The 576,716-nt window shown below is 43.1% G+C and overlaps 4 protein-coding genes, 2 long non-coding RNA genes and 3 pseudogenes across 36 annotated transcripts; 4 read left to right on the top strand and 5 right to left on the bottom strand.

Moving 5' to 3' along the window:
• The first annotated feature begins 1,052 nt into the window (after nucleotides 1-1,052).
• Akap13 (A-kinase anchoring protein 13) lies at nucleotides 1,053-308,009 on the top strand. 24 transcript variants are annotated; one of them, XM_039105531.2, is made up of 38 exons: nucleotides 1,053-2,862; nucleotides 78,369-78,412; nucleotides 106,167-106,314; nucleotides 125,617-125,913; nucleotides 141,219-141,402; nucleotides 159,770-159,962; nucleotides 165,794-168,854; nucleotides 172,257-172,384; nucleotides 220,785-220,860; nucleotides 223,809-223,945; nucleotides 232,262-232,632; nucleotides 235,010-235,063; nucleotides 238,053-238,118; nucleotides 239,858-240,053; nucleotides 242,105-242,213; nucleotides 248,390-248,432; nucleotides 250,008-250,140; nucleotides 257,018-257,192; nucleotides 270,718-270,785; nucleotides 273,048-273,114; nucleotides 276,985-277,120; nucleotides 278,409-278,521; nucleotides 279,061-279,213; nucleotides 279,856-280,106; nucleotides 281,834-281,959; nucleotides 282,073-282,190; nucleotides 283,262-283,510; nucleotides 288,890-288,966; nucleotides 289,487-289,668; nucleotides 289,810-289,892; nucleotides 292,521-292,715; nucleotides 296,343-296,504; nucleotides 297,275-297,345; nucleotides 297,810-297,854; nucleotides 300,660-300,710; nucleotides 301,402-301,851; nucleotides 302,840-303,170; nucleotides 303,922-308,009. In XM_039105531.2, exons 2-38 carry the CDS (start codon nucleotides 78,380-78,382, stop codon nucleotides 303,969-303,971), a joined length of 8,382 nt encoding a protein of 2,793 aa, XP_038961459.1. In that variant the 5' UTR covers nucleotides 1,053-2,862; nucleotides 78,369-78,379; the 3' UTR covers nucleotides 303,972-308,009. The 24 variants fall into 24 exon arrangements, with proteins under 24 accessions (XP_038961459.1, XP_038961471.1, XP_038961469.1 ...); XM_039105543.2 differs by having other exon boundaries at nucleotides 300,663-300,710; XM_039105541.2 differs by having other exon boundaries at nucleotides 279,064-279,213.
• A 21,659-nt stretch (nucleotides 308,010-329,668) lies between these two features.
• Nucleotides 329,669-343,783, bottom strand: LOC134485139 (uncharacterized). 3 transcript variants are annotated; one of them, XM_063280962.1, is made up of 2 exons: nucleotides 343,638-343,783; nucleotides 329,669-342,293 (listed from the first exon to the last, which is right to left on the bottom strand). In XM_063280962.1, exon 2 carries the CDS (start codon nucleotides 341,934-341,936, stop codon nucleotides 340,218-340,220), a length of 1,719 nt encoding a protein of 572 aa, XP_063137032.1. In that variant the 5' UTR covers nucleotides 341,937-342,293; nucleotides 343,638-343,783; the 3' UTR covers nucleotides 329,669-340,217. The 3 variants fall into 3 exon arrangements, with proteins under 3 accessions (XP_063137032.1, XP_063137031.1, XP_063137033.1); XM_063280961.1 differs by lacking the exon at nucleotides 343,638-343,783 and adding an exon at nucleotides 343,228-343,482; XM_063280963.1 differs by lacking the exon at nucleotides 343,638-343,783 and adding an exon at nucleotides 342,386-343,221.
• On the bottom strand, nucleotides 329,671-343,403 carry Fam24al1 (family with sequence similarity 24, member A like 1). The gene is made up of 5 exons (NR_176825.1): nucleotides 343,228-343,403; nucleotides 342,162-342,293; nucleotides 338,670-338,799; nucleotides 331,687-331,862; nucleotides 329,671-330,488 (listed from the first exon to the last, which is right to left on the bottom strand). It is a non-coding gene; the product is annotated as a family with sequence similarity 24, member A like 1 (long non-coding RNA).
• A 12,880-nt stretch (nucleotides 343,784-356,663) lies between the features above and the next one.
• Nucleotides 356,664-363,927, top strand: LOC134485140 (uncharacterized). Of its 3 annotated transcripts, none has more exons than XR_010063072.1 (3): nucleotides 356,664-358,154; nucleotides 360,002-360,092; nucleotides 361,146-363,927. It is a non-coding gene; the product is annotated as an uncharacterized LOC134485140 (long non-coding RNA). The 3 variants fall into 3 exon arrangements; XR_010063071.1 differs by having other exon boundaries at nucleotides 356,664-357,496; XR_010063070.1 differs by having other exon boundaries at nucleotides 356,664-360,092.
• Nucleotides 363,928-370,488: 6,561 nt separating this feature from the next.
• On the bottom strand, nucleotides 370,489-371,697 carry Brix1-ps1 (biogenesis of ribosomes BRX1, pseudogene 1; annotated as a pseudogene).
• Nucleotides 371,698-413,262: 41,565 nt separating this feature from the next.
• On the top strand, nucleotides 413,263-438,506 carry Klhl25 (kelch-like family member 25). 4 transcript variants are annotated; one of them, XM_008759505.4, is made up of 3 exons: nucleotides 413,263-413,415; nucleotides 431,156-432,960; nucleotides 437,126-438,506. In XM_008759505.4, exon 2 carries the CDS (start codon nucleotides 431,167-431,169, stop codon nucleotides 432,934-432,936), a length of 1,770 nt encoding a protein of 589 aa, XP_008757727.1. In that variant the 5' UTR covers nucleotides 413,263-413,415; nucleotides 431,156-431,166; the 3' UTR covers nucleotides 432,937-432,960; nucleotides 437,126-438,506. The 4 variants fall into 4 exon arrangements, with proteins under 4 accessions (XP_008757727.1, NP_001034095.1, XP_063140585.1 ...); NM_001039006.1 differs by having other exon boundaries at nucleotides 413,314-413,404; XM_063284515.1 differs by lacking the exon at nucleotides 413,263-413,415 and adding an exon at nucleotides 417,235-419,087.
• A 5,713-nt stretch (nucleotides 438,507-444,219) lies between these two features.
• Nucleotides 444,220-446,172, top strand: LOC108349849 (60S ribosomal protein L7a pseudogene; annotated as a pseudogene).
• A 665-nt stretch (nucleotides 446,173-446,837) lies between these two features.
• Nucleotides 446,838-448,036, bottom strand: Gapdh-ps69 (Glyceraldehyde-3-phosphate dehydrogenase, pseudogene 69; annotated as a pseudogene).
• A 5,316-nt stretch (nucleotides 448,037-453,352) lies between these two features.
• On the bottom strand, nucleotides 453,353-453,708 carry LOC100910888 (60S ribosomal protein L36-like). The gene is made up of 3 exons (XM_039097642.1): nucleotides 453,661-453,708; nucleotides 453,486-453,602; nucleotides 453,353-453,439 (listed from the first exon to the last, which is right to left on the bottom strand). Exons 1-3 carry the CDS (start codon nucleotides 453,706-453,708, stop codon nucleotides 453,353-453,355), a joined length of 252 nt encoding a protein of 83 aa, XP_038953570.1.
• Between the last annotated feature and the right edge of the window lie 123,008 nt (nucleotides 453,709-576,716).

Genomic DNA, 576,716 nt, shown 5'->3' on the forward strand with positions numbered 1-576,716 from the left:
GGGAGAGAACTAGACATCAGACGCCACCCTGTAAAACCTCCAGTGTCAGGAATGGGTGTTGTCTTGTTGCATTGTTGGCCAAAGAGGCCCTATAGAAACCTTCAAATGTCACAGGCTATTTCAATGCTACTGACTACTATCCATAACCTGATGATAAGGCCCTATTGCTGAAGATAACACCCACTTGTATGATCAGACGTGGGAGAGTTGAGCTGGTGCCTAACCAGAGGCCTCACCTTTACTAATTAGCTGGCATGCTACTTGAAGGCACTCTGCAAGATACCAGAGTAGAAAAGTGATCATTAATGTTATCCAGCAACAAAACCTGTGACTTAGAACAATGACCTGATGACATGATGTATTAGTTGAATAGTGGCACAAATGTTACAGGAGTAACCAACCACTTTGGGATTCCATGAAATGGAACCCAAACCCACACTGCTAAAGTGGCTAAGAACTATATAGGTCAAGGGCCTCAGGGAAACCTATTATTATTCTGCTGAAGGAACACAGTAACACAGTGACTCCTAAGGTTGAATGGCTATACTCATAGATAAGTGCCTTGCTCAATCCACATTAGAGAAGCTTCTTCTTGTGGCAGATGGGGATTTGCACAGAGAAAAACAAGTGCACAATGTGTAATGTGTGACAGACATTGGAGCATTAGTCCTAGATGGGATGTTTTAAACAAAGTCCTCCCCTCAAGGCTCAGGGAGGAATGAGGAAAAGGAGGCAGAAAGATTGTAAGAGACAATCTATGGATGTTTAAGAGGAAGCAGTACACAGGACTGATAAAGCACATGAACTCATGCAGACAGTGTTGGCACACACAAGAGCTGCAAAGGTTTAAGCCAGGAGCCTCAGCATCCAGAGGGAGGAAGTGGTCATGGGCTGCCAGCCCCTAAACAAGAAGATATATGCAATCAATACACCCTGGCAAAGGGACAATCGGTTTTCTCCAATGTAGCATCACTGGGTTTATCAATCACACGTCAGGGCAGGCCTTATGCTCATGAGTTATTGGCCAACACAAAATCAACTCAGTGGTATCTTTGTGGACTTTTTGTTTCATTTTGCTTTATTTCGCCTTTTTTTTTCCTCTTTGGTCTTGATTCTGGATTTGATTGTTTGATTTCCATTATTTTTTTTATTTTCTTACTTTTTGTTTCTGTTTTATGAAAGAAAGAGTAAAAAGAACATGAGGTTGGATGAGTAGGGTGGTGGGGAGGGTCTGAGAGGAGCTGGAGGGAGGGAGGAAAACATGGCCAAAACATTTTAAATGAAACATTTTTCAATTAGAATAATTTTAAAAATGGAAAGCAACATTTAACAACAGAATGCCTGGTGCCTAGGTATGTGGGTGATGGTAGTGACTTTGCCTGGATTCAAACTCCCCAAATGACAATGACTTTCATTCTTGCAGTTTTTTGCAGGTCCATATCATGTACTATTTTTTTAAAATTGATTTTGAAATTATATGAAATTAATCTTTTCAAGTAATTCTTTGAACATTTTATTCATTCATATATTTTGGTCACATTCACCCACCCCCATTCCTCTCAACTTCTTATTTTCCTTTTGTTCTTTAAAAACTTACAATCCACTGTGTTCAACTTGTACTGTCCATATATGTGTAGGTGCCATCTAGTGGAGCATGGTTGACCAGATCGGGTCCAATACTTAAAGGACACTGACTCTTGCTTCCTAGTGGCAATCAGTTGTCAAAAGCTCCTTTTAAGCCTTGTCTTCCAATGGGGTAGTTACCTTAGGGGTGCATCCACATGATATTTTTGATTTCATATGTTTTTAACATGAAAATGCAAAGCCAGTATGGCAGGGATTCCATTCTGTTCCTTCCCAGTCAATACCTTTCTCCTCCTAGGAAACCACTTTTCTTACTTCAACTACTATAAATTAATATTGAGCTGCACAGAAAACCTCATATTTCTTAATATTCATAACCCCGGTGTTTTTTCAACTTTCTATTGACCGAAGAGAATAACATTAAAATAGATTGACGTAATAGGCATGTTTTCCCTTAATGACACATTACAATATGTAACTATCAAAGAGAAGTTTCTTTTTGTACCAATTAATGTAATCTCTTGGGTCACCATTGGCACATATCCATACTTTGTTTCTCCGAAGCCACTAGATGATTGCTGAAGTCCATGGCAACTCAAAGGCAATGATTTTGTGGTGAATGAATAGCTCACAGTCACAGGATACACTTGGACAATCTTCATCCTGTCAACGGACCATTCACCCATCCAACACACTTGAGTACTTTGTGTCGCTCCACCTTGGATTCTTAAGAAGACTCCATTGAGTCTTAGAGTCAACGTATGTTAAGTGCTCTGATTTAGGTAAGCACCAGGCGCACAGAGGAAGGGTGGCTTCCGGAGATGGGGCGGATAGGAGAAGGTGGGTGGGCATTTCCCCAGCAGCTGCTGCCAGCCACCCGACTTTGATCACTTTGCCGCCTGGCAGCAGTGGCGGTCAACCTCATCGTTCCTTAGCAACCGGAGCCAACTGCCAAGAAGCGTTCCTATTGGCTTCACAGAATGTGAAGGGCAGTCTAGTTGTCCAATCGAAACTTTGAGGCTTGGCTTGTTGCCCCGCCCACCCCCGATCCGCAGGCGGCGCATGCGCGGGTGGGCAGGGCTGTGTGCAGGGCGGTCGCGGAGCCGGAGTTGCTGCTGCTGCTGCTAAGCGCTTGGGATCGGTCGAGACGGCCGTGCTTGCTCCTTGCTCCAGCCGTCACCGCCGCCGTCGAGGGAGCGGCCGCCTATTGTCCTTCTCCGCCGCCAAGGCGCGGAGCTGCTCCGGCTCGGCCCGCGGGGGAGCCCGGGGAGCCGCACGGTGAGAGCGCAACTTAGTTGAAGGAGTTGAGGGAAGTTTGGGCGTCTGAGGAGGGGGCGCGCGCGCAGCCGCCCCTCCCCCTCGGCTGCCCTCGGCCGCGCGCGCGAGCTGCGGGACGCGGGGGCGCGCGGGCGCGACGCGGGTGGCGGACCCTTCTCCACAGCATGGGCAGCCAGGGGTGGGTGGCGCGGCCGCCGATCCCGGCCTCCTCGGACCCTCGTCCCCTTGCCGCCCGCTCCTGTGGCGCTTGGTGCGACTCTGGTCTGAGAGACGGCTGCTCGGTGGGGCGCGCCGCTCGGACGGAGTGTGCGGCCAAGGGAGCGAGCAGCTCCCCGGGGCAGTCGAGCAGGGTAAACACTGCGGGTCCCGGTCGCCTTTGGGGGCTTTTCCGGGCTTTCTCGGGGGGCTGGGGGGGGCGCGGTTGGCTCCCGGGAAGGGTGGTGCATTCGGCTGCTCCGCCACCGAGCCCTAGTTGCAAGTACTTTGAGAACTAGCGAATCGCTGCTTTTCGTAAGTAGGCTCGCTGACACTTAACTGGGGTGCGAGACATACCCTCATTTTATTTCTCACTAAGAAAGTGTCTATCTTTCAGCTGAAATACTGGGTCACATTATGTTTCTAGACTCTACTGTGAACTCAGGAGTTAACAATGAAAATGGATTGAGCAATCTTTTAGTGTTTCAGTCTTTGCTTTCCCACTTAATAATGAAGTTATTTTGAGGGTGTATTGCCTTGGGCAGGTATACAAAGTGATGTGCCTTGTTTTTTTTTTTGTTTTTTGTTTGTTTGTTTTTCTTGTTACCACCCTCATTATGTCCTATCCGTTTGATTTCCAGAAACCACTTATTTTTTCCCCCCTAAACCTTTGGATTGCCCCTGGTCAGGGGAATCGCTCCAGTTCTTGAAAGGTCATTCATTGTCTGTAACAAAGTTCCTATCAGTCGAGATGACTCTGAGATAAACCAGTGTCACTTTTGTACACCTTCATCTCTTGGGGACTTACAAACTGTTTTAAGCACTTGCCTTCTCAAGTTTTCGGTGGAGTCATTCCACTGCCTGCGTTTCGTTGACTGGCATTTGAGCTGTTTTAGTTCCGAGAGAGGAACTAGCTTAAGTATCATTCATAGTAAACACAATGGCCCTGTTATTTCATGTTAATTTCAGTTGTATTTCTATGACGTCTGTTAAACTTAAATTTTTCTTTGAAGGCTCCTGCAAATGGCATTTCGCTTTGTTTTCTATATGAGTAACATGGAGAAATGGTGTTTGGGTTTTCTGTTTTGTTTTTGTTTTTTCTTCACATGAAATCCAGCTTCGTTTACCTGATGAGACCAAGGGAAAATATTCTGAAGGCACAGTGATTCAGGACTCACAATCTTTGTGCCTAATTTTCCTTTCTGGGGTGGGTGTGGTGAGCCGAGGAGGTGGACAGAAGTTGAAGTTATTGGATGGTTATATAATATAAACAAATACTGCTCACAGAGTGACCAGGATACCAGTTGCTTTCCTTCTCTGGACTGTGATAACTTGTTACACAGGCTTTTGTTCTACGGTTCCTTAGAATTTATTTGCTTCACTAAATGGTAACTATATGGAGCATAAGTGGTCTTTTCTAGTCTTTTTACTCCTTAAGGACTGTGATGGGCAGTATTTTACTGTGCTCTGTTTTTTTTTTTTTCTAGAAAAGTCTTTCCACACAGTTGGTGTTTAGCTTTTGTTTGATTTGGGCGAAGCGATTTTTTACTGGCTACGTGATAGTGTACACAGGAAAGACCCATTAATTCTGGGGCTTTTATACAAAATGATAATTAGCTTGCACTTTGGTGGTGAAATTTCGTTTACTTTGACTTTGTCTCTCTTGAGATAGGGTCTCACTATGTAGCTCAGACTGGTCTTAAACTCATAGAGATCTACCTGACTCCTGGTCTCTCTTTGTGTGTGTGTGTGTGTGTGTGTGTGTGTGTGTGTGTGTGTGTCTGTCTGTCTGTCTGTCTGTCTGTGTCTGTGTCTGTGTCTGTCTGTCAGGGTTTGCCTTGTGTATACTAGCTTTGAGCTCAAGGCTGCCTTGCCTCAAGTTTCCTTAGGGCTAGATAACATGTGTGTATCACTTTCCCCAGCTTTAAACACTTTTTAATGCTGATTTGTTCTTGAAAATAACTGGGGTTTTAAAGAGTATGCTGTGGGGGTTGGGGATTTAGCTCAGTGGTAGAGTGCTTGCCTAGCAAGTGCAAGGCCCTGGGTTCAGCCCCTAGCTCCGAAAAAAAAGAAAAGAAAAAAAAAAAGAGTATGCTGTGGATTTCCAAAATAAATAAATAAATTAATAAATTAATTAATTAATTAAAAAAAGAAAAAAGAAAACAAAAAAAGAAAAGAATAAACAAAGATTGCAGTTTTGAAATCCACCCTCACGCTCTCCTTGCTGAGACTCTCAAACTGCTGAACAGATTGGTTCATGGCTCTTCCATTCCTTTATTGTGAAATTGGGAGGGAGCATAGCTTAGAAGAAATTCACAGTTTAGAGTTATGTAAATTTGAGTCCGGATCCTCACCTTCCCTTGGACAGTTTCGAAGCCTTGAGCACCTCACTTAACCCCGCAGCTTGTCTCTTTCCTTGTAAGGGGTGGCAATATTACACATTCTTAGGCTTAGGAATGCATGAAACGGTCTAAGAGACCTAATACCCTGTCCAATATTCTGCTTCCTGGAGGTGGCTAAAATGATAATTTTGATATGGTTTTATATGGCCTTTAAAAAGTGTTTTTAAAGTGATGTTTCTGGATAGAAGATGGTTCAGCGGGTAAAGACACTTGCCACCAAGCCTGGTGACCCAAGTTCAGGTCTCACACCCCCGCATAGTAGAGGGAGAGAACCAACTCTTGAAAGTTGTCCTCTGACCACCACATTCATACTGCGACACTTAATTTAACCCCTACCCTAAAGATACAAATAAGTGTAAAAGATGTCATCTGAACACAAGGATGAGAGGAGCAATTAGCCTCCTTTTGAGTGGGATTCCAGGTGGCTTGGTAGGAAAGAAATCTGTACAGCTGTATAGTGTGACAAGAGAGAGATTGTTTTTAGTACTAGCAAGAGTGTGTCTGAGTTAGTCAGTGTTCTGTTACTGTGCTGAGATGCCATGACCATGACAACCCTTACAAAGGAAAGCATTTAATTGGGGCTTGCATACAGTTTCAGAGATTGAGTCCATGGCCATCATGGAATGGGCCGTGGCAACATGTAGGCAGAAATGGTGCTGGAGAGATAGCTGAGAGTTCTACACATGGATCCTCAGGCAACAGGAAGAGAGAGCTTCTAGGTCTGGCTGTGTTTCTGAAACCTCAGAGCCTACTGCCCAGTGACATAATTCCTCCAATGAGACCATACCCTCCCACAACGAAGCCACAACCCCTGACCATCCATATAGCCCCAGTGCCTAATAAGGCCACACCCCTAACCTTTCAAATGGTGCCACTGCCCGAGGAGCAAGCATTCACATCTATGAACCTATGGGGGCAATCTCATTCAGACCATCATAGTGTCTAAGTTAGAGTCGCTTTCACGTTTCCTTTGTTTTCAAGACTTCAGTCTTGAAAATAATATGTGTGGCTTTATGACATCTCTCAGGTTTGCTGAAGATGGAACTGATGGAGTGTTAGCAGAATGCACAGTTTAGAGACTTAAGCACACCACTCATTTGCTTTTTCAAGTGCCACTATTTACAGAAAGAAGCAGTTGTACCAACTTAGTTCAGAATGTTTAAAGTGCCATAGTAGATAAGTCTTAGAACTGTCTACCTGATGAAACTTAAAGATTGTAGGTATAAACATCCCTGACCAAATCGCCCAGTCAAGTTCTTTGATGCTTGCTTCTCTTAAAGTCGGTCCTGAGCTATAGTCAATACTGATAAGGATGAATATCCACATGGAGTGATTGTCCCTGTGTTGCATGGCCTGCCTAGCTTACTGATTTTGGGAAGAGAGAAGGAAGCTGTTTGTAGGAAGAAGTCTGTTTCACGCACATGTCCTCATATTTACAGTTTTCTAGCCCGAGTTTGTGCTGATAGGGCCACTGCGAGTAGATCAAACCCATTTTATCAGTCTTTGCTGAGAAGTTGGACTGGCAGATCCAGTACTGATGAAATACTGTGCTTGTCCAAATTCTGTGTTGGGTAATGGGGTGCTTTCCCCCCACTTCAGAACTGTATCTTGGTATGTTTACATGGTGTGGATAGTGAGTGAAAGAAAGGGGAAAGGGGGTGAGGTGTTTGCTCTTGCTATCATGGTGTAGGCTTCTTGTAAGAATTTTTATTTTCTGATCATAAGTCTACTCTTGATCATAGAGTTAGTCCCCACCACCCAAAATAATGAATTATTCTTGAAAGGTTAAGAATTAATTACCGTGGCACACTTTTGGTCTTTTTAACTTGAGATGCCAACGTTCGGAAAAACCCCTAGAGTTAAAGATGGAGTTTTGCAGAAGCAGAGGATGGTTCTCTCATGTCAGTCTCTACTAAAAGCACAAGGTATACAGCCGCATCCACACACTGCCACTTATCGGCAGTCTGATCTTGAGTAAGCCATTTCATCTTTCTTAGACTCGGTATCCTTGCTTATTACAGCCCCATCCCCCCAGTGTTATCCCGCCAGCTAAATGCTACTGCTGTGAGAAACACGGGCCAGAAAGCACCATACCTTGTGGTGCTGCAGTTTCAATGATCAGTTCCTGGTATGGATAAAATGTAAATCCCAGCCCCAAAGGGGAAACTTGCCACAAGCTTCTCTGTAATTCCCCTAGGGAAGCAGATAAAATATTATAAGATGTCTACCCTCCTCCTTGCCTGGAAAAGCTGACCTGTTTGCATTTTCTCTCTGGTTCTTTTCACATTTTCTTTTACCAAATATGTATCAGGGATTACTGGTTAAACTAGCTTTTGGTTCAGCATGCTTGTTGTTAGGTGCAAATTACTGTCTACTCAGCAGCTGATCTGGGCTGCCAGGGCTTAATGTCAGGTGAGGCCATGATAAACAGTGAACAAAGAATGGTAGAATGTTCGAAAAAGACCACAAAGGAGGTCAGTGTAGCTGCTGTTGCCTACCCTGATTTTCATACTTAAAATTTAAGATTTGTTTACTCAGTTTTCTGTGCTAGATGCACTTTATTTTACCCTCATTCCTTATTTATTTCTCAACACCCCCCTCAGGGAGAACAAGCAAACAAGAAATCTTGAGAATGGAATTATTAACCCATTTTTAGGATAAGAAAAGGTTTCTGAAGTTACTTGACAGTGACCGTGTGGCTAGCTAGTAGGCCTTTATGCCATTATTATTGATCAGTTACTATGATTATTATTATTATGACACAGAGGTCAGACTTTTCCATCTCATTGATATTGTCATATGAACATTTCAAATACGCTCTAAAACAAATCAAGTTTGCGAAGGTTATTACAGAATGCAATGAAACACACCCATTTTAAGGACAGAGTTTAGTGAGTTTGCGACAAAGTATCCTTGCCTGTAACTCTCAGCAGAGTCAAAACAGAACATTAATACCATTTTAAATGTAGAGAAATGTCTGCCGCCTTTCTGGCCATTCTCTTCAATGCTCATCTCCTGCCCACTTTTCCATAGGCAGCTCCTAGGGTACTATGTTTTGGGCACTGTGGTGGTGTCCTCTTAGCCAGCCTGCCTGTTTTCATAAATAAGCTTTTCACGGGATGCAGCCACACCCAGCTTGTCTCTGGCTGTTTTGGAGCTCCAGTTGCAGCTTAGAGTGGTTAACAGAGACTTCCACACAGGTAATAACTAACAGGATACAGTTATTCACATCTAATTTAAACAGTACTGTCTCTTTCAACATATATTTTATTTCAACCTTCATTCATTTGAAAAAAGTTACTGAGGGGCTGGGTAGTGTCTCCTTGGTAAAGTGCTTAATGTGGCAAGCTTGAGTGTCAGGTATAACACTATGCGTTTGTAATCTGAAGGCTGGAGGTGGAGGATCCCCAAGGCTTCCTAGCCAGCTAGTCTAGCCAGTCTGTGAGTTCCAGGCTCACCAAGTGACTCCGCCTCAAGGAATAAGGTGGAGAGCGGTGAGAGGAAGAGTGCCCACATCCACCTGCCATCCATACTCACTTGTGCCAGCACAAGGGTCCTTGTATAGATGTGCACACCACACTCCCATTCCAGCTAGGGAAAATCAGGCTTCACACAGTACATTGTTACTATGTCTTTAGTCTACCATGGGTTTCATTCTTTAAAGAAATATCCTTTACATTTATTCAAATTCACTGACTTTAGTGTATAATGTCTTCTACATTTTCACAGATGTATATATTCATCTAACCATTGCTTGAATTAGAATAGTACCTTCGTCCTTCCAGATTTCATCTGAATGCTTTTGTAGTTAATTTGGTTTTTCATTCCTTGTTTTTCAGAATCCATTAATCTGTTTTCTGTCTCCATGAGTTTTGTTTGTTCGCTTGTTTCTTTTGTTGTTGATGATGATCCCTTTTAAGATCACTTATGGTTAGGAATATAGGTCAATTGTTGTGTGTCTAGGATATACAAAAGCCTAGGTTTGATCCCTAGTAAGAGATAACTTGGAATATGGTGGTGAGTGTCTATAATCCCTGTACTTGGAGTGGGATGGTGTGGAGGCAAGAAGACCAGGAATTTGAGGTCATCTCAAGGCTGGCCTGGACTATGTGAGACTTGACTCAAGCCATTGTGTGTGTGTGTGTGTGTGTGTGTGTGTGTGTGTGTGTGTGTGTGTGTGTGTGTGTTTTAGTTTGTCAACTTGATATAAACTAGAAGAAGTGCAATCATCTCTGAAGTATTAGGAACCTTTGGTTCAGAGTGGCCAAGCCTGCTCTCAAACTTAGTAATATTTAAGAGTTTCCCAAGTAGGACTGGTTTTAGCAGCATGTAAGCTGCAGTATTTAGAAGGCCATGCACCACGTAGCAGAATCAGAGTCTGGGAAGAGGCCTGGAGAGGTTGTTGGTGAAGATGTAGCCTCAGCTAGAGTGAAGACAGTGACAGACCTGGAGGGGAGCTGGTCTGAGCTTCTGAGACAAACTGTGTTTCTAAGGCAGAACCCAAGAAATAGAGCTGCCTGAGCCTCTGGAGCCCAGATGAGGGTCCTGGTTGTTAGACCCTGAACCACTGGACTTCGGTTTACGCGGGGTCGTAAATGTGCCCTGGTTCTTCCATCTTGGAACAAGAACGTATATACATTAGTTCTTATTTTACAGGATTCCACAATTGAGAGGATTTTGACTCGTGAAGACTGTGGAACTTATGTACTGTTTTATATTGTAAAATTAAGACAAACTTGAGATGAGCTCTTGGGTTGTTTTAGAATCTGAAATGTATCAACCTTGACTTTGGTTTTCAGAAGTATTCCTTGTTCCAGCTGATGGCTGTGCTGAAGGTGGTGGGTGGGCATTTGAGAGACTTTGTAAACCTGACTTTTCTATTACTTAGGGATCACTTAGAAAACCTCAGAATGACTTGGGTGTTATGTATATGTAAGCACATCTCCTTGGTCTAGCCATTCAGTCCTGTCTAAAGTCGGTGGTTTTCTGAAGTGGACTTTTGCCATGCAGTGCCTGCATGGAAGTGATTTGTTACTTCTGACAAACTGAAGAAGATTTAAAAAACCCTCCGTAGATTCCCTCAACAGAACATCTAGACTCTGAATACAGAGAAACTCTCTTCTTTGAGGGACTTAGGAAAACATTGTAGCCACAAGAGTTGAGAAATAGTGTAAATGTTTATTTGGTCACATGAAGCTTTGGGCCTGGCTAAGGTACTTTCTCTTTTTGAGGATTAAAGGAAGGCTAGGTCAGTGGATTGGAATGGCCAAAACTTTTGTTTGGGCCTTCTATCCAAAATGGTTCTGCATATATGCTTAAGGAATAGGTCAATCTGGAGCGATCTCGAAAGGACATTTCCCAGTGTTTTTTAAACAGGTCAGTAAAGGGAAGAAAGAACTTGTATGACTCTTTTATGTGTTCATTTATTTAATTTGTGATCCTGTTGATTATAGTATATAATGTAGATACACCCCCCTCCATTCGAAGATTTGTTTTTCTTCTCCTGAGTAAATAAACTATGACTTTTATCTAGGATTTTCGATATACCCTAGTTTTATGGTATATGCTGTAAGCCATACTTTTTTCTTTTTCTTTTTTATACCCTGATGTAATTATATCCAAAGTAGTCAGCTTAAAATTCCAACTTGTTCTTGTTATAAGAAATCTTTGTGGTCTGCTCTTAAAAGTTTTCCTGGAATTCTTAAAAACATGCTAGGCTTTCATGCTTGTGCCTGGAAAGTGGCAAGAGCTTGCCAGTGGTTTTTTCTTATATGCGATGACCGTTGTGGATGGGAGCCAATAATTAACGTTCACACGCTTGTTCACATCTTCAAAGTGTTTTACAAACATTTAATTAGTTCATGCTTAACTTATGTACTAGAAGTTGGAAAACCAGTTTTTAAGGTTCATTTTAGCAGTACTGAAGTATTGGGGGGTTAAAGGAGAAAAATACAGGTAGAGATAGCTTCCCTTGCTCCTCTAGCCTTTGGTCCAACATGACTCTGGGGGTGTATAACTTCGGGTTGATGCAAGACTGGAATTATATGGACTGGGAAAAAGAACATTGGGCAGAATGCTTGGGAGAAGACATAGATAATTCACTTTCAACTCAACTTTTCCTTTTTGTAGGCCTGTATGTGAGATTGTCCTAATTCATTCCTGTGAGCATTTTGAAGAGTAGGTTGTGATTGGAGCAGACTCTCGAAAATTAGAATACATGTTAATATGGGGAGGGATCATCTTTGCCAGTTTCCTCACTACTGGTTCCCTGCTACTACTTTGATTCTCTCTCTTCTCCCACCCCAGTAAAATGTGCCAGGTTGTACAGAGGCAGGAGACACTGTTCTCAGTTGTGCTGTGTTCCTTTCACATTAGCTGTGTGACTTCACCTGGCCAGAGCAAAAGTTTCTGCTCTTTGTTACTTTGTTACTTTTCTGATACTTTGCTCTGTGAAATTGCTTATTTGATTTAATTTAATAATTTTGAGAAAAGCTTTCACTTTGCAGCTTGCCTGGAACTCATTTGTATAGTCTAATCTGCCCTGGAACTCCTTGCAGTCCTCTTCAGCTTTAAGAGTACTGAATTGGTTTTTAGGTGTGAGCCACCACACCCAGTTGTGAAATTGTATTTGTCAATGACTCAGGTTTTAATAGGGGAAAAAACTTATTGTTTCTGACTATATCAGATTGCATTTCCTTAGTTGGCAAGTGAGACAAAGGATAACACTTCCCTATGATTCTTTGGAGAATCTATGCCATTTACCTGTCTTTTGAAGGACTCAGTTTCCTCGAAGTTCTGTCTTCATGAGAATACTAGCTATGCTTAGGAGTAAAGAACATTTTGCTAAGTTCTGTATTAGGTCCTTGTTCAAGGTGTTCACTTGCTTCCTTCTAATTTTGTTTATAGCACTTGACTATATGTTTGCCCCTGGCTAAGAGGTTCTGTTTGAGGACTTGATGCTGTGTGTTCACATGGAGTACTGTTAGATGTCAGACCTGCTTATAGTCATCATCATCTGGAATAGACGAATATGAAAGACTGAGGACAAAAAAAAGATAAAGCTTTCTTTTGGTGTAGAAATAAATCCAAAAAGATAGTTCCATCCGTACATTTTACTACTGAGGCTGCCATGGTGTATCCAGAGCTTATCTAGTAATTAGGAAAAAAATGTCTCACAGAGAAATTGCCTCTGAAATCTACTTCTGGGCACACAATTTTCTTTTTCAAGCGCGCTATCACATTTTTGTTTTAGTCCTAAAGAGGTGGCCAGAGGAGAATATAGAACTTAGGTTCTTGGACAGGAAATGTAGAAAGTAATACCTCATTCTGTTGAGGATTAGTTTAAGTTTTGGTGGCTTTCTACCTTGTTTATAGTAGATAACTTTAACTGTTACTACTACTGTAGTTTAAGACATTTCTCTTTTCTCACATAGTGCAGTAAATCGTGTATCTCATTGGTTTTCTAAGGCAGAGCTTCCTGTTCACCATTGTTTTTAGCCCCAGCTTTCAGAGGAACCTGAATCCTTGTCTAGATAATCTTGCCATGGAAACTTTAGTACCTGATGGCAGAAAGAAGAAAAATTCTGAGCTTGTCGTGTATATTTAATTAAAATTTTTATCTTGAATATGGATCTTACTAGATAAGCTTGGCCCCAGGGGTTAGGAAGATACCTCAAGTGGTAAAAGTGCGTGCTGTGCAGATTTCTGTTGAGGTCAGATTCCTGGAACACGTTTTTATCGACCAGTATATAGTTGTAGGTATCAGTAATCTTAGTGATTGACTCTACAGGCAGATGGGAGAGCCTCCTGCCCACCACCTACATGCCAGTTGATCTGGATAGGCGATGCAGTTTGAGATCCTACCTCAAACACGTCTGTCAGTTACTACTTTTTATGTTTGTATTTTATTTTTTGTGTGTGTGATGTGTGAGTGCACATGCATACATATGTGCCCCAGTGTGTGTGTGTAGGTCAGTGGAAAATTTGTCATAGTCTGTTTTCTCTACCCTATGGGCCCCAGGGATTAAGGTTTAATGGTAAATACCTCAACACGCTGAACCATATGGCTAGCCCTAATTCTTAATAATTATTTTTATTTTTTATTTAATCTTCTTTCTGTCTGTCTGTCTGTCTAGGCCGAGACAACTTGAGGGAGTCATTTCTTTCTTTCCTAGGTACGCTGTAGCAAACCCAGGTTGTCAGGTTTGGTGGTAGTCACTTTTACCTTCTGAACCTCCTTGCCAGCCCAAAATTTTATTATTTTTTATTTTATTTGAACACTTTAAAATATTTTATGTTGTGTGCATGAAGATTTTGCCTGCATGTATATATGCACTTCATGTATGTATAAATGCCTAAGTGGCCACAGAAGTCAGAAGAAGGCGTCAGACTCACTGGAACCGGCGTTACGGATGATTGTAAGCCACCATGTAGGTTTGGTTTTTGAGTCAGTGACTCACAGAAGAGGCTTAACTGACCTGGAACTGACTGTGTAGCCCATGTTGGCTTAAACTCAGAGATTTAAGCACCCCATCTCCTAGGTGCTGCGATTAAAGCATGTATTTCTATATTTGACTGTTTTTAAATTTACTTATTTGCTAATTTATTTTGAGACGGGGTCTTACTAAATAGCACTTCCTGGTCTGGAACTCACTACATAGACCAGGCTAGCTTCGGACTTATAGAGATCTTCCTGCTTCTGCCTCCTGCGTGCTGGGATCAAAACTATATACCACCACATTTGATTTAAAACTTTCTTTTAATATTTCATTATTTTGTGTATTTTGCTTGTGTATATGTCTGTGTACCACTTGCATGCAGGGCCCTCAGAGATAAGAAGGGACCATCAGATCCCTTGGGACTGAAATTGCAGACAGTGTGAGTCACCATGTGGGTGCTGGAGATTGAACCCAGCAATTTGATTTTTAGTATTGAGTTTTAAGTAGTATCTCATATTAATACATAATACTGTATACCCTGAAATATCTTTAAAAACATAACATGATCTGTTTCCAGGACACTAATCAGACAGCTACTTTGTCAGAGCAGAGGAGAGACGAGTAGCCTGTATTCCTTTCAACAGAGCAGTTACAGACCATAAACCTGAACCCTTGTATGAAATCAGAGGTGTCTGTCAAGTCAGATGTGAAAAATTAAAGCTGTACACCCTACTGATCTGAGCAGTTTTTAGGTTCTCCCTTATGTTAGACTTTTTTCTCTTCCAGTTAACTGTTTCTCTTAAATACCAGCACAAGAATGTTTTGATTTATGTAAAATTATTTTCAGTTTTATGTCATCCTTTTGTTTTTAGTCACTTCTCCACCTAAGATTTACTTAGCTTTTTCTTTTGGGGGATTATTTTTCTTTATACAGTACATTCCCACTTTGGTTTTTTTTGTTTTTTTTGTTTTTTGTTTTTTGTTTTTTTGTGAGGAAAGTATCTTTATTTTTATTTATCTTTTTAAAAAGATAAACAAATACCTTGTTTGTTGCTCATAATTCATTTAAGTAGTGAATGTAAAAATGTTGATTTTTTTTCCATGCTTTTAAATTCACAGCATCATCTTAAGAGCTTTTACCTAAAGCTCCCAGCTAATTCGTGGCTCCTGTTGTATGCATAGCATCCTACCCTGTGAATACTATTAAATACCACGGTTTCCTGCCCCAACTGTGATAAAGTATGGTTTGGTGGCTTTGCCCAAAACTGTGCCAGTAAAAAGCCTCACACTTTACTTGATAGCTCCCTAGGACACACACTCTTAAATGGAGACATTTCCTTTATGAATCCAAATAAGAGTAATGATTCCTCTGTGAGATGTCTCAGGACTGGAAGAAAAATGGTGTATTCTTCCCCTCAGCTTGATGCCTGTTGAAATGGCCAGGGGCAAGTTCACTAAGGTAGCAGCTGCATGATTTTGATTCTTCATTGCTATGTGGACAATTAACATAGTGATGTCCTAAGCTTAATGCACGTGCTGTGCGCTGTAAGAGGCAGTCTCTGCTAACCGTATTTTTATGGATAAGGAGTCTGAGGCTCAGAGAGAGGCTAGATAGCTTGTTCAGCATTGGGATGTAAACTAATGAGGGTCTGACTCTAGAGCCCAAACTCATATATATCCCTTAGTCTAAGAGGAATTGAAATAGTTATGTGCAAAGGCTATCTGTTGTGAGCTATGGTTTTGGCAGAGCCTTGTGTAACTTTGGTTTTGCCAGTAGACTTATTGTTATAAGTAGTTTTCTACCTTATAGTCTCTTAAGATAGGACCTCACGAAAGATGGTAGGTTTCCATCACTCCAGTAACGCGCAGCCCATCTAGAAATTCAAGATTTGGATAGAGCACAGAAAGTAGCACTTAGAAATAATCGACATTATCTATAAATGACGTTATTTAGCATCATTTGTTGTTTTTATTTTCAAACTTGAAAATCGGTATAGGGCGCTTGCATGTATACCTATGTACCTGTATGCAAACCATATGTGCCATAGATACTTAGAGCAAACAGATTATAAAACATTTCGGGAATATGGGTTTATATACTATTAGCTACGTGGCATAATTAATGGCTACATGATATTTCATTACATGGACTTAGATTTTTTTTCCTTAGGTCATAAATTACCTCATTTGAATATTTATATTGTATTTCTCTGCCCTCCGTTGCTCCTGTCTTCCTTTCTGCTACTTAAAGACACTGCTGTGGTGAAGCCTTACAGACGTAGATCTGCGCATTCCTCTTCATGTCTTCTCACAGAATTGCTAGGACAGAGGGCTTTGCATGTCAGCAGCTGTCAATAGACAGTGCCAAGCTGTCTGTAGAAAGCGGCACAAGCTTTAATCCCAGCACACACGCTCACTGGTAGTCATGAATGCCTGCTTCTCATATTTTCACAACTTTTAGAAAGCAAGTTTGCATTTCTGCTGTTTGCTTTTTGAGAGTCTGCTGTTTATTCCAGGCTGATCTTAAACTTAATGATCCTTTTGCCTTAGACCCCACCCCCCCCAGTGCCACCATGCCCATCTCTAAATAGGAAAATTTTAATGTTTTAAGTGTTATAGAATTGCCATATCGTTGGTAATCACTAATAAATGAAAAGATCTTGTATTTTTGTTTGTCTTTTTAAAAATTCACATTGTTTATTTTAGTTCCTCTAAAATAAATTGCTTTTTAGATTTTAACTATATATTTCTATGTGTATTTTTAAAATTGGAAAGGCAAAACATGTAAAATATATGTAGCCCAAGAATGGGGCTGGGAAGGTCCTGGGACCTCGTATGTTTGTGACTCTTGCAGAGGACCTGGTTTTGGTTCCTCAGCACTCATGTGATGGCTTACAACCATCTTTAACTCCAGTTCTAGGAGATCAATGGCCTCCACAGGCACTAGGCATGCGCATGGTACAATACAGTTGTTCAGGCAAAACATTCATACTCACACATCTTAAACTTGTAAAAATGACATTTTTATTCATTTTAAAAGTGTTTGTAAGCACATTCTGTCTGCCTCTGCCAGAATGCTGGGATTAAAGTTGTGTGCGACTGTGCCTGGCTTCCTTTGCCTCTGTAAGTGGACTATGACTGAAATCACTGTGGTATCATGTATTTTTATGACTGAGTATGCCTTGTTCTTTTTCACCCCCTCTCTCGTCTTGGGCTGGATCCTGGATTTTGAGCTCCAACTTCCTTGGTGTAAAGAGGGAAAAGCGACACGTTCTCTATACACAGCACTGGTTGCTGGGCACACAGTATGTGCTTAGTAAGCATTTCGTCTGCAGTTTTGGGGGAGATTCAGTGTAGATAATGGTGTAGTGGATTGGAAGGTATAAAGGATGGTACTGGTGGCAGGCACAGACTACCTCAGTACCCATTTTTGTTAAACAGTTCTGTATCCACATTTGTCTTTTTATTTTGGGAGACAGGAAGTAGCTAATGATTTGTTTCCAACTTTGTTTCTTAATTTTGTAAATGTCATTAGATTGCATATTATTTTCTGTGAGCAGAACATAGATACTTTGTAGGAAAAATAGGATAGAATGGAGCTAATTAAAATTTATGTAAATTAAGTGTGAGTTATATAACCTTTTTGTGGGACATGTCTGAACAGAATGAGTATATACCAGGCCACAGAATGTTTTGGATATACCAGTAGCAATAGAAAGTTATGATGTAATGCTGATCTGGGCCTGGCTTTGTGGGTCCGAATTCTGAGGCACACTGGTAATGGATGAGGGGTTGTACTAGATCTGCAGCATGACTAGGATTTTGTTAGGCGTGAGTTGTCAAGAGAAGGAACCGTCATGAAGCTATGCAGTGTGAACAAAGAACAAACATCGGAAAACTTTGTGTGTTCTAAGCGAGCAGTGAGGTGCATTTGAGTTATTTAGTTTGATTAGGATGCAGGATTAGGCCAACAAGTCAAGCTGTAGTGAGTATAAGCATCTTACATATTGCATTAGAGAATTTAGTTTTCTTTCTGAACAAAAGGGAAGGCAGCTCACTTGGGGAGGATCATGGGTAGTGACAGCTGTGGAAAATGAAGCACTTGCCTCCGAGTGACATTCAGAGTCCATTGTATTAGTTTAGGACAGGGATTATGAGAGCCAGAATGCAGGGACGGTGAAAGAGAATCAGATCTCTTGGGTATTTAGAGTGAAACGGAGGAAGCCTGGTGAGGAGACAGAGGGAAGTAGAATAGCATCGTTCTCCACAGTGATTGGGAGCTTCTAACATCAGTTTCTGGTGAGCTGGAGCATACAAAAACAAGCTGCTATTTTACAGAGTTGGAAGAAATTTAGTTGTGGCAAAACACATATAAGATAAAACCTACTCTTTTAACTAATTTTTTCTTCTTTAAAAAAGACCTTTAAAGTGAGTTACGTGCATGTGTCTGTGTGCATGCAAGTGATGGGTAGGTACCTGTGGAGACTAGAAGAGGACATAAGTGCCCCTGGAGTCAGAGTTAAGGTGACAGAGCTGACTGATGTGGTTGCTGGGGACCTTACCTTGGTACCAAGGAATAACAGTAAGTACCATCTCTCCAGCCCCATCTCACCATTTTTAAATATGGAGTTAGGTAGCATTAGTTATGTTTATGTTGTATAACTGTCACCACTGACTATACGTTTTTCATCCTGTAGAACTAAAACTACCCTTTGAACTATAAATACCTGCTTTTATCCCCCAACAATTCTTTTTTCTGTCTGTAGCTTTTTTGTTACTCTAGCTTGTAGAATTTGTCTCTTGTAACTGGCTTAATTCCCTGTGTGATGTATTTAAGGTTCATTTATGTTGTTTGTATGTGTCAGAATTTACTTCTTTTCTAAGGCAGAATTGCATTCACTGTGTATAAACACTAGGGTTGCTTCTATCTATTGGCCATTATGAGTGGGCTGTATGAGCATTGGTGTGCAAAATCTCTTTAAGCCTTTGCTTTCAACCCTTTGATGTGTATGCTTACAATACATCAGTTGTCATGGTGTTCATAACAGTTACGTACTCGGGGGAAAAATAATGTCAGTTAACACTAATGCACTTTTAGAAAATGTTCATTTTAAATTATGCATGTCTGTCTGTGTCTGTATGCATGTGTGAATGAGGATACCTGTGGCATTCAGAAGAGGACATCAGATCCTGTGGGCCAGAAATTATTTATGGGCAGTTTTGAGCCACTGGATGTGTGGATTCTGAGAACTTTGATAAGAACAGTTTGTACTTACAACAGCTGAGCTATTTCTTCAGCCCCACCAACACCCCTGGTAAAAGAATAGACATAAATTTGTTAAATCTCAGCTTTAAAGCACATATTTTAGAAATGTGACCAAAAGGGAGTTATGCTTAAAAAACTCTGTTAAAATATTTTGGTTGTGTTGTGGGAAAGCTGTTGTATGATTTGTCTTTCTAGATGATCTCACTTCTTTTCTGTTACCTGTTCTTGAATGGAATTCCATTTTGACTTGAAAGGCAACCTGATAGACTGTTATTTGTCACTTAAAAGGTGATTATTTGGCAAATATTCTCCCAGGCTCTTCTCCCACTGACTTTACTTCATTTTTGGTGGAATTGGGGTTTGATCTCAAGGTCTCATGCATCCTAGACAGTGGAAGTGGAAGAGAAGCTACCTTAGTCTTTTAAAGGAGGGAAAGAGATAAAGTTTATTATTCTTTCAGTCTGGCTTAATTTAACCTTTGTTCCTAGATTTTTTTTTCTCTAATTCACACTGTGACCTGAAGCCACAGTCCGCACTGCTGTGGCCATTGCATAATTGGTACTTTCATTTGTATTATGTAAATAAGCTTTGACTGGAGCAAATCAAAACTGTTGTAAACATTGCCTATTCATCCCTACAACTGTATTTTGTGGTAGAATTAAATTACTAATTCTGTGAAGGCATTTTTAAAATGAGAGACAAAAATGGGAGCGCTTAGGAGTAGTTGCCCAGTAAAGTCGTTGAAAGGAATATGATTGCTGTGCTTTAATTTTTTTTTCCCTCTAAAGCAGGCAATAGCTTTTTCTTATAGCATGCCTTCAGGATTGTCTCTATGCACGTAGAAATGAATTTAGTAAGTGGAGATGATGATGTATTGAATGTCAGTGGAGAAAAGTCCTGTTACTATAAATGGATAGTAACATTTGTCCTTCCCTCCCTCCCTCCCTCCCTCCCTTCCTTCCTTCCTTCCTTCCCTTCTTCCCCTCTTCCCATCCTCTCTCCCTTCCTTCTTTTTATATAACCTAGAGTCAGGCAGTAAGTTGGCAGACTGCATATTTTATTAACTGTTATGTAGAAATTGTCTTGATGTGAATACAGTTCTAAGATGAATAGTTAATTTGTTCTTTTTGCTTTTACAAAGTCTCTTTGAACAAATGATTCAGACGATTCCCTAATTCTGAAAAAGAAACTGGTGGCGTATACCCAAGGCATTTTTGTTCACTTAGCCATGCCACTGAATGTGGCTAAAATGGTCTACTGGGAAGAGAATTGGCTTTCTGTCTTCAACAGTTGACTCTGGGCCTTTTAGGGAGGCTGGCAGGATGGGGTAGTGGTGTTAGAGCCCAAAACCACTTAGACATGCACTTCTACCACTGAACCCTTACTCTACCCTCCTTTTAATTAAAGTAGGGTCTTTTGTATTCCTTGCTGGCTTTCAACTCACCATGTAATAGAGGGTAACCCTTGAACTTTTGATCCTCTAATCTCTACTTCCTGAGTGCTGGGATTAAAGTCATGCTCCTCCTCCGTACCTGGCTTATGCGGTTGGTCTTAGGTATTTGGAATTGAACCCAGGTCTTGTACATGCTGGCTAAGCATAGTTCCCTAGCCTTGGTCTTGAACTCTATCCTCCTTCCTCTATATCTTCATTGCTGTTGTCAACAGACACATGCCACCATGGGTTTCTTACCTGTATTTGCTGTTACAATGTGGAAGGAAGACTTCAGTGTGTTCCAGAGTTACACTTATTTTGTGAGCTAGTTTACTTGTGTTTTCTAGCGTTAAAATGATTTTTTTTTTTAAATTGAACTCTCAGATTTAGGTTGGTAGCTAATTGTAGAAATGAATATTTTTTTCTTTAGTCTGAGGAGTTATGTAGAGAAATAGTCTTTTCTCCTGTGAGTATGTTGTTCATTAGCTTTTTTTAGACAGGAGATTCACAACAGATCTAATGAACTCACAACACTGTAGTTAAGCATGAGTAGTTATTTTCTGGAACTTCATGGGTCAAGCAGATTTAGAGTTAAATTCACCTTGTGTGTTAAATGTCACTAGGAAGATTTGAATAGTGATATGTTGATATAGGACAGCAGCTGTAACTTCTTTGAGGATTTGGAAAGAAGAAGAGGGGACCATTCTATGTTTTGTTTTTTTTTAAGACTCATGGTGTGACAAGCCCAGAACTCACTTCCTCCCAAGCGTGCACCTCCATGGCTAGCCTAAGAAGGGCCATTCTAAAACCTCGAGCACTAATAGTAATGTGGAGTTGTCTTATAAGCTCAGATTTCACCCTGTGTATTTGTGTAGGTGGAAAATTAGTCTGGGACTGGAAAGATGGCTCAGTAGTTAAGTGTTAGCTATTCTAGCAGAGGGCCAGAAGCCACATGGTGGCTCACAACCATCTGTAATTCCAGTTCTGGGGCATCAGACAGCTTCTGTAGACACCAGTCATGCAAAGGGTACACACACACATACAGGCAAAATATCCATATACATGAAATAAGTAAGTAAAAAAAATCCTAAATGTACATACTCAAAAGAATTAGTCCAAACAGCTTTTTCATTATGTAGTTTATAGTTAATACTATGTGTTAGGATTTTGAGTTAAAAAAGAAAAATATATCTAGATACATTGATTAATGGTATCGTTCATTCTGTTTATTTACTGTTTCTTCCCTGGAGCTAAGCCACTTTGAAAGGCTCCTCCCAGCCCCCATTCATTAATGTAAAATCACACCTTATTCCTTCCTCCAGTAATAGCCTTGGACTTGATTGGTAACCATAGTAGTTTTGGAGTCTCCTGTGGTTAATGAGTATGTAATAGGTACTTAATTTCTTTCCATGACTGACTAGGTTTTAGTGGGAAAAGGAAGTTAATTTGCTGTTAACTTTCTGAATGTGTAAAGTATTGAATCTCATCCATGATGGTTATAGGAAGTTTGGTATATGTGTGAGAGCTAGAGTCTCAGGGTCATTCTCTGGAAAGTGACCCACTGCATACCAGTATGCTCGTTCTAGCAGACCCTAAGCAGGGCCCTGGCTTGTCCTCATGGTTTATTCCCCTTGTTCCCTTCCCAGGGAACATTCCTCTTTTTCTGCAGAGGTTCAAAAGTAAAATTTCAGACTTCCTACACATACATTCTCCTTTAAAATTATACTGTACCTTAAATGGTGCCTGCAGAAGCTGTCCGAAGCCCTGGGATTGGAGTTCCAGAGGGTTGTAAGCTGTGATGTGGGTGCTGGGAACAAAACCAGGGCCTCGGCAAGAACACTGAGCACTGTGAACTGCTGAGGCATCTGTCTAGCTCCTGCTCTAATCCTAGTGTCCACTTGCACACACAGACTCAACGTGTTCTCTGCATAAAAGGCGAATCTGCAAGACATGTTGTGACTTCAGAATTAGTTATTTCCCATGGACAGTACAGTATAATTCAGACTAGCTGCCTGCAAAGTGCTCAGCATCCTCATGGGTTGGCCATTTCATGGGTCTTCTGGTCCTAGTACTCATGCATGTGGCTACAACTCCATTTTGCTTCTTTTAAAAGTGTAAGTTAGGAGCTAGTACTTCAGCATCTGCCTTAAGTGTTCATCTTTTTTTTTTTTTTAAATTTTTTATACTTATAGCATGCTGCTATCACTGCCATTAACTAGTAAAATTATTCATTTGGAACTGATGGTTCTTTGTGGAAATGTATATAGTTGGTTATTTTCCAGTACTTACAAATTCAATTCCTCAGCAGGTTTAAACGAAATAAGCCAATCATATATTAAAAAGTAAAATAATTGTGCTTAGGCTACACATTTTTTAATTAATTAATTAACTTTTATGCATATTGATATTTTGCCTATATGTTTGTATGTATGAGGGTGTTATCTTGGAGATACAGACAGTTATGAGCTGCCATGTGGATGCTGGGAATTGAACCTGGGTCCTCTGGAAGAGCAGTCAGTGCTCTTATCCACTAAGCCATCTATTTTAAGAAATTCACAATTACCCACAGTAATGTTAACCAAGACCAGTTTTAGACAGAGAGGTAACAGTGAGACTGATGGGGAGTGTGAGACAGTGTGAGATTATGTCCAACACCTCACCTTTAGTTCTCATATGTGCCAGGCATCGTTCACATGTTTAAACTAAGATGCGGACCTGGTACTAGTCAAGCTCCTCACCCGTAAGGGCTCAGTATAATGAATCACACAGTACATTTTTTAAGTCTGAATAGAATTGAGAAGAAAAATTTGAAAGTACTGAGAAGAGTCAAAGTATACATTCTTGGTTATTATGAAGACTATTTGTTTTAGGTCTTAGTCCTGTAGTGTCATAGGATATGTGAAATTTTCAATGCATTTATTTATGTGCATTTTAAAATGTATTACATGGCTGTGCTGGGAGATCTAGCAGTTAAGAATACTTAACTGTTCTTCCGGAGGTCCTGAATTTGGGTTCCTAGCAGTTCCTACATCCTGCAGTTCACAGTTGCCTGAAACTCCAACCCCAGGGGGATTCAATACTCTCTTCTGGACTTCATGGGTACCACAACTGTGCACATATCGCCATTGAATAGATAATTTAAAATAAAAAGTAAACTCTTTTAAAAATAGAAGGTGAATTGTGTGGTGCTGACAGGCTAGAACTGTGACAGCCCCGGTGCTGTCTCATCGTGTTGTCCTTTTGACATTCTATGACTTGTTCTCATGCTACCCAATTGGTATTTATGACAGAGACCTGTTGGTTACATGGTTGAACTACATTTACATTTTTTTTTTTTTCGGAGCTGGGGACCGAACCCAGGGCCTTGCGCTTCCTAGGCAAGCGCTCTACCACTGAGCTAAATCCCCAACCCCTACATTTACATTTTTGGAGAAGCCTTTTCTTTCTTTCTTTCTTTTTTTTTTTCCTTTTTCAGTTTTTAAGACAGGGTCTCACTATGTAGCCCTGGCTGCTACCACTCTCTGTAGATGAGTTTGTCCTGGAACTCAAGATCTGCCTACATTTGCCTCCAAAGTGCTGAGATTAAAGGCATGGTCGTTGTGCTGAGCTAGACCCAGTGTGTCAGTCTGGTATCCATCCTATGGTTGCCAGCAGTGTAACTCTTGTGCCACCCTCACCCTATTCTCCCCAGAACAAACTATTGTCACTTCACTTTCATGGTAAGTCCAGCCTGTGAATATGATATGATATATGGTATGATAAATGATATGATATGATATGATGTGATGAATGGCTCCCTCAGCTTCGACACTTGTTTGTTTGTCTTCCTGTTTGAAGAATGGATGCTGAGAATGATGTTATTCTTCTACTCATCTCTCTCTTTTTTTTTATTGGATTTTTTAAATTTACATTTCAAATGTTATTCCCTTTCCCAGTTTCTCAGACATAAGCCCCCTATCTCATCCCTCTCCCCTTCTGTAAGGGTGTTCTCCTCACCATCCATCCCCCTTCCCGCCCTGATATTCCCCTATACTGGGGGTCCAACCTTGGCAGGACCAAGGGCTTCTCCTTCCGTTGGTGCCCAGCAAGGCCATCCTCTGCTACGTATGCAGTTGGAGCCGTGGGTCAGTCCATGTATAGTCTTTGGGTAGTGGTTTAGTCCCTGGGAGCTCTGATTGGTTGGCATTGTTGTTCTTATGGAGTTGCAAGCCCCTTCAGCTCTTTCAATCCTTTCTCTAATTCTCCAGTGGGGGTCCTGTTCTCACTTCAGTGGTTTGCTGCTAGCATTCACCTCTTTATTTGACATGCTCTGGCTGTGTCTCTCAGGAGACATCTATATCCGGTTCCTGTCCGCTTTGTCAATCTCATCTAGTCTTGGTGACTCTCTATATATATATGGAGCACATGTGGGGCAGGCTCTGAATGGCCATTCCTTCGGTCTCTGCTCCAAACTCTGCCTCCATGTCTCTTAATCCAGTGTAAAAACCATTGATAAGTTATTTGGAACAGTGAGTTAACTCTATCTTGAAAAAGAAAAGACAATATAAGCTGGTATTTAAAACTCTTTCCTAGTTGATGGGCTTGATGGGCCCACTCATAACCCCAACACTAGAATGAGGAAGGCTGATGATTCTGAGGTCCTGACCAGCCTGGCCTACACGTTCCCAGTCTCAAAAAACAAAGCCATATGAAAAAAACACCCAGATTGCGTTCCTTTATTGAGATCCCCCTTTACACTAGAAAACAGTGCCAGAGGTTTTCATAAAAGTACAAATGTAGGTACTTGTAAGTACTAGAAATATATTTTGAAGGGAGTCAAGAGCTAGCTACTTTATGGTAGTGACATTTTCTAAATAACAAACTATAGAAAAGGATGCTGAAATAGGAAAATGTGGGTTTTCTTTTTTGGTTACTTTCGCACAATGTGGGATATCTTTCGTGTGAAAAATTAAAGGATCATATTAAAAATTAGAATGATGCTTTATTTCTAATGTCATAATTTGTGAGACCTGATTTGTGTTGAACCCCAAGAACTGTTTTCAGAATCTAGGATTGTATTAAGGTATAGATGGAATACTGACTTCATTCAGGCCCTCATTTTATGTTCGATGTTTCAAGTCAGAAGAAATGGTGTCTGGGCACATTTTTAATCCCAGTACTTTGGAGACAGAGAGAGGAGTGGTCTACATAGTGAGTTCTAGGGCAGCCAGGGCTATATGAAGACCCTTTAAAAAATGTCTGCTTTAGGGAGAATAACTACTATGTAAACTATGTCATAAACAGTCCAAAGGTACATTGAATTTGAATAAATTAAGGAGAATACCATTTTACATTGCATTTTAGATCTTGTAGTATACTAGTGATCTTTTGTTTGTTTATTTGAGACAAGGATTCTATTATGCAGGTCTGACTGTACTGGAACTCACAATGTAGCTGAGCCTGGCCTTGAACTCACAGAGATCCAATTGCCTCAGCCTCCCAAGTGCTGTGGCCAAAGGCATATGTATGCCCCCACAACCGACTAACCTAGTGATTCTTAAAGCTAGTCTAAAAATAGATGCGCTTGTCTGTACATGTGATACTGTGGAACAGCTGGAGTAAGTCTCCGCTTTCTTAGCCCTTCTAGTTGAACAGGTTTTCCTTTCTATTATCCATATGACTAGGATGTGTTCACTTTTGAGGAGGTTATAAAAGTAGCTTAGATTATCATAGAAACTAGAATGAATGACAGAATATTTCATAGTTTCTGATGTCAAAATAGAAATAATTGATTTGGGAGATTGAAAGATGCTGGAAATACTCTGATAGAGGTCTGCTAGTGTGCTTGTGCATGTCTTATGTAATTTTTGTCCTTTGCCTCTCTTCTCCCCATTGTGGTTTTACCACTCATTTAGATGTCTGTAAAGTAATGAAGAGGTAAAGGCTCTTTTACCATTTGAATTTCAGGTCTCAAAAGGAAGGCAAGGAAAGCTTTTACTATTTTCAGTGCTTTAAAAACCCTCTGTCTGCTTATCCATTCATTCGTCCATCTGTCCATCTGTCCATCCATGCATGCATACATGCGTCCTTCCTTCCTTCCTTCCTTCCTTCCTTCCTTCCTTCCTTCCTTCCTTCCAGATTTATCTGTATGTGTTTGTGTGTGGGGTGTGTTTTGCATGTGCTGCAGGCACATGTGGAGTCTAGAGAACAGCCTGTGAGAGTTGACCTTTTCTTTCCACCATGTGGGACCTGGAGATTGAAATCAAACGGTAGGCTTGGTGGCAAGAATCCCAAGAAACCCTCTGAGTAAAAGTTTATTTTCCAGTTTGTATATATTGTTAAACATTTGGTATAGCAATGTCACCTCCCCTCTGTTCCATGAGGGAGGTCTCAGCCTCCCTCCCATATTTCCACATTCCTAAACCTCTGAACTAAATGGTCCTCTAGCATAGGTCTTCTTAAGCTTTTCCTATTTGTAATCCCTCTTTAGCTGAGAAGTTTACCTGATCCTGAGTATATAGATATATAAAATAGGCATACAAATTAAACATTTCCAGGAAAGACATCATAAAGAAATTAATTTTAAAACAAAAGCATTTATGATATCATTTCTTAGAAATGGAAACAAACAATATACTAATGAAGGGGGTGGAGAATAAAAATGTGGCTGAATATTTGATATTGTAGGACTTAGCATCTTCATTGTTTTTAAAGTTGGTCATTGGTTTGATTTTATAATCAGTGCCGAGAATACTACTTCGCATAAATATAATGAAAAAATGGCAGAGGTATATATAGTCTTTGATCTCCATTGTTTTCTATTGTTAAGCAGTCCTGTTTCACTTTAAAACATTTATTATAGTGTATGCATAGTGTGTTTGTGTGTGTGATTGAGTATGGAATGTTTGTGTGTGTGAGAGAGCATGTGTGTGTATGTGTGAGAGACAGAGAGACAAAGAGAGACAGAGACAGAGAGACAGAGATAGAGGGGTGTGGGGAGAGGGAAGGGGCATGCCATGGAGAGCATGTGGAAGTCAGAGTACAACTTCATGGACTCTCTCTCAGTCCGTCTTGCTGTGTTCAGTGACTGAAGAACTCAAGCACTGCTTTCCTGGCAGCAACCTTTACCTGCTGAGGCATCTCTGGCTATTTATCTTTCTTTATGAACAGAAAGCATTGTATGAAAACATAAAGGTTCATAGAACACAGATAATAATCTCTAATCTGAGCTGAGGTTTCAGGCAGCCATTGGCTGACGTTAGGTAGTCTGACAGCATGTGCAGTGCAGTGTGCACATGTGTGTTCATAATGAAGGCTGCAGTGAGTATGATGCAACATGAACACCTCCCAGAAACACCTCAGCTTCGTTATGCACAGGAGTTTTTAAATTAAAGTTTTGTTGTTGCATGTTCAGAAGCTTTAGACTCCTGCCAATTTTTTTTTTCAAAATCCTCCTTCCTCAATTTAGTTCCATGACCCCATGTGGAGTCTCACCCCACAGTTTTAAGAAGCTGGGCCTGGGGGCCTGGAGAGTTGGCTTACCGGTTAAGAGCAGTTGGAGCTCTTGCAAAGGGCTCCAGTTTATTTCCCAGCATCTGCTTGTCAGCTCACAGCCACCTGTTAACTCCAGTTCCAGGGACTCTGTTGCCACCTTCTGACCTCCATGGATGCTGCATGCATGTACATAAACATGTGTACTCATAAACAATTTTGAAAAGAAAAGTCTTGAAGTAGGTAGGACTTATTGATCCTCATTCCTTCTCTGTATACAATCAAGGTAATGCTTCTGAGAGAACTGGTATCAGATGGTGGAAGAGATAAGTTTTCTTGCAGGTAATATATAACATTCTCTCTCTCTCTCTCTATATATATATATATATATGTATATATATATATATATATCACAAAAGATATTTAAAATAAGATTGGTTAAAAACTGATCATTGGGTTGTAAAGTAGTGACACAAATAAAAATGAAAATGAGACCATGAATTGCTCATGCTATTTGAAGTTCTTTGAAAAGGAAATTCTGAAGATATTTGGAAGGATGACAGCCTTTGGGGAGTAAGCATTCACTCACTTAAAAGGACCTTGAATAAACTAAATGTCTCATTACAAAATTTCTAATCTTGACTCTTGTTTTAATTTGCTTTTCCATTGCAAACATTGACCAAAAAGCACCCTGGGAAGAAAGACTTTATTTCACCTTACACTTTTCAGTCCGTTGTCAAGGGAAGCCAGGGCAGAACTGAAGCAGCGACTGTGGAGGAGTGCTGCTTACGGGCTTGCCTTCCTTGGCTTGCCCAGCTTACTTGCTTGTACAGCCCAGGACTACCCACCCAAGGGTGGCTCTGTCCACAGTGGACTAGACCTTCCCAGGTCAATCATTAATCACTAAAATGGGCACAAAGTGCCCATAGGCCAGTCTTCATAGGGCAGTTTCTTAGTTGTACTCTCTTCCCAGGTGCATCTACCTTGTGTCAGGTTGACAAGAACTAACCAGCATAGCTCTTAAGTGCTTTACAACTCTGTATATCATCAACATGTCTAAAAAGATTTTGTGTCATTTTAATCACCACGAATAGGCTTTCCTTTGAATTCGTGTAAATGTGAAGTGACACTGTAGCGTGAGTCCTTGAATTATTAGCCCACATGCCAGTAGGCAGTGACAGGGCAGAAATAGTGCTTGTTCTGGGGGAAAGGGGATGACAACGACTTAGGCATTTCCTATAAACATATGATTGAGCCTTTCCATCACAGATCATTTAAAAGAAAATAGGTAAAAATCTAAGTGTGCGTGAATGCCAAATCTCTTAAATATTGAAGTTAGCATGGGTTATGGATAGTTTTTTTGGTGGATTTTTTGGGTGTAGAGGAGTATGTAAACTGCCTTCATAGCAAAACACCTGCAATAATTTATGAAGAGGCTTATCATTTTGGAAATTATAGCCCAGGATGGATTGGCACCAGTGTGTTGCCATATTATAAACCAGATGTGTTTACATTGCAGGAAGGAAGAGGGCAGAGGAAGAGATTGAGTCTCAGTCTCTTTCAGCGGCAAGCCCCTGTGATGGAAGGACTTTAATGTAGGCTCCACCTTCTCCCAATAGTACCAGCAATCTCTTTGACACATAGGCCTATGGGAGACAGCTCACACAGTTGTGCCTATTTTAGATGCATTTTCACATTTGATCTTAGATAAAAGAAAGTGGGGGTATCAGAAATGCAGAAGAGACTCCTTAACAGCTCTCCATGCCACTCAGAGAAACTTGGTGGAAGATGGTGTGTGATGGTTGTGGAGACACAGCTTCTCTTCACTTATTATATTTCATTCCTTATAATCATAAGTGTAGAGAGTCTGTAGTCACCACCCATAGACTCTCCTTCCACGTGGCCTTTAAATCACGTTGCACTGACTGACTTCTCAGATTGGATCATCTCCCTCATAAGCATCTTTCAGTTTTTTTCCATTTGGAAAGTGTGAGAATATTTCTAAAGGGGTTTAAGTTTAAGTAAGGCAGGGTTTGAGTAGGGAAGACCCAGTCTAAATGTTCTGTGACCCCATCAACTTGGGTCTTGGAATGAAGAAAAGGAGGGAACACTACTGTTTTCTCCCAAGTTCTGATAGTGGACCTCCATGACCAGCTGCCTTCTGCTCCTGTCCCATGCCTTCATTGAATGATGATCTGTACCCTGCATGGCTTGAGCTATAAACCCAAACTACCCATCCCCCAACTTTTTCTTTGCTTTGAAATTGGTCTTATTGTGTAGCCCTGCTGGCTTGGAACTGAGAGACCTACCTTCCTTTGCCTCCAGAATGTTAGTATTAAAGACGTGGACCACTATTGGCCCTTTCCCCTTATAACCTGCTTGTTGACAGGATACTTGATTGCAGCAGTGAGGAAACTAACAAATACGTTAACGTGTAGGAATCAACCATTTTCCTTTGTCTTCTGCACTCTGCTTTCATTGGCATATGAACAGTAGCTGCTGGAACTGGAGTTTTGAGAAGCCTATATTATTCTCATTGGAAGTTTGGTAGAGAGCCAGGGGTTTTGGTGTATATCTTTGATTCCAGCTTTCCTGTAGGCAGAGTAAGCAGATCCGAGTTGGAGGCTGTCTTAGTTAGGGTTTTACTGCTGTGAACAGAGACCATGACCAGGGCAACTCTTATAAGGACAACATTCAGTTGTAGCTGGCTCACAGGTTCAGATGTTCAGTCCATTATCAAGGCAGGAGCATGGCAGCATCCAGGCGGGCATGGTGCAGGAGGAGCTGAGAGTTCTCCATCTTCATCTGAAGGCTGCTAGCAGAAGACTGGGTTCCAGGCAGCTAGGATGAAAGTCTTAAAGCCCACACCCACAGTGACACACCTACTCCAAAAGGGCCACACCTTCTAACAGTGCCTCTTCCTGGACTGAGCACATTCAGACTATCACAGAGGCCACTCTGGTCTACCTAGAATCCCAGGTCAGCCATGGTTGCCAAGTGAGACCCTGTCTCAAAAGAGCCCCACCCCTACCCACCCACCCCCATAAAACCCTGACCCAGTGGCTTTATGACAGAGATGTGAGTAACATGCAAACATACTCAATCCTTTATATAAGGTTTGTGGCAGAGGAAGGAAGGATCTTGAGTGTGAGGCTGTCTGAGCAATGTAGTGAGAACCAATCAAAAATGAAGCAACAACAAAAAGTAAAACAAACCTGGGTAGAACTGTTGCAGTTTTCTGGTCACATCTGTTAATTTACTAATGAAGCAACCTGTGGGTCAAAGAGATAAGACTGCTAAGAGCAAGTACAGTGTAGTCCTGCTACAACCTGATGTCCCAGGATGGGGTGGTACCCAAGGGGAGCTTCCCCTTCTCTGAGGATTTGGGAGGGTAGGACTTTGAAGAGAGGAAGGAGGGGGGCTGTGACCGGGATGTGAAGGGGATAAATAAATAAGTTAATTAAAAACAAAAACTGGTAGAAGCAATTGTGAAGATCTGTATTGGGGCCTAGATAACTAGTTATGCAAGTATAAAGTCTTAAGTTTTAAGTAAGGCAGTAGTTGACCATAACTTGTTTTAATTGTGAGTGTTATGGCTGACACAATTGCTGAATTAATCTTGAATTATAGTAACAAAGTATCATGTCTAAGGACCCAGACACTTGTGGTTAATTAGAAGTCCACACTAGAAGCTTTGGGGTATTTCTATGCTTAGTCCTAGGTCTATTTTCAAAGGAATCTTGACAGCATATAGCTCACTTTCTCATTTCCACTCCTAGGACTGTTGGAAACTAGACACCCCAGTCCACTCACTGCAGCTGTTGGTCGTGACTATCAGCAATTTTAAATCTGGAGTTTTGTTTGTTTTCCTTAATGTGAGGTTTTTCCTTCTCATCAAATGAAGCAACAACAAAAAGTAACAGATGGCGATTACACCCTTTCCTTTCCTACAGGCCCAGTTAAGTCATGGGAACTCTTATCTCAAGCTGGGAATGCTGAAAGGTGCTTGTCACACTGTCTGAAAGTCAGGCTTCTAAACCTTTATAAAAACGGTAGGGTGGTGTCTGCTGCATTCTGTCCGAAGAGTCTAGAGAGTTTAAGTGATTACACTACCCACGCTAATAAGGACATAAAAACCAATGGCTGTTAATCACTTTTGGGTTTGCTGTGATCTTGGATGTCAGAAGTGGTGGTTGTGGAAATGCCTAAGGGGTGATACACCTGCTAGAAAAACCAAAGCAAACAACCCCCTCCACTACCGCCAACACACACACACACACACACACACACACACACACACACACACACACACACACACAAATGGTCTCTTGAAGGAGTCAAAATGGGGTTAGATTAAGAGCCTTCCTGTCCTCTCCACCAGCAGTTGTCCGTCTTCAGCTCAAGGAACTGTTCTTTACTGAGCATGTGTTACCTTATAACTGTGTTCTTAACCCACTCAGCTCTGGAAACACTGACTCATGTGTGAGTGAACAGTCTCATAGCAGGGTGGCAGCTTGAGTTTAAGAGCTTAAACCAGATGTTTCGTAGACATATTTCTCTTGCTTATAATGCATCAAATCCCCCAAAACAACAAACAAAATAAGAAAAGAAAAAAAAAAACCCAACCTTATTTCTGCCTAATTGTTTACCTCTCTTAAGCCCCTGTTTGCCCTCTGTCCTAGCAGGATCTATTCATAGACCCACCTTCCTTTTTCTCCTGAGTGCTAGGATTAAAACATTTGCCACCGTGCCCTGCTTAGGTGTCTTTTTTTGTTCTGTTTTTTTTTTTTCTCAAAGCATAAAACACCTCAAAATTTTTGTCAAAACATATTTTGAGATTTATTTTTATTTTACATGTATGGTTATTTTGCCTTGATGTATGTCTGTGTGCCATATGCATACAGTGTGCTCTTGCAGGCCAGAGGAAGGTGTCAGATCTCCTTGGAGCTGGAGTTAGAAATGACTGCTAGCCACTATGTAGGTGTTGGGAATGGAACCCCGAGTTCTCAGGAAGGGTAACCACTGTTCTTAACTGCTGAGCCAACTCTCTCCAGCCCTAGAATTTTTTTTTTTCTTTTTCTTTTTTTTTAGTTCTTTTTTTCTAGTACTTTCTCCAGAAACTATTTTCTGGGATAGAGAATCCTGACTTCTTCCATGCTGCATAGTAGGTAATTTCCCAAGTGTTTTCTTTCTCCCAGTATACCATTTTGCTTCCGTCTTAAAATGATAAAATCACATGTGTGATAAACAGTTACTGGAAAATAAAAAAATGTGATTATTATTAGTTAAAATTTGATTTGCATTTCAAGTTCATACACCTATATGTCTGGAACCATTTACCAACGTCTCAGGTGATCTTTGAATAAGAGTGAGGAAAGTTTAAGAAGCCATATTCTCAACCTTTGAGTTATAACAAACTCCACAAGGGTAACATATCAGATATCCTGCATAGCTCTACATTATGATTCATACCAGTAGCAAAATTACAGTTATGAAGTAGCAATGAAATAATTTTATGGTCAGAGGTCACTACACCATGAACTATCAAGTGGTGACCCCCAACCATAAAATTATTTCATTAAAAGTTGAAGCATTAGGAAGGTTGAGAACCACTGTTCTAGGCCAATACTAAATGGTTAGCATTTTTATTAGACAAAAGATATTCTTTGCTAATATGATTTGTTGGTAGCTTCCTACAAAAATACTAACTTTCCTTTGGCTCTCAGGAAATTGGTCTCTAGTTGGGGAGCTGAAGTATATACAAAATTGAGAGTGAGAAGTGCCTCAAGGCCACAGTGCCATACAATGAACCAACCATCCAGTACTAAAACAAGCCACTGTCTGTTCCGATGGGAAGGGAACACAGATCTGCATAGATACTATCAGGAGGCTCTGCTTCCCATCCTGCCATTGAGTCTTAATATCCTGGGGAGATTTTAACTCAGTCAGCGTGGGGTGGGACAGGAAGCTAGTTAGTTTCTAATCTGCACTTTGGTTTATAACATCAAAGAGAATCTTGTATTTTCTTGCTTCCAAGAAACAAGATTGCTCTTTATTTCTGCAAATTCTGTTTCATTTAGGTAGCCTTTATTTAAACAAAAATTGTACATATTCATAGGAATATATATATATATGTGCACACACACACACACACACATATATATATAATTGCAATATATGTATACAGTGCACAACATTCAGATCAGTAAACATTTTCTCACACAGTACCTTTTGTGTTGAAGCCATTTAAATTTTTTCATCTAACTTTTTTTGAAACCTGAAAGTACAGAGTGATGATCTGTATCCACATGCTGTGCAGGAGAACCCAGAACTTAGCCAGCTGTAATGTAGTGCCCATCGCTTTTCCTTCTCCATCTTTCCCTCCTTCGAATCTTCCCAGCTTCTGGTAACCGTTCCTCTACTCTCAGCTTCTGTGAGGGCACCAGAGTGCACGGGTGGTTTAGGGAGCTGTTGTGCTATTTGTCTCCCTGCCCCTCTCTCCCCATACTCTGCTCCGAAATGGAAGTTATTGAATCGGTGGGGGTGGGCTTGTCTTCTCATTCTCCTTCACAGATCTGTTAATGTAACCTGTGACTAAATAAATTGGCAGACTTTCTAGTATAGAAGTCAGGTCAGTCTTCACTGCAATTAATTGTACAAGCTAGTGAAATAGGCTTCACTTATAATTGCATGATTCGGACTAAATTTTTGCATTTAATAGCAAGGCCTCATCATATTCCATAAAATCTCATTAACTTGAAACCTGTAATGTAAATTTGTCGTTCATATTTGGAAGCATGCTGACATAAAGTTTAATATGTAATAAAGCTGCTATTGTTTGTTTAAACATGCTAATTATATGTTTTAACAGTTATAGCAGGACAGACTTTGGGCATTGTTTTACTGACTCCTAGTTTTAAGTTAATACCTTCATTAAACTAGTAAATGTTTACATTGAAAAGCTTGTTACTAAATGGTTTTTCTCAAGCAGTCAGAGATTAGTTGAAGTTGTAAACTGTAATTGTTGTGAAATGTGCTGATATTTTTCTCTTGAATTATAGCAAGATCTTTGTCATGGGAGAGGATTGTGAATGACTTGAGCCTCAGTGGCTGTGGGTGGATTTATTTCTTAAAAGGGGTTTCCTGGCTGCCTTAGAGTTTAGTCATCTGCTCTTGTGCTTGAAGTGATCCTGTGTTATGTGCCATTGTTCGTCTCTGCTTTTGCTCCAGTGTTAACCAACCAGTTACTACTTTACTCTCATGTTTACCTTAATTGTCAGGTAGAATCATGTAGATCAAACCTGAGTTTGATCACCTGCTATATTGCCAGGCACCATGTTTTGATGGCCTTTTATCTATTAGGTTACTGCCTGTAATAACTGCCCTAGAAACACTGTTTTAGAGGCAAAAAGTGGGTGCTTTGAGGGACCACATATGTGGCTCTAACTCACAGAGCTGTCAGAGAGTTAAGATTCAAATTGTGTCTGCCTTTGGAACCCATGCTCTTAACTTTGCTGTACCACGACCATGGAGAGCCTCCCCAGTTTCCTCCTCATCAAGTTGATAATGCTCTTTCCCTTTAAGTGGAGTCTTCTGCTGAAAAGGATAGCCTTCCTCACTCTCCTCTTTCCTACCTCCACTACTCCTGTTATTTTTTTGGGGGGCGGGGGCTTGGTTTGTTTGTTTAACATGATGTATTCCTGGCTGGCCTGGAATTTGCTATATAGACCAAGCTGCCTTTGAACTCAGAGATTCCCCTGCCCGTTTCTGCCTCCCAAGTGCTGGTGTTAAAGGTGTGCACCATCATGACATGTATTTGTTTGGTTTTTGGTGTTGTTGTTTGTTTTAGTTTTTAATTTTAAAAATGTTTTTATGCTTCTAAAATATTTACTTTTAATTGTGCATTGGTACAGTGCCTGTGGGCCAGAGGCTTCAGATCCCTCTGGAGCTAGAGTTAAAGGTGGTTGTGGGTCAGCTGACAGGGGTTCTGGAAACTAAACTCAGTTCCTGTGGAAGAGCAGAAAATGCTTTTACCCACTGAGCTGTCTTTGCAGCCTCCTTAAAAATCTAAAAGATGTATTTAATAAAGCACCAGTGTTTTGCGTGCATGTGTGTATGTGTGCCATGTGTATGCCCGTGCCTGCAGAGGTCACAATAGGGCATCACAGCCTCTGGAACTGGAGTTGCAGACATTTGTGAACCACCTTGTGGGTTTTAGGAACTGAACGGGGTCCTCTGCTAGAACGGCAAGCACTGTGACCTGCCGAGCATCTGTCCAGCCATCACCCTTTAGGATATATTTTGAGACAAGTATCTCCCAGAGTAACTAAGACTGATCCTGAATTCTTGGTAATTCTCCTGCCTCAGCCTTCGAATGCTGTGATTATAGGTTCAAGCTACTATTCATGGCTTGGATTGTAATTCTTGAGAGCATAATTACTATAAACATTAGTCAGGCATTCATGCTGATGGTATGGAGAGACTCATGCTGAATCTAAGGCAGTTAACTTAACATTGTTCAGGTTCATGATTTTCTATAAATGAAAGAACCTAGTATATCTAGAAAAATAGGAAAAAGAAAAAATACCCATCTGGTTGGTTATATGAGTACAATGATTAGCAATTTAGACTGAGAGTTCTCTTCATGTCTGCCAGCTCCTTAAGTCCAAGGCAAATTATCTAACCTCCTTAAATGTTTACTTATCTTTAAACATAGAAAGCACTGGTACTGACTTCAAAGAAGATGAACTTAGATTTCATGAAGTGCTTAGCTGAATGTTCTACACAAAGTAAGCTTTAAATGTTGTCTTAAAGCCCCTGGTGAACCATGAATTGGAGCCTTGCCTGGACAACATTGAAGACCCTCTCCATTTAAAACCAAACAAGCTCACACTAAAACCAAAAGGGAAACCTCACACAAAACAAAAATGGCCAAATATTGCCTTATTAACATGAGCTAATAGAATAACTATGGTACTATTAAGTTTAGAAGTTACATGAAAGCTTTGAAGTAGGACAGTTACAGCCTTTAGGTAATTACTTCAGGATGCAAGTTAGACATCTACATTCTGAGTTACTATATTACAATTTTAAGTGGACTATGCTTTAAATACTCTGTAGTGAGAAAGCCAAGTAAATTGGTAAAATTATGTCAGCTAGCCAAGCTATATCTGGAAAGATAGACTTGTGTGTGCTTTGTTTTATTTGCAAAGACTCAGTGGAAGAAATGTCATTTTTTTTATAAGACAGGAAAAATTATAGGTATTATAGATCTGGCATGTGTTGTATGATCAAAAAATGGCTGAATTTCATTGGAAGTTTAGGTTTAGGAGAGAGGTTATTTCCCACACTGGGATTTTATTTTATTTTTAATTTGTGGTTCTCACGATTGTACCCAAGCCTGTGTGTGTTAGATAGTAAGCACTCTACTACTAGACTGAATTCTTGAGATGGATTTTGGGTTTTGTTTTTTTGTTTTGGGGTTCTTCGGGGGTTTTTGAGTATTACATAGTAATCTGTTCTTATTTCTTACTTTCATGAGAATGTTCAGTTCAGTCTAAGTATAATAGAAAACAGAACCTTCGCTTTCAGTTACCAAAACTCATGCAAAACTCATTTCTGACAACCTAAGTTTATGGATAATTTTGGCTGCAAAACCCCTGCCCACTTTTGATCTTTTATAAAAATGTATTTTTCACTCAATGAGGGGAAAAATGAAAGGCATTACCTGTTTATGCTGGACTATCTTTCCTATTATTTTCAGAACCCTTTGAGGTCTGTTCATACCTTCACCAGTCTTAAAGAAATGCTGAGTGTGAGGGTAGATGAAACGTGTGTGTGTGTGTGTGTGTGTGTGTGTGTGTGTGTGTGTGTGTGTGTGTGTGTGTGTGTGCGTGTGCGCGCACTCATGCATTTGTGGAACTGGTTTGTAAATACAAGAGAATGTATTGATTTCCCTCTTAGAATATTATCCAGCAACTTACTGGGGATGAGAGACCGCTGTTTGTGCCTTTACCAACTGCAGTAACAGGCTGAAATACACAGCATTCACTTCAGTTCAGAGACCGTGAAAACTACTACTGTTCCCTACTTTCTCATCTGGAAAAAAAACTAAAAACAACAACAACAACAAAACCCACATAGACTTAAAGATCATCACAGCTCACTGTGTAGAGTTGGACTTTTATTAGGCTGATACAAAATAAGAAACAGTTTATAACCTTATAAGGCTACATAGAGGAGCTCTTGTCTAAAACAAGTAAAAAACCCAACCAAATAAGCAAAAAGCCAAGAAACCACCCCACCCCACACATACACACGTTCCTCCCAGTCTATGAAAGTATAGCCAGTGTTAAATCTTGTAAGATAACATAACTACCTTCTCCTACATGGCTGGGAAGGCAGGCGGTATGTGGTTTCATTAATATTTCTTCCATGTTACATAGTCTCTCTTGAATGTTTTAAGAGTTGTGAGTTCTGTTGGAGTGATCAGTTTAGGTAGTTGTTTTTATTAGATAATAAAGCCCCTCCCCTTCCACTAGTAAACTACTAATTCAAATATGTTTTTACAGTAAAGTAAGATCACTGGCTTATGTGTTTGAATACTTGCCTTTTTGTGGGGTGGTAGTGGTGCCACAGGGCCTTATGTAGCCCAGGCTGGCCTCAAATTGGCTATGTAGCTAAGCATAATCTTGAACTTGTGATCTTGCCTGGCCCTCCTAAGCGCTGGGATCCCTGGTGTGCACCACCACACCCAGTTTGGGTTGGGCCTGGTGGAGTCCAGGACCTCTGCATACTGACAGGTGTCCTACCAACTGACCTACTTCCCCAGCTCATGAGTTTGAGTGCTTCCAATGTCTTAATATATATCATTTCACTAAAATTCACTCACAGTTTGTGATCACTTTGTTACTTTTTTTTCTTGAGTAGGTAAGTTCTTGCTTTGCTATATCTTTATCAACAATGGAAACTTTGCTTTCCTACTCTGTCTGAATTTATAGGTGGGAAAAGATGCCATCTCAAAATTAATGAAATTATGCATCATTTAGAAATGTTACTACTATCTTGTCAGTTTGTGTTTGGCTTGGATCCAAATCTTTTACCCTCCTGATTATCTCTTCATATTGCAGGGTAAACTTCCTAAACTTGGGTGTGTTACACTAACGTGCTTTCATGAAGAAGAGGTTGTCAGCTGGGTGGTGGGGGTGCACACCTTTAATCTTGTGACTGTACCCCCCACCCGATCCCTGGTTCCCTTCTTCTGAGACCAGGGTCTTGCTATGTCACTCTAGCTGGCCTGAAATTTGTAATTCTGTTTTAGTACCAGAATGTTAGAGCTATATTTAGGGCAGACTTTACTTGAGATCAGTCAGGTGCCACAAAGGGAAAGAAGAGAATCTAAACAGTTCAGAAAGCCGTCAGCAGGGCAGTGCAGTTACCCAGTGGTCGGAAGTTCAGGTCAGCATTTAAAAGCACTTCCAGAGGACCTGGGTTTGAGCCCTAGCATCAGTGTGGCAGTTCACAGCTGTCCATAACTTCAGTTCCAGGGGACCTGATGCTCTCTTCTGGCTTCCACAGGCACAAGTCACGCTTGTGGTGCACAGACATATATACAGGCTAAACACCCCCACACAGAAAAACAAACAAACAAATAAAAATTATGAGGTGATTTAAATCATGCAAATGGATTTTACTAAAGGAGCTGCTATATCAAGTAAGTATCAACAGTTTTATAAGAAAACCAACAAAATACACGTTTAACCCCCAGGGCAGCATTCTGGTTTGGACATTTCAGGTTTTTGTGTTTATTTGTGTTTATTTTTTAAAAAGTGTAGCAGTGACATTGCTGAATTAAACTTTGCCAAAGTGGTTATTCATTTTATATTTCCACCAGGAGCTGCATGAGCATTCTGTTCTCCCACAGTTTTACCTGCTCCATTGCAGCCATTCTTGTTGGTATGAGTTGGTAATGACTAATCATATTAAGCATTTTTCCTGTGCTCATTTGTCATTTTTCCCCTAGTAAAGCATCTTCAAATTTTGCTTATTAAATTTTATTTTTGTTTGAGTTATAAAAATTTTTCATATATTCTGAGTGAGCCTGGGAGATAGCCCCTTGGGTAAAGATGGTTTTCTGCCAAGCCTGACAATTCGAGTTCAAGACCCACATGATGGAGACCCACAGGATGGAAAATGAGAACCAATTATCCCAAATTATCCTGTGACTTCCATACAGGGGCCATGCCATAATCATGCCTACATATACACAAAATGATTTTTAAAAATGTAATGAGAAGTAATCTTTACTGTATTATGGATGTGTGTTTTATGTGATTTGAAATATTTTCTCTTAGTTTATAGCTTGTTTTTATTTTCTTTAAAAAAAAACCAATTTTATGTGTATGGGTATTTTGACTGTGTATTTATACTACTTGTATGCCTGGTGCCAAAAGAAGGCCAAAAGACAGTGTCAGATCCTCAAGAACTGGAGTTACAGATGGTCGTGAGTTGCCATCTGAGTTCTGGAAACCAAACCAGGTCCTTTGGAAGTGGGATGATGTACTTGGTGTCTTAGACCTTCATCTAAGTAAAGATTTTCTTCTATGTTTACTCTAAAAGTATTTTTATGTTTATGCCTGTGTTCTGTATTAATTTTAATTAATTTTAATTTTCATCAGTTAAAGCTAAACTTAGCTGGTGTTAACATGGACCTCCACTCCAGGCCTTATGCACTCGTTTATACTCAGCAAGCAAACTGAGTTATACCCCAGACATTCAGTTCCTCTCTTCCTAAAAATGTGTATCTGCTTGTTCTGGTGCCTTTTATTAAAAATCTCTCTCTTTGTTTTAATCTAACCCCCCCCCCCCGCCCACTCCCCGAGACAGGGTTTCTCTGTATAGCTATGGCTGTCCTGGGCTTGCTTTGTAGACCAGGCTGGCCTTGAATTCACTGAGATTCACCTGCCTCTGCCTCCTAGTGCTGGGATAAAAGGCAGACGCCACCACGCCCAGCTTTGATGCTGTTTTATAATTCTCAGCTTTATATATGCTGGCCATCAGAAGGCTTCGTGATCTCACTGAACTGGGGAAGGAAGATGAGAGATGGTTTGTCTTGGGTCTTGCCCTCATTACAGGGAGCCCTTGTGTCACAGTTCTCTCTGCTCGGATGCCTCGCCTTTTTAGAAGGGACCCACAGAGTCTTTTGTAAACAAGGAGTCTAAACCTAAAGTTGGCTTTGTAAGAAGTTGCTCTGTTCCCCTCTCCCCTGAAGGTGATTATGAAATCTTATTTTTACACACAGGGGTGGGTAAGCCTCAGGCAGTGGAAGCTGTCTTTCTGAACATTAATGGTTCCAGTATGAGAATGGTGAAATCCGTCAAACATTTTTGTTCCAGCAGTAATTTTTTACTATTTAAAAGTAAAACAACCTTATTGTGGAAAATCTTGGAAATTACCCAGATATGAAGAAATCTATCATCTCTGTCCTGTTCTGGTTCAGCAGTATTTTTAAAGTTTGTGTGCTTAATATACAGTCCTTGGATAATATACTTTTGTGTTTGGGTTTTTGATGGATTTGAGTTGTTTTTTGTTTTTTGTTTTTTTTTTATTCTTAGAGGGACTGGTATAAACCTTTAATCCCAGCACTGTGGTAGACTGTGAGTTTGAGACCAGCCTCATCTATGTAAGGTATTCAAGACCAGCCAGGACTACATAGTGAGACTCTGTCTAGACAAAACAGAAAATGTGGGTGTTAGCTATGGATGCCTAAAGACACACTCTATTTTCTTTCTTTCTTAGAAGGGAGCGATTGGGAGCTTGTACCTGACAGACACCTGCTGTAGTACCAGGCCCTGTGCTCCACAAAGCTCTAGGAAGTATTACAAGTATGTTACAAAAGTATTAAGATTATTTCCAGCTCTGTGCTTATTATCTTCCTCCTTTTACAGGTGTGAATTAAATTACTTGCCACGTGTCTTTAATCTAGTAGGGGACAGACTTTAAAACTTGAACTTGCACGTTTTTCAGTCTTTTTTTTTTTTTCATGTTTGAAAGGCTGTGAGAGAAGAAAGGGTGAAGCAGTTTTCTTTCTTTGGGTTTCATGTCATCTTTGTGTTCATAGAGAACTTGAACTTGAAGCCTCCTAAATGCCCAGTTCTGAGCAGATTAAAACTTGCTTCTCCTCTTTTGTGTTGTGCTTTAATTTGAAGACCCTTCCTTGCCTTTCGCTTTGGTGAGGATAGATTTTCTAGTGAGGAACATCTCAACATTTAAAATTGAAAATAAAGTTACTTTCATGTAATACATTCATCTTCTCCCAGATCCTCTCCATCTCCCCACTCTTCTTTTTATCCTTCATGCCCTCTAGCTCCTAGAAAACAGATAGGCTAATAATAAAGACAGATGAACAATAATAAAGAAAATGAGTAAACAAACTGCAAAAAAAGCACAAGAAACACATACATGCGTACACACACACACACACACACACACACACACCCATAAAAATACCATAATATACAAGCAAAAGACCAGTAAGGTAAAAAAAAAAAGAGGGGAGACTCCCTGAAAAAAAAAAAAGAAAAAGTGGGTTCCTTTTGTGTTGGCTATCTCCTGCTGAGAATGCAGTCTGCCCTTAAGTGTGGTTTGTATGCTCACCAAGGCTCCCTTGGAGAAACTAATTTTTCCTTTGAGAGTGGTTGTTAATTGGAGCCAGCTTCTTAGTTGTGATGGGAGCTCTTGTCTACTTCCCATCTTAGTGCTGAGACATGCGTGCTGTCAAGTCTCTGTTCTCTCTGGAGACACTTTCCTTGGCTTCATTCATTCCTCTGGCTGTTATTACCATCTTTCTTCTGCCTTCTCATCGTTCCCTGAGCCCGAGGTAAACCAGATACTGCGTTATCCCTGAGCCCTAGGTAAACCAGCTACTGGGTTAGGCATAGCGGCTCATGTCCACGTCCCCTTTCAGCACTGGGACCCCATCTGGCTTAGAGCTATACAGGCATGACGATGCCACAATCTCTATGAATCCATATGTGTCAGTCCTGTTACATCTAGAAGGCCTGTTTCCTTGCTTTCTTCTGTCACTACTGGCTCTGACAATGTTTCTATCTCCTCTTTTCTGAAGTCTCTGAGCCCTAACTGGAGAGATTTATTGGAGACATCCCATTTAGCACATACTCTTTACACACTGTCCAGTTGTGGGTCTCTGTTTTATTACTACCCACTACAGGAGAAGGCGTCTCTGATGATGGCTGAGTGGGTATAGCAGAATGTTGTTAGGAGTCATTCCTTAGCAGAATAGTAGTGTCTGGCTTTCCTCTAAGTCTGTGGCCCATCCAGTCTCAAATGCTTGGCCCCTGGAGCAATGGTTCCATTTCAAAGAGTGTGTCTTAAATCCAATCAGATACTGGTTGATTACTGTTAGAACTTTTGTGCCATTCTTTCACCAGTGCATCATGCAGGCAGGACAGCACCGTAGATCAGAGGGTTTGGTGCTTATCTTTCTCCTGTGCTAGCATACAGAGTTCCTCCCAGTACTATAAACACCAGTTAGTAGGAGTGAAGGCTTCAGTTAGGCACCAGATTGTCTTCTCCGTGTTCATTTAGATATTTAGGTGTTCTCTTCAACAGTAGGGACTTATCATCAGTTTGTGGAGGGCAGCCAACAGCCTTGGCAACAACCTGAATGATTTGGGATATCCCATGGACCTCTTTGCCCAGCATCTCAATTTGATGTATCCCATTCCTGTCAGTGGCAGTTTCACTTGGTGTCTTGGGGCTCTGTCTTCCTCATTTGATGATTCCATGTGGATTTCCTTTATATATGTTTTTATTTTAAGGAGCTTCTACTGTAGTAGGTTTCTGTAAGACCCCTCACATGGCCCTTAGTGTTAGCAGTTTTCCCCATATTCCCTCCCTTACCCTCTTCCCTTCTCCTCCTCGTTTAATCCTCTTGCTCCAGTCTCCTCCCCTGTTTTATCTACCTATATGTTGTTTCTCTTCCCTTTAGAGATCCTTCCCTCCCCACTAGTTTAATAAGGAGCATTGTTTTGAGTTGGGTTGATTTTTATCAGCATTCTTGATTTAGTAAGCATTTACTGTGGGTTTTGGCTATTACGAGTCCTGCCTATTTGACAAAAGATCCTTTCCTAGTGTTGACACACTAGGACACACATTCCTTATTTTTCATGTTGGAACCAGAAATAAAGTTCTGATGCTGTGTCAGAGAACCTGCTTTGAGGACAAGCATTTAAAGAATTTCTGTGCTTAGTACCCCTGAGCCTCAGATCCCCAAACTGTTAGGAAGGAGACGGAGGAGACACTAGGGATGGGTAGATGGAGGTCGTTATGATTCACTGGCATCATTTTCCTCCACCAAGCCTGTATTTATGACTGCCAGGGCCTGCTCCACAGCCAGAACTTGCCATTGACCCCTCAGCTTATCAAATAGCACAGCTTATTATGTTTGTTTACTTCGTTGTCATAGTATCCATCTGGAAAACAGAAGGTGGTTGTGTTTGTGTAGGAATCCAGGGCTTCCCCTCAGTTGACATTTACTGGTAGAAATCTTTCAGTGATTCAGGCTAGGGCTTGAGGCTGTGAGCACAAAGGGAGAGGGTATGCTTGGACTCTGGACAGTTATAGAGTTCTTAATATTAACCCACTCTGTTAATCACTAAACTGTTTTGTGTGGTGATTAGGTCTTTCTACTTAAGCTAGTTACTTGTTATAGGAATTGTATTTATTCCAGTCAGGTATTCTTAGACTGAAGCTTAGGGTCTGCTCTACAATGAAGTGCTTCACTGGGACAACAGGCCTATATAGACAGAAACAGAACAACAAAAGCAAAGGAACAAGCAAACCTTACAGCACTGGCTTTGCTACATTTAGCAAAAGCAGTTTACGAAATGCAAAAATGAAAACATAAACTAAAAAGTGATGAATTTTTTGGTCTTTTGTTCTGTTGCTAGTGAGTCTTAGTTGCAGAAAGAACATCACAAGGGTAAATTCCCTACTTTGTATTGTTTTTCTTTTTCGTGGATAGAGAAAGGTTATGAAGAAAACATTACCGGATTTGGTGAAATGTCAGCATATAAAATACAATGTTTCTAGAATGTGTAAGGGGAACTACAAACAGCTGAGTTAGAATTTAGTGAGGTTAGCGCCAGGCTTCCAGCTCTGTTCTGAGGAGTGGTGCTGTCCTTTTCCGGCTTCTGCTTTACTCTTTGGACTGTTTACTTCCTGGACTGTCTTTGCAGTCCCTTTGCTCTCAGGTGCTCAACTTACTGCGGAAGTTCTCTTTGGTATCACAGCTGATTAACTCTTCTTTACAGCTGAGGAAATTAAGACAAACATTTCATGGGCCATGTGCTGTCTTTACATTTAATGCCTGTTTTCTCAGAATGTGTCCCCCACCCCCATCCAACAGGTGCACTCAGTCAGAAAGCCCCATCTCTGATCTGTAATAAGCAAGGGGAGGTTATCTGAGCAAAGCCAGTTCTTTGGAGTGGACTTGGTTAGGGTTACCTACGACCTGGAAAGATTCTAGGTTACTCTAGTGGATACTGACTTACGGAGTTTGTGGGAGTTGTATTTGAAGCCATGTCAGTATAGGGAAACAGTTTGCTCCATATGACTGGCAGTTTTCATCTCTGCTCTTCACCGTATGCAGTGAGCTCAAGACTGTGGTGCAGCTCTTGAGAACCAGCACTAAGAAAACTGCCTGACTCACTCTCATTTTAGAGACTTTGAAAAAGTAAACTAATATAGCTTGGAATTTTTAATAGTCATTTATTCAGAGGTAGTTTAACGAGGAAATTTGGTTATTTAAAATAGTCCATTTCCTGAAATTTGGCCTAATTTTATTTTTTCTTACCTGCCTTTCATATTATGGAGATGGTTTATGTGGTATTGTGCTCTCAATGATCGTACATTTAATCAGATTCCGCCTGGACTTGCAGTGCTGTTGCTTAACCTTTATTATGTTGGTTATTTAGAAATTGACCTGGGCGTTGGGGAGAGGTACCAACAGGGATGGAGAGGGCCAGTGGCTACTCATGTTTGTCTTACTGTGTTAACACAGTCCTTGAAAGCTCCTTCTTCTTTTGCCTTAGTTGGTGAATGTCCTAACACTGGGGCTTGTACTGGCAGCAGGAACCTAAGATCCAGGCATTCACGTGAGGTACACTTAGCAAGCAGAAAGCACTGGGTCCTTGGAAGGGTTTGATGAGGAATTGCTGCTCATCCTTAAATTGTGGATTTGAGCCTTGTGATAAGGGTTGATGTATTTGGAGACAGGGAGAACATCAGGGAAGCTTTGGTTCAGCGGGCAGCCTGAAGACCTGGACAGTGTGGTTCGATAAACAGCCAGAGAGCCAGAGCTATGCTCTTTGATAGTCACAGCTGGTTCTTCAGCCCAAGCATGATCAACACACACAGATGCTTTGCCAAAATAGTGAATAAATGAATGAATGAATGAATAGCTCTGATTGCAGCTTTTGACAGCCCTCTTTCCTAGTGAACCAGGCTTCTACTGTCTGCATTTCTCTAGGTGTTTTTATTTTCCAAGTTCTCACAAGAGCAGCCCAGTAAATGATGACCAATAGCTTTTCCAGCTCTAAGTTCAAGCTCTTTCACATAAAATAGTCCAAAGATCAGAGTTGTCACAGCACTGACCCTACTTCTTCAGGATCACTTTCTGCTGTGGTATAATTTCTGGTGCAGTGACAAAAATACCTGAAAAAAGCAACTTTGGGGGAAGTGTTACTCAGCCTGTCTATCATTCCCGGCCAGTGTGGCAGGAACCTGCAGTCCCAGGTCTTGTCACATCTACAGCCAAGATCAGACAGCAAGTGAGTGCATACATGCCTAGTGCTCAGCTTCATTTCTGTGTTCTACTCTTACACAGTCCAGGGCCCAAACCAAGAACTCGTGCTACCTGTGGTGGCCTATGTCTTCCCACATCAGGTAATCATCAAGAGTGTTCCTCAGAGACGTGTGCCTGATCCTTCATTGACCCTCCTTTCCAGGTGATCCTAGATTCTGTCAAAAGTAGACACAAACATGTGCTAACTACCACAGAATGAAACTGGCTGGATAGAACAGCCGCACTTGTAAATCGAAGACTGAGAAGTAGAGCAGAGAATTGTGCAGACTGATAATATCAGGTCATCTGGCCTTAAAAACATACTCTTTTATAGACCAAGGCACCTGTCATACCCTGAAATACAAACCAGGGAAATGAGGTGCACCCCTGTTCCCCTTTTCAATAGCACAAAGCCGTGACAAAGGCATGAGAAAACTTGAACCACAAAGGTCTATGATTTCCTTGAGTTTTGATGTGCTATTTCACAAGTTTGTTGTCGTCATCGTCCTCATGTATTCTCCCCATTTGTACTCCATTTTCTTTCTATTTTATTCTTCTTGAAACAGGATTCTACAGCATGTCCTAAACTGGTCTCGAACTCATGGCCCTCCTTCCTTTGCCTCTCAGGTGCTTGGATTATAGCATGCACCACCAAGCCTGGCTATATCTTATGTTTTAAAAAGATGATGTAGTTAGAAAATGACAGAGCTTCTTTATTTGCTCTATTTTTTATTGACTTAATGATTTATTTAATTTTGAGACAGGGTCTCACTGTATAGCCCTGATGGTCCTAGAACTCACTATGTAGACCAGGCTGGCCTCAAACTCACAGAGGTACATATGGCTCTGCCTCCCAATTGATGATATTAAAGATGTATGCTATTATCCTGGCTTAAAAAATTCTTAATTATTACTGTACCTATTAATATCAGAGGCAGTCTTTATACATAGCCTTGGCTGTCTTGGATCTCACCATGTAGATGAGGTATGCTGGAATTCAGAGATCTGCCTGTCTCTGTCTCCTGAGCTAATTCTTAAAGTGTACTGTTTTTCAATCCCATTGCTTCCAGTGCACACATTTGAGCAACCATCATCATGACCGATTTTAGAATATTTTCATCATCCTTAGAAGAAGAATTGTGCTGCTTAGCTATCATTTTGACCTAATGCTTAATAACTTTGTGCCTGAGTGACTCGTTTCAGCTCTCTGCTGAGTTCACTTTACCTGTTAAAGGTTTTTCTTTTTTGTTTGAGTTTTGTTTTGAGACAGGGTCTCATGTATCTCAGCTGGCCTTGAACTTGCTATAAAGCTAGGGATGACCCTGGAAGCCTCTGCTTTCCCGAGTAAGTGCTGTGTTGTCACTGTGTGTTATTACTTGTGGTTTATTTAGGAGTTAAACACAGGCCTTGTACATGCCGGGTGAGTTTTCTACCAACTGAGCTGTATACCCAGCCCCTTGATACATTTCTTTTTTATTTTATTTTAAAATTTATTTTATGTGTATGGGTACTTTGTCTGCATATCTGTACTACTTACGTACTCCGTGCCCATGGAAGTCAGAAGAGGATATTGGGTTCTCTTGACCTGGAATTACTTATGATTCTGTGCTGTCACATGGGTGATAGGTATTGAACCTGGGTCCTCTGTAAAAAACAGCCAGTGCTCTTAACTGCTAAGCCATGTTTCCATCTCCTTCTTTCATTTCTTAACAGCCAGCACAAAATTGAATTAGATTATCTTACTTCCTTGATTTGATAACTTTATGAAAAGGATATTGTCCATTAGAGAATTATGGCTAATGTGTGCTCCTTCCCCCTCCCTCCCTCTCCGTACCTCTCCCTCCATCTTCCTCTTCCTCCCTCCCTCTTCTTCCCTCTCTTCCTCTCCTCTCCCCCTCCCCTCCCTCCCTCCCTCCCTCCTTCCCTCCCTCCCTCCCTCCCTCTGTCATCTCCCCTCTCTCCCCCACCTATCTGAGTGTGTGTGCGAATGCTTGTGTACGCTCATGTGTGTATTTGTATACATGCTTTAAAATAGATTTCTGTAGTTTGCATGTTTTGTCAACACAGGATCATGTTTATTAATATTAAATATATCAGCTTGGTATATATTGTGGCTTCTCATGTATATCTTGGTACATATCCATTTTACATGCATTTAGACTTTCCTGTGTTTCCGGATCTTCAGTGTTTTGTCTTTTACTTATTTTTTTTTCTTTTAATCCAGGTCTTTGGGTATGACAGGCAAGTACTCTATTATCTTTTGAAGATAGTGGTATTGTCAGATAACTGCATATGGGATTTCTCTTCCTTTGTTTTACTGACTACCCTAGTTTCTTTGTTCCTGTGATAAAGTACAATGATAACAGTAGACTGACAGAGACTCACCACAGTCCATCATGGCAGGCAGGAGACAGAGGGTAGGCACTGCTGCTCAGCAACTTTTCCTTCACAGTCCAGGGTCCCGGTCAGCGGTTTGTGTCAGCCACAGTGGGGACTCTATCTCAAGAGTATCTCCCCCCATCCCCGCCTCAGGGAGTTCTACATTCTGTCAGGTTGACAACACTAATTGTTTTATTTTCTTATGGTACAGAGGATCCTGCTCAGGGCTTTTCCTGCACATGGTAAACAAGTGCTGCCCTGAGAGCTTCATCACACTCTGGCCACTCTGTCATTAGATTCCTCAATGTTCAGTATATTCCTTCCTAGGAGTTGGACAGAGGCTAGGTGAAGTGGTTCACACATTTAATCCCACACTGGCAGAGGCAGGAGGATCTCTGTGAGAGCCAGGACAGCCTGGTCTACCATAGAAGTTCCAGGACAGCCAGGGCAACATTAAAAAAAACAAACAAACAAACAAACAAAAAAACCCTGTTTCAAAAGCAAAACAAACAAAAGAATTGGATAGAGTTTAGGTGAAGACATTTCTACTACCTGTACAAAGTAATTGTTTCTTGTATGTATCAATTCCTATTGCTCCTTAAAATAGGTTTGTTGTTGTTGTTTTTAGACAGGGTCTCATTATGTAGCTCTGGGTGGCCTGGACTCACTATATAGATAGTCCAGGCTGACTTAGGCCTCTCCAGGGTCATTTTACTTTTTATTTTAGTTAGCCAAAAGCTTAGAAATAACTGTTAAATCATTATTGCTTATGAAAAGCATTATAGGGTTAAAGACGGCAATACTGGGATTAGAAATATACCCTTCTTGGCTCACTTATTTTCCTAATTTTCTAGTAGAGTCTAGTCATTTCCCCACAGGTCCACTCAGATTGAGAAAAGAATCATTGCAAGTCTGAGGTGTGCAATTTGTTTAGTTGCTTGGATGTACGCAGTGGGCATTTTATTTAAGCTTACTATTTTGGATTGGAAAATACTGTTAATATAGTGTTGGTGATTAAAAACTAACCCTAACCACTCCTTTATTGCGATATACATAATGACCTAGAGTGTATACCCACTGCTCTTAGTTCACAGCTCACGCTGGCAGCATTTTCCTTCCCTGTGAGCCTCCTCAGCTTATGCTAAATTATTGACGTGAGTTCTTGTTGAGCTAAAAATGTCTCCTAAAAGGCCATGTGGTTATGAATCTGGGGATTCCATTCCTCAGTCCACTGAGAACTAACAATAAAAGCCTACACTGTATGTGTCATTTCGTGTTAGAAACTGTGCATTCTGGTAACAGTTTCTTGTTTACTCCTCCATGACATCAAGAAGGTGATCCTGTGATCTCTCTTCTTTTGTCTGGGCTTCTGATGCTTAGGTTAAAGAAATGATCCCTTACCTTATGTGTCTGCATTTTTTTAAAATCAGCTTTTGAAAAGATACATAAGGTTCTCATCTAGGTGTGTTTATCTCCAAAGTGAGTTTTTTTCTTCTTTGTGATAGTTTATTCTTTTTTTTTTTCTTTGTGAAGTGGGAGTTTGAACTTGCAGTAATCCTCTTGCCTCAGGATCCTGAGTATGCTGGGGCTGTGGCCTGTTTTTTATGCTATTGTGCCAAGTGCTTTTGAGAATAAGAAGTGAGAGGAATGCTGGACTTGGTTGCATGTCTGGTGTTTGGGAGGCAGACAGCAAGAGGGAGGAGGATCTCTCTGACTTGGAGGACAGACTGGTCTACACAGTGACACGGTCTCAAAATGAACAAACAAACAAACCAATAAATATAAGGCAGTAAAAATCGGCCTGGAAGAACTTTCTAAAAAGCAAGGGCAGGGAAAACCAACAATAATTATTTTAGAAGACTCCACCGTAGGCTTGTTCCCTCAGCAGTGTGCAGAGAGGCAGATGGAGGTCTGTTGTCTTTCCACCACCATGTCTCGTGTCTGGTTGTAGCTCTTGACTCTTCAGAGCGGTCTGTATGCCACTGAACTTGGACACAGCTGCTGCTTCAGACCCACTGTACACATCTGTTGCGTGGTGGCAAACCTCATGATTTGCTTTTATTTTAGGTTGTTGGTGTTCTATGGGCTTTTTCCTTTTATAGAACCGTATCCCTTGGTGGAGGATCAGTTTGAGTTTGACTACATTATTTAATTGTAACAAGTGCCCTGTTTAAAATGTCTAAGCCAAAGCTCCATGAGAAGAGATAGGACTAGGGGGGATTGTCTTGTTTAGAAGTAGGGCCCTTTGAGGGATGAGGCATGTAACTAACTGCCTTACGCAGTTTTAAGGAAACTAAGATCTCTTTAACAAACATATCACTTCTTGGTTGAAAAAAAGACATTATTGTGTGTGGAGCGGGGTGGGGTGGGGGGAGTATGGTGAAGATGAATATGAGTATGAGTGAGTACATGTACCTGTAGAAGCCAGAAGAGGATGTCCGATCCCCTCAAACTGGAGCTGTGCTTGTGAGCCCGCTGTGGGTCCTGAGAGCTGAACTTGGCTCCTTTAGGAAAACAGAAAGTGCTCTTAACTACTGAGCCATCTCACCAGCCCCTCATTTAATCTTGATTTTTAGTAATAAATGCTTATTGTAGAGCATTTACGAGGAATTATATTATGAAGAATTTAACTCACGGAAGCTTCATGACGTGAGATGGAAAAATAAAATTACCTGTAATTGTACCTTGAGTCATTGAGTATAGTCTTTCTCTTTTATTTTCTGCCTTACCTTGTAGCAGGGAGTGACACATACCTGTATTGGACTTCTGATCACTTTAAATGTAATTGTTGTACACATTATTTAGTTTGTTTTGCAGTTTTAATTGACATACTAAAGCATACTTAGGCATTCTTCAAATGTAATACAGATTACTGTCTTTTTAATATTATGAATGCCTTTCTTACCATTCCTGTTTAAAATTGTGATTTTAGAATATCTTATATATACTAACTAGAATTATATTACCTTGAATAATTTTGAACAGCTGGTTACTTTTAGAACTAACAGACTTTTCTTCACCAAACTGTTATATTTAAGCATTTTGGATATTTCCCCCTCCCTCCTTTTGTTCTCCTTTTCTTTCCTTTTTTTTTTTTTTTTTTTTCCAGAGAGGGTCCCTCACTGTGTATCTTCCTGCCTGTCCTGGAGTTCATCATGTAAACCAGGCTTGCCTTTGAACTCACAAAGATCCGATCGCCTCTGCCTCCCAGGTGCTGGGTGGGATTAAAGGCATGTCCCACTATGCCCAGCTTTAGTATTTTTTTCTTAAAATCATTTGTATATTACTTAGCAGTTTAAACATGGTAGCCATGTTTTTGTTGTATTTGTAGAATGCTTTACGGCTTTATATCATAATCAGTCTTGTTCCTCCAACCTTCCTGAGTTCTTTCTAAGTCTTGTCACAGGGTCTAGTAGCTTAGGCCTTTAATCAAAACACCCAGGAAACTGAGTCAGGACAGGAACATGGCATATAAGTCAGAGCCATCCTGAGTTGCGTAGAGAGTTCTAGGCTATTCTGGGCTGTAGAATGATAGTGTAAGTGATTACTGGTGTGTTAGTGATGCTGGATCCTGTGTCCTAATGGACTTCCTGTGAGCTTCAGATCCATGTGTCCATTTCTATTCAAGGGCTGTTATTCTTGACCCTGGCAAAGACCTCAAAAGTGGCATACAGAGAATCAACTCTGTGCTCATCTCAAATAATTATTGGCTCATTGTTTCCTTCTTTCTAGTGCTATCATTGATTTAAACCAAGGTGTAACTCTTGGTAAACGCCTCCAATTTCACATTTGAAGCACTTAACTCCAATCCTTTTCAAAGCCTTGTCAGGTTTATCCCCCTCCCCCTTCTGTCCCTGTTCTTACTGGCCATATTTAGGCATGCAGTCTTTTATAATTTACTGAGTTAGTTTCAGTAATTCCTCCCAGCTTCCTAATCACATGCATGCTTTCATGTCCATTACCATATATCACGGGCAGAAATTGTATTCTTGGACATATGTGTCATGGCTGCTGTCGTGCTTAGACTGTCAATGGCTGCCTATTGAACTACTTAGAGTGAAGCCTAAAATCCTCACTGTATACTGTTACTCTCTTCCCTTTCTGATCCTCATACTCACCAGTCTTATGGTACCAAACTCCTAGCAATGTTTCTGAGATTTTCTTTGGACTTTATGTACATAAGCCTTGGTACCTGCTGCCTTTCTGTCTGCAGAGTGCAGTGTGTCCCACATAGCTTGCCCACCATTTTAACTGACACTGTGATCAGTTCTTAAACAACTGAAGTTAATTTGTGTGATGCCATTGGTCATGAACCCTTCACCCATATGCTAATACACGTTATTTGCTTCAATCATTGTGTTTTTTATGATACTTTGTATAACAGAATACCCACACTCACTCTCTTGCCACAATCAGTGTCCTGCTCTTATACAACCTTTGACTTTTACCTAACATGGTCTGAGGGAAGGTGCAGATATGGTGACAGTTATTTTGAATTATTCCAGGGTTCATGCTGATCTGGTTATGGATTGGATAAGGAGAGAATAGTTGAAGAAGTTAGAGAAATTGGATTTTGCTGGCCTTGAAGATAGTTAAAAGGACTACAGCCAAGAAATGTAGGTGTTGTACAGCAGCTAGGAGAAGTAGGCAGAGAGGAAAAGGCAGGTAAATACTTTGTGATAGATCCTTCAGAAAGGAGAAAACCCCTCTGATAACTTGAGTTTATGATCCTATTAGGTCACCTTCCATTTCAGATCTATAGAACTGTTAGACGGCCTTTGTTGTTTTAAACCACTGTTTGTTGTACTTTGTCACCATGGCAGCTGACACTGAATATACTCTCTCTTAATCATTGTATTGTCTTCTAGCTCTGAATTGTTCTTGCTGCTGTGGTCATGCTCCCTGTCCCCCTCCCTCTGCCTGTCCCTCTCCCTCAGCCTGTCCCTCTCCTCCTCCCTCTCCCTTCCCTCCCTTTCTGTCCCATACCCTCTTGTTTTAAGTTCTTCAGGGGCAGCATAGTGCCATAGTGTATGAATAATGGATTATGTAATGTTTTTGACAGTCTTTGCTGTCTATCAAATTGTTTAGATTTCTCTTTGAGTTACTATTTCACTTTAAAAAGTCACTCCTGTGCATGAGTAAGTATCCGAGTGTTTGTGTGTATTCATGTATCTCCTTCCTGTTAACTTACTTTTGATCTATTTCAGTTTTTTTAAACTTTAATCATTGTTTTTGATCTAATCAAATCCTGCTAATGATTTGTTGTGTCAAATATATCTTTTGCACACGACAATTTCTAGTTCCTTTGAAGAATAATTTGTGAAGTAAAAAAAAAATGCAGTAAAAAGGATGCCAGGAGCTTTTTAATTTCTTTAGAGCTTCTTTATAGATGTGTGCTTTTCTTTTACTATGAAGCATCCTGAATACAGTTTTTAACTTGGTAATTTCCTTTTGTTCTTATGTTGCTAAACTGTGGCATTCCAACAAATTCAGCCACCAGCTTTAATTACTGTGTCTTAGTTTACTAACTGCTAACACTCACCCAACTTAACCCTTCCTGTTCCATCATTTACCTTTAGCTCTTTGTTTACTGCTCTTCTTGTATCACCGCTTCCTTGAAAGTTCCCTTCTCCCATGGCTTCTTATTTTTTTCCCCCTGTCCTCTATGAGCATTCCAAATGAAACAAACACACCTGAAGATTCAAAGCTAACATCTACAAATTGGAGAAAACGTAGGGCATTTTTCTTTCTGGGTTACCTCAGAATAGATTTTTCTAGATTTACTTGCAAATTTAATAATTTAATTTTCTTAACAGCTGAATAATATTACCATACGTAAATGCTCCACATTTTTATTATCTGTTCTTCAATTGATAAATACCTAGACTGATTCATTTTCCAGGCTCTTATGAGTAGAGCATCGACGAACATGGCTGAGCAGGGATCACTGGAGTAGGATGTAGTCCTTTGGGAATATGTCCCGGGGTGGTGGAACTGGATCTTGTGGTAGTTTCCCGAGGAACCCATATGCTGAATTCCATAGTGGTTGCACGAGATTTCACTCCCACTAGTGATGAATAAAACGTTCCCCTTCCCCACATCCATGCATATATGTTGCCCTTTTACAGAAAGTTCTTGGCCATTCAGACCAGGAGGAGATGAAATCTCAAACATAATTTCAGTGTCCCTTTTTCTGGTGGGTGAAGCTGATGAACACTTTTTTAAAGTTTCTCATCCATTTGTATTTCTTCTTTTGAGAACTCTGTTTAATTCTGTGCTCCATCTTTTATTAGATTTGTTCGCTTGGTATTTAATTTTCTGAGTTGTTTGTATATTCTAGGTACTGTCTGTCAAACATGTAGCTGGGAAATATTTTCCCCATTTCCACTCTGCTTCTTCACTTCAGTGATGATTTTATTTTTCTGTTTAGAAACTTTCAGTTACATGCGGTCTGATTTCTCCTCTACTGAGATCCTGCTTACTAACTCATTTCCTGTGCCCACTCATACCATTTCCTCTATTAGTTTCAGGGTATCAGATCTTAATGTCAAAGACCTTGTAATAATTGGAGTTGAGTTTTGTTCAGGTCTGATATTATGATCTAGTTTCATTCGTCTACATAGCTTTCCAGTTTAATCAGCACTATTTGTTGAAGAGGCTGTCTTTCCCCAGTTTGTATGTTTGGCTTCTTATCAAAAATCAGGACTGCAGATATGTGGACTTATATCTAGGTCCTCATTTCTGTTCCACTGGTCAATGCACTGTTTCTATTTCTGTAGCTCCACAATATAACTTAAAACCAGGGACAGTGATAACTCCAACAGTTCTTTTATTTCAGGATGGTTTTGGTATTTTTATTTTTATTTATTTTTATTTTTATTTTTATTTATTTATTTATTTATTTTTGTGATCCCAGATCATTTTCCCCCCTGTTTCTGTGTTGGGATTGTGACTGAAATGCCTTTAAATGTGTAAATTTCTTTTGATAGGATGACTATTTTCACAATATTTTACCAGCGCTTGACTGTGGGATGTCTTTCCATCGTTTGACATTTTCTTCATTTCTTTCTTCAGTGGTTAGAGTTTTTTTTTTGTTTTTTTTTTTGTTTTTGTTTTTTTTTTTTTTTTTTAATAACAACTCTTACTTTCCTTAGGTTACATTTCAAGAAATGCAATTTGTGGGGCTGGGAGGCTATTCTTAATGATTGTCTCCCTGATTTCTTTTTTGGTATGCTTGTTTGTTTATAGGAAAGCTACTGATTTGGTTAATTTTGTATTCTGCTACTCATCCAAACGTATTTATTAGCTATATAAAATTTCTGGTGGACTCTTTAGGATCTTTTATGTATAGAAGCATATCATCTACAAGTAAGGAAACTTAGACTTCCTTTTCTATATGTAATCTCTTTTTCCCTTCACTTTTCCTGTTGCTTTAGCTAAGACTTCAGTCACTACATAGCATAGGAATGGAGAGTGTACATCCCTGGGTTTTCACTTTTTAGTGGAAATGCTTCAGGTTTTTCTGCCTAGGATGATGTGGTCTTGCTGTATATACTGGCTTTATTGTGTTGAGATGCATCCCAGAATTCTCCAGGACTTTTGTCATGAAGAGATGTAGGATTTTATTAAAGTCCTTTTTTTCCTCTAATGAAATGATTGAGCGCTCCCTGACCTTGAGTCTGTTCATGGGGAGGATTATAGTTACCGACCTACATATGTTGAAACATTCATACTTAAGGATGAAGCTGACTTGATCAAGCTGTTTTATCTTTTTGATGTGTTCTTGAATTTGGTTTGCATATATTTTATTAAAAATTTTTGCTTCTATGTTCACTAGGGAGATAATTAGAAAGATTATCCAATAATTTCTTCCTCTTCCTCTTGAATCATTGTCTGGTTTTGGTATCTGGTAATCTTGGCTTCATAAAAACAATTTGCAAGTGTTCCTTACTATTGCAGAATAATCTGAGGAGTGTTGGTATTCCTTTAAAGGTCTAATAGAATTCTGATTGTATCCATTTGGTTCTGGATTTTTTTGTTTGCTTGTTTGTTTGTTTGTTTGGTTGGTTTTGTTAAGCTGGAGAGTTGAAATTACTGCTTTTTATTGGTTATTATGAGCATATTTAAGTTATTGACTTCATTTTCATTTTGATGCCTGTTTCCTTATAAAAGACTTATAAAAGTATATAAAGAAACAGACTTATCGATATCTATAGACAGGTAGATATATTTCTAGAAATTGATACATATGTTTAACGTTTTCAGTTTAATGGAATATAGATTGTTTTGTTTTTGAGACAGGGTCTCATTAAATAAGTTCTGGTCGACCTGAAACTCTTCTGTAGCCTAGGATGGTCTCAAATTTACAGAGCTCTACCTGCCTCTGCCTTCTGAGTGCTGAGATTAAATGCATGTGCCACAGTGCCCCATAGAATATAGATTTTTAAAATATGTCTATTTAATTCTCTTAATTTCCTCCGTGTCTTTGTAATGTTTCTTTTTTCATCTCTGATTTTATTAATTTGGATCTCTCTCTCTCTCTCTCTCTGCTCTCTCTGCTAATTTGAAGTTTGTTCATCTTGTTAATTTTATCAAAGAACCAACTTTTTCTTCATTTAATTGATATTTGTGATCTTTTCGTTCCTGTTTTATCAATTTCAGCCCTGACTTATTTTTTATTGGCATCTACTTTTTTAAAAAGCCTTTTATTGATTCTGTGAATTTCCTTTCATGCACTGCAACCCTTCATACCCAACCCTTCATCTCCCCAACCCTTCATACCACCCCTCCCCCCAAAAGAAAATAAAAAGTAAAAATAAAAGACAACAGCACAAAAGGAAACCACCTCATTGTGGATATTGTCACGTGTCACACTGTCACACAGTATATTCTTTTGTTCACACATCTTTACTTGCACATGTTCACTGCAAAAAATCATTGATCTGGTTCAAGGCCTCTGGCTTCTGCTACATTATCAATACTGGATCCTCACCAGCACTCCTCTTGGATGTCCTGTTGTTGCCTTGTGTCTTCGAGACCCTGAAGCTTTGGATCAGCCCCTTCATGTACTCCAACAGTCCATAGATGGGATACAAGTTGGGATGGGCCAACTCACAGTCCTGGATCAGCCACCAGCTCTCCTACACCCACAGCACCAAGGGGAGCTCTCCATACTGCCCTGCTAGCTCACTCTGCGCTGCAGCTGCCAGCTCACCCCCTCCCACTCCACCAGGACCAGCTCTACAGTGCTACCCTGGCCAGGTGCAGGGCCTCTCCAGAGTGCAGCAGCTGGTGAAGGGGCTGGACCTTCACCTGTCTGTCTCAGGGGGGAAGGAGGAGGGGAGGGGGGAGGGCATGACATCTCTTACCCTTGGCAGGGCAGGCTATTCTGCTCCACTCTGGAGTCTCCAGTTCCTCCTCTCTTGGTAGTACTCAACTCTTCCACTTCTCTTTGTTTGTTCTTGTTTTCCCAAGGCTTCAGGTGAATATTATCATGAAATTGTTCCATCTTTTGATGTAGGCCAGTGGTTCTCAACCTTCCTAAAGTTTGTACTTTCTGCCACCTCTTGTTGATATTCAGCCTTATTTATTTGTAGCCGGATAATATGCAGGATGTTATTTCAGTTTCCTTGAATTTGTTGAGACTTGCTTTGTATTCAGATATGTGGTTGATTTTGGAAAAATTTGAGTGGGCAGCTGAGGAGAGAGTAATTTGTTGTTGCTGCTGCTGCTGCTGCTGCTACTGTTGTCCTTGTTTTGTTTCTCTTTTAGTTTGTGTGAAATGTTTTGTAAATGGTTCTTATAACCATTTGGTTTATGCTCACTTTCTCTAAAAGTGAAAAATAAACAATTTTTAAAAGGTTTACTATATACATGTAATTGGAGCCATAGGAAGGATGGAATGAAAAATGTAAATAAATAAAAGGTAAGTGTTTCCTAAATTAAATCTAAGTCAGTGGAAACCCGCTCACAAACAGGGAGAAACAGATAGTTCTTTCCCAGTGAGCCTAGAAGAACTGTTGCTTGACCATCCTGTGTATCTCCTAAAGTGTGGTTCCAAGAAGGCTGGCTGACTGCAGTCCCTATTGTGATGTACCTTTCTGTGTCTTTTAAATCCATGGTGTTGTGAGATGAGTAGAATAAGTTGCAAGACCAGTTGCATTAGATCCCATGATGTGGCAGTCCTCCCTTCTTCCTTTTTCTCCTCAAACCTTTTGCAGGTATGTACTGAACAGAGTCAGTTTGGCTGTCAGTTTGGCTGAAGGCAAGTTCAGAGGCTTTTGTCAGGCTGTGCTTATTACCCTGGTGAGTTTGCTGCAGTTGGTGCTGAGTCATTTGGTAATGTCAGCCATTGTTAGGGGATCTTGGTTGAAATGTGGAAGCCTGGTCCTAAATCTTAGAAACACATGCCTGTATAATTCATGCCCAGCTTTCGTGTACTCATGAGGCAATAGTGATTGCTAACATTTCAAAATACTGCCCCTAGCTCCTGTTCCTATCTTTTCTCTGTTCCCATGGACCTCTTTCGAAAATTGATTGTTCCTTTCTTCCCACATGGCCTTTATGATGCAGCAGGGCTCACTCAGGTCTGAGCTGGAGAGAGCACCCATATGTTTTGCTCATTTGATACTGATTTTCCTCTTGATAGCTATTAAAATGTCTCCTTTGCACCTGTGAACCTCATGCATGCTCACCAGTAACCAAGTATTAGAAGCCAAGCTACTGATTTCATGGAAAGTATTTACATTGCAAGATTCCAAAAAGAATGACTTGGCGTCAGATCGACTTTGCAGTCTTTCACCTTTGAGCAAAGTGTCAATGACCAAACTCTTTGAGCATTGGTATCCATTTTCTTGAAGAACAAGAGTTGTAGTGAAGTCTTTTTTTTTAAAAAAAAAATATTGTATATGTGGGTGTTTTACCTGCATGAGAAGAGGTCAAAGCCTCTGGGACCAGAGTTACAGATGATTGTGAGCCACTGTGCAGATTCTGGGAATCAAATCCAGGCCTTCTGGAAGAGCAGCCTGTGCTCCTAACTTCTGGGCCAACTCTCCAGCCCTTTATCTACTTAAGAATTTTCAAAGTTAAAAAAAATCTATAATAAGCTTTCCATGAAGATACAGATTCCTCTGATTTTTCCTTTTGGTCTTATGGTCACTTACATAATCATAGTGTAGTTTTTGTGTGTAACTTTTTTGGGTTTAAAACAACTTTAAAGGAGGTAAAACTGGTTGTTTTTTACTTATTCTCACAGGTACAGAGTTATAATTGGGTTGCTTGAGATTGTATAGTGAGGCTGGGGAGTTGTCTTAGTGGGTAAAGCACTTGCTAAACAAAATAGAAGGACCAGACTTTGAATCTCACGAATCATGTAAAAGGCAGCCCTGGTAGCATAGTACCCCTGCTGTGAGATGGAAGGCAGTCAGTAGGATATCTGAAAGTTATCCTACATACACAACGACCTTCTTGAAACACAAGATGCACAGTAAGAATGTCCTGACCTCTACCTGTACTCCAGGGCATGTAGCATCTACATTCACATGTAAGGGCATGAGTGTGTACACACAGAGAAATTGTACAGCTAGGCAGGTGGTAGCTAGAGTTTAAATCACCTTCAACAGCCTCATAACAGGATTCCTCTCAGCAGCACTCCTGACCTCTGACCCTACCTCCCAGCCCCACCCAGAGGTCAGTTTTAAATATTTTAAAAAGAGAACATTCCAGGATCTTATTGGAGACACTTTAGAGGTTTTCTGTCTGTCTTTGTGAGGGGTTTTCTTACTCTTTTTCATAGTGTTCATCTCTAGCGTTGGTGTCAAGGCAAATTTGGCTTCATGAATTGAGTGCTACTGTCAAAACTTGACATTTTAACTCCCATCTGTGGTAGTAGAAACGGAGATTCTTGTACCTTGTCCCTATTACCTGCCACCTTGCCGACATCACTCATAATAACTTTGTTGTTACTATTATGTGCAGATAAAATACAGCATTACTTCTCTCCCCGTCCCTGTTCCATTTGCGCGCATGCTCGCCTTGCCTTCCCTTTCCTTCCTGTGCATTCATTAGCTTGCATTGCTATTGTGGGAACCCATAGTCTACTTACATTGCCTGTCAGAGTAAACATTGAAACTTTCACTTTGTTTTATTTCAGTGTAGGTTTTTCCTTAAGTTCAAAAAGGTTCTGTCCTGGTATGTTGAGGGTTATTAAAGAGGCAGTCATTGTTCTTTCAAATGCCTTTTTAGTATTGAATGATATATGTCTATATGTATTTTCAATTTTTGTTTGTTTTTTAATATTTGTAACCAGGAATGGTGGAAAATACCTTTAATACCGGGACTTGGGAGGTAGAAGCAGGCAGAGCTCTGTCCAGGCCAGCCTGGTCTACAAAGCAATTTTAGACTAGCTAGGGATACATAGTGAGCTCCTTCCTGTCTTAAAAAAAGAAGTGCCATTGTGTTGTGTGCGATGTGTTTTTGTAGGTACATGCGTGCCATGGTACATGTGCAGAGTCCGTTCTCCTACTCTTACACAGCTTCTGAATGAAGTCCAGTTACTAGGCTTGTGCTGAGCCTTTTCTTTCCTTGTTCTTTTTACCTGGTAAATTCCATATTACATTCTTGGATAAACTCTACTCGATCATTGCGTATTACTCTATAAAACTTCTTGGGGGCTGGAGAGATGACTCAGCAGTTAAAAGCACTGACTGCTTGCTCTTCCAGAGGTCCAGAGTTCAATCGTCAGCAACCACATGGTGGCTCACAACCACCAGTGATGGAATCCAATGCCCTCTTCTGGCGTGTTTGAAGACTGTTACACTGTGTACACGTACATAAAATAAATAAATAAATAAATATATCTTTAAAAAAATTAAATTTCTTGGAGATTGGAGAGATGGCTCAGCAGTTAAGTACACTCAGCAAACATATACATAAGTAAATAAATATTATTAGAGACATTTTTAAAGGTTTTCTTTCTTTCTATCTTTGTGAAGGTTTGCTTTGCCCTATTTCATAATGTCCTTCTCTAGGTCTGGTGTCAAGCAAACTTGGCTTTAAGAATTTAGTGGAAGCCCTCTCATCCACCGCCATTCTTTTTTTTCTTTTTAGTGTAAAAGTTCTATCATGCCTTTTCCTTTAGTGTTTGGTGGGTATTTGCCACCTGGGCCTGTAGATTCTTAGAAAACTAGAAGTGCATATTTGATGCAGAAAAAGGGAGCTGCTAGGTGAACAGAAACATTTTCCGATCCCAGTGATGTTGAGCATCTTTTGCGTGCCTGCTAGCCATTAATTTGTCTTCTGTATCTGTCTATACGTCCATCTATCTTACTCTCTGAGAATTTTCTACATGTATACAGTGTATTTTTATCATAGCCATTACCAGTCCCCGCTCCAGCTTGCACTAGGCCTCTCATGTTCCCCTTTCAACTTCATGACCTCATCCTCTTTTTCTTTTTAACATAACAGTGATTGCTGTCCTCATATGAATAGGTGTGGGCCACATGCCCAAAGGAAAAATGATTCTCCCTCCCCAGCAGCCGTTAACTGCCAGTAGCTCCTCAGCTGGGGGTGGGGACTTCCTGGCCTCTGTTCCCAAGCTAGAAAATTGACAAGCTTGATCTTATGCAGGTAACCACAGCTACTGGGAGTGTATAAGTCCAATAACCAAGTCATATGCAGAAGACAGCATTTACAGAACTCCTATGACTGTTACACTTTCTTCCTTTTCTGCAGCGTTCTTTAAGCCTTTGGCAGAGGTGGAGTGAAGGGTATCATGTCAGTGTAATGTTCCGTTTAGGGCCGGTCACTCCCAGCACTTAGACCAGTTGACTTAGACCAGTTGTGAGTCTCCTCAGTAGCTTCTGCCCACCACAGAAAGCTTCTCTGTCCAAGGTTGGGAACAGCACTGATCCATGAATATAAATGTAAATTTTAGAAGGCAATTGGACACTATGTCTGTTTAGCAAGAACAATAGTAGGTTACTCTCTAGGGCTAGTGACTTCTTGAACCAGGCACTTTTGACTAGGTTCACAGAATTCAGGGTGTATTTTCTCCTGTGGAACGGGCCTCAGAGCCAATCACAAACTGATTGATTATCCCTAAAATCTTCGTGACAGCCATTGTACCAATGGGCACATCTTGCCCTGAGTGTTGGAATTGTAGCTTGCAGGAATCAGTTATTCAGTTTCTTCTCCCACAGTGGCCTGCACTGCATCCGGCACTATGACAGCTAGCCTGCAACCAAAGTTGGCAAATGGGTTTTACCACCTAGTTTTGGTAAGCAACCAAGATTAATGGCAATAGCCTTTGTTGACTTGGGGGTCCTCAGAGGCTTCCTTGACCAATAATTCATAGGGAGATACCCCATTCCTGGTACTAAGATTTTTGTTTAATAGCCTATTATTTCTAGGAGCAACATTTTCAACCTACTCATTCTCCAGTTCAAACTCATATTTGTGCTAATTGTTGTTGTGTCTTTCTCTTCTTCCTCCTCCTTTCTTCTTTCTTCTTCTTTCCCTGCACCATGTAGCCTTTGCTGGTCTGGCACTCACTATATAGAACAAGCTGGCCTTGAACTCACAGAGAGCCTCCTACCTCTGCTTGTCAGGTGCTAGGATTCAAGGCATATGCTACTACACTGGGCTCTGTGATTGTATATTTAAATTAGTTAAGAAAGTAACAGGTTTCTATAATGCTTTTTCATACAACCTACATTTTATAACAGCCCTTCATCCCTTAAATCTTTAAGCCCCAGTATTCTCCCCCTCCACATTTTTCATAGCACTTGTGTTTTTTCTTCCCCATTAAAGCATCTTTTCTCCTCTATTCCCCTTCTAGGCTCTTCTTTCTTCCTGAGCTCTACCAACACTCCAAGTTAATATATGCCTCATCACTGACAATTATTAAAAACAAAATAATTTGTTTTTAATGAGCTGTCTTATTAAGTTGGAAGAGTTCCTATTATATCCTATATATAAGTTCTTTATGAGATTTAAAATATACAGATGTGTCTGTAGCTCGGCATGGGTAAAATTAGAAGTCTTAGGCAAATAGAAGTGAACATCTATTTTATCTAATTCAGTTATTAACGAGGGATTTGGTAACATTTTTAAACAGATTCCACATACTTGGTACTCTCTATGTGTGCTGCACCTTGGTGGTGTTTCTTGTAGGCCCATTGTGTTCTTTTAGCTGCTGAATGTTAGCATTTGTTCTTTTGGGCATCCATCTGAGAATAATCTTTGTGCATTTGCTTTGTGCTAGAAGCCTTGGACTTTCTTCAGTACAAGTCCGACTTAGTCTAGCAAGGGCTTGGAGTTCACAAGTAGATTTCTAAGACTGCAGCTTTCTGTGTGTGCTGTAGCTACTGAACCATGCAGTCTGGGCAGGACCTGTACCTGCAAAGTGAACAGAAAAAAAGTGAATCTCAGCAGCACCCTCAGTCTCAGCTTTTACTCCCTCAGTGCTTTCCGGTGCTTGCTTTTTATACTTCGTTCAGAACTTATAATGGTTTCAGTCTTCTTATACATTTACTGAGTTTTTTTAAAGCTCTTTTCTAAGTCACATTCACTACTTACCCATTCTATTGATTTTAATACTCGAATTGTTATTTTGCTTCAGTGTTTGTAAACCATCCTGTCCCTCTTAGGAAACATATCAGAGACTATGCTCCAAACCTTTGAACTCATTTGATATCACCTCTGGTTATCCTCCCGCAGAATGCTTCTTAGGAATCCTAACAATTCCAAATGTTGGAAAGGAACAGGTTAACTTGTCTGACAAGACTTTTTTTTTTTATTGCTTATTTAGTTCTGAGTGCCTTAGAAAGGCAGAACTGACGTTAGGGTTAGTTATGTCCATTCATTCTCAGCTAGAGTGGATGTTTTAATTGTGTTGAGGCTGTTAACAAATGGTCAGCTGAGAACTAGTGCCTTGGAGAGTCCATAGCTGAGTTTTAAGCTCCTCCAAGTCTACGGTATTTCTTTTGCTTTCTTTGAGACTGACTGGGGAGGCATTCCTCGCACGGGTGGCTGCCTTCTGTTTTTGTTTCTTGCTCTGGCCTGGCTTAGCAGCTCAGGTTTACAATGGCATGCCGTGGTGTATGTGGCTTTGCTTTGTCCATTGTACTGGGCCAGTTGTCTGCTCAGCTTAATAGCAGATTCCAGGACTTGTGAGTGCTGTTTGAAAAGCTAGTGTGCCCTGCAGTTTGTGCCACGCAGTGGTAGGATGGCATGCTCTTTATTACTACATAAAGTTGGCTAATTTATCGCAAAACTAACAGAAACATCACACATTTTGTTTCTGTAGAATTTTGAACCATAAATACACCCCCTTTTCATTCTTATAGCTTGAGTATTGGTTCTGACCCCTCCCTCCCCATTTTGTAGAATTTGAAGTAAAACATTCTTAGAGAATTCAGTTAACAGCAACTAAGTTTGTGTAGTAGCAAATCTCAGCTGGTGGCTGTGTTTTATGTGGAGAAAAACAAACAAACAAACAAACAAACAAACAAACAAAAAAAGCCAAGCCCGTGTTTATGTGGAAGGGAGTCCAAGAGTCCTTTCCAGCCATTTCTCAAGTTGTTAGCATTTCCGTTTGCTTGTGGGTTGGCCTGCCTTGTTGGCCGTTTTGGAAAAGCAGGTGTGGTACATACATTGGTTTACAAATGCTACCTTTGTTGTTTTTTCATTTCAGGAATTTAGCTAGTACAATTCTATACCCTCTGTCAAGAATTTAATATATTTTAATAAAAAATAAAAATGAAAGAATTTCTCTTTTCATTTTTTCTGTGTTAATGTACAGCATACAAAACCATCCCCTCTCCTCATCCGTGGTCATATATCCCTAAGGTACTCATGTTTCTGTATGTGGAAAAGTTTAAACATGACTTAAGAGTCCGGTCTGGGTTCAAATTCTAGTGGCCTGTATATATACTAGTAGTAGAATGTGTTACATTTTTTCCCCTAAAGTTTTAGATTTTATTTATTTTATTTTATGTCTGTGGGTGTTTTGCCTGCATGTATGTCAGTTCACCATGTGCTGCATGCAGTGGCCACAGAGGCCAGAAGAGGGCGTCAGAGCCCACGAATGAGCCATCCTGTGGGTGGTGGATTTGGAGCCCAGATTCCCAGGAACAGTAGTTATATGGCAGCTCACAGCCTCCTCTGACTGCCAGTGGTTACAACACAGTCTTAAATTTGGGTGGCCTTTAATCCTGGCAGAGGCAAGTGGATATCTCTTTTGAGTTCCAGGCCAGCTAAGGCTGCATAGTGGCACAAAACAAAGCCCATGGTTGAGTTTTAGACACTTGTTGTTGGGGGATGCCGGAGGAAGCCAAAAGCATTGAATCTGAAGCTGGGTTCTAGGCATTTATGAGTTGCCTGATCTGGGTGCTGTGAATGGAACTCAGGTTCTCTTGCAAGGGCAGTATGTGCAATGGTTACACTGAGCCATCTCTCCAGCCCCCAGATCTATGTTTTGTTTGAAACAGGGTCTTGCTGTGTCTCCTTGGCTAGCATGGAACTTGCTGTGTAGACCAGACTGATCTCTAATTCAGAGATCTCCCTGCCTCTGCTTCCTGAGTGCTGAGATTACCACATCTGCCAGGTCTGCATTTTTTATGACAGCCTTGAAATGTTATTTAAGAGAGGGAATTTTCATGCATGTGTTGTATAATGTTAGCATATACAGAGTTTTTTGATAATACTTTTCTTTTAAAGGTATTTAATAATACTTAATACTTTTCTTTCAGCATGTCGCCCAAAGTTGCAGATTCAGTTTTGGTTAGAGCTGCCTTACATGTTAGAGATGAGTGAGGGACATCTTACTCCATGTGTTATAAGAGGCTCCAAAACATTTCTATTACTTCAGAACAATGTCTGTCTGCCTGTCTTTCTGTCTGCCTGTCTTAGTGACATTTTCTACAAACAGGGTTGATGGTGTTCCACACAGGTTCTGTTGGTTAGGAGTACTTTCTTGGTTTGTAGAGGACTCAGGCTCATTTCAGGCTCTAGCTCCCTCTTCTGGGCTCCTCTGACTTCTGCATGCATGGGATACAAAGACTCTTGCAGGCATGCATGCAGACACATGCACACAGGCACAACCTTTAAAAACAACAACAACAACAACAACAACAGCAGAACGCTCACTGTTTTGTGTGTGTTATAAAGGTGAAGAATTCTCCAGGGATTCTTTAGATCAAAAATGTTTTGTGGTTAAAAAGTCCCATTAGAGGGGCTGGGGAGATGACTCAGTGGTTAAGAGCACTGACCGCTCTTCCAAAATTCCTGGCACACACCTCTAATCTGGAGGCAGAAGCAGATGGATCTCTGTGAATTTGAGGCTACCCTGGTCTACAGAGTGAGTTCCAGAACAGATAGAGCTACACAGAGAAACCCTATCTCCAAAAGCCAACCAACCAAATAAACAAAAAACCCAAGTAGGAAATTGTTGAAAGTATTGGAATTGTTTCTGTAGCATTTTCGCTTCATTAGGACACTCACAGATACTTTAAGTCTTAGTAAACACAGGTCCTTCTGACTTTGAGATCATTTTGTAAGTTGTCATCTCTCCTATTTTACAGTATCATTGTTCCCCAAATACTATTGTGGAATCACATCCTTGAATATAATATTTAGCTACAAGGGATTTTTTCCCTTAGTTTAAAGTTAATGCTATCTGCTTTTAGCTTGTTCGTGACTTCTTTAGCCTCTGTTCTCCTTGTGTAATTCATTTGATGGTGCTCTTGTTACGTGTCTAAGCTGGTAGGCCCTGTGGCTCTGTTATGTCAGGCCCAGCAAGAGAGCCACAAATAGGGCCTGGGGTTTGTCCTGGTAAGGGGTGTTTAGGCTTTCCAAGTGGCTGACAACTTAGCCCATTAGGCTGCTTATTTTTTACATAGATGGGAGGGAGAGGAGAGGAAGTATAAAAGCATGAATTTGGCAGTCTCTGGACCGGATATCTATTTTAACCCCTGTAGAAATCAATTTACATGTTTCACAGCTGAGTATGAATTTTCTAAATTTAAAGTTTGCTCTTACTACCATAGGGATAAATGTCAGCACTTAACTGACTTTGTGGGGTTTCTCTCCCTTGTCTGGATGCCTAGGCCACTTAGCAGTTTCCTGTCCTTTGAATGACAGGATACAGCTGGTGCCTAAATTCTCACCTGTGGAATGACCTTTGGGAGTTTCCTTCTCCATTGAGACATTTGCAAAGCAACAAAAACCATATTTGTAGGAAATCATAGGCTTTGTAAATATCAAAAGATAATTGAAATAGTGAACTTGTGTATTCCTCTCCCCAGAGGAGAAACACCCAGCCTTGCCTTTAGCTCCAATAGTGTCTGCTTATCGTCCAGTCTTCAGCCTATTCCTGTCGTGAGGAGACATGAGAGGCACAGAAATTCAGAATCTTTTGTTAGACAAGTTAATGCTAGATTTTTCTTCAAAAGGCTGCGTATATATCTTGATCATATTTATCACCCCCATTCCCCCCCAAAAGTCATTAAACACCTCCACTTTATACCTCCTTGCCTCTTTCTCGAACTTTTCTTTCACCACATAGTCTAATTGGTGCTGCTTACTGGAATATTGACTAATGTCCTTGGCTTAACCTCTTACATGTAACCATAGCTTCGATGAAGAATTCATGAGTGCAGTGTCTATGTCATGTCCATGACAGTTTCAATGGCACTCCTCCCTATCCTCTTCTGTAACATAATGTAATAAGAGGTTATTTCTGTCCCCTCTTCAAGAAGTGCCCCACGCCCTAATGGTTGAAGGGGTTATATCTGATCACTCAGTAGTCACTTACTCTAAACACTGACCAGTTGTGAACATTCAAGGTGCCATACTGGATAAGATGGTTGATGTCTTTCCTCTGACAGCTGCCTGCAGAACATCATCTAGCCCTATGAAAACTGGCCATCAAGGGATGAAGTTTTAAAGTCATTTTTAGGTTTCTTTCTGTCTGTTTTGCAACCAAACTGTGCTGTGGTTTTGGCCATAGGACTATGCTATTTAGTTTTAGAGGACACCTGAAGCAATGGCAGTCGCCTACATTGCCCTCTGACTATATCCCACCTGGCACCGAGGTTTTTGTTTAATAACTCACTTCTTCTAGAAGCAGCATTACCCACTCAGGCAGGGTATTTATATTCAAACCCCTTTAAAAGGATTTTTAGAAGTTAACTTACAGAATATTGCATCTCTATAAGCTCTTTTCATAGTCCTTGGCTTTGGTTTGCTCCTCTCCCATTCCTCCTGTCCCTTGTACCTCCACCTCCACTTTTAATCCCCAATCTTCCCACTCCTATATCTTTTTCTTTTTTTTTTTTTTTTTTTTCTCGGAGCTGGGGACCGAACCCAGGGCCTTGCGCTTGCTAGGCAAGCGCTCTACCACGGAGCTAAATCCCCAACCCCCCCACTCCTATATCTTGCATCACTTGTAGACTACCATTTCCTTGCCTCTAAAGACCCCTTCCTGCTCAGTCTCATGGACCCTTTGTCAATTCTCTTGTTTGTTTGTGTTGTTGTTTGTAAAGTGTTTGTTTATGTGCCCAGCACATGTGTGGTAGTGGTGAGAAAGGCACTACAGAGTGAATACCTGTAATGTGTAAGTTATCAAGGTAAGGGCAGAAGTCAAGTGCAGAAACAAGAGAAAGTATTACACATTATGCTACTTACTCAGACGATTGTGGGGTTGGATTACAAGTAGGAATCCTTTAATCATAGTCAGGGTTGAGGGTGTTAGCTGGAGAAACAGTTAGACAGGGCTGAGGTGTGTAAAGGGACAGGAAAACAGGAGTACTTAAGGTTGCATATATAATGAGACCTTGAACACTACTCTGAGACGGCAGATACCCAGGACAGTGTGGATGACCTCTGAGACTTCCCTGTGATAAATAGTGTATTTAACAGAGTACTGTTTCTGTTTACTCGACAACTTCCTGAGCGTGGCCCGGTACTTATGATCATGGATTAGTATTAGATATTAGAATGTAGGAATTGATCGTAATGTAAGATTAGCCGTGAAATGGTTGTCATGTCATTCACACCCCGTGTTAGGAACAAGGACTTAACTTATTGAGTGTTTCCTTATTGTTATTTATTTCTATTTTACAAACAGGAAGGTAAAGTATGGTAGAGCCTTCCCCACAACATGAGCTAGTGCACTTTCTCATTCATGAATGCACTAGGTCACGGCAGTTATTAAGTATATGTATTTTACACCAACTGCGTATTATTCACTTCATGGGGATAAATGTTCTAAAAAAAAAAGTAAGATGGGCCACATGCATCCCCTAAATGGAGCATATAGTGTCTTTCGGAGAAGTTTCTTGAGTCTTGGCATGTTACTTTTAGTGCTGTGCCATAAAAATTTAAGAAAAGGAATTAATACCTCAGAAGAAGCCTTATAAAAGATTGCTTATCCTGGTGTATGAGAGTGTTACAGAATGAAAATGGTGTTTTAGGAAGGTTGAGTCAGAGAGTGAGAGTTGAGTCTGGAGAGATTTTCTCAGGGTGATAAGGCTCTGGCATCCAGTCAACAAGCAGAGACAGGCAGGGTGGCAGTGGTTCCTCCCAGGAAGGAGCTTGATCTGTTGTGTTGCTGAGACCCTTTAAGGTACAAAGGGTTACTGGGCTCAGGCTAGGGTCACAGTGAAGAACACAGTGCTGGTGCAGAGCAACCAGGATGCCAGACTGTGCTGGCTTTGGGGAGGCCATGGTGGGAATCCGCCTGGTCTCAGTGGTTGTGGTCTACAGTAGCTTCTCCGCTTTGTCTGGGTGGGTTTGAGTTGGGGCCTTGTGATTGCAAACAGCTTGCTCTCCACTCATGTGAGTCTTTGGGCATCCACTTGTGAATAATAAAAATGTGAGCTGAGCTTTAACATTAAGAAACTCGATGTGGTTGTGTTGGCATGGCCATGGTTTCTTTATATAGCCACAACACAGGCCGTTCATGTGTTCTCTCCTCTCTATCCCATCCTTTCTTTGTAAGGTGATTCAGGAGGCATTCAGATGTATAGGAGGTTTTCCTCCTGTCTGCTTTCCATTGTTTTCTGCTTGTACTTTATGTGTGTCGGGGTCAGAAGCCCACGGTGCTCTCACAGCTTGAAATGCTGCTCTTTGTGCTCTGTGCATTCTCCATGTCCACGTGGTGAGACTTGCCTCTTGATTGCCTCCTCCAGAAATGGCTGCTTGGGATCCCCTTTCTAGAGAGTTCATTGCTCCATCCTAACCATTGTAACATTGTTACTGTTCTCATTGCATGCTAATTTAAATACCTGTTTGTATGTACATATTCCTTACTAAATTGGTAGGATGAGACATAAAAATTTTATTTCTAGAGTCAGTAATTAGGTTTCATCATGAAATGTTGTAGGAGCTCAGAAAAGTGAAAGGATTTTCTTTGCTCTTTTTATATCATTGGGTTGTATGAATGTAATAAAAAGGGAGGCTCTGATATGTTCTCATAAAATTTAAAATAATTTTCTAAGGTGAATGTAAAAAAAAAGTTCTGAATTTTTTAATTTTCTCATACTACTGAGAAGGCCTCAAGTGTGCTAGGCAAGTACTTTATAACTGAGCTACACATTCAGACTAAAGTTGTGATTCTTTAAAGTAGTATAGTTTCCTCATTTACAGTTTTTATTTTTATTTATTTCTAAGGTAAAGGTGTTCATTATTACTTTGATTTGTGCCTAAGTATCTACTGCCCTAAATTTGTGGTGACAACCCAGCATTGACCACAAATAAATAGATAAGCGAGTGTACTCGTGGGGTGTTTCCTTGTTGGTGTCTTAACTTATGTGGATCCATTTGCTTCTCTGTTGAGTATTAGTCTACTTTAGAGTCTTCATTGTTTTCATATCCTTCCTACCTTCTGCTGCTCATGGGAAATTCTTGCTCATTTGGGTCAGTGCTGTTTTCCCCCTTCCTTGACGATTAATAAATAAGTACTGTGTCATGTGACAGTGCTAGTTGGACAGAGCAAGGCTAACTGCCAAGTTAGCAGGGGATCAGATCCACGTTGAGGAATTTCATCATTTCCCAAAGTGTGTGGGCCCTGACTGCAGAGCAGAGACAGTGTCACATGTGGTTCTTGATTTTGACTTTAGATAGAGTGAAAGACTATGTTACTTAACAAAGCTTTGAACTGCTGCCCTTGAAATAAGCTTCGAGAGTCACTTCATACAGCTGGCCACTCAGTAATTAATGCAGTTGTAAACAGAAGCAAGCACACCAGTCCACCCCAAGGTGTGTGTGTGTGTGTGTGTGTGTGTGTGTGTGTGTGTGTGTGTGTGTGTGTGAAAGAGAGAGAGAGAGAGAGAGAGAGAGAGAGAGAGAGAGAGAGAGAGAGAGAAGAGAGAGACAGACAGAGAGAAACCCCATTGATGCTACATACACTTTATTTTTTCCTTTTGACTTAGAATTTCATGTTCTAGCCTCCCCAACTTCCCAGCCAATACACATTTATAGCAACCAGCCTGTGTTCCTAGGAATGTAAAGATTCACTGGACTATGGGTTTGTTTGTTTGTTTGTTTGTGTTTTGAGCAAGAGCTGAACATTTTTTCTTCTACCAGAATCCCTTGCATGTATGCATTCTCATTTCCATGCTTACTCCCACCATACATTTTGTGGGTTCTAGGAATTGATGGTAGCTTAGTGCTTAGTAAAGGCTTTGGCCAGGAGGATTTACTTGAAGCATATTCTGTAACGTAGGAACTCTGACAGTAGAAACCTTCTGTATATACTTGTCTGAGTTCTTAATTGCTCTCCTTCCCTTCTAGAACTTGTGGCAGATGTGGAGGATACTTTGTTTTTAAAACCACTGTAATTGAAGTTACACGTTTTGTTAGACCTAGACAGGAGGTCTCTAGTAAGCGAACAGAGATCACAAAGTTTATAAGTGAAATTACCCAATAATCACGTCAGGCCTGTAAAGTGCCTATCCCCAATTTCTGGAATGCTTCATTATAGGCTTAGAGTAGTTTATTTATGTTTTCAGATATGTATGTATTTATGTGTAATATATATGTGTGTGTGCGTGTGCGTATATATATATATGATGTACACATTCTGTAAAGACCATTAGTAAAGATTTTAATTGTTTTGTTTTTCTTTCAGTTTTACACATTTTGCAAACTGTCATTTACACATTTGCAATTCAGATATGTGTTGAAAAACTACAAAATTAATATTCAGATTTTATTTGAATAGTTAAAGGTAAGACAGCTTGGAAATGAAATTCCCTATAATCCCCAAGGACGCAGGCTCTTCCTCTGCTTTACTATGATGTCTACTTTTGGTGTTCAACTTGAATCATCTGGAGTGACATGGCTCTGTGTGTGTTTTTGAGGAAGTTTCCAGAGATGTTTAACGAAGGGAGGGAAAACACACTACAAGTATACACCTCCCAGGTTCAGGACCTTGTCTGACTTTAAAGGGGGTACTTCGGGGAGCAGGAAGCCACCTGAAACCAGCATCCATCTCACTTCTGCTTCCTGACTGCACATGCAGTCTGATCAGCTATCTGTCTATCATTCTGCCGTGATAGACTGTAGCCCCAGATTGACCCCTAACAGACCTTTCCTCCCTGCAGTTTCTTCTTGTCAGGTATTTGGTTATAGTGAGAAATATAACCAGTAGACTTACCAACTCTTAGTATTTGTTACCGATTTTGTCCTATGGTTTCTGTATTATTTTAGAATTTAATTTACATACCAGTCCATTTTAAGATGTTGTCAGAAAGATATCTTTGGGTACTTGAAAGTTTCATTTAGTATTTCATGGTTTTCTGTGAGACCAAGAAATCACAAAATGGTGAAGCAATGGTTTTTGGTCTATCTGTTAATGTCCTTTAGGCTCTGTCCCTGGTTTCTATATTTTAATTCTTCCACCAATCATGTAGTACATGCAGTAATTATATGCCCTTTCTGTGATAAAGAGCCTAGGATTCAGGTAAGCAGCTTGCTGTAGGAGGAGTAATATGTTGAGGAGTGGAGATTTTGTTGAGAATGCTGTGGATCACCTCCTGTTGCCTTTCCCACATCAGCACTTGTCTGTAGCTGATAGCATTTGGGGTACATGAAGCCTCAGATGGGTACAGAGGGCTACTTGTGCTGCAGGGGTCACACTAGCTTTTAACCAAAGGTTGTTACCACGCTGGCTTGCTGGATGATTCTGCTGTTTTTTTTTTTTTTCTTCTACAAATAAAGCTTCCTTAAATGCAGATGTATTTATTAATTTTACATACTGCATTAGAGACATGAACCATAAAACTTCAAATATCTGCAGTCTGGTCTTCAAAAAAAAGTGTCTGTGAGCACCATAGTTACTTATGTGTACTCTTCTTGTAGCCTTTAGATTTCTCACTCATTTATGCAACCACATTGTTTCCTGTCCCCCCCTTTCTCTCAGGTCAGTCTTAGAGCTATAGAATTTCATGCCTTAGTTTCTGTGATATCTTGTATAGTGATTAAATTTCTATACATCATCTTTGGCCATACCACCCTGAACATGCCCAATCTCATCTGAATTCCTACATACCCCTTTATAAGCAATAATTTAAAAAATTCCAAAATGTTTATTATTGCTTACTTTTGTAAACACCGCACAGCTAACTGTAGCAGTCTAATCATGGTGTCTTCACTGTACCCTAGGAAGAAAAGACTGGTAGTAGTTTACATCAAAGTACAGGAGAGTGTTAATTTATATGACTGAGACAGTTGGATTAAAATTGGATGTGTCTTGTCTTGACATAAAGTGAATATGCCACTTTTATATAAGAGTAAAATAGGGAATTTGTGTTCCCTCCACATTATAAAATAAAGCGGGAAGGACAGAAGCCCCTGGTCACTGTCACTCGCATATTTCATGCCCATTGCAGTTAGGGCCCATTTTAACTCTTGTTTTACAGAGTTGTAGATTTGTGAGCATACTTCATAACAGCATATTGTTTGAGGCTGAATTTTGGTATTTCTTTTTAGTTCAAGTGTTAGACAACTTTCACTGTCTGTACTCTGTATTGTGAGCAGCTCACAATTCAGAGATTCAAACAACACATTTGAATCTGCGATTTGCTCTAGGTTACTGGCTAAGGAAGACACTGTAAAGCTTTCTTTTTTAAAAATTATTTGATGAAATTATTAGGTGTTATTAATAAAGCATTTCACTAACTTTCCTTTGCAGAAGGGCTTAGCAGATCTTGTTGTCAAAGACTCCTAGTTGGTGACATGGGGAGAAACGTCTACATGTTGATATTAGACAGATTTCGGCTCTTTTCCTCTTTTGTCCTTATGCTAAGTAATTCTTTGAATCAGTGAGATGGGGAGAATAGTATGCTCTGTGGAGAAGGAATAAAACATCAAATATAGAGTGCTGTGAAAGTTAGTTCTCTTCTTGTGTGTCAGCATTTAAGGAGCCTAAAAGTCATCCAATTCCCCAGCCATTCCTGAAGCCTTCTGGTCATTGCTTTGATTCTTTTTGACAGATGGATTCTTTCTTCGGCCCTGTGTTGCCAATATAACAGTGATCTGACTCTTTGAAAAGTGTGGGTGGGTAGACACTTTGTTGTCCTTCTTTAATCCTTGTGTTGGAGCCCTGTGGTATGGGACTGGCTTTATAGCACATCTTATAAGTTTATAATTCTACACTATTGTGACAGCATCAACCTGCCTTCCCTCATGTGATTCTCACCAGTACAGTAGCAGTCACTTAGAGAAGCCACTTGAAACCAGCATTATATTTTTCTTAGCAAATCCATGAACATTATATAAGATGGCTAATGAGTCAAACTGCTTCTCATCACAGATGCTGCCAGCCCTTAGTCCTTTTGGATTGTTGGAGTATTAATTTCTATGTCTGTGTTACTCGATACTATTTTACTGGGTATAATATGGCAAAACCATTTCATAAATTAGTCAAGGCACATTGACTCATAAATTTATATTTCTCCCAATTCTGCATCCCAGACAGGTCTGCAAAACCGATTAAAAGACCAGTAGCTTAAAACTAAATGGATATTTAATGCACTGAAAAGCTATTCAAGCCCATCAACATTTTTTTTAAAGATTACTATGTATGTAGATTTGCTCACTTGGGTGTAGTTTCTCAAAGAAGCCACAGGGGGGCATTGAGTCCTCTGGTGCTGGAGTTACAGGCAGCTCTTAAGCAGTGGCTATGGGTGCTGAGAACTGAACTCTGGCCTTTTGGAAGAACAGCGAGTGTTCTAACTGCTGAGCCACCTCTCCAGCCCCTAACCATTTTTTTTTTTAAATCTGTGTTTCCTATTTGAGTATAATGGCCTGAAGTATACTTACCTTTTCCATTAAAAAGAGCTGATAGATTTTTGATCTTGGTTTTCAGTGATTTGAGTACCTCTAAGTACAAAGTCCTTAAATGAATACAGGCAAGGAGGAAGGAGCACTGCAGGCCCGAGGACAGTAACACCGTGGGGATTTGACTAGGGAGCAAGCAAGGGAGGCTGTAGAGGTGCCTCATCAAATACGGGGGCTGCCTGTGACCTGGGATTGGAACTGGGACTGGGACTGGGACTGGGACTGGGACTGGGACTGGGACTGGGACTGGGACTGGGACTGGGACTGGGACTGGGACTGGTTGGAAATGATTTACTACTGGAGTCATGGAGTCCCACCTCCCCAGTGTATGGTAGTTGCTTTGGGGGTGAGTATTGATCTCCTTCTCCCTCTCCTTCCTCTCTCCCTCTCCCTCCCCACACACACACACACACACACACACACACACACACACACACACACACACACAGAGAGAGAGAGAGAGAGAGAGAGAGAGAGAGAGAGAGAGCGAGCGAGCTTGATCTGTGGTAGTTCTATGAGGATGCTTATTTTGAGAAGTGTTTAGATTATTTATGATCATGAAAACTTGACTATTGAAAACCTCTAACTTGTGTGCTTTTGAAACCTGTGAGAATCCGTGGTAGCAGTTTACCTACTCTTTTTTGATGTTTCTGTACGGCTATAGGGTTGCAGGTTAGTATTTGCCTTAATTTATCTATTATGAATAAAAATTCAGATGGATGAAGTTCTAATCAAGTCACTTTGGTTCCTCTGACTCTGATGAGGTCAGATCCATTTATTATATTCTAGGGCGAAGGACCTGCTGTTCTGATGTCTTAATAAAATTACCATGCTAAGCTTTTAAGAGTATGTTACTCTTTTTCTCTTTTGGAGGGCGGTGTCTTTTAAAAGTTTTTTTTATATTTTCAAAGTTATGTTACATCATTTCTCCTCTTCCCTTTTTTCCCCAACACCTCCGTGTTGCTCCTCTTACTCTCTCTCAAGTTTATGTCCTCTTTCTGTTTAGTTATTGTTGTTGTGTATGTGTGTTTCTAAATATATAATACGACTTGCTCAGTTTGTATAGTGTTACATGTATGAATGTGTTTTCAGGGCTGACCGTTTGGTATCGGACAATCACTTGGCCCCCTTCCCTGGGGAAGATGGTTTCTCCTGTTCTTGGCATTGCTTATTTACTTAGAGTTTTTGTGTAGGGTTGAGTCCTGGTGGTGGTGGTGGTGGTGTGGTTTTTGGGTGAGAATTCAGTTACAGAAATCTGATCATTGATTTTAGCTGTTAAAGGCAAACTGTAGCCTTCCTTTTCTGAGGGAAAGGCAGACCTGGATAGTGCTTTAGTGGTCTCTGTCACTTACCTTCGCCACGGACTTCCTCGTGAGGTTTTGGGGACATGCACTGGCAAGCAGTAGCTGATGAGCTTTGGCTCTCATGGAAAGCTCAGCTGAGGATGTTTACTGTGAAGCTCTTGACCTTGATTCTTCAATCTGAAAACTCACCCTCTTCCGAAGGGACTAGAACATAAGTATTCTGTAGCCTTTGGACTGCTGTCTTCTTAAATCTCCAAGGAGAGATGAGTGTACACCACTGAGACTTGGGGTTATACTCACAGAGCCACGGGTTACTCGACAACTGTTAGGTGGCATATTTTTTTATATTTTGGTTGACAACTTTGGGTTCTATTCTCATCTATTTCTTCTTTTTTTTTTTTTTTTCGTTTCAGTGTCCTGGGTCATGAAACTTAGTCCACAACAAGCTCCATTATATGTAAGTAAACAGCGTGGTTTATTTTGATTCTGTACTTACTGTGTTTGTTTACTAATAGTTAACTTGAAATCTCGTGTAGAAATTAGGAACATTTTTACATCTATACACAGTTTAACTGATACAACAATACACTCATGAAATGAGCCTAAATGACCAATATGTCCATGGCACTGAACTGAGAACAGTAGTATTTTACTCTTTGAGGCCATCTAGTCAGTCTGGTAGGATGCTCACATGAAGCGGCATGCCCTGCAGGTGGTACAGAGGTATCTATCGTCCACCTGGAGAGCATTTCTGTAAGAATAGGCTGGAGATCTTCAACTGCCCTTTCAGATACTCTCCTTTGCAATGTGACACCATGCCATTGGCTAAAATACCACTTACCTCAGGACTCTGACTAACACTAGCACATCGTTTCCTTAAAGCAAGGGCATTGTAAAGTAAAGTGACTGAATGGACAAATTCAAGCTGAATGAGGTAAATTCTAAATAGCTTCTTTTCTTTTTGCTGTAGAAATAATTCCATTGAAGTGGGAAAAGGTGTCTGGGGGTGAGAAGCCCTTGGGCCTTGTGCTGCAGTGGTTGGAGACTGGAAGAAGTTCTTCTGTGATTGGTTTTGAGTCACCTTGAAAAGAAGGGCCCTTTAGATGTTTCAGAAATCTCTGTAGTTTGTTTAGGACAGAGGACTGATGTTGGAGCAGTGGGAGGCACTGAATGTTGGCTGAGTGACTGCATACCTACCTGGGTGAAATATCTGTTCAGACCCTTTGCCGTCTAAAAAGCGAGTTACTCGTGTCAGTAAGTTATAAACAGATTATTTGCATGATTTAGAAACAAATTCCTTGTCAGGCTTGTGATACGCAAAAACTGTCATTCTGCTCATTGCCATTTTGTTTAATCTTTGCTTACAATTATGTCTGGGTGCCACATACATGCCTTTGCCTTGAGCCTTTGAAGACTAGAAAAGGGTGTTGGATGTGGATCCCCAAGAACCACAGTTAATGGTAGTAGTAAGTCATCATGTCTCCTGTGCACCATTAGATGTATGTATGTATGTATGGATGTATGCATGTATGCATGTATGTATGCATATATGCAGGTATGTATAAAATATAGTTTGTGGTTTTCTGAATGATAATTGTGAAGGAGAAAGTAGTGGCAAAGAGATGAGGTAAAAATCCTTCTGATCTTACTATCATGGGCTATACCAGATGTGGATATTTGTAGAGTAAATAGTCCCTTAGGAATGATCTGCATCACCCATTTTTATTTTAGACGTAGAAGATGAGGTCTGAACATGTGATGAAGTGGCAAAGCTGTGATTGGAGGCTGTTTAGTGGATGAGTCAGAGAGCACTATCAACATGTTAAATTTTACAAAGCTTCATTCTAGGTGTGGGGGAGATGGTTTAGTGGGTAAAGGATGGGGACCTGAGTTCAGATGCCCAGCACAGATAAAAAGCCAGATGTGACTGGGAAGTGGAGATAGGAAGATCTTGGGAGCTTTGGTGCAGCTGTTCTCACCAGTCTGTGAACTCCAGCCCTGGTCAGTGAGAGAGACTGTCTCAACGGGAAAAACATGTACACAGTGATAGGGAAGAGACCAGGCTTTGATCTCTGGCCTCATGCATATGTTTATGTACACACAGATACACACAGACACACAGATACACACAGACACACACACACACACACACACACACACAGAGAGAGAGAGAGAGAGCGCGAATGAATAGCAACAATAATAAGAAAAAGGCACAATTACTTTAGAGAGGGAAGAATCATTTTTAAGGATTCTTATTTATAAAACAAGCACATTAGGTATGAGTATATGTGCAAAGGAACCAACAGGCTCTACAGAAGAACCTTAAGCTTAGCTTTAAATATGTCTGTCAGCAGTCATCGTTAATGGCACAGTTTGTTGTGTCGTTTTGAAAAGACTTAACAGTATATTTCACTGTGTATGGACTGAATTAAGAAAAGCAGGTTCAATATAGCAGTGTGTTGGCCAGAGTTAGTTCTCTGCACATAGAAAACAAAGTAATGAGCAAAAGATCAAAGATTATGTTGAAGTTGTCTTTTAATCTACATATTTGATTTTTTAAAAAGATTTATTTATTTATATGAGTACACTGTAGCTAATTTCAGACATACCAGAAGAGGGCATCAGATCCCATTACAGATGGTTGTGAGCCACCATGTGGTTGCTGGGAATTGAACCCTGATCCTCTGGAAGAGCAATCAGTGCTCTTAACCACTGAGCCATCTCTCCAGCCATCCCCCACCAAAATTACACTTTTGAGGTCTCCTGGGGTGTTATAAGCAGAGGAGAGAAACTGCTTCAAAAGAAGGAAAACAATCCTGAGACCTTTCACCTCTAAGTTAAGCAGACTGGACTCCAAATAATTATTTTACCCAGTCATTGTTTAGAGTTTCATACAAAATAATTTACAGTAGTTAAAAATCTGTGAGCCAGGCATAGTGGCACATTTCTATAGTGACAGACGTCATGAGGCTGAGAGCCGCAGAATCATGGTGTGTGTGAGGTCAGCCTGGTTACAGAGTGAGGCCCTACCTCAAAATAAGAGTTATGTGCTAGGCAGATGCTTGTATTGTGAAATAATTTAGGTGAAGCTGTCTTAATGCATAATTATTTCTTGGAGGAAGTGTTCTTGGTGGACGTAGAGTCATCGGGTTACAGCGTAGACCAGTTGCTCAGTGTGAGTTTGTTCTCCTCTCCTTACTTGATAGTTCTTGTGTGAGTACAGCCTTCATGCTAGGACAGTGAGTTAGATCTGCAGGGATGTACTCTTTGTACATCCACAAAAGTAGTGATTGTGGCTAGGATGGATTACAAGATGTTTGTAGGTTCTGAGGAGTGGGGGTGACTAAAATAGTGAAAATTTGTAGGAACATCCTTTTCTGTGTGGTGATCTTGATATGAGAGTAGAAATAAAAGACAGTGGTAGATGCAAACAGTGTTTCAAGAGAACAAGAGAACCAAATGTTTTATTTAAAATGAGAAGTGATGGTAACGAATGATTGATGGGACTGAGAGTGAGTGTGACAGCTGATGCCACTGTAAGTGGTAGGGTGGGCAGAAGGAATTAGGCTTGTTATGTATATACATATGGCACATAGCTTTCCTATGTGATGTGATGGTGAGCTTGGAACTCTAGGGCGAAGAAATGGGAGTGGAGATAGTTTGAACCATTGCTCAAATACTGATATTTTTGACCGTGAGGATAGACGACCTCTTTGAGAAGGTAAAGGAGTGGGTGGTGTCAGAATAGAGGACAATCGAGGAAGGAGACAAAGCTGAATCAGGAGATGAATTCCAGAAAACTTTCAGGAATATTCATCAAGAGATCCATGTGTCCCACTGGACGACAAGTGGATCCAGATGCACCTACCTGCTGGATAACTGTATATTGATGATTGCCTCCCAGCACAAAAATCATGAATCTGAAAGATTCAATTGCTTGATTTCTCAGGCGTGAACTGTGTCATGACAGGTGACAGTGGTATGTAACAGTGTTGAACTTTGGGCATACCTACACATTAATATTTGAGCTTTTAGCATTTTATCCCTGGAATAATTAGTTTCAGTCATACATCAGGATTAGACATGAAAATGAGGATGGAGTTGGGGAAATTCATTCTTTAAATCAGGTGTCTTGTTTGACCCAGCACTTGTTCCTGATGTTGGAGATTGAGCCATGAACCAAACGGAAGCCCTCTTGGCATTTGTATTACTGCAAGGAGAGGAAGACAGCTGCTGCAGAAGACACTTTAAAGAGGGAAAGTGTTTCATGAACTGAATGACCCAGAGGATATGATGGTGCCCGCCAAGGGGTTCTCTTGGGTTGGGCAGTAGAAAAGGCTTCTGAAGGCCTTGTCACTGAAGCAAAGGCCTAGGTGGTCTGGGGGAAGTGCATATCTTCAAGGGACCCAGTGCAGAAGCTCCCTAGGAAACTGGCATGATGCTGTGGAGGAAGAGCAGACAGTGCTTAGGTATAGCGAGCACATGGCTGGGAAGGGATGGTCTCCTGTGGATGAAGTTAGAGACTTGGGGACTAAGGGGAAGCTAGATTTTATAGGCTATCAAAGGCTCTTAGGTAATCTCCTTAGACCTACTGTCCCACACAGGGAACTATAGTATTTGTCTTCGCGTGCTCTAAAAGCTAACCCTGCAACAGCTTGGAATCTCTTTGGATACTAACATTTATCCTAATGAGCATGTACTGGCCTTGGGAAGCCTGGGTTTCTAGATAGTTTAAGCATATGCATTTTGGACTACACATTTGAACAAAAATAGTTTATCTAGTCATTGAGATCAGTGTCATAGTTGTAAATAGATTCTTTTGAACTGAGGATCAATGCCATCAAGATTCTGCTTTTGGAAGAGTTCTTGAATTACTCTGTGAGGGTATGATGGTTAATCTCTCTCTCTTTCTCTCTCTCTCTCTCTCTCTCTCTCTCTCTCTCTCTCTCTCTCTCTTCTTTCCTCCTTCCCTCCCTCCCTCCCGCCCTCTGTCTTCCCGCTCCCTCTCTCCCTCCCTCCTTCTCCCCTCCACCAAGATTACATTTCCCTCTTCTCATTCTTCTCTCTAAACTTCCAATATACTCCCTGATCTCCCTGCATATATATTTCTAAATATAACCTCTTCAGCCATATTGCTTGTATGTGTGTTTTCAGGGCTGACCATTTGACACAGGGTTAAGCAGTTGGTGTACTCTTCCATGGGGAGGGCCACTTCTCCCACTCCAGCTTTCTTTAGTTGCCTCAATGTTGTTATGGTGGTTAATCTTGACTGTGGATTTGACAGGATTTAGGAGACAAGCCTCTAAATTTGTCTGTTAGATGTTTAACTGAGGAAGAAGGGCCCACCATTTGTGTGGATGGTATAATCCCTGTGGGTTGGTCCTAGGCTCAATAAAAAGGAGAAAGCATGACCAACATTCATTTCTCTCTGCTTCCTTAATAGACGAAATTGGCCAGCTCTGCAGTCTTGCTACCATTTTGGACTGTATCTCTTCTTAAACCATAAGCTGAAATAAATCTTTTATGTTTCTTCTTCTTTTTTTTTTTTTTTTTTTTTCGGGGCTGGGGACCGAACCCAGGACCTTGTGCTTCCTAGGTAAGTGCTCTACCACTGAGCCAGATCCCCAACCCCATCTTTTATGTTTCTTTAATCAGGTGTTTTTTTTTTTTTTTGTTTTTGTTTTTTGTTTTTTATCAGAGTAACAGAAAAATTATTAATAACTGAAACAAAAAGAAAAAAACATTTCCAAAATCTTTTGTTAGTCCATTTGTGAACCTAAGTGGTGGTTGGTACAATTTTAATGTAATCATTTCACTCTCTTCTCTCTTTGAAGACCATTGGTAACAAACACTCATTTGTGCCACTGATAACTTTTTTGGATAACAACTCCTTTAAAGAAAAAAAAAAGCTTATTCAGGTAGTACCTAACAATTAAAGACATGTCGTACCTATGTCACTTAGTTCTCACAGCACAGTTGTGAGGCTGGGAAAACATGAGTTCAAGATGCTTCATTTAGTAAATGGGCAGGGCAGTACATTTTCTTTCTTCTGCCACAGCTGTTCCACTAACTGTAAAAATCTCACACCATTTGCATAAATGAAATTCTTTTGCCTTTTAACTAAAGTTAAATCTATTTTAACATTTTTAATTATTTCATTTGAAATAAGTTTAAGCTTACAAATAAGTGGTATAACCTATTCATTGCTTTTACTGTCATCTGCCTATCATTTACACTGTGTTTATATTTTGAGCCATTTGAAAAGTGGATTATCCTATTCTTATATATTTCTGCATTTGTTCCCTCGTAACTAGGATATTCTCCTTCTTAACCTAGTATAGCAAACAAAAATGAGAATTACAACATCAATGCAGTGAGTAATATTAGATAATCTAAGTCTATATCAAATTTTTTTGACTATCTCAAAATTTTTGTAGTTCTCAGTATTCATATAGTATTAGAATGTGATTATACCTCATTAGTCTCTTAATCAAGAAGAAGTACTTTTTCATACTGAGATAATATGGAAAACATAAACCATTTATTTTTGTAGCAGTTTGGCTTTTTGTGATCTTTTCCTCTGATTCTGTAGGATTACTTCGTAAACAGTATCCTTCTTCTGGTAACTATTTTTTGTTGTCGTCTTGAGGTAGGGTCTTACTGTGTAGCTGTGGCTGGCCTGACCTTGCTATGTAGAGCAGGGTGGCCTGAGACTCCACAGGGATGTGTGTTGCCTTTGTCTCCCCTGTGCTGGGATTAAAGGTGTGTGCCACCACTTCCGGCTGCTACCATTCGTTTGTTTGTTTGCTCATTCATCCATTCATTGGAGAATTGACTTTGGTCTCTTGGTTAAGCTAGTGAAGGAAGGAAGCTTCATAAGATGGTATGATAACTTGTTCATTTTCTCCATCTAACTTTCCCAAGGCCAGTACATGCTCAGGTACTTTTCTCTGGTTTGAAGTACCTTTTGCAATATTGGATTTTCCTGAAATGAGGCACCCTTATTCTCTATAACGTATATCTCTACATATGGCTTATTTTGGTTTTGAATGGGAAGTGTCTACCACAGGTTGACACCTAGGATCTCAGGTGGTGGTCTGTTTTGAGAAACTCTGGAATTTTATAGGGCGAAGCTTTGCTGGAGAAAGTGGGCTCTGAAGTACAGGCCTTAGGATGACAGTCCAGCCTCCCTGCAGGCCCAGGTCTCCATGGCATGGCTGTTGAGACAGGGCAAGCTTCCCCATGTGCCCGCTGCTGTGCAGTCACTGCTGCTGTGCTCTCCCAGTCACAGTGGACTTTGTCTCCTTAAACTTGGAGCTGGAGTAGATCCTTCCACCCTTAAGTGGCTTCCTTTGTGGTGTTTGGTCAAAACAGTAAGAAAGACAGCTAATGCTAGTGTCAGTAGAGAGCTCATTATAAATAACACATTACTTGGTTTGAAAAGAACTTCATTTTTACCTTTGTGGGTATACCAGCTTCTTTTTTTCTTATTTTTTATGAATGTTCTGTCTGTATGTATGGTTGTACATGGACGCTACATAGAAGTGTTCATAGAGGCCAAGGAGTCCTTAAACTACAATCACAGATAGCTGTGAGTCACCACATGGGTACTAGGAACCAAACACATCCTCTGGATGAACAGCATGTGGTCTTAACTGCTGAGCTATCTCTCCAGCTTCTTGCATCTGGTTCCTAACAAATGTCCTTTCCAACTGAGCTGTATCAACCATACCTAATGTGGATTCAGTAGGTAGGTAATATGGATGCAGTGGTTCGACTGGCCTGAAACTCCCTTTATAGACCAAGTTGGCCTCGAACTTCCTGACACTTGCTCCCCTGTGCTGGGATTAAAGGTGCGCTGCCACCCCACCTAGCACTTGCCAACATTTTATGAGCAAATGCATGCACACTTTGGTTTTCTTGCTATGAAGAATAAAAGTATGACCTTCCCAAGCAGCAGAGAGTGAGGGATGCTGTTACACAAAGGAAAGCCAAGTACATATAGGAAAGGTTGGTGTTTATAAAACAGCTAGGCCCTACTGTGTTACTACTCAATACAAGTGGACACTAGTAACAATAAATAAATTCTTCTAGATGAACAGCTTAGGCCTAAGATACAAAGAAACAGTAGGCATAGGGGGTCAAGACTTAGGAGACTTAGAGTGAATTTCTTAGTTTATATTTGGGGTTATGGTAGAGAATAAATATGAATATGTCTTTAGTACTTTATAACAAGTAAATTCTTTGTAGTTAACTCTGTATGTGGGATGGGCTTTGTGTGAAAGTCTAGGCCTGGGGAATAATTTGGTCAGCCATAGGAATTACTGTATTTTAGAAACTGTTGAGTTCTGTCTTCTAGAAGAGTGGTCAGACTGAGCAAAAAGAGACTAAGGGAGTTGCCTGTAGTTTTACAGTGGCCAGAACTGATCAGGTTGCAAAATCTTCAGATTATTAGCTTATTCATTGTGAGGGGAGACAGGACTTGGGTTAATTTGATTTTAAAACAGCATGCAAAGAGAAGTTGCAGGATAAGAATTAGAATAAATGGACTAAGAGAAATGTAGCAATCGAAAGACTGGAGGAAAAGGAAGTATTTGAATAGAACATTGAATGTTCTTGGTTGAAAAACAGGTACTGGTTAAGACATCTTCATGTACTATAGAGAGGTAGAATAGTTTGCTGTCTTTATTTGAGATAGGTGGGAGAAATAGTCTAAATCATCTTTTGTAAATTTTGACATAGTTGAGTAGCCATCTCAGGGAAGTAATTAGCCAGATACGCCATCATACTTAGAGGATCCTTACAAGAGCGATGAGCTTTTAGCCCTAAGCCAGTGTGAGGTGAAGGCGCTGGAACATTAAGGCATTTCTCAGAGTGCAGCTTCTGCATTTCCAGGGCCTTTTTCTGTATTAGAACAATCTTTACTGGTTTCTGAAGTGTTCTGGTGGGCTTTGAGTCTTCTGTGGTTAATGCTATTTTTAGCTGTAACTCTAGAGGAGACCGCTGTGCCAAACACTCTCCCAGATGGTTTATATTGGATGTTGGCAATTTGATAAAATGACCAGAAGAACACATTTCAGGAGGGAAAGTAGGAGTGTTTCTCATAGTGTTCGGTTGCGAATTGCCTTTTTATGCCTTAAGGCTGCCTGTTTACTTTTCAGCTGTGGGGCCAGAGGGAGAGTTTCCATCAAATGCATCTACTCTTTTTCGGAAACAGAAAGGCGCCCCTCCGAAGGAGTAAATGCCTTTAAAAGTACCAGTCACAGATGAGAGAGAAATTCTTTTCCAAGACAGGATCCAAGGCATGGGTTAATAATCATTATCTACCATATGTTTGGGATAAGACTCCTATTTATTAAATTTTCAAGGGGAAGAACCATTTCAATTGCAAAACAGATTCCCAGAACCCCAACAAATATGGTTTATTATGTTACCCTCTCTCTCTTTTTCCCCTGGTACCAATCTTTTTATATGAATAGCTTCTTAGATGAGACAAAACATCCTGATAATTGACAAATATCATATGAGAAGAGCCAGTATTAGATGCCTTTTCTCATTTAAGTTGTGCAAAACAAAACCGTATCTAGTGATTTTTATCTGTTTCTGTTGGACTAATCCATAAGCTATTAGTGTCTGTTTTTCAAGAAAAAAAGGGAAAACTTTCAAATGACATTTTTACCTGGGGAAAGGTACTATGGCTTGCATTTAATATGTATTGCCTAATATGTTCTTCACAATAAGCATATAGGATTTGGCTAATGTTTCCACTTTACATCCTGGCAATTATGAGTTCAAAAAGGTTTACCAGCCACCCCGGTGGACTTGTATTCAGATTTTAGATAGGCTCAGAAGTCATATGCAGAAGGGAAATCAGAAGACCAGGTTGGTTTGTTCTGTATCTGGGTGTTGACTTAGGATTTGTTTTCGGCCTCCTAACAATGAGCATGTCGTGCATTGTATTGATGTGCTCACTCATGGTGACGAGAAGAGATCTCAGTCTGAATACCATTAGGGTCTGCACCCTGTGCAGATGCTGTGTCCAGAGAGGAGCCACTTACAAATACTCCTAAATGCAGTGTGCGTAAGACAAAGTTGGGAAGAACCACAGAACTTAGGGTACCTGGACTGAAATGTTCTCAGTGGCCTCAGCAGGAAAGAGCACTAATTTGTTAGTGAGTCCCATTCCTGTTCCTGGGAAACGTGTTTCCACAGCTGGAACTGAACTAATCTGTGACTCACTTTATAGTTAGGTTATATTTTGTTCCTAATTCTGACCTCTTAAGTGGCTTATCTGGTTTAGCAGTATAATTCTGATAGGCATTGCTTTAGTGTCTCACTGGCTGGGGCACTATCCAGCCAGATCTGAGATGTGTATTTAAATAACAGTACTTTGTGAGTCCTTTCAGAAGATATAAGGAAACCAACTGTTGTTACGCGGTATGGTTTTATAAAGGCAAATGTTGTTTCCATTCTCTCTGTTGGACTTGCTAATCAGTTGCCAGTGGTTTGAGCTTTATATTTTATCTTCTTGGTGCTTTTTGGTGACTATTTAAAGGATACATTTTATAATAGCTTTGTGTTTCTGAAGCTTTCAAATAACATTGAGGGGAGTTAAGTTTTCCATTTAACATTTGAAGAGGAATCTTGCTGGGCACTGAAAATTAAAATATAATGTTCTGTAAGCTTAATTCACTTAAAATAGGTATTATTAAGTACTTGTTACATGATTGGGAGCTTTGGTCTTAGAGGACTGAATTCTTTGATTGGGAGACAGAGGCTCAAACACATGACTGGTAAAGTCCGACAAGCAGTAGCTTGTTCAAGGGCCAGATGCATTGCACTCATAGTGAAGGTCAGACAAGTGCAGGAGGAGATACTGCAGAACTACTGGGGGCCCTCAGGAAGGATAGCTTCTAGAACACCCCATTTTAGACATGTACCATGCTGGGCTTGGAGCCAGCAAACCAGAGTCCTATAATCCTGGTGCCTAACTAAAATCTAGTCAAGAATCAACTCTACAAAAGGTTAGTTTTAAAAGCCCTTGATGAGTAAAAGTAGAGCAGTTTGGGTTTGTTAATGTCTTCCAGCAGGGCTGATAAAGCAGCCCATCACATGCAAACAGAAAGTGGTTGTGTAGATTGTTATTTCAAAAGGACAAGTGCCTAACTTCTCCTTAAGGCCAGCTTTCTGTGTATATTGTTAATAGATTTTGAGGTCACTGTTAAGGTGCATACTATTGACTATAGCATCAGTTACGTCACATTACTGGTAACGGTGACTTTTATAGGAATGCTTTGTTACTGGAGCTAGTGGTTCACATTTTGTTTTGCAGTTGTGTGTGTGTGTGTGTGTGTGTGTGTGTGTGTGTGTGTGTGTGTGTGTGAGAATTAGAATTTTTCACTGGTTCCTTTTGTGGATGTAGATAACAAAAGCCACATCTGCTTTGTAGTGGGAGCAATATGGATCATGATACAAATACACCTGATTCCCATAAGTTTTTTTTTAATTTGTCTGTAGACTGTCTATAGAAACTATGCAGCATGAATGCAAACGGTATTTTGACATTAGCATTTGGAGTTTTAAAGATCCCTACTGTGAGTGCTGCTGTGTGGAGTTGGTGGAATGCTAGATAATAAATCAGCTCACATACACTGTTGCTTGCTTTGAAACACTATCACCTCCTCCTTCCCCAAACACACACTCCTACCACCAAACCGTTGAGCCTTCAGGATTAATTTCCTGCCATTTGTCTTCTCTGTGGTGTTCTGCCGTGGCACCCTTTTGTGGAACCCGTCACGCCTCTCTTGTCCCAGCTATGCTGCAGAAGAGACTATAAACACTTCAGATGCATTTTTGTGTCTGTATTTTCCCCATTTACTCTGTTGGACACTTTTAAGGGTTGATGACAGTGCTTAAACATTGTCTTTATTGCTTCCGTTCTTATTTGTGCTTTATCTCAGCACTTGCACAAAATAGGCACAGGAGTTTTAGTTAAACGTCCTCTGGTGGAATTCTGAGTTATCCTCAGAAAAGAGCTTTGCCCCACGTGTGAATGGTTAGAAATGTTTGATTATCCCAAGAAGACATTAAGATTTATGTCTCAAAGGGGAGATCAGTTAAGAGATGAAACTACCCAGGAGAACCTCGGGATCTGGAGTCAGTGACAGGGTGTTCCTTTGTTTTGACCCCTGGGGTGGGCCCTTTAGTGAGAACTACACAGTGAGACTGACTGAGCATAACTGAGTTTTAGCCAAGCTGCTGTCCTGTATCTTTTATTTACTTGGAACTCTGTGTGTGCTGTCTTAGTAATCTCGTTCTACTGCTCTGACAAAGCAGTGATTAGGAACTGTTTTCTCATTTTATGGCGGAAGAAATTAGGGTAGGATTTATATTTAAAGTTGCCAGTGTGTTCGCTTGAGGATGGAAGTTTTCCATTGCTTCTTTGAGATATGAAATTTGAAAATGAGACCATTAATTTTTTTTATTAAAACATTTATGTGTTTGTGTGACTGTGTCAACTGAGTGTATGTGTCTGAAAAAGCCACAAGGGGGCATCAGATCCTTTAGACCTGGAGGTGTGACAGATGTGAGCCACCCATGTCCAGCATGGGTGCTGAAAGTCAGGTCCTCTATAAGAAGAGTCCTCTTAGCCACCTCTCCAGCTTCCTTGTTCACTTTCTTAACAATTATTTATTTATGAATTCATTCATTCATCCATTATGTATTTATTTAATTTGTGTGTATGGGGGCACACAAGTGCCACAGCATGCCCATGGATGTCAGAGGTCAACTTGCAGGAGTTAATTTTCTTTCTTAATGTGTGGGCCAGTGGGCTCCAGCACAAGTCTGCAAGCTTGGGGGAAAACACCCTTACTACTAACCTATCTCCCTGGCTCTGTTTACTCCTTTTTAAACCAAGAAAGAGCTGTTGGCTCTTGTATATCCTTGGAGCCCTTCACAAAACTCTGTTTGGATTAACTGCTGACCCCATGTGATATACAGAGCATCTGGCAGCTGGGGTGGAATTCTCAGCTGTCTCTCTTTGTTTTGTCCACAGAAGGAAATGTGAGTTTTATCTTATTGCTCGGGCAGTGGTACATTCCTTTTTTGGTTCATGAAACCCACCAGTCTGGATGTGGGCTCGTTTCCTACCATTTTTGTTATCTTGCATTAGTTTAAAGATCAGGAATGAACTTAACCTACTCTTAATGAAAATAGAATTATGAGACATCTCTGGTATTCCAGAATTCTATTTTGAGGTTTAGCTGATGCTGTCTAGTTCATCCTTGCATTAAGGAAATCCAGGGAGCAAATCCTGAGAAGTTAGGTCTGCGGTTGTTTATCCTCCCGCACAGAGTCTGTTTTCTAGGTCTCAGTGACATTCCTTATTCTTGCCACATCTATGGGCATGATTAAACATTGTCTGTATCTTATCAGAATTAGCCATTTTCATTTCTTGAGGAGGATAGAGAGGCAAATGTTTGAAGGCATGCTACATTGAGGCTGAAAACCATAGTTTTTCTGGATAGTATAGTTGAGACTACTGCTTCTTTTTCAGTTGTGATATATTTGTGTGTGGAGATGTTCATGCACACTTGTGCATATATACACATACAGAAGGGAGTGGCAGAAAAGTATATTGTAGTTGTAATCATATATACCTCTGATTATTTGACCCCCTTCTATGTTGTGCTGTGTTCCCTACTTAATTTTCTTGTGTAATCCTAACAGCTTCATGAGATGACTACTCTGTATTAAAGAGGGAGAGGCAGTGTTAGAGCACCTGTGTCACTTGGTGGATCATGCAGCTAGTAAGGGACAGAGTTAGAATCAAGCCAGGTCTCTGCCAACCACCACCAAGTTGGCAATAAATATCTGTTCTGACCTCACTGGGTGCCTGATGAGGTTTTTGGAGAGTCTTCTGTGCCATCTTGTAGGTGGAGAGGTGGCTTAGAAGCTTGCTGAACTGGCTTCATTGCTGACTTTGGAGAAAGAAGAGAATGAAGGATAATTAATACATAAGCAAGTGACATAGTAGGTGACTGAGAGCTGGGGAGTTCAGTAGTCAGGCCGGTCTGCCCCTCTCTGTCAGCAGCAGTGTAGGAAGAGCAGAGCTTAAGTAGCCTGTTCCCATGGAGGGGAATGCAGACTCCAGGAAGGCTGATGTTACCAGCTGTCAGCTTTCCTAAGTGAACAACAACAACAACAGCAACAATAACAACAAAAACCTTGTTTCCTTCACTCTAAACAAATATCTAGTCCTGTTTCAAAAGGGAGAATAGACTGTCTCTTTACATGTCGACCTAATTATTGTAGCAGTTCCACATAATTATGAAACAGTCTTGAGAGAGGGAGATGCTGCTTAAAAAAAAAAAAGACAGGTCTGATAATGATAGACAGAGAGGTGGTGGAAGAATGGAGGTCCTCCTGGGGATAGCAGGCTGCTCAGGGCAACTGGGGATGCCCAGCGAACTTAGCAAGCAGGGAAGATGGGTGGGGGTAAGTAAGCTAACCTGTATGGTTTAGGATCCACAGTCCTGATAAAGGTGAGCAGAGAGGTGGCGGGAGAATGGAGGTCCACCAGGGATAGCGACTGTTCAGGGTAGCTTGGGGTGGTCCACAGGTCTGAATCCAGTGCCCTCCATCCAGTTCAGCTGAGCTTATTCAGCAAGAACAAACTAAAATGAGCTGTGTACAGCAATAGAAAGAACTGGAAGATTAGAAATTTAAGAATGCTGATCTCTTAGGGAACACATACATTTAATGTTTTCAAAATGGCTTGTATTTTATTTCTATTTCATCTTAAGTCTCAAAATTCTTGTTTGGAAGAAAGAAACAGCTTTATTGGGCGCCATCTACTGGTTTTGTCTAATAGACCGAAGAAGTGAAGCCTTCAAGTGGCTAAGAATTTGCTTCTATATTGGTGATGCAGAATTATGAAACTGGAAGACAGTAGCAACTTCATTATTAGTAGTACTGTGTAAACTGAGTTCTGTTTACATTGAGGAGATGGATATTTTAACTGGAATATACATGAACATGTTAAAAGAAGATTGCTAAGTGGATTTAATTGGCTGTTGTCATTTTCTGGCAAAATAGAAACATCAAAGAAACTGTATAATATTTTCTACCAGTGAAATCAGTCCAAGCCTGTACTTGCAGTGACCTGGTTGGTAATAAAATCAGTGAATTCCTCAGTTGATTTCTGTTTATGTTGTTTGAGGTGCTTTTAAGTAAAGCTGAGGGCTTTGCTAGTTGGGAGTGGGTTTTACCCAAGGCTCCTGGAGTACGTCTGAGCATTTTCTCTGTAAGAGAGTTGGTACTAAGGACAGGATTGATCCTATTATTTTTTTTTCTTATCAGGAGTGTTTCTGAGTCGTGGTCTTTTTAACTGTCATTTTATGGATGTGAGCTGACATCTTTTCCTCCTCAGAGCATGACATTTTAGATCTTTTGGTTTTCCATCCAGTTGTCTCACCTGAGGTAAACTGGGGAGAGAATTTTCAGCGTGGAGTTAGGTATTCATTTACCCAGCCAACGTTATCGAGCACTTAAATAACAACAAACTTTTAGACACTGGTACTGCATTGACTAAAACAAGTGTGCCCTTAACACAGATAAACATGCTGTCTTAAAATTCTGTACGTCAGTGTACTCTATATGTGCTAAATAGATGAGTCATGGTGGGTGTCACAGGAGAAGGCAAAGCAGGGCAAGACAGGTAAGCTGTGGGTGGGAAGGCTCTTACACGTCCACACTCCTGAAGGATAATGATCACTAGAGTGCATGATGAGCGTTTGTGACCTTTACCAGGCATGTGTAGACTTGCTTGGGGCAGTCTTTCCATGGCTGCCCTTGCCTAGTGTACAATGGACTGGGAACTGTGGTCCTGGATAATGCACTCCTGATCCTCAAGCCATGGCATATTGCCCCGTAACTGTCATTTTATTTACTTTGTGCCTTTGCATACATCCTTTCAAGTCCCCCATTTAAAGAGTCATGCTGTTGTGCTTTCTCTAATAATCTTTCTATTTTATAGCTGGCTTATTTATTTCTTTTTCTTTCTGTTTTGTTCAGTTTATAGCTTCTGTTTTGGTTACTTTTCTGTTTGCCTGAGTGCCTCCTACTCTGTCAGGAATTAATTCTTCATGTGTTTCTAATTGCCTTTGGCCAGGGGCAAGGTAGTGTGAACTTCACTAAAATATATGCAGACTTTTCTGTCTGTCCATTCTGAAAAACACATAGCATGGTTTCATCTAAGTAAGCCAATACAGGAGTTTGGCTGGGACTGTACAGTTCTTACCTAGCCTGTGCTGTATCACATTTCCCCCCAAAAGGCTTTTAGACAAAGGAGTTTACAGTCCTATACCCTGTAAATCACTGCCTACCATCTGTTTTCTGAAGCAAAATTTCATTGAAACCGGGTTGTAGCTTTTTAATTTTACTAATTTATTTGAGGGGGATTATAAGTATGGAAGCTAGAGGATAGTTCTCTTCTTCCAACCTGTGGGTTCTGTGGATCCGGCAAAGGTCTGTGAAGAGATGGAGAGGTTTAAGGAGCAAGGTTCCCACAAGTACCGGATTTACCACATAAGCCATTTGCCAGCCTGTCCTTGTTTCAAAAAGAGAATTGAGTAATTGTGAGAGTGATCAGATATGTTCTACAAAGCTGAAAGTTTTTACTGTCTAGTCCACAGGAAACATTTTCCTACCCCTTTGTTGGAGTTGAGATCAACCGTGCATGGTAGAGACTCTGTTCTGACCTTTTTCATAGCCTTGGTCTTCTCAGAGAAAGACTCTTCATCTTAGTACCTGGGCATTAGTGTTAAAACAGAAACTTGTTTTCTGGTCTTGTATGATACAAAAAGAAAGGTTTGCCCCTTTCTTGACTCCAATTTCCTTTTGCCATTCATGGTTCAGACTTTAGTCTTTCTGAGTTGGTTTGGATTCCGCTCCGAGGCTGGGGTGTGCGTGTGTGTTGTGGCTTACAGTACAAATCTCTGTAACAGGTCCCAGCCTGCTTCTGGGGAACAGATGTCCACCCTCACATAGAGCTTTCCCTATCCTCCACCCTGCTCCGTGTATCCGACATCACTGCTTCTGAGGGCACGCAGCATTGGCTGTAGCGGCCTTCGGCACAGCTCTTTTAAGACTTGCCCAAGAAGCGGCAAATAGCAGGACTGTGGACCGCAGTTTCTAGGAGGAGAGATTGGTCCACCTGTTTGTGACTAGAGGCTCCTTCCTCTGTGACATGTTGCTTTTTTCACTTGGTGTTTTCATGGGTGGACTGGAGCAGGTTGCACTGCAAGCATGCTAAGTAGGGATGAGCTGGAGGAATAGAGAACTGCCTCTCCTCCTCAGCACTTGAATAAGGTCTTTAAAGATGGGAAGGAGGTATGTGTGCCTGGGCGAGCAGGAATTCACAGCCTCCCAAGTGACCTTCCTCTTTTGGTAATTTCTGTCCAGCAGTATTTCTCTCACATAGGAACTGTAATTCTTTTAAAAATCTGAATCATGTTCCTGGGTTACTTGCCTCTCCTGGTGGTTTAACACCACACATAAAACAAACAAATCCCCCATATAAAGCACTCCAAAGTTGTGTTGCCTCCCATCAGTGTGTGTTTGTGTCTCGTGACTGAACTTTGTTCCTTGTTGCTGCTGAGTTTGTGCTTGCCTTCCACTTGCCACGTTCTCTGACCCGCTGCCATCGAGAATCAGTGCAAATGTGACTTTTCGGAGGAATGTTCTCTCGATGTTCTTGGCACACTTTGTATGAAAATCTTTCTCGCCCCTGCTTCATGCACACTTCAGCCTCCTGTTTGTTAAAAAAAATTTAATCATTTTCCCCCAAGGGAATTTTCCCTTCGAGGTTACATTTTATCATCTGACTGCGTTTGATGCCTTAAGCTCCTTCTACGGAGATTGTGAGCAGTTCCTAATGTAACATGACTAACTGGCAGTCGTTCGGGAAAGGGTTGACTGTTTGCCTTATTGCAGGGTCGGCGTCTTGTACTTGAGCATCCTGCGTGGTGGCAGGTGCCCTGCTCTTGGTTCTGGCATTTCAGTAATGGCACTGTGGAGTGGAAGGCTTTGTGTGGGGGTACCTATGCATTCCCTCTCCCATAATTTGGGTCCCATAATTAAATTTTGTGGCATTATTTTTGGGGACAGTATTGAATATAAGGAAAAGCTCATGAAGATGCAGAGTTTATTGTTTCAAGTTGGCTGTTGTTACATGGCATGGTAAAAGTTCCGTCACAGCTAGTGTTTGCAACTTCTCAGATTTCACAGCTGTTTCCCTACAACTGGATTTAGTCTGTAATTTCTTTCACCTCCTCCCCTGTCACCTTTGACAGTTCATTGTTTGAGAAGAAACTTGAAGTCTAGCAACAGAATGTGTGTTCTTTGTGCCTTAGTGACCTGTGTGAGATAACTCTGTGGGAAGCCTTTCTGTCTGCTTTGCTCAGTCCTGTCAAGATCTCCTTTCATTTCTGACCCTGATCCTGCTTTTGCTGCAGTGCTTATTCAGCTCGTACAGCTTTATGGGTCTTCTCCCTGAAAGAAGAAACTGTGACCCACAAGGAGCAGGAAGTGTCTTGTCTTTATAGCCTCAGGTTCATTCGTCCACCTGCTCGCCAGTGTCAGTTGTGAAAAGAAAGGATAAGATTTCGTGAACTTATGTGCAGCATTTTAAGGTTCCTCTTTTAAATATTAACTATTTCGGGTTTAGCTCAACAGACATTGAGGACTGACTTGCTATAGGCCAGCCACGTTACAGACCTGTTGAGTGCAAGCAAACCAGTGCTTCCTGTTACTTAGCTGTGTTCTGATGACATCTTCTGCACCTGCCTGTCTGCCTTAAATGATCTGCCTTGAGTCAGGGGCATCATGGGGCATAGGAATTTCTACAGAAGCTCTCCTGGTCACAGCTCTCTCTGTAGCCTGTGAGCATTCATCTCTACATGTAGAAAGCTGGTGTATATGTTACTGAGACGCATGTCTACCACTGTTCCTGGAGTGCAGGAGCCAGGCACTAAGTAACTTCATGATTTTGTATTGCTTAGTAGCAGAGCGCTCTCTCTCTCTCTCTCTCTCTCTCTCTCTCTCTCTCTCTCTCTCTCTGTCTCTCTGTGTGTGTGTGTGTGTGTGTGTGTGTGTTGTATAAATACATAGACTTCAATCTCAGTCTAAGAAGTATGAATGAGGATTGTGGTAATAGAGGGCAGGCAAAATGGCCTAGTAGGTAAAAAGCCCCCACCACCAAGCCTGATGACCTGAGTTTGATGCCACAACCCCACGTGGTAGACTGAAGGAGAGACTGTCTCCACATCTACCATAGTAAGTGTGCCCCTATACAGCATAATAAATAATTAATGTAGTAGAAAATCATTAAGATTATAATGAGAACCCAAAAAAAGGGGGAAAAAATGAACGTGCTTGTGTCAGATTACAAAATAAACTTCTACTAGTTAACTTACTAGATAAACCTAGGCTGAGAATTCACACTAGCAAATAAAGTAAGATACATGAAAGGAAATGTTTAGGGAACAGTTTTTTTTTTTTTAAATATCTTCTTAATTATTTGTTCTTTTGTGAGGGTATATGTGTCTGAGTCCAGTTGTCCTGGAAGTCAACAATGGCAGATCCCCCTGGTGGTCACAAACTGCTGGACAGGGATGCTGGGAACTGAACTTGAGTTCACACAGCCATTGGCCTCACTGAGTACTCTAATTAAAGGGGTCTGCTGCAACAGCTGGCAGGAGTCATAACTAGTTAGACTAACAGTTATGTCTTGTGTGGACTATATTGTCTTCAAAAGGCTTTTATTTTGAACCAACTACTAGTATTATTAATAACAGATTGTTAAAGAGAAATAGAAAATATTTTAAGTGAACCTCTCTGTTCATTTTAAACATTTCTTTTGGTGTTTACTGACTGTTTACTATTTTATATGTATTTCTTATATTGATTTTTTTTTTGGTTCTTTTTTTCGGAGCTGGGGACCGAACCCAGGGCCTTGCACTTCCTAGGCAAGCGCTCTACCACTGAGCTAAATCCCCAACCCCTCTTATATTGATTATTAATACCCATTTACACACACCACTTTTCTTTCTGTCTGTGTTTTTGGCCTTTACTTCAGGATTAAAATAGTGGACTGGAGGGATGATTTAGCAGTTAAGTGTGCTATACTGCTCTTGCAGACGACTTGGGTTTGGTTTGTAGCACCCACTTAATGGCTCATAGCCACCTGTAACTCCAGTTTCCGGGGGTCTGAAGCCCTTTCTGACCTCTTCAGACTCCTACATACATGTGGTACCCCTGCATACACTTAGACACCTACATGTAAAACAAATAAGTGAAGACTTCTCTCATCACTAACCTGGGAATAAGATACCCAGTCGTGTTGCACTGCACCTCCTTCAGTTCCAAACCTCAGCAGTAGGTGTTCGCTCACCTTCTACACACCCAGATGACACTAACTGTCCAGGAAACGAAGCTGCTGCCAAAAATGCTGTGCTGCATTATTATCTATCTGTGTACCCAGGTCATGGACAGTTGTGTGAAAGTAAGGACAAGCTGCACGGTCTGAGTTCAGGTCCCAGTTTTAAGTGGACCCTACAGAGTTAGCGGTTAGTGATGGAGATCTGTGTACATCTACATTGGCAGAGCATTCTACGTCCTCTGTCCTTTATTTCTTTAGAGTCTTTTGAGCATTGAAGTGATCAAATCAATATTATTAATAATAAAAACTCCAAAACAGTGCATGGGTTTACTTAGGATGGTACTTCTTTTTTCAATTAAGATTTATTTGTGTATTATATATGAAAACACTGTAGCTGTCTTCAGACACACTACAAGAGGTCATCAGATCTCATTATTAGATGGTTGTGAGCCACCATGTGGTTGCTGGGATTTGAACTCAGGACCTCTGGAAGAGCAGTCAGTGCTCTTATCCACTGACCTATCTATCCAGCCCAGTACTTCTTATTTTTAAAAATTGTTTATAACTTATTATTTATTTTTTTAAAAATAGTCCCAAATTTGTCTAGAAGGAGCCACTGTGGTCTGGCCTTTGTGTACTTTAAAGCAGGCCTTTCTAACATTCTGACTTCCTCCCCATTTCTCTCCCTATTTTCTATCAAAGGAGAGTGTTGTAAGTTCATCTAACGGATACTGACCCAGGCCTGGCACCAACCATTGTGAGGAGCCTTTGTTTCTTTTACTGGGGCATGGCATTACTAACGACTACAGTCTGCTCTGGCTTTACTACTGTTTCAGGGTATTTCTCGGTTGTGGAACCTTTTAGTGACACTGAAAAAGGCTTTGCAGTGTTGTCTATGGGGAAGTTATATCAGGCCATCAATTTCTTCTTGCTTTTGAAAAATGATAACACTTGTGTGTTTAATGCAGAGGAGCAAACATGGCTGTGTACTCGTTTGTATAAACAAGGTGGACCTGTCTCTTCCCTTCTCTTCCATCACACAGACAGACTCTGAAGCAGTGCTCGGGTTTACTTGGTATTCCCAACCTCCTTGGTTCATTCTCCCTTTTACTGTGGTGGGCTTAAACCTCATTTGGGGAAATTGATTTTAAATGAATGAATGAATGAATGAATGAATGAATGAATGAATGAATGCTCATGTACCTTACTTAAATTCAAGCTCATTCTTGTTATCTTGCCATAATCATGCTCACACCATATACTTTTAAAAAGGTTTTATTTTAAAATTATGTGTCTGTGTGTCTGTATGTCAGTGGGCATGTGCATGTGAGTGCAGGTGCCTGCAGAGGTCAGAGGTCTAAGGTTACCCTGGGAGTAAGCTGGAGTTCAGGATTGCTCTGAGCCACCTGACACGTGTGCTGGGAGTGGAACTGAGGTCCTCCTGCCAGAGCAGCACATGCTCTTCACCTCCCAGCCGCCTCTGTACCCCTTACTATAGTTTCCTGAAACATTTACAGATATGTTGTAGTCATTATGTTCTTTTATCTTTAAAACTTCATTACGTATTCACTAAAAGCAAGGAACAAGAATACTGTCGCATAATCACAGTGTAATTAGGAAACCCTAGGATTTGAACACTGATACAGTATTAATTAAGTAAATCTAATTCAGGATTTACCTGTTGTCCAAATAATGTAATAGGGCCATAACCATTCAGCCCAGGATCACGCATTGTGTGTAGCTGGGACGTCTTTTTAAAATATCGTTATTAATTCTTTGAGGATTTCAAATAACATATTTTGATCATACTTACGTTCTTCCCCAGCTACTCCCGGATTTACCCCCAACCCTATCTTCTCACTTGGTTTGTCTCCCTCTCCCCTGCCCCCTTCTCTCTCATTAAAACTTTTTCTCCTGGGCAGTGGTGCCATATGCTTTAATTCCAGCACTTGAAAGGCAAAGGCAGGTGGATCTCTGAGTTCAAGACTGGTCTGATCTAAGAGTGATTCCTAGGATAGCCAGGGCTACACAGAGCAAATATGTTTTGATGGTTTTTCCATCCCCTGGATCTTGCCCATCCACCTCCTTACCCACTCAACTTTATATTCTCTCTTTCAACCACCACCAAAAATTACAATAAAACCAAAGAAGATCTATGTAAACCCTCACAAAAATGAAAATAAAAACAAGCAAAAAAAATCAATATGACAAAAAAAAAATGTTAAAACAGTCCACAAAAGTACCACTGAGTTGTTCACCAGCTACTCCTAAGATCGAGTCAACCCTGAAGTGTGGTTGAGATACCCAATGAGATGCACTGGGAAAAACTGATTTTTCTCTTTGCCAGGGGGCGACAGTTGCAGACAGCTTCTCCTTTTCAGTACTGGCATCCTGTCCAGCTTGAGCCTGTGCAAACCTTACTTGTGCTGCCACAGACTTCATGAGCGCATACGTGCACCAGTCAGTCCTGCTGTGTCTAGAGCATGCAGCCTCCTTGGAGTCATTGTCACCTCTTAGAATCTTTCTGCCTTCCTTCCACTTAAACCCTTGAGGGGAAGGGCTTGATGAAGACATCATGTTGAGGACTGAGGACGCTTTGCACATTACCCAGTTGTGGCTCTCTGTGGTATTTCACATCTACTGTAAGAAAAAGCTTCTCCGATGATTGAACAAAGCGCCGATCTGTGGGTCCAGCCGCATGTTATTAGGAGTGTGCAGAATTATAGTAGTAGGTTTCTGAAACGCTTTGCTTAAGATTTTTGCAAGGCTTGGGGAGATGAGAGAAGAACAGCACAAACAAACTGTGTGAAAATGTGATAATGAGTCCTGTTAACCTGGCATGCCAGTTTTAAAAAGGCAAGCTGCCACAACAGACTCCATGTTGTCTTGTCAAAAAGCGGGAAGATGAGCTAGGAAGATGGCTTGATGAATAAAATGTGCCATCTGAGTGTGAGGGCTGGGATTTGGATCCCTAGAACCCATATGAAAGCTGGTTTCCTATGCCAGCCTGCTGTTATCCTAGCATTTCGAGCCAGGGACAGAGGCTTCCTGCTACTGCAAGATGGTTAACTAAACTGGCCAAATAAATGAGCTCTGGGTTGAGAGACCCTTCCTCCGTGGATATAGTTGCTTCTACATGAATGGACCCACACACATAAACACATACATCTGGGCATGTGTGCCCATATTTATATGGCCCCAAATTCAGAAATACAAAAAGCTCACTAAAAGTTCCTTCTTACTCTTTAGGAAGAACTATTCCTACATTTTGGTTGCTTTTCCTCCAATATGTATATAGTGCTAGACACTAGATACTTTATAACTGTATTGTAGACAAAAAGGATATCACTGAATAAAAGGATTTGATAGACTTTGCTTTCTGCTATGTAACATTTGTTACATATTGTTTCATAAGTACTTTAGACTAGAAGTTTTTGGAACTTTAATTTATTTTTTGGGATTTAGAATATTTGCAGAGAAGAGATTTGATTTGTTAAACATCCCAAATATAAAAGTTTGAAACCTGAAATGCTCCCACATCCAAAGCTTTTTGGTCTTTTGTTGTTAGTTTTTGAAACAGGGTTTCTCTGTGTAATCCTGGCTGCCCTGGACCTCGATTTATAGACCAGGCTGGCTTCAAATTCAACAGAGAGCCACCTGCCTCTCCTTCCTGGATGCTGGGATTAAAGGTGTGCACTACCACCCTCTTCCGAAACATTTTGAGTGACTGTATTAGTTATTTTTCCTATATCAAGGTCAGACTTCTTAAGCCTCCTCAGACAACACCACCAACTGGGGACCAGGCATTCAGTATCTGAGACTGTGGAGGACATGGCATCCACACCACCACAGTGACAGACTGATGAACCAAAAGGCTTTCTTTGTTTTTGGAGCCTTCCAGATTTCTTGACAGGCGAACTCCATGTATAATGCTGGTGCTGTTGAAAATGACTGTGGCCAGTGCAGTTGCTACAGGTGCTTTTCTATTATTTCTTTTTTAATCAGCCATTTGACTCCTTCAGTAATCTCATGAGATAAGCAGAATTGCCGTCCTCTTCTATAGCTCAGGGTATTTACGTAACATACTGCCAAGTTAAAACACGGAAAAGTTCCTGCTTTTTACTGACCAGTTGAAAGCAATCTGTTGTTTCTAAAGGGGAATTAAAAAGCTCTCCTAATGGTTACTGATAATTGCCAACTTGATAGACATTAGGATCACTTGGGAGATGAGCCTCTAGTCTTACCTTTGGAGATTATCTTGATTACATTAATTAAACTGACAAGAGCAGCCCACTGTGGGTGGCACCATTCCCTGACTAAAAAGGAGGAAGTGATGTGAGCAGTGGCTCGTAGGCATTGGTGTGCTTTCTGTTTGATGGAATGTAACCTGCGGCTTCAAGCCCTGCCTCTGTGACCTCTCTCCTGGGATAGATTGTAACCCAGAACTGAGCCAAATGAACCCTTCCTCCCTTAAGTTACTTTAATCAGAATATTTTATCACCGCAACAGGAAAAGACAGTCCTCGTTTTATAGCATTTGGCAATTCTAGTAACATAATTACTCCCCTAAGGATTGATTTTAAGCTATCCATCACTTTTTACTGAGGCCGAATTGGCTATCAATGCTGGGAAAAATATGTTAGTAGCACACTATTATGTAGATTTTCTTCCATATACATACCATAATGTAAATCTCAAGATAATATAGTATGATATAGACTTATTAATACAGGGCTTTTAGGCATTGTATTTGTTTTTAATCTATCTTAGTTATTTGTAAGTTTAATTCTAGTAACGACTGTGCTTTGCACTTGGCTTGTAGAATTCCCAGAAATGAGGCAGCTGGCTCTCATGAGTTTACACAGGTTGGCCTAGACGATTGCTGTAGTTCTCTTGCTGCTGACCAGACTTACCTTCTAATGTGTGGCCAACATTATCTAAGATATCAGTGATTTCTCTCTTTTACCATTTCTTCCCCCAGAATTTTCTACTTCATTTTCCTGTTTCTCTATTTACCCTGTTTCCCACATCCTGTCTCTGTAGTCTACTTCTAAGTATAATTCATTCACTTCTGAAATGCGTAGCTCTTTTTCATTCTATTACTTCCTTCCCCCAAATTATGCTTGCTTATTGAAGACAGGTCCTAGGTGACAAGTATCTTGTGGAATAGAGAGTCTCTGCCAAGGTCTTGTAGAGAGGAAATCTTCGATCTGGAAAAAGAATACATATTCTTAGTTCTGATGAAGAAGTCAGAGTTAAATCTCAATCATAGGGTAATTTTTGCAGAGCTGCGAATGTAGTACTGCGAATGTAGTAGCTGTCCTGTATTAGTAAGTATAGGATGTGGACAACTGAGATGTCTCACAATTTAGAATACTCCTTTATTTTTTAAAATGCTTACATTAAAAACCCTTTTTTATGGGTGATTAAGCAGTTACTCTGGGTAACATTTTTTTAAAACACTGTACGTTTTTATTTGGGAGATCATCTACATTTATAAGAATGCTTGATTTAGACTGCCTTTCTCGTTAGTTATTGTAAAATTATGTCCCTAAAAATGATCAGGCTCAAGGATATACTTCTCATTAATGAAGAGGGGAAATTCTTCTCTTTGTAAGGACAGCACTGTGTTCCTTAGGCTTATGTTGCTGGAGACTGATGACATAATGCGATCTTTTCTTGTCATTGAGTCTGACTAAAATAATAGTTGAGAATATCTTGACCATTATTTTTGTTATTCAGTGTAGTTAGTAGACTCACTAGGTGTGTAACCGGACTCTTTAATCTGTATGTTCTGTGAGTTGGGCCTAGTTTTGAACAACAGAGTAATCAGTTAGAGCTTCTCTCACAGAATCGGGATCAAGCAACCAGTCACCTGGATAAAAGTTATGGAGACCTGTGACTCTTCTCCTTCAACCCCACCTGCTTAATCTTTCAAAGACCTCTCCAGTGAACCACTATAGAATAGGCGTTATTTGCATCTGTGAAGTGTGGAGTGTGTTTGCTTTCTGTTACTAGTAGAGGGAATCAGCTACTTTTAGTTCAAGTGCCTTCGGAGTTTAGCTTTTGAGTTGCCTCGAGGTGAATAAAGCTTTGTTCTCTTAGGAGCTTAAGTTAAAGAAAGGTATAAAAGCAATTCAGAACTTAATTATTTTTTATTAAGGTTTTATTAAAACGATTTCAATTGCTTATGTCAACCTTCTCTTGCCCTCAATGAAAGGAAACCCCAAATTAGTTAGTATGGGCACAGACAGTAGGTGAGTAAGAAGACTCTCTCACATGGAGAGAAATTCTTGGTTCTGAAAACAGTTCATTCTTAGAATTCCAGTTTAGAAATCTAAGCCAACAATTTCAGTTAGAAATTTGAGTAGACTTCCTCTCTTGTAAAGGTGTAGGTGGTAAGTAAAAGTGACTAGAGGGTAAGTGTGGATGAATGGGCACAGCTGTGGCATGGTGTTACCTAACCAAACAAGCTATAGGCAGAGGGCGTGGGCCACGGGGTCTTAGTTTCCCACACATGAAAGGAAAGGATGAAACTTTCCTGTTTTATGCATCATGCTAAAGGATGACATTTCACTGGTTTAAGCTGGTTAAAATCAGTTCCAGAGAAAGGCGTGTATATAAGACCAAACTACAGTTTAGAGTAGTGATCAAAACTAATGGTAATTCATTTCTGACCATGATTTCTCTGTGTTACGGTGCTTTGGAGGGCTCCAGTTATAGTCAAACACGTTATGACTTATTTGGAGTTATGGTTCATTCTGACTTATGTGTAGCATTTGGTGGACTTTAGCACTGGATATAAAATAAAAGTGAAGTTTACACCCTAGGAAATGCTTTGAATTCAGTCTATAAAGGCATCGTGCTCTTAGCATTTATTAAACTTCATCTTAGGTTTGATGACATAATTTTGAGTTTTCAACGTGTAGCAAAAATGCTGCCTTCTGCTGCACTGATTCTAGGTTTAATAATGTGGCCACAGGGTGGCATGATTCCCTTACTTACCTTATTGTTGATTAAAATGAAAAAGATGAAGATGTATAAATTAAATGATGATTCCTTTCCCAATTTTAGGTTAAAATGTCCAGATTTTTCACTAAATTGTTGTTCCTATACTTCATTATTAAGATTTGAAAAATATTAAATCTCAGTACCCTAAACTTTGATGTGTTAAAGGATTTTTTCTGTTGGTGTTAGCTTATGGTTATAACACAAATTATGTTTATAATTGAGAAGAATGGTGATTAGGTCTGTATATCACAAAGTATATTTACTACAGGCTTTAGTTGTTTTTTTTTTTAAGCCAACTTATAAAAACTTGAGAGAGTATTTGAAACTGGCAGACACAGATGCTTTTTATCATGAGCAGTTGCACAGGTGTTTGCATAGTTACTGGCATGACACCTAGTTTTAAAGGCTTTCGGGAAGGTTGAGTAAAGGAGAACAGGGATGTCAGGTGGTCGAGAGGCACAGGCTATTCAGGTGACCTTTTATTTAAATAGATGGAAAGTCCACTCTGTTGATGAGTTTCATAGAGCAACTCTAAAGCACAAGGGTTGCTTTCATTTATACAGATCGAGGAAAGTTAAGTTTGATGGGTCTAAATAAGTCTTTGTAGGTGGAATTTGAATGTACTTACTGTTTCAAGGCAGATCTGTATACCCTCACCTTTGCTGGGAAATGGATAGACTTGGTTACTATGTATGAGATGAAGAATTTAGCGGGCTCCCAACAGGAACCTTACTAATGCAGACTGTGGACTCTTCCAGGGCGATTGTGTTGTTACAGTCCTGCTTGCTGAAGAGGACAAAGTTGAAGATGATGCTATTTTTTACTTGATATTTTCTGGCTCTACCCTCTATCACTGCACAAGTACCCGGAAAGTCAGTTCTGATACGTTGGAGACAATTGCTCCTGGTAAGTATCTGAGTGATGTCTTTTCTAGCCTTCATCAGTTATTCGTTATTTTGCTTTTGATTTTGAGGCAAGGTTTTGCTACAAATAGCCAAGACTGGGCGTAAAACTCTGTTTCTTGCTTCAGCCTCCTGAGTGCTGGGATTGCTGGCCTATACTCATATACTGAGCTTCTTTATTCTTGGTGGACACACACACACACACACACACACACACACACACACACTTGATCACTTTAGAGTAATAGAAGGACCAAAGCAGAGTGCTAACCTAACAGCTCTTGTTAGATCTTTATATTGATAATGCTTTTGTTTGTTCCATACACATACGAACTTAAATAGAAATAAAGTGATGTAATAAATTGAAGGATATCAGAATCAGAAAGCAAAAAACAGACAAACAAAACCCACTAATTTATTGAAGGTTGAAAGTTAGGGAAACTGAGATACATGGGAGGTCTATATTCTCAGGTGTTATCATGATGATGCTTCAGATTTTATTCTGAGTTTCATGTTGCCAAACCAAAACAGAAAAACCTAATTAGTAACACATGCCTTTCTGGGGTGCAGTGTCTTCATTAATCCTGAGATTTGAAAGAGGAAAAACAATTCTTTCTTTAAGGAGAAATAATGAAGCTATCAACATTATTTGGAGCATTCCTCCAAATTTTGAAGCAAACTTTATTAAATATTAAATACTGACTAGGTGAACTCTGGCCAGGTATTCCCAGCTAAGTGGTCCAAGATACTTGTTGTAGGTCTTTTGATAGACAAAACCATTCAGCCACCATATTTTCCTATGTGGCTTTGTTCTTATTTTTTAAGAACTACAGCCCCTAGCATACAGAAGTTACCTCCCTTGGGCAGGTGAAGCTTATGGTTTAATTTTCTGCCTTACATCTTTTTTATAAAGGCAGTGCCTTGGAGTCACAGGCCATAGAATACTATAGTGCAGGCAGGGCTACTTCCCACTGCATATGTAAATGCAAAAACGACATAAAAGATCACTTACAAGTCATCAGGGCCCTGCTGTTAGATGAAGCTACTGGATGCTATATCCCTCGGCCTGTCAACATCTGAAGATGCACTGATTTGTGTTTTGGGCTGAGTTTTTTTCCTTAGTCACTCTTCCTTTACAGTTGACAGTTGGACCAGTTTTCACCAGAATTCAGAAGAGTGCACTTTGGGAATACTCCAAATAGTATTGATAGCATTGTTATTTCTCATTAAAGAATAAAATTGATGTGGCTCATATGCCAGCATGTTCTAGTGCTCCCCTTTGTTGGTAGAGGTGGTGTTAAAATTGTTAACTTTATGAAGCACTTGGAGTATTGGATCTTACTGTGCCAGATAAGTCTGCCAGTCTTTTTATTCCTATAAATTGACTTAATGTACAGTGCTATAAAATTATGAAAATTATGCCATGCAGAGAACTGAGATTATAGCATTTTGTTATATTTTTACCTGCTTTGGGATTTATTAAGATTTCAGACAGTTACTAGAAATGTATTTCCCAAATATAAAAAAGTCAGCTGTGTTAGAGATAGTGAGTTCTTTCCTAAAGAATATTAGGTATTTATAACGCAAGCCTCCAGCCATCTTATTTCCTGTGGATGCATATCATATCAGAAGCGCTGATCTGGACATTGGGGGGTCTGTTCTCTAGGTACCATTCAGTATTTCCATTGTTAACTCATTCCCTCTTAGGGAAGGGAGAAGGGGTTCTCTATTTATGACTAAAATACCCCCCCAAGCATACACACACTGTGTGTGTGTGTGTGTGTGTGTGTGTGTGTGTGTGTGTGTGTGTGTGTTCGTGTGTTCGTGTGTTTCCAGGAACACTCTCTGTGGGTGTGCATTTGTGTTTCTTGATTCTGAATAATGTTGCCCTGGTGATCTAATCCGACCAGAATCAGCATTGTTCTCTGATAACTCTTCTTGTCATTCTTGACCCATCCATTCCCTTGTAGCTCAGAATACTGGATTTTTTCTATTTATCAGCTTTTCCCTTACCTAAGTCTTCTATTCTCTATCATGGTTCAAATTTTCTTCCCCCAGTAGCCTCATTATTCCTCCACTCAGCTAATTTTATAAAGATTTCTGATAGGAAGTGCCCAGTTACGGCAGAGTTCAAAAGGACCCTTGTGTACGCACTGGAGGGTAGGGACAGTTAGGCATCACTTTAGTGTGTAGATCTTTTTGTACTCTGGATGGTGTGTGAGAAACTGGAGGAGGCTCCCACGTGGATCCCTCTGCTCTGGTCATCATGGCTGAGACTTTTTGTTTACTTGCCTCTGAGCTGCTGTCATTTGGATGCCTTCAACATTTCGTAATGGAGGAGCAGAGATGGATAGTCAAGGCTGTGGGTCGGGTGCAGACCCCAAACAGCTTTAAACACTTGTTCATTATCATGGGATTAGCCTTGTACCCTAGGATCAAGCTGGCTTCAGTCTGCTCTTGCGGTCATCTTAGACTTCTGTTTTCCCTTCCCTTAGGTGTACTTCCTCAGCATGCTCTTCTAAAAACAGTACAGTGCGTCTGCACCTGTCCTACTTCCTGGCCTTGCTCTATGTTTACTGTTCATTCAGCCTCTCACACACTGTATGTTTAGCCCATTTCCCTTTTGTTTCCGGTAAAGTGTCAGCTTCATAAGGGCAAGGGTTTGTTTTCACCTGGGTATGCTAATTCAGCATTTCTAGGTGCCTGGTGGACATTGCACCTGAGCAGACATTCTAGAAAGGTGCCTGTCTTACCCTCCCTTCCTTCCCGCTTCCCTCTTTGGGGAACTACAAAAGGAGTTTTTTGGTTTTTTTGTTTTTTGAGTTGAATTCTTAGCCTGTCACCACATCTGTGTTCTCTTTCCGTAGGTGACTTTGATGGTTTCAGTGTATTAGTCAATGATAGTGATAGCCTCTGACTTCCTGTCTGTCGAGGGCCAGCCTGTGTGTCAGCCCATCAAGATTCTTGATAGAAGTCTGCACAGTGCTTTGGCATTGCAGGTTCTGGATAAATACTCACTGTCTTTTTTTTTTTTTTTTTTTTTTATGAGCAGGTGTTCTTGATAGGGATTTCTCTGTGCCCTTTCTGCTTATTCAAGGGCGAGCTCTGCCATTTCCAGTCACATGAGTTCTAAGAAGAAGACCTTTGTGCCTTGTTCTCCCTTTTAATGTCATGCTTTATTCAGATAGCTGGCTTTGGTTTTTCTTTGAGTTCTCTGTATGATTCATTGTGTTTTGTTACATTTAGTTCTTACTCAAACCAGATGATTGATTGACCTTCAGAAAGCAACCACATTTTGATGCGAGTCTGTAAACTTTTATCAAATATTTTCTGTAAATAGGTTGAAAAAATGAGACATTTCTAAATTATAGAAAAATTTTTACATCATGAAAAACAGTGATAACCATCCTCCTCTTCTAATGTCTGTATTTTGGGGGAAGAGGTCTTTTGAGAGGATCTCACGGTCACCAGGCACTCACCTTTGAGCACTGACATTACATGGATGAACCACCGTGACTGCCTCATTTTCTCCTTAATGTGTATATTTCTGATAAGTATCTCACAATAAAAAGAGATTATAAAGCAGGAGGACTAGGAGGCTGAGACCATCCTCAGCCACATAACAAGTTTGAGAATGATCCAGGCTACATGAGATCCTGTATCAAAAGTGAAAAGGAGACTATAAAGAAGTTGTAAGGGGGTTGGGGATTTGGCTCAGTGGTAGAGCGCTTACCTAGGAAGCGCAAGGTCCTGGGTTCGGTCCCCAGCCCCAGAAAAAAAAAAAAAGAAGTTGTAAAGGCTTTTAAAGCAATTTTTATTTTTCTTTTCCTTTCTTCTCTTGAAGTCTGGAGATATAATCTAGTTCATCTTGAGGTAAATAACATTGTGACCCTTCTGCTTTTTATATGTTTTTGGATATTTGAATGCCTTATAAAAAGCATACTATATATGATATATAGTAACATTTAGTAAAGATATTTCTTTTTTTTTCTCCATCTTTATTAACTTGGGTATTTCTTATTTACATTTTGATTGTTATTCCCTTTCCCGGTTTCCAGGCCAACATCCCCCTAACCCCTCCCCCTTCCCTTCTATGTGGGTGTTCCCCTCCCCACCCTCCCCCCATTACCACCCTCCCCCCATCAATCACGTTCACTGGGGGTTTAGTCTTGGCAGGACCAAGGGCTTCCCCTTCCACTGGTGCTCTTACTAGGCTATTCATTGCTATCTATGCAGTTGGAACCTAGGGTCAGTCCATGTATAGTCTTTGGGTAGTGGCTTAGTCCCTGGAAGCTCTGGTTGGTTGGCATTGTTGTTCATATGGGATCTTGAGCCCCATCAAGCTCTTTCAGTCCTTTCTCTGATTCCTTCAATGGGGGTCCCATATTAAGTTCAGTGATTTGCTGCTGGCATTCGCCTATGTATTTGCTGTATTCTGGGTGTGTCTCTCAGGAGAGATCTACATCCGGTTCCTGTCAGCCTGCACTTCTTTGCTTCATCCATCTTATCTAGTTTGGTGGCTGTATATGTATGGGCCACATGTGGGGCAGGCTCTGAATGGGTGTTTTTTCTGCCTCTGTTCTACACTTTGCCTCTCTATTCCCTCCCAAGGGTATTCTTATTCCCCTTTTAAAGAAGGAGTGAAGCGTTTGAGTTTTGGTCATCCTTCTTGAGTTTCATGTGTTCTGTGCATCTAGGGTAATTCGAGCATTTGGGGTAAAGATATTTTAAAGACTTTGAAACAAATTCTCATTCTTAAAATTAAACTCATCTTTGCAGTAATTAACGTTAGAGACTGACCACAATTCATAATAAAATGTTCCATTCAAAATAACTTTGAGGACTAGAGAGATGTCAGAAGGTAGAAATGCTTGCTATACAAATCTGACTATCTGAGCTTGATCTCTGGAATCCAGGATGGAAAGAGAGACTTGACTTCCATACACAGTCTACTGAGCACCTTGTGCATCCCTGCTCTCTTCTCCTCCAGTAATAATGAGTAAACAAAAATATAGAGACTTTAAGATGGCTGCTTGAAGAATATCATTTCAGTTTATTAAGCCATCTATCTCAAAGGTATTCCTAGGATATATAATAGTTTTGGGGGCTCACTTTTAGTAGTCAGTTTAGACAAAGCAAATAATAATTTTATCATTTACAAATGGAACGGGGATTCAATATTCTGTACACTATATTGTGAAAGGCTTTGGTATAGGCTGTTTATAAAATGAAATCTTTTTACCTATTAGTATACTTCTAAATCCATAACAAAGGCTTTTGTTTGGTAGTAAAATTATAAACTTTCAATGATGTCAAATTAGACTCAACACTTTTGTATTTTTCTTTTGTTTCATACTTACTAAGGCTAGTTGATCATGTAAGGTAGTTTCATTGTGAAAGGAAAAAAAATCTATTGTATTCCCAAGTACCTTTAGCTAATGAAAACTTAGAGCTTAGAGCTTACAAAGTGGTCCTATGTTTATAGCACCATGGGTTTATTTGTTCCTTGTGAGCCAAGACACTCCTTAGGAGCAGGGGTTGATTATCAAATCAAGAAGTATTTTGAAGTAAAAAGCCATGAGCTTTTAATTTGCTCAGTCAAGAATTCTTGTAGTCTCCCTACTTACAAAGTTATCTGCTACTATTTTTATCTGAACACTGTATAATAGTCTATGTAATCCAAGTATAAGATTATTTCCTGACAGCTTTGAATTTGTCTTTTGTTTTTTAAAAATCAATTAATGCAACTCATATAAGGGTTGTACTGGAAAAACAAACAAGGAAATAGTTGAAGAGAGGAAAAATTACCCACATCTGTGGATACTAGTGATGATGGTCTACATTAATATATGCTCTATCACCTTATACCTATGAACACAGCACCGTAATCCCAGTTTGAGAGGGTACATACAAAGTATATATTCACATTAACAAATCTATGGCATATCAATGAGACTCAGCTTTTAGGAAGAGGTTGGATAGGGAAAAACTAAAATGGCTTCTGGCAGTAATGATATAGGAAGAAGGGTTGGGAAGCATTGCCTTCAAGGTTTAGGCTGGAATGCAGAAGTCACATTTTTAGAATTCAATAGCCTGCCCTTTTTCACAGTGCACATGATGGGGTTCTAGGTTGCGGTTGTATTTTTGTTTGTTTGTTTTTGTGTTTTCTCCCTCTTTGTTAATCCTCTGCGCGTAGAGACATTTTATAAATGTACCAAAATTTGTTCAACTCCCATCAGTCGTCAGGATCTAGAAGTGATAGTGCATATTTCTTTATTTAGTCCTCTTTTGAGGGGTGGAGGGCAGTCTGCAAACTGAGCATTTCACTTTTACTGTTCCAGACAAAAAAACCCACACCAGGTTCTTAAGCTCTTCTATGATAAACTGAGTAGTAAATCTAGTTTATATCCTATTTTTGACTACTATAGTCTACTCTTTCTGTGTGGGATTGGCCTGGGCTGGCCCAGTAAGTGCTTTTAGGGTACTGTTTTAGATCCATGATAAAAACAAAGGCTGGATTGTTTAGACTCAGAAGAAGAGATGCCCTGGGTGGGATGTGTTCCACTTTTAGCTTAACAGGAAATGAAGTAATTTTTGGGTCATAGTTCAGTACTTTTGTTTATTTGTAGCAGTTTTTCGTTTCCATGGGTGCAGATGCTTTAGACAGTGATAAAAAGCTTGCAGGGAAAGAAGTCTGCAGGGAGACTCTCCCAACCTCAGGCACACCCTCCGGGCCTAGAATTTACCGAGTTTAAGAACACTGTCAGCCTTAGATAACGTCTCTTACCTGGGTGTTTCTTGTGTTTCTGTTTAAGTCTTTTCTCCATTATTTTTTCAGTTCTTCAGTGCTAAAGTCATCGGTTTGTCTTACAGGCTTGCTGGCTTTTGAAACACTTTTTCAATTTTAGTGTTCTATTTTTCTGTGTGTTAATTGAACAGCAGTAGTATTTTGAGAATAACTATCAGTTTCTGTTTGCCATGCACTTTGTTTGAAACCTTCCAATATTTTCGACAGTTCTTACTTAAGGTTGATGGTATCATTTTATAGTCAGAGAAAGTTTAAGTGACTGAGTGTGTGTTAGAGAAACCACACCTATCTGCACGGGAACTTGGCGCCCAAATCTACTGTTTCTTTCATATTCCCTGTGGATTACTTGGTGGGTAACAGATCTTCATACCTCATAATTATCTTCTGTTTCTATTGAAAACAAGATTGACCTTATAGGAGGCTAAGATGCACTTAAGCTTAGGACTTTCTCCCATTAACAGTTTGTGAAAATATTTTGTTTGTTTGTTTCTGAATCCTATAGGATAGCTTCTTTTAGAAATCGAGTAAAATTTCAGTACTTTTCCTTTAAAAAATACCTCTGCTTATGTTCCTCTTGTGACCAGGAAATTGAGTGGAAACAAAAACACCATGGAAACTAGTTGAAAAATGTTGCTATTGCACTTCCCCACTACAACTTCTGTTTTTATTGTATCAAATTTGATATAATTTCTTTTTTTTTTTTTCGGAGCTGGGGACCGAACCCAGGGCCTTGCGCTTGCTAGGCAAGTGCTCTACCGCTGAGCTAAATCCCCAACCCCTTTGATATAATTTCTTATCCTGCCTTTGTAGTGTAGCAGTAGGACTAAGGCAGACAAAAGACTAATCCTCCTCCTCATCCAGCATTTCTTCTGTCTAGAGCAAGTTTACAGTTGTAAGCTTTATGTGAGTAACTGCACTGATAGCAGTTTTACTCCTATATACACAGCCCTTAGTTTTAAAAAATGGTAACCCCTTCATTTTTTCATTTTATTTGAAAATATACAGGGATTAAAATCTAATCTTGAGTTTGATAGTGGCCCTGTGCCAATCTTGAGTGTGTTTTGACCACACAGTAGGTACTTAGTGTTTTTAGATTTGTCTTATTTTATGTGTTTGCTGGTTTGGCCTGCATACATGTATGTGTACCACTTATGTGCCTAAGGAAGTGCCTTAGTTACTTTCTAGTTCCGTAACAGAGCAACATGACCAAGAGCAACTTAGAGAAGAGAGATGTTATCTGGGGCTTACCATTTTAGAGGCTGAGTCCATGATTATCATGAAGGAAGGCATAGGAGCAGGCAGGTAGGCCTGGTGCTGACGTAGTAGCAGGGAACTCACATTTTGATCCATAAGGAAGAGGCAGAGAGAGCTAACTGGGATGGCATGCATTTTTGAAACCTCAAAGCGTGACCCCCCAGTGACATATTCTCCAATAAGGCCACATTTTCTAACCCTTTCCAAACAGTCCCACCAACTGCAGACCACTTACTCAGTCATATGAGCCGATGGTGACCATTCTCATTCAAACCACCACATTTCATTTTCTGGCCTTAATATGCTTGTAGCCATATTATAAAGCAAAATGCACTTAATCGAGTATGAAAAGTCCACATAATCTTTCATAGTCTCAACATCATTTCAAAGTCTCTTCTGAGATTCAAGGCAGACTCAATGTTTGTACACACTACCACCACCACCACCACCACCACCACCACCACCACCACCACCACCACCCACACCACTACCCACACCACCACCCACCACCACCACCACCACCACCACCATCACCCACACCACCACCTTCATTCTGCAAGTTGAGAAATGGTGGCACAGTGAGGAAAAACTGGACCAAAGCAAGACTAAAACCCAAAGGGGCAAACAATCTTAAGTCCTGTAGTTTAGTCTCTGGTATCAAACGATAGCATCCATCCTTCTAGCTTTATTGTCTGTAACACACTTCTCTCAGGCTGGTTCTACTTCCTGTATGCAACTTTTTCCTGGCAGGCATCCCGTGGCCCTGGTACTTCCAACATCCAGCATCTTCGATGTAATTCAGGCTTCACTTGCTCAACTCCCTATTACAGTGGTCTCTAGGGCCTCCATACAGGGCCTCCTTGCCAGAGGGCTTTCCTTAATGGAGGAAGAAGATTCCACAACGCTTTTACTCCTGTCTTCTTCTTGACTCCAAGCTATGACCACATAGCCAATACTCCCAGATTTGTCTGCCCGCCTGGGATGGAACCGAGCTGCCTCTTACAGTTCTTTCTGTTGTTGCTTTTAGGGACAGGTACTTCCTTGGTGCCTCTTCTTGTCTCAGGATGAAGGTTAGCCAGGGTCCATCTCACATAACGGGCCTTTCCTTATCCTCTTCTTGTCTCAGGATGAAGGTTAGCTGGGGTCCATCTTACATGACAGCCTTTCCTCATCTTTTCCAGCATAAGCCGTGGTTCCCGCACTTCATTTCCTGCTGTCTTTTCTCCTTGGAATGTATATTTAGTATTTATTTTTGCCTGCTGAGTCATTCTAGACCTGCTTAAGAGAGGTTGCTAATGCCACATAGTAGAGTCAATATTGGACTGTCTTGTAATCTCTTCTGCCAGTGAAATCAGCCAGAATCAGCCAGATTCTAGAATGAGGACAGAAGAAGCTACATCCTTTGCCAAAATATCACAAAAATTGCTAACTAATTTTGTTCTCCTCTGAAACCTCTTGACCTGGGCCTTCATAGCTTACACCACTCTAAGCACTATTGTCTTCCAAGTTCTTACTAGACTGGTGTGTTAAACCTGGCATATAGCGTTACCTCTTTCTAGTCCAAAGTCTTCCACATCCCTCTAAAAAAACAGCATGGTCAGGCCTGCTATAGCAATAGCCTACTTCCTGCTACCAACTTTTCAGCTACTATGGTGTGACAGCATGAACAAGGCAATTTATAGAAGCGTTTATTGGGAGCTTACAGTTTCATGAGTCCATTCCATAGCATGGTTTCAGTGATGCACAGACGCGGGAAGAGGGGGTTCGAGAATAGCAGGAATGGTGTGGGCTTTTGGAAACCTCAAAGCCTACCACCAGAGACATACATACCTCTCCAATTAGATCACACTTCCTACTACTCCCTGAACAGTTCCACCAACTAGGAGCAAGTATTCAAATATGTGCGCCTGCGGGGGCCACTATCATTGAGTGTGTCAGGAAGTCAGAAGAGGGTGTCGGATGCCCCTGAAATTAGAGTTATGGATGAGTGTTAGTCACTGTGTGGGTTCTGGGAACCAAGTCTGGGCCCCGCTGCAAGAGTGGCCAGTGCTCTTCTTAAACTCTGGGGCAATTTTGCATCCCAGGTTCTTGATCCGTAGTAACTCTTAGAGTTGACTCTTTAACAAAAACTTACTGAGGAAACTTTCTTTTTCCATCTTTCACTTAAAAGGTTTTTTTTTTAAATAAGACTGTAATTATACCGAGCAATTTTCTGATTTATGGTACATTTTACTTTCTCTGATTAACAATTTATTCTTCAGATTGTGAACTTATGTGTGAAAGGGAAGTGGATAACTTTCCCAGTTTGACCTGACATGGTCTTATACTTGAGAACTGTAAGAAAGGATGGTGACATTGCCACTGGTACCTGATTCTTCTCTTTAGAGACCCCCATTATGCTGTTGTCGACCTGTCTGTCTATAGTATTCATAATTCTCGTAGTAAACTTCTTACCATGACATTTCATCTCATGCCCTCTTGAGTCCTTATCTGAAACCTTTCACAAATCCCTTTTAGCTTTTTCACAAACAGAGCTGGTATTAGTTTACTTATCCATTCTTTATATACTACCAGATTCTATCAAACCAGAGAAACGAAAGCATAGCTGTACTGCTACATCAATTCCCCCTCCCTCCCTCCCTCTCTTCCTTCTCTCCATCTCTTCTACCCTTCCCTCCCTCCTTGGTTACCTTGTTTCTCTCCTTCTTTGCTTCTGCACACGTAAGCAGTCATCTTGTTAGCCACAGACAGGTTTCTATGAGTACATATACATTCCACAATTTTAATACAGCACTATTATTTTATCATACTTTTTCGGTTTACACATGTGTATGTACACATAGAAAATGAATATGTAGACCAATAAGTATTTACTTTTTTTTTGCTTTTCTTCATTTATTGAATAATTAGCAATCATGTAAAACATATACAATTATGAACTTCATTTTCTTTAAGTATAGCATTGCTATCTGCTAAAAAGTGTTAAAATAAAAGTATTTCAATACTAATAGATGTATAATATGTTTAATGAGTTACTCATTGATTTTAAGAATAAGATATTGAAAATCATTAAAAATAGAATTCACTATCTGAAAAATATTTGATTTGCTATAAACACTGTGTATATAATCATTGCCTTTTTTATACAGCTTTTTGTTTTAGTGTTATTGAGATAATTACATCTTCCTTTTCTTCCCTCTAACCCCTTTTATAATGATGAATTTACTTTTTACTTTTTTTTATTTTTTATTTTTTTTTATTAACTTGAGTGTTTCTTATTTACATTTCGCGTGTTATTCCCTTTCCCGGTTTCCTGGCAAACATCCCCCTAATCCCTCCCCCTCCCCTTCTTTGTGGGTGTTTCCCCATCCTCCCCCCATTGCCGCCCTCCCCCCAACAATCACATTCACTGGGGGTTCAGTCTTAGCAGGACCAAGGGCTTCCCCTTCCACTGGTGATCTTACTAGAATATTCATTGCTACCTATGAGGTCAGAGTCCAGGGTCAGTCCATGTATAGTCTTTAGGTAGTGGCTTAGTCCCTGGAAGCTCTGGTTGCTTGGCATTGTTGTGCATAAGGGGTCTCGAGCTCTTTCAAGCTCTTCCAGTTCTTTCTCTGATTCCTTCAATGGGGGTCCCGTTCTCAGTTCAGTGGTTTGCTGCGGCATTCGCCTCTCTATTTGCTGTATTCTGCCTGTGTCTCTCAGGAGCAATCTACATCCGGCTCCTGTCAGTCTGCCCTTCTTTGCTTCATCCATCTTGTCTAATTGGATGGCTGTATATGTATGGGCCACATGTGGGGCAGGCTCTGAATGGGTGTTCCTTCTGTGTCTGTTTTAATCTTTGCCTCTCTATTCCCTGCCAAGGGTATTCTTGTTCCCCTTTTAAAGAAGGAGTGAAGCATTCACATTTTGATCATCCGTCTTGAGTTTGATTTGTTCTAGGCATCTAGGGTAATTCAAGCATTTGGGCGAATAGCCACTTATCAGTGAGTGCATGCCATGTGTGTTTTTCAACCTGAGTGGGTTACCTCACTCAGGATGATATTTTCTAGTTCCAACCATTTGCCTACGAATTTCATAAAGTCATTGTTTTTGATAGCTGAGTAATATTCCATTGTGTAGATTTACCACATTTTCTGTATCCATTCCTCTGTTGAAGGGCATCTGGGTTCTTTCCAGCTTCTGGCTATTATAAATAAGGCTGCTATGAACATAGTGGAGCACGTATCTTTTTTATATGTTGGGGCATCTTTTGGGTATATGCCCAAGAGAGGTATAGCTGGATCCTCAGGCAGTTCAATGTCCAATTTTCTGAGGAACCTCCAGACTGATTTCCAGAATGGTTGTACCAGTCTGCAATCCCACCAACAATGGAAGAGTGTTCCTCTTTCTCCTCATCCTCGCCAGCATCTGCTGTCACCTGAGTTTTTGATCTGAGCCATTCTCACTGGTGTGAGGTGAAATCTCAGGGTTGTTTTGATTTGCATTTCCCTTATGACTAAAGATGTTGAACATTTCTTTAGGTGTTTCTCAGCCATTCGGCATTCCTCAGCTGTGAATTCTTTGTTTAGCTCTGAACTCCATTTTTTGATAGGGTTATTTGTCTCCCTTCGGTCTAACTTCTTGAGTTCTTTGTATATTTTGGATATAAGGCCTCTATCTGTTGTAGGATTGGTAAAGATCTTTTCCCAATCTGTTGGTTGCCGTTTTGTCCTAACCACAGTGTCCTTTGCCTTACAGAAGCTTTGCAGTTTTATGAGATCCCATTTGTCGATTCTTGATCTTACAGCATAAGCCATTGGTGTTTTGTTCAGGAAATTTTTTCCAGTGCCCATGTGTTCCAGATGCTTCCCTAGTTTTTCTTCTATTACTTTGAGTGTATGTGGTTTGATGTGGAGGTCCTTGATCCACTTGGACTTAAGCTTTGTACAGGGTGATAAGCATGGATCGATGTGCATTCTTCTACATGTTGACCTCCAGTTGAACCAGCACCATTTGCTGAAAATGCTATCTTTTTTCCATTTGATGGTTTTGGCTCCTTTGTCAAAAATCAAGTGACCATAGGTGTGTGGGTTCATTTCTGGGTCTTCAATTCTATTCCATTGGTCTATCTGTCTGTCTCTGTACCAATACCATGCAGTTTTTATCACTATTGCTCTGTAATACTGCTTGAGTTCAGGGATAGTGATTCCCCCTGAAGTCCTTTTATTGTTGAGGATAGCTTTAGCTATCCTGGGTTTTTTGTTATTCAAGATGAATTTGCAAATTGTTCTGTCTAACTCTTTGAAGAATTGGATTGGTATTTTGATAGGGATTGCATTGAATCTGTAGATCGCTTTTGGTAAAATGGCCAGTTTTACTATATTAATCCTGCCAATCCATGAGCATGGGAGATCTTTCCATCTTCTGAGGTCTTCTTCAATTTCTTTCTTCAGAGTCTTGAAGTTCTTATTGTACAGATCTTTTACTTTTATTTAAGTACCGAGGTACTTTATATTATTTGGATCTATTATGAAGGGTATCGTTTCCCTAATTTGTTTCTCTTTTGTGTAGAGGAAGGCTACTGATTTATTTGAGTTAATTTTATACCCAGCCACTTTGCTGAAGTTGTTTATCAGCTTTAGTAGTTCTCTGGTGGAACTTTTAGGATCACTGAAATATACTATCATATCATCTGCAAAAAGTGATATTTTAACTTCTTCTTTACCGATCTGTATCCCCTTACCTCCTTTTGTTGTCTGATTGCTCTGGCTAGAACTTCAAGAACTATATTGAATAAGTAGGGAGAGAGTGGGCAGCCTTGTCTAGTCCCTGATTTTAGTGGGATTGCTTCAAGTTTCTCTCTATTTAGTTTAATGTTAGCAACTGGTTTGCTGTATATGGCTTTTACTTTGTTTAGGTATGGGCCTTGAATTCCTATTCTTTCCAGGACTTTTATCATGAAGGGGTGGTGAATTTTCTCAAATGCTTTCTCAGCATCTAATGAAATGATCATGTGGTTTTGTTCTTTCAGTTTGTTTATATAATGGATCACATAGATGGTTTTCCGTATAGTAAACCATCCCTGCATGCCTGGGATGAAGCCTACTTGATCATGGTGGATGATTGTTTTGATGTGCTCTTGGATTCGGTTTGCCAGAATTTTATTGAGTATTTTTGCGTCGATATTCATAAGGGAAATTGGTCTGAAGTTCTCTTTCTTTGTTGGGTCTTTGTGTGGTTTAGGTATAAGAGTAATTGTGGCTTCATAGAAGGAATTCGGTAGTGCTCCATCTGTTTCAATTTTGTGGAATAGTTTGGATAATATTGGTACGAGGTCTTCTATGAAGGTCTGATAGAATTCTGCACTAAACCCGTCTGGACCTGGGCTCTTTTTGGTTGGGAGACCTTTAATGACTGCTTCTATTTCCTTAGGAGTTATGGGGTTGTTTAACTGGTTTATCTGTTCTGATTTAACTTCGGTACCTGGTATCTGTCTAGGAAATTGTCCATTTCCTGCAGATTTTCAAGTTTTGTTGAATATAGGCTTTTATAGTAAGATCTGATGATTTTTTGAATTTCCTCTGAATCTGTAGTTATGTCTCCCTTTTCATTTCTGATTTTGTTAATTTGGACACACTCTCTGTATCCTCTCTTTAGTCTGGCTAAGGGTTTATCTATCTTGTTGATTTTCTCAAAGAACCAACTTTTGGTTCTGTTGATTCTTTCTATGGTCCTTTTTGTTTCTACTTGGTTGATTTCAGCTCTGAGTTTGATTATTTCCTGCCTTCTACTCCTCCTGGGTGTATTTGCTTTTTTTTGTTCTAGAGCTTTTAGGTGTGCTGTCAACCTGCTGACATATGCTCTTTCCTGTTTCTTTCTGCAGGCACTCAGCGCTATGAGTTTTCTTCTTAGCACAGCTTTCATTGTGTCCCATAAGTTTGGGTATGTTGTACCTTCATTTTCATTAAAAACTAAAAAGTCTTTAATTTCTTTCTTTATTTCTTCCTTGACCAGGTTATCATTGAGTAGAGCATTGTTCAATTTCCACGTATATGTGGGCATTCTTTCCTTATTGTTATTGAAGACCAGCTTTAGGCCGTGGTGGTCTGATAGCACGCATGGGATTATTTCTATCTTTCTGTACCTGTTGAGGCCCGTTTTTTGACCAATTATATGGTCAATTTTGGAGAAAGTACCATGAGGAGCTGAGAAGAAGGTATATCCTTTTGCTTTAGGATAGGATAAATATCTATTTGGCTCATGACTTCTCTTAGTCTGTCTATGTCTCTGTTTAATTTCTGTTTCCGTGATCTGTCCATTGATGAGAGTGGGGTGTTGAAATCTCCCACTATCATTGTGTGAGGTGCAATGTGTGTTTTGAGCTTTAGTAAGGTTTCTTTTACGTATGTAGGTGCCCTTGTATTTGGGGCATAGATATTTAGGATTGAGAGTTCATCTTGGTGGATTTTTCCTTTGATGAATATGAAGTGTCCTTCCTTATCTTTTTTGATGACTTTTAGTTGAAAATTGATTTTATTTGATATTAGAATGGCTACTCCAGCTGGCTTCTTCCGACCATTTGCTTCGACAGTTCTTTTCCAGCCTTTCACTCTGAGGTAGTGTCTGTCTTTGTCTCTGAGGTGTGTTTCCTGTAGGCAGCTGAATGCAGGGTCCTCGTTGCGTATCCAGTTTGTTAATCTATGTCTTTTTATTGGGGAGTTGAGGCCATTGATGTTGAGAGATATTAAGGAATAGCGATTATTGCTTCCTGTTATATTCATATTTGGATATGAGGTTATGTTTGTGTGCTTTTCTTCTCTTCGTTTTGTTGCCAAGACGATTAGTTTCTTGCTTCTTCTAGGGTATAGCTTGCCTCCTTATGTTGGGCTTTACCATTTATTATCCTTTGTAGTGCTGGATTTGTAGAAAGATATTGTGTAAATTTGGTTTTGTCATGGAATATCTTGTTTTCTCCATCTATGTTAATTGAGAGTTTTGCAGGATACAGTAAACTGGGCTGGCACTTGTGTTCTCTTAGGGTCTGTATGACATCTGTCCAGGATCTTCTGGCTTTCATAGTTTCTGGTGAAAAGTCTGGTGTGAATCTGATAGGTCTGCCTTTATATGTTACTTGACCTTTTTCCCTTACTGCTTTTAATATTCTTTCTTTATTTTGTGTGTTTGGTGTTTTGACTATTATGTGACGGGAGGTGTTTCTTTTCTGGTCCAATCTATTTGGAGTTCTGTAGGCTTCCTGTATGCTTATGGGTATGGTATCTCTTTCTTTAGGTTAGGGAAGATTTCTTCTATGATTTTGTTGAAGATATTTACTGGTCCTTTGAGCTGGGAGTCTTCTCTCTCTTCTATACCTATTATCCTTACGTTTGATCTTCTCATTGAGTCCTGGATTTCCTGTATGTTTTGGACCAGTAGCTTTTTCCGCTTTACATTATCTTTGACAGTTGAGATGATTTCTATGGAATCTTCTGCTCCTGAGATTCTCTCTTCCATCTCTTGTATTCTGTTGGTGAGGCTCGTATCTACAGCTCCTTGTCTCTTCTTTTGATTTTCTATGTCCAGGGTTGTTTCCATGTGTTCTTTCTTGATTGTTTCTATTTCCATTTTTAATTCCTTCAACTGTTTGATTGTGTTTTCCTGGAATTCTTTCAGGGATTTTTGTGACTCCTCTCTATGGGCTTCTACTTGTTTATTTATGTTTTCCTGGAATTCTTTTAGGGATTTTTTGCGATTCCTCTCTGTAGGCTTCTACTTGTTCTCTAAGGGAGTTCTTCACGTCTTTCTTGAAGTCCTCCAGCATCATGATCAAATATGATTTTGAAACTAGATCTTGCTTTTCTGGTGTGTTTGGATATTCCGTGTTTGCTTTGGTGGGAGAATTGGGCTACAATGATGCCATGTAGTCTTGGTTTCTGTTGCGTGGGTTCCTGCGCTTGCCTCTCACCATCAGTTTATGTCTAGTTTTACTTTGTTCTGCTATTTCTGACAGTGGCTAGACTGTCCTGTAAGCCTGTGTTTCAGGAGTGCTGTAGACCTGTTTTCCTGTTTTCTTTCAGCCAGTTATGGGGACAGAGAGTTCTGCTTTCGGGTGTGTAGTTTTTCCTGTCTACAGGTCTTCAACTGTTCCTGTGGGCCTGTGTCTTGAGTTCACCAGGCAGGTCACTTGCAGTAGAAAAGTTGGTCTTACCTGTGGTCCCGAGGCTCAAGTTTGCTTGTGGGGTGTTGCTTATGAGCTCTCGGCGGCGGCAGCCACCAGGAAGATCTGCGCCGCCCTTTCTGGGAGCTTCCGTGCACCAGGGTTCCAGATGGCATTTGGTATTTTCCTCTGGAATCAGTAATGTGTGCAGAGTGCAGTCTCTTCTGGTTTCCTAGACGCGTCTGCCTCTCTGAAGGTTTAGCTCTCCGTCCCATGGGATTTGGGTGCAGAGAACTGTTTATCTGGTCGGTTCCTTCAGGTTCCGGCGGAGTCTCAGACACAGTGGACCTGCTGCTCCTGGGCCCTCCTCTACGGGAACCCAGAGGCCGTATATAGTTTCCTCTTGGGCCAGGGATGTGGGCAGTGGTGGGCAGTGTTGGTGGTCTCTTCCACTCTGCAGTCTCAGGAGTGTCCACCTGTCCAGGCGGTGAGGGCTCTCTCCCACGGGGTTTGGGAGCAGAGAGCTGCTGTGGGCAGGGATCCGCAGGTTTGGGACTCCCGCTCAAGTATTTACTTTTATACCATTATTAGTGCCTTTCTGACTTTTCAGTTTTGTATCTGTGCAAAGGTTTGGGAAAGAAAAGAATTAGGTCTGTTTGCATGGAATGCGAGCATTGGGTTTTCTACTTTAGGCCAATACAGTATCTTCTCTGTGGCACAACATATTTTAAAGTTTGAAGGCAGGATTCAATTTGGATTCATCATTATTTATATCAGCACATTAGACGTGCTATCATTCTGAGTGTTGGCTCCTGGCAGTGGCTTACCTGACGTTCTTCTCTCTATGTACAGTTTTGTCAGAAAGCTCTTGAGTCATCATAAACATAACAGGCCATGTCCTTTCACACACACTTTGATTGTAAATAATAGCCTCTGCTGTGTAGTATTTGTGGACCTTAGGTGTTCTACTTTACTTCTTGAAGACTTGGTTATCTCGAAATTGTTACATAGAGAAAATGATATGTTATATAGTTAATGTGGTTACTAAGCCCTTCTTATTAATGCAGATTTGCACAGAAGTGAGAACTGTGCCTTATCACAAGGGTACGGGACATAAGGAAGATTCTGGGGGAAAGTACATGAAAAACCCAACTTTTTTTTTTTTTTAATCTGGGGAAAACCATTATTTTCCTTTTCTTTCTTTCTCCCTAAAAGTGGTGATAGTAGGAGAAGCATATAATTCTAGCTAGTTGAGAACTGCATTTGAAAACTGAGGAAAAAGAGTGAATATTTGACTACAGTCTCCTTCTTGGAAATACTTAATTCTAAAAGGCTGGGAAAGTACACAGAAGAAAATTGTTTGTTGTTAAGTCTTAAAACGTTCGGCTATGGGGGAGCATTCAGTGGCACGTAGCTGCTAAGTCTCAGGTCACACGGTGCCTGCTGAACTCTATGGTGGGAGCACAGTCTGCTTCATGTATGTCCTTTTCTGAGTTGGGCTTATAACCACAGCATTGCATCATCCTTTTAAAACCAGGTGATTGATTGACATGCTTGTTGCCTTAGTGTTTGGGACAAGTAAAAGGTATCTGGGAGCAACTGTTCTGTAGGACTTTGGATTGCTAGAAGCATGAAAGTTTTTCCTTTTGACTGTTCTACGTTCTTTGATTTACTGTGTGGTAGTACAAAGCTATCTGTGCTATTCCTCCCTTTTCCCTATTTTTCCTATTGTTAGTTTAGCTCTAACTCTACACTCAGTAAGCCTTAGAGTACCTATTACCTGCTGAACCTTAGAGGCTCCTAGAGCTTTCATTCTGTAATTTGTTCAAATGTAACGGCACTAGTTGCTATAGCCTGTTCTTTGTTACATGCTGTGTTACTGAATGGTAAGAGCTGGAGTTCTTATTTGCTAGCCGGTTTTTAAAGATATCACTCATATTTGCAAATAACAATAAAAAAAAAACAAAAATAGAATTTTAAGGAGTTGGGAGAGGAAAAGTGTTCTTTTAGAAGGAGAAATCTTATGTGCCATTAAAAAAGCCAAAAGGACCCACTCGGGTTCTTTCATTAGTGTATTCAATTTTCTTTGCTACCTGTGCTTTGTTTAGGTCATGACTGCTGTGAGACGGTGAAGGTGCTACTCTGTGCTTCCAAAGAGGGCCTTCCTGTGTTTGTAGTTGCTGAAGAAGACTTCCATTTTGTCCAGGATGAGGCATATGATGCAGCTCAGTTCCTGGCAACCAGTGCTGGAAATCAGCAGGCTCTGAACTTCACACGGTTCCTTGATCGATCAGGACCCCCTTCTGGAGATGTGAACTCTCTGGATGAGAAGGTCGCACTGGCATTCAGACACCTGAAGCTGCCTGCAGAGTGGAATGTGTTAGGGACGGATCACACGTTGCATGGTGAGAGTTCTCAGACTTACAAACTGCCTTGGGACGCCTCTGCTTTCCCCTTTAAACAACCACTGTGGCTCAAGCCTCCGCTGTGACTGAGTAAACTAGATTTTCTGCACAGTGTTTTCTTCTTCCAGGGCCATAGCCTAAGTAGCATAAGTAATCTCTATGCATCTGGATTGACTGCTCAAGCAGGACAGGTGATTTACGCTTCATGAGAATAGCAGAGTAATTTTTTGCTATTTATTCACAGAATTATAAATACAGGGGTTTTGGTTACTGTATGTGAGGTTCTGTAAAATTTCTGTGGAGTTGTTAGAAGTAGTAGAGGAGTGTGTCAGGGAAGCATGAGCTCTAGATAACCTTGAGGCACTCAGCAGTTCTTTGATTCTGTGGTATTGATTCTATGACTCTGTGTAAAGGATTGCACTAAAAAAATCCTGTTATAATCAACACATTAAATCCCTCTAATTAGACAAGGATTTCATATAATTGCTCTTATAGCAAGTGATATCTAAATATCATAGTTACAAATATGTCTATTTTAGTAAAATATTCCGGATTCATAAATAACGTCCTGTTTCTATCCTTAGAGAAAATAAAATTGAGTAAAATATATAAATATCTTACATAGCACACACATTATCTTAGCACTGCTAAAACATTAGCCTCTAAATATGTGACATTTACAGACTTAATACCTGTTCAGAGAACTTACTGATGGGTCCTGATTGTTTCTAATAGATCCTGCCATTTTTGTGTCACTGTGGGAACACTTACTTTTAGATTTTTATTCTGTCTTAAAGAGAGCACAGGACTTAGTTTGATCATGTTCTCATAGTGTAAAAGAATAGTTAGAGAAGCAAAGGTCAGAAGCTCTGTGCCTCGGGCTACATGTCTTTTTGTTTTTAAACAGCCCCTCTTATCCCCGGGTATATATATGTATTACTGTAGGTTTTGTGAACTTCCCAGCATGAGTATGGGGGATTGAACTCTGGTCCTGTCAGCTCCTGTAAGAGCTCTCAACTACTGAGTCATTTCTCTAGTCTGTTCCTTCCTAGTCTTTGATCTGAGGAAACTGGCAAGCTTTAATTCATTGTGTACTTTTACTAGAAAAGGCTAATTTAAAGAAGAAAAAGCTAATTTAAAGACTTTTAGGAAAATACAGAACCACAAGATGATCCTATTACATACCTGTAACAGTGAGTATAATGGTTTGGATATGAAGTGTTCCAAAGGCGCATTTTTGGGGCTTGGGATCCAGTTAATAGTGTTATTAAGAGATAGATAATTGGATCATAGGGTAAGAGCCTCATTAGTTGATTAATCCATGGATGAGTTCGTGATTGAAGGATCAGGAGGTAGGCTTGGATGAAGGAAATCAATCACGGAGGATGCACTAGTAGTATATGATATTCCTGGCTTTTCCCCTTTCTGCTTTCTGATCACCATGAGGTAGGCAGCTTTGTTCCACTATGCTGGTCTGCCATGATTTATTGCCTCACAGTAGGCCCATAAGCAGTGGAACCAGTTCACAAACTGAAACCACAAGCCAAAAGAGATGTGGCCCAGTTGGTAGAGTGCTTGCCTAACATGAATGAAGACTTGGATAAATCTGGAGCACCTCATAAATTGGGTGTGGTGAAGCACACATGTAATTCCAGTCCATAGCAGGTAGATATAGGAGAAGCAGGAGGTCAAGGTTGTCTTCTGCTATATAGCATGTTCATGGGATATCTGAGGGGGAAAAATGGGAATCACTTTTTTTCCCCAACTGTTTGAATGGCCCAAATTTTGTCATAGTACCAAGAGTGATTGACACAAGCACCTAAAAATTAAAACTATGAAGTTCAGACATGGATGCAGAACAATATCTCGCATACTGCCTATGCTTTGAAGATGTCAGGTAGTTTCTTATATCACTTAGCATCACACTGATGGGTATTTACCCTAGAAAAATGAAAAAAATGAAAGCATATTCTAACCAAAATGCCTATATACAAATGTGCCCACAGCAGCTTGATCATGCACCATCAAAAAATAGAAACAGCTCACATCTGAGTGAGCTCTTGTGAGCATACCAACAAATTGTGATACAGCCATATAATTGAATATCACTCAGCTATTGAAAAGGAACATAATGTTGATACATAAATGACGGCTTGGTTGTACTTTGATTGCTTTGTGCTTAGACTCAGTTTCCAAAGATTATATAATATATAGTTCTGTTTATATATTTGAAAAAGTTATTAAAATAAACATAAATTTTGCTGGGCAGTGATGGTTCATACCTTAAATCTCAGGTATGCAGGGTGCAGGGGCAGAGGCAGGCAAATCTCAGGGACTTTAAGGATAGCCAGGGCTACACAGAGAAACCCTGTCTTGATAAACCTAATTAGGAGTTCTGACACACCAGAGAGCAGAGGTAAGACCACCACTTCTGTCCCAAGGGACCTGCCAGAAGCCCTCTGGACACAGGAACGCAGGAGCACTCTGGGACAGGATCCCTCTGGTTTCTGCTTGCACCTAGAGCTAACCAGGTCCCACAGCTCTCTATACCCAAATTCCACGGGGGAGAGAACTGGACTCTCAGAAGTGTGGACAATCCTGAGAGCTCAGAAGAGACCACCACTTCTGCTCATATTACTGGCCTAAGAGGGACCCGACTAGAGCCCTCTGGACACAGCAACCCAGGAGGAATCTGAGACGGTTCCTTCTGGTTTCCACCTGCGCCCAAAGCTGACCCTGTGACACAGCTCTTTGTACCCAGATTCTACTGGGAGAAAGCCAGTCTCAAGGAGTACTGGCACACAAGCTAACAGGAGGGTCAAGCCATTGTCAGAGACAGCAAGACCAGCTAATACCAGAGACAACTACATGGCAAGAGGCAAATGCAGGAATCTAAGCAACAGAAACCAAGACTACTTGGCATCATCAGATCCCCTCCTACCAAAGCAAATACTGGGTATCTCAAGACACTGGAAAAACCAGATTTATATTTAAAACCACATCTCATGATGATGATAGAGGACTTTAAGAAGGACATAAATAACTCCCTTAAAGAAATACAGGACTACACAGGTAAACAAGTAGAAACCCTTAAAGAGAAAACACAAAAATCCCTTAAAGAATTATAGGAAAACACAACCAAACAGGTGAAGGAATTGAACAAAACCATCAAGGATTTAAAAATGGAAATAGAAACAATAAAGAAAGCACAAAGGGAGACAAACCTGGAGATAGAAAACCTAGGAAAGAGATCATGAGTCATTGATGCAAGCATCACCAACAGAATACACGAGATAAAAGATACCATAGGAAACAATGACACAACTATCAAAGAAAATATAAAACACAAAAAACTCCTAACCCAAATCATCCTGGAAATCCAGGACACAATAGGAAGATCAAACCTAAGGATGATAGGTATAGAAGAGAGCAAAGATTACCAACTTAAAGGGCCACTAAATATCTTCAACAAAATTATGGAAGAAAACTTCTCTGACCTAAAGAAAGAGATGGCCATAAACATACCAGAAGCCTACATAACTCCAAATAGATTGTACCAAATACACAAAACAAAGGAGAATATTAAAAGCAGTAAGGGAAAAAGGTCAAGTAACGTATAAAGGCAGACCTATGAGAATTACACCAGACTTCTCACCAGAGGCTACAAAAGCCAGAAGATCCTGGGTAGATGTCATACAGACCCTAGGCGAACATAAATGCCCAGGCTACTATTCCCAGCAAAACTCTCAATTACCATAGATGGAGAAACGAAGATATTCCATGACAAAACCAAATTTACACAATGTCTTTCCACAAATTCAGCCGTTCAAAGGATAATAGATGGAAAACTCCAACACAAGGAGGGAAACTATATCCTAGAAAAGGGAAGAAAGTAATCTAATTTGAACTAACCCAAAAGAAGAGAGCCACACAAACATAATTCCACCTCTAACAACAAAAGTAACAGGAAACAATGATCACTATTCCTTAATATCTCTTAACATCAGTGGACTCAATTCCCCAATAAAAAGGCATAGACTAACAGACTGGATACTTAAAGAGGACCCAGCATTTTGCTGCACACAGGAAACACACCTCAGTGACAAAGACAGTGATTACCTCAGAGTGAAAGACTAGAAAACAATTTTCCAATGCGATGGTCCCAAGAAACAAGCTGAAGTAGCCATTCTGATATCCAATAAAATTGACTTTCAACCAAAAGCTAACAAAAAAAGATAAGGAAAGACACTTCATATTTGTCCAAGAAAAAAATCCACCAAGATGAACTCTCATTCCTGAATATCTATGCTCCAAATGCAAGGGAACCTACATTCATATAAGAAACCTTACTAAACCTCAAAGCACACAATGTACCTCACAAAAAATAGTGGGAGGCTTCAATACCCTATTGTCCTCAAGAGACAGATCATGGAAACAGAAACTAAACAGAGACATAGAGAAACTAGCAAAAGTTAGGAAACAAAAGGATTTAACAAACATATATAGAACATTTCATCCTAAAACAAAAGAATATACCTTTGTCTCAGCACCTCAAAATACCTTCTCCAAAATTGACCATATAATCAATCAGAAAACAAGCATCAACAGATACAAGAAGATTGAAATAATTCCATGCATCCTATCAGATCACCACGGGCTAAGGCTGGTCTTCAAGAACTACAAAGATGACAGAAAGCCCACATACACATGGAAGTTGAACAGCGCTCTACTCAATGATGACTTGGTCAAGGAAGAAATAAAAAAATAAATTAAAAATGTTTTAGAATCCAATGAAGATGAAGGCACAACATACCCAAACTTATGGGACACTATGAAAGCAGTGCTAAGAAGAAAACTCACATCTCTGAGTTCCTCCAAAAAGAAACTGGAGAGAACATACATTAGCAGCTTGACAGCACATCTAAAAGTTCTAGAACCAAAAGAAGCAAATACACCCAAGAGGAGTAGCCTGCAGGGAAAAAAATCAACCTAGTAGAAACAAAAGTAACTAACTATACAAAGAATCAACAAAACCAGGAGCTGGTTCTTTGAGAAAATCAATAAGATAGAGAAACCCTTAGCCAGACTAACCAGGGAGCACAGAGAGTGTATCCAAATTAAGGAAATCAGGAAAAAAAAAGGGGGGGGGTGTAACAACAGAATCTGAGGAAACTCAAAAAAATCATCAGATTCTACTACGAAATCCTATATTCAACAAAACTGGAAAATCTGGATGAAATGGACCATTTTCTAGACAGATACAGGTACCAAAGGTAAATCAGGATCAGATAAACCGTCGAAAACAGTCTCATAATTCCTAAAGAAATAGAAGCAGTTATTAAAAGTCTCCCAACCAAAACAAGACCAGGACCAGATGGGTTTAGTGCAGAATTCTATCAGACCTTCATAGAAGACCTCATACTAGTACTGTCCAAGCTATTTCACAAAATAGAAACAGAAGGAATACTACCCAATTCCTTCTATGAAGCCACAATTACACTTATACATAAACCACACAAAGACCCAACAAAGGGGGTTGGGGATTTAGCTCAGTGTAGCAAGCGCAAGGCCCTGGGTTCCGTCCCCAGCTCCGAAAAAAAAAAAAAGAAAAAAAAAAAAAAGACCCAACAAAGAAAGAGAACTTCAGGGTAATTTTCCTTATGAATATTGATGCAAAAAATACTGAATAAAATTCTCACAAACCGAATCCAGTAACACATCAAAACATCATCCATCATGATCAAGTAGGCTTCATCCCAGACATGCAGGGATGGTTCAATATATGGAAATCCATCAATGTAATCCACTATGTAAACAAACTCAAAGGCAAAAAAGCACACGATCATTTCATTAGATGCTGAGAAAGCATTTGACAAAATTCAACACCCCTTCATGTTAAAGTCTTGGAAAGATCAGGAATTCAAGGCCCATTTCTAAACATAGTAAAAGCAATATATACAACAAACCAGTGGCCAACATCAAACTAAATGGAGAGAAACTTGAAGCAATCCCACTAAAATTAGGGACTAGACAAGGCTGCCCACTCTCTCCCTACTTATTCAGTATAGTACTCGAAGTCATAACCAGAACAATCAGATAACAAAAGGAGGTCAAAGGTATGCAAATTGGAAAGGAAGAAGTAAAAATATCATTATTTGCAGATGATATGGTAGTATACTTAAGTGACCCCAAAAGTTCCACCAGAGATATTTGAAACCTTATAAACAGCTTCAGCAAAGTGACTGGGTATAAAATTAACTCAAACAAAGCAGTAGCCTTCCTCTACTCAAAGGATAAACAGGCTGAGAAAGAAATTAGGAAAATGACACCCTTTACAATAGCCAATAATATAAAATACCTTGATGTAACTCTAACTTAGCAAATGAAAGATCTGTATGACAAGAACTTCACGTCTTTGAAGAAAGAAATTGAAGAAGATTTCAGAAGACGGAACAATCTCTCATGCTCATGAATTGGCAGGATTAATATTGTAAAAATGGCCATCTTGCCAGCAGTAATCTTCAGATTTAATGTAATCCCCATCACAATTCCAACTCAGTTCTTCATAGAATTAGAAAGAGCAATTTGCAAATTCATTTCGAATAACAAAAAACCCAGGAGAGTGAAAACTATTCTTAACTATAAAAGAACTTCTGGGGGAATCACCATCCCTGACCTCAAGCTGTATTACAGAGCAGTAGTGATAAAAACTGTATGGTATCGGCACAGAGACAGGCAGGTAGGTCAGTGGAATAGAATTGAAGACCCAGAAATGAACCCACACACCTATGGTCACTTGATGTTTGACAAAGGAGCTAAAACTATTCAGTCGAAGAAAGATAGCATTTTTAACAAATGGTGCTGGTTCAACTGGAGGTCAACCATGTAGAAGAATGCAAATTGATCCAGTCTTATCACTCTGTACAAAGCTCAAATCCAAGAGGACCAGAGACCTCCAGAGAAAACTAGATACACTCAAACTAATAGAAGGAAAATGAAGAAGAGCTTCAAACACATGGGCACTGGGGAACATTACCTGATCAGAACACCAATGTCTGAAGCTCTAAGATCTAATCACCAAATGGGACCTCATGAAATTGTAAGGCTTCTGTAAGGCATAGGACACTGTCATTAGGACAAAACTGTATCCAACAGATTTGGAAAAGATCTTTACCAATCCTATATCAGATAGAGTGCTAATATCTAATATATACAAAGAACTCAAGTTAGACTCCAGAGAATCGTATAACCCTCTTTACAAATGTGGTGTAGTGCTAAACGAAGAATTTTCAGCTGAGGAATAATGAATGGCTGAGAAGGAGCTAAAGAAATGATCAAGATCCTTAGTCATCAGGGGAATTCAAATCAAAACAACCCTGAGATTCCACCTTACACCAGTCAGAATGGCTAAGATCAAAAATTCAGGTGACAACAGATGCTGGCAAGGATGTGGAGAAAATGAAACCACTCCTCCATTGTTGGTGGGATTGCAAGCTGGTACAACACTCTAGAAATCAGTCTGGAGGTTCCTTAGAAAATTGGACATAGTGCTACCTGAAGACCCAGCTATACCACTGCTGGGCATATACCTAAAAGATGCTCCAAGGACACATGTTCCATTGTGCTCATAGCAGCCTTATTTATAATAGCCAGAAGCTGGAAAGAACCCAGATGCCCTTCAACACAGGAATGAATATAGAAAATATGGAACATCTATACAATGGTGTTCTGTTGAACTATTAAAAACAATGACTTCATGAAATTCATAGGCAAATGGATGGAACTAGAAAATATCCTGAGTGAGGTATCCCAATCACAAAATAATATACATTGTATGCCCTCACTGATAAGTGGCTATTAGCCTAAAAGCTCATATTACCCAAGATACATTCCACAGACCACATGAAGCTCAAGAAGGAGGACAACCAAAGTACAGATGCTTCAGTCCTTCTTAAAAGGGGGAAATAAAATATTCATAGGAGAACAAATAGAGACCAAGTTTGGAACAGACAGAGACTGAAGGAATGGCCATTCACCGCCTATGCTACCTGGGGATCCAATCCATATACATACAGCCACCAAACCCAGACAGTGTTGCTGATGCCCAGAAATGCATGCTGACAGAAGCCTGATACAGCTTTCTCCTGAGAGGTTCTTCCAGAACATGAAAATACAGCGCTGAATGCTTGCAGCCAACTATTGAACTTAGAATGTTGTCTCCATTGGAAGAATTAGAGAAAGGATTGCAGGGGCAGAAGGGGCTTACAGCCCCATAAGAACAATACCAACTAATCAGAGCTCCCCGAGACTAAACCACTACCCAAAGTGTACAAATGGACAGACCCATGGCTCCAGCTGCATATTTAGCAGATGATCACCTTGTTGGGACACCCCCCGCCCCCCCAGTTTAGGGGAATGTCAGAACAGGGAGGCAGGTGGTTGGGTGAGGGAACAACCTTATAGAAGAAGGAGGGGATAGGATAGGGGGATTATAGATGGGAAACTGGGAAAGGGGATATCATTTGAAATGTAAATAAAACATATCCAATAAAAAAAAGAAAAACCTAATTAATTAACTCTCTGATTAATTTTAAGAGTCATTAATCGTGGTAAACTGGAAGTCGGCAAAAGTTCTGACTTTATAGTCTTATCATCAGAGAATTCTTTGTGGATATTGGAATTATTCTGAACCTGTTTTAGTGGTAGCTTACAGGACCCCAATCTACCAATCTTGGTTGGTAAAACTCAGAATTCACTCTATCTCCCCAGAGTGAATTTCATTGTATACATGCATTTTAAATAGTAACTAAAACTCAGAGTTCACTGCACCAGTTAAATGTAAACTTTACGAGGCAAAATATTTATTATATTTATTTTATTTGGTGTATGTACACATGTATATACATGCCACAACACACAGGTAGATTCAGGGCATCCTGGAGGAAATTAATTCTCTTTATTACATGAGTTTGTGAAGTATAACTGTGATTGTCAAACTTGATGACAAATGCTTTTGTGTACTAAATCATCTGACTTGGTAAAACTCATAAGGATACTTAATTTTAAAAAGTATGTACGTTAATGGCTGGAGTCATGAATCAGATTGTGAGTGCTCTCAGTCAGTCTGTAGTGTAAATTGTTTGCTTAGGTGTGTATAACAATCTAGGAACATTGGCTGATATCAGGACAGATGACTGTGAATCAAGAACTTTTCTTTGCTCTTAAAGAATAAATCCAGAGGAATAATCTGTTTACGCCAGTCATTTTATATAGTTAGGAAATGTATTTTAAAAGAAAGAGGTATCAAGCATGCTCGATAACATATTTCTAGAGTGAAACAGGTAGACAGGACATCTACTTCTATCAGAGCGTCACTTGCTGTTGAATTTCCTTCCAGAGTAGTACTTCTAATACTGTACAAGGGAGGCATGAATTGTTTTTGGTAATCCTTCTGTTAATTGTTGAGGTGCAGTGCTCTTCACCCTAACTCTCACCCCAGATCAGTGAGTGACTCCTTTGAAATTAGTTCCTATTTCTCCTCAGGAAAAAAAATGCTTATAGCTACCTACTCATAAACATTCACATGTAGCAGATTTCACAGCCCTCCTGAATGTCAGGCATGAGCATGAAGTTAAGCCCTGGCTTAGCTTGTGGGGTTTTTTTTTTTTTAATGTAAAGAAACAAGGGAACTGGAGTTATAGCCTCGTTTCATTATGACAGTTTGTGGAAAACATTAAATTATTGCTTAATTATTTCACCAAGAAAGTGGACAGAAGTATAGCCCGATTGTGTGTACTAGTTTGCATGCTAGTTGTTTAAATATACCATGACAACGAGTTCATCATTTTTTCAAGGTACAAAACATTGATAAGCCCTTGCAGGTCAGTAGCAACCCTCGTGAAGCATAAAACAGGTCAGCCCTAAGAGGAAGAGTCTGCAGAGATCAACGGGGTTGCTCTGTTCTGCTCTAACTTTTGCTGAAGATAGTCCTAACTTTGGAGCAAGGAGAAAATTGTTTCTCATCCTTTAAAAGATCGTGTTATTTATTTGCTCATCCATTCATTTGAGACAGCACCTTACTATATAGTCCTGGCTGTCCTAAAACTTATTATGTAGATCAGACTAGCTTAGACTAGAATCCATAGAGATCCACATGCTCCTGCCTCTGCAGTGCTAGTATTAAAGGCAAGCACATTGATACTGAGCTGTGTTTTGTTTATTTTTATTTTATGAGTTAGCTATTTTGCTTGGGGTGATCTTTGTACCGTATGTGTGCCTGGAGTCCACCATGGCCAGAAAAGGGCATCAGATCCCCTGGAATTGGAGAAACAGCTGCTGCCCTATGGGTGCTGACAACTGAACCTGGGTTCTCTGCAGGAGCAGCAAGTGCTCTTAACCACTGAGCCACCTCTGCAGCGCTTGTCTATTTATTTCTTCGACATGTTCTTTGATCTCGAGTTTACATAAGGAAGTCTCCACATTATGATTTTTGCAACAGGCTCCCTTGAGTGCAGGTAATGCAGGGTCATCTGGGGGGAAGGTGAGTTGTGCAGCACAGACATTCTTTCCTTCCCCCCCTCCCCCCGAATTTTCAAGTCTTAATTAGTTGCCTGAGTTCTTCAGTGTCTCTAACTGTGGTTAGGAAGAGTGGTAAGTTGAGTGGTTTCTCCTGGAAGACCATTGTACAGTAGCAATCAGTTTCACTCTCAGCATAGAATGGGCCCATTAAACATTTGCTGTGCATAAAACAAAGAGAAACACATCCTAGTGAATATGTCCATCTTGATAATTAGTTATAAGTGTCTTTGAGAGTGACAGCCATACCCACAGTTTTGGTAGAGGGAATGATGATAGACTTAAGGATTCCCTAAGCACAGGCACTGCATTCTCATGGTTGACTTTGGTTAGTATATTCAGCCTTAATCATGTGGTGATTTAGTTCCCACAGCCCTTTCAGGGTGTTTGATAGCTTTCTATACACAATCCGTCCTTGTTATACTAGTCTTTACCTATTTTTCTAGCTGTCTTCTTTACTAAAGAAGAAAAGAAGAAACTGAGAGAAAGATCGTTTTGGATTTTTCCTGCCTTGCAAGGAATAGATAACTGTGGAGTCCTGCAACAGACAGTACCTACCTCCCAGCAGCAAGGCTTAAACCCTAAAGGATTGCTGCCTGCAAGGCCTTGTTATTGGTCGGCATAGTTCTTCTCATTCTTCTTTGGAGCCCTTTCCTGCCAGTTAAGGGTGTTTCCATTCCTCCGCAGTGTAAAGATTACTGCTTCTTGCGGTTCTGCAGATTTATTTATAGGCCAGAGTGGTGACTTTGGAATCTCACAGCTACAGGTTTAAACAGTGCTATGAGGAGTGCTTGGGGGGAGGGGGGGTGGGTCATTGATGGGATGGAACAGTACATACAGTCCTTGATTATTATGCCATCCAGAGACTCTCACAGCCGTTTATTCAGGAAATATAACTTGAAAAAGATTAAAATCTTCCAACAGACCCTTGTGGTTGAATGCCTTCTGGGTACATCAGCTTTCTTGCAGCTCTGTGCAGCTCTGAACGTACGTCTAGCATGAAAGCAGAGAGCAGTTGGAACTTTCAGACCTCACTCTCCTCTTCTGTGCTTTAACCAAGCCACGATAGACCTTTGCATTCAAGTGTGGTTGTTACTGTTTGAATCTAGACTGATGTGCATTTTTTTGAATGATATTTTTAAGGTTATGGAACCTTTAGGAGATTGGGCCTTGCTGGTAAGAGATCACTAAGGGCGGGTTGTTGGCGACAACTACTCCTGGTTCCAGCCCAGGTCTAACTGCTGCTCTGTGTGGCGCCATGTGAATAAGCTTTGGCCACATCCTCACACTGCTGTTTCCACTACTGTGCTTGGATGAAATTTCTGATACCAAGAGCAAAATAAAGCCTTCCTTCCTTAGTTGTTTTTGTCAGGTATTTTGGTTACAACTTTAAGAGAAATAACTAATAGAGTGGACAAAAAGAAACACAACCAAAACAGGTCATATGAAATAACACTTTGGGGCCCTAAATGTACCTGCCAAGAGAAACAACCAGGAGGACAAAGATGAAAAGGAAGTTGTTGGGAACACTACACGAACATTCTGCTTCCCTTGATACAGTTAAATTCCTTTGTGAGAAGGACCCAAATGAGAATGTAGGAAATCTAGCTGGCAACCTGAAAGCAAAGCTGGGGTTAAGGTGTTGCTGTACAAGCAGGCAGTCAGAGTTTGGATCCTGGCACCTCGTAAAAAGCCAAGTATGGTGCCTTCCACCTTTTACATCAGTGCTGGGTGGGGGGGTGGAGACAGATCCTGGGAGCTCCCTGGTCACCATGCCCACAAGCACCTTTAATAACTCCCTGAATACAGAAGAAAAACCCTGAGAATCATGAGCTAAGGAACCCCAGCAAATGGAAATTGATTGTGAATTATGGAGCCCGAGAGGAGAGGAGGAGGAGCTGTCTGGGAGGTAGAGGTTAATGCTCTCCATGCTGTGAGAGCAAAGCAGCCTGGGTAAAACTCCACCTACATTCCCATCTTTCCCCTTTACTGACTCCTTTTTAAATCTAATTCACATGACTTGTGTGAAAATGCGCTAAAATACGAAAAAGAATAGAAAAAGAATGAAGTGGCTCTACTAATAGCAAAATGGCACACCACTTGACAGCTTATCAAAAATCTCAAGAAAGATGAAACTAGCCTTATACAAAGACATTTACTGTAGCATGTCATTTATATGGACTTTTCAAATAGGCAAAAACCATGAAAAATTCAAACTATGAAAAGGTTGGCTGTAGTAATGAAGCCCTGACCAGAAAAGGGCACAAAGGAACTTTGTTTGATTTCATAATGTCCTACAGCTTGGTGGCAGCTTGATAATCCAGGTACCAAATGGGCTGAAGGTGGTGGTGCATGCCTTTAATCCCAGCACTCAGGAAGCAGAGGCAGGTGGATCTCTCTGAGTTTCAAGGCCAGCCTGGTCTTTATAGTGAGTTCTAGGACAGGCCAAACTTCATAGTGAGACTTTGTCTCAAAAAAAATTATCAAATGTTATACTTGTATTTTCCTGTGTCTTAGTCATTTAATTCCAGTATTGAATTCTAGTCGGTAGTACCTATCAAGTTAGTCTGATGCCTTCAGCTTCCTTTGAATAAATATCTGGAAGAAAGAAAGTTGGTAAAAGCAAATACATTGCTAGAATATTTATTGTAGGACTTCAGTTGTTGAGTATCTGGTGATTGCGTAGTTCTTTCGAATGTGATGTATTTTAAATGATAATAGAAAATGGGGAGTGGGACTGAAAACAGCCATGATGTAAGTGTTGGGCTTTATGGGAACTCACCTTGTGGTGACTCAGAACAAAGGAACTTGAAAGAGTGGAGGCTGGAAAGGAAACTATTTTTAAGAACATATTACCTGATAAGGCTGGAATTAACCAGCTCTGAAAAAAATACCCACATATTTCCTGGTCTGTAAGTGCTTAGCACTTTGGTGTTTTGATAAGGTTGTCAGGATGTTTGTGAGAGGCATAGAGCACAAGTCAGAAGTATTTAATCCTGATGAGTTTTTTCTGCCTTTTCTCTAGCCTTGGCACTTCCTCAGAGGCTGTGTTTATTAAAATTTATGCTTGGAAACATTATTTTGTCAAGGACATTATTTTTTCTGGCTTCTTGTGGGAGTAGGGTTTAGTTCTTAGAGCCCTGACTATTAAACCCAGGCTCCATGTTTGATCAGCAAGCATGGTGTTTGGAGCTGTTTCCCTGCTCCCCTGCCTGCCCCACCTCCATACCCCCCTTCCCCTCCCTGAAGCATTGCTTTCAGTCTCTGTCCCTGCTTGAACACACAACAAATCCTGAGTTAATCCATGGATAAATAGGATTTGGTAGAGAAAAAATATGGAAGACAGTTTACTTTTAATGAAATTTATGTTGGTCAGGGGTAATACGTGACCTTAGGAAGCAGTGCATTTGTTCCTCGACAGATATCTCAGTGGTTAAGAGCTCGTAGAGGACCTGAGTTAAATTCCCAGCAGTCAAGTAAGTGGCTCAGAGCTGCCTGCAACTCTGGCTCCCTCTTCTCTAAAGCACTGCACTCCCTTGAAAAGTACCCCAGCCCCAAAGAAACTAAATCACTTTTTAAAAAATTGTTTATAAAAAAATTGCACTTCATTGTTCACCCCCATTGTGATATTCACATAGAGAAGCATCGGAAGATTTCAGACAAAAGGGAAACGCTGAGTTCATCCAAGAAGTCTAGAGTGCTTTGGCCCTAGCACCTAGACCAACCAATCACACAAGAGGATGAGCTAGGAAAAGTGTGGAGTTAGCACAAATTCTGAAGTCCAAGAACAGGGCCAGAGGCAGGGAAGGGAGGAGAACCCTACAGCCAGACGCAGTCTAGCATTTCACCTACCCTTCTCTGTTACAACAGCTTTCAGCGAGGTGGTGGTGGCTTGCTCCAGGGATATGAAAGTGAAGCTCTGAGAAGCAAATGAACCATGCCTAACCACCCTATGGTTAAGGCCAGGCCTGGATCCACTTTTGCCTGATCTGAAGCCTTTTCTCATCCCACCCACACACTCTTAGTGACTCAGTATGCCAAGAGGAATCCTTCATTTCTAGTGAAATAAACCCAAGCACATGTTTTCTCTCCTGAAGTTATTAGTGTAGACTTACAGTTCATCCCATTGTACCTGAAGATTCATTTTGTTTTCTCATTAAGCAAACACAAGGCTGGTAGTGCCAGCAATTTGATATGCCCTTAGTGTGAGGGACTAAAGACCTGTGTATACTTAACAAGTCTAACCTGTTTGTAGTGTTTAACTAGCCAATTCCTGTCTGAGCGTTCTTTAAAAGGAAATTATACCCTTCAGGATAGACCCATCTGATTCCTGACAATTGTTCACCTGAGATTTCCATCAGATGGAAGGAACTGCGTTTACTTGTATTATTGTCCTTTCTAATGGCAGGAGCCTAGTGGAGTCACCTGTATCAGCCTCTCTGAAAAAGCACAGAAATGGCTTGGTTCTCTGTGTGGGTATTTGTCTCCTGTTGAAGATTTTGTGTCACATTTTTTTTTCTTTCTAGCTTTATTCTTGTCTTTACTCGAAAGATGATTTTTACCTGGTATAAAGTTGTTTGCTGCGTGGTACAGATGACCTTCAAGAAAAATGCTAGCTACTTGAAGGCATTGATGTCTCCCTAGACTGGTCTTTTTCTGTGGTGGGGTTTTGGTCTTTGTTGGTGATAGTTGTTACATGTCTTTATTATCATGTTCTTCCCCATTCACAGATGGTGGCCCTCGGGAAACCCTCATGCATTTTGCTGTGCGGCTTGGATTGCTGCGGTTGACATGGTTCCTGTTACAGAAGCCAGGTGGCCGTGGAGCTCTCAGCATCCACAACAAGGAAGGGGCAACGCCTGTAAGCCTGGCACTGGAGCGAGGTTATCACAAGCTTCACCAGCTCCTGACTGAGTAAGTGTCCATTCCCGGTCCTTTCTCGTCAGTAGCCCCACCCCACATTTCAGAGTAGTACAGCCCACTGCCTGCCTGTGCACCTCGGCCGCACAGCCAGAGGGCTGTGAACTTGCTCCTGTTAACTGCTTCATTGTAAGAGACCAGCGTGAGTCATGTTACCATTTTTCTTTCTCTTGTCTCTTTTTTTACTGCTTCTTGCCACTTGTATTTTATTGAGTTAATGACATCTTGTCTATCGAGGTAGTGTAATGTTACTAGTGTATATGACTGAGTAAAGGAAGAAACAGTTTTACTGTGTCATTTTTTTCCTGTTATGTCTTCAAAACATGAGCAAGATAATTAGAAATTAATAGATAGGTGTTATAATTGCATATAAAATATGATAAAAGTTGGATTTTGCTTTGAATACAATTTCTGTGAATAAAGTTAAGAGAAGTTGTTTCTTGTGAGTGCAGTTAAAAGCAATTACATCGTTGTAGAAATATGTAGTAGGAAATCCTGTTTGTCTTTGAGTTCAGTACTGTGTTTCTTTAAAAACTCCTTTGGAGGAAGACTAGTAGTCAAAACATTGAAGGGTATTTTTTTCTTTATAAATAAAGGACTAAATGCTTTAAAGTAGTCAATGCTTCTTCATTGGAATATTTTCTTGCTTAGTATATTTTTACTAGTTTTTATGATCATCATTTTTCTATCATATATGAGCCAAAACTGTATTGGTTCCCTGTTCTTTACTATTGAGAGGTCCTTGTAAACTGTGGCAATATTTCCAGATTCTCAGATCTTATCCTTTGCTCAAGTCAGACTTCATTTAGTTGGATTTCCATGTCATTATTAGTCACGTGTGAACAAGGTGATCAGGAAGAACCAGGAAGAGGGCTTAGAATTACAGCTTACAGTTATATAAGCTGAACTCTTTTTTTTTTTCTTTTTTCTTTTTTCTTTTTTTTTGTTGCTGTTGTTTGTCTCATTTGCTAGGTTTATAACTTTCCCAGTCAAGCCGGGCAGAACCGTCTTTGCAGACAGCTTTGCAGTAGAAAGGAGGGGCACCCTTCATCTTGGATAAGCTTTGGACACCTGAGCTCTCACATTGCAGAATGTAGTCTATTCTGTTTCTGCATGCTTACCTTCTGTCTGGCCACTGAGCCGTTTCATTTGGTCACTTGCCTCGTGGTTTCAGGGAGGGCTCCATTGTTCTTAAAATTAAAACAATTAACTCAGAATAACTGTTGCTGTTTTCAAAGGCAGTTCCTCCAGCGTTGATGTTACAGCCGAGTGTTTGCCGGGAAGTGTAGTTTCTTACCGACTGCTTGCTTTCCAAATGGGGAACTAAGATGATTGCAACAGTGTCATTGTATGTTTGAACCAGGGTGTCACAAGCCAGTTATTGCAGCAGGATTGATGTTTGGAATGTAATTATTCTTGGAGATTTTTACTTACTTTAAAACGGAAGGTCACTAATGATTCTTCTTACAGGGGAAGGTAAGGGGACATCTCCTGAGAGATGAAGTTAGAGGCCCATGGTGAGAGCGTGAGCACTTTCTGCAGGTCCCTCTGCCTTAGTGAATTCCTCTGGGTAGTCACTGGGTTAAAGCCAAGGAAAGTGCTGAGTCACAGCTGCCCAGTGAAAGAGTAGATGTGGTTCTTCTCATTCTCTCAGTCTTAGTTGAATAGCAGTAGCCTTTGCTAGAATTTCAGCCATGGTGGTAGGTCAGGAGAGATCATTTTTTTCTCTTTGTGTTGTGGTGTCTCGGGTCCCCCCACCCCCATTTCTAGAACCTACCATAAACTTATGTAGGAACCCTGTACCCATGAAGCACTAGCTCTGTATTCATTCTGTCTTCACCCCCTGGTAACCTCTGTTCTACTTTCTTTCTCCAAGAATCCCCGTTCTGATTACCTCACATAAGCAGGAGGTAGAGCATTTGTCCTTCCGCATCTAGTTTCTTTAATATCATACAATATCCTAAAGATTGAGCTGTTGGGTGGGCATGGTAGCATACACCTTGAATCCCAGGTCTACATAGGATGTTCCAGAATAGTCAGGGCTATGTAAAGAGACCCTGGCTCAAAAACAAAAATGACTCAGCTGTGTTACGTAGTGTGTACCAGAATAATAATATATATTTTAAGATTTTGAAGAGATTTAAATATTCTCATAAAAAAGTAGTGGATAAGGTAATGAATGCTAAGTGGGTTGATTTAAATACTTTTTATACTATATACATATGTCAGAATAATCACACCATAAATATGCAGGGTTTTTTTTAACATCAATTTTTTTTTTTTTTAATTTCATGTATGTGGGTACATTGTCACTGTCTTCAGACACCAGAAGAGGGCATCGGATCCCATGACAGATGGTTGTGAGCCACCATGTGGTTGCTGGGAATTGAACTCAGGACCTCTGGAAGAGCAGTCAGTGTTCTTAACCGCTGAGCCATCTCTCCAGCCCCACATCAATTTTTTAAAGGCCGGAATAAAGTTAAAAGTTAGAAGAGAAGTAACCTAAATTTTGGTCAACAGATGAATCAACAAAATGTGTACATTAGAGAAGAAACAGGCAAATTAACTGGTCTATGGGGAAAAGATAGTGAGCCCGAAACGATGATAAATCTCTTAATTGACTGTTCATTGCTCTCTCTGCCTGTGGGATCCTTACCAAGAGTCTGAGAGTGGGATCTGCATTCTTTAAATACAGCAAACCGTTAAGAAACGGGTGTTCCTGAGGAAAGGCTTTGTTTTAGAAGACTCATAAAAGCTTCTTCAAAAGTTAAGAATTGCTGACTCCAAAGCTCTCCAGTATACTAAAGTCATTAGACATTGGATGACTTGCCTGTCTTTCCCTCACATTCTAACTTTCTTCCTCACAGGCCTGATCCATGCTGACTCCTCCTCTGTCCATCATTCTTTTTCTTTCCCCTTCCTTCTGTGGTACTGAGGGCTGGGCCCAGGGCTTTAGGAATGGTTCGCTTGTATCTTTCTCTACTGAGCTGCAGACTTAGTTCTTTTGGGCATATATGTAGAGTGCCTACCAGTGGAGGGCAGAGGCCAACACACGTGACTTCCTCTATTGTTCCATCAAAATGTTTTTTTTTTTTTGGTCCTGAAACAAGAGTTTGTTTGTTTTTGGCTAGACTGCCGGGGCAGTACCCTGGTTCTCTTGTCTCGACCCCCAGATCTAGGGTGACACATCTAGTCTACATGGTTTTTTATGTGGGTGCTAGAAATAGGAACTCAGATCCTTTGCTTGCCCAACAAGTACTTTATGGAAACATCTCTCAGCCAAAGCCTACCTCTTTCACTACCTCCTTTTAAAATTAAGACTAGACTGAGGGTTATGCACTTAAAAGAAAAAACATACCAAATAGCTAAATACCTATTTACCTTCTAGTCTGTGATGGTTACTGTAATTGTCAGCTTCAAGAATCTACTGTCAGCTGGGAGATGGGTTTCTGAGGACATCTAGGTAAGATTATCTTGACTGGAATTACTGAGGTAGGAGAACTGCCCACTGTAGGTGGCCCTATTCCCTGCCTGGGGTCCTAAACTGTGTAAGTGGAGAAGCAGAGCTGTTTTCTGATTGTGACTAGTATGACCAGCTAGTTCATGCTTCTGCTGCCTTTGCTTCCCGGCCAAGAGGGACTGAACCCTGTGAGCGTACATCCTTACGTTGCTTTTCTCAGCTTATTTTTTCACAGCAACAGGAAAGCAGATTGTAAAGGATTCTTCACAAATACATTCTGAACAAAAATAAAGGTGTAAATAGAAATGACCACCAAGATAATACCATTTAAACATCGTTCCCTAATGATAAACAATGGATGGAGCTGGTGACATTGTTTATAATTATCTCACTCATAGAGGCTTAAGGCCACATGACCACATGACATTGGTTTGTACTTCCAAACAATTCACACTTTAGTTCAGTTCCCTTATCCCAACTCATTCTTAACAAATAGAACATTTGTGTTCCTTCAGTTTTACACCTTCAAATTTTTAAATTATTTTTTAAAGATTTTTTATGTGTGCTAATGTTCTGCTTTTACATATCTATGTGCACTAATCACTTGCATACCTGGTGCCAATGAAGTCGAGAAGAGGGCGTCAGATCCCCTGAACCTGGAGTTTTGAACATTTGTAAGTCACCATTTGAATTTTGGGAACTGAATCTCCATTCTCTGGAAGAGCAGCAAGTGCTCTCAATCTCTGAGCCATCTCTTTAGACCTTGACTGCTACATCTTTCTGGGATAATTCGTTTGCAGATAAGAAGTATACCCAAGTTCTTCACGTGATTCATTCACACATAGCTTCCCAGTCTTCTACGCTGTCTAGTTTCTTTGTGGTAAGAGAGTAAGTCATATCAGGACCATGAAGATGAGAGGTTCTGCACAAAAGGGAATCGCATCCTGTGCATCTTTCCCCTCATTTCAGGGTTCCACTTCAGAGTGAGACCCTGGATCCCAAATATGGCTCTCCCTCACTACCTTGTAGCCACTGAGCCTTGCTGTCACCATGTAGTCAGTATTAAGTATATTTTTGTAAGTTTTCTTTTTCTTTTGCTTGCTTATTTATTTATTTATTTAGTAACCCATGGCCATTAACTTTCACTTAGTATAGTGACAATGAGAGGACTGTTTATTAACTTGTTACACTCTTTTTGATCTTATTTATTACTGTGAGTATATTTATGATCTGAAAATTTATCTTCAATAAAATGTTACCAGTCTTGTGAAAAAGCCCCAGCAGAGTTCATGTAGTCCTGCTCCAGCCTCAGGGAGATCATAGTCATTTCTTCCAGTTTGCAGTTTCTACCAGGCTCTCTCACGTGTTAGTGATGGATCAAGTGGGGGCAGGACTCTGACTGGAAGGTTCAAGGCTTACTGAATGCTGAGAGGTGATGACCATAGGTGACAGTGGCCTTGGAACAATCTGAGAAGAAAAGTTTGAACAGATTGTTATCACACTAGACTGCCCTCTCACATATCACAAAGAACTAGTTTTAGAACCTGCATCCTTTGTGCAGATGGCACTGAGAGCAAGGTTGCACATAAGGGCGCAAGCCTGGTTGCATGTTGGCTCCAGGTGCATTACGCTTTTTTTCTTCTCTCAGTTTTGCTTTCTTCATCTGATAAAGGACAGTAATGTCTCATCATCCTCAAATGATAGCTAGGGACCTGGATTATGTAGTGCAAAAATTATGGCTTAGTGGTCAAGTTCTAGAGATTCTAGAATAAGTTATGGGGGCATCGGTATTGGAGTTTGAAGAGAGATACTGTATTGTGTGTTATCTTAGTCAGGGTTTACTGCTGTGAGCAGACACCATGACCAAGGCAACTCTTATAAGGACATTTAATTGGGGCTGGCTTACAGGTTCAGAGGTTCAGTCCATTATCATCCAGGTGGGCATGGCAGGGTCCAGGCAGACATGGTGTAGGAGGAACTTAGAGTTCTACATCTTCAACTGAAGACTGTTAGTAGAATACTGACCTCCAGGCACAGGATGAGGGAGAGTATTAAGGCCCAAGCCCAAAGCCACAGCTCCTAATAGTACCACTCCCTGGGCCAAGCATATACAAACCATCACAAGTATTAATTGCTGAGAGGTGAAGCGCTTCAGTAAAACCTTAACTTCCTCACTTGCATATGTGATTTAGAGAAAGTTTCATCCACTCCAAGCCACTACTTTGTCTTTGTTAAATAAAACTGTTCTACCTTTGTTGCTGCTCTTTCTCAGTCACATGGTAGTTTGAACCAATTGAAATGTGTGTAGATGCTTTGCTAAACTACATGGTGATCTCCTGGAAAGTCTCACAAAACTGCGCTTTAAAAATGTCAGTAAACTTAGGGCTACTCTGCTGTAAACACAAATCCCAGTCGGTTGGTCTGCTGAGAATTCTTTTTTAAATACTGACACGGCTTTCTGAGAGTTAAAATTAGTAGAGAAATGGAAACAATTTCAGGAGTATCACAGGTTGATAAAAAAATGACTTACAGAGCCTCTGTCTTTAGAAGAAAAGAATTTCTTTTAAGATTGTCAACTCTCAAGTGTTTACATTAAGTGCTGAGATTTTTCAATTGCTATTAAGAGCCAGTTTATGAGTATTTATCTTCATAAGCTTTATCTGATTTTTAGCATTGATTCAACAAATAGTTATGCATTGAATGCTTGGGTTGCAGTAGAATCCATAGTTAATACATTTTAGATAATATTTTGACCCTATAATAACCTTTATTTATATAATTTAACGTTATTTAATAATATTTAATATTTAATTAAATTTAATTAATAATATTTAATATTTAATAATAACATTATTAGTCATTTGTGGAGGAAAAGTAGTTCTTCAGACAACTAAAATAACTAGGATACATAAAAAGTGGTTTGACACAGACATCAGTGGAAACACAAGGCCAGCATTCTTTCCCTTGCAGAAGTTTGACCCAGAAAGAAGAGATTCAGGGAGAGACTGCTAGACTAGAGTGCAGAATATAGCAGTACTTAAGTCCAGAAGGGTTGCATGCTCTTTCCAGTCAGTCCTTGCCACTGTGTGAATACTTTAGATCCTCACTGTAATCAGTTCACAGTTTTAATACTCAGGGCATTTTCAGCGTGATTGGTTACACTTAAGCTATTGTCTTACATTTTGAATCTCATAAAAGCCCGATGAGTGGATAGAATAAATACTATTATCTCTATCTTATAGTTGTAGAAACAGAGGCAAAGGAAATGAAGTCTCTTGCCCATGGTCACAGGCCCATAAAGTAACAACTACGCCTAGCCTGAATTCTCCTGATGACATTTGTAAATGTGCAGAACACAGACCCACCATCTAAGTACTAGGCAGTCAGTCACAGGATAGGGCAGTAGGAAGTATAAATGATTCTCAGGGGAGTTATGTTTGTGTGTTTTTGAGTCCTACTTTCAAGACTCTTACACGAAACTGGAGTGCACATCTCACAGTAGAACACAGGACTGTGGTGCAAGCTATGTTGTCAACACCATGTTGCCTTTTTAGGGTCCTCGTAAGGACTTGATAAGCAGATCACAATCGCTTATCACAAAACAAGCTTGGGGCCTTTGCTTTTGCTTAAGAGGTGAAAGGGTGAAATATATATGCAAAGTTTGCTCTAAAATAATGGTCAGAGAGAAGAATCTAGAACACCTTGACAAATCAATGCTGGCCTGACTTCCATTTATCTTGTGTGTTACTTCTCCAATTCCTTAGTCTCTGATCTGGGTCTTTGTGGTTTGTAAAGACAGAATAGTAGAACTGGATGGAAGTTAGAGATGGGGAAGACACTAGAATTTATCAGATGTAAATAGCTACCTTGTCTTGTGTATGGTACTGCTTTGGAGATTTTCGTCGCCCCTCATTTAAAACATCTCAACAAACATGAGCTGTGGTTCCTAGAGTATCTAAGTGGCTTGCCCAAGGCTATAGTCACAAGTCTGACTTTTGGGGAAAAAAAGGTATATTTGGTAGCATTATCAGGTTTTTAACGCGTTACTGTAATTGTTTATTTGTAAATCTGGTTTACACATTTTATTTTTAAGATATTTAGCTAATCTTTTTAGGATTGCTTTATTTGGCATTGTACTGGAAAAATTGCACGGTGCATGTCTTTTCTGAAAATGATGGACTTTATAAAACAATAATTCCAGTTACCATATACTAGGCATTTTTTTCAGACACTCATTCTCTCATGTCTGGAGAGACAGACAGACAGACAAACAGATCTCTCTGGATATATTCTTTGGGGATGAGGACATTATCTTCATCACACAGAGAGAGAGAGAGAGGGAGGGAGGGAGGGAGGGAGGGAGGGAGAGAGAGAGAGAGAGAGAGAGAGAGAGAGAGAGAGAGAGAAAACAGCAAAATGGGTAGTAAAACAAGGGTTTGTACAGCTCCAAAAGTTTAGCTTTAGCATTGCTTTAAGAACTCCAAGGCAGTTAGGAGGTAGGGACAGAAGGTCGTAGACTCCCAGGGCCTTTCCAAGCATCTTTTCTTTCTTTCCCCTCTGCTGTAGGAGGTCAAGTAGCCTGAGCAAGTGTTCGTTCTCTGTTGCCATGTAATGTTTAGGCTCAGAGTTTTCTCATTAGATTTGCAAAATTACAGAGCTTCATCTACACTAGCATACTCGGAGAATGGGATTTTAATAGATACAGATCAGAAAATGAAGAATCACTTAGAAAAAGACATTCGTTCATTTTTATTTTACTAGTTTTAACGTGTCTTTAGAAGCGTGCCAATAGAAAGGATATTTCACTTGCAGTTATTTTGAGCAGAAGTAGAAGTGATCCTTAAGCAAAGAAAACAAAAATAGATGTGTTGATTAACCCTGTCCTGGAAAGGAAAATAGCTCACGAGACTCCACCCAAGGATTTATACAGCTGATGATTTACAGAGAAAGGAGAGATATTTTCCTCAGTGGTATAGCACATGGAGAGTTACCTGTGCTCCCATAAACAACTTTTACCCATGTTTCTGTAAACAACTTTAATGAAATTTACTCAGACATAGACATGGACACACACACACTCAAGTTTGAAAGTAGAAGTGAAACTAGTTGGGAGGAGAAGGGGAATTAGAGTTTTTTAAGCAGGACAAGAGAGATTAATGAGTGGTAAAAATTATCAAATGTATTATATATACATAAAAATGTCACAAAATATGTATAATTAATATATGCTAATAAGACATTCATAGAATAGTTGTACTGAATAACCACTTTGCAAAAAATTTTTGATTCAAATTTAGTATCATTAGCATGGAGTGAAGTTGTTTAGCATGATTTAAAAAATGAAATATAACCCTGTACATCCATTACAGTTAGTAGTTAGATTTTTGACAGCGTGTCCTTAAAGTAGAAGGCTTCTCCATATTATCATGTATTAGCTCATCCTTCAGTTATTTAACCGTGATGGGCTTTGTTGTGCTCCATCACTAATATCTATGATTAGTTGTATTGTAAACAGGCGAGTTAGGACAGTTTTTAGTGACATGTTTTCTTGAAAGCATTCGTATTAACATTCTTACTTAAACCAGGAACAAAACTCCTTTGGCCGCCTAAATTGGCTGGCATTGTATAACAATCATTTTGATAAGGTTTCTTTTAAATGTTTAGTGTCCAAAGACACAGAGAAGGATTTGTATCCCTTAAGTACTTTAATTAAAGTTTTATTTTGATTTTAGTTAGTAAAATTAATAAATTAGGTGCCTGAGTTTTCCCCAGACACATTTATTACTTATGTTTTATTTGTAGTTTGGGGATGGTTTATCCTAGTTAACATTTTCTTTTCTATAAAGTCTGGAGATGGCAGTGTGGTTATTCTTTTAATCTTTTCTATAAAACACAATTTATAAAAGAACATCCTACTAGAAGCCAAATGGCTTAAATAGAATGAGATAACTATAATTTTAGAATTCTTTAACAGTTTTTCATTTTTACCTTAATTTTATTTATTTAATATATTTATGTCTACATTAGTGTGTGTTGGTGTGCATGCCTATGTATACACATTTAGAGGCCTGAACTTGACTCTTAGTTAAGTTCTCCTCCTTATTTTTTGAAACAGTATCTCATTGAACCGGGAAATTCTCTGTTCATAGATCAGCTTACCAGTGAGGTTCCGGGATCTTCCTGACCTAGACCCAACCTCCAGCTCTGAGGTTAATGGTTTGAGTCCCACCTCTGGCTCTTTATGTGGAGCTGGAGATCACTTTACCCTCTGAGCCTTCTCCAAGCATATCTAAACTTTTGAAATGTTAATGCTATTTTGAAAGTTTATAAAAATCTAATATTTGTAGTTCTTGCTTATACCTTTAAAGTTTTATAGACATTTGGCTTAAGAAAATAAAATGCTCTTTCTAAGTTATCTGGTACCAGTACATTTTCTCCACACTCACATTGCAAACCTAGTTTCTTGTTCTTATGAAAATTAGTAGTAGTTCTGCAGTTGGAAGACTTTACTTTTATATTAAATGAACATCTTATGCTGTAGCCAGTAAATCTTGTGAATTAAAAAGCACATAAGAAGGTTATATTTTACACTATCTAGGAGGAGCTTGGAGAATGCGTATTTCCTGTATCAGAAGAGCACCTTCACTGATAGGTTGGTGTAACATCTACATTTATTTGATCATTGGCCACTTAAACTTGGAATAAACAGACAGACATTTGGTGTTGATGATAGACACCACTTGCTCAGACTATGTGTCTTCTTGGCTCTTCTTTTCCTTTGTATTTTCTCCAGAGCTGGTTCTCAGGGGCAGTAACAATTCTGTCTCTTGCTATGGTTTGGATGGGGGTTTGGGCTCATGTGTTGATCCTCAGGACAGTGTTCATAGAGGGTGAGACACATTAGATGGCCCTAAAGTCCAACAGGACCACACTTGGAAGAGGTGAAAGCAGTTCTTTTCACCAAAGCTGTCACAAAAGTCTAAACCTAACCCCCAAGTCATTCTTCAGCTTTTCTCCAGTAACATGACCCCTGTTTGCAGACATGCTTTGGAATCAGTAACATCCACCATGAGATGATTGGAGCCAAGGAGGGTCTTTCCAGAGCTATGCTGTGGCCTTAACTTTTAGCCTCTTAACTATTCCCAAAAAACCTCTTTTATTTGTACCTATGCAGCCTAATGTATTTCCTTATAGCAGTAAATAAGGGAACAATACATCCCCTACCTCACCCCCCCAAAAGGAAGACTAGGAAAGCCTATAAAATTTCTAGTGAATCTGCATGTATGTGAATATTTATCTGACAATACCTAGCTAAGATGACTGCTCCATTTTGAGCAAAGTGACTCTTTTCCCCCTTGGTCTAGTTCTCGCTCTTCTGGACTTTAGACTTTCCAGCTTCATTTCAGTGGTGGTGTGGTTGATTTCGTAAGCCCCATTGAGGTTTGGCAATGTTATAGTGATGTGGTTTCATGAAAGGTATTGCAGGAGCTCTCAAATAAGGAACCAGCTCTTGCAGTTCCTTGTCAAAAGTAGGCTCAGGGTAGAACACCCACCCCACTTGAGAGGGTTGGCCCGAGTGTTTTTATCTTTTCTTAAAGTGATAGTATGAATCCAGAACCCAAATAGGATGGGCTTGAGATACTCATGGTGTTTGGCCAGACAAGTGTAAGTATCAGCTTCCAAACTGATGTACTATTAGTTTTCCCTGCCGCTCTTCACTAGTGTTTTGTTGTAACTGAACAAGTGGCTTTGGACTTCTCAATGACTAGTGTACTAAGTCTGAGAAGTCTTCTTTCTTTGTAGTTAATTTGTTGAGGGTTTATGTGCATGTTAGCATTAAGCCTGGTTTTTTATTCTTGAAGTTGTGAGGTGAAACAGGAGAGAGCTAAATTGTTGACTGTCGAGTAGCAGCTAAGTTACTTGGTATTAGTTGAAGTCTACTGTAGGGATGTTGAGTTTTGTTGAATTACTTATGTAAACTACCGGATTTGGCGCCAGTTATAGACTTAATTTGGATGCCATAAGGGAATCTCTAGAGAACAACTTCTAATTAATATTATTCTAGAATTGAAAAATATGTTCTGGATCCTGTAAAATTTGTGAAACAAGTAACTAATATGCCCAATTGACTTCTGTTTGACTTCTGTTGCATATTATATTAAATTTTTCCATTTGGATGTTGCCATAATTTGAAACTACTGCAGTGGTGGTTAATGTTGGACAGTAAGAAGAGGCACCGAGTTTTAGAAATGAGTCTGTGTGCAGTCTCTGAGCTAGAGATTTATATAGAAGAGATGGACTGTAGGTACAGTGCATTTATAAATACAATGCCATGTTCTTTTCAACAAGATTTTGGGAGTTTATCCATAGGTCAAAAAGACCAGTATGAACATTTGAAACAAATACTATTATTATAACTTAATACATTTTCAAGTACAGAGGAATAGCAATGACGTCTTATGTTGACCCAGCCCCTTCCTGTTTAATAAGATTTCTATTTGCATTTTATAGCAAGTTAACATTTTAATAGGTATCTTCTGAGCTTTGTAAACAAATTTTCTTTTAGAGTATACATGCTTTCAAAACTTAAAATTTAGATATCCATAATGCCTCATTTACCATTTTAAATATAATCTAAAGAAACATTTTGTGTTTAGCTTTACAAATAATCTCAGGAGTCCACAAAAACCACCAAATTAAGCAAATACTTTGCTGGAAACAAACAAAGAAATAAATAAGTAAAAATTTGATCATGCACTGTAGCTTTCTAAACTGGAGATTATTTACATTTCATTATATACAGAATATTGGTATTGTAACTTGGAAAATTAAATGTGGTTTTTTGTTGCTGTTCTTGAAAACTAGATAATCCTTTACAACTGTATTGCGTTTACTTTGAGCTATAGTTTGCTTCCAGCATTTCACATTGGTTCAAAGGAATCAGTAAATTAGAGCAGCCTTAGTAACATGACTATTAAAGTTGCTCTTCTGATGCCTGTGATATAATAATAATAATAATAAATAATAATCACCAATAAGAACTAATTATGACCTGGGCTTTAAAGCCTCCTAAATCCTATTCAGTTACGTTTTCAGCTTTACCCAGGCCTAAGGGAAGTATCTATTTGGTGGGGTAATGAAGTCTTTCCCCGTCAGTCTCCAGCTGATCACGTGCTGTTTAGAGTTTTTTCTTTATAATGAATTGGGGGGGAAAGGTTTTATTCTTTATCATAAATAGAGAAGTTTGCTTCCTTTTCACTTACTCTATTGCACAGTGCTGTTACTAGGGAGAATAATGTTAAATGTTGCTGCAAAAGCAGATTAGAGGAAAGATGAAAGTCATACTAGTTTATGAAAAATTGTTTATCATGACTTAAGTTATTGGTCGAACTGATAGATGAAGTAAATATATTTCAGTAGTAAATTCTGAAAAGTCAAAGCAGTAGGCTTTCTAAAAATGTGTGAGGTCACTAGAAACCGACTGGTGAAGGGTTTGTCTTGAGCTTCAGTGGCCTAGCATATCGCCACGTGAACTTCCTTGCTGATAACCAGAATTTTGTTTTTCAAGTGACGAAAGTATTTACAGAATAATACCTCTATTGCAATCTAAAATTACTGGTTTCTTTAACAAATTGTTTATAGAATTATAGTATCTTCATATGGTTGTTTATTAAACAGGCAATTTCAATATTTAGTACAGTGATGTTAACAGATTCATGTTTAATTTTGTTTAAATTTATGTAAAGTGAATTTCAGTAAGAGTAGAAGAGGTTATACATTTATTTCTCTTTGAATAAGCCATTTAAATTAGCAAACAGGTGTTTGCTGTTTGATATTGTTTTGACTTTTTACTGTGAGAAAAATAAAAATTTTAAGACAATTCCGCCTGCCTCGTTCTCTGTCTACATTTGAACATTGGACTTTCTGGGACAGTTTTATATCATTTGTTTGAAATTATTTTGCCTATTTATATTTGTCTTCTCAAGCTTCAAGTTATTTTTGTAAGAATTTCTTTAATTACAGTTTGATTTTGATCAGCAATGCTGATACACTCAAAATAATTTTCAGGTGTCTTTCGCTATCATAGATGGCATTGCAGTATGAGGACACCATCCTCCAGTGACTGGATGTAGGTTAAGCTCGTCCGTTCCTTGTAACATGTATTTCAGCCTCCTTCTCTGCAAGTTGGGATGACAATAACAATCTTTATGACTATATAAGAGGATGAATGGAATGGTACATGTGCGTGGCTTAATATCTGATTTTTCCTAAGCAGTTAGTAAATATTAGCAATAAAATGAGATAATCATGTATATCCTGTGTGTTCCTCATCTTCTCCCAGCTCATATCTCTTTTTTCATGTCTTTAATTTTTTAATTCAACTCTATAAGAAAGCTACTGTTGCCATTTCTTTTGATTTTTAAAGTATTTTCAAATGAGTTTCATGTATGATCAGATATAATTATAACACTTCTGAACAAACCATATTTTTGTGATTTCCCCACCCACTTCTTATTTCCTCCTACTTTTCTGGCATTTCTCCCTGCCTTCCCCAGATCCCTGAACACTTTCCTCTCTTATAACATTTGAAAACCCTCTGGTATATAGAATCCCAATCACTCTTAGACCAGACTGTAAATGAAATTCTACTCTAAGGTTAACACTCCGCATACTCCTCCAACTGACCTGTGGCTTAGCCTCTAGGGAGGAAAGTCTCAGTTCGGCAGAGGTGAGTTTCAGGTAAACCAGTATAGCAAAGCATTTTCCTCCTTTCCAGTCAGGCGGTATGGTGGGTCAGCTTGTGGCTAACATGGGGATGACCCTTGCAGCATAACAGCCTTCCTGGTTAGCTGTGCTTCATTACAGCTGAAGATGCTCAGTTTGAGTTTGGAACATGTAGCCAATGGAGATTTGGGTTGGCTGGTTCTGCTGCATCTGGTTAGAGTGTTACAGTGCTTACCTTCAACATGCTGTTGAGTAATTCTGCAGATGGACTCGGAAAACTTTTTTTTTTTTTTTTTTTTTTTTTTTGGATCAGAGAATGTTTGTGTCCTGGAAAGTGTTCTGCCTGGAGTGCACACTATTTGACTCAGCAAGAGAAGTTTTTCATTCTACCTTGGATGCCTTGGAATGACCTTTGATACTTCCTTCTGTGGTATTCCCACCCCAAAAATGTGTGTGTGTGTGTGTGTGTGTGTGTGTGTGTGTGTGTGTATCAGTCCTTTCTACCAAAAGGAGCATTGTATATAATGGGAGAGCGCAGGTGTTGGAGCCAACCCAACTTGTAATCAAATTATTCTATTCTTCCCGTACTTATTGATCGTGTGCTGAGGACAGAGGATGTTCATACTTACTGATTTCAGCTGTATGCTGGGTGTTAATTGCCACACTTTATAAAGGAATTTTTACCATTTTTTTTTTTTGTCAAATTGTATGCTCAAAGAGGTTAACTGTTAGCATAAGTTATTTCTGTAAGTGGTAAAATTTGATCTTAGAAACAGAAAAATCAGTGCTAGTAAATAAACACACACACACACACACACACACACACACACACACAATGTTTGAGCCTCAATTTCCTCACCCTAAATAGGACTAATAACTGCAGATACATGAAGATTAAATAATACATTTCAAGAACTTGTCAAGGCCACTACATCTTATAAGTCCCTAGTTTTTTCTGGAATTAGTATTTCCCTGCTACCTTAAGTAAATAAAAATTACAGAAAATGAAAGAATTAATACCACCTCTGCATGTATTAAATTTCTTGGTATTTAACTTTTTGTGTTGATATTTTTAACTCAATGGAAAGATAGTACAGTGAACTTTTTGTATGTTAACTTTCTGTTATACTTTATCTTTGTGTATCTACCTATATAGAAATATTTCATGAAACTCTTTGGAGAGTAAATTATACATACCAACATGCTTTTTTTGTCTTAAATATTTTATTCTATATTTTCTAATAAGAATATTCTCATGTTTTTATTTATCAAAATTTGTCATTTTGTGATGGCACATGGTTATAATCTTAGCAGTAAGCCAACTAAAGCAGAAGGATTATGAGTTCTGCACCAGTCTGAGGATCATATTGTAATCTAAGAACAATGGGGAGCAGTGTAAATTGAATTACAAAATCCTTGTAATCTATTACAGTTTATTTTCATCTTTTATTAGCAACCCAATAATCATCTTTTAAATAGAATTTCTCCCATTGGATTATTAGGGTCTTCAGGATTCTTATGTTGCTTCTGGGTCTTTTTGTTTGTTTGTTTGTTTTGTTTTGTTTTGTTTTTAAAGTCTTGTTTATTTTATTTATGAGTACACTGTCTTCAGAAACACCAGAAGAGGCCATCGGGATCTCATTACAGATGGTTGCGAGCTACCATGTGGTTGCTGGGAATTGAACTCAGGACCTTTGGAAGAGCAGTCAGTGCTCTAACCACTGAGCCATCGCTCCAGCCCAACTGCTTCTGATTTTTTTAAATCATGAGTACTTAACACATTGGGCTATTTGGAGATTTTTTTTTTTTTTTTTAAAAAAGGCTATCTGTCCACCCACCTCAGAAGCAAAGTAACTCTTACTTTTTTTTTCCTCTCTGGAGTAGAATCTTAACAAATACCTGAGCACCTATAATGTGCCAAGGGAGTATATAATAAACAGTGGAAACGTGTTGTTCAGAAGACACATGTCCTTTGTCCCTAGGTGAGGTTAAGGATGAGAAACTAAACCACAGCAGTCATGATGAGCTCAAAAGACTGTTTTCCGGAGCCATGCTAGAAACCACACACAGTTTGAGGCTCACAAGAATGTTTGAAAAGAATGTAAATCACCTTTGACAAGAAGTTTGAAAGTTTGAAGGCTTTTTCAGGATCCATTTGAATGTGACAATTTAAGACAGTTAACACTGTCTAATATAGTAATAAAATGATGTCTATACTGCATAAATGCCAGTTGATAATAAAATACCTTTTGCTTTCATCAATGTGTAAGTTTTTCACCATGATCTAAAAAGGGAGTTGAGGAAGAGGAAGTGGTGGGGATCTCCGTAGAGTTTTCTGTACTATTTAAGTTCCTTTATCTGCATTTCACTCCGTTTGTTGTTGTTGTTGTTGCTGTTGTTGTTATGTTGTTTTATTTTCAAAGATCTGGGACACCCTAATTCACCACTAAAAGAAACAAAATTTCTATAGTGTATTTGTAGGTATGCTTTTGTGTCCTGCCAGACTTGGTTTAGTTATAATAAAATCATTGCATACAGCTTCCAAAGTAAACTTCAGGTAACCCAAGTTAAGGCTAAGGGACAACTTAATCTCTAATGGTAGATATAGGAAGGGTTCTACTTAAAACGGTGCTGAGTAGATCCTCTGTGGATGCAAAGTACACTAAACAAAGTAACTTTAAAATGAAAAATGTGGTGATTTTATATATAAAGAATTTTCATGCTTTGAGAATGGTAGAATGTGTGGGCGGACACAGGAGAGGGAGTAACAGGCAACATAAACTGTACCTTCCCTGTCCTTATCCCTTGATGTTCATTTTATCTATTTCTTCAAATAGTGATTAAACTGTCATATCCCTATATGCAGAGTGTAGAACTAAGTTCCAGAGAAATTAGGATACTTTATAACGTATCGGCAAGAAATTCAATAGCTAGATTTGAATCCAGAAATCTCAGCTCTGTGCATTATACATTGTGTCTGACTAACAAAAAAGGACACAACACCTAGGATTGAAGCTTCCAAAAAGGACACCCAAAACAGAAGAAGCTCCTTAATGTGTGCCAAAATATATACAGTGATACACTGCATGCTTCATCCCTGTGTATCTTAAAGCTTTAAATCCCTTCGTACAGCATAAAACCAGTATGTCAGGTACACTGCATGGGCGGACCTTGTGAGCAGAGGTAAAGTTAGAGGTGCTGTGAAAGAAGTGCTGTAGAGGAGAAACCCTCTTGTCTTGAAACAAACCCAGCTGGATAGATTACCAGAACATTGATGACAGAACATGTTACTTCTTTCTGTGTTCACTTGTTTTAAAATGTTTTCAAGTAAGCCTGCTCTCCTTATTAAACCTGAAGTTTTTTACATTTATCAGAACAAAACAGTTTCATGTTTTTACTCTTAGGCCAGAAGTTACTCATGTCCCTGCTCATGTGAGCTTACTTGTATACCACATATGTTTATGAGTTGAGCAAAGTTGGAAGTTTTCATATTTTTGGTGTTTAGTTTGGTACTGGAGATCAAACCCAGGGTCTTGCAATTGGTAGCCAAATGTTCTACCACTGAGCTACACAATCAGGTTTTAGTTTCTAAATTTAAAATAAAAAATTAACTTGAAGTTCCTGGAAGCAGAACTCCATATAAAACAGAATTTTATAATGTGTTGATGAGAATAGTATATATAGCATTGTGATTTCCCCTTGTGTAGTTGACTTAGAAGTCTGGAGATGTTTCCTCTATTGTTTCAGAGGAGTGTTTTACAGGAATCGGGGACCTGACTCTTCCTTTCTAGTAGAACTGAATTGTGTTGGTATATAGTGTAACCTGTTTATAATCCAGTCTTAATGGGTCTTGCTACTATTGAAAACCAGGTTGAAGACATCGTTCTTACAGTTCATTATTTGATTGTTGCCATGACATTGACTATTGAAAGATTGCAGACCTCCCTGTCTTGATCAAAGCAAAATTCTTAGGAGATTGTCTTTTGGGTTTCACTTAAGCCATTTCTGTTCTCTTGCAAAGAGGGAAAAGGAGATAGAGACGGCTGTCATAGCCTTGAAACACTGGAGCCGCATTCTCAAAGAGCTATCAGAAATATCACATTGTTCTTAGAAGATTAAATGTATGCCTGCTAGTAGTAATAGGTTACATATTAATAAAAGATTGTTTGCTTACAGGGAAAATGCTGGTGAACCAGATTCCTGGAGCAGCTTATCCTATGAAATCCCTTATGGAGACTATTCAGTGAGGCACCATCGAGAATTGGACATCTATACATTGACTTCCGAATCTGAATCACATTGTGAACCGCATGGAGACAGTTGTACTGGACATATTTCTAAACTTATGAATATCCAGCAGCAGCTAATGGTAAGGGAGAGTTTTCACTTTTAGTTAGGTGTCTGTGCATGCCCCTCCCCCAGGGATCCTTGCTATAATCAGAATGTAAATTTATAAAGCATTGATAGTATGCAGTGTTGCTGTGCTGGTTAGTATTTTGTCAACTTGACACAAGCAAGAGTCATTTTGCAAAAGGGAACCTCAATTAAGAAACACCTGACTCAGGTTGCAAAGGCTCGGCCGGCACTGGGCATGTAGTCTAGGGTTGTATAAGAAGCTGAGCAAGCTGTTGGGTATAACCACTGGCTTTTCCACCACGCCTGAGCAATGATTCAGAGGCTTATTACTTATTAAAGAAAAAAGCCTGAGCCATAAGCCAGGCCTGTTCCCACTAGCTTGTAACTTATATTAACCCATTTATCCTGTATCATGTCTGCCACATGGCCAGTTACCTCTCTTTCCTTTCATACATCAAACTTCCATTGCAGACAGGGGATTTTCCCACCTTCACTGTTTCCCAGAGTTCCTCTCAGTCTCAGCCAGATGTCCCTCCTTTTATTCCTGCCTCAGCTATTTAGTGACAGGCGGTGCTTCCACACAAGAGATTATCCTGCAGTGGAGAGCAAGCCAGTCAGGAGTGTTCCTCTGTGATCAGTCAGCTCCTTCCTCCAGGTTCTTGCTTGAGTTGTTTCCGTCCTGACTTCCTACACTGATGGGCCATCCCTGATAGCTGTAAAGTGTAATAAACCTTTTTTCCCCAAATTGGCTTTAGTCATGTTGTTTATAACAACATAGAAAGCAAACTAAGGCAGTTGCCACTTAAGAAACAAAGCTAACATTAGGATTGTAGCAGTAGAGGCCTAATATTTGACTTAGGTTTTACTCAGAGAAGCTTGTCTCCTTCTGTCCTCCATCCCCACTGACTCTTATAATCTTCTACCTCCTCTTCCACAGGGTTTCCTGAGCTCTGCGGGGAGGGATTTGATGGAGACATCCCATATAGAACTGAGTGTTCCAAGTTCTCAAACTTACTGCGCCTTTTTCTGTTGTGGGTCTCTGTTTCTGCCTCTGTTGCACTGAAGCATCTCTGATGGCTGAGCAGACACTGATCTATAAGTACAACAGAATTTTGTTGGGAGTCACTTTATTACTATGTTCTTTTAGCAGAAGCGTAGTCTTTGATTGTCCCCTAAGCCCAAAGCCTATATGGTCTCAGGTTCTTGGCCACCTGAGCAGTGTCCAGCATGAGTTCTGTCATGAATGACCTTAAACCCATTCAGAGAGTAGTTAGTTGCTCTCACAACTTTTATGCCACTATTCGACTAGTGTGTCTTGCATATAGGTTACCATTGTGGATCAGAGGGTTTGCAACTGAATGTGAACTCAAAGATATAGCGGTCTCATGCACAGAACCTGCATAGGTCTAAGCCAGATGGGACCCCAGTACCGAAAGGGAAGTTGGACATGAGCACCCACCCCTACTAACCCAGAAGCTGTCTATCACCAATTGATAACTGTTCACAAGGGAAAAATTAGTTTTCTAATAGTCCTGCTGCTTATACAAACCACATTTACCGATAGGACCCATGCCCAGCAGTAGGTGGCCAACACAGAACAAACTCAATCTTCATCTGGACCTTTTTATTTATTTTCTTTATTTACAGGTCCTTTCCTTTTATTTCATGGTTTCCAATTTTCTATTTTTAGAGGACTTGTGTGTGTGCAAATGTTTATGTCTTGTATCTGCATATTTCTAGTTCTTTTTATCTTGGCTCTTTTTTCTGTTTGTTTTTCCTATATTTGTTTGTTTTTATTCTATTTTATTTTATATATTTTGTTTTAGTTGTCTGCTTTCTTTTTTTTTTTAATCTTTATTAACTTGAGTATTTCTTATTTACATTTTGATTATCATTCCCCTTCCTGGTTTCCGGGCCAACATCCCCCTAGCCCCTCCCCCTCCCCTTCTATATGGGCTTCCCCTCCCCACCCTCCCCCCATTACCGCCCTCCCCATGTTCACTGGGGGTTCAGCCTTGCCAGGACCAAGGGCTTCCCCTTCCACTGGTGCTCTTACTAGGCTATTCATTGCTACCTATGTGGTTGGAGCCCAGGGTCAGTCCATGTATAGTCTTTGGGTAATGGCTTAGTCCCTGGAAGCTCTGGTTGGTTGGCATTGTTGTTCATATGGGGTCTTGAGCCCCTTCAAGGTCTTCCAGACCTTTCTCTGATTCCTTCAACGGGGGTCCCATTCTCAGTTCAGTGGATTGCTGCTGGCATTCGCCTCTGTATTTGCTGTATTCTGGCTGTGTCTCTCAGGAGAGATCTACATCCGGTTCCTGTCAGCCTGCACTTCTTTGCTTCATCCATCTTATCTAATTGGGTGGCTGTGTATATATGGGCCACATGTGGGGCAGGCTCTGAATGGGTGTTCCTTCTGCCTCTGTTCTAAACTTTGCCTCCCTATTCCCTGCCAAGGGTATTCTTGTTCCCCTTTTAAAGAAGGAGTGAAGCATTCTCATTTTGGTCATCCATCTTGAGTTTAATGTGTTCTGTGTATATAGGGTAATTCAAGCATTTGGGCTAATAGCCACTTATCAATGAGTGCATACCATGTGTGTTTTTCTGTGATTGGGTTACCTCACTCAGGATGATATTTTCCAGTTCCATCCACTTGCCTATGTTTGCTTTCTAATGAGAGACAGAATGAAAGCATGTAGATTTGGGGAGTTGGGAGAAGGGAAACCATGATCAGAATATATCATATGAAAAATATACTTTGTCTGTGTATGTGTGTGTGTGTATGTGTGTATTTACATATGTACTTGCACACACATGCACACATGGCCTCATTATTGGTTATGGATATGGAAGTCAGGAAATAACTCTTAGGAATCAGTTCTCTTTTCATTGTAGCTTTGGGGGATCAAAATTAGGTCCTCAGGCTTGCCTGGCAAGTGCTTTTACTCATAGAGCCATCTTGCTAGCCTAGAGGACTGAGATTTTTAAACTAAACTCTTACCAGACTTCTGAAGTGATGGAAGATACTCACAGGCACTTTAGGTGTACAGACGTGTAGCAAATGGAACAAAATTTTCCTGTTGTGAAAAGAAGTTTATATTTATAATGTTTTAGAATTAAAGAAGGCCAGAGTTTCTAAATTGTTGCAGAGAACAAGAGGGAAACTCACTCTTTAGGAAAACCTTTCACTGCTGTTCAGTGAATGATGATAGAACTGCTGTATTTACATGGATCGTTGACAGTTTAAAAGACTATCTGAAAAATAAGGATTTTATAATCCAGTTAAGCATTGAAGATAAAATGGTTGCCAGACATAAAATCATTATAGACTCCTTGTAGCATTTATTGTGGATAGCATACATGTCACATGGGTGAAACTGTAGCATCTGAGAAGCTAAGCTTAGATCATTTTTCCACCCAGTTTATTTCAGAGATAATTTGATTTAGAAACAGCCTGATTTTGTTTGAGGTCATCTAGGGCTAGCTCAATGCCAGAGGCATTAATTTTGAGACAAGCAAGCTAAAAGAATTCTACACTACGATGATATGAAATAGTTTATTCTGTCTTGTTTTCTATTTTAGGAATATCTTTTATGTTTTTGTTCAATTGTTTTGTTGTTATTTTGCTTTTCATGCATGTTTGTGCATCATGTGCATGCATTTTGTGTGTGTGTGTATCATTGCATGCAGTGCATTCAGAGGTCAGAAGAAGGCATCATATCCCCTGGAACTGGAGTTACAGACACTTGTGAGCCATCATGTGAGTCCTGGGAATAGAGCCAGGACCTCTGGAAGAACAGCCAGTGTTCTTAACCACTAAGCCATCTCTCCAGTCTTCTTCTGTCTTATGAATGAGATCTATTTCCAGACTGTTATTTTCATGTAAATAGACTGGAAGTTACCTAACTGAGAGAACTCAGCTTGCCCATGTCAGCGTTGTTTCTGCCATTCCTTTTTTTTTTTTTTTGTTCTTTTTTTCGGAGCTGGGGACCGAACCCAGGGCCTTCCGCTTCCTAGGCAAGCGCTCTACCACTGAGCTAAATCCCCAACCCCGTTTCTGCCATTCTTTAGATAGCACTGCCTACTTACTTCACTGGTCTGCAGTGTTCATTCTAGACTAAGGGTGTTGGTTTGCTGTCCCAACTTTTAGATGGAGTGTTACCAGACTAATTTCGAATACTCTTAAGGAATATAGCATATAAATGTTTAGTGAGAATCTGGTTTTTAGTATACTCTAACAAAAGGACTTTAGCAAGGATAGCACACTATACTCTTCTTTGCAAACTTTATGGTAGCTTTGATTAACAGGCACAATCTGATGATATACTACATAGTATATTTACAGATAAAACAGACAAGTGAAATATGCTAATGGCTGTCTTTAAAAGTATTGCAGTGGACAAGAAGTGGAGAACAGATGTTTTAAAATAATTATGTACCAAATAAATAGCACTATAGCTGAATTTTGATATTATAAATTCACCAAAGGTGCAACTCTATTTTGTTGTTTTTATTTTCCTAAGCCTTCTCTGTATGTCTATATTTTTATATCATTTATTTTTAAGACTTATTTGAACTTAATTTTGTGTATATGTGTGTGCACATACACGAATCCCACCCTCCATGCATGTATGTGTGTGCAGATAAATGCAAACAGGAAAGTATCAAATTCCAGGGAGCTGAAATTAGAAGTGTTTGTAAGCTGCCTCATGTAGGGTGCTGGAAATAGAAATCTCAGGCCTTCTGCAAGAGATTTACACATTCTCCAACAGAGAGCCATCTCTGCAACCACCCCTCCCCACTTTAAATTTTATTTTATTTGCTTAATTGATAACTTCTGATTAACTGTACATTTTATTTAGTTTTTTCATATTATCTCTCTCTCTCTCTCTCTCTCTCTCTCACACACACACACACACAAATTTAAGGGCAGAAGATAGATTAGACAGATAGTTTATATAAAAGTGTTGTGTTATTTTTATTACATTGATGAACTGTGATTGTTTTAGCCATTTTTTTCTTATTTGCTTTACTTGTTCATATAATTAATTTTAAAAAATGTTTACACTATGCATAGTAATATGAGCCTATAATTGCAGTAGTCAGGATGCAGAAACAGAAGGATTGAGTCATTTCATAGCTAGCCAGTTCTCACAGCAAGTTCCTTGTCTCAGAAAAGAAGTGAAAAAGCTAAATTACCTAAAAAATTTAAGGTTCTAAAAACCATTTTTTTAATCAGATTTTTAGTGCCCTCAAGCCACAAAACCCTTGACAGTAGTTAAGAGTTTGGTTTTGGTGATAATATGTGCTCTCTTTTCTTTAATATTCTGAATGGATTCCCCAAAACCTACTTTTATCAGACTGATACATAGAATTCCTAATTCTAAAAGCATAGGTATGTTGAGTTGAACATATTTTGGGCACATAGTGTCGTGGCTGAATATTTTGCTTGAGAGGGTTTCTAAACTGGTTATATCTTGGTTTTACATTAATATTTGAGGCAGATGGATAGACTGCACTCCTGTAAAGAGCTAAGAGTCCTCACTGGCTGTTACTTGAAGATGTTCATTGTGCTTTCTTAAAACAAGGCTTTGAGGCCTAGTTTTTAATCTGCTTTTTAGTATAGCAATCAGTCACGGAGTATAATCTAAATAAAATTTAATATCCTAATGGGTACATTGATATGGGCAGATGTGCATCATATATAACTGAGAAGGTCTGAAAAGACAGTTCTTATCCAACGAGACTTGGCTTATAAGTGTCAGTGACATCTTTTTCTCTTAGTCAGGTCTCCCCTCTCCTTTTCTTTTCAATTTTTAAAAAGTATCTTTGATTTCCTCCTAGAAAACAAACTTGAAGCAGATGGACAATCTCATGCCCTTAATGGTGACAACACAAGATTCATCTTGTGTGCCCTGTGTACCAGAGCCTTCTGACCACCAGCAGCTTCCTTTTGAAGAAACTAAGAGCACTGTGTGCTGCCAAGGGAGTCCTGGGAGGAAGGATGCAAGTCCCTGTGACTTGTCAAGTGTGGTTGAGGAAGAAAATCTCATCTGTTCTCATAAGAAAAATAAAGATACTGGGAGACCAGGGGAAGGGGTGGAGCCAGCGTCTGCGGTGGACTCTAGGTCTGCATCTCATCAAGACAGCTGCCTTCAGAGCATACCCGACTGTGGAGTGAAGGGTAGAGAAGGCCTGCCATCCTGTGGAAACAGAAACGAAGTAACTGGAACACAATATTCTGGAGTTGCCACGTGTCAGCAGCCCCTGAGCAGCGAGAGCAGTGTGCCGCAGGATGTCCTGGTCACAGAACCAGATGCGCGCCAGCACTCTTCTGGAAGGGAGCTACCAGACAGTTCTTCAACAGATGCTGGTGCCCCAGAAAAGGCAGGAGAACTAGAACATAGCCTACTTACCCCAGATGCTACCACCCAGAACAGTAAGCCTCAAGTAGGGGAAAGCGCAAAGGAGAGACTTGAGAATTCCGACATTAGCTCCGCCGAGGCGACTGCTGTTCAAGCTTTACGTGAACCCAAGCAGAAAGCTGACGTTACAAACCATGTCTTTGCCGCCCGTGCTGCGGGTGCTGACGCTCCTGCTGAGGCTTCACCTGCATGGAGTCCTGAAGAAATCCCCACTGGAAAACCAGGAATGGAGACTCAGGAGAGAGGCTGTGAGGGGGGCATCACAAGTGACCAGAGCTCCCAGGTGCTTCCTGCTGCTGCTGCTGCTACAGAAAACAAGGTTTTAGATGGACTAGAACTTGAAACTCTTCCAGCATGCCCTTGTGAGACAGCATCATCCTTGGATTTAACCGTGTCAGGGCCAAGACCAGATGGGATGCCAAAACAAAACTCAGAGTCTAGTGCTCAGCATGCTCAGAGCCTGAATAGCCAGGCCCCGCTCTGCTCTATCGCAGGGGCCGGCACGCCCTCTGCTGAGTCTGCGTGTCCGCAGAGCACAGAGACCTCTAGTGGCGGGTCGGTAATAGAGCATGGCAGTGGCGAAGCTAGCCTGCCCGAAAGCACAGCAGCGCAGCCAGAACCGCAAGGTCTTTGCACCGCCCCCTGCCCAGAAGACCCACAAGCTGACACAGTCACTTCTGACACTGCAGCACACAACCAGAAATCTGTGGGGTCTTGTCATCTCTGTGCTTTAGATGCAAAGAACCAAGAAAAAGATTTGAGACAAGATACACCCTCAGTGAACACGCTTGAGGATGTTCCACATCTGCCTTCAGTTGTCCCCCAATCTGAGGAAAAACTAGAGCCAGACCAGGTATCACCTCGAGGCAGCAGTTTCTCTCTGGCAAGCAGTCCAGAGAGTGAATCAGTAACCAAAGATGACGTACTTTCTCTCGTCTCCTCCCAGAAAGAAAAGGGAACAGCAACTCCTCAGCTCCATAGAGCTCCAGCTTGTAGTGATGGCCCAGATGGAAGAGATCTGAATGATACGGATAAGGTAGGAGACGGGGCTGCCAGCCCACCTACACCCTCTGCTGTAGAGCTTCAGACCAGCATGGGGAATACCAGCCCTGTAGGTGTTGGAGAGCAGGAGGGGTCCAGCCTAACAGCAACACTTGAAGTGCTAAGTGACTCCTTGCTACAAAGCGTGGATAAGGCTGCTTTGGTCTCTGACTCTCTTCTGCCTGAAGAAGGTGGCAGTATAGTGGTTCCAGAAAGTTCCACAGCTCTGGGGCAAGGTGGCAAAGACAAAGCAACGAAATGTCCTTCTGTTAAAGAAGATGTGCATTCTTCAGAAATGTCAAGGGAGGACCAGAGAACACCACCTCCTGGGCAGGAGATATCAAGATTATGTGAAAAACCTATGTCAGCCCTGTGTGCCGGGGAGAAAGCGCTGCAGCACAGTAACTCGCCAGACACACCCTCTGCCTGTCTGCAAACAGAAACTAAACACAACAAGGAAGTGGCCCCACAGAGCTCCCCGCTGATGAAAGGTGGGGCTGTACAGAACCTGGTGCCACCAAAAACAAGTCTGTCTGCCGATTCAGAGCAGAAAACCTCGAGTACAGAGCAGAGTGGCTCATCTCTGCTGCCAGGTGGTGCGTCTGAGGCACTCCGCTGTAGTCAGCCTTCGCTCAGTGTCAGCGTGGAGAGCATTCAGTTCCAAGGGAAAACCAGTGCTTGTAAGGTAAGCAGAAATGCAATGGAGGATGTTACAGTGGCTGATGCTTTCCTAGCTACTGCTGAGCCCACAAAAGAGGATGCATTACACCACGTCAAAGACATTTCAGACTTGTTAAACCAAGAGAAGAAAACGACTCCAGGTTTGCCAGAAGCTTTACTGGACAAAGGTGTCACTGACTTACAGGAAGTCATAACCCCAGAGATAGAACCACTTGATTGCAAGAGAGAGAAACTGGAGGGAACAGACCTTAGCTGTCCCACAAGTAAATCCAAAGAGACTCCAAACAATGAAGAAACAACGCAACCTCCTGCCAGGGACCTCCCCACAGAGACAGGGCTCTCAGCTATCAATGACAATGGCCCCCAAGCTGACATGAAGCACGTGACTCAGGCATCGGTCCCAGGAGAGGAAAGTAACGTTACCACTGTACTTGGAATGGTCTCAACCCAAGCTGCAGATGGGCCTCCTGGAGCAGACTCCATAGAGGAGACCGCCACTAGGATCGTGGAGGCCGTCATCAAGCAGATCAAGGCCTCCAACACACTAAGGACACAAGTAGAAATCCAGAATCCGCCACTGTCCAGTTCAGAGATTAAGGAGATAGAGAACACTGGTTCAGAGAGTGCACGTGTTTTCCTACCCGGGGAGCCCCTGCAGATGGAGAATACTCAGAAAGAAACCACTGGACACTGTAGTGTTGAGACAGAGGCACCAGAGAAAATAATTCTAGCTGTCCACAGGCCTGAGCCAGCACCAGGTAAGCAAAGCAGTGTAAAATCTAACAGCCTAAGAAGCATGTCTCTGTTATGAACTAGAATGTCGATGTTTGCATGCTCAGTCATGTGTGTTGCCAAGTTAATAGTCACTGCTGTCAGCAAACACGTGTCATCTTGGGTTGGACAGATTTTAGTTCCTGTATTACAGGCGCAGAGCTTTCTTTTTTTTTTTTTAAGCCGACTTCTCTGTCACTGGAGCCACTGCAGTTTCTAAATCTGGAAGACAGTACCTGGATCTCAGACAGCGTTAGATAATCAACAACTTAGTTCTTTCTTTAGAACCCCAGAATGTAGTGCTGAAATGAATATGCTTTGTTCAAGTTGGAAACTTTTCCAAGTCATAGTTGTCTGTATTGTAAGAGAATTTAAAGTCAGGCCAGCTTTATGAACAGCTGTTTTTGACAAGTACTGTATTGAATGGACATCTAAAACAGTGATATTAGGTCACTGGTTAAGTTGTGGGTGTGTGCTCCTCCTTTTCCTGCCTGAGAAACAGACCTCCAGGTTTGCCGCTTCACTTTTGGGCAGAGTCTGGGAATTCAGGGCCCTGCACTGCATAGGGGATAGGATACAGGATTTCCGCCCAAGCCCAGGCTGCTCTGCTGCTGTCACCGGGCAGACCTGGTGTCTGCTTATCTTGGTGAAGCAGCTGCACTAAGCAGATTGCTCAACACAAGCAGCCCGTTCCATCGATGGGTAACCATGTCCAGAGAGAGCAGAGAGAAGCCACCATTGCTCGGTGGGATGAACTCACTGAATAGAACTTCTTACGGCCTTTGAGACTGAAGCTGAACCTGGAGTCAGAATGGCTGTCAGTCTTGTCTTCTGAAGTCCCGAAGGTTAGTTGGATGCAGACTTTTATGCCACCACCACATGCTACCAGCTCTACTGTGGCTCTGATGCTTTTTTGATAGATTTTTTTTTTTAAGTGTTGGCAATGCTCTTACGTGTAGTACATGTTAGAATTGTGGGTATGGGGTTTGGAGGGAGATGAACCAAAAGATCGTTTCTGGAGAGGGGTCTTAAACACAGTAAGTACTATGCCCAGATGAAGGGCTTTTTAGTCATTTTAAACCCCAACTTCTAGAGCAGCAGTTATATGACTTAAGGAACGCTGAGGTGGGGGTTTTAGTGACTTCACTTTTTAGATTGAGTACTGTTTTAGGCTGACTTTCAATCTCAACACTGAAATGAGGTCTCTATTTTTTTTTTAAAAAGGCACAACAACAAATCTATTTTGGGGACCTGGGCAGGTTGACATTTCCGAAGCGCATGGGAGTGTCTGTAAGCTGATGCCTGGCTGATTTCCTTTCTCTGGGTGCTCTGTCCGTGGCCAGCCTAGATGGGATTATTTCTCCTTCTTGTTCTGTCTTCACAATTTGACCCTAGCAACTGAACTATGAAGTGTGTCCATAGCACTGGATCAGAAAAGGTTAAAAAAAAGAGAGAGAAAGGAAACTGGCAGAGTCTTAGATATCTGTTCTTAAGTATATATAACTGTAGTAAAGATAATAAGAAATGGTACAAAGTTTTTAATATTCGAAGAAGGAAGCTTTTAAAGTTAATATGATTTGGGGGTTGGTATATTTTGTGTAGATGAGATACTTGTTTTGTTACCAAAACAGGCCTGGTGCTAAGCCTCCAACTTCAGAAAAAAGTAGCCCCTGGTGAAGACGTCAGTGCTTTCTTCACGAAATAGCCAGGGTTGAGGAAAGTCCCTGGTCACATTGCCTTTTTTTTTTTTTTTTTTTTTTTTTTTAAAAAAAAGCACCTGAGTGTGATCTCATAGCCAAGGGTATTTTTTGTGGAGGTTGCACTCCGTGGACCGCTTTATGAGTCAGTTTGCTGTTGATTTGGGAGAAGCCTGTTAGAAGGGAATGTGAACCTTTGCCTCTTCAAAAGCTTTGATTGATTGATCACTCTGCTGAGCAAACTAAGGTTGTTGGTGCTTGACTAAACCAAGCCATTCCTGCAGAGTCTCAGAAATCGGTGTTTACTGTTGTAGCTGGTACATATTTTCCATTGATTGTGTATAGGAAAGTTGAGTTTATGCTAAAAATCACAGTCCTGAATAAAATAAAAACCATAACCATACCCCTCTTTTACACACACAGTTATTCTCTTAGAAATCTTTCCCTCAAGGGATTTTGTGAAGGGATTCCTTAAACAGATTTTTTAAAATAAAACTTAATTGTATGAAAGCTCACAGATTTTAATTCTCTGAACAAGCAAACATGACTACCTATTTTAAATTGCTAATAAGATTGTATAATTATAAAAGAAAAGACAAAGAGTTTTGAATGTTCTTTTGTTAGGAGATGTGACTTTTACAACCTAAGACCTCCTGGAGCGTTACACTTGCCGTTAGAGTGAGTGATCTTAGTGTTTTATTCGTGGGTGAGAGAAACCTCAGTATTTTAGACATGGGACATTTTATTGCCAGAGTGCTATTGTTGCTGGATTATCAGCAACCGCGTGAAAATGAGACAGCATTTCAATTTGTATCTGGAATATCAGGGTAAATTATGACTATTCAGTCAATCTCTTCCCTTTAAAGAAGTGTCAGGAGACTAGATTTGCCTTGCACATCATTATCACGTCCTGCTTTCCCTGGACTGCGTGGTAGCTTAGTAGGAGAAATTATTTCTGTAGGGTCTGTTGATAGCATGGTCAGTATGGCGACAGACTGTTAAATACTAAAACAAAAACAACAATAATAACAAATTTAAAAGGCTTTTTTTTTTTTTAGAAAAAAAAAGTGTTCCCATTTTTTGTTGTTGTTGTTGTTTTGGTTGGTTGGTTGGTTTTCTATTTCTTTGTTTTGTTTTACCATTTTTTTTGCCTTTGGAAGAAATAATAGTTTAAAAAATAATTTACTGAAATTGTCTAGTCATATTGATTAAACCTATCGTACATCAGGGTTGGTTACATATTTTTAAGAGATTCTAGTACCAAAAGCTTTACCTCATTCTCAATGGCTTTCTGTTTTCACTGTCCAAATACCTTTTGCTAAGCACAATGGTCTCCAAAATTGGCCTGCCATGTTTCAGTTGTTAGTCTGTACCCTTGTAGTTCATGAACTTATTGTCACATGAGTGTTCATAGCTTTTCATGAGAAGGCAGGGATGAAATGAACACTTGATAGACAATAAACTGAACCTTCTTTAGCTCTAACCTCATTTGAAATCTGGGAGTCAGTCACAGAACCATGTGATGAGGAGTAGCCCAGCACGGGGTCAGAAATGGCACCAGCTCCGGAGGCTTAATGGAAAAACAAACAAAGCATTTGAAACCTGGAGTTTGTTGTATAAACACTGAAGCACATAGGAACCTTCTTCTTCTTAATCAATGCACTCATTCTGAATAATCCATGTTCACTTCAGAAATGCCAGACACTAAAACTGGAGGTGAAGTGGATCTTCTGAGTAAGCGCAGTGCTGCTTCTGAGGAGGAGGCTATAGGAAATGGAGCTGCCACGCCCAAGATGAAGCAAGCCCCAGGGACCCAGGTGGTAAGCGGCATCTGCAGGCCTGCATGGTCACAAAATGTACTCAACCTGGTCTGCCTGTGCTCTGCACCCTTAGTCTTTGATACAGGATGGGATACGTCAGAGGTTTTTACCTTTCTTGTTCTGCTTTTGGAATGAGTGGTATATTATTGTTAAACTTGTATTGGTGTCATCAAAGTTTTGGAGTGGTCTTTCCTACATGAATCCTTTGGAGATTACAGTGAAAAACATTTTCTCTGTGAGCACAAGACTTTGAAATTGGTCATTACTTTTATCTTGATGCAGTGAGAATGTCCACTACAGGGCATCCACGCACCTGACTAAACCTGGCTCGTTCATTGCTTGTTCATTGTATGTCTCCATTGTGAAGCTTAGTCTCGAGTACCTAATACCAAGAACTTCATTCTTAGCAAAAAAGAGCAGTTGAGTAAGTGTTTTTCTGGCAGCTTCATGAGGATTAATACATTAGCAAAACCACCATTCAAATAAAACATGCTTGGTCATTCTTTATAGTTACAGACTCATGCACCTGCCACAGCCTGTACTCCATTGTTGAGATATATCTTTGCATACGTTTATTTTGCTCACATGTGTCTGTGTACCATGTGCGTGCAGTGCCCACAGAAGAGGGCATCAGAAGAGTAGCCAGACCTTTTAACCACTGAGCCGTCCATCTGTCCAGCCTGACTGTTTATGATCTTAATGGAATGCGCGTGCGGGCAGTCTGCCCCACCTGTCTTCCTTCCGCTCACTTGCTGGCAGTCAGGAAGCTAATTTTTCTTTCTTTCCATTTTCCCATTCTTGAACTAAATATGAATGGAATTGTAAAGCATGTGCTCATGTTGTCTAGCTCCAGCGACTTAGCATAGTGTTCTAATGTTTTACTTACGTCGCAGCATTGGTTATTGCCAGATAATATTTCATTGTAAGATGGTATATATTTTGAAATGCTTTACATTTTGAGCTATTAGAAATCATGTGGCTTCTATGACATTATACATTATGTAGACATGGTTTTGTGTACCCAACAGTGGAACCATTGGGGCATGTAGTTATTCCAAATTTAATATTCAGAGTTTCTAAAACATTTATGACTTTAATTACTGGAGGACTGGTCTATCTGTGCGTGAGTGTATAGGTTCCCGTGGAGCTAAAGTGATGTGGGATGGAACTCGGAGCACATGCTCCTAACCACCGAGCCATCTCTTCAGCTCCTGCAGTGGGTTTTTAAAAACATTTTTTCTTTTAATTTAAAGTTCCAAACTAACTTTCAGATCAAGGAACCTTTCTGAAAAGACCCTGTGCTCTATGCTTTGGAGTTTGTGCTAAACAAAGGTAGACTTTTAGAAAGCTGACCAACAAATTAATGTGCTCACTTCTACTGCCCTCAGAAAATGACATGATGGTATGTTAGTTTTGCTCTTCTAAGACCAGAATAGCATTTCTCCTTAAAATTACCACAGTAGGTAAACAGAACTGTGCCGTCCCAAACCTCTTGTGTGTATGAGATGATAAGCCTTGTTTTATTCGAGTACAGTGGTTAAGCAGGTGCTAGCTGTTCCAGCCCGCCCTGTGTTGCAGATGATATTCATGACTAGTGCCTGGGTGTTTACTTGTATAGCACGCATTTTTCAGACAAATGTTGCTTTTGCCCCCAGGGAAGAAATAAGAATAAAAGATTTGTGGGTGGGTACGTACTTGTTCCAGAAGCCCCTAAAAAAGGGGAAGGAACAAACTCATGTCCTTGCATTCAGATGCCTCTAGTTCTGTTTGTTTTGTCCTTTCCCAGTTCTGTTCTTATTTCTTCCTGCAGTTTGAGGAGTTTTGAGAATGAATACTCTTAGGGTTTCTCAGCATGCCTCATTTTCATAAGGAGCAGAGCCTGGAAGAGTCGTGTGACTGGCATCAAAGACAGGTGGAATCTGGCTCTCTTCTAACTTAAGACTTAGGGACTCTCTTACCTATACTTTGTGTCCACTTCTACCTAGTACAGAAAGCATATGCCAATATGATTTCCAATTTTTTAAAAATTTTCAGGTGTAAATAATGAAAGTTTCTGTATTGCAATATTGCTACAGTTTTGGTCCAAGCCTGACCATTCACGTCTCCCACTGCTGTTATGCCCTCTGCTGTGCGTTAAAAGGACAGTCCATGACCACAGACTTTAACATTTTGTGTGCCCTACTTCTCTTTTATCCATTAACTATATTTTTACTGAATCAGGAGAAAACTGAGGTCTGTTGAACGTTTTAGACGCTGCAGGACATATAGTCTTTGCCCTACCTTGTCACCTTTGCTATCGCAGTGGGAAAGCAACAGGCAGCAGTAGACAGTATTTAAGTGAGTGGCTGTTTCTATGCTTCAGTGAACCCTTGTTTATAGACACTGAATTTTGAATCCCATATGATGTTCACAACAATAAATAGTTTGTTCACATTTTTTTAGTCGTTAAAAAATTATAATCTGCTCTCAGAGCTTTTTTTCATGGGCTATACAAAACCAGTAGAGTGCTACCGGCAAGGAGTGTGTTAACTTCTGGCAAGGGAAACAAAATACTGCATGCCAGTGCAAGGAGGCAAGCCAGCAGACTTCTTTGCCTTTCCATTCCCTTCTCTCTTTATTTTCCTTTTTTAAAAATGTTAAGTTCGGCATGATGTTACACTCAGGTAATGGCAGTATGAGAGGCTGAGGCAGGAGAATTGCCATAAATTCAAGGCCAGTCTGAGCTATGGATATAGATACACGGGCTTAACAAAACAGCAATTTTGTTCTCTGGTATAACCCTCATTACTCCACTGTAAACTGGGCAAGAGTTCTGTCTGTCCTGAGCTAGACTTTTGCCTTAGCCTCTGTGTAATTCAATTTTCTCATCTCTGTTCACCATCATAGCCTTAACGTTCTAATGTCTGATTTGGGAAAGGGTTGACTGAGTTTGTGTTTGTAGTGATGGTAAGGGGTGGAGTGGCAATTGTTTAATGTTATTTAATCCAAACTTTCTGACACATACCCAGGCTTTGTTTTGGCCTTGGGAATAGGCCAGTCATTGCTTCATTGAGTTATTGCTTCGTTGAGTCGTTCTCCTCCAAATAGAAAACAGAACAAACCCATTTGTCTGCAAGTCTAAAATGATAGGGAATTTGTGGCGGTTTATTAGTAAGTAGAAATACAGAATCAATTTGAAGAGAAACCTATGGTTGATTTCTGGTTTTCTTAGTCCATTGATCTGATGCTTGAATTGCAAACTAAGCTGTCCATATTTCTTACTCTTTAGACTAGTGTGTCCTAGAAGGCTGACATTAGACAGCAAGTGCTTTGAAATCATGATACTTACAGAAGTTAGGAAATATTAAGATTGGTGTGTCCTTGTAGTCTCATGAAAAACTTGTATGTTAAATTACACAGAGTACTCAAAATATCTAGGTTGAGAATTGTTTACCCATCCAGGAGGCAAAACTGTTAATGTATGCATAAGAGTTACTCACATATAGCATTTTATGATCATTGTAAGTATCATCAGTGTTTTATTAGTAGTTGTAATTCAGTATTCAACATTGCTTCCTCGTACATACTTTTCTAATTTCAGAGGTCTCTAGATTATCTTCTGTTGCCTTTTCTCCCTTGAGGAGGAGATGCACAGAACCATCTGGCATACAAGCCCAGCTCCAGCTTAATATTACTATTATTGGATTACTTAATAGCTTCAGATTCTGATTTCCTACTCATTTAAATAAGGAGGATTCAGGCTCTGTTTCTTTCTATTTAGCTCACATAATCAAGGCTTCAGGAATAGCATCATACAATAATTTAACTTGGGAGATGTGGAACTTGGTTTATTTCTGAGACCTGTAAGGTCCTTGAAAGGGCCTTAAAAATTATGCAGCATTTTGCTTTATAGAAGAGATTCAGAAATGGAATGTCCCACCATTAGTTAACTGTCATCTGGGCTGGAGCCCAACCTTGTGCTGCTAAATGCTTCCATTATGCTGCTGTTCTTTCTTGAGGAGTCATCCTGAGGGCATTCACTTGGTTTGTGATAATTTTTTTCTCTTTAAGACAAGTATCCCTAATGGTGCTTTATTTCATACTCAAATTCTAACCCACTGTGTTAATAACTCCTCATGCTTTCCATAGGAGAAATTTCTCTTTCTGTTTTAGGATCAAAGTTGATTTGACTTTTAAATGTCTTGTGTTCTCTTTATTTAGCTGCATCTATCATCAAGATAGTATTTATCCTGTTATGTTTCTAGACTTACATTATTAAGTGGGAATCGAGAGAGATTGTGCTTGTCCTTGGAGAGACAGAAGCCTGGGGACCATTTAACCCTGAGAGTGTGCTCAATTGGAGTCAGGGAAACATTTCACATTCAGCTTTCCCTCCCCCTTCTCTGTAAACTAAAATGTCCTTGTGTCACAGTGATCTTTTATTTGTAGGGTATGGTCCAGGTCATTCAGGAAGAGCTTGCTTCACTCTAGTATCTGTTCATTGAGGATCTCTGAAATAATTCCTTTCCCAAATGCTTACCGCCTACGCTTATTAACCATGTGGAACAGTTAATCCTGAAAGCCAGTGTGTCTTGTCAGGATGCCCATGGGCCTAGCAGCCAGACACTCTAGAGCAAATACATTCAAGGACAACTATAAAATCCTGTATGTTGAGGATTAGGTTACTGGGAAAGTGTGCTCTTTGCTTAACACATTTCCCCAAATCAAGAAGGTATTCTCAGCCAGAACTTCTTTTCCGTTTTTGTAGTTACATACCTAGGCATCAGATTAACTGAATTTCTATTCTTAGTTATTTTTATACAATATTACATTTAGTGTTCAAAGCTGTGATCACTGCCGTCTTCATCTTGGATTGCTTCCTATTAACATCATCTAGAGCTCTCTGTCCTTTTATCATTTTTAATGGGAACACCATGTTTTCTCTCTGATCTTGAGGGGCAAGCTTTTGTTTCCACATGTCCAGGAGTTGAACTAAAAACTCTGCTTTGTTTTTTGGCTTCACGCTCAGTTACATGAGGAACTTACCTAGCTCCTGGATTGCTCAGTAAATTAGCCACATAGCTAAATTAGCTCATAACACTTTCGAGATGCCTTTCACTACTGCTACTCTACTAAGAGTTTCGGTTTTTAAGAAGGACTTTAAAGAACATGTCCGCCATCGTACATATATGTTGGTGGTCTTTTTGTCCCCCCAAAAAAGGCAAACTGGCTTCTTTTTGAGTTGCCAATAAATTTTCTCTACATACATTTTGACATTTAAGATAACCCGTTGCCTCCCCTTTAATTATTCCTTTTGAGTGCAATGCTATGCCCAGCATTAGCCACAGGAAAGCTTATTTCTAAGTTTTGGAATAAGTCTCTCTAAGTCCCGAAAGTGGAGAATTTCCAGGAAGACTTTTCAGTCACTACTTCTATACATTTCCAATGTAGTTGCAGGAAAGACAAGCCTCCAGAAGACCTCAGACTGTAGAGCCATAATGGCAGAACAACTGCCCAGAGATAACATCTGTAAGGGTGGGATCCCACTTAATGATCTGGTTAAACATTTTTAAGTGACCTTGACTGACTTAGTTTCTTGGTCTTCATTTTCTCATGTATACTGTTCTCTGATTAATCCTAATGCTTATTCTAGCTCATAATTTTTGATCAGTATATGCTTCTGAAAAAAAATGTGATAAGGTCATAAGTGTTGGAGTATTTTTGTGTGTTGAACCAAAGGACAATCATAACAGATTTATAAAGATCAAATTTTAGTTAACAACCAAATGTTTAACTAGTCACTTTTTCCCATAAATGTTTTCCAAGTTTTTTCCTTTGTAGTCTTCAGTTGTATGAGGATCCAGTATTTTGTTTAGTTTTTGTACCCATTGCTAGTGTGGAACTTCGTGTCCAAGTGGGTCCAGACCTGAACCTCAGAGATCCAGGAGTTTTCGAGGAATTGTGTTCATCCTCATGTTGCCTCCCTTTGAGACAGAAGAACAGGATGTGAGTCTTACCACTCTCTGTATAGTCTAAATCACACAATCTTGGTTTCCTTTTGTTCATCCTTACTACATTATGTTGTCAGCAAGACTGGTAGCTAATCGTAAAGGAGAATGAGCCCAGTAAACTGAGGGTGCAATCACAGCTCCTCTGTCATCTGAGTGACTTTGCTTATGTATGGACGGGCTCTGTTTCTCATGTTCCTTTGGGGTTTTGATGCCTACTCTGTTATCTACACTGACTGGAGTCAGTAGAGCTCTAGCCTATAACATAGGCCATTTATAAGCTGTAGGTTATTACCTCACTGTCAGTTGACTTGGGGTCACATGTACTGTTTAGACTGTGGATAGTTGGATTTTAAAAACCTCTTGGAAAGAAATTACTGGACTATTACAGGCTGTAGTAGTGATCAGTTGGAGTTTTGTATCACTTCGTGCTTGTCCTGAAGGTACCTAGTAATTTGTTCCAGTGCTTGATAATTCATGCTCCTTGAGTTCTGTGTTTGGCCTCAAATACACTGACAAAAAAATAGCTCCTATTCGTTATCAGGCTCATACTAGTGAAATAGAAAATTATTAAACTAATAATAAGAGACATTTGTGTACTAAAATATAGTTCTAGGGTTATTTATTAAAACCAACCTTTCAATACTAAATTTTCCCTTCTTAAGGGCGTTTACTTTTAAAGACTGAAATTTTGTTTTTATGTGATATGTGCTGAAAATACAGTCATTATTTTTGTTAGTAAACTTGTAAGGGACATCTTGAGGTGATCGTAGGAAAACTGCTTCTAGTCCTAAGTCCTGCTCAACTTATTGATGTAATATATCTTGGAACTGTTTTGTTTTGCCTCTTAGAATAGAAGGCTTCTCCAGTAGAGGAAGTGAAAAATAATGTTATTTACTATGCCGAGAAATATATACCACTCCTCAGAGTACATATAAGTACCTATAATTTGGACAGTTGTAGACTTACTGTATTTGCTGTTATGTATTTGAAGAAGATGCCTAATGATGGCTTCTTTGCTGCCCATTGAAAGGTTAACTGTTTCTGTGCAGGCGGGATTGTTTGAGGGATATTGATTTCAAATGTTTGGCATCTGATCCTCCTGTGCATTGATTTCACTTATTTTTTAATAAACAAGCATTCTTTGTTAGTCAATATATTACATCAAATATGCAGAGCACTTTAGAAAGTTTCTCCTTCTGCCTTTAAGATTAATTAGTCAAAACGAGGAAGCATGTGCAGATAATCATTATACTTGTAACATGACATATCAGACACCATGTGCAATGTGACACCCATACAGGTGTGTTTGTTTGAAGTGTAATGGTGTCTCGGATAATATACGCATAGCTCAAGTGATACAAGAATTTCTTTGGAAAGAACATAGATCCAGGGATCTTCTGGTGTCCTTTGCCTGCCTGCCTAACATATTTGACCCTGCACAGATAATAGAATGACCTAAACTGCAGAAATAAGCCAGTGTGCAAGTAACTGATCTTGCACCCCAGGAACCCCAGGTTTAAGAAATTTGAGGAGAAAAGTAAGAAAAGTAACATTTAGCATACAAGTTAGACATTAGACATGTTCAATAGTATGGGAAACATGTGGCAATACTCCTGTGTCTGCTTCAGTATTCCTGTTCATACAGTGAAAACTTAATCTTCTCTTTGCTGCTTTGTCTTCATGCACTGATAACAAGCATGATTTCCTTTTGAGAATTCCTTTAGATAGAAACACTTTTTAAAACGTATTTAATTTTATATGAGCACACTGTAGCTGTCTTCAGACACACCAGAAGCGGGCATCGGATCCCATTACAGATGGTTGTGAGCCACTATGTGGTTGCTGGGAATTGAACTCAGGACCTCTGGAAGAGCAGTCAGTGCTCTTAACTGCTGAGCCATCTCTCCAGCCCAGATAGAAACTCTTTTAAGGATGTAGTTCCTAACTGCTTACACCAAAGTATATTAGTCAATGGGAGCTGGCAAGATGCCTCAGTGGATAAGGATACCTTTAGCCAACCTGCAGTTCCATCCCTGGGAACCCATGTGCAGAAAGGAGAGAACTGACTCCCCTAAGCTCCCCTGTGACACACACACACACACACACACACACACACACACACACACAGAGAGAGAGAGAGAGAGAGAGAGAGAGAGAGAGAAGCAGTTAGTGAAATACTATCAACAAACTTTATATAGAGAATATTTTTAGATGCACATGTAAATGCCCCAGACTTATACCTAGCTTAAAAAGAAGATTTGAACAAAACATATATTGTGCTGGTTTCCCTGTCTTTAGGTAGCATCCTGTTCTGGCTAAGTAGTACAGATTGATAACTGATGAAATTTTGAAAGATTTGTTCTATAGTTCACATATGATCTTGGAAAAAGGTTTGCTTTAGATTTTACTATTGACAATAGCTGAAAGAAATTTCTCAAACTATTTGACCTAATGGTAACAGGAGTAGCAGAGTAAGTGTAGCTGCATAGTGGATACCTCTGAAAGTATTTGGATGTATACTTTGAGCTTCAAGAAATTTGTGTTACATTTTTGCTTAACCTGCCCGTATGTATACATATGCATAGACACACACATTTCTGTATAGGATCTAAGACAACTTGAGTGTGGTGGCCCTGCATCTGGAAAACTTACGTGCAGTCAAAGAAAAAGGGGATTGGGGGTAAACTGTAAAATTTAAGAATCATTTATTGCCTAGAGAGACAAGTTAGAAATATGTACCTTAATTGGAGACTCCCCTTTGACTTTCTTTTAATAGAGCATGGGACTAAATCAAAATTAAGTACTTAAAGATTTCCTCTATTTTCCAGATTCTGTAATTACAGGAATCTGAACTATTCAAGAAATAAGTGTTCTTGTGGTATCTGGACATAAGGAATTTTAGTGTTTGTGAGGTTATAACCTTAAAATCAGCAAGGTATGAATTTGTACCCTAGAAACCCCAAAGCAGCAAGCATTGTCTGTCTGCTACCTAGTGGTCCAACTTCTTCTTTCTGACCTACCATAGAAAATTCACCTTCTGACACTGAAATAATCCCGACTTGCCCAGCAACCTCCCCAGTAACATGTCTCTAAACACTATTTGTTCACTGAGGAGATCCATAGATGTCCCATCTCTACTGCTTGTTACCCTCCTCTACCTCATTGATTCTTTCAGCCCTAACTCCCACTCCCATACATGGAGAAAAATTATTGGAAGGGCACAGCTTAATATGTACACTGAATCCCTTTTTGGCTAATAAGTCTTATGTCTACTGCCCTGTGCCTTTAAAATACTTCCTTCTAGTGAATTGTCATCTGCTGTAGGTTCTTGGGGGCTTATGGCCATATGCAAATTGCTCTGTTGAGTGAGCTCGACACATTTAAAATTCCATCCATAGCATAGTGACACATGCCTTTAATCCCAGGAGGCAGAGACAGGAGAATCCCTGTGAGTTTGTGACCAACCTGGTCTACAAATGAGTTCCAGGACACCCAAGACTGCCAAAACGGGTACACAAATAAACCTTGTCTCAGGGAAAAACTCCATCCGTGTTATCTTCCCAGAGTATAGTACCTTTCATCTTATATATGCTTGTTGTATGTTGCCATCCTTGAATCTTACAAGAAGTAGTGATCTACCTGAAAGGCAGCATCAGATCCAAATGAGCAGCCCACATGAGTCGGGTAGGAATCTGATTTGCTTGCTGATGTTCTCTGACAGCATGAGAAGAGAGACAGCTCGGGCTTTCCATTTCCATCTCTCGGAGTCTCTCTGGAGACCCAGACAAAACGTAGGATCTCTTTTTCAATACCTGTATTCTTATGCTGCTATAAAAATAATAACCAACTTCAGCTGTCCTTCTTCAGGCCCCATCTACCATGTGTTTAGTTTTGGGGTTTGTTGGTGGTGGTGGTGGTAGTGGTGGTGGTGGCATGTTTGTTTGAGACAGAGACCCTCAGTGGTTTAGAACTTAATCAAGGAGGGAAGGCTGGCTGCCAGCAAGCTGTAGGGACCTGCCTTTCTCCACCTCTACAGTCACAATACAAAGGTGTGTGTACATCTAGATTGTTGTTGTTTGTTTGTTTCAGTTAAAACATGAGGGGGCTATTCTCTGACCGCCCTGTCCCCAACACACAATTCAAACAAACAAATATGGGTTTGGAGGAATCAAACTCACATCTTTATGTAAAACATTTTACCTAATGAATTCTCTCTCCCAACCCAGTCTGTTCCATTTTGACATCATTAATTTATTAACCAACCATTCTCCTATTATAATTCATTTTTCTCTTGAGCTATCTAAAGGCCAGTGTTTTTTTAATCAAAGGGCTTATAGTCAGGAGTGTTTGGTCTCTCCTTGCTAAAGAAACAGGTCACCGAACGACCTCCTGGGTGTTGGAGATTGGACCAGGGTCCAGGCCATTCAGGAGATGGGGAATGCATGATGAGAAGCCCCAGGACCCATGCAGTCTGTAGTCCTTACCTGAAGGAGGAAGTAACATTTACTCTTAGTATTTTCTGCTCATTACACTCATTCAAGGCCCGGGGTTATAGAAAGCCCCAGAACACCGCATTGAAAAAAGGGAAGAGAGAAACCATATGTGAGTCTATATATGCGTGCTCTACTTTGGAAATTACAAGTATAAATTATACTGTTGGGAGTGTGACCCTTATTCTAGGGATGGTGCTGTTGTGCAGTTACCAGATATATTTGCCTTTTACAAATCTGTACTGTTTTTGTGTGCTGAACATTGTAATAGGAACCAGGGTTCTACCAAAATGGATAAAGTGAACAGTCGCTCAGAAAGGTTTGTTAGGAAACAAGTGAACAGGGCACTGACATACGGCCCAGGTGAACTTGAGAGGAATTGTCTTTTCTTTAGACCATGATCCTCCTACTTCTTGAATTACACCATCAGACATTTTAAGTGGAATTCTGTGGAAATATTTCAATCGAGAATTTTCTCCATTGATAACATTCTTTTTTTTAAATGGGGAGTCAGTGTCTTCATTGCTATTCTAGAACATGATATGTGTGTCTACTGTGCTTCCTTTTTGTTTTTGTTTTGCTGTAGAGCAGTTCCTGTCCCTAATGCCCATACACATGATATGGTAGGCTGTGTTCCTTAGGAGTCATTAGCTTTCCCTAATAGAATGACGGAAATGGGTATTGGAGCTCTGGCCATCCTCTCTCATTAGTGCTGACCTGGTGCTGTGTCTGCTTCACATCAAACCCAGTGAATTGCTTTTCTTGTCTGAAACTGCTTTCCTCTTGGAGTCAAGAAAGGGACTTGGCCCTTTTACAGTTGCTGCTGCAGCTGAACCTATTGAAAGGAATACCCTGCAGCAGGGGGAATGCGTGCATGCTCTGAGATGCTTGCCACTTGTAAGATGTGGTGGGGCACACCTCTAATCCCCATACTCAAGGGGTGGAGGCAAGCAAGGGATATCTAAGTTTGAGGCCAACCTGGTTTACTTGATGAGATCAAGACCAGGCAGAGCTCCAAAGTCCATATCATTCATAAATAAACAAGCAAACCTGTTAGGAATACAGATTATGGCTGTCAACTGCTGCTTAGTGTCAAGAGATATCCTTGCTCGCTTAGTTTTGGTCTCATACTGGGACATACTGGTATTTTTAGTTGACTGTAGGGCAAAGTGGTTGGGGTAGGTGCTTTAACATAACAAATTTTGTTTTGTTTCTGATGGGAACCTGTGTTGCCATATGCCTGTCTTTTGGCATGACTCTTTGAGAAGAAGTTAAACGTTAAATGAATTAATACACATCCTTTCATGACTAAGACTTAGAAGTCAGTCGTGCTAAGGTGTGTATGTGTGTTTGAAGGGGATGTGAGACAGGGTTCTCACGTAGTCTAGACAGTGCTAACATGAAACTTGATCTGTAGCTGAGAATGACATTGAACTTTGGATTCTCCTGCTTACATTAGAATTACAGGTCTACATTTACCAAGCTCAGCTGATCTAGTCTTGCTGTTCTTTTAGCCTTGAACTCTTCCCTACTGGTCATTTGATACCACTCTTTACAGAAACTGACCGATGTGAAAAGCTTCCTTGATTCTTCTTTTAAATTCTTTTAGTTGATAGGAACCTAGGGGTGTAGAAAGAAAGAAAAGCAAAACAGAGGAAAGGAAAACAGAAAATAGTGCAGAAGGGAAAGAAGGTAACTGACTTACAGTACCCTGCAGTCTCTGATGCTGAGCACAGTACAGTGTGATCCAGTTGGTTCGACCTGAGGCCTCAGCAACAACTTCTGTCCATTTTTCTTACGGTTTCCAAAGTGTGTCACCCCAGCAGAGAAAGGGTACAGTAGGAATGCATGCTCTTATAAAAAGTCGAAAGGGCTAGCAAACTGTTCCTCCTCTGAACATTTACCAGCTGGTGCAGTATGATAGAGGTTACTGTAAAACTCTGAAGTTCAAAGTGGCAGTCAGAAAATATCTTGAAAGCTACTCTGTTGTAAAAATATGCACGGTGAGTACATTTGAACAACTCTTGCTAAATGGAGGAACCGTTGCACTGTCTTTACAGTAATAGGACAGTAAATATTGACATACATTTTCACAAAGTGTTCCTTTCGGCCAATCTTCTCTTCAAACGAGTATTTTTGTTGATTCTTTGAGAATTTTGTACAGTGTGTTTTGATCATGTTCACCCTTAGTACTTCTTTAATTCCCATTCTTTTAATAAGTAATAACTTTTGTCAGATGTATGTCATTAATTTTTAATTTATCAAAATAACCATTTACTAGGGATATTTATATATGTATATGTACTTGTTTACTAACGTGTATTTTCCTATACTCCCTACCCCATCCCCTGTACATACTGTTCTGGGAACTGCAGGAGGAACTGAGTTCTGTCAGATGGAGACTTTATGAAACATCTGCTGTACTTTTACCCTTCCTTCTTCACTGTTGTGACTCATAGCTTGTTATGCTACCTTCCTAGGGTTAAATATCCAGGCGATCTTATAAAATGAGACAGTTTCTACTGGAGAAAATGTGACAAGTGCATTTTGTAAGTTTCATGTAGTTGGCAAATAGTTACTTAAAGTTTATTATGTTCCTAAATTAGCAGGTTTTTAAATGCTAAACAAAATCCATGAGCATCTCTGTCTGTGGATGGCTCTTTACCTGCTTAGGTAGGCATTTAGAGGCCAGAGGTTAATGTCATATGTCTGATTTTTGTCTTTGTTTTGTTCTTTTTACATTTATTTAGCTTGTATATGCGTTTTTAATAAAACAAACAGTAGTGAAATTGTGTCAGTGTGCATATAAATGTCATGCAGTAGAGGTCAGAAGACAACATATGGGAGGTCAGTTGTTGCTATGGTATGGGTCCCAGGAATTGAGGGGTTTGTGATTTGGGGGTGAGGTGTTGTTTGCTCTGTTTTTGCAAGTGTCTGGAACAACTAATTGGACCCATCTCTTTTTTTTTTTTTTTTTTTTTGAAACAAGCTCTCTGTTGAACCTTGAGTTCACTAATTCTAACACTGACTGATGGAGTCAGTTGCAGGCATCCATGTCCCTGTCCTTGCTGTCACCCCACATACACTGCCCCATGCTGAGGTTACAGATGTTCACCTCTGTTCTTGGGTTTTACATGGCTTTGGGGGAGCCAAGTTCAGGGTCTCATACCTAGCAGCTTGTCACCAGCTGAGCCAACCCTCATCTTCTTCATGTCAGCATTATCAAGGCCATAGTTGGCTGTAGGTGCATTACTAGTGATGAGTACTACTGTCGGCATAGGGACTCGCACAGAAGCATCGCCTGTGCTTGATCATTTGCTGGTCTCAAGCGACACGAGGTCGTCACAGATGGTTATGGCCTTCCATGTGAGTGCTGGAAAGTGAAGCTGGGTCTTCTGGAAGAGTAGTCAGTGTTCTCGACTGCCGAGCCACCTCTCCAGTCCCTTCAAAGTCTTTTTGTATGTGTGTATGTTTTTTAGGAAACTTCTACAGTAGGAACTATCCATATGACCTTTTCGGAATAGTACCCCATGTCTCTCATCCTACCCCCCTAGCCGCCTTCCACTTAAGCCCTTCGTATACAGTTGTTCCCCTTTAACCCACTATATTCTTGCATTCTATCTCCTACCCCTTGCAACAAGAATTTGTAATGTTTGGCATATGGTGTCTTCCAAGAAAAGGAAATACAGAAAAAGCTAGCAGGGTAGAGACCTAGTTAACTAACAGTTTTCTGTATTGCTTCTCTGAAAACTACATACAAAAATATATTTACTGCATCCCCTTTTTTTTAAAAAAAAAAAATCTTATCAGCTAGTTTCATAGAAGAACAAAACTTTAAGTTATGTTAGTTGGGGTGCAAAATTAATATCTTGGCAGGAGTTGGTACTAAAGCAGATTGGGTTCTGGAAGCAGGCTCGTTGTAGAGTCTTGTTGCTCTTACAGAGGGTGCTGATTGGGTTCTTAGCACTCACATGATGGCTCACAGACATCTGTAACTCCAGTTCCAGGGAGTCTGACACTCTCTTCTGGCCTCCTCGAGGAACCAGGTATACACATTCTGCATATACATACATACAGACAAAACATGCATGCACATAAAGAAATCTGAAGTTTTTAAAAATCAAGAAAAGAAGGAAACATTCCTTGTTGCTAGCCTATTACTTTGAATATTTAAGTCGAACCAAGAAGATTGATTACTGTTGTCTATGTAGTTTGGAATGATTGCCTTTGTAGTCAAAGAGGTAAGTTGAAAGGATGTTTAAGGTTTATCATAAAAGTTAGAGGCACAAAGCTATTAAACATTAAAACCCAGGAAAAAATGTTGCTTTTAACTCTTTTTTTTTTTTCCTTTTTCTTGGAGCTGGGGACCGAACCCAGGGCCTTGTGCTTGCTAGGCAAACGCTCTACCACTGAGCTAAATCCCCAACCCAAAAAAATGTTGCTTTTATGTAATATAAGAACAATTAGCCAATTAAATAATCCTGTGTTCTTTTGAATACAAGAATTTTATTATAACATCCTCATAGCAAAAGCAGAAGAAAGCTGTTAATTGTGGTCTTATAGAAGGCAAGTTAGAAGGACTGAGCAGAAACCTTACATATGACCTGATCCATACTGTTTTTGGGAGTTGAGAGGTACAGAGAGCTCACTTGGTAGCACAGCTGGCTTGGTACTTGTGGTAACCTCCTTCCTCAACTTCTAAGTGGAATGGGTTATCTGCATGGACCATCATGTATGGCTCATTTGTTCATTGGAGATTAATGGAGAAATTCAGAACAGATAAAGAGTTTATTCTCTTTCCTGATTAATTTCTTTTAGGATGATATATTAATAAGGTCTAACTACTAACACCATTTATTTATAGTGGCAAAGTAGATATCCTTTTTCTTAATGCCTCTCTCCTTATCAGAAATCTATGGAATAATAATTCTTTTAATAAGTGGCTCCTAGGTTTGGTGAGATGGCTCAATGAGTAAAGACACTTGTGTAAGCCTGGCAGCCCGACTTTGATTCCCAAAACTCATGTAAAGGTAAAAAGAAAGAACCAACTTCACAATTTTGATCAGACACACTATGGTCTGTACACTCAACACACATGCACACATACACATAGGTAAACAGCAGTACATTTTTTAAAAAGCTTCTAAACTTAGACTATCTATACAGTTTGATCTCTTCGTTAGAATAGGTTCCTATTGACAGGTCCTCTTCAGGTCAACAGGCATCCATCCATCCATCCATCCATCCATCCATCCATCCATTCATCCATCCATCCATCCATCCATCCCACACATATACACACAGAGACAGACAAACAGATTCACTTCCTGCAGCAACAGTTATCCTACAGTTATCTTGGTCTGAAAATTTTAATTGACAAATTCAGGAAACAAATACCTTATAAGTTTTAAATTTGTGTGCTATCAGAGGAGTTTGATAAAATTTTCATGCCTTATGCTTCATCGCACCCAAGACGTAAATTATCGTTTGTCTTCCATATCCGTGCTGTATTCCACCCACCATCTGTGCTATCTGACAAACTGCTATGGCATTCCAGTGCTTCTGTTTGAGCAACCAATAATTTAGTTGTAATGGGCCCAGAGTAAACAGATTAACTCTGATAACATGTGGTGACTATAAAGCAGATAGGAAGATACATGGTATATATAGCATGTAGGACTGACTGTGGTTTCACCCATTCCGTGGAGATATGGTAACATACCCCTCATAGATTTTTATGAGGCTATGACTATTTTTCTATGCATAAACTACTATTTGTTGGAATCAAATAAATATTGTTAATGATGTATCATTTCATGAATCACCTGCAACTTTGGTGATAAGGTAGATAGGTGCTTTGATGGTTGGTTTTAATTGTTAACTTGACACAACCTGGAATCCCTTGGGAAGAGAGTCTTTTTAGGAATGATCTGTCATGGGCTGGCCTATGGACATGTCTTTGGTGGATGATCTTAATAATTAGGTTAGATGATGTGGGAAAGACCCAGGCCACTGTAACCAGCAACATTCCCTACATATGGGGCCCTGAACTATATGAGTGTGGAAAAATGAAAGTGAGAGCAAGAGTGGAAGCTAGTGGGCACGTACTGACTTTGCTCTCGACGACCATGGATATAATATGACTAGCTGATGTTTCTCCCTCCACTTCCCCATAATAACGGACTGTAACCTGGAACTATGAGCCATGAAAACCCCCTTTTCTCCTGAGTTGCTTTCTGTCAGGATAGTTTACCACAGCAACAGAAACAAATCTAGAACACACGCTATGCAGGTTTAACTGTTAGAAGGACAAGCTGTGGTGGGTATTTTGCCTTAGATGTTGGATGGGTGCATTATGGATGTGATAGACTTTGAAGGAGACTTCAATGTGTCACTTTTACAGACATGGAGAAATACAGTTATATTACAGGCATGTGGGTGGTACCCAGATGTAAAATCTAGTATACGAGACCAGGTTGACTTTTGTGACTGCACTTCCCAAGACTTAGAAGAAGAGATGAGGAGAAAGGCCAGAAAGATAATTGCAGCGATAGGCTTCTCTCCCAGGCTCAGCCTCTGTAGAGCCAAATGCCCTTTACCCCCTGGGTCACACTGACGCTTCATCTTCTGGATGGGGATTGTTGCATGAACATTTTAAATTCATACCAAATTAGGCACTTGGAGATTGACCAGGAAAAAAAAAACTGTAAATATCTATCATTTCTTCTTTCCCTTTGCTGTGAATAAAAAGGCTCTCTTCTCATCAGTGTTTCAGTTTTGTCCTAACTTTAACTCATACACACACACACACACACACACACACACACACACACACACACACACACACACACACACACGCTCTCGTGCACTCTCGCGTTCTCTCTCTCTCTCTCTCTCTCTCTCTCTCTCTCTCTCTCTCTCTCTCTTCCCCCCCCCCCCCGCCCCAAAAAGATGTCCTGGAACTTCTGCTCACCACTTTTCTTCTCCCATTATCAGGGAACAGAAGAAAGGTTGACTTTGTTTTTGTTTTTAAGATGGAGTCTTACTATATAGCCCTGACTATCCTGGAATTCACCATGAAGACCAGGATGGCCTGGAACTTACAGAGATCCACTTATACCTGCCACTCAAGTTCTGGAATTAAACTTCTGCACTAACATGCCCTGAGAAACACCCCTGCTGCTCTCATAACAAGGTTTAAAACCTATGCAGTGAGAGGGTGGCAGTCTGATTTCTGCAAACATGTTGTATTTAGTCAGTGTTCTCTAAAGGAACAGAATACAGAGAAAACACATACCCATATGGACTTTATATTAGAGTAGTATACAAGCTGTGGCCTGAGTAATCCAGCTTTGGCTGTCTCTTGATGGAAAGGCCAAAGATCTGATAGTTGTTCAGTCCTAAGAGGGCTGTTGGCCTGCAGGCTACCTTGGACTTCTGAAGAAGTAGGTTTTAACACCAGTGAAGCAGTACCATAGCAGTGGGACAGATGAACTTGCCAGTGAGAGCGAGGACAAGCAGGCAAAAAGCAAAAGCTTCCTTCTTCCATGTCCTTTTATGTGGACTGCCACTAGAAAGGGTGACCCAGACTTAGGGTTGATCTTCAGACTTCAAATAATCTCCCACTTCAAACAATTCAACCAATCAAGAAAAATATTTTTGCTTAGTTTTAGTTAAATCTAGATGTAGTCAAGTAGACAGCCAAGCTTTATCCATCACAAATGTTTTGTTCCTTTAATTCTAATTTTTAGGGATTTGTCATAACTCGCTGTTTTAGCACATATGTCTCCTTAAAGGCTGGCTTAAAATATTTTTTTGATAAGACAAAAGCACAACAATAGTCAGAAATAAGAATTGCAGCAACTAATATAATATGCCAAACAGTGGTATAAATACTTGGCATACATTAATCCATATATTTCTCACAGCTTCTTTTATAGCTGGCTTTATTAGTTTTATTCCCATTTTATAGATGAGAAGCCATAATTTACTCAAGGTAATCTGGCTTTAGCATTCAGCGTGTCCCATTCTAGCCTAACAGACTAGCTGAGTTGCTGGGTCATTCCTGTGTTTCCTCTGGCGTGTTAGGAGTGCCTGGATGTATTTCAGTTGATGGTCATTATCCACTCTTTAGCTAGTTGATTGATTTTTTTTTTTAAGACAAGGACTCATATAGCCCAAACTGAGCTCAGATTTTTTATGCAGCTTATGCTGGCCTTAAACTTGTGGTCCCTTGTGTCACTACCTACCTGTGCTGAGCGTTAGGTAGGTCCCACCACACCTGGCTTCCCCTTTTAGTATGTGTTTGTTTAGCAACCTCCCATGTACAGTCGGAAGGTTCATTATGACATTAAGTTTTGTTACCTCTTGAACATTTTCCAGAACATAGAAGTGTACCTGTTTTGATTGGATACAATTATGGAAATAGTTACATCATGTTCCTCATCTTTTTCTTCCCTCCAGCCTCTTCCAAACCCCTTCCCCCAAATCATGGCCTCAAATAAAACCTGCAGAGTCAGTTTAGGGTTGCTTGTATTTCAGGGTTAAGCATACATACGCTTAAGTTGGCGTTGGATAACTATTTATTTAGGGGGCCCTGTCTAAACAGTTGTTACTCGCCAGTGAATTTCCATCTAAGATTGGAGCCCCATGTGATTTCTCCTGTCCACCTTAGCATGTCACTTGGTGTTTTCATTGTTGTGGTGTTGTCTAGGCAACGTGTTGTTGATATTTTATGGGTGCAACCCTCCTATCACAAGACATACTCAGCAGACTTCCTGGTCCTCAGGCTTACAGTCTTTCTGCCACAATGTTCCCTGAGTCCTGGGTGTGCAGTTGCCTTGTAGATGTTTCCATTTAAGTTAGGCACCTCTGTTAGTTAGGGTTTCTATTGCTGCAGCAAAGCACCACGTCCAAACAGCAAATTAGGGTGAAAAGAGTTTATTTATATGGCTTACAAGTCTTTATTGCTGTTCATTTTTGAAGGAAGCCAGGACAGGAACTCAAACAAGGCAGGATCTTGGAGGTGGAGCCCATGCAGAGGCCATGAAGTGGTGTTGCTAACTGGCTTGCTCAGCCTGCGTTCTTATAGAACCCACAATAGCCTGGGCCTGCCCCCCTTGATCACTAATTGAGAAAATGTCTTACAGCTGGATCTCATGGAAACATTTCCTCAACTGACGCTCCTTCCTCCTGCTGACTCTAGCTTGTGTCAGGTTGACACAAAAACAGCCAGTACAGCACCACACACCAGTAAATTATTCTCAGAATATTGACAATTGTAGCTTTCTGTAATGGTCTTTGTCTGTGGGGGGTTGGGGTCCTCTGATGGCCAGTGAGAGCTACAGTTATCTGAGGGGAATCCAAGTGAGTATTTACAATGCAGTTGGGACTGTATTGACTTTAGGAAAATGACAGTAGTAGGTTCCCCTCCAAGATCTGTGACCTCACTAGTCCTGGATAGTCAACTAGATTTACAGTACAGGCGTGCTTTCTTTCCTTCTTATTGAGCTGCCTTTAAGTCCAGTTAAACAGCTGGTGGCTTCGCTGAAGGTGCCTTGCTGGCCTTTGTTTGTTGTGAATCATAAATGTCACAGCTGGGCAAGGCTGTCGGTTGCTTTCCTCCCTTGGCCCCTTTGAAAGTATCTCCCAGGATTATGAACGCTGGTCTGCAGGGAGGAGATGGTTGGATCATTTCCAGCGTGAGAATCAGTTTTTGTTTGGGGGACGCATAAATGCTGAATAAACCTGACAGCAAAGTCGTACAGTGTAATTTTGTTGTCGTTTCTCCCATAGAGGACTTTTCTGTTTGCTCTGTGCCTTGAACCTTGATAAAAAGAGCACACTGTACCTCTGCACTCTGGAAAGCATGACTGTACCGTGGTGAGTTCGCTGGGAGTGATGAGGAAGGTCCTCCATGGGAAGCTGAGTCATTTCTTGGCTTCTCTTACGGAATGACTATACCAGAGTTACTTCTTCTTGCTGTGAAGAGAAAAATCAAAGGAACAAGTCATTTCCTTAAGTAATACACACTGATTTTGTATTGGGATTCAGTTTTTCCTAAACTTAGGTAATTTAGAAGTTTTTATTTTGGGGGAAGGGTTAACTGTCCAGGACTTACCTTTCAAACTTAAACTTTTCATTTGTTTATGCTAGCACAGACGTACGTACGTGTGTGTGTGTGTGTGTGTGTGTATGTGTGTGTGTGTGTGTGTATGTGTGTGTGTGTGTGTGTCTGTTAGTTAAAGTCAGGATAAAACTGAAAACACCTGCACATGCACGTGTGTGCCCACAAGCTCTGCACAGTCTCTTTTTCCACCTCCCATTTCCCCATACAGGGTCATGAGGATTACAGATACTTGCACTCCATGACTAGCTTTTATGTGAATTCTAGGGCTCCAAACTCAGGTTGGCCAGCTTGTGAGGCATGTGCTTTTACCTTCGGAGTCAGAGTCATCTTTCAAGCCCCGGCCCTGACAATTTTTTCTCCCATTGTTTAATAACTGAATTTGGGCAGCTCTTAAGGGAATATAGTAGTGAACAAAGATCTCTGGCCTATGTGCCTTAAAGTGCGTTGGGCACTATAGGGAAAAATTAAATGCTGTTGCTTTTAAAGTGCTCATCTTCTACTTAGTGGTAGATCGAGCAGGCAGTACCCATGATTATAGGGGAAGCCACCATAGAGTCAATGCCATAGTACTTCAAAGAAGAGCTGTAGGAATGACTGACTATGGACAAAGAAAGCTGAGTTCGTAGATTTGGTAAAGGCATACAAGAAAGAAGGGAGGATCCTAGAAGTTAAAATGAGCTGGGGAATTAAAGTAGAGTGAACTGCATCATAATCTTGGAACTTGAAGACACCAGCCTTTTATACACTTACCTTGCAGAATAGTGGAAAGCAAGATGCAGTGAAGAATGTGGACAGTGAAGCTTGTGGTACACACAGAGAGACAGAGGACTGTTGTGGAATGCATAGGCAAGGACTACTGAAAGTGTGGAGAATACATGCTCCTTTACTATTAATACCGTAGAGGGGAAATGGAGTGGGAATGAATGTATTGCTTGTGCTTGTTTTGTTGAAATAAAAGTTGATAATTACTAAAGCCAGATGTCTTCATCTGAGAAGAAATTCTTGTCACCATTACCACTGAGAGGGATGGGGGTAAGAGGTAGAAAGAGTAGGTTTTTCTTTGTTTTGGCCAGTGCTAGACTGTCTTGTGTGATGCCCTCATGATCAGGCCTCAAAGGAACACTGCTGGGGAATTAAAAGGCAGCAGTAAATATAGTTTGTAATGATCTGAAGATACAGACTTTAGCATCTGATTTCAGATGAGGTTTATAACCAAAGACATTGCTAAACGGCGTAAATAGTGTCTCACTTCCCCATCTAAAGAGTTAGACTAGATAGGGAGCAGCAGTAAAACTAGAAATTTTACTAATTGTCCTATATTTTAAAAACCTATTACTCAAGGCTCGGTTGACTTTTAGCCAACAGATAGTACTCTCTCAAGACTGCTTAATCAAGGGCAATATGATGGGTTAGCCTGGGGAAAGTGCTTCCTCCCAAGTCTGATGACCTGAGTTCATTTCCTTGGACCCCATGATAAAAGTCCCTGCAAGTTGTTGTCCAACCTACATAAGTGTGCACACATGTACACCAGAAACAAAGTAATAAGATATGTTTAACTAGAACTTACCGGCGGTTTGGTATTCCATACAGGGAGTTTTTAGTGATGGGTCTGAGTTCCATTGCTCTCCTTGCTCTTACAGATAAAACAGAATCAAGAAAGAACTGTTATGTATTAGGGACTGAATCTAGGTTTAAAATACTTGCTGTGGCCAAATGGTAAGTTAAAATACATAAAAGAATTTGGCAAGGAAGGATACATAGGGAATTTTACAGTAAAATCACAAAATCATGGTGCAGGAGAGACCTACTTAAGAAATAAGTCAAAATGAAAAATTAGCTAATTCTTTAATAAGCCTATCTTCTAGTGTTGTGGTGTCTACACTAAAGCCAGTCACCACAGTCTCTACCATTCTGGTGGATTCTGTTTTGAACTTCCACATCATAAGAAGCTTAATATATAAATCAGGGCAGAGTATGCCCATTTGCGTGAGGGACACTTGTAGAAATCATGGCCCAGAAAAGATGCTTTGAGAAACCTGGTGATCTTGAGATATTTAAAATGCTGCTGTAAGAGACAGCTGTGTGTTAGAGGCAAGCATCTGGGATGAGAATACTCGGGTCCTCTCTTTGCAGAACCTGTGCAAGGCAGTCATCAGCATTGACTCCTGGTGGTCTGTATGCCAAGTGCTTTCATCCAGATGTTTTTAAAGGTATTTCCATAATAAGAAACTTAGACCTGAAATGTGTTAAAATGTTGATATATCTGTTTAAACCAGTGAAATAAAATGAATCAAATCATTGCCATTTTTATTCTAAAAATGAATGAGTCCTTGTCATTTGACATTTATTTAGCATCAGTTATAAGAAACTTATGTTGAGAAAAGAACTCTTTAAATTTTAACTTATGCTTTCTCCATTTTCATTTTATTTCTTTTTGATTTCTGGAACTTCTCAAGTGACAAATTGCATTTGTATTAGAAACTCCAAAATGATTACCTGTGATACTGTACAACTGATTTAAACTTTAGATGCTGTAACTCATCCATACAGTAGGGGTTAATACTTCCTCTTATAGTGCTCCCTTCCTGCCTCTTCTTCCTTCCCTTGACTTTCCTTCTTCCTCATTTTTCAGTTGAAGGGTTTTTTTTTAAACTAGGTTGTCAAGCTCACCTTGAAATCCTAGCCTTAAAAGTTCCTTCTGTCTCTGCCTCCAGAATATTTGAGATCACAGCTGTCTGTTACCACATCTAGCCACCTTATAGGTCTTTCTTGGGAAATAAACAAACAAGTGTGTGTGTGTGTGTGTGTGTGTGTGTGTGTGTGTGTGTGTGTGTGTGTGTGTGTGTGTGTGTTTTAAATAAAATATATATTTCTTGAACAAGAGACTCAACCAAGCATTCTACTATAGTCACCTTGCTTCAGAAAACATGTTCTACAGACTGAACTGTCAGCTTTTCTCATTGAAATTGTCATCCTCTTTTCTTCCCTCTCTCTCTCTCCCTTCTTCACTCCTTCCTTCCTTCCTTCTCTTCTCTCCTTCTTGACTTTTTCCTCCCATTGCCTCCCTTTCTCTCTTTCTTTCTCTCTCTCTTTCTTTCTTTCTTTCTTTATTTATTTCTCTCTTTCTTTCTCTCTTTCATTCTTCCTTTTTTCCCTTCATTTTTTCCTTCTTTTCTAATTTTTTTAAGGTAGGGTCTCATGTGTGCACACTGACCTTGAACTTCTGCTCCCCTGGTTTGCAGCTCCCCAAATGCTAGCATTATAGCACTGCAAACCTGGTGGTATTTCTTCCCTCTTTATTTCAGAAAGTGATTGGGTGATTTGACAATTGTGGGCTTGTTCTATAAGACTTAATCCTGGGAGAGAACATTTATTTGTAAAGAGACTTTTGTGAAGCCATCCATCTTTTTGGTTGTTATTTCAATTGTCATCATTAAACAGTTTGCTGCTTCGAACTGAACTTTGTATGTGGTGGTTCCCCCCCCTCCTTGCAAAGGCAGTAAACAGTTCAAGCAAAGGTGTTTCCTGACGCTTGCTACTAATTTTCCTCATTTACTGATTGTCCCTCCTTGAACCTTGATTCTGTGAAATGCCAAGAAGAAAGAGTAGGGCTCCTCTCGTTGCTTAAACACTGATGTCTGACATTTAAAAGAAACTCCTGGATGGAGATAATAGCTTTACAGGCTTCCTAAAGAATTCCCTTCTCTCCCCACGCACACTCTCATGTCTCATTGGAAGGAATCTTTATTCTAATCAGACAAGTTTTCCTCAAAATTTTCATCAACAAATGTGCAATGCGCAGATGAGTGTGAAACCTTTGCTATCTATCTCATCTGAAGACTAGAGGTGGAAAATAAAATCTGCAATAATAATGGTTTTTAGAAAATATGTCATTTCTCTGTTCTTTGCTGTTCATTCATCCACACATAATGAACTTTTATGCAACAAGGTGTTCAACAACAAATCTTAGTGTCCAAATAATAGAATTTAATAATGGAGCAAGAAAGAACTTGGGGTGGGTCCAGCTTCAAACTACTTTCTTTGTACATTCTGGAGCTCCACATCCAGAACAGCAGATTAATACTTTCCAGCTTACTCAGGCACACAGATAGTGGCTCGCCCAGGAGAAATGCCTCTTGGTTTCTACCTGTGTCCCATGTCCCCTGCTGAGCTGAATTGATCCTTGTGGGTCAAGCTTTACTTCTTTATGTTCTCTTTGAGCTTTAAGGAAAAAAAAATTGGCCACAAGCTTTCTGGCCCTTAGTGTCAGAATTTCCACTAGGTGGCACCCTAGTTCAGAAGCCTTGCAGTAGACTTCCTGTGAGCTCCTATCCTAACTGGAACCAAAGAACCACACAACATTAGTCCCTAAGATCTAAACAATTTGGATAAAGTATTAAATCAAGAAATATTTAACTCCTGAGCAGCAATGTGGTGGTTAAAGTGCGTGAAAATTCTTAGTAGACTCTCGTGTTAGAATACTTGGGATTCCATATTAGGCCCAGGACGTGATAATCTGACAGAGGGTGGGCTGACTCTCACATAGGGGAGAGAGGATCGATACTGTAAATAACGCCTACTGTACAAAAAGATCTGTATGTTTTCTTGCAAGTTCCCAAACTTGAAAGAACAGAGAAATGTACCTAAAGTCTCCTTTAAATTTGTAGCTTTCAGCTATGGTTTCGTTGTGAAATGATTGGTTGCTGTGTTTTAAAATCCTAACAGAATAACTGTTCAGTGGTTCCAGATGTTTTTGATAAAAACTTGGAAATGTAGCATCAGCAGTACAAGTACTGACTACAGATTCTGTCTTCCATGGGGGAGTGGCTGGCAGATCCAAAGGGGAAAGCAAACAGACTTTCTGCCCCACCCAGAGCATTTGTTCTCTGAGAAGAAACAGATTAGCAAGGACAATTTTAAATTGTCCTTTTATTATGTTTGTATGTGTAGAAAAGAGAAAATCTAGATTTCTAGGACAAAAAAAACCAACCAAAAGAAAAATCTAATGTACTTATTTCAAACAGTCCTCTAATGTCATCCAGAAAATTGTAATGGTTTTGAAACATTTCTGTCTGGTTATGTAAAGTTTCCAAGGACAAAGTCCATGGTTTTGACTTGTTTGTATCTTCTGCAAGGCCTAGGATGCCTATTAAATTGATATAGATTATCTTTTAGTTTGGTAGAGTTGGTATAGAAAAGGTTCACAGTGACTAAAGCATCTCTGATTCCCTAGAGAGATGCCTGGGAACTTGCAGGCAGGAAACATTTGATTCTAATTAGAACAGAAGGGAGAGGCAGTGAGGAACAAACCATTTGAGAACAGAGGGGAGACAGCTCTGTGCTCATTGGAAAGAGGAGATTCTAAATTATAACTTGGTGAAAGTTGATCCATAAAATATAATAGGCAGCCAGTTTTTTTGTACACTTAAGCCTGCCCCTCCAGGACCTTTGGATCTATGCCCTTAAACCACATAATATCAAAGTATTTGTACATTCCTGGATAGATTCCCATGTTTTTGGTTAGCTTAAGCAAGAATTTTATTTACAACTCCTTAATCTGTTTAATTGTCTTGTTTCTACTGTATTTAGCACTCTCTATGCTGAAAAGCAGCACATGCTTACTGTACGTGGTGCTGATGCAGGAGCGGCCTGCTCTAGAGGCACCAGAAAGAGGACATTGCCCACCTTCGTGCTTTTAATGTGCCTGTGATGGAATCAAGATGAGATTTGTGTTAGAAAGAGCTGAGACTGTGGTGTTTGGGTAGACAGAGGAATAAGAGACAAAACTGGCTACCTTAGCTGGGTTTGCTCTTTCCTTCTTTTAGGTAGACTAGCCTCTTTACACACCTGGCCTGAGGAAATGGTGACTCATGAGACCTTCATCACCCCCTTTACAGCTTCTAAGAGAAAATACCTTTCACCAACTTGGCTTGCAATATTGAGAAACTAGTATTTAGACTCTTCTCTTCCTTTCTGGTGCAGTATTCAAGACCGTACATTCACATTCTCCAAATCTGTGTAAGGGGCTGCAATGTGTCATCCTTAAAGAGAATGTAGGACAGCTTCTCACAGAAAGCTTTAGAATGTCTTTTCCCCTTTTTGGTTTTATTTTTGACACAAGATCTCTTTATATAGCCCTGTCTGTCATGGAACTCACTGTGTAGATTAGGCTGTCCTCGAATTCACAGAGATCTGCCTGCTCTGTCTCCCTAGTGCTGGGATTAAAAGCATATGTCCACACCTAGCCCACCTTTGGGATGATTTTAAGGTTTTTTTTCCCCCTCCATTTCTATCCTTTCATCTCTCTTTTCTGCTCCTTTGGTTCCTCTTCCTCCTTACCCCTCTAATGTTTATTACAGTGCAGAATATCTGAAAATGAATGACAGTGTCTGCTCCTAAGTCATAGGCAGTTGGCAACTGGAAAGGTCTGGAGAAGCAGGAAAACAGGCAAATGAAGTCACATAGTCCTGTGATTGAGAGATATGAAGGGCAGGGCAGGTCCCAAGAGTCCTAAGGGACATGCATACATTTCATCCTATGCCATCTCTTTAACTTTCTTTAGAACTTTCTCAGACCCCAGATGAAATAAAACCTTAACTGGTGATGACTTCTAAACCTTGCCAGACATTTTTATAGCTAATTCTACATCCTAGAGACATAACTCTGAAATACTTGGCTAACATTTTTCTGATATTAAATCACTGCATTGCATTCTGCAGGGAAATGCAGTATATGCCTTGGTTGGCTTCAGCGTTTTGTGTCGTTCCTGAATGGCTAAGGCTGTTGTACAGACTTGTAGTGTTGAGGATAACACCGCCTTTCTTTACTAGCATACTACTGGCATCAAAGGGACTGAGGTTGTTTCTTTGCAGTGTCTGACAGAGTCTTTTTCACTGGGGACTTGTGAGGAGGAGGAGCAGGAGGAAGCCTGTTGGAAAAGGAAGCCTTGTTTTTTCTCTTAGTCTGTAGATGAATCATGTTCCCACCACTGCAATTAGGTTTCCAAACCTCCAAGGCTGCTGGTGCAGATCTGAAAGGGCAAGTAATAACGATCTTGAGAGAGCAGGGTAAAGGGTGTGGAGGCTGCGGAGGGAGAGATGGGCTAGCTAGCGGCAGCCAGCTAGGGAGGGAGGGCGGGAGGACATCTGGAGGAGTGGTCTGTTTTCCTTGTACTCAGCCCGTCCTTAGATATTTTCAACTTAAGTCAAAATCCAGCCCTGCCGCTGAAAGAGCTTGGAGACTGGCTTAAAAACTGGATATTCTAGAAAGTACCTCTGGGTTTTTCTTTTATTTTCCCTGTCTTTCTTTCTTTTTCAACCCCTCCATATAGGTTTCCTTGTCTTTGTTGTTTTGAGGAATTCTCTCATGCCATCCCTTTGAGATAGCCACCTTTTTTTTTTTTTAAATCCTCTCTTTGTGGCAGAGTGCATACTGGGGTTTTATTACTGGCTCTGGGTTTTCTGGATACATGTGCCAACCATTATGCTTAGCCAGTTCGTCCTTAATTTTTCTACTGGAGTTCTCGGCAGTGATGGAAAAGATCTGTGCTTCTCTTTCAGTCAAGATCTGCACAGCAGCGATCTTGAGGCAGACCGCTTGTCTTATGAACTATAAACTCGTCGTCTTAGTGCTATGAGGCTGCCAGAAAGTTCCCACTTAGTTCACAGAATTGGAGTCTGCTTGGGTTTTTTCTTTCCTTAACCGGAGAGTTTTCTATATAGAGGAATCTGGAAGCAGAAGTCTCCTCCCGCCCACTGTGAGAAATTTGGAATTTCGGACCTGTGCGAGCACATTGGTCCCTGGATTCAGCAGATAGACGTCTGCATTTTGTCTCTTCTTTTCTGCATCTGTACAAAATGTATGAGCGGCACAAAAGGCGCTATAGTCTGTGTGACATCTCCAAGGTGGACAGGACTGTCGATGTGGTGTTGCTGAAGGTAAGAAGGGCCCATACCTCTTATGATCTGAAAGTCTCCAGGAAGACTTCTCTCTGTATCCTTACTGCCAGGTCTTGGTCCTTCCGAAACTAGGACAAAGTGTGAGAAAGCCTGGGATAACAGTAAGGAAAGAGCGGGGGGCCTGAGTACGGAATTTTTAAAATTCTTTAAAAGGAATGTGTGACCGTGTGTGTGTGTGTGTGTGTGTGTGTGTGTGTGTGTGTGTGTGTGTGTGTGTGTGTAAGCACTTATTACTAGAATACAAATTTACTTGCTCTAAAGTAGAATCTAAATGATCACAAAGGAGGGATCATTCTCAGAGCTGCCCTTTTGCTAGTTGCCTGTTTTCTGTTGTTTGCCCCATCCTCACACCTCAATTCCACCTCCCTTTTGCCTCAGTCTCTCTCTGTGTAAGTTTACTTTTCTGTCTGCCTCTTTGTCCTTTTGTCTGTGTAGGGCTTTGGTCTTTCCTATCTGCTGTTCTCCTGTCTCTCAGTGATAGTTCTCCAGGGGAAAGAGAAGTCAGTATTGTTTTGAAACTGTCTTTAGTTGACTTTTTTTCCTGCCGTAGCTTCTGAGCAGTGATAAGCTGCATTTATGTTTGCTTGATTTCACATTATTAGTAATGTTGGGTGTCTAAGCAGGAAGGGGGCGGAGTCTCTGGACAGGCTAATTGTTCACAGAACACATCCTTGAATCTAAAATTAGTAAGGACTTCTACATTCGGTAAGGCCAGAGTCTGGGAATGTTGGACAACTCATGAAGTACTTTTTGGAAGTTTAGCAGCTTTCTGGCAAAGGCGGGGAAATTGGGAGTCAGTCAAGTACTTCACAGATGCCGAATAACCTGAGTGTCTAAATTTGTTAGAGTGGAGCAGGTTAAGTAGAAAAGGAGTAATTTTGAATAAAGTACTAATATAATGTCTGGATTAAAGAAATAGTGGAAGTGTATTGTTGGTGTGTCAGGTCTGTTTAGTACTTGAGATAACCCACTTTCTCTTAAGACATTTCAATTTTTTGTGTGTATGGGTGGCATGTCTCACCTGTTGTAGTCAGAGGACAGCTTGGGGGAGTTCTGTCCTTCTACCCTGTGGGTCCTAGGGATTAAACTCAGGTCATCAGGCTTAGCAGCAAACACCTTTACCCACTGAGCCACCTCAGCCCTGTTCCACCATCCCTTTCCTCTTTGAGATAAACAGCGACTAAACTTGTGAAAGCAGCATAGTAAATTCAGACCTTCTTCCCTTGGCAGGCTAGGCTACTAGCATTCAAACCTTCTTCCCTTGGCCTCTCAGGTGTGGATTACCATACTTAGCCTCTCCCTAAGAGAAGCTGGCAGATGAGCTCAGAAACCTAGACACAGAAGCCAGTGAAATCCACATTGGGTGTGGCACTCAGAGGAGGTGTGATTTGTGGTGTAGTGGTGTCACTGCCCCTCAGTAATCACTGTCAGGTGGTTTAACTTGCCAGGCCTACTTTGTAATTTGGTGTTTTGAACTTGTTCCAAAGATGATGTTGGTTTTAATTTCTCCGAAAAGTCATTTCCTCTGAGAGATAACAATTATCTTTTGATATTTGCCCTCTTATATAAGAAATTTAGAGAGTCTACTTTCTAGGATCTTTGTCTTGTGCTTTCATGACCCTTTTGATTTAACAGGACAGGGAACTGCAGAGCACTCTCATTCTGTTTCACGGGAATCTCTCTTGCCTTTCTGCTCTTTCCCTCTCTCAGTGTGATTTTCTGGGGGGTTAGGGGAGACAGAAGAAAGCAAAAGAACAGTACTATTTAGGTGGCAGAAGTGGGGGGAAGGGATACGTGATGGCAAATAGCAAACTAATCATATGCGTATTAAAATGTGATAATGAAAACCATTAGTTTATACTTAAACTAATAAAGAAGGGCTGGAGAGACTCGGTGGTTAAGGACACTGATTGCTTTTGGAGAGGACCTGGGTTTGATTCCCAGTACATGAGTGGTGACTAACAGCCATCCCTAACTCCAGTTCCAGGGCATCCACTGCTCTCTTCTGATTTTCACATACATCAGGTTTGCACTTGGGGCACATATGTATTCTATACAGGTAAAAATACTCAAAATAAAATTTTAAAAATCAAATCAAATAAAAGGAGTGCTAAAAATATGTAGTGTCATACAACTTAGTTGAGCTTATATGAGGTAAGCTAACTCAGTTCAGGCTTCTTAATTTGTAGACACTATTTTTATATTTCCCTTCTCTATGATTTATTTGACTTGAGAGTTATTTGTCAGGCAGTGACTATTTTATCCCATTTCCTATGAGGAAGTACTAGAAATATGACTGAGAACTGAGGGACTGAGTCTAAGAGAATCTTCATAAGATCAACAGTAACCAGAGAAACATGCACAAACTGTGTGTTAGGACAGAAACAAGTAGAATGCTTCATTCGGGCCAGTGCTCAGAGGCCAAGAAGATGTCTGTCTATATGAAGGATGAAGGAAGAGTTCTAGAAATAATGAACGAAGTCTCTGGGAAAGAGAGAAACTGATGGATACTTCCTGAAAGGTGGGAACATTCTGCATAGCATGCAGCGAGTTAATTATAAAGAAACTGGAGCCAGAACTGATGTGCAAAAGCAAGCAGCCGTGGTGAGAATCCTTCCCTCTTTGCTTTAAAAGATCATTCCGGCAGTGTGGGGATGGGTATATTAGGCTGCCATTATGGCTTTGTGAAGTAAAATTAGGAGAGAATAGATAGACACTAAGACATACGCATGGGATGTTTGCAATCTTAATCATCATCCCTCTTCACATACAAGAAACAGGTTAGAGTGGTAGTACTTCCCCTTGTTGTCACCCTTCATAGGTAATCAATGATGGGATGCAGACCAAAGTCAGACTCCTCACAGCCAGTGCATTGTCTTGCTGTCCTAAGGCTCCCTTGAGTTGGCCCATTCCTTTTATTATATGAGTATATACACAGAGGCAGTCACACACACACACACACACACACACGTATATGATTTTTTATTGTAGACTTGTATTGCAAGAAATCTTAGACATTCTGTTGGTTAATTCTTTGCCAATATGGGAATTCTTTTTATGACACTTTGGATAGGTGCACGATATCCAGAGTTCATTTTGGCTCACAATTTGTAGCAGGTTTTTCCCTATAATTCTTTTGCCTCTTCCTCTTCCTCCCTCTCAGTGGTGTTCTCCAGTTACTTTCACATTATTTTGAATTTCAGTATTTTCTATTAGCATTTTAAAGTTCATTTGAGGGACTGAGAAATGGTTCAGTCAATAAAGTTCCTGGGCTTAGGTCCCTAGAGTCTGTGTAAATGTCAGGTGTGGCGTGCACACTTGTATTTCCGTGCTATGGAGATGGAGACAGGAGAATTCCTGAGGCTTGCTGACTAAGCTAACTGACAAAGATCAGTAAGTTCAGTGAGAGATTGTCTGAACTGTAAAATAGAGTTTGATGAAGGAAGATACCAGTAGTGCCCTCTGGCTTCCTTACCTGTGTGCAAACATTCCATTGGATGCATGTACCACTTTAAATACTCAGGTGATCCTCTATACATTCTCACCATACTTTTACATAGAAGTTTACAAAGTTGTTCATTTTTCATCTTATCAGTTTACCTGTGCATACAGACAGAATGAGATATCATAATCTTATTTTTAAATGTAACAGATTTTTTTAAATGATTTTACTGTCTTAACTCTGATTGGCATTGAACTTGTTATATAGCCCAAGTTGATTGGAACTCACAGAGTTCCACCTGCTTCTGTCCTTTCAGTGCCAGGATTAAAGGTGTGGGCCATCATGTCTGGCTTTAATAGATATTTCTTGATTGAAATGAATTGACGTTTTATAAATACAAATTTTAAGATTTAAGATTTGTAAATACAGATTCATAAGCCTTGTGCTAACATAATTTTAATTAACTTTAATGTAAAAATAACTAATAACTTTAATGTAAAAATACAGAAATGAAATACAGCAGTAATCTCAAGGTTTAGATTGTGAACCTTTTGCTTTGTTACTCCATACTTAGAACTCCAGTTCCTAACCTTTGACATTCAAATAATTCCCTCTGAATTAGCGTCAGCATTCCCCATTTGTGCTATATACCTGTACTTTCTATGGCTTACTCTAAATTCCAGTCTACATTGTTTATCACTTCTGTATAATTTCTTGTCCGACTGTCTGCCTATAAGAGTCAAGGTCTCAGTAGCCCAAACTAGCTTGAACTCACTACATAGCTGAGGTAAATTCCTAATAGTCCTGCCTCCACTCCCCAGGTGCCATGACTACAGCCCTGACTCTGTTCCAGGCTTTCTGAAATGTCTTAGAAACAACAGGGCCTAGCTGGATAGTCTTCCCCTGATCTCCCAACCAAGGACACTACTCATCCTTGGTTGACATCCCTTTTCCTTTGCATGTGACATTTCTCCCCTGCCTCCTCATTCTCTTCTCTTTCATGGCTTCTGGCTCTTTGGATAAATGGTTTGTTAGTATGAATCATGTGTTTAAAATGGGATATGAGGGGCTGGGGATTTAGCTCAGTGGTAGAGCGCTTACCTAGGAAGCGCAAGGCCCTGGGTTCGGTCCCCAGCTCCAAAAAAAAAAAAAATGGGATATGAAATAACTTTGTTGGCAGGGCCCTTTGGTACCAGCGTGCCCTTCCCCATTGTTCTACAAGAAGTCAATGTTGACTTCATGTGTTGACTGATGAGAACCTTCCATAGCCAGACTGAGGCTATGGCAAATGAGCGCATTCTTAGAAGACTGCAAGTGCTGTGGCTTACTCCCACACTAGCATACCAGAGAGGAGGGGCCCATCAGTGTGTGACCAGACGGAAATGTAAGATTGGTGCCTGATTTAAGGTGACTTTAAGATCCAGTGTGTCTAGCAGTTTAATAAGTTTGAGTACCTGGAAAAACACAAACCTATTATTAATAGTAACATTAATCTTAATGTTACTGAAAATTTAATGAAAGCCAATTTCGTAGCTAACAATTCAGAATGCTAGTTTAATGGTCACAGGATTTCTAAGTGTTTTCTTTATGACAATAAAAATACTTAGAAAATGGCAGTCCCCTCTGTGTGCTCATTGCTTAGATAGGCCATACAGTCTCATTAGCTGAAACTCAGAAGGAATAGTCTGTCTCTCTGGCCCTAGGAAGGCTTAGCAAAAGCCTTTCCCTGAAAAATCTGCATCCCTTAAAAATTTGAGGGCAGATTAGAACAAAACTGAAGGACATGCAGAGGTCAGGACTAATGGCAGCCAGCTGTAGTTTCTCAGGTGCAGTGTGTTTACCTGATGGGATTTTAGGTCAGACCTTGGCATACATATTCAGGTGGTGGATTTTTGCTTCCTTTCCTTCAGCCTTTATCTTTGGATTGCCTAAAAAGGTTGCAGAGGAAATAAATATTTGTGATGCCTGGGAAGACTGGATGTTGCCATAGCCTGTATTATTAGAATGTTCAGTTACAGTCAGTAGCACGGACACTGCCAGAAACAAGACAAAAACATGTACCTCTATTGTCAAACTGGTAGATTCTCAGGATGGGTGGTTCTGGCTATCACAGAGGTCCTGGGCTACACTGAAGGAATGAAAAGAATACCAGACTGGGTCTGACATTTGTTACAATGTGCCTTTCATTATCCTGTACTCTGTATACTGCAACTCACTAGAACCTTGGAGTTCTGAGTGGTATCTATCTGAGCTGGGGTTTGTGGCAGTACCTATAGGCAAAGCAAAAAACATTTTTTTAATGTTCTGAGTGACTTCTGTCTCCAAATGATGCAGGTATTAAAATCTATTTCTAACTTTTACCTACCTCAGTAAAGTTTCTGAATCACCTTGGACTAGTCTCTACTTCTCCTATTCACTGAGTCACTTGTCCACTCTGTATTTTATTCATAGCTCTGTGGTTACACGAGAGCAAAATCTATGTGGGCAATCTCATTATCATTATAGCATGTTCAATTTTTATTAACCACCCAAATGATCGCAGTGTCCACAGTGATCTGAACTTTTCGCTTAACCTACTCAGAATTACATTTTTTTAAAAATACCAACAAAAAAAGTATAGTGCAAGCAACCAGTTTCTTTTTTTTTTTTTTTATTAACTTGAGTATTTCTTATATACATTTCGAGTGTTATTCCCTTTCCCGGTTTCCGGGCAAAATCCCCCTCCCCCCTCCCCTTCCTTATGGGTGTTCCCCTCCCAACCCTCCCCCCATTGCCGCCCTCCCCCCATAGTCTAGTTCACTGGGGGTTCAGTCTTAGCAGGACCCAGGGCTTCCCCTTCCACTGGTGCTCTTACTAGGATATTCATTGCTACCTATGGGGTCAGAGTCCAGGGTCAGTCCATATATAGTCTTTAGGTAGTGGCTTAGTCCCTGGAAGCTCTGGTTGCTTGACATTGTTGTACTTTTGGGGTCTCGAGCCCCTTCAAGCTCTTCCAGTTCTTTCTCTGATTCCTTCAACGGGGGACCTATTCTCAGTTCAGTGGTTTGCTGCTGGCATTCGCCTCTGTATTTGCTGTATTCTGGCTGTGTCTCTCAGGAGCGATCTACATCCGGCTCCTGTCGGTCTGCACTTCTTTGCTTCATCCATCTTGTCCAATTGGGTGGCTGTATATGTATGGGCCACCTGTGGGGCAGGCTCTGAATGGGTGTTCCTTCAGTCTCTGTTTTAATCTTTGCCTCTCCCTTCCCAGCCAAGGGTATTCTTTTTCCTCATTTAAAGAAGGAGTGAAGCATTCACATTTTGATCATCCGTCTTGAGTTTCGTTTTTTCTAGGGATCTAGGGTAATTCAAGCATTTGGGCTAATAGCCACTTATCAATGAGTGCATACCATGTATGTCTTTCTGTGATTGGGTTAGCTCACTCAGGATGATATTTTCCAGTTCCAACCATTTGCCTACGAATTTCATAGACTCGTTGTTTTTGATAGCTGAGTAATATTCCATTGTGTAGATGTACCACATTTTCTGTATCCATTCCTCTGTTGAGGGGCATCTCGGTTCTTTCCATTTTCTGGCTATTATAAATAAGGCTGCGATGAACATAGTGGAGCACGTGTCTCTTTTATATGTTGAGGCATCTTTTGGGTATATGCCCAAGAGAGGTATAGCTGGATCCTCAGGCAGTTCAATGTCCAATTTTCTGAGGAAAAGCAACCAGTTTCTTAGTATGTAAACACCTTGGCTATAGAGATAATTTTGGGGGAAGGAAAGGGTCTAATAGATGATGTAACATTGCTATGTCAGAAATACCTGTTAACTTTTGATCTCTTACAGCACATGTGACAAAAGTGTTGCCACACATGTGCCGTGCCTGGCATTATATCTGATCAACAGCAAGCATATGAAAATGCTTCTAACAGAGCCACACAGTGTAGCTTTTAGTTGCCATGAGAATGAGGTTGTGGAGGTGAAGAAGAAAACTGAGCGATGCAAACCTGTGTGCCGCATCAGGGGTTCCGAAATAGGGCAAGAGGAGAGAGTACTGTTTAAACCAGCTTCTCTGTCTCGAGAGCTTACTCACATGGTAAGCACAGTACTATCCACACTGGAATATGATATGCTTGGCATTGCTTTTACACAGGATGTGGTTGAAAGTGCTGATGCATGATTTAGTATTCTTTCTCTACTCGCTGCAACATGGAGATCGCCCTCTGGCTACTGGCATTGACCATGACTGGTAGCATCTGGCTCAGATTACTGGCTATAATTTTGGCTTTGTGGGATATATGTCAACTTTTGTTTAAATAAGTTTGCATCTCTTAACTGCTGTACACTCACTTTTTAATCTGTGATAAAATATACATAATTTACCCTTTTAACTACTTTTGGGTACACTATACAGTTCCATGTTATTTAGTTATACTTTTTTTTTTATAAGCATCACAACTAGAAAGATCAAAACATTTCTGTTTTTCCAAAGTGGAACTTCTCACCTGTTAAACAATAAGTCTTCATTCCTGTCCCTGGAAACCATCATTCTGCTTTCTGATTCTGCCTGCTCTGGGTCCCTTATGTAAGTGGAGTCATGCAGTATTTGTTTGTTTGTGGCTGACTGGCTGTCTTACATCACTTAGCATAACATCTGAAGTTTATACAAATTGTAAGATGCGTCAGAGTTCCTTTTTTAAGGCTAAATAACATTCTTTGTGACATCATATACTTTCGTTCACACGCCGACCCCCTGAGCTGTGCTAGCTGTTCAGCTATTATGAGTGGTGTTCCTCTGACCATGTGTGTAAGTACCTGTTTGAATCCCTGCTTTTATTCTTTGGGTGTATGACCGGAATTGAAATTGCCGAGCCAAGATAATTGTGGTTTTTAGGAATGTCTATGTTGTTTTCTCCAGTGGCTCTAACATTTTACATGGTTTCTACCAGCAGTTTTCAAAAGACTTCCAGTTTCTCTGCATTCCCAAATAACAGTATATGATTATGAAGTGATGGCCCATTCTGGTTTGCTTTGCATTTCCCCAATGTATACTTTTATGCTCTTTGTATTCATAGGAAGCCAGTGAGTTGAGCTGTCTTCAGCTAATCTCACCTGCAGATAATGTGTATCTAACCAAGTCTGGGTCTAGACACACTTTTGTAAACATACTGCCTCAACAGTGTGTGACCTTGTCGAGCCTTTTGTCAAACTGTTACATCTCAGAGTCAACATAATTAAAGCACCTATCATCATTTTTCATCTAAATTTTCTGCATCTTTTTATTGTGGATCCCTCCATGTCTCTCTTTTTCTGGATTCTACCTTTTCCCACAGTTTTCCATTTACGTCTTTTTCTGGATTCTAAAGGAAGCCTCCATGTGCTGCCACTAGGCCAGAGTAGTTCAGATTCCTCTTCTCTGGCCTTTGTCTTCCGTATCCCCACCTATTGTCCAGTTCCCATTTGTTTCTGTATTTCTATAGTGACTTTCTCAGTACAGTACTGAACTTTTTCTTAGTGCAAATACTTGTGAAAATCACTGGGCTTTTTTTGCTTCTAAATATCAGATGCAAAAGTCTCTAATATCTACATAGGCTCCAGCGCCCTGGGTTCTAATACAAATGGTGCCTGTGCCCAACAAAGGCACCATAGCTTCCCTTAGAGTCCTAACAGTCCTCTTACTCAAAGGGCTTAGGACCCCTCCCCTTCTCCCTTTCATTGAAAATATCTCTTTTTTCCTTACATAATAAATCATGATTATAGTTTTTCTCCCTCTATTCCTCCCAACTTCTCCCCACCTTCCCTCCCATCCATATTCACCTCTTTCTGTCCCACAGTAGAAAACAGTCTTCTAAGGAATTAAAAATGAGTTAAAAACTAACACACACCAGAATAGGGAAAAACAAGTAAACATAAGGAAAAGAGTCCAAGAAGAAAAGGCACAAAAAAACAGGTACAGATACGGAAATACACTCATTTGCACACTCCAGAATCACATAAAAATATTAGATTGGAAGCCATAATGTATAGGCAGAGGACCTAAAAGACAAAAAGAGAGAAGAAAATGTAAATAAAATGAAATTTAAATTAAAAAGTGATAAGATTTAAAAGGAAAAAAAAAAAACCCTAACAGGACATCATGTGACAGACTCCAAAGATACCGTTGGGAGTTGTCTTCTGTCGGTGTCTACTGCTAAGTATGCAGCCTGCCCTGAGCAGTTCGGCTCTCCAGTGAAACTCCCCTGGAGAAAACTGAGTTTGCATTCGCAATTAGCTGCCAGTTGGAGATGGCCTCTGGGTTAGGGAGCAGGGGCACAGCTACCTGCTTCACCCTCAGCACCCTGTCTGACACAGGCCATCAGGCCCTGTGCATGCTGCCTCAGTCTCTGTGAGGGCTGGGATGGGTCTTAACTGTTTTTGCTCTGTTTTTTTTTTCACTTGCGGCTCAAATTACAGACTGTTGTTAACTTCCGTGTGAGTGCTGGAAATGGAACCCAGATCCTGTGGAAGAACAGCAAGTGTTCATAACCATTGAGCCATCTCTACAAACCAGTAGCAGCCTTTTTATAGTTGATTTTTACTTCTCTGTAACAGCAGGCACAGTGGATATGGCTCCCCCTTTAGCTTATTGCTTCCTTAACTTCCTTAACGAATATCCCACAGTCCTGGGTCTTCTAGGTTAGTGCGTGTAGTGTGTATAATCTCTTCACGTAGCCCATCTGCTGGGGGGAGTGCGCACATGTGTGTTCACAATCATGCATGTCTGCCTGCCTGCCTGTCTGAAATATAACATTTGTAACTTGACCAAAAAAGATATATGTAAGGCTAGAATTTTTGTCCACAGTAATACATATTGTCTTGGTCGGCACATAGTGCTTAGCCTATAGGATGCTAGGGCAAGCTTATTGACCACACTGAAACAATCTTCTCATGGAAACTCCCAGTTCTCGGAGGACAAGTTCTTTAACTTTCAAAGTTTTAAGATGTGGTATAGTCCTCGATCACAGAACGTGTTTAACTTTTTTTTTTCAGGGAAGAATAAAGCTATCTGTGATGAGCATCCCCTAGTACCTCATTTTTCAAAAACTAACAAAATGTATTATTTTACTTTAAAAGAAAAGCTTGCTTTAGGAGAGATGCAAGGCCACCTTGTTATTATGACAAGAAAAATCACAGATAAGAACAAAACATTGACAAAATGTGGCAAAATCGCTAAATGGTATAGCCCTCTTGGAAAACAACCCAAAGTTCCCAAAAAGTGAAATCTAAGTTACCATATGCGTAATTTAGCAGTCCATTTCTAGGTATATTCTTAAGGGAAATAAAAACATCTGGCCTCAAAAAAAAAGCTTGTATAAATCATGTGTGTAAAATGTTGATAGTATTATTTATTCATAGCAGCTAGAAAGTCAAGATGACCCAAATGTTTACAATTTGATGAATAGATAAGTAATTATGGAATATTATTTGGAATTAATGAAACACTAATACTACAACACAGATGAATATTGCATACATTTTGCTAAGTGAAAGAAACATCACAAAAGACTAACCAGTTATACACGTTATATTTATATAAAACAGTTATATTCATAAGACCTGTTTATAGTAGGCAGATCAGTGACGGAAGATGGCTAGTGCTTGTCTAGGACCAAGAGAAAAGGATTTAAATGTTGGGTTTCTGTTATTGCCCTGGCAGTGCTGTGAAATTAAATGATGGTGATGATTAGATAGCTCAGCAAATAGTCTAACCGATTAAGTTTACAGTCTAAATGACTTCAGTTTTGTGGGACAAGAATTTAAATAAAGATATTAAAATGCAAAATTTTACAGTTGCACATGCTCAGTTGCATGCATGTTCTCGTGCACACATACAAAATAAACACAGGCTGCATCCTGAGTTCTTTGGAAGAGGAAAAGAATGTAAGTGGAAGAGCGAGCGAATCCAGAGAACTTTTTTACATTTCTTTAAAAGACAGCTTTCGTGTAATAGATTTTGGTCATGTTTTTCTGTCCCCTAACTCCTCCCAGAACCTCAGCACCTCCCTACCCACCCAACTTTGTTTTCTTCCCTCTCTTTCCCAAACAGAAACAAAAACAGTATGACAAATAAAAACTGCTAAAACGAAGAGCCCACAAAAAGTGCAGCAATAACAGCAGGAAAGCATGGGGCTCATTTTGTGATGGCTACTACTCCTGAGCACTGGGCCTGCCCTGATTTATATACCCTGTGGCACTTAATTGAGGAAAACTAAGTTTCCTTTGCCAGCAGTTATCTATTGCAGATAGCTCTTCATGCACTTATCTCTCAGTGCTGGGACCCCGACTAGCTTGAATCTTTGCAGATCTTGTGCAATGGTGGCACTCTCTGTGAGTTCTTACACATTTAGGAAACACTGTTCCCCTGCACTCCTCCACCACCTCTGGCTCGTACAGTCTTCTTACCTCCTCTACCTCATAGATCCTGCACCTTGAGGGGTTTGATGAAAGCATCCTCTCTAGGGCTAACTGCATCCGAGTCTCTTACTTTCTGTACACTGTGCAGTTGTAGGCTCTGTTGATTCCCATCTACTACAAGAAGCTTCTCTGGTGAGGGTTGAACGAGGCACTGTCTATGGGTGCAGCAGCATACCATTTGCCATTTCATGGCTATATATTTTAGCAGAGGAATAGTCGTAGGGTTTTCCCTGAGCCCTTGATTCCCTAGACCTATGTTCCTGACCTCTAGCACTATCAGGTTCCGTCCGTAGAACAGACCTTAAGTAAGTGCAGCCATTTGTGTCACTGTTTCACCAGTGTATGGCACAGGCAGATAGCTGTTGTAAGCCTCGGGGTTTGGAGCCAGCTACCCTGATGCTTGCCTTCTCTCATAGCGTGAAGAGAACTTTCCAGCACCCTAAGCGTTACTTGGGAATGCTAGGCATGAAGCTTCCATCTAGAGTTTAGCTAAAACTGTACAATCTTGGGGTTTGGTTTTTCAAGACAGGGTTTCTCTGTGTAGCCCTGGTTGTCCTGGACTCTTTGTGGACCAGGCTAGCCTCAAACTCATAGAGTTCAACCTGCTTCTACCTCCTGAGTGCTGGAGTTAAAGGTGTATGCCACCATGCCCACCTTCTAATTTTTTTTAATACTGACAAGTATTAAACAAGAAAGGGAGAGAAAGACATATACAGAAACTTCTTGTACCTGTCTTAGCAAAGTGAACTCATTATAGTAACCTATGCCTCCCTATGTCAACTGCAATGATTATTAAACAATTATTAAATAAAATTAGAATATAACCATAAAATAAAAGTTAAGAAACTTTAGAAAAGTTGAAAGGAATATTAGTTTATGATCATTCAAGTATAATTGCTCACTTAAAATTCAGTCAAATTAGAATTTTTTTTTTGCTACAAAGGGATGATTATTTTGCCATATTCAGTACCTATTTGTTTTCTAAAATTAATAATACTGATTGTTTTAAAATGTGGGGTAGTTGTGAAACTTTAGCTTTCTTAAGCTAGTAAGTTAACTTGTGTCTTAATAGGACTGTTTGACATACACTCACCCTTCGAAAGCATCTAGAGCAAAAGGGTCAGTCACCAGACCTGCAGACATGCATGAGGCTTCTGGAAGGTTTCCTAACACTAGTATTTCCTCACCACATAATATATTCTCTTAAAGAGATTCTATTTTACCTTAATTTTGTTTTCATTCTCATGAGTTGTTGCACAGTGGAGTGATGGCTAAATGTAACATAGCATTGCTTAGCCTGAGAGAAACAGAGTTTAGTGAGTGCATATTCAAGAAGAGTGTTTCCTTTACATGTCGGCCATGGAGCAGAGTTGATCTTGAAAAGGGTTAAAATTTGAAGACACAGGCTTTGCCAAAATATTGGCTGACAAGGTCACCGGGAGCCCTGGAGAGGGGAGCGGCATAGTTCAGGGAGACAGACCCGCTTCCATGTTCTTCACGCTGATGTTTGCGACTGCGCTCAACTTTGTTATTTATGTCATCTACGTTTATTTCAGTGTTTCTGCCACCTCTGTTATACTAAAGGGCAAAGGACTTTTACGTTTCCCACTTCAGAATTTCCTTCCATGCTGAGCTATGAGAGCTTTGATTGCTAACAGAGAAACATCTCACAGTAAAAATGACATACAGGTTAAAAAGTTAGAAAATTCTCCACGCCACTACTTGGAGATTTTTGTTTGTTTGTTTCTTTGTTTTAGTTTGGCTTTACCGATTTTTTAAAAAGAAAGTCTGCCGAGGCTTGGAGAAGTGGCTCGGCAGCTCAGAGCACATAGTGCTCTTGCAGAGTTTGGTTCTCAGCACCCATGTCGGATCCCTCACAGTACCCTGGTCTCCTCGGGCACAGGCATTCACATGTACACACACAGCGTAGTAATAATCCCTTCAAGCTGTTGCTCTGAAGGATGAGGGCAATGTTTTGAAGTCACTGACTTTGGTTACTGCTAGCTGTACATGCCCAGGTCACCTTTGTGGAGAGGATCTTCTGTGTAATCCAGGCAAGCTACTGAAACTACGTTCCACTTCGACCACTCGTTCTTGCTGTCTTTCTTTCTGTGCTAATGAAACAGCAGAGATGAGCAATTGGTGTCCATCTGATGTACCTAAACTTGCAGTTGCTCACAAGTAATTTATTTCTCCTGTTGTCAAAAATAGGAAGAAAAGGCCACGTCCTTCAGCAAAGTCCTCATTCAACTTGGTGTGCATTAAATACAATTATTTTTATCAGCACAGCAGTTCAATTTTTTTCACTAGTGACCACAAATATAATGGGTATATTTTATATTCTACAGGCCACTAAATAAAACCATGGCCTCTTCTGGCATTGTAATTATTCATCTATATAATAACTTATTTGTGTTATTCAGAATTTCAGTTTAATTTCAGTGGGATTAAAAGTTAAAGTACTGATAGAAACTATTTTGTATGTTATACTTTTGAGGGTCTAATTTATACGCAAAATATCCACTGGTATAGGGATATAGTTGAGCTGTAGATCGCTTGAATATCAGCCACAGTGCCCTGCATTTGATCCTTATCACCAGGATACACACACATACCCACCCATTTTATTTTTGCATTTTGGTGAGTTTTAATAAATATTATATAGTCATCACTCTATAACACGGAAGTACATTGATTCGGCTCAAAAGTTCCTCTGTCTTACCTCCTCTTCTTCTCCCTGCTAATCACTAATATGTCTTTTGGTGCTGAAATTTTACCTTTTCTAAAATGACATACAGATTAAAAACATACAGTAAGTAAGCGTCTGCGTCTAGTCTTTGCCATCTGCCTTTCAGCATAAAATTATCCGTGTTGTTTTAATCAGTAGATCATTCCTTACAAATGTTGCATCATATGGATGTAAGACAAGTTATTTCTGTCAGTCCGAGTCTATCATGAGTTAAGCTGCCATTAAAAAGTCTTAGTACAGAAATATGTTTGGGCCTGGAAAGATTGTTCAGTAGGTCAAGGTACTTGCCGACAAGGCTGATAACCTGAGTTTGATAACAGGGATTTATATTGTGGTATAAGGGAACCAACTGCCTCAGGTATTTCTGACTAATACACACCATGGCATGAGCACGCATGCCACACACACACACACACACACACACACACACACACACAGAGAGAGAGAGAGAGAGAGAGAGAGAGAGAGAGAGAGATGAAGGATCTTAAAGGAAAGATTTTGCTTTTATTAGTAATTTTAACCCATTGCTGGGTAAAATATGAGTGTTGTTTGACATTGCAGATGCTGCTAGCCTAGTTTGTAAACTTTGACTATCCTTTCACATGACATTAGTAGTATGTCCATGTCCCCATTACTTTACATTCTGGCAAACACTTTGTACTCTTAGTCTTTAATCTTAGATGTTCTAGTGGACATATATTTGTATGACTATGAGGTTTATTTTAATTTTTTTATGTATGCCATGTGCATGCAGGTACCCATCCCCCAGAGGCCAGAAGAGGCCATCAGAGTCTCTGGAACTGGAGTTCCAGGCAGTTCTGAGCTGCCTGACATAGGTTTCCTCTGAAAGGGCAGCGGGCGCCCCAACCCACTGTTCAGTCTTCCTTACTGTTTCCGCTTCTATTCTGTTGAATGGCACTGCTAGGACTGCTTTCCTGTGTACATCTTATATCCATTCGTGCTGTTACTTAGTAAGCTGCTTACTCTCCTCCCCTGCCTGTTGGTTCGCTGTTGAAATAACTTGGCATCTTTTGTCAAATTAAGTAACTAACTTCAGTTCTTTTCCACTGACCTTTATTCTGTTTTATACCAGTATAAAATCACTATATTGGTTTGATTCATGTGACTCTTAAAGTCCTGCTTATGGTTTTAGGGATATAACTGTTAGAGTTTCTGATTTGTCCCCATGGTGTAAATGTTATTCATTTACACTTTTCCCTATCTGAATGTCTTGGTCCTGCTACAAATACCATAGCTTTTGTTTTCAGTTTCAGGTTCTTCGTATCTTCACCAGAACATAAAACTAATACTGATTTGGAATTCTGCCTCACAACCCTCAGGCACTTGCTCTAGTAGCATTTTGGTTGCTTGGAATTCTCTATGTAGACAGTTAGGTCATCTCTGAGAAGTTTCACTTCTTCCAGTGGCATGTATTGTGTTTCTTTTCTGTTCAGTGCACTAAGTAGCCCGCCAGAGCAGTACTGGATAGAAGTGGGATGGGGAGGTTCTTCAGTCTTGGTCTTGATTTCACACTAATGTGCTTAGTCTTCTTATCATTGGAAATGATAAATGATGTTGACTGACTATAGGGCTGTCTTGCTGCATTTAAGAAAGTCTTATCAGGTTGAGCAGTTTTTTTCTGTTAGTGTTCTGATAATTTATTTTAACAGATACCAGGTTTTACCAAGTTGTTTTCCTTGGTATGTGGGTTGGTAGACCTAAATTGAATTTTTAAATTGGTTTTTTTTTTGAGACTATAATGTATTTATATCATTTTCACCTTCCCTTTCCTCCCTCCATCAATTGCTGTTACATATATATTTTTCTTCTGCAACGCTACGTACGATAACCTTTTGTTCTTAGAATTAGCCCACTCGTTCACGATATGCTTATCTTCCACATGTATTGCTTAAGTCAGTTTATCAAAAATTCTGCTGGTGATTCTGCACCATTCCTAAGAGTGATCAATGTTTTTCTGCCTTTATCTGGTTTTGATGTTGGAGGCTCAGGAAACAAACTGTGAGTGGTTGTTTATTTGTCTGTTTCCTAAATGTGTTTGCGTAAAATTTGTGTTATCGCTTCCTTAAGTGTTTGTGGGATTCCCCAGAAAGCCTCTTTGCCTGGGGCTCCCCTTGAAGGAAAGTTCTAAACCACAAATTCGGTGACTTAAATGAATACTAAAGTTACTTATATCATTGTAAGCAAATTTTGATCATTTCTTTAGACTTAATGAACTTTACACAAAAGTTTATAGTGATTCGTTATTATCCTTCCCATGTGAGACCCTGTGGTTTCCCACTTGTGGTTCCATCTCGTAGCGCGCGGGTAGCTTATAACCTTCCTCATCAGAGGAGCTTCGCTTTGACGATACGATCGCCCAGCTTTTCTGACTGTTGAAACTAGACATGTTCATGCTTTCTGAGTCACTCATTTCTGTTCATTCTAGGGGTGCTTTTTTGTTTGGTTGGTTTGTTTTTGTTCGTGTGTGTGTGTGTGTGTGTGTGTGTGTGTGTGTGTGTGTGTGTGTGTGTGTGCAGGTTTTGGATTAATGTACTATCTTGATTCTTTCCCCTTTATTGAAAATAGATTTTTTTTCTTACATAACATGTTCTAATTATAGTTTCCCCTCCTCTCTAATTACAGTATCTCTTCCTCCACTCCCCTCCAGATCCACCCCCTTCCTGTCTCATAGAAAACAATCAGGCCAATCCTTTGGTGGTGGCCTTCAATCCCAGCATTCCTGAGGTAGAGGCAGGTACATCTCTGAGCTCAAGGCCTGCAGAGTAAGTTCCAGGACAGCCGAGTCTTGAAAAAAGAAACAAAATATATTAAAAAAGAAAAAAAAAGAAAAACAAAACAAATATTTTCCTATATGATAATAATGAGACACAACAAAAGCTAGCACACTGGGATAGGACAAAACAAACAGAAGGAAAGAGCCCAAGAGAAGGTGCAAGAATATAGATATCATCTGCACATTCCAATACCCTATGAAAACACTAAACTGGAAATCATAGCCTATGACCAGAAGACATGTAGGGTAAAAAGAGGGGAAAATACATATAAATAAAATAAAAATAAACAGTAATAAAACATTTTTTAAATGGAAAAATTTGTGACATTCCATTTTGAGACAAGGGACCTCCAAAAATGCCATTGCGCTCATTTTCTGCTGGCCACCTGCCACTGGATATGCAGGCCATCCTTAAGAGTGGTCTCTTTCCAGTGAGACTCCCTGGAAGGAAAATAAATTTTTATTTGCAAATGGTTATCAATTGGAGATGGCTTCTGGAATGGGGGCATGTGTCCACTTCATTTAGCTCTAGGACGCCATCTGATGCAGACCTGTGCAGGCCCTGGGCATGCTGCCTCAGTCTCTATGGGATCATTTGTATGCCAGCCCTGTTGTATGGAGAAGGCCTTGGTATTTTGTTATCCTCCATCCCCTCTGGTTCTTACACTTTCCAGCCTTCTCTTCTTCCAAGTTCCCTGAGCCCTTAGGGGAGGAATCTGATGGAGACATCTCTTTTAGAACTGAGTGTTCAAAGGTCTCTTACTCCCTGTTTAATGTCTGGCTGTGGGTTTCTGAATTAGTTCCAATTTGGAACAGGAGGAAGCCTCTCTGGTGATGGCTGAATAAGGCACTGATCTCTGAGTATAGCAGAATATCATTAGGACTCACTTTGTTGTTACTGTTTGTTTGTTTGTTTGTTTGTTTGTTTGTTTGTTTTTTCAAGACAGGGTTTCACTGTGTAGCCCTAGCTGTCCTGAAACTTACTCTGTAGACAGAACTCACAGAGATTCATCCACCTGCTCTGCCTCCCGAGTACTGGAATTAAAGGTGTGGGCCATCACCACTTAGCTTTACTTTTTGTTTTACCCTAGGTCCCTGGACTGTCTGGTCTCAGGTTCTTGGTTACCAAGCAGTGTGAGGAATTGGTTCTCTCTTATGGAGTGGGCCTTCAGTCATATCACATGCTGTTGATCCCTTACTCCCACAAACTTTGTGCCACCATACATTAGCAGATCTTGTAGGCAGGATGCCATCATCAGTCCAAGGTTTGTGTCTGGGTTAGTGTTTCTCTTTCTCCTGGAACGTTTTTAGTGAAGCATTTTTAAATGTTACATTTTTGTTCTAAGCACTGCAATTAGTGATATCCCACAAATTTTTATTCAGAAGTTTTAATTTGTATTCAGTTCAACATATTTTCTTTTAACATTTCTTAGATGAGGGGTAGGATACTTAGTAGTTTTATTTGCAAAAATGTTTTCTTTATCTTTTCATTTTTAAAATCTGTGTGGGATTCCAGTCCTTTGATTTGGGTTTCTGGTTTAGTAGTGTTGTAGTTAAAAAAGCAAACCCTTTTTGTGATTTTAATCCTGTTAAATATGCAGATGTTTTATTTTATTTAGAGTTATTTGGTGTATCCTATATGAACATCTTACATGTACTTGTTAGGAATGTGCCCTGCATGCCCTGTGTCCTGTGTGTCAGTGAGGTAGGATCATCGGGTGTCTCTGAGGTTTTCTAGATCTTGTGTCTACTTGTTCTGTCAGTTAGTGAGAACAGTGTTGACTATTTGATGTTAATTAAAGACACGTACTACTTAATTAAACTAGGAAGTTGTAAGGATAAGGTAGTTGAGCAGATGGATTCCCAAGTCGTGCACACTGACTCCCAGTGCCATTCCTGCTAAGTTTTGGGCAACCCTCTTTGGTTTAATAGAAACTTCTTGTAGCTATTATGATCATTTGATGAGAAAAATGAATGCTGAATTTTTAACATGGCACCTGGTGTATAGTTATTCTTAAATAGGAATTATTTCGTATTTTTAAAATCCTCAAATTGTGTGTACTTTTCAAAATTGCAAGTTATAACATCAGATAAGTATTTTAGTATTTTCTCTCTTTATTTGTTAATTTCTTTATTCCACACTTGTTCTGAACTGTGGCCTGCATTTTGTAGATCTTTTCTCATTTATGTCACACACCATGATTACTGACAGTCTGTGCACAACTTTCAGCTGCATGTAGACTGCCTTATTTTTATTACAGTAGAGTTCTGTTTTCTTTCCTGGCATAACTTCACCTATCTTACAATAAAATACTAATAGTCAGAAGGTATGAACAATATATAGATTTTTTTTTCTGGAGCTATGAAGTTCCGTATTGTCTGAAACAAATTATTTATGTCTTCCAGATCAACCGAGAAAGCTGGTGTGCCATAGAGCCCTGCCCTGAAGCAGCATCTCTCTTAGCTTCCAAACAGAGCTCAGGTATGCATGTCCATAGTCCTGCTCTCTGAGATATTGCTGTGATCTGCCTTTCTTGAGTGCGTTATACAGCAAACTGGGAGAAGACATGGGGGCAAGGGAGTGGATGGATAAGCATTTGACTTCACAGTGAGATAAAGGCACAAGAGTTTTCCTTAATTTTATATTAGGAATTAATAGTAATTTTAGTAATTGTGAGGCTATGAGTTATTAATCATTTATAAGGGAAACCAGTGGTATAAAGTTATAAATTCATGTTGCTAGGACCGAACCTGTGGTTCTTATTTTTGGCTCTGCTGATGCAAAAACAAACAGAAACCATAGCTCTTGTTTTAAAGGGAATAAGAGGTAGTTTATTCTAGGACCAAATTTGAGTGATCATAGCTCAGGAACATGGATTCAGGGTACCCCAAATTCCATGTTCCAGTATAGAAGCAGTTTCATAAAGTTTTTACAGCAATAAAACAAAGAAAACTATAAATCAAGACACCTTTTATATGGAACCAGAGAGAGAGGTGGCTACAGCAAGAAGGGTGATGCTCTGCTGTGAGTCCCAGATGCCTCTGATGATACTTTTAGCTTTGAAATTGATAAAAGGTAGTGGTCTGCTATATATACATTCCTAGTCAAATGGTATTAGTTCCAACATAGAGGGGGACAAGGAATGGCTATTCCAGGGGCTTAAGCTAAGCTAACCCAGACAAGGTAATTAATCACGGGACCTGCAACAGTCCAACTTCCCCATTCACTGCAGTCTGTCTTTGCAGATACAGCTTCAGTCCAGGAAACTTTGACAGCTATATACTGGAATCATCTGGGCAAGAGAACTTTGAAAATACATGATCCCTTGGTCTTGGCCTTAGTGGTTCAGATTTATTGGGTTGGGATGCAGGATGGACATCCATTAGAATCTTTAAGGCTCCTGTTATCCTGTGTAGGTAGAATTGTCAGAAGTCTTTAGTTACATGCCTATGATCTATCAGTAATAACAGATAAGATCTTGCCTGATAATAACACTAGTTAGGAGTCCTAACTTCACCCCATGTTTAGCCAATTCTGACATAAGATACATTCCCCAGTGTCTGGGTTCCACTGTCTTGTATCTGTAAAGTGTTACTGGGCTGCCTCACCGAGGGCTGTGACACAGACATCAATGTGAGTGGTGCTCTGAGCTCACTCCTGGGCTGGCTCCTGTACTGCTAAATGAGCAATAACTTTACACTGCTGAGTTCTTCAGTCCACTCCACCAACAAAGCCGCTGTTTACAGTTCTCAACTCCGACTGTCACAGAGGAAGTATTGAGAGCAAATGTGGAAAGTGTTTTCTTCAGTATTTTTCACACTCCTTGAGAGCGCTCAGAACATTATGTTATGATTGTATTCGGGGCTACAAATCCAAAGGTGTTGAAAGTAAAAGTATCCACACCGTGCTCTGGTGTCTGTAGCTCTCAGGACTTTTCTGAAAGTGTAGGTAGCCACCCCCGAATGAAAACTTCTGCCATGTAATTATTGAATGACGTCTTGGAATTTGAGCATTCATAACACAGAAAAACTTCTAGAAATCATGGCTCAGTTTATTCCTTTAAGGAACTGAATTTCTATTGTAGTCTTTGTCAGGACATAATTGTGCAAACTGTTAAAACATCTCTTTACACTATAACTCCCAGAATAAGTAGCTTGGTCATATATTAAGGATTTATGAAGCCTGAACTTTATTTAGGATACGTATCACATACCTGTAGTGTGCTACATGCTGGATGTCCAGTTAAAACGTTTCAAGTATGCTGTTAACTGTCGGTGTGACTCTAGGGTTTTGCTGATGGTCCCATGTTAGTGATAAAGAAGTGAAGACCTCCAGGGTCAAATACCTGGATTTTTCTTTTAAACAAGATCGATCTAAACATGCTAAAATCAGCATCCTCTGATTAACTTTAAACTTCACTATATTGCACTTCATTCATTAAGATGTGGGTGTAGGAAGACAGTAAGGATTCTATTTCTTTTGAAAATATCCCAGCATATATGACATGGGTGTACATTGTTTGTCTTTAGGGATCCCTACAACCCATGAAGGTCATGGTAGGGTTGTAATGGTTTATGGTTGCTCTCTTCCTGGATTCCTTTTTTCCCTCCATATTCTTCTTTCCTCCAAACAGTGTTTAACCTCACATATTAACCCTCTTCTTATCCCCGACTTGGTTGATAGCCTTGTGCTAGCTTGGCTTTATTTTGGGGGTAAGGCACTTATACCAGAGCTGAATCTATGGATGTTTTATGCGAGTGTCTCGTGTGGGTGTTTCGGCATAGTCTTTAGAGTGCCAGCTAGCCCTGTAGCAGCCCAGCAGTGTCTTTCAGCCAGTACCCCAGTTCCCTCTCAATTACAGCATGAAGGTTTTTGGAGTTTTCCAAGTAGCAAAAGGGGCAAGAATAGAAAAATCACAAACTCACCAACTGTAGTTTTTGTGTACTGTATAGAATGGTTGTGAGGAGGGGTGGCTAGAATACCTATCATTTAGGGTCCTTTGAAGAAGCCATACTATTTCCATTGAACTAACATTCTGAAATTATACTCTAAATTCATAATTGTGACTGACATACTTAACTCATAGGTCCCGCCTCACTTGTTATGGTATTCCTTATAATTCTGCAATGAAATTATCTATTACTCTGCTCATTTATACCACAAGAGTGTGAATAACCCATTCTGCAAGCACACTCCAAAGGCCTTCCTGGGACCTAGCCAAATGCCTAACAGAAAGAGTAATTATATCAGTTAATATACCTAAAAGCTACTAATTAGACCATGTCTTTTCTAACTTTGTAAATATCTAAAATGGAGGAAAGACTGGGAAAGCAGAAGTAGGTGTACAATAGAAAATGACTGAATGTTGGTATGAAACAGAAAGTAAATTTAAAAAAATAGCTAATGGTTAAATAAATGTTCTTTTTCAGAATGCAGAAGCTTCATAGATGTTGGACTGGGCACGGAGTGTGCCACAAAAGAAGGCGTGCTCCAGAGAGAGTCAGGGAGTGATTCTGACCTCTTTCACTCACCCAGTGATGAAATGGACAGCATCATCTTCTCAAAGGTATTGGATGAACCTTCTACTCATTTTTGACCAGCGACTCTCCTAGTCTCATGTGGCCTCGCTTAACCCCTTTTTACTGTGGCTTTCCCCGTGTGCTCCATGTCGTATATGACTAGCTACTGAGTTGTGATCAAGGTAGCTGGTTCCATGAGTTTAAGCTTTTATTGGAGTCAAAAAGTGTAGGAGTTCCTTTAAAATAAACTAAGTCAGATGACAGTGAGCACCCTTCAGTGGTTAGGAAGGGACCACAGCTCAGACTGTATGATGTCATATACATAAACTAACCATAGAGTCATTCTGATTAATGTGTGAATGCCTGAAACTTACATCTAAGCCTGGTGAAATCATCCTTCTTCCAGACTGCTTAATTGGGACTTTCTAGATCGACAGTAGGGAACTTGGCCTTTTTCTCGAGTGAAGAGCTGGGGAAGATGGAGGTTGGGAGCCTGGGGTTGTTCCTGTTTGCCGCAGATGCTTCCCACAGCACAGAGGGCAGGTCATGCTGTACTCAGTTACATGCCACAAGTGCTTTTCCTAATAGTAAGGGCCGAAGGGACAGAAGTGTAGCAGCTGTGAAGGTGCGTCTCCCTGGTTTTGAAGTCACGCTGAGAGCAGCTTTATTAGTGGGTGACTCAGCTGTCCAACACAGTGAGTGTGATCCTCCCATGTCTTATCTGTTATGGTATAGAAATGATATCATAAAATTCAAGAATTCTGCTCTTCTCGCTTTGCCCATCGCCCCTCATCTTCCATTTGTCCTGCTCTAACACTTTCTACCCTGTTCTTTTGACTGTCTTCTGAAGGATCTTGAAAAGATTATGGCACAACCTTGGGATTTCTGTCTTGTCACTTGCTGACTAGGCATGGTGTCACATGCCTGTAATCCCAGCACTCAAGAGACTAGGGTATGAGGACTGTGAACGTGATGTGGTAATTCAGCCATCTCACAGGATTTAAGATGGGAAGATTTGCCTTTGAAGCAATATAGAAAAGGAAAATCAATGTTTTTTGTTTTACCTACCTTCCTTCTTCCCCTTTTCCTTCCTTCTAGTTAGAACTCAAAATAAATCCATTTCTTAAGTTACACTTCTAGGAAGGAGGGATATGTGCCTCAGTGCTCATGTAGAAATCAGGTTAAAAAATTCTAGCTTTAAAGTTGGCTCATAATGCCTGGAACTAGTAATAAATAGAAATTATCAAACAATTGTGTGCTTGTCTAACCTAATAGTAAAAAGACTTTAATATTTATTTTTATATTCAAGTATGTTTTGGGGGGAGGGGTTGCTTATGGAGGCCAGAATCCCCTGGAGCTGGCATTACATATCGTGTAAACTACCCAACATTTAATTCTGAGAACTGAACTCAGGTTCTGTGGAAGAGCAACAAACACTCTTTAACTGCTGAACCATCTCTCCAGCTTACCTTTTGTTTTTTGAGTTGAATAATCTTCCTTCAGGAAATATTTGCTTGCCTACCTCTTAGATATATAGCATGTGAACAGTTTGTTTTGGTATTACCCTCTCTGAGCAGAAGATAATTTATAAAAAGGACTTTTGCTAGATACTGCACATTTTTCCCCAGGGAGAATAGACAGATTTTTTAAAGCTGAAGCATATAACTCGGACAAACTTCTGCCTACATTGTAAACTCTGAGAGTGCTTTAGAGAAAAGACAGGCAGCGTGGATGAACTTTCACCTCCTCATGAATGCCTGGGAATGTCCAGATGGCCTGAGACCAGGTCAGGGTGGGGGTGGGGATGATCCCTCCGTTTCTTGTTCCAAAGCAGTGAATGACCAAGAGCCCTTGGAATAGCTACTTCTCCTAGCGTTGATAAAATTAAAGAGTCCTTGGAATAACTAATTTTCCTAGTGTTGATAAAACTAGGAGCTGGTTAATATTACAAGGCACTCATCTGAATATTTTTATATATGTTTATCTCATTTCATAAGTCCAACAACCAGGTTGGTTTGTTTGTCTGTTTGTTTGTTTGTTTGGTCCCTCTTACCAAACAAGGAATAGAGGTTTTGATTGGTGTACTGGCTAGTTTTATGTCAACTCGATCAGACTAGAGTCATTTGAAGAGAGAGAACCTCATTTGAGAACATGCCCCCTCCCAGATTGCCTGTAGCCAAGATTATGCTGCATTTCCTTAATTGGTGATTGATGGGGGAGGCCCAGCTCATTGTAGGTGGGGCCGATGCTGGGCTGGTGATCCTTGGTGCTGTAAGAAGGCAGGCTGAGCAAGCCTTGAGGAGCAAAGCCTGCAGGCAGTACTGTTCCATGGCCTCAGTGTCTGCTCCTGCCTCTGGGTCCCTGCCCTGTGTGAGTTCCCACCTGGACTCCTCTCTGTTGGACTGTCCTGTGGACATAGAGTAGCATAGTCTTTTCTCCCCAGGTTACTCGTGGTCATGATGTTCTATCACAGCAATAGAAACCGTAAGACAACTGGTGAACAAGTCTGTCTGAAATGACTGAATGACAGTAACACTGAGATTTGCATTGCGTTTGACAAATGTCTCTTCCCGGTTGCTTTACTTTCAGTTTCTTCGGCACGGCTCTAAAATCTAGTTAGTAGACAGACCCTCCCTCGATTCTGCTTTCCTAACGTCATTCTTCTCTGGCCATGCTTGCAGCCCGTGCCACAATGCCAGTGTTACTTCGTGTCTTCCCAGGGCCTTAAGTTCCGCTCTTTCAGTCTTCTGGGGCTTGGAGGGAATCTTTAGGCAAGTGTTGCAACAGGCTTTTCTGTGAACTGTGAGTGGTGCATTAGGTCACTTCCTGTAGCCATTTATTTATCTTTAGCCTTTTGGAGGTCTCTTTAACAGCGTGCACCTCCTGGGAAATGTGACTCTTCGGTGAGTGTTAAGAGCCTTATGTTTATTCTTACAAACATTTGCCTGTTCCTAAGGTCATTTTTACATCAGCAGCATAAATTTATACTTTGTTTTAAACTGAGATGAAATCCTATTTTTTTTGGGAACTATCTGACAAAGAAAATATGTAATCATAAAATATAGTTAGTATAGATAAATGATTCAGGACTTAAGATTCTTAGGTGGAATATTCTACATAAAAGCAAAACATGACTTGGGGCATGTCGTGAGTACTTAAAATGTTAGTTGTTTTTAAGACAGAAGTATGTTTCATATATAATATAAATAATAAATGCTAGCTGAATAAATGAAAGACTACTTATTGGCAGTATTAAACATTCTTTCAGGTATAATAACTTTATAGAATTTGTGGTACTTTTGTCTTTCTTGTGTTTAGCAATATAATGTTTGTCTTTATCTGTAGATATATATATATGTATGTATACACACACACACACACACACAGATACTAGAACTAAATAGACACCCCCTCCCCCAAATACTGTATTATAAAAACACAGGAAAAAAATAGAGCTGTTGAATTTTTTAGGGAGCACCCATCCATTTACCTTCCAGCTGCCGTCCGTCATTTTTTTATTATGTTTACTTACTGTATAGGTGTGTTCTGTTTACACCATTCTTCCTAAATTTAATGATACATTTCAAAACAAATTACATGGCATGTGTAAATTCTTAGAATCATTATTTTTGTATGGTTGATGGATTTAGGGGAGATACATTATGTATAAATATATTTAATTTATATATAAATTCTGAAAATTCTGGTTCTTCGAGACAGGGTTATTTTGTTTAGCCTTGGCTGTCCTATAACTTCCTCTGTAGATGAGCTGTCCTAGAACTCACAGAGATCCACCTGGCTCTGGGCACTAGAAGTGCAGGAATTAAAGACGTGCACTACCACTGCCTGGCTTTGATTGATGGTGGCTTGAGCGGTTATTTTTTTAAGACAGGGTTTCTCTGGGTAGACAAGGCTGTACTGGAACTTGTTCTGTAGACCAGGCTGACCTTGAAGTCTGCCTTCTTCTACCTCCTGTGTGCTGGAATTAACCATGCACACCACCACCACCTGGCTCAGTTGCTATTTTGGTTTTTTTTGTTTGTTTGTTTGGTTTTTTTTGGAGCTGAGGACCGAACCCAGGACCTTGGGCTTGCTGTGCAAGCGCTCTACCACTGAGCTAAACCCCCAGCCCTCAGTTGCTATTGATAAACACATCCAATACCTTTGTGACTTGGAGCTGCATGAACACATAGGCTGTATAAGCATAACCATGGAAAGTCTTTACATGGCATCCTTCTCAATGACCATTCAACCCTTCAGAAGGAGCAGAAAAGTTCCCCATCAGAGATGGTTTCTCTGATTGAGGATGCCATATGAATGGCATGTATAATATCACATAAACCGCATATAAATCTGAAGAGTATTGTTTCTCCACCACAGCCCAGGGAGTGACATTTGGAATTCAGTCACCCAAGAGACAGACTGTCTCACAAACTGACCATACTCTGGTATTCTCACTAGTGACGTATGAGAACCCCAGTTACTCTACGTCCTTAGTAACAAGCACAGTTGTTTTCATTGTTACTGTTTCTGGTATCCATGCAGTATTATCTCATTACGGTTTTGATTTGTATTTCCTGACAACCAGTGATATTAAACAGATTTTCACATGTCCATTGGCAGCTCATGTGTCTTCCTGTGTAGAGCATCTGTTCATATCTTTGCCCATTAAAATAATTGGATTATTTGTTGTTACCGAGGAGTGGGTGATATATATCCTGGATACTGCTTCTTTATTAGATTCATGATTTGCAAATATCTTCTCTTATATCATTTGCCTGTTCACTTATATAGAAATGTCTTGGTTAGCTAAAATTTCTAATTTGATGAAGTATAATTTAATAGATTCTTATTCATCTTTCTGCTTTGTGTGTCCTCCCCTGTTTGCTTTTCTGTTCTCTGTGTTGATGTTTGTTTGGCTTTAAAGATTTGTAATTTTGGGCTTTTGTTTTCAAGATTAAGACTTATCTCAGTATTCTATCTGTAACTTTACCCACAGCTTTATTTATTCAGGAGGATCCAATCCTATCTGTCTTTGGAGTCATCTAAAGAACTTAAGAAGTGAGGTAGAGCACCTAGCTCTGCCAGCTGATTAGCAGAATTGAGTTAACCTGTTTTCTCTCCTCTAAAATGTCACTTTTAGAGGTCATGTCTCAGTGAGAGCAAAGTTAGAATAAGTAAACATCAGGAAATGTCACACCATTCACAGCCAAAAGAGTCTGTGTTAAGGATATATTCTAGTCAGATTTTTGCCTTTTAAAAAAAGGAGGAGTTAGATGTGTAGGAGTTAGATGGCCCAGTGGTTAGGAACATTAATTGCTCTTCCAGAGGACCTGGATTCAATTCCTAGCACCCACATGTTTGCTTGCAACCATCTTTAACTCCAATCACAGGGGAGCTGTTGCCCTTTTCTGGCTCCCATGGGCACCAGGGATGCCTGTTGTATACAGATGTACATACATGTATGATACACATATACATGAAATAAAAACGTTTTAAAGAGAGATTAGAGTGTATGTATGAACAGGCCACAAGTTGTTCTCATTTTGTTTTATTATTGATACCTGTGTTAGATAGACAGATAAACACATACATGCACGCAGACATAGATACATATGTACGTACTTACATACTTGTGTTAAGAGTTTGACTTTTGAAAGTTTAGATTTGAGGCTCAGAATATAGTTCAAGAGTAGAGTGTAGGCCTGGCGCATGTAAGACCTGAAATATTCAGTGTATACACACACACACACACACACACACACACACACACACACACACACACCCCAACTACCAAGAGTAAGTTGGTGGGTAGAACTATTTGCCCTTTTTAGACCAGGTACCAAAAGAAAAAGCACCTGTTATTCTGACCAGGAGTCATTTCCACACTAGGAACTGCTGTCTTGAAAAGAATGTAATGAATTGAATTTAACTCAGAACTGTTGCTCCTCCTTAGTATTTTACCCCAGGCTATTCTGAAATTCCTGATCATCCTGCTTTCCCTTCCAAGGGCTGGGATTACAGGGTGTGCACCATTGTGTTCCACCAATAATTTTATTTTAAAATAATACCTCTTGTACACTAGAGTTTACATAATGAGGTAGTTTTATTTTACCTCTTGAACCAGTAAAGAGACTCTTCTATACTAACATCAAGATCTTGCTCTCAATGGGTTTTTTAAAAGGCAACTGAAATAACACAGTAGGACTGTTTGAATCACAGTAGCCTGGATTCAGGTTTGGCTTCTGCTGTTCCCTGTAGCACGGCAGGGCCCGCCCTTCGATAGTCCAGGACCTGTGTTTACTGGTCTGGCCGTGTCTTTTCTCTCCATTCATCTTACACTTTGTCTAAAAATCAGTCTAGGAAATTGAATTTTTCAGGGTGAAAGTAAGCTGAAGCCCAAAAGGTAAAAAGGTGCCTTTTAGAGGTGGTAGTGTGCTTTGGGTTAGAAGTGTCGTACGCCCTTTAAAAAGACTCCAAGTTCAGAAGCTGTTTTCCATTCCGAAGCTGAAAGAACTCTTTAGTTTTTGTGAGTTTTAACCTTTTCTCTTAAAAGATGACATACGTCCTCACCTTTTCATTACATTCTATTTATTCAATTATTACAATTTTGTATGGGGGGGGGGGATGCGTTGGTATACTTGTGGAGGTTTAAGAACAATTTGTAGGAATTACTTCTCCTTTGATTAGTCTTATTACAATACTGCACCGAAGTCTGGACTCAGTATCACCTTTATTCCAGTAGTCAGGAGGCAGGGGCACTTTCTGAATATAAACTTTATGAGTTTAAGGCCAGTCTGCTCTATGGTGAGTTCCAGGACAACCAGGGATATATAGTGAGAGCCTGCTTTAAAGATTCTCCTTAATATCACCAAATGTCTTGATTAGGAATGTATTGTGAAAGGGAAAAAAAATTCTGCATGCCTTTACCTATTTCCCTGTTCCTTGTCTGATGTGAAGCCAAAATATGATAAGAAATGGAGCTAATCTTTCCTTTGCTCATCATCTCATGCACTTAGTTCTCTCAGTAAGTACGGATACTAAGATAAGGTTTTCATGATTCCTCTTAGGTAGTCAAGGTTAACCGGGAACCGAGCATTGTGACCTTATTAAAGATGTTTTTTCTCTGGATTGTTTTATGTGATGTGGCTTCAGAGCATGCAACCCATTCTAGGGGTTGGGGATTTAGCTCAGTGGTAGAGCGCTTGCCTAGGAAGCGCAAGGCCCTGGGTTCGGTCCCCAGCTCCGAAAAAAAGAACCAAAAAAAAAAAAAAAAAAAGTAACTCAACAAGCAACCCATTCTAGTAAACTCAGAAACAGTAGCGTTTTTCCCTTATGTACCTGTGGCAGTCGTCTGGTGACACTGGGACCATTAGGCGGTCGTCCTTGGCTTTGGAATAGTAAATTCTCTACCTTAATGCAGCTCTGTAAGCTGGTTTCTTTCAATTAAACCTTTCGGAAGCCCAGTATGATAAGAGCTTGCAGGTTCATAAAGCAGAAACCCTAGAGACTTAATGATTTTCTTCATTTCAATTGATGGTAGATTGAAAGAACTAAACTAAGATTTGGTTTTCTCCTTTAAAAACAAAAATTAATATGCCTTCTGAATAGTCTAATACCTTCAGTAAAAATGACAGAGTTCTAGAACATTCCTCTCTTGCAGTGGTTCTCAACCTTCCTAATGGTGACCCTTTAATTCAGCTCCTTGTGTTGTGGTGATCCCTAAAGTTATTTTCATTGCTACTTCATAACTGTAATTTTGCTACTGTTAAGAATTGTAGGGGTTGGGGATTTAGCTCAGTGGTAGAGCGCTTGCCTAGGAAGCGCAAGGCCCTGGGTTCGGTCCCCAGCTCCGAAAAAAAGAACAAAAAAAAAAAAAAAAAAAGAATTGTAATATTCCAGTGAACGTGATTGTTGGGAGGAGGGTGGTAATGGGGGAGGATGGGGAGGGGAAGCCCATGTAGAAGGGGAGGGGGAGGGGCTGGGGGGATGTTGGCCCGGAAACTGGGAAGGGGAATACCAATCAAAATGTAAATAAGAAATACTCACGTTAATAAAGATTTAAAAAAAGAATTGTAATATAAATATTTTTGGAGATACACATTTGCCAAAGGGGTTACAACCCACAGAACCGCTGCTCTATTAGAAGTCAGAGGAGTTAGAATCTAATTGTGATCATGGATTTTTTTAAAATTAGCTTGAACTTGATTATTATCTTTCTTATTCCAATCAACTGTGAAGCATTGGCTGGGTCTGATAGAACAGAAATGTCTGCTTGACGTGTTGGTTTCAACCCTTTGTGTGCGCTCTCTCTCTCTCTCTCTCTCTCTCTCTCTCTCTCTCTCTCTCTCTCTCTCTCTCAGCCTGAGGAAGAGCAGTTGCTTTGTGATACAACAGGATCCAGTTCTTCAACAGATGACACAGCTTCCCTGGATCGACATTCTTCTCATGGCAGTGATGTGTCCCTTCCTCAGACGTCAAAGTTAAACAGGTCCAGAAATCATCAAAGTTCCAATGGCTTTTTCAGCCATGGGGTGGACCCTGAGAGTCGGGAAGGTGAGAGCGAGCCTGCTGGCTCTGGTGAAATGGAAGAGGAGGAGATGGACAGCATCACTGAAGTGCCTGCAAACCGCTCTTTTCTGAGGAACTCCATGCGCTCTCTTTCTCCTTTCCGGAGGCACAGCTGGGGACCTGGGAAGAATGCAGCCAGTGATGCAGAAATGAACCAGCGGAGGTAAGATAGGACCTGTGCATTTCGTAACTCAGTGTTTGTTCTCTTTTGTTAGTATCTGATTTAGCACTGTCAACTGGTTTTAAAAAAAAAAAAAAATAGGAGAGACACTGTGGTAGAGGAAAAAAATGAAACCTGGCAGATATGCATTCAGACTCCAGCTCTGTAATTTCAGTGTAGGTGATGGGCTGCCACTTGAGCAGCGTAAGCTTTAACTTTCTCATCTGCAGAAGGTGTCTTTTCAATATATCTGTGATAACAGAAACTATTACTGTCACATGGTGAATATCTACTAAAGGATAAGGCTTATTCTTACCAGATTAATCAGTGAAGTTCATGAATCTGGAAGAGAGAATTCTGTTCATTTTTAATTAAGTAAATATGAAATCTTGCAGCCTTAACACATCTGTGTGGTTTGGTGTTCCCTGGGAATTATGCCATATGTTTCTAATATAGAAATTTGATAAAGTATTAGTTATCAATGTGTAATTCTCAAGAGGACATAAAACTCATGACACTCAATTTGTTGGTATTTTTCTGTATCATCCAATTTGGGTATATTTACAAGTGATCCCAGCATTAGACCTTCTGTTTAGTGGCAGCCTATAAGAAGTTGGCTCTGTGACCTGACTGTTTAATTTTATGCTGTAACATATAGCAAGTTACAGGTGTACTTGCCCCAGGATCACTTTACCTGCCTAAGAGATGCTCTCAGTCAATAAAAGAGGGTGCTGCTTGTTTTGGGGGAGTTTTATTTGCCTTTGTTTTTAACTGATTTTTGGAATAAAGTCCAGATGGGTGGGTGGGTGGGTGGATGGATGGATGGATGGATGGATGGATGGATGGATGGATGGATGGATGGGGTGGGTGTAGTACAAGATGTGCATGAACTCAACATACTTCACCCTCACTTAGTCCTTGAATTGCTGACATTGTAGACAGGAGTTATCATACTCAGCTACTAACAGTTGTTATAAATAATACAATTATTGGAGGGACTTTTTTTTCCTCATTATGTTATAGCTATATAGACTAAGGAGGCCATAAGAGAGCATCATACGCTTTAGAACTGGAATTACAGACACCCAAAGCTATAACCATATGGTGAGGTACCATATCAGTGCTGGGAATCACAGCCAGTTCCTTTGAAAAATAGCTAGTTCAGTTGGCTGCGGAGCCATTTGCAGCCCTTGGTTTATTCCTTTAATCAGCCAGCACACTCTGAGCATTTTTATGTCTGGCAGTGTCCTAGGTTCTGGAGATATAAACAAAATATTAATCCCTACTACCCTCACAGAGCTCAGAATCAAACTCTATACTTCACTGGTTTGCCAATTTTTTCAGACTTCTTCATACACCATTTTTGAACCTTCTCTGTGTACAGGTATTATTTTCCCCACAGTTGCGTAATGAAAGACTGTTCTGGACACTTTACATCATCTACAGTAGAACCTAAATTTCTAGTCGCAGTCAAGTCATTATACAATCCCATATCATTCCATGGCATTAGGATGGTATTCTATAAAAACAAACTCTCCTTTATTTTGTTGTGTTCTGTTTATATATTTTTTGAAATCTGAGGTTATATAAAATTTTTTTCCTAAAGACTTTTCTTCCCAGTTGTATACACATGGTTTTCTTTTCAAACATTCGTATAGACATGAGAAATGTTCCTCATGGGCAGAAATTACTCCCTGAAGTAATGTCTTGATAAGACATCCCTGTCTTAGATGATGAAGGACTGATCAGGGAATGGGGATTTGTTTTATAAATATCCATTTTTCTACATAGCTCACTATAGATGTGTTTGTGATGTCTGATGGCAGAGGTGTATATATTTAAACCATGTAGCTCAGATGAAGAAATCAAAGGCAGATTTAAAGACTCACCAAGGTTAAATGGCGATCTTGCCCTTGTTACCTATTGCACTTTAAGCCTATATATCATGCTCGTTTGCGCTTAGTATAAAGGATTGTCTAGTGCTGTTTTAATACCTTGAGATGCAGTGGGATAGTAGTTAGGTTTTACCTCTATATTAGTTTGACTAGTTTGCATACTATTACTTGTATATTTTTGTTACTAAATTTTAAAGCCTGAAGGAAACCCCCTTTAATGTTTTGAATGGCACTTTTTACTTTTATAACTTACACTAATCTCCATATTAAGTACCTTGGTACTCCAAGTAGTTAATTAGTTAACAAAAATGACCTTTTTGCCAGGCATTCGGGGTTCTGATATTTTTATGGTGCCAGTCTTTCAGATTCTTCCCTGCCGTGCTGTTTGTCTCTGGGATTGTTTCTTCTCAGTGTGAGCTCTGTTTTACACATTTGCAAGTCATGGTTCACCTCCATTACTGACCTCTTCCATCATTCATTTTCAGTTCAATGCAAGTTCTTGGGCATGTTGTCAGGAGACCTCCCATTCATAGGAGAAGGTACAAGTTCACTGAATTGAACTAACCATGTCATCTCTGAGCATGTACTAACAAGCATCTCATCTGCTTACCATGATTGGACCACATTTGTAAACATTTATTTCTGATGCAGTCAAATAAAATATAGGTGTTTATTAACTGCTATGTCCATATAACAGCAAATAGTTTCTTTACAATAAAGTAAATCTCTTTTTCTAGTGGTAATTTAAAGCATACACACACACTGGCTCAGAAAGCCTTCTAGGTGAATTCAAGGGCTTTTTCTATGTTATATATCTATCAAGTAAAAAATAAAGCTAATATTTGTAAGCTAAGAAGCCATATTTATTTAGAACATGCTCAGTTGCTTCATGTTTTAAAGAGTGTTTTATAGAGCTGTTGCTGATTTTTCTTCCATTGCTTAAAAAATTGTGCAGAAATCAGAAGTATAAGTCTTTTATTGTTAATTCCTCATAAAGAGACATTTGTAAATATACTTTTATCTATTTGCAGAATATTTGTGAGAAAGGAAAAATAGTAATCTTTCTTCTTTATCATTTTCAGCTGTATCCTTTAATTCCATATTTTAGGGGAAATTCTGACATTTTCATGACCCACAATGATTGTGCATGATATTATGTTGTTCTTCAGGAGAACAGGTTGTTAAATGCCTTTCTTAGTAGAGAGAATCTAAACCCTTTACAAATGTGCTGTTGCTCTCAGGCAGAGCTCTGCATTCTGAGCTAACGGAGGCGCACACCTGATTATACAGTGAAGGTGACAGGTCACTGCACTGCGGCCCAAGCTCACACATTAGATGTTATGACTTGAGCTTACGGTAGCCCCTCAGTGAGAATTATTTTTGTAGGAAGAACATGATTCATAATCAAACTTATAAAATCGAAACATTTTAACAAGTATTAAAGAAGAAATTTGTTCTCCAAAATAAACTGGACTTACTAAATTTCAGAGTCAAAGAACCTTATGATTTTGGAGACACTTAGACATACATTTTAATTAAGAAAAAAAGTCAGTGAAGACTTAGATCATTTGCAACTTGCTGGATCCTGTGAAATTTGTATAACTGTTTTTCCCCTTCCTGTTCTGCATCTTAAGTACTTCTCACAGCATCATCATGGTCTTAGAGTAGAGGAAATATTTAAAACTACAAAGAGATCATTTTTATTTTTAAGAATTATAATTTGACAGTGTCTACTAAGTTAATGATTTTCTGTTTTTAATAAGAAATGGAGCCAAGCTTGTGGTGCACACTTTTAATTCGAGCATTAGGGAGGCAGAAGCAGGTAGGTCTCTGAGTTCAAGAACAACTTTCTCTATAGAGCAAGTTCCAGGACAGGCAGGGCTACACAAAGAAACCCTGTCAGTGGAGCAGTGGGTAGTGAAAGCAGATACTTAGGTATCCAATTGGAAATTTAAAAACTAGGGCTGGAGAGATGGCTCAGGAGTTAAGAGCACTGACTGCTCTTCCAGAGGTCCTGAGTTCAATTCCCAGCAACCACATGGTGGCTCACAACCATCTGTAATGAGTCTGATGCCCTCTGGTGTGTCTGAAAGCAGCTACAGTGTACTCACATACATAAAATAAATCTTTTTTAAAAAAGAAGAGTCTTTGACTCTTCCTTAAAAAACTAATAACTTCAAAGAATGGACTTTGAGCCTTATGAATGTTTGTAAATTGTTTTACTTCTGCTCATACAAATAAGTTTGAGTTAGTCTAATCCTTTATCTCAGATGAGAGATGCCTTAAACTATGTATTTCTCCTTTTCCTTATTTGAGATTTAACACCGTTACTTAAATCAGATCTGAAATTTGTCGTTCTATTTGGAACAGCTGTAGAGGAAACTGTCACAGCATCCCGCCATCTCCTCTCTCCTTTCCTCTGCCCAATGTCTTGTCCACCAAGCAAAGTTGTTAGGGCTTAGGGTTAGACCAGTGAATGGGTCAGCTGTCTACAGAAGTGCTTTAACTCTTGTCGGGAGCTCTTGGTTGTCTTTGCTATTGTTATTTTAAGACAGAAGCATAGACTTGGAATTTTAAGGCCCCCAAAGCAGTATTTTTTTAGGTGATAATACTTGTTAATCAAAACTTGTGACCTAAGACTACACCTTGGGCATGTGTCTCAAGGAATTAAATAGATAAGCAAGCAAGGGTCCTGGCCTGTTAAAGTTCTAGGCACAGAGTACCATTGAATATAATTTGGTTACTTTTTTGCCTGCTGTATTTATTTAACATAGCTTTTCCTCCCCTGCTATATTGCATAAGATAAACAAGGAAACAGGAGACCAAATGGATTTTTTTTTAATCTTGGGGAAAATAAATACAAAATTAAAATTAAAAAAAAAAACCTTTCCATCTTAATGCCATAGAACGCTAGAAAAATAAGTCTGCTTATTTTAAGCAGAAAAACCTAGTGAACAGCTTCTAGAAAAGAACTATGAGTTGACTATTGTATAAGAGTCATAAATGGCCAGGCTTATCTGGATCCTTAACGGGAATGTACAGGAAAAATATGGGTTTCTCAGTGAGGCCTCTGAGCTGTTTCCATTCAGGCCTAGGAGTGACTACCGTGAGACAAAGCGTGTGGGAACGGGGATGGATACAAAGACAAGACCACAGTGGTGGAATCAGGAGCTTCTCTAGGAATGTCTGCTGAGGGGGCCGCAGTCAGGTGCAGCTTTTGCCAAGGGATTGGTAGAAGAAATTCTTAAGTTTCACTTGGAGCGGTTATCCCATAAAGAGCTCACATGATCTTTCCCAAAACAATGTCTGAGTGGACATCAACTGGACAGTATTAAATTCCTGTGGTTCTTTTTCTAGTCTTCCTCTAAATTCTCAGTGTTACATTCCGTTTTTTTGTTTTGTTTTTTTTTGTTTTTTGATGATTACATAAGTCTACCTCTATGTCCTTTCTTTTTAAACTGAATAACCCAAACCTATTTCCTCTTTTCTCCCTCCATTTCTTGTTTCTACCTTTGATGTCATCTCCAGTATGAGCTGGTGTCCCTCTGGTGTGCAGTACTCGGCTGCCCTGAATGCTGACTTTAATATCAGAAGGTATAGTATTTCATGTCCAGCCACCAAACCAGGAACCATAAAGTAAGACTCTGGCTTTGGGCTGTAGCTGGCTTCTCTGTGGCTGGAATGCACATGGGCAGCCTGCAATATTTGTAAGCATAGCATACTGCTGCCGCCTTCGCTGTGGACACCACTAACCCAACCAAAGGACTGCGGCCTAGGAACAGTCCCCACTGCTGCTTCGTTTCTCTCAAGTAGCGGTAGCTTGCTGTGGTCTCTGCATGTACCTTGTCTCTATGCTGTAAGCCCTTGCCTTTGTTTTGGTCTTTCAAAGTTCCCACGTTCTTAAGAAACAATGAATCAAAACAGCTAATAGGCCCTGGTTTCTATTATACTTTCAAGTCCTACATTTAGGGTCTGAGTTTAGATGCCTCATCATTTCCTATTTGTCTTTGAGTTAAGCAGCTAGATTTCATTATTAAAATGTTTTCAGGATTAAGTTTTTGTGGTAAGCATAGATCAGGTTTCTCAGGCTTTTTAGATATACACAGTGGAAAACTAAATTTTCTTAACTTAGCCAAACTTTCTTCTTATGCCTGGTGTTAAAAATGGTTCTACAGAGACATTTAGTTGTAGTTCATTATGACTTCTCTTGTCATATTGAAATAAAAACAACAAATGTGTTAATAGTTTACCCACTAGAGAAATAGAGGGGTATGGCTTCAGTTCATAAGTAACTTATGAAGAAATTTAGGGCTCGCATATATGAACTTAACTGTAGCAATTAATTGTACAATTTTCCCAGAACAGAGGTAACTAGATAGCTTCAGTATACATCCAAATAAAATTCCAGCTGCTTGCTGGGAACACATTCAGCTGTAGCTGTATTCTTCTTTCAAAGAAGTTCTTTTAGTGTAGTTATAGCTGATGTGTGCATTATTCTAGTTAGCAGCTCCAAAAAAGGTAGACAGATAGCCTTCCTCTTCCACCTTACTTACAGAAAGTAACCACAGAATCCGTACCTCAGAACTCCCTGTTAAAATTCCAAACCCTCGGGGTTGGGGATTTAGCTCAGTGGTAGAGCACTTGCCTAGTAAGCGCAAGGCCCTGGGTTCGGTTCTCAGCTCCAGAAAAAAAAAATCCAAACCCTCTTACCTTTCTCAGCATGTACACCCCTATATGTCTCTCTGCGGCTGAGGATTCTCACTAAGCCCTCATCTGGCCAGGTGTGCACAGATGGTATTGCTCATTAGTGAAACCAGGGTTTTCCAGGTTGAAGTGTACCCAGAGGGTTGTCAGGGTCAATGAGAATATAACTGAGTATAGGTTTACCAAGGTCCACATGGTGAGCACACAGCCAAGTCACTCACTCGCCACTCTCAAAACTCCTTATGCTTGTGCTTTGTGACATTTGGCACTAGATGAGTCAGATTCTGGAAAGATTGCTTTTATCACATTAATAAAAGCATTCACACGTATATATGATAAGATAAATATGGTCTGTACATATGGTATATTGAAAAATATACAGCTGAGAAAATGATGGTATCCGATTCAACGTTAGCGAAGTTGAATGAGGTAGGGAAATAAACGTGTCTGGTGTTCTTTCTCAGCATCCAATACCACTGGGGGGAAGATGAGCGGTACTTATCTGCTCTGTATTCTTCTTATAGATACTTTGAATATTGAAACAAATAAATACACGAGTTAGAGGGATATTTGTATCCTCCTGTTCTGAGACCTTTAAAGAGGATTGAACTCTTGTGCTCTGTGTTCAGTTTCAGTCTGGAAGGCTTGACAGGAGGAGGTGGTGTTGGAAATAAGCCATCCTCATCTCTAGAAATAAGCTCTGCAAACTCCAGCGAGCTCAGAAACCCTTTCAGTGGTGAGGAGCAGAGGAGCTCTTTGATGTCGCTTTCAGAAGAACACCTGGAACCGGACCAGAGACAGCACCATAGGATGTTTGACCAGCAGGTAAGGCTGAAACAGGTATGCATTGCTAATGGGTGTGGTAATGAAGTATTACCCCCAAATATGGCCTCATTTTTATGTTTTTTATTACACTAGTAAATACTAGTACTGTGATTAATTACCTATTAAATCATATCTGCAGTCCTAACAATAGCACATTTTTAAAACTAAGCATGAATATTTAAGAATGTATCAGCTGTTGCCGAGGACTGGCATTTGGTTCCCAGCACCCAGATATAGTGGCTTGCAGCCGTCCATGACTCCAGTTCCAAGGATCTAATACCTTCTCCTGATCTCTAGGGGCACCAGACATGAACGTAGTATGCCTACATATATTCAGATAAAACACTCTGTACAAAAAAATAAACAAATATAAAATAATATTTAAAAGGGATACATTAATCTATACAGATTTAAATATTCCATCACAGCAAATGTTTTAAGATTGGAAAAGTATTCAGATAATTGAAAATTTTGTTTTAAGGTATACTGCATGCCATTATTAAATTTAGCAATCTGAAATCCCATGCCCCAAGGTTATTTTCTAGAGAAAATACAGTCTTTGTCTCAATCAAACTGCTCAAGAAATGCCTGTTGATCCCCCCTTAGCTGTGAACACTTCATGCCCCATTAGTGAGTTGTCTAATGCTGCATAACATTTAGCTCGGACTGGGCGACAGGCGCTCCCTTCCCGTGACACTTTTCAATGAGAATATTTTCACTTTCTTTTTTTTTTTTTTTTTTTTTTTTTGGTTCTTTTTTTTTTTCGGAGCTGGGGACTGAACCCAGGGCCTTGCGCTTCCTAGGTAAGCGCTCTACCACTGAGCTAAATCCCCAGCCCCTATATTTTCACTTTCTTAATGCTGTTTGTGTGGCCTTTTCTGAGAAATTTGACAAATGACCCTGTCTTTTAGTAAATGATACTGATTATCATTGCTGTCTTTCTGATTTAATCTTTCTCTAGATAAAGTCAACACTTCTAGAAAAATATCAGCATTTTTGTGCCATGGTGTGCTGTGCTATGCACAGTCGTCAGAGAACTGTCATCTTACCTTTAGTTCCTCTTGTACACAACCTCAGTGTGGGTGTTGTGCTACATGTATCTTTCTGATCTAGACCAGTTGCCTGCAGTCAACTTCCTCTTAAAAGTCTGCTGTTCTCTGAGGTCATTTTTCAGACCTCGCAGTTGTATTTGAAACATAGCAACTGTTTGCCTCAGATTCCATGGTTACACATGGTTACACAGTTCTAAATAATCAGAACTCTTCGGCCCAAATGAGTGAGTGCATGCTAGGAGTCGATGTTCAGCGTCTCTTTCAACTCGTGTGAGTCATAAAGAGGCAGATTCCATCTTGTGAGAGTATTCGAGTGAGCTGTCTCAAAAGGAAAGAGGTGTGAGTCCCTTGTCACCAGAAGTAACAATGGTTCCTTCAGGGATCTTAAAAAGATCCTCTGCTTTTGTGTGGGCTACATGGCTTTTAAAATGCTATGGTTTTAAGTTGCCAGTAACTCTACTGAGGAAGTTACTAAACTGCAGTCACCCTGTGTTCACATACAGTCAGTCTAAGAGGAAGTGAGAGAGATTTCGCCTCTTCCCCGATGCACTGCTGCTTTGCTGGTGCTCTTGAAAGGCTTTCTGCTCACATCTCAGTTTCCAAGTCCTTATAATCAGAATAACAACATAAGCATAGTCACTGTCAATCTGTGAGGCTGTTCTGATCTTTCAAAGGAGCAGTGCTCTCTGTAGTTTGTTACATCTGGTGAAGTTACTTACCGGGTTGTGTGTCCAGCAGGTACCTACTGAGTACTTTCTCAATTTGAAACGTTATTAAATCCTCCGAGGGGTGGAACCCACTGTAAATGGTGATTGCTCACCAGTTCCAGGTGGAAATGGGATGCTTAGAAAAGCTGAGCAACTTCTTAGAAGCTGAGTAACAGCTAAGTGGCAGAGGCAGACTGGATTGCCCTTCGTCCTTCACTAAATCGGGTCAGTGTAAATTCCGCACATGTCTAAATATATGAAAATGAACTCATTCTTCATTTTTTTTTTGTAGACATGTTACAGGTCTAAACAACAGGGATTTAACTACTGTACATCAGCTATTTCTTCTCCATTGACAAAATCCATCTCATTAATGACAATCAGTCATCCTGGATTAGACAGTGAGTATACTGCTTTTTTAAAATAAAAGTATATCTTAACCTATTTTCCTATCATTTTTTCTTACTTTGGGATCTTATTAACTTCTAGAATGTGTCTGCTTCTTCTTTTGACTGTCTTTATACTTAACCATAACTGCTAAGATATCAGTTTTTAGCTCTTCCTCTTGCTATGTAAAAATCTCTTTTATGCATACATTACATTCATTATATTGTGGGGTTTAAATATGACACTATTTTTCAAAAGGTTCTTGAAATAATTTCGGACTTGAAAATGGGTAAAATGACTCTCACAGGAGAAATACCTAGCAAGAATAATACATGGTGGAAATAGTATAAAGAATTTGTGTATTCTTCCCTCAAATCACCAAATGTTACAATAATTCATATTTTTCCAGACTACTCCCTTTCTTTATCTCTCCCTTTCAGAATGTAGGTTTCTGTACCCCTAAATAATTTAATATGTTTCTTAAAAAACAAAGATACTCTTTCTGTATTATCATAATTATCTGAATCAGGAAATTAATCCTGGTCAAATTAATCTAACATAGACACAATTCAGTTTTTATCACCTTTTCCTGCATCCAGGATCCTATCCAAGAGCAGATGTTTAAATGAGTATTTATGTCACAGTAGGCTCCTTAAATCTGGAAATATTTTTTAAGTGATGTTGCCTCTGCTAAACTTCATAGAAGACAAACTGGTCTGAGCACTCAGAAATGTCAGACTCAAGAGACAGAGCTGAAGAACATTTTTACTTAAGCAAGTACAGGAGGAATAAGTCTGAAAATGACTATTAAAACTTTGTGCAAATGCAGGTCAATTGGCTGTCAAGGGTATATTGACACATGAGATTTATAAACATAAGGCATGTGTGCATATAACATGCTTACGGGCATTTTAATTGTATAAATGTTTGTCACCAACTTGTTTGCTTAAGAAACCTCCTTTTTATTATTAAGATTTATTTGTATGTAATGCATATGGATGTTTTACCTCCATCTACATCGGCACCACATATGTGCTGTGCTCAGAGTCCAGAAGAGGGCATTGACACCTCTGGAACTGAAGTCACTGCTGTGAGTTACCATGTGGGTCCTGGAAATCAAGCCCAGGTTATATGGAAGAACAGCCATTGCTTTTAACCACTGAGCCATCTGTCTAGCTCAAGGAACCTGTTTTAAAATTGTTTTTCAGTGTGTAATTTCAGTATATAATCATGGTGCAAAGATTGAATCTAAAAGGGAGTTATGCATATATCCTTCACTATAGGGTTGGGTATTCTGGAAACTAAGCACAAGCTTCTAGTGTCTTTTCAGTGTCCTCTTAAAATTTAATTCAAAAGATCTGGAGACTTCTGTAGCTGCCCTTCATTAATGAGTTCTGTCGTATATCTTGGCTAACTGGATGTTTAATCTTAACAGATTTTCACAGTAGAGTTATGGCACAAAGGATGATTCTCTTGTTTGGATACAGATCCCAGTGTCTACATAACAAGCTAGGCATGCTCTAGGGCTTTTCTGTGACCCCAGCAGGCTCTGGGGGCTTGTGGAAGACAGGAGGACCACTAGAGCTTGCTGCCTTCCAGCCTAGCTAAGGAAAATGAAGTCCAGGTTCAAGGAGACCCTGACTCTCTCTTCTGGTTTCCTGTGTGTACACACCTGAACATAAATACACACACACACACACACACACACACACACACACACACACACGCATGCTTTAAGGGTAGTTGGACCTGCTGTTCAGTTCCTGTTGAGCATGCGTGAGGCCCCCCACCTCCCGAGTTGTGAGATTATAGGCATACACCATCACACTCAGTTTGTAGTCAGTTTTTCATAAGGTAGTTAAACAGATGTTTCATGTAAGCACATACACAATGATGAGTGGATGGCTGTTATAGAAACCCTTTACCCTCAGTCACTTCAGCTGTTAAGTAAGAATGATATGCTGTGCGTGTGCTTTTAATGAGAATTAAAGTCATTAGTATATTTCCTTCTGTATAATGGGTGTAGAGTTCTGTGGTTCACAGTGCTCAAAGTAGCGCCAATGTCTTTTTCTCCCTATCCGTAATTTAAGCACTTTTGGAAACAAGAACATTGACTATCGTGTTGGAAAAAACTAATGGGAAAAATGTTTCTGGTGCCACATAGACAAGCAGAGCGAAAGTTTCAGCAAGAACAGTTTATTTTTACAAACGAGAACAGTGACCTAGCCTGGGCAAGCAAAGGGGGCTTGGGGGGGAGGGGCATCTCATTGCACCTCATTGGTGGAAGCTCAACTTTATAATCTGATTTGGTTGTTGTAGCTTTCATATTAGGTACAGGGCAAATCTTTGATCTGATTTAGGGCCTTAAGGTTCCCAAATGATAAAAGGAAAGTTGATGTATCTATTTTCCAGTCCTTATTTGGGAACCAACTCTTTGCTATGTACCAGACTAGACAATGGTGGAAAAGGATGAACTTACTGATAGTTTTTTTTTCTTGGCTATATTTACAATTTAGTAATAAATGAAACAAATAAAAAGAACATTCACTGTTCTGGAATTATCAGAACTTAGAAATTGAACAAAGTTCAGACCAAAAGAAATTAGAAATTGATATATGGAAATCGAAACTGAGGATTTGGGTTTTCTTCCCAATGGCAGTAGAAACATGTAAATGAAAACATTTCAGATCAACCATGATGGAAATGATGTTGGGAAGAAAAATCTTGCAGGTCAATTGAAGGCTTTTGTGGGGTTTGCACTGTAGCTGGTTCAGACTAGTGACCTCAGGAGAGAAGTTGAAGTTCAACGAAGCCCAAATGAGGAGTGCTGTAAGGATCTAAAGGTACTTTTGAGTGACTAAGTAGCTCTTAGATACCACTTGGCTGGTGAAGAGCCAAGAGGAAGAGCATAGTGGCAGGAAAAGATTTTCACTATTAAGACACTTGTCAAACAGTGAGATATTTATGTTTTCTCCCCTGTAGTAGGCAGAAAGCTGCAAAAATCAACTTCACCTTTGAGTGTTCAGAAATTCTCAAATCTCTTTAATCCAAAGTAGTGGTGTAGTACTATAGAAAAACAGCTAGGTTATGGTAAGAAACCAAAACCTCAGTAAACTTTCTTATCTCTGTGAACAAACTGTAATCCCAGAACATTACTAGTCTCAGTGGAATCTTGTTATTAATCATTTTATATGTTTACATTTCAGTTGTTATCCCCCTTTCCCGTCTCCCCTTCCCCTTGGCCTCTAAGAGGGTGCTCACCCACACGCTCCTGCCTCATCCCTCTAGCATCCCCCTTCTCTGGGACATCAAGGCTCCACAGGATCAAGTGATCCCTCCTACCCCCCAACGGATGCCAGATGGGGCAGTCCTCTGCTACATATGTATCGGGAGCCATGATCAGCCCATGATCCATGAAGGACTAAACCACTCTTGGTTGGCGGTTTAGTCCCTCAGAGCTCTGAGGGGTCTGGTTAATTGATACTCTTGTTCTTCCTATGGTGTCACAATCCCCCTCAGCCCTTCCCCTAACTCTGCTGTTGGGGTCCCCAGCTTAGTCCAATGGTTAGCTGTGATTATCTGCATCTGTCTTAGTCAGGTATTGGCAAAGTGTCTCAAAGGACATCCATTCCAGGCTCCTGTCTGTAAGCACATCTTGGCATCAGCAATAGTGTTATAGTTTGATGTATGCAGATGGGAGGATCTCATGGTGGAGCAGTCTCTGGGTAGCCTTTCCTTCAGCTTCTGCTCTATTTTTGTCCCTGGATTTCCTTTAGACAGGAACAGTTCTGGGTTAAAATTTTTTAGATGAGTGGGTAGCCCCATCCCTCCACTGGGGGCCATACCTGTGTACTGGAGGTGGTATCTTCAGGTTCTATCTCCCTGCTATTAGGTATTTTGGCTAATGTCATCCTCATTGGGTCCTGGGAGCCTTTCATATCCCTGTCATCCAGAACTTTCTAGTGGTTCCCCAAATTCCCCACCCCACCCCTGCTACTTATTTTTATTCATTCTCCTTGCCCTCTGGACTTCTCTAGTTGGAATCTTAAAAACATAAAAGCAAAAGAGTTTGATATCTAGCATTTCTCAAATGGTTCATTCAGTCCAAAAATGCCAGTGAGATTAATGAGGAGGAAGTAGTCAAATACATTAAGAGACATGGTTAAAGATACATTGTAAAGGCCCAAGGCAATGTTTAATATGTTGTACTTCCCAAATTTATTAATTAGGAAGCTATAATAATGTATAGACCATCCATGCTCCATGAGACTCTTGTTCTATACAATATATTTTATTATATGTCTACTCAATGGTTGCAGCTCAAAATCTCTAGATCTATAGTAGAATAGGTCTCCATGTTATTTTGTGTTTAAAAATATGGTTCAAATGTAATTTATCTGCAATAATGGTTAACGAGTTAATGATAGGTTTATTCTCTTCTGTTTATAATTTGTCATGGAGATGGCCCGTGTTATCTCATACTCTTAAAGTGTCTACACTTCAGGAATTTCAGAGGCAATAATTTTGGTGGCAGTGGTAAATTAATCTGTATTTTTTTTCTCCAGAACCACATGTAAGAAGTTATAGTAACTAAAATAAATTCTTTTTCAGCAATAAAAACATTGGGAACTCTTAGATTTGTTGCCATAGATTTTCTTGGTACCTAATCACATATGTATTTAGTTTTCATTTACTCCACAGAAATCAACCAGTAGCTAGTTTTCTTGGCCAAGTTCATGTTTTTCTGCAATGTGAATCTGACTTTTATTTTGTATAGTTTACTAGACTGGTAGCTTAGTGCATTGCTTAAGTGTGCAGTGCAGTCCTGGCAGTTCAAAGGGAGTCGGATGCTTAGATCAGTGAAGGCTCTGGAGTTGGAAAAGCTCTAAAGCCACTGTTTTAGTCAACAGTCTTGTTTGAAAGCGGACTAAGGTATGAAAGGTCCGAGTGCTTAGTCTCACAACTAGATTCTGCAGAATAGGGAGGCAGGCACTTCTTCCCAGGCCACTGTTTCAAACATGGGGAAAGTAGTGGGAGAACCCCAAGTTGTCAGGTATAGGAAAGCAGAACTTTGAAGAATCCCTTTAATGGTTCATGTACTTTATTCCTACCAATTGAATGTTGAAGTTACTTAGTAAGAATTATAACTTTACATTTAAAATGTAGACCCAATTTGAGGTTGAAAGAGCTTAAAATGCCGATACTGTCCTTGTGGAGCATCTTCAAATCTCTCAGATTCAAGTTATACTCGTAATAACCCTAGAGACTCTCAAAACCGACCTCAAAAAGTAAAGTGTCTGTGTTTTCTCCATATGATAACAGCAGTTATACAGTAGGTAGGTACCAGCTATAAATGCCATATTAAAAACTGAAAGCCATTCACCTTTGTGCTTGAAGCTTTGATCGCTTCTATATTCTCAATAGTAGTTCAAATCTTTCTTATTTTAATAGTAATTCTTAATTCATTTATCTCTTAATTTACCCACATTAATATGTTTCATAGAGAAATATTGTTCCCTTTTTCTGCTTACTACCTTGCTACCTCACTTAGCCATGGAATTTTAGTCACATGGTTCCATTTCTCTTAAGGGAGGGAAGAATGAATCTGCCCCATTCATTTTATTGCTGTCAACTTGAAAAAGACCTAGCCATCTGCTCCCCTCACTTCACAGTTGAGGAGCTGATCTGGAGAAGTCTTTCCCACTCTAGAGGCAGGGCCGGGCGCTCTTGTCAGCACTTTGCTCCCTCTGGTTCACTGATCTATTTCCAGGAGTGCTCAGGAAGCTATCCCATAACATTACACTATTCCACTGAGCGTATTTACGAGTAGAAAAAGGAACATTTGCTTTCTTCTTTTATATTCTTTGATAAAGTCTCAGAAGGATGGCCCATGGCAACTGAGAATTCATTAAAAACATAAATGTACTTCACTTGTATTTAAACATATCAACTAATGTTTTCAGTTACCCAGATCCTGAATTAAATTTACTTTCTTCAAATATAATTTATGCGTATTTCCATTCTAAGGTTCCCAGTTTAATTTCTCCTCCTCCTAACCTTTGTAAGGAAGAGGCCCCATGCACTGAATCTCGGGGACTTTGTGCTTCTTACCTGTGAACTGTTAGGTGGAGCATTTACCATCAGGACAAGATCTTTGTGTGCTAACTTTACCTCTGTGGTGCTTTTCTAGATTCACGGCCCTTCCACAGTGCCAGTGCCAACCTGACAGAGAGGTAAGAGTTTCTTACTCCCTTTCCCAAAGTGAAATGAAGACAATACAAACTAGCTTACCGTGTGTAATTAAGTGCTCTAAGTTCTTTGAGCTTACCCACATTCTGACTTCCTTAAATGGTAAAGTTGAAATCATTAGAAAGTGTTTTACAATGTAGGCATTGCCTTTTTAATTTTGCTCAATCACTTTATCCTCTTATTCTTTATATTTTCTATTATAAAGGTGATCATTTGCTTTTAATCATGTAAAATATACTTATATTTAACATTATATACTGAAATATGCTTGGCTTGTGGAGATTTTCAATTTTGAATAAATTTAATACTTTGCTCCATAGAGTTATACATATACATAGAGAGAGACAGACAGATACAGGTGTGTCTAAGCAAACTTTTGCATTCTTTTTATTTTCTTAGCCATTTTAACCTTTAAAGTTGAGGGTTGGTGGTATAATTCAGTTGCTGTGCTTAACATGCAGGAGGCTCTGGGTTCCATCCCCATTCCAAAAGGAAAGCTGTGTGTAGTCTATACCTGTGCACATTAGAACTGAGGTTGTCCTTTTCCTCCTCTCCCCCTCTCTTTCCTAATACTGGGGAACAACCCAGGGATTTGTGCATGCTAGGTAAGTGTTCACTCACTGAACTTCATTCCACCCTGAATACATTTTTCACTTGACAACATGCACAAAATCCCCATTGACTCATCACTTATGGTTCTTTGTGTTTCTGAAATTAAACATTGTGATTTAGTGTCACTGGATTTCCGATTATTTTGTTTAGGTTGCCCCCTTTTTCACAAAGACTTTAGTTTTGATTGTGATCTAGAGTCTTTCCAATGAGTGTTTCTCTTTATGGTGCTTTCAAATTTTTATCTTTCTTTCTCAAAAGCAGTGGGTTTTATGCATTTCTCTTAAAAATGGACATCTCTGTTTTATAAGCTCCACATATATAAGTAAGGCTGTTAAGAGGATCCTTTTATGGCTCTGCTTGTGAATGTGCTCCCAGAGGCTGAAACTACCGCCCTGTGGGACAGTGCTAAATACCAGGCAGATTGCTCAGATGGGTTCTTTGTCCTTCCGTTATCTCTTCAAATCCCAGTATACTTCAAGGAAATCCACTATTATGAATCTCCTAAAATCAAAACACGTCCAGATTAGATGGGCTTAAGTTTCATTCAGACTTCTTGACAACTTGGATCTCTAGAATGGATCTGTCCACATTCTCCCTGAAATGTGCTTATTCTTCACCCCAAAGTTTGTACGTAGCTTTCCAGACAGGACCACAGTTTGTCAGTAGGCCTGAAGACTAGAAAAGATGTATGTCCTCTACTGTTAATGGGCTTGTCCTTGTCCTGAGATTTTGTTTTGCCAGTTTTCTCAGCACATACCCTGCCATCCCTTTGTGTGTACGGATGTCCTTTCAAACAAAGAAGTCGGTATGCCCACTACTATGTCTATATTTAATTTCAGATTTGTTTTCATAGTGTATGAGACCATCCAGTAGCCACTGCCTGTTTCTTCCTCAGTCCACCATTTAACTTTTCTAGTCCTGAAAAACATAATCTTTTTTTTATTCAGTATAACAGAAGAGAACTGTAATTTCCTGCCTCCAAGCCCCTCAAAAAAGAGTTTTGAAGAAAAGAGTGGGACTAAGGTTAGTCGCACCTTCAGCTACATCAGGAATAAAATGTCCAGCAGCAAGAAGAGCAAAGTAAGTATCCTCTGAGCATTCTGTAGTAAGTGCTTGTCACCACCCTCCTGTAGACAACAGGGGATGAGCGGGTAAAGCAGCAGCAGTGCAAGCTGTGCTGTGGCTAGAGTGTCGCCACTGTCTGTCACGTGCCACAAGTCGCACATGCCTCAGCCTACTGAATCCTTTCACGAACCCTGCTGCTGTAGGCCTTCTTCCTTAGGGCATGCCTGTCGAGCATGGAGAAGAGGTCCAAACCCCATTTCTCTCACCTCACCCCACGTACTGAACCACAAGGCAGGAATTATTAAATCAGGTTTAAAATCCAATAGAAGGACTTTATGCTAAGACCAGAAGAAATATTTATAGGACTAGAGGGAAGAAAATTATGCTTCCGAAAAATTACAAGAACTTTTAAGACTTTCTTACATCTATTTCTACTTAAGAGGATTTGTTTTGTATCCACTTAAGAAGTTAAATTAAGACACTTAAACCTGGGGTTGAAGAAGTGGCTAAGCACTGGCAGTTCTTCCATAGGACGTGGGTTCAATTCCCAGTACCTACTTGATGGCTCACAAACACATTTCAGTTCAATTTCACAGGTGTAATTATAGCTGTTTGTTCATTACAGGATACTTACTATAAAATATAAAGTTAAAAAATAAATATATAATTACCCCCATATATTCTTAATACTTTGATTTATATGTTTAATACTTTTGTGGTATGTCCTAAAGAGAAAGAAATTAAGTTTTTTATACTGATTCCTGATCCTAAATGAAAAGTATTTTCATTTCAAGCAAGTGAGGGTAACACTGTCCCTCCCTTGCCCACGGTCTGTTTACTTACCTGTAACCATCTGTCACATACACAAAGAAATAAGTGCACAAAGATAGATTCACTTAAGGAGAGTCACGTGTATCTATATACATTGTATATATACATGTATGCACATAAACATACTGAACTCAACAGCATTCTTTTAAATGTACCCTCTTTATAGCCAACACACTTTGGGGCAAAACCCATGCCCATGAGTAGTTGGCTGACATAAAATGAGCTCAATGGTATTTTTGTTTTGTTTTTGTTTGTTTTAGCATGGTGTTGGTAATGTTTTTGGTTTTTTTGAGGTTTTTTTGTTTTGTTTTGTTTTAATAGAAGACATAGAGAAGTAGGGAGATCCTGGGAAGAAGAAAAAGACAGATCAAAATATGCTAATTTTTTTCAATTAAAAAAAGTTCCCTCTTTTCCCTAATTAAGCCTTTCAGGCACTCAGTTATGTAAGCTAATAGGAGTACAGCCAATAAGTTTTACTAAATGTATCAGCTTTTTGTATGGTAACCAGTTACCTGCTATAATCATCTCTTTCAGAAGGATAGGATTTCAGAGGTTTCAGCTGTGTTCACCTCGTGTTGTTGCTTTGGGCCTGTGGTAGTAAATAAAACACCCCATGCTCAGATCATCTGCTGGAAGGAGGGGAAGCAAAGTAAGGGGCTGGGGTTTCATAACCCCCTGCAAGGGCACACACCCATCTCCAATGGGCCCCAGCAAGCACAGGGAGCAAGCACAAGGACCTTTGAGAGTGCATACTGTCCTAGCTATGACTCCAGGCTTTGTAACTAAAGCATCTTTTACCATAAGGCTCAAATCTGCTTTTTCACCATTTTTCCTATCAAGTACAAGATGGAAATATAGTGTACTAAATCATTTCTAGCCTAATTTATGTGTTTAAATATTGACTCCATTCTTGTTTTAAAACTAAACATATTTAAGAAGTCAGGAGGCTGGGATGCGTACTGTATTCCACCTACTGACAGCAGCAGAGCCTGCATGGGGTTTTTTTTTGGTGGCTTGTTTGTTTGTTTGTTTTTTGTTTTGGGTTTTTTTTTGTTGTTTTGTTTTGGTTTGGTTTGGTTTTTTTTTTTTTTTTTTTTTTTGGTTTTTTGGTTTTTTAGCTTCCTTGTTCATCAGTAGTTGCTATCAACAACAACAAAAAAAATCCCTTGGGAAAACCAAACCATGTATTACTGAACGCCTTCTCTGTTTAATGGCATGTAATTCTCAATTACCCTTGAAAGTGTAATGGTCTGGTTTGGATAAATTCAAAATGTCAATTTTTTTTTGTTTTGCTTTTAAATTGGATCTTACCCAAACACACATAATTATAAGACCAGCAAGTCAGTGGAGACTCTCTCTGATCACCTCTCCTGTTGCATGGTGGATACAACAGTGACATTGCTGAGGGGGTAATACAGACAGCAAAAAAGATAGTGTGGAATCAGACTTAGAAACTAGAGCTTCTGTTTAAAACAGAATCCCACCCACCCCATCTTCCATACTCTATAAACTGCAGCTCCATAAAGTATTTCAACTAGCAAGTCTAGAACATGCTCAGGCAGGACTATATGTGGTCTGGCTTCCCAAACATGTTGCCTGTCCTCCTGTGCTTATTTTTTTTTTCAGCAAAATCCATTACTAAGTAGTTTCTTTTTCCCTTCTCTTTAATATTTTTTAACCTCAGAGGACTAGCATTAGGTAAGAGTCAGGTGGTGAGATAGAACAGGGAAAGAGGCTACCTGTGTTAGAGTCAGGTCTGCCAGCACTGTTAAAGAACCAGTCGACCTCTTGCCTCCATTCCTCTCCGTCGTCAAAATGACAACACTCTTTTGCAATTGGCATGGTTCCTCTTTCAGACTTGGCTTCAAGATTTGATCTTTGGGGGCTAAATTGTCTCCAGCAATGGAGACTCCAAAATTTGCAAATTCATAGCTCTGCACATTGCGGTACAATTCCCTTCACCAAGTATTAACAAGTACCCCCAGTGGCAGGCGTGTTAACATGCCGTCTTTCCAGTTAGTGGCTGTTAGCTAACTGTTAAGTAAGACTGTTACACAGCTGCTGTGACTGTGTCAGTATAGGAGAGGTATGAGAGAGAAACAGTCCTGTGTCCACCCTATTGCACAGATAAATAAGGATCAATCCACTCTTCTTCCTAACTATTGAATGGTGTTTTCTATATTGTTTTTTTTTAAAGTGATACCATAGATATTAACACTATTTTTTCTATAAAAAATGATGAACTTTCGCTTCTTTTAACCTGTTTGGGAGTTAGTTGTCTTCTCCTTTTTCTCATTGCTAGAGATTGAATGCAGGGCCTTGCACATATTAGGCCAATGATGTAACCACTGAAGTGTCTACCAAGTGCTAGGATTACTAATTTTTTAATCTGTGTTAATTAGACCATATAGTCTTATTTTATTCAGCTACTAACCATATGAGTTGTATCTGAATATAGTTAGGGAAGTCTCTCTGTGTAAACATGGTATACATGTCTATGAGAATATAATTACAAACTTGGGTTTGCTATTCCACATGTCAAGCTCTGACTGCCAACAGTCTTGGACACAGGGTAGCCAAAGTTAACTATTAGACAGCAAATGTTTCACATTCCTAGATAATGTGTGTTCCCCAATAGTGCCAAGCTTTTGTGTATATAGTATTTATTATATAAAGAATTTAGTTATCAGTCCAGCATACATAAGCTTTGAATCATCTGTAACGTGCAGACGTTGCAAATGTATAGACTGAATGCTTTTCAAAAGGTTAGGAGCCCTAAACAGGAAATATAAGAGGAAGATGGGCAGTTTCTCCTTTTGTCGTACTGTCTTTGAGCAGGAGAACTGTTTCCTGCTGGTAAACTGTGTGTATTAGATACGTTTAAGGTCCTTGGATACATACGTACTACTTGCCTTCATAAAGAGAGTGGTCTTCAAGCCACTGATTCTCCTTTTCTGTTAAGCTCTCATTTTTACAAGAACCGCTTAAAGACACAAGACACGTTTTAGGCCAGTTCCTAGTCAGACTCAAAAGTTGTCTGACTAAAAAAGGACTTTCTCCACAGCTGATAGGCTGGTTAACTTTATAGTGAGCCGTTCAGGCCCCTCCTAGCTTCTGTGCCTTGTATATGAGAGAACTTTCCAAGATGCCTAATCACATTAGGTTTGTGGAGTACCCAGCCTTCTAAAAGAACAGGCTTAGGAAAGTGAAACTGATTTTCTTGCATAGCACCCTAGTATTATCATGACCAATCTCGTCCATTTTTAAATGTCATTAGATTCTTTTCCACAGTACAGTTAAAGCATGTTAGCAGTGGTTAAATATAGACATATTAAATTTAAGAATAATAACCAGTCACCATTTTGCCATTGGCAACTTTACTAAAATATTTCTTATGAAACATTGCTTTTTTTATGCAATTAGGAATATGTTTTTTAGAAAATGTGCTTTTTAACTTCCAGTATCATGTGTAGTCTCGATCCTTGTCATATTTCCCATACGATAATGCAAATGCTGTCCACACATATACTTGAGAGTTACTTCAGTTTTCTTTCATTTCCTGTGTTCTTCAGGGTAGAGTGGTTAGCCTTACCAGCAGCATTCAAATAGTTAAGACTGTCTCAAGGAAGCAAGCAGCCTCAACCCTCCCCTTATGCACTTTCTCAACCAGTCCCTGGCTTCCTCTTACTGCTTTGCTAATGGTAGCTCTGAGATACTGAAATGTCTGCCCTGCCAGCATGAGCATCTCCTGTGAGAGAACATTTCCTGGCATGGGGGTCAAATCATGTCAGTAAAATGGGGTCGGCTTCCCGAAGTTCCTCTCATAACAGTGAGATTCTCAGGACTAAAGCATGGGCAGGTAAGAGCCTGACTTCTTCAAAGCACTGAACTACAACAGGGGGAGGTTTGGTTTCTGTCCTTGGAGGAACTAGTCTGGATTACTGTAAAGGATGAGAAACTGGATTATTCAGATCTGAAGAATATTACAGTTCATCAGAGGATAACATAGTACCCTAGAAAGTTGTGCTGTTTAATTTTATTTTTTTAACCATTGGTGTATGCTCTTAACCTTCAAGCAAAAAAAAAAAAGTTTAAATTAACAATTTACTCAGAGAAATCTGCAGCAAAAAAATTAGTTAAAAGGGATGTGCTCAAGGTGTGGTAATTCGGGTTCTGTGCACTTTAGCAGTTACTAATTTTTGTTCAGAAGTGTTTCCTGTTTTGTAAAGTGGTTTACCCCCATCCTTTCTGTTTGGTTGTGTTTTTTTTTTTTTTTTTTAATAGTTTCAAGATGCATCATTTGGCTTTGGGGGGTTTGCTCCATGTATTCTGTTAAGGGAAATGTTCACTGAATCATGAATTTTACAAATAGCCCATTTCATATATTGGGTGGGTTCTGAACTTTAGAAAATCAGATGATTCGAGTTCCGATTTGGTACTGATGATTGCTTTGTGATCCTTTGCAACGCAAGGGACATTGCCAGTCCTTCACAGTACAGGTGGTGAATGAGAGCTGAGCTTTAGTGAGCCCAAACTGCATCAATTCCAGCTTAAATAGTTCCTGCTCTGTGCTACAAGATACATTATGAGACATCTCTAAGCCTTCAAATCTCTTCAAATACAAATTAGAACAATGCCGTGTCCTAAGAAAATACATGAAAGTTACCTATTTCAGAGCCTGCCACATCGTAACTATTGATCATTTTAAGTGTCATGAATTATCCTCTGTTGTAGAGTAGGAAGCATGATGCCCACCTGCCCATCAAGTCTGTCTAGACAACCTCCGCAGGTGGCATTGATTAGTAATTGTCATGGTCACTCACTCTGAGAAGCTCATTTTTGGGGTATTTTTTATTTTTAGATTGTAGTCCTAGTATTAACTGTAGGTAAAATTCACCTTTACAGATTGTAGCACTTGGTGGTCTAGTTAGTGTGTAAGGGAATTATTCCATCAATCTTGGGAATCCCTACCCTGGGTGCCCAGTCTTCTGAGAGGAAGTGGGGGCTGTAGTAATCAGCTTGAAGAGACAAGAAGGCGGTCTGGGGAAGGTTCCTGACAAGGCCTCATGTCTTTCTGAACTTCTCTTTTTCCATGCTTTGCACCAGCATCCTTACCACTGCTCCTGTGTTCTTGTCTCCCAACAAGTCAAAATGTCCTTTCCTTCACTTCAGAAGATTGTAGTTCTGTGTTGAGTTAGCAGAGTTAATATGCTGATGGCACTCATTTTCAGTGAGGTATAAATAATTACTATAGTGTATTAAATGTTGCTTAATATGTGCTAGGCTTTGTGTGTGTTACTTCTTATTACAAACAATAACTATAAATGGACACCTGTCCCATTTGCAAATGAAATGACTAGGGCTCAGAGAAATAACTTCCCCATAGTCCCACATTAGTAGAGCTTAGAACTGACCTTATTCTTAACATCTGTGCAGTCTTCTGCCCTCCTCTCAGTACCCTGTCTGTCACCACTTGAACATTGGACCAAATTCAATATCTGATAACCTACTGAGTTCTGAGTAGTAAAAGACAGTATATGTGGAGTTATCTAATAGTTCTGATTAGTGTAAGGAAGGAAATGCCCTCGTTTCTCAGAGACATACATGTAGTGTGTAAAACTTAGAGAGGAACCTCACAGAACTTTTTAAACTGTCTACATGACATTTTTTTTTTCTTCTTCAAGCTTATCCAGAATGGCTACCTTCCTTCCTCTGCTCTCTTTCTAAACTGGTCCTAAATTCTGCATATCCTGTGTGGACGATGCTGTACTAAGAAAAGCTCTGTGTGGACTATGCCGTACATTACTAAGAAGAGCTCTTCCTCTGTAGATTCTGCCCTGTGTCTCTTAATATAAACAGCCCTGATGGCTCAGAACTCATAAGTGTTTCTAATGTGAGCTCAAATGTTTGAAAAATTCATGAAATGTTGCCCAGGCATTGTTCCTCATTTCTGTCCACAATAGCCACCACCCTCCCTTGACCACTTGCTGTCTTTGTGTCCCGGTGAGGGGAAGGCCTTCCTTCCAGTACTCAGTTAACTGTTGATTCTTTTCTTTGGCAGGAAAAGGAAAAAGAGAAAGATAAAACTAAGGAAAAAGAGAAGGAATCTAAAGAGAAGGAAAAAGATAAAAAGACTCTTAACGGGCACACTTTCAGCCCCATTCCTATTGTGGGTCCCATCAACTGCAGCCAGTGCATGAAGCCTTTCACCAACAAGGACGCCTACACATGTGCAAGTAAGAGACATGCTTCTTCCTCCCATCCGATGAGACTGCCTTGCCTCACCAAAGCTGCTTTGTTTTTAGTTTCCTGTGCATCCCACCCCTGATCTCTTCCTCATTTGTGTGGAGAAGTAACTTTTGTGTGTGTGTGTGTCTGTGTGTCTGTGTGTGTCTGTGTGTCTGTGTTTTCAAATTGTAATTATGTAACATGCAATATGTATTTCTTTTCAAACATCTCTAGTTTCAAAATCTGCACTTATCAACCACCTTGTATTGCAAGAAATCTGGCAAATAAAGCAATATGTAGCCTTGAACCTTAAAGCTTCTCAGATCTTTTGTCAGATCATACACACTTATTTTTATGCATGCACATACATGCAGTTTAGAGATTCAAACTCAGGGCCTGGTATAGAAAAGCAATCTTGCTTCTAAGCTGTTTCTCAGCCCTTGTGCACTTATTTTTGAATCTGGTCTTTTGGAATATGACCCAGCTGTTTGCCAGCATTAAATAATGATGGCTACCAGATGAGAGTATCTGCATGTGCACATGTGCTCCATGTCTCTGGTACATGACTCAGATAATCAGTGTGTGTGTCACAGCTACTTCATCTACAATTGCAACACAAAGGTAGCCATAGATACAGCAACAAAAAAGGCTTCGTTCCAGGAAAAATTTATTTGTAGACTCTGACATTTAAACTTTGCATGACATGTCATATTCATCTTTTCAATAATTTTTTTATTATTTTATTTATTTACATTCTAGTCTATCCCCCATCCCGGTCCTACCTCCTATAGTTCCTCATCATTCCTTCCTCCCACCCCCCACTCCATTGCCTCCAAGAGGGTACCCACCCCACCAGGCCTCTCCCTTCCCTGGGACCTCAAGTCTCTTGAGGATTAATCACATCTTCCCCCACAGAGTCCAGACCAGTATATATATGTGTTGGGGGCTGTGGACCAGCCTATGTATGTATGCTTCTGGTTGGTGGCTCAGTCTGGGAGCTCCCTGGGGTCTGGGTTAGTTGAGACTGCAGGCCTTCCTATGGGGCCAGTTCTTTTTCAACCATCTAAAATATAAAAGCCATCGATAGCTCATGGACTGCAAGATCAAGCAACAGGCCAGATCTAGCACACATACTATACCTTACAAATATTTGTTCTAAGACAGTATTTCTCAAAGTTGTGTCATTGTACGCATAGAAAGTAATTATATTTGTAAAGCACACCAAGGTAAAACAAGAAAGCCACTTTGTTCAGAGGTGAGAAAACTGGGAATCAGCTGCTGTTGGCCCAGGACAACTAGGAGGCTGTGGTGCCTTGTCTCATGTTAGACCTGCAACACATGCCGATGAGACAGTGGCTAAGCCTCACATGAGATACCGTGATATCTTGTTTTCAGTCATTTATTTTGCACTCCGAATAATCTATTACTCAAAATAATTAACTTACTAGAATTAGAAGTGCTAAGAGAAGAGTTTATATTGGCAGATTTAAAGTTCGGTAATGATTTTGACTTCCTTGCTTTGTTTAATACAGAAGAGGAGTGAAGTTACAGCAAGCAAAACCCTTTAGCCTGGGTTACCTGAGCCACAGCCATTAGGAGAATACATTTCTAAAGAGGCTTGGTCACATACATTTTTTTAAAATCGATTTGAAGGTTATGTTCTATTCCCAGAAGTAATCCACAGCCCTATTTGTTTTATTCTTTAAAGAGAAAAGCACCCAAATCAGTATGCATTCCTTTAGGCAAAGATCACACACATTATCAATATCCGTCTTGTCTGACTTAACAGAAAATTGAGAACATCACATAGTAGTAAGTTTCAGATATGCTTTACAAAGCAGGAGACTAACTCTGTCCAGCGTGTCCAGTATCCCCACAGTGATCTCCTTTTGGGATCCAGGTTCTAATAAGGACTCTTTTCTTTAGTGTTAATGTCAACACTTTTGCTTTTAGTCCACAGATCGCAGTCTGCTTCTCAGTGTTGGGATTAATTTCATTGCCCACAGCAGAAGCCAATAGCATTCTTTTATTTTAACCATACTATCTGTCAATAAAACATGTTAGCATATCAAACCAGAACATTTGATGTTAAAACTACATTGACATTGCACTATACCTAATAAAGAGCACATCATAAGGATCAAGCCTCAGGTTTGCCATTTACTTTCTGATTAGTTATTAGATGCTTGGTATTGTCTTTGATCCATGGCTTCTTAAAAGACTCTGTGTAGCTGTCTATTTTCACATTTTCTAACACAAAACAAGGGATTGTTCATCACAACATGTTGAAGTTGAACAGATGAAGAGCAGTATTGCTGGCCCACTTCCTGGGTGAGAAGCACCTCTTCTCCCTCAGTCTGTGTGTAAAGTGAAGCTGCCCAGCATAAGTACTGAGTGAGGCAGCAGTCTATTGCCCTATTCATTGATTTTGTTTCTCATTTTAAAAGCTCAGGTTAGTTACAGAATACCCGACAGAAGCATCAGAAAGAAAACATTTATTTTGTCAACAGTTTATTTCCATTGTGTACAGAAGGCATGACAAAGCTGGCAGTGTCAGGAGTATGTGGTGGAGGCTTCCTCTCAGTCTTGGTAGATCAGGAAGCAGAGAGGCAGGAATGATCCTAAGACTCTTCCTAGGTACCTATATCTGCCAGCTATGCCACCTAGACACCATCTCCCAAAGATCTGTAAGTTCCTAAAGCAGTGCAACCACGTGACGACCCCATGCCCAAAACATATTTCTGGGGGCAGGGGGACAGTTCACATTCAAACCATAACGGAAGTCACTGTAAATGAGGGCTGCGGTGGCTGGGAATATAATCCACTAACAGACTGCTGGTCTATCATGGTGTATCTTTCAGTTCACTTCCCATCACCGGGAGAAAAACAACCATAAAAATTTACTTTTGTGCTCTAAAGTGTTGTTTTGCATATTCCCTCCTCTTCCTTATGAAAGTGCCTTTACTTACTTGGGAATCATTAATGTTAGAAAAACATTAAAAGACCACAAGTCTTTGAAAAATTCATACAGTATGTCTTGAATATATTCACACATCCCAACTCCTCCCTTAACCATCTACCCATCCCTTACCATCAAACTTGGAGATTTCTTCCTGCCCCAGTCTAATCCAATTGGTGTTGCCCAACTAGTCTGAACATGCCTACCTACCAGGGGTCATAATTACACAAGAGAACTGACCCTTTCTCTTCCAGGAGTTATCACATGCCAATAGCATCTGAGCTAGTGGTGAGGTTCTGTGCCCGTCTTGGCCCCTGTATGATAGGACTTTGACTTGGGTTTCAAGGTCTTGTGCATAATGTCCAAATCACTTTGAGTTCATATGTGCAAGGGTCCAGAAAACAGTTTCCTAGAAGACTTCTACTCTCTCTGCCTCCTCTTCCAGGAGCATCCCTGAGAGCTGTGATGTGTAGATACAGATTTAGGGATGAGCTCTCCACAGTCACTTACTCTCTTCAGTGGAGGGTCTCTGTTAATTAAGGCCATAACTCTTGGCTGGTAGTATCAAGTTGATAGTCAAGGAATTTCATCTGTAAAACAGACTGAACTACTTTATATTATAAAATATTAAAATGCTGTAAAAACTATATACACACACACACACACACACACATATTGCACACACATTTTATTAGTGTGAATTTTTTTGTTGCTGTAACCAGATATCAGTGCCAAACAACTTAAGGCAGGGAAGATTTGTTTTAGTTCAGGTTTTAGTAGTTTCTGTCCATTACGTAGACTGGCGTGGTAAAGCAGCATAGGTCACATGGTGTCTATTAAGCATAGAGAGTACTACCTCTGCTGCCTGGCGTTTTCCTTTTTCGCTTTTTACCTGGGCCCTACTCTGTGGGTGGTGTTATCCACATTCAGGGAGAATAGCCCCAGATTCCTGTAGCTCATCTTTTTTAAAAAAATGTTACAGACACTCGGAAGTACATTTCATCAAGCCCCTAAGTTGACAACATTAACTATTTCAAATCTAGCCTTTCTCAGATTGATATCCAAACACATCTCCTCACATCATAATATCCCATCCCTGGACCCCAAAGGTTCATGGCCAACAAATAAAGCAAAATATATACAATCCATGTAGTCTTAACAGTGCTGTTCAGAAGTTCTAAGTTTCTTCAGAGACTCAAGGCAAAGCCTTAGCTATGAGCTCCTATAAAATTAGAAAAGAAATTGAATATTGGAGATATACAATGGCGCGAAGTATACGCTCCCATCAGAAAAAGAGGTACAGCAGAATAACACGAAGGATTGGACCAAAGCAAGATCAGTACCCACCATGCAAATGTTAAGTCACATAGCTATGCGTCCACCATCTGAAGCACATAATGGTATGACGGAGGCCCCAGAGGTCTTGAGCATCCTTGCCTATATAGCATTGCTGTTTGCAATTTCTCCAACCCTCTCCTCAGGGAAGGCTTCGCTAATTATCTGCACCTTGGTAGACATTCCATATGCCTTTGCTTCACCTCCACGATTTTCATGCATTGCCCTTTGAGGGGCTTCCTTCTAGGACACCAACTCTGCTATATGTTGCTGCATCTCTATGCCTTCCTTTGAAATCAAGGTAGAAGGCCCATGATTCTGTAACTCTTGGATCCTGCCTATCTCCAGATCTAGCCTATGTGAATAAAGTCAAGGACCTCCACAAGCTCAAGCAGTAACCAGGCTCCCTTGAAACATAGATGTAGTGGTCTCAGAATACACCTGAGGAAACACTTCCCTCAGAGTATGCCAATGCCACCTTATGCCTCAGACGCTTGGCATATAATTACAGGATTTAATGTTGGTCCTCTTGAGTATAATCTTGATTGCTTTGGTCCAATCCTTTCTTGGGTCATGTTCCCTAAGATTAGACTTTCAAGCACTTCCTGACAGGTAGCCCTGGAATTCTCTTCTCAAAACAGTGTTTTCAAGAGAATTACAACTTCTGCACCCAGAGCTGGAAAGATGGCTCAGTGGTTAATTGCACTGGTTGCTATTCCATGGGACCCCAATTCCATTCCCAGCAGCACTGGCTGCTCACAGCTGTCTGTGACACCAGTTTCAAAACATCTGATGCCTTCTGGATTCTGCATACAATGTATGCACATACTGGATAGACAGACAGATGGACACACAAACACACACACACACACGTACACGTACACAGGCAAAACAGTCATACATGATTGATTGATTTAAAAAATTAAAAAACACCTCTACAGTTTTAGGGGGATCCAGCCAGTTCCTGAGTCCAGAGATGTCCTCAAGACATCTTCCCTATTCAGTAGCTTCAATGTCCTCAGCTTCTTTGTTGTGGCTGTGTTGTCTTCAGCAGCTCCTTTTTCCTTGGCTCCAATTTTGCACAAACTTCAAAACTTTTCCTCTATGCTTTTTTGCTTACAACTCTCACTTTAAAAAAACAAAAAACAAAAACCAAAAAAACTTAGCTGCAAGCCATAACCTGAAGATGGGCTGCAAAATTTCCTCCACTATTTTATTTTTAATTATTTATTTATTTATTTTTACACTCCAAATTTTATTCCCCTTCCTGTCTTACCCTGTCCCCCTACAGTTCCACATCCCATACCTCCTCCCCCTATCCCCCATGCCTCACAAGGATGCCCCTACCCCACCAGACCTCCAAACTTCCTGGGGCCTCCAGTCTCTTGAGGATTAGGTGCATCTTCTCTGACTGAACACAGACCCAGGAGTCCTCTGCTGTATATGTGTTGGGGTCCTCATCTCAGCTGGTGTATGTTATCTGGTTGGTGATCTAGTGTCTGAGAGATCTCGGGGGTCCAGGTTAATTGAGACTGCTGGTCCTCCTACAGGGTTGCCCTCCTCCTCCTCAGCTTCCTCCAGCTTTTCCCTAATTCAACCAGAGGGGTCAGCAGCTTCTGTTCATTGATTGGGTGCACATATCTGCAGCTGACTCTTTCAGCTGCTTGTTAGGTCTTTTGGAGGACAGTCATGATAGGTCCCTTTCTGTGAGCACTCTATAGCCTCAGTAATGGTGTCAGGTCTTGGGGCCTCCCCTTAGTCTGTCACTTTCAAATTTAGCCTCATAAGTCTCAGGGCTTGCTTAAAATATAAGCTCTGTGCCACAGTTTAAAATGAATGTCATTAGTCCAGTTTCCAGTGTTGTTCTCACTCCTATCACTTCCCCAACAGTCTTCCTATCCCCTCCTTATCAGCATTCTGGGCATTTGCATTCACAACAGAATCTCTGGCTAAATTATAGCCCAAGTACCTAGGACCTCTATGGGGCTTTTTTGAAATGTTCATAGACCAATTCTTAAAAGTTTCTACATGGTCAGGTTAGCTACAGATCTGACCCTGCTTCTCTCCTACCAAGTACTTTTTTTATTACTTAAACTTTCATCTCCTGACAAATACCTGAGGGAAACAACTTGAAAGGCAAAAGTTATTTATTCTGACTTACAGTTCCAGTTCATCTTCTTAGGAAGGGTGTGTCAAAGCAGAGCAGGTCACAACATGGTGCCAAGGAAACTGGAAAAAAAATGCCTACACTGGCTAGCTTTTCCCCTTCTTGTTTGATCGGAGTCTCCGCCCTGTGGGATGGTGCTGTTTACATTTATGGGAGGCCTCCCCTGCCAAGTAACATTGTGGAAATGTCCATACAGAGACAAGCAATGAGTCTTTTCCCAGTCCAATCAAGTCGAGAGTCAAGAGGCAGAGGCAGGTGGATCTCTGTAAGTTCAAGGCTAACCTGGTCTACACAGCAAGTTCCAGGACAGCCAGAGCTACATCGTGAGACCCTATCTCAGAAAAAAAGAAAAAATAAACATTAAAAAAAGAGAAGCATGTATAACAAAAGCCGGACATTGAGACCCTTGAGTAGAGCCAAGAGTTTTAAAGGCTGTAGATACAGAGAAATTGCATTTTATGACCTTCTGAAGCAGCAACCTGTCAATCTCTCCCAGACTCGGGTTGGAATCCTACTGTAGATAAGCCTGAGGTCCAGATTTCTATCATCCTATGTACTATAACTTGTGAGCTAAGCAGTAGTGCAGGATGTTATGTGAAACCCCCTTTAGGAATAGTGAAACCACGACGATCCCCAGCCAAGGTCCAGAAATACATTTTCAGTCTGCAGTCGCCCCACATCAGCAAGATAGGAAGGAGCTCAGTGTTTAGCCACAGCCACTGCCGAGCTCTGGAAGTAGTGCTGGAGAGGTTTGACCATTGGGATGGTAGCAGTAAGGTTGTGTGCAGCTTGCTTCTGTGGGAGGAAAAGTGGTAGGAGTAGAGGATGAAAGGCAATGGAACAGTGTCTGTATATCCTTCCAAAAGAAGGAAGGTAATTGCCTGATTCCCCCGGCTTCCTGAAGGACAGGCCCTGCCGTGCATATTTGCATTATGAAACCCCATCTATGATCTTTGCAGGAAGCGGAAAATATGAGTAATCCAGGGACTTAGTACCTTTTGTCTTTTCCCTTTACCGCCACTCATGTTCAGGATCTTCCCAGGATTCTCAGGAAATGTAACACCCCTCAAGTTAGTCACCTTCGTCCTAGGAAACTACTGTGCTTTTAGAAGACTGCAGTTTTTCTTTTTGTTTAATAAAAACCCACTTTCTGACCACTAGATAGATCTTCATAACCCTGACAGGCGTTCTCTCAGGCTTTGACTTGTAAAAGATCGAGTGTAGGACAGGACAGAGGTGTAATATGATGGTTTGCAGTGACTTACTCCTGACTTACTCTGCACATTCGTTTATCCATCTCCTTGCAAATAACTAATAGATTGGTAAGATGGACTTCTCAATGAAGTCATCATCACTGAGACCACAGGATTACCCAGGCCCAGTCTCTCAGAACACAAAACAATTGCCTGAAGAAAAGATCCTTTCTTGATCAACAATAGCACTTTATGTGCAGTTTGCTGTGGAATAATACAGAAGTATTAATGAACTATTAATGATAATGGCCACAAAAAAATAGTGAGCAGAAGATCATCAGTGTGCTCTCAGCAGTCTACTTCTGTGTTTAACCAAAAGCCTAACCCTCCGCTTGGGAACGTTTCAGAGTAAATGAATTCAGCAGAAACTTGGGAGGGTTTTTTCCTTAGTCCAAACTATACTCCTGGTTTAGGGTTAACAGAGAAATAATGTCTTTGCAGTTCTTCATTCTACACCATGTAAAGCTATCTGTGACTAATCAACTGTTCTCTCTGGCTGCCACAAATAGTTTATTTTGTGGAAAGCTCAGTGGAGTCCTTCAGATTAAAGAATTTGTTACATTCAAACTTTTGAATCTTGCCAGCGGTTTTATTTTGTTTGCTTTTAACAGATGTAAAATCACATTGAGACCATTGTTGGTTTGTATTCTCTTGTGTTGGCATCTTCTGGGTACTTCTGTGGTGAGTTCTTTCTGTTGACTAAGACAGTAGACAATAGACCAACTGGACCATAAGTAGGAATCATTAATTAGACATGCACAATGGTTGGGTTTTCTTTTGGATTTCCTCAGAAGCAACAGCTCAGTAACTGGATGGTTTCTGAATTTAGAACCAATCCATTGTTTCTGTGAGGTAGTCAACACAAACAATTGCCTACAGAAAAGATTCCTTTTATTTAGGAGAAAAGAAGGTAAATAAAGAGTTTGAGCTATAAAGTCCATTCTTGATCAACAAGAACACTTTGTTTCACTCTGTTTACTGTGTTCTTATTTAAAAAAAGAAAAAGAAAAACTGCTGTAGGAGCAGTTAGCCAAAGTGGCTTAGCTCCTTTCTGTGGCTTTCCTCTCATGCTGAACATCAGCACTGTGGTTATTAACGCTGGCTACTAAGAACGTCTCACATGCTTTTAGCATACAAGTACTATCAGTCCAGACCAGACAGCGCCTCAGAGTCCCCAGTGATTTTAAACAAGATGTTCCAGAAGGAATCCTGGCGCATGTGTTTTAGAGTTGCTGTTAGTTCCATGGGTCGGTTGGATTTTGTGTGGTTGGTTGGTTTGGCTTCGTTTCTGGGGGCGTTTCTTTTCTTGTTGTTAGAATTAGAGTTTTCCATTTTCCCTTAGGAGGAAAATGTTTCTATTTGTTCTTAAAGGCCATGTGTCCTTAAAAAAACGATCAAGTCCCCCCGTATGTCCCCACATAGATTTTTGCTGCTGGTAGACAAAACAATGCACTAAAGTGCTTTAATAATCCTTTCTTCAAAAGTCCGGCTGCGTATGACAGATTTTCTGCTGACAAAAGTGCATGATATATAAGTTTTCCCAAAGATCTATCATGCATGATATGACACCTCCCCCCAAAAAAAATCATTGCCAGGCATAAAAGTTTGCCCCATTTTCTTTTGTTAGATGTCTCCATGTAAGAGAAGATAGGGAGGGGATAAATAAATGGATTGGTGGATGCAGACTGAGCTATTGCTTTTAATTTCATAGAAATGCTATTAAGGGTCAGCTCTAACCTATGAACCACAACCACTGTACTTTGTGACTTTTTGTAGAATTTTGAAATAATGAAATCATTCCACTTACTGCTCTTAGGCACTGTTTTAAATATAAAGAAGACCAAATCAGCTTTTTCTTTGTTATGAACATTTAACAAATGTTGAAGTTCGTTTAAAAGGAGAGGAAAGGAAAAAAAAGGTTTAGCACGGATTTAAGCACAACCGTTGAGAGAGAAAAGTACTTAGCAAAGGGCAGTCTATAGGCAAGTGTGGGTTCCAGCTTCTCAGGAGCGCCTGGGTATGTTTTCTTTGGTCTTCCTGACAATACGGCATGGTTTGTGGCAGTGTACTTAAAAATATATTAGACTCACCTTCACTTCTTGTGATGATACAGTTGTAAATCCATGACTGTGGCTGGTGTCCCTGGAGCTAGCCATTTCAAATCCACTCACACCTAGTACTAAAAGCATCATGTGTTGAGTCCAGGACTCCTCGCGATGAGTTTAGTGTTTTTCAAGTAGGTGCTTCAGTGTGGTAAACAGACAGCCATGTGAGTTACTTATCACTGTGACTTGTGGCTGTAATCCTGGGCATAATAAAAATTTCAGCTAGGTTGTGGATTTAAAGACTGTGAAAGTTCTATTGAAAGCACATTCAAGATGTTATTTCTACTTTTGTGTCTCATGAAGTAGAATTGTTCTTAGATCTCAAACAGTGTCCCTAGAACATGAGACCTGCCAATGTCTGTTTAAAAGTAACAGTGCCCCTCCCCCTAAGAAGCAGCACTACTAAACCTTCTGAGGGTTGTTGAATCTAGGAGGAAAGGAACAGAAGAGGCCCAGCTTGGAAGTGGTTTTGGTCAGGACTGTTTTAGTTTGTCACATTTACAGGTCAGAATTAGTGTCAAGTTCTCAAACCCATATCCTCTCATTGCCTGCCCATCAACGTCCCGGATATGACCATCAGAGTTAAATAAAAGAAAGGATACATTTTGTAACTGTGATACTGAAATTAGTATTTCAGTATAATGTATCACAAATGTGGTAAATTACTATTTTCAAAGGATAAGGGAATCTCAGGAGCTTCTGGGAATAATAAAGTTTGATAGTTTTTTATGTAAAAGCTATTAATACAGATACTATACATAGACAATGTAATAGCAGTAGGAACTTGTTGGACCCCAACTTAAAATGTAAAAATATAGTTCAATGATAGAGTGCTTGCCTAGACTGTATGAGGCTCTGTATTTGATCTCTGTCACCACAGGAAAGAAAGGAAGGAAGGAAAGGTGTGTAATGTTTTGATAGAGTGCTTCATCTGTCATTTTTAAAGAAATGCAGCTTCACAGTTAAAATTGAATTTGTTTCCCTATGTCAGTCTTCCTTCTTCCCTTCAAATAAGCATTTGGCTTATAATTCCCTCATATGAACAAAGTTTAGTTGTTTTGCATCTTACTTTGCAATTTGCTTTATTCTCCCCAATGTTCTATTGTAGAGAATTGAAATACTGAACACATAGATATAGATACTGGCATTTAGCTCCTCTGTGGTACTTTCTTACACACATCAAGCTGTTCTGCTTCTTAGGATATGGGATTATTTCCACTTTGTCTCAGACAGTGCCACAAGGGCATCCTTGGGTCCTTGTGTATGGCACTAGACTCAGTGGTAATTCATAAAGCTGGCATACACTGAGCCTCATTAGATGTTGTTAAACAACTTTCCAAAGTAATTGTGTTGATTTTAGGGGATGAGTTTCTTTGTTGCCATATCTTCACAGTACTTAAAATGAGGAATGCGGTTCTTTTTGGTTTTTTAGATATGGAAACCAAAGCTTGAGGAGAAGGAACTTATTCTGGGCTCATGGTGGTAATCAGAATTAGACCTAAATTAAGTTTGGTTTGCCTGCTGTGTGTTCTGTTTTCTTTTACTTGTTAGTAAGTTGATGCAGTAACTTTCAGATGTAGTCACGAAGGTTATGTCAGGGCATTTGGCTCAGACAGTGGGCTGTGGGTCTACACATACATAGACATTTGAATAGATAATCATGACCCACGCACTGCACTAGAGAGTACAAGATCCTCAGAACAGGAGGAAAACCTCAGAAAATCCCAGTGCTGACTGACTGCTAGTGGTCAGGAAGAGACCTGGGAAGCAAGCAGACATTACAGTAACAACTACTGCAGAAATGGGGAAGGCCTTCAGGATCCAGATATCTGGCAGGCCCCTTACAGCAGCAAGTTCCTCTTATGTGCAGTCCATACATGGGTCCGAGCCTCCAAGTCCAGGAACATCTTGACCTTGTGGGCTAGAACAAGGCCTGTGGTCCTCCCTGCAGCAGCGGTACCTAGTGCAGTGCTGTCTGATTTCCTGAGTGAGCCTTTCCCAGGAGACACACGCCTCACAGCTGTCCCCAAAGACAGAGCTCTTGCTTGTTTGTGCTTTGCCTCTGGCCTCTTGGCACAACCTGTTTTTATGACTTCATTGCAGCAGGAAGAGCTGATGACCTTTCTGGGGCACAGAGAGCGTGGTTTTGACATCATCGGCCCTTGGAGGCCACGGGAATGGAAAATTAAAAATACTCTGAGATAAAATGTGTCATTGGTAAATTTGAATCTGGTTTGTCTCAGGAAATCTCCCACATTCTCCCGAGTCAGGACTCCCAGGGGTGGTTTGAGAGAGTCGTAGTTAGTTATCTTTCTCACATGGCTTCTCACTCAGAGAGTTGGGTACAAAAGCTCAGAATATTTGAGACCTCGAGAAAGGCATGAGCTGGTAAATCTTTAGGTCCTTGTCCTGAAATTTTAACAACTCCTTTTAGTAGCTTGATAAGTTTTCTTATAATTTAAACATTTTTCATTATTTCTTTTATCTTTTGAGATAAAAGAAATGTGATGTCCTTCTTCACTTTCCAAACTCCTAACTCTTTGACATACCCTTCCTTTTTCAAATTCATGGCCTCTTTTCTTAATAATTGTTCTTAAAGATGTACTCACATGCATCGTGCATGCTTGTAAACATATAGGTACAGCCTGCTCAGTAATGTTACTTGTATGTATGCTTTCATGTTTGACCATTTGGTATTGGTTAACCAGGCAATATGCTCTTCCTTAGATCTCAGCATTCCTTAGTTACCTATAGCTCTTTTTTTGTAGAGTTGAACCCCTCTACATAAAATACATATTATTTTGTGTAGCTTATTTATTATTGTTGTCCTTTTTCAACTCATGTTGGTGAGATTTTTTTGAGTATATCTTCTGACATCCTAGGAGATACAATCTCATGACAAATTCCCTGATCTTCAGACTATTAGAATCTTTTCACCCCATCTTGGGCAGTGTTCCTTTGCCTTAGGTATGGGAGTTGTTTTGTAAATGTATCCATTGGAACTGAGCTCCACAACTCTGCATTTTGATTGGTTATAGTTTTCTGTAATGACCTCTGTCTCTTCCTCGATGAGGGTTAAGGACTGCACTAACCTAAAAGTGTAAAGGCAAATATTTAGAACATAGGGATTTTGCTAGTATAGCTAAGTGGTGGTTGTAGATTCTCCCCCAAGATCCGTGACTTCAAGAGCTGTAATTGGCTAGGTTTGCATCTTGGTGACTCCACATAGTGAACTGTTGGTTACTCCTACTGTCTGATTATCACACCATGCTGGGCACTGTGGTTCGTAGGCACCATAGCTTGGTAGGACTGTGGATGCTTTCTTCCTTTGTTTACATGGTTTTTTCTGATACCTCCTCCTGAGAGAGGAGAATTACAGGTTAGTTCAGCTCAAAGTTTTCTGGGCCCTGTAGACATATCTTGATTGAAGACATTTAAATTTTAGTTTTGATAGCCTCTCAGGTTTCCTGTCTAATAAATTCCTGACTTTTGATTAATCACAAATACATCTGCTTTCTAGTCAAGAACTATAAAATGTACTGTTGGTGTACTGTTTTGAGGTTTGGTTGGGGTTTTTTTTCCATATGTGTGTCTGTGTGTGTGTCATGTGTGGGTGTGGGTGTCAGTCTGTCACCTCCTTGTAGCAGTAGTGAGTATCAGAGTCCAGGGTCTATTAGTTTTCTTGTTGTGACCTTCCCTCTGCTTCCTTTCCAGGTTGTGGTGCTTTTGTCCACAAAGGCTGCAGAGAAAATTTAGCCTCCTGTGCAAAGGTCAAAATGAAGGTAAGATATTTCTAGCTATTAGAATACTCAAAATGCAGTGGTTTAAAAATACCAAAATCGGGGTTGGGGATTTAGCTCAGTGGTAGAGCGCTTGCCTAGCAAGTGCAAGGCCCTGGGTTCGGTCCCCAGCTCCGAAAAAAAGAAAAAAAAACAAAAAAAAAAAACAAAATCAGTCGGCCCTGGTGATGCACTCTTTTAGTTGCAGCACTTGGGAGGCAGAGGCAGGCGGGTGTCTGCAAGGTCAGCCTGGCTACAGAGTGAGTTCCAGGACAGCCAGGCCTACCCAGATAAACCCTGCCTCAAGAAAGCAAAGCCCCCTCCCTCCCCAAAAAAGCAAAATACCCAGGTTAGAATTTAGACTGTAGTAGATTTTGTTTGTTTTAATCATTTGGTGACAGATTTGAAAACAAATTAATCTAAACATTAAAATGAACCATATTCGAGACTTTGAATAAAGAAGATACTAAACTAGAGATCCAATCTTATAATCCCAGCACTTGGGAGGCTGAGACAGGATCATTTCCTTGGTTTGATATTAGCCAATTTGTCAAAATGTTTTTTAGAACTTTCATATGTTAAACTTTTCTCTATGTTTCTGTTTAAATGATTGTCTTAACTAGCTCTGTAAGTGGATTGTGCTACTGGAATCTCTGGCTTCCCCATCTAGAAGCATGAGGACAACGGGTGGGAATCAGAGGCTTCTGATATGTGACAGGAGCGTGAGGGGTCTACTCCATGTAGAACCAAGCTCCCTGGTCTTTCCTCCAAAGGTCCAAAATAGATAGAGACGATAGATGCAAGAATGGGAGGTACCAGCATTGAGCCGTGTGAACGTGAAAGCAAGCCTTTGGGTACCCTGTGTGCCTGTCGGTGTTGTCAACCATACATAAACTGTGTTTCTTCTCAGAACTTCCGGTGTGTCTACACGGATGCCCATCAGTAACCACATTACTTAGTGCAGTGCTGTCAGTCTTGAGTGTTTATCTTAATCCTTCTCAAGATCTTACTCAAAGAAATGTGCTGCTATAACTCCTCCCCAAAAAGGATTTCCAATTCTGGAGTGGACTGAGAAGTTCACTTTTCTGAGGAGTTCCCAAATGACAGTGGTTGTCCTCAGACCTCATTCTGGGCCATGCTAGACTAGTATGAAAATAACTAACTTCTGTGTCAGGATCTTCCCAGCTCAGTAATGTATATTTTGACTCATGTTGTACTTTAAATTTTTAGTTTATGTAAAGACTTAAAGATTATACCATTTCAGTTTCTCTTTTCTCCCCCAAAACTGGAAGTTCCTACAACCCTCAGGTGACTAACGCTACCTGTCACCCAGCACTCCCAGTTCCCCTCATCCTAGTCTCCTTCCATTTTTCCATAGCGTTAGAATCTTCCATACCTTTCTGTCCTTTAGTCCTTTACTGATTTGTACCTTACCCCCACTGGAACATAAGCAGACAGACAGGAATCTTTGATCGAGTAGACTGAGTACCTAGGATAGTGTCCAGTATGTGGTACAGTCTTAAAAATTGAAAGACTAGATGGCAAAGAACAGTTCACGGCTATTCAGTGGCTGCTATTGAAATGATAAATGTATCCCAGATACCCACTCGTTCTTGCATCTCCTTACTGCTTTGTCACTCACAACTGTCTGAGCTCTCAACCTGTGGCGTTCAGTATCTGATAAGACTGAATGCACAGGGTTCTGTAGAACAATACCTACAAAGAGAATGGCATCTCTTTTGTATATCATTATAATCAATATGGAAGCATTCATTTTCAGTTGGATGTGATCTATTTCCTCTTAGTGATTTGTTTCAGAATAAGTTCATAATTTGTCAAAGTATTTTTGTGCTTGCTCTCACAAAATTTAACCAAAATTAGCATTCTACCTAAGGATGTAATACTTTACAAATGCTAGTCATCAAAGAAACAGAAATGAACAGGACACAGATGATTTTCTTTAATAACTGTCAGTACATTGGAGATAATGGACAGGTAATTTCTGTAAGTCAGAAAAGGCTCTACAGATGTCTTTGGCATCTGGAAATGGAAGAATGCTATGCCCATGCAGATGACCAAAACCATTCCTGGGATGGAGCTAAGGACACACCTAACCTCTTATCTGCAGCGTTTGGCGAAGAGGATGACAAGCTGGGCTGGCCACAACCCAGCACAGTGGTCTCTCTTTACTCCAGGCTTCTGGAGACTTGGTGGGGGATGGATTTTCAGTATGCCCTGCATCTGTTTACCTTCTTTTCTCTTTAGCAGCCGAAGGGGAGCCTCCAGGCACACGATACATCATCGCTGCCCACAGTCATCATGAGAAACAAGTGTAAGTAGCTCAGCACACCTCTCAGAAGTGTACTCGGATGTTTTGTCCAGACCTGATGCTTTTGCTTGCTTGTCATTCTTAATGAGATTGTTGAGGCTAGGGCTAGCCTAAGCTACCTAGCAAGACCCTATACCTATTTTGTAGTGTATTAGGCCACTAGTTTATCCTGCCACGTTCAGTGACCAATAACTTGAATTAAACCATCCAGTTCTCCTAGAAGGTACCTCTCATAGTGTGTGCATCAGCTGAAAAGTGGACTGGAGTTCATATGTGTGAGCAAGTTACTCCTGTGCAACTCAGTTCCTCTTCAGCACCAGAGAAAATGGTTGATTTTAGTATCTCATAGCAGTGTGACTCAAATGAGGTCTTACTCGTTAAACTTGTATCTAGCTCATGAAATTATATAAATGATTCTTTTGTTGTTCTCTTTCCCAGGGTTCTCAAATGTTATACAAAACTGAGTAAATTATATTTATCATTCACACTTTTAAACAAACTGTATGGGAGACTGGGAAAGTGGCTCAGGCAGGTAAAGGTATCTGCTGCTAAGCCTGGATACCTGAGTTCAATCCCTAGGAGCAGCATTGCAGAAGAGAACCAATGTCCACAAATCAATCAATCTCTCTCTCTCTCTCTCTCTCTCTCTCTCTCTCTCTCTCTCTCTCTCTCTCTCTCCCTCTCTCTCTCTCTCTCTCTCTCTCTCTCTCTCACACACACACACACACACACACACACACACACACACACACACACACGTACATACGTAATTTTTCATTTAAAACACTATTTTGGGTTGGATAAGAGAGCTAAGGAGATAAGAGTTTGCCTCCAAGCCTTGCAAAGTGAGTTTAGTCTCCTGACCCATAGGGTAGAGGAGAAAACCAGCTGCTCCGGTTGTCATCTGACTTTCACATGTGTGTGTGTACACATGCATACAGAATAAATTTTAAAATCTAAAAACAAACCAAAACTAATCTTTACCATCTTATGTAAGATTTTCCTTTAGGTTGACAGTATTTTTCCTACAGTCCCCATTCTCTTATTTTGGTGTATTTAATATTAATATTTAATACATAGCCTTCTGGTCTGCTGTGTCTATAGTCGTGTATATCTTTGAAAATTATCTGATTTTTACATTGCCACATTAAATTAGGACATTATACATTAAATGATGAATTACACTCATATTATTTCTTAACTCTTGTCATTTTTAGAGTTACTGTAAGCTGCTTTTTCACCTCTGCATGATATATTTCATGAGCATACGTTTTAATTATTTCTAACTACTACCATAAATAATACAGTGGTAATTATATATGAGTTGGCTTCATGGGAACCTGTGTGATACATTATCCAAAGCAGTGTTCTCATCATATAGCTGAAGAATTAATACACGTGCGGATTCTGAGACCTCCAACTAGACCACGAGTCAGACACTGTGGTAGAGCCCTGTGGCGTGTGTTTTAATAGATCTTCCAGGTGATGTTGATGCCCACTCAAGCCTGGAAGCACTACCTTGTGCCTTCTTTCTCTTCTATAGTTCCTGGCCAGCCTGTCTACCCACCAAGAGTGAATCTCCTTTAGCCATCTTAAGTCTGGTTCTCATCCATCCTTGTATGGAGACAGCTACTAGCCTGACACCCACTTCAGTCTGTCATCCACCTTCCTTGGACAGTTTTAGTCTTAAAATGCTTTTTATGCTATTACCAACTGTTTCAGAAACATGTTTTCTTTCTCATCAGATAAAATAACTTCTAAAAATATCTTTTACAAGCAAGGTCCTTTATGTGGATTGCCTCTGACCCTCTTAGATAACTTTATAATTTAACACTGATAATACTATATAGAGTATTGGGTTTTATTATGAGATTTCCATATAAATAATATACTTTAAGAACAGTCCCCCATTAGTGTTTCTGTTTTTAAAGAATTATGCATTTATCTTTTTTTAAAGATTTATTTATTGTATATCAGTACACTGTAACTGTCTTCAGACACACCAGAAGAGGGCATCAGATGCTGTTACAGATAGTTAGAAGTCACCATGTGGTTGCTGGGATTTGAACTCAGGACAGGCAGTGCTCTTAACCACTGAGCCATCTCTCCAGCCCCCCATTAGTGTTTCCTTTTTTTTTGTTTTCCGGAGCCGAGGACCAAACCCAGGGCCTTATGCTCTACCACTGAGCTAAATCCCCAACCCCCCATTAGTGTTTCTTATCTCCATCATTCCTCCTTGTTTTCACCTTCTTCATCCGTAATAGCCCCCATTTTACCTTCCACTCCCGCCTTTTTTTAATTTCATATATGTAAACATGTAAGTCTGATATTATAGAATTATCTTACTAAACATATGAATCCCAATCTGAGTCCTTTTCCTTCAAATAATATAATTTTATTTTTGGTTTTGGCTACATAAAATTCCATTATATCACATTTTCTTTTTCCATTTATCCAACAGACATTTCAAGCTAATTCCATAACCTAACTGTTGTGACTAGTGCTACAGTAAACAGTGGCATGCAGGCGTCCCTGTAGCACGCTTATTTTGATTCTTTTGGATACACATGCACAAGTGGTAGTCTGTTGAGACTTCATACTGCTGTGCATGATGGCTGACTTCCTGTCCACTGCATCCTCACCATTGTTTGTTGATTTTATTCTCTCAATAACAACCATTCTAACCAGGATGAGATGGAATGCCAGTATTATAGTGGTTAAGAGTAAATTTCTGGAGCTAGCAGACAGCTCAGTATGTAAAGTGCTTCTTGGACATTCATGAAGACCCAAATTTTGGTTTGGACATGGTGGCTTATGTATGTAATCCTAGGTCTGGGGAGTAGAAACAGGCAGATACCAGAGTTTGCTAGTCTTCCAGACTAGCCAAATGGAGAACTACAGGTTCTGAGATAAACACTCTCAAAAAAAAAAAAAAAATTTAGAGAAGCTACTGAGAAAGACATCACAACATGGCCTGTCATAAGCAAGCACACATACACATACATGAGCACAACTGTGTATTCAAATTGTATGTTTGTGTCTCCTGTAGCCTTCATGTACAAGTAGTTATTTAGGGCTATGCATAGCATTCTGGTTCTCCTCATTGATAGCTCGTGCGTGTGTATATGTGTGTGTGTGTGTGTGTGTGTGTGTGTGTGTGTGTGTGTGTGCGTGCGTGTGTGCGTGCGTGTGTGTGCGTGTGTGTGTGTTTCATTCCCTGCAGCGAGGACCAGTTATAATGTAGCATACCATGTTCCTAGTGTTCTAGTGTCTAAATAGAATTTGAATTAGAAATTAATTATTGTGTCATTATTTGTTAAAAGTATCCTATAGTGTTGTAAAAATTATACCAGTCCCCATATCTTATTTCCCTTAGCTCTTGACCCTCCCAAGGATAAACATATACATAAATTTATATCTGTGACAGAAGCTCTGGGAAAAATAATTTAGTGTTCACATGACAGTATAGTCATTTTGGAATAGAACTCCACTTTCCTCTTTGATCATGTTAAGGAAATCATGAGACTCAAAACTGTATATTAAACAGGTATTAATTTTTCTCTATCCATAAATTCAAGAAATTGATCAAAATACATGCTTTCAAATAGTGAGCAGGTATAATTCAGTGATTAGGAGCACTTGCTGCTCTTCCAGAGGACCTGAGTTGATTTTCCGGAGCTTCAATATACATGGTGGCCTGTGCCTTTAATCCCAGCACTTGGAGGGATCTCTGAGTTCAGGGACAGCCAAGGCTACACAGAAAGAGCTAATGTATTAAAGCATTGTATGTCTTTGTGGCTTCCATAAGTCAACCCTAGGGGTCTGGGGTGTGGAAAGGTGATGCTTCAATTAGTACTCTCTCTTCCCTTGCAGCTTCACAGCCCAAGGAGCGCCCTAGGTCTGCAGTCCTCTTGGCTGAAGAGGCCATTGCTGCACCAATGTTTACTAACAGAAGGTCCCAGCAGAGTGTCTCCCTCTCTAAAAGTGTCTCCATACAAAACATTACTGGGTAAGTTGGTTTAAAGAGTTCCCCATTAATATCTGTGTGACAAGATCATAATAATCACTTCCTTTGATCAAAAAAGAAATGTTCGATATCCTCAGATGTCACACTTTTGTAGCGTTCAGATGAACGTGGTTGCACTTCTTTTCAGATTTACCTTCTGTCCCTGCGCGGTTTACCGTGGTGGTGAGTTGGGCCATCAGCTCCAGTTGGGTTCCTTCTTGCTCACTCACATTGGGTTTCATCTCTAGCTCTTCAGACATTGCGGAGGCCATGGGTTGTTCAGCATTGAGTGAAGGGCAGGTTGGGATGCCGTTTGCTGTATACTCCAGCCACCTCCCCCACCACCACCACTGCCGCCACCCCCTCCCCCCATCCATCGAGTATGAGTCATCAAAAATGTAACAACCCTCACATGTCTCCTGGTTCAGACTGGGTGCGAAGTCTGCTTTAGTTTGTGTTGTGTCACCTCTGTGTTAGCTAATGTTTCCTCAAAACAAGCACTTCCGTTTTCTTTGCCTCTATTTTTATGTCTAAAAGTGTTCTTTTTAAAGTTGTGATGTTATCAAAATTCATTGGCACTGTGACTTTAAAACAGTTTTAAAGAAAATGTCAAGTTCAAATGCATTTCACCTGCTGTTATGTCACAGAGCAAATATTTACTTGAGCTTATGAATTGAGGTTAAAAGACCCGAAGAATATCATTTATTCTACAAAACACTCCAATTTTTAAGAAAGACATGTTTTTTAAAGGGGGAGAAAGGTAATTATTTCATATTTTCTAAAATAAATTTGTTTTATTTGTATGGGTCTTTTGCCCACAAGCATGGCTATGCTCTGTGTGCATGTCTGATGCCTGTGGAGGCTAGAAAAGAGTATCGCGTCCCCTAGGCCTTGAGTCACCAGTGCTCGTCAGCTGCCATACTGGTGCTGGGAATCAAATTGTGCTCTTGGCCTGTGAGCCATCTCTCCAGAGTCTATCATTAATTTTGAATTTTTTCTATATAATTATTTTCTATAATGCACGTATATTATGTGCATGACTTAGCCATGCTAAGAAACTTACCTTGCTGTGTGTCTTTTTTTTAAAAGCCTCAAAAGTTGGGCTAAGTTCAAGTTTGCAGTGATCCTAAACTTTTTAATAATTCTTCATTTTGCTCTGAACCTGAGTAATTTGTCTTGAGTTATAAAACCTACAGCTTTCACTTTAGAGTTTTTTTAGGGGTTCACTTGTGAATGTGTGCCAGAGTTTACCAGAACCTATTTGACAGTGTTTCTTTCTTTTTGTCTTTAGAGTTGGCAACGATGAGAACATGTCAAACACCTGGAAATTTCTGTCTCATTCAACAGACTCACTGAATAAAATCTGCAAGGTCAATGAGTCAACAGAATCCCTTACTGATGAGGGTAAGAGGAAACTTTGGCCCTTATTACTAAATGTTTGTAAAGATTCCGTGTGTCTCCTAGCACACTTACCAGAGTGCAGTGTCTGCTCCGCCCCTCCCCTGAGAGTCTCTAAATTGCACAGCACGCAATGCATATGCATTGCAGTCACACCTGGCCATTGAAGGAAACACTGGTATTAATGTAGCCATACTCGAGTGCTGATGCTTTTCTTCCCCTCGACTCTGTACACATTCAGTTCTGTGTCTGTACAATTGTAAGCCTACTCAGATAAATGTTGCAGTGCGTAAAGATAGCAGGACTTCACATCTCAATTTCACAAAGGAACTGTTTCAGTCTTGTTTGATTTACATGATTTTTATCACTCCTAACTTGATATTAATCCTGTCTAATATCAGGTATATTCTCTTTGAGGATCTTCTACAGTAATACAGAGACATAATCTGTATTACTTATGAACTCATGTATCACCCAGAGGAAAATCCAGAATTTTAGAGGTCAGAAACCCAAGATCCTGAGATTGCTCTTTTTTGTATTTTGAGGAGTAGGTACAGACATGAATGAAGGACAGCTGATGGGAGATTTTGAAAGCGACTCTAAACAGCTAGAAGCAGAGTCATGGAGCCGGACAGTGGACAGCAAGTTCCTTAAACAGCAGAAGAAAGATGTGGTCAAGCGGCAGGAAGTGATTTACGGTGAGATACTTCATTGCTTTGCCTATATTTGGTTTACACTATCCAGCTTGCATGCCAGCGAGGGTTATTGAGAGTCAGAAAAACTGTTCCTTATTGCAGGGAGAGAACTTGAAAAGGAGTTGCCTTGTCCAGCACGTTTAAGTGGTTATTGTTGGGCTGTGCAAAATAAATGTTGAATATGCAGTATCATAAAAGTTTTCATTAGAAGCACTGAGATATGGAGACATGATACAGCTCGTGTCCTTGTGTTCATTTGTTGCCCTGTTCTGCTCCTCTCATTCTAGTCAGTAGTTCGTTTATTATATGCTTGGTTGCACAGCAGTCCCCAAAAGAGCTGTTTTCTAAAAAAGCACCCAGTTCTTGAGCCACACTGGAAAGGTGAGATAGCAATAGTTCCTAGGAAGCAGGAACACAGTAAAAAAGAGGGACTGAGTCTAATGAAGACTTGCTTAGAAAGCATGCAGGACTGTCAGAATTCATGGCCTGTCATCAGAAGATGAGGTCCAATCAGTCCAACAGCAGAGCAATGAGATGCCAGCTTAGGGGAGACAGCTGTTTGCTTTGGCATATCATCCAGCATTACGCCAACCTCACCAGCTTAGCTGAGGATCTCTGAAAGACCCAGGATCTCTCTTCTCGTAGAGTTGATGCAGACTGAGTTACATCACATCCGCACACTGAAGATCATGAGTGACGTGTACAGCCGGGGCATGATGACAGATCTGCTCTTTGAGCAGCAGATGGTGGAAAAGCTGTTCCCCTGTTTGGATGAACTGATCAGTATCCACAGCCAGTTCTTTCAGAGAATCCTGGAGCGGAAGAAGGAGTCTCTGGTGGATAAAAGTGAAAAGAACTTTCTCATCAAGAGGATAGGGGATGTGCTTGTCAGTCAGGTGAGCAGCGGGAAGGTCTTGAGTTTTTCTCATGCTGGCCATAGCAGAGAAGCTTTGTAATTCTGCATCCTGGCTTATACTTCTCAGCTCTACTGTTTTTCTTTTAGACTTAGCAAACTGAGTTAGTCAAACCCTTGATTTCCTTTTCTGTAAAATAAAGAAAGCAGGGTTCTGCTTATACTACATTTTAAAAAGTTAAGTGCATACCTAATGAAGTATGTAGTAAAAGGATTTTCTTTCCTCCACACAAGCATCAGAAACAGTGCTATTTCAGAAACAGCAGGATATTTGTTAGAAGTCTTCAGCTTTCCCCAGGGCTCATCTGAAAAGGATCTCATCTGTCTTCAGACCTCCTGAAGCATAAGCAACTGATCAGTACACTATCTGAAACACTTTATAAAATGTCTTACTTTTTTTCAGAATATGATTTGATTTTGGTCCTGCTCCAAACAAATTCAGCAAAAAAGTATTGTTATATTTTTCAGAATTTATCACGCAGCCTTTGATGTTTATTTTTAAGATATTTTTGGAAAAGGAAATATTGCTAGTACTCATTAACAGATAAAAATATCACACACATATGAGTAGGTCTTTCTCCTTCACCAAATCACTGCTTCTACATAGACTCAGAGGCTTAATTCCTGAAACAGCCAAATAAGAATTAGATTGGGCTGGCAGCAGTCCTAGGGATTGAACCAAGGGCTTGACATACATGATAGGTCAGCACCCCACCACTGAGCTGCATCCCAGCCGTGTTTGCTGTTATTCTGAGGCTCTCTCAACCTCCCAAGGAATTGAGATTACAGGCTTGCCTGAGAACTAGTCTAGAATCCTTCAGTCCATGTTCCTCACTTCATACCTTTATTAGGCTGTTCAGTCCTTTTAAAGGGATTTGCTGCCTATTAAATGCCAGGGGCAGAACTGCACAGCTGAATATTACATAGGTTTCTACCTTAAGGAAATCTGTAAGCATGAGGGCTGGAGAGATGACTAAGATGAGGGTTAGGAGCACTGGCTGCTCTTCCTAAGTTCAGATCCAGCAACCACGTGGTGGCTCACAACCAGCTGTAATGGGATCTGATGCCCTCTTCTGCTGTGTCTGAAGACAGCTACAGTGTACGTATATATAATCAATCAATCAATAAAACAAGCATGATGCAAATGTCTGTTCTATGTGAGATATTTGCATTTGACAAGTGCAGATCGAATAGTCCTAATCAGTAATGAAGCTAATGTGAGGCCCTACAAATAAAGAACCATCTTCCCCAACATAGTCTGTTATCTCTTTCTGCCTTCAGGACTGCATAGGTATCTTGACCTGTATTATCCAGTGTGGTTCCTAGTATTTGTACACACCCTTAGTAAGATGGTTGATGATGGGACTGAAACTTTAGATGTGTGGTACTCATTTGCGCTGCACAATATGGTTGGACTCAACGTTTAGGGCACTTGGCTTATGGTCAGGTTTCTATTTCTGCCTCTCCACTGTGAGGGAAGAAACCTACACGAGAAATTTTGAGTCTTCTGAAATCTCAAAATGTTTAAAAGTGCCAAACAGTTTGCCAAAATGCTGTCGCATTTAATCATGGTGATGGTGTGTGTGCATGTGGGGCAGGGGAAAGGGATGTAAGGAAGGAAGCACTCTTGGTTTTTACAACCAGACTGGAAACTTTCTACAGAATAATATCCTGAATTATGGGGTAACTCCTGTTCTCTTTCTTGAACAGTTCTCAGGTGAGAATGCAGAGCGTTTAAAGAAGACATATGGCAAGTTCTGTGGACAGCACAACCAGTCTGTCAACTACTTCAAAGACCTGTACACCAAGGATAAGCGTTTCCAAGCCTTTGTGAAGGTACTACCCTGAAAATGCAAGCGTCCCCACCATGGTCAAGGGTGTAAGCACTCCACTGTGGCCAGAGCCACCTTCCTCACTCAGTGACTAACAGTTTATTCACTCCCTTGCAGAAGAAGATGAGCAGTTCAGTAGTAAGAAGACTGGGAATCCCAGAGTGCATTTTACTTGTAACTCAGAGGATCACCAAGTACCCAGTTTTATTCCAAAGGATACTGCAATGTACCAAAGGTGAGTCTCCATGTAAACTCGGATCTGGAGACCTCTGGAACCACGTGGCAGAGCTCTGTCATACTCTAGCAGACCTACCAGAGAGCCTGTATTTATGTCAGTGATTATTTGTTGGTCTGTTTGTGGGCACAGGTTCTCACTCTGGCCCAGGCTGTCCCAAAATCATAGTAGTTTTTCCTTCAGCATCTCCAGCAAGTGCTGAGATTACAGGAGTGAGACTCCATACCAGCATATGTAGTTTATCTTGAAAGCATCTTTTCATGTCTATTTTGTTGCCATTTTTTAGTTTTTTAAGACCAGGTTCTACTGCGTACCACAGTCTCCTGCTCAGCCTCCCATATGCTGAGATTATAGGGAAACAAAACTGCAAATGTAAGGCCTGTTAAGACTTAGAGCAGATTCAAGTGCAACTTGGGCAGCCAGTGAGTCCCACTGTGGAGGAGGCAAACACTGAGAACAGCTGGAGGCACAGCTGAGTGCTAGTGCTTCCTGGATATGCACAGGGCTGGGCTCACCTCCTGGAATACCAGCTTGTAATGTGAAATCACTACAACTGGGGTATTAGGTAATAGCAAGGAGAGACCGTATATTCATTCTGTTAAAACATTACATGTCCTAAACACTAATTTTGGTAAAGTTGGATTTGGTCAGCATTTCCCACCATTTCTTCTCATGGGTGCTAAAATTGTTACTCTGTGTCATTTAATCTGTATGTAGTAGTTTCCCTCAGTTAATACTTCTCCTAGGCAGTTAGATCAGTTACATTATAGGTTACAAGGCAGCAGCATTAGAGAGTAGTTAGAGATGTAACTGAGGGTGGTTATTCGCCTCTGTGCTCTCTCTCCCTAAAACATTGGTTTCTTTTATTTTGGAGCATATATTTGCATATCTTCCATAGCATTGAGAATGTCTAACGTCCTTTGGTAGCAGGAAAGGCAGGTGTGTAACTTGATGTGGTGGCTCCAGTGTGAAAGGGTAATAAACAGCAAGGGGAATGTATTGATGCAGACTCCTCCCCTTCTGCTCTGTGTGCAAGGAGCCATTAAAGTAGAATTGGTCTTCTCTCCCAAGACAATGAAGTGGAGCAGGAAGACCTCACCCAGTCCTTGAGCCTGGTGAAGGATGTGATTGGAGCCGTGGACAGCAAAGTAGCAAGTTATGAGAAGAAAGTGCGTCTCGGTGAGATTTACACAAAGACAGATAGCAAGTCGATCATGAGAATGAAGAGTGGGCAGATGTTCGCCAAGGAGGATCTGAGACGGAAGAAGCTGGTGCGGGATGGAAGTGTGTTTCTCAAGAGCGCAACAGGAAGGCTGAAAGGTAAGACTGTCCGTGTCTGTGTGCCTGCAGAGAACAGGAAACATCCAGACACTGTGCAGGGCAACAACAGGAAGTAGACTGTTGGGGAAGACATATTCCCCCAGAGAGGTGTTGAGTGGCCATGGTGAGATTGGGGTCAGAATTGTCTGAGTCAGGGACTGTGAGTCTGTGAGGTTGAGAATTCATCCTTTCCAAAGACCTTCTAAGACTTTGAGAAAGACAAATCTAACTTATTTTAACTAGGCTTGTTATTACGTTATGATATTCGTGGCATTCAGTTTTCTCGAGATCACTGAAGGTTTCTCGTTTGTCTTTATGAGTTCTCGCTTTTCATCAGGCACCTATAGTAATTTGAGGAAGTGGGGGTATTTTTTTTTAACTCATCACTACATCTTACTTTTATGAAGGTGGTCAGTTTTATCAAACCTTGACTGGATAGGCATCCTGCCTATGTGAGTTAACTCCCCAACAGCTGCCAGTATTTCTGCCACAGCCCTAGGCTCAGTGAGCTGAGGATCCGAGCAGGCCTCAGTTGCTCTGTTGTCCCAACAGCACTCGGGTGTCAGAAGGAATACTTCCTTCCTTCTCTGTCTCAGGGACAAGACAGTGCTGATAGGTGTCTGCTGTCAAGTACAAAGTTGCCCTTAGCATGGCTTTAACATGCTTAGGACATAGTAACAGAAGTCCCTGCCAGGCAGCTGCCTTCCAACATACAAGAAAGAGGCACTTCGCTTACCTAGGAAGCGCAAGGCCATGGGTTCGGTCCCCAGCTCCGAAAAAAAAGAACCAAAAAAAAAAAGAAAGAGGCACTTGTTCTCCAGTGTGGTGGGTGCTAGAATAAGAGGAAGGAGAAATGGCAGTAGAGGTAAGGCTTGAAGAATGGAAAGATAGATAACACTGGAGGTTGGGAAAGCATGGAGTTGGGAGGGCTTGGGAACCCAGAGAAAGTTACATCGTCAGGCCTCCCGGACAAACTTCAGAGAGTGATAGGAAATAAGAAACACAAGAAACTGCTGGGACCCGGCTGCCAAGGTGCCCTTCACATGCTCAGGAGCTGGCACTTGATGCTCTCGCTGGTTGTGGGGCATAGAATAGGCTCACAATGAAAGGGTTTCACACAAAAAAGGGGTGAATTCAATGTTACGTTTGGTTTTTTGTTTGCTTGTTTGTTTGTTTTTCAAGGTAACTTTGGGTAGTGTAGAGAGCATTGGAAGTCACATTGGAACTGTGGGAGTATTTCAGAAAACACCTACCAATGCCTGCACAGCAGTGGGGAAAAAAGCATGGATAATTTTTAAAGTGACCCTTGTCATTAGTCAGCAATGTTTCAGATACCCTGTGATAAGCCTAAATTAAGGTATTCCTTTTTCCAGCCCTACTGTTCTGTGGTGGTCTGAGGGCACTAGCCCAAACCCCTCTCCACACCCCCACTTTGAGGCAGTCTTTGAAGCAGGCTGGCAGTTCAAAGATGCCTGCCCTTCTCCCTAGGACCTAACTTTCCGAGAGCTGCTGTATAGAGACTGCGCTCTATACTTCTCCTTTACACAGCAGTTTAGTCTCAAAAGAAAAACAGATAGGTTCCAGCTGCTGGAAGAAAGCCGCGGTCAGACCAATACAGAACAGTAAGTGTCTGCCTAGAATGCCTGCCCTGCGAGAACGTTTGCCGCTCAGTCTTTTTCACATCCCTATGAACTCATGCCAAGAACAGCCAGTACTGTATCGAACACCCTGTTGACGGGCTGGGATTGTTCCTCTCTGATCCATAACATTGCTCATATAAACCTCAGAACCCAACAAAGTGGAAACTATGCTTTTAGAACTTAGTTTGGGCAAATATCTGAATTATTTTAAAGTAAACTTAAAAAAAAAAAAACCTTGTCAACTAACGAGAATACATGGAAGATTACTGTTGTCCAGGCTACAACTTAGATGTCTTAGCTCCTGTCTGCTGTGTGGCGTTGTAGGGAGTTCCAGTGGCAGATGTTGAAAAAGGGGTGATGGGCTACATAAGTCAACCCACTGTTTCCCAAGGAGCCACTAGCTACGCTTTCCAGAGGAAAAATGGAAAGGGTCAGCCTTGTAGCTCTCACCAGCCAGCTAGATGTGCCTAGATGTACGTTTTCCTTGAGGGAGTGAAGGAAATGTCCCTCTGTATGCTGGAGGGCTGGTCACATCATGAGGGTTTAAGCTCCAGGGTCTGGTTAGAGATGTTGAGTAGGCATGGGGTGGTGATAGAACCTCGATCTACTTAGTGTTAGACGCCGCTGACCCATACACTAGCCCGTTGGTGGCTTTGTGGCCTTGTTTGGTTTTTGTTTGCTCGGTTTTCAAGGCAGGGTTTCCCTATGTAGCACTGTCTGTCCTGGAATTCACTCAGGCTTCCCTCAAACCCCACCTGACTCTGCCTCCTAAGTGCTGGGATCAAAAGTATCACCCTGATAGTGTGTGTCATGTTTAACTTATGCAATTTATATTCAACTTAGTTTGACTATGATAGTTTAGACAAAACATGGATTGTTTTGCCCTGAATATTCCTTAAATTAATTTTCTTTGCATATGAAACAATGAGTTTCATTATATTTTAATACTCATACATGGTTGTTTATTCTGTCACTGCCTTCTGCTGGTCCTCCTTCCCAAATAGTCCTCCCTCAGCTTTCATGTCATATATTACAAATAATTAAATTTAGATCTGGAGCGAGAGGAAACTTATTATCTTATCTTTCTTACCTCTCCCATTACACTATTTTGTCCCACACATGGTTTTGTTGTAATGGAGTGGAAGAGAACTGGCTACCAGCAGTAGACGCTGAGCTTGCTTCTACCTACAAAGCTACAACAGTTTGCTGTAGTATGTATGTCTGTGAAAGTGTTCTAATTTCCCTTCCGTTGATGTGATTAAAAACACTCTTACAAAAAGCAACTTATTGGGGAAGAAAGAGTTATTTAGCTTACACTTCCAGGTCACAGTCAGGAGAGGAACTTAAGAAGTGATGGCCCAGAGGTTAAGAGCACTGTCTGCTCTTCCAGAGGTCCTGAGTTCAATTCCCAGCAACCACATGGTGGCTCACAACCATCTATAGTCAGGTCTGGTGCCCTCTTCTGGCCTGCAGGTGCACACATGCAGGCAGAAAGCTGTATGATGTATACATAATAAATAAATAAGTGTTTAAAAAAAAAAAACAAATGCTGGGTGTCGATCTGTTCTCTGTCTTGCTCATAGGCTCTTCCTTAGCTAGCTTTGTTACATAGCCTGGGATCATCCAGAAAACTGTACTGCCTGCAGGACTGAGGCCTCCCCCAGCATTTAATGATCAACTATTCCCCCACAGACATAGCCACAGGCCTTCTTTGTCTAGGCAAATTCTCAGTGGAGGCTTTCCTTTCAGACGACTGTAGGCTGTGTCAGGTCAACAATTAAAGCTGTCTGGGATGGGATGGCATGGGATAGGATAGGATAGGATGGCTTTAAAATGTCTCTGGCCTGTTTATGAGGAGTAGGAGGTAAGAGAATCTCAGGTATCCCAGACTAATCACAGACTCAGCTGAGGGTCACCTTGAACCCCCCAAGTCCTAGGATTATGGGTATATACACACCTCAGTCTATTTTATGCAGTGCTAGTGACTGAACCCAGTTTTTTATGAATGTGAACCTAATAGTCTTATTCTCTAAGGGGTATGAGAAAGGCTCTGCTTTATCATATGTAAATATTGCTACACATCACTTCTGGGCAGTTTCCTGGCTGCTCTTTCCCATTAATATAATGAGAAATTGGAAAAGATTACAAATTGTGGGCTGTGGGTTTAGCTCTCAGGTAGAGTGGTTACCTGGTGTGCATAGAACCCAGGGTTTCATCTCCCACACTAGAGGAGAGTGCAGAAGACAGAAGAATATTTCATGGAGTATGTTGGTAAAGGTTGCTTGTTATTTATCATTGAAGTTCACCTTTATTCTTTATTTTTAAGATTTATTTATTTATTATATGTAAGTACACTGTAGCTGTCCTCAGAAACACCAGAAGAGTACATCAGATCCCATTACAGATGGTTGTGAGCCACCATGTGATTGCTGGGAATTAAACTCAGGACCTCTGGAAGGACAGTCAGTGCTCTTAACTGCTGACCCATCTCTCCAGACCCTCACCTTTATTCTTAAAAGTATTTTATACTAAAACTTTGCAGTACAGAGTAATAGCTTAGTTGGCCAGTCACCTTTTGAATGGATTTCTATGCATGTATCAATACCTGAATCAGATTTCTAGAACTAACATAAAAAGCCAGGTGCAGTGATGCATACCTATAACCTGGGTAAGAACGGCATTGATTAGAGACAGGAGGATCCCCAAAACTTACTGACTAGCTTGTCCAATGAAAAATCACAAGTCCTAGCCAGGTTCAGTAAAAGAAACCCTGTTTTAAAAAATAAGGTGAAAATTCCTGACCCTATGAATATCATCCCCATCTCCTCTCATACCTGATCCCAGTATAGGGGAATGCCAGGATGGTGAGGTGGGAGTGAGTGGGTGGGAGGGAGGGAAAGCATCCTCATAGAAGCAGGGGCGAAGAGAAAGGGGTGGTTCCAGAGGGGAAACCAGGAAAGGGGATAACATTTGAATGTAAATACATAAAATACCCAATAAACGAAAAAACAGCATTTTTCTCTGTTGAAGAGACTTTTAGTGAATTATAATAAAATGTTTTTTAAAAATTAAGGTAAGAGAGAGTACCCAAAGTCAACTTCTGGGAGACAGACAGACACACATACACACACACACACACGCACACACGCACACACGCATACACATGCAATACAGATATATCTTTTCAGGACTGATCACTTAACCTTTTCTGAGAGAAGGATTATGAAGTGCCTAAAATGCCTCTAGCACGAAAGCAGTTATTTGCTTTGCCAAGTCACTTTGTACGTTTGAATCCTCTGTTCTATGGGTCAAGTAATGTCCCTTAAAACATCACAGGAAGGTGAAGCTACAGGTGACACAATTTACAAGGTGTGAATTTCTCATTTCTCCATGCACCAATATCGTAAAGAAATTTATATTGTCCATTTTTTATCTGAAATTTATATTCTCTCCTCGTGTTCCTAATAGAAAAAAGCTGGGGTTTCACTGTATGTAATACTATTATTATACTTACTGCTGAAAACAACAATTTCTGAAGATTTGTAAGATGCTAGATAGTATAGTTCATCAAAGATAACAAAATAAGTTTGAGGACTTTAAAGATAGAATAAAACGCCTCTAAATCCCAGTGAGCAGCTCTGAATCCTGCAGAATTGCAGACTGTTGGGGGAGGGTGAGTGATTGCTGAACCTGACTTTATGAAAAGCTTGTCTTTCTCTCTCCCACTTCTACTTTGCAGAGGTTCAAGCAGTTCTTCTCACTGACATTTTAGTTTTCCTTCAAGAAAAAGACCAGAAATACGTATTTGCATCATTGGTAAGCTGGATTCTTACCTTCTTCTGTTGAAATGTCATATTCAGACCAGCTAGGTTGAGTATAAAGTTTGGCCAGCCTGCATTGTTATGTCTGTCATATGGCTGTGGCTCACCTTGTCACTGAAAACCACATGACTCACAGCAGATGACTCCTCTGAATAATTTCTTACGTGCTCCTGTGATGCTTTTTGTTATTACTCCTTTCCACTGCAAAGTTATTTTATGTTCCTTCATTCTTTTTGAATGCCCTGAACACTTAGTGATTTGGTCACAATAGAAATCTATTTGTGGAATGTGTCTCCAGAATCATCATTCAGAAGACAGAGCTTGTACAAAATTGAGTAGAATGGTGAAATGCTTGTCTGAAAGCTGGGGGAGTTTTTAAAGAAGGGTTAAAGTGATTTTATTTTGTTCACTGTCATATGCATTTAAAGGTGTCGGATTTTACTTTAAGTCTGAGCTGTCCTCAAGAGCTAGTGTACCGTATGCATGTCTTATGTTTGCGTCCCTGCTCTGTCCAGGACCACAAGTCAACAGTGATCTCCTTAAAGAAACTGATTGTAAGAGAAGTTGCCCATGAGGAGAAAGGCCTGTTCCTCATCAGTATGGGGGTGAAAGATCCAGAGATGGTGGAGGTCCATGCAAGCTCCAGAGAGGAGCGGAATAGCTGGATTCAGATCATTCAGGACACAATCAACTCCTTGTAAGTGCGACACCGGCCTTTCCACTCTTCCCGTACCTCCATGTAACTTCCTGAAGACACCCAGTGACCACGAGCTGACATCATAGGCATCTTGTTTGGTTGGTTGGTTGGTTGTTTCATCCGGCTTTATTTCGATGTCAGGAACAGAGATGAAGATGAAGGGATTCCCAGTGAAAATGAAGAAGAAAAGAGATTGTTGGATACCAAAGCCCGGGAGTTAAAAGGTAAAAAGTTGGAACAGCAGTAAGAACAGTCTAGTGGGTCTGGAGAGGTGCCTCCATGGTTACGAACACAGTTGCATTTGCAGAGGATCTGGATTCACCTCTGAGCACTAAATGGCTATTCACAGCTATCTGTAACTTCAGGGGAGTTACAGACAGATGTGAGGTACAGACATACATGCAGGCAAAATACACACACACACACACACACACACACACACACACACACACACACACACACACAGAGGAACAATCATCCCAGCCCTAGGAAGGTGTTTGGGCTTTTGGACACAGGTGACTTTGTTTATGCCGTGTCATAGAGAACTTGCCATGCTGGGAGTTCTCCAGTGAGTCTGCTCTCCTTTCCCATGCCCTGGCCTTCCTGGCTGTTACTCTCACAGATGCACTGGGCTCCACTGTTGGAGGAGTGCTCAGTTACCCACAGTGTGTCATATAGTCTTGTCTGCCTCCCACTGGATAGATGACACAGTCGAAGGCCTCAAAGGCCAGACATCCAGGGCTTAATGACTGAGCCAGAATCTTACCCCTCTGTTTTCTGTTTGTTGCGAGACAAGTCTCGATAAGTAATCCTGTCTGGCCTTGAATTCTGGACCCTGCATTCTCAGCTCTAGAGTTCTGATACTACACTTTCTCTCGTTAAACAGTAGAGCCTGGTAGTCTTCTTGTTTTACTATATATTAGTTAAGTTTTTTAAAAACTTCTTTGTGTAGAAATAAGGCCAGGAGTTAAGTGAACAAAGTTTAGTAACGCCAAGGACAGGAGAGGAGAAGAAATGGTTGGTTACGGTTACCTTTAGACCCCTGTAATATCAAGTCTGTTTGCCTGTAATTAGGATGACAAGGATGAAATCTGCCTTAACATTTGTTGTGCAGTTGCTTAGATGGAACCACTACTCAAATAGTATATGAATGAGTGACAAGCCACAGACTGGTCTGGTGGGCCATATAAAATATGTGGCATATGCTCATTCTGCCTCTGTAAGTCTCACAAAACCTGCTGCATAAATTACATCTGGAAAAAAATTACCTTGCTTCCAAAGGATAGATACATGGAAAAGAACGTAATCTGTCTGCCAGGAGTGGTGGTCTAAAGGGTCAGTGATGGTCTAAAAGGCAAGCGATGGGAACTGAGACCTCAAAGGGAACAAACAGGGTGCTACACTCTTAATGTAACTGTTTTCAACCGTTTTAGGAGAATTGCTTGAGGAAGTAGATGTGCTTCTGGAAATGGACCACTTAGAAAATCCATAGGATAAGTTAGTGAGAGATGAGTAGGTAAGCAGACGGATGAAGAAATAAGATTAATTAATCAAAATGCTACTTCCAGCCTCAACCAGAGATGTATGTCTGTTCAAGATGCTGAGAATGAGTTCGTGACAATTGAGTGCTCAGTCCTAAGCACGACATTTACACCACTCTGTCTGAGGCTCTGGGAGCATGGTGGTGGGAAAGGAGCTGGAAAAAATGCAAGAGCTCCAGGACAGGGAGAAGGGCTATGAATGTTGGCTGCTGGACGTGCCACAGAGGCTACAGTCGCACTCCACAGCACCTATGGATGCCTGCAGTGGGCCCCGGGAGTAAAGCAGGGATAGGGGCTCTACCTCTCCCTGCTGATGGAATTGGGAGGAGGGGCCCCCATTGAGGAGTTCATCAGACTCCAGTGAGTTCCAAACCCATGGTCACAATGGTGATCATAGTTAAACTCAGTCACAAAAGAATAAAAGAGCAAAGTCAAGGCTGTAGGAATCCCAATGACTTATGATCAGATAGTAGAGGTAGGAAAGAAATTAGGGTAAAGGAATACACTTTATACATGTATGAAATTGCCAAAGAACAAATTTAAAAAAAAAAAAAAAACTAGACAACTGTATGTGAGTAATGGGACAGAATAGACAAAGATAGCACTTTACCAAGCTGGCTAACCTGGGAGATACAGTGCTAGGAATAAACCGTAAACTGGAGGTGAATCGGCTGGAAGATTAATTTCTGCTGTCCTGATGGTACCCTCTTTTTGGTTGAGATGCTCACGTGATAGTGGTCTGACCTTCAGAAAATACAGCAGGTTTAAGGGTTCTGGGGATTATCAGCATACAGGAGGCAGCTGAAAGAGAATGCAAGCCCCAGCAGAAAAGTGTGTAGGGTATATAGGGCAGTCCAGCTGTGCCATCCCATTGCAGATAGAGGACTCATAAAATGCCCTGTGGAAGAAACTGATAGCCGCAGGGCAGCACAGGTGGAATGTTTCAGAAAGAGGGAATAAATATTGGTGCAGGAAAAGACCTAAGATGGATTAACTCTTTAGATTCTGTAGTTGAAGCAGTTGCAGGAACTTGGCACCAGTGCGAGACTGTAGCGAAGAGAGAAACAGTCAGGAAAGGAGCAGAGACAAAGTGTAGAGCAGTTGCATCAGAAATGCCGCCTCACAGGACAGAACCGGTGGTGGGCAGCTTTACAAAATACAGAGGCAATACTGTGCTCAGGATGGGATGCATTTCCTGTGGTGGCCCTTCCCTCATATACCACCATACACCACAAGGTGGCGCTCATCTCTCGGTCATCTTGTGCTCTACGACTCCAGACAAGTTACGTGGTTTCTCCATTTGTCCTGCAGAACAACTTCAGCAGAAGGACCAGCAGATCCTCCTCTTGCTGGAAGAGAAGGAGATGATTTTCCGGGACATGACTGAGTGCAGCACTCCCTTACCTGAGGATTGCTCCCCAACACACAGCCCGAGAATGCTCTTCCGCTCCAACACAGAGGAGGCTCTCAAAGGAGGACCGCTGATGAAAAGTGCAATCAGCGAAGGTAGTTTACACACAGCACCAGCCCCTCCGTATGTCCCCTATCAGTGTTAATAGATAAAGCACCAGTACAGAAACTTCGCAGTATCAGTGTAGTGAAGTGTCAAGTAAACGTTATCCTAATAACCACTGCACAAGCTAAGAAATAAAAGGTGTCAGATCCCCTGAAAGCCTTTGCATTTCCCCATCATACTTAACTTCCTGCTGTCAGGAGCAGCTTCCCCAATCCCTTAAATATTTCCCCTTCTTCCTGTTTTTATTTTTTTAAGTAAGGTTAAGGTATTTACTGTGCACATGTGTGGGAATACACATCCCGAGATGTACACATGAAAGTAAGAGGACAGCTTGGGGAGTCTGTTCTCGCCACCGCGTATATCCCAGAGATCAAACTTAGGTCATCAGGCATGGCCCCATGGTAAATGCCTTGACCTGCTGTCTTAGTTAGGGTTACTATTGCTGTGAGGAAACACCATGATCAAAAGCAAGCTGGGGAGGAGAGGGTTTGTCTGGTTTACACTTCGATATCACCACTCATCCTCATAGGAAGTCAGGGCAGGAGCCTGGAGGCAGGAGCTGATGCAGAAGCCACCAAGGGGTGCTGCTTGGTGGCTTGCCCACAGCCCGATCTCATGGAGGCATCTTCTCAATTTAGGGGCCCTCCTCTCAAAAAAGTCTAGTTTGTGTCAAGTTGGCATAAAACTGTCATTGCATGTCTGCTGAGCCGTCTACAAGCCCCATCCCCATGCTTGCCCTGTACTTCATCCTTGGCGTAGCTGAGCTTTTTGAGCCGTGGGTTGGATTTTTCCATATGGCCCTTCTGTCCTCTAGATCCTTCGATCACAGCTGGTTTCAGAAGCGGAGTTATTCAGACTTGATTAGTTTGATAATGTACGTTCCTGTGGTACTGTTTCTTTCCCAGGGAAGCGAGCATCAGGCCCTAGGTAGTCCTTTTTCTTCAGAATTGGAATTATGGGATAAAGGGCTGAATGCTGCAGGGGAAGGCTGTCCTCCTTTGTCTGCCAGTTTTCAAGATAATAGACTTGTTTGTGTGAGTCCTCTGCCAGGACCTGCACTACGTTGTACACATGTCACGAGGCTGCAGTTGTAGCTCAGAGGTAGAGCTCTGCATGCGCAAGGGACCTTGTGATCAGTCCCCAGCCCCAAATAACCTTACTGTGGGTTCATGGGTTCTAGATCTCTGAGCAGTTCCCAACCTCATTTAAAGTTCAGTGTCCCCCACTCCTATGTCTTCTAAGTCTGTGGCATGGCCACAGTACAGAGCTTGCTTCCTGGAGTTAAGGGATCCTTGGTTGTTTGGTGATCCATTCATTCCTTCAAGACTTCTGGTCCCCTTTAGTGAAAAATGTTTTAAGATCACAGTCTAGGCACCAGGGATAATATAATGGCTGCTGTGAGGTTTTTAGTCCTTACTGTGCTGTCCTTTTCAGTGGATTGAGCTAGAGCGTGTGGAGGTAGCTGATTGAACTACACATTACAGGTTGCCTTTTTTATTTTTAGAACCTTATCACTTACCTATGCTTGTCTCCTTTCCACATGTGGATAGCCTTTCTCAGGGATGCCCGTAATCTATTGGCTCGATAAGATGCCTTAGTTTAGGTAAAGGCGCTTTGCTGTAAAGCCTAATGACCTGAATTTAATTCCCAGAAGCCACATACTAAAAGGGGCCTCCACACTGTCTCCCCCCTCCTACACACACACACACACAGAGACAAAGAGAGAGAGAGAGAGAGAGAGAGAGAGAGAGAGAGAGAGAGAGAGAGAGAGAAAGAGAGAGAGATGTTTTTAATTAAAAATACATTTAAAGGCATATCCTTTATCAATGTCCCAGTCATGCTTTAACACTGGTGCTAGTATAAGAGTGATACTGGTATTCTTACCAACAGTTCTTATATTGGATATCTCCCGTATCCATCCCTTCTCAAGTACTTACACGTGGGTCTGTAACCATGCATGTGCACGCTGCTCCTAGCCTGACGCATAGTTTAGGCACATGCTTATAGAACCCCATGTTTAGGTCAGTGTCCTCAAAGGCCCATCAAAATAATATTTCTGACTCCATTATTGATTTCAAAGGATCTTCTGGATATGAAATCTTTAGCTAGTATTTTCATACCTGAGTATATTAATTACTCTCAGGTCACATCGTTTTTCCCATCATGCTCAGGGGCTGGTAACAGTTTCACTTTCTCCATATAAGTCACATGTTTCTTGCCTAGATGACCAAAGGGTGTTTTTTCAGTCCAAAGCTTTTATAAAGTATGCCATATGGTCCTTGTGGGGATTGCTGTCTGTTTAATAATATGGTTACAGATATCTGCAACTTCAGGAACACGTTCTTGAGTTGTAGTTCTCTGTATCCTCTCTGCTCTCTCTTTGGGTTTTTTTTGTTTGTTTGTTTGTTTGTTTTGGTTTTTTTTGTTTTGTTTTTTCTTCAAGGTAGTTTGTTCCTTTCTTGCCTAGGATCAATATTTGTCACTTTTAATAATCCTTCACCTGTGTGCCATCTTCTGTGGGTACATTGCTCTTACAGGCTAATTCAGCTTTCCTTTCTGTGATTATTTTTCCTGCCAGCTCTGAGTTTGACTTGTCTACCTTCCTAGTTTCTTTCCTTTGTTTTTCTGTTTTGTTTTCAGCTTAGGCCTTGTTCCGAGACCATGCTGGCCTGTCTACGTGTTGCCGCCTCGGGCTCCTAAGCTGAGCTAGCAGAGCTGCTGCCACACCAGTTTGGTTTTCTGTTTTGACTTATGTGCTTTTGTGCTTTGCGTCATGTCCTCAATGTTTATCTAGTTTATTCAATGGAAACATCTTCCTGGTGTATTCTAATTATCTACAGATATTCCTGTTTTCTGCCTCTTCTTTATATGAGATTTGACTTCAGATCATTTTTTTCCTTGAAATTTTTACTTTCTATAATATTTCTTGCTGGGCTTTGGGTCAAACTCAAATTCCAGCATTCAGGAGGCAGAGGCAGGTGGATCTCTATGAATTCAAGGTCAGCCTAGTCTACATAGTAAGACCCTGTTTCCCAAAAATACTAAACATCTATTTTTCTATTATTATTGTTTTTAATACATTATTAAAATTTTGATGCTTGTTAAGATTTTTCTTTGTGCCTCTGATTCCCTCTGGCCCTCCTTTCTGGTCCACCCCTTTTGTTCCTGTTCACTGCTCTCTAGCTTCTCCACGGGCCTGGCCGAGGGACGATCTCCAGTTAACAGTTAAGGGTTGCACTGGAAGATGCCAAATCTTAGGGTGTTTTGTCCCTGGAGTCTACCTGCTGTCAGAGGAGCAAACCCAGCCTGTTTTACTTGCTGTTCTCAAACTGGCTCACTTCTTCAGTCCTTTTAGCTACCTTGAAACCACTCCAGAAACTATTCTCCTCACAGTAAATTGCTCTGCCTTCCTGTCCCCTTACAGATGTGTCAGGCCCGAGGTAGTAGAGGTGACATTTGTCTCTCGGTTTCCAGTAGAGCCCAACTAAAGCTGTGTGGTGCCCCATGCTTTGGGGTTTCCTGATCCAGTCTGATCCAGTCTGTTGCCATAATATCGTTTCCTCTTGGTGGGAGAAAGGTAGATAACCCAGCTGAGTGTTTTGTTGGCTTTTTTCCAGTGGAAATCCTTCAGGGGTTGGTGAGTGGAAGCCTTGGTGGCACACTTGGGCAGCCCATCAGCAGCCCTGTTGAGCAGGAAGTCATGGCTGGGCCCATTTCTTTGCCCCGGAGAGCAGAGACCTTTGGAGGATTTGACTGTCATCAGCTGAATGCTTCCAAAGGTAAGCCATCCAGCATTCCTTTGTAGTTCGCACTGATAGCTCTGTCCTCTGTCCCTTCGTCAGTAACTGTCTTTACGAGAGTCTTCAGCACGCAGGGATTCATCATGTTCTCCTGGGACTGTAAGCTTCTCGTCGTTGTTCCTCAGCTAAGCCAACTCTAGCCAGAGGCCTTGAGCATCTCTAATCTGAAAAGTTCAAGTCCAAACTGCTGCAGAGTCCAAAACTTGCTGACAGGTCACAGTTGGGAACTCCACACTTGAAAAGTTTCAGTAGGGGTTGGGGATTTAGCTCAGTGGTAGAACACTTGAGGCCCTGGGTTCAGTCCCCAGCTCCGAAAAAAAAGAAAAACAACAAAAAAAAGTTTCAGTAGGGACACAGCATGCTCAAAATATTGTATACCGCCATCTCTGGGCACTGTGTGTTAAGGTTTGTATGAGTCCGCCAGTAACTCTGTGTCTGGACCAAAGTCCCATCTTCCACATGTTTCCTTATTACTTGTGTTCAAAAATCCTTACCCTCTGACTCTCTGGCCCCAAGCATCAAGTAAGGGTTGCTAAGCTGTGCTTGTGCTTTGTTTGGGATTTCATTTTCCTGCTTCTCCATTAGTGAAGCTGTGAATAATGGCTATGCTACTGAGTGGCTTCCTGGTCTTTTTTTATTTTCAATATTAATAGGATTCGGAATTATTAATGCCCCTAAACTCTATTGTTTTCTTGGCTCACCTTGCCTACAACTTTAAGCATATCTGTTTGTTTGTTTTTTTTATTTAGGAGGTGAGAAAGAAGAGGGTGATGATGGCCAAGATCTTAGGAGAACAGAATCTGATAGTGGCCTGAAAAAGGTATGAGTTTCAGACCCATGAACCTGTGGGCACCTCCTTTCAGTTCATTACCTTTTGAAAAATTTCCTCTTGATCTGCCTCAGATATTGGGTTACCACTCAATGAAATTCTACTGATTACTAGGGAAAGTGCATTCTTAGAGCAAACCATACAATTGAGAGGCCCATATTAATTAGGCCCCCTGGCTTAGACTGTTCTTTTCACCCAATTCCACTCTGCCTTAGCAGGACCAGCTCCATTAAATGGCTTGCTCGGTGACTACAAACCATCTTGACCCTATAATGGGTTTTTTTTTTTTTTTTAGTTAAAAACCAGTTCAACTTCTCTTCATGCCCTCTGTGGGGATACTGTGGTAGAAAAGAAGGAAAGCCAGAAGTACAATGTAACTTTTTAGTTATATTGAGTATAGTTTTTACATCAAAATTTTCGTTTGTTTTTTTATGCATTTTTTTGTTGTTTTATAGGGTGGAAATGCTAACCTGGTATTTATGCTTAAAAGAAACAGTGAGGTAAGGATTCTATGAGCGGTTTTAGAATATTTATTGGATTAAGAATACTTTTGTTTTCCCATTATATGTATCTTATAGCTAATAAAATGAGTAACTGAGAGTATAGTTGTCCATCTCTTGGCTTAAGCCACTGTCCTGATGTTTTGCCAGAACGTTATATCCTATGAATGAAGAACTCTCTGATTGACTCTTCTATTTTACCTTTTTTGTTTTGTTTTGTTTCTTGGTTGGTTGGTTGGTTGGTTGGTTGGTTGGTTGATATTTTTGTTGGGTTGGGTTGGGATGGGATGGGTTGGGTTAGTGGGGTTTGTTGAGACAGAGTCTCATTATGTAGCTCTAGCTGTTCTGGAATTCACTGTGACCTCAGAGATCTGCCCTCCTCTGCCTCCTGAATACTGGGATTAAAGGTTGTGTGCCACCGCTGAAAGGAAAGGAAGATTTTCTTTTCTTCTGATGCCTTTTGCTTTTGTCCAACCTTGTCTTTACAAGAGCTGGGGAGCCCCCCTAGCATCAGTCAGTGCCCACTAGGTAGAATTTGTAGCAGCTTTTCCTGTAATACAGAAATCCTAGGGGCCACGAGTCTGGAGTATGGGGGTTAAATTTGAAGCGAATTCTCTCAGTAAGTTCTTATCCTAGCTGACTTTGCCTCTTGCAACCCTTCCTTTCCTGCAAGAGAGCCTGGTGGCCTGGGGTGGGCTGTGTGCCGCCCCTTGCCTCCCTGGAGCCTGCTGTCACTAAGCCCCGCCCCAGAGGCCTGTCGGACCCGACAAGTGCTGGTGCTGAGCCTTGCATCTGTGTGTTCTGCACACTTGAACCCATGCCTTTTTAGGGTGTTTTTCAAAGCTATTCCTTGTCTTTCCTTCTTTCTTGTTGTTGCATTTATTATATTATCTTAAACCCCTGAGAGTTTTGTTTTGAAATTGTGAACTACTTCCTCCTCCCCTTGCTCCCTGCAAAAATCCAGAGGATGTTGTTTTGTTTGTTGCTTGAGGAGTTTGCTGAAGGACTGCCGTGCTATAACCTGGGCCAAGGCCCTGTGGGCTGCTGCTCCTCTCTGAATCTGTCTCAGGGGCAGGGCTTGGTGACAGCAGGCTCCAGGGAGACAAGGAGCAACACACACCTCACCCCAGGATCTGATTTCCCCACAGGGAGGACACCAGGCTGTCTTGCAGGAAAGGAAGTTCTCTGTGTTTAGGGAAGGAGTCTGGTGGGAAATAGTGTGTCTGGCTTTCACCCTGTGACAGCCAGCTGCAGTCAGCAGGTTTTTGTGCCCCCTGTTATAATGTGAGCGATAAGAAAGGTTTCTCGGAAGGAAGCTTAAGTATTATAAAAAGAAAAATGTGAAGACTAATAACATAAGTCATCTAAATCCAGGCATCATTGAAGAGCAATGACTGTTATATCTTCCCAAGTTAGACCGTCCAGAGGTCTCTCAATGCCCCAGTGCCATTTTCCCAAGGCACAGTAGCAAGGCCTGCTGAGGGACAGGTGCATCCTAATTACTTCTGTCCCGTCCTACAGTTGAATTGAATCTGTCTGGTGGTTAATCCTTCTCTACTTCTTTTGCACATTGCATTTGTTACACAGCTCTTCTGTTCTCCCTGCCATGCCTTATTACTGCATGACATGGGGTAGTGTATCCAGCCAGGCACCTCTGTCCTCGGTTCTCTGTGCAGCATTGAGGGCTACCATCTTTAAATTGGCACTTGGTTGGCTTGATAGTTTCAGATAACATTTTTTGATTTGTGTACCTGTACAATGTGGTTTGAAGCCAGAGCCTCAAGCATTGAGGTATACTTCTAGCCCCTGAATACTTTTTAATGTTTTATGTAATTGGCTATTTGTATTTCTTTTATAAATTGATAATTTGTGTTTCTGAACTATATTTCTTATTTTCCCTTTTATTTTCTTCTAGGTCTTTTATGGGATTTTTTTCCTTTTTATTATTTTGTTGTCAGGGGTTTTTTATTATTATTTATTTATTTATTTTATGTATGTGAGTACACTGTAGCTATCTCCAGACACACCAGAAGAGGGCATCGGATCCCATTACAGATGGTTGTGAGCCACCATGTGGGTTGTTGGGATTTGAACTCCGGACCTTTAGAAGAGCAGTCAGTGCTCTTAACACTGAGCCATCTCTCCAGCCCCCTTTCTTATTATTTTACTGTATATGTGTGGAAGCTTTGCCTACATGTAAGTTTGTGAACTACTTGCAACTACCTACATGTAGTACCTGCATAGGCCAGCAGAGGGCAGTGTATCCCTGAACCGAGTTACTCAGTTGCGAGCTGTCATGTGGGCATTTGGAATAGAGCCCAGGTCCTCTGGAAGAGCAGCCAATGCTCTAAAGAGCCATCTCTCCAGCTCTTACACTTGTAATTTCAATGGGCTACATTGTATTTTGGTGAAGTTTATGTATGAGCCAAGGTTGCTAACTTTTTAAGTTTTCCAGAAATGACAGTTTTCTTAGAGAAGTTAATTGAACATGTTTCCTTTGGCTTTGATCATTCATAAAATTAATATAAATTTTAAGGGAATTTTTTTAACTTTGGCTAAGTACTATTTTTATGTTAATCATTTTATGAAGTGGAAGCTTTGTGTAGTACCTTTTATAGGGGAATACACATGTGCACATGCACATATCATTAATCTTGGCTGCTTGCACTCAGTTACTCTTGGTTCTTTCAGTTTTCAAAGATTTCGTTAAAATGTAATTTGTGTTGTGTTCTAACGATGTGACCATGTGATGTGGTAGATTCGGGCGCTCAGAAACACTGAAATGAATGTTTATTCCTTTGCTAGCAGGTTGTCCAGAGCATTGTGCACCTCCACGAGCTCCTTACCATGCTGCAGGTATGTGTGCCATCTCCAGCTATATGCTTGCTCCTTTGAGAACACAGCCCAGACATTCTGTCGGCCTCAGTCTCTGGGGCTTGTGAGTTTTGTGTTGATAAATAAGCCTATGAAGATAGGCTTCCAATTAAGGAAATGAAGACATTATGGCGTGTGGGGCCTTCCTTCCCCGGAGGCTGTCTCACCTTAGAAAGCCCTTCCTTATTCCTCTCTGGTATTTGTATAGAGTGGCTCTCAGGCACTTCAGTACTTCCCAGGGACAGTCCTTATTCTGTTCCCTTTCTTTCCTGAAGAGTTTACCTGTCTCCTTCCTACCTTCTCCCTCCTATACAACACACACACACTCATCCCACCCCATAGTATCACGAGTTTCAGGAAACGTATGCCTATGACTAATGAGGTGGTTCAGCAGGGTAACATGCCTGCCTTGACAACCTCAGCCCATTCCTCAAGACCCACATGGTAGAAGGAGAGATCTGACTCCCACTCGTTGTCCTCTGACCTCCACATGCTACCTTTGGCACATGCATGCTTGCACATACTAGATAAATTGAAATATAAAGACCAAACCCTTAAAACATACGGGGAGAGTCATTCTGTCCCAGTGCTCCTAGAGTGGGGTCAGGGCGGGACCTGGAGGTTGCTTTTCTCCTAGACCTCCATTCCATGACTGTTCCCTATGCCATGACAGGGTGTTGTGCTACAACAAGACAGCTACATTGAGGACCAGAAGCTGGTGCTGACAGAGAAGGTACTCACAAGGAGTGCATCCCGCCCCAGCTCTCTCATTGAGCAGGAGAAGCAGCGGAGCCTGGAGAAGCAGCGCCAGGACCTGGCCAACCTGCAGAAGCAGCAGGCACAGCACCTGGAGGAAAAGCGACGACGTGAACGTGAGTGGGAGGCCCGTGAGCTGGAGCTTCGAGACCGAGAGGCCAAGCTGGCTGAGCGGGAAGAGACAGTCCGTCGTAGGCAGCAGGACCTGGAGAGGGACCGCGAAGAGCTCCAGCAGAAGAAGGGCACTTACCAGTGTGATCTAGAGAGACTACGGGCTGCCCAGAAACAGCTGGAACGGGAGCAGGAACAACTGAAGAGGGATGCAGAGCAGCTCAGCCAGAGGCAGATGGAGCAGGACCTTTGCCAGGTACCCAAGAGCCTGTGCTAGGCCACGAGACAGGGAGGAGAGGGCTTCTACTGTGAAGACCAGATAGTGATGGAGGGCGACTATAGGCATCCTTCCCTGAGAGTCACATGAAAGTAATCAGAAGAGAAATCTGTGCTGAACGCAGCTTTGCTTTACCCTGGACTCAGGGAGGAGATGAGTCTCACTCCAGGAGATTGAGGAGGGTGGCAGAGATGTTGGGAGTATAGCACAGAGAAGGTAATGGAAGCCTGAGAGTGGCCTTGTCCTGTGTAGCACATGGTAAGTCAGGCATGTGTCGCTACAAACAGAAAGCATAGCGAGGAGAAATGGCCCTTGACCGACATGCCTGCCAGGAGTCAGCAGTGAGTAGCTCTGCTACAAGATAAAGGGTCTGTTCAGAGGATCAGCAGGGGTCAGTGACATGGAAGAGCCCAGCAAGCGGTAGAAGGTGGTCACCTCTCTTGTGCACAGATGATGTATCTTGGGCAAGGAACTCTAGTCAGCTGCACTCTGTATAATGCCTGAATTGTTTGATGCTGTTGCACTCTCTCTTTTCTGTGCAGCTGCTGCTTGTTCAGGAAGGCTCTCTGTCATTGAATATGCTGCCTCTGGTGTTACTGTAAATGGGATAATCTGATTGCCCCAGGAACATGGACCCTGGAAGTAGATAAATGGCTTGGGAGTGTGCACATCTCACTGTCTTTTAAAACTGTGCTCATACTGCCCTTTAATTGACCTTGGACAATGAAAGAAAACTGAAGTGATGCCTCCCACAGTCAGGGACAATGTGCCTTCAGGAGAGCCTCTCAAACACTGAGCTAGGAGCAGGTGGCTCTGTGGCATTTACCATCAGAAGGGTGGATCCACTCAGTCCTACTAAGATCAGCAGGACTTTGACAAGGGTGGGGTGTTACTGTCAGTTCTTTAGAATGTACCACCAAGATGCTGGTGGCTTCTGGTTTAAATGCCTTCTCTTGTACATGTGCAGGTTTCAAATAAACATGGCAGACTGATGCGGGTCCCGTCCTTCTTGCCCAATTCGGATGAGTTCTCCTTGCTGTCTACACCTTCTATAACCAAATCGGGCTCACTGGACTCAGAACTCTCAGTGTCTCCTAAAAGGAACAGCATCTCTCGGACACAGAAAGATAAGGGGCCTTTCCATATACTGAGCTCAGCCAGCCAAACAAAAGTACCAGAGGGGCAGAGCCAGGCCCCGTCCAGCACCTCCACTTCCACCCGACTCTTTGGATTATCTAAGCCAAAGGAAAAGAAGGAGAAGAAAAAGAAGAGCAAAGGAAGCCGCACTCAGCCTGGTGGTGAGTTGTCAGAAAGGGTGGTGATGGGCTGAAAAAACCCACAGTTCAAGTGTACAGCGGTCAAGCTGGCTACTGCCCACCAAGCCTGCTTGCCAAGAATGCTTGTTCAGGGATCTCAGAGATGACCCATGTGGTAAAGTAGTTGCCATTCAAGCATAAGGACCTGAATTCTCTCTCCAGAGATGGGAGACAGAGGCAGGAGGATCCATCAGCTCACCCACAAGTGAGTGTGCATTGGTGAGCTCCGGCTCAGTGAGAGAGCCTGACTCCAGAATAACAGTAGGCCTCTGGCATCCCTGCACAGGGGACTCGTGGAAAACATGCTTGTGCAAGGGCTGGACAGATGCCTGAGGCAGAGTACCACCCTTACAGGTCATTCCAGCCCTCACTGCTGTGCTAGGCCTAGGAAAGCAATGACAGCAGCAAGCCTGGGTGTTGAGCCTTTAGATGGAGGAGTCTCTAACTTCTCATGTCCCCAGGAGAAGTTAGAAACTGCAGCTGAGAGCTCCTCTAACGGAGCTCATGGAGCCTCCCTGTTTGTACTTCACATTGTCCTGGGTCCTGTGCTGTGCCTTCACATTAGGACTGAGCGCTCTCTTCTGTGTGGGAGGGAGATTTCTGTTTCTTAGGCCTAGTCACAAACATGAACACTAGTATGTGCCAAGAACCCCAGTTACGTGTTGCAGCATAGAAACCTGTAGGAAGTGACGTCAGAAGGGCCTTATTCTTACTCTTGGTTTCACGGTTGCAGATGGTCCTGCTCCAGAAGTACCAGCAGAGGGTGAAGAGATCTTCTGTTGACCCATTTCCTCTGCCAGGGCAGCTGCCTTCCAACCCTGACCTGACAGTGGAGCTGCCGGGGCACTCCTGCTGCCCCTGTGCACAAGTCTCTTACACTGGACGCCCACTGCCCCTCAGCGTCCAGTCCTCCTGAGCTACCCCAGGTCCTGGACAAGAAGGAGCAGCACCTGTGTGGGGGGTGGGGACGGACACTCAGACTCCACTTCAGCTGTAACCCGTGACTGCCCAGGGCTTGGGTGGGCCTGGCCTCACTCAGGTGTTACACTGAAGGTAGTGACCCTAGAAGTATAGAAGAGTTTGAGACATGTCGGGATTTCCCAAAAGCTCAGAGGGTTTTTCCAAATGAGGTCTGCAGCTCTGCCTTGTATTTGGGGGAATCCAACCAGAGTCAAGGAGCAGATAGTGCCAACTTTGTGTACAGTGACCGTCTTCATGGACACATGGAGCACACAGCTGTGTACACAGTTCTTCTCAAACATCAGGAGAGCTTAGCCCAAGGGCAAGCATCTACTGACCAGGTGGCACCCTGTGGTCCTCTGAGACTGGGTCCCTTGAAATGGTCCCTGTGCACACACCACCCATCTCTGTATGTATTCCTCATTTCCTTTCAGGAAGAACAACAAACACTTGTGAAACAGCAAGAGGCCTGATGTGCACGGACGAGCATAGTCTGCAGTGCCTGTATCTTCTCCACACTCTAGGCTGAGCTCTCTGACTTCATAATCAGATCAGGAAGAAATATACTGCCTGCCCTAGATGCCTGTCTACATGCTCTGGGCACAAAGGAAGTAGAGGGGACTCTTCACCACTGTCCCCAGTATGACATTTTCTAGTTGTTACTGGACCTCGCTATGGGAAAGTGTGTAGCCTGTTAATGCTCCCAGCCACCTGCCTGGGTCTCGCCCTGAGGCTTCTCTGGGATTACTGACGAAAAGTAGGTTCCAGTTCAGGAGTTAAGTCTTTCTAGTGGTTTTGCCAATACCAAGAAGGGAGCTGGCCCTGAGGCATGGCTGTGTGCACGCCCCTCAGCCACAGGTCCTCCTCACATACGGTTTTCAGATGCAGTTTGCTTGGTTGCGCTCTTCTTACCCTTGAAGCTGTCAAGTGCTGCTTGTCTCTCCTCTCGCCCTCTGTCTCCATGCGTTGATCTGTGCATGCTTGAGGCCTTCACCAGCTCGTGTGTGCAGGACAGTTCATTGGTAATGTTCCCTCCAAGGCTCGTTTACTCCCCGGGAGGGACACACTAAGGTCTGGGCTTCACACGTGGCCTTCAGTTCCTGGTTTTGCCCTCAGAAGCGTTGTGCAGAAACAAACCTGTAACTTGGTGCTTGTTGATGACCTGCGAGCTGGTCTTGCAGGGACAGATCTTTCAGTTTACTTGGAAGAGTCCTGGTTTAAATTTTTTAGCCTAAATTTGTTTTATTTATTTTGTGTTTGTGTTTTATTTTATTCTGAAAGTGAACCAGTACTGGCCCAGCAGTTTAAACCATCTTTTCAGTACAGAAAATGAAATGTCTCCGCAAGTGCATGAAGGTCCTGAGGGAAACTGAGGTTAGATGGGAGCTGCGCCCTTCTGTCCCATGCCCATTTTTTTTTATAAGGAACGTTTGTTCTTTTTTGGAGATTTTTAAAGTTGCCCCATTGGCTACTTTTACCTCTCTTTGACAAGGTTGGTTTGGCTCTTTAAAGCTGGGTGGGGTTTTGTTTCGTTGGTTGGGTGTTTCTTTTTCTACTAAAACTATGGTGTATACTTCCCTCAAGCACCTTAACAGCAAGAAGTTAGTCACTTCCTTCTCCAAGTCCAGCTATGACTTCTCCAGCTGTCACAGTAGAGCCTGCTGTGCCTCAGTGCACCACAGGGTTTGGCTGGTTGGCCTTGTCCCTGCCTCTGAACAGCCTCTTCAGGGGGAATGTGCCCTTCCTTCCACAGCCAAGCACTTCCACTTAGGGGAAGAGCCTGACTCCCACCTAGATCTGACAGAAAATCAAACCAAGTCCTGCCCTCCTCCCTGTGCAGGAGGCCAGTGAGCGCCTCCAGGTTCACTCTGACCCACACAGTGAGCCACTGTGCAACCTAGGATGGCCTGCCCCAGTTCCCTCTACAGCCAACCAGCTATGTTGTGTTTTGCTTGCTTTGGTTGTTTTTAAAAACCAGTTTTACTTCTATCCACATTCCCCAAAACAATGGTCAGTGACAGTTGGGAGGCCTTAAAAATCAAGACAGCATCCACTGAGTGCCCCTAGGCTGCCCAGCTTCCTCCGGGAAGAGAACCATTTGCCAAGAACTGTTTCACCTGCCTGCACCACCTGGTCCCCTCAGAAGTCTGTCACGCTTGGGGAGTTGCTGCTTGTGCTCTTGCTTAGGACCCCAAAGACTGCTGTGGCTGAGTCAACAGCCTTCTGTGGAGTCTCTAATATGAGAAGGGTGGTTTTCTAGGGACCAGGTTGTGTCCTGTCCTGTTCCCCATTCTGAGAAATCATGATTTTATATCAAGCTAAAGAAATTATTGCTTTGGGGGACAGGTGGAAATTGACCCCAGCCTTGTGTAATCCAGTGAACTTTCTGAAAGATTGTATCTTCTCTCAAAAATTATAATCATCTCAGTAGCTGTCGTCCCATCTGGGTGACATGTGCACTTTAAATGACCTCTCATCAGCTGGCTTCATCTTTGAGACAATCAAATCTGTAACGGTTTCCTTAGAGGGTGGAGAGGGTTAGGATAAAGACCCGCCAGCATGACCCCACCATGCTCTCATGGAAGTTCCTGCAGGGGGAGCCCTCACCATGATTGATTGGTTGTTTTTTCAGAAGGTACGAACTGAGTCTTTTGAGGGTCACACCACTAGCGCTGCCCTTGGCTAGTTCCGCCCACCCCTTGCTGGTTCTTCCCAGCCTCCCTCACAGCAGTAAGTTCAGGTGTGTTGATCCCTTCAGGGTAGCATGAGTACACACAGGCTTAGTAAAGGACAGACCTTGGCCCACAGACCAGAGTTTGCCCAGAGTCCTCCTCTCCATATGAGTTTGTAAGGTCTCTTCCTGTCCCTGAGGCTCTGTGACCTCACCCATTGTTTTTGCCAAGGCTCTTGGTATTTCATTGGACTTAAGTTGCCTTTGACCTGTACCCAGAAGACAGTCCTGAAGTGTGGGCTTCCTTGTCTGGACACCTGCATGGGTGCCCTTAAGTGAAGCAGTGACACACACACACACACACACACACACACACACACAGCAGTGACACACACACACACACACACACACACACCCCGGCCATCGCTGCAGAGAACAAGGGCACAGTGTGTTCAGTTTCGGCTCCCTGTTTTCTTTCATGTAGCCTAACATTCCTAGTTAACTAGACTTTGGAGTCTGCTGCCTGCTGGCCGGGTGGAGAAATGCAAAGTGTTCTAATGCTGCCATAAAGTGAGCAGGGAGGGGTGGCAGAGGCCTTTTCCTGCACTCACGGGATTTAATTTGTCAAATGATTGACAGGTCCTGAGTTACTTCTCCATCTCAACTAAGGTATAAAGTGGGTGGCCCCCACTACCGCAAGTGTGCCCTGTGGAGAAACCAGGCAGGTGCTGCTACTGCCACAGACCCCAGAGGGCCTCTGCAGGAAGCACAGAACCTATGCCTTAGAACCCTCCCAGCCTCAGCTGCCCTGCCTTGGTTGCCACCTGCTGGGATGGGCCTAACCCAGCGGGTTCGTCTCAGGTTTGCCCCTGAGGCCTAGGCTGTACAGAAGGTGGGCAGGATACACCTATACCTCTGTTCTTGTTGTCTCCAAATGCTGTATGAACATTTCTGTACTAAGCCTATTAAGTAAAAAGTCGGGTTCAACCCAAGCGCTGTATAGTAATTTGTAATTATGTATAAAGTGAAGCAGTTCTGAACTGTAAAGATTTTCAGTGTGTTTTCTGGAAATTTGCCACAACATACTGGCTTTGTATTTTATTTATCATCCTTTGTAGTTACTGGCTTCCGAGTCTTGTAAAGTCCCCCTCAGACCTTTCAGAAATAATAAATGTCCTTTGAAATCTTGACCTCTGCCGGGATGTATTTGTGGTAAGGGAGTGGAGTATTCACCTCCCCACCCTGGCAAGCCATCTGTTTCTGTGCTGTTGGGAACAGGGAGTAAGGAGGAGTGGCCTCCCACATCAAGCACAGCCAGGAGCTTGCCCCAGACCCCCAGGTCACTGAGGCATTTACCTTAAGAGTCAGCACAGTAAGGTTCAAGCTGCCATGTTGTCGGCATGTTTCATCTTGGTTGTCTCAGCCTCGGGGAGCAGGCTCTGTGCTCGTGGAACACTGCAAGGACACGCCAGGTTAGACTGGTTGGGCCACACACACAGCTTGGACTGCTTGCCCCAGGCCTATTGTCCTACTGACGCTATGAGTCTCATCCAGGCAGATCAATTACAAGGCTCTTTGGTCCCTCTTGACATTAAGGAAAGGCACCATCTAGTGGCACAGAAGCCATGGGCAAAGTTCCCTAGGATCCTAACTCAGCTGCCTTGATCCTAACAACCAGCAAAAGAAATACTCTGCCAGGCTCTCCAAGGTCCCACTCTGCCCATAAACTTGGAAGTGCATACATTTTTTAGCAGAGGCATTTGTAACCTTAGCAATAACCGTTCCTCCTTCAAGTCCCTTGAACACTGAACACTGACCCCTTTTCCACATCAACTGCCTTTGGCTGTCTTACTCCCCCACCCGAGCATCCAGCTTGGCTCCTCTGTCCCACCCCAGAGGGTCTGATTGCAGACTCTCATCTTGAACAATGGTTCCCATGAACAAGACTCTTGTCCTTGGGTCAAATCTAATGGGGGTGAGGGGGAGAGACACAAAGCGCTGGGCTTCAAGAACCCTGGATAGCCATTCTATAGGATTACCCTCCTGCTGGTCCCAAAGGGAGGACCGACCATTGGACATAGGGCCTCCACCACAGCACAACCCTGATGTGTGAACGTGGCCATGGCTGTTTGGAGGTCCCTATCCCAAGGGACTGCCCATGGCTAGGGTAGCCAGTAGCATGTTTTCTATTAGGGACCTTCAGAGAGGCTCTGCCTAAAAAGCCAGCTTGACTGCTTCACACAGCCCCCACAGTGGGGAAGGGACATGAGGAAACCACAAAGACTACACATCCAGGGAAGGAAGAGCTTGCAAATGAGAAGGCAGGTTGCCATTGCTGGTCTTAAGATTTCCTTGACAGCAACAACAAACTGAGCATAGCAACAAGCTGCAGACATAAGATCCCAGGGGTCCTGCACTAGGGCCTGGAATGTACCTCTTAGACACACATGTTCTGCCATCCAAGGGTGCTCCTGAGCCATTAGAAGTGGAAATGTCTCAGCACCTTGTGTTACCTTCTCCAAAACTGACCATATAATCCACCACAAAACAGGCCTCAACAGACACAAGAAGATAGAAATAATCCCATGCATCCTATCAGATCACCACGGACTAAGGCTTGACTTCAATAACAACAAAAAAATGACAGAAAGCCCACATACACATGGAAGTTGAACAACGCTCTGCTCAATGACAACTTGGTCAAGGAAGAAATAAAGAAATTAAAGACGTTTTAGAATTTAATGAAAATGAAGGCACAACATACCCAAACTTATGGGACACAATGAAAGCAGTGCTAAGAGGAAAACTCATAGCTCTGAGTGCCTCCAAAAAGAAACAGGAGAGAGCATACATTAGCAGTTTGACAGCACATCTAAAAGCTCTAGAACAAAAAGAAGCAAATACAACCAAGAGGAGTAGAAGGCAGGAAATAATCAAACTCGGGGCTGAAATCAACCGAGTACAAACAAAAAGGACTATTCAAAGAATCAACAAACCAGGAGGAGCTGGTTCTTTGAGAAAATCAACAAGATAGATAAACCCTTAGCCAGACTAACTGGAGGTCACAAAGAGTGTATCCAAATTAACAAAATCGGAAATGAAAAGGGAGACATAACAGAATCCAGAATCTGAGGAAATTCAAGAAATCATCAGATCCTACTACAAAAGCCTACATTCAAAAAAACTGGAAAATCTGGAGGAAATGGACAATTTTCTAGACAAATACCAGGTACCAAAGTTAAATCGGGAATAGATAAACCATCTAAACAATCCCATAACTCCTAAAGAAATAGAAGCAGTTATTAAAATTCTCCCAACCAAAAAGAGCCCAGGACCAGATGGGTTTAGTGCAGAATTCTATCAACCTTCATAGACCTCATACCAATTCAGTCCAAACTATTCCACAAAATAGAAACAGACAGAGCACTACCAAATTCCTTCTACAAAGCCACAATTACTCTTATACCAAAATCACACAAAGACCCAACAAGGAAAGAGAATTTCAGACCAATTTCTTTCCCTTATGAATATTGACACAAAAGTACTCAATAAAATTCTGGCAAATTGAATCCAAGAACTCATCAAAATGATCATCCATCATGATCAAGTAGGCTTCATCCCAGGGATGCAGGGATGGTTCAATATATGGAAATCCATCAACATAATCTACTATGTAAACAAACTCAAAGAACCACATGATCATTTCATTAGATGCTGAGAAAGCATTTGACAAAATTCAACACCCCTTCATGATAAAAGTTCTGGAAAGATCAGGAATTCAAGGCCCATCCCTAAACATAGTAAAAGCCATATACAGCAAACCAGTAGCTAACATTAAACTAAATGGAGAGAAGCTTGAAGCAATCCCACTAAAATCAGGGACTAGACAAGGCTGCCCACTCTCTCCCTACTTATTCAATACTCAAAGTTCTAGCCAGAGCAATCAGACAACAAAAGGAGGTCAAAGGTATACAAATTGGAAAGGAAGAAGTCAAAATATCACTATTTGCAGATGATATGATATGTACTTCAGTCACCCCAAAAGTTCCACCAGAAGTCTACTAAGGCTGATAAATGACTTCAGCAAAGTGGCTGGGTACAAAATTAACTCAAACAAACCAGTAGCCTTCCTCCACACAAAAGATAAACAGGCTGAGAAAGAAATTAGAGAAACGTCACCCTTCATAATAGTCCCAAATAATATAAAATACCTCAGTGTGACTCTAACCAAGCAAATAAAAGATCTGTATGACAAGAACTTTAAGTCTCTGAAGAAAGAAATTGAAGAAATCTCAGAATGCCTCCCATGCTTATGGATTGACAGGGTTAATATTAGTAAAACTGACCATTTTGCCAAAAGCAATCTACAGATTCAATGCAATCCCCATCCAAATTCCAACACAATTCTTCATAGAGTTAGAAAGAGCAATTTCCAAATTCATTTGGAATGACAAAAAACCCAGGATAGCAAAAAACTATACTTAACAATAAAAGTACTTCTGGGGGAATCACCATCCCTGACCTCAAGCAGTATTACAGAGCAATAGTGATAAAAACTGTATGGTATCTGAGACAGGCAGATCAGTGGAATCGAATTGAAGACACAGCCAGAGCATGTCAAATACAGAGGCGAATGCTAACAGCAAATCATCAAACTGAGAATGGGACCCCTGTTGGAGGAATTAGAAAAGGATTGAAAGAACTGAGGGGGCTTGAGACCCCATAAGAACAACAATGCCAACCAACCAGAGCTTCCAGGGACTAAACCACTACCCAAAGACTATACATGGACTGACCCAGGGCTCCAGCTGCATATGTAGCAGAGGATGGCCTTGTTGGGCACCAATGGAAGGAGGAGCCCTTGGTCCTGCCAAAGTTGGATCCCCAGTGTAGGGGAATGTTGGGGGGGGCATGGATGGGGAGGGGAACACCCTTCTAGAAGAAGGGAAGGGGGATGGGATAAGGGGCTTATATCCGGGAAACTGGGAAAGGAAATAAGATTTGAAATGTAAATAAAATATACCCAATAAAAGAAAGAAAGAAAGAAAGAAAGAAAGAAAGAAAGAAAGAAAGAAAGAAAGAAAGAAAGAAAGAAAGAAAGTGGCAAGTACAGACAGGAAAGGGCCTGGGGTGGTGAATACCCCAGCTTAGAAGGATGTGAACCAACTACTGCCCACAGCACCCCTGTGCCATCCCTGTTCCCAGGGTATCCAAGATACAGCTCCCCCACCAGCTTTCAAATGATAGTTACTCCACAAAGCTTGGGCTTCTCTTGGCTACTTCTTCCTGAAAACTATCTACCCCGCAGGGATCAGGGAGCTTCTTGAAACTGCCAGCAGAGAGCTAGGCCTCATTTCTCTCCTTTGTTTTCTTTGAGCCATCCTGACCATCAGGCCCAGACTCTGAATGAAGTGGGTGGGGCCTGGACCACCTCAAGCTGTGGTAGTTCCTGCCCTGTTTGAGCTCTGTCCTGGCTTCAGTATAGAAACATAAGTCAGATAAACCCTTTCTCCGTCAACTTGCTGTGGTCATTTTTTTTAATCATAGCAATAGAAACCATTGCTAAAACGTGTGTGTGTGTGTGTGTGTGTGTTTGTGCGTGTGTATGATGGGGGCGGGGGAGGGGCGCGACTTGTGCCATGAAGTGCAATGTGGATATCAGAGGACAACATTATGAAGTGAGTTATCTCCTTATACCTTTCCATGGTGGGCTCCAGAGATGAACTCTCAGGACTTCAGGCTTGCATAACAGGTCCCTTCACCCACTAAGTCACCTGTTGAATCCCTGTTATTTTTGAGACAAGGCATCACTAAGTAGTTCAAACTGGCCAGAAACTCACTATGTAGCCCAGGCTGGGCCTCAAACTCAAGAAAATCCCCCTGCCTCAGCCTCCCAAGTGCTGGGATTATGTTTGTAAGCCATTATGCCTAGTTGGGTTTTTAGACATTTCAAGGACCATGAGTTAGTCCATCATCCATTTTATGAAATACCCAGGACCTCTGGCAAAATCACAGTCATATTTAGGGTGGAATTTTCGCAGTTACTGGAGAAGTTGAAGATAGAAACAGATGTAATAATGCTTTGATTATGTATGCCCCCCCCCATAGACTCCTGGTTGAATGCTTGGCCCCATAGGAACTGGCACTAGCTGCACACCGTAAGAGGTGTGGTCTTGTTGGAGTGGGTGTGGCTTGTTAGAGTGGGTGTGGCTTGCTGGAGGAAATGTATCACTGTGAGGGCAGGCTTTGAGATCTCATATAAGTCCAAACTATTCTTCGTGTGGCACAGTCCTCTGCTGCTGCCTGCCAACCAGGATGTAGAACTCTCAGCTTCTCCCTCACCTCTGAAACTGTGAGCCAGTCCCAATTAAGTGTTCTCTTTTATAAGAGTTGCCTTGGTCGTGATGTCTCCAGAGCAATAGAAACCCTAACTGAGACAGTGGGGTATGCCAGCCAGGAAGGCCTTGTAACAGATAGGAACCGAGGGATGCCAGGAGAACCTGGCTGCAAGGTCTACTTTGATTGTTAAGTTTGCACCTCAGCCATTCTGGGGGGAGTGGAGTTGTGAGGAGTTGGGGGAGGGGTGAAACCTAACACCCTTCCCCCTGCAAATGGCTCATAGCAGGTAGTGGTATGTTATCACAGGGGAGACATTAACATGGAACCTCGGGGATTCCAAATGTTCATTCTTTTTTTTTTTTAGGATTTATTTATTTTATATATGAGTACACTGTCGCTGTCTTCAGACACCCCAGAAAAGGGCATCAGATCCTAATTACAGATGGTTGTGAGACTCCATGGGGTTGCTGGGAATGGAACTCAGGACCTCTGGAAGAGCGGTCAGTGCTCTTAACCACTGAGCCATCCCTCCAGCCCTCACATGTTCATTCTTAAGAATGAACTTTTAAATAATAGTTCTGTCCCCTAATAACATGACAAGCATGTGTCTCTTAAGTCAAAATGACCTTACAGGTATAGCAGGTACAAAGCATAATGCCCCCCAATTAGAATGGGTCCCAATAGTAGCCCAAGCCTACCAGAAACCAACACCTAGGAAGACAAGGGTGCTAAAGAGATCCACTGTCTACCCTCAGGACCACAGGAGTCAACGGAGCTGCACACTGTTAGACCACACACCACTGGGGAAAACCAAACCAAAAGCTCCAGTCAGTTTCTATGGACTTCAGAATGCCACTTCTGTGAATGGATAGGTCTACGGATGGATGGATGGGTGGCTGATTGTGGTGGTTGATGTGAAAAAATGAACAGAAAGGCATACAAAGACAGGCTATGTTGCTGGGCATTTGTCAATAGAATTCCAAAGGCACGGATGGCCCTTTCAGTGGCCTGTGCCTTGCTGTCTGCCTCCCCTCGGGACTACCCATTCTTAACATGTCTCTTGCTGCTCTGAAGCTTTTATAGTCTGGGCAATGCTGTGCTACTCTGGACTGGTGTCGACTGTGTCGTTCTGTTGTAAAATGGGGAAGGGGGAGAGGCAGCATGGGGAGAGCAGCCAGAGCAGTCACAGCACTGGGAAAGTCTTGGGACTCTTGAGTCCACAGCAGCCTCTGGGGTGGGAGCACTGTGCTGGCCTCTTCTCCCTAAGAAAGGTGACATGCTGATAAGAGTCCTGGAGCCCCAGCACAGGAGTAAACAGCCCTGTCTTTCACAGGGAGTAGGGAGGAAAATGCCTGACTGTGCATGGGCAAACTCTGCTCATGCCAGGGACCCTTTAAGAAAGAGTGTGTGACACGGTATTCACTCACTGATAAGTGGATATTATCCCAAAAGCTTGGAATACCTAAGAAAAAAATTCATAGATCATATGAAGCCCAAGAAGACGGAAGACCAAAATGTGGATGCTTCATTCCTTCTTAGAAGGTAAAACAAAATACTCACGGGAGGAGATACAGGGACAAAGAGTGGAGCAGGGACTGAAGAAAAGGTCATCCAGAGACTGCCCCACCTGGGGATCCATCCCATATGCAGCCACCAAACCCAGTCACTATTGCTGATGCCAAGAAGTGCTTGCTGACTGATATGGGTGTCTCCTGAGAGGCTCTGCCAGAGCCCTACTGATACAGATGAGAATGGTTGCAGCTAACCATTGGACTGAACAAGGGGACCTCAATGGAGGAGTTAGAGAAAAGACTGAAGGAGCTGAAAGGTTTTGCAACCTCATAGGAAGAACAACAATATCAACCAACCAGACCCCACCAGAGCTCCCAGGGACTAAACCACCAGCCAATCAGTACACATGGAGGGACCCATGACTCCAGCGACATATGTAGCAGAGGATGGCCTTGTCTAGCATCAATAGGAGGAAAAGCCCTTGGTCCTGTGAAGGCTCGTTTTCCCAATATAGGGGAATGCCAGGATGTTGCGGTTGGAGTTGGGTGGGTGAGAGTAGGAGAATCTTCTTAGAAGCAAGGGGGGGTATGGGAGAAGGGGGAAAAGGAATAACATTTGAAATGTAAATACATAAGATATCCAAGAAAAATAAAATTTAACAAAAAGAAAAGAAAAAAGGTCATGTGAGCATGAGCCAGCCGATCTGGACTCACTATATGCTCTGAAGAGCAGTGAACAGGAACACGCTTCCTTCAGCCTGAAGACTGGTGTCTGGTACGCCACAGAACACAGCTCTTCCTGCCCACAATCAGACTGTGACTCTGAGAGAAAAGCCTCCACATCAGAGAGCCGAAGGGAGCTTTTTGAATGGATACACTTTCTAAACACAAGACAAGGTCCTCTGAATTCTGGCAGTGACAACCACTCAGACAGAAGTGGCTACTACACTGGATTCTGGGTCATGGAAAAAACATTCATGCTAAGGAAGATACTATGAGAACTTCATGATTGGCTTCGAGCTTCCTGGCAGAAAGGCAGAACCGGATAGATGCCCTTCCAATGGAGTTTCTGTTGTCTCCAGAGAAGCTTGACTGGATTCTCTTTTCTAGGCATTTTTTCCATCACACATATAATTACACTCTCACACACCTTGGAGGAAGCGTTCTATGGGGCAAGAGAACATCATTAATGGAACCCCACGAAATTCTCTATCCTATTTGCTTAATTTCTTACAAAATCAATGTTGTCTTTCAAAGGATACACAAATAATGAATTGGCATGAGAGAAGGGGACCCTTCCCCTAGAAAGTTGTTGGTTCCTTAAGAAAACCTGTTCCCCACCCCCGACCACCATGCTGGGTACCAGGTCTTCCAGGTCCTGCCTAGAGATCTACTTGCTGAGGCAAAGACCCAGGGAGTGAGTGGTGAGCAGACATTCAGCCCCTCTGGCCCACATCAGCACAGAGTCTTGGCTCACTTCCCCGCTCAGGGCTTCGGGTATCATTTAACTCTCCCTTAGACAGAAGTGTGTGTGTGTGTGTGTGTGTGTGTGTGTGTGTGTGTGTGTGTGTGTGGGTGGGTGTGGGTGTGGGTGTGTGTGTGTAGGCCAGAGGTCAAGATTGGATATTGTCTTCATTTACTCTCAACCTCAGTTCTCATGAGGCAGGCTCTCTCATACCATCTGCTTACGCTGGCTGGCATGAGCAGATCATGTCTCAAGGGCTGGGGCTACAGATCCATGCCACTGCACAGGGCTTCTACCTGGCTGCTGGGGATCTGAACTCACACCCTCACTTTACCCACAAAGCCATCACCCAGACGGAGATCCACGTTTCCTTAGCGATGCTGTAGACTCAGTGACAAGAGGGGAGCCGCCTTCTTAGACAGACAGACAGACAGCCTTAGGCCAAACAATGGACAAGTGGGCTAGCCTCATGTGCAAAGACCTTGCCCTGTCACCCCTAAGCCCATCTCTTCTGCTACACTAGAGTGAACTTTGACCCAAGCTCATACTTGGGTCGAAAAGAGACCAAAGCACTGCCACAAAGTGCAGAGTTTGGGCAAAGGTGTCCGTGGTTGTGCTGATTAAACCACAACACACAGTGACAAAAACCAGTCTACCTTGTGGGTACACTCCAGGAGGCTGAGTCAGGAAAGAGTTATTATAGGGGCCCTGTACTTGGCCAAAGCATTGAGGGTACCAAGAATGGCTCACAATTGTATAGCATTTCCCAAAAAATAGGTGGGGCTTTGTATGTTCTAAAGAAGCTGTGTGCATCATCAATGAGGCAGTATCTCAACCGGTAGCCCAGGCGGGCTTAGAACTGTCAAGCTTATGATTCTCCTGCCTCAGCTTCCTAAGTGACTGGTTACAGGCCTGGGCCACCACACCCCTCTCCAGGTTTGTCTTGACTTCATCTTCCTCATCAAAGCCACTGAAACATTCTCAGGTGTACTCACTGAGGTTCAGAGACCTACAGAGTTTTTTCTGGGGACAAAGAGCTCATCGGGGAACCTCTGAGGTTCAGAGACCTAAACTGTCTTTTCTGGGGACACACAGCATGTCAGGGGCCCCCTGTCTCCAATGTGCAAATATTACAAAGTCAAATCTATGTGCTATGGTAGAAAGGGCACCAAAAACCCTGGCAAGGTTTTGAGGTGAGGGAAAAACGTGGAGGGCCGATAGCTGTCTGAGGGGACTAGAGTGTGGGAGACTCAGACTGAGGTAGGAGACCATCTCTGCTCTAGGATACGTTCACAGAGATGGATATGGGTGTGTGCCTATAGGTGTGTGTACCATGTGTGCTCCTGATACACACAAAGGCCAAAAGAAGGTGCTGGGTCCTATGACACTGTACTTGCAGGCAGGTGGAAGTCACCATGTGGGTTCTGGGACCAAACACTGATCCTTGTAAGTGCTCATAACCTCGGAACCACGGCGCCAGGATGATGCCTTCTGAGAAGCTCCATACATGGAATGGTCGCTCCAGTCTGAGTCGGTGACTCAGTGGCCCCTTGCGGTTTGACGTGCACCAGTCTGCATGCTGCTGATGCTACTGACGGTGAGAGCCATGCAGCAGTCACACCCCGGGCCATGGTAGTAGAGGCATCAGGCCCAGGACCTTGGCACCACCTCCTTGGGCTATGCTGAGTGAGGGGTGCCCCCCAGGCTAGACCACCCAGCTCACACAGCTGCATCTAACCAGCACATACCTACTCCTGTGTTTACAGTTCAGGGTAATGGAAGGACAGTGGCCCATAGGGCATTAATGTAACCCATGAGGACCAACTGCCCTTTGTAAAACTGTGACCCAACAGTCACTGGGTGAACCATGAATAGCCTCACACCGCTGATATGGCTGGCACTTGCCCCTGGGGTCCCATGGTGCACAAGCCTGGCCAACTGAATGCAACTGTTTTAACACAGGGACTTGGGCGATGGGGTGGGGTGGGAGGTAAGAGCCTCCTGCAATCCACAGGCAGCAGGCACAAACAGGCAGACTCTGGATCAAGAACTCACATAGCCAAGGCAGGATCAGAACCCAAAGGAGGTCAAGAACTTCCTCACTTTTATTAAGTTAGAAACTAATAAAAGCAACACCCATGCTCAGGCAAGCACCAGGGCTAGGTCCTCTGTGCTGTGCAGACTGATTGCTCCTGATGGCATAGTCCATGGGCCAAGAGCCTGCAATTCTCCAGCAAGGCTGACCCTGAGGTGGAATGGAAAACCAGCTGGACCTCAGGTGGGAGCAGTGTGTGACTAAGTCACTCAGCTAAGTACCAGGCTGAGCTTCCAGGAGCTTGATGGCTGGCCAAACCGGTCTGTACTGTGGCTCCACTTCTGTCAAGAGCAGAACCCACTCTGGATGCTCCATCCTCATGCAGCGATGGGAAGCCACCAACTATGGAACACTCCCCATCCTGGGCTGGAAACCAAGAGCACTAGACAAACAGGGGTGAGCGAGGAGTCCACACTGGCATCAGAAGATGGTGACTCTGCAAACCTAATGCAGGGGACACTGGGGAGGAACCCTTGAGAAACACATTCGGGAAGTTTCTTCGGATCCGTCTATCTGAGCTCAAGGAACACACAGGCAGGACTCAGGCTGTCAGCTGGGGCTGAAGAGGATAGCAGGTGTGATGGGAGCCTTAATGCTAGGCCCACAATGACAGAAATCCAACCTCCCTGCAAACTGCCGTGACTGTGGGGTCCCCCTGCCATTCAACTCATGTCTGACCTCTTAGGGAACAGGACACAGGACAGGGTCTCCACAAAGGAGCCCAGTACATTGGGAGGTATAACCTGCTGCTGTCCTGTGCCTCTGAGAAGTGCAGGCATCAGGCCCCTACCAGCTCTCAGGGGCCTAGAGTCCTGCTGGGGAACCCTAAGCAGTGTCTGACTGGCCACAGGCATCTGCCCTACATCTAAGGAAGCTTCTGGAAAGTCACCTCTTAGGGGGGGTGAGTTCATTCTTGGCAGAGGGCACATGGATGATTTCCTCTTGACGGAAGCAGTCTGGTATCATCTGCTGATGGAGCTTGTGGGTCCCACCTGAGGCTGGGTGGCCCTGGGGCTTCTGTCCTTATAAAATATGTCTTCAGTTGGACTATGCTTCCGTGTCCAGGACACTGGAGCACCATCCCCAGCTCCCACAGACAGCCCTACAGTCAAAGGCTGTGCTGCTGGGGACAAGGGACCCCTGCTCCTCCCTGTTAGCCATTGTCAGGCCTGGGTTGTTGGTGACCTCAAGGCTTTGAGTGAATGTCATATCCACTGGCCCAGGGTTGCTGGTGACAGCCCACGCCTCTGGACGCTTCTCTCCACACAAGCCTCTGGCAGCTTTGGGAACCGAGTACAGGTGACGCTGGAGAACTTCATTTCGATGCCTAGAGGTAAGGCCTGCTGGAGCTGCTGCTGCCGGGAGCTGGTGCTGTCAGCTTCTGGCCCAGGCAGGAAGCAGCACACAGGCTGTGGGGTAAAGCAGAGGGAGAAGAATGCCCACACGGACCAGGCATGCACCAGCATGGTAAGCTCTGAGCAAATTCTTATGAAAAGACTGCTTGAGGCAGGGTCTCCCTCAGCATCGTCTGTGGTGGCCACTGAAGGCTGAACCACACACAGGCACAAGCCACAAGCCGTCTGGAAAGCCTGAAGTCTGCAGAATAACAGTACGATGTGTCCCCGTCTCAGCTTCATGGCTCTGAGCCCACACCTCATGCCCTGCCTGCCCCACATATCACCCACAGTCTGTCATGGCTGTGGTCTACAATGGACAGAGGGGCAGGGCTTAGTAAAGCACAGATTTCCTCTTCAGGTCACCAAATGTCCTGCCTTGACTTTCCCAGGAAGGCTAGGAAGGAAAGCTAACACTCATCCGTGACCTCACAGGGCAGGGCACAGCCACATCCAGGACTGTAACACAAACAGGTGGACAGCCTAGCTTCCATCTGCTGCCGGGGTCAAGATCAGCTGTGCTGTGGTACCCTCTCCTGGGTATGTCCCTGACGTCATACCCCATAGAGACCAGTGAGGTCACAAGTGAGGCCTCCATACTGGCTCACTCCCCATCTTGCCTGTACCCAAACTTAGGAAGGGAATGGAGGTAAGAAATGCCTTGGAATGAGCAAAAAGTTCACAGATCACAGACTTTCTTTTTTCAATATAGGGCTTCACTGTGTATCCCAGGCTAGCCTCAAACATGCAATGCTCAGCCTGTGGCTGCTGAGATAACAGGCATGTAAAACCACACCCAGCTCCATCACAGACCTATGGCAAGCATAGAGAAGAAGGGTGGCCACGTTAGCCTCCATTCCAGATAACCCGTTCCAGGATGACTGTGGTGGGAACTGGGCAGTTTCACCACCGATCGGTGCCATCGAGACTGCTGTGTTCTACAGTAGGGAAATCCTGGAAGAGTTCAGGCCGGGGACAGAGCTGGACCTTTCCCAGGGCAGCAGCTCTGCCTTCCCAGGGGCAGAACATGGCAGGGGGGAAAGGTCAGGGCTTCTGAAACCCAAGCAAGGATAAAGCAACACTACAAAGGACCAGCGGGGGACCCTGGTCAGAAAGGAGCCAACTAGTAAGTGACAAGTCATATGTGGTGACAAATTGTGTAAGTAAAAATGTAAAGAAAGGGGGTTGGGGATTTAGCTCAGCGGTAGAGCGCTTGCCTAGGAAGCGCAAGGCCCTGGGTTCGGTCCCCAGCTCCGGAAAAAAAAAAAAAAAAAAAAGTATCAAAAATGTAAAGAAAGGCCAGGTGTGGTGTGCACACCTCTAATTCCAGCACTCAGAACGCTGAGGCAGGAGGATCTCTGTGTGTTTGAGGCCATCCCGGTCTGCAAAGTGAGTCCAGGAAAGCCAGGGCTCTGATTCACAAATACATTCTGCCTCAAGAAAAAACAAAAACAAAAAACAAAAAAGAACAAAGGAAAATGAAAACAACAAAAACAAAAAACAAAAAGAAGAGTCAGGCCTGGAGAGATGGCTCAGTAGTTAAGAGCAATGTCTGCTCTTCCAGAGGTCCTGAGTTCAATTCCCAGCAACCACATGGTGGCTCACAACCATCTGTAATGGGATGGGATGCCCTCTTCTGGCATGGAGCTGTACATGCAGACAGAGCAAACAATAAGCATGAAATAAGTAAGTAAATCTTTGGAAAAAAACACAAGAAAACAATACCAGTTTTCCCCACTGCATTCCTCACTCAGGTCCTTGTACTTTGCTCCTCTTGCCCCTCCCACCATCCCTCCTGCTGTTCTGCTCTCTCCTCACACAATAAATTCCTTCAGGTTCTGGCATACACGCACACAGGTAAAAGTAAATCTCTGGAAGGAAAAAGTAACACTGTCTTTCTCTCCACTCCCCACCCCAGTGCCCACTATTACTGGACAGTTCACATACAAGTTCTAATCCCGAGACCCAAGTACAACCTGCTTTGGTCAGGACCGGTGAGGAAACACTGCAGCAGCCAACACCCCTCAGATGGCAGTGTCTTGGCGGAACCACATGCTTGTGGTAAGCGTCATCTTATTGACACCACTTTTGGATCACTCCCAGAAACCCAAAGAACTGTCACCATGCCACCAGTTACTGGGTCAGAGGGAAAACCCGTGGCACTGCTAATTAAGAGTCTGACCCAGAAGGACACACCATTTCATTCCTAGCTCAGGGGCCAAAACCAGTCCCACAACTTCACTGCCAGAGAAAGCCAGCAGTAATCCTGCCATGTAACTCAGATGAGAATCGGCAGCTCAGGGTAACTGCTGGTAGACAGCCTGTGTGCTCCCTCACCTAATCCGGCCTCGGCCTTCAGAGCAATCCCATCTGCACAGGTTGGGAAACCGGGCAGAGACATTAGCACATTTACCCAAAGGCCCACAGGGACGGGCGCAGAACCAGGGCTCTGGCTTCTATGTGAGCCCAACACGGCAAGGCCTGGGAAGACGTGGCATTGGACTCTAGATCTGACACACTTCCCTGAATAAGGCTGGAGAGGAAGGCCTCAGCCTGGCATGTCACTGGATTCAGGAATCAAGACTGCTATCTACACACAGAGCAACAACCCTGCCCACCCCCAGGCTCTATCCAGTTAAGCCAAGTAACACTGAATTGTGCCCTGCGCCCCAGGTGGCAGTGAATTCACTTCTATCCTGAGCTGGGTGTCAAGTCAGGACCTGCCTCGGGTCACTGCTTTCTGCATCCAAAAATGCTACCTTTGGGACAGGATGGGCCAGCTGCCCAGATAGAGCTGTCCACTAACCCAAGGGGATGTGTGGAATGGGCCAGCTTCTCACCAATGCCTGACATAAAAGCTGTGGGAGCCACACGCCCAGCCATGTACTCAGTCAAGATGTTCGGTGCACACCTCTGCCTGTGTCCTGCCCAGACCAACAGGCGCACTCAGGAGCTCTGCCATAAAGGAGAGAGCGACAGTAATGAGTGAGATTGAAGGTGGTAATCTCTGAACGATACCCCTGAAGCCTGGCATTTCCATGTAGTGAGTGCAGGGGCAGGCTGGGTGCTGCTTAAGGGGAAAAAAATGGAGGCACTTGTCTCTCCTCTACCATGTGGATCCCAAGGATTGAATTGTGCTCTTCAGGCTTGATGGCAGGTACAGTTAACCCTTAAGCCATCTCGCTGGCCCCCAGCTCTTCTTAGAGCACAGGAAGAAGGTAGCCAGCACCACCTCCTGAGAGAACAATCACGTACCGACTGCCCCAGCATTTGCAGTCATGGTAATCTTCCTTCAGTTCACCTGGACAGGAGCACCCACGGGAGATGGATGAAGGGTCTCCAAAGAGCCTGGAGAGCCTCAGAGATCACAGTGGTCTGACAGCTACGTTTGGATGGGTCTCTGAGGTAAAGTAGTACTGCACACCTACACACACACACACACACACACACACACACACACACACACACATACACACACACGCATACACACACATCTACACACACACACCTAAACACACACACACCTACCTACACACACACCTACATATACACACACCTAAACACATACCTACACACACACCTACACACACACACCTACACACACACGCATACACACACATCTACACACACACCTAAACCCACATCTACACACACACACCTAAACACACACACACACACACACACACATACATAAACACCTACACACACACACACCTACACACACACACCTACACACACATACACACACATACACACACACACCTACACACACATACACACACATACCTACACTCACACCTACACACACACATACACACCCCAGAGAGAGGAGGTGTGGGGAGAGAGGGAAGGAGAAATCCTCACAGGCACTTGCTTTCCACTACTCAATCTGAGACTTCTTCCAGAACACTGGCTGAATTCTACTTACCGTAGCCTTCAATCTACTAAGATACGTGGTGCTGATTACAGGACATGAAGAAAGGCCAATCTCACCCAGATACAGCCTTTTCAGATAACCACGGCCACTTTTCCCTGACCAGTGGCGGTTTCTTTATGGGCCACTGAAGTGTGGAATCTGACCCATATCAATGAACTTTTGTACTCTGTACACATTCCCAACCTGCACCGTGAATGGATCCTTTACTCAGCAGAGTTTTGTAACCTGGTGTGTGGGTCACGTGGGAACCACTGCTTCCGGCCTTGTGCACTCAGGAGGAGGCAAGCAAGGCAGGCGATGTCTCAGGACTACTGTGAAAAGAATCTTTTGATCCGGGGGCCTCAAAGGAACTTCACTCTGACAGTGATTAGCAAAGCTTCTGCATATTAACCACACTTTCTCTGGAACCTACAGGAACTCTAGAAAGGCAGTATTGGGGGAGGATAACTGACACGCACACATCCAAGATGTGGTTGGACTCAGTATTCAAGATCAGCTAGCTGAGCCTGGGACCTCCTGCATCCCAAGCACCATGAACTGTGAGCCTTGCAGCCCACACTCACTTTCTTCCTCCCCAACCCCAGCCCACAGCACCTTGCAGTCACTGGGCAGCAGGAATCCCTCAGGTGCCCTCCAATGCCCAGCAGATCCATTGCTCCTCTGTCACTGTCAGAAGTCTCTCTCACCACAGCATCAACTCCCTCTCCTCCCAAATGACAGGCCTCCCTCCCTCAGCAAAGTACAGGGCCAAGCTTTGAGCATCCCAGCTGATATTTCCTGGTCTCTTCAAATTACATATGTTGGCATATTTATAACAAATACACAGATGCCCATAAACAGCCCCTCACTCAGAAACTTTTGCATGGTCAACCTCTCCCGCTCAAAGGCCTTCAATGGATTTGGGTGCTCAAGTCTTGTTCAACCCATTCCCTCCTCTCCAGATCTACAGCCTACCCCAGCTTCCTCCCCTCCCACCCTTCTAGCTCAAGTTCCCCCACAATTCCTCTGCCTCACAACCCCAGCTTCTTGGTTGATCAGCACCCTTTATACATAGTAGAGCCTGAGAAAATCAACTCAACAAGCATTTCCAGACACTTACTATGCCCTGCACCCATAGCAAGAGGGACGTCTGTCTGTCTCTTACAAGAACACAGCCTTTGTGCTGCTGGAGCACAGGGACCTTCTCCTGAGGGCCACCATGGTCTACTGCAGAGGACTGCAGACTGCGCTTAACTCTGTCTGCAGCTGCAAGGGCAGAATTCTGGGTCTCCTCGGCATGTGCTAGATGCTCAGTAAGTTCCACTGTCAGTACTGGGCACTGCAGTAAGAACGGACACGTCCAGACGCCTATCATAGACCCGCACAGCAGCTCCCACTGCTGGCCATAGTCCTTGAGGTGTGACTAGTATGTGGCATGCCTACATTTAAAACTATATTATTTTTATGTGTATGAGTGCTTTGCCTGAATGTGTGTTTATGGGCCAGCTGCTTGCCTGGGCCTTGGTGGCCACACGTGGGCATCAGCTTCCCTGGAACTGGGGTTTACAGACGGTTATGAGCAGCCATGTGGGTGCTGGGAACCCAATCCAGGTCATCTGCAGGGGCAGCAAATGCCCTTAACCACTGAGCCATTTCTACAGGCCCCATGTTTATAGTTCCCCAACCTTAGCCCTGGACCATAGCTGTATAGATTTCATTTCTGCCTACTTTTCAGTTGGCCTTGGCATGCATAATTATCCTATTATATCTGACTTTGCTATTTCTCTCTCCTTCTGCTCTGGTGAATTCTGTGAAACTAGATGTTCCTTGATGTAACGATTTTTTTTAAGATTTATTCATTTATTATATATAAGTACACTATAGCTGTCTTCAGACACACCAGAAGAGGCATCAGATCTCATTACAGATGGTTGTGAGCCACCATGTGTTTGCCAGGATTTAAACTCAGGACCTCTGGAAGAGCAGTCAGTGCTCTTAGCCACTGAACCATCTCTCCAACCCCATAATGATCCTTAAACAATCAAAACTTGAGGCATAGGGCACAGCACAGCACAGTCCTAATGGTCCAGGTGCACGCTGTGTGCTCTCATCTTGGAAACAATGCAATAACCGCACAATTGGTAGTTCCGGATGAATGCTTGACCTGCAAAGAAAGTTGAAGAAGTTATGAAGAAAATGAATTAGAGCCAATACTGCAACCCCGAGAAAGGAAAAAGTTATTGGAGTTATGAAATAAGTTTTGCAAAACATGTGAGAGTGGTTCCTAGATAAGCAAGTATAGAATACGTAAAATCATAAACTAGTAAATCTAGTCAAAACACTGGGACTCTGAGGAGAGTCATTGTGTGCAATGTGCAGAAGCAGAACGTTATGGGAACTGTGAGTCAAGAGTTAACTCTTTTTGGTCACTGCCTGGCAGCTTTGCCCATGTCATTTATCATTAGAGCTTCAGAGGAAAATGTAAGTAGCTGACCTTAGAGTTCTGAGCTCTGAAGTATAATAAGTCTTAAAGTTTAAATAATAAGTTTGCAATTATTCTTATTATTGATAAATACTAAATATTATTACTTTGGCCACAGGCCAAGAAGTGGAAGCTTGAAACTTGGGGAACAATTGTAATTCTTGATTCTTTGTGGGCTGTGGTTATTCTTTTGATTTTGATTTGGCAATGAATATACAATGTCTTTTTTTTTTCTGCCTGCTTTTGGAGTATCAATAAAAGATTGGGGCAAGAGAAAGGCAAGGGAGTGTGGAGTGGGTGAAGAGATAATGTGAGCTGTGCCTGGAGAGAGTGTGGAGTGCGTGTGAAGTATGTGAGAGAGTATGTGGTGTGTATGCGTGAGTGGAAGGAGAGTACATGTGCTGTGTGAGGTGTGTGTGTGACTGAAGGGAATGCAGAGGTGTATAGGAGTGTGGGAGTTCGAGAAAAGGACAGGCGTAGGAGAAAAGCAGACTGCAGGAGACTGCAGAGTGCGTGCAGCCTCAACCAGAGACAGACAGACAGACAGACAGACAGACAGACAGACAGACACAGCAACCTCAAACCTATCAGCTTGTACTGGAAATGGTTCTCTGGGTATTTCTTATGTAACTTCCAGATATCCCTGCTTCCAGTTGAGAACTCCGATCCTGTGTTGAAACTGGACGCTGGCAGTCAAGAGCTAGGCGGTGGGACACACTAATGGTTTAGCTCAGTGCCATCAGCAACATTGTCTGGGTCACAACCTCCATTTTTCAATTTCTCAGTGGACTTACACATTTGACCAAGGGTCTCACCGTGTAGCCATAGCTGCTCTTGACCTGGGATTAGTGTGTGCACCACTGCACCCGGCTCTAGCTTGGATTTCTAAGACCACAAAGCTTACACTTTTTTTTCTTTAAAAAAACACAGGATGTCACTTGTACCCCCTGACTGTTCCATAACTTGCTATGTAGACCAGGCTGTCCTGGAACTCAGAGATCTGCCTGCCCTGGCAGCATTTTGAGTTCTGGGATTAAAGGTATTTATGCCCTAGCACCTTTTTGAGACAGTGGTTCGTGCTCCCCAAGCTTCCCTTGAACTCCTGATCCTCCTCCCTCTACTCCCCAAGTGCTGGGGTACAGGGGTTGCCGCTATGCCTGGTTTGATCCAGGGCTTTCTTTCCACAGCTACTCGAGTACTCATCAATGAGCACATCTCAGCCCAGGGAGCTGTCACTTTGAAGAACAGGACACGCTTGCCTACCTTTTATCATCCAAGGGGGAACCAAGCAGGGCCGAGGAAGGTTTAAGAACAAGACAGAGGTAACACCTCCATTCTGTGTCAGGAGGACAGAGCAAAGGGGACAGGGAGCTGGGTATGAGCAGCCCACCACGTGCCAGACACCATTCCAGGACGTGTCGTACAATGCTGGGTATCACCTCACGCCATCCTCCAGAAGGCCTCAGTGACACAAGCAGCATGTGAACCCAGGCCGACCAGAGACTGAGCTCCTTCCACTCACCCTGTGCTGAAGGGACTTGAGGGGGAGCCCTGCCAACCTCAAAGTCCCTTCCTGTCCCTTCAGTTTCTGCTCCCATGTCCTAACAAGCCCCAGAGACACCTGGCAAGGCAGGCGGCAGTTGTCAGCTTCAGATGCCTTTAGAACTGGTCCCAGCAGAGGGTTCACAGGGCACGGTTGCAGACAAGGAGAAAAGCCTGCAATGGCAGCCAGAGAGCAGCAGACTCATCACAAGTCCTGCTGGGATGTGGTTTCTGGGAGCTGTGGATGCTCAAGTTCTGCCTCTGCCTGGCCATCCTCACAGGGCTGCAAGTGTTTCCTGGCCTGGAAAAGGATTCACTGGCAGATCAGCAAGGCAATTCAATTATGAAATTTACCACATTAGCTGACTTACTACATTAGCATTTCAATTGGCCAATTCATTTGTGGCCCACCACTGTTGGCTTGTGCCAACTCTCTCTAGAAGGGTGTGTGTGTGTGTGTGTGTGTGTCTGTCTGTCGGTCTGTCTGTGTCTGTGTGTGTCTGTGTCTGTGTGTGTCTGTGTCTGTGTGTGTCTGTGGCCCTGCACCTGGTGAGCAGGAGCCCCTCAGAAGTTGCATGGGAAGCCAGGTCCTCAAATGAATCTGCACAGCTGTCCACAGTGTCACACTGTCACAGCCAAGGATGAATCTTTTGGTCAGCTCCCATCTGCCTTTTCCCTATAATCACCTGTGCCTAAAGCGAGCATCCTAGAGCTGGCCCTGGAAGAGTATGGATGGATGGCTAGAAAAAAACGGCTGCAGCCAGGGCAGAGAATGGAGGCTCGGTGGGCCTGTGTGCCAGCTTTCCTTCTCTCTCCAGGAAACCTTCACCCTTCTCCCTGCTCCCCTGCTCACCGGGACTCTGCAAACCTATGAGTCAGGGCCCCCAATCCATGAGCCAGCACCCATTTCTCTGTAAAAGCAGGGTCTCAGTAAGGTCTGCTCAAATGATAAATCTGACTAAAACCACTTCCCATGCTTGTTGCTCCAGGCCACCCTCCTCCCTCTCAGTGACAGGAAGGATGCAACCAATCATTGCACACCACACATGGGGACATATTTTTCCTCCTACTTTTCTTTCCCCACCCTGGTGTCACAGGGTGAAGATGCCGTCAACAGGCACTGAGCCGCTGTAGAATATGCAACTTGCACTGCAGTGCCGGGAAGCCAGCTCCAGCTTGAGGCCCAGAACAAAGGTCTCTCTCAGCCTCTCTCATCCCTGGACTCACTTGTTGATAAGTAGGTATGGCCCCCACAGATTCATGCACTTGAGTGTTTGGCTACAGAGAGCAGCAGCATTATTACCAAGGATGGCCTTGTCAGAGGAAGTGTGTCACTGTGGGGATGGGCTTTGAGGCCCAGCGTGGTAGTTCCCTCCTAACTGCCTAGGGAGCAAATGTAGAGCTCTCGGATCCTTCTCCAGCACCACGTCTGTGTCTGCATGCTGCCATACTTCCCACAATGACAATGGGCTAAACCTCTGAAACTGTAAGCCAGCCAAATTAAAGGTTTTCCTTTAAAGAGTTATCATGGTCATGCTTGTCTCTTCACAGCAATAAACCCTAGGATACCAGTAACTACAGGGCCTGGGACAAAAGTGACTTTGTCAGTCTCCAGAGACTGAGACAGACTGTTTTCCATAGACAGTTCTCCACAGAACTCAAGGACCCTGTCTTAGTAGGACCAAATCTTCTGTAGGATAAAAGTACCCTGGTCCCTCCTCTGTCCCCAGACCAAGCCTTCAGCAACACCTATAAAAAGTCCTCCCAGCATAAATGTGTCACCTACAAAAGAGGTGACAGTAGAGGGTCAGGTCCCAAGCCACCCTCTCTCCATGTTCTACTGAGGCTAGCATGACACCAAACGGTCCAGGCAACTGGTATACGTTGTCTGGCCTCAGCAGGGAGTCTTCACCAAAGCCACCTGGGCTCAGCAGGACTCCCAGTGTACACCGGTCAACTGGAGAAGGCCCAGGTCACCTGTCCCTCTAACTTCCTGTGGTTAAGTGCCGCAGACCACCCAGGGGAGTGTGTCAGCATAGGGACCAAGGCTTGGATTTCAGGTAGAGAATGGATTCGGCGTGACAGACAGACACAAACTCGAGGTGTGTGCTGCTGCAAAAGCTTTACTTCTTGGCACATATTTAAGCAGTTAGAACAGGTGCATCATAATTGGCAGTCATCCAGCTCTTATTCATCACCCCACCAAATGTCCCTTGTAAGAAGGAAAGCTGAATATACAGTCCAGGAAACAGTTCTCAGCCGCAAACAATAGTTTAGAAAACTGCAGTTATACTACCAGACTTGTGGGTACCAGATATACATTTAACATTTACCTTTATTTTAATAAAGTTTAAACTCTATGGGCCCTCAGAATAAAAAGGAAACTTTTGTAACCATTCTATAATTTCTTTCGTTTCTTGCTCAATGTTAGTTTCTCTTTTCCTTCTAGTTAACTCTTGATAAATTTGCTCAACTTGTTGGAACTTATCCATGATCTTTCTAAGAGTCACTACTATTCTGAATCATGCTAAACAAAACTTTCCCAAAGGGGGGGGCTTTTCTGGAACAGTCATGTTATTAGTAACTGCAATTAATTTCTCTCCTATTTGCTGGGAACGAATGGGTGCAGCAGTTGAGTTCATCGCAGCCGTTGAGTTCATCAGGATCATGGTGGTGTGAGACGTGGTGGTTTAGATGTCTCTGAACTTTCAGTTCCTGAGACATCTAAAGGTCCATGACCATCTTCCCACACTGCTACATTCTTAAAATCAGATATTGTTGACAGGCTTAAAGTTGCTAAGATCACCAAGGCTAGAACACAGAAGGCACCTCCACTGCAAGCATAGACCCCAGTCATCATCTTTTTGTAGGGAGACGGCCAGGGACCTCCAGGAGGCCAAGCCATTCCAGGCACAGGCCTCTGTTCTGGATAGAAACGAAGCACAAGAGGTTCATGTCACACAGACTCTACTGGAGTGGGTGTGGCAGTTAAGTTTCTAGGAATTTTGGGGATGGCCACAGTGGAACTTGCTTATACACCCCAGCACACAAAAGGCTAATGTTAATCCCACGGGCAAGAATAAGACCACTACCACGACTCTGAGCTAAGTTTGAAACAAGCTTTAATTATATAGTGGTCAGGATGATGGACTCTGGCCAGTCACATTCAGGCTTAAAAAGACAAATCCCATAAAACACCATATTTCCCACCAGATCCAATCAGGGGCAAACATATATCCTGATTTATTTCCCGCCCGTGTACCTCCCCACTACCTGTGAACGAGCACACCCAGTGTGGTGTGTCAAACAAAGTTGTTTAGGGGAGCAGGCCACATGGCTTGTTGTCTCCCACCAACAGCAGCCTCCAGCCTTTCAGGAACGTGGCCCACAATAGAGGTATTTTTGTTTAGTGGGTCTCTTAGGCACCGTAATTGAAACTTAAAATAGTATAGCATTGTCTCTCACATCCTTTCCTCGAGTTGTATCCCGAGTCGAATCCCTGGCTCTGCGATGGGTACCTGTTTACACTGGGATCTAACAGCCATCAGCCTAACAGTACCCAGGCAGGAATTATTATCTACTTAAGTCACTAATGAGCAAGAGGCAGAGGTAATTGGCTGAAATACAAGGGTCAAAGACCCTGAGATTACTAAGCCGTCAGAGTTACTAACTAGGAGGAGTGACGATGAGAATGGGGAACAGCCATTTCTGGAAAATTTCTTTGAGTACAGTCAGATTACCTCTGATGATCCCTGAGTGGTTTGTATACAACCAACAGTTTCCTCTTAAAGCCACACAACACCTCCCTGTCCCTGCATAAGGCAGGTCTGGGCCCTGTCACTTTGAACAACTACTTCAGCTGATGAATCTACCTGTTGATAGGGCTGGGTCTCTCTGAGTTGAACAGGAATCTTTCCTGGTATGCCAATAGGCACTATAGGTAGCCATTTTGTCCCCTACACCAGGGAATGCCCTTTCGATCTAACATTCCAGCCTGTCGGGGACAAGGGGCGACGCACTCTCTTCTGTAGCTACTTCCTGCTGAGACAAGGACGTCGCCAGGGCTTGGGAAGGCTGGAACGTTAGTCAAAGGCAGGGAGGGGATTCAGGTAATGGGACGTACATCAGGAGCATCCGGTTAGATGACCCAGCAGAAGACACAGGGAGCGACATCGGCGACTGGTTCATAGCCGCATTTATCGAGTCCAGAGCTCAGGGCCGTTTCGAGCAGTTTGTAGTCCATAGTTGATTCCTGGATGGTGTCTGTCAGCCAAGTGGAAATCTGCTGAGACAGACAGACTTGGGACAGAAGTTAAAGTTTAGGACCTTAAAGGAAAATCTTACATTTGGAAACTGGGGGGGTGGGGGAGGGGAAGAGTCCCAAGACCAGGGGAGAGAGGCTACCCTCGGGAATAGGCAGATGAGAGGCTTACTCCGTACTCATCTGGAGTCCCTTTGACCCGTGAGAGCTGAGTCCAAGTCTTAATGACTCCTTCCATGCCCTTACAAGGATTTTTTGTTTGTTAATTTTTACGTATATAGGTGTTCCCTGCATGTGTCTGTGTACCTTACCCATGCCCAATGAGACCAGGAGAGGTCTGGAACTGGAGTCACAGACAATTATGAGCTGTCACATAGGTGCTGGGAATTGAACCCTGATCCTCGGGAAGAGCCACCAGTGCTCTTAACCGCTGGGCCATCTCTCCAGCCCCTTACACAATTTTTTTTTTTTTAGTTTACAAAAAGATAAAAGTCTTAGATACGCTAGCATTAATCTGTACTAAACTCCACATCATAGAAGAACCAGCTACCAGGTGTCCCGTAAGCAGCCAGGGTAGACACAAGCCTTTGAGTCCTAGCGAAAGCCCTGGCTTTGGGTTAGAAAGCATAACCACTCTTGTCTCGGTGTGGAGGGATGGACGTATAGATTGGCCACAGATGACGAGAAGCACCTTTAAGTCTACACTCAAAGACAACTGAAGGGAGTTTAAAGCTGTGACTGAATAGCAGGCAGCCCGTGCTCCGTCAGCTAGCTTATCACAACTCCGTTGACAAACAGTAAAGTTCTGAACTCTTAAAGTCTTAGTATTAACACGAGCACAGATGGGGAAAGAAGTCTGAAACCTTCCCCACTTTTCAGATCATTTTCTTATGCCGCTGTAACTTGCACCTTAACTGACTTCAGACCCTCAGAACTTTCACATCCTCAGACCCCTTCTACACCTCTGAACACCCAGAACTTGCAAAGACTTTGAAACTTTTCTCTTTCCTCCATCCAATCACTCATCAGAGACTCAAACGGCTATTACAGAGAACAGTCAATGCAAAGCAAGTTTAAATAAAGGGACAGTAAAAAGCTACTTCTGAAACCTGCCTGTATTTTAACTCAAAGCCTTTCAGCAAACTGTCTGCCATTTCTTAACAAGAGACCTAGTAACTCTTAGAGATCGCAGGGCTTGGTCTTTACCTATGAAATGGAGTGAGGTGGCTGAAGCCTCGTGTGAAGGAGCTACTGACGAACTGACAAACCTGTAGTTAGCCTGGCCATCAATGCCATCAGAGAGCTGAGAAGGATAAATTAGACCAGGGAGTGTAATCCAAATGGCCTATGTAGCAATTAAAACGACAGAGACTTATCCATTACCTAGCAGCCAACCCACCAGGTTCCTGTGGTGCCCATGGCTTCGTTGAGGGCACATCGATCTTCGGTGGCCAGGCCTGGCAAATCTGAGAAGCCTTCTTCCTGTGGAGGAGGAACCTGAGAGACTGACCTCACTTTGTCTTGGCAAAATGGGGCAATCAACTCTCCAGTGTCCTGCTTGTCCACAGATTGGGCAGGGTTCAGCACGCGAGGCATTGGGGCAGTTATGCCGGTGGTTAGCATTGCCACACTACTGTAGGTGGAGTCGATGGTGCCCCCTGTTTACCTTCTTTAGAGACCTCAGGGTGAGCGCTAGGAGCTGGGGTCTCTGTCACAGCCAGTTTTTCCCATTAAGCATTTGAAATGCCATTTCAGCAGATCTCTGATGACTTTGAGGACCACAATTATTAAGGATACCTGAGCTAAACAAACTTCCCTTCTTTTTAGTTACTTGTTCTAGGCTCAACCTTAAAGACACATACTGGAGGGTAAATAAAGCTCTTGTCCTGTAATTAATTACATTAGTACTGTGGTAGTTTGAATAGGCTTGGCCTGAGGCACTGTGGGGAGATGTGGCCTTGTTGGAGGAATTGTCACTGTGAGACCCTCCTCCTCGCCATGTGGGAGCCAGTCTTCTCCTGTCTGCCTTTGGATCAAGAGGTGGAACTTTCGGCTCCTCCAGAGACATTCCTGCCTGGATGTTGCTATGCTCCCCCACTTGATGATAAAGGATTGAACCTGTGAACCTGCAAGCCAGCCCCAATTAAATGTCCTTTGGAAGAACTGCTTTGGTCACGGTGTCTCTTCACAGCGATGGAAACCTAACACAAACACTTAACAAGAATACAAGTGCGGTTCTGAATACATCAAACAATTTCATCTTTTAGGAGGTGACTGATTATTAAACTGCATATCTTAATCACCTTGAACAATTTACAGTAATTAGCTCTATCCATGTTAGGTTTAGCTTTTAAAATATTCTAAAATGAAGCTTTTCTAGTATAAAAATAAAGCTTTGAATCATAAATGAGACTAGTCCATAGGCAGACTGGCAACTTTCCTGGTCCTCTCACAGTGTACACTACAGGATTTCACAGCGCCTTATATGACTCAGTTTATCAAACTAACTAAAGCTTAACAGTTAGCAAAGAGGCTAGACATACATTTTTTGTTTGTTTGTTTGTTTGATTTTTGAGACAGTGTTTCTCTGTGTAGTCCTGGCTGTCCTGGCACTCAGAGACCTGCCCATCTCTACCCGGAGCTGGGATTAAAGGTGTGCACTGCCACCACCCAACACACATTCCCTTTTTTTTTTTTTTAAATTCACATTACATCCAGATAGCTGTCCCCCCTCCCAATACCCCACTCTCACAACCCGTCCCCCAACCCCCACCCCTCTTCCTCTGAGAGTAGAGCCCCATCTCCCCCGACCCCAGTATCCCCCCACCCGGACACATCAAGTCTGTAGGGCGCACACAGCTGCTTCTGGCACATATATTTAACCCTCAGTAGACCTTAGGTAAAGAGAGACATTCTCTTTCTCTAAGCCTTCCTACTGCCGCAATTCAACACAGTCCTCATGTCATGGTAAAGCCCAGCCACAGTATTACTCACTGTTGCTCCACAACTGCCATGTTGCCACTGTTCTGGATTGTGACGCACACATGACCCACATCGCACAAGCACATATGGCTCCCATCTCTCTGGTAGATAGGCTTTGCCTGACTGATTAGGTCACTGCCTTGCTGTTTCCCAAGATAGGAATAGCCTAGTTTCTGGCATTCAGTGTTTAGCACTAACTCTTAGGCCTTTTATTTATATCTTAAGGTCACATATTAATAATATAAACATTTTATAAACTTACAAGGTCCCATAGCTTTATAAATTTAAATACTTTAAAAAGCTGTTCATTTAAAAAAAATCCAGTTTTTTTTTTTTTTTTTACATTTAAACTTTCTATAAAACTCCAAAATTTCCTCTTAAAGTTTAAAAATCTCTCAACTGTGTGCTCTGGCAAAATCAATAAAGTACTTTAAAAAAAATTTCAACAGGGAAAAATGGGGCACAATCAAGGCAAAACCAAACTCCACGGTATAAGCAGTTTAATGCTCAATGTCTGGGATTCACCCACAATCCTTTGGGGCTTTCCCAGGAGACTTGGGTCACCTCTCTGGACCCACCTTTGGTGACACACAGGGCCTGCCTTTTAGGTCCCAGCTGGCTCCATTTAACTGTGGCTGGTATTTCCAATGACAATCACATGGTATGAACATTTCCAAAACAGCTAGCATCCCCAATTTACAACTGGGTTCTCTTATGGAACACATTGGCAAGCCTCAGCCTCTCTTTAGGACACACACTGGAAACCCTCAGCTCTTCCCAATGAGTAGTTAAAACATAATTGGCTCTTACACCAGAACCAGAGAATCCCAAGTTCAAGGATTGTCTAACTACTTAGCATGACTAAAAAGGAAAAAGAAGTCATTGCTTATATTGTGGGAATGGCCTTTGGGGTCCTTGAAGCAGTTGCATCTAAAGGCATCTGTCCCCCGAGGAGGCACAGTTCCGCAATGAGGAAAAGACACTTCTAATATGGAAGTGAAGGAGACCAGATTGAACCTGCCAACCACAGCAGAATTCTGGAACCTAGGCAACTCCTTGGAGGGTTGAGCAAAGGGTGCCTGCTGGGGCCCTAACAGGCTGGTCACCATACTCCTGGGTGCATGGGTGTCACTCCAGGAGTACCACTTCTCCCTTGACCAACACCTCCCCAGCCAGAAAGGATCCTGCAGGGCAGACCCTGTCTTTTCCTCCCTTGTTAAACCCCTCTGCTATTGCTCACCATGCCATGGGACCTGTGCTGATGGGGGCCATGGTTGGCATCCTCAAAGACAGGTAGCCTCCTCTTTCTTGGTTATAGTAATTTTTTGAAGAATGTTAGCAGACTCAATGAACCAACCACTCCTAGGGGGAAGGGAGGCAGCTCCCAGGCAAAATTCATTTGCTAAACAATTCATTTGCTTGGTGGGAAGGATCAAAGCAGAGCAGGGGCACCCAAGCTAGGCTGAGGAGTACTCCTGGGGACGTCCAGTTAGTCCCACCAGATGAGGATAAAGACCACTGAACACAAATTATGGCCAATTCAAAGCAAGGTTTAATCTGTGCACAGAACAGCCAATCTGGCGGCCATCTCCCCGTAAAGTTTGAGTTCTGGAACTGAAGGGGGTGGGGTTTTGCAAGCAGGAAGAACAAGGCAGTTAAGGAAATCTTCTCAGAACATCTGGTACAGAACATTCTTTGGTTATGGGATGGGGTACAGCTAAATTCTGAGAAGCAGACATTGGAACGTAAGTTTTACAGTAAACAGAGCCTCGAAACGACTCCTGGCCTTCAAATGGACTTGAACTGGTTTCTGACTCATCTGTCTTATGTGTTCCTGTCACATAAGCCTCTTGGAAGCTAACATTTCTGGCTATTGTAATGGCTACTAGTGGCAAGCATTTTAGCATTCTTTATTTGTCCGTAGACAAGCCTTGTGAAGCGCTAGAAGGTCGTAGGAAACATTAGGAGTATGAGGAGACCTGCGGCAGCTGAAACAAGGGCGGTTAGACAGGGTGACCAGTTACATAGGGACTGGCACCAACTGTTCCCTTCCTGTCTGTCTAAGTGTTTGGTTTTCAAATTGTTTCTTACCATAGCTCAAGTTTCTCTAGGCCTGAATGGTCAGCATAAAAACAACAGGTTTCAAGGTTGGGGATTTAGCTCAGTTGTAGAGCGCTCGCCTAGCAAGTGCAAGGCCCTGGGTTCGGTCCCCAGCTCTGAAAAAAAAAAAACCCCAAAAAACAACAGGTTTCGATGATGACTACTCACAGCCCTCCTTGTTTCATGAAGAGTAAGTCAAACAAACCTTCTATTCTGTAAAAATTATCTCTGCCAGAGAATCCACCTAACCTTCCAATCTAGGGACTGAGTCTTTTATAATAACCTTAAATCCTATTTAACTTTAGCATTCAGAGTTTTGAACCCTGATCTTGCAGGACCAGGGCTGATGTTCCTAGTGCTGTAGGCCCTACCATCCCTGAATTCACTAAAGGTGGGACTCATAGAACCGCCCGCTTTGGTTGAGGGTGGTCAGGTGTCTTGGCTAGATGCAGCCAGCCTTCATCCCCATCGGAAATGTAACTAGAGGAAGGACACGAGTGAGGATGCACAAAGACGAATGTGTCCTGTGGACAATGCAGGAAGCCAGCAGGCACTTGTGATAGCATCGGTAGAAGGTCGCCAAGCATCGGCAGAGGCAGGAGGGAATAGCTGCTGACCCTGTGCTAGTCAGGAGCTGAACAACAGTTGCACAATGATACAAATATGGAGCAGCTAGGGAGCCTGAAGTTTCTGACAGGAAACAGTCCTTGTCCTTGGACCTCACCTAGGGATAGCTTGGGCTGGGAGCAGGAGTAGGCATCAGCAGAAGCTTGTGGCAATGCTGGGAGTGACAGATTGCAAGTCATTCCTACATAATAGGTGGGTTTGGGGTCGAGGCAAAACCATCAGTCCTGTGTCAGGTTCGGTGTAGAATGGTGGAGGAAAGGTTGCTGCCAGCATAGTCAGGAGAGGAAATTCCATGGGAGCAGTGGATGGAGGTGGCTTAGGGGAGGATAGAAACAGGCAAGACGATAGGTGGGGTCTTTGGAATGTGGGCGTGCTGGAGGAGCCTGGGGATTCGGGAGGTCTCTACTGGGGCCTAAGGGTTTAAGTTCTTCTTGTCTTAACCTTTACTGCTACATGGTAATTGAGGAACTGGGATCCAGCCCACCTCCACAAGGCCAAATTCCCCAGCCGCTTCCTACACTCCAATGTGAATTTTCAGAAGAATCCAGAAATGTTCCAGAGTTTAGGTCGGGGAATACAATGTGACCCCGACCCACAACTAAGCATTGGTTTTAGAGGGCTTGGGAGTTGTGGCAAGAATATCTATCATGTTTTGCCCTAAGGCAGTCAGGGTGACAGTCTTGGAGCTCCAAGAGGCACAGTGGGTGGCATTAGTGCCCTGGCAGGATTTGCTTCCCTGGGCTGGACCGATGCAAACCAGGATACCTCCTAAGTTTTTCTCCAAGTGTAAATGTCCACAGCCCGTTCTAGGATGGAAGGGAAAGTGTTTGCCGTCATCAGCTTTCAGATCAGGCTGACGGCAAGTTATAATGGTATCCGTCACCTGACCTGTATCAGCGAGTCCAAGTGGGTTGTCCGTCTGACTTAATTATATCCAGGGTAAGGACATAACCCAATAGATCAAGACTAACATTATGGCTTCCATAGTCTAAGGAGTAAAAGCAGGTCAGCAAGAAAACATTAAACCTTAGAGATCTTAACTTGGAGGGGATCCCATTCAATTTCTGGTTTTGGTGGCCCTCTTCTTCCACAGGATCCTCTGGTACCTTCTTAAGATGTGACTAACAGCAACTTACCAGCACTGGGCATCCAGAGAATCCTGATAGAGGGGCATCGTCTTGGTTCCATCCAGTGAGTCTTGAAATGGCAGTGTCATCAGGTTGGAACAGGTGGGTCAGGCAAGCAGTGCCCGGTCAGTTGGGCAGCCTAGACTTGAGGAAAGATCTCATCCAGAGTTAACTGTAATCCCTTCAGGGATTCAGAGACTAGGAAATCTGTTATTAGCCCTTGATGTTGTTACCCAAGGGGTCACTGGGAGTGGCTGTCCATAAATTACTTCACGTGGAGTGAATTTTTTGAAGTAAGGGTGCAACAGGCCCTTAGTGGGGGCAAAAAGCAAGAGGTCAACACAGTTACCATCAGTCTCAAGAGCATATTTAGTGAGAGTTTCTTTTAAGGTCCTGTTCATTCTTTCTACCTTCCCTGGGCTCTGAGGATGACACATGCTATGTAGCCTCCATACTGAGGGCCTTTGAAGTCATTTGAGACAGTTTGGTCATGAAGGCCAGGGCACTGTCAGACCCCAAAGTTATGAAGAAGCCAAATCTGGGGATGATTTCCAGCATTAATTTCTTAGCTACTATCTGAGCTGTTTTCATTAAGGTTGGAAAGCCCAAGACAGTGTTGATAAAGACCAGAAAGTATTTATTATATACATGTGGCCCTTGCTTGATTTCAGTAAAGTCAAATTCCCAAAATTCATCAGCTAAAGGACCTTGACTTCAGTGCCCTTGGGGCAACATAGCCTTTTCTGCATTTACCTGAGTGCAGGCTAAGCACTTAAGTCTCACTTAAGTCTTGGTCAAGGGCATCATCAATAGACCATTGGGGAATTGCTGAAACCCTAAGATAAGCAGGTTCAGGTCTGGTTAGTCCATTCAAATGCAAAGATACATTTAGTTTTGACAAAGGAAGGGGGAAAAATGCATCCTTTCAATCCAGGACTGTATAAACCCTTTGCAGCAGCATGCTGAGCAGAGAATAAGGGTGGGGAATAGTTGGGCAAATAGTTCCCACCCACATATCCATTCCCCGTAAATCCTGGGTCTTGATCCCCTGATGGAGTACTGTCCCACTCCAATGGGCACAACCTCAGCAGAAGCTGAACTATCACTGGCAACCCATGGTCGCCCCTTCCAGGATTGTCTTTAGCCCAAACACTTGGAAACATCTCTGATAAGTTGTTCATTTCATTTCTCTTTAGTGGCCTGGGTGGACCCTGGTGACAGAGGAGGTACTTCTAGCTTAAGGGACAGGTGGGGAACAGGATAGGAGGTCTCTTCCCAGCAGAGTGAACAGGCGCATTCAGGGACAGCGATGAAAGAATGAGTCACTGCCCTCTTCCCTGGATTAACAGTCCATTTTGTAGTCCGTTTATATTTTTGACTTCCCCTGTTGCCCCTGCATTTCCACTGTTTGATTGACAGGGGGCCCCAAGGGTCTTTTGTGACACCAATGTGAAGTTTCCTAGTTTGAATTTACAGATTGACCCCAACTGAATAAGACTACCATAGGCTCCTGGGGGCCTAATTTTAAAGAGCTATGGCCCCACTATGCTCTTAAAGCTAAAACTGGCCTCGACGGGAGCAGGCCCTTCTTCGATTAGGGCATTCATTTTTCCAGTGGCCCAGTCTCTTGCAGTAAGCACATTGGTCTCTTCGTAGTCTTTGTGGTCTCTGTCCATGACTGAAGGTGTCACAGGAATACCGTGAATTGACCAGAGTCTCAATCACTGTTCTTATTATCAGATCTTGTTCACTCTCTCTACTGTCAAACACTCTCTGGGCTATTGACAATAATTCTGACCTAGTCATGTCTTCAAATCCATACACTCTTTGGATTGCATTACGTATGTCTGGGGCTGAATGGTCTACGAAGGTTCGGTTAATCTCCTTGACATTTATGGAGTCTTCTGGATCTATGGGCGTGTATGTGCGGTATGTCTCCAGGAGGCGTTCGAGGAAGTCTAAAGGTGATTCCTTTGGACCTTGTCTAGTACACATCACCCTGAGGAAGTCAGTGGGCTTCCGGGCTGCCTGTTTTATTCCCTCTAACAAAGCCTGGTGATAATTACTGAGTGCCCTCCTATCTTCCTTTGTCCTATAGTTCTGGTCAGGTCTCCATGTAGGTAGGACACAGTCGACCACATCTGCCCTCCATCTGCCAGTCCGTGCGCCCAGTCTGAGAAATGCTTGTGCTGCCTCACTCAGAATCCGGCTCCTCTCCTCTGATGTGAAGAAGATGGTTAAGATAGTCTCACAATCATCCCAAGAAGGAAAGTGGACGGAAAAGATAAACTCCATTAAAGAGACCAGGGAACTTGGGTTTGTACTGAAAGAAGGGTACTGCGTCTTCCATTTAAAGAGATCAGTGGTGGTTAAAGGAACATAGGTTATACAGTTCCTGTCTGTGCTGAAAGGAGGGTTCTGGGCGTTCCAGTTATGAAGATCAGTGGCGAGAGACCTGTTGAGAGAGGAGGACTGGGGCTGCTGTGGTATCTGAAGAGAGTTCGAAGAGTAAGGAAGTAACGCCCGATCCGATGTGGGGAGGGGAAAGGACAGGGAGTGATCCAGCTGCTGGGGTAGAGGTTGGGGTTGAGGTGAGGGCTGAGGTGGGGGTTTGGATTTGGGTGGGGGTTTGGATTTGGGTGGGGGTTTGGATTGAGGTGAGGGCTGAGGTGGGGGTTTGGATTTGGGTGGGGGTTTGGATTGAGGTGAGGGCTGAGGTGGGGGTTTGGATTTGGGTGGGGGTTTGGATTGAGGTGAGGGCTGAGGTGGGGGTTTGGATTTGGGTGGGGGTTTGGATTTGGGTGGGGATTTGGATTGAGGTGGGGGTTTGGATCGAGGTGGGCACTGACATGAGCGAGGCAGTGGGGGGTCCTGTATATCAGAAGTTTTGGAGGTCTTCTGGTCCCCTGGTATGGATTCCTGAGGGCTCCTTCTTGAGATGACTGATGTAGGACCTCTTTGTCTATTTTTGAGCATATAAAACTGGATCCAGATGGGAGGATTTGATGTTGCTTCTGCCCATGGCAAAATGTATCCTCGGTGGCTGGGTATGTTGATGACAGCACTTACTAGGGCCCATGCCACCTCGGGGTCGAAGGTGCCCTCAGAGGGCCACTGGACCCCAAACATAGGCCATTGCTGTTTGCAAAAGGTCTTAAGACGACTCTTAGTAATGGGGTAGTGATAAGCTTTCTTAACTGCCGGGGTGTAAAGTTTGTCAAAATGTTTCAATACACAGTTTAAGGGTGTATCAGGTTTACTAGTCTTATTACCCATTTTGTCTTCCAGTCACCCCAAACCCAAACCTCAGAAGACTCAGGACAAAGAAACAGAAAAGGCTAACAAAACAGAATAGGGCACACAGAGCCAAGAACCAAGAATGTAGTGTGACCTCTCCCTAGTGGCCTGGACAGGAGTTCCTGTATCTCCTAAAACACTGTACCCAAATGGGATCCTAAGGGAACCAGGAGCAGATGTTACATAAGGAAAAGAATGACTTACCAATGGAGGCTCCTCATACAGGTGCCTGCTGGTTTTCTTTTGGTGCAGCTGTGGACCTCGTAACTGAAATCAAGCCTGCAGGGGCCTTGGAACGTCTCAAGGTGCACACCCTGAGAAGTGGCCCTCCAGTCCCTGAGGTCGAAAGGAAGGATCCAGGTTCGGAATTTTGATGGAGATTTGTTAAAGCCTGTACCAAAGCTTAAACCCCTCCCCCACTACTTAACTGTAACTCTTCTGACTCACACTTGCCAGCCACCTCATACTGCTGACATTTTGGCTCAAAGAGCGATCAAGTTGACCGTATATCTTGTTATGTTCTGAGGTTCTTGGAAATTCCCCAACCACAGCCTTCACTGAGGACCAATCAAAATAGAAGTCAGCTTGAACTGTTATGTCTGAACTAGCAACAACTTGGCCCCTGCAGCCCTCCCTGTACCTGCTTATGAGCTCATTGTGGGTTTTTACCTATATAAACTGACCCTAGAAAACATCCGGGGTTGTAGCTTTCAGGTCCTGAGAATATGAACTATATCTCTGATTGTTCAGTCTTGGGGTGTGCGTTCAATAAACTATCCTTGCCTGACTGAAATCTATGTTTATGTGGTTTATGGGGCGACTCCTGGACCCTAACAGTTTCTTATGTCACCGGAGCCTCCAAATATCAATCCCGCCGAAGGAGGATAAATAACACCTTACTCTGTGCACAGCAAAGTTTGTGCGGTGGCTGTCTCCCCCTAGAATCAGATTTGAGAGACAGCCCCAAGTCAACTTCCCATACTTCTCTCTCTCTCTCTCTCTTTTTTTTTTTTTTTTTTTTCGGAGCTGGGGACCGAACCCAGGGCCTTGAGCTTGCTAGGCAAGCGCTCTACCGCTGAGCTAAATCCCTAACCCCCCATACTTCTCTTAATAGGACACACCTACAGGGAGCGGTATTTTGCAAGCCGGCAAGTTTACAGAGAGCACAAGGCAGTTATAGAATTCTTCCTGGACCATTTGGTACGAAACATTCTGAGGTTGTGGGATCGGTGCAGACTAATTCCAAGGAACAGAATCTTAAAACTTTTACCTAACTTAGGAAGAGTCTCAAAATGGTTCCTGGTCTTAAATGGAGTCCATCTGCTTTTTCGATCCAAACTCCCCGACCCAGCGAACCCGACCAGAGGTCCCACACGTCTCCGGACGCTCCTCTGGCAGGAAGGCGGTCCGGATAACGGGCACGGAGAGCACCGTCAGCCAGGACTCAACCGGGTACTCACCGTGCAGCCTACGCGCTGCAAATCCCCGCCCCCGCCCCCGCCCCCGCCACCCCCACCACTGATTACCCCACCCCCACCCCCACCCCCACCACGGTCTTCCAGCCCAAGCTGGTTGTGCCGCCAAAAAGCCAATTTCTCCCGAATTCCGGCCCCATCTTGCAGGTCCGAAGCATAGAGGCCAATTAGAGGCCGTAGTTTTGTGACGGATGGCCCAACGAACCCGTAATACAGCTGCATGTGAAGCAAGGGGTGCCCGGCCGCTGGTCCAGCAAGAAGAGGTCTGGCACCGAGAGGGAAGCTACTGCCACGTGATTCTTCTCTCTCTCTCTCTCTCTCTCTCTCTCTCTCTCTCTCTCTCTCTCTCTCTCTCTCTCTCTCTCTCTCTCTCCCCCCCCCACCCCCCGAACTCAGGGCACTCTACCACTGAGCTAAATTCCCAACCCCCACATGATTCTTAAAGGGACAAGCATTGCCTTTCCACCTTGGAGGCCTGAGACGGATAAGACCCCAGCAATGCCAGTGTGTGGTGGCCTATGCCTTTAATCCCAACACTCCAGAGGCAGAGGAAGAAGGATGTCAGCTCCTGGCCAGCCTAGACAACAGGGAGTTCCAAGACAGCTGGAGCTGTTACAAAGAAACCTGGACTCCAAGAAAGGAAAACAAACAAAAAAGAAAAAAGAGAAATATAGAAGCTGTCACCACATACCTTTAGCTCTCTCTCTCATAAACACAATGGAGGTGAACTATCTATCAGCTTTAACAAAAGGTCCAATTTCTCTAAAGCCAAAAACTAGCAAATATAACTAGTCCTGTAATAAGTAAAGAATTGTAGCTGCTGACATAGCATTCTAAAAATGAACTGTTTAGGTCCCAACCGTTTCGCTGGAGAATTCTGTTAGATATCCAAAGAATCAACACCGAAAATACCAGGGGAGAAATACTGCAGACATGAACGTGGTTGGATGACCCTTACCTCATCTAGTCTGCTGGGTTTTGTTTTTAAAAGATGTTCTGTTCTTTCTCCTGACCAACACGGTTTGCATCCCAAACCCAGCCATCTCCCTGATATGTCAGCATTCGAATAAAGAAACTTTTGCTGGCTCAAACTTGGGTTTTATAATTGAAGAAATTAAAATAAAAACTACAAAAGAACAGTAGACAAAGGGACAGGACAAAATGGGCCTGAGATATGCCCGGACAAGCCTGAAAACAAGGTCATGGAATTGTTCCAGGAACTAGCTAGCCACTACCAAACTCCCTGCTCTACAAATAGAGATAAGACGCTCTCCTACATTATGAACATTCCAGCTTGCACATACTGCTTGCTGATATGACCTTGTACCCATTTCCCCTGCTGATATATAAATTAACCAATCAAGTATAACCATGCTGAATCCCCTTGCCTTCCCCTATAAAAATCCTTGAATTTCGAGTCTTGGGGTCGACTCCTCTGTCTCCTGTGTGAGATACGAGCCGTCCCACAGCTCTAATAATAAACTGCCTCGTGTGCTTTACATCAAGAGCCAGTCTCTCGCGTTTCTTGGGGGAGTACAATCCCACGACTGGAGTGGGGTCTCCCGAGAGGGGGTCCTACATAATGAAGTATTCCCAAATTTTTGTACCCTAACAGGTAAACAGTGTCTTCCAAGAACCAAGACAGAGTTTATTAGTCAGGGTCTCTAGCAAAACATACAAAATATAACGTCTGTCTATTTTTCTATCTCTATCTCCATAGATAGATAGATAGATAGATAGATAGATAGATAGATAGATAGATAGATTTGTTTTGATTTTGATTTTTGATTTTTGGAGACAAGGTCTCTCTATGCAACCCTGATTGTCCAGGAACTCTATGTAGGCTGGCCTTGAACTCAGATCTGTCTGCCTCTGAATTCTGGTATAAAAGGTGTGTGCCACTATCCTGGGCCAACTTCATTTATAATTTTTCAAAGTTTAATAGATTGGCTGACACCACAGCGGGTTGGATAATCCTACAATAGTCATCCCAATACTGAGGGCCAAAGAACTCAGTGAGTTACTTTGGCCAGGAAACCAGTGCCTTCAGGGTGAGGGAGAACAGCAAGTTGGTCAGCCCGATTCAAACGTCGAGGGCCTGGAAGCTCCCTCCAGAGCCCTTGGTGGGAGTCTGCAGGAAAGGCCAGGAACCAGGTGACTGAGATCTTCAAGCCACAGCAGCACCCACAGGACCATTTGCTCAAGAGAAGTGAACTCCACCTGTGCTGGCTGCCTCCTCCTTCTTTATTAACACTTGGGGGCTACTGGACAGAGCCAGTCACAGTCACAGTAGGTCTTCACCCAACTCAGTTGCTGACTCAAGCACCAACCACTCTAGAAACACCATCACAGACACACCCATGGGCCTGTGTTCCTCTCCCTGTGACATCTCTCAAGCCAATCAAGCTGACAACCAAGAAGTCAGTACAGGAAGGGACACCCCAACCTCCTTGATGTGCCCACTACCGCCTTGTCTCCAAAACCAGCCAGTAAAACAGAGGGCAGAGAGAAAGTATATCTGATATTACCATGAACTTAAGCACAGACGCCCCCTGTAAAACACGAGCAAAAAGAGTCCAGTGATGGCTACCCACAACAGGGTTGGGTTAATTCAAGGTAGACAAGGCTTGTTTATACTCCAACACTGATCGACATGCTCTGCCACATAAGGAACTTTCAAAAGCTCCTGATAGGATCCAGAACCCTTTGTGATCAAAGCTCTCAGCAACTTAACTGAATGCTATTGGATGGAGAGCGTCCATGTCCAGCTCACAACAGGTTTCCTCTCAGATTTGGAAGGAAGAATGAGGAGAAATCAGCCTCCGAAATCTGAACACTCAGCACTGATAATGACAACTGTCTCCTTATTGGCTTTAAGGAGACACGGCTCAGGGAAATCCAAGAAGGGATCAGGAACTCAGCCACAGACACATGCTTACCGCATGTGAGACAAGGATAGGGAATCTTTTGAAAGGAAGAAATGCAGAAATATCAAATAACACTCTCTTCTAACAAAAACACTGTGAACTGGTGTTTAGAACAAGGGATTCAGATACTTTTGTCTCCCTCACCTTGTAAGATTTAGGTGCAAATGTTTGAATCCCCCTGCCAGGTAAAACCTTGGTTTACCTAAGGCTGCCTAATGCACTCCAGGAAGCTGATGTCTGATGGCAGTGACCCTCCCTTTTTCTCCTTCATGTCCTGTTCACCACTTCTTTTCAGACTAAAGAACACAGTGAGGACTGACCCCAGCCAATTGGGAAAAGACCCAGTCACCACCTGGGAGAGACAAACCAAATGCACACAGCATCTCTGTGTTTGTTCTTCCAAGTTCAGCCTTTGGATCGAGAGACATGTTTGTCTTCTTGGACACTCAGTTAAAATGGGGCTCCCTTTCTTCGCAACCCTGAAATTATTTCTCACAGAAGGGATTATTATCTAAAAACAAAACAAAACAAAAATAAAACATTGTTGAAGCAACTGAAACAGTTACACACAATCAAACAGGCAACTTTGACCTAAGCCTCGCATCTTACACAAAACTTATCCACAGAGCACCGTAAACTTAAATGTGAAACTATAAACATCCAGAAAAAGGAGGCAAGGGGCTGGAGAGCTGTCTCTGTAGTCACAGCGCCTGCTGCGGAACCCTGGAAACCTGAGTTCAGATCCCCAGCACCCTGCAAAAGCTGTGAACCTGTGTGTGTGCCACTAAAATTCACCCCCAGGTTCGGAGGTCGCCCAAATACGCCCTGTCACCCTCAGAAGTGCGGAAGGCGGGGAGCGAGCTTCACTCTTCCAGAACCCCACAGAGGGCAATGTGAACTGTGAGGACAAAGAGCCTTCCCAAAGACGCCCATGTCTGACAGAATTTCATCACTCTGATGAGGACCAGAGGGACAAAAAGGGAAGGGCTCATTTTGGAGCCAAGAAAGATTCCCACTGTGGTTCTGTGTCTGCTTTCCTTTAGGCCCGAGGTGAGAGCACCATGGTGATGAGTTCCAGGAAGCCAAAGGGGATCCACATTGTTGTTAAGTCCCCGTAGCCCACAAGAACAGGTTTCCATTTCTAGCTAAGAACCTGTGAAACACGCAGCATGCAAAACATGTTTTTGAGCCTACACTGAATTCAGGAGCCCATAACTAATGACTGCCCATTGCCGTTGCAGAAGATGTTTTTAAAACAGCTTGGTCTACCAACCCCATGAGATGTGACTCCTCCCCTGCCTCATAGATATTCCTGACTTGACATTATAATTTTCTATTCAATTATTTCAGCTCTGTAAATACATGCCGGCAGGTGTTTCCTGTTAAACTTACGGTTTTGTGCTTTATGAGGGACTGCTCTCTCAAGTCCCAATTTAGGCTGAGACAGACAGCTGGCAAGTCCAGGGAACACCCTTAGTAAAGCTTGTTTCAACTACTCAGTCCTGGAAGTGGCTATTCCCCTCCGATGTTGGGGATTAACAAGGGAATGTGCAGGAAGGGAACAAAGAGTGACAAGAAGTAGGGGTGTCTTTCTAGGATCAACCCTGAGTGAACAAGTCCCCAAATCAGGGCCCACTGCCTGAAGCTCCCCCATCTCCCAGGAGTCCATTCTGACTGGGACTCCATGGACAGAGTAGCCCACAGCCTGAACACTAACACTGCTGTGAATGTGTGAGCTCCTGGGGACTTTGGTCCACAGCACACACCTCACTTTCCTCCTCAGTTCTTGGAAAACCAAGGTTTGTTTCTTCCTTTCTGCTTCCCTCAGCAAGGCTTAGACCCATCACGATGTCCTCCCCAGCAAGTGTTTTGTAAGTAGAGTCTAAAGTCCTGTGTGGCTGCAGGACACATCAAAAACAACAAATTTACTCTTGCACTGGGCCTGAGCCCTTGGACTTCTAGCAGGGTCTAACGGCCAATGATTGGGAAAGCTGGAAGATATTGGGTTAATAATGGTCATCACTGAATTTTTTGCAATGGGCCCTTGACAACATTTCATGAAGAAGATTACTGTCCACCTGTGGACTAACAACAATGAAAGCATGCTCTTCCTTTTTCTGGAAGGCTTCAAACTTGAGGGGCGGGGGAGGAAGGGAGGGAGAACACACAGGCAATGGAATGGAGAAAACTCCATGTCCAAGAAACTGGGACTGAAATGTGGCAGTCTCAGGACAGGGACAGTGGTGATGGACTGGATGGGAACTGTGAGGACTCACCTGTCCTAAGGAGCCTGGGCCTGACTCCTTAGCCAGTCTCTGGTACCCACCATAAGGACAGAATGACATCCTGAGCATCACCACAAAGCACATCTCTGTGATCCGGAGGGGGTGACAGAGGACTGCACTGTTGACTTCACTTGGCAGATTTCCAGTAGGGCTGGGTTGGTGGAGGAAAGAGAGAAGGGCTTGGGTTGTGTGTGGATCCAGAGAACCCTGACTCATTCTCTGATGTTGAGAACAGAGAAGGTAAAAGAACCACTGAGGAGATTCTCACAATCCTTTAAGAGAACCCAGGGGCATTCGTGCAGACTTTGTGCTCTTTCAAACCAGCTTAACTCCCACCATCTCAGGTAATCTACACCCTGTGGATCCCGGCCAGTTCCTAACTTGGGGCCCACTTTGGGAACCCCAAGGGCCATAGAAAGCTCCAGAAAGCCTATGGCTCTTCTCCTTTGAGAAGCTGCACTCTCCTAGAGAGCACATTAAGGTATACCTGGGACATAAAATGTTCCTTAATTCACGTGAAAGCAAAGGGTGGGTTGAGCAGCCTCAGACGATCCCGTTTTGTAGATATTTAGTGATATTTGCTTTTGTGTTGTTCTGAACAAAAACATTTTAGAGCAGGGATTCTCAATGAATGATACTTTCACAGATATTGCCTGAAACCATCAGAAAACACAGATATTGACATGATTCATTACAGTAACAAAATCGGTTATGAGGTAGCAATGAAAATTATTTTATGCTTGGGGTCACCAAAGCGTGAGGAACTGTATTAAAGGTTGCAGCATTAGGAAGATGGAGAAGCATTGTTTTACAGCCTCCCGGCTTCTAAAACTTACCAGGTACATCATCAGAGCTGGACAACCTCCAGCGCTGCTGAGAAGACCTGATGCCCGGGTGTCTATTGAAGGGCTTCCTGAGTCTTTCCCCCCAGTGCTTCCTTCTCAGCTGAGAAATGTTCGAGTGACCACAGATGTCTTAGTTCCAGTCCCTCACAGTGGAGTGGGAGCTTGGGAGAGCCGGCCGCCCTGCTGCAGTGAAGGGCAGAGAGCACGGAGTTCAGGTTTGCACGCCCACGGCTCCCTCTTCATACTTCCGGTACCCAAATCGGGAATGTGCCTCCCACCTTTAGGGAACCCACATCTTTTAAGTTAAGTTATCTGTCCCTGCTGCATACACAGACGTGTGCACAGGGTTTCACACACAGACGTGTGCACAGGATAATGTCATCCAGGCAAACCCTGTTGAGACTTCCATCTCAGACGACACGAGAAGGTGTCATCTTGATATTTAAACTAAAGCTCCTGCTAGGTACAGAGATCTATAAAACAGGTGGGTAGAGCAAACACTTACTGATGGTGGGACATAAAGTGATGTCTTTTTAACGATTCTTCGGTATACACGGAATCTTGCTGTTTATTAAAGCTGAGTATAAACGTTTGTACCCGTGAGATGTGTGTTGTTTGTCTGATACCACCGAATCTGAAGTTAGACTTCTCTGATAGCCACACACTGTATTAGTCAGGGTGCTCCAGAGAAACACACTGATAGGAAGAGCATACAGGTTAAAGAATTTATCCAGGGATACAGAGGTGGCTCCGTAGTTAAGAGCACCGGCTGCTCTTCCAGAGGACCTGGGTTTGGTTCTCAGCACCCATGTGGTAACTCACCACCATCCCTAACTCTAGTTCCAGACAATCTGTCATCTTTTCTGTCCTCGACACGCACTGTATACACACAGCACAGATATACAAGGAAACAGCCATACACATAAAGCACAAATAAGAGTTACATTTTAAAGAGGAATTTATTACATTAAATATTAACAACAGTGTCTCATGCCTGAGAGGATGAGAACTTGGTGGTCCCTGGGTCCTTGGGGCAGGGAACCTCTGCAGTGGGAGGTGCATGTCCTCCTCCTCCCCACCCCCACCCCACCGCAGGCAGGCTGTGTGTCACTGGAGAAACCAACACCTAGTAATTGATCAGTCCACAAAGATGGCTGTCTCAACAATCCCTGTCCTACACCAAACACATGGATCTGATCTGAGGTGTCCCTGGAAAGCCACTGGTCCTCACTCAACAATGGAGTCTGGAATCACTGGCTCTGACAGCAATGAAGGACACAGCAGAGGCAGAGGCAGCAGCAGCGGGTGGGTGTAGGGGACGAATGCTGTACAGAGCAGAGGACGGGTGAGCAGCCCTCCCTCTGCTCTGTTTCATATGAGATTCCAGCAGAACACACACCCCTCCCCTGGCCTGCCTCAGCAGGACAGTCAGGACAGGGTTTCAAGTGAGGACCCTGCTCAGGCGCTTCTCATGTGTTCCAAATCGATACAAAACCAACCATCACCCACCTCAGAGGAACGATGTGAGACAATATTACAAGTCTTTGTTGTCTGTGACTGAACCCTTATGGTTCTATAAGAGCAGAAAAAATTAGATGCACAGTAAAACCACAGCGCTTCCTAACACATAATAGTCTCAGATCTGATCTGAGGTGTTCTTGGCAGCATGCGATAGCCTTACAGGGCAGAGCAGTGCATGCACAGAGAAGTGCACATGTGTGTGCTCAGAAGCGAGGCTACAGGGAAGGCTCCTAATGCAACACGGGTCAATGCCACAAGGAATAGCTCTGATCTAATAATGTACATTTGGTTCCATACACATCCCGTGACTGTTACAAGTCCAGAAACATTTACTGTTGCCACAGTAAAGGTTTTCACAGCCTCCTCTTTCACTCGACATTACCCACGATTTGAGGAACTTTCTTGAGCTGCCAAAAAGAGGATCCTTACAGAGCATGATAATGAACTTGGCACCCAAGGTTGGCACAGCAGACTGGGGCAAGTTTCATAGGCTTGTCGCTAAAACAAGCCAGTCATGGTGAGAGGCAGTGAGCCAGGGCTTCAGGGAGAGCTGTGAGGAAGGGTCCTTAAGTAACCTCCCCCAGTGCCAGGAGAGCAGCTCCCAAATCCTTCAAAGGCACAGTTTGCTTCCCTTGCCACTGAGAAATTTCAGTTCTCCTCTGGTGTATGTGATAAAGATGCAGGGCGTTCTCCATCATCCACTGACCAGGATGGAGGAAAGGAAGGATGCCCAAGTCTCAGTGGCTCATCTCCGGGTCCACCTTTAGGTTTGAAGGTGCCTCTTGGGCTCCAGCTGGATTCTGGTCTCTCTGACTTGAATGTCAAGGAAGCCCACGCACAGTATCACCTAGCTTGCCCCAGGAGGCTCTCGGAAGGAGACCTCTTTGTTTGCTTTTTGTCATTTTATTTCATGTGTATAGGTGTTTTGTTTGCATACATATCTGTTTACCATACATATACCTGGTATCCAAAGAGGCCAAAAGAAGTTACAGATGGTTGTGAGCCCCTATGTGGGTACTGAAATCAAATGCGTGTCCTCTGTAAGGGCAGCCAGTGTTCTTAATCACTGTTTGTCAGAGTGATCTTTGAGGCACAGAAACCATGTTCTGGGTTGCCACACTTCAGTTAACAAGAATAGTCAACCGGCCGCCCAACTACAGGAGCCAAAGGGCAAGGTTAGAGACTTTCCCAGAACCACAGGTAAGGATGTGGAGTACAACTTTGATGGATCAGGTTTTTACTTTAATTTTGGCAGGTGGGGATGTTTATGTGCTGAGTTTCGTACCCTGAATGTGAAAGGAAAATTATACGCATTTAAGGTTTAAAAATATAAAATTAAAAGAGTAAGCCCCAAAAGCCACACACTCAGGGCTAAGCCCTGCCGCCAGGAATAGCAGGCCATAAAGATAAAGAAAAGGAATGCAGGATCCAGCCCAGGCTATCGGGACTGATTCATGGGCCATCCGGCAAGAAGACATCCCCCCAGTTTACTCAGGGCCATACTTTAACTAGGTGTCCTCCAGACCCTGATAAGCCCCTGACTTCTAGCACGTACTCTTCTGCTTTGTTCTCACTGCTATGTTTGAATGAGCCAATTGTATGTAACCGCGCCAAAACCCCCTAGCTTTCCCTATATAAACCCCTGACTTTTGAGTTTCAGGGCTGACACCTCTGTCTCCTGAGTGGGATACGTGTCGGCCTGGAGATCTCTGTAATAGGTCTCTGTAATAAACCTCGCCTTTGCTTATTACATCCAAAATGGTCTCTCTGTGTCTGGAGTCCGCGATTTCCCAAGACTTGAGTAAGGGTCTCTCTGCGTGGGATCTTTCAAATGTTACTTCCTATTTGGAATCAGGTGTGCTGTGTTGGGGACCTGTTTCATTCCCCCCTTGTCTTAGTGAATAAGTCAAATCATGGATTCACCCCGCTTTTAAGTTTAGTTAGTCCTAAGGGCTGTTAATTTTACTAAACTGATACATAGTTGACCATATAGTTAGAGAGGCTCCACTAGCATCGCTCAGAATAAAAATTAAAGGCTTAGCCAGTGCAGTTCTGAGTAGTTAGCAGGGGTGTGGGTGGGGTGGGGGTCTGACACCGGGACACAGATGGTTACCAATTATTTGATTCTCTCTCTCTTTCTCTCTCTCTCTCTCTCTCTCTCTCTCTCTCTCTCTCTCTCTCTCTCCCTCCCTCCCTCCCTGTCTCGTCTTCCCCCATAGCAAGATAAAAAATTTTGAAGTACTTTTGATCAATTATCATAGACACAACAGATTAGACACAGTTACTAATCCAGTGTCTGGGAACCATGTGAGATGGTACTGGGTTCTGTCTGCCTGTCCAGGCATAGGAATGGTTGGTGGTTGGTGACCATTCCTGGTTGTCTTTACTGTATGTCTGTGTGTCTTTTTATGCGTTTCTGTCAATTCTGTTTTCCTATATTGATCAGTGGCTCTCACTATTGTCAGAAACCCCTGGCTTAAGAATTGTGTCCCCTCCTGTTGGGGACCTGAATCCTAGGTTGCCCAGAAAACCACGCCATCATCACCACCACCAAAACAAAACAAAACATAAAACCACGCTACCTCGAAAGCAAATGGATGGAACTTGAAAATATCATCCTGAGTGAGGTAACCCAGTCACAAAAGAACACACACAGTATGCACTCACTAAGTGGATATTAGCCCAACAGAAGATCAGAATGTCCACGACACAAGTCACAAACCATATGAAACTCAAGAAGAAAGAAGATCACACCAAAGTGTCGGTGCTGCAGTCCTACTCAGAAGGAGGCAGAAAACAATCTCAGGAAGTAGAGGGAGAGAGGAGGGGGAGAAAAAATGGGGGGTAGTTCAGATGTGGGAGGAGATGGGGGAGAAATACAGAGGGTCAGGAATTTGGAAGTAGGTTGTGCAGTGGGGGAGGAGGAACAGGGGATAGCCACTAGAAAGTCCCAGATTCCAGGGACCCAAGAGGTTCCCAGGATCCGACAGGGAAGACATTAGCCAAAATACCCGATAAAGGGGAGATAGAACCTGTAGAGACCATATTCCGTGGATAGGCATGGCCCCCAATTGAGGGATGGGGACACCCACCCACCTCAAAAATATTAACCCAGAATTCCTCCTGTCAAAAGGAAATTCAGGGACAAAGAGTGGAGCAGACACCGAAGCAAAGACCATCCAGAAGACTGTCCCACCTAGGGATCCATCCTATATGCAGACACCAAACCCAGATACTATTGCTGATGCCAAGAAGTGGTTACTGACAGGAGTATTGCTGTCCCCTGAGAGGCTCTGCCAGAGCCGGACCAATACAGATGCAGATGCTGACAGCCTGAGCACAGAACCCCAGTGGAGAAGCAATGGAGAAGTTAGGGCAAGGACAATAAGAGCTGAAGGGGTTTGCAAACAACAATATCAACCAACCAGACCCCAAAAGCCCTCAGGGACTAAACCACCAAGTAAACAGTACATGGAGTAGGGGAGGGAGGGGGAACATGGCTCTAGCTGGATATGTAGCAGAGGATGCCTTATCTGGGATCACTGGGAGGGGAGCTCCTTGGTCCTGTGGAGGCTTGATGCCCCAGGATAGGGGAACACTAGGGCGTTGAGGCAGGAGTGGGTGGGTGAGCACCCTCATAGAGGCAGGGGAGAGGGAGGAGGGGATGGGGGCTTGTGGAAGGGAAACTGGGAAGGGGGGATAACATTTGAAACGTAAATAAATAAATAAAATAACTAATAATATTTTTTTTAAAAAATGCCACCTTTCCACTCCAGGAGCACGTTTTGCACAATCAGAGCTGGTACAGTAGTAGGTGGAGACTGGGAGATGCCTGGCCTCTCATCCAGGGCCCCCTGCCTTCTAAAAGGAATGCACACAGGGAGAGGAAGTCCTCCCCCCAGGTAAGCTTTTCCTCCCTTTATCAGGTCTCAGCAGCCCCACGGAAGTGGGAAAGTTCCCCTGGACTGAGCCCAAATCAAAAGAGAAAGTTCCATTCCTTTCTCTTTATGATTAATGTCTCCTAACCAACCAGTGATCTGTACAGTTGGAAACTAAAACCCACAATTCTTTAAAAAAAAAAAAAAAAAGAAAAGAAAAGAAAGAAAGAAAGAAAAGTACAAAAACCACCCCTGGGCTGGGCAAGGGAAATCTCTGGCAAACAATTCTGCTATGACAGATCAAAATTCCCCTTCTATTCAGTATTGACCAAGGAAACTTTAACTAACTTTTGCTAAGATTCTTCTTTCTTTTCTTTCCTTTTTAAAAAAGATTTATTTGTTATATATTATGAGTACACTGTTGCTGTCTTCAGACACAGCAGAAGAGGGCGTCAGATCCCATTACAGATGGTTGTGAGCCACTATGTGGTTGCTGGAATTTGAACTCAGGACCTGTGGAAGAGCAGTCAGTGCTCTTAACCACTGAGCCATTTCTCCAGCTCAGATTCTTTCTCAAGTAATTAAACACAGATGCTAAAAAGTTTTCCTTTGTCATCCACTCAGCCCCAGACATTAGAAAAAAGGTTATAAAAATTAAAGGTATAAAAGGGAGGTCCCAGTTGTTGAAGGTAGCTCAAAAAGTGTTTAGTCACAGAGAATTGATTGATAGAAGACCTTTCACATAAACTGAAAACCACAGTCACCTCTTCTGACAAGACACAGTTAGACTTCCGGATACCCAGCAAAATGTCGGTGTCTTACCCTCTGTCAAAAGACTATCTTCTAGTTGAAAATTCTGCCTCCAGTCAAAAGGTACAGTTGGCCTTTAATCCCAGCACTATGGAGGCAGAGTCAGGTGGATTGCTGTGTATTCAAGGGCAGACTGGTCCACAGAGTTCCCGGACAGGCAGGACTACACGGAGAAACTGTCTCAAAACAAACAAAAGATACAACAACGGACTACCGCTCAGATTACCAACAAAGACTCCTGGGGGCATGGGGAGAAACTGCAGTTCCAACTAGCCAGTTCAGCCATCCTCCTCCAGATAAAGCAGTAGCTAATGACCCTGGAAACAAAAGGGGAAATTGCATTCCCAATAGAGAGAACAATGATGTAGATGCCTAAGTCAAATAAACCTTATCCTCCCCAACTTGCTTTTGGTCCTGGTGTTTCATCATAGCAACAGTGACCCTAACTAGGGTAGCCACCAAATGAGTCTCTCTTGTTTTGTTTCCCCGAGCTCTGTCCAGGCTCATGGTGAGCCTGGTTTAAAACTCAACTGGCCCTGATAACAGGAAGCATTTCTGCGGACTCAGCTCTTAGGAGGAGTGCCTGACCTCAGCTTCTAAATAACAGGCCCTGAACAGGGGCACCGGAACTGCAGCAAATGTAGTTACTCGGTGGGAGCGGGGCCTGTCACGGGCCTCTGACCCATCCTGGAGATTTATGACTGTCAGTGCAGAAGGGGACAGACTATTTGTGTGTTTCTGTCCTGGGATGGACACACCAACCATGATGTGGCATTAGTACCCTAGCCTACATGTAAGGAGCGTTGAGTTCAAGCGGATGAGTCACGCATCCAGGGAAATAGGTTGGGTCTGTGTGTCCTCCAAAGACCCACTGAAAGCGTGGGCTTCAGCTAAGTGTTACTCGAACATAATGGAACCTTTGGGGAATGGGTCTGAGTGTGAGGAAGTTGAGCCAGGGAGGGACTGAAAAGAAAATTATACGAATTCTAGGTTTATAAATATAAAAATTAAAAAAATAAACCCCAAAAGGCCACAGACCCAGGGCTAAGCCCTGCAGCCAAGACTAGCAGGCCATAAAGATAAAGGAACACAGGAAACACTGTTCAGGCAGGACTGACAAGCCATAAAAAAAAGGAATGCAGGAACCAGCCTGAGTTAATGGGACTGATTCATGGGACGTCTGGCAGGAAGACATCCCCCCCCCAGCTCACTCAGGGCCATCCTCCAGACCCTGATAAGCCCCTACTTGTGCTTTTCAGCCATTGTGTCCTACAGAGAGCATTCCAAGAAACCGGACAGCCCAAGCCTAACCAGAGGTGTTTCAAATACAAATGCTCCATCAATTTTGACAAACTTTTAAAAATAATGAGGACCTAAAGACCCTACCCTTCTCCTGATTTAGTAGCTCTGTTCCAGGAACCAGGGGGCCATAAAACCTTCTGGCGTCCCCTTATCTCCTGGAGCCATAAAACAATCTTGTAACTTGTGGTACATTCCCCTTTGACATCCCCCATCCCCTGGTGCTCACAGCCTCTGCCTTTAAATACTCTTTTTCCCAGCCTCTCGGGGCCGACACCTCTGTCTCCTGCGCGGGATACGTGTCGGCCCGGAGATCTCTGTAATAGGTCTCCGTAATAAACCTCGCCTTTGCTTATTACATCCAAAATGGTCTCTCTGTGTCTGGGGTCCGCGATTTCCCAAGACTTGAGTAAGGGTCTCTCTGCGTGGGATCTTTCATATTTATGGGGGCTCGTCCGGGATCTGTGCGACTACCCCAGACTCCGAAGACCCCTTGGAGGTGAGTTAGATGTTTGTCTGAGTGTTTTTGTGTGAGCGGCGCCGCAATTGTCAGTCTGTGTCTGTCTCTGTTTTGGTTCCGCCGTGTGTGTATATATGTGTGTCTTAGTACTGGTCAGTGTTAAGAGGGCAGATGGGTATTCCTGCCCTGTGTTAAGAGGGCAGATGGGTGTTCCTGCCTTGTGCTAAGAGGGTGGATGTGTATTCCTGCCCTGTGCTAGGAGGGTGGATGTGTATTCCTGCCCTGTAGGAGAGTGGATGTGTATCCCCACTCAGTGCAGCTGCCTTTGTGGTCCGTGAGGACCCCCTGGCTGCGGAAGGGGGGACGCCCCGGGCCCGCAAGGCTGCAGCCCCTGGAAGACGTTCCACGGGCGGAGAACAGTCGGGAGAGCCCGGCTATGGACAGTCAGGAGGACCTGACTCTGGTTTTCTGGAACAAAGGAGATGGAATGCTCCTTTTACCTAGGCGGGAGTGGACGAGGAATCCCACTCCGTCAGAGGTCGAGTTCGGCTGCCTATTTAAATATAGGCACGGACAAGTGTGCTTGGTCGTTAGGACAAGAGGACACTCTGGAATCCTGTTGGGAGGTGGAATCAGATGGTCCATCTCATCCCAAAAACAGCTAAGGTTAAGCTGCAGTTTGGGCCACGTACTGAAGGTACCAGGCATCTGTGAAAGTTGGTTATAAGATGCTTTGTCTTGATATTGTTTGTCTGGCTTGTTTTCTGTGGTATTGTCGAGTGTCTTTTTGGCTTTTGTTTCGTTTTTAAATTTTGGACTGACGACTGTGTTTGAATTTGGACTGACGACTGTGTTTAAAATCTTGGACTGATGACTGTGTTTGAAATCATGAAACTGTTTGCTTTGTTCGTCATAGAGTTTTACTTGGTCCTCTTGGTGCTTAAGTTAAGAGTTAAAAATAATTTGCTTGAGAAAAATTGTTTTCTGCCAGGGAGTTTTGTCTTTCTCTCTTGAGCCTCCTCCCCAAGGAGAGAGGCCCCTCCCTTTACTCCCCTTGATCAGCCTAGCTGCTGTTAACAGTTGTGTAAACAGACATTAACAAAAACCTTGAGGACAAAACCTCTCCTAAATAAAAAAGTTCCCCAGATTAGGCCTCCGGTATAAAACAAGTATAGTGAGTAAGAAACTTAATTTTATAGACCCCGCTCTAGTGGCGGTGTGTTGGTTGATAGCCAACGTTAAGTTTTTAAAACATAGTGTTTTATCTGTGCTTGTGCTCGCAACACACAGTAGGGGGGAGCGAAATTAGCTGCGGAGCTGCTACAGCGAGCATGGGGACTTCTCAAGTCTCACCCAATTTTTCTGGCTCTTCAGGAGCTGTTTAAAAGAAAAAGGTTTAGGATAAAAAGAAACACTACAAAGAGATTTCTTAGTGAATTGCTACACCTTGGTTTGCGATCTCTGAGAATCTCACGGTGGACAGCTGAGATAAGCTGAAAAAGGATTTAAATTTTGCTTGAGAGCAAGGAATCTTAAAGGCGGAGTTTCAGCCGGTATGACACTTAGTGCTTAGCTGCCTAAAAGATCAGAAATGCTGTCAACAGGCTATAAAAAAGGGACAGGCTGTGTTAAAAATGCTACATAAAGAATAATCTAAAAAGGCTGAGAGTGAGGTGGGGGAGGACTCTAAAAAAACAAGAACAAGAAAGGAATTTCTGCTTTTAGTGACCAGACCTTCAACTCTTGCTCACAGAAAGAGGGTGCTCATTAAGAGAAGTTCTTTAAGGAGCCTGCCTTATCTGCTGGCCCTATTCCAAGAGAGGAGCCAGTCTCCAGCATTAAATTACTTTTCTCACTGGTCATCATTAACATGGAGAATGCCTTTGATCCTATCCCCACAGCAGCCAGTTCCTGCCCCTGTGGTCGAAATGTCCCAGGTTGGGGGGCAGAGAAGCCCCTAAAATAGTTTAAAAAAATCTACAACAAACTATAAAGAACTTTGTTTTGTTTAGCCAATCAAAATTTAAAATTCAGGCTTTGGCTGTGGCCAAGGTCAGGATTAATGTTTTCTTTTCCATGGGCCTTTAGCCCACTGAGAAAGTTTGGTAAAGGGCTGCTACTGAGGTCCTGAAAGCCCCAGGTAAACTGGTTACAATTCTTTTGTCAGCTGCTTAGTATCTAACACCCAGGTTCTAATCGTCTCTCCACCCTTTTGTTATTAGTTCTTACTGGAAGCCTAGTGCCATTTAGAGGATGGGTCTCTTGAGCGATAAAGCCACTGAGCTGGCACTAAAAGAAGGTACTCCTTAAGAGAAAATCTAAGTCAAGAGAGACAGCCGGTAACAGATAGGCTGCCCCTCTGCTCACTTTTCTGTTTCACAGACACAAGGTGTTTTTGTCCCAAGAAAGCCTCCTGGCTTAGCTGTGTGACTAAATGCTATTTGCCCTCTTCAGTGGACCTCTATTCTCGAGATTCCCTTGTTTTCTCACCATCCCATTTGAGATGCTTGTTAGTAACTGTTACAGGTCTTCTTTACCACCAAGGAAAGACAGAATCCTACTAGAGGCCAGAAAAAGTGTTCCAGAGATGGATGGAAGGCCCTCACTTCTGCCTGCTCTCTTCAGACGCCTAAAGGTAGGGAGTGCTCCAGGTCTGCCGCCAGACTCCAAGGGTGGGTCTCTGAGGGGCTGGAAAGTGCCCCACCAATCTGGCTAAGATAAGGAAAGGATATAAAGAGAATGTTACAGAAATTTAAAGGGTTAAGTTGCTGAGAGTTAGTACACGTTACAGAGAAAGAGGTAAAAAAAACAGAAAGCTAGAGAAAAAAAGAGACAAAAAAAAAGAAGAAGTTAGAGAGATAAAGAGAGATAAAAGATGAGAGAGGAACATATACTGGCCACAGTAGTTAGGGAACCTAGGAAGATAGTACCTGACAACAGAAGAGAATTCCTGGCTAAAGATCAGTGTGCCTAATACAAAGAAAAAAGACACTGGGTCAGGGACTGCCCAAGAAAGAACAAGAGGGGCCACTGGAGAGCTTCTTGGTCCTAGAGTGCTGGACAGGGACCCAATGCTCTGTGCTCCTATGCCCCCCAGTGGGCCAATATCCAAAGACCTTGAGTGCAAGGAGCTACTTATGGACTGCCCAAAGAACAGTGGACCTTGGCGTGGGCCGGGTAACCCACCCACTAATTCATGGTCATCCCTGACTGCCCCTATCCCTTGCTCATGAGAAAATTGCTCTCCAAATTGGCTTACATGGGCTGAAATGGCTAGATGAGGCCATGTGTATACATATCTATAGACTGTGTATGTGGAGCTTAAGACCTGTCTCAGTGCACCAGTAACTGATGCTGGGAGATGAATGGCTTAGTGCTTTTCTGCTTGGAACACATCACTCCTGCCAGCTGGGCACTAACAATTATCACCCGATCCAGGACTTAAACTGTGGTAGAGTGGCTGATGTTTTGCCTTTAAATAGAATGTCCCAAAGGATGGGACCACTGGTCATCTGCCATAGACTAGATTCTCCACCGGTTGGGGACAATCTGGTCACCTTGCTGCCTAATCCTGACCTGGAGCCACCACAACACGAGTGTCAAACACTGGCAGAAGACCATGGGTGGAGGAAAGACCTCTGTGACTGGCTGATTGATCCCTGCTGAAAGCCGAGGACCTTGTTCACAGACAGGAACAGTTCTCTTCATGAATGAAGGTCAGAGACAAGTGGGTGCTGCCATGGTGGACAACACAGTGTCATCTAGAATGGCTGAACCCCAACCCCCAGCACATCAGCACCACAGATGCCTTTGCCATCTCTTAGATGCCCTGATGAAGCCAACAACTGTGAGTACTATTCATTGCTCAGGATATCAGGAGGAAAGAGATTCAGTGACATGGGACAGTAACAAAGCAGATAAAGTGGCTCAAGAAATGGCTATGCAGGAGCCTATCCTGGTTATAGGCCTACAAGAGACAGCCACTGGGAACTGAGATTAGACTAAGGGATGACCTCACTTAGAATGTACAACAGAAAAAAAGGCCCAAGTTGTTTAAAAGATAAAAGGACAATGACACACTTGGGGAGAAAGCTATACCCCCCAGAGAACAAACAAAAGACTCACTTTGCCAAATTAAAAAATGGACTCATTTAAGAGATAAAAAATTTGTCCAAATAGTTAAGTGTATATAATAGACTTTAAGATTTTAGCCAGAGAGACAATAAAAAATATAAGATATGTCAGTAAACAAATGCTTAACAAACAAACAGGACAAAGAGACCTAGAGAGTTTAACGAAAAGTTGAAGTGAACTTCACTGAGATAAAACCAGAAAAATATAATCACAAGTATCTCCTAGTGCTTGTAGATACTTTTTCAGGAATAGATAGAAGCTTTCCTCACCAAACGAGAGACGGCCTCTACAATCATCAAGAAGATACTGAAAGAAATCTTCCCCAGGTCTGGAATGCCCAAGGTAATCTGGTCAGACAACGGTCCTACTTTCGTTGCCAAGGTAAGCCAGGGTGTGGCCAAATATTTAGAGGTCGATTAGAAATTACATTGTATTTACAGACCTCAAAGCTTAAGACAGGTAGAATAAATAAATAGAACTCTAAAAGAGACCCTGACCAAATTGACCATGGAGACTGGCACAGACTGGGTGACACTCCTTCCCTCTTGCTCTCTTCAGAGCAAGAAATACCCCTTCCAGACTCAGCTTTACCCCCTTTGAGATCTTATATGGGGCCTCAGCTCCCCTGACTGTATTAGATGATGTTACTGAACCAACATGTCATAGTAATAATGATTTGTGTGCCAGGCTAAAAGACCTACAGGTGATACAGAAAGAAATCTGCTCACAGCTGACAGCAGCCTATGCCCCGGAGACCCCTGAGACATCCCATCAGTTCCAGGTCGGAAACAGCTACACTGAGCCCAGACACTCGAGCCTCGCTGGAAAGGACCGTACCTGGTGCTGCTGACCACCCTGACAGCCGTCAATTCTCAGCCCTCACCAGCCGTGTACTAGCTGTTAGGGCTGAGAGCTGGGACCTAGAGGGAAATTCAGTCATGTTTGTCCTGGGTTCCATCGAGATAGGTGTGGGGATAGGCTTGATTTCTATTACAAATGATGTAACATTACATATGTTAATACTCCTAACACTTCTTGGGACTGTGCCTCAGGGATCACTACCTATATAAGTTTAGAAGTTCTGAAAGACAGTCATGACCTTGGTGTATAGGTTTAGATAGTGTCCAGATAGAATCCTGATGCCAAAGACTTTTTAGCTGACCTCCAAGAATACCTAACCTCCCTCTCAGAGGTAGTCCTTCAAAATAAGAAAAGATTAGACCTGATATTCCTTAAAGAAGGAGTCTGTGTACTATACTGAAAGAAAAATGTTGCTTCTATACAGACCATTCAGGAGTAATTAAAGACTCCATAAATAAACTTAGAGAAAGGTTAGACAAAAGACAGACAGAAAAACACATCAGAGATGGTTCGAGAGCTAGTTTAGTAGATCTCCCTAGATGACTACCCTACTCTCTGCTACAGCTGGGCCATTATTAATAATTTTCTTGGTTTTAGTTTTTGGCTCCTGCGTGACAAACAAGTTAATTGCTTTTGTTAAAAATCGAGTGGGTGCTGTGCGGTTGATGTCCTGAGACAACAGTACCAGTCAGTTAAGACAACTGGTGAGACCAAATACGAGACTTGATATCAAAATTCTAAGATTAGAATTATTTAGTAGGAGAAGACGGGAATGAAAAGAAAATTATACGAATTCTAGGTTTATAAATATAAAAATTAAAAAAATAAACCCCAAAAGGCCACAGACCCAGGGCTAAGCCCTGCAGCCAAGACTAGCAGGCCATAAAGATAAAGGAACACAGGAAACACTGTTCAGGCAGGACTGACAAGCCATAAAAAAAAGGAATGCAGGAACCAGCCTGAGTTAATGGGACTGATTCATGGGACGTCTGGCAGGAAGACATCCCCCCCCCAGCTCACTCAGGGCCATCCTCCAGACCCTGATAAGCCCCTACTTGTGCTTTTCAGCCATTGTGTCCTACAGAGAGCATTCCAAGAAACCGGACAGCCCAAGCCTAACCAGAGGTGTTTCAAATACAAATGCTCCATCAATTTTGACAAACTTTTAAAAATAATGAGGACCTAAAGACCCTACCCTTCTCCTGATTTAGTAGCTCTGTTCCAGGAACCAGGGGGCCATAAAACCTTCTGGCGTCCCCTTATCTCCTGGAGCCATAAAACAATCTTGTAACTTGTGGTACATTCCCCTTTGACATCCCCCATCCCCTGGTGCTCACAGCCTCTGCCTTTAAATACTCTTTTTCCCAGCCTCTCGGGGCCGACACCTCTGTCTCCTGCGCGGGATACGTGTCGGCCCGGAGATCTCTGTAATAGGTCTCCGTAATAAACCTCGCCTTTGCTTATTACATCCAAAATGGTCTCTCTGTGTCTGGGGTCCGCGATTTCCCAAGACTTGAGTAAGGGTCTCTCTGCGTGGGATCTTTCAGGACTGTTCCCCTTCTGTGTCTCTCCTCACTTCCTGGCTGACTTGAAGTGAGAATCTTCCCCCACCTCCCACTTCTGACACAATGCACTGCCTTGTCACAGACCTGAAGCAATGAGCTCACCGATCATCCATAGGAACCTCTGAAGCCAAAATAAGCTTCCCACCCTTACAATAGGATTTCGTCAGGTTATTTCGTGTCTGTGATGGAACCCTTTCTGATACACCGGGTCTCACAGCTAACGAATAGGTTCAGACGCAGGACAGATTGAAGAAATGGGCATGGTGATAACTGTATCCTGGGAAGACAGATCAGGGAGCCTGTGATGCTGTGAGGGCAGGCTGAGCTCCCGATTCCGTTTCTCCACCTTCCTTAGTCAGGAAGACACTGGAACACAGCACTGAGGCAAAAGGGCGCCCTCTTCTGGCTATTTTAGGAAAACCTCTGTGGGATGTCTAAGGTTCTGTTCTCTTCTGGGAAGCATTCCTGGTTTCCGCGGCAATCTAGAAGTCAGAGAAGTCCCAGTGGCTGCTGGGAGCTGCACCAGAGGTTGCCCATGGTCTTATGTAGATGTGTTGCCTAAGGATTTGCTTCTCAGAGATCCTGAGGGCTGGGTCCAAAGTCCGAGGTGTGGGCAGGGTTGGCTTCTTCTGAGCCCTGTCCCTTGGCTGGCACCCAGCTGTCTTCTCAATGGGTTGTTACAGCTGTGTAACTGTCTTTTCTGTCTCTTCTTGGTGGGAGAAAGGTGGAGTGTGTTTGTGTGTGTGTGGGGGGGGGGAGTGTACACGCGCGCAGGCGCGAGCGCTTGAGAATAGTTTTATTGAAGAGGGACCTTCAATAAACATTGTATTCATCTGCGTGAACTCTCCCGGACTCCTTCCATGGCTTCAGCAGATGGGAACATCATTCTGCTCTGAACTTCCGTGAGACCAAATATGTCTGCTTTATTTCACTTAATATGATGTCCTCCCGTTCTAATCATGTCGAGGATGGCAAGAGCTTCCTCCTTCTGCTTGAATAATATCCACTGTGTTTGTACATTTTCTTTGTCTACTCAGCTGCTGCAGGATCTTTGGGTTGGTTCCATATCACTATTTAAGGTTTTTGTGTGTGTGGGGGGGCGGTTTCAAGATAAGGTTTCTCCCTATAGCCAGGAGGCTGAGCCAGGAGGATCACGGCTTTGAGACCAGCAGGGACTACACAGTGAGAAGCTGTTTCAAAAACAACACTGTCCCCAGCTCCATGAAATAAAATAAAACATACATATCCACAAGTTCCTAACACTCCAAAACATACAAACCAAAACAGACATCAATTAAAATTTTCAGTCATGTACATAACTACGTCTTGTGTTTATCTCAGGATAGGCTTATGGGCACATTTTTCATATTATTATTGTTGTTGTTGTTTTTCGAGACAGGATTTCTCTGTGTAGTCTTGGCTGTCTAGGAAACTGATCTGAGACCAGGTTGGCCTCTTAACTCACAGAGATCCACTTGCCTCTGCGTCCAAGTGTTGGGATTAAGGTGTGCTCTGCCCCAGCCATAATCCCGACTGGGCAAATTTAATTATCTTAATTCTTGTCTCATTTTTCAGGCTTTCTTTTTTTTTCTTTTTTTTTTTCTTTCTTTCTTTCTTTTTTTTTTTTCCGGGGCTGGGGATCGAACCCAGGACCTTGCGCTTCCTCGGCAAGCGCTCTACCACTGAGCCAAATCCCCAACCCCATTCAGGCTTAATGAGTATCACCAGTGAATAAAATTATTGGAAACAAGGGAGATACCAATTTAGGCTGGGGTCTTTGCGGGCCTGTAGGGCGGAGAATTGGTGTCTGAGGTTCAACCTTCTAAGGGATAGTTTGCTTGTAAGACGGAGTTTTAATGGTTGTAATTTAAAATTACCCAGTGGTCTATTATTTACATGTTAATCTGTTGGCTGGAGCCACAGGGATAGTTGAGTACCTGACTATTGAGATCCCCGGATGGTTTGAGTAAAGCAAGGGTTTAAGGTTAGTAGGTTTCTCTGTCTCCACCTGATGAGGCCAGTGAGTGACTGTATCCTTGGGAACGTTGTGTGAGGCCACAGGTTTCACCACCTGCCCAGGTCACCCTGAGTCCCTTTGCCCACGGGGCAAAGGATCCGGAAAGATGTTACCAGTCCTTAAAGTTGCTCTAGTGTCTGAAAACCAACAGCCTTTACAGCTGCTCTGAAAACCAGGGAAGCCCTGGTTGGACAGTCTCAGTCTGGGATATCAAATGTGTGCCCCTTCCAACTGCGGCTCCGTTTTCAGTCTGATTTTTAACTAAACCAGGAAATGAGTGCGGTGAAAGAATGCTGATACTTGTTCCTCCAGACAGTAGGTGCTGATTCAGACCGCAGGAGCTGGAAAGTGTTTTCTGCAGGTTAATTGCACAGGCAGCTGGTTCCAGTCAGCAGCAGCCGGGGCGTCTTAGTCAGCAGCAGTGGGGGCTAAGAGGTGTTCCAGTCTGTCTGACGCCTGGAGCGCAGGTTGCTCTGGCAGTGAGAACTGCGCATGCGCTCTAGTCTTCTCGACTCTTGCCACTGGTGTTCTCTGTTCTTGTCGTATTCAGCTCGCAGACTCACATTACCCTAGGTGCCGTCTGCCTCATTTCATAGGTCTAATGTGTCTTACTGGTGAATAATCGTACCCAACAGTTCAACTGGACCGCAAGGCGGCTTGCTAAGGCAACCAGATAAAGAGTGCGGAGCAGGAGATGGATGGGTGGGAGAATTATTTTCACATTTAAATAAAATACAAGTAGAACTCATTTCCCAAGAATGAGAAAAAAAATGCTCTCTTGCTTTCTTGCTCCTGCTCCCCATCTCCCCATTTCCCCTCCCCCTCCTCCCCCTGTGCTCATGGCCTGGCCTCTACTTCTCTCTCTGCCTTTCTCTGTCTCTACTCCCTCAACTCGCCTCCATCCCCACGCCCTGAATAGATTCTATTCTATACCAAAGAGAGAGAGAAAGAGAGAGAGAGAGAGAGAGAGAGAGAGAGAGAGACTTTCAATGACTTATCAGTTTGAAGAAGTTTTCACTGAATATACATCTATATTTTACCTAGATTCTTTCACTAACATTTAGTTTACTTCATACTATATATATTAATGTATCTTTCCATTCCTCAAGCCATGTTTTTTTTTTTTTTCTGATGCATTTCAAAGCTTACAAATATCAGGACACTTTCTTTCAAATACCTTTTTAAAAAAACAAAAAACAAAAACAAAACAAAACAAAACAAAAAGTGTGACGGGGGGGGGGGGGGGGCCCATGCTAACCTTAAGCCCTGTTCAACTCAAACCATTTCAGGATCTCGCTATCCAAACACTCAGTGGGAGTATCCCAGTGGCCTCAGCCAATTGATTAAGCTGTACATAATAGATCATGAGGCAATTTTAAATTACAACCATTAAAATCCCATCTTGCAAACAGTCCCTTAAAATGTCCCATTTGTGTAGCCACAGTCCAACAGTCTCAGAGAGTCCCTTAGAAGGCGGAACCAGAGACACCAACTCTGCAGCCATCAGGCCAGCAAAGGCCCCAACAGTCTGCCCCACCCCCACCCCACCCCCCACCCCCCACCCCCCACCCAACTCTCCAGCCATCAGGCCAGCAAAGGCCCCAACAGTCTGCCCCACCCCCACCCCCACCCCCACCCCCACCCCCCACCCCCCACCCCCCACCCCCGCTCTTCAATCGCTAGCTGCCTTATTCCCCTTGCAGAAGACAGAATTATGGTCTGAGTCATGTCCTGACCTTAAGTCTCCCAGGTAAAAAGAGGGGATCAGAATAGGCCGGAATTTGATTAGAAAGGATGATATGCCCCAAATTTTGATTCCTGGTTTTTCTTTTTTAGTTATTTCCAATAATTTTATTCACTGGTGATACTCATTAAGCCTGAAAAATGAGACAAGAATTAAGATAATTAAATTTGCCCAGTCGGGATTATGGCTGGGGCGGAGCACACCTTAATCCCAACACTTGGACGCAGAGGCAAGTGGATCTCTGTGAGCTAAGAGGCCAACCTGGTCTCAGATCAGTTTCCCAGACAGCCAAGACTACACAGAGAAATTCTATCTTGAAAAATCAAAATAATAATATTATTAAGAATAACAACTAATGGGGCTGGGGATTTAGCTCAGTGGTAGAGCGCTTACCTAGGAAGCGCAAGGCCCTGGGTTCGGTCCCCAGCTCCGAAAAAAAGAACCAAAAAAAAAAAAAAAAGAATAACAACTAATATAATAATATCAAAATTTTGCCCACAAGCCCATCCTGAAATAAATACAAGACATAGTTATCGTACATGGCTGAATTTTTTAATTGCCGTCTGTTTTGGCTTGTACGTTTTGGAGTGTTAGGACCTTGGGGGATGTGTATGTTTTATTTTGTTTTGTGGGGCTGGGGCCAGTAGAGTCTTTGAAACAGCTTCTCACTGTGTAATCCCTGCTGGCCTCAAAGCCATGATCCTCCTGGCTCAGCCTCCTGGCTATAGGGATTACGGGTGGACACCTCCAGACCCAGAGTCACTTTACACTAACCTCATCAGACCATAGGAACCCCACGCACGTTTCAGTGGTCAAAGGGTAGCTTTCAAGAGCAGGTCAATGAATCCACAAGTCTCCGAATGGTAGAGTCCTGGGCTTCTGTCTTCTGGTGTCATGCATGGGAGGACATTAGAAAGTCACAACTAGCACTAAGAAGCCAGACATTTACAGATTAGCAACACTGAAAAGAGTAAGGGAGAGCTCAGTAGCAGATCGTTTGAGGCGTTCAGGAGGCTGTAAGTCCAACACGCACGCGCGCGCGCACACACACACACACACACACACACAGAGAGAGAGAGAGAGAGAGACAGAGAGAGACAGAGAGAGAGACAGAGAGAGAGACAGAGAGAGAGACTGAGAGAGAGACAGAGAGAGAGACAGAGAGAGAGACAGAGAGAGAGACAGAGAGAGAGAGATTGACTTGTGAATGAACAGCAAAGTGCTCCAGCCTCTGGAAGGAGAGGCCGTGGATCTCCCTTTAGTCTAAGAGCGCTTGTGTGGCCATCAATTCTCCGCGACTGATGTCATGTTATTGTGGTCCAAATATCATTAAAGGCCAAGAGTCCCATAAAATGAATCAGCAGCCAGCCTCTGTGTTCTGTACAAGGCGCTCTCAACTGATGAAAGAATTCTTCCCCGCACTACTTAGACAAATGTATCCCCTTGGTCATACGTGTTTGTTGTGAATACAGTCACCTCTCCCATGATTTACTGAGGAATCTGCTGTCAAACTCAGGGCTGTTTCTCGATTTTCATTAGTGTGAATAGGTCAGGTCCTCTACACGATGCACCTTAATCAGAAACTGATTGGTTCCTTGGGATAAAGTCTTAGAAATGGGAGGAAGTCTGAGGGTGGAGAAGAACACACGTCCGAGGGGTCCAGCACATGACCTGGAACCCTGTCTGATCCTTTGACAAGAAATTATTCCACGCTCTGAGACTCATCCCAGGTCACTGTGATATCATCCACTCACAGTAGATCAGTAGAGACAAGCGCATGACCGTCATCAATGTCATCAAATGTTTCTTCAGTCCTGCCTCACAGCCTGGTACTCACATTACTCTTCTACACCACCTCCAGCATAGTCTGGTTCTTCCTCCATCCTGCCCCTGCTTCCTCTTAGATGCAGAAAGGAATCCCTCTGAGCATGTGTCTTCCGCTGCCGGGAGCGTTCTATGCCCAGTTCTTCATCACGTCTTAGCAGTTGGTCTGAAGATCATCATCCACAATTGGCCTGATGATGTGGACTTTTTACCTGAGCCTGCTGTTCTCCCCCCAGAGTATTTCCCCAGTCCCACTGTTAAACAAAGTGCTGGGGGTGTAGCCCAGGGGCAGAACACTTCCCTGGCATGCATATGACCCTAGCTTCTGTCCCCAACCTTGAAAACAGAAGCAAAATCCTTAAAGTAGTCATGGTGCTGGCAGTCTGTAACTGCAGCACTTAGAAGGACCAGGGATTCAAGTCTCGTACAAAGCACAGCTTAGGATAGGCATTGGAGAGAACAGAGTTGTCAATCACAGGGGGCCTTTTTTCTTCAAAGGAAGGAAATCAATGGTGCCTGGTCACCTGGAATGCAGGTGAAGGTGGTCATACCTTCCACCCTTTGCTATTCTGAGGAGCCTAGTGTCCTGAATATTGTTTAGGTTCTAATCCTGGGCTTTGTCTCTCAAAGAATAGACTTCATCCCTGTGAAGAGGCCCTACACACTTGCATTCTACTCCAAAATAGAATCTATTCTTCTATTCTCTCTCTCTCTCTCTCTCTCTCTCTCTCTCTCTCTCTCTCTCTCTCTCTCTCTCTCTGTTCTGAAGGTGTTTTATTTAGAAAAAAGACCAAACCTGACTTAAAGATTTTAATTTTTTAAAAAATGGTGCCCTAATTAGACATAGCTAGTTATGTATACTAAACGTATTTACACATGGAATACAAAATAAATACACAGTCACTAAAAGAGATAGCTAGCCCCTGATTCATTTGGCACTCCCTCTGTCCATCTTCCGTTGTGGTTCCAGATGCCTTTGATGCCTTCGGTAAATCCGACCATCTCTTTCATGCTTTCAGATCCACTTTGGGCTCTGGTTTCCCACGCCGTAATTCTATTGGTTTCTCATCTGCTGGTTTAACAAACATGTCTGCAGTGGATCGTGTGGAAGAGTAGTCTTTGGCTCTGTCTTCCTCAATTTCTGAACATCTTTGATTCTCTCTCTCTCTCTCTCTCTCTCTCTCTCTCTCTCTCTCTCTCTCTTTCTCTCTCTCTCTCTCTCTCCCCTTTTGCAGCTGCGATGGACCTTATGACACGCCGATGCCAGTTTAGAGACTGGTAATGATTTTCAAATAAGGTTGGTCCTCCGAAGCGTCCCTGAAAAATCTCTATGAGATTAAGACAAAATGAGGTCCTATTTCCACTAGAGCAGCATCTTGTGCTATAATCTGGAAGTTCCAAAACCGTATCCTGTTATCCAGAATGGTGAACATGAACGCGACGGTCCCGTGGTGATTAAAGATCCGAACTAAGGGGGCTGGGGATTTAGCTCAGTGGTAGAGCGCTTACCTAGGAAGCGCAAGGCCCTGGGTTCGGTCCCCAGCTCCGAAAAAAAGAACCAAAAAAAAAAAAAAGATCCGAACTAAGAATTCTTTTAACAAAGCATCCGTAATGTGGCATCATCAAAAACAGGGTCAAAGGATAGAAGGGGCCGAGAACCTTTCAAACAGTTTCCAGTCATCTTTAGCTCAGACAGGATATGAGTATTTTGAACCAAGAATTTGGCAAATGGCCCACGAGGTGAGTTTGAAAGCCACCAATGGAGATCCGGTTATTTTTTCCTTAGCTTCAAAGTAGATGTATTTGTTGCAATTTTTCATTTCACAGACCTCATTTATCACAAATAATTTATCTTAACGATCCATTTTAGTACCTGCTTTAGAATGAGGCATCAACATTCTCAAGACTTGCATTAAGTGTCTTGTTCTGAAATGTATTCCTCTGGAAGAAAAGATGAGGATCTGCTCCTTTTTTTTTTCTGTTTGCCCTTGCAAGCAGGACCTGGAATACGATTCCCCCACCTAGCCACACTCCCTTCCTCACCTCCCCCACCCCGCTTTTGCCACAACAGCCTGCTTAGCTGGCTGCCTGGCATCTTTCTGGCTCCTTTTTGGCTGCTTTGCTTGAACCTCCAGGTCCCCACACCGCTTTCTCTTGGTCGCTGCCATTTTGCCTCGCTGTGTTTGTTGCTGTCCCATAGAATCGATTCTTATGCTATCACAGATCCTTCCTCTAGGCCCTAGCCTAAAGTTCTGTTTATCTGCTTATAGAATTCATACTTTCCATAAAGGTCACATGTACTTTGCTACCTCGCTAGGGTGTTTCTAGGTAGCTATGACTAGTTGTCTCGTGATAATCGTCTCTGGGAAACCCCTTCCCAAGGTTTTACTACGCTTAAACGTGTATGAAGAATAAATCGGGGCTGGGGATTTAGCTCAGTGGTAGAGCGCTTACCTAGGAAGCGCAAGGCCCTGGGTTCGGTCCCCAGCTCCGAAAAAAAAGAACCAAAAAAAAAAAAAAAAAAAAAAAAAAAGAATAAATCACCAGGTCAGACTCTGAAAGTTTTTTGATGCAGCTGGGTCTTTTCAACCCTAGCCTTGAGGCTTTCCTGGGTGGGGTGGGGTGGGGTGGGGTGGGATGAGGGGTTGTCCTTGACAAAGGCCATTGGGCTAAGAGGCTAGCTTGGCTACAGTCTCAAAAAATAAGCAAGTCTGGTATAGTGGCGCACATCTTTAATCCCAGTATTCCAGAGGTAGAATCAGGCAGATCTCTGAGCTGGTCTACACAATGAGTTCCAGTTCAGTCAGGGCTACACAGAGAAACTCTGTTTCAAAAACCAAATAACTAACAAAAAGCAAACATTATCTCGAAGGCACCTAGCAACTGAGGGGAGGTTGACCAAGATTAATATTTCTCCAAGGAGATGTAGCCCCCCTGGGGGGAGGGAGAAAGGAGGTTCCTGGGGTAAAGAAAGAGACCATAAGAACTTTTTAAAAAATGATTTATTTTTGTTTTAGGTATATTTGTGTATGAGGGTGTTGGGTCCCCTGGAGCTGGTGTTACAGTTGTGGGCTGCCATGTAGGTACTGGGAATTGAATCTGCATCCTCTTGAAGAACAGTAGTTGTTCTTCGCTGACTGAGAGATTTCTCCAGCCCACTATAGGAACTTCGTGTGTTTATATCAGATATTTTCTTCCACCTTGCTGCCTTAATACACTGTTTTTGTTGTTAGTGGCGGTTTTGTTGTTGATTTTTGGTTTGTTTTGTTTTTCTTTCCCGAGATAGGGTTTCTCTGAGTGATCACTCTGTGGATCAGGCTGGCCTCCAACCCACAGAGATCTGCCCACTTCTGCCCGTTTTAATAAACACAATAAAATTATAAAAAAAAATCTTCTTTTTACATTTCTTCTTCAAACCTCCTTATGCACTGTGTATCAATGTAGGGTTAGAACTCAGGATATACAGAGTTCTGTTATCTGGCCTGGCACTCACAGAGCTCTAGGTTCCATCCCCAATACCACAGAAACCAAGTGTAACACTGTGTCTAACACTTGGGAAATGGAAGCAGGAGTCAACAGTCATTTTTGGCTACCAAGGGAGTTCAAAGCCACATTGAACTATCCAAGGCACGCGCCCTCTCTCTCTCTCTCTCTCTCTCTCTCTCTCTCTCTCTCTCCCCCTCTTCTTCTCTCGTTCCCTCCCTCCCTCCCTCCCTTTTCTCTCTTTCTCTCTTCTCCCTCTCAAGCATGGCTAGACCTGCACACCAGATAGCATATAGCAGGTGTGTGTGATTTTAAGATTTAGTAGTACAGTGGGGTGTGGCTGCACATGATTTTAATTCCAGCAATTGGAAGGCAAAGGCAGGCGGATATCTGTGGGTTCAAGACCAGCCTTGTCTATAAAGCAAGTTCAGGACAGCCAGGCCTCTTACACGGAGAGACCCTGTCTCAAAAAAAAAAAAAAAAAAATCTAGTAGTGCAAGTGTTTAGACAGTTTAGGTAGTCACCTAGATGGTAACAATCTAGTCACTAGCTAGGTTCTTTTGTATTCATTTCTGGGGTGAATATGTTAGGACTAAACTCAAAAGGTACCTTGGTGGGTTGGGGCCAAGGTGCACTGGTAATGTGAGGAGGAAGAATAAAAGTCCATTTTGGGAGTTGGAGAGATGGCTCAGTGGTTAAGAGCACTGACTGTTCTCCCAGAGGTCCTGAGTTCAAATCCCAGCAACTGAGAGATAAAATTTTAAATGAACTCAAAACACAGTAACAAGATCTGACTCAGGAAGACAGATGGTTGAAATTGCAGAAGAACTGATACTGACACATTCACTTAATCACCAGTGTGAGTAGCTGTTCTGTCCCTGTGATGTTTGTTTAAGCCCCATTGTGCCTTGCAGAGAGCATTCCAGGAGACCGGCCAGCCCGAAGCCTAACCAGATGTGTTTCAGATGCAGATGCTTCATCAACTCTGACAAACATTTACCTTGACAGGACGAGAGTTAACAATGAGGACCTGAAGACCCGACCCTTCTCCTGATTTAGTAGCTCTGTTCCAGGAACCTGGGGGTTATAAAACCTTTTGGCGTCCCCTTATCTCCTGAAGCCATAAAACAACCGGACAGTCCTGTAACTTGTGGTATCTTTGACATTTCCCTTTGACATCCCCCCAACTCCTGGGGCTCACAGCCTCTTCCTTTAAAAGGCCCTTCTCCCAGCCCCTCGGGGTCAGCACCACTGTCTCCTGCGTGAGATACGTGTTGATCCAGAGATCTCTGAAATAAACCTCACCTTTTGCGTATTACATTCAAAATCGGTCTCTTGTATGTCTGGGGTCCGTGACTTCTCGATACTTGAGGGAGGGTCTCCCTACGGAGATCTTTCACAACCACATGGTGGCTCACGACCATCTGTAATGGGATCTGATGCCCTCTTCTGGTATGTCTGAAGACAGCTACAGTGTACTTACATATAATAAATAAATCTTAAAGAGAGAAAAGTCTGTTTCAGAGTGTCTATGAGATAGAGTGTCTGTGAGATGGAGATGGACAGCCAGAGACAGGGATTCAGAGAATGATGAACAAGACATACAGATTTGGGGAGACCAGGACTTTTTAAAGGGCCTGTGTGTCACATAGCGGAAATGTGTAACTCATAGTAACCGTGACTCGGTGGGTGAGGAGGTAAGCTGCTGCCGCTGAGTAGCTGAGAGGCAGGCTGGCCGAGCCTGCCTGATGTCCAGCAGAGCAGACCTGCGAGGGAGGAGTAGCCCTGAGGTTGCAGACAGAGAAGTGTGAACTTGGTTGGGTGTCATGTGAGTAAGCAAACATTTGTGCCACTGCCCCCCTCCTAACGGGCTTTGAGAGTCCTAAAATGAAGGCTCAGTTGTCTTTATGGACACATTTATGACATCCTGGCAGCCAACAAGAGCTTCAGGGTACCAAACTTCACAGGCCCAGGCATTTGCTCAGATGGCCTCCTTCTATGCTTAGTGCTTTGAAGAGTGGACAAGCAGAAAGCAGAATTTAAAAAAGGACAAAGGGGTGAGTTCTGTCCCCAGTTACAATGGACAGACTTGACATTTGCTGATGTTCACATTTGTGGATGGCTAACTGTGAAGTCTTCACTACACAGCCCTAGGCGGCGGAGGAGAGCAGTGCTCCAGGGTTCCATGCATAGAACCCACAGGACCACAAGGCAGGCCAATGGATCCCAGACCAGATCTCTGCTGAAGAGGGACTTCCATTTGCATCTGAAGAGGTACCTGAGGGACAGACAGGAGCCGGCAGACTCTCTAGCTATTCTGCTGCTGCCCTTCCGGCTTTCTCATACTCTTCCTCCGGTCCTCTTTTGGAATCAAGCTGATTGTCTCTTACACCAACTCTTCCCCTTGACCAGGTCACACGGAAGGAGCTTGTCATTCACCATCTTACCTGGAAGCCCTAATCTTGGGACTTGGAGCATTTCCAGCTGAGCAGAACACCCAGCATGTGCGGTGGCATCTATAGGACTCCTGGGTGGATTCCCTGACACATCCAGATGATCCCCACAGAAAAGGAGGGACCCTGAGAAAAGAAAAATAGACGGCAGAAGAGAGTGAAGGGGGTGGGGAGTATGGTGTGTAAAGAAATGGAGCATACAATACATACAAAAGTCCAGAGCGCTGTTCTCCTGGTCTACAGGCAGGAATCCCAAGTGCAGGGGAGGTTACTTACCCAAATGAGACTGGAACACACCAGGGCCAGCAGCAGCAGGGGGCTTTCCTCTCCTGATACAGAGACGCCTGGGCCACTCACTTGCCAAGCAGGCCTTGCAGGGTCTTGGTCCCTCTGTCCTGTGGGGCAGTGCTGAGGACTCTGAATGGTGGTCAGATTACCTTGCCTTAAGGGGAACACACAAAACCCTCAGAAAACACCATTCAGGGCCATTTGCATTTTCATAGAGAGCACTGGAAACTTTCCCATGTGGCCTGGCTCTCTTGCAGTTCCACCAAGACTTGTCTGAAGCTCATAATGAACGAGTCCCTTGACCATTGCCAAAAAAGGAGCCAAGTTTCCATTTGTCCCTGCAGCCTTTGTTTTGACTTAGACAGGAGGGAAGCCAGCCGCATTCTCTGGCACAAGAGCCAGATTCACCAGCTGCAGGGGAGGCTGTGCTCTTCTTTTTAAGGGTGACTGCCGCATCACACCAATATCCCAAAGGCTGCAAGGGAGAAGGTGGAAAGGACATGGGAACAGACAGCAGGCTCTAGGGCTGTCAGACTTCATACCAGGGCTGTTGCAGGACTGTACATCTTCATGCGCGCACTCGCGCGCGCGCATGCACATCCTCTCGCTCACTCCTTCATCTTTCCTCTTCTATCCTCTCAGCTCAGGCACAAGTAAATAACACCTCCCTCCCCAGAATCCTCAGGGGCCTTGACAGGTCTGTGTGAAGGGGAGGTGCCTAATGCCTGTCCACCCAAATGACCTCAGCTTCTTCTCTCCACAGCCCAGCACTCGACCCTCTACAGCCTCCACTTTTGATTTTTTATCCTGTGATTTGTGCCGCTTCTTGAATGAGATCTATTGTGGTTATACCGCCGATCAGGTCTGACTCCCTCTCAGCTAGGAATTTCCCTCGTGCTTCAGGACAACACAAGCACAGATGACAACGGGCAACCTCTGCCCCAGCTCCCAGCAGCTTCTCAGACTTCAGATTGCCACGGAATCCAGGAACGCTTCCTTGGCCGTCCCACCGTGGCTTTCATAAAACAGCCAGAAGAGGGCGCGCTTTTGCCTCAGCGCTGAGCCCCATTGTCTTCCCTTACGCGTACTTTCCCAAGCTACTTCCTGCTGCAGGGGGTTGAGGGGATTGGGGACAGAGAGGGTATTAGAGTCTGATAGCATGAGGAAGGGGGAGAAGAGGTAGGCGGAGCTCAGCCTGTCCCCAAACAGCATCACAGGCTCCCTGATCTATCTTCCCTGGTGTATTAGTCAGGGTTCCGTCACAGACACGAAATACCTGACGTAATCATATTGTAAGAGCGGGAAGCTTATTTTGGCTTCAGAAGTTCCTATGCATGGTTGGTGAGCTCACTGCTTCGGGTCTATGACAAGGCAGTGCATTGTGTCAGAAGTGGATGGTGGGGAGAAGATTCTCACTTCAAGTCAGCCAGGAAGTGAGGAGAGACACAGAAGGGGTGGGGTCCCAGCAGCCCCTTTCAGGGTACAGCCCCCTTTATGGCTCAACTGCCTCACACTCAGACCCATTCCCCAAAGGTTCCACTTACCTAAAGCCCAAGTTATCATTTTTTCTAGGCTCCGCCCAACAATTACCTAGCAACAGACAGGTAAGAACCTGGTTATAAAAGGACTCTTTGGCCTTACTCTCTCTGGCATCCCCACCCCCAACCCTGTCTCATCGGGTGTTCTCAGCCTCTTCCCTTCTTTCTCCTTTCTTTCTTTTCCTCCCCTCTCTGTCCCCTTTCTTTCACGCACTCCCTTCTCATGCCCCAAAATAAACTTCGTTTTATACTAGACTCGAGTGGCTGGTGCTTCAGGGAGGGACGCCTCAGCATGGGCCCTCTGTGGCCTCACCCCCCCCCCACCCCCGCCGCCGCATCATGGCACCACATTACAAAACACATCCCACACTTTCAGTGGGTCTTTGGAGGACACTCAGATCCAACCTATGTATGGTACTGGATGAGTGACTCATCCTCTTGAACTCGACCCCCCTTACATGTAGGCTAGGGTACTTGTTGGTATTCTGTCTAAGCTCCGCATCCACAACTACCTGGGAACAGCCAGCTGTGCCTGACACTATAAAAGGGGCTGCTTGCCCCCTCCTCTTCCTCTTCCTCCTCTCTTACTTCTCTGTCACTCTTTGTTCTTCTCGGTTCTTGCCCCTTTTCCCCTCCCCACCACATGCCCACGGCCGGCCGCCTTTCCTCTCTTCCTCTACTCCTCTCTCATTAAACCTCCATGTGAACCAGGTTGTCTGGGTTTGTTCTGTCACAGCACAGGCCGAGATTTGAAACACTAACAGTACTAATGCCATATCATGGTTGGTGTGTCCATCCCATGATAGACACACCATATGGTCTGTCCCTTTCTGCACTGACAGTCATAAATCTCCAGGGTGGGTCAGAGACCCGTGACAGACCCCGCCCCCACCGAGTAACTACATTTGCTGCAGTTCCGGTGCCCCTGTTCTGGGCCTGTTATTTAGAAAAGCTGAGGCCAGGCACTCCTGAGAGCTGGGTCCACCAGGATCCTGGACAGAGCATGGGGAAACAGAACAAGAGAGATTCATTTGGTGGCTCTCCTAGTTAGGGTCACTGTTGCTATGATGAGACACCAGGACCAAAAGCAAGTTGGGGAGGATAAGGTTTATTTGGCTCCTGCTTCTCATCACTGTTCGTCTCTGATAGAAGTCCTGGCAGAGACTCAGGCAGGGCTACCACCCTGAGGCAGAAGCTGTCGCAGAGGCCATGAATGGGTGCTGCTGACCGATAGATTCTTTCTCCAGCGATAAAATGAGCCAATTTAGATCAGATTATATTAAAGGCAGGTTTACTGGAAAGCTGCTCTCAGACAATTTCACTGCCCCCTTCCCCCCACCACCCCAAGGATTGAAGCCAGCAGAGTCGCCATATGGCAGTGAGGGAAGAAAGAGAGAAAGGGTGGAGAGAGAGAGAGAGAGAGAGAGAGACAGAGAGAGAGACAGAGAGAGACAGAGAGAGACAGAGAGAGACAGAGAGAGAGACAGAGAGAGAGACAGAGAGAGAGGGAGAACAAATGTCTGGGTTATATATGGAGGAGGGAGGAACTTCTGGGGGAAGGGCAGCTCTGGCCCTGAGCTGGTTATGCCAGGTAAGGACTGAAGTATGCTGGGAGAACCTGGAGGCTAGCTCTGTTTTGATATGCAAAATATATGCCCGGGTCTCTTGTCCTAAAATCCTAAGCCAAACACTTACTAGCTTGCACTCCCTGGCTTCCTCAACCAACCTACCTTCCTTCTTTCCTTCCTTCCTTCCTTCTTCCCTTTTTTTCCTTCCTTCCATTCTTTCTTCCTTTGTTTTTGGAGACAGAATTCCTGTGTAACCACCCTTGTCCTTTGTCCTGGAACTCACTCTGTTCCACCAGGCTGGCCTCAAACTCACAGAGATCCACATGGTTCTGCCTCCCCGAGTGCCGGAGGTGTGTGTCTTGATCACCCTGCTTTCCTTTTTTTTTTACATTTTATTTATTTTTTATTAACTTGAGTATTTCTTATATACATTTTGAGTGTTATTCCCTTTCCCGGTATCCGGGCAAACATCCCCCTCCCCCCTCCCCTTCCTTATGGGTGTTCCCCTCCCAACCCTCCCCCCATTGCCGCCCTCCCCCCCCAGTCTAGTTCACTGGGGGTTCAGTCTTAGCAGGACCCAGGGCTTCCCCTTCCACTGGTGCTCTTACTAGGATATTCATTGCTACCTATGAGGTCAGAGTCCAGGGTCAGTCCATGTATAGTCTTTAGGTAGTGGCTTAGTCCCTGGAAGCTCTGGTTGCTTGGCATTGTTGTACATATGGGGTCTCGAGCCCCTTCAAGCTCTTCCAGTTCTTTCTCTGATTCCTTCAACGGGGGTCCTACTCTCAGTTCAGTGGTTTGCTGCTGGCATTCGCCTCTGTATTTGCTGTATTCTGGCTGTGTCTCTCAGGAGAGATCTACATCCGGCTCCTGTCGGTCTGCCGCCTCTGTATTTGCTGTATTCTGGCTGTGTCTCTCAGGAGAGATCTACATCCGGCTCCTGTCGGTCTGCACTTCTTTGCTTCATCCATCTTGTCTAATTGGGTGGCTGTATATGTATGGGCCACATGTGGGGCAGGCTCTGAATGGGTGTTCCTTCAGTCTCTGTTTTAATCTTTGCCTTTCTTTTCCCTGCCAAGGGTATTCTTGTTCCCCTTTTAAAGAAGGAGTGAAGCATTCACATTTTGATCATCCGTCTTGAGTTTCGTTTGTTCTAGGGATCTAGGGTAATTCAAGCATTTGGGCTAATAGCCACTTATCAATGAGTGCATACCATGTATGTCTTTCTGTGATTGGGTTAGCTCACTCAGGATGATATTTTCCAGTTCCAACCATTTGCCTACGAATTTCATAAAGTCGTTGTTTTTGATAGCTGAGTAATATTCCATTGTGTAGATGTACCACATTTTCTGTATCCATTCCTCTGTTGAAGGGCATCTGGGTTCTTTCCAGCTTCTGGCTATTATAAATAAGGCTGCAATGAACATAGTGGAGCACGTGTCTTTTTTATATGTTGGGGCATCTTTTGGGTATATGCCCAAGAGAGGTATAGCTGGATCCTCAGGCAGTTCAATGTCCAATTTTCTGAGGATCCTCCAGACTGATTTCCAGAATGGTTTTACCAGTCTGCAATCCCACCAACAATGGAGGAGTGTTCCTCTTTCTCCACAACCTCGCCAGCATCTGTTGTCCCCTGAGTTTTTGATCTTAGCCATTCTCACTGGTGTGAGGTGAAATCTCAGGGTTGTTTTGATTTGCATTTCCCTTATGACTAAAGATGTTGAACATTTCTTTAGGTGTTTCTCAGCCATTCGGCATTCCTCAGCTGTGAATTCTTTGTTTAGCTCTGAACCCCATTTTTTAATAGGGTTATTTGTTTCCCTGCGGTCTAACTTCTTGAGTTCTTTGTATATTTTGGATATAAGGCCTCTATCTGTTGTAGGATTGGTAAAGATCTTTTCCCAATCTGTTGGTTGCCGTTTTGTCCTAACCACAGTGTCCTTTGCCTTACAGAAGCTTTGCAGTTTTATGAGATCCCATTTGTCGATTCTTGATCTTAGAGCGTAAGCCATTGGTGTTTTGTTTAGGAAATTTTTTCCAGTGCCCATGTGTTCCAGATATCACCCTGCTTTCTTAAAGAAACAAGAATCACCAGCCTGGGGGTGACCTCACTCACAATGAACTGGGCACTGTCCAATCTGTCAGTAATTAATAAATGCCCTGCAGCTGGGTCTTACAGAGACATTTTTGTAATCGAGGCTCCCTCTTCCCAGATGACTTTAGCTTGTGTCATAAAACTAGACATAAAATGAACCAGCACAGGGAGTCTTTTCATTCAGTGATTACAGGATTAAACCAGCTGTTGTATTGGAGCATCCAGAGTTCTTTCTCCTGGCTGAGGAGGTGGTGAGGGAATTCATTACCTTGGCCCTCTGTGGTAGGACCTGACTGGCCCACCAGCTACTGAGTCCTCCTGAGGTCTTAGAGCTTGGTCTGTGGCACCATGGAAAGGGAGGCATGTCTGTCTGTCCTTCTACATGTTTCTTACAGCCTGCTTCCAGATCCCCACCTCCTAGGACTAGCGATCACAAGGAAAACTGACCACACTGACTTCTAACCTTTACTAATGACTCAGAGGCGCCCTGGGCAGAGCTGGGCATCCATGAGCTGCTACATCTGAGAAATTCTGCCAAAATTTCATGGTAAACTTTGACACTGGTGGGAGGTTGGATGTGGTGGCACACATGACTCTAATGTCAAGGCCTTTTCAAGTCCTGGGAGGCAGAGATGGACCGATCTTTGTGAATCAGAGTCCAGGCACCTCTACGTAGAAAAATTATCTCTCTCTAAACAAAACAAACAAACAACTACACAAAACAATAAAGCATAAAACATGTTAATAAAAACTGACTGAGATGGGTGGTGCCCACCTTTAAACCTAGCACTTGGGAGGTAGAGGCAGGCAGACACACATTTCCCACCCTTCTTTCTTCCTTTGATTGGCGTCTGCCAGCAAACACTTATGTGTCCAGTGTGCTAGTCTTTTAGACTGGATCTCAGAGATCTGCCTGCCTCTGCCTCCCAGCTGGGATGACTGCCTGCACCCCCACACCCAGATAAAAGAGGGCTATTATTAACCCCAAAATGACAGATATAGGTTCGATCCATGCATGGTTTTGATTTCCTTCATTAACTTAAATATGGGCGTGTGACCTATTTAGGACTGATAAGACATGAGGGGACTCTGCTGAGGGACTTCTGAGAAAGATTTCCATGTTCTTTATTTGTTTTGTGTTTGTTTGGCTTTTGGGTTTTGGGTTGACTTTGAGCAGAGTGTTGGGAAGGAAGTCATGTACCACCGTACCTGGCTAATTCCCATGTCCTTTCCTAGAACAGTCAGGAGGTCTCAACCTTAAATAACAAAGAAGTACAAGCAACTACAGAGAGCTGAGAGTGGGAGAAAGTCTGTACACACATATACCAGGGATACACACATATATACTGGGGATTGGAAAGGGAGCAGGGAGAAGGTGGGTACATTGGATGGTTTGGAGGGAAGAAAAGAAAGGGAAAAAGATATAATCTCAAAAAAAATTAATTTGGTTAAGAATGTGATGCCTGGACCTGCTCCAGTTACCTCATGACCATTTTGGAGACTCTGGCCATTGGGGATGCTTCAGCACTCCTAGCACTCAGGAGGCAGAGGCAGGTGGATCTCTGTGAATTCAAGGTTTGCCTGGTCAACAGAGAGAGCTCCCAGACAGCCAGAGCATACATAGAGAATATGTCACAAAAACCACCACCACCACCACCACCACCACCACCACCACCACCACCACCACCACCACCACCAACAACAACAACAACAACAACAACAAAAGTCAAACCAACCAATCAACTACCAAGAGAAAAGCATGCAGGAGTGCAGAGGTAAGAGACTGTGGAGAAGAGCAACCAAGGCCTGTGGTGGAAGCTCAGGTCACTAAAGTGCTAGTATCACAAACACAAAGACCTGAGCTGGATTCCCAGAATCATTGTAAAAATGTCAGGTGCGGTGGTGCACACCTGCAGCCCAGCCCTGGGACAATGGAGACAAGAGGATCCTCTGAGCTGGCTGGCAGCCAATGGGACCTAACAGACAAGCTCTAGACCAATGAGAAAGCCAGCCTCAGACTGCCTCAAAGGAAGAGAGTGGATGGCATTCCGAAGGATGGTGCCCAAAGTTGTTCTCTGGCCTCCACATATTAGTCAGGTGCACTGTGGACCACACATACACACACACACACACACACACACACACACACACACACACACTAAAAAGCAAACTTGGAGCCCAGAGCCTGCTGCACCCTCTCTGCTTATTGTAGTTATAGCCCTCCTGTTAAACTGGTAGACAATGCCACACAGGCTTGTGTATTAAGTCAAGCCTTCCCGTCTTGTTTTCTATTCATATTGAATAAAAAGGTTGGCCTGCCTCCAGCCACCTAGAAGGGTACCAAGGAACAGTTTATAGGCTTGTCACAACGGAGTTCTGTATGATTTTATGTGTTTTGAAAATTCTTTTGGTTGCCTGTGCCAGTGATTTTGGCCAAACCAGACTTATGAATGAAAATGGTAAGTAGACAGCTTATCACAGCACCTCGAGCTTAGAGGATAGTTAGGTTTTGAGAATGCCTGTCACAGCTCAAATGGGCTCCTGACCTCTTACATGATAAGTACAGCTACCAGCCTACAGGAGCTCTGAGGCTTAAGGTCCCCACCCAGCCCTGAGAATGGCTCCTTCCCTCACCCTCCTGCTGGGTGTTCTCTTTGAAGCCACCTCTGTCACAGCAGGACCCAGACAAACCTGAAAATTCCAGATTTATGCCATCCAAATTAAAAGACTCCTTGGTTTCACTTTCTATCTCCTGGCTGCAGCTCAGAGATCTAACTTTCCACCCCCAACGAGCCTGTTTCTGCAACTGTGGAAAGGAACAGCCCAGCTTCGGTCTGTGACACAATCCCTGCTACCTTTGTCTTCTGCCGAGGGTCCCTCCTGGGGTGTGTGCCCACATTGGACCTGTAAGGACCATTGCTCTGGACCAGGATGGAGCAGAGGCCTCAACAACTCCACCATAGGCCTGTGCCAGGTTTGGTTATGGTCACCTGGGATGACCCCTGGGATACAAAGGGGTCCAAGGGGCTGTAGGGCAAGTCTACTCCTACATGCAGGGGCTGTCCCTTAGAGGGAGGATGGTAAGTTTTAGATCTCTCACGTGCCACCCTTCTAGATAGAGGCTACTAGTGGTCTGGAATCACCCTACAGTCTAAGCTGCATGAGACCTCCCTTAACGCGGCCTTTAGGGAGACTATTCTAGACCAAACCCTCACCTCTTCTGCATTTAGGGCAGGAACAGTGGGCCCCTTAATGTAACATCATGTTTCCTTTGTGCACTTTTGCGACAATCCCCGGTCGCAGCTATCTCTCTCACGTATATAACCCTAAACCATCTCTGTAACCCCCGAACCATCTCCTCCTCCTTTTTACTGAATGAAAAAGAAAAGAAATAAAGAGCTAGGCCAAGCTTGCTCCTAGGTTTGGTGGAGGAGAAGGTTTATTACAGACACGTGGGAGAGCACAGGCAGAGGGAGATGCCTGAGAGTCCAGAGTGGTCCTGACATTGAGCCATGTAGAGAGAGGGAAGGAGGAAGAGAGAGAGAGGAGCCAAGTATGGCAGCCAGGAGGCAAAAGGTACAAAGGGTGTGGTAGCCAAAATGTCTGGATTATATAGGGAAGAGCCTCTGTGAGAAGGGCAGCCCAGGCCCTGGGCCGTAGAATCCAGGGTAGACCAGCCATATTCTATAACAGGATGCTGAGAGATGCTGGGGGAACCTGGAGGCTTTGATGTGTTAAATAGGCATCTTGGTCTATTGTCTGGGTGCCTCTTTACTCTGTGGAGACACCAGGCGGCTGCCTCCTCAATATTCTTTCTCATCATATCTGCCCCTCATCAGCTCACTATCAGGAACCATATAGCCCCGGAAGGAATGCTATTCTGGTGCCAATTCAAGCTTTACCAGTGTACAGACAAATCCATTCATGGTTCCTGCTCTCCCACTCTGCTTCTCCCCCAACTCACCCTATACACGGAAGGAGAAATCTATACTCTCCTCTAAGTTTCACCCAGGGTTGAACGGGCCATAGCCCTCCTGGTAGTGGATGGAACTTGTCTGGGAGCCTCAGTGGCTAAAGGTTGGCCACAGGTGGCTTGGTCACAGTCTGAACCTATCTCAGCAGCAGATACCATCTAGGAATCAACCATTGCTCTACAATGACTCTAAAACCTGCTCACTTCTCTGACTTTGCTGGTCCTCCAGAACTGAAGGGTCTTCTGTTGGCTAACTGCTGAAAGGGAGATGCTTGCCTCTTTCTCAAAGAAGAATGCCGGTCAGGTAGAAGAAAGGATTAAAAGTGTATTGGAGGTGGAAAAGACTTTTGGGCCTTCAGGGGCCAATTCCTTTTCAGAACTCTCATTTTGGTTCCCTATGGACCCTTGGCTCTTATACCTCGTTGGTCCATTGATTTCCATATTTCTTGTGATAATGATTGTTCCCCGTAGCGGATGCTTCTGAGGGAATTTCCCCAGACCTCCTACCATCACCTACCAGCCTGAACCCTTGCTTTGGGGGCAGCATTCCAGACTACTTCAAAGTGACTTGTATTTTTCTAGCCTCAGATAGCCCCACAGAACCTGGGCACGGAGTGAAAAGCCAGATGTTTCTGGCTATTGCCTGGCTGTCTCAGCTTCTTGACCAATATTCCAACCTGCCTGGGCCCTGACAACTTTTGACAGTTCAGCAGGAAGTATTTGTAGAAGAGACTGCCCCTTTATCATCCACAAAAGGTTGGAATGTCTGATCCCCTGAGAAAGTCTTTTCTCAAGGATGAGCATTTTAGACAAAGGCCTCTATTCCCTCCGGGACTTGATGAAAGTTCATGCTTTATGAAAAGAGAGTCATTCTCCTTTTCTCTGGCAAGAGAAGCTTGTGCCTTTCAATTAACACATGACTGTGGTGCCTATTAACTTGTTGTGAGGTCATTGCTAGCTCTAGGGTCCCTCAGTCCCTACTCATAAGCCCCCCATTTCTCCCTGTCCAATTTACCCCTGAAGATCCCTCTCCTGTCGTTTCTCCTTGCCTTTCGGGAGACAGCCTTTGCAGTTTGGAATAAACTTTTGCCTTTTGTCACTCATGGAGTGGCTGTTTTGTTTCTTTACTGAGCCCAATTACTGTATCTATATCTATATCTATAATCTATATTAAAGACCTATTTATTTTATGTATTCACTGTCTCTGTCTCTATACTCTCTACATACCAGAAGAGGGCATCAGATCTGATTACAGATGGTTGTGAACTCCATTAACACAGCTCCATAGTGATCAATTACGGATCCATAGTCAGAAGGGAATGCAGAGATATATTCAAAGCTAATTTTGGACAATACTGCCAAGAAATACTCCAGTGGTCAGGCTGTGTTAATGGTCCCCCCCCAAAAAACCCAACCTAAGTAGAACTTGGTAATGTGAAACCTTGATTATCTTGTGTACACCATCTGTGCTCTTGTTTCGAAGGAGGGGTGGGGGAGGGGATGGTTCAGTGAGGATGCTCCAGGCAGCTTGTCACAAGGAGGTCGACTGGTCTCTTGACGTCAGAACTAACGAGCAATGCCAGGATTATTTCTCCCAAGAAGTTGCTTCTGGATCCAGCATTCCCACCTAGGACCCTCTATGGCTACTCGGAATCTCTTAGCCCAGCCATGCAGGGACAGCGTAGCGGCCTGCCAGCTTCGCATCAGACAACAACTGCAATTCACCCCACAGAGTCCTCTGTCTAGAATGGACCCTGCAGTCTTCCCAAAGGTCCCCCTCTGCTTTTAAAAGCAAAGAAACGGAGGCCCAGAGTTAGAAGACTTGCTTAATGCAAGCAAAGAGTAGATAGAGATGGGAAATCAAACCCTGGCTTTCTGAGACCAATCGGCCACATATTCTGACTACAACATGTTGCCTCACAAAAACAAAAAGTGCTCATGCACTTCTGTCATTTCTGCTCAGGGACCGCACGTGCCAGGTTTTCCCTCTATTGCTTCGATTTTAACGTATGCACCATCAAAGCAAGCACACATAAAAGTGTACATTCTTGACTAAGGCAACTCAATTCTTGGCTCATTTCTACGTTTCCCTATAATCGCGAGATGGTCCATGTCACCTATATCTCTACCAGGCTGTAAATTCCCTGACAAGGATTGGTCAGGCTGTTTGCATTCTAGGATGACATCTAATAGAAATAAGGGATGGATAGATGGTAGTTAGATTACTGATTGTGCAAGACGTGCCCTCTGGGAGGACATGGATTTATTTAATATCTTAGCGTTAAAGGATTTAAAACACCAGAGAACACACACGGCATGTCCATGGTCAGCAGAGAAAACAGTTCTACAGATAGCGTGTTTGCCGTTCTGGTTTTGACTTTTTGGCTTTGATTGCCTTTGGGGATTTTGTTGTTTTATGTATGCCTGCTTGTTGTTGGATTTAATAAAGTCAAAGCTTCGAAAGTATGTCAGCCCAGCGCGCAGGAGGCGGAAACGGGAAAGATCGGACATATCACGTGACGTCCCACATTCACTGTGTATGTTTCTCTTTTAAACTCCAATTTATCTGCAGCCACAGAGCAAGTTAGACACTAGCCTGAGCTATGAGAGACCTGGAGTTAAAAAACAACAAACAAATAAACAAACAAAAAACAGCAACAACAAACAAAACCAGTTGCTGGTGTGACAAATCCCAGCACTGTGGAGGCGGAGGCGGAGGCGGAGGCGGAGGCAGAGGGGGAGGCAGAGGGGGAGGGCAGATCTTCAAGGTTAACCTGGACTACAGAACAAGTTACAAGATAGCCAGGGAGGGAGGGCTGTACAGAGGAACCCTGTCTCCAAAAAAACCTAAGGAATCCCCACCTGCCAAATCAGAAAACAGGTGGCTACATCAAACAGCACGCTCCAATTTGCAATCATAAATTCTGATCCATTTTCAAAATTAAAATAAATTGGTCATCAATCCTCCTAGGAGTCAAGAACCTAGTGTGGTTCAGTAAATAAAATATTAGCAAAATGAACAAAAACAGCCAAGCAAAAGATGACTCACTTGACCAAGGTGTCTCACTTGACCAAGCTGAATGAGCTGAGGTTCAAGGCGAGGACTACTACAGTAGAAGGAGAGAACCAGTTCTTTCAAGTTGTTCTCTATCTTCTACATATGCTCGTGGCACATGCACAGTAATACTTAGTAAAATTAAAAACAAAATAGGCCTGGAGAGATGGCTCAGTGGTTAAGAGAACTGGCTGCTCTTCCAGAGGTCCTGAGTTCAATTCCCATCAAACACATGGTGGTTCACAACCATCTGTACTGGGATCCGATTCCCTTTTCTGGTGTGTCTGAAGACAGCTACGGTGTAAATAAATAAATCGATTAAATAACATTAAAAAACAAAACAAAACATAAATAAATTAAAAAACAAAACAAAACAAAATTCCTTGTCTTAAGACGAAAAGAAACTTCTAAGTGACTCAGATTCTTCGCACATGCTTTTCAAAATTCAAGAGGCCACGTGCACGCAGTCCAGCGCGCGGTCCCACACGCAGTCCAGAGTGCAGTCCCCGCACGCAGTCCAGAGTGCAGTCCCCGCGCGCAGTCCCGCAAGCAGTCCAGAGCGCAGTCCCACACGCAGTCCAGAGCGCAGCCCTGCGCGCAGCCCCGCACGCAGTCCAGAGCAGCCTGCAGTAGAAAGTGCTATTTGTTCTTCACCTGCTCTTCTGCAGCTATCGCAGCAACCCCTTCATGGACTTTGTGCCTTCCGGGATCAAAATGATAAAAGCCTGTTACAACACTGTCTCCTCTCCACCTTCCACCCATCAGAGGGCAGTGAATGAGTGTAAACCATGTAGCCCTTAGTAAAGAGAGTGCCTGGTAAAATGGCTCACAGGGAGAGGTGCTCAGGGAACAAGCTCAGTGAGCTGGCTTCCATCCCTGGATCTCACATAAAGGAAGAAAGAAGGAAAGAACTCCACAGAGCTTCCTCTACCCTCCACATGTGCACCATGGCGTGAGTATCCACACATAAGAGGATCAAGCACACACAGAGAATGATGACTAAGTAGAGATTCTTCACTAAGACTGAGACTTGGGGAGACCCAACCGCCTGGTCAGGTGGGCACTCCTGAGGCTGCAGAGCGGAAGAGACCACCAACACTGCTCACCCCTGCCCACATCCCTGGCCCAAGAGGAAACTGTATAAGGCCTCTGGGCTCCCGTGGGGGAGGGCCCAGGAGCGGCAGGACCCCTGCCAGAGACACCGCCGGACCCTGAAGGAAACAGACCGGATAAACAGTTCTCTGCACCCAAATCCCGTGGGAGGGAGAGCTAAACCTTCAGAGAGGCAGACAAGCCTGGGAAACCAGAAGAGACTGCTCCCTGCACACACATCTCGGACGCCAGAGGAAAAAGCCAAAGACCATCTGGAACCCTGGTGCACTGAAGCTCCCGGAAGGGGCGGCACAGGTCTTCCTGGTTGCTGCCGCTGCAGAGAGCCCCTGGACAGCACCCCACGAGCAAACCTGAGCCTCGGGACCACAGGTAAGACCAAATTTTCTGCTGCAAGAAAGCTGCCTGGTGAACTCAAGACACAGGCCCACAGGAACAGCTGAAGACCTGTAGAGAGGAAAAACTACACGCCCGAAAGCAGAACACTCTGTCCCCATAACTGACTGAAAGAGAGGAAAACAGGTCTACAGCACTCCTGACACACAGGCTTATAGGACAGTCCAGCCACTGTCAGAAATAGCAGAACAAAGTAACACTAGAGATAATCTGATGGCGAGAGGCAAGCGCAGGAACCCAAGCAACAGAAACCAAGACTACATGCCATCATCGGAGCCCAATTCTCCCACCAAAACAAACATGGAATATCCAAACACACCAGAAAAGCAAGATCTAGTTTCAAAATCATATTTGATCATGATGCTGGAGGACTTCAAGAAAGACCTGAACACACTTAGGGAAGCACAGGAAAACATTAATAAACAAGTAAAAGCCTACAGAGAGGAATCGCAAAAATCCCTGAAAGAATTCCAGGAAAACACAATCAAACAGTTGAAGGAATTAAAAATGGAAATAGAAGCAATCAAGAAAGAACACATGGAAACAACCCTGGATATAGAAAACCAAAAGAAGAGACAAGGAGCTATAGATACAAGCTTCACCAACAGAATACAAGAGATGGAAGAGAGAATCTCAGGAGCAGAAGATTCCATAGAAATCATTGACTCAACTGTCAAAGATAATGTAAAGCGGAAAAAGCTACTGGTCCAAAACATACAGGAAATCCAGGACTCAATGAGAAGATCAAACCTAAGGATAATAGGTATAGAAGAGAGTGAAGACTCCCAGCTCAAAGGACCAGTAAATATCTTCAACAAAATCATAGAAGAAAACTTCCCTAACCTAAAAAAAGAGATACCCATAGACATACAAGAAGCCTACAGAACTCCAAATAGATTGGACCAGAAAAGAAACACCTCCCGTCACATAATTGTCAAAACACCAAACGCACAAAATAAAGAAAGAATATTAAAAGCAGTAAGGGAAAAAGGTCAAGTAACATATAAAGGGAGACCTATCAGAATCACACCAGACTTCTCGCCAGAAACTATGAAGGCCAGAAGATCCTGGACTGATGTTATACAGACCCTAAGAGAACACAAATGCCAGCCCAGATTACTGTATCCAGCAAAACTCTCAATTAACATTGATGGAGAAACCAAGATATTCCATGACAAAACCAAATTTACACAATATCTTTCTACAAATCCAGCACTACAAAGGATAATAAATGGTAAAGCCCAACATAAGGAGGCAAGCTATACCCTAGAAGAAGCAAGAAACTAATCATCTTGGCAACAAAACAAAGAGAATGAAAGCACACAAACATAACCTCACATCCAAATATGAATATAAAGGGAAGCAATAATCACTATTCCTTAATATCTCTCAATATCAATGGCCTCAACTCCCCAATAAAAAGACATAGATTAACAAACTGGATACGCAACGAGGATCCTGCATTCTGCTGCCTACAGGAAACACACCTCAGAGACAAAGACAGACACTACCTCAGAGTGAAAGGCTGGAAAACAACTTTCCAAGCAAATGGTCAGAAGAAGCAAGCTGGAGTAGCCATTCTAATATCAAATAAAATCAATTTCCAACTAAAAGTCATCAAAAAAGATAAGGAAGGACACTTCATATTCATCAAAGGAAAAATCAACCAAGATGAACTCTCAATCCTAAATATCTATGCCCCAAATACAAGGGCACCTACATACGTAAAAGAAACCTTACTAAAGCTCAAAACACACATTGCACCTCACACAATAATAGTGGGAGATTTCAACACCCCACTCTCATCAATGGACAGATCATGGAAACAGAAATTAAACAGTGATGTAGACAGACTAAGAGAAGTCATGAGCCAAATGGACTTAACGGATATTTATAGAACATTCTATCCTAAAGCAAAAGGATATACCTTCTTCTCAGCTCCTCATGGTACTTTCTCCAAAATTGACCATATAATTGGTCAAAAAACGGGCCTCAACAGGTACAGAAAGATAGAAATAATCCCATGCGTGCTATCGGACCACCACGGCCTAAAACTGGTCTTCAATAACAATAAGGGAAGAATGCCCACATATACGTGGAAATTGAACAATGCTCTACTCAATGATAACCTGGTCAAGGAAGAAATAAAGAAAGAAATTAAAAACTTTTTAGAATTTAATGAAAATGAAGATACAACATACTCAAACTTATGGGACACAATGAAAGCTGTGCTAAGAGGAAAACTCATAGCGCTGAGTGCCTGCAGAAAGAAACAGGAAAGAGCATATGTCAGCAGCTTGACAGCACACCTAAAAGCTCTAGAACAAAAAGAAGCAAATACACCCAGGAGGAGTAGAAGGCAGGAAATAATCAAACTCAGAGCTGAAATCAACCAAGTAGAAACAAAAAGGACCATAGAAAGAATCAACAGAACCAAAAGTTGGTTCTTTGAGAAAATCAACAAGATAGATAAACCCTTAGCCAGACTAACGAGAGGACACAGAGAGTGTGTCCAAATTAACAAAATCAGAAATGAAAAGGGAGACATAACTACAGATTCGGAGGAAATTCAAAAAATCATCAGATCTTACTATAAAAACCTATATTCAACAAAATTTGAAAATCTTCAGGAAATGGACAATTTCCTAGACAGATACCAGGTATCGAAGTTAAATCAGGAACAGATAAACCAGTTAAACAACCCCATAACTCCTAAGGAAATAGAAGCAGTCATTAAAGGTCTCCCAACCAAAAAGAGCCCAGGTCCAGACGGGTTTAGTGCAGAATTCTATCAAACCTTCATAGAAGACCTCATACCAATATTATCCAAACTATTCCACAAAATTGAAACAGATGGAGCCCTACCGAATTCCTTCTACGAAGCCACAATTACTCTTATACCTAAACCACACAAAGACACAACAAAGAAAGAGAACTTCAGACCAATTTCCCTTATGAATATCGACGCAAAAATACTCAATAAAATTCTGGCAAACCGAATTCAAGAGCACATCAAAACAATCATCCACCATGATCAAGTAGGCTTCATCCCAGGCATGCAGGGATGGTTTAATATACGGAAAACCATCAACGTGATCCATTATATAAACAAACTGAAAGAACAGAACCACATGATCATTTCATTAGATGCTGAGAAAGCATTTGACAAAATTCAACACCCCTTCATGATAAAAGTCCTGGAAAGAATAGGAATTCAAGGCCCATACCTAAACATAGTAAAAGCCATATACAGCAAACCAGTTGCTAACATTAAACTAAATGGAGAGAAACTTGAAGCAATCCCACTAAAATCAGGGACTAGACAAGGCTGCCCACTCTCTCCCTACTTATTCAATATAGTTCTTGAAGTTCTAGCCAGAGCAATCAGACAACAAAAGGAGATCAAAGGGATACAGATCGGAAAAGAAGAGGTCAAAATATCACTATTTGCAGATGATATGAGAGTTGATTTAAGTGATCCCAAAAGTTCCACCAGAGAACTACTAAAGCTGATAAACAACTTCAGCAAAGTGGCTGGGTATAAAATTAACTCAAATAAATCAGTTGCCTTCCTCTATACAAAAGAGAAACAAGCCGAGAAAGAAATTAGGGAAACGACACCCTTCATAATAGATCCAAATAATATAAAGTACCTCGGTGTGACTTTAACCAAGCAAGTAAAAGATCTGTACAATAAGAACTTCAAGACACTGAGGAAAGAAATTGAAGAAGACCTCAGAAGATGGAAAGATCTCCCATGCTCATGGATTGGCAGGATTAATATGGTAAAAATGGCCATTTTACCAAAAGCAATCTACAGATTCAATGCAATCCCCATCAAAATACCAATCCAATTCTTCAAAGAGTTAGACAGAACAATTTGCAAATTCATCTGGAATAACAAAAAACCCAGGATAGCTAAAGCTATCCTCAACAATAAAAGGACTTCAGGGGGAATCACTATCCCTGAACTCAAGCAGTATTACAGAGCAATAGTGATAAAAACTGCATGGTATTGGTACAGAGACAGACAGATAGACCAATGGAATAGAATTGAAGACCCAGAAATGAACCCACACACCTATGGTCACTTGATTTTTGACAAAGGAGCCAAAACCATCCAATGGAAAAAAGATAGCATTTTCAGCAAATGGTGCTGGTTCAACTGGAGGGCAACATGTAGAAGAATGCAGATCGATCCATGCTTATCACCCTGTACAAAGCTTAAGTCCAAGTGGATCAAGGACCTCCACATCAAACCAGACACACTCAAACTAATAGAAGAAAAACTAGGGAAGCATCTGGAACACATGGGCACTGGAAAAAATTTCCTGAACAAAACACCAATGGCTTATGCTCTAAGATCAAGAATCGACAAATGGGATCTCATAAAACTGCAAAGCTTCTGTAAGGCAAAGGACACTGTGGTTAGGACAAAACGGCAACCAACAGATTGGGAAAAGATCTTTACCAATCCTACAACAGATAGAGGCCTTATTTCCAAAATATACAAAGAACTCAAGAAGTTAGACCGCAGGGAAACAAATAACCCTATTAAAAAATGGGGTTCAGAGCTAAACAAAGAATTCACAGCTGAGGAATACCGAATGGCGAAGAAACACCTAAAGAAATGTTCAACATCTTTAGTCATAAGGGAAATGCAAATCAAAACAACCCTGAGATTTCACCTCACACCAGTGCGATTGGCTAAGATCAAAAACTCAGGTGACAGCAGATGCTGGCGAGGATGTGGAGAAAGAGGAACACTCCTCCATTGTTGGTGGGATTGCAGACTGGTAAAACCATTCTGGAAATCAGTCTGGAGGTTCCTCAGAAAATTGGACATTGAACTGCCTGAGGATCCAGCTATACCTCTCTTGGGCATATACCCAAAAGATGCCTCAACATATAAAAGAGACACGTGCTCCACTATGTTCATCGCAGCCTTATTTATAATAGCCAGAAACTGGAAAGAACCCAGATGCCCTTCAACAGAGGAATGGATACAGAAAATGTGGTACATCTACACAATGGAATATTACTCAGCTATCAAAAACAACGACTTTATGAAATTCGTAGGCAAATGGTTGGAACTGGAAAATATCATCCTGAGTGAGCTAACCCAATCACAGAAAGACATACATGGTATGCACTCATTGATAAGTGGCTATTAGCCCAAATGCTTGAATTACCCTAGATCCCTAGAACAAACGAAACTCAAGACGGATGATCAAAATGTGAATGCTTCACTCCTTCTTTAAATGAGGAAAAAGAATACCCTTGGCAGGGAAGGGAGAGGCAAAGATTAAAACAGAGACTGAAGGAACACCCATTCAGAGCCTGCCCCACATGTGGCCCATACATATACAGCCACCCAATTAGACAAGATGGATGAAGCAAAGAAGTGCAGACCGACAGGAGCCGGATGTAGATCGCTCCTGAGAGACACAGCCAGAATACAGCAAATATAGAGGCGAATGCCAGCAGCAAACCACTGAACTGAGAATAGGTCCCCTATTGAAGGAATCAGAGAAAGAACTGGAAGAGCTTGAAGGGGCTCGAGACCCCAAAAGTACAACAATGCCAAGCAACCAGAGCTTCCAGGGACTAAGCCACTACCTAAAGACTATACATGGACTGACCCTGGACTCTGACCCCATAGGTAGCAATGAATATCCTAGTAAGAGCACCAGTGGAAGGGGAAGCCCTGGGTCCTGCTAAGACTGAACCCCCAGTGAACTAGTCTATGGGGGGAGGGCGGCAATGGGGGGAGGGTTGGGAGGGGAACACCCATAAGGAAGGGGAGGGGGGAGGGGGATGTTTGCCCGGAAACCGGGAAAGGGAATAACACTCGAAATGTATATAAGAAATACTCAAGTTAATAAAAAAAAAAAAAATCAAAAAAAAAAAAAAAAAAAAAAAGACTGAGACTTGGATGTTGGCAGCCTTCTGTAAGGCATGGAGCCTGGGAGACCCACGGCTGTGGAGAAGGAGAGCCCCAACAAAGAATACGGCGTTCACCAGGACATGCTGGAAAGATGCCAGTCATGGTTCAGAAACTGCTTGGTACAAAACGGAAAGTGATTCAAGGCAGAAGCTGTTGAAGATGAACCTGGAGAACAACGAGAAGGAATCCCGCCATCCTCTGGCCGTTCCGCCTCACCACACACAGACTTATTCTCTAGGCAAGCAGCTGAGTAACATGGCTCTCTTGGGCAGTGGCAGCTCAGACCTTTAATCCCAGCACTTGGGAGGCAGAGACAGGCAGATCTCTGAGTTCGAGGTCAGCCTGGTCTACAGCGTGAGTTCCAGGATAGTCAAGGTACACAGAGTCCAGTTTCCAAAAAAAGAAAAACAAATAACAAACAAACGGTAAAGAATTGTCGGTGTGATAAAGGAAAACAGAAGACAAGAGCCACCTGTGTGTCCTTCATAAGAAACACACCGTATATGTAAAGACAAGTGGAAATAAATGCGTGGGAGGGGTTGAAGAAGTGGCTTGGGGTACAGTGCTTTTCAAGGAGGGCAATACTGGGTTTAATTCTCAGTGTTTCTGGGAGAGAAGAAGGGAGTGGGGAAGGGAAAAGGGAGGAAGGGACAGAGAGCAAATGCTCAAACAGATAGAAGAGCTAGGTTTTATGGCAAATCCCTACAGACCCAACTACCAGGGAGGCTGAGGTAGGAGGATCACTTGAGCCCACCAAGTTAAACTAGGAGAGATGGTGAAATCCCACATCAGAAAAGGAGAAAGCCCAGGGTAGTGGCCCACACCTTTAATCACTGCATTTGGGAGGCAGAGGCAGGCAGATATACAGAGATGAGCCTGTTTTACAGTGTGAGTTCCAGGACAGACAAGGCTACACAGAGAAACTCTCTCTCAGAAAAACCTAGAGCTAGAAAGGTGGGGTCCATTCATCAAGAAGACAGGGCAGTCTTTTTTTTTTTTTCTTTGTTTTCTTTTTTTCGGAGCTGGGGACTGAACCCAGGGCCTTGCGCTTGCTAGGCAAGCGCTCTACCGCTGAGCTAAATCCCCAACCCCAAGACAGGGCAGTCTTAACTATGCATGTGCATAATGGCATAGAATCAACAGCTCATGACGTCAGAACAGCTTGTCATTTTGGATGTGTACTCAGAGATGACAGTGGTTGGCCTGAACTCACTGGCTTGTCAGGGCGTCCAACCGCTTGGAAAAACTGAGTCCACCATCCCATGCTTATCATTGGAGGACCGGCGTCCGAGTACCACATCTATCACAGAAAATGTGCCTGGCTTCCCACTTGCTGCTTATCTAAATGAACCACATGTCAGTGAACAGCATCACAGTCACACACACACACACACACACACACACACACACACACACACACACACACACACACACACACTCCTTTCTAGTAATAAGATCCTTAAACTTTCAACTTGTAACTAATGTTCAGATCTGTTTGCAAACTTCATATTCATGGTCAGTAGGCTAGCCTGGTCTACAGAGTGAATTCCAGGATAGACGGGGGCTACACAGAGAAACCCTGGCTTGAAAAACTCTGGCAGAATGAGGTGGGAGGGTGTTACCAGGGCTCAACAAAAGAGTCAGTTGGTCTGGGATTCCCAGACAGCCAGGCCTAAAACAATCCCAAAGCGCTCCAGGGACTCACAGCCGGGGAGGAAGGCTGGGTAGAGAGCCCCTATGAGGTACTGGCTGGTGGGCCTGACTGGACACTGGAGACCCATGGAGTGTTAACTCAGAACGGACAGGTTAGCCCTGTAGGTGTGAAGGATGAATCACCCAGCACCAAGGAAAAGCTAACACACTCCTGGGCACTGCTCTGACCCTGTACAGAGAGGCTGCCAGCAGCCTGAGCCAGAGCAAGGTGGGAGAGGGAGGTAGGAGACCCAAAGTAAAGCATAGGAGGGGTTGGCGCAGCTTGCTACAGATCTGTATACCAAGTGTCCGATTAGATCCAAAATATCCAGAGTTTCTCCACTCAAATCAGGAAAAAGGTTGTCCATGAGGACCGTGCTGTTACCCATGAAGAAGAACCAAGAGAACTGGGAGGAAGAAATAAGGCTCTCATCCACAGAGATGATGGTTGTGTTAACTATTAAAATTAAATATGTCTGACAGGAACACCGGAGGTTATGCTTCTAGATCAGAGCAACAATCTAACGGAAAATGGGAATGTGGGGTAGGGGTGGGGTAGGAGACATCCTTGTGGAGACAAGGGGGTGGGAGGAGGTATGGGGATGTGGAACAGTCAGAGGGTATTGGGGATAAAATCTGGAGTGTAAAAAAAAGATTAAATAAAATTAAAAAAGAAGAAAGTGAGCGTGTAAAATGACTGCTGTTTCATAGCGGCCTCAAACGTTTCCGTATTCATGAGCCCATCAATGTTCACTGAGGAGTTCAACCCTGAGCATTTAAAAAGCAAAAACACACAATAATACTACTGACACTAAAGAAGGCGAGAGCCGAAAACCTCTGGGCCCTAAACGTAATTTAAGTTTCCTTTAAGTCTATATCATTTAAAGAAACTAGTATTTCTTCCTTGAAAGGCAAGATTGGAACAATAATTAGAACCGTGGTGTGGATTAAGATATAAGTAAATAAAGAAATAATGATGGTCTGGAGAGACGGTTCAGTGGTTAAGAGCACTGGCTGCCCTTACAGAGGACCCACATTCGTTTGCAGCACCCATATGATGGCTCACAACCAACTGTAACTTCTTTTGGCCTCGTTGTACACCACATACATGTGTGGTTCCACAGGCATACATGCAAACAAAACACCCGAAGTAAAATAATAAAAGGCATACAAAGAAAAATGCCACAAGCCTTCTGAGAGCCTGCTGGGGCAAGCTAGGTGATACTGTGCGTGGGCTTCCTTGACATTCAAGTCAGAGAGACCAGAATCCAGCTGGAGCCCAAGAGGCACCTTCAAACCTAAAGGTGGACCCGGAGATGAGCCACTGAGACTTGGACATCCTTCCCTTCCTCCACACTGGGTCAGTGGATGATGGAGAATGCCCTGCATCTTTATCACATACACCAGAGGAGAACTGAAATTTCTCAGCGGCAAGGGAAGCAAACTGTGTCTTTGAAGGATTTGGGAGCTGCTCTCCTGGCACTGGGGGAGGTTACTTAAGGACCCTTCCTCACAGCTCTCCCTGAAGCCCTGGCTCACTGCCTCTCACCATGACTGGCTTGTTTTAGCGACAAGCCTATGAAACTTGCCCCAGTCTGCTGTGCCAACCTTCGGTGCCAAGTTCATTATCATGCTCTGTAAGGATCCTCTTTTTGGCAGCTCAAGAAAGTTCCTCAAATCGTGGGTAATGTCGAGTGAAAGAGGAGGCTGTGAAAACCTTTACTGTGGCAACAGTAAACGTTTCTGGACTTGTAACAGTCACGGGATGTGTATGGAACCAAATGTACATTAGATCAGAGCTATTCCTTGTGGCATTGACCCGTGTTGCATTAGGAGCCTTCCCTGTAGCCTCGCTTCTGAGCACACACATGTGCACTTCTCTGTGCATGCACTGCTCTGCCCTGTAAGGCTATCGCATGCTGCCAAGAACACCTCAGATCAGATCTGAGACTATTATGTGTTAGGAAGCGCTGTGGTTTTACTGTGCATCTAATGTTTTCTGCTCTTATAGAACCATAAGGGTTCAGTCACAGACAACAAAGACTTGTAATATTGTCTCACATCGTTCCTCTGAGGTGGGTGATGGTTGGTTTTGTATCGATTTGGAACACATGAGAATCACCTGAGCAGGGTCCTCACTTGAAACCCTGTCCTGACTGTCCTGCTGAGGCAGGCCAGGGGAGGGGTGTGTGTTCTGCTGGAATCTCATATGAAACAGAGCAGAGGGAGGGCTGCTCACCCGTCCTCTGCTCTGTACAGCATTCGTCCCCTACACCCACCCGCTGCTGCTGCCTCTGCCTCTGCTGTGTCCTTCATTGCTGTCAGAGCCAGTGATTCCAGACTCCATTGTTGAGTGAGGACCAGTGGCTTTCCAGGGACACCTCAGATCAGATCCATGTGTTTGGTGTAGGACAGGGATTGTTGAGACAGCCATCTTTGTGGACTGATCAATTACTAGGTGTTGGTTTCTCCAGTGACACACAGCCTGCGGTGGGGTGGGGGTGGGGAGGAGGAGGACATGCACCTCCCACTGCAGAGGTTCCCTGCCCCAAGGACCCAGGGACCACCAAGTTCTCATCCTCTCAGGCATGAGACACTGTTGTTAATAGTTAATGTAATAAATTCCTCTTTAAAATGTAACTCTTATTTGTGCTTTATGTGTATGGCTGTTTCCTTGTATATCTGTGCTGTGTGTATACAGTGCGTGTCGAGGACAGAAAAGATGACAGATTGTCTGGAACTAGAGTTAGGGATGGTGGTGAGTTACCACATGGGTGCTGAGAACCAAACCCAGGTCCTCTGGAAGAGCAGCCGGGGTGCTCTTAACTACGGAGCCACCTCTGTATCCCTGGATAAATTCTTTAACCTGTATGCTCTTCCTATCAGTGTGTTTCTCTGGAGCACCCTGACTAATACAGTGTGTGGCTATCAGAGAAGTCTAACTTCAGATTCGGTGGTATCAGACAAACAACACACATCTCACGGGTACAAACGTTTATACTCAGCTTTAATAAACAGCAAGATTCCGTGTATACCGAAGAATCGTTAAAAAGACATCACTTTATGTCCCACCATCAGTAAGTGTTTGCTCTACCCACCTGTTTTATAGATCTCTGTACCTAGCAGGAGCTTTAGTTTAAATATCAAGATGACACCTTCTCGTGTCGTCTGAGATGGAAGTCTCAACAGGGTTTGCCTGGATGACATTATCCTGTGCACACGTCTGTGTGTGAAACCCTGTACACACACGTCTGTGTATGTAGCAGGGACAGATAACTTAACTTAAAAGATGTGGGTTCCCTAAAGGTGGGAGGCACATTCCCGATTTGGGTACCGGAAGTATGAAGAGGGAGCCGTGGGCGTGCAAACCTGAACTCCGTGCTCTCTGCCCTTCACTGCAGCAGGGCGGCCGGCTCTCCCAAGCTCCCACTCCACTGTGAGGGACTGGAACTAAGACATCTGTGGTCACTCGAACATTTCTCAGCTGAGAAGGAAGCACTGGGGGGAAAGACTCAGGAAGCCCTTCAATAGACACCCGGGCACCAGGTCTTCTCAGCAGCGCTGGAGGTTGTCCAGCTCTGATGATGTACCTGGTAAGTTTTAGAAGCCGGGAGGCTGTAAAACAATGCTTCTCCATCTTCCTAATGCTGCAACCTTTAATACAGTTCCTCACGCTTTGGTGACCCCAAGCATAAAATAATTTTCATTGCTACCTCATAACCGATTTTGTTACTGTAATGAATCATGTCAATATCTGTGTTTTCTGATGGTTTTAGGCAATATCTGTGAAGGTATCATTCATTGAGAATCCCTGCTCTAAAATGTTTTTGTTCAGAACAACACAAAAGCAAATATCACTAAATATCTACAAAACGGGATCGTCTGAGGCTGCTCAACCCACCCTTTGCTTTCACGTGAATTAAGGAACATTTTATGTCCCAGGTATACCTTAATGTGCTCTCTAGGAGAGTGCAGCTTCTCAAAGGAGAAGAGCCATAGGCTTTCTGGAGCTTTCTATGGCCCTTGGGGTTCCCAAAGTGGGCCCCAGATTAGGAACTGGCCGGGATCCACAGGGTGTAGATTACCTGAGATGGTGGGAGTTAAGCTGGTTTGAAAGAGCACAAAGTCTGCACGAATGCCCCTGGGTTCTCTTAAAGGATTGTGAGAATCTCCTCAGTGGTTCTTTTACCTTCTCTGTTCTCAACATCAGAGAATGAGTCAGGGTTCTCTGGATCCACGCACAACCCAAGCCCTTCTCTCTTTCCTCCACCAACCCAGCCCTACTGGAAATCTGCCAAGTGAAGTCAACAGTGCAGTCCTCTGTCACCCCCTCCAGATCACAGACATGTGCTTTATGGTGATGCTCAGGATCTCATTCTGTCCATATGGTGGGTACCAGAGACTGGCTAAGGAGTCAGGCCCAGGCTCCTTAGGACAGGTGAGTCCTCACAGTTCCCATCCAGTCCATCACCACTGTCCCTGTCCTGAGACTGCCACATTTCAGTCCCAGTTTCTTGGACATGGAGTTTTCTCCATTCCATTGCCTGTGTGTTCTCCCTCCCTTCCTCCCCCGCCCCTCAAGTTTGAAGCCTTCCAGAAAAAGGAAGAGCATGCTTTCATTGTTGTTAGTCCACAGGTGGACAGTAATCTTCTTCATGAAATTTTGTCAAGGGCCCATTGCAAAAAATTCAGTGATGACCATGATTAACCCAATATCTTCCAGCTTTCCCAATCACTGGCCGTTAGACCCTGCTAGAAATCCAAGGGCTCAGGCCCAGAACAAGAGTAAATTTGTAGAAACTGCTAGAAGTCCAAGGGCTCAGGCCCAGTGCAAGAGTAAATTTGCTGTTTTTGATGTGTCCTGCAGGCACACAGGACTTTAGACTCTACTTACAAACACTTGCTGGGGAGGACAGCGTGATGGGTCTAAGCTTTGCTGAGGGAAGCAGAAAGAAAGCAAACAAACCTCGGTTTTCCAAGAACTGAGGAGGAAAGTGAAGTGTGTGCTGTGGACCAAAGTCCCCAGGAAGCTCACACAGTCACAGCAGTGTTAGTGTTGAGGCTGTGGGCTACTCTGTCCATGGAGTCCCAGTCAGAATGGACTCCTGGGAGATGGGGAACTTCAGGCAGTGGGGCCTGATTTGGGGACCTGTTCACCTGGGCTGGTTTAGAAAGACACCCCTACTTCTTGTCACTCTCTGTGCTCCCTGGTAGGCATGAGTTGAACACTTCCTTTGTTCACATGCCCTCATTACCAGGGAGCTCTCACCTCAGGACTAAACTAAGGGAACCAGAAAACCACGGTGGGAACCTCTTTAGTCTCCAAAATGAACCCTGCCTCCTTTGTCCCCCAGGTCCTTGTCAGAGTGATGAAATTCTGTCAGACATGGGTGTCTTTGGGAAGGCTCTTTGTCCTCACAGTTCACATTGCCCTCTGTGGGGTTCTGGAAGAGTGAAGCTCGCTCCCCGCCTTCCGCACTTCTGAGGGTGACAGGGCGTATTTGGGCGACCTCCGAACCTGGAGGTGAATTTTAGTGGCACACACACGGGTTCACAGCTTTTGCAGGGTGCTGGGGATCTGAACTCAGGTCTCCAGGGTTCCGCAGCAGGCGCTGTGACAATGGAGACAGCTCTCCAGCCCCTCGCCTCCTTTTTCTGGATGTTTATAGTTTCGTATCTAAGTTTACGATGCTCTGTGGATAAGTTTTGTGTAAGATGCGAGGCTTAGGTCAAAGTTGTCTGTTTGGTTGTGTGTGACTCTTTCAGTTGCTTCAACAATGTTTTTCATTTTGTTTTTAGATAATAATCCCTTCTGTGAGAAATAATTTCAGGGTTGCGAAGAAAGGGAGCCCCATTTTAACTGAGTGTCCAAGAAGACAAACATGTCTCTCGATCCAAAGGCTGAACTTGGAAGAACAAACACAGAGATGCTGTGTGCATTTGGTTTGTCTCTCCCAGGTGGTGACTGGGTCTTTTCCCAATTGGCTGGGGTCAGTCCTCACTGTGTTCTTTAGTCTGAAAAGAAGTGGTGAACAGGACATGAAGGAGAAAAAGGGAGGGTCACTGCCATCAGACATCAGCTTCCTGGAGTGCATTAGGCAGCCTTAGGTAAACCAAGGTTTTACCTGGCAGGGGGATTCAAACATTTGCACCTAAATCTTACAAGGTGAGGGAGACAAAAGTATCTGAATCCCTTGTTCTAAACACCAGTTCACAGTGTTTTTGTTAGAAGAGAGTGTTATTTGATATTTCTGCATTTCTTCCTTTCAAAAGATTCCCTATCCTTGTCTCACATGCGGTAAGCATGTGTCTGTGGCTGAGTTCCTGATCCCTTCTTGGATTTCCCTGAGCCGTGTCTCCTTAAAGCCAATAAGGAGACAGTTGTCATTATCAGTGCTGAGTGTTCAGATTTCGGAGGCTGATTTCTCCTCATTCTTCCTTCCAAATCTGAGAGGAAACCTGTTGTGAGCTGGACATGGACGCTCTCCATCCAATAGCATTCAGTTAAGTTGCTGAGAGCTTTGATCACAAAGGGTTCTGGATCCTATCAGGAGCTTTTGAAAGTTCCTTATGTGGCAGAGCATGTCGATCGGTGTTGGAGTATAAACAAGCCTTGTCTACCTTGAATTAACCCAACCCTGTTGTGGGTAGCCATCACTGGACTCTTTTTGCTCGTGTTTTACAGGGGGCGTCTGTGCTTAAGTTCATGGTAATATCAGATATACTTTCTCTCTGCCCTCTGTTTTACTGGCTGGTTTTGGAGACAAGGCGGTAGTGGGCACATCAAGGAGGTTGGGGTGTCCCTTCCTGTACTGACTTCTTGGTTGTCAGCTTGATTGGCTTGAGAGATGTCACAGGGAGAGGAACACAGGCCCATGGGTGTGTCTGTGATGGTGTTTCTAGAGTGGTTGGTGCTTGAGTCAGCAACTGAGTTGGGTGAAGACCTACTGTGACTGTGACTGGCTCTGTCCAGTAGCCCCCAAGTGTTAATAAAGAAGGAGGAGGCAGCCAGCACAGGTGGAGTTCACTTCTCTTGAGCAAATGGTCCTGTGGGTGCTGCTGTGGCTTGAAGATCTCAGTCACCTGGTTCCTGGCCTTTCCTGCAGACTCCCACCAAGGGCTCTGGAGGGAGCTTCCAGGCCCTCGACGTTTGAATCGGGCTGACCAACTTGCTGTTCTCCCTCACCCTGAAGGCACTGGTTTCCTGGCCAAAGTAACTCACTGAGTTCTTTGGCCCTCAGCATTGGGATGACTATTGTAGGATTATCCAACCCGCTGTGGTGTCAGCCAATCTATTAAACTTTGAAAAATTATAAATGAAGTTGGCCCAGGATAGTGGCACACACCTTTTATACCAGAATTCAGAGGCAGACAGATCTGAGTTCAAGGCCAGCCTACATAGACATCGTGGTCAATACGGGTTATAGACAGACCCTGTCTCAAACAAACAAGTAAAGAAACAAACAAACAAAGAAAAAAACCCAAAACAAAACAATCAACAAAATCACCACGTTTTTATATTATAAATGATATATATGCATATATGGAGACAGAGACAGACAGACAGAAGTTATATTCAATATATTTTGCTATAGAACCAGACTAATAATCTCTGTCCTGGTTTTAGAAGATATCATGTGTTTTTGGCATGCAGTTTTAAAGAGAAAAATCTCACAGAATTCTCCACTAAAACTATCAGGAGTCAGATAGTTCCGTTTTGTAATCTCTTAAGTTAGTAACTATGACTGTTTTGTTATTGCAGGACTAACTAGTTTCCTTTGCTACATTTTGGTTTTAGAGAAGTTATTTGGACCTTTTGTTAAAGCTGATAGGTCCCCTCCACTGTATTTATGAGAGAGGTAAGGGTTTATCGTGAATGCTTCTTCATTGTTCTTCCCCCAACCACCCCCCTTGTCTGGAGACAGAGTTTCTTCATGTAACAGTTCTAGCTGTCCTGGAACTCATTCTATAGACCAGGCTGACCTCGAACTCAGAGATCTGCTGCCTTTGCATCCTGTGCTCTGGGACGAAAGGAGTGCACCATCATTCTCAGGCCCATTTTGTTGGTATGGACTGTGATCCATGTCTCATCTTTGCTTTTCTTAGTCTTATTAGATGCTTATCAATTTTAATGATCTTTTCAACAACCATAATTTTTTGTCTTGTCGATTTTTTTCTATCATTCTCATGTTTTCCCATCTCGCTGTTGTCTGATTAGGGTTTCCATTGCTCTGTAGAGACACCATGAGCAAAGCAATACTTATAAAGGAAAACATGAACTTCGACCACAACAGGGTTGGGTTAATTCAAGGCTTACAGTTCCAGAAGTTTTTCCTTCATTATCCTCATAGCTGGGAATATGGTGGCCTACAGGCAGACATGGTGCTAGAGATGGAGGGAAAGTTACTTCCTCCAACAGAGCCACGCCCACTCCAACAGGCCACACCTCCTAATAGTGCCAAACCCTTTGAGCTTATGGGGTCCATTTTCTTTCAGAAGACCACAACTGATTTCTGCTCTTTATTATTCCCTTCAGTTTTCTTGCATTTGGTGTGTGCTGCTTTGTTTTTTTCCCCCACATAGAAATATCACTATTTAATTGGAGTATTTTACTTGGCTCTTGTTCATGTGGACAACATGAGGATGTCACTTCTCTCCTCCCACGTAAGACTGGGGAATCAAACACCCAGTTCATCAGGCTTGGTGGCAAGCACCTTTACTCCTGAGCCATCTCCTCAGTCCTCACTGAACTGTTTCCTCCCATTTACAGAGATCTGCTATGTAATATTTGTTGTGATAATTTACTTGAGAAATAGACTTGAACATGCATTTTACTTGTGTGCTCTTTTTGCCTGATAGAGATTTAACAATGTGTTTACTTTTATATCAGATTGAATATTTAAAACATGCTCCCTTTTTTTAATCTTTATTAACTTGAATATTTCTTATTTACATTTTGATTGTTATTCCTTTTCCCGGTTTCCCGGCCAACATCCCCCTAACCCCTCCTCCTCCCCTTCTATATGGGTGTTTCCTCTCCCCATCCTCCCTCCATTACTGCCCTCCCCCCCAACAATCACGTTCACTGGGGGCTCAGTCTTGGCAGGACCAAGGGCTTCCCCTTCCCCTGGTGCTCTTACTAGGATATTCATTGCTACCTATGAGGTTGGAGCCCAGGGTCAGTCCATGTATAGTCTTTGGGTAGTAGCTTAGTCCCTGGAAGCTCTGGTTGGTTGGCATTGTTGTTTATATGGGGTCTCGAGCCCCTTCAAGCTCTTCCAGTCCTTTCTCTGATTCCTTCAACGGGGGTCCCGTTCTCAGTTCAGTGGTTTGCTGCTGGCATTCACCTATGTATTTGCTGTATTCTGGCTGTTTCTCTCAGGAGAGATCTACATCCGGTTCCTGTCAGCCTGCACTTCCTTGCTTCATCCATCTTATCTAATTGGGTGGCTGTATATGTATGGGCCACATGTGGGGCAGGCTCTGAATGGGTGTTCCTTCTGCCTCTGTTTTAAACTTTGCCTCCTTATTCCCTGCCAAGGGTATTCTTGTTCCCCTTTTAAAGAAGGAGTGAAGCATTCACATTTTGGTCATCCATCTTGAGTTTCATGTGTTCTGTGCATCTAGGGTAATTCAAGCATTTGGGCTAATACCCACTTATCAATGAGTGCATACCATGTGTGTTTTTCTGTGATTGGGTTACCTCACTCAGGATGATATTTTCCAGTTCCATCCATTTGCCTATGGTCATTGTTAAAACATGCTCCTTAAAAATATTTATTTTTGGATTTCATCCATGTATCCAGTACAATTTGGTCATATTCTCTGCCTCGAATCCTTCTCCTGCCTTTAACCTCTTCCTCCCTTGCTCTTTTCCTCATAGTCCTGAAGTGGCAACTTAATTTATTACTCCCTGATATTCTGAATGCTGTCAATCTCCCATGACTCCTTCTGCCTGCAACTCGCATCTTTTGATATTTTATGTATTTTCATTTGTTAATAGTCCAGTGTGGACAGTATCCATTGTCTGTGATATTATCTCATTCAAATGATAACACAAAGGACTTCAGCCCAAACTCCTGACCTTTTCATGTGTAAAGAGAAAAGAAGAAAACACAATGCTCCTCCAAACCCCGTGTGCATCTGTAACCCTTCAGAGCTGTCCCGAGACTCCTGGGGAGGCTTTGGATGGGCTACGGATATTGTTAAGTAGCTCGCTTTAGGACAGAGGTTCAAACTAAGCATCAAAACTCAGCTAAACCAAAGCAAACCAAAGCAAAGCAAAGCAAAACGAAACAAAACAAAACAAAGCAAAAAGCAATGGACTAAAGAGGCACAGTCCCCGTGCTTGCTGTGTGTGTAGGCTTCATGGCACTCTCGGCTTCTCACCAGAGGGAGACGGTCCAAGGCCTGTGCCGGCTGGTACCCCAAATCCATGTTCTTTTTGGTAGTAAGTAAACACTATCTCATGAAGAGGATGCCTGCTTCACCAGTTGATGTTACAGGGAACTGGGATTCTGTAACTTTTTATGAAGCTATGCATAACAATACCTTCATGGGCTACACTGTAGGTGTTTTCTTACATGGATGTGATGTGAGATGCCAACTCAGGGTAATGAGCATGCCCCGCCCGCCAAACACTCGCCATCTGTGTTGGGAGCATTCAGAGACCTCTCTCTGTTTCTAAACATCTTGAAGATCAACATTTTTTTTTCAAAAAAATTTTTTTATTGATTCTTTGTGAATTTCACGTCATGCACCCCTATCTCACTCATCTCCCTGTGCCTTCCTATCTGCCCTCTGCCCTTGGAAACTTCCTTTCAAAAACAAACAAACAAGCAAACAAACAAAAAACCAAGAATCTACTTGTGGAAGCTGTAGAATGTCAGTGTTCCTACAGCAAACCCTTTTTCCACACATCTTTACTTGCAAATGTTCATTGTAATGAGTCAGCTCAAGGCCTCTGGCTTCTGCTACTCCATCGATTCTGGATCCTCACTGGGACTCCTCTCAGAGACCCTGTTGTTCCCCTGTGTCGTGGAGATACCGCAGTTTTGAATCTGCAGAAATGGCCCCTTCATGCATTCCAGGGATTCATAGATGGAGTAGAGGTTGGGGTGGTCCAACTCAAAGCCCTGGATCTAGGCCTGGATGGTAGCTGAGTTGGTCAACCAGCCAGCTCTCCCACATCTACACCACCAGGGTGAGCTCTCCAGCACTGCCTGGGTTAGTTCACTCAAAGTTTTAGCTAGCAAGGGGCCATGCCAGTTCTCCTGTCTGCTGCAGATATCGAAGGTTATGGTCATTTGTGTTGGGAACATTAAAAATCCTCCTGTTCTAAATACCTTGAAGAACAGAGTAAAATTTTAACTGTACCCACCTTTCCCTGCTGTAGCACATTAAAACTTTATCCCACAACCTAACTGATCTCACTGTAATTACCCACATAATGCCCACATAATGTGCCCATTATGTGGCATTTAATATTACATTGGCTTAAATGACATCTTGGTGTGTGTGTGTGTGTGTGTGTGTGTGTGTGTGTGTGTGTTCTGAAACAAAGTCTCATGTTCCCTGGGCTGGTCTCAAACTTGTTATGAGTGGACCCTGGAATTGAGCTCCTGCTCTTCCTGCTTCTGCGTCTGATTGTTGGGATTGCAAGCATGTACTGGTTTGTATTATTATTCCTTTTAAGATTTCTTTTTCTCTTCCTCTGTCCCTCTGTCTCTGCCTCTCTCCTCCTCCTCGTCCTCATCCTCGTCCTCCTCGTCCTCGTCCTCCTCCTCCTTGTCCTCTCTCCCCCCCCCCCCCCCCCCGTCCCTCTCTCTCAGGGTTTCTCCATATAACAGAGCCTTGGCTGTCCTGGAACTGATTAGTAAACCAGGCTGGCCTCAAACTCACAGAGATATGCCTGCCTTTGGCCCCCAAGTGCTGGGAATAAAGGTGTGTGCTACCATCCCTGGTTGGTTTATTTTCTTTTATTTATGGCAATTAAAGAGTATATCATTTAAGCTGGATGTGGTGCTGTGCACCTTTAACCTCCAGTGCTCCGGAGACAGAGCCAGGAGGATCAAAAGGCTTACCTCTGGGGATTTGATCCACTTCCTTTGAGTCTACTCTTAGCCCGGAACTCACCATTTTGGCCATGCCGACTGGTCAGCAACCCACTCCAATCCTCCCGTCTCCTCCTGGGATCACAAATGCTCCATTCTACCAAGCCCATTCTTTAAACACAGCTTTTGGGGATCAATATATGTTCACAAGGCAAGCAATTTGCTGATTAATTATTGCCCTGTCCCCATTCAGAAGTTTTAAGACTTTAGCTGGGCGTGGTGGCATACAGCTTTAATCCCAGCACTTGGGTGGCAGAGGCAGGTGGATCTCTGTGAATCTGAGGCCAGCTTGCTTTACAGAGTGAGTCCCAGGGCAGCCAGGGCTAGGTGGAGAGAACTTGACAGACTTCAAAGTGTGAGTTACCTAAACACTAGATAGACGGTGATCTTAGTAGGGACAGTTAGGGTAAGACTATTGATTGACATCAAGCACCTGTCCTTTCCTCTTCCGTGCGAGTAGAGCCCTGACTTTGTTTGAAGAGGGGAAATATTTTCACAAAAGTTCATATTTTCCAGCTGCCCTTGCAGAAGCAATCTAATATTTTATTTGTGTCATACTTAATCTCACTGTTTCTGTCATATGCTATATAAAGACCATTCTAAGGAAATAGAGAATCTGGGGAGAGAAGAGAGGGGAAGGAGGTAGGGAAGTTGGGGGAGGGGAAACTGTGGTCGAGATGCATTGTATGAGAGAAGAATCTGTTTCCAATTAAAAAAGAAAAGTTCAGCATGACATGAGAATTATTGGTAGTGCTTCAACGAACTATAGAAATGATCCCTGAAAGTATAGTCTTTTGGTAGTGCTTCAAAACTGTGAAAGCCTACTGTAGTGTTTGAATAGGAATGACCCCCACAGACTCATGTATTTGAATGCTTGGCCTATAGGGAGTGGCAGTATTAGGAAGCATGACCTTGTTGGAGTAGGTGTGAGCTTGTTGCAGATGTGAAACTGTGTCCCTCCCACACCCCCAGGTTTTGAAGTCACCTCTGCTCAAGCTAAAATAGCAAGCCAGCCCCAGTGAAATGCTTTCCTTTACAAGAGTTGCCACGGTCATATTGTCTCTTCACAGCAGCAACAAAACTCCAAGAAACCAACTACGTGTAACACCGAGATTTCTGAGGTAATTGTGGTGGGCCCCGCACCCCAGAACTCCATGTGTGTTGGGCTGGATTGGCAGGTAGAGGCTTTGGCGGTGGGATGCTACAGGGTCCATGCTAGGACTGAAAAGCAGATGGCGAAAGCAGCCTCATTTCTTTCTTTCCCTGCCTCCTTTCAGCTCTTATCTAAATTCAATAACTCAACACATGTTCTTGGCTCTGATTTCTTTTTATTGGCTATATTTGCTTTTAATGTATGCTGCTACCTAATTTAGGCCCTGGAGTTGAAGAGAGAAACAGTGATCATGTGGGCCAGATTTCTGACAGTTGGCATGTGTAAGTAAGTTCACAGAGAGCCTTTAACTGTAAGCAATGCTTGCGAACTTCCTAAGAATTAATTTTGCATGGGAAGCTTCATCCAAGCAGCAATCACATAAATGCCATTGCTTTAGGGAATTGGCAGGGCACCTATAGCTATAAACGCAGACTGTCATTCATTTAAGGAAACTATTATTTGATGTCCCTTTGGAAAGTTCCTTAACAGCACATTAGGCCACTAATCAGCTCTGGCCCAGGCTCCTCTTAAATATGGGAACCCTCCCGTCTTAAATGTCTCCAGATCTGGGCCAAATGGAGACACTCTATTAGCATTTACTGGCTGCCAAACCCTCCATCTTTACAATGATCCTGGAGGAGAGGTTTGGCAATACCCTTTCCTCCTGCAAGAACCAGGCTGTCAAAGCCATCCCTCAGAGATCTTGAGGGGCAGAGTCAGATTCAAACAGGAACTTCAGGCTGCTTACAGCTACACTGGCTGCCCCTGCCCCTAGGTGTGCTACTGTTGGTTACACAGCAGACCTGCTGGGTCAAGCAGCTTTCTGCACAAGGGCCTATTTCTCACTTCCCACCCAGTCACCTTGCTGCTTGTCTTTGGAATCTTTTGCGCGCCCCTTCCCTCTTCTACAAACCTCCCTAGCCCCTCTGCTTCCTGGGAATTCTCCGCACTCCTGTGCCTCTGTGATACTTATCACTTTTGCTGTTTTGAAGACACGAATCTCAGTACTGTCCTGAAACTACACAAACCAGGCTATCTATTTACTGCCTATGTGCCACCACACCTGGCCCAGTTCATTTCTTTTTTGCCTTCTTTTTTCTTTTTTTCCAGGTGAGGGTGTCAGATCCCGGAGTTAGAGACAGTTGTGAGCTGCGACATGGGTGCCGGGATTCGAACCCCAGTCCTCTGGAAGAACAGTCAGTGTTCTTAACCCCTAAGCCATCTCTTCAGCCTCAGTCCATCGCTTTCTTAACTTGGGCTCCTGTGTCTTTATGTGAGTTGTTGGGATGATTGCTTCTTGGGTCCTTTACTCCTGCATGTAACCCAGCGGGAGTTCACACTGCTGCCTTACAGGCAAGGAGACCAGACACTCAGCAAGCTGATGTGGTGGAATAGTCCTGTAGGAAAGGGTTTGGTGATACTCCTTCGGCCTGCAAGGACCATTCTCAGGACAGAGTCGGGGGTCGGGGAGTGGGAAGAAAGGAGCCGATGGAACTTCAAGACAAAGATTACGAGGTCTCAGAATTACAGCACACACACGCACACACACACACACACACACACACACACACACACACACACACACACACACAGAATCATAGAAATCTAGAAAATATCCCTCCTCCTTTTTTTTTCTCCTTTGAGACAGGGTTTCTCTGTGTAGCCCTGACTGTCCTGGGATCAACTCTATAGATCAGGCTGGTCTGAAAATTAGATTGACCTTCCTCTGTCTTGAGTGCTGGGGTTAAAGGAGTGTGCCCCCACTGTCCAGGTCTAGTAATTCTTAAATGAACTAATGGATGCATTGGGAAAGGGTGATGTCTATTCTTGGTTGTCAACTTGATTTTATCTGGACTAGCTACAACCCAAGCAGCTGAGTACACCGTGAGGAATTTGAGGTAGGAAGACCCACCCTAAATCTGGGCTACACCTTCTAATGGCAGACTACATAAAGGACCTGGAAGAAGGAAAGTTTTGCTTTTTGCCTGCCCTTAACTCTCACAGGTAGGTTTATTCTTTCACTGTCTTATAGCCAACTTGTGGGTTCCAAGGTATACTGAAGATCAGCGGAAGCATCTGGCCTCATGGACTGACAATTAGATTCATGGACGTTATGTCTGCAAATAGCCATTGTTGAACTACCCAGCCACAGCCTGAAAGTCACTCAAATAAATTCTATATGTGTGTTGAATGTATGTATGTGTATATGTATATGTATATATGTGTAGATAAGGGTTTACTCTATCAGTTTTGTACCTCTGGAGTGAAGAATATTTGAAGGGTATTAAAAAAAAAAGTTTAGGAAGAAATTTCCGTCGACTTGACAGAACTGAAGCTTAAAGTCCTCTCCCCTGAAATACATGGATTCTCAGTCTAGACAGGGATTCACATCTGTAGAAATTCCCCCACATCCACCGGGGAGTAAAAAAGGATTTCCTTAACACAGGGACGATTACATTGCAGGTTTGTAAAAAGATCAACAATGGCTATGATTCGGAAAGAAATCAGAAAGAAATCTTTTGTACTGAAAGAAGTATGTGTCATCTACAAGGATCTTCCTTAAGGAAAGCTCTAGAATAGGTCGTGTTGCTTTCTCCCAACTCTGGCCACCAGAGCAGAAAGGCAATAGTCTGTCCCTTTAAGAATCTGGTGGCAGTCGCTTTCCTCTCTCCGCCCCGCCTCCCGCGGCACCGGTGGCCTGGACGACCGTCCCTTTCTTCTCACACGGCTGTATTACAGGTTAGTCGGCCCATCCGTCACAGAGACACGGTCTATGATTGGTTGTTGGGTTTCGGGCCGCGAGGCGGGGCGGGAAGGCCGGAGAAACTAGTTTGTTGGCGGCGCCGGTGCGGTTCGGCTACGGGATCGCGGCCGGGACTGGAGAGCCGGCCGGGGACGGCGGCAGCGGCGGGGACTGCGGAGCCTGTGGGGCCCCACGGTGAGGACCAGGTCGGGACCGAGTCGACAGGGGGCGCCGTCGTCGGGAATTGTCACCGGGACAGCGAGCGACCCTGCGGGAGGATCGCCAGGCAGGGCGTGGGACCGAAGGCCCGGTTCACTGGGTGGGGGAAGTGGGTGTTGACCCGGGAGCGCCCCTCGGTCGAGCTTGGGGACCCCGTACTGTTATGTTCAGAGCTCCCGCCAAGGGAATGAATTGTTTTCCAAACGGATGTTACGCGCTGGAGAGGCTACCCTCCCTCGGGAGTGTTTGATTCATTGAGTCCGCTGATTATCTTTTTAAAAAAAATTACTATTGATCCTAGAAAGAGGAAGCTGCTTGTCTTCGAGGATTCGAACCGTGCTGCTTTGCGCTCGCACCTAGCCAGGGTCCCAGAGCTTTCCTTTGCCTAGCCAGGGCGGAGGGGTTAAACCAGGGAAGAGTAGACAGCAGGGCCTGGCCGTGTGGCCCGCTGCATAGGATCCTTCCTGTCTGGGAAGTTGTCTGTCAAGGGGAGTGGTGACACTCCCGGAGCCATACGCCCTTACCCACCCAGGTGGTGGCCCATCTGGCAGGGCTGTAGCAACTCATCCGCTCCCCGGCCGCTCCCCCTCCCCTCAACCCTCCTTCCATGCGTTGCCCTGGCGCGAGAATTCCGCTGTGGTCTGCAAATCCCCACTTGACTGGTCTCATAGTTGTATTAGAAGCTTCTTTTTCCTATTCGGGAATGGTGCCTACTGGGGTACCAGACACTTGGGTGCAAGTGCTTCAAGGACCTCAAAGTGGATTCTCACAGTCTTTAGGTTTCTTTTTTTTCCTTTTTTTTTTTTCCCGTTTTTAGTCTTGCTATGAAGTCAGCCAGTCTTGAGCGTGAAATCCTCTGGTCCCAGCCTCCTGAGAGCTGGGTTTATAAGCAAATGCCACCGTACCAATCCCAGAGAATTTCTAGAGACTCAAGCACAGGAAGCTGGGGGGAGGGGTGGACTACAGGGGCCTTTGTAGTTCAACTGTACTTTGGGGAGACCAAAGGCCAAGTTGCTTTGGCCAAGGCTTGTTGGGCACTAGTTCTCCCTCCCTGATGAGGCAGGATAAGGTATGCCAATTGTCTGGGCTATTCACCCTGTCTTGGAGTAGGACAGGGAGGGAGGGGGACTTGGCATCTGACCCTCTAGTGTGCTGAACCTTTCATAAGCGGCACAGTTATGCTGGGAGTACTTTTTATGGGTGTTGCTGAAAGCTTGTGTCTGGGGACAGAGGAGGGAGGCCCTATGGTGCTCTTATCCTACAGCAAGTAGGCTTGGTCCCTCTAAGACAGGGTTCTTGAGGTCACAGGCTTTGTCTGTGGAGACCGGCAAAGTCACTTTTGTCCCAGGCCCTGTAGTTATTGATATTTCAGTTGAGTCATTTGTCAGCCAGTGAGTCCAGGGAGGTTTTTAAAGGAATTATGGAGGATGGACGGATGAAACCTTTGTCATGGGCATCAAACTGGAGCTGGGTTCCCTGTACCATGCAGTACAAGGTCTGCGTGCAAGTTGCATGTTCTACAGTGGCTCGGTTTCCTGTTGATGGCATCCTAAGTCTGTGACACCAGTGTGGGGAAAGAAAAGTAGGAGGAAAAAATGTCCCCATGTGTGATGTGCAATGATTGATTGCATCTTTCCTGTCACTGAGAGGGAGGAGAGTGGCCTGGAACAGTGAGCATGTGATACAGAGGTAGTTTTAGTCAGATTTATCATTTGAGCAGACCTTACTGAGACCCTGCTTTTACAGAGAAGTGGGTGCTGGCTCATGGATTGGGGGCCCTGGCTCATAGGTTTGCAGAGCCCCGGTGAGCAGGGAAGCAGGGAGCTGGAGAGAAGGGTGAAGGTTTCCTGGAGAGAGAAGGAAAGCTGGCACACAGGCCCACCGAGCCTCCATTCTCTGCCCTGGCTGCAGCCGGTTTTCTAGCCATCTGTCCAATCTCTTCCAGGGCCAGCTCTAGGATGCTCGCTTTAGGCACAGGTGATTACAGGGAAAAGGCAGATGGGAGCTGACCAAAAGATTCATCCTTGGCTGTGACAGTGTGACACTGTGGGCAGCTGTGCAGGTTCATTTGAGGACCTGGCTTCCCGTGCAACTTCTGAGGGGCTCCTGCTCACCAGGTGCAGGGCCACAGACACACACAGACACAGACACACACAGACACAGATAGACAGACACACACACACACACACACCCCCTTCTAGAGAGAGTTGGCACAAGCCAACAGTGGTGGGCCACAAATGAATTGGCCAATTGAAATGCTAATGTAGTAAGTCAGCTAATGTGGTAAATTTCATAATTGAATTGCCTTGCTGATCTGCCAGTGAATCCTTTTCCAGGCCTGGAAACACTTGCAGCCCTGTGAGGATGGCCAGGCAGAGGCAGAACTTGAGCATCCACAGCTCCCAGAAACCACATCCCAGCAGGACTTGTGATGAGTCTGCTGCTCTCTGGCTGCCACTGCAGGCTTTTCTCCTTGTCTGCAACCGTGCCCCGTGAACCCTCTGCTGGGACCAGTTCTAAAGGCATCTGAAGCTGACAACTGCCGCCTGCCTTGCCAGGTGTCTCTGGGGCTTGTTAGGACACGGGAGCAGAAACTGAAGGGACAGGAAGGGACTTTGAGGTTGGCAGGGCTCCCCCTCAAGTCCCTTCAGCACAGGGTGAGTGGAAGGAGCTCAGTCTCTGGTCGGCCTGGGTTCACATGCTGCTTGTGTCACTGAGGCCTTCTGGAGGATGGCGTGAGGTGATACCCAGCATTGTACGACACGTCCTGGAATGGTGTCTGGCACGTGGTGGGCTGCTCATACCCAGCTCCCTGTCCCCTTTGCTCTGTCCTCCTGACACAGAATGGAGGTGTTACCTCTGTCTTGTTCTTAAACCTTCCTCGGCCCTGCTTGGTTCCTCCTTGGATGATAAAAGGTAGGCAAGCGTGTCCTGTTCTTCAAAGTGACAGCTCCCTGGGCTGAGATGTGCTCATTGATGAGTACTCGAGTAGCTGTGGAAAGAAAGCCCTGGATCAAACCAGGCATAGCGGCAACCCCTGTACCCCAGCACTTGGGGAGTAGAGGGAAGAGTATCAGGAGTTCAAGGGAAGCTTGGGGAACATGAAGCTTAAAAAGGTGCTAGGGCATAAATACCTTTAATCCCAGAACTCAAAATGCTGCTGGGGCAGGCAGATATGGAACAGTGAGGGATACAAATGAGATCCTGTCTTTAAAAACAGAAAAGCGTTAGCTTGGTCGTTTTAGAGATTCAAGTTAGAGCCAGGTGTGGTGGTGCACATCTGTAGTCCCAGGATTTTGAATCCTAGGCAGTTGTCTGCTGGGGTTACATAGTGAGAGCCTGTGTCAAATACATTAACTGAGAAATCGCACTGTATGCTCCAGGAGTTCCCTAGTCATTTTCCATTCAGGCTGATCTGCCCCCAGGTTCTATAGACTGTAGGGTTGCCTATTCCGTCTCATCCAAGGCCTGAGGCCACCTCCACCTCCATCCCGCAGTAGGAACCCTCAGACTTGAAGTCTTGCAGGAGGGACACTGAGTTTTGCCCTTGTGACTGTACGTAGAACCCCTCGCCTCTGTGGGTGTTCAGATGGCTCTTCTAGAAAACTGGTAGATGCTTTCCAGGGGGTTCCTGTAACTATTTCATGGTCATATCCCAGGTTCTTGCAAGCTCTAATGCTAGACCTTCCCGAGGCTTTTGAGTCAACCCTGTGCTAGGCAGTGCGGGAGACAATGTCGAAGTCGAGAGCGGGGTGGGTGTGGTGGGCATCAGACTCTTGTCTGCACGCTCCTTAGAGTAAGGTCTGCAGGCACAGGCTTTCAGCTTCCCCATCTGGAGTGGAGACTGAGTGAGGGCCTGCTGGTGTCTCCAAAGGGACATGGCTCTCCTCCCCTCCCGCCTTCCCTAGTCCCATAATTGCTCCTCAGCTGGGGCTCCACTATCTCTATGAAACTGGGTCAGGGAAGCACCAGTCTGGGCCCAGGGGGAGTAGGCATGGGCTCAAAGGACGGTGGCGTGTAGAAGCCAAGGTTTCCCTTGGCTTGTCCTGGGCAGAGAACTGGTCATCAAGTGTGGGAGGATCTGGGTGATCCCCTCTCCCTAGTTTATGGGATGTCTCCTGGGCACAGAGCCAAGGGGGAGAAATGGACAAAGAGTCCAGAGAAGCAGAAGGGATTACAGGGAGCCCAGGGGGGCAGGAGGAGGCTGCGTGCCAGGCGTTGGCAAGGATATGCCTGCAAGACCAGTTGGATGGCTCCTGCAGAGCAGGGCCGTGGGAGAGCTGCGGCTGCTGTGGCCTGCCTGCCTGAGGAGGACCGCATCTCCCCGGCTGTCACCCCACCCACCTCTGCCAGGTGCTTACTTGCCTGTCAGCCTTGTAGGGAGGAGTAGACTGCAGGGATCCGGGAGACCTTATCTAGCTCTTTCTCCCTGTTTGGGCTCCCTACTAGGGTCTGCACAAAGATCAATCTAGGCCAAGTGAAATTAATGTCCTAATTAAAATAAAGAGATCCTTTTCTTGTTCAAACCCCCCAGATGAACTGCTTGCCAGATTCACATAGCCAGGCCTTTTTGTTTGGGTAGGGGTGAGGGTCAGGAGGCACAGAGCTCTTTTCTAGACGGCCAAGGTAGCAGCGCCCAGAGTCTAGGGGATAAGCTCCTCTGGGCCTGAGAGACTGGGTAGTAAGCCCTTTTATCTGTGCATGCCCATGTGAATTCACATCTTGGAAATCTGGAGGAGAAAGGTGTGGTGGTCTGTTCTGAATGGCTTGCCTTGTAGGTGACACTGTTGAAGAAGGTTGGGCTCAGAGTTCACAGTGGACCTTAGCTTCTGGTGTACAAGGTTGGTAGTCAGTGGTCAGAGTTCAGCAGGTTCAGCAGGTGTAATGTCAAAAGTGGCGTTGCCATGCAGGAGAGGACAATAAGTGGATATTGCTAGTCTCATTTTCCAGATGTGTCCAGTGAGCGTGTTGTGTCATCTGTTTTCTGCCAGGTTCTGGAATTCAGCAGAGAATGGGGTGGTTCCCATTCTCCCGAAGCTCCCATTCAGTCAGAGGAGGCTGACAACAGGTGGAACCAACAAGTGCAGCTACCTCAAAAAGGGCTGCAGGGAAAGTAACCTGGGAGGCCTGAGGAGGGGAACAGGACAGGGAGCATCTATTGGAGACAAAGGCCTCTCAGTTGACATTTGAACCAGAAAGCTGTGCTAAGTAGGCAGTGTAAAGTTGAAAGGCTGGCATGGCGTGGGTACAAGGCGTAGGGCCAGGCTTCCACAGAAGGTCTGTTCTGAGGAGACCAAGGAAAACATTGTGCGTTTAAATTATATATTTTAAAAAATCTCAGTATATTGACAGATTTCTTGTATACATGAACAGTATAGAAAAGCAGTATGGTATGAAAGTCTGCCTTGTCAGTGTGTTGTGCAGGTAGAGGTTGTGTGTGGAGTTTTGACCTTTCTATACTTTGACCTGCAGGACTCTTCGGTCTCTATCACTGTATAGAGGGAGCCCTTTCTCTTTCCATGGCCCTATCAGTCCAACCATATTCTGGCCAGACCTCCAGCATTCATATTGCCTTCTAATGAGAAACGTTGCGGTGGTCATTTCCCCTGTACATTCCATGAAATCTTGGAAGCCTATGATCATGCAACTTTAAAAGCAGGTACGGCAGGTTTAACTTTTATTAAAGTCCTATGCCTTTCACAGTTGTTTATTTTCCCACCAAGTGCCTTTCTCCACATTTTTCTTTCATGCTTGATGTTGTGCACATTTTAAAGCTTAGCAGATAGCTCCAATATCATTCATTCCTTTAAAAACACAGTCAACTATCTAGTTTATTCAGGCTTTTCTTCTGACTCGGCCTTTCCAGAAGATCAAGGTTCGACTGCTATTGGTCTCCTGGTCTCAGCTGGGGATTGAATGAAGCTCTTGGCTGTGTGTGCTCATCTGTGAAATGAGGCCCTTTAATCCCCGCCTAGCCCTGCCCCCTGCTTGCTGCCTTGTGCTCTGTTTGGAAAAGAAAGCATTCCTGAAAGGTCTTTTGCAGCCCAGAAGCTCTGGAACGTTTGGGAGGTACGTGTGTCTGAGTGGGGGCCCTTCTAAACGGTATCTTAGTGACAGGTGGCTTTGCCTAGGTGAGGTGCAGGTGGCTTATCGTGTGTGGTATATGTTACCGTGAGGTTCTTTGTCTGTTTTCCTGTGGCAAAGAAGCCAAAGATGTACCAAATGGGCACCTGTCCTTGACTGGGAGAGAGAGAATGTGGAGACTGGAGACTTGAGGAGGAGAGGTAGATCTGAGACTGTTGAAAGCCAGGCTCTGCACATGGTCTCCGGACAGACCTTGTGACTGAGGAGTCAGGATGGCAAGGCTGTATGAACAGCCTGGGTACCTGGTGGGGTGCATCTTTGTTGGGACTCAGCCAGGGCTGGCACATTAGGCCAGGCTCTCCAGGCCTTCCCTGGTGCCTGTGTTCCCTTCCTTCAGAAGCAGCACCCAAAGCATCCAGTTTGGCTGTGACTGCTGCCCTAGAACCTTATAATTCTGCCCCAGAGTGGGTACCCATTAGGACCACCAATCTGACCTAATAGGAACAGACATTAGATAAAGAGGATGGGCAGATGTCAACAGAGGGGACAGGGGAGCCTCCAAAGAGCTTTGGTGGGAGGCCTCCTGAAGTGTCTTTGTTATGGTTCCCAAGGGGAGGGGCTGAAGGGCATTTCCACAGTTACAGACCCCTCCCCAGTCTGAGCGTTTGGAAAGGGACAAGGGAGGGTGGCACTCTCCCAAGCAGCTTATCAGCGGGCTCCGGCCTGCTGTCATCCCAGGCTTTGTGGACAGGCTTGGCCACAAGTGGTGGGCTGGGTCGCCAGCCTTCCTTTCGGGCAGAAGCACCCATTGAGGTATCTCTCTGGGTTGCAGGAAGCCATTTTTATGCTTGCTATTTTTATCAACCCAACTAGGACTTTATGTTGAAAGCTCTAATTACAAGCAAAATGTCAGGGTTGGTCTGGCAGTGAGTCTGAGGCAGGAGACATTGCACACCAGTCATTTGATGTGTAAAGCAAGGTACATTTGTTCATGGACATAAGGGGGCTTGCTTACTGACTTCTTGTGTCTACAGTTTGTTTCCCATTTTTTAGACTGGGTCTTAAGCAGCCCAGGCTGGTCTCACACTATCATGCTTTGTGGCAAGCATGACCTTAAACATCTGATCATCCTGCCCTCACCCCCACTAGGTGATGGGATTACAGGTGTGTGACCCCATTTCCTGTTTATGCAGCTCTGCTGATCAAACCCTGAGTTTTGTGTATGTTAAACAAACACTTCCAACTGAGCTGCAAGCCAGCCTGGCAATCTTCTTTGAAGTAACAAAGAGGCCTTTACTGAATTCTTCTAGATAATTGCACATGAAGCCAATTGGCTGGCCATACAGCTGTGGAGGGAGCCTAGGGGACTGGAGTTGGAGCTTTATTAAAATTACCAAGACCCCTCTTCATGCTACCTACTCTGTGAAGTGTGAGGGACAGAGATGATAAGGACTGGACTGTTAAACCTAGTGGATTGTCCTTTGGACAAATACCTGATCTGCTTTTACTAGACATGGTTTCAGTCTAGAGGCCCCCTAGGGCCTACAAGGTAGCCTCCTCTGTCTTCAGCTTCACTTTCTGTAGCATCAATTATCCAAGGTCAACTGGTTTGAAAATACCAAATGGAAAAGTAAGTGTTGGACAAGTTTTACTGGGTGTGGTGACCCAGGCTGGCTTCAAACTAGCGATCTTCCTGCCTCAGTCTCCTGGGTTATAGGGTTACAGGAAGAGACCACTATGGCCAAGCTGGTCTCTCACCATGCCTAATTTATAAGATTTGGGATCAAACTCAAGGCCTTAAACTTGTTCTGCAAGCAGTTTACTGATGGAACCTTCTGTCTTCTCAGCGTATAAAACTGCCTTTGCTAAGCTCTTTGAGGTCAAGTCCACCCAGTTTCTTTCCTAAGGGCAAATGTGGACATGAGGACATGTGTGCGTGTGGGTTCCTGTGAGGTGAGAGCTTGACCTTGGGTGTCAAAGAGGCACTGTTTTTGAAATACGGTCTCACAGTGGTCCGGGACATAACAAATAAGCTAGGCTAAGCGGCCATTGAGTCCCAAGTTCTACCTGTCTCTGCCTCACTAATGCTGAGAGTGCCCTCCCGTACCTGGCTTCTCAATGTGGGTCTTGGGATGCAGCTCAGGCCCTCATGCTTGCATTGAGCACTTCACCCAGTTGAGCCATCTCCTCGTCCCAGGGCAATCAGCCACTGCAGCTGTAACCCCCTTGTCATGTAGGGTTACCTCTCTACAGAATAAGACCACCAGTGGGGGTCAGGGGCTCTGTCTTAGAAGTCTGCCTGCCCAAGGCTAAAGCTGCTGGTGAATGGATGAGGCTGACAGCAGTGATGGCAGCGGACTAAACCATTAGTGTGTCCCACTGCCTGGCTCTTGATGTGCTCCTGTTTAATTACAGGATAGGAGCTCAAAGATAGTACATGTATTTAGTTACTGTTTCCCAGATGAGAAACCAGGCATCTTGGGCAGCCAGGGATTCAGAGCTAGGCACACTCTTCACACAGTTCTTCTGTCAGGCTGCTTGAGGTTGGCATCCCCATTTGGACTTGTGGTTTATGGCCCACCATCCAGAGCAGTACTGGAGGTGGTTCTCCCCTAGTTAGAACTGAAAATGACTTGTTTATGGATAAGGACTCACTCTTAGCTCAGGCTGTCCCTAAACTTACTATATAGCCCAGGCTAGCTCAGAATTAAGTGATTGGTTCTCTGCCTCTCAAGTATTGGGATTGTATGTGTGAGCCACCTGGCTTAAATGATTAAACATGGGGCCTGTAGAGGTGGCTCAGTGGTTAAGGGCATTTGCTGCCCCTGCAAATGATCTGGATTGGGTTCCCAGCACCCACATGGCTGCTCATAACCGTCTGTAAACCCTAGTTCCAGGGAAGCTGATGCCCACGTGTGGCCACCAAGGCCCAGGCAAGCAGCTGGCCCATAAACACACATTCAGGCAAAGCACTCATACACATAAAAATAATATAGTTTTAAATGTAGGCATGCCACATACCAGTCACACCTCAAGGACTATGGCCAGCAGTGGGAGCTGCTGTGCGGGTCTATGATAGGCGTCTGGACGTGTCCGTTCTTACTGCAGTGCCCAGTACTGACAGTGGAACTTACTGAGCATCTAGCACATGCCGAGGAGACCCAGAATTCTGCCCTTGCAGCTGCAGACAGAGTTAAGCGCAGTCTGCAGTCCTCTGCAGTAGACCATGGTGACCCTCAGGAGAAGGTCCCTGTGCTCCAGCAGCACAAAGGCTGTGTTCTTGTAAGAGACAGACAGACGTCCCTCTTGCTATGGGTGCAGGGCATAGTAAGTGTCTGGAAATGCTTGTTGAGTTGATTTTCTCAGGCTCTACTATGTATAAAGGGTGCTGATCAACCAAGAAGCTGGGGTTGTGAGGCAGAGGAATTGTGGGGGAACTTGAGCTAGAAGGGTGGGAAGGGAGGAAGCTGGGGTAGGCTGTAGATCTGGAGAGGAGGGAATGGGTTGAACAAGACTTGAGCACCCAAATCCATTGAAGGCTTTTGAGCGGGAGAGGTTGACCATGCGAAAGTTTCTGAGTGAGGGGCTGTTTATGGGCATCTGTGTATTTGTTATAAATATGCCAACATATGTAATTTGAAGAGACCAGGAAATATCAGCTGGGATGCTCAAAGCTTGGCCCTGTACTTTGCTGAGGGAGGGAGGCCTGTCATTTGGGAGGAGAGGGAGTTGATGCTGTGGTGAGAGAGACTTCTGACAGTGACAGAGGAGCAATGGATCTGCTGGGCATTGGAGGGCACCTGAGGGATTCCTGCTGCCCAGTGACTGCAAGGTGCTGTGGGCTGGGGTTGGGGAGGAAGAAAGTGAGTGTGGGCTGCAAGGCTCACAGTTCATGGTGCTTGGGATGCAGGAGGTCCCAGGCTCAGCTGATCTTGAATACTGACTCCAGCCACGTCTTGGATGTGTGCTGGATGTGTGCGTGTCCCCCAACACTTCCTTTCTGGAGTTCCTGTAGGTTCCAGAGAAAGTGTGGTTAATGTGCAGGAGCTTTGCAAATCACTGTCAGAGTGAAGTTCCTTTGAGGGCCCCCAGATCAAAAGATTCTTTTCACAGTAGTCCTGAGACATCGCCTGCCTTGCTTGCCTCCTCCGGAGTGCACAAGGCCGGGAGCAGTGGTTCCCACGTGACCCACGCACCAGGTTACAAAACTCTGCTGAGTAAAGGATCCATTCAAGGTGCAGGTTGGGAATGTGTACAGAGTACAAAAGTTCATTGATATGGGTCAGATTCCACACTTCAGTGGCCCATAAAGAAACCGCCACTGGTCAGGGAAGAGTGGCCGTGGTTATCTGAAAAGGCTGTATCTGGGTGAGATTGGCCTTTCTTCATGTCCTGTAATCAGCACCACGTATCTTAGTAGATTGAAGGCTACGGTAAGTAGAATTCAGCCAGTGTTCTGGAAGAAGTCTCAGATTGAGTAGTGGAAAGCAAGTGCCTGTGAGGATTTCTCCTTCCCTCTCTCCCCCCACCTCCTCTCTCTGGGGTGTGTATGTGTGTGTGTAGGTGTGAGTGTAGGTATGTGTGTGTATGTGTGTGTAGGTGTGTGTGTATGTGTGTGTGTAGGTGTGTGTGTGTAAGTGTGTGTGTGTAGGTGTGTGTGTGTAGGTGTGTGTGTGTAGGTGTGTGTGTGTAGGTGTGTAGGTGTGTGTGTAGGTGTGTGTAGGTGTGTGTGTAGGTGTGTGTGTAGGTGTGTGTGTATGTGTGTGTGTATGTGTGTGTGTGTGTGTGTTTAGGTGTGTGTGTGTGTAGATGTGGGTTTAGGTGTGTGTGTATGCGTGTGTGTGTGTAGGTGTGTGTGTTTAGGTGTGTGTGTATGCGTGTGTGTGTGTAGGTGTGTGTGTTTAGGTGTGTGTGTATAGATGTGTGTGTGTAGGTGTGTGTGTTTAGGTGTGTGTGTGTGTGTGTGTGTGTGTGTAGGTGTGCAGTACTACTTTACCTCAGAGACCCATCCAAACGTAGCTGTCAGACCACTGTGAGCTCTGAGGCTCTCCAGGCTCTTTGGAGACCCTTCATCCATCTCCCGTGGGTGCTCCTGTCCAGGTGAACTGAAGGAAGATTACCATGACTGCAAATGCTGGGGCAGTCGGTACGTGATTGTTCTCTCAGGAGGTGGTGCTGGCTACCTTCTTCCTGTGCTCTAAGAAGAGCTGGGGGCCAGTGAGATGGCTTAGGGGTTAACTGTGCCTGCCATCAAGCCTGAAGAGCTTGAAGAGCACAATTCAATCCTTGGGATCTACATGGTTTAAGGAGGGACTAGTGTTTGTTAGCTGCTCTCTGATTTCCACATTCAAATCATGGCACATATGTTCCCAACCTCATAGATATGAATACATAAACATTTTTAATTAAGAGTGAGCATGCAAGGCGAGGCTTGGAGAGTGTATGGTCTTTGGGATTGGCAGAATGATCTTCACGGAAGCTAGGCTTTTAGAGATAGAAGGCAGCCCTCTCCTGGGCAATGACCAGGGATTTTAATCTCGTTTGTTTTTTCTCTGTCCTGTGTATTCCTTACTCCAGGAGGCTCATAGAATTTAATATCCCGTCCAGTGTGTTCTTAATGATTCCATCGGTGGGGCAGCCTCTTTCTGAGTATCTCCGCACCTGTGAGCCCTACAGCCCTACAGAGTGTTCTGTGAAGGGCGGCGCACGGTTCCCTCTCTGCTCACTGGCTAAGTGAGGGAAGGAAATGATTTTGTCAGACGGAGCACCTGCAAGCTCAGGTTGCTTTCCTCTGGCTGGAGTAATGGCGCTCTCCACTGGCCTTGCTCCCATCTGGCGCTACAGCTGGATGTGGAGATCTGGGCCCAGGACTGGAGGCGAGCAGGCAGTGGCTTGTGCCAGCTGAACGACCTGCTGTCCTCCCTGACGGCCTTGAGCCCTTGCTAGCTCTCACAGCTGGAAGCCACTTTGCTGGAGGGGACGGCAGAAGCGCGGCCCGGTAAACAGAACGTGGAAGACAATGGCGCATCTGCCATTCTTCTCCCAAGAATTTATCTCAGGAGAGCACAGCAACTCAGCCAAAGCAGTGAGACTTGGCTTTGAGTAAATATGAAAATATAAACCCTTCGAACACCTGAGACTGGGTTAGGAAAGCGTGTAGTGCGAGGTGGAGGTCAGCATGATGGAGCGTGAGTGATGGCTGTGACTTGAGTCTTCGTGTTCACGTGGGGCGAGGTAGTGCTGTGTGCCCAGCCCCACTGTAGCCTTTAGAACGGTCTGTGCTTCACAGTAGTTGTTCTTGCTGCCTCTTCCTAAACCCTGTCACTTTCCTCCAGGACTGGCCTGTGCCATTCAGTTTAACATTTATGTACTTTGTGTGCGTGTGTACATGTATGTGGAGATCAGAAAGTTACTAACAAGAATTGGTTCACGTCTTCCGTCATGTAGGTTCTGGGGATCAAATTTAGGTCCTCAGACTTGGTGGCTAGCGTCTTTACCCACGGAGCCATCTTTCTGACACAAAGTTGATAGTTCAGTTGTAACCAAAGGTGACCTTGACCTTCTGATCCTGTTGCCTGTAAATTCTCTTCTGAGAATGTCAGTGTATCGCATCCCAGGTTATGAAGTGCCGACATCACCCCAGGGCTGTTTATGTGCGAGCCCTCTGCAGACAGCTGGAGCCACAGCCTGTTATTACTTACTTGTTTGGGTGGCGTCTGCACCATTTGCATGCCCAGTGCTGAGGAGGCCAGAAGGAGGCTCTGGAGCCACTGACACTGTAGTTATGATGGTCTGAGCTACCAAGTGAGTACGGAACTGAGCACAGGTCTTCTGTACAGCAGCCAGAGCCCTCCCCCATTACATTTGAGTACCCTGGGTCTATTGGGATGTACTTTATATGAGGAAAGAAAAGGCTGGCTTGTGTTTTGTGTGTCCTAAGAATTTTTTTTTCCCCTTAAGCAGCACCCAGCCTGCCCCTGCACTCACTACATGGAAATGCCAGGCTTCAGGGATATCGTTCAGAGATTACCACCTTCAATCTCACTCATTACTGTCGCTCTCTCCTTTATGGCAGAGCTCCTGAGTGCGCCTGTTGGTCTGGGCAGGACACAGGCAGAGGTGTGCACCAAGCATCTTGACTGAGTACATGGCTGGGCGTGTGGCTCCCACAGCTTTTATGTCAGGCGTTGGTGAGAAGCTGGCCCATTCCACACATCCCCTTGGGTTAGTGGACAGCTCTATCTGGGCAGCTGGCCCATCCTGTCCCAAAGGTAGCATTTTTGGATGCAGAAAGCAGTGACCCAAGGCAGGTCCTGACTTGCCACCCAGCTCAGGATAGAAGTGAATTCACTGCCGCCTGGGGCGCAGGGCACAATTCAGTGTTACTTGGCTTAACTGGATAGAGCCTGGGGGTGGGCAGGGTTGTTGCTCTGTGTGTAGATAGCAGTCTTGATTCCTGAATCCAGTGACATGCCAGGCTGAGGCCTTCCTCTCCAGCCTTATTCAGGGAAGTGTGTCAGATCTAGAGTCCAATGCCACGTCTTCCCAGGCCTTGCTGTGTTGGGCTCATATAGAAGCCAGAGCCCTGGTTCTGCGCCCGTCCCTGTGGGCCTTTGGGTAAATGTGCTAATGTCTCTGCCCGGTTTCCCAACCTGTGCAGATGGGATTGCTCTGGAGGTCGAGGCCGGATTAGATGAGGGAGCACACAGGCTGTCTACCAGCAGTTACCCTGAGCTGCCGATTCTCATCTGAGTTACATGGCAGGATTACTGCTGGCTTTCTCTGGCAGTGAAGTTGTGGGACTGGTTTTGGCCCCTGAGCTAGGAATGAAATGGTGTGTCCTTCTGGGTCAGACTCTTAATTAGCAGTGCCACGGGTTTTCCCTCTGACCCAGTAACTGGTGGCATGGTGACAGTTCTTTGGGTCTCTGGGAGTGATCCAAAAGTGGTGTCAATAAGATGACGCTTACCACAAGCATGTGGTTCCGCCAAGACACTGCCATCTGAGGGGTGTTGGCTGCTGCAGTGTTTCCTCACCGGTCCTGACCAAAGCAGGTTGTACTTGGGTCTCGGGATTAGAACTTGTATGTGAACTGTCCAGGAATGGTGGGCACTGGGGTGGGGAGTGGAGAGAAAGACAGTGTTACTTTTTCCTTCCAGAGATTTACTTTTACCTGTGTGCGTGTATGCCAGAACCTGAAGGAATTTATTGTGTGAGGAGAGAGCAGACCAGCAGGAGGGATGGTGGGAGGGGCAAGAGGAGCAAAGTACAAGGACCTGAGTGAGGAATGCAGTGGGGAAAACTGGTATTGTTTTCTTGTGTTTTTTTCCAAAGATTTACTTACTTATTTCATGCTTATTGTTTGCTCTGTCTGCATGTACAGCTCCATGCCAGAAGAGGGCATCCCATCCCATTACAGATGGTTGTGAGCCACCATGTGGTTGCTGGGAATTGAACTCAGGACCTCTGGAAGAGCAGCCAGTGCTCTTAACTACTGAGCCATCTCTCCAGGCCTGACTCTTCTTTTTGTTTTTTGTTTTTGTTGTTTTCATTTTCCTTTGTTCTTTTTTGTTTTTTGTTTTTGTTTTTTCCTGAGGCAGAGTTTCTCTGTGTATCAGAGCCCTGGCTTTCCTGGACTCACTTTGCAGACCGGGATGGCCTCAAACACACAGAGATCCTCCTGCCTCAGCGTTCTGAGTGCTGGAATTAGAGGTGTGCACACCACACCTGGCCTTTCTTTACATTTTTACTTACACAATTTGTCACCACATATGACTTGTCACTTACTAGTTGGCTCCTTTCTGACCAGGGTCCCCCGCTGGTCCTTTGTAGTGTTGCTTTATCCTTGCTTGGGTTTCAGAAGCCCTGACCTTTCCCCCCTGCCATGTTCTGCCCCTGGGAAGGCAGAGCTGCTGCCCTGGGAAAGGTCCAGCTCTGTCCCCGGCCTGAACTCTTCCAGGATTTCCCTACTGTAGAACACAGCAGTCTCGATGGCACCGATCGGTGGTGAAACTGCCCAGTTCCCACCACAGTCATCCTGGAACGGGTTATCTGGAATGGAGGCTAACGTGGCCACCCTTCTTCTCTATGCTTGCCATAGGTCTGTGATGGAGCTGGGTGTGGTTTTACATGCCTGTTATCTCAGCAGCCACAGGCTGAGCATTGCATGTTTGAGGCTAGCCTGGGATACACAGTGAAGCCCTATATTGAAAAAAGAAAGTCTGTGATCTGTGAACTTTTTGCCCATTCCAAGGCATTTCTTACCTCCATTCCCTTCCTAAGTTTGGGTACAGGCAAGATGGGGAGTGAGCCAGTATGGAGGCCTCACTTGTGACCTCACTGGTCTCTATGGGGTATGACGTCAGGGACATACCCAGGAGAGGGTACCACAGCACAGCTGATCTTGACCCCGGCAGCAGATGGAAGCTAGGCTGTCCACCTGTTTGTGTTACAGTCCTGGATGTGGCTGTGCCCTGCCCTGTGAGGTCACGGATGAGTGTTAGCTTTCCTTCCTAGCCTTCCTGGGAAAGTCAAGGCAGGACATTTGGTGACCTGAAGAGGAAATCTGTGCTTTACTAAGCCCTGCCCCTCTGTCCATTGTAGACCACAGCCATGACAGACTGTGGGTGATATGTGGGGCAGGCAGGGCAAGAGGTGTGGGCTCAGAGCCATGAAGCTGAGACGGGGACACATCGTACTGTTACTCTGCAGACTTCAGCTTTCCCAGAAGAGCCACTTGTGGCTTGTGCCTGTGTGTGGTTCAGCCTTCAGGGGCCATCACAGATGATGCTGAGTGAGACCCTGTCTCAAGCAAACGAAATCTTTTCATAAAAATTTGCTTTGAGTGTCATATACCCTTAACCCCACCGCTCAGGGAGCAGGGGCAAGATCTGAGTTCAGGGCCAGTCTGATCTCAAGAAAAACATCCAGTGTTAAAAAAATATCCAAAATAATGTTTATACAGCTGTGATTCACTCTATTTTAATTGCTTTTGAGACAGTGTCTTTTTTGATACAAGGTCTTTCCATGTAGCTCTGGCTGTCCCAGAACTCTGTGTAGACCAGGGTTGCCTTACTCAGAGAAATGCAGTTCCACCTGTGCCTGCCTTCCAAGTGCTAATTTATTCCCTGTGCCACTGTGCTGACTGAGAAATGTGCAGCTCTCTTTACTGTTTATGAGTGTGCGTACGTAAGGGTATGTGCACACGAGTGTGGGTTCCCAAGCCAGGGCTACCTGGGAACCAAGTTCAGGTCCCTGAGGAACAGCACACTGTTCTTAATGGCTGATCTATTTCTCCAGCCGTCTTTCATATTGTGTAGGGCTTTGCCTACATGTATTGTGTCTGTTTCACGTTCATGCTCAGGGTCTGCAAGAGGGCTCCAGTGGTGGTGAGCTACCACTGGGTACTTGAAATCAAACTCAAGTCCCCTGGAAAAATAGCCAGTGTTTTAACTGCTGTGTCATCTCTCCTGCCTTCATTTGTACTTTTAAATGTAAAGCAGTCCTTAATCTGCAGGGAAAGGGGGTGTCTTGTTTTTGTGGCATGGGAATCTGAAAGCTAGGGTCCTGTGGGTGTCAGGCAAGCACTATTTACAGCAAGGCCCAGCTTGCATGAGTGAATACAAGTGTTAAAGTGTATCTAAAGGGCTGACACGGGGAGCATCTGTGTGAGCCCTGGTGTCTGAGATAACCTATGGCCCTGGCACAGCCATGGTCTTGTGTTTTATACCCAGTTAGATTCCTTTGCTTAATGAGGGTTCTCACAAACTGTGTGTGCCACACATTGACCTCTGCTTCCAGAGAACTCTTGTGGGACTGGGAAGGTGATCAAGCTGAGCGTCACTGCCTCGGTGTACTTCTAGTACCTCAGCTTTGAAGTCCTTCCCTACAGTTCTAGGAGTGACCTATATCCAACATACTTGACCTAGAAACCGCAATGTGATTTTTTTTTTTTTTTGGTTCTTTTTTTCGGAGCTGGGGGCCGAACCCAGGGCCTTGTGCTTCCTAGGCAAGCGCTCTACCACTGAGCTAAATCCCCAACCTGCAATGTGATTTTAATATAAAAATAGTACAATCATTATAAACTCTGGCTTAGGGTGTGATAGCACACACCTTTAATGCTAGTACTGGGTAGGCAGAGGCTGGCAGGTTTATTTGTCTGAGGCTACACAGCTCTACTAGGGTTTAAAATCTTGTCTCAAACCACTAAAAACAAACAAATCCACCAACAAAACAGCAATGGCCTAAGATCAGATCCCTGACTTTCTTCATTCAGAACAGTGGCAGCAATAGTTGCAGAGCAAGCAGGAAGGCCCTGGCTGTTGTAAATGTAGTGTTCATCTCTTGTAACTTTGAAATGTTGTAAAGTAACTGCTTTCATTGGTACTTTTTGAGGGAAATTGGTACAGCTAGAGATGTGTGTCCAGGCACAGCAAAGCTAGTCTCTGGGGGACCTAGTGAAGCCCAGGGCCTTCTTGCCTGCAACATCCTTGGAGATGCAGGAGGCAAGGCTTGGTTGCACGGAGCTGGACAGAGAAAAGGAAGAGGTTGGGGCACTTGGAATTGAGTGTGAAAAGGTTGCTTGCTGTCCAGAGGGCCTGTGGGCAGGAGATTTCGTACTGATCAGTGTCATTCCCCTTGCAGGTGGATACACAATGTCAGTCAGCGTTCACGAGACCCGCAAGTCGCGGAGTAGCACAGGCTCCATGAACATCTCGGTCTTCCACAAGGCCTCGCACCCTGACTGTGTGCTGGCCCACCTCAACACTCTGCGCAAGCACTGCATGTTCACCGACGTCACTCTCTGGGCTGGTGACCGAGCCTTTCCTTGCCACCGTGCAGTGCTGGCTGCCTCCAGCCGATACTTTGAGGCCATGTTCAGCCATGGCCTTCGGGAAAGCCGGGATGATACGGTCAACTTCCAGGACAACCTGCACCCTGAGGTGCTGGAGCTGCTCCTGGACTTCGCCTACTCCTCTCGCATCGTCATCAATGAGGAGAACGCAGAGTCGCTGCTGGAGGCTGGTGACATGTTGCAGTTCCATGACGTCCGGGATGCAGCTGCCGAGTTCCTGGAGAAGAATCTTTCCCCCTCCAACTGCCTTGGCATGATGGTGCTGTCTGATGCTCACCAGTGCCGGCGGCTCTATGAGTTCTCATGCCGAATGTCCCTGGTACACTTTGAGACGGTGCGGCAGAGTGAGGACTTCAACAGTCTCTCTAGGGACACACTGTTGGACCTCATCTCCAGAGACGAGCTGGAGACTGAGGATGAGCGCGTGGTCTTTGAGGCCATCCTGCAGTGGGTGAAGCATGACCTAGAGCAGAGGAAGGTCCACCTGCCACTGCTCCTGCGCAATGTGCGACTGGCCCTGCTACCCTCAGACTGTCTGAAGAAAGCCGTCTCTGGAGAGGCCCTCCTCATGGCGGATGAGTGCACCAAACTCATCATAGATGAGGCCTTCCGCTGCAAGACCAAGATCTTGCTGAACGATGGTGTGGTCACCAGTCCCTTTGCCCGGCCTCGCAAGGCAGGTCACACATTGCTCATCCTGGGAGGCCAGACCTTCATGTGTGACAAGATCTACCAAGTGGACCACAAAGCCAAGGAGATTATCCCCAAGGCTGATCTGCCGAGCCCTCGGAAGGAGTTCAGCGCTTCAGCGATTGGTTGCAAGGTCTACGTGACTGGAGGCAGGGGCTCTGAGAATGGGGTCTCTAAGGATGTCTGGGTGTATGACACTGTCCATGAGGAATGGTCTAAGGCAGCTCCCATGCTGATTGCCCGCTTTGGCCATGGCTCAGCTGAGCTGGAAAACTGTCTCTATGTGGTAGGGGGGCATACATCCCTAGCAGGCATTTTCCCTGCCTCTCCTTCTGTCTCCCTGAAACAAGTTGAGAAATATGACCCTGGGGATAATAAGTGGACTATGGTGGCCCCAATGAGAGACGGTGTCAGCAATGCTGCTGTGGTGAGTGCCAAGCTGAAACTCTTTGTGTTTGGAGGGACCAGCATCCACCGGGACATGGTGTCCAAAGTCCAGTGTTTTGACCCCTCGGACAACCGGTGGACAATCAAGGCAGAATGTCCCCAGCCTTGGCGATACACAGCAGCTGCTGTTCTGGGCAGCCAGATTTTCATCATGGGAGGTGACACAGAGTACACAGCAGCTTCAGCATATCGCTTCGACTGTGAGACCAACCAGTGGACGCGGATTGGGGACATGACAGCCAAACGCATGTCCTGTCATGCTGTGGCTTCAGGCAACAAGCTGTATGTGGTTGGAGGCTACTTTGGGACCCAGAGGTGTAAGACCCTGGACTGCTATGACCCTACTTCAGACACATGGAACTGCATCACCAGCGTGCCCTACTCTCTCATTCCCACGGCCTTTGTTAGCACCTGGAAGCATCTGCCTGCATGAAAGGCAGCTTCAGAGCCCAGCCAGGTGAGCCCTCAGGAGGGCTGGAAACCCCTCTCTTGCTTATCTCTGCTCTTGATAATGATTGTCACATCTCCCAGGGAGGGTCTGATGAGCATCATGGTAATGGGATTTAGGGACAGACATCCTGATCATATCCTACCTCTGCTGGCACAGTTAGGGCTTATCAGTGCGAGAGGTGTAGTATCTGTCTTCTGGGTGAGGTGTAGGGATGAAGGCCTATGTAGCAGCAGCCATTCTGATGAAGTGAGGTGGCTGTTCTGATCCTTAGAGGGGGCTTACCATAGAACAGGCATCTGTGAGCCCCACTGCTGTGCTCAGTACTTTGAGTGAATAAAGTCACTCACATAAGAAAACACGAATCTGGCTGAAGAGAAGCAAGTGACACAGGTCAATAGTAGCAGAGAGCTTGGGGACAGGAAGGGACAGCAGAGTGCATTGGTGCTGCCCTTTTCAGACAGGAAGGTGCTAGGCCAGCCTGCTAGTGTGTTCTTGGGAGGGGCTGGCATGGTTAACTTGTAGGAGCCTGAGGTTTTTATGGCCAGGTCCTAGAAAAGTCAGCTCAATACTAGCCCTTGTCTCCTGCCCCAGTTCTTTCTGGGGATGAAGCATGGGGGATGGACTCCCATGGCCAAGAGAGAATTGGGGTGCAGGCCTGCTAAAAGTGAGGAGACCTTGTAAGAGGAGCCTCTATGCTCCCTGCTGGCCTTCTGCCTTGTGCTCCTGTGGTGGAAGGGACTGTGCTGGGAAGCATCCTCAGCCTCAGTGAACCTGTGGGTCAGGCTGCAGAGGGAGACAGTGCTCCTGAGCTGGGCCTGCTGTGCACTGAGCTGAGTTCAGGCTGAGTCAGGTCCTGCTGAGCCTCAACAGCTCACTTCAGGTCTAGGCATGAGCAGCTGGCTCCGAGCTGTCAGAACGGGACTCAACTCTCAAGACTTTCAGGCCTTTTTCTGCTCTCAGAGTAAGGTAGCAGTCAGTGTCTAGGTCCCTAGGGGAGCAAGATCCAAAGGATAATGGCATTCTACTAATTGTCTATTCCTGTCACTGGTGACCTGAATACAATGTCACCTGTGAGGTGGAGTCATCTTGGGGCTAAAAGGCTCCTCATGTCCATGGCCCTATTCACCTCTGTAACCTGAACCTACTTCTGCCTCCGGAAGTGGGCAGGAAGTGGGCTTTACCCTCTCCAGCAGAGGCTCTACCCTGTCGCTGACCTGTGAGAGGGAGGGGCAGCTAGGCTGAACCTGGTCCTGCACATGATCTGCTATAGGCAGACTCAGGACCTCTTGCCACCGACACCCTGTTGGCTTGATCCTGGGCCAGAGTCTCAGTGTTCTGATCTGGGGAAAGGGAATGGAAGCTGTTAGACACAGTTCTCAATGCTGTGAGGTCTTTTTATGTCCCTGACCTGTCCCTACAGTTGTGACTCCCGTGCCTCTAGGACAGCTAGTGACCTGAGTCCTGGACAAGCTTTAGTCACTGGCCTGCTTTGAGGTAGGAAGCTACACTCAATCCCAGTACATGTTCTCAAAATGGCGATCCCCATGGACTTAGGCCTCCTGAGTTCTTGGGGGTCAATTCAGCATGTGGCTTCAATTCAGCTCCAGACCATGGCCTGTGGTATGGGAGGTGGGAAGGCCCAGTATAGGAGAGGGCCAGGCACTTACTAGAGTCAAGGCCAGAAGGGGCCAAAATGCAGCATGACTCCCACCTCCATGTACACTCCTGTGAAGGGACAGTAGGGGAGTCACTCGTAATGCCACAGCACTAACCCATCAGCCGGGGTTGTCCCCTTCCAACAACTCTGGCCCTGCTGACTCAGCCTCTTCGACAGGCAACCATTATGAAGGTCCTGGCGAGAAGTGCCACCATCCCTGTTCCTTGGGAGCTCCACCTGTGCCTGTTTTCTATAGATCTACTATGTCTATCCTTATGGGCTCCAGAATAGTTCAGGGACCACCGGCAGTAGTCCCTGAAGCCCCTGCTCAGTGGCCCTGTGACTCCCTCTTGCCCCTCATTCCTGCTTTCTCCATCCCAGGCACCCACTTCAAGTCTTGATGGGACACCCCTGCCACACCGCCCCCTCCCCCCCACCTGGAAAGGCTCCCAGGAAGTGACAGGCATGTGCAACATACATGCCCTTTTGTCCTTTTCTTTCCCTGTGAGGCCTCCTCAAAGCTACTTAAGTAGGCCCCAAGCTTCCACATTCTTCCTTGCTTCCCAACCAACCAACCTTTCACGATGGCTGACAGCTGGCTCGTTTTATCCTATCTTGATACTACCACAAAGAAACACCCAGAGCAGGACTCAGGGCCTCCTCCAGTCCTGAGAACCAGAAGGACCGCACAGGTAGACTGTATCCAGTCACAGTAGAGCTTGAGTCTACTGTTCAGCTGAAGGATTGTGTGTCACAGATGAGGAACACCAGGCTACAGAGAAGAAACTGACAGAACTAGGGGCATAGTCTAAGACCTCGGGGTGAGCCAGAGGCCAGTCACTCACTGGAGCCATGACAGGAACTGGGGAGCATGGCTCCCACCAACCATTGCGCATGTAAGCATGCAGAGTGATGGGGTGGGCCCTGGTGCAACATTGTCCTTCCCTGTGACACTCTCCTGCCAGCTAGGTCTGTCTTGCAAAGCTGCTGGAAACCCCTGAGTCCTTGCTCTGTTTAGCTCTTTGTAGTAACATCGAGGCAGGACCAAGTGGGCCAGCAGTTTGCCACGGGGAGTTAAGAACCTTAGAGGATTTTAGGACTGGTAGGGACCTCAGGACCCTGCAGGAGAGGCAGCAGCCTCCCTGTCCTGCCAGTGTCTAGGACATTCAGGACCTGCGGATGACAGTATCCCTGTGGCTCTAGGAACTGGCAGTGCACAGAGCCTCAGTACTGACATAGAGTTTTCCTCCATTGTTTGTAAACACAGAACTAAGGAAGTTCCTTGTATTGGGGGTTTCACAACTGCACACCAGCAGACAGGTTACATAGGTTTTGCTTCCTGTGGTGCCTGCATGAGGACGTAGTTCCACACGGAACCTGAGCATCCCTAGTCAGTCAGATGGAGGCAGCATGGGCATTCCTCTCTGCCTTACGCCCCCTTGTAGCGGAGGTACATCTAGCCCTGCACGCCTGTCTCCCCTGCCAGCCCTGCAGGCTGACTGAACTTGATCAGCTCAGATGTTAGCCTCGTCACCATCGCTCCCTAGACTCAGCTGCTAAGCCACAACCTCCTTAGGGGCAGCCTAGGACTGGGCTAGGATTTAGCTAGGATGCCACTGAGGTTCCGCTGTAGCAGTGACCCCCAGGAAATAAGTCAGTGTTTCCTTTCTGCTTCCGGAACATCCTCCATGAAGCCTTCAGCAAGTGGGGGCTGGTTCCGGAATCATCCGCTGGGCAGGTAGACAGACATCCACCATCATTTCCGAGGCAACCGTTGATGTTCCAAGTGACTGAGGATGCAGCATGGGATATGAGTTCATGGCCAAAAGGACAGTCCCCCCACATTCACTACTACGTCCCAATACCCTGTCCCATGGCCTGGCATCTAGAGGTTGTGGTGAATTTTTGTCCAGGTCACAAAAGAGCATGCCTCTTGTTGTCCACAGCCTGTCACCTGCCCTTCATCCCATCCGTCTTATCTCCTGAGCTGGTCTTATCTCACTGGTCCATGTTTGTTTACATTTTTAAAGCATCACATTTTCTCTCCGGGCCATTATGTTCCTTCTGATTTCCCCTTCCAGTCAACTCCTGTCTTCTCATCAGTTCTTCCCATACTCCACACCTGAATAAAAATAAAGATCCCGGCTCCCATCTTCACGTTAGAAGTCCCTCTCTGTCTTCAGCACTTCCTGGTGCAACCACCATGTGGTTGTGATTGTGTAAGTCTGAAGTTTCTTAAGGGCAGACGCAGCCTAGGGACCTTAGCTGCATTTGTTCCTGGGTCTCCTCCTGTATGAAGAGGCTCCTCAGAGCCACAGACAGAGGGAGCACAGTCTGCTGGGCTAGGACTTAGCTAGGATGAGAGCTACAAATGGTAGCTCTAGTTCCTCTACTATGGAGGGCCACACTGGTAGCTGTGCCACAGCCTGAGTCCTAGCCCTGAGAGCTATTGAGTCTGGCCAGGCTAGGAGGGTAGTGTGGGCGTTCATCTTCTCCCTCTGCTTTACCCCACAGCCTGTGTGCTTCTTCCTGCCTGGGCCAGAAGCTGACAGCACCAGCTCCCGGCAGCAGCAGCTCCAGCAGGCCTTACCTCTAGGCATCGCAATGAAGTTCTCCAGCATCACCTGTACTCGGTTCCCAAAGCTGCCAGAAGCTTGTGTGGAGAGAAGCGTCCAGAGGCGTGGGCTGTCACCAGCAACCCAGGCCTGACAATGGCTAACAGGGAGGAGCAGGGGTCCCTTGGCCCCAGCAGCACAGCCTTTGACTGTAGGGCTGTCTGTGGGAGCTGGGAATGGTGCTCCAGTGTCCTGGACATCGGAAGCATAGTCCAACTGAAGACATTTTATAAGGACAGAAGCCCCAGGGTCACCCAGCCTCAGGTGGGACCTACAGGCTCCATCAGCAGATGATACCAGACTGCTACGGCCAAGAGGAGATCATCCGTGTGCCCTCTGCCAAGAATGAGCTCACCCCCCAAGAGGTGACTTTCCGGAAGCTTCCTTAGATGTAGGGCAGATGCCTGTGACCAGTCAGACACTGCTTAGGGTTCCCCAGCAGGACTCTAGGCCCCTGAGAGCTGGTAGGGGCCTGATGCCTGCACTTCTCAGAGGCACAGGACAGCAGCAGGTTATACCTCCCAATGTACTGGGCTCCTTTGTGGAGACCCTGTCCTGTGTCCTGTTCCCTAAGAGGTCAGACATGAGTTGAATGGCAGGGGGACCCCACAGTCACGGCAGTTTGCAGGGAGGTTGGATTTCTGTCATTGTGGGCCTAGCATTAAGGCTCCCATCACACCTGCTATCCTCTTCAGCCCCAGCTGACAGCCTGAGTCCTGCCTGTGTGTTCCTTGAGCTCAGATAGACGGATCCGAAGAAACTTCCCGAATGTGTTTCTCAAGGGTTCCCCCCCCAGTGTCCCCTGCATTAGGTTTGCAGAGTCACCATCTTCTGATGCCAGTGTGGACTCCTCGCTCACCCCTGTTTGTCTAGTGCTCTTGGTTTCCAGTCCAGGATGGGGAGTGTTCCATAGTTGGTGGCTTCCCATCGCTGCATGAGGATGGAGCATCCAGAGTGGGTTCTGCTCTTGACAGAAGTGGAGCCACAGTACAGACCGGTTTGGCCAGCCATCAAGCTCCTGGAAGCTCAGCCTGGTACTTAGCTGAGTGACTTAGTCACACACTGCTCCCACCTGAGGTCCAGCTGGTTTTCCATTCCACCTCAGGGTCAGCCTTGCTGGAGAATTGCAGGCTCTTGGCCCATGGACTATGCCATCAGGAGCAATCAGTCTGCACAGCACAGAGGACCTAGCCCTGGTGCTTGCCTGAGCATGGGTGTTACTTTTATTAGTTTCTAACTTAATAAAAGTGAGGAAGTTCTTGCCCTCCTTTGGGTTCTGATCCTGCCTTGGCTATGTGAGTTCTTGATCCAGAGTCTGCCTGTTTGTGCCTGCTGCCTGTGTATTGCAGGAGGCTCTTACCTCCCACCCCACCCCATCGCCCAAGTCCCTGTGTTAAAATAGTTGCATTCAGTTGGCCAGGCTTGTGCACCATGGGACCCCAGGGGCAAGTGCCAGCCATATCAGCGGTGTGAGGCTATTCATGGTTCACCCAGTGACTGTTGGGTCACAGTTTTACAAAGGGCAGTTGGTCCTCATGGGTTACATTAATGCCCTATGGGCCACTGTCCTTCCATTACCCTGAACTGTAAACACAGGAGTAGGTATGTGCTGGTTAGATGCAGCTGTGTGAGCTGGGTGGTCTAGCCTGGGCACCCCTCACTCAGCATAGCCCAAGGAGGTGGTGCCAAGGCCCTGGGCCTGATGCCTCTACTACCATGGCCCGGTGTGTGACTGCTGCATGGCTCTCACCGTCAGTAGCATCAGCAGCATGCAGACTGGTGCACGTCAAACCGCAAGGGGCCACTGAGTCACCGACTCAGACTGGAGCGACCATTCCATGTATGGAGCTTCTCAGAAGGCATCATCCTGGCGCCGTGGCTCCGAGGTTATGAGCACTTTCAAGGATCAGTGTTTGGCCCCAGAACCCACACGGTGACTTCCACCTGCCTGCAAGTACAGTGTCAGAGGACCCAGCACCTTCTTTTGGCCTTTGTGTGTATCAGGAGCACACATGGTGCACACATCTATAGGCCCACACCCATATCCATCTCTGTGAACGTATCCTAGAGCAGAGATGGTCTCCTACCTCAGCCTGAGTCTCCCACACTGTAGTCCCCTCAGACAGCTATCAGCCCTCCACGTTTTTCCTTCACCAACATGGTTCCCCTTGCCAGGGTTTTTGGTGCCCTTTCTACCATAGCACATGAATTTGACTTTGTAATATTTGCACATTGGAGACAGGGGCCCCTGACATGCTGTGTGTCCCCAGAAAAGACAGTTTAGGTCTCTGAACCTCAGAAGTTCCCCGATGAGCTCTTTGTCCCAAGAAAAAGCTCTGTAGGTCTCTGAACCTCAGTGAGTACACCTGAGAATGTTTCAGTGACTTTGATGAGGAAGATGAAGTCAAGACAAACCTGGAGAGGGGTGTAGTGGCCCAGGCCTGTAACCAGTCACTTAGGAAGCTGAGGCAGGAGAATCATAAGCTTGTCAGTTCTAAGCCAGTCTGGGCTACCGGTTGAGATACTGCCTCACAGATGATGCACACAGCTTCTTTATAACACAGAAAGCTCCACCTATTTCTTGGAAAATGCTATACAATTGTGAGCCATTCTTGGTACTCTCGATGCTTTGGCCAAGTACAGGGCCCCTGTCATAACTCTTTCCTGACTCAGTCTCCTACTGTGTACCCACAGGGTAGACTGGTTTTTGTCACTGTGTGTTGTGGTTTAATCAGCACAACCATGGACACCTTTGCCCAAACTCTGCACTTTGTGGCAGTGCTTTGGTCTCTCAAGTGTGAACTTGGTGTCAGAGATCAGTCTAGTGTAACAGAGGAGATGGGCTGAAGGGTGAGAGTGCACATGAGGCTAGCCCACTTGTCCATTGTTTGGCCTAAGGCTGTCTGTCTGTCTAAGAAGGCGGCTCCCCCCTTGGTACTGAGTCTACAGCATCACTAATGGGTAAAGTAAGGGTGTGATCCCCTGCAGCTAGGAGAAGCCCCATAAAATGGCACATCTGTAGCCCCAACCCAGAGATAAGACCAGCTGGTGCTGGGGGCTTGCTGGCCACCAGATTAGGAAATGATTGTTTTTTATTTTTGTTTTTGTTTTTTTTTTTCAATGAAAGACCCTGTCTTAAGAGACCTATGGTTGAGAGTAAGTGAAAGAAATATATAATCTTGACTTTTGCCTCCATGTGTATACTTGAACACACACGCACATGCTCACACACACACAGATACACACACGCACACGCACACATTCACACACATTCTCTGCTCTTCATGAGTCTCATGAACTGTAGATTGGTGTCACTGTCACAAAGGAAGGGGAAATGACAGGTAGGATGGTCTTCAACCACTTATGAAACTAGTGTTCAAATCAAAGAATGACACAGACCTGCTGTGATTTATACCATCAGAAACACCAGATGATCCACAGTCTGGATAACTACAGAAAATCAGTAAAACGCAGTCACCAAGTGCAGCCTCCAGACAGCTCAGGATTCCAATGCATTTGTCCTTTCAGAGTTTAACATAGAGGTTCTCACTCTGATTGCACATCAGAGTCAACCTAGGAGGTTTTCAGAGCATTAAGGCTGAAGTCCCCTGCCTCAGTTCCTCTGCTTTAATGGGTCTGGGATGGGGCCCAGGTAACAGGCCCCCTACCCCAGAACCAGAATTATTCTTTAATCAGGATAACTGAAGGGCCATCATCTCTCTGAGGAAGTAGGGACTGTACATGGTTCTGGGGCCTTGGGGTTGTATATGGCATAAAAGGGACAAAGATTTCATCCCTGGTCAGTTCCCCTGCAGCCTCACAGTCGTGGGTACCAACAGAGGGAAGCATCCTGGTCCCTGACAGCCAACAGGCGTTATCAGTGAGTCAGCTTAACTGCCCAGAGTGTCTCAGTCCACCTGAGGCTTTTAGGCCACTAACCCTTTGTCCCAGACACTTGGGAGCAACATGCAGGGAGGGAATGGTAAGGGACTGGGAAAAGCAGAGCTATCCTGGGACTTTATGGGTAAAGGACCTGGGAAGGGTCAGTCTTTTTTTTTTTTTTTCTTGGAGCTGGGGACTGAACCCAGGGCCTTGCGCTTCCTAGGCAAGCGCTCTACCACTGAGCTAAATCCCCAACCCTAGGAAGGGTCAGTCTTATGTAACCATGTAGCTTGAGAGGGGTGAGGCTCCATAGTGATGAGGGGGCAGGGCCAGCCTAGGAGCCCTGAACAGTGGACCAGAGTCCTGCAGAAGGATAAGGTAACTGTGTAAGGAGCCGCTCGTTACATCAGACTCCTGCATAAGGAATAATCACCTGGCTTCCCCAGCCAAGGTTGAAGAGCCATAGGGACCCTCAGGACATCACACATCACCATTAGTGACACAGAAAAATCTCCATCTGCCCATCTTAGAGTTGTGCTGTGTTTGTACTGAGACCCCCAGCAACCTGGTTATCCCCAAGGCCTGAGGTTTCCTAAAGGGTAGCAACAGATCAGGTTTTGGGTCTTTCTACCCTTAACTGCCTGCGACTCTGTGCTTAGTTTCTCCTTTGTTTGTGAGGTGGGATCCATCTGTGCCACACAGGCTGGCCTTACTCCCCTGGGCTCAAGGCTCCTCCCACCTCTGCCTTCCAAGTAGTTGAGCCACATGACAGCTGCCAGTGCTTCTCCAGTTGCCTCTCCTGAGTCCTTCAGGTCTGAAAGGCTCCAGGGACAGAACGGGCTGTTCACACCTCCTGGACAAAGAGCAAGGAGACACAGGTTAACTCCCATGAGCTCTAAGATACACGGAAGCCAACCTTGGAAAGTGGGTCTTAACAGAAGGGCTGAGGAACGAATGGGTATGTGGAGAAACTCCTAGGTATGGAGCAGACCCTGGTTCCACATTCCTATCACTTGTCCTGCCCCCATCATCAGCAAAAACACGGATGCCCTTCCTGTTATCTGCCGTCTGAGGGGAGGAGGCTGTCTAGCAGCGACTATGATGGTTCAGAGGAATATAAAACGCATTTGCTCCCCCTTCACACGCTTAAAATTACATAAAGAGGTCAGTTGTAACTTTTAATGCAATGAACATCAGGATTCACAGAGAATGGAGCAAGATTCTCAGACAGCCCATGGGCTCTGTGAGGACCCGTGGCTGAGGTAGAAAGGCATGTCTGATCTGAGGTGGCAGAGACGGAAAAGATTAACCACAGCAGTGGAAGCAGCTGGGAGCACAGCTGCCATCCCCAGGAAAGTGCAGTTTGTTGAAAGCTGCTCCAGCTGTCTGCAGAGCCTGGGGCACTAAGTGGAGCCACGCCCAAGGAAGGCGGGAGTCAGGAGCGAGGCGCTGCTGCCCCCTGGAGGTCAATCCAGAACTGTCTAATATCGGAGGCTTGATGTAGGGCATTGCTCTTTTGTGTTCGTGTGGGTGGAGGCCAGAGGTCAGTGTCATTCCTCAGGAGCTCTCGCCCTTACTTTTTAAGACAGGATCTCTCAGTTGACTGGAGCTCACTAATTCAGCTAATTATGGCTGGTCCGTGAACCCCAGGGATCCACTGTCCCTGCAAAGGGATTATTGGCATCACCACCATGCCGACTTTTCCTGGTTCTGAGGCATAAATTCCGGTGCTCATGCTCACAAGGCAAGCATTTGCTAACAGAGTGGTTCCCCCTGCCCAGCTTCCTGTTTTTGATAATTATAATGAACTTTCATGAGAGAAATTTCTTGTTCTTAGTAAAATGTGATTAAAATAGTTAAACACGAAGAGATGTTGTAGTATACTAAAAGGACTTACTTAAAACAATTACACATCTTTGAACCATGCAAGATGGCCCAGTCTTATACTTCCAGGACTGAAGAAACAGAAGAAGGTTACCATGAGAAAAGGCAGGGGATACTTGCAAAATATTATCTCATAAAAGAAAAAATAAAGATAAGAAAAATTGCCTGTTTCATGCTTGAAGAGGCAAACTTGTAGCACTTAACCTGCAGAAACAGCTCTTCAGCCCCTGCGGTCTGAGTCAGTACCTACTGTCTAGAGAAGCAAGTGTCAGCATTCTTTCACCGCACTCGTTTCCTGGTTTAGTTAAGAGTCAGACTGAAAACACAGTTGCAGTTGGAAGGGGTGCACATTTCATCACAGACTGAGACTGTCTTACCAGGGCTTCCCTGGTTTTCAGACAGTAGAGCAGCTTGTTCTTGACCCTCTGTCTCTTGAGCAAAGAGACTCAACATTATCTGGGCAGATGGAGAAACCTGATGGCTGTGTCCTGTGGTTTCATGCAGCAACACAGAGTATCCAGTTCCCTGGCCTCTTCAGATGGAGACAGAGAAACATTTAAAATTATAACCATTAAAATCCCACCTTATAAACAAGCAGTCCTGTAACATGTCTTGTTTGTGTAGCCACAGCCCGACATCTCACAGAGCACCCTTAGAAGTTTGAACCACAGACTCCATGAGATTGACATTGGGTGTCTTAGCCACACTCCACTTAATTTTGGGACAGTCTGTGTTCACTGGTATACTGACCTGTAGTTTTCTTTCCCTTTTGATGTTCTATCTTTACCTGGTTTGGGTAGTAGATGCTTGGGAGGGCTCCTTCTCTTTCTCTCTCTCCCTCTCCCCTCTCTCTTTCCTTTCTTCTTCTTCTTCTTCTTCTTCTTCTTCTTCTTCTTCTTCTTCTTCTTCTTCTTCTTCTTCTTCTTCTTCTTCTTCTTCTTCTTCTTCCTCCTCCTCCTCCTCCTCCTCCTCCTCCTCCTCCTCCTCTTCCTCTCCTCCTCTTCCTCCTTCTTCATCTTCTTCCCCTTCTTTCTTCCTTTTTTCTTCTCTTCCTCCTCCTATTCTTCTTTTTAAATTTTTTTTGAATAAGAACTGACTGTAGCTTTTTAAAAAATACCTGGCAGGGTTAGGGTTAGGGTTAGGGTTGGGGTTAGGGTTAGGGTTAGGGTTGGGGTTGGGGTTAGGGTTAGGGTTAGGGTTAGGGTTAGGGTTAGGGTTCTAACCCTGGCAGAATTCTGTTATGACTCCTCTGAGCCTGGCAAATTTGTTTGTATGTTTAAAGCTTGGAAGGATTTTTACCACTATAAGAACCTCTTCTGCTTTCTCTCTCCTCCAGTCGAGCAAGATGCCCAAAGGAAAGAAGGCCAAGGGAAAGAAGGTGGTCCCGGTCCCCACCGTGGTCAAGAAACAAGAGGCCAAAAAGGTGGTCAGTCCTTTGTTTGAGAAAAGGCCTAAGAACTTTGGCACTGGGCAGGACATCCAGCCCAAAAGAGATCTCACGCGCTTCGTCAAATGGCCCAGCTACATCAGGCTGCAGCGGCAAAGAGCCATCCTCTATAAGCGGCTCAAAGTACCTCCTGCCATCAACCAGTTCACCCAGGCTCTGGACAGGCAAACAGTGACTCAGCTGCTAAGCTTGCCCACAAGTACAGGCCAGAGACAAAGCAGGAGAAAAAGGAAAGGCTGCTGGCCTGCGCTGAGAAGAAAGCTGCTGGCAAGGGGGAAGTCCCAATTAAGAGACCACCTGTCCTCCGAGCAGGGGTCAATACAGTCACCACCTTGGTGGAGAACAAGAAGGCTCAGCTGGTGGTGATTGCCCATGACATAGACCCCATTGAGCTGGTGGTTTTCCTGCCTGCCCTTTGTCAAAAGATGGGGGTACTCTACTGCATCATCAAGGGAAAGGCCAGGCTGGGGTGCCTGGTCCACAGAAAGACATGCACCGCTGTTGCCGTCACACAGGTTAACTCAGAAGACAAGGATGCTCTGGCTAAGCTGGTGGAAGCTATTAGGACCAATTATAATGACCGATATGACGAGATCCACCGCCACTGGGGAGGCAACGTCCTGGGTCCTAAGTCTGTGGCTTGCATTGCCAAACTGGAAAAGGCAAAGGCTAAAGAACTCGCCACTAAGCTGGGTTAAATGTACACTTAAGTTTTCTGTACATAAATATAATTACAAAATTAAAAAAAATAACCTCTTCCTTTGTTATGGGTCTGTTTAGGTTGTTGACATCTTGGTTTAATCTTGGTGGTCTGGCTGAATCTAGAAATTCATTCATTTCTTTTAGGTTTTCCAGCTCAATGAAGTACAGGTCTTAAAATAGCCCCCTGTCATATTCTGGTTTTCTTCAGTGTTTGTTGTATTGTTTCCCTCTTCACTTCTGATTCTCTTAATTCTGTCCTCTCTTTCTTGCTTTTGGTTGGTTGGGTCAAGGGTCTGTCTGTCTTCTCTGTCTTCTCAGAGAACAGGTCTTAGATTCATTGATTTTTTTTTGTTTGTTTGTTTCTAGTTCATCTATTCCTTCTCTAGTTATTGTTGTTGTTTTTGTTATTTCTTGCCTTCTACTGGGTTTGCATTTGGTTTGTTCTTATTTTTTTTCAAATTCTTAGTTACATCACTTGTCATTTCTTTTTGTTCTTCCTAATTTTTTTTTTTTAAAGTGCAGACACCTAGATGCCTATAACTTTCCCTCAGGATGGTGCTCAGTGTGTCCCAGAGGTTTGCCTGTGGTATGTTTTCATTTGCATTTAGTTCCATAGAATTTTTCACCTTTTTCTTTATTTCTTCTTTTACCTGTCCATCACTCAGCAGTGAATTGTTCATTCTCCATGAGTTTTTGTATTTGTTAGAGATTGACTCATTGCTGACAATTTTATTGTCTGTCAACATGCTTTATTGCTGTGTGGTCAGGTAAGTTACAAGGAGTCATTTCAATCTTTCTGAATCTGTAAAGATTAGTTTTGCATCCCAGGATGTGATCTATTTTGGAAAAGCTTCGGTGTGCTGCTGGGTAGAGTGTGTGTTGTTTGATATTTGGGTGGAGTATTCTGTAGCTATTTGTGAAATCCAGTTGTTGAATGGTGTCAACTAATTCTGATGTTCTTCCGTTTAGTTTTCATCTAGATGACCTGTCTACTGGAGAAGGTGGGGTATTAAAATCACCTACTATTAAAAGATTGTTAATCTGTGTCTTTAAATCTGGTAGTACTTTTTTTTAAAAAATGAAATTGTGTGCCCCTGAGTTTAGATAGTCATATCTTCTTGAATAACTGTTCCTTTGATTAGAATGGAATATCCCTCTTTGTTTCTTCTGATTAATTTTAATTTGAAGTCTATTTTTGTCAGATATTGGAATACAGATGCCTGCTTGCATCCTGGTCCCATTTGATTGGAATACCTTTGTCTATCCTTTTATTCCAAGGCAAGTGTCTATCTTTAAAGCTAAAACATACTTTGGGTAGACAGAAGATAGATTTTCTTTCTCTCTCTCTCTCTCTCTCTCTCTCTCTCTCTCTCTCTCTCTCTCGCTCTCTCTCTCCCTCCCTCCCTCCCTCCCTCCCTCTCTCTCTCCCTCTCTTTCTTTCTTTCTTTCTTTCTTTCTTTCTTTCTTTCTTTCTTTCTTTCTTTCTTTCTGGGTGCAGTGAACTTTATTGATGGTATTCAAGAGAGTAAGGAGGGCTCCCTAGGCCCCTCCTGTTATTATGGGGGTCTGGGATGGAAATTGTGAGGGAGATGCTCAGTGTTAGGGCCCGAGTTGGGATGGGGACTCCTTAGCAACTGAGGGCCTCTCTCCTGCTCTCAGTGTCCTTGCTGGGGTGGGATGGGTGGTCCAGGGTTTCTTACTCCTTGGAGACCATGTAGGCCATGAGGTCCACCACCCTGTTGCTGTAGACGTATTCATTGTCACACCAGGAAATGAGCTTTAAAAAGTTGTCATTGAGAGCAATGCCAGCCCCTGGCATCAAAGGTGGAAGAGTGGGAGCTGCTGTTGACGTCTCAGGAGACAACCTGGTCCTCAGTGTAACCCAGGATGACCTTTAGTGGGCCCTCAGACGCCTGCTTCACCACCTTCTTGCTGTCATCATACTTGGCAGGTTTCTCCAGGTGGCATGTCAGATCCACAACAGATACGTTGGGGGTAGGAACACAGAAGGCCATGCCAGGGAGCTTCCCGTTCAGCTCTGGGATGACCTTGCCCACAGCCTTGGCAGCACCGTGGATGAAGGGATGATGTTCTGGGCTGCCTCACGGCCATCATGCCACAGCTTTCCAGAGGGGCCATCCACAGTCTTCTGAATAGCAGTGATAGCTTGGACTGTGGTCATGAACCCTTCCACGATGCCAAAGTTGTTATAGATGACCTTGGCCAGGGGGGCTAAGCAGTTGGTGGTGCAGGATGCATTGCTGACAATCTTGAGCAAGTTGTCATATTTCTTGTGGTTCACATCTATCACAAACATGAGGGTAATGGCCGAAGGGGTGGAGATGATGACTCTTTTGGCCCCACCCTTCAAGTGGGCCCTGGCCTTCTCCGTGGTGGTGAAGATGCCAGTTGACTCCACAACATACTCAGCACTAGCGTCACCCCATTTGATGTTAGGGGGATTTCGCTCCTGGAAAATGGTGATGGGCTTTCCGTTGGTGACAAGCTTCCCATTCTCAGCCTTGACTGTGCTGTTGAATTTGCCATGGGTAGAGTCATACTGGAACATGTGGACCATGCAGTTGAGGTCAATGAAGGGGTTATTGATGGCAACAATCTCCACTTTGCCAGATACAGAGAAGGCAGCTCTGGTCACCAGGTGTCCAATATGGCCAAATCCGTTCACACCGACCTTCATCATCTTGTCTATGGGCTGTGGCGGTCTCTCAAACTGGGAGGAACAGAGAGCTGAGAACTTTGATATGTAAAGATGATGATTATGATTATATAATTAATGTTTGGTTTATGCGTGTTTGTGTTTTGCCTGCATGTATGTATGTGCGAGAGTATGAAGCCCTGGAACTGGAGTTACACAGGTGTGAGCTGCCATGTAGGTGCTGGGAATTGAACCCAGGTCTTCTGGAAGAGCAGCCAGGGCTCGCTGAGCCATCTCTCCGGCCCCTAGAGTTATCATTGAAACATGTGTAAAGTTTGGTAGTTGGGCTAACTTTTGGTGCAGTGTTCGTATTGTCAATGGCATGCTGTGTTTTAATAACCATGGCTTCATGTTTCTTTTAGCAATGCCTCTGCTATGCTCATTCCCCTCTTTAGCCAGAAATAAATATAAATAAAGCCCTGCTTTTAACAGACCCTTTCTATGAAGTTGAGTATCATACCTGGATGGGAAAAAAAAAAGAAATAAAAAAGAGAACATGACTGTTCCTAGGTATCATGGAGGTGAGGTTTTATTGTAGATAAAATGGAGTGCACAGTCAGAGGCAGGGATATCTGGGAGAGTCCAGAGTGCACATGACCCTGAGCTGGGCCATGTGAAGAGAGAGAGGAGGGGAGAGCCTAGAGACCAGGAGACCGGATGACTAAAAGGCCAGGAAGGTAAAGGGTTAGAAAAGGCTAAAAAGGACGGGTACAGGCAAAATGGCTGGTTTATATACGGAAGGACAGCTGGGGGAAGGGCAGCCCAGGCCCAGGGCTGGAAAGTTTAGGATGGGGGCAGGGTATGCCAGCCAGAGGGACCTGTATGTAGGGATTGATAGTGACCAGGTCTGCTTTGATATGTTCAATAGGGACCTCAGGTAGCCATTTGTCCCCAGTTGGAGACCTAACAGTACTTACACTTCTGATATGATCAACCTATACATTTACTCTGAAAATATTTTTCTTCCATTAACCTTGGCATCCTGTATATGACATAGTTTAGTTCCAACATTTTAGCCACTATTCTTTCATACCTGTAGAAATATGTCTGGTAAAAAGTTATGTTGATAGAGTGAATTATAGAGGTTTAAGCCTTTTATTTCTAGAATGACAGGAGTTGGACCTACACTTAAGAATTAAAATATCTCCATGGGACCTTTTCTCTTCATCCTATGCCAGTAAGGTCATCGGGTTTATACTCGAACATGTTGATTTAAATCTCTCCTATACCAACTAATCCGCTACCATTATCTGTTATTTACTTTTTCCAAGTTCCATAGTTACACTATTCAGCTCCAATCTCTCGATATGAGTTGGATTAGCAATAAATACAGTAGCTATCATTCCTTTACTTATTCACAAATGAAACCCACAATCCACAGAAGTAGCAGCCAATTATTTCTTTTCCTTTACTGTCTCCCCTTTTTTGTTTTTCTTTTCTATAATTTTTTTTAAAGACAGGGTTTGTCCTTGTAGCCCTGGCTGTCCTGGATGAACCTGCTCTGTACATGAGGTTGATCTCTGCCTGAATCATTATTCTTCCATATTGCCCAAATATGACACCACTCAAATTTAGTCATTTACACTTTATTTACAGCCTTGGTATTTATCTTTCTTTCTACCAATTAGTTTATATCTTGTTTCAGGGCCACTATTGCAGTGATAAGACACCATGACCAAAGCAAGTTGGGGAGGAAAGAGTTTATCTGGCTTACACTTCCACAGCAGTGTTCATCATTGAAGGAAGTCAGGGCAGGAACTCAAGCAGGAGCTGATGCAGAGGGCATGGAGGAGTGCTGCCTAATGGCTTGCTCCTCAAAGCTTGATCAGCTTGATTTATTAGAACTCAGGACTGCCAGGCCAGGCTTGGTACCACCCATTATGGTACCTATGCCACTAATTAAGAAAATCCCCTTCAGGTGTGCCTACAACCCAGTTTTATGGAGAGTCTCCCTCCTCTGATGACTCTAGACTGTATCAAGTTGACATACAATTAGCCAGTATGTATCTGTCTCATCCCTTTATAATATGAAATAAAATTCCCATCATATTGACATTTTGTTTTTGTTTCCAAAAAGAATAATTATTACTGACATACTAAGAAACAATAGCAGTATCCAGGCTACTTCTATAGCTAAATAAGTCTAACTTAGCCTATTCCTCTCTATACACTGAATTTACACTATCTCACTGTGGTGGTTTGGATATCCTTGGTCCACGGGAAGTGGTACTATTAGGAGGTGTGGCCTTATTGGAGGAGGTGTGGCCTTGTTGCAGGAAGTGTGGCATTGGAGGGGCAGGGCTTTGGGGTAATATATATGCTCAAGGTTTGCCCAGTGTGACATAGACAGTCTATCCTGGTTGCAGTCCCATCAAGATGTAGAACTCTCAGCTCCTTCTCTAGCACCATGTCTGTCTACATGCTGCCATGTTTCCTGCCATGATGATAATGGACTAAATTCCTGAAATTGTAAGCCAGACTCAATTAAATATTGTCTATGGTAAGAGTTGCCTTGGTCATGGTGTTTCTTCACAGCAATGGAAACTCTAACTAAGATACTCACTCACTGGTTTCCCAACAACTAACAGCATCAAAATAGTTAACCTCCAAGAAAATGTAAAAAAGAACTGAACACTCACCCTATAATTATTCATATCATCTTAACCCTCGCACTATGCCCTATAATTAGTTCCCTTAACCAGAAGTTTAAGATATAATTTGTCCAAGAGCCTTTAAAGCCTAAGCAAACTCCTAAGTTTAACTTCTGCTATCCAAGGATTGCAAGACTTTATCTGACATCTATTGATGGCGAATCAAGTGCTTTTATTAAGCCAAATCTCCCTTCTGTACTGATGGGATCTGACCCCATGAAACCTTGGTTAACAACTAAATATCCTACGACTGCCTTTAATCTACTTCTGCCAGGGAGAAAGGGGACAGGAGAAGCCTTGGTAGAGCTGTTCTTTTTTTCTCCCCCTACTCCTTTGAATTTGAAGTTCACTATGAATTCCACCCCAATGCTTGGTAAGAAGAGGACTTAAATCTGTATTTAGATGGACAGTCTGATGCTAACTCGGTCATTTTACCTATGTTCACGGACCAACGAGCTGCCAAGATATTGAAATTTTAAACTTCCTGTTTGCTGCCTGAGCTGGAATGGCAGAATCAGCATAACATCATTCATTCATTCATTCATTCATTCATTCATTCATTCATTCCAATCACAGATTCCCATCCTTTCCTCCCGGTCCCACCTTCACATGCTCCTTCCAGTACACCTTCTCTGAGGAGAAGGGGAAGCCCCCTATGGGTACCAACCTGCCTTGGCACATGAAGTCACAGCAGGACTAAGCACATCCTCTTCCACTCAAGCCAGTCAAGGCAGCCCAGGTAGGAATAGGGGATCCAAAGGCAGGCATCAGAGTCAGAGACAGCCCCTTCTACAGTTGTTAGGGGACCCACGTGAAGATCAAACTGCACATCTGTTACACATGTGTAGGGGGCCTAGGTCTAGCCCGTGCATATTCTTTAGTTGGTAGTTTTGTCTCTGCGAGCTCCCATAGGCCCAGGTTAGTTTACTTTGTAGATATTCTTGGGACCTTGACCTCTCTGGCTCCCTCAACTCCCCCTGTCCCCCCCCCTCTTCCACAAAACTCCCGAGCGCCACCTATTGTTTGGCTGTGGGTCTCTGCCTCTGTTTCTATCAGCAGCTGGATGAAGCCTCTCAGAAGACCTTTATGCTACTCTGCCAGCATAGTAGAGTATCATTAATAGTGTCAGTGGCTGGCTCTCTCCCACGGGGTAGTCTCATGTTGGGCCAGTCATTGGTTGGCCATACCCTCATTCTCTACTTCACCATTCTCTGCTTCTTGTAGGCAGGACATTTTTTTGGGTCAAAGGTTTTTGTGAGTGAATTGGTGTCCCCCTCCCTCCACTGGAAATTCTGCCTGGCTACAGGAGGTGGCCACTTCAGTCTCCATATCCCCAGCTGCTAGATGTCTGTTAGGGTCTCCCCCAAAGATTTCTGGGAGCCTTCCCAGTCCCAGATCTGCCGCTCATCCCAGACAAGCCCTGCACTGATTTCTGTTCTCTCTTCTAGCCCTCTCCTGTCTGCCCTCCATTCTCTCCTCACTTGTTCCCCACCCTCATGCCCCTCTATATCCCCTCTTCCACCCAGTTTCCTCCCTTCCTCCACCTCTGACTTCCATTTTATTTCTCCTTCTGTGTGAGATTCCAGTATCCTCCCTTTGGCTCCCTTGTTACTTAGCTTCTTTGGGTCTGTGGATGGTAGCATGGTTATCCTGTGTTTTATGGCTAATATCCACTTCGTAAGTGAGTACATACCATATTTGTCTTTCTGGGTCGGCGTTACCTCACTCAGGATGGTATTTTCTAGTTCTAACCATTTGCCTGCAAAATTCATGATGTCCTTGTTTTTAATAGTTGAGTAATATTGCATTGTGAAAATGAACCATATTTTCTGTATCCATTCTTCAGTTGGGGGGCATCTGGGTTGTTTCTCGTTTCTGGCTATTATGAATAAAGATGCTATGAACATAATTGAGCAAGTGTCCTTATGGTGTGATGGAGCATCTTTTGGGCATATGCCCAGGAGTGGTATATCTGAGTTTTCAGATAGAACTATTTTCAATTTTCTGAGAATATTGATTTGATTTGCATTTCTTTGATGACTAAGTACATTGAACATTTAAGTGCTTCCCAGCTATTAGAGGTTCCTCTGCCAAGAATTCTGTTTAGCTCTATACCCCATTCTTAATTGGGCTATTTGGTTCATTGATGTCTAATCTCTTGAGCTCTTTATATATTTTGTATGTTAGTCCTCTGTTAGATGTAGGGTTGGTGAAGATCTTTTTCCATTCTGTAGTTTGCTGTCCTATTGATGGTATCCTTTGACTTACAGAAACTTTTTGGATTCATGAGGTTCCATTTATTGCTAATTCTAGTGCCTGAGTTATTGGTGTTCTGTTGAGGAAGTTATCTCCTCGGCCAATGTGTTCAAAGCAGTTTCCCATTTTCTCTTCTATTAGGGTTAGTGTATCCAGTGCTTTTATGGTGAGGTCTTTGGTCCACTTGGACTCAAGTTTTGTGCAGGGTGATAGATATGGATCTATTTGCATTCTTTTACATGTAGACATTCAGTTAGACCAGTGCCATTTGTTGATTTGTTTTCCTCTTTCCACTGTATGGTTTTGGCCTTCCTTCCTTCCTTCCTTCCTTCCTTCCTTCCTTCCTTCCTTCCTTCCTTCCTTCCTTCCTTCCCTCCCTCCCTCCCTCCCTCCTTTCTTTCTTTTTTTTTTTCCCGGAGCTGGGGATTGAACCTAGGGCCTTGCCCTTGCTAGGCAAGTGCTCTACCGCTGAGCTAAATCCCCAACCCCTTCTTTCTTTCTTTCTTTCTTTCTTTCTTTCTTTCTTTCTTTCTTTCTTTCTTTCTTTCTTTCTTTCTTAACAATGAACTTTTATTGGGGGAGGGTTCATTAATCCTTGGCTGCCGCCTTCCTCATGGCTGCCAGCACATTGCTCAGCTCTTCCTGCTTTCTCTTGGCGCACATGTGCGTGCCTATCTGTGAGGAGTCGTAGCCTGTCACTGTCAGTCACTCCCCCACCCACTATGTTCTTGATGAACTTGAGTGCACGCTTGTCCTTGGACAATTTGAGCGTGGTGCGCCGCTCGTAGGGCTCGAAGCTGCACACTTCCAGGATCATGTCCCGCACGAACTTGGTGTGCTTGGTGAGGCGTCCGCAAGTTCTGGCTGTGTCTCGGCTTGCTGACTTTCTTTGTTACCCTGTGGCCCTTGTTGGGGCCCACGGTCATAGGGTAGCGCAGGGCCATGGCTGCTGCTCTCCGATGGCGGCCAGGACAGGAAGCTCTTTTCCTTATTTTTTGCACCCTCCTGGTGCCCAGCATCTTCCCCTATCTGCTGCTGTAGATTTGCCTGTTCTTATCATTTCTTACAAGTGTGTCTGTGGTTCTCAGCAACCGGCTTCCCCTTCTACACTACAAGGTTCGTGCAGGGTGTGGCATGACTACATTGTTCCTTTTCATTGCTGGCTAATGTTACATTGCATGGACATGACACGCTGTGTACTTTCATTCACTGGTGGATGGGAAACAAAAAACCAAGGGGTGGACATTGTCTCCCCGTATTGGTTGCTGTGCTGCCAATGAAGACGCATGAGTGAAGTTTTGTGCCGGGGTCTGCTGTTACTTCCTTGGGCACATACTTGGCATGGAAGTGCTGGAACTCTCATTGACTCATCGTTTGAGCTTCTAGATGTTTCTTAGAACAGTGGTTCCATTGGGATTTCCCACCAGGGTGTGGGGCTTGCTACCTCCTCATCAATACTCACTCTTAGCTGATTTAAGAGAAACTATTACATTTTTTTTTTTGTTTGTTTTGAGATGGGATTTCTCTATGTAGCCTTGACTGTCCTGGAACTCACTATGGAGACCAGGCTTACTCAAACTCATAGAGATCTGCCCATCCATCTCTTGAATTCCGGGATTATAGGTGTTCATCACCACACCCAACCTTAATATTACTCTTGAAACATGATCTCACCATGTAGCCTTGAATGGCCTGGAACTTACTATGTAGACAAGGCTTATGATGACGGCGATGAGCTTGTATTGATCCTCCTGTCTCAGCTTTCTGGTTTTTGAAGGTTGCAGCTTAGTGGATGGGAAGCCACCCCTCCTCATGATTTTGGCTCAGGTAGTAACAGCACTGAGCAGGTTAACACTAAACAAGTGTTGACAAGTTTGAGCCTTTGATGTGCCTACTGACCATTTGTACATCATTTTCGAAAATATGCCTTCTGTCCACTCAAAAATTAGGCTATTTGCCTTTTTTGTTATTACTTTATTGTGGGTTTGTTCATTTATTTGCTTGTTTTTCAAGGGTCTCTCTGTGTAGCTCCACCACTGCTTGGCTGTGGGTTTTTTTTTAAAGATTTAATTTATTTATTTTATTTATATGGGCATACTTTAGCTGTCTTTAGACATACCAGAATGAGGGCATCAGATCTCATTACAGCGGGTTGTGAGCCACCATGTGGTTGCTGGGATTTGAACTCAGGACCTCTGGAAGAGCAGTCAGTGCTCTTAATCACTGAGCCATCCAGCCCGACTGTGGGTTTTATTTTTAAAGATTTATCTTATTATTTTCATTTGTATTTTTAGTTATTTTAGACTTTGATTTTGTGCGTGTGATTGGGTATGTGCCGGTGAATTCAGGTACCCTCAGAGGTCAGAGGTGTCAGACACCTTGAGTTCCAGGAGATCAGGATCTGGCCCACATGAGTGCTGGGAACCACATTTTGGACCTCTGGAGGAGCTGTGCGTGTTCTTAAAGCCAAGTTGTCTCTCCAGTGTTCTTGTGGGTTTTAATAAGGGGAAGTGGCCCGGCTGATTAATTCACTCTCTGACAGTCTGGAGATGGGTGGATTGTTCGCACAGTTTTTCACATATAGTCTTTTTTTTTCTTTATTAACTTGAGTGTTTCTTATTTACATTTCGAGTGTTATTCCCTTTCCCGGTTTCCGGGCAAACATCCCCCTAACCACTCCCCCTCCCCTTCCTTATCTCAAGGAGTTCATAACTTCAATAATCCAGATAAATTGGAGTGGGATAATCTACGCCTTACTCGGCTTTTTGAGGAATACTCTTTGGCTGTGTGACCTTGAATAAATTGCTCAACTTCTCTGAGTCCCAGATTTGGTGAATGCTTTTCTTTCTCATCTCTGCTCAATTGTGGTGGCTGCAGCCAGCTCTTGCTGTGTCGTAGAAGCCTGTGCCAGGGGGTCAACAGGTGTCACAGCCCTTCTTACCCCACATCTAGAAATTCAGCTTCAGTTCCTGGGAATAATGGATTCAGATGTCATGAACCAAAAATGGCCTCGGATTCATGACCCAGCTCTGATTTGACCCTTGGGTGCACTGCAGGTTCTGGAACACTCAGCAGAACCCTCCGTGGGCAAAACTTGGGAGGCAGACTTTCCCACGTCAGGGCCTTGTCTCTTCAGATGGGAATGGTGTGGATAGAATGATAAGCCCATGGTGTATTGCTCATTTTCTGCATTTGGCCTCCGGAAAGGAAGGAGCAGAAAAGGAAGCCTCATGGATGAAGACAGTGTCTGAACCCAGAGGGGAGGCTTTGATGGTTTCAACATGGACCAACTTCCTAGGTGCTCTCTACTTCCTGATGACAGGTGCAGCCAACTGCCTCACGCTCCTGTAGTCGTACCTTCTCTGCCACAACGGACAGCATCTTCCCGAACTCTGAGCCCAGATGGACCTTCCTCCTTGAAGTTGCTTTCATCTGGTGATTTTGTCACAGAAACAGGAGAGGGGGGAGCGGGGGAAGGGAAGGCATGCTACCAAGCCTGAGCTAGTCAGTGCTAGGGATCCCGGGGTCCCCATGAGACGCCATTCCTGTCTTTCTGGGTGGACCGTGAGGTTGAGTAGGTGTCTCCTCTGCTCCTTGAGTCTATTTTTCTACAGTTCTACAGGGAAACTCAGCTAGAACTCAACAAGAGGCTCATTTCCCCCTCCTTCTATCATTTCTGCTTTAACATGAGTGGGTGCTTCCTCCACTACAGACATTACTCACATGGAGTCAAACCCCAGGCTAGCCCCACTGTGCTCACGGTCAAGGAAGGGAGGTGATGTTGTCCGGGAGGAAAATTGCAACTTCACCTTCTTTGTGATTGGTTTATCAGGTAGCTGGAAATATCAATGGGCTATGGAAATCATGGACATTATCACTTGCCTGTAACTCACAGAAATTTATAGGACATGGAATCCAGAGTAGAGTATGTATCCTTTCCAAACGCTCCTGGTGCTTTGCAAGCTAGACGTACTCAGGGTTTCCATGAGAGCTGAAGGCAATGGATTTGAAAACGAGTCATTCGTGCTGTCCAGCCTGCCTCTCACAGCCCCAGAGGATATTTCTTATAATTTATTTATGACTGACTTGGGAACAAAGGGTGGCGGGGGTGGGGTGGGGGAGGGTAAATTGGCCTGATCCTCTAATTTCCCAGCTCAGATTTTTCTGGTTCCTCGGCATCTGACAAGAATGTTAATAAGTCATAAAGGGATCTATCATGCTGAGGCATAATATTAGATGCTGGAATTGATGAAAGGAACACGCTGTATTAGACAATGTTCCGTGGAACTGAGGAACCGTATGCCCAGCTATGAAAAGCCCATGAAGGCTACAGTTGATGACGGGGTCTATCTCTCCTAGAGCTGGGCTTGTCTGCCCCAAGCCCTAGCCACATTCTTATTTTTCTGTGTTTCAAGAATATCGTACTTATGTCAGATCTTCATCAGTTGACTCATGAGCAATGCCTTGGCTGTTTTAATAATGAAACTGGTCAACATGATTGATGTCGTAGAGTTGGATGACCGACGGTATTGCACTGTGCAGAACCAGTTCCTTGGCGGAACCAGAAGGAGCTTTATTATAATGCCGGGCATCACAGTTGGCCTTATTTTTCCTCTAAATTTTTCTTTCTCTAGCTAATCTCCTTTTACCCCCAGCAAATGCCGCAGTTACTTCGGTGATGTGCAAAGGTGTTATCATGGAAGAGCATTTGTATGAAGATTACCTCCTGTCCAGTACACATAAAGTTTAAAATGGTGGGACCCTGGTAGGTGGACCACACCCCAGGATGTGTCCTACTTTCAAGAGCAGTTGGCCAACACAAACTAACTCCACGGGTTTAAAGAAAAAGAGAAGAAACCTTGAAGTTAGGTGAGTGGAGAGTAAGGCTGGAGAGGGATGATCTGGAGGTGGTGGAGAGGAGATGGGGATCTAGGAGGCGCTGGAGGTGGTAAAGATTATGATCAGAATATATTGTATAACATTCTGCTTTTTAATTCCATCCATTTTCATGGAAATGACATAACTTTATTTTACTTTACACCCCAGGAAATTCTGCTGTGTATAAAAATACATGGCGTGGAACTTTCAAATAATTGATTAAAAGTGGTATTTAAAAATGAAATAAAATGGTGAGAAAAAGAAAAAAAAAGGAGAGTGAGGAAGGTGATTTATTGTACACAAGTTACACTTGGCCACCAATGAGAGAAGAGAACTAGTCCAGAATGCTGCAGGTCAGGGCAGAGGCCTAATGGAGACTGTTTGGGTTGTGAGGAAGTCAAGCTCTCAGATGCTCTTGGTGAGGAGATGGGGAAGTCCCAGGTCCACTGAGTCTTCTTACAGACATCAGCATACTGTCCAACAACATGGACCAGCACCCACCCCGGCCTTCGGCATATCTCTTACTTCTGCTCCGTCAGCCTTCTTGGATATGCAGGCGCCAGCATGGGTTTCAAATGTACATTTAAGAAAAAAAATTTTTCTTTCCTCCCAAATGCACTTAATCTTATTCCCTGCCTATAATAAATATATATATATATATATATATATATATATATATATATATATATATATATATATATGTGTGTGTTCTAGCATCTTGTCAAGTCCAGGCGCTTACTACACCCAGGACAGCTCCAGAGAAGCGACCTCCAGATGTTCCAATCTCCTCTCACAGACACCGACGCTTCTATTGGACCTGTTCCTTCTGACCTCTCCTCAGATGGTTCCACAGACCCTGGACAACAAGGCAACAGCCAACTCTAGGACTGGACAAACATCCCCATACCCACTTCTCTAGATTCCCTAGAGACTCGTTGCTCCCAAAGCAAGCAGGAAGTAGTTAGTGATCACGACAACCCTATTCCTGCTCCACCATTGCCTCTAATTTTTCTTTTTTAATTAAACCAAAATGGGGGAATGTTGGTATTCTGTCTAAGCTCCACCCCCACGGTTGCCTGGCAATATCTAGGTGTGCCTAACTATAAAGGGGGCTGCTTGCCCCCTCCTCCTCCTCTTGCTCTTGCTCTCTTGCCCTCTTCTCTTTGTCCCTCCCCCCTTCCCTCCACGTGCCCATGGCCAGCCTTTGTTCCTCCCCTCCTCTACTCTTCTTCTCTCATTAAACCCCTCCACGTGGAACCATGATAGTTTGTTCTGTCTGGACTCGAGCTGAAATTTAAACTTGCACCTCTGCCTCATCTTTCTTCCCCTGCCTCCTTTCATCCCCCATTTTATCCTCACGGAGCAGGGGTTTCAGGCTGAGAGCTATAGATAGTTTCTTTTGCAGAAAGCTTTGGGGTTTTCCCATGGTGGGTGCAAGGTGATCCCTCGAGTGTCAGCCCAGCTGCTCAGCTCCCAACATCTTCTGTGACAGATGCATTATCTCCCATTTGCCCAGGATTTGATTCTCTGTCACTCCAGGGCGTTGGTGTCTAAGCAGCACTTGTCTCCCCATGCCCTCTCTATGCTTCACTTGGAGTCATTTGCAATAGCTGTGATGTGTGACCCCCAGGTCTAGGGAATACTTAAAAATACACACAGTGTTGATACCACAGTGCTCAAAGTCCTGTAAGGGGTGTTTGCATTTCTTTTCCATCCAGACACTTTGGTACTGTATAGGCCCATGAAGGTCGTATCAAAGCAAACCTTCAATAAAGTGGCCTTTATAGAGCTCCTTTATGGAGCTCGGGGCCAAGTGCTTTGTTCGGGGTGATAAGGTAGATTCATTTTCTTTTGTTCCAGAGCAAACAAAGACTCAGTGAATGTCAATGATCGGCCAAATAGAAAGTCATAGAGAAATCTTTTTTTTTCTTTTTCTTTTTATTAATCATTCGATTCACTTACATCTCAAATGATATCTCACTTCCTGGTTACCCCTCCACTATCCTCCCCATCCCACAACCTCCCTCTGCTCCTTTCCCTTTTCTTCTACGAGGGTGCTCCCCTACCCACCCACCCTCTCCCACCTCACCCCTCCAGCATTCCCCTATGCTGGGGCATCAAACCTCCACAGGACCAAGGGACTCCCCTCCTATTGTCAGACAAGGCCAACCTCTGTTACCTCTGTATTTGGAGCCATGGCTCCCTCCCTGTACACTCCTTGGTTGGTGGTCTAGTGCCTAGGAGCACTGGGTGGTCCAGCCAGCTGATGTTTGCAATCCCCCTCAGCTCCTCCAATCCTTCCGCCAGCTCCCCAACCAGGGTCTCCGAGCTCCGTCTGATGGTTGTCTCCAAGCAATGGAGGAACCGTTTATACCACATTGCCTTGCTATTTCAAGTGATAAAAGCCAAGAGTTTGCAAGTCTGTGGATTATTTGATTCAGCTCCTTGACCTTTCACTTGTCATGAATCATCGGCTTCCCTCTGGTGCTTCTCACCCCACAGTGTTCCGAGGTGTGAGGTAAGAATGTGAGGTCCCTTCACACTATTTGTTCATTCGGTCAGTCAATCCCTTTGTCAGGTTTACAATGTGCCTTCTTCAACTCCTGGGCTCAGACCTCTTGAACAACCACCTCCATTGTTCTTCTGCTTACGGATTCCTAAATGCACAGAGCAAAGCCCTGGAGGTGCACAGGATCTGACTCAGCCACCCCACATGGAGGAGGGGAATCAGGTGAAAATTCAGAGTCGCGCCCTTTTATGACTCCAACCTTTTTTACTTTATTTTTATTTTATCTTTAATTAAAAAAATAATATGCTGAGATGACTTCCATGCTTACTGGTGATTCCAAAACTTCATTGTCTGTCTTCCACTTTAATCTCTAAATTTATCTTCCTTTCTAAAGAAAACACAAGGCGAAGGAAGGAGCACTTCCTCTTTCTTGCACTTCATCCTCCCTCAAATGTCACTGCTCCTCCACCCACTCTTGCCTCATCTCTGTAGTCAAAGGGAAAGACTTCCTACATGTATTAGTGTCTAGACAGGAAATATAGTTCGTTCAGGGAATGAAAGAATTCATTCAGATAACTCTTTTTAAAAAATTGAAAATAGATTTTTATACAATATATTCTCATTATAGTTTCCCCTCCCTCTACTCCTCCCAGTTCCTCCCCACCTTTCTTCCCATCCATTCTGTCTCTCCATAGAAAACAAACAGACATTTAAGGATTAATAAAACAAAGTAGAATACAATAGAATAAATAACAAACAAATTGGAATGTGACAAAACAACCAAAGAGTTTGCTGTTGGCTGGGCATGGGGCCTGCCCTTAAGACTTGTTTGTTTCCCGAGGGAGATGCCCTAACTAATTTTTCATTTGCAAGGACTTATGTACTGGAGATGGCTTCTGGGTTAGGCATGATGGCTAGTGTCCCCTTTTCCTCTCAGTTCTAGGATCCCATCTGGTGCAGACCTGTGCTCTATTACGTCTAGAAGGTCTTGATTCCTTGGAGTCCTCCATCCTCTCTGGCTTTTACTTTCTTTCCTCTTCCTCTTCCACAAGAGTTCCCTGATCCTCGAGGGGAGAGATTTGATGGAGACAGTCCATTTAGAGCTGACTGTTCCAAGGTCTCTCGTGTTCCGCATAATGTCTGGCTGTGGTCTCTGCATTTGTCCCCATCTGCTGCAGGAGGAAGTGTCTCTGATGATGGCTGAGCATGACACTGATTTGTGAGTGTGACAGAATGACATTACAAGTCATTCCCCTCCATTACTTTAGCAGAACAGTAGTATTTGATTTCCCCCAGGCTCCTGGCCTATTTAGTCTCGAGTTCTTGATTACCCAAGCAGCATTAGGTAAGGATTCCATCCCATGGATATGGGTTGACTACTTTTACAAGCGTTGTGACACTATTGCACAAACACATCTTGCAGGTAGGTCATCATAATAGATTGAAGGGCGTTTACCTTTCTCCTTTGGTAGTGTATAGAGTACCTTCCCTTACTGTGTGAAGACTCTAGGTAGTTACCAACTCGATTTCTTGGAGGAGAAAAACCTTTTTACTTTTTTCTTTACTCTTAGTACATCTTGACCATAGTTTCCCCTCTCTCCTCTCCTCCAAGGTTGCTCGCCCACCTTCCCTTTACCCCACACTCACTCGCCCTCCCCCTAGAAAAGAGCAGGCTCCCCTAGGAATATCAACTAAACATGACCTGACAAATTACAAGAAGACTCGTCATGAATCCTCATATCAAGGCTGGACAAGGTAAGCTAGCAGGAGCAAAGGGTCCCAAAAGCAGGCAGAAGAGTCAGAGTTAGCCCCTGCTCTCCTTGTTAGGAGTCCCACAAGAACACCAGCCTATACAACCATACCGTATATGCAGAGGTCCTAGGGCAGACCTGATTTTTAACTCAGTCTGTGTGCCCCTCTGAGTCCTGGTTATTTGACTCCGTGGGTTGTGTTCTTCTACTATTCTTGACCCCTCTTACAATTCTTCTTCCCCATCTTCTGCAGGGTTTTTCTAATGTTTGGCTGTTGGTCTGGGCATCTGTTGAAGGAGATGGGTCTAACAACAGAGCTATGGACAAGACTTCAAGGAACAAACCAAAGATGTGGAAAGCTCCAGAGATGGCAGTATGACAATTGTCATCATCCCAGGACTGAAAACCTCAGAGAGAGACTCTCGTCATGTGCTTCAGTCTGTATGGCCCAGTGTCCAGCATGCCTCGGCATCGTGCACGTTAGAGCCTAGATCACGGCGGAAGACTACTAGAAAGTAACCAGTCTGTTGCATGAAGCGGTTGAGCTCCGTAGGAAACTAGTAAGGTAGTGGTTTATTTTTTTTCTGTCACACTCTGAAGATCTTGGAGCCCATCTTACCTTCCTCAGCCTCTTCGGAGCCTAGTTAGCCTCATTTTCATGCATTGAAAGGCCCAAATTCAATCAGAAACAGGACATCCATTTCTTAGGCAGCTTAAACAGTTTCTACAACTCAACCTTCATTACTCACTGGTGCTCTGCTGGGTAGACGCCCGCCCCTTCCCAGCCTCTTGTTCAGCATCACACCCTCTGAACCACTACTGGTTTTGCAGGGTAGGGCTGGGCTGAGGATGAGAGGAAGCCCAGGCTGAGGTGTTTCGCTGTAACCGGGCCTTGTTCCTATCTCTCTCTAAAGAGGACACTTGTGTACTTAAAGGCTGCTCCCCGAAGGACCCACTGTTAGGTTCTAAGACAGCGAGGAGATCTCAGATCCTATTATTTCCTGGTGCAGATGACTCTTCCGCTGCACTATTCCTGACTTCTCCCCACCTCTTTCCCCCTACTGGGTCACCCTCTGCAGCCTCCTCTCTCTAACAGTCTCTCCAGCGCACCTATGGTCCGGGGAAATCATGGACCCCTGTTTTCCAGACAGATAGAAACAGGTCACCTCTCTACACCATACCTGGCCAGGGAAACCTTGGATTCCCAAACAGATCGGAAGAGATCCTTCCGCTATCTTCCTTTCCAACCTTCCTCTGACCTACAGGCAAGTGAGCAGAAGCCCCGCCCACTGTCCTCCGCAATACCAGGCAGCACAGACTGGCTTTTCTACCTTGGCATGGATTGTCATAGAACAATCCTCCCCTGCCCTAGATTCCCTTTGAATTTCTGGCTTTCTTACACAGGCTGCCGAAGGTCACACCAATTAACATGCACATGGCACCTTTAGAACATCAAGGAAATGCCAGGAAGGCCTGAAACATGAGGCTACGGCTTTGGAGTCCTCAGAAGTGAAGGGAAAGACTATTTTAGTGCAATGTGATGGGACTTTAAAACATTGGCGTTCTAAAGACAGGATCAAAACGTTGGACCTTCACACTTAGGGCCAGCTCTAAAATGGCTCACTGTGGTCCTGCCTTTATTTACAGTTTGGGTACTTTGTGCGTCTTTTGTGTCTCTTTTGGTCTTCGTTTTAATTTTCAAATATATCAAACGGTGTTTCTGTAGATGACTGAGGCTTTGAGCCCTGCTTTAGATTTTACCTCTGAACTCTTGGGTCGTTTGAGTCTCTGAGAAAGGGCTACACATCACCACTGTCTTAGGTTCTGAGGATTTCTTCAGATTCCTGAGAAAATGGCGCAGTCTCGTCTCCATAGCCAGGTTCCCGGGGCCATCTCTGTGTTAGACCTGGTTAAGCATCTCGTTGCAGACTTGTCGCTTGCATCCTAGGTCTGCATAGATGTCCAGAGATGGTAGTATGACAGCTTTCATCATCCCAGGACTGAAGAATCTAGGGAGAGCCTCTTGCTGCAGCAGCTGGGAGCTGTGGAACTGTGGCAGATCCATGGAGGCACAGGGCTGCTCATAGACTTATGTTGCATTTGCCCCACGCCATGGACTTGTTCTGCACTCTGTGCCTATATGCTTTTGTCCCTGCTGTTCCCTCTGCCTAGGGACTTCCTGAACTGTCTCAACTGATGCTATTCCTCAACTATTGAGAACAGCTCACTTACCTTCAGTGTAGACTTTCCCAATCCCTTACTAATATATACACTACGGCAAGACTGATTGTCAGGTAAATTGTGTGATTGGGAATAGGCATTACTTTCCCGTGACCGTGCTCTTGGTTAGCTTTTTGTCAAATCGACACAAGCTGGAGTCACTTTGGAAGAGGCACTTCAACTGTGAAGATGCTCCTTACAGATTTACTTGTAGGCAAGTCTGTAGTGCATTCTCTTGATTAATGATTGATGAGCGTGGTCCCAGTTCACTGGGGTCAGGGTGAGGAGGGGGAAGTGCCGTCCCTGGGTGGTGGTCTTGTGTGGTATAAGGAAGCAGGCTGACTAAGCCGTGGCAAGCAAGCCAGTGAGCAGCGTTCCTCCATGGTCTCTGGACCCGTTCCTGCTTCCAGCTTCCTGCCTTGAGTTCCTTAGATGATTGACTATTATGTGGAAGGCAAGCCAAATAAGGCTTTTCCTCTCCAGGGTGCTTTTGGTTATGGTGTTTTATCGCAGTGATAGAAACCCTAACTAAGGCGGCCATTGTAACAGCACACCACATGTTTAGGGGGTTTAAACACGGTCCAGTTTTGTTCTTAAAATTTGAAGGCCAGAGTATAAAATCCAGGTATCAGCAGGTCTATGTTCTTCTGGAAGTTTCGAGAAGAATCATTCTCCTTTCTTCCCTGGGGGCCGCCTGCATTCCTGTTGCATGGTGCTTCCGGCAGCCCTCTGGCTTCTGCTTCCTTGGGCACCGTCTGCTTCTACTAATTGGTTCTCTTGCCTCCTTCTGTGAGGATTCTTGTGGTGGCGTTGGGGCCCTGGAGACACTCAGGGTAATCACCTACTCCATCTGAAGTACCTTAATTTTTTTTTAAAGAATCATATCTGTAAAATCCCTCTGCCATACAAGATTCAGATTCGGGAAATTAAGATGTGGGTAGTTTTCGTGGATGTTATTCTGCCTCCCCAAAGTCATCTTCCTTTCCCTGATGGCCTAATCAGTATTTTACACTCTGTTCCATTTTCCCTGCTGTGCACAGGCTGAGCATGGAGGTTCATGTGATGGACAGGAAGTCGAGTAGCCCAATCTTTTCCTCGACGCTGTGCTGTTGGCTCTAGGTGGGGTTCTTCATAGGTCAGAAGGAGTTCCTCTGGTGGCATTATGGGATTGAGTAGAGCACCCCACAAAATGTCCCATAGCATCTCAGGACAAATGTCAGGAGCTGTTGCAGATTAATCTACCTCCTCTGTATTTCTTGCTTCTTTATGCAGGGCTAATCATTCTCATTAAAACCCACTGCACGTTCCCAGGGCATTAAAAATATATTTGATTTTATGCTGTGCATGTCTTCCAAAAACTGAGAAGAAACCCACACTGAACAACTGTGAACCAATAATACGGTTTTTGCATCACACAGTTTTCAGGAAATGAGAGTTCTGTGGAGTCAAGGCTGACTTATCTGGCCCTGGAGAATAGACACATTCCAGAAATAGCCCCATGTGGCTGGCCCTCCTCCCAGCCCTCCAAATTGCCTCAGAGTCTATTTACAACTCAGGGGGTGGCTTTCCTGCTACTTTCCTCTCAGGACTGGGGAGGCTGGGGCCGATGCTTTCTGCTGGGGTGGGAAGTGTGTGGGTCCCTCCTGGGCTTCTTCCTTTGCCCAGATAGCCTGTCTAGACTTTATATAATGGACTTGGGGTTTGGTGTCTCCTCAATAAGCTGGGAAGAAATGCTCCACGGAAGCTGCATCTAGCAAATGTGGGGTGATTGACATCACTCAGGGAAATGTTTGCATTCAACGACAAGTTAACATTTTAAGAAAGATACACAGACCAGCTCAATATTTTGACAGAGACTTGAAAGTAACTGCGAAGACCACTCCATCTGGAGCCCCTAATTTATTGTCTGCTTATTTACACAACTGCTTAGAAATGTCGTGATCTGGGAATTAACGGACAGAAAACGAGCTCATCTTTTTGGCCAGAGTGTGAGGTGATGTGTGAGTTTGGAAATGAGAAGATAGCGCACAAGCCCACCCATCTCCCCCCAGAGTCTCCCTTCTGTCTTCTCATACCAGTATTAATAACAGCCCCTCAGTAAGCAAACCTCAACTGTTCTTTTTCAAAATTTCAAACAAGTTTTATCCCCATACAATCCCAAGACATTTTCTTTGATTAAAATGTACACAGGAAACATGATTCTTTCATGAGGACAATAACTTAGGCCTTGGTTCCACTACTTGGAGGCTTCATGGCTAGGGTGATAAAGGTAAGGTACTGTCTAGGCTAGTGGTTCTCAACCTGTGGGGCATGACCATTGGAAAACATATTTCTTCTGATGGTCTTAGGACCTGAGACACTGCTTAGTAGCAAAATTACAGGTATGGAGTAGCAGTGAAATACATTTATGGTGGCGGGGTGGGGGGAGGGGTTCCTAAGACTATCGGAAATAGGTATTTTCTGATGGTTGTGACCCACAAGGTTGAGGACCACTGATCTAGGGCCTCTAGCCTTGGCCTTTCTATATCATCCCTGGATAGTACAGTCCTTGACTGACCTCCTCACCCCATGCGCATGGAGGTGGATGTAGAATGGAGAACCACCCCTCCCTGACCTCCCATCTCGAGATGATTTTGGGGGATGAAGGTTGCAGCGAGTTCACTGTTAAGTCTTGAGGGTCTGGAGGCAGAACACAAGGTACCCTATGGGGTCTTCCCTTAGGAGATGCAGGCCGTCAGAGAGTCCTTTTATTAGATCAGGGTTGGCACAGGCCACAGGAGGGCTCAGCCTACCCCTCTGGCCTGCAGACGGCCCCTATAATGTCTGCCTCATATAGTGGCAGAGACAGCTTGAGGGTTCTAGAAGTTGATCACCGCTGCTGCCTGCTTTGGCTGGGGAAAATGGAGAGCATCGGGCAGACACAGAGCACCAGACCTTTTCACATCCCTTAAAGGGCTGAGACGAGGAGCGTGGGCCAGTGCAGAAGGAATGTACACTACCCAATGTGCAGCGTGAAACAGCCTTGGGGGGCGAAAAGCTGAGGTCATCTTCAGGGCTGATTTCTGGGCAGGGCAGCAGCTGACATGGCCACCCACCCAAGCCCTGAGTGCTCTCTCTTCTGTGGGTCCCCAGTTGCCTTGCCATGAGGAGGAAGGTCATTCAGAGTGCCTGAAGGAGCAGGAGTGGGGTGTTGTAGCCTGGTGTCTGCATGGTGAGGGTCCAAGCAGGGTTTTACTGGCCCTGTGTCTTTCAGTGGGCCACCCATTACCATCATTACACAGGAGGCACATACAGCAGTCTCATGGAGGGGTGGTTTGTTTTACAACTCCGTTCACAGCAGGATGGTTCCCCCTCATTCCTGTAAGAGATGCTTGTTCTCTGCAACACAGAAGCTTACTGCATGGAAACCATTTCAATAGCCTGCAGCTCAGGGCATGAAGTCAGGGCAGGGTACTGTATGCAAGCTTAGTGGACACTGCCCACATGACGTTTCTGCTGACTCCAGGGCCACAGCACCCACCACAGACCCCCAGGAGGGAAAACATTTACATATAACATTTGTACCTTGGATTTGGTTTTAGAGGTTTTACTTTGCAGGGAGCAGTCTTAGTGTTTGCAAGTACATTATGTTGTCAAGTATTAGATATCTGGAGACAACCAGCTTCTCTAGGGAAGGACTCTAGGCCAGAGGCCAGTCATCCTGCCCTGCACAGGTAAGAGCAGGTTGGCAGTCCGCTTGGGGCCCCTGGGAACACACCCATGTGCTATTTCTAAAGTGCTTCCGTGAGACCCAGGACAGTGCGACCCTTGCCCCCTGCTATGCCCAGGGTACCTTAGTGTCAAATTTCGTGGCCCAATGATAAGATTAAAGTGGGTGGGGCAGAGGCCAGAGACAACTATGGTTGCCACATCAGGAGCAGAGTGTGGGGAGGCTGCTGGGGTGAGTGGTAGGGCTGGCTCAGTGTGGGGTGGTGACAAGCCATACATGGTGCTTTTGCCTGAGAACGGGGTTCTCTGTGTATAACCAAGTATCATTTCTGGACGGTGCCTCCAGTAGGTGCATGCATTGGAACACTTTCTCCTTAGCTGGTGACACGGTTTTGGGAAAGTTTGGAATGGAGGTTTTGCTGTTAGGGTTAAAACTCATTTGGTAGTAAATTCCCTCCGGAACTAATATGGGGCCCCCACTTGCCTTTACTTCCCTCTGCTCTTGTTTTGCAGAAAGATGGATGTGGGCAACTATGGATTATGTCTTTGATCCATCTCCACATCTGACACATCCAAGAACCATGCAATTCATCTTATCTAAGTGCTTTGATGGAGAGATAGCTGATCCACATCACCCTTACTACTACTGTCTGTAGTCTTTCTGTCCACTCCTGGCATGTCTGGAGCCTGAAGCCTACATTCTCATCTGATATGTCACATGCTTCAAATAGGCCAGGCCCTTTAGGGTAATAGACCTTGGTTGACAGATTATCATTTGGAGATGTTCACTAATGGTTTCCGTCCATGGCTTGTATCACAGGCTGCCATTGCTCAGGGGAAGATGATCAGGCAGGACAGCAGTGACCTGGACTTGAGAGTGGCCCCTTATTGGACAGGTGGGCAAGGCATTCTTGGTGTGGCTTCCAGCTGCACACTTAAGTGGATTTGGTGCAGGCAAGGGCTGCTAAAGACCCTGAGTACAGGTTGTTCCCAGGCCCATCCTGCCTGGATAGCACCTCACAAGTCCTTTGCAATCTGGGTATGCAGAGGCCAAGAGATTTTGAATTTACAGAATCAACTCCCTGTGAGGTGAAGAAGAAATGAACAGGGTCCTTATAGAAACAGTGTTATGAAAATACCTCTTCCATTCCAAGAGACGAGGCCTTTTGTTGAGACTCACAAAGGAGTTAATGGTAGAGCTGAGGACGCTCATTACTTAAGACTGACATCCTGCTGGGTACTCAGCCTGTTTAACCCACCTTTGAGAGAACAGTGTTACAGCCAACCTTACTCACCTTGGCTCTCCCATGTAATCAACACTTACTACCTAATCTAATGCAACTCTTCCATGCCCCAGACCAGAGAGCAATGCACATGGGTTTGTATGTGTGCTGTGACAATCACTTGATGAAAATTGTAAATAGGTAAAAAAAAAAGACCTTATAATAAATCTGTGCCATAAGTGCTGGACGCAGCACACAGATACTGCGTGATATCTTTGCAGTACTGTTGGCCATCTGGGTAAATTGGAAATGAAATCCTTGTAAAACTCTATTAGAGATTTCCATAAAGAACCCTGCAGCCCCTCCTCACGGGATGCATCCTGTGCTATTGAAATAAATAAAGGGCAAAGTCCTTTGTTATGGACAGAAAGGCCTGATGTAGGCACAGACACATTTGCCATGACTACAGATAGGGTAGAAATGACAAGCTTGAGAGAAATGAGAGACATAGAAAGAGAAGTGGAAATCTCAAATCCGGACTCTGCCGGACTTTCTTTTTTTTTTTTCCGGAGCTGGGGACCGAACCCAGGGCCTTGCGCTTCCTAGGCAAGCGCTCTACCACTGAGCTAAATCCCCAACCCCTTGGCCGATCTTTCTTAAAGTGACACGGACAGATATCAGTGACGCTGGGTTTATCACAAATGCATTTAACTGACAAGAAACAGATTAATGGCTGAATAAATGGACCAACAACACAGGGAGACTCGCTTATTTCTGGTGCCCCGAGGGATTGCAGTGATTCTGGACTTACAGAGAGCCAGAAATGAAATGGTCAAGCCGAGCATCCAGAAAAAGAGACGGGCTGCTGTTTGATGTCTGTGGGAAGAAAAAGGCTTTGAAGAGCTTGGTGTGGGTGATCAGATCTCTAGAATAATAAAGGAGGCTATAGGTAGCTAGTGAAGCCGAACTAAACTAAACCAAGCCCAGCCAAACCAAACGCAAACTCAAACTCAAGGCCTTACGGTTTGAGAGCTGCATAAACATGATTATGCCACTAGATGGCACTGCTAACCCACACTTGCATGACCGAACGGGTTTCTATGGTAACAAGTTTACAAATTTATGGGAGAGAAGGGGTTTGAGTGTTCAGAAACCTGGTGTCTGCACAGGGACTGTTGACGTAGAGCTGTCAAAGAGATAAGGAATCAAGTAAACATTATCACACTGTGTAAGGAAGGGAGAGCAGAGAAATCAACGCTCCTATTCGAAGCAGTAACAAACTGCCTTCACCTGGTGGCTTTTGCACTGCGATCTTCGTAGATGCCTGTAGCGGGGAAGTGGCTCTGAGGCAGGCTGGGAGCCGGGCAGGCTGCGGTCTGCATTTGCTCTTGAGTAAAAGTCACTGCAACAGCTCCGGCTTGGGTGGGTGGGTGGGAGAGCTACTTGATCTGACGGTGTGCTATGGAGGTGATGCTGGGAATCGTTCCATCTACCCACACATCCAGCTCTATCCACTGCTGAACGTGTAGACATTTACAGTGTCCCTCTCTTGGAAGCAGGCACCTCACGCTCTCGGTATAAGATATGTTTCTGGAACGTGGTGCTGTTAGCATTGTCCTTTTCCCTTGCTTCCAAGCGACCAGTCCTCCGATCTTTCAACTCATGCTTTTCTCTGCAGGCGCTGGATGCTTCACACCCTGAAGCTGCTGCTTGGGTTTCTAGAGCAAGGAAGGAAGTACTTCTCAACATGCACGAGCATTCTGGGGTGCTGTGCATGGGGGCGGCCAGTGGAGCGAAAGCCCCCATTGAGAATCCAGTTTCTCAGAGGAAGGGGAGCCTGGGAACAGTCCTTCTGTGTGGGTCCTAATGGAGCCCCGCGACCCAGAATGGAACAAGACCAATGCGCTTGCTCATGTTACAGGCTTGGTAGCAGAGGTTGGGCGAGGCTCGTCTGGATTTGGAATTTGGGCTGTTTGCCTTTTTTTTTTTTTTTTTTTTTTTTTTTGATAATTCTGCTCTACGTATTTATCTGAGACATTATTTAATTTTAGCCCTCTTAGAAAAAAGAGAGAAAGAGGATGGAATTAATAAAAGAATTCTACATCATCGGAGTTTCATCTGGATAATTGTTAAGGATATTTTTCTAGAGGGGTTTAAAAATGGAAATAGTTTGAAATAAAATCAGAATTGCAGGAAAGTTAGAAGAGTACAAAATTTGCCATGTGCTGTTTTCCTCTCCTGCCAAGAGTTTGCCCCTTCCTGCATGAGACAGGTAATTTTTCTTATATTTAAGTTTTTCTTTTTTTGAGACAGTGTTTTGCTGTATATCCCCTGCTTCTTGTCACAGCTACCTTCTTGCCTCAGCTTCATAAGTCCCGGGGATATAAGAATGGGACACCTTACATGGCTCAAAGATATGTAGTTGTTTAAGTGACATTTTTTAGTACAATATGACATCTCGTGTTTAACTATTTTTTTTCTTTTTCTTTTTTTTTTCTATTTTTTTTCATTTTTTTTTTTCAGAGCTGGGGACCGAACCCAGGGCCTTGTGCTCGCTAGGCAAGAGCTCTACCACTGAGCTAAATCCCCAACCCCTTCATTTTTTTTTTTTAACTTGAGTATTTCTTATTTACATTTCGAGTGTTATTCCCTTTCCGGGTTTACGGGCCAACATCCCCCTAACGCCTCCCCCTCCCCTTCTACGTGGGTGTTCCCCTCCCCATCCTCCCCCCATTGCCGCCCTCCCCCCAACAATCACGTTCACTGGGGGTTCAGTCTTAGCAGGACCCAGGGCTTCCCCTTACACTGGTGATCTTACTAGGATATGCATTGCTACCTATGAGGTCAGAGTCCAGGGCCAGTCCATGTATAGTCTATAGGTAGGGGCTTAGTCCCTGGAAGCTCTGGTTGCTTGGCATTGTTGTACATATGGGGTCTCGAGCCCCTTCAAGCTCTTCCAGTTCTTTCTCTGATTCCTTCAACGGGGGTCCTGTTCTCAGTTCAGTGGTTTGCTGCTGGCATTCGCCTCTGTATTTGCTGTATTCTGGCTGTGTCTCTCAGGAGCGATCTACATCCGGCTCCTGTCCGTCTGCACTTCTCTGCTTCATCCATCTTGTCTAATTAGATGGCTGTATATGTATGGGCCACATGTCGGGGCAGGCTCTGAATGGGTGTTCCTTCTGTGTCTGTTTTAATCTTTGCCTCTCTATTCCCTGCCAAGGGTATTCTTGTTCCCCTTTTAAAGAAGGAGTGAAGCATTCACATTTTGATCATCCGTCTTGAGTTTCATGTGTTCTAGGCATCTAGGGTAATTCAAGCATTTGGGCTAATAGCCACTTATCAATGAGTGCATACCATGTGTGTTTCTCTGTGATTGGGTTACCTCACTCAGGATGATATTTTCCAGTTCCAACCATTTGCCTACGAATTTCATAAAGTCATTGTTTTTGATAGCTGAGTAATATTCCAATGTGTAGATGTACCACATTTTCTGTATCCATTCCTCGGTTGAAGGGCATCTGGGTTCTTTCCAGTTTCTGGCTATTATAAATAAGGCTGCTATGAACATAGTGGAGCACGTGTCTTTTTTATATGTTGGGGCATCTTTTGGGTATATGCCCAAGAGAGGTATAGCTGGATTCTCAGGCAGTTCAATGTCCAATTTTCTGAGGAACCTCCAGACTGATTTCCAGAATGGTTGTACCAGTCTGCAATCCCACCAACAATGGAGGAGTGTTCCTCTTTCTCCACATCCTCGCCAGCATCTGCTGTCACCTGAGTTTTTGATCTTAGCCATTCTCACTGGTGTGAGGTGAAATCTCAGGGTTGTTTTGATTTGCATTTCCCTTATGACTAAAGATGTTGAACATTTCTTTAGGTGTTTCTCAGCCATTCGGCATTCCTCAGCTGTGAATTCTTTGTTTAGCTCTGAATCCCATTTTTTAATAGGGTTATTTGTCTCCCTGCAGTCTAACTTCTTGAGTTCTTTGTATATTTTGGATATAAGGCCTCTATCTGTTGTAGGATTGGTAAAGATCTTTTCCCAATCTGTTGGTTGCCATTTTGTCCTAACCACAGTGTCCTTTGCCTTACAGAAGCTTTGCAGTTTTATGAGATCCCATTTGTCGATTCTTGATCTTAGAGCATAAGCCATTGGTGTTTTGTTCAGGAAATGTTTTCCAGTGCCCATGTGTTCCAGATGCTTCCCTAGTTTTTCTTCTATTAGTTTGAGTGTGTCTGGTTTGATGTGGAGGTCCTTGATCCACTTGGACTTAAGCTTTGTACAGGGTGATAAGCATGGATCGATTTGCATTCTTCTACATGTTGACATGTTATGAGCTCTCTGCGGCGGCCACAACCAGGAAGCATGTTTAACTATTTTAATCACACTTTACTAAGAACAAGAAAATTCTCTCATGAAACCATATTACAATTATCAAAGGCAGGGAACTGGGCTGGGAGGTCACTCTGTTAGCAAATGCTTGCCTTGGGAGCATGAGTACTGGAGTTTATGCCTCAGAACCAGGAAGAAGTGGGCATGGTGGTGATGCCAATAATCCCTTTGCTGGGACAGTGGATCCCTGGGGTTCACAGGCCAGCCATGATTGGCTGAATTAGTGAGCTCCAGGCCAGTGAGAGATCCTGTCTTAAAGAACAAGGAGGACAGCTTCTGAAGAATGACACTTAAGACTGACCTCCACACACATGGCCTGCCTTATGTGCACCTACCTGTACACACACAGACAGACACATCTACACATACATGCACAGATGCTGAAAAGCAGGAAACCGACACCCATACTTTCATTTAATCAGTGGGAATTGCACTAATGTCATCAGTGGCTCCTGGACCTTCACGGCACAGAGAAAACATTATCATGGTCACAGAGCCAACTCCCAGTGACAGTGCATTTACTTGCCATTACTCCTGTGTCCCTCTAGATACCAGGACCTCCCACACAGTAGGCACAAACTGCATCGGAATTACTCCCTAGGCCCAATGGCTCTCTCTCAAGTGATCCAGAGCTGCTCCTGGAAAATCTGCAAATCCGCACCTACATGGAGGCAAACTGTGTGGCCTGAGAAAGACCCGTGACCTGTTGACCTCTTCCAGCATCCGCTTTCTCCACTGTGTTGATCACAGTCTGAGTCCCTGAATGTCAGCATCAGCATCATCAGTGAGCCACTCCGTGGTAAGACCTACATCACAGGGCCTAGTCAATGAAGCTGGGCAGGGCACCGACCCATGTGCAAAGGGGCTTTTTTTAGCATGTTCCTGTTGTTTTCTTTCTTAGCTTTCAACCATGGTGCCTTAAAAAAAACATTTAAAGACAATTCAGGATCCCACCTCCTAAAACCACTACAAATTCCCCCATAAAGAAGGGGAGGGGGAGGGATTAGGGGGATGTTTGCCCGGAAACCTGGAAAGGGAATAACAGTCGAAATGTAAATAAGAAATACTCAAGTTAATAAAAAAAAAGTTTAACTCCCCAGTGGTAACATCTTGCAAAAGAATTAGCACAATGTCACAGCTGAGGCTTTGACATTGATGCTGCAGGATGCAGGGCAAGTGCCCTGTCCGCTTATGTCCTTCCCATCCAGAAGCCCTCTCAGCCCCTGGCTGATTGGTTCTCCATGTTTATAGCTTAGTCATCTCATATGTTTCTATGTAGCTTCGATCCTATAATATGTAACCCTTCAGAGTTGTATTTTTTTTTTTCTTCATGCTTTCTTCTCTGGAGTTCTACACTGTAAATGTTGTGCTCTCTTTAGAAAACCTCGCTTCAAGGGTGGGAGGTGGTTGGGAGGGAGAGCAGGGAGCTAGGGGGAACAGGAAAGGACAGCATGGAGATTCTGTGATGAAAACTCATTACTTTGCACGCTGACTTACCATTAAGAAGAGCGTATTGTTACTGAATAGCATTCTACAGCATGGATGGGCCACGGCATATAGCCTCCATTTTGGAGCTCAGTTTACTTGGCCAAGCATCAGAATGGACGAGCATCAGCTCAGACAGTAGTCAGGGGGCTGGAGAGATGACACAGCAGTTCAGAGCACGGTGGCTCCCAGTCGTCTGTAACTCCTAGCCACTCACTTGGTGCCTATTCACACACACAGATTAAGTATAAAAGACTAATGAAAAAGAGAGGAGTCAGGAATACGCGTTTCCACGGAAAGTGCAAGACTCATGAAAAAAAATGTTTTGAAAGGCTTTCATGGTAGAGATGTACGCATACTAGATTTTATTATTTCTTAAATAATGAGATACACAGAACACAAAGCAGTCTTCCAGGAAGAGACAATAGAGAGGAGAATTTCCCAGCTCTCACTGGGACAGGGCTCTGGAGTGGCACCATGAACAGTGCCTCTTGCTGATGTATATTTCCCCAAAATTTATGACTTTATTAAATTAAGAAAGACAGTAACAAAGACTAATTTGGTAAAGTTCACAGATCCGACTTGTGTTTCACATATTTTACATGGTTTAAATGTTGAATTTCTTTTAGTTAGTTAGAATGTTGGAATTATGAGCAATGCCATAAAGCCAAAATGTAAGGGAAGTTCTGGAGGATGTCTAATAATCCTGTAAGAAACATGAGCTATGCGGTTCCTGGACATTTAGCGCTCCAGTGAATAAATACAATATTGATAACATTTGCATGCGTCCTTCCAAATCCCCGTATAGGTTGGTTACTTGAATAACCCCCATGCTTTATTTATTTTTTTTAAATAAACTCATATTAGGAAAAAATGGGAGGTCACATTCTTTTGTCTTTCAGGGAAGGCATCTTCCCTTCTATGATCTGCAGTAAGAATTTAGCTACTGAAGGGGTTTGCAACCCCATAGGAAGAATGACAGTATCAACCAGACACACACCCCAGAGCTCCCAGGTATACCAACCAAAGAGTACACACTGGGGGACCCATGACTCCAGCTGCATATGCAGCAAAGGATGGCCTTGTCTGGCATCAATGGGAGGAGAGGCGCTTGGTCCTGGGAAGGCTCAATACCCCAGTGTGGGGGAATGCTAGGGCGGTGAGGCAGGAGTTGGTGAGTGGGTGTGGGAGCACCCTCATAGAACCAGGAGGAGGGGCAAATGAGATAGGGGGTTTTCGGAGGGGAAATCAGGAAAGGGGATGACATTCGAAATGTAAATAAAGAAAATATTCAATAAAAAAATTTTTCTGGGGGGAGGATGGGGAGGGGAACAGCCATATAGAAGGGGAGGGGCTAGGGGGATGTTGGCCGGGAAACCAGGAAGGAGAATAACAATCGAAATGTAAATAAGAAATACGCAAGTTAATAAAGATGGAAAAAATGAATTTATCTACTCTCCCAGGGCCATTTAACATCCAACACAATGGACTCAAAGACTAATGGAAGCAAACACGAAATTAGGGGGGTGGGTTTGGAGACATTTTGCTTTGGAACCTTCTGGAACACTTCAGGCTTAAAGTTTCAAAGCACTGTAGGAATATTCACTGTAGGTTATTACACACTCAAAACCCACCCATACTTCAGCCATACATTTTTCAGTCATTAGAATCCTAATTGCTCTAACCTATCATCACTATTTGAATAGTGGGTGGGTTTATGTTTTGAGATCTCCAGTTCCATCGTGGGAGGGACTAGAGCCGCTGCCTGGTTTTGCCATTGATTAAATTCGAGACCCAGGAAACTGAAAATCTTTCTAGTCATCGAGTTTTTTTCTTATTTATGAGCAATATGGTAGCCATCTTATTTCAGGATAAGTGACTTACGTGCCAAATGTTTCCTGCAATCCTTTGCCTGTCCTCATGCTCCTTTGCAGGACCCCACCTTAGGCTGTGTTTAGTGCTGCTCTCTGCTAGGCATGCTCAAGACAAGTAGCTCGATTTTGTGGTCGCATTCATAGTGCCCTGGGAATAGAGATAGAAGGGTGGGTGGGCATCTTGCTGAACGTCTTAGCCAGACATCCAGTGCGCTGAGTTATTCTTCCTTGGTCCTGAGGTTACACTCTGCCTAGGTGGGATTCTCTGTACTCGTTCGCTCTCCAAATCAGGGACAAGCTAGATCTCACAGGGCGCTAGACCACAAGCACAGACAACAGAGCGATGCCCTACATCAAACCTCCAAGACTGTGACAGTTCTAGACTGACCTGTAGGGGGCAGCAGCGCCTCGCTCCTGACTCCCGCCTTCCTTGGGCGTGGCTCCACTTAGTGCCCCAGGCTCTGCAGACAGCTGGAGCAGCTTTCAACAAACTGCACTTTCCTGGGGATGGCAGCTGTGCTCCCAGCTGCTTCCACTGCTGTGGTTAATCTTTTCCGTCTCTGCCACCTCAGACCAGACATGCCTTTCTACCTCAGCCACGGGTCCTCACAGAGCCCATGGGCTGTCTGAGAATCTTGCTCCATTCTCTGTGAATCCTGATGTTCATTGCATTAAAAGTTACAACTGACCTCTTTATGTAATTTTAAGCGTGTGAAGGGGGAGCAAATGCGTTTTATATTCCTCTGAACCATCATGGTCGCTGCTAGACAGCCTCCTCCCCTCAGACGGCAGATAACAGGAAGGGCATCCGTGTTTTTGCTAATGATGGGGCAGGACAAGTGATAGGAATGTGGAACCAGGGTCTGCTCCATACCTAGGAGTCTCTCCACATACCCAGTTCCTCAGCCCTTCTGTCAAGACCCACTTCCCAACGTTGGCTTCCGTGTATCTTAGAGCTCATGGGAGTTAACCTGTGTCTCCCTGCTCTTTGTCCAGGAGGAGTGAAACAGCCCGTTCTGTCCCTGGAGCCTTTCAGACCTGAAGGACTCAGAGGAGAGGCAACTGGAGAAGCACTGGCAGCTGTCATGTGGCTCAGCTACTTGGAAGGCAGAGGTGGGAGGAGCCTTGAGCCCAGGGGAGTAAGGCCAGCCTGTGTGGCATAGATGGATCCCACCTCACAAACAAAGGAGAAACTAAGCACAGAGTCGCAGGCAGTTAATAGTGGAAAGACCTAAAGCCTGATCTGTTGTTACCCCTTTGGGAAAACTTAGGCCTTGCTGAGGTTCTCAGTATGAACACAATACAGCTCTAAAGATGGGCAGGATGGGGATTTTCTGTGTCAGCAATGGTGGTGTGTGATGCCCTGAGGGTCCCTGTGGCTGTTCAAACTCTGAGCATCACGGTGGTTCCTTAACCTTGCATTCCCGCATCTCGTCATGATTTTCAGCATCCTCGAATCTCTTGTTCTATTAGATGCTGCACAGTGTGTGGTAGCAGCTCAGGCATCCTGCCCAGAGCTACTGAGCGTCTTCAAGGGGGACTGAGGAGGAGACCGAAGGTCTCCGGGAACCTGTGCTCTTCTGTGTTTTACTACATAGCCACGAATGTTGTCTTTCTGAGGAGCAGGAAGGCAGAGTGCTTGGGTACCATTGGTGCCCTCCGCTGTCCCTATGACCTCGTTTCCAAGAGTAGGGCTGGCCACAATATCACCTCAAGGCGTCCAAGCTGCAGTCAGTAAAACCATGGGCCAGTGACCCACACCTACAGAGTATGAGATGCAGGCCTCCAGCTTCAACCCAGATTTGTTAGGTCACATAGCTCTAGTTTATGGGCTTTCTGGAAATACTGCAATTCTGTCATGAGACCTGTGTGGTCAGACGTGGGCCCCGTGGGGGAGCCGCTATCAAAGCATGTGCACACACAGATGAAGGGGCTTTCATTTCCTCCGAGCTCACAGGCAGACTTTCTGCTTGTTGAACGTTACAGAGGACTCAAGAGTCATGGAGGCAAGAGGTCAGCTCCATGAGGAAGCACAAAACCTCCAGGGGTCCCACAGCCCCAAGAGCACTGTGTCTACAGTCTCTGTCCCATGCACACCACCACCTTCAACTCTAAATTTTTCTTATGACAGTGTCCTCTGCTTAGGTCATGTTGCGCAGGACTCAACTAAGCTAGGTACACTAAAGGAGGTCTCTGCATACCCCTCATGCAAGAAAAAGGAGCCTACTTTACTGAAGAACAGTGCTACCCTTAGATTCAACTCCCCTGCACAGAGGGTGCAGTGTCAGGAAGGCATCTAGCACACACACACACACATACATGCACACATATACACACACACACACACACACACACACACACACACACACCCCAGAGAGAGGCAGTGTCTTGGGGCACATGGTATTTCCTGGATCCCACATGATTTCAGCTGAGCCCCAAGGAAAGCAAAGGAAATCTAGTATTACTCCTCCACCTTACTCAGGACTGCGGTGAGGCACTCAGGTGTCAGGAGCAGCCATTGGATGTTCTTGTGTGAAGTGAGACTGTGGAGCGGGCTTCTGCTGCAGGGAGAGGAAGAGGACGTTGAGGGTTCAAAATCCTCCTCGGAGGAAGGCTTGTCCTTGGCCTTCTCTATGTTGACTGCCTCTTTCCAGAGGCTCAGCTCAGTGGACCATGTCCTCAAAGCTGAGAGATGTTTTCTAGGTGTGCTCACGAAGCTGCCAGCCTGGGCTAACACCAGGTGAAGCCAGATGCATTCCCAGCATATCAGTTGGGGCTCACTAGTTGATTTTGGAAATTAAACACATGTGTTGGGTAAGGACATTTTGATGTGATAGATTAAAATTCAGCCCTGAGATCTGAACTTTGAAAAATGTGCCTCAGAGGCTTCTGGAAATCATTTGGGACTGGAAATTACTCCTTTACACCATGTTTGCATTATTCAGCCAATGTTCACATTTTTGGAAATGTTTCCTTATTAAATATTAATTAAGTTAACAAATGTTAAGCTGATGGTTTTCCCTTCCTGGACATTGTGAGCATTGGGGGAGATGCAGGGGGAGTTCTTTTTAAGTAACACTATTGGGCTGGAGAGATGGCTCAGAGGTTAAGAGTGCTGGCTGCTCTTCCAGAGGTCCTGAGTCCAATTCCAAGCAATCACATGGTGGCTCACAACCATCTATCATGACTTATGGTGCACTCTTCTGGTGTGTAGGATTATATGCAGGCAGAACACTGCATAGTTGATAAATACACATGACGTGGAAACTTAGGGTTCTTCGGTAGGTCCATTGGATGGTGTTTTGCTGGGGCAGACAGGTGAAGGAACGTTTTGTTAAAGTGGACACAGGTGTGAAAGGCTAAGGCAGGCTCGTGAAGGAACGTTTCTCTAAAGCAGACAGGGGAGAGAGGATGTTCTGCTAAAGCAAGCACGTGAAAGGACATGTGTTGAAAGATTCTTTGCTAACGACACGCATGCATCGGTCCGCTTTACATAGTTGTCCTGCAGTTGTCAGGATGCCATAGAGAGAAACGCACCAAAAAACTTGGTGGTGAGCTGCAGTTTTTTCTGCTTCCAAGGACTCGGGCTGATTGGATGCACGTGCTGAGGCAAGGCACATGGAGGACACGTGGTGTTTGGAGGGTCTGCATAGACTCTACTGAGGGACGGAGGCTGAGCTTGGCCACTGGTACAGCTAGCTGTGCAATGCTTCTGGGCCTGAGTCTGCTGATTTTCCCTTCCCTGAGAGAGGCCCAGCACAGAAACTCTGGTATTCCTGGCTGCACTTAACAATGGGACACTATCTCCTTCTGGAAGAGCACGTCTCACAGATATAATAATGTGCCTTTCTGCACCCTAAGGGCCCACGTTCGCAGATTAAAGGAGACAGCTAAATACTGGGTCATTAAACTTACAGGTTTGGGAAGTTATTTAGGATATACCAGTAATGTTCATAGAACCTCTCAGCACTTGGGTAGCAGAGGAAGGACAGCCAGGGCCACACAGAGAAACCCTGTCTTGGCAAACCAAAGACTAAATAGGATTCCATTTCTCTTTCAAACTGTCAGTTAGCTGCTGACTTTAACTGATTCCTCTAAGTTTCCTGGTGACTGTTCCTTATGCAGGAGTCTGATGTAACGAGCAGCTCCTTACACAGTTACCTTATCCTTCTGCAGGACTCTGGTCCACTGTACAGGGCTCCTAGGCTGGCCCTGCCCCCTCATCACTATGGAGCCTCACCCCTCTCAAGCTACATGGTTACATAAGACTGACCCTTCCCAGGTCCTTTACCCATAAAGTCCCAGGATAGCTCTGCTTTTCCCAGTCCCTTACCATTTCCTCCCTGCATGTTGCTCCCAAGTGTCTGGGACAAAGGGTTAGTGACCTAAAAGCCTCAGGTGGACTGAGACACTCTGGCAGTTAAGCTGACTCACTGATAACGCCTGTTGGCTGTCAGGGTACCCACGACTGTGAGACTGCAGGGGAACTGACCAGGGATGAAATCTTGGTCCCTTTTATGCCATATACAACCCCAAGGCCCCAGAACCATGTATAGTCCCTACTCCCTCAGAGAGATGATGGCCCTTCAGTTATCCTGATTAAAGAACAATTCTGGCTCTGGGGTAGGGGGCCTGTTACCTGGGCCCCAACTCAGACCCATTAAAGCAGAGGAACTGAGGCAGGGGACTTCAGCCTTAACGCTCTTAAACCACCTAGGTTGACTCTGATGTGCAAACAGAGTGAGAGCCTCTATGTTAAACTCTGAAAGGACAAATGCATTGGAATCCTGAGCTGCATCTGGAGGCTGCACTTGGTGACTGCGTTTTACTGATTTTCTGTAGTTATCCAGACTGTGGATCATCTGGTGTTTCTGATGGTATAAATCACAGCAGGTCTGTGTCATTCTTTGATTTGAACACTAGTTTCATAAGTGGTTGAAGACCGTCCTAGCTGTCTAGTTTCCCCTTCCTTTGTGACAGTGACACCAATCTGCTGGCTCACGAGTCCCATGAAGAGCAGAGCTTTTAGGTCCTCTCGTGCGGATGTTGACGAGGCCTCTGCTAGCGAGGGTATTTTCTGGTGATCATTTTGCTTATCGTGGCCAAGGAGAACATGATTCTAGGTCCTGGAGAGGTGGAGAGTGATATTTCAGAGCAGATGAATAGCAAAAGGCACCTGTTCCACTGGGCTAAGTGGCACCTGCTTCACCAGCAGGGACCATATCTCAGCCCTGTGCCAAGGCTCCTGCACCCCTGTGTAGGGTGTGAATTGTGCGAGTTCTGGTGACAGGCATGAGGAGTGATGTGGAGAGGAACCACATGATGAAGATGGTAGACGGTAGTTTTCTAAAGGGAAATTGATCTGCTGTTACTCAACATTGGAGACGGATGTTTTGTGAGCAAGATTAGCATGGCCAATAGTCTTGCAAAAGACAGGTTGTTCTTAGTTTTTTTTTAAAACCTGGACATCTCTCCAAAGGGTAGGATCAAGAACTAACTCTTACTTAAGCCTGTGTGGCAACACTCTGTCTCTGAGATTCTAGGCCCCACACCTCCTTATGGTTTCTTCGTAGGTCTGAGTCTTTTTTTTTTTTTAATTACCCTTCTCTCATACATTACACCCTGACTGCAGTTTTCACTGCCTCTTCTCCTCCTTCCCCTTCCCTTTCCCCCAGATCTACTTGTCCGCTTTCCCTTCATAAAAGGGCAGGCCCCACAGAGATATATCAACCAAACATGTTGTATCAAGTGTCAGTAAGACTAGGCACCTCCTCTCATATCAAGGCTCGATGAGGTAACCCAGCAGCAGGAAAAGGGTCTCAAGAGCAAGGCCTGAGTCTTGAGGGGGAAAAAAATCTATAGGAGGATGTCCACCCAAGGCCTAGGTGGGGCGGGGCTAGCCAAGGGCCTTAAACTATTTAAATGCGCTTGATACCTTCTCCTTAAAACTTACAGAGAGTTGTAAGGCATTTAACACTGGCTCATGCAAATTTGCACGTGGAGTCTTATCTCTAATGAGTGACTGCTGATGGAAGGAGGAAGTAGAGCTTGGGTGTGTGGGTGGGGAATCCACATGCACCTGTGCCTGGGGAGGATGTCACTGGGGACATCTAGAAGAGGAAAATGGAGCTCAGACAGGGGTATGGGTAGTCCATCTGTACCTGGGGCTCCTTGGAACGTAAGGTGGAGCTTGTATGTTATGATCAGGAAAGGGCTGATGCGGAGAGGACTGACATGTGGGGCTGGGAGCCAACTCTCTCTAAGGAGCACATGACACTGAAGAACATTCTAAGGAGTCTATTAGTATGCTAAATATGCCCTTCTAAGCCAGGGTAAAGGTTGCTTGTCGAGGTAAGAGGATATGATTAAGTGATTTACTGGGTTGATACTATAGTTTTAGATATCTGACTTTTATGTGAGTGTTTTGCCTGTGTCCATGTATGTGTACCACATACATGCCTGGTGCCAGTGGAGGTCAGAAAGAGGATGCCAGATGCTCAGAACTGGAGTTACAGACATTTGTGAGCTGCCATGTGGGTGCTGGGAGCCAAACCTGGGTCCACTGTAAGAGCAGCCAATTCTCGTAACCACTGAGCCATCATCCTCCAGCCCCTGGTTTCTAACTTTTAAGTATTTGGTGGGAATGGTAGGTATTCTGTTTGGATTCTCATTCCAGTTACCCCATGGTAGGGATGAGCTTAGGTAAGACATCAATACACATGAGCTGCTATTCTAGATATAGGCCGAGTGGCTGCAACACCAGTCATTTATTTCTCACAGTTCTCAAGTTTTGAGAACAAAGTGTCAACAGATCTGGAGTCTGCCAAGGGCCTTCTTCCTGATCTCCAGATGCTGTCTTGTGGAGAGAAGAGAGAGAAGAAAGATCTCTCACATTTCTCCTTACAAGGGTACAGATCCTATTCATGGGAATAGGGCCATCATGCATATATTACCTCTGGTTCCACTGGGGACCAGGATATTAGAACACATATGATGGGGACAGACACACGGAAAGAAACCCACAAAGAGGCCAACACCAGGACACCATGAATGGAGGTTGCCATAAAGATGAAAATGGAGATGAAAAGCTGTGTGGGTGGTAGTGACTTCTAGGATGAGTCTTGGAGGCTCCTGGGAGGAAATCTGGAAGGAACCTTGGATCCCTGGGATCCCTGCTGATTGACCAGGCTTCCAAAAACCATGGTGTTAGGCAAATGTTTCTTTCCAACATCAACCCTCCAAATTCTTCTTTCTCTTGGAGAATGGTAACGTTCACAAGATTATTACTTTTTGAGAATTCCATTCAATGTCCTTTGATTTTTACTTACTCCTATCACTCCTCTTAACTCCTCCCAGATCCACCCTCACCTCTCCAAATCCTGCATCCCACCCTCTCCTGTCTGCTTTTAGCTCATTGAGTTTAATCTGTGTTGTCTATACACTCGCTGGTGTGGGGCATCCCAGAGAAGATGGTGGCCCTATTAGGGGCCACACCTGTGAAGAAGATTGGCTCTCCTTCCCCAAGACACCATCACTTATCAATAACTCATCAACTATGGGTCAGGGCTTATGAGTTCGTCCCCTCTTCAGGCTGGAATGCTGATTGGCTTGATCTGGTGCCAATCTTGTGGGGGCAGCCACAGCTGATGTGAGTTTATGCCTTGTCCAAAAGACACTGTTTTACTCTAGTCCTTTGGTCAGTTGACATTTATAAGATTTAAGCCACAGCCTTCAGTTGAGCTGGTAGCTCTCGCTCTCTTTTGTCACACAATTGTTTCCACTGTTGGGAAATACAGATAGGTGCTGTGTAGCAGGGGATGAACAGTCTCTCAACAGGGACCACATTTTTTTTTAAATGAAACAATTTCCCTAGATTCATTCCTAATAGAGTCTGAATCCAGAATAATCTTCCAGTTAATTCTAACATGGACTCAACAATGTAGAAAATCAGAACGGAGTAGAGTTCAGGAGGGTTGTTTCATTGGCTCGAAGAGATCTTTACTCCGAGGAGGTAGATCTGCCAAGGCTCTCTCTCATAAGTAAGTCAAGCATCAGAAGTAAGCTGCCTGGGTAGGTTTGGAAGGAAACCTCACCTTCTGGCCTGCTGAAATGGAATGGATCTGACTATGAACCTGCAATGAAACCTGTGAAATAACGGCCAGGCAGAACTCCAGGGACCAATAAAAAAGGAAATGTAGACAGTATGTCACTAATGGAAGGTTTTCGCCATCAGATACAACCCTCCTAGCAATTTCAAAGTTTTACAGAATTTCGAATAGTTCAGACACTCGATGCCATCACCACAGTTACTGCTGAGATTGGCTAAATCCTGCTTCCTTTAATGGAGCTATGCCCGTAAAGCTCGGGATCTCTAGTCAGTTCCCACCGGCACTATCAGGGAACAGTCCCTGCACACATGTATTCTCTTGGTGACTGTCTTGCCTCAGGTTGACAGGTGGACTCTCGTGTCTCTCAATTCTCTGATAATGGGCAGGATCATGTTACCCATTTCCCCACTCTCCCAAGAGCAAAGCGCCATCTGCTGTGGGGTGTGGCAGACCCTGGGTGGAGGAGGAACTCAGTGAGAAGTTAAAGGTTTTGAGAAAATAATGCAGGCAGAGAATGCGGCCCATGCTGCCCACTCCAGAGTCGAATCGGACAATGTGAAAGTTTCTTCTATATAGCTATGCTATAGATACATCTCAGACCTAGTATAAGCAGCTATACATTAGTGGCTTAAAAGAACCAAACTGGATTCTCTCACAAATATGGAGGCTGTAAGTCAGACTGAGTTTCAGCCTGACTTGAGTTCCTTCTTGAGACGTCTCTTCCGGTTTCCAGGGACCCCATAGCACTGTTGTTCCGTCGTGCGCAGCTCTGATTATGTTTGTCTTTCCATTATTGTCCTTCTTGTCTCTCTCTGTGTTCTTTTCTCTGGTAAGGATGCTGTTACTGGGTTTTGGGCCCACCCTAATACAGTGTTAGCATATCACTAGCCCTAGCTGAATGATGTTGGCTAAGACTCTCTTTCCAAGTAAGGTTACATTCTGAGATTCTAGGTGAATGTGAAAATTTGAGGGGCATTTCCACCCGTAACAGGCTATGGTGTGCCTATGGAAGGAACTCTATTGTGTGTTTTTCGAGATGCCTGCAGACTCAGAAATGCAGGGTTGGTGCAGGGAGAGATATTGGGCAGACATGTATTGACTGCTGAATACCTGCCAGATGGTTATTACATATCAATGCTTCAAAACATTGTTTTGAAAAGGAGGTAATGAGATCTGACCTGCTGCATCAGCACCACCTAGAAACCTGTCAGAATGTGCATTCTAGTTGTTGTTGGTTTTTTTTTTTTTTTTTTTAAAAACAGGGCCTTTCTTCACAGCCCTGGATATCTTGGATTGAGGATGTAGACCAGGTTGGATTTGAACTCACAAAGATCCACTGGCCTCTGTCTCATGAGTGTAAAGGTAAGTATCACCTTGCCTGCTAGCAATCCCTCCACCTCCCTACACCCAAGACATGGTTTCTCTGTTCTTCACTGTTCTGGAACTTACTCTGTAGACCAGGTTGACCTTGAACTCAGAGTTCTGCCTTCCTGTCTCATAAGTGTTGGAGTAAAAGTTGTGCATCATCACACCTGGCTGCAATCTGTTTTTTGTACTATTTTTTTTATTATACAGAGCTAACTAAGGTCATTTTTATGCAAATATATAATGTACTGTGGATTTATTCCCCTGTGCTCCACGTCTCCCTCCCGCACCTTCACCTGAGCAGTCTCCTTTATTCTAGATAATTCTGCTTTTTCTTTTATGTCATCTTGTATATATATGATTTTATATACCTATAAAGTTTAAGTCCCACAAATGAGAAAAATGTCATATATTTCTGGTTGCATCCTGAAAATGGTCTAACTTCATTCTTTATGGCTGAAAAAAGATTCCACCATGTGTGTACACCGTACACCGTCTCTATCTGTCCCTCTGTTGATGGACACCTCGCTTGGTTTCAGAGCTCAGCTGTTGTGAATGGAGCTACAGTGCACACTGACATGCCAGTGTCTCTGTGGTCCTTTAGATGAACACCCAGGACTGTCCTAGCTGCTTCATATGCTAGGTTTGTGTTTGGTTTTTTGAGAAGCCTCTGTACTGATTTCCACAGCACCTGGACTACTGTACATTTCTGTCAGCCGTGTGTAAGAGGTCCTTTTTGCCTGGACCTTTGCCAGCATCTGTTGCTATCCATATTCTTGGTGATGGGTCTCAATGTAGTTTTTATTGCATTTCTTCAATGCCAACAACGTGCTTAACCATCCAGATCATTCTTGCTCAGTATGGAGAACCACTTGCTTTCTTTTCTTTTCTTTTCTCTTCTCTTTTCTTTCCTTCTTTCCTTTCTTTCTTTTTGTAAGAAAGATTTATTTATTTTATGCATATGAGTATACTGTAGCTGTCTTCAGACACACTAGAAAAGGGCATCAGGGAGTTGGGGATTTAGCTCAGTGGTAGAGCGCTTGCCTAGCAAGCGCAAGGCCCTGGGTTCGGTCCCCAGCTCCGAAAAAAAAAAAAAAAAAAAAAAGAAAAGGGCATCAGATCTCATTATAGACAGTTGTGAGTCACCATGTAGTTGCTGGAAATTAAACTTAAGACCTCTGGAAGAGCAGTCAGTGCTCTTAAATGCTGAGCCATCTCCCTAGTCCCAAGAACCACTTTCTTTTTTTTTTTTTTTTACATTTCTAAAAATTTTTTTTTATTTATTAACTTGAGTATTTCTTATATACATTTCGAGTGTTATTCCCTTTCCTGGTATCCGGGCAAACATCCCCCTCCCCCCTCCCCTTCCTTATGGGTGTTCCCCTCCCGGCCCTCCCCCCATTGCCGCCCTCCCCCACCAGTCTAGTTCACTGGGGGTTCAGTCTTAGCAGGACCCAGGGCTTCTCCTTCCACTGGTGCTCTTACTAGGATATTCATTGCTACCTATGAGGTCAGAGTCCAGGATCAGTCCATGTATAGTCTTTAGGTAGTGGCTTAGTCCCTGGAAGCTCTGGTTGCTTAGCATTGTTGTACATATGGGGTCTCGAGCCCCTTCAAGATCTTCCAGTTCTTTCTCTGATTCCTTCAACGGGGGTCCTATTCTCAGTTCAGTGGTTTGCTGCTGGCATTTGCCTCTGTATTTGCTGTATTCTGGCTGTGTCTCTCAGGAGCGAACTACATCCGGCTCCTGTCCGTCTGCACTTCTTTGCTTCATCCATCTTGTCTAATTGGGTGGCTGTATATGTATGGGCCACATGTGGGGCAGGCTCTGAATGGGTGTTCCTTCAGTCTCTGTTTTAATCTTTGCCTCTCTCTTCCCTGCCAAGGGTATTCTTGTTCCCCTTTTAAAGAAGGAGTGAAGCATTCGCATTTTGATCATCCGTCTTGAGTTTCATTTGTTCTAGGCATCTAGGGTAATTCAAGCATTTGGGCTAATAGCCACTTATCAATGAGTGCATACCATGTATGTCTTTCTGTGATTGGGTTAGCTCACTCAGGATGATGTTTTCCAGTTCCAACCATTTGCCTACGAATTTCATAAAGTCGTTGTTTTTGATAGCTGAGTAATATTCCATTGTGTAGATGTACCACATTTTCTGTATCCATTCCTCTGTTGAAGGGCATCTGGGTTCTTTCCAGCTTCTGGCTATTATAAATAAGGCTGCAATGAACATAGTGGAGCATGTGTCTTTTTTATATGTTGGGGCATCTTTTGGGTATATGCCCAAGAGAGGTATAGCTGGATCCTCAGGCAAAGAACCACTTTCTTAAAGCATTACTAAGCCTCTAAGTCAGTGTTTCTCAACTTTGGGTCTCGATGCCTTTGAGGGGTCTTTCACAGAGGTAGCATATCAGATATCCTGGATATCGGATATTTACATAATGACTCATAATAGCAGCAGAACTATGGTTATGAAGTAGCAATGAAATAATTTTATGGTTGGGGGCTCACCATAACATGAAGAACTGTATTAAAGGTTTGCAGCACTAGGAAGGTTGAGAATCACGGCCTAAGCCGTATCAGCTTTGTCTTATTATCTCAAGACAGAAGATTCTTCATTCTCAAGAAGAGCCATTGTGGGCAGATAGGTTCGAGCTGGCTCACCCGGGAAGTGGTGCCTTGAACCTGAAATGTGGACAGATCCCTCTCTAGCCACAGTGACTACCTCCATCCTGCATGGACTGCATGGAGAGCAGGTGGTCAGGATTTTACGTATAGCTTCTCTTCACAGGCTCTTTCTTCTGGCGAGGAGGTTTCCCCCTGCATCATCCCTTTCTTCTCTCTATCTCTCAGTCAGGGATGACCCCAATTGGACCTGCTCTCTACACTTTGTGGACAAACTAGGAGTTTGACAAGCTGGCATCAAAAGGCCCAGTACCCCTTTTATGGACCTCTGTGAATAAGAAAACAACACTAACAAGTCAATATTATGTGCAGATGGCAGTAAAATCCCACTAAATGGATTCCTGGCTCTAATTTTGTCAAGTAAAATCAATGAGAGTCCTGTTAGGCTTGGTAATTTTAAAGGCAAAGGACTCCGAGCATCCAGACAGCCTGTTGAAAGATGGAGGCCATTACTCTCGAAGGAAGTCCATACCAGTTCTTAAGTCTGCAACCTCCGGCGTGTTAGTCGCTTGATTGTGCTGGACACCAGCATTCGGTGACCCAGCCTGTCTGGCCTCCACCTTCACTGAGACATCCACAAGATGGCAGTAGCCACTAAAATATCGCACACATCATAGAAACTGCTTTTTAATTTAGGTCGCCCACCTTGCAGAAGCATCTCTGTGTGATCTGGAAGAGACCACGGAGGTTTATCCTGCTCCCTCTTTAGCCTGCCCTGTCCACCTCAGAATCAATGTGAACAATGGCTTATCAGCTCTCCAGGAAGCAGTTCGCCAAATTCCAGGAGTTGAATCGATCGATTAATTCATTTGTTTACTTAATATCTATCCTTGCTTCTCTCTAGTCTGAAAGATTTGAAACCTAGAGCAAGACTGCTTCCTTTTCATTGGAATCCATCAGATGTAACAGTTAGCCGCATTTATTTCCACCTTCCTACACTCTCTTTCTCTTGTTTAAAGATAACTTTGGACATCCTGACACTTCTCCTCCCCGTTATTCAATATATGTAGCCCTGGTTGTCCTGGTATGGATTAGGGTGGCCTCAAACTCACAGAGACCCACTTGTCTCTGCCTCCTGGGTGCTGGGATTAAAGGTGTGTGCCACAGTGCAATATATTTTTCCACTGTCTAATTCCTTTTTTTTTTTTTTATCTTTATTAACTTGGGTATTTCTTATTTACATTTCGATTGTTATTCCCTTTCCGAGTTTCTGGGCCAACATCCCCATAACCCCTCCCCCTCCCCTTCTCTCTGGGTGTTCCCCTCCCCATCCTCCCCCCATTCCCGCCCTCCCCCCAACAATCACATTCACTGGGGGTTCAGTCTTGGCAGGACCAAGGGCTTCCCTTTCCACTGGTGATCTTACTAGCCACTGCCCAATTCTTATCCACAAAACTTTGTTATTTAACCTCCCTCTTAAAAAATAAAAATAGCAAATAGCTTAGTGGTTAAGGGTGGTATCTTGGGTCTTCTTTGCCCTTTCAGTGTTGGGACCCTGAGGCTTGAGCCTGTGCAGATCTATGTGCACCGCCATAGTTTCTGTGAGTTCCTGTTTCAGTTCTGTTGTGTCGAGAAGACACTATTTCTTTGCATTCATCCATTACATCCAGCTCTTGCAAAATTTCTGCCTTCTTTTCCTAATAGACCCCTGAGCCTTGAGGGAAGGAGTTTGATGAATACATTCCATTTAGGATTGAGTGCCCCAAGGTCATTCACAATCTACGTAGTGTCCAGTTGTGGATCTCTATTAATTACTGTATTCTCTGATGTGAGTTGACAAGGCACTGATCTATGGGTACCGCAATTCGTCATTATGAGTCATTTCTATGTTCCCCTAGCACAAAAATAGTATTCGATTTTTTTCCCTTGGCCCTAGTCTTAGTTTCTTGGCCACTTTAGCAGTGTCAGGTAGAGGCTCTATATCATGGAGTAGATCTTAAGTACAATCAAAAGGTGGTTGGAATTAATGAATAAGTAACCATGAATTTGAAAGAGAGCAAGGAGGGGTCTATGGGAGGAACTGGAGGAAGGAAAGAGAAAGGAGAAACATAATTATATTAATCTCAACCATAAAAGAAAAAAGTGGTTGGTGACTCTTGTAACATTTGTGCCACTATTTCGTGAGTATCTCAGGCTGTGGAGAGTAGCCTGTGATGTGTGGAGGTTCCCAGTGGGGTTACTTAGGTGAATGTCTGAGTGAGATGTAACCCATTCCTGGTTATGGAGGTTTCAGTGAGCTGTATGTGATGTCTCCTCCATTATCTGCTGACGACATTTAGGTGCCTTACATGTAATCCTAGAAGCTTCTACAGTAGTAGTTTTCCATGCTTTCAAATGGCCCTTTTTGGTAATTGTCTCTTCTTTATCTCCCTTTCCTCATCTCCTTCCAGACTTAATTCTCCTGGTCTTGTTTTCCCTTTGTCTCTCAATAATGGCATACTCTATTTCCCTTTCCTTGGCGATCCTCTCCTCCCTGATGGCCCCTTGCTAATTACGTAAGCTTTGTGGTTATTCAAATTGTAGTGCGCTGAAAGCTTAGATATAAGAGAAAACATACAATATTTGTCTTTTGGGGTCTTGGTTACCCCATTCAGTAATATTTTTTTAAAAAAACATATCCATCACTTACCTGTAAATTTCATTTTTCATTAACAGCTAAATAATATTCCATTGTGTAAATGTAACACATTTTCATTATCTAGTCATCGGTTGATGGACATCTAGGCTGTTTTTGGTTTCTGGCTATTGTGAATAGAGCAGCAATGAGCGTGGTTGAACAAGTGTAATAGGATGTAGAGCCCTTTGGGGATATACCTAAGAGTGGTGTAGCTGGATCATACACATCCAGCTTCTTGAGGAGCCTCTGTGCTGATTTCCATAGTGCACAGGTTTGCATGCCCATCAGCAATGGATAATTTTCCTGTTTTTCTGCATCTTTGTAAGCTGGTACTGTCCTTTTTTTTTTTTAAATGATTTTGGCCATTCTGACTGGAGTAAGATGAAATCTCAAAGTAGTCTTAATTTGTACTTCTCATCCTGGACTAAGGATGTTGAACATTTCTTTAAGTGCTTCTCAGCAATTTGTGTTTTCAGAACTCTCTGCTTAGTTTTCTGTACACTAATTTTTAAATTGGTTTATTTGTTTTCTTAGTGTACAGATTTTTAAAAAAATATTTTAGATCCTAATTCTTTATTGGATATATGATTGGTTTTGTAGGCCTCTGTGTTGACTGAATGATGTACTCTTTGCTATGTCTCTTCAGCTTCCTGACCTCTCATTTATTAATTGTTGGTCTTAGTGCCTATGCTTTTGGGGCCCTGTTTAGAAAGTCCTTTCCTGTGCCAATGAGCTCAAAACTCTCTTTCATCAGATTCAGTGTGTCTGGTCTCATGGCGAGGTCTTTGATCCTTTTTGAGTTGAGTTTTGCGTAGGACAATAGATATGAATCTATTTTCATTCTTCTACACGCAAGCATCCAGTTTGATTAACACTATTTGTTGAAGATGCTGTCTTTTTTAAAGTGTGTATTCGCAGCCTCTTTTTAAAAAGCCAGGTGTTCATAGGTGTGTGGATTTATGTTTCGGTCTTTAATTCAGTTCCATCAATCAATGTGTCTGTTTTTAATGCCGACATTGTCCTGTTTCTATTACTATAGCTCTGTACTACAACCTGAAATCTGGGATGGTGATGATACCTCTAAAAACTTTTTTAAAATCCCAGATTATTTTAGCTGTCCTGTTTTTTTTGCAACACATGTATCTTTTTAAATTGAAAATAGAGTCTTTCATACAATACATTCTGACCACAGCTCCCCACCCCATGTACTCCTCCCATCCCCCTTTCCCTCTCCCCAAGAGAAGGGGAAATCCATTTCTTTTTAGAAAAAAAGCAAGCCTCCAAGAGATGACAACTAAACATGACAAAGCAAGACACAATAAGACCAAGCAAAGGCCCTCATATCAAGGCTGGACAAGGCAACCCAATAGGAGGACAAAATGCCCAGAGCAGGGCCTAGAGTTAGAGACACACACTCTCTCACTGTTAGGAGTCCCATAACAACAGCCATTACACATACCGAGGCACTGGTGCAGACCCATGCAGGCTGTGTGCCTGCTGTTTCAGTCTCTATGAACCCATGTAAGCCCAGCTTAGTTAATTCTGTGGGGCTGTGTTCTCCTGGTGTCCTCATCCCCTCTGACTCTTACGCTCTTTTCCCCTTTCTTCCTCTGGTACCCCAAGCTCAGAGGGGAGGGGCCCAATGGAGACCTTCAGTTTAAACTCTCTCTTTGTATAATGTCTGGCTGTGGGTCACTGAACCCACTCCCATTTGATGCTGGAGGAAGCCTCTCTGATGATGACTGGATAAGTACTGATTCTTGGTCCCTGGGTGGTGTAGTGGTCAGTTCTTGTGTATCCCAGCAGTGTCAGACATGGGGTCTCTTTCCTGGCACGGGCCTCAAGTTAAGCCAGACATTGGTTTTTCACTCCCACAAGTTCCGTGCCACCATTGCCCCAGCACATCTCGCAGGCAAGGGAGATTGTAGGTCAAAGGTTGTGTGGCTGGGTTGATTTCCAGGCTTCTCTTTTGGCAGCCTGTAGAGTATCTTCGTGAACAGAAGAGACTAGAACATAGGAGTGAAGACTCTATGCCGGCACCAGCTTGATCCCTCTTCTTTCAAGGAGTTCAGTAGATATAGTCTTAGGCAACCGGGCCCCCATTGGAGAATGACCATCTGTGCCAACATCAGTCTGGCTTGTTTCGGGATGTCCTCAGGACCCCTTTGGCCAACAACTCAACTGCATGCAACACTGTCCCACCACTGGAAACCTTGCTGGCTACAAAAGATGGCTAGCTCAGGTTTCGGATCCTCTATTACTAGGAGTCCTCACTAGGGTCACCCACATAGATTCCAGGAAATTTCCACTCTACTAGGTTTCTATACCACCTCCACATGCTAGCCAATTCCAGCCATCTCTCCCTGAACTCTCTCCCTTCATCCCCCCACCTGACTCCTCCCACTCCTGTCCCCAGCCATCCCTAGTCAATCCTCAAAATCTATTCTGTGTCCCTTTCCCAGGGAGATTCATGTGTCTCCTTCCCCCTTGAGGCCTCCTTGTTACTTAGCCTGTCTGGGTCTGTGGATTATAGCAGGTCCCTGGTTATCCTTTACTTAACAGTTAATATCCATTTATGAGTGAGTTCTCACTGTTTTTGTCTTTCTGGGTCTAGGATACGTCGCTTGGGATGATTCTATTTTCTAGTTCTCTCCATTACTTGCAACTTCGTGATGTTATTGTTTTAACAGCGGAACAATACTCCATTATGTAAGTATACCACATTTTCTTTGTCCCTTCTTTGACTGAGAGATGTATAGGTTGTTTCCAGTTTTTGATTATTATGAAGAAAGCTCTCTGTGATCACAGGTGAGACAGTGTCTTTGTGGCAGGATGGAACATCCTTTTGGAATATGTCCAGGAGTGATATAACTGGGTCTTGAGGTAGACTGATTCCCCATTTTCTGAATAACCGCCATATTGATTTTCAGAGTGGCTGTGCATCTTTGCATTTCCGCCAGCAATGAAAGCATGTTTTCTTCAATCCACATCCTTGCTAGCATGAGCTGTCACTCAGCAACCATGTACCTTAACTGACATAACTACACATAACCAAACCATTTTTGCAATCAGGAAGTGTGAGTTTACTGTACGTGTGTGAGTGTATGTATATTCCCACAGGAGCATCATTAACACACGTGTGCCATGGCACTCCTGAGAAGCTACTTGACTTGCCTGATGATCCTCCTGCCTCAGCCTCCCATCTCACCGTGGGAGTGCTGGGACTCCAGATGAGTGCACCACGTCCAGCTTTTCGTGGGTTCTGAGACTTGAACTCAGGTCCCCAGGCTTGTGCAGCAGCTGCTTTTACCTGTGGGGTCATTTCCTCAGCCCCATGGGTTAAATATTTTGACAAGAATTCTGCCTGGGTGATATGGTGGCCTCTGCCACATCCCTTTGTGCAGTCCCATTGCTGGCAATACTAATTTGGACACCTGGCTAAGTGCCATGACATAGGCAGTTTGCTCCCTCTAGTCCTGTGACAGCAGCAATCCCCAGTGTTCTTCTTACCGATACTTCCAACTCTGCAGTAGCCTGTCCTCTGCACACAGTCGTCAGGGGAGAGTTCCAGATGTCATCTGGTACCTTTGCCTAAAATTCTGAATGGATTTTTTTTCAACCATATATCATGTGCAGGAAAATGGATGGAGCTGGAGATAATCGTATTAGGTGAATTAAGTCAGTCTCAGAAAGACAAGCATCACATGTTTCTCCCACTCGTGAATCCTAGACTTTATAGTCACATAAAAGCATGCATTTCTATGTAGAATGAAAGTAGAAGAGAAGTTGTCCAGGGGAAGCAAAGAAAAATGGGAGGGTCAAGGGCAGAGACAGTAGGAGCATTTGAGAGAGTATATGCTCACTGTATATTATCCACCTGCATAGAAGCTGAAAAAATAAAATGAACAAGTAGACTAAGGTGTTAATAGTTAAAAAAGCAACAGCAAAATTCCTTACTACCCTCACATCATGCCCAGAAGTTTGTGTGGTTCTTGTGGCAAGATTTTCCAAGTCATGAGGAACATGATGGCCCTGCCTACTTCCTACTGGTGCAGCAGTCACTGAGGTGACATTCATTTGCTTAGAGCTGATTGCTTGCCCCACCACAAGGGCTCAAAAGATCCATGAAGGCCTGTACAGTGGCTTTACTCTTGGATGCCTGGCATATAGTAAGCACTCAATGTTCATGGATGAACAAAGTCAACTAAATGCCGTGTTGAGCATCGCTTTAGAATCCGAGATGGAAAACTAAAGAAGCTATAGTTTTTGCTCAGGGAGGAGGGAGACCGAGTGCTGCTCCTGAGAAAGAGAAATATCTGTCTATAATGAATACAGATAGAGCCATCTCAACGAGACACCTAACTTTCTAAGCCTGACTTGTCTTCTTTGTTAAACAAAGGGTGTGGGCTCAATAACATTCTTTTGATTAACTGGGACTAAGGCATCTCTCTCTCTCTCTCTCTCTGTATGTGTGTGTGTGTGTGTGTGTGTGTGTGTGTGTGTGTGTGTGTGATGGAGAGAGAGAGAGAGAGAGAGAGAGAGAGAGAGAGAGAGAGAGAGAGAGAGAGATACACGTCTGTAATTACACAAATGTGGAGGTCAGAGGAGGATATAATGTGTTCTGTCTTCTCTATCTTACTAATTCGACAAAGAATCTCTTACTGAAAGTGGAGCTAGGCTGTTGGCCAGAAAGCTCCAGGAATCCTATCTACCTTCATCCCACAGCTCTAGGGTTACAGGTCATTCTTGGCTTTTTACATGGGTTTTAGGATCTGAACTCCGATCTTCTTTTTTTTTTTATTTTTTTTTATTAACTTGAGTATTTCTTATATACATTTCGAGTGTTATTCCCTTTCCCGGTATCCGGGCAAACATCCCCCTCCCCCCTCCCCTTCCTTATGGGTGTTCCCCTCCCGATCCTCCCCCCATTGCCGCCCTCCCCCCACCAGTCTAGTTCACTGGGGGTTCAGTCTTAGCAGGACCCAGGGCTTCTCCTTCCACTGGTGCTCTTACTAGGATATTCATTGCTACCTATGAGGTCAGAGTCCAGGGTCAGTCCATGTATAGTCTTTAGGTAGTGGCTTGGTCCCTGGAAGCTCTGGTTGCTTAGCATTGTTGTACATATGGGGTCTCGAGCCCCTTCAAGATCTTCCAGTTCTTTCTCTGATTCCTTCAACGGGGGTCCTATTCTCAGTTCAGTGGTTTGCTGCTGGCATTTGCCTCTGTATTTGCTGTATTCTGGCTGTGTCTCTCAGGAGCGAACTACATCCGGCTCCTGTCAGTCTGCACTTCTTTGCTTCATCCATCTTGTCTAATTGGGTGGCTGTATATGTATGGGCCACATGTGGGGCAGGCTCTGAATGGGTGTTCCTTCAGTCTCTGTTTTAATCTTTGCCTCTCCCTTCCCTGCCAAGGGTATTCTTTTTCCTCATTTAAAGAAGGAGTGAAGCATTCACATTTTGATCATCCGTCTTGAGTTTCGTTTGTTCTAGGCATCTAGGGTAATTCAAGCATTTGGGCTAATAGCCACTTATCAATGAGTGCATACCATGTATGTCTTTCTGTGATTGGGTTAGCTCACTCAGGATGATGTTTTCCAGTTCCAACCATTTGCCTACGAATTTCATAAAGTCGTTGTTTTTGATAGCTGAGTAATATTCCATTGTGTAGATGTACCACATTTTCTGTATCCATTCCTCTGTTGAAGGGCATCTGGGTTCTTTCCAGTTTCTGGCTATTATAAATAAGGCTGCGATGAACATAGTGGAGCACGTGTCTCTTTTATATGTTGAGGCATCTTTTGGGTATATGCCCAAGAGAGGTATAGCTGGATCCTCAGGCAGTTCAATGTCCAATTTTCTGAGGAACCTCCAGACTGATTTCCAGAATGGTTGTACCAGTCTGCAATCCCACCAACAATGGAGGAGTGTTCCTCTTTCTCCACATCCTCGCCAGCATCTGCTGTCACCTGAGTTTTTGATCTTAGCCATTCTCACTGGTGTGAGGTGAAATCTCAGGGTTGTTTTGATTTGCATTTCCCTTATAACTAAAGATGTTGAACATTTCTTTAGGTGTTTCTCAGCCATTCGGCATTCCTCAGCTGTGAATTCTTTGTTTAGCTCTGAACCCCATTTTTTAATAGGGTTATTTGTCTCCCTGCGGTCTAACTTCTTGAGTTCTTTGTATATTTTGGATATAAGGCCTCTATCTGTTGTAGGATTGGTAAAGATCTTTTCCCAATCTGTTGGTTGCCGTTTTGTCCTAACCACAGTGTCCTTTGCCTTACAGAAGCTTTGCAGTTTTATGAGATCCCATTTGTCGATTCTTGATCTTAGAGCATAAGCCATTGGTGTTTTGTTCAGGAAATTTTTTCCAGTGCCCATGTGTTCCAGATGCTTCCCTAGTTTTTCTTCTATTAGTTTGAGTGTGTCTGGTTTGATGTGGAGGTCCTTGATCCACTTGGACTTAAGCTTTGTACAGGGTGATAAGCATGGATCGATCTGCATTCTTCTACATGTTGACCTCCAGTTGAACCAGCACCATTTGCTGAAAATGCTATCTTTTTTCCATTGGATGGTTTTGGCTCCTTTGTCAAAAATCAAGTGACCATAGGTGTGTGGGTTCATTTCTGGGTCTTCAATTCTATTCCATTGGTCTATCTGTCTGTCTCTGTACCAATACCATGCAGTTTTTATCACTATTGCTCTGTAATACTGCTTGAGTTCAGGGATAGTGATTCCCCCTGAAGTCCTTTTATTGTTGAGGATAGCTTTAGCTATCCTGGGTTTTTTGTTATTCCAGATGAATTTGCAAATTGTTCTGTCTAACTCTTTGAAGAATTGGATTGGTATTTTGATGGGGATTGCATTGAATCTGTAGATTGCTTTTGGTAAAATGGCCATTTTTACTATATTAATCCTGCCAATCCATGAGCATGGGAGATCTTTCCATCTTCTGAGGTCATCTTCAATTTCTTTCTTCAGTGTCTTGAAGTTCTTATTGTACAGATCTTTTACTTGCTTGGTTAAAGTCACACCGAGGTACTTTATATTATTTGGGTCTATTATGAAGGGTGTCGTTTCCCTAATTTCTTTCTCGGCTGCAACAAGCTCTCTTAGCCATGAAAACATCTTTCCATTTCCCGTAGGTTGACTCCTGGTGGGCATGTGACACATTTATTAATCTTGTGAGCCTATATATATCCAGCCCATGCATGAGAAACAACGGTGATCACATCCAAATATCTAATTGTATAACAACATCTCTCTCAACACAAGGGGTTCTCCGTGTTCAGGAGAAGGGCTTCCCAAACAAACTGTGTTTTCAGAACTTTCTAAAGTTGACCCAGCAAAGAAAAGCTGACATTTTTGTCTAGACTGCTTTCCCAAGAGTCTTGATGTTTTGAGTGGAAGAGTCATAAAAATCCAGATGGCAGAAGACCCGGCGTTCAGGTAGCAGCCCGGGGCCTGGCAGTGCTCTGCAGAAATGAGGATGGATAATGCCTTTGCAATGGTGCTCTCCATATCTGCAGGCCTACCTGACCCAGCATGGCTGCCTGCTGGAGCAGAGACAAGGCTGGGCATGTCACTCCTTATTCTCACAAGCTCTCCAGCTGTTCTCCAGCTGAGGAGGAAAGGCTTGTCAGGGACCTGGAGAAGGGACTGGAGGAAGGCACAGCAGGGAACTTGGTGAGGGCAGGTCTAGGAGGCCTGGATGGGGAATGGAGTGGAACCTTATTTTCTGTTTTCATTGGGATATAATCCACATATTAGAAAACCTATCCTTGGAAGGGGAAGCCCTTGGTCCTGCCAAGGTTGGACTCCCAGTGCAGGGGAATATGGGTGGGGCAGTAAGGGGGATGTATAGGGGGAATACCTGTATGGGGGAGTGGGAGGGGGAGGGGAGTGAATGGGGGCTTATGGACTGGGAAGGGTAATAACATTTGAGTTGCAAGTAAAGAAATATATCTAATTTAAAAAAAGAAAACCTATCCTTTCAAAGTATGCAATTCAATGTTTTTTTTTTTTTGGTGTGTGCATGTATGTATTCATTTGCACACAGGTATACATGTGTGTTGGGTGAATGTGCATGTATATACAGGTGTATGTACATGTATATGTGCATGTGTGGAGGTCATATGACAACATGGAGCATCTTTCCTCTCATTAGCCTGGAACATATCACATAGTAGGCTGGCTAGCCAGCAAACCCCAGTGTCACTGTCCCCCATGAAACCTCAATGCTAGGATTATAAGTGTAAGCCACTGGGCCTAGGTTAACTTTTCACATTTACTTATTGTTTATTTGTGTAAGTGTACATGTGTGGGGACATGCATATGCTCATAGTGTGTACATGGTCAGAGGACAACTCAAAGGAGTTGATTTTCTCCTTTCACCCTGTAGGTTCCAGGGGTCAGACTCAAGACATTAGGCTTGGCAGCAAGTCACTTTACCTGCTAAGCATCTCCTAGGCCCCAGGCCTAGCTTTTTATATGGGCTCTAGGGATTGAACCCTCCTGCTTGCAAGACAAAGTGCTTTACAAACTGAGCTCTCTCTCAAGCTTCCTTTCTTTTACTTTGGGACTCTTTTCATTTCGGGGTAGCATAGTTTGCAAGGGTTCCTTTGCATTTTGCATCCGCTCAAGTGAGCCATCATTGTAGCATTTCCTGGTAATGAGTGGTGCTATGGGTTTGGGACTTTCTATTTTAAAGTCAGGGTGGGGTTGGTGAGATAGTTCAATGGGTAAAAGTGCTTGTCATGCAAAGCTGGTGACCTGAGTCTGATCTCTTGATTGCCTGTAAGGGTGGGAGAGGAGAACTCTGACTCTAATACAAGCTGTGGTATGCACACTGAAGGATCTCTCTCTCTCTCTCTCTCTCTCTCTCTCTCTCTCTCTCTCTCTCACACACACACACACACACACACACACACTACACTAATTTAAAAATTAAGGTAGGATATTTGCGTGCAAGCTAAGATGATTAACCACTTGATATTCTCACCTAGTCTTTGCTCTGGAACTTAGGCTAAGTCTATACTCCTTAGCTCAGAAGGGAAAAATGCCAAGTCTATACGTAGGACTACTGTGGTTATATATATGAAGTGTGGTCCATCTTTGTAGCAGGTTTCAAGGTTTGCTTGTATTCTCCTAGTACTGGAATTAGCTTTTCTTGGGCAACATTGGTGACAGGGGCAAGAGGTCTGTGGGCTCATTGTTTCCTAATGTAGGGATCCTCTGAAGTTAGCACTGATGTGTGTGACATGAGAAGTGAAATTTGTGATAAGAAGCAAATATGTCAGTCAACACATTTGGAAGCCAGGGGAAGAGAAATGAACATCAGGGCGACACGTTATGGATAGAGAAGGCAGAGATGAATGGCAGGTGGGAAGCCATCCTGGAAAGGGCTGATTCCAGACCTGAATTAGCAAACCCATCCATATGCTCCGGAAAGCTTGTGTGCATCTTGGTATACCTCATGGGCCTCGGACTGTACTCTCACTTATGTTGTTCATCAATTTGATGACTCTTGATTTATTCCTAGTGATAATTCGGGGCTCAATTTTGTTTCTGGTGCCTGAGATCTTCCAATAAGCAGGTCCAGGATTGCTCCTTGAGCAAATAGGATTCACCATACTCAGAGCTCAGCATGCACACACTGCAGTGGTAGCCAAAGTCTGTGGATGTGTAATATGCATTTCTGCACTCTCAGCTTGTATCCAACATCGAGGCCATGTTTTCGCCCATGCTTAGATCTGAACAAGGGAGATCCCAGAGAAAAAGAGAAAGGACTAGACTGGCTTTGTCCATTTCCTTCACCAGACAGCAATCTCAAGCACTTTTATTCACAAGCCAATGATATGCTCTTTATCAATGAAAAATAGCTTATTTGAATCTATTGTAAGTCACTAAATTAGAGAACCCATTAAGATCTTTCAGTGAGACAAGCTTTCCCACTATGGAAAGTGATACTAGGGTCAGCCGTTAGACTTGAATTCTCTTCTCGTTAGGAGAAGGTGGTTTCTTCATCATGAAAAACAAATGCCCATTTCTCTTCAATCTGCTCAGTACTAGAGATGTAAGGGGGGAGAGGCTCTTAGTTGTCAGGATGAGGGATTTGATGACTTTTCTGTAGCTGGGTCTTTCCAAGGTTGTTTCCACCATAGCTGCCTGGAAAAGTCAGACTGTAGCTGGTGACTCAGGACAGGGACTCTCTGAGGAGGTGGGCTGCTTACTTAGTGGTATCAGCTGGGGGTAGAGGCAGCAGGCCTAGATGAATGGGTGGGTAGGTGAGTTTGGGAGGGTCTTGGCTAGAAGGGGTCTGCTAGCATTGACTATTATGCACCAGGAGCTGTGTCCATCATTTTAGATGTTGGTCCTCCTGAAAAGCCTACTAGGCATTTTTATAGACAAGGAATAGGTTCAAATAGTTAAATATCTTACCTAAAAAGACAGGCCTGATATTCAGACATATTTCGAGCTTGGGAATTCTATAGCAGGTATGTATCTCCTGGTTATGGGTTGCTGCATGGCTAGAGACTATCCAACAGGGAAGAAAAAAGTTGGTCTCGCTGTGGAAAGAGGACAGATGTATGAAGACCAGTTGAGGGTGTAGAGTCAACCTCACTGGTGGGAGCAGGAAGAGTCATAGGGGGAAGGTCTGGCTTAGGGCATTAAAGTCTTGGGAGTCCCGGTTTATAACCACTAGTGACAAGCGAGGTACTTTAGTGGACAGAGGCTGAATTTGGTGCCAGAGGACCAGCATGGAAGGCTCAGGGCTGAGCTTTCTTTCCAGTGGAGGATGGGGAAACCTTATTAAGGGTGGAATTCACGGCTGCATGAGAGGCCAGGTCTTGGCTCCTCAGATACCAGGTTTATGACTTCATGAGTTATTCCAGATAATTTCTCATTATCCTGATGACACAATGGGCTGAATATTGAAGTGAAGGCTTGTTTTCTTCCTGGGACTTTGAGGTTCACAATGCTGATGTTTTGTGAGCCCCACAGAGCTGGCTTCTGATCTTTCGTCATGATGATGCTCACCCATTTCTCTGTGAGGCCCACAGTCACGTGAAATCATGAGCTTGGATGAAAATAAGTGGTTAGAGACTGCATCAGTTAGTTTTCTTGTTGTTATGGTCAAATATCTGAGAAGGAGCAAATCAAAGAGCTGGGCTGTTGTGCATGCCTTTAATTCCAGCACTTGGGACACAGAGTTTCTGAGTTTGAGGTCAGCCTGGTCGACAGTGTGAGTTCCAGAATAGCTAGGGTTACACAGAGAAACCCTGCCTAGGAAAAACAGCAAAACCAAACCAAACCAAACCAAACCAAACCAAACCAAACCAAACCAAACCAAACCAAACCAAACCAACTAAACAAAAAGAAACAAGGAAGAAAGGATTTCATTTGTTTTGTGGTTTGAATGTACGGTTGGCTATGGCAGGGAAGGCCTGGCTATTCAGTTGTCTTTGGATGTGACAGCAGGGGCTTGCTCACATCTCTGCAGATGAGGAAGCAGAGATGGGATGGGATTCAGGGCCACCATATAAGACTTAAGACCTGTCTCAGCAGCTTACTTCCTCCAACAAGGTTCCACTTCCTAAACATTCTACAAACTCCATAAACAGTGCCACTACCTGGGGACCAAGTGTTCAAACATATGAGTCTACGGGGGACAGTTCACATTCAAGGTCTAACAGAGACTGAGCTGGCTGTGACACATATTAATTATGTGTATGAATGTTTTGCCTGCATGAATATCTGGTGTCTGAAGAGATCAGAAGAGGACGTCACATCTCCTGGAATAGGAGTTACAGATGACTATAAGCCACCTGTGTCCTATGCAAGAACAAAAAGTGCTGTTAATCACTGAGCCACCTCTCTCGCCAATCTCATTCTTTCATCTCAGAAATAATCTATAGGCTTATTATTTGGGATGATTTTTATTATGCATATGGAATTAAAGCAAAGGAAACAAAGTAATTGGAAACAATATTTGGAGAAATAGAAACACCAAGACATTCTTAGAGGAGGCCCTCAACTTGAGTTTTGGACTTACTATAGAATCATAGCAATCAAGGGAGTGTGGTATTGAAGAAAGGATAGATCGATGGAATAGAATTGAATGCAGAAATAGAGCTACATATATATGATTGACAGGATTCAACACAGGTGTGAAGTCAGTTCAATGGAGCAAAGGTAGCCTTTTCAACAAACGATGGGGAACAGTTGGGTATCTATATACAGTTATATGAACCTTGAGTCACACTTAGTGCCCTAAATAAAAACTTGGACCTTAGTCTAAGATTTAAAATAATAAAACACCTAGAAGAAAACATAGCAGAAAAATCTGTGTGAGCTTGAGTTAGGCAAGGATTGCTTAAATAGGTCACAAAAAGCATTATTCATAAAAGAATAACGAGAAAAAATTGGACTTTATTAGAATAAAACTTCTTTGCTCTTCAAAAGACATTTTAATGGAAGTGAAAAGACAAGTGTTTGAGAGAACACATTGGCCAAACACATATCTAATAACGGAGTCCTTTCCTGTCATTAACTGTGTGAATAGAGATCAGGAATAAAGGCCTCTCATGGCTCAGTAATAAGGGGGAAATAACTCAATTTTAGAAAATGGACAAAAGACTTGAGCAGACATTTCACCAAAGAAAATATTAGGATAGAAAGTAGCGCATGAAAGAATGCTTGTCACCTGCAGTTTTTAGGAACATGCAGATTAAAACTAGTCAGATGCACTCTGAGCTATTAGAATGGCTGACCATCCCCCCTCCATTCTGACCATATCACCACCAGCTATAGCGTAGAGCAGCCCAGACAGAATGTAAAAGCGACACTGGTGTTATTGAAAATACTATGTTGGTTTGTTATAGAGATGAAAATACTTTTTTTTACAACCCACTAATCCTACACACAGGTATTTACCCAAGAGAAATGAAAATATACACCTACACAAAGACCTGTAGGGAAATGCTTACAGCGACTTTATTAATAATCAAGTCAAACTGGAAACACCCCAGATGTCTCTCCACTGGTGAATGTACAAAAATATTGTGGTGAATGTGTACATTGGAAATCTGTTCTGCTATGAGCAGGAAGAATGCTCGATTCAATAGCCTGGGTGAATGGAAGTGTGGTGCTAATGGAAGAGCAGCGTTCTTTCGCTCACGCGCCTCTAGAAAAGGCAAATCTATAGGAATGGAAAACTGATCCATGGCTGCAAGGTGCTCATTGTCCTTTAGCTATAGCCCCCCGAGAGGGCTGCCCTGCCTTTTGTAATGCCCCACCTTCTCACCACATGCCACACTGTTCTGTGTCTTGATCATGCTGTGGACATATGACCGTGTGCTTTTGCAAAAGTCCGTAGAGGTCAAAAGTCTTGGAGGCCAAAAGCAATCAGTATATGGTATTTTGTGTAGTCTAACCTGTGCCCGTCCCACCAGACTGATGTAAATGGCAAGGCTCAAGTGCTCTGAGGCTGATGAAAGTGCTGTGCAGTCTGCAGAGGAAGGAGGGAAAACATAGGTGGAGGCATGGATGGAGGAGGAGTCTCTGTTCTGCACTACTTGGGGCTCCAAAGTCCCTGAATGGAGCTGGCTCATGCAGACACACTTCCAGTCCTATCTTCTAAATTAGGTCCCTCTCTTGGCAGTGACTGTCCACATGAGTGTATTCTGAGCAGTAGCAGTCCCTCTGGACTTCAGGCTTCACATCTCAGTGCCCTTTTGTCTGCCTGCCACCTCGCCTGCCAGTGGCATCCCATAGACATTTACTCTGAGCCGACAAGTAAAATGCCAATAATTCTCTGTCAGGCTGAAGCTGCTCTCACAGCAAACCACTGAATGGTCATTTCAAAGGGGGCGAAGAATAGAAGCCATTCAAAAGCTCCTTTTGACAAGAGAGATTTAAGAACAGGGAAGGGTATGATTGGCTGGACTGTACGGGGAGAACACTCAATGGCAGGCATCACAGGCTGTTGATAACGCCCTGATGTCTTCATGCTTTCCCAGCTAGTGGGTTTGATTTTTCCCTTGCAGAGGGAGCCTATGTCAAGAACTCTCTCCTTTTGTGAGGGGAGGTGGCTATGTAGAGTACACTTTTGTCTTCAGAAAATATGGCTACTTTAAAGCCACTTTCTTTAACACTCACACCAAAAAAGGAAAAAGGGAAAGAAAGGAGTCTTTTTTGATCCTGCTCTTCTGAAGGCCCTTTGCTTTGAGTTCAGGCTAGCTTGTACCATGTTAACTCCACCAAACTAGACTGGTTCTCGGAGAGTTTCTGGCAGAGACTTTATCTAAAGCAAAGAACAGACATACCAGAAAAAGGTCCTTAGGTTTGAGAAGTCTCCTTCTAGACTCAAGAAATCATGGGGAAAATAAGACCTGAGGAAACAGGGGGAAAGAGGATGGATGGTTTGAGAGAATATGTATTTTGCTCAGCTTCAGGGAAATGGAGAAAGAGGTCTTTGAATGCTGCCTCCCTTTCCCGTGGTTTTCATTAATTTTCTGCAAGGGCGTGAGTGTATGTTCTACAGCGCTTATTTCTACAAACTTGAAACTTGCTTGTGGCTTGCTGTATTCTCAGCATGTGGCACAGACATGGCACGTAGCATTGAGTGGAGAGAGAGAAGGAGTCATGTGGCCGAGGGGCGATCTGAATAAACAGGTTCGTTTCATAAGTGCGAGTGCACTGGCCAGTCATTGCAGGAATGATGCCGCAGGACACAGGACATTAAAAAGCCTCACTTGGTCATTATTATTGTCCACATCATCTGGAGTTTGTCTGATCTCAGTTGAGCTGAGCTGGGCATGGTTAGGTGCTTTTTTTTTCTCAGTGGACATCTGTGAGTTAACCCTGCAGCTCTGTTTTAGGAACTAATAGTTGTGGTGACTTTACTCCACAAATCTCCTGGTATTAGCTGGAGGAGACTCCAACCCAGGTTTGTTCTTTTGGCTGTGGCAGAGAAATATCCTTGGTTTTTAAGAGGCCTGTGCTAGGGGCTGGTCCACTGTCCTGTTCACATTATTTCATGAGTTAAAGCAACCGACAAGTCAAACCTGAACTCCAAGGGTGGAGAAACGTGGTAGCCTTGGCAGTGAACACAGGGCACGGCATGATGAAGAAGAGAAGGTAAAAGCTATTAGTGTAACATGTTTAATCTCAACAACAGCCCTGTGTGATGGAGAGGATTTTCTTCCTCATTTCACTATTCCAAGGTTGAAGGAGGTCAGGATCAGGTTTTGAAGCCTGTTCTGTTCCTGGCCGTACTCTCTCTCGATAAGTGGTTTCTCCTGGTTGTTAACGATAAACACTAGTGACTGAAGAGTAACACATATAGCTGAAATTTAAGAAAAAGTCAACTAAGTCTTTACAATTTACAAGGCTTAAACAAGTCTGGTGTGTCCAAGGTGCTTCTTAGGAAGGTAGATATTCTTTGGCTCCGTATCATGCCCACCTCACATTTGGTTGTGCTGGATCCTTGTTTATATCTAACTCCTACTAGAGGCATTCATGCCATCCCTCCCCCATGCTGGAGCTCACTAAATCCACCTTCCTTATCCCAAACAACCCTCTTATTGTCGAAAACCCTGGTACAGCAACTTGAAGGCTACTTTGGATGGATTTTTTTTCATCAAAAATGACTATATTAACACTAAGAAGCATGACCTTGTAGAATCACTTGCAACTTTGCATATTTTATTGAACCAGGATGGTCATATAAATGGTCAAAGTGTGTTGGCTCAGCCAGTGTGTAGACAGATGGACGAGGTGTGAACTAGAAGGGTGGGGTGCTTCCTGTCACGCTCAAGATGTGCTCAACGTGTTGGATTTGAGCAAGAGACTTCAGAAAGAAGTGAAAAACAAGGTCTGGTGATTCAGAAAGTGACATTCTCCTTGAATTAGTAAGCAGCCCTGTGAGGTGGCTTGCAGGTGTCTGCTCTGCTAGACATAGACATTGAGTTCCTTCTGTCAGCACAGTAGTTTCACTGCCTACACAGAGTCACAAAAGGCTCTGCTCAGCGTGGGATCCAACAGAGAAGAGGACTAAGACACACAGTCCACATTGCAGTGATAAGAGTTCAAATTTCAGACTGATGCATTGTGGTGGTTTGAATAGGTATCATTTTCATAGACTCATGTATCTGAATGCTTTCTTGTTGGAGTAGGTGCGACATTGTTGGAGGAAGTGTGTCACTGTGGGGGTGGGCTTTGAGATCTCCTATAGGTCAACCTCTGCACAGTGTAAAATTTTAGAGCTTCCTCTTGGCTGCCTGGGAAGACAGTCACCTTTTGGCTGCCTTTGGATCAAGATGTAGAACTCTAAGCTCTTTCGAGATGCTGAGATGTCCACCTGGATGCTGCTATGCTCCCCACCATGATGATGATGGACTGAACCTCTGAAACTGTAAGCCAGCCCCAGTTAAATGTCCTTTTTAAGAGTTGCCATGGTGTTTCTTCACAGCAGTGTGACAAGACAAGCATCTTGATGTTGGGGACACATAGAGACTTTTGATGGGTCCCCATTTGTCTGGGGACTTCTAGACAAATACTACTTTTGCCATTGCCATAATCTGAAAAGATTAACCTCTGACATTGTAGTTACATAGATTGCTGGCAGATCAGTATGTTTCCCATGAAGCTAGTTTCCCATGGTGTTTCTGGAACTGCTCAATGTTGTGAGTTTTCCATTAGAGAAGACTATGTGGATATGGTTTGACTAAAGTCTTTATTAGTCTGCTGGTGACTAGGCTAGGGGTATTCAGGACCTGAATGCAGTCCCAAGCCTTTACCAGGGTAGGTTTTTAAGCATAAAAAACTACATCTTGGGTTGACACAGAGTTAACCTCAGTTATCAAGAACAGTTAGTCAGAAGCCCAAAAGCAAGGTTAGTACATTTAGGGACCTTCCTAGGATTATGTGATTTGATGGATTAGGTCTTTATTTTCATTTTGGCAGGTGTTGCTACCTTTGTGGGTTCTAAGGCCTGAATGGTACTTCTGTCATGGCTTTCTCTTAGCCCCTTTATACCTCATATGAGAAATCTGTCCCCGTCTATTCTCTTGTTCCAGTCCTCTCAAGATCCCCCAAAAGTACCCAGATATCTGATTCCCGAGTCAACTGTGAGTGTCAGAGTGACTGCTATTGTTTCTAGTTCCTCTTCCTTGTGTTACCATCGAGGCTAGCTCTGTGCGATCCACTGAGTCAGTGAGGATGCAAGCTCGGCTCCCTATTCCTCCCATTGTCTGCACAGACAATGGTTCTCATTTCTTCTTCCACAGAGTTTCTACATTTTTTCCACCTTAGGTTGAGATGTGTTGGCGCAAGACTCATGCTGGGAGCCTTTGAAGGCTTTCAAGGGTGGGATCAACTATCCTAGTAGGGAAAAGGAGAGAAAGTGATAGGTTGTGGCAGGAACTGAATTGGGGAAATTATTTAAGAGTTTGTTTGGAGTGTCCAGGAAACATCAAGGGAATGGGAAGGAGAGAGTTGCATTATAGAGACCCTCTCTTCTGAGTTTCCCAAGCTCCCAGGTATTAGAAGGGAAGCCAGGTAGCCATAGAAAGGAGGTTTTCTAATTTTAACTCTTGTAGAACACTACCAGGGGTATTGATAACCATCTGCAGATGAGAGGTATATAATTTCAGGCTGTGACATGGGGACATGGTTAGCCTTGTACAAAATTTCACACAATTCCAGGAAGGAGAATTGCTCCCAGTCAAAGGAAAAAGAGTTATCAATGAAAGACAGTGTCCCAGGGTTAGATTAGGATTGTGGGACAAGGAGGGGCCATGAAGGTGCTGCAAAGGAGTGAGAGGGGGTGGGGGAAGGGGGAGGGATTATGTGCTTCTATGTTCAAGGAATCTGTCTACTCTTCGTCTATTTTAGTTAAGATGGAAATATCCACGTAGGAAGGAAAATGTCCTGTGCACTAGAGAAGGTGCAAGGTTGAAGTCTTTAGTGAGCACCAAGAGTCACAATCCTCTGCGGTATAAAAGGACAGAAATTTGCTTATGGTGAGTGGGATGAGAGGGCAGAGGGCAGAGAGAAAGTGAGAAAGATGGAAAGTGACCACCATGGGGGGCAATTTTATTTTATTTATTTTTATTCACTTTACATTCTGTTTGTTGCCCCCCTCTTGGTCTCCTTCAAGCATCTCTTCATCACCCCCTCTCCTCCTCTGAGAGGGTGGAGTACCCCCCTACGTGTTCCGTATCCTACCACATTAAGTCTCTGTGGGACTTGGTGCATCCTCTCCCACTGAGGCCAGACAAGACAGCCCTGGTAGAAGAACATATCCCATAGGCAGACAAAAACTTTTAGGATAGCTCCCTCTCCAGCTGTTTGGAGAAATCGAGCTGCACATATTCTACCTATGTCCAGGAAGGTCTTGTCCCATCCTGTGTATGTTCTTTGGTTGGTGGTTCAGTCTCTGAGAGGCCCCAAGGGTCCAGGTTAGTTGACTCTGTTGGTCTTTCTGTGGATTTCCTATCCCCGTAGGGTTCTCAGTCCTTCCCCCAACTTTTTCATTAGAGTGTCCAAGCTCCATCTGCTGTTTGGTTGTGGGTCGCTGTATCCATCTGAGTCAGCTGCTGAGTGGATCATCTCAATGGACAGCTATGCTAGACTCCTGTCTGCAAGCCTAACAGAGTATCATTAACAGTGTCAGGGAATGGTGCTTGCCCCTGGGATGGGTCTCAAGTTGGGCTGCTTATTTCTTGGCCATTCTCTCAGTCTATGCTCCATGCCCATCTAAGGGGGATTTTAGACACACACATACAGTTTTAAATCCAGTGCTTGAGGCAGAGGCAGAGGCAGAGGCAGGTGAATCTGAGTTTGAGCCCCCAGTTGTTTACAGAGAAAGTTCCAGCCAGGAATACATAGAAAAAATTTATCTGGGGGAGGGGAAGGGGGTAGGGGGAAAGGGACAAAGAGAGGGGGAGGGAAAGGAGGGGAGGGAGAGAGTATGTGTGCTAGAGAGAGAGAGAGAGAGACAGACAGAGAGACAGAGACACATACACACACACACACAGAGAGAGAGAGAGAGAGAGAGAGAGAGAGAGAGAGACAGAGACAGAGACAGAGAGAGAGAGACAGAGACAGAGAAGCCCAGAATATGTTTCTCAAACTTTTATATGTACTGGAGTTTTACCTTGCTAAAACTACAAGCAGAGACCCATCCTTAGAGATCAGGACCTGGAAATGTGCATCTTAACTACCTTGAGGAGCTACTGCTGCTACAGCTCTGGTCTGGGTGTCACACTCCAAGGAGCACAATTCTAGATCGGGGTTCTGCAAACTCTAATGTGTCTAGGAATCACCTGGAAATTTTGTTCAAGTGTAGCTTCTGAATGAGTAGGTCTGAGATGGCGCCTGGAAGGCTGTCTTTTGGCTAGCCCCCAGGACGTTGTTCTAGGAGGATCAGCTCACCCTCGGAGTAGCACTACCCTAAATGTGCTGCCTTGTATCTGACTGGCAGACAGTCAAGTGTTTTTACCCCTTAGGATTAAATACTTCCATCCCAGCTGCTATCCTCAGCGGCTTTGCAAAGGCCTGCCTATCTGTGAGTATCTACAATTCCCTCTTCTGTGCAACGTACCCCAGATCCCCACTAGGAGCTTTGTGCCCAATCAGCTGTGGGAACACCTGTTCATCCCCACAGCGGTGCTGCAGGGACAGTTAAGCCTCATCGGGCTCAGGCCCTTTCTGGCTATTGGACATTCCACTCTCTTGCTCCCAGGGGCCTGCTCTGCCCACTGCATGCTGGCACAGACTGCCCGAATACCAGCTGTCCCTTGCCCTTGAAACCAGCCCGGGTCAGCCACTCTGCTGGCTTTCCTGCTGTCCCCAGCTACTCCAGAATGACTGACTCCATACGGCAAAAATGAGCCCATGACAACCTGTGCTTGCAGCTGCTCTGGAGAAGGGCAGAGGGAACTTAGACATGCCTCTAAATAAGAAGGAGCTGAAATGATTGGGACATGGGGAGACAGAAGAAGGAAGGGGGATCAGTCTATCCTAATTGCAGGAATCATGTACAAAGGAGGCAATCAACCTAATATTCAGCATCAGGGAACAAGGGGTTATTTTGTGTGGGGCAGTACTATGAAAAGGGCATAGGTGGGCTTCTGAAGGCAGGCACTGTATATACCTTTTTGAAATATACACTGTAGTGTTCTCGCATTCATAAGAGAGGGCGGATGGTTCCATGTTTGAAAGGTGATTGGAAGGATTATTGGAGGAGGCTGGACAAACCCCAGGGTTGTGGAATTTGCTCTGGATTCATCTCCCTGCTGCTTTTGCCCGAAGGTCAAAGGTATCAGACACATCACCGCACCATGTAGCTACCTCATACCAATGAGAGCTCAATGAAATAAGAATAAAACGACCCTAAACAATGGATGACGATTATGATGGGCACACAGGAAGCTGAAACCAATATCACCAGAGTTCATTAAAAATGTTGAGCAACCTGCTCCTTTTCCCAAGCTCTGCCTAACTGAGTTAGATACAAATGATAAAAACCATCCTATTATATTTCCTTACAAGCTATTACTTTAATTCTGTGCCTCCTGTATTTGCCTTTTAGGTAATCCTTGCTCAACTCGGTCTCTGAAAAAAAAAAACCCTGTGTCTCAAAATCTTGTAATAAAAAGGCAACAACAATCAAAGCAGCAGGTCCCCACAGTTGGCAATATTTTTCTAGTGAATTGCTTAATATTAAATAGCTAGGAAACCAAAGCATAACAAGACTTAATGTTTCCTGAGAGTTCTGTGAATGGAAGGGATGTCTAAGAACACTGTGGACATGGTGGGATAAGCAGACTCTGCAACGTACCTTGCTCTAAAAATTATTGTCACGAGTGGATGAACATAGTGGGTGTTCTTTAAGTAGTTCTTGATCGAAAGAAGAATGTTCTGGAAACTTATATATTCTCTCCTGGAGGGACAGCATATGTCCTGTTGGTGACAGGAACATTTATCTAAACCTTGTTAATGTTTTGGTCATTTAGTTGCTGTTTGGAGTGACTGGGAAGCAGGGCATTAGGTTGTAAACAACAGAAATGTAGTGCAGCGAAGCTCACAGTGGAGTTCCATTGGAGGACTTCTATGGGAGGACTTTAGGAATTGTGGCAGCTCCCAAGAAGGACAAGGTGTTAGAATTAGAAGAGAAGAGACTCCAGGCCTGAACTGACAGCTTCCCCCCTTCAGGGATAGATCAATTCTGACGAATCATAAGAGTTATCTTTCTTCGCCTTATTACCTAACCCTAGTCTCTGCATCACCATCCTCTCAGGCCCAGCTCTCAAGTACCGTGTGGTACATTGCTTGGCAGCCCACCAGCAGCAGCTCACATTAGTGTCATGTTAGGGGACTCGCCCATGGCGTATGCCCATGCCAAGCCATTACTTTAGCCTGTTCTTTTCCTTAAAAGACAGACCAGTTGTAAGGGCAGTCAAGTGACTCATACATTCAACACTCACCCCAGAGGATGGCATGGAACTCTCCCAGTCTCACTGTTTGTCCTTGTTCTATGCGGTGTCTGCTGTGGTTTAGATGAAGTGATCCCTAAATGTCTTCGTGCTAAAGTCTGGTGCCTAAGACAGCACTGTTGCCGAGGTTACAGACATTTTGTAGGCAAGGCTCGAGGTCCTTAGGGTCATGCCTCTGAAGGGGACTGTGGGATGCCAGCCTCTTCCTCTTTGCACTTGTGGTAAAAGGGTTATTTTTCTGTGAGCTCTTAACATGATGAGCTAACTTGCAAGACACCCAAATTGATAAGGACATTTGAGACCACAACTGGATCCTTCAGAATAACCCACTTTCCCAGTTATTTGGTTACAATGACGGAAAACTAATACAAAACACAAAATATCTAAAATTAAAAAAGACAAATGCTTAGCACTCTGTGTACTGATACTACACAGAACACAGCCAGCAGATGGCATTGGCCCAGCAGCTCTGTCACCACAGAGTTATTTCCATGTCCTACCATTCTTATTTAAGAATACAACTGGAGGGCTATACGTGTCAACCCCAAGCTTTATTTTTGAGTTGTATTATGAAATAGCCATAAGAACACCTACATGGAGAGTTTGTCATATTAAACTCTAATAAACTCGGGCATGGCAAGGCATAGTAGCACATGACTTTAATCCTACCACTTGAGAGGTAGAGGCAAGTAGATCTCTCTATGTTGAAGGACAGCCTGAGTTCCGGGCTAGCCAGAGCTACAGTGAGACCCTGTCTAAAATCAATCAATCAATCAATCAATCAATCAATCAATCACGCAAACAAAAAACAGGCGGTCACAGCAGTACACATCTGACATCTCAGTAATTGGAATCAGAGGTAGGAGCAGTGACATAGTTTAAGGATAGCCTGGACCACACAGTGAGTGCTAAGCCAGCCTGGGCTATATAGTGGGATCCTATCTCAAAAAACATGGTCACAATATATTGAATGGAAATTTTTTTTCTAATTTACAAATGGAAAATGTATTAAGGTCACTAAATAGATACATTATACTCATAAAACAAACAAGTAAAACCTTTAGATCTGGATACTACATATACCTGTAGCAGGGAAGAGTATAAAAGGCAAGAATTAATTATAACTCATATTATTTTTTTTCTATTAATAGGCAACCAATGCCTAAGACTTGGCTATATATCAGACGTTTTTTCTTATTGGTGCTGGAGATCAACTCAAAGACCTTGCATAGGCTAGAAAGTTCTCTGCCATGAGCCACAACTGCAGCCTACCCTACACCACACATGTGAAGGTGAAAGGGGAGGTGTGCTTCCTGGCTCTTCTGTCCCTCCGTGGTGATGTATTTGGTCACTACATTCATTCCTGCACTCCAGGGACCCTCTCCCCTCTCCCCGGCTTTGGTTGTCTGCAGCATTCTGCCAATTCTGCTTCTAACTCAGAGGTGACATGGGCTTCCCTTTTTTTAATGGGAGTGCATTTATTTGCGTGAAAATATTAAAGCAAATGACTCTAACAGCTCTGACGATTTCTGCTGAAAACAAAGAAGAAGAGAGAAGTAAGGGCTAGAGGGGGTGTTTAGTCGGGTCTCTCTGGCCCTGGTGGCTTGCCTAGCATCACAGCGAGGTGAGGGATGCCAAGAAAATTAGGGCACATTGATTTTCATTTTAGGAAGCCCAGTCCCTGTTGCCAGAATACAAGAAATGGATGCAGATAATGTGACTTTTGAGATAGGTTCTTGCTATGTAACCCAGGTTGGTCTCACACTCTGGGCGCTCTTCTTCCCGTGTGGGAGTACCGGCCCGGGCCCCATGCTCAACTAATAATCATAGGATCTTTCATGCAAACTGAAGGAAACTGAACACATGTATGCTGCATACATGTACACATGCCACATACACATGCACATGTAAACACAGGATTACGTTCCCAATAGAGTACTTCATCCAGACAGAATTTATTCAAATTACCCAGGGTCATCTGCACAGTTTACTCCATACTCTCCTTTCCAACTCCCTCCCACTTTGGAGTCATGTAGCCTGCCTGCCTTCTAATCTTCTATATAACAGCCCAGAGATAAATCTAGTAGTTCTTGTCCCCAGGGAGTCCCAGACTGAGGAAGAAAGACAGACAGGTAAATGGATAAATTCCACCTGGCTGCCACAATTTGAATTTGCCATGTTGGGACACCACGGGCTGCTGGCTTCAGGGTTTGTGCCCATAGTGTTTACTGCAGGAGCTCTAGGATTTTTCCCATCGCCAGCACTCCATTTCTTGCCTTTGTAGTCTCCTGCCTTACCCGCACAGCCGCGGTGCCAACTGGCTGAGTTCAGTTCAGTGCCATGAAATTGCTGTGGTTGGCACACAAAGTCTGTTCAGCCCCTCAGAAGCCTGTCAGGTGCCAGCTCCTTCTCAGGAAGGGCCAGTCTGCCAGGGGCAAGGCCATGTGCCCCATGCTCTCTGTCTACCTGCAAGCGTTCTTTGTAAGAGGACTCCGGAGGGCTGTCTCACTCCCCCACCCCCTTCTCCGGAAAGCTCTCTCTTCCCAACAGGGCTGGGCATTTTCTCTGCTCATTAAGCACTCCTTGGTGCCTTTCAGCTGATCCGAGACCCACCTGGGAAGCCCTGTGGGTCAGCTTGGTCGTCACCATGCAGTATAAAAGGGTAGGCTTTACCATGCCCACCTCCTTCCATCTGCCCTCCTTGGAGATAAGCCAGCTTAGGGAGATGGAGAAAGGACTTTTGATTTAACATTTAACATTTTTTTTTGTTCCTTTTCAAACCTCCAAAGCAACAGAATTAGCTTAAAGGGGTGATGACCATATTACCATCTCTGACCAAACAGGGCAAGCATGGAAATCTCTGCTTTGCTCCCCGTCATTTCCCACCCAAATGTCCCTGCTTTCTTCGCCCTGAGAGGCAGCACAGAGCAGAGCATTGCTCTCCATACCTCAGGCCTTGCACTGGAAGTAGGCTATTTCCAAGCCAAATTCTTCCACGGTCCAGTCCCTCTTTATCCGGTTTAAGCCACACTAGGCGCTTTCCACTTCCTTGTCACTCTCCTCTTCTCTCGTTCTTGTCCCTCCTTCACCAAGAATGCTTTGACTTGTTCCCACCGCTTCTATTTTTATTTAATTTTCAGGACTTGGTTATGACATAACTTCCTCTATAGGGAGAAGTCTTTGTTATTTTCAATTGGAGAGATTTTGCCTCTCCCTAGAGTTTCCCTCCCCTGTGTGTGTGTGAGCGAGTGTGTATATGCACACGGGCACACATGTACATTTCTATGTACATGTACATGTCTTTCTCTTCTGTCTCTCTTATTACTATATTCTATGAATCTTCCATATTTTCCTCCTTCTTAATTCCCCTTCAGCCACTGGTCATTCAACACTGAAGAACATGGCAGGTAGACAGACCCTCCCTTCACTTCACACACCCAAGCAATCAATTCTGCTGAAAGCATCAGCTTGCTGGCTGAGCCCTTGCCACTGCCGTCAGGGGCCACTACAAGACTTCCACTGTGTTTATCGTCCCGTCTTGTGCTGTGCTGGGTTCAAAGCCATTGTACTCACAAGGCTTTGTGTTTAACTCTTTAGCTTAGGGACTTTCTCAGTCAGAAGCAGCCCCACAGCAGTGACTGGGGTTAAGTACACACTAGATGCTTCACTAACGGCAAGTGAATCAAGGACAGCGCATGTTCTTCATAGAGCGGGAGGTCACCAAGCAATGGTTGGGAAGATGTTCCATGACCCTTGGCTCACGTCGGTGGCCTCCCTGTCTTTCAGCCCTCACTTTGGGAATGTTCACACCATCAGTGGTTGTTTCTAAGGTTCAGTAACTAAAGCCGTTCTCCCTGGATTCATTTGCCTTCATCAGTAATGAGACAGTTTGAGATGTTGGGATTTGGGCAGTACTTTGCAAGAGATAGCTTTTCATCCTTAAAAAAATGTGTTTTTGTCTTTATGTTGTTCCCAAGCGCAGCCATGCTCATCTTGTTTTGAGGTGGACACAGCTGTTGCCAATTAGAAGCAGCACAACCTCGTCTCCTCCTGTCCTCCGATTGGGTCTCATGTCCACCTAAATCGTTCTGCCTATGGCCCTAGGCTGCAAGTCAGAATCAAGTTAAAGAGTGCCTGAGAAATCTGCTTAGACATAAAAATCAATGAGACAGTGGGAAAAAGGCAAGACTAATCTCAAACTACAAATTACATAACTCAACCCGGGAGTACACATGGCTTCCTCCCTTTAAAGATTTCGAAGGTGGAAATTTTGCAATGTTAATTCAGTAGTTGAGAGAAATGACAATACTGATTATGTGGGGGTGATTTCTGCCTGTGTAATGGCTGGGAGAACGCACTCAGACAAGTGCAGTAATCATGTTTTATGCAATCTTTGTTTTCTTCCTCCTCTCAGTCCTTTCTTTCACTTATTCTTCTCCATCTTGGACTGCTATCCTTCTGTTGTAGGATTCAGGGATTGAACTCAGGTCACCAGGCTTTTATAGCAATCACCTTACCCACAGAGCCATCCTAACAGCCCAAACTCCTTTCGTCTTGTTCCTAACAAAAGATAAAATAGGTAATTATGAACTACAGCTCTCTACTGTCTGTAGCGCAGAAGAGTCTGATACTTCTATTTGATTTTGTGTTTCTTATTCATTTTTATTAATGTTAGTACCACAGGAGTGTTGAATAATCAACCAAATTCATACTTAAACAGGGTTCAATAAGGCAGTTCCTTGCAAGGTATCCCTTGTGGTCAGGAGCCTAAGCATACCTGGTGTTCCACAGACACAGTGTACTGCCAGTGCACAGTGAGTTTCTCGGGAGTCCATTGTGACAACAGTAAGACAACCAATGCTTATGAAATCTTTAATATATAAAGCAGACTAATGATAATTTCCCCAGGAAAAATTATTTCTATCTATACATGCATCAATTAACTACTGAACAGAATTTGGTTTTTATGAACATTACTATGGATTTCCAAGAAAACTCAGGAGTGCATTGTGTATACAATAATACATATATATATATACACATATATATACATATATATATTATATACATCTGAAATGGTGGCCCATACCCTCAATCACAGTAGCTGGGAGACTGAGGCAGAAGGATTGCAAACTGAACTCAGCCTGGGTGATGTAAAGAGACTATGTCTTAAAAACAAAAGCCAAAAACAGTGAACCAGTAGAGAGACAACAGCGGTGAACTATCTACAAATGGACTAGCAGGGAATTGGAGGAAGGGGAGTACAGAGTGTGAATGCCCTACTCTTGGCCTCTGAGAGCCCAACTTCAATACCCAGGCCATAGATGCACTGTGAGGAAGGCTGACAGTGCACCACACATCTCTCTTCTGGAACACAAGCCACTAGTCTCCCTAATGCCTTCAGACTCTAACACATCCCTACAACTTATAGTTCAGAACAACTCATTAATCTATGGTTTCCTCTAGCTTAGCCTCGAATGTTCTATCTGCCATTCTTTTCCTTGAGAATACATCTCCTAGCAGTATTGCCTCTCTACTGATTGTCCCAGATCTTCATATGCTCCATGGTGCCTCTCTCTTTCAGATAAATCCAGCAGAATGCAGTCTGGGAGAGAAGGCACCACAGGTACAGACCTGGCTTCTTCGTGCTCTACAGTGATCTGATTGAGCCTTGACACAACTTGCTTATGAGACTCCGACTCAGCCTCATCCTTGGGAATATGAAGCAACGAGCTGAGAAGAATGGCAAGCAGAGAATGGGGCCTCTCCAGATCCTGACATGTAATATGGTATATTACACTGACTGGCATTTGTGATTTACATCTACGTATTCTTCTGAGACGTTTGGAAGCACGGATGGCTTCATCAGTGTTCTATTGCTATGAAGAGATACCATGGCCATGGCAACTCTTATAAAAGAGAGTATTTAATTGGGGCTGGCTTACATTCAGAGGTTTAGTCTGTTATTGTCATGGTGGCACACAGGAAGATGTGGTGTTGGAACGGTAGCTTAATAGTGCCACTGCCGCAGGCAGCAGGAAAAGAGACTGAGTCTGGCTTGAGCATCTGAAAACATAAAGCCCACCTCTCAATGACAAACTTCCTCCACCAATGTCAGACCTACTTCAATAAGGCCACACTTCTTTTTTTCCCATTCATTTATTCATTTGCTTTACATTCCAATCTTTGCTCCCATCCTCCTAGTGTCCCTCCTCCCAGTGCCCTACCCCAACCCCTCTTCCTTTGAGAGGGTAAAAAGCCCTTCCTGGTTATCTCCCTCAATCCTGACAAGGGCTACCATATACTCTCCCACTGAGGCCAAACAAAGTAGTCCAGTTAGGGGAATGGGATTCACAAGCAGATTTGGGGACAGTTCTGACCAGTAGCTACCTATGTGTGGGTGAAGGCCACACATCTTAAAAGTGCCCCTCCCTGTTGACCAAGTTTGAAAATCTATGAGCGTATGGGGGCTATTCTCCTTCAGATCACCATAGTAGTCAAGAGGGAAATTTTATATTTATTTCGTGAGGAGGAAAGTTTTGTCGGACATCTCAGTGTGAGTGCACTCCACTTCCTTTTTCTGCGTTAGCTTTTTTCCTGCCTCTCCTCTGTTTCCTCTGTCCTTCCCTTCTACTGTGCCTCTTGAAGGCTGTCTAATAGCACACGGGTGCTCACTTATAAAACTGTGGTCAAGAAACAAAGAATCAGCTGTGACTGGTGAGGCCTAATTCATAGTGACCTTTCTTACACGTTGTAACCTTTCTCACCCATGAGGACCTTTACAAAGGTGTGAAATGGAGAGCAAAGCCTTGTGAGCAATGTGGGTTAAGGCCTGGCATGTTGTAATAAGAAAATTATGTCTAAATAAAGTCCACTCTGACTGTACATATCTTAATGTGGTCCATACTGACCTTTTAATGACCTTTTAGGACCACAGGTGTCCTAGCTTACTGTCTATTGCTGTGATAAAATATTGGTCAACCAGCTTGGGGAAAAGGGTTTATTTGGCTTGCAGGTTACAGCCCATCATTGAAGGAATTGGCATTAGGAACTCAAGGCCGGGACCTAGGAGTAGGAACTGAAGTAGTCTGTGGAGGAGTGCTATCTATTGGCTTGGTTTTCATGGCTTGGTCAGCCTGCTTCCTTACATAAGCCAGGACCACTTCCCTGAGGGTGGCACCTTCCTCAGTTTGCTTCCATCATTAATAAAGAGAATGCCCCATAGTGTTTACAGGCCAATCCAGTGAGGGCAATTACTCAATTGAGGTGCCCTCTTCCCTGGTGACTCAAGTTTGTGTCAAATTGACAAAACCAGGATAGCATGGCTAGACCTTTGGTCTTAACCAAAACATTTTTCCTGCTTATGGATGTTATGTCCTTCAGTGGTGAACCTTGTTTCCTTGTCTTCTCCAGGCATCTATGCAAAACACACACCAATGCTTTGGAACAATCAGGGCCTAATGATAGATGGCATAATGGCAGTATTCCTAGAGACCACTGTAAGCTGGGGAAAAATTGTTCTACCCAGGCTTTATCTCTGTGCCTGCCACTTCATAGGCACATTAGTCTGCCAATATTCTCTCAGTCTCCAAGATGCCCCCAGACCTGGGATTAGTGACCTGTTGGATTGGCATCCAGTTGTCCGAGTCACCTTGCTCTCTCCTCCTCCGTGTTACATAATGCCTGCATCAGTTCAACTCACGGTGAACTTCGAAGAGGTTGTGCAGGGACTCAGGAAGGAAAAATCCACAGATGCTCCTGGAGGGCAGCTGGCTTGGCAGTATAGCCATGTGTTTTGCTGCTGTCCATTGTGGCCATGTGAATGTTCAATGAGAGACATCTGTAGTGCTGAGCGTGCAGAGGCCAATGTTCCAGAATTGAGTCTCTCCTTCCACCACGAGTTCAGGGAATCTACTTCCGGTTCCCAGGCTTCTAAGCCAGCCCTCAACTCTAAGACTTTTATTTCATCAGAATCACGTGTGTCACAGACTTAGACTGTACCTTCCGTTTTTATAGGAGCAATTCTTTATGAGGGAACATTTCATTAAAAGTCTGAGATGGCACTCAAGCTCTTCCCAGACTGGCTTTAGAGATATCCTCAGGATGCTTCATTATGAATGTCCAGGTGTACAAAGGACTCAGATTTCTGGTACACTTTCCTTCTGTCATTTTCTTTTCAATGTCCCTTATGTCCCCAAAGGCCTCATAGATAGCACAGTACTCTCCTATCTTTCCCTAGCAAACTCTGGAAATGGCAGAGTTACTTTTCACAGCTCCTTTGTGGACCCCTTCTCCTTGGGGGTGGATGGGTGTTAGCCTTTTAAGCTCTGCTGGAGCTTTTCTTCTTGTTCTTCCCTACTTGAGAAGTCCTCAATTTGTACTAAATACTTCTCATGATCATTGGGTACTGCTAGGCTTGCTTCAGTCTCCTTCATACTTGAGAGCTTGTCTGGCACCTGTTTCAAGAGGGTCTGGTGCATCTCCACAGTGGTGGCCTGGTGAACGCCTGTGGCAGGGTATCACACACAGGTGGGTAACCAGACATACTCGGGTAGAGTCCTTGCTCCTTAGAGGGCCTTGGAAGTGTCTCCATGTATGGCATTGGGTTCAAAGTCCTCCTCTAGAAAGAGATAGAAGGTTGGGTAATTCCCTTTGCCCAGTCTGCACTTCATACTTAGCCCATGTTCAGATTCTAACCATAGCCTGAGATATCTCACTTTGCCTTCATGAAGTCAGAGCTGGATGTTGAGGTTTTAGTTAGACATTTGAACTTGTTTTTCATCAGGGGAGTATTGGCTGTCCAACTTCTCAAGATAAATTTTGTTCTGGGTATGACCTTGTCAGAAATGACTGTTTTCAGGGAAGGGTGCCTTTAATCTCTTGAGTGCTGCCACCATGAACAGCAGAGAGGAGCAGTATGCCCAGGAGAAGGGAAAGAAGCAGGGGAGTGGTGTGGGATGTGGTGGCAGTCATAATGCAGGAGTTTGGGAAAGATGTGAAAGCTGTGACCAGAATGATGGAAGTTAGCGGTCATGCGAGTCCCATGAGTTTTTTTTTTTTATCTTTGGAGTAAAACTTTAGAAACACATGTGTGGGAGTTTTGTTTTGCATTCTTGCCATGGTCAAAATTCTAATATCTGCATAAATTGTACTGCAATCCCCCGGTATCCACAAAGAAATGGATCCAAGAGCCCCGAAAATACCAAACGATGCAGATGCTCATGCTCCTTGTAGAAAATACTTAGTATTTGCATAGAACCTACACACACCCTCCCACACACTCTAAGCTATCCTCTAACACTATGTAAATGCTATGCAAATGATTTTATACTATATTATTTAGAGAACAACAAGAAAAAAAGTATGGATACAAGTGTTGACTATTTCAGTCCTCTAAAGCTATGGTTGCTTGACAGCATGGATCCAGAACCCAAAGGGCTGACTGTGTTTTCTTTGGAGCTGATGGAGGGAGAAAGAACCCTCTAAGCTCCTCTGCAGTATCCATGGCATCCTACAATTCCACAGTAATCAACTTGGCTAACTCCTGCTGCCATTCTCTAGTGAAGGAGGACAGGCAAGTGCTCAGAGCCTGTGTGTGAGGGGGGAGCTCTGCATCTGCCTCCTAGAGCATCACCTTGTAGTCTAGTTAGCCTCATATTCCCCAAGCTTCTCATTGGTTGTCTGCTATGGTGGTCTGGATACAGCTGTCCTCCTACCCATAGGCTCATGTGTTTGGATATGTGACCCTCAGGTGGCACTATTGCTTTAGGAGATTATGGAACTTTTGGGACATGTGGCCTTGATAGAAAACATAGATGCTGTAGGTCGGCCTTGAATGCTATATTCTTTTCTAGTTCTAGTCTAGCATTCTTTGCTTCCTGATCCACCAAGAAGTGAGGTACCTCCACTCTCTACTGCTACTGCCATGAATTCTGCCATGCCTTCCTTGCCATGTCGGATTAAAACTGTGAGTCTAAAGAAGCTTCTATAGAGTTGTTTCAGAGGTTGTGTCATAGTGACAAGAGAAGCAACTTACACACCTTCCTCATCTCCTGCAAAGGGTTAGAATTTTGCTGTGAGTCTCCTCTGTGTCATATGGATTTGGGTGCTTGGGCAGTGCCAAATAATGCCTTCCATTCAGGATGAACTTTCTGACTTTATCATTTCCATTCTGCTGCACTCAGCCCAGTGTGTGCTATGCTAGAGGGCCAGACAAGCATCAGCTGTCAGGGGCATTTCATTCCAGGTTATCAGATGGGCTCTATTTTCGGGTCCAAACATCACTCTGTCTAACACTGTGGAACCCAGAGTTCCTCATAGGCTCAGACCCCAGCTGTCACAGTATATATTTTCAACCCTGCTTAGGGCCTACCCAAAATCCAGGGTGAGGAAGGGAAATATTGGGAATGGGTAGCATTGAAGTGGGAGGGGTGAGCTATGCACTTGGTTTCTGTGCAGACCTCTACCAAGTGACACAAATGGTCAGCTGAGCATTGCAGAGACCCCTCCGGCTTTGCAATTTTCTAAGTCTAATTCAGAACAGTAAAGGGAAGTGAGTAAAGGAACAAAGATCAGCCCAGGTTTTAGACATAACAGAGAATCAGAATCACAAATGTAGAAGAAAAGCTCTTAGATCACAGTGTCCTCACACTATTGGCATGCTGGGAAAGAGAAGTGCAGACCTGAGCAAGGGCTGGACTGGGGTGCTGGGGCAATGGAGTGGCCTTATAGGTGGGAAACCAGGAGTGTCATCCAAGACAGGGGTCATCAGCACATGTGAACCCTAGAGGCACTGACATAATTCTACATGTGCCCCCTAAAACATCTGCCTACCCACTGTACTATTAGGACATTCATATTCCAAGGGGAATGGGTGGCTAAGCCCTGTGGGGGGGCTGCCATTCACGGCGCTGCTGAGCAACAATTTCTCCTAGATACTACTTTCAAGATTTAGTGATCCTGTTAGATACCCCACCCATTTTTATGTCTTTATCTGAATCATTGTTTTTTTTGTTGTCCATGGTAAACTGTCATAGAGTGGCTTACCTTCCTATGTGTGCATGTTTTGCTGAGGCTGTAAGGGGCTGATCATGTCCCCATGAGTTTCTGCAGCAGTTGTGTTAGTGATACACAATGAAGGAATACCAGGAAGGTATTCCCAAGGGGTGTTCCTATGAAGCACCCCTTGTGTCTGGAGATATGGTTCAGTGGGTAAGAGCTCTTGTGAAAGTAAGAGGACCTGAGTTCAAATCCACAGCACACACATAAAAGCCAGACATGGTCACATGTCACCCCAGCATTTGGGGTTGGAGACAGATAGATCCCTGGAACTCATTACCAGTTTAGTAAAAATTGTGAGTTTCAGGTTTAGTGAGAGATCTGTTCTCATAGGGGAAAACAGTGGAGAGCAATAGAAGACAATATTCCTCTAGACACACACACACCCCACCCCTACAAGTACTCTGAAAGATTTTGGTATCTGAGATAGTGCCTTGATTCTGAGTTACACTGCTTCAGTGAGCCAGTGTCACCAACAGTTAAGTTGAAGAATACCGGTGGGAAATTAGTTATGTCCTGTAGTTTAAAAGCTCTGGAACTGCCTGGGGCAGAGTGGTTTATGAAACAACGAAGAAGCCTAGAGGGCATCCTGTTTCCACACTCCCACTGTACGTTTTGTTTGTTCGTATTGCTTTTCCCCCCAGGTTTCTCTGTGTAAATCCCTGGTTGTTCTGGAATTCTCACATTGTACATCAAGCTGGCCTCGAACTCACAGAGAGCCACCTGCACTTTGCTTCTGAGGTACAAGTGTAAATGGACAACCCTCCAGCTTCTAAATGTGTGACATACGGCGGGGGGGGGGGGGCAGGCAGGGACTTCTGCCAAGATGTAGTGATGTGAACTTACTTCCTCCCTCTCAAAAACTCTTTTTTTTTAAAAAAAGATTTGTTTATTATACATAAGTACACTGTAGCTGTCTTCAGACACCATCAGCTCTCATTACAGATGATTGTGAGCTACCATGTGGTTGCTGGGATTTGAACTCAGGACCTCTGGAAGAGCAGTCAGTGCTCTTAACTGCTGAGCTATCTCTCCAGCCCACCTCTCAAAACTCTTAAACACCATTACCCACATGACTTATTTATAGTCTGCTTGATCACTGTGCAATGGGGACAGGTGTATTTATTTCTACAAGTCTTATAAAATGATGGGTATAATTATCGCTTCTTTTTACATGGGGGACCAAGACTCAGAGAAGAGTCTCCCCATCCACCCGAGTCGGGAGCACAAACTTCTTTTCCCTGATTTCCAGGCATTTTGCTGTCTTGCCAGATGCAAACGATTAAAGAGCCAACACACTTTATTTGGAAGTAATGAGGGATTCTAAAAATAGCATTGGCAGTGTTTCACTAATTTGAAAGAGTAAAGGAACTGAGTCAAATAGGACTGAGAAACGTGAGCTGTGTCTTTGTATCAATTTCCGTTACCTTGGTAATAATAATTGATGCCATATTTATACATTATTTAAAAATACTCGAGATTTGGTACAAAATCAAGATGGCTTCCAACTAACATGGCTTCCAAAGGAGGTACTCATGGTGAACCAAAAATTTAAATGAAAAGAAATGAATGTCAGTGTGTTAAAGATTATGTCAGGAACGGTTAATCATGATGATATCACAGAGCTGCTGGGCTGGGTGGGGAGACGGTGTTGATGGATGTCTGGTCTTACCCAGATGTCAGCTGGCTTTCCACCCCAGCAAGCATGGTGTTTTAATATGTTAGTTACAATGATGCTCTGAAAATGCACTAACCTACAAATCTGATAAAGACTTACTTGTCAAAAAATATGACTTAAAAAAGATAAAGGGAACAACAGTGTAATATGGTCCAGTCACTTTTCCAAGCTTCCATATTTGTGAATATTATGCTATTTTAAGACATATCACACACGCTAGCACACATCTTAAAATGTTCTTTTCATTCATTCATTCGTTCATTCATTCAAGCCCCCTTCCCCCTCTCCTTCCAGTCCCACCCTTCCAAACCTTACAAATCCCTCTCCCATTACCCCTCCCCTTTTTCCTCAGAGAAGGGGAAGCCACCCTTGGGTACTACCCGGCCCTGGGACATCAAGTTGCAGCAGGACTAAGGAGATCCTCTTCCACTGAGGCCTGACCAGGCTGTCCAGTTTGGGGAAGGGGATCCAATGGCAGAAAACAGAGTCTGAGTCGTTCCTGACTCCAATTGTTAGAGGACCCACATGCAGACTGAGCTGAACACCCCCCACTCTTCCCCAAGACTCCATGAGCTCTGCTTGATGTTTGGCTTAATGAAACATTTTTTAATTAATTTATTTACATTAGCACACATCTAACATCTATCTATCTATCTATCTATCTATCTATCTATCTATCTATCTATCTTGGAAGAGGATAGAGTGCTATAAGGGAAATTTCAAACACTCTGCTACTCACTTGAGAATACACCTCTGGCAGACAAAAAAATTAAGAAAACATCTGGAGAGCTGGTGATGGAGGGCAGGCAGTTGGTAGGGTGTTTGCCAAGCACGCACTAAATCCCAGGTTTGATCCTTGGAACTTCATGAAAGTGGGTATGATAGTGAATGCTTGTTATTCTAACACTCAGGAGGTGGGGGCAGGAGGATCAGAAGGTCAAGTTTATCCTTGGCTACATAGAAAATTTGAGGCCAGCTCGGGATTCATGAGACTCTGCCTAAGCACACAGAAGAAATGAATGAATGAATGAAGGAAGGAAGGAAGGAAGAAGGAAAGCCACTGCATTAGAGTTGCAGCACCTCTAGGTTGAATGCTCCAATATCTTGACACAGGGTTCTCTGCGCCAGATTCTTCATGCTAGAACATGCTCAGTTTATCATATTTGGCTGACCAATTTCTGTACCTCCAATCCATGGGACTTCCTCCTCTCTGGTAAGACAAAACAATTAGGGAAAGGAGCTTAATTAGTTTAGGTGGTTAAAAAATATACCGTAGATTTATGCTTTGTTTAGTTCCAACATTTTAAAGATTCTGTTTCCTAAAGATCCACTTTCCAAGTCTGAACTCTTCGTGGACAATACGTATATTCCGAGCAGTGACTTTGAGATTCTGACATATGCCATACTCTCTTGCTTCATGTTGGGGCCAATGCTTGGAAATCACTTCTTCTGAGCCCTGAGTGAGAACCACTGTATACACACAAATGAGTGAACAGAATCTCTCAGGAAAAGGCAGAGAGAAGGGTCTAATGTTGGGTTCATCTGATCTCATTTTATACATAAATATAAGAAGATAAATCTTCATTTCATTATGGTAACCCATTAACAATATGAACAATTAGCAGGATTAACATGGAGCTGCCACGGCAGTGTAGCTTACAGTCCCAATGCTTGGGAAGGTAGAGTCTAGGAGGATCAGGGGTTCAAGGCCAGACTCAGCTGTATAGCCTGGGCTACATGAGTATATACTTAACAAAAAGAAGTACATAGTAATCGCTTTAAGTGGCTCCAAGTTTCTAGAAAATGTACATATGTTTAAGCACAATCTAAACATTTAGAATCACTGCTCTAAGAAATTTCATACTCGAGAAGCATAAAAATATTACAGAGATTGTTGATTTAATAGATTGATTTATCTTGAAGTGTTATGTGATAATCTTAAATGATGTCAAGTCTCTGGACTTAAATATTTCTTTTTTATATTTATTTAGGGAGTGTGTATGTGTGTTTGGAATGTGTGCACTGTGCATCAGTGCCTTGGCACGAGCGTGGAGGACGCTGGGCAACTCAGACAAGTCACTTCTTTCCTTCCACCATATGGGTTCTGGGGGGTCAAATTTAGGTCATTAGATTCAGATACATGGCTCTTTATCCACATCTTGAACCTTTTCTATGATCTTACTATTTTATTTATTTAGATTTTTCCATGAAGACGCAGTAGTAAAGCTTTATTCAGAGTTTGTCTTTCCTGTCTTCCCCTGCATCTTGCTAGGATCATTTAGGCTTCTCTTTCCCTGTCACACCTCAGGTCACTGAAGAAATGATCTCTACCCTTCCTTCTTCCTGCAAAAACAGCTGGGCAAACTCTACGTGATGAATGTCTTATACGGCTCTTGACTGAGGCTTGGGGACTTGGGGAGGTAGTTCTGTCATCACTAAGTATGACACCTTGATGGTCCACACAGTGTCAGGTTACTTCAGAGACACTGACTTCTAGGTCTACATGAGCGTGGGGAAATAGAAAACTCAGGTCAGACATCACTGTCAGGCATAACCAGTTCTGTAATCTGGGACAATTTAGTTAAGGGACAGATAACGCACAGCAATTTATCAAATTATTAAGACTTCAGCAAATAACTTGTTCGGAAGATGTCTCAATGAGCAAGTAATGCTAATTGTATGTTATATAAGAGGGTAGGATGCTAAGAGAAAACCAACCAACCAACCAATCAACCAACCAACCAACCAACCAAACCACTTTTGCCCCATTTAAACAAGTTACCTTCACTGTGCTGGCAGACTTAAGTACCCAGCAATGATGCGTTTCCTATTATATTTAGCTAACCAAACCTTATTGCACTGCATTTGAATAAAACAATAAAAAATTAAAGCCTCTTTGTTTCATTGGCAGAGAAAAATTTGAATGTCATGTACTAGTCTCACCTGGCCTGATACTTCTTCCTGCTTTCAGCCATTTTCCCAGCACAATGATTCTCCATCTCACTCACAGACACAGAGTTAATTAGATAATCTGGATTTTGATTCACACATATTAAAAACCGTCTTTTTCTGAGCTCACAAAAAGACCCCTTATGTGAAATAAATGGCATTATGTCCAAAAGAATGGTGTTAGATTGTCTTTTACTTTGGACGAAAAGGAGGTAATTAGTTTGATATATATTTTTCATTCGTGAATGTTAATGCCATCTTCACAGCCGAAAGAAAGGTGAATGGCTGTGCCCGGGCACTGCTCCTGGATTTTGTGGTCCTGACATTATAGAAAGGAGTTTGGGGAAGTGGGAACAGGATAAAAGGGCCTCAGTTGAATATGTGGGCAAGCAGTTTCTTAATACTTCAACAAAATCTCACAAAGTTCGAAATTCATAGAGCGCTTCTGAAAGGCTGCCAAGAGGGATACTTTCAATAGATTGGTAGAATGAGGAATCAAATGTATATTATTTTGGAAAATATTGGAGTCTAATACAGCCTTTGCCCAGGTTAAATTTATACCAATAAAATACCAGGTGGAGAATGGGACCATTTAATTCCCAGCCCTCAGAGGACACAGAACGTCTCTAGGAAAGATGAGCGCAACGTGGGGCTACCCCTTTCAGGCCTCTGTGTTCCTTTTCAAAAGCAGCCTGGGAAATTTCTGCCATCCTTTGGAGTTCGAGGCAGCGGCAAAGCTGCGGTCAGATGTGATGGATTGCGCAGCCAATTTGCTTGAAGTTTGTGGTTCATTAATCCAGCTTTTTTTTTTTTTTTGAATTTCAAAGGACTGGAGTGATGTCATTTGGAACGTAGATCACAGAAAATTAATGGTGTTCCTTGGTCAGAAGTGAACACGGAGACAATGAGACCTAGAAGAAAGGGATGGGTGGTGGCTGAGGAGTGGGGGAGTCCAGTTTCCACCAGGAAAGCCTCTGTGGCTCTTTAGATCCCACCCAACCCCCCGGCGGGCTGAAGGAGGCGGCTTTGGAGGGATTGCCCTGCTCCTTGTGAGAGAACACAGTTTATGCTAGTGGTTCCCAGGCACCCAGCAGCGTCTAATGTCTTGTCTATCACATTCAGTACTGCAGACCCGCCTTGTGTCTGTCCCTAGGTTCTCAGCCCACCACTGCCTCTGCGCCAGGAATTTTAAAAGTTCGGTTTAGATGATGGGAGCCCTGCCCATTCGGGCGCGACGCTTCCATCGCGTGCTTCCCACGCTGGGACCCAGGTGGAGTGGCAGAAGGGAGCCTGAATCGTTGCCAAAAATACAGGCTGGGAAAGCGTGCTCAAAGCAGGTCCCGAGAAAGATCAAATGGGACAAGTGAATGGATGTCTAAGGAGCATATCTGAGCTGCAAAGCCGGGAGTTAGCTGCAGTCTCATAGGTCATTGGATCACTATAGCAGTTATCTGTGATACTAACAGAAATGGAATACTTGGCACGAAATGGTCACACAGCCACGGCTTCTTGAATAAAACGAAGAGAAACAACGCCAACAACAAAAGCCTCCACAATGGCTCAGCTAGATGGTGACACTACGCTTTTTTAAAGTAAGGAAACAGATTTTAAAGCTGTGCTCAGGACAGCAGGAGAATTCTGTTCTTGGTGTCTTTGTGAATTGCTAACAATGCCCTTCAGACATAACTTTTCAGTGCAGAATCACAGAAACCCTGGACTCTGAAAGTGCCTGAAATACTGTCTAAGTGATTTCATTGACCTTATACACAAAAGGCTAGTGGTATCCCAGTAGGACTGTCATCTTGCATGAGTACTTACACATAAGAATACTATCTATGGCACAAGGAGAGCCATCTACACTTCGTAAGAGAGTTGGAGTTTATCATGCATCTTTAAAAAGGTAATGAGCCAGGTGGTGGTAGCACACACCTTTAACCCGGCACTCAGGAGGCAGAGGCCAGCGCACCTCTGAGTTTGATGCCAGCCTGGTCTACATAAGGAGTTCCAGGACAGCCAGGGCTACACAAAGAAATCCTGTCTCAAAAAAAGAGTGATGAGATTTTGCCGAATAATTTTCCCTTTGGAAATCTTAACTTTGGCTTAGGACTCAAAATATGCTAGTGTTTATTGGGTAACAATATAATTATGTAATTGCAGGAGTGAATGCTTTCTATTGGCAGTGCGGAAGTGGTTCTGTCACACTCATAGTCAGAGCAATATGGTTAGTTTTTGTTGCCTGTATATTTATTAGTTTCTGAGCGCGCTTTTAACTTTGTAGCATATTCTCTGGCTCCTTCTAACCATGCTTTTACTTTAAATACATTTTGGCCATTACTTTAAGATAGAATAAAAGTGATTTTGTACAATCAGTTTTATGCATTCCCATTTTGGTTCTTTACTTTCACTTAGGGTCTGATAACCCTGGAAGTCACTAAAGATGGGTCAATAAATTGTATCTTTCAGTATCTTCGAAGAACAGAGCCTTAGAAAGAACCCAGCCCCTGTGTTCCTTCTGTCTGGGCTTCATCCTTCTGTGTGTGGAGAAAGCATATGAGATTTAGCGTATCTCATTTATTATTTGAGGATTTCATACAGGTGTATAGTATATTTTGATCCAATCTACCCTCTATTCTCTTCTGTCTAATTCATCTCCTATCGCCACACCATTTTTCCTTTCTGTAGTTTATAAGGCATTAATGTTGCATTCTGTATAGATATGGAGGAGTCATAAATAGTACTTGCTACCTTGGTACATCATACTGCTCTTGACACTGTTATTTACCTTTATGTGGCTTTTCCATTGTCATCCCCCTCCCATAGTCTGACTCCACAATACATTCCTGAAATGTCTAGCCACAGAAGCAACTAATATCCCTAACAGTTCATTCTGTTAGGACAGGGTTGAGATTCTGGTCCACAGCCCTTCCTCTGCAGCAAATGCAAGGATTTTTTTTTTAAGTGTATTGCACCAGACTGACCACAATGACATCGATAGGGATGATGATGAGGACTCAGGGATTGTTGGTTGCCACTTTTTCTTGACCTTGAGCATAGAACTTTATAGCTTTTGCTCAAGTTTTCATTTGTGCTTTCCGGTCTCCTCTTGGCATATTGCAACTGCTCCTGTTGCTCACCCAGCTCTTCTATGATTTCTGCACCAACCTGGTCAGTTTCTGCACTACTATCCTTCTTAGCTTTGTGTACCCCTTCTCAAATCCAGAGTCCACTTAGTGGTGCTAATATGTGCACGGCTATATGACTACTCATTAGGGCACGGTAGCCTCTCAGCTGGTACATCCCCGAAGAAATCGGAGTGCTTCTACCCCTGCTAATTGTCAATAGTTCCCTTGCTAGAGGTAGAACTCTGTAAACCCTTCCCCCATTTGTGCTGCCAGAGGGATTATCTTGATCTTGTGCATACACCCACAGTTGCTGTGAGGTCATGCCCGGAAGCCACAGTTTTGCCATCCTCCTCAGTCTATGGCTTTTACAACTCTTTCACTTCATCCTCTTTGATGATCCCTGAGCCCCAGGGGGAGGGAGGAGGTCTGATGCATATGTTTCTTTTAGAGCCCAGCACTCCATAATCTCAGTAAGTTGGGAATATTTGAAACGGTGGCCCCATTTCTGGGTTGGACCTGGGAGTTCTGTGAGAAGATAGAGAATAGTTTACTGGTGGGAAGTATCTGAGGGTTTTCAACACACGAGGAAAAAATACAAAACCTTCCTGATGGGACTTTCAAACGTACAAAGTTTTAAGCACATCTCCATTTCCTTACACAGACCTAATGGTCACTGTCATTTTTGTATGTCATGGTTATGTCTTTGTTCTCTAGTTTATTCTTATGGGCTGGTTCAAAGCAAGACTCCTGTGGTTTCATCAGTAAGGACTTACCTAGCAAAGATGGCCCCTAGAACAATGAGCAATGTTTCCCCATTAAATATGCATTAAGCATATAGTTTCCCTGATTGTTTTGAAGGTGTTCTCTGGAGTCAGTTAGGATCTGGTTCTGACACATTTTTCTATCTTTATTAATATTTTTATTTAGTACAGAAGTAGGGGGTTCATGATGAGATTTTCACACACGATGTATAATCATACCTTGCTCTTCTTTGTCCCCTTGCCTTTTCCCATCACTCCATGTTTGAATCTAGATTCCACATATGAGAGAACACAGAATTTTGCCTTTCCTTCCCCTTATTACTCTCCTTGTTCTTCTTTCGCCTTTTAACCTTTCTCCCATCTCATCTTTCCCCTTCTACCTTCACATTCTCTCCCTCTCTCTCTCTCTTTCTTTCTCTCTCTCTCTTTCTTTCTTTCTTTCTTTCTTTCTTTCTTTCTTTCTTTCTTTCTTTCTTTCTTTCTTTCTGGGATCTGGGCATCATCAGTTAGACTAGGCTGACTGGCTGGCCAATGAACCTCATGGACCTTCCTGTCTCTGCCTCCCTGATCTGCGATGCCAAACTCATGTAATTATACCTGACTTTTTATATGGTGCTAAAATCAAACTCATCTCCTCATGTTTGTGTGGTAGGAAGCAGGCATTTTACCACACTGAGCCCTCTCCCCAGTCCTCTTAATGCTTCTGACTTTGGGGATGAAGATGTGGTGCATAAACCAAGGTTTTCCTCACAGAGCTGAATACATATCCTCCATGTCCTAGGAGTTTGTGTGTGTGTGTGTGTGTGTGTGTGTGTGTGTGTGTGTGTGTGTGTGTGTGTGTCTGGTGGCTAAGGAGAGTGTGGATCCAGCTGCTGTATCATGCTAAGGAGATGTGTCTAAAGATCATCAGATATTGTGACAGAATAATAATGCATTCCTTTTGCCTCCCACCTCTACTGCGGGTCTCCTGGGTAGCCCATCAGAGGAAAAATTTTCAAAATGTCCTTCAGCCTAATCAAGAGGGACACATTTGAAAGGCGTTGCACCTGTTTTGAGATGTGAGAGAGATAGGGAGTAGTTTATGTTCTGGGCTCGAGGGAGGGTAGTGACCCAAAGTAGTAGACTTTGAGTTAACTTTCGCCACTCAGAGAGGCCATATCGTGCGCTGGACCTTTGTGACTACATTGAGCATCCTTTCCTGCAGAAGATGCTTCTCTTCGTAGGACGTATCCTGCTGGCTACTTGGTATATAAGTAGCTGAACTTTGTGAGGAGTGGGAAAACATGCTTTGAAATGAAATAATTACCAGGGAAGTGTGAAGTATTGACTTAGTTATGCTTCAGGGTCATTCACCCACCCAGGTGCTATTTGTGGCACTATGGCAGTGCCGTGCTGTGGCTTCAGCTCTTTAGGGGATTGTCTGGCATTACTTAGGGCAACAGCTGCACCCCTGGGTGTCCTGGTTGCAGACAGCTAATTGTCACATACCTCATATACAGTCCTGTAGCCTGCACCTGGCAGACTTTTGGCTTCAGCTAGGTGGGTACCTTTCATGTTATGACATCTTTGACTCTCAGCTACTGAAAATACCTTCCTTCACACACTCGGGCTCTGCTAAAGACATACCTGGGCAAGCTTGACTCTCATCTGTCTATTTAAAGTCACTCCTATTAACTTGGAGTTTGGGCCATCTACCATGCGGGAATCTGTCACTATGCATATTGTAGAGATCAGGGAAGGAACTGGCTTGTGTAGTCCTGAGAAGGACACAGGACAGAGAAGAGCTGACAAGTACTCAGCAGACTTAGCCATGGTGTCCGACTTGGTGCCATCTTTGAAATCAACACCAGTGAATAAAACACTTCTCAAGCGAGTGTGAGACAATCCCCAAGGACACACACAGGGAAGGTTGGACCAGCAGGGTTTGTTACACATCAGGAGGCTAGCTCTGGGTACTGAGAGCCCTCAGGGCAAATGGCAGCTTTGAGCCCCAGGACCGAGATGACAGAGCCTGCCAAAAGCCAGGTACGCCAGCTCTGACATCAGTGTGTTCCCCAGGAGCTCACTGCCATTCATAATCTTTGTTCTTTGATCATAGCTTAATAGAAGAGAAAGCTCAGCGCTTTTGAGGTCTCAGCTGGGAACTGGAGCTCTGACAGGCAAGTCTGAGAGGCCAGGAGCCCAGATAGCTCTCTGCAAAGAGCACAGCTCACATTGCCAGAAGACTCTACTCATTGGCTCAGGGCAGTGGATAGTTTTCTAGCTGTTTTCCATAAATAAATCCTGATAACTTCATTTAATATCTCACTCTGTGTTCCTGCCACAGGGAAGGCAGGGGTGACTCAGGAGTTCGGATACCTGCTTGGTTTACCCTGTGACCAACAGACTTCATCTTTGTATGTCTGGAAAGCTAAGCTTCAGATCCAGCTGGGGCTCTTGGAGACAAAGCTTTCGTCCTTAAAAAAAAAAAGTAAAAGAAAGCCAATTTCTTCTTCTCTGGGGATTTAGTAAGCTAATCTATACAGTATCACCAAAGTAATGAAGCCACAGCCTCTAGGCAATAGAATTTCCACAGAAAACCAGCCAAAGGTGTTTAAGAGGATGACTGACTTTTTTTCCCCCAAGGGGTGTGTTCTTCCTAGTTGTAACAACTGTCTTTGGAGTATGGCAGAAAGACAGATGATGCAGCCTAAAGACTGTATAGCTCCTGGCCCTTTAGATGATTTCTTCCCTGCTTATGATCACGCCTATCTCTACACTCTCCCCAAGATAATACAATCTCTCAGGACCAATCAGACAGATTCTGTAAAGGTGTGTGTGTGTGTGTGTGTGTGTGTGTGTGTGTGTGTGTGTGTGTTATGTGTGTGTGTGTGTTAGGCTGATCATTCTCTATTTAGCAAGAAAGGTTAAAACTTGGCTCATGGTATGGGATACATAAGACTTTTAGAACCGTGCCCAGACAGAAGCACACGGAGGAATGTTCTCAGTGAGACACGTGTGTGCACTCACTCCTCACATTGCCAGACCTGGGTATTTAACTGGAGGGGCATGTTCAGAGTACATCGAGTGAAGCCACCCTAACACAAGGTGGAAAAGTCTGTGACTGTGTAACAGGTACGGGCTCCCCTCCTGTTCTCTGAGATGGTGGCAATGTGGCCTTACTTCCACCTTTTTCTGGGATCTAGGCATTATCTGGTCTTTCTGATGTCTGTTGGTCTTCATTTCTGAATGTGCTACTCTTAGTTCTGCCCTAGTAATCCCAAGCCTTAGCATTTTTTGCTTGAGGCTAAAATGGGATCGTAACACATTCTTTTGAAGCCCATTCCATCCCTTCTTCTTTCTCTTTGTTCATCCCTTGCTCCCTCTCTATTTTCCTTTCCCCTTTCCCTTCTTCTTCTATCCTCTCTGGACACCAAGAGCTGGGTCAACCAAAGGACTACAAAGCCAAGTGACAACACAGTTTTAAATTGAAGGCACTCATAAGATTCTACTGTTGATACTGATGCATATTCAGTTTTAAAGCTTGTTCTATGCATCCAAACACATGACCCTCTACTTGTTTTGCATATTTAAGCTATCAGCAACAAGATTTTATGTCTGCACAAGCAGAGACTCAGTCTTTTGCTTGCCTTGGTTCCCAGCATCTGTGTCAGTGATGTGCTCTGGGGCATAGATCAGACTACCCTTCTCCTGATCCCAGTAGTGAGTTCTGAGTTACGTGAGTGTACAGCCCAATGCCTGGTATGGAGTAGGTCTCAGGGAGTGACAGCTATTATGATTACTGTGGGTAGAGAAGCTTGGGAAATATTCCTCAGTGCATTTGAAATGTGTTGACAGATGGGCAGAGACAGGAGGTGAAATTTAAGCCTGTTGACTTGTTAGTAGAATAGTTCCTCAATTAGATAACAGCAGAAACTCCTAGTGCTGTTTTGTTATGCTTCAAGTTGGCATTCTTTGTGTGTGTGTGTATGTGTGTGTGTGTGTGTGTGTGTGTGTGTGTGTGTGTATGTATGTATGTACATATGTATGTTTTAGAGAGTGTGGAGGGCAGAAACAACCTTGAGTATTAAACATTTTTTTTAAAGATATGATCCTTTATTGGCCTTTGGCTCATCTAATTAGTCTAGGTTGGATGATGAGCCATGAATCCACCTAAAACTCTCTCTCCAAAGCAGGGATTACAAGTGAGTGCCACAAGGCTTGATCTTCTTATGTGGGCTCTTGGGGATTGAATTCAAGACCCTGTGAATGCGAGACTACCAGTTTGCCAACGGAACCATCTCTCTAGCCCTGATGGCATTCTTATGAAAGGTTGGTTTGCTCGAAAATAGGCAGAGTTATGAAATAAGATGTAGGTAGCCTCAAGTTGAACTTGGTAAGTTGACTATAAGACACCACGACACCTAGATGACAATATGTGGCTTGCGTCATCATAGGATTAACAGTGACAGTTGGTGGAGTAACTTGTACATAGAGTAGACCTAATTAATTAACTAATTTTATAGGCTATTAGTCTGCTAATGTTGCCAATAACAGCAAGTAAAGTATTACTGTATATGTAACACCCAAACAGACAGCTATATAATCTTACTGTTCCAGAGGGAGGCAACCCAAAACTGGTGACATTAGACTTGCTTCCTCTGAAGGTTGCAGATGCTCATCTTCCTCACCATGTATTTGTTGTTTTTCTTCTTCTACCTAATAAAAGAATAAAACATCATCTTTATTTTAAGGCTATCAGCTATTATGGGTTAAGGTCATTGTAATTGAAGTTGGTTACCCATACAAGAAATTTGTCCAAATGAAACCATGCTCAAAACTTTACTATTTGTGTTTTGAAACAAATCAGAACCAGGTATTATTCCCCACTTCTTAGAGAAGAGGAACAAGAGCCTGAGAGCCTGCCTATGGCTTAGTTCATCAGAGGGGTATTGAGAAGAGTTTCAATTGTTCTTGAAAGCTACTGGGCTTCACCAATATGTGAATATGGCAGCTAACCCTAGTTATGAGCACAGTACTTGGGTCAGTACTTATTCTTGCCTAGCATATGAGCTTGGCTTTTAGGTATTGGATCAAGTAGACGTGGTACTTAGATAGAAATGAGGTATCTTAGGTATCTGTGCTTCTTGTCCTGATGGTTTGATTACTAACCAGAATCTTTTGACCACAATACCAGTTATAGCCAACATCTCCATGACTTAAGATTGCTAGCTCTCTGATTTTATGAACTGCTAATGTCAGTGTCATTTTCATCCTTCAACAATCCTGTGGGTGTAGGCAGATCTATAACTACTTCTCTTGAAAGTCCCTAGGGCCAGATGTATTCCAGGATCCAGAGCTTGGAGGACTTGAGAAGTGTAATAACAGTATACACTTCTCGTTACATAGTATGCCTGAAGGCTCTGAGGTAGTTTTGAGGTCCTAGAGCTGAATGTTTAAATAAGTCACTTGACACTGATAAAGGTAAGTAACATCTTGTTTCGGTCAGATTTTGCTACTTCTGAATTAAAAAAAATCTGGTATGTTTTAGGGCTTTTTGAATTCTAGATGGGCTTAGTGGATCCCAAGTCATCTCTTGTGTGAAGTCACACACTTGTCTAGGGAAGTGAGCTGGGTTGGAAGAACTCACGATCCGGTCATGACTAAGGAAGCCTCCTGGAAGCCCAAAGCTCTGAATCAGCATCTGTCTGTCAATGGAAGGAGTTGAGGGTAGGATTTTATTGATTAAGGTCTGGGAACAGTTCTAGGAACAGTGTAACCCATTGGTCATGGACTAGGTGTGTTGGTCAGCCTCTTGAATCAGGCTGGCCACTTTACTTGAAACACCCAGCATCCTGAAGTCTGAAAATCACCAAGTTAAGGAAGATGGCAGGAATGTAAGGGTTAGTTGGTTTTTCTTTTGGGGGGGTTATATATCTGAAGGTCTGTTTTATGAAATGAAATATACAATCACACACATAAATTAGATGCAAGATGATTTTTTTCATTAGAACGTAGACTCACAACAGATTGCAAACCTTAAAAAAGCTGCCTAGCATGAAGGAGGTAGATGGGGACCTTTCACACTTTCTGCTCAAATTTTCCGTAAGCTTAAAACCACTCAAAAAATCCATTAATTAAAAAGATAAAGAAATTGCCAAATAGCTCAGACACCAAACAGACCAGAAAGCATTTTTGTTAATTAACAACATGCACCCTTCTTTAATATTCTTTTGTCAGTAGGTTTTTTTGGCTGTAAATTCTTTGATTTTTTTACAAGATAATGATATTTTGTTTTTTTTTTTTAAGGGAGCAACTATAAAAGTCATCCATAAAGATGATACAATCTTTCTCTTTAGCATGGTTGATCAAACTGGTTTCTTATTAGGAAGAGTTTAGAAAAGTTCCTCTTAGCATTTCATGCCTTTGTCGGTGATATCAAGTAAAATTCTGGGATCCGTGATAGGTTGGAGATCCATCTTCCAAGCTTCTTACTAGCAATCTTTGTTCATCCTCCTGTGGTCCTCAGGGGAGGAGAGCTGCTGGAGCCCCCTGGAGATGCGTGTTCCAAGACAGATGGGAGAAGAGTAAGTTAGACTTAGATGTGTTTCCAGTGACTGTCTCTCTAGAGTCCGGATGCTTCTAGACCTCCTTCTAGACTGTGAGCAGTGCCTTTGGAAGGAAGATCTTTAACAGCCCTGTCTTCCACAGTCTGCAGCTCTCGCTTGGACTTCTAGCTCATTCACGTTCTGCTAATAAGGTCTCTGTTTTGAATGCATGCCTTGCCTAACATGCCAGCTTCTTAGGAGACAGATCCTGCAGCAAAGGGGATAAGAAAAGAGCTTGTCTTGAGAGTATGATGATCTAAAGTTTGATTCCTTGAATGCAAGGAAAAATTTTGGGTGTGGTGGTGTGTGCTTATAACCTCAGATCTGTGGAAGTAGGAAGAGGAGTCTTCCTGGAGCTTCTTGGTTAGCTTGTCTAAGCTAACTGGTGAGCTTCAGGCTGTGAGAGAATTTGTGCTGAAGGTTGACAGCTGAGATCAACTTTTGCCTTGCACATGTATACATGCACATTCTTCTTACATGTGTGCCCACACATAGGTGAAAACACACACACACACACACACACACACACACACACACACACACGCACACACAAAAAGAAAAGAAAAGAAAACAGGCCCTATCTCACTACTCTTAGATTTCTGAGTATCCCAAAAGGGTCCCTGATGTCAGAGGCATGTTTCCACATGTCTATGATCCTAGCACTCAGCATGGTGTCTGTCATGAAACTAGACTTTGGAGACATGGGAAGAATAAATGAATAAGGTATTATTTTATTGTTATAATGGAATGAATACATACTTTAAAATATATAGAGGAATGCAATGTGTAAAGGAAAGAAATGGTAACTTATAAAGGAAATATGTTTATTTTCCACAGCCTTTTATTTATTAGGCGTCTAGGAGTGTGGTGTGAATCTGGTGAACACATTATCATCCCATGATGGAAAGGCAGCAATCCAGGGAACCTGTGCGGTAGAGAGAAGCATGGGAGGCCAGAGTCTTCCATGATGATGTTATTTTGTTCATGAAGATGAGGGCCTTGTGACCTAAACACCTTCCATTGGGAAAATGTTGCAATATGAGATCTGGAGAGATGTTTAAACCACAGCAGACAGCTGGGGATGTGGACCAGGTAGATTCCATCTCCAGAAACACTTACACTACTGTGCCAGTACACACTCGTGATCTCAGCACTTCAGAGGTGGAAGCAGGCAGAAAGGAGGAATTCAAGGCTATTTTCAAATACAAAGTAAGTTTGTGAACAACCTGGGCTACACAAGACCCTTTTCCAACACACACATTCACACACACGCGCGCGCACGCACACACACACACACACACACACACCAGCAGATGTGAAGGTCTGCTTTGGTTTTATTGCCAACGATTATCCAGGAAGCACCGAGACAATATGCACCAGTGGTTCTGAGCTTGGAAGAGGAAGATGAGAGGTCATGGTGGAGTGACTGTGGCACTCCCATGTTTATTCCACAGAGCTACTGCAACAGGCAAACTGTGACATATGAAAAAGAAATTTATGACTCAGTCTAGGAGGATAAAGTCTGAAATCTGGGTGTTAGTCAGGCCATGTTCCTTCTGGAACTAATAAGGTACCCTTCCCCATCTCTTCTTATCTTCTGGTGTTTTTCTGGTAGGCTCATTGTGTTCCTTGTCCAATCATTGGTCTTCCCAGATTTTATCATCTGTGTCATCCCATACTATCTTTCTTCTGTGTATATCTATGCCAAATTCCCCTTTTGTGTATAAATATAACTCACACTGGACAGGAGTCAACAGTAATGACATTGCCTTCATGTGGTACAATATTCAAAGGTCACATTCCCAAATAAGATCCTGCTGGAGATCTGGATGTTAGGGTTTCACCAGGCCTTTTGTGTAGTGCGATTCATTTTAACCCATGACCACATTCAGAAGCTTTTACTTTCAGTTTTTGACATTCATGGGGTAGATAGAAGGACAGGGTACTCTCAGGCACAGAAGAACATGAATCCTGGATGGGGATTTTAGGATAGGTGAAGTAGTTCTATGCAAGGAACAGACGTAAGAAAGGAAACAGAGATGGAGAATGAAAGAGAGTGAATGTGTTACTCGGAGCTAGCCTTGCAGTTTCATCTTGACTTGGACAGATTGCTCTTGGATGTTCAAGATATGTTCCTGCCAGACCGATCTCTTGATGTCTGTGACTGGGAACCAGACAGACTTGTGTCTCCTTGAGTCCTGGCTCCACTCTCTCTCAATGAACCACAGGATTTAGGTGACATGACTCAGACTCCAAGAACATGCTATTTCTTGTTGAAAGTAAGAATGACAATGATCGTGTAGAATTATTAATTATTAAATATGATCAGACATGTGACACATGCAGGTCAGGAAAGGCAGAGTATAAATGCTAAGTGGATAATGATTAGTTTTGTGTGTGAGTAGTACATGTACGCATATTTGTTCATAATGTAGGCTACAGATGTCTTCCATTATGCCCCACCTTACTTTTTTGAGACAGAATCTCTCACTGAACCAAAACCTCACCATTTTGGTTAGTCTGGCTGGCCAGAGAGTCCCTAGGATCTTTTTGCTTCTTACTCCCTTCAAGGACGGGCTTTCAGATGATCACTAAAGCTCCTGGCTTTTATGTGGGTGCTGGGGATTAAAACTTGTGCATCAAGCATGTTACCCACTGAACACTGTCCCAGCCTCTATTTTTAATGCTCACATCTGGCTCTGTTTCTTCTATTGATAACTCTGGAATAGCTTGTTAATTTGGTCTTGTTTCCTTTCTTACTTTCCCTTTATTCAAACTCTAGTTTATCAGGCTGTACACACCACCTCTAGAAATAGTGTAAGCAGATGCCCAGTGTCTAGGTAGGCAGAGTGTGCAGCAAAGCCCATCTTTTGGGTTACATCAGTTCAGTGGCGTTGTGGATTAAGCTATATATCTTCTCTATCCTAAAATGCCCTCATTTGTCAAATGGAAAGGTTGTTGATCTGTTCCTATACATAGTGCCTGTCAGGCCATTGGTTTTATGTTCCCGTGAATGTGGTTGGTAAGGACTACTAGAGAACATGATTGCACTGTAAGAAAGCATTTTTCTTTTTCTGTTTGCCATTGACAGGGACATGGCATTGAAGTCCTGGGATGAAGAAAGATATGAGAGCATATTCTAGAGGAAGAGGAACCAATTGTGTATATTTCATGTACTTTGCCATTTGTTTTGAGTTTGAAACCATCACACACACACACACACGCACGCACGCACGCACGCACGCACTCACTCACTCACCAGTGCGTTTAAGGAGAGCGAGCATGGTTATGTAACTCACTAGGGGCTCTCAATGCTGGTGAATGAGAATGGCAGTCCTTGAGCCCAAGATACCTGACACTCACAGCCCTCTGGAGAAGCCACTGGACCCTAAGGGAGCCACGTGGCTGTCTGGTGTAGAGGTGTGAGCTGTCTTTGGCTTGGGAGATGAGATGCCTAAGAGAGTTCTTGTGAAAGCAATGAGGCATGACTAAAGACCCACAGGCCGTCTGGCCTGCCAAACATGCCTGCGTGAGAAAATGAGCTCTTAAGGAGATAATAGACTCAGCGTCTCTGGGAAGCGAGTAGGCAGCTGGTGGGAAATGTTCCTATGCAGAGTGAGCGCCAGCTTCAGGGTCCCTCATAGCCTGTTCTGTGTATGAGACAACAGCCTTGTGCTAAGGAGAAAATATGTGTCTTCCTTCAGTCCAGAAATCCAGGAGTAATTATTGCCGTCCGTGGAGGTTCCCAGGCTATTTTACTGTATTTACACTAAGCAGGTGCTTTCTGCTCAGGAACTCTCCCTCCAAAGGATATTAAAATAGAAATCAGCTCCTTCCGGTTGAAGCTATAGGACAATAACTGGCAGCAGCTCACAATTCACAAAGTGAGGTGTTAGAGGACATAGAAAGGAGAGGGTGGAAAACTGGTCTGGGAACCTTAATCTTTTGAATGCTGAGGGACAAAGATGGGGATGAAGAGAGGACGCTGAAGTGGGAAAGACGGAGAAGGGCAATGGGAAGCTGGAGAACTTCTTTGCACAGGGCTGTGTTAAGACTCTGGCTGTTGATGGATAAGGAACACGAGTGTTCTCGGATCCTGAAGCTTATGGTGCGAGAGACACGGCTGGGCATATGCAAAGCTCTGGCCACGCACCTTGTGATTCTTAAAGGTCACACTGGATCCACATGGGTGAAAAGATGTTGGAAGAAAAACCTCAAAATATGAGATGCTCAGGTGCCAAGGAAATTACCGTAAGTGACCAACCAGAGTATCTATTTGTCTACATCAAGGGCACCAAGGCACACTGAAGCAGATCCTTCTGATAATAACTTTGGGTTTATGGAGCTGGTAAAGGGCTAGGCCATGGTAAGTACTCATTCTGTCCTCAACATGAGTCTATGGAGTTGATACTATTAGCATTTTCATTTTATGGGCAAGGAAGCAGGTCAGGTCAGTTACGCAAGGTCCTGCAAGTATAAAGTTGAAGACCTGGGATTTGAACTAAGGTACTTTGGCTACATATTCAAGTCTTTCATCAGTATATGCTGCCAAGTCTTCTCCTAGCAGCAAAGCTATGGTGCAGTTCTATGGAGGAAAATGTCCAATGTCCTGCTAGGAAGTCTAAAAGAAGCTGGGATTCTGAGCGATGGTATTCCTGCTTAGGTCTCTTTCTGTTGAGTCCCCAACTCACCCTTCCATATCGTCTCCATATGCCCTCGGAAGCCTATGCTGGGATGCTGGCATCCCTGCTGCTGGACAGTTGTCAACACTGGTGTCTGGAAATTTTGACCCAAGTCTGAGAAGCTTCCTCAGAGTCTCCTGCCCCCATCAGATAGAGGAGATTTTGTAAATCCTGCCCCAGGAAGAGCTCTGGACATCTCCAAAATTCCTAGAGGAGAGCTACAGGCTCACAAGTAAAGCTTTTCATTGATAAAGTTTGCTAGTGAGACCTGGAACAATCCTCTTCCTTTATTTTTATTGGATATTTTATTTATTTACATTTCAAATGTTATCCCCTTTCCTGGTTTCCCCTCCCCAACCCCTTATCCTACCCCTTGCTTCTATGAGGGTGCTCCCCACCCACCCACCCACCCAACCACTCCCACCCATCCTCCCACCCACCCACTTCCACCTCACCTCCCTAGCATTCCCTTACACTGGGGCATTGAGCCTTTACAGGACCAAGAGCCTCCCAACCATTGAGGCCAGATAAGGCCATCCTCTGCTACATATGCAGCTGGAGCCATGGGTCTTTCCATGTGTGCTCTTTGGTTGGTGGTTTAGTTCCTGAGAGTTCTGGGGCGTCTGGTTGGTCGATATTGTTATTCTTCCTATGGGGTTGCAAGCCCCTTCAGCTCTTTCAGTACTTCCCCTAACTCTTCCATTAGGGGTCCCTGTGCCCAGTCTGATGATTGGCTGCAAGCATCGGCATCTGTACCTGTACAGTTCTGGCAGAGCCTCTCAGGAGACATCCATATCAGGCTCCTGTCAGCAAGCACTTCTTGGCATCAGCAATAGTGTTTAGGTTTGGTGTTTGCATATGGGATGGATCCCCAAGTATGGCAGTCTCTGGATGACCTTTCCTTCAGTTTCTGCTCCACTCTTTGTCCTTGTATTTCCTTTAAACAGAAGCAATTTTGGGTTTACATTTTGAGAAGGGTGAGTGACGCCATCCCTCAACCAGGGGCCATGCCTAACTTCTGGATATAGTCACTACAGGATCTCCCTCCCCTTTGTTGGGTATTTCAGCTAATGTCATCCCCGTTGGGTACTGGGAACCTCTTGCTTTCCTGGCATCTGGGACTTTCTGGTGGCCACCTCCAGTTCCCATCCCCCATTTCTACACACCTCTGTTTAATTTCCTGACCCTCTGTACATCTCTCCCATTTTAACCCATACCTGATCCTGCCCCCCGTTTGCCCTACTCCTCTTCTCCTGCTCCCAAGTCCCTCCCATACTCTACTTCCCATGATTATTTTGTGCCCCCTTCTAAGTAGAACTGAAGCATATACATTTTGGTCTTCCTTCATTCTTGAGCTTCATATGGTCTATGAGTATTCCAAGATTTTTGCCTAATATCCACTTATCAATGAGTACATATTATGTGTGTTCTTTTGTGACTGGGTTACCTCACTCAAGATTATATTTTCTAGTACCATCCATTTGCCTGTGAATTTCATAGGGTCATTGTTTTTAATTGCTGAGAAGTACTCCATTGTGTAAATGTACTACATTTTTTTTTTGTATCCATTCCTCTGTTGAGGGACATCTGGGTTGTTTCAAGCTTCTGGCTATTATAAATAAGACTTCTATGAACATAGTGGAACATGTGTCCTTGTTATATGTTGGTGCATCTTTTGGGTATATGCCAAGGAGTGGTATAGCTAGGTCTTCAGATAGAATTATTTCCAATTTTCTGAGGAACTGCCAGACTGATTTCCAGAGTGGTTGGACAAGCTTGCAATCTCACCGACAATGGAGGAGTGTTCCTATTTCTCCACATCCTCACCAGCATTTACTGTCATCTGAGTTTTTTATCTTAGCCATTATGACTGGTGTGAGATAGAATCTCAGGGTCGTTTTGATTTGCATTTCCCTGATGACTTAGGATGTTGAACATTTCTTTAGGTGCTTTTTGGCCATGCAATAATCCTCAGCTGAGAATGTTTTGTTTAGCTCTGTATTCTATTTTTTTAATAGGGGTATTTGGTTGTCTGGAGTCCAACTTCTTGAGTTCTTCAGATATTGGATTGGTAAAGATCTTTTCCTAATTTGTTGGTTGCCATTTTGTCCTATTGACAGTGTCCTTTGCCTTACAGAAGCTTTTTAATTTTATGAAGTTCCATTTCTCAATTCTTGATCTTAGAGCATAAGCCATTGGTATTCTGTTCAGGAAATTTTCCCCAGTGCCCATGTGTTGGAGATGCTTCCCAAATTTCTCTTCTATTAGATTCAGTGATATCTGGTTTTATGTGAAGGTCTTTGATCCACTTGGACTTGAGATTTGTACAAGGAGATAAGATTTGCATTCTTCTACATGCTGACTGTTAGTTGAATCAGCACCATTTGTTAAGAATGCTGTCCTTTTTTCTACTGTATGGTTTTAGCTTCTTTGTCAACGATCAAGGGACCATAGGTGTGTGAGTTCATTTCTGGATCTTGTGGTAATTTTTAATAAATGGAATCTTATATTCCATGTCTGTACCTTAGGGCCACATGGCATTTACGGGTACATTCATTTCAGCAGTGGCCAGCTCTAGGGCACTATGCCATGCTACCTCTACTTATCTTTCAGGCCTAGGTGGTCTCTCTCTGGCCCCACTGTTCACTGCCCTTTCCCAGATGTCTCTCTGCCAGCTGAGAACTCTGGTCCCAACAACCCGGTAAAATCAGAACTCTAGAGATCCCAGCAGTGGCTGGCCCATCACGGCTTCCTACCATGGACTCTGCCGACACTCCCAGTAACCACCTCCTGGTAGCTATAGTATAAACTCCCAGCAACCTGTTAAAATAAAGATTTAATAAGCTGTAATTTAGCATTCTGTTGTAATTTAGTTCTTCCTTTTTTCTTTCTCCTTGTCAAAACTCTGTGTCCACCCCACTTTCTCACTGTCCAATTACAGGCCTTGGCTTAACTTGTGCCAGCCCTCATCTACATATAGACATCAACCTATACTTCACCCTTTCTGTCTAATTAAAAAAAACTTTTCTTTCAAATGTAAGCTGAGCACAACTATTAACATTTTGTAGTTTATAAAGTATAACATATACCTAACACCTAGTCTATCATTTTTGTCAATAAAATAGGACATTTTGTTATTCTAGCTTAAGAAAGGTTTAAAATCTATATATTATGTCTTGGCTAGTTTGTATACTGTCTGATAACTATCTAATTAAATATGTATTTTCTTGATGTTAAATAACCCTGGTGGGCTATGAGACTATAACTAGTTTCAAACCCTTCAGAAATCTGAGAATGACCAATATTATCTGAAAATATAGGAAGCCCAACACAGCTTCCAGAACCGAGGTAAGTTGAAGAGATAACTGTCTACCAGTCCAGTGCCCTGTTCGCAACGTATAAGAGCATCAATCTTCACCCTTCTAGCCCAGAAATCTGACAGACCTTAGTGAAACAGGAATTAAGGACTAGCTTATATTGTCTCAGCGAAACTAAGCTGTCCAAGTCTATAAATTGTGTCCTCTCAAGAACAGTACAGATCTGTAGGAAATATAGGCAATTTCTACCCAGTGGCCACCGAGCCACAGTGTACCTTGACTGGAGGTAGAGATGCTCAGCTGTTTCTTTGTGTCCACAAATGCAGAGCTGTGAGGTGCAGCTATGTCTCAACAAATGGATAAATAACATTAAACGTCACATTTTGTGGATTTCTGATGTTTTTGAAAACTATCTATGTAAAGTAGTCTGGGCTGTCGTCTGTCTTGACTGGATCTGGGCTGCAAGTCCCTGATCAGGAGTCCAAGAGGGCTAGCTCAGCATTTTGATGATGAGCCTCACCAAGCTGTACATTCTGTAATATATAAATCTCAAAACAAAACTTTAGTATCATCAAGATATCTGTATGGATTGTATCAGTCTGTGTAGGGTGTACAGACTGGTTAGGATGAAAGTTTGTTCTTTTTTTGTTATATTCTCTTGAATTTAGTTCTTCAGGAGGTCTCCCTTTATCAAATCTGATCCGTATAACTCTGGAAGGTGTCCAGAGCCTAATCACCCTTTTTAAAAACACAAAGACAACATCTTTATCCAAGAATAGCATGTTCTTTAGTTGATAATCAGTAAAGTTTGTATTTTGCACTCTTCCAGAGAAATAATATAAACACAAGACTCAAAATCGCACCCACTATGAAAATTAAAACAATTAAAAAATGAAGTAAACTAAACAAATTTGTATAATCCTGTTTAGGCTTCTCTAATCTGTCATGTCAGGAAATCAACCCAAAATTCCCATAAAGCCCATGTTAAGAGAATATGAGCCTCCTGTTGTAAATATTCAATATAGCCACAAACCTCACTAGCCGACATCATCGAGCCATATGGCATTAGCAGAGTAATTCATAAAAATAATTTAATCACACTTCTTTTAATACCTGCCAATAAGAAGTAGGCAAGTTGTCAAACCAGGATTTTAACCCAAAATTGCTGTGGAGCCCATGTTAGAGAGAATCTGAGTCTCCAGTAGACCAAAATATTGCCATATATTTGTTAAGCTCTCTACCTGGAGCATCAGATTTTTATTGATTAACAATGTCTATAAAATATGTCTGTATGCACCCTGCCTGGTGCTATAGACTTTTATTTTATTTTTTTCTAATTTAGTTTCGAATCATGGGCGAAATTTCCCACATGATGCGGACAAGCTCTCTATATAAATCTATTCTAAAAGCAAATAAATCAGCCTTTTAAATAAATCATACTCTAAACAACATCTGTTAAGGAAGCAGGCAGCTTTCATTCTTCAGTTCTCTGTGACTAAGAGCAGCAGGCATTTTTCACAGCAGGGGACTTAAAGTGTGTGAGTAGACTCCCCCTCTGTTCCTTTGTTTAAGGTTTTTGTGCTTGGGCTATCCTGCTACTAACCATAGTGCCAGTTCTCTTTCACTTAGAAAATAAAACTTAACTCTTTCAGGCTGATAAACTTAAATTTTTAGTAAATTCTTGCCCCACTTTGGGCGCCACCTGTTGCAGTAACTATTAAGAAATAGTATCTTATATCCTGTGCTAATGCTGGCAACAAAGGGCCACATGGCATTAGTGGGTACATTCATCTCAGTGGTGGCTGGCTCTAGGGCACCATGCCATGCTACTTCTTTTAGGCCTAGGCAGTCTCTCCTCCTCTATTGTTTGCTGCCCTCTCCCAACTGTCTCTCTGCCAGCTGGAACTCTTCAGTCCCAGCAACATAGTAAAATCAGGACTCTAGAGATCCCAGCAGTGGCTGGCCCATTGCAGCTCCCTGTCATGAACTCTGCCCACACTCCCAATAACTGCCCCCTGGCAGTTATAGTATAAACTCCTAGCAACCTGTTAAAATAAAGATTCAATAAGTTGTAATTTAGCAATCAGATTTATATGCTAAATTCTCAATCTACAATATGTCCACACAATAAACTCAGAGCCAAATGAAAATTGATATAAACTCCCCACATAAATAAGATAAATTGATCTATAAGAATCCATTCTTTAAGAAATATTCATAATTATCCTATGACCATTTAAGGCCACACAGATCTTGATCATCCTCTTTTGCCTCCATCTTGGTTCTTTTTTCTTTTACCTCTCTCTCCCCTTACCAACACTCTGTGCCTGTCCCACTTTCTCACTGTCCAATTAATTACAGGCCTTGTACCGGCTCTCACTTACATATAGACATCAACCTACAGGGTCTTTAATTCTATTCCATTGATCTACCTGTCTGTCTCTGTACCAATATCATACAGTTTTGATCACAATTGCTCTGTAATACAGCTTGAGGTCAGGGATGGTGATTCCCTCGAAGTTCTTTTGTTGTTGAGAATAATTTTTGCTCTCCTGGTTGTTTTGTTATATTCCAAATGAATTTGCAAATTGCTCTTTCTAACTGGATGAAGAGTTGGGATTTTGGATGGGAATTGCATCAAGTCTGTATCTTCCTCTTCTCTTTAAATTAATTATTTTTTTAAAATCAGCCTTCCTTTGATTTCTCTGAGCCCTCCAGGGTGTGAGTTAGAAGATAGCTTTGGAAGAGGTTAATCTGGCAGGTGTTCACCACCCTTGCTGGACCTGAGCTCTCAACCAGCTAGAAAAAGTGCTCAAGTACAGATGCAAGTTTTTTTCTATGTCTATTATACAACAGACTCTTGTTAGTGATCCTTTGAGAAATTATTTTTTGATTAGACACAAATTAAAACAGTATACTTTTATGTGTGTGTGTGTGTGTGTGTGTGTGTGTGTGTGTGTAAAGCAGGGCATAGTGATGCATGCTTTTATTCCCAGCATTTGGTGAGTTCGACAGACCTCTATGAGTTTGAGACCAGCCTGGTCTATATAGTGAATGAGTTTCAGGTTAGCTAGTGCTACACAGTGAGAAGCTGTCTCAAAAAGCAACAAAATATGTTATATATACACATGCATATATAAACAAATATTTGTATTTGTGTCTTATCATTTATATTTGTGTCTTGTATAAATATGCTTGTCATCTAGCTGTCTCTTTACCTACCTGTTTTGACTTTGCATAACAGCAGTAGGGACTCTTCCAAGTCCCTAAGTTTCCTTGAATTTAGAGTCCAACTTCCTAATTCAACAGTGAGGGCCAGTATAGCTTTTCCTTCTGACTGGTTCAGGAGAAACAGCTTGTGTGTATTTGGATCCCTTTGTTCTTCAGACCTTGCTCCTTTGGAGTTCTGCAGTCAGTTCATTTCTCTTTCCAGCTCACAGAAATCCTTAGTACAGCCACTGTAACAACAACAACAACAACAACAACAACAACAACAACAACAACAATCCAACCAACCAACCAACTAACCAGCCAACCAAACAACAACAACAACAAAAACCAAACAAACCCAGAGGAGGGCAGGCTATGGGTGTTAGTTGGCTGTAGTGGAGTTAAAGGAAATGAAGATTGCAGCTGAATTCATTGTGGAGTAGATAAACAGGAGAAGGGTTATGGCCATTGTATAGTCCAGCCTGGTTAGACTGAAGCCCCATTCTGTGTCTTTCCTGAACTTGACCCGTCACTTAACTTCTGAATATTGATTTCATCACCTGTTAAAGGAGAGCAATTGGATGTGGCAGCATTGCTGTTAGAAGGAAGCAGGAGCCTACTGGTGAAGGGTAAGCTGTCATCTTAGTTTCTCTACTAGCCTTGATTACACAGACTCATGACTGCTTTATCTCATAGATAAAGCCTGGATCTTGTTACCACCATAAAGAACATCTCATTACAAACCTTACTTCAAACTCTTCAAACTCTCCACACATTCCTCCAACCTAGTTTGTTCAGCATTGCTGCTGGATTGATGGTCTACCTCAGGTAGAGGATCAGGGCCTTTTGGCCACTTAGGCTCTTTCCGAGAGGAGTGAAACAGAGAGAGAGAGAGAGAGAGAGAGAGAGAGAGAGAGAGAGAGAGAGAGGAGGAGATAAGAAAACAGAGCTGGGTATAGTGGTACATGCTTGAAATGTCAGCTTTGGGTGGTAGGTAGATGCAGGCAGATCTCTCATGTGTAGTGGCGAGAGAGAGAGAGAGAGAGAGAGAGAGAGAGAGAGAGAGAGAGAGAGAGAGAGATTCAGACACATACAGATACACAGATACACACACACTGGCACCTTCACATGCTTGCTTCTACTTACATATTTTTTGTATACATGTACATATGCACACAAATAAACATCTTAAATCTGATACTGCTCTTCATCTTCTTGAAGCCTTTCAGTGGTTCACTACTTGTTATCTAACTAACATATGAACACAAACAACTAACCCATGACCATCTATGTACCAGCTAGCATACTGAGTTATGTCAGTGGAGGAGACAAAGATGGAGTCTGGTCTCAGTTCTCCCTTGGATCTTGTTGAGAAATCACCTCTTGTTCTTATCAGCCCATTCTGTGCTGTCATCCAGTGTCTTCTTGATTTCACCATAAAAATCTTGGATGAAAACTCTCTATTGGCATGAATGACTGCAGGGGTATTTCACAATGAAGCTTCATTTCTCACATGAACTTTAGAGAAGAACCTTCTTGGACTAACCCATCTGGCATGTAATTATTCCCTGCCTCCAGGATTCAGGCAGCTTCTTCAGTACACACGTTGTTGCTATGTTTTCCTGCCTGGTTTCCTATGACAACACTCCTTATCAAACCCTATATTATAACAGAATAGAAAACTCCTTTGCAGAAAATTCTAGACTACTTCCATGGTTACAGTGCATCTTTTTTTTTGTTCTCCCATTTTCTTATTTCTTACAAGAACCCTTGTTCCAGGATTTTTGTTTTATGGAATTTTCCTACTTCCTATCACCAATGATCCTGGGTCTAATAGTGACAGACAGACTTTCATACTCGAACTCAGTGACAAGCAGAATAAAGATCTGATCCTGGACCATTTGCTGAAATATCCATCTATCATTCCTTGCTGTCATCTTTATGTATTTTCTGTATACGGGTCTTTGGTATCTACATACATCTGCACACCAGAAGAGGGCATCAGATTCCACTATAGATGGCTATGTGTCACCATGTGACTGCTAGGAATTGAAGCCTGGACTTCTGGAAGAACAGCAGTGTTCTTAACCACTGAGCCATCTCTCCAGCCCCAACTTGGGGTTATCTTATTTTGATTGCTGTCTATGTGTTTTTGCAGCTGGAAGGTGAAACAGGCTGACATTGGTGGTTTAAGCAGTTTGCCAGAGGTCTATATATATTAAAGGACTCAGAGGCACTATTTAATCTTAGAAGGAACATCTTGGTCAGTAATTCTGCCAACCTTAGGTAATGATGTAAATGCAAGTATACACGTTTTGTGTTGCTGTAACAGAATATCAGATATGGGTTATTTTAGAATTAATGAATGTTTAAACCCCTAGAATTCTGGAGAAGACCAATAACAAGGTGCTGACATTTGCCAAGGGCCTTCTTTCTACATGACGACATGGTGGGGGCCATCATATGGTAGAAGGACAAAGAAGGCAAGAAAAAGCTAGATAAGATGTCACCCTTCTGTGAAGGCACTAGTTTCTTACACAAGGGACAATCATTTCTTAAAATTCCATGTCTTAAGTATTACAAAGGCATTTGAATTTTTGCTTTGAATCTGGAAGGAGACAAGCATTCAAATTGCAACAGGAAGTATCTAGCTCAGTGTCTGGGTTACAGCTGAAACTCAAAAAACATGAAACTTCTTACCTCCTGGTACGGGAAATAGTGGGGAATATTCTATAGAACATACCAGCTCACATGGTGGATGGGGCTTCTGTAATGATTCTGGGAATAGAGAGATTGAACCATTACAGTCAGGGATTATATGAGGAATGGTGAAATGTAAGGAAGTGAGGCTTTGGGGCCAGCATTCTTGAGTTCGAAATACACGTCATGTGACATTTGCATAACCTTAAATATGTTAATAAAATACTACAAATTTCAATTTCTGTATCTGTGAGGTGGACATAGGTAAAACATCAACCTGTTGAGTGTCTTAAATGAGGTAATGCATACGAATGTGCAAAGCGCAATCCCCGGCATGTAGAAGCATTGCTTCACAGAGAGTAATCATTAAGCATGCAATCCCTGCATCTACAGCACAGTTCCTGGCTGCGGGGGAGCATTTGAAAAATCCTCCTTTCAGTTCTCACTTCTTCTTGCTTCTAGAAATCAGGCAGACATGAGGAAAAGGAAAGTTTTCTGCCCTAGATCGATCATGTACAGCACACAGCAGCAGCTAACGTGGTGTTCTGCTAACTTGTGGGTGCCATGGGGGTGTCTGCATCTGCAGTTGTGATGTAGAGGGCAAGGAAAAGACCTAGTTTATTTTCCTATCACAACTTGCTCCTTCCAGTTGCAAGGCCGTCAATAGCTGGTTCCCAGCAGTGAGGGTGGGAAGAAGCTATGTCTTCTTCAGATTCATTGCAGATGAGCCCCAGATATCCACTTTGGGCTCCTGGGCGGTGTTAGCAACTGCTGCTACTGTTCTGTCTCCTTGACTCGATTTTGCTGGGCAGTTGCTGTCAGCAAGGACTGTGGTTTGCCAACATTGTTGGCAGGATGGAAGGTCTCAGCAAGGCACATGAGGTTAAGAAAGATGACCACTTTTCTGCATCTGAGAATGTAGATGAGATCTCTGTGGGATCTGAAAAGCATTAGACTGTTGCCTTGAGAGATGGGCCAACAATGTCTTGCTGGTTCTGTTCATCAGGTAGTGCTTAAGTTTTTGCTTTTATTATGATTGCTGTGACTTGGAAGTAAAGTTTGACAGATAGCAGTGCTTAGCAGTTAAAAGCACCAGTTTATTCACTTACTTAGAACCTGGTTTCATCAAATCATGATATGGATATTTTGACTTCAGACCAAACAGTTAAGCACCTCTTTTAGTCTGTAGTAGACCATGAGGAAATTACGATGAATAGGAAACGGGTATTATAGCAAAGCTTCCTGAACTGCCGACCATAGTCCCATGTGAGGTAGTAAAATAGTATGGAGGGCCAGGAAACATTTGGCACTAGTAAAAGGTTTCTGAATATGCAATGATAAGAAATTAATGACAAATCAAATGAACAACCCATGTGAGGTGTTTCTGGAGGTGATTACCCACGTCGTGCTTTGAAGCATCGCTGAAGCTTTGGTTCTGAACACAAATGTGTGCACCTCGCACTGTCTGTGTGACCACGCCATACAGTGCCAACAAGCACTGGCTCAAATCTGAAACGGTCCAGTGCTGTGAATTGCAGTGTACACACAGAGTCTCCTGCTCTCATAGAAACACAATTGTTTGATTACAGAAAATAAGACACAGTATTTTTCCTATCATCATTCTTCAGCATGTGAGTTTCACATTCATAAACTTTTGGATCATGTTGTGATGGAAAGACAAGAATATGCATCTCATTAGAATGCAAATTATTTTTATTGTATAATAAATAGTAAAATTATATGTATGCTAGCGAATTGTTTTAAAACAAATTTCTTTGCATTTTGTTTTCAGTAAATGTTTGCTTTATGTTTCTTGCATAAGTCTATACCTGGGGTCACATAAAATTTTCTCCAGGCAAATGGGGTTGCGAATGGGAAATGTTTAAGAAGTCCTGCCACAGGGTCTAGCCTAGAGTTCTTACCATCTAGCCTAGGGTTCTAATGAGAACTGTCTGGACATTGGAGCCTGGACATATTTTTCTGGACAATGAGGTCAGAGCTTTGGCTTCTGGATCAGAAGATGTGGCCCTTGTTCAGTTGTTATTAACCCATTGTGGCTATTGTTTGCTGTGGCAGTCACAATGAACTTGATCTGCTCTCCCATGTCCTGTGACAGCTAACAACATAATGAGTGAGAAGAGTGCACAGTTGCTGTTTTACTTAGGGTGACTATTGCAGTGATGAAGCACCGAGGCCAAGAGCAAGTTGGGGAAGAAATGGTTTATTTGGTATGCCTCCATATCATACATTGTTCATCATCAAAGGATGCCAAGGGCAAGAACTCAGGCAGGGGAGGAACCTGGAGGCAGGAGCTGATAAGAAGGCCACAGAAGTGTTGCTTATGGGCTTCCTTTCTATGGCTTGCTCACCCTGCTTTCTTTCCATATTCTTTTCAGCCTGCTTTCTTGTAGAATTTAGGGACAGCAGAGGTAATGGTGTCACCCACAATGGGCTGGTCTCTCCCCCATCAATGACTAACCAAGAAAACACCCTATATTCTGATGTTACAGAGACATTTTCTCGTTTGAGGTTCCCTCCTTTTAGATATTCATATGCTTTTATGGTAGAACTGTGGTAATGGCCAAGACATAGAAGAGTTCCTGTAAGAAAGCTAAGCAGTGTTTGTCTGACACAAATCCATAAGGTACATGGTTTTTGGCTTCTTTTACTTAGAATAATGCTTGTGAGATCACACCACATAGGTTTATATTATTAATTTGTTCTTTTTATCAAATGGTATCTTCTTGTTCAGTGTTATTTGAGGATCTGTACTCTACCCATCTCCCAAATTCTTATATTGAAGCACCAACCCGTAACGTGACAGTAATTGAAGATGGGCATTGTGGGACATAATTAGGTAGGGCTGGAAAGAGAGTCCTCATTAGATCCTGACCATACTGGCATCTACTCTGAGATGTTCAGTCTCCAGAACAATGAGAAATTACATGCCTGTTGTTGAGGTCACCCAGTCTATGCTAGGAAATACAGGGAAAACAGATGAGATTTAAAAAAGGAAACTATAGTATATTAAAATTATTTTTATATGAATTCCTGCATACAGAATATTTCATTATAAATATGCAGTTCAAAAGGTAACTGCAACATTAAAATATGGCAAGACTTAATTTTCAAGTGCTGTCTCCTCTGCTCTTGTTGAACAAGCTGTCCCTCCCAGCAGCCTTCTGCCCAGTATCTCCTCTTAACAATGGGAGCAGCTGCACCCTATCTTGTTCTTACTTAATGATTTTACACCCTTACCAACCCAAAGATTTATTCAAACTGGTTATAGTCTTCTGTGGAAACATTGGTTATTTTCTCTTCTTCTCACTACTGTCCCTGGTGGTCGATGTTGTTTCTGAGTATGGACCCCATGTGGCATGCTCTTGGTCATCTTCCCACCCTGGGCTTGAGTACGTGTGATTGATAAATTATTGACTGCTTCACTAGCCCAGAGTTTTGTGTTGACCTATTTGGTACAGTTTAGAGCCAGAACTAGTTATCACCAATTTTTATAGATGATTGGGTCAATTCCTCAGCAGATTCTGTGATTTGGTGAGGTTTTAATGTTTAATCTTCAGTGCCATCTTTCTTTATTCTATATTGTTATGCTGTGCATGGCTTCATCTACAGGTAATGTTACAGAGTTTATTTTGAATTTTTTGATATATATTACCCATTCAATGATCTTCAAGAGGGGTTGTTTTAGAGGCAGATGCTCGTGGCCAACCATTGAACTGAGAACAGGGTTCTCCTCCCAATGGAGGAGTTAGAGAAAGGACTGAAGGAGTTGAAGGTGTTTGCAACCCTGTAAGAAGAATGACAATATCAAATAACCAGAACCCTCCACGCTGAGAGCTCCCAGGGACTAAACCACCACCCCAAGAGTACACAGGGATAAACCTATGGCTTTAGCTGCATTTGTAGCAGAGGATGGCCTTGTTGGACATCAATAGGAGGAAAGACCCTTGGTCCTGTCAAGGCTTGATGCCTCAGTGTAGAGGAATGCCAAGGTGGGGAGGTGGGAGTGAGTGGGTGCATAGGGGAGCACCCTTATAGAAGAAGGGAGTAGATAGTGAGTTTCTGGATGGGAAACCGGGAAAAGGGATAACATTTGAAATGTAAATAAAAATATCCAATAAAAGAAAAAATAGGTATATAATCTACCTAATAAAAAACAGCTTAAAAAAATAGAGGGGTTGTTTTTAATCTTACTCTATTCTTGCCTTTTCCAGAAAGACCACATAATCTTCGATCAGGATGAGTCAGAGACTGGGAAGATGTTTATTGAGGACATAAGACCATGCCTTTCATAGTAGAAGAAGCATCGTAGGTAGAGAAAAGTTGGTTCATTCTCTACTCAGTTCCAAGATATGAGCCAAATCTGGATTTGCTTTTTTCTAGTTTAATGGTCCCCTTTTAGAAGATCATGGTCCTTGCTAACCTAGAGCATATTGGTGAAAAAGGCCAGGGCAAGGACTAGGGAACATGCACCCTACTCTCCTGCTTGGTGTTCTCATCATTTTCCCAGCCTCCCCCATTCCTAACTCTTTAGTCTGTATTAGCCAGGGTTCTCTTGAAAACAGAATAGGAGAGGGAATAGGAAAAGAAAGGAAAGAGGGGGAGGGGGTTGAAAGAAAGAAGGAGAGAAAGAGAAATCTCAGTAGGAAATTTGGAAGAGCTGATGTCATGGTTCAAAAGCCATAGGCTATGAAAATTCCAATGACAGTTCAGTATTTGCTTTGTTCAGGTTTTCAACTGACTGGATGATGCCCACCCATATTGCAGAAATCAGTCCACCATCTATCCAAAGAACCACCATCTCAGAAATATCCAGAATAATGTCTGACCACATACACACACACTTTGACTCAGCCAGTTGATATGTAAATTGAACCATTTCATTCCCTTGCTATCTAGTCTTAGGCTCTTGGACACTTGGGCAGTGACAGGCATTGGTGCCATCTCAAGGAGTGGGTCTTAAAGTCAGTCAGATGGAATTGGTTATTTCCACAGCATTTGCACTATGATTATACAGTGCACCATGCAGGCAGGTCTCTATTGTAGATCATAGGGTTTATACCTCAGTTGATGGCTATATTTCTCCTCTGAGCTTGTAGAAAACCTTCCAGTACAACACCAGTCAGTTAGGGTTGAAAACTCTAAGTAGGCACCAGTTCTACTTTTTCTTGTTCAATGACACTAAGATTGTCTTCACCAGTAGGACTTTAATATCAGTTTGTGGAAAGCATCCAATAGCCTTGTCAGTAGTCTGTGGTGTTTGGGGGTTTCCATGGGACCCGTTTGATGGCCAAATTATTTTGAATTATTATTCCTCTATTTTCCTCATTATATTTTCTACATTAGTCAGGTTTTTATCACTATTCTAAGATTTACGAAGAGTACTCATGGAGGGATCCATGGCTTGAGCTGCATATATAGCAGAGGATGCCCTTGTCTGGCATTAATAGGAGGAGAGGCCCTTGGTCCTGTGAAAGCTCAATTCCCCAGGGTAGGAATGCCAGGGCAGTGAGGTGGGAATGGGTGGTTGGGAGGGAGATCATCCTTATAGAAGCAGGGCGAGGGTGGATGGTATAGGGGATTTCTGGAGGGGAAACTGGGAAAGGGGATAACATTTGAAATGAAATACACAAAATCTCCAATATGAAAAAATTTATTTCTTAGTTTCCAAATATTTTTGTTGTTCCTGTAATTTTTTTCATTGATTTATTTATTCCTTCCTTCCTTCCTTCCTTCTTTCCTTCCTTCTTTCCTTCCTTCTTTCCTTCCTTCCTTCCTTCCTTCCTTCCTTTCTTTCTCTCTTTCTTTCTACTCTTTTATTGGATATTTTTTATTTACATTTCAAATGTTATCCCCTTTCCTGGTTTCCAATCCATAAACCCCCTGTCCCCTCCCCCTCCTCCTTCTTCTATGAGGGTGCTCCCCCACCCATCACCCACCCCTTCCTCCCCCTGCCCTGACATTACCCTACACTGGGGGGGGGTGCCCAGCCTTGGCAGGACCAAGAGCTTCTTCTTTCATTGGTGCCCAACAAGGCCATCCTCTGATACATATGCAGATGGAGACATGGGTTAGTCCATGTGTACTCTTTGGATGGTGGTTTAGACCCTGGGAATTCTGGTTGGTTGGTATTGTTGTTGTTATGGGGTTGCAAACCCTTTCAGCTCCTTCAGTCCTTTCTCTAACTCCTCAAATGGGGACCCCATTGCTGATTTCTAATTTTACTGTACTATGGCATGATAGAACACAAGGAACTATCTCAGATTTTTTATTTATGGAGACTTGAATTATGTCCTATCATGTGAACAATTTTGGATATACTTCCACATGATAATGAGAAAAATGTGCATTTCCTACCCATTGGGTTAAATAGTCTATCTATCATCTATCTATCTATCTATCTATCTATCTATCTATCTATCTATCTATCCATCCACCCATTAATCTATCTGTTAAGATCCATTGTATATTTTAGCTTGGAAATGTCTTTAATCATTTTTAGTTTGGAAGAAATATATAAATATGAGAGTCCTGATGTCTCTATTATTGTGTCAAGACCTATGTGGAGTTTTATGTCTTTTTTCGTTAATTCTATGAAATTAGATACTCCAATATTTGGCTCATAGAATTTATACAATTTTTTTTTTCGGAGCTGAGGACCGAACTCAGGGCCTTGCACTTGCTAGGCAAGCGCTCTACCACTGAGCTAAATCCCCAACCCTGGCACATAGAATTTATAATTGTATCCTTTGGTGAATTTTTTCTTTTATTAATATTTACTGTCTATTCTTTTATCTCTTTTAATTAATTTTGGGTTGAATTTTACTTTGTCTGCTGTAAGTATAGCTTCACCTGCTCGTTTATGTTTTCTCTTTGGCAGTTTGTTTCCTGTCCTTTCATGACGGTTTTAGTATCTTTGCTGACTGGGTGTTTGTTTTTTTTTTTTTTTTTGTTTTTTGTTTTTTTTTTTTTTGAAACAGCAGAGAGTTGGTACTTCTTTTTAGTCCAATCCATTAGTCTGTATTTTGTGATGAGTTGAAGGCATTTATATTTTAGCTTATTATAGAAAGGGATTTGTTATTTCCTGTACATTTGCTAGGTGGTGTTCTATTTTGCTAGATTTCTGGTATTTCTTTTTCTTCTCTTGTTTTAATCTTGAGGGTTTGTTGACTTGCTGTTTTGGACATAGTTATTTCTTTCCCAAGTCTACTTTTTTTTTCTACAGTTAGTTTTTTCCCTGCCCTTTAAAGACTATTTAAATACTCTTTAAGTATCTCTTTCCACTAAAAACTTTCTGCTGTGCTGGGTTGGTTGTCGTGAACTGCCTTAATTTGTGTTTGTTTTGAAATATGTTTATTTCTCTATCAGTTTTGAAATATAGCTTTACAGAGTATAGGATTCTTGGTTCATGGTACTTTCCGAGCTTGAAATATTTCATTTCAAGCTGTTCTGGATTTTATGGTTGCACATGAAAAGTCTGGTAATTTTGGAATGTCTGTCTTTGTATGTAAATTGATATTTTCTCATGCTGCTTTTAGGATTATTTCTTTACTTCTTATTTTTTTAACATCCTGACTGTAATATGCCCTGGGAAATTTCTTCTCTTGTATGTCTATTTGGAGTTTATTTACCTCTTGTCTTTGATTTCCCGTTTCTTTGGGAAAACTGGGTAATTTCCTGCTACGATTTAATTAAGTAGTCTGTGTAAATCCACTGCTTCTCTTCTTTCTTAACGCTGCGGCCCTTTAATGAAGTTACTCATGTTGTGGGGATTCCCAACCATAAAATTATTTTCATTGCTACTTCGTCGCTGTATATCTTATATCCAGGATGACAGTACATCGGCCTCGGAGATCAGTGCAGGGTCTGCTTTGACTCTAGTGTGCCCAGGGTCACTGAGAAACTGGAGATCTCTTTCTAGTTATCTATGAGCTCATCCCAGGTATGGAGCTATGATTTCTGAGCTTTCAGAGGACATTACAGGGTCTGGAGTCTATACTGCTATGCTTCCATGGTCCCTTTGGACCTGTGAATCTAATCACAGTCCCTAGAGAGTAGGGAGACTTCACCGGGTCTGAAATCTGTCATGAATTGTAATGTAAATATTTTTGGAGGTAGAGATTTGCTAAAGGGGTCCCAAAGCACAGGTTGTAAACTTCTCATCTAGTCCATTCAGTTTTGCCTCTGTTCATTCTTCTGCTCCATGAATTCTTAGGTTTGGTTTCTTAAATATGTTTGAGACTTCTTGGAAAAATAATTAACTTTTCTTAATTTCCTCTTACATATATCTGTTAACAATGTTTTTTCCTATCCCAGAAATTCTTTCTTTGGCATGGATGGTGTCTGTTGTGGATTGCATTTGATTTGCCATTTGTTTCATTTCAAATATTTCTGTTTTATTGGTTTAAAATTTTTCAATACTCTTGCTAAACTTTCCTTCCATACTTTAGACTTTTGCCTCCAGTTTACTGTTATTTTCACTTTGGAGATTGTCTTGTCAAGGTCTTGGATAATCTTCCTTAATTCCTGCATTTGATTGTTTGTTTGACTTTTCTCTATGCTTACTAATTCTCATGAATAGCAACATTCTTTTTTTTTTATTAACTTGAGTATTTCTTATATAGATTTCGAGTGTTATTCCCTTTCCCGGTTTCCGGGCAAAAATCCCCCTCCCCCCTCCCCTTCCTTATGGGTGTTCCCCTCCCAACCCTCCCCCCATTGCCGCCCTCCCCCCAACAGTCTAGTTCACTGGGGGTTCAGTCTTAGCAGGACCCAGGGCTTCCCCTTCCACTGGTGCTCTTACTAGGATATTCATTGCTACCTATGAGGTCAGAGTCCAGGGTCAGTCCATGTATATATAGTCTTTAGGTAGTGGCTTAGTCCCTGGAAGCTCTGGTTGCTTGGCATTGTTGTACATATGGAGTCTCGAGCCCCTTCAAACTCTTCCAGTTCTTTCTCTGATTCCTTCAATGGGGGTCCTATTCTCAGTTCAGTGGTTGAATAGCAACATTCTTAATTTCTTCTCATATATTTTAGGTGTATCTGAAATCTTGGATTCCCTTTTAGGAGTATTGACTGGTGATGCAGCATGGGTACTGGCTGTATCCTATTCTTTTGTGTTGCTTTGTCATGTTTTATACATCTCTTGAGGTACATTGTTTTGACTCTTTCTTCTGAGTCTAATTGGTCACATATTGTGTGTGTGTGTGTGTGTGTGTGTGTGTGTGTGTGTGTGAATTTTCCTAGAGGAACATTTGAGTGAAGTTCAGCTCTGAGTACTGGTGAAATTGGTGCTGACTATCAGATGAACTATTATACTGAGCCTGTCATGGTTATGTGCCAGCAGGACCAAGGGTGGGGCACCAAGGTGACCAGATGAAGTCAAAACCTTCATCACCCCTTGGATTTTAGAGACATACTTGAGGCAGAATAAGAAACTTCAGATCTAGTGAAGTCTGTCTACTCTCTCAGGACTATAATGAGAGCTACATACTCAAAATAACTCATGGAACCATGGTAGTATAGACTACAGACCCTGCAGGGACAACTCCAATTTCTCTGTGACCCTGGACACACTAGAGCCTAAGCGTGGACCTTACACTGACCTCTGAGGCCAAAGGACTGGAATCCTGTATATAGGGTGTTCTTTAGTACAGTAGGCATGTAGGTTAGAGGCCTAGTTGTCTCATTCTTACTGGTCCAGTAGAAATGGGGGAACTGAGCCCTCATTCTTTCAAGTTTTGGTTGGCCACCTGCTTGCCCAGAACTCTCTGCTCTGGAAACCCGAATCCTTGCAGAAATCTGAAACCCAAGCACTGGTGCTTTGGTCACTCAAAGGCCAGAAGCCAGACTGATGGAGCTGTCTTGTCCTAAAGATCTGGAGGCTCCAATGCTCTCTGGTCCTGCAGAAGTCCAGAAGCTTCTCAGAGAGAATTGGATACAAGAAGATTGGTATCCTGATGAGATCTTACACTAGAAATTTAGATATCCTTATTTCTTCCAGAGCTCAGGTTATAGCAAGGCATTGATACCATCTAGAAAAAGTTATTTAAGAGTTAATCTTGCTTTCTTTTTTTTTTTGAGTTGTTATTTAGAATAAGAAAAGATTGGACAGTATGTAGGAGATGTTCATTTGTGAAAACCAACCAACCACTAACTAAACCTCAACTAACTAACTAACGAAGGAACTAACTAATTAACTAAATGAACAAACAAACAAACAAAACTGGATTAAAATATCAGTTTTAAAAGTTTTTTTCTCCCAGAGAATGCTACTCTAGAGTTAAAGGTAAGGCTACAATTATTTTATAAAAGAGCGCATTCTTGAGGTGGGCGTGGTGACACATGCCTTTAATCTCAGCATTGGAAGGCAGGTGGATCTCTGTAAATTTGGAGGCCAAAATTTTTTCTTTTTTCCTTTGTTGAGACAGACAGAGATAGGGAGGGGGCAAGGGAAAAAGAAAGGACGGATCTGGGAGAAATTGGAGAGGGGGAAATATGATCGAAACATGCATGTCGTATGACAGTTTTTTTTTAACGAGACCAAGAACAACAACCCAACCCAAACAACTACAAAAAGAGTGTGTGGCTCTTCATCTCCTCACTGAAGAGCCATTCTCTCTCAGACCCTCCACGCGTTCCATCTGGAGTACATTTCTCCCTCAGACCCCTGCGCCAGGCTGAAGATGCCTTCTCTGTTGATTTTTTGGATGTTACAAGTCCTTTTTGAAGTCTAAGAAAGCATAGTTTTAGTGCAAGCTGAGCCCCATCACGAAAGCTTGTTTTCCTGTTTTATCCTAAGAGTACTTGAAAGCTTCACTGAGCAAAGAGCAACCAAGCAGTTACCCTGTGGACAGGTAGCAACTGCTCCACTAGCCAGAACCAGCTCATAGCTTTGTCCTGTCATAGCGAGAGATTGGAGGAAGGAATTGAGAACTTTTACATAAAATGTAGAGGACTCCCAGGTCCTCAGGTCAGTCCTATGCTCGGGATGCTCAGTATACTGGATCTCATGTTCTGTCCTCTCTCTACTCTAGCCAGTGGTTGATCAAGAGGTGTGCAAAAATGTCTCCCTCTATTTCCCTCCCTTCACCTCCCCCCAACGGAGAGAGAAACAGAGACAAAAGCAGAGAGAATGACAGACAGACAGACCACACACACACACACACACACACACACACACACACCCGAGGGGGAGAGAGAGAGAGAGAGAGAGAGAGAGAGAGAGAGAGAGAGAGAGAGAGTGTATTGGGGTGGTAATGTCAACTCAGGAATAGTGAATCCCAGGTGAACCCTGTAGGCTTATTTGACCCTGATCATTGTAACAGAAAGTTTTACACTGAAAATTTTTCAATGGTGGCTGTACGCATAATTTTTAATGATTAATTTCTTGCACAAATGCCCAACTTTTAATTTTTTTCATAGGCATTCTCTTCCCCCTACCTACAAATGAGCATAACCTAAGATTTTCCCAGTCTCTAAGAGGTTGGTTCGCTCTCACAAGTGTGTCTGATGGTTCTAAGGCTTGGCCAGATGAGAGCCCACATGATTGTGGAGGCTAAATCCCTATAGGGACCGAAAGCAATTGGGTGAAGTTCAAAGAGAAGAGCCAGGGGAATATGAGTAGGGTTCCCCATGCACTTGCTTTCTGCCTGTATTTTTTTTCCAGAGAGAGCCCAGGTTCATCCCTCACTAGTGTGTTCCTTTGTTGCTCTTAGACCTTGCTAAAGCCTAACGAAATATTTGGCTGTTCAGGAGATGTTAGAAAAGGAAAGAGACACACTGCTTGTCTTTCTGGCATCCATTCTTGACAATTAGTGCTCAAAGCTAACTATTTTAAATGTGGGTAACTGCCCCATCATCCTCAGAAAAGATGTAGCACTGTTGAACTGTAAGGCAGCCCACTTGCCCATTTGCAGGGTCTGTCCTTGGGAAAGAGGATTAGGAGTCCAGCCCTGGGAAGAGAGGCCTCTTAACTTCTCTAAAACCAGTGTCCAACTGGTGGAAAGACCAGAGTGATTATCTAGGTTTTCAGGGCTAAAACCAGGGATGTTCCAGGAAAAGTAGGACACCCCTATAACCTAGTGACTCTCAGGACCATGAGTCATGTCACATAGTGAAATGGGAGGGCGTGCCTTCAGGATCATGGGGACACTGCTGCAGAACTTGGCGCACACAGTCAGCCAGAAGAACTCCACTGTGCTCATCACCCGAATGGTTCAATTTTCTGGGAGAACTGACTCTCCGAATGCAGTAGGATGCATCTGTTGGCCTCCTTTTTGACCCCCACCCCCTCTAGTAGCATCATCTCTGTTGATGAGATCTATTGCTCGTGTATTTCTAAACAAGAGTCCTCTAGTTTACCCTAATTGAACAAGCTGTTGCCTGCTGTGTTTTTTTTTTTTCTCCCTGAGCCAGCTTATTTATGTCTTGCTCTGCACTGAACTCCAGGCCTTTACAGAGAGGAATATCTATTCCAAAAGATCTTTTTAATTAATTTTCCTTCCCTTCCCAGAGGAAAAGAGAGGGCTGAGGAAAACCAGGGGAGGGAGTAAGAAGAGCAAAAACCAGTGGCGGGCGGGGGAGGGGGGAGCTGTCACAAAGAGGACTGCAGTGCATGGGAGGCAGATGTGTGTGGAAGGAACAGACTTTTGAGAAACACAACCCATATCTTACGGCAGTTTTGGCATCCGTTCTTTGCCCTAGTTTTTTTTTTTCCAACCCTGACACACTTCTCTTCTTATTTTTCTCCCATTTGTCAGTTGTGAATATTTTGGTTTGAGTCATAAGAAACAGACAGCTGGTACAGCTCTCATTGCTTCAACCACACCAGGGTGTTTATGTTCACACTTTCTATCCAGTGAGTGAGGTGGGTGTTAGGGAAAGCATTGAGGTGCTCTGTTTTTGAGCCTTAGTGGGAGAGGTGGCAGACCAATGGGAATGGCCTTCTTCAAGTTCAATGTCGAACATGGTATGACCCAAATTGGTAAAACATTGAAAGAGTGTTTGTATGTGTATGTGTATGTATATGGGTGTGTTATGGTATGTGGGGGGAAGGGGGAAATAGGGGGATGGTGTAGAGCAGTTCACTTCTGGGATTACACTGATGTCTACCTTGAAAGGAGGCTGGACCAGTACAATTTGAAAGGTTGTTATGACCAATTATGAATAATGATTAGTTTGAACGTTTCTATTGTTTTGAAACTTCCACACATTTCCTTGGTGAACTAACTTGATTTCCTCTTCACACTAGTTGTGGGGATAGCTCAAGACTCTTAGGGTTGCATATGCAGCCTTGGCTGGACACTGGAAACGCTGAAAATACTGTTAATGGCCTGTGGTGGTTTGAAGAGGTTGGACCCCATGTGTTTCAATGTTACCACAAGGAGTGGCACTACTAAGAGGTGTGGCCTTGTTGGAGGAAGTGCATCATTGTGTAGGCGGGCTTCGAGGTCTCCTATGCTCAGGCTCTGCCCAGTGCGGAATCAAGTTTCCTGCTGTCTCCCTACAGAAGGGAGTCTCCTCCTGGCGCTTTTGGATCAAGATGTTGAACTCTTGGCTCCTCTGGCACAATGCCTCTCTGCGTGCTGCCATGCTTCTTGCCATGAAAATAATGGACTGAACCTCTGAAAGTGTCAGCCAGACCCAATTGATTGTTTTCTTTACAGGAGTAGCCTTTGCCATGTGCTCCTTTCACAGCAACGAAACACTAACTAGCCCTTCCCCTACCTATTTTGGCTTATTTAGTTGGGGATTTCTTTTCTAGATTGATTTTGTTCTTTGACAGTTTCATTCATGCATGCAATATATTCTGGTTACTTTCTCCCTCGCCTTCTCTGGCCTCCCTCCCATTTTTATCATCACCTCTTGTCCATCTCTACAAGTCCCTTTCCTGGATTCCTTGCTTTTTGTTTTGTTCTGTGATCCATACTGGATTGGAATTATCCACTGGAGCCTGATAGAGTCATTAGTGAGTTAACTGAAGGCAATGGTTGCCTTTATTCCTGAATCTATCAGTAGTAAATAGTTCATCGGTGAGGTGTGGGTACCCCGGGTTTTTAATATCTCCCCAGCATAACTAGAATGCAGCAGCAGCTGATGATTATTGTGCAAAGCTACAAAATATGGCGAAGGATCCTGTACTCAGCATCCTCTGGTAATTGGCTAGACATCTGAATCTCAGCTTCTACCTGACTCCAGGATAAGCCAGGACCTGCAGCTCGATAAGAACCTGCAGGTGGTTTGTATGTACAGGGAAAAGTAAAAGGTTTTCTCTGAGCCTGTGTCTGAGACTACCTATCAGTTCTGAGCTTTTTAGAGGAGTCATAGTTCACAGACTAGGGGCCTGAATCCCCACCTGTGTTTTTCTATTTATTAGTTATGAGATAATTAAGTATGTCAGTATGGTGGCCCAGTTTCCTCTTTTGTATAACAAAGACAATATAAACTTGACTCATGGGATGTCTATGAAGAACTATGACATACTACCATGCCTGGTGCACAGCAAGGATCTCAGTGTGTCAGCTGCCTCTTGTGACTATGAAGGTGTGCCTAGCTCTTCTTTAAGACTGAGGATTGCTTTCTAAAATCAATCTTAAGTTTCTTTAGTGGTTATATGGTTGAGTACATGAGAAAGATGACCAATTTTAGTTAGGTCATAATATTTTTTTGACTTTTGATAAAAATCAAGCTCAAAATAATTTTTAGCATACATTATCAGGGACAGGCAGTTACTAAAAATGCAACCTTTTAACCTACTTCCTGTTAGCTTTAGAGATCTGTTATGGAAATTGAGTGCTTGGGACATCAGAGGTGAATCACCTCCTTTGAGTGCTGCAGGTTGTAGCCTTTAGTGAACCCATTCCGCCAAGCCAGTGCCAGCCAGACTGCTTCTGGGAAGCTAGAGACACACTTCTACTGTATGGGAACAGGCCTAGAGCCAGCCTTGGAGTTTATTGGCCCAATAACGAAATGCAATCCTCAGCAGTGCTTGGCCTCAATGACTCACTGCTCTAAAGAATATAATTCATATATCTAAATGGGAGGCTTATATATTTGCAGGACACAGTTACAATGAATGGAGCAGTGCTGACAGCCAATCCAGAGGGTTAGTAAAAGTATGACCTCAGTTTTAGCTAATCAACTCATTCCTAGGATGTTGAGCCCTCCCATAGGTTTCCTTGTAACTCATTAGGGGGACATGGGTTAGGGATAGAGAAAGAACAAAATGTTTGGAGAAGCATTTTGCAAAGGGGGGAGGGAGATTATACTGAACAGAAAGAGTTCTCTAGTTGCATGAGCTGAGGGTCACTGCATGTGACATTCTCCTGGAGACCTAGCATTCAATCGCCACAACAGAACCTAGGCTGGCCATGTGACAATGGAGGTTCTGTAGCTTGGTTTTCTTGGAGTTTTCACAGAGATATTTCTTTTGCAGTCATGATTTCGAATAGTATCTAGTGAGCATCTAGCCAAACTAACATGTCTCAGAGACTTCTGGGTTTCGGAAGCAGCTGTGCCTCTGTTTGTATTGCTCAGTCTGTTATGTGATCATTTAGCGTCATTCTGAGTCCTGGGACTTCTTCTTGAGTGTCTGTAACTTAGGGAGGTTATCAGGTCCCACTTAAGTGGTACCTTGGAGGACAAGAAGGAGATGGGTTTCTGAAAATCTGGGAAGAAACGTTCCAGACGGAAGCACGAGGGGAGGAAGACCGTAGGAGGTACAGAGGAGCGAACCAGCATGCCAAAGGTCTTCTAGGCTATAGTAAAGTGACTCCAGAGGATTTCTACTAAGAAGCTCATATGCTGTGGCTATTTTAGACATTAAACTCCCCACAGAACACAAGGTGGTCTACAGAGAATATGAAGATTACGGTTTTTTTTAGATTACATATAATCTAGACTCACCTGGGAAGGGAGTCGCAGTGAGAAACTGTCTAGATAAGGTAGGCTGTGGACATGCCTGTAAGAGATTTTTCTCCCTTGGGTTAACTGAAATGGGGAGACCCATCCAGAACTTGAGTGACATAATTTCCTGGGCTGAGTCCTGGGCCGAAAGAAAAGGAAAGACTGAGTGGAACAATGGCTTGTATTTAGTGGTCCCTGTTCTTGACTACGGATGTGTTAGGACCCATGCTCTCAGGTTCCTGCCACTGTGACTATCATGCTGTGATGGACTGTAACTGTGAGCTAAAATCAGCCCATTTCTCCCTATGTTCTTTGTCAGGATGTTTAGTTGCAGCAGCAGGAGATGGAATGAAGGTGAATGAATGAGAGAAAGAAATGAAATAACAGGAATAGAAAGGAGGACAATGTTTCCTAAAGGCTGCTATGAAGCAGATCCGCTATACTATTCTTGAACATCTCAGGATTGTATTAAGAGGTAGAACCTGATTGACCTTTAAACCCAGGCAGACTTTATTTGCTCTCAATCAACAGAACACAGTGGATTTGGCACCATGTGACTTCTGAGGACAGGTCATAAAAGGTGATAGCAGTTTTCATCTTGTTAGGGAGGATTGTGCTTAGAATTTGGGATGTCATGAAAAAAGTCTGACCCTTCCCCTGCAATCAGCTGACATTCTGCAAGGAATTCAAAATGACACAGAGGCCTGTGCCATTAGTGCCTAAATCTTCCAATTTGGTCAGCCCAGGTGCATAGCTATAATTTCATAAACATCTAGATGATTTTAGCTTCTGGGATCAAGACACCCTTAGACTTTCAGGGACAGATCCTAGTGTCCAGCCTGTGCTCCTTTTAAATTTCTGCCTATCAGAACCATCAACTAGTTAGAAGAACTGTTCTAGGTTGTTAAGTGTTGGGGTTGTTTCTTTGGCTACAGTATTAGGCAGAACAGGGTGGACAGTCAGGAGGCTATTTCAGTGGTTCACAGAGAAAAAAAAGCAGCTTCAATGAATGACTATCAATTTCTACACACATCAGTACTAAACAACAACAACATGTTAGGTTCATTATTTGTATCATTCAAGAGGGAGATATGGGCAACCATGGAGGTATCTAAAAGTAGTTAAAGGACCAGTGATTCTTAAAGTTGTCTTGGGAGGTGCTAAAGTGGTGAATGGTCTTTGTGTTGATTTGTCTATAGCACTAATTTAGCTGGTTGTCCCAGGAGCCTTGATGGTCTGAGTGAGCTAGTACAAAAAGATTATTTCCCCATCTTTGGAGAGTCTGTGATGAGCTGTGGCTTATGCTAGCTCAGAGCATCTGTTTGTGAGCCGGGGTACATGTTGCAACTCGTGGATTTTGCTTCAATTCTAAATTCTGCTCAAAAGCTTTGATGCCAGCTGTTACTTCTAAGGGTGAGATTTTTGACTATGCTTAAAAATGACTTTATTTTTTTAAAGATATGTAAACTGGAATAGTGACACTATAAAGCAATTATTCTCAAACATTTTACTATTATCTAAAAATACATATTTAATGAAAATCACATGATTTACAGCTTTATACAGTACATTTTGATACTGCTTTCCTCTCCGCCAACTCCTCCCAGATCCTTTCTCCCTTTAGATCCACAAAACCCCACGTCTGTCTCTTCTTTCTTTCCCTTAAATAGGCAAATAAAAAATAACTAACAAATGAAAATTTAAAGACAAAACAAAAAAAAACCCCTCAAGAACACACACACACACACACACACACACACACACACACACACACACATACACACACACACACCATAAAAACACAGAATCAGAATCATAACAGACTAGGGAAAAAACCAGTAAGACAAACCAACCAACCAATCAACCAAACCAAACCAAACAAAACAAAAACAACTCCTCCAAACCCCAAAAAACAAAATAAAAGAACCCCCCAAACTAAAGAGCCCCCACAAACAATCAAACAAACCCCCAAAGAATTATGAGATGAAACGTCTCCAAAAATACCACTGAGTTCTTTTGTGTTGGCCATCTACTGCTGGTCGTGGGGTGTGCCCTTAAGTGTGATTTGTACACCCAACGAGACTCCATTGGAGAAAATTACATTTTCCTGCATGTCAATTGGAGATAGCTCTTGGGTAAGGTATGGGAGATTGTGTACATTTTTCCTTTTTAGGACTGGGCTTCTGCCGGGCCTGTGCAGAGCCTGGGCATGCTGCTGCAGTGTCTGTAAGTTCATATGTGCATCAGTCTTGGGGCTTTGGTACTCATTCCCTCTTGCTCTTGCAATCTTTCTACTGGCACCTCTTCCATGTACCCCCTGAGACCTGACGGGAATTCTTGAGACAACCTATGTCCTTAAAAATTATTTAAGAGTCCATAGAGGGGTGTGTGCGCGTGCGTGCGTGTGTGTGCATGCGTGCGTGTGTGTGTGTGTGTGCGCGCGCGTGCGCGCATGCGCGCTCAGGCACATGTGTCTTCCTTACTTGTTCTTCATCTTATTTTTAAGGCACTATCTCTCCCCGAATCTGGAGCTTATTCAGATAGACTGGATGTCAAGTCCCAGGGATTCTCCTGTCCCTATCTCCCCAGTGTAGGGCTGTAGTACACCATCATATGGGCTTTTATGTAGGTGACGGGGATTTGAACTCAAGTCCTCATGTTTGTGTACCAGGCACTTTATTGACTAAGCTATCTTCCCAGCCAGGTCCATAGATTATTATTTTTAAAATGTGAGTTATAGATATTTATGATATTAGAAATTAAAATTTAAATACATATTTAGTAACATTAACTTATAATGTTTATTAATCCGTAATGAATGATGTATTTTAAAGGAGAACTCTATTTTCAAAGTGGCTAATGAGAAGACGTTACTGTTTTACATTTTTGCCAATTACACTCACTTCGGGTTTAAGGAAGTTGGATGTCCATTACTTTGCGTGCTAATCTAAAAGCTAAAGCATAGAGGATGGTGTATTCTCCTACCTGCTTCTACGTTTAATACACTGTACACCACGGTTTTGAATAGAGTAACAGAAAATAGGTTGTCCCCAAAATGTGGTGATTTGAAGATGTCCCCCATAGGTATCTGAACACTTGCTGTGGAGTTGGTCGCACTTTTGGGGGAAGATGTGAATACTTCACTCCTTCTTTAAAAGGGGAACAAGAATACCCTTGGCAGGGAAGAGAGAGGCAAAGATTAAAACAGAGACTGAAGGAACACCCATTCAGAGCCTGCCCCACATGTGGCCCATACATATACAGCCACCCAATTAGACAAGATGGATGAAGCAAAGAAGTGCAGGCCAACAGGAACCGGATGTAGATCTCTCCTGAGAGACACAGCCAGAATACAGCAAATACATAGGCGAATGCCAGCAGCAATCCACTAAACTGAGAACGGGACCCCCGTTGAAGGAATCAGGGAAAGAACTGGAAGAGCTTGAAGGGGCTCGAGACCCCATATGAACAACAATGCCAAGCAACCAGAGCTTCCAGGGACTAAGGCACTACCTAAAGACTATACATGGACTGACCCTGGACTCTGACCTCATAGGTAGCAATGAATAACCTAGTAAGAGCACCAGTGGAAGGGGAAGCCCTTGGTCCTGCCAAGACTGAACCCCCAGTGAACGTGATTGTTGGGGGGAGGGCGGGAATGGGGGGAGGATGGGGAGGGGAACACCCATGTAGAAGGGGAGGGGGAGGGGTTAGGGGGATGTTGGCCTGGAAACCGGGAAGGGGAATAACAATCAAAATGTAAATAAGAAATACTCAAGTTAAGAAAGAAAAAAAAGAAATGTAAATAAGAAATACTCAAGTTAGTAAAGATAAAAAAAAAAAGAATGTGGAGGGTGGCTGAAGGAGTCACTTCACTAGTTGCCGTATTTGAGCGCTTGTAGTTTACCCTGGTTCCAGTTCACTTGTTCTGCTTCCTGTTTGTGTTTGAAGACATGATTTCTTAGCTTCCTAATCTGGTTACCTGAGTCATCTCTTCCTTGTCCCTGTGGACTCTATTCTTCTGTAATCATGGCAATAGAAAAGAATCTAACACACCAAATAAATATACAGTTGGTGAAGGCAAAGATATTTTAATGGCCTCTTTCCACAAATATAATTCTGATACTACACCAAAAATTTGGCAAGGTCATATTATTAATGAGCTTTTCTGCTTTGACAGATTGCAGTCTGTTTATTAATTCTTTAGGTTGGGATGGAAATTAGTGGGTTTCATCATGTCACCTTTGTATGTATCACATATGTGCCATTTATACATAGTTGTTTTAAATGGGTCTTTTATCCATACATGATTCTGTATTAGCATTCACTGGTCACTGTAAATATTGCCTTATGGAATATTCCAGTCTACCCAGTGCATTTCATTATACAACTTTCAGGAAAATCACACTTGTTATTATCCCCACTGATTGTATTGGGAAGGTTTTTAAGTATTGAGTGGCTGTCAAACCCATGGTGGCTGGCAGACACAAGTGTCCTCAACTAGTGAGATTTTCTATTAAGGTTGAACTGTGTCCTTGGCAACAAATGCCATCAGTTGTTTTCCCTGAAATGAGTCTTCCTTAATTCATTTTTGAGAAAATGTGTGCTAAGCACCTGAATGTTTATATGTCAGTCAAGTTTTCAAATTAAAAAGCATTCCACAAAAACAAGACTAACTTAGTTTACTGCTCGAAGGTCTGTATGATGTTTGGGGCAGATATACTTAGGTGCGCACCAAAAGCATGTTATGGAGGTTTCCATCTTGTCTCATACCTACTCCGGGGACGTGTATGTAAGAGCTGAGATTTCCTAAAAACCAATGCCCATTAAATTATTACCTGCTTCTTGAGGGTGTTTTTGGAGCAATGGGTGCTCATTTCTATGCACCGCTACATGGGGAACACTGCCGTGGTGCTGTTTTGTCCTGAGTGAAACTGAGACAGCTTTACTTCCATTGTTTCTGTGCGATAGATGCAACAGTCAGTACAGTGGAAAGGATGCATAATGTCTAATGTTGTGATGGAACATCTATCTGACTTGGCAGTTTTCCTGAAAGTGTTTTGGCAATCCTAGTGGTCACTGGTATTTACTTCAAAACAACAGAAAGAGGAAATGGGGGAGGGAGAAATAACATTGAATGGTTGTGAGTTGATTACTGTTGAAGTTGGGTCAGGGTCCATAGGGGTTTGATATATTATTTGTTCTACCTTGATATAAGTTTGAACTTTCCGTAGGACTAGAATAGAACACATGGAGCCCTGGGACTCTCGCTTCAGTACTGGAGTACTGGTGCTATTGTTTCCAGTTGGGGAAGATGGAAGAAAGGGGAAGGTTTGAGTAGGGAGAATTCTGTTTTGAGGATTCCAGTGAAGTACCCACATTGGCTTAGTGGCAGAGCACAGAATTCTCTGTGGTCACCTGGTATTTCAAAGGGTGGACTTGGCTGTTAGGGTGAGCGTGTGTCAATAGGTAAGCCTAGTTCATAAGCCTTCCTGAGTGTGCTAGGCTTGCTCACTGGGCCTTGGTTAATTGCCTACAGCCCCAAGCAGCCTTTGTAGACCTTCCTGTGTTCTTGGTGCTTGGCACTGTCCCCTTGGGATTAAACCTTTTATCCGCTGGTGCTCTGATTATCTCCTGGGATTAAGGGCATTAGAAAGGCCCAGAATGGAGAAGGTAGCTTTTGGTTTCTTTGTGCAACTCTTAGCAGGTCTTATCCCTACTCCATCTGTTATAATGAGAGCTGAGAGGAGGGTCCGGAATCTCAAGAAAGTGCAAATTCACAGAGACTCTTTAAGTATCATTCTGGCTAGTGGCTATAGACTCCACCTACTATGTTAACTGACCATATTTACTAGGGGTGCTCAGAGTTCAGACACTGTCATGTTTAAGGCTAACCTGATGGTGAAGAACTGAATCTTTGAGGTTCATTCAACTTGGACTCGGTCTTTCCCCCTTATGGATGTGCGCACTTGATTCCATGACTAAACTCTTCCAAGTATTACTATTTCCCTGTCCTAAATAAAGTAAAACCCATCTCTCTCATTAGTTTTCAGGGAGGGTCTGTGAGGTGTGCATTACTCTGTGGACTTTGGTTTGCTTTCCTCTTTCCTTGATCCTGGCCGCTCTCTGCTGGCATTAAGCATTTGGAAGGAGTGAAGAGGAGTAATGATGCATTTAGGTGAGCAGATGGCTTTCTAAGTGGCCATCTTTACTGACCTTGGGATCTTCCTTACCATCCTTTCAAGCAAGGCTTTCTCTATTCAGTGTTAAATGACTTATCAAAGAAGCCAACTAGTCCCATCTGGAGCCAAGTAAGATCCTTCTGTTGGGTTCATTCAGGAGCATCTAGTGTCCTGGAGAGCACCAATGCCTTCCAGGGGCAGGACGAAGGAGGCAAAGCAGTGCCCGCTGCTGCCCACCTTGCTCGGCATTGAAGAGACTGTATACTCCGTGCAATTCCCAGCTCCTTCATCATCACGGGAAGGTGCTTCTTGCTCAGCACTCGCTCTTCTGCTCTGACTCATTGTACTTTAATCAATCACTTTGGACATTTCTCCTGAGGATGACTAGGCTTCTGTTGTGTTGCAGAGGACAATACTACTGGAAGAAGACTGTCCTAGTATCTCAAAATTACCTCGTGTGAATCACGGGGTTTGCCTGATCACCTGCGACAAAAATCTTTTCCTCATTATTGTTCAACTCTAGGTGAATTTATGAATTCTATGATTCAAAGATTCTATGAATCTATGCTGTTTTCCCAAACCTAAGTACTGCGGTAGCTATGTTGTTAGATGCTATAGTAAGGATTGACCTACAATGCTGAGAAGCGTCAGGGAAGAAACTGTTGTAGTAGCTGTATTTGGTCTGACCTGGAAGAATGGCAACATAATTGTAGTTCTATGTAAACTGGGATCATTTGACTCAGAATATGTCCTACATAACATATACCCTTCACTATCCTGTTCATTCATTTGTTTTTTATACCAACTCTTCATGTGCAACCCTCTACATCTGAGTTTCTACTTACTCTATCCTGACAAATTTGTTCTCATACCCCAAATATGAAAACACATGTCACATCCCTTTCCTTCACGCATCTCAGTTTAGTGGGTTGGGCAGTTAGAGGAGGGAGAGAACTGTCAGTGTAATTCGGACGTGTACAGGTATATCTTAGAGTGGTGGGGCGGATATGAGCAATACTGTTTTCAAGGAAGACAATAGTACAAGGATGGTGATGGGTGTCGCCTGTCACTCTACTCCAGTTGGTGAAGCTGAGCTGTTTATATGAACCTCCTGCAACATCACACCTCTTGTGACTTGCTTTACTAGCTTCCTGTTGTGATAAAATTCCTGAGAAGACCAAATTTAACTGGGGGAAAAGGCTGATTTAAGCTCACGGTTTCAAGGTTTCAGGCTGTGGTTGTGTGTAAGTTCTTTTTCCCATTGCTATGACTAAATGTCTGACAAAGAGCAACTCATGGGGCAAAGATTCGCTTGGTTCAGGGTTTAAGGACACAGTGGGAAAGCATAGTGGTTAGCATGTGAAGCAACTGGTCACACTGTGTCCCTCATCAGAAGCAGAATCTTCTCCCTTTTAAAATGGCAAAAAACCCACCCTAATTATTTTACTTTATGTGTATGG

This window comes from Rattus norvegicus, chromosome 1, assembly GCF_036323735.1.
Source record: "Rattus norvegicus strain BN/NHsdMcwi chromosome 1, GRCr8, whole genome shotgun sequence".
In the NCBI taxonomy this organism is placed as follows: domain Eukaryota; kingdom Metazoa; phylum Chordata; class Mammalia; order Rodentia; family Muridae; genus Rattus; species Rattus norvegicus.

Bases quoted from the DNA above. Each gene is read 5' to 3' on its own strand.
- LOC134485139 (XM_063280962.1), bottom strand. From the start codon at position 341,936: ATGGGTAATAAGACTAGTAAACCTGATACACCCTTAAACTGTGTATTG.
- Akap13 (XM_039105531.2), top strand. From the start codon at position 78,380: ATGAAACTTAGTCCACAACAAGCTCCATTATAT. The intron at 159,963-165,793 runs GTAAGGGAGAGT...ATTTCCTCCTAG, and splicing joins ATATCCAGCAGCAGCTAATG to AAAACAAACTTGAAGCAGAT. The intron at 232,633-235,009 runs GTAAGATAGGAC...ATTCATTTTCAG, and splicing joins GCAGAAATGAACCAGCGGAG to TTCAATGCAAGTTCTTGGGC.
- Klhl25 (XM_008759505.4), top strand. From the start codon at position 431,167: ATGTCAGTCAGCGTTCACGAGACCCGCAAGTCGCGGAGTAGCACAGGC.
- LOC100910888 (XM_039097642.1), bottom strand. From the start codon at position 453,708: ATGGCCCTGCGCTACCCTATGACCGTGGGCCCCAACAAGGGCCACAGG. The intron at 453,603-453,660 runs GTAACAAAGAAA...CGCCTCACCAAG, and splicing joins GCCCCAACAAGGGCCACAGG to CACACCAAGTTCGTGCGGGA. The intron at 453,440-453,485 runs GTGGGTGGGGGA...GACTCCTCACAG, and splicing joins TCAAGTTCATCAAGAACATA to ATAGGCACGCACATGTGCGC.